This window comes from Phyllobates terribilis, unplaced genomic scaffold (genome assembly GCF_046119375.1).
Source record: "Phyllobates terribilis strain yellow unplaced genomic scaffold, ASM4611937v1 Scaffold_1__5_contigs__length_1240528914, whole genome shotgun sequence".
Lineage (NCBI taxonomy): Eukaryota > Metazoa > Chordata > Amphibia > Anura > Dendrobatidae > Phyllobates > Phyllobates terribilis.
In genome coordinates, this window is record NW_027362761.1 from 1,075,742,383 (window position 1) to 1,076,319,098 (window position 576,716).

Sequence of the window (576,716 nt, forward strand, 5' to 3'; positions counted from 1 at the left end):
GAAAAAAACAAAGTGCTCCGAGGAGGAGAGGGAAGCAATGGTGGAGGTGGCAGCATAAGAACAGATGAGGGGCTAGGACAGGTGAACATAGTATTATATTGTTTTATCCCTTTCCTTAAGGGTTTGTGCCCATATTAAGTATTTACAGCAGAACTTTCTACACTATATCTGCATCTCTTGACAGGAAAATGTTGCGGAATAAAAGGGCATTTTTGTCTCATTTTTCACATGTTTTTTGCTGCAGATTTTCCCCCATTCATTATTATGTGTGAAATCTGCAGACAAAAATGCTGACAGAATTGACATCCTGCAGATATAAATCTACTGCAAATCTGAAAGGAAAAATAAGCATCTTGTGCATGAGACTTCAGGAATCTCATTCACTTTGCTGCCATCAGGAAACCCTTCAGGTTTTGTGACAAATCTGTGCAGAAAAAAACACGACAAAAATGCGACAAATCTGCAATGTGTGCACAGGCCCTTACAGTCTGATGTAATACAGATCAGTTTGATTAACAGTATATAAATGACCTGAATAGTGAGAATTAGATGGGAACAGTGATGTGGACTCAGATCGTTTCCCTATGATAACACTGAGTGGCAGAGCACAGAGGCAGAAGCATTGTCATAGGGAACCCTGAGAAATGTGGATTATGCCAACAGAAATCTCACCCATAAGCTCCACGGCCGATCTGTTTGGACGTCTCAAAGTCGTTCATATGCGGCTTTCTCGCTGGGATCAATGATTCGATCACACTCTATAAAAAATAAGAAATAATATTCAGATAAAAAAGCCCCAGATACAAAAACCTCTTCCTCCCATATGATGTCCCAGCTGATTTACACTGATTGAATGTAGGGGACGATACAAGCAGGACGCTCCGCAGACACACAGACGTAATTTAAGGGGGATCCTCCATATACTAGAATCATTGTACAGTGCTGGACAATATGGGAGATCACAGAGGAGAACTTAAAGGGAATCTGTCAGCAGGTTTTTATATGTAATCTAAGAACAGCATGATGTCGGGGCTGAATTCCTGATTCCACCGTGTCACTTACTAGGCTGCGTGTCGTTGTTTTACTAAAATCAGTGTTTAATCAGTAAGAGATTATCACTACAGGACTAGGTGTCCTGTCCCATGTAGTCCTATTGTCCTATTGCCTGCCCCACCACTGATTAGCGGATTTCTGCCTATTCACAGTGTACTGTACACAGAAAGCAGCCAATCAGTGTTGTGGGCGGGGTTATACGTGGCTCAGCATTCAGAGCTCTGCTAAATCTGCAGCAGAGAAAAGAGTGACTTTATCACAACTGCTGCACCCAGTAAAGTAAGTGACAGTGCTGGAATCTGGGTCCCTGCCCCTACATCATGCTGCTCTCAGATGGGTAGCAAATACCAGGTGACAGATTCCCTTTAGTATAAGGGCTATTATCTTACACAATAGTGTCATCTACATTTAGAATAGAGATGTCCCATGGTTATATGGGGGATAATACTGGGCGGGTCACTCCCAACCCCACCCCATGATCAATGACGCACAGACGTCTCCCTCTATGATACTTACAGCCGCAGCTTCTTGGATCTCCGGGATCTCACAGATTATACTGTCAGGATCCGCCAGCACAGTTGTATCTAAAATAGTGATAAAACAATGAAGAAATAAAATGTATCAGACGATATCAATCCTACATAAATAATACATCAATATAACGGAGAAATGGCAGGACGTCTGTAAATGGGATTATTACTAATTATATGGGGATTCTAGATATGAGACCGTACGGCGCATCCATAGACAGATACATCTAATATAAATGATGGAGGACACCAATAATCACATGAATGAGGAACACATCGCCCTCACTGTACATGTGAGTGATGGGAAGAGAGAGCTCAAGCCGAACAGCCATATGCAAATTAGCCTGGAAGTGCACTGGGGGCGTGTCACTGCACTCAGACTTTTTCTTCCACGCCCCCAGTGAACTTCCACCCAGATTTGATTATGGCGTATCTACGTTAGATTTCTCCAGACTGAGACATTAGATTTCTGCCATGAAAGGTTCCTTTATATTAGAGGTAAATGGCCTGTACAGTCACATCACTACGTCATATGTCACATGTGCTGACAGGTTCCCTTTACACAGAGCGGAGAGTAAATCTACCATTACTCCCTGTTCTCTATAATATCTGGATATTTCTGATAGAAGGGCGGATGATCGGCTTACCTGTGATCAGATCGCTGGTGAGGTCCGGCTGACTCGTATTAGGGTCAGGGATTATTTCCGAGTCAAGATTTTGCCCATCTTCGGTGTCGCCTTCTGCTGTTTCCTAATAATTATAATATATATATTTAATATGTGCAAGATTTCACTAAATCACCCAATACATAAATCAGGAAGCAGTAAACCCGCATTTACAGATGCAGCAATTGTAACTATACAAGTAATGCACCATCTTGGTAACTTTTCTCACAAAGTTCTCTCACTTAGGAGGATTAAGATAAAGTAAGATTGAAAAATCAAACGTTCAGTGTAAACTTCGACTTTTCTGCTCTGTGATATCCCAGAGGTGTGTTATCTGCGTTCATTATTCATGGGTACATCTTGTACCTCATTCATTACTGTATTGTGTGGAATTGCTTTACACTGCAGCTCCTCTCCACAAGCCCAGATTAATAGAATGTATAAGAGACTTGAATGCACATTTCTGTAATATCACCTATTATTTACAAGCAGTAATACCCTGATAATAGTGATAGAGGCAGAAATACAGACTTATCACCACTGAGCTGTGACTACACCAGCAGAATACAGACTGTCATCACAGGGAGCAGCAGAGACTAGCGGCCATACATATGCTGTGCCGGCCAGGAGCTGACAGGAGGCCTGTAACATCTAACACCAGATCTGATATCTGACTGATGATCTGGAGATGATCAGAAAACAAGGACGTGCGATAGAGAAGATGACGTCTCCTTACCAGGCGTTCCGATGAGCGGGCCGGACGTTCCAGGACAGACAGGACTTTTTTGGCGAGTTCTTTAATGAAAGTCAAATCGCCATTTTGAAATCTTTCTTCAGCCTATAAAAAAGAAAATAAATTAAAAGGAAAATCCCGAGGTGAGAAAGGGCACAATGGAGGCAGCCATTGTATGGGACATCTGCTCCTCTGTCTGCAGATACAATGACCACATATCTGGGGATTCGTCATGTTTTATATTGGAGGAAAGAAGAAGTTTGTATCCCGCTATAATTATCTATTATTATGGAGAAGATTTGTGCGGAGCGTCCGCCACTTACCTGCTGTAGTAATGTCCTGATGTTCTGCGGTAAATCGGTCAGATACTCTGACGTTAGATGACCTTGGTAGTATTTGGTCAGGCAGTCATTTACTAGCTCCATCACCAGACGATGAGTGAAGCTGAGGACGCCATCGGGTGGTAGAAGCGAAGTGTCAGGGCGATTGTTGATAAGAATCCCCAATAGTGCTTCTACCTGAAGATTATCCAAAAGTAATTCAGCCATAGCGAAGAACTGCAAGTGCGATCAGTCACTATAGAATAGCGAGAAACTGCAAGTGCTCTCAATCTCTATGAAGCCAACAAAGGCACCTGTGACCCTGTGTACATTCTATAAGTATTGACTGTGAGCTGTGATGTCATAATGGCCGACCATCACCAGTGATGTCATCACGGAATGTTGTGATGGAATCTTAAACGGGCTTCTCTGCACAAACAGATGCTGACTAGCAATATTGAAAGTGGAAACACCATAGAATGAATTACATCTCCATGTTATTATGGCTGTTCTATTTTATTACCAATTAGAACACAACCAGGATAAAAGATTGTTCACACGTTGTATTTTTTTCTACCCCAAAAACCAGAATGGTAGCAGGAAAAACGCTACATACAATACTCGTGTTATTGCAGCGCTTTTAATTGTTTGTATTTTTTTTCATTCAAATGAATGGGTGAAAAACACTGCAAAACCCCTGAAAGAATTGACAAGCTGCAGATTTAAAAAAACACAGGAAAAAAAATGCAGCGTGTGATTGAGAGTTTAGAAATCTCATTCTCTAAGCTGGTACTGTAAAATGCAGCATTTTTTTCCACAGAAGGAAAAAAAAAGGCTGAAAAAATGCCGACTGTGACCATACCTTAAAGATATAGTCAGTGATATTATTGGAAACATTGTGTATATTTATTTCTCATGTGTCTTTTTTTTCACCATAGAACATTTAACTCATTGGTTGCAGATCACTATCAACAACTGTGACAACTATGGAAGAATTAATAATAAGTGACCCAAGTTATAAATCATTTTGTTCAGGGGTAGGCAATTAATTTTCCTGAGGAGACACATGAGAAACTGTGACTATTGTAGAGAGCACAACCAATAGGCTGAAATTAATTATGCTCAATATTAATATTATAATATTAATTATATTTTTTCACCTCCATATAGTGTGAAGAGGTGCAAGTTGCAATGACTGCATAACATACAAAAAGAGAACACAGCAGCGCTCTGTAAGGGCCAAGATATATGCAAACACCGAAAACATAAGATCTAAACCACATTGTTGCTAAATAAAGTGCTCCTGTTCACACTATATGGATGTGCTGGTCAGGTTTTTTGTTACTTGCAGTTCGCCATTGGAGGTTGTGACTGCCTCCTTTTCTGACTCTGCACTCCACACATCAGCCCAAGGGTGCGTTTAATTAGTGCTGGTTTCTACCTGCCCAATTAAAATTGTAGGCTTATAGCCCAAGAGAGGCATGTTTAGCAGGATAGTTACCCATCAGTGGGAGGTCACCTTGCCGTGCTTGATGGACATAAATGAATTGGCTAATTTATGCGCTAAGAACCTTTATTTTTTTGTAATTACACCTTATTTAGCAACAATGTAGTTTAGATCTTATGTTTTCAGTGTTTGCATATATCTTGGCACTTACAGAGTTCTGCTGTGTTCTCTTTTTGTATGTTATGCAGTCATTGCAGCTTGCACCTGTTCACACTATATGGAGGTGCTGGTCTGTTTTTTTGTTTCAAAAAAGTTATGTAGTCCACAATGGTACAAATAAAAACATCAACTCATCCTGCAAAAAAGACCCAACACAGCACCTATATACTTTTCTTATCTTTGGCTACAAAGCACATGATTATGACATGTTGACAGTGCACTTCCCGGCAGTATCCAAGCATACGTAGGTATGCTAGGACTTAAAGGGAACTTGTCATATCGTAGATGCAGTGCTATCAGTTGGCAGCAGGGAAAAGGACAGAAGGACCTGAAGATATGTCGTTTTTTGGGAAAAGATTCAGTTCAACTTGTCTATATTCAACTGTGTCTATAGAGATAGCTGTCAATCAATAGGCAGTACCACCCACTGGACTCCTAAGGACAAATTGGCAGGAATCATGTGTCATTAGACAGATGGTCATCTCTGTTATGGTATGCTGCCCTGTGGTCGTTATTTCTGTGTAAAGATAGTTTCAAAAGAGCAAACGAGAACTTTTTTAAAGAGGCATATGAAAATCACCAACTAAGGCACTAACATAGAAGTACTTAATGTGAATGCGTGCTCTTGAATCCCTTTTGTTTGCTTTTTTAATCTGCAATCTAAATAGGTGTTAAACTGCATATTAATTTATTAATCTATAAAAGTTTTCTCCACCCAAAATAAATGGTTATACCCCTGAAATAATTATATAGAGCCCAAAAAAAGTTTCTTCAAGACCACCTCTGAGTATGTATAGCACCAAATAATGTGTAAACCTCATTTATAGGGGTAAATGAAAAACAGCAACATAGGGCCAGAATAAGTTTATTACATCAATTATAATAGAAACAATTAAGGTATGGAAGAAGTACGGCCAAAATCATACATAATGAAAATAGATTATATATTCCCTAAGATAAGAGGCAAAAAAGTCCCCTTTATCTGTGCTCCTAATTGGTAATAGTAATCGTATATAGCATAAGAGAATATTTTGAAATTGAATATACACTGTACATGACGCAGTATAAAAAGTATTGTGCAAAATATATATATATATACAGTACAGACCAAAAGTTTGGACACACCTTCTCATTTAAAGATTTTTCTGTATTTTCATGACTATGAAAATTGTACATTCACACTGAAGGCATCAAAACTATGAATTAACACATGTGGAATTATATACTTAACAAAAAAGTGTGAAACAACTGAAAATATGTCTTTTATTCTAGGTTCTTCAAAGTAGCCACCTTTTGCTTTGATGACTGCTTTGCACACTCTTGGCATTCTCTTGATGAGCTTCAAGAGGTAGTCACCGGAAATGGTCTTCCAACAATCTTGAAGGAGTTCCCAGAGGTGCTTAGCACTTGTTGGCCCTTTTGCCTTCACTCTGCGGTCCAGCTCACCCCAAACCATCTTGATTGGGTTCAGGTCTGGTGACTGTGGAGGCCAGGTCATCTGGCGTAGCACCCCATCACTCTCCCTCTTGGTCAAATAGCCCTTACACAGCCTGGAGGTGTGTTTGGGGTCATTGTCCTGTTGAAAAATAAATGATGGTCCAACTAAACGCAAACCGGATGGAATAGCATGCCGCTGCAAGATGCTGTGGTAGCCAATGCTGGTTCAGTATGCCTTCAATTTTGAATAAATCCCCAACAGTGTCACCAGCAAAGCACCCCCACACCATCATACCTCCTCCTCCATGCTTCACGGTGGGAACCAGGCATGTAGAGTCCATCCGTTCACCTTTTCTGCATCGCACAAAGCCACGGTGGTTGGAACCAAAGATCTAAAATTTGGACTCATCAGACCAAAGCACAGATTTCCACTGGTCTAATGTCCATTCCTTGTGTTCTTTAGCCCAAACAAGTCTCTTCTGCTTGTTACCTGTCCTTAGCAGTGGTTTCCTAGCAGCTATTTTACCATGAAGGCCTGCTGCACAAAGTCTCCTCTTAACAGTTGTTGAAGAGATGTGTCTGCTGCTAGAACTCTGTGTGGCATTGACCTGGTCTCTAATCTGAGCTGCTGTTAACCTGCGATTTCTGAGGCTGGTGACTCGGATAAACTTATCCTCAGAAGCAGAGGTGACTCTTGGTCTTCCTTTCCTGGGGCGGTCCTCATGTGAGCCAGTTTCTTTGTAGTGCTTGATGGTTTTTGCAACTGCCCTTGGGGACAATTTCAAAGTTTGCCCAATTTTTTACACTGACAGACCTTCATTTCTTAAAGTAATGATGGCCACTCGTTTTTCTTTACTTAGCTGCTTTTTCCTTGCCATAATACAAATTCTAACAGTCTATTCAGTAGGACTATCAGTTGTGTATCCACCAGACTTCTGCACAACACAACTGATGGTCCCAACCCCATTTATAAGGCAAGAAATCCCACTTCTTAAACCTGACAGGGCACACCTGTGAAGTGAAAACAATTTCCGGTGACTACCTCTTGAAGCTCATCAAGAGAATGCCAAGAGTGTGCAAAGCAGTCATCAAAGCAAAAGGTGGCTACTTTGAAGAACCTAGAATATAAGACATATTTTCAGTTGTTTCACACTTTTTTGTTAAGTATATAATTCCACAAGTGTTAATTCATAGTTTTGATGTCTTCAGTGTGAATGTACAATTTTCATAGTCATGAAAATACAGAAAAATCTTTAAATGAGAAGGTGTGTCCAAACTTTTGGTCTGTACTGTATATATATATATATATATATATATATATATATATATATATATATATATATATATATATACAGTAAAGACCAAAAGTTTGGATACACCTTCTCATTTAAAGATTTTTCTGTATTTTCATGACTTTGAAAATTGTACATTCACACTGAAGGCATCAAAACTATGAGTTAACACATGTGGAATCATATACTTAACAAAAAAGTGTGAAACAACGGAAAATATGTCTTATATTCTAGGTTCTTCAAAGTAGCCACCTTTTGCTTTGATGACTTCTTTGCACACTCTTGGCATTCTCTTGATGAGCTTCAAGAGGTAGTCACCAGAAATGGTCTTCCAACAATCTTGAAGGAGTTCCCAGAGATGCTTAGCACTTGTTGGCCCTTTTGCCTTCACTCTGCGGTCCAGCTCACCCCAAACCATCTCAATTGGGTTCAGGTCTGGTGACTGTGGAGGCCAGGTCATCTGGCGCAGCACCCCATCACTCTCCTTCTTGGTCAAATAGCCATTACATAGCCTGGAGGTGTGTTTGGGGTCATTGTCCTGTTGAAAAATAAATGATGGTCCAACTAAACGCAAACCGGATGGAATAGCATGCCGCTGCAAGATGCTATGGTAGCCATGCTGGTTCAGTATGCCTTCAATTTTGAATAAATCCCCAACATTGTCATCAGCAAAGCACCCCCACACCATCACACCTCCTCCACCATGCTTCACGGTGGGAACCAGGCATGTAGAGTCCATCCGTTCACCTTTTCTGCGTCGCACAAAGACACGGTGGTTGGAACCAAAGATCTCAAATTGGGACTTATCAGAACAAAGCACAGATTTCCACTGGTCTAATGTCCATTCCTTGTGTTCTTTAGTCCAAACAAGTCTCTTCTGCTTGTTGCCTGTCCTTAGCAGTGGTTTCCTAGCAGCTATTTTACCATGAAGGCCTGCTGCACAAAGTCTCCTCTTAACAGTTGTTGTAGAGATGTGTCTGCTGCTAGAACTCTGTGTGGCATTGACCTGGTCTCTAATCTGAGCTGCTGTTAACCTGCGATTTCTGAGGCTGGTGACTCGGATAAACTTATCCTCAGAAGCAGAGGTGACTCTTGGTCTTCCTTTCCTGGGGCGGTCCTCATGTGAGCCAGTTTCTTTGTAGCTCTTGATGGTTTTTGCAACTGCACTTGGGGACACTAGGCCACTGACACCAGACTTCTGCACAACACAACTGATGGTCCCAACCCCATTTATAAGGCAAGAAATCACACTTATTAAACCTGACAGGGCACACCTGTGAAGTGAAAACCATTTCCAGTGACTACCTCTTGAAGCTCATCAAAAGAATGCCAAGAGTGTGCAAAGCAGTCATCAAAGCAAAAGGTGGCTACTTTGAAGAACCTAGAATATAAGACATATTTTCAGTTGTTTCACACTTTTTTGTTAAGTATATAATTCCACATGTGTTAATTCATAGTTTTGATGCATTCAGTGTGAATATACGATTTTCATAGTCATGAAAATACAGAAAAATCTTTAAATGAGAAGGTGTGTCCAAACTTTTGGTCTGTACTGTATACAGTGCCTACAAGTAGTATTCAACCCCCTGCAGATTTAGCTGGTTTGATAAGATGCAAATAAGTTAGAGCCTTCAAACTGCAAACGAGAGTAGGTTTTATGAACAGAAGCATAAATCTTACAAACCAAAAAGTTATGTTGCTCAGTTGAATTTTATTAAATTTTAAACATAAAAGTGTGGGTCAATTATTATTCAACCCCTATGTTTAATATTTTGTGGAATAACCCTTGTTTGCAATTACAGCTAATAATCGTCTTTTATAAGACCTGATCAGGCCGGCACAGGTCTGTGGAGTTATCTTGGCCCACTCCTCCATGCAGATCTTCTCCAAGTTATCTAGGTTCTTTGGGTGTCTCATGTGGACTTTATTCTTGAGCTCCTTCCACAAGTTTTCAATTGGGTTAAGGTCAGGAGACTGACTAGGTGTAACGGGTCTGGGAGGCGGAACCTCTGAGCTACTATACAAGGGGGCGGTCCTTGTAAGGGAGCGGGTGGCGACCAGGGAAGACGGGCAGGCAGTCACAGCAGGTGACCGGGACAGTCTCTGAGTGAACGGGCTGGAGGTCACGGCAAGTGACCGGGGCAGTCTCTGGATGAACGGGCAGGAGATCACGGCAAGTGACCGGGGCAGTCTCTGGATGAACGGGCAGGAGGTCACGGCAAGTGACCGGGGCAGTCTCTGGATGAACGGGCAGGAGGTCACGGCAAGTGACCGGGGCAGTCTCTGGGTAAAGGGTAGGTACGACCTGTGATGGCAGAGCCTCCAGGTAGGCTAGCAGGCAGATGGTTGATGTGTGCTCCCAGGTGAGCAAGCGAGAGTCTCTGGAATGGCAGATGGTCACAGCTCGTGACGGCGGAGCCTCCAGGTAGGCTAGCAGGCAGGTAACAGGTGTGCGCTCCCAGGTGAGCGGGCAGGAGTCTCTGGAATGGCTGGTGGTCACAGCACGTGACGGCGGAGCCTCCAGGTAGGCTAGCAGGCAGGTAACAGGTGTGCGCTCCCAGGTGAGCGGGCAGGAGTCTCTGGAATGGCAGGTGGTCACAGCACGTGACGGCGGAGCCTCCAGGTAGGCTAGCAGGCAGGTAACAGGTGTGCGCTCCCAGGTGAGCGGGCAAGCTGGTCCATAGACAGACTGACAGGAGTTGGAGGGCAGACCGTCGGACCTCAGGCTAGCAGGCAGGTAGCAGAGGAGCGCTCCCAGGTGAGCGGGCAAGCTGGTCCTTAGACAGACTGACAGGAGTCGGTAGGCAGACCGTCGGACCTCAGGCTAGCAGGCAGGTAAGCAGAATATCAGGCAGGAATCAGACAGCAAACTGGCAGGAATCTGGCAGGTAACTGGCAACGGGACCTGAGGGCTGAAGCAGAGTAGTGAACAGTGCAACAACATTGCTCGGGCACCTCCATTTTGGAGGAGGTGCCTTATATATGGTGAAGTCCTCCGGCCATTGGCCGGGGACTCCTTAGGACGGCGCGCGCGGCCCCTTTAAGAGGGAGGGAGCGCGCGCGCGCCCTAAGCACAGTGGCCGGGAAGGAGCGCGCGCTGCCAGCAGAGCGGGAGGAGGACGCCGGGCTCGGAGCAGAGGGGTGAGGGGAACAGCGTCCCTGCCTAGCAGAGGGCAGGGACGCCGACGCTACAGTACCCCCCCCTTTAGGCCCCCCCTTTTTTAGGCCAGAGAGAAATTTAGCTAGGATGAGAGGGGCATGGATGTTCTCCCGGGGCTCCCACGTTCTCTCTTCAGGACCAAACCCCTTCTAATCTACTAGAAAAAAGGTCTTCCCTCTTACCCTTTTGGTGGCCAGAATGTTCTCTACCTCAAATTCGTTTTCAGCGGAAACCGGAGCAGGAGGCGTACCTGTAGACTTGGAAAAAGAGTTAAGTACCACAGGTTTGAGGAGAGATACATGGAAGGAGTTAGGGATCCGCAAGTTGGCCGGGAGTTTCAATTTATAGGCCACCGGGTTGATCTGACTGATGACCTCCAGAGGACCGATGAACCGAGGCCCTAACTTATAGGAAGGAATCTTGAGCCGGACATACTTGGACGAGAGCCAGACCTTATCCCCTGGACGGAATTGAGGAGGATCCAGACATTTTTTGTCAGCATGTCTTTTCATACGCTCGGATGACAGAAGGAGTGCGGATCGGGTACTCTCCCATATGGAGGAAAATTTGTTAACAAGAGATTCCGCAGCCGGATTGTCCACCGAGGTGGAGACGGGAAATGGGATCCGAGGATGCTGACCGAAGACAACAAAAAACGGGGATTTGGAGGAAGATTCGCTCTCGTGATTGTTGTAAGAAAATTCGGCCCATGGCAGGAGATCCACCCAGTCTGAATGGTGGGCATTAACGAAGTGCCGGAGGTAACTGGTCAGGTTCTGATTGATCCGCTCCACTTGACCATTAGACTGTGGGTGGTAAGCGGAGGAGAAGTCCAGGGTGACGTCTAGCAGTTTACAAGTGGCTCTCCAGAAGCGTGAAGTGAACTGTACCCCACGATCCGACACGATGTGGAGGGGCAGGCCATGAAGACGGAAGATGTGGCGGATAAAGTCTTTAGCCAGCTCGGGTGCAGACGGGAGGCCTGGCAGGGGAACGAAATGAGCCATCTTGGAAAAGCGGTCAGCGACCACCCAAATGACCGTACAACCGGCAGAGACGGGAAGATCAGTTATAAAGTCCATTGCTATATGCTGCCAGGGGGCAGCAGGTACTGGGAGCGGAAGGAGGCGACCGGCTGGCAGATGTCTCGGAACCTTGTTGCGGGCGCAGGACACAGGCAGAAACAAAGTCTATTACGTCCTTGTGCAGGGTAGGCCACCAGTAGTGCCGGGTAATAAGCTGGAGGGTCTTTTTCTGACCGGCGTGGCCAGCTAGTTTAGACGAGTGACCCCAATGTAGGATCTTCTCCCGATCAGGTACTGATACGAACGTCTTACCGGGAGGGAGACGATTTAGACTCACGGGAGCCACCTGCATTACTCTGGCGGGATCGATGATGTGTTTCGGTTCCTCCTCGAGATCAGACACCAGAAAGGATCGGGACAAGGCGTCCGCCTTGATGTTTTTGTCAGCTGAGCGAAAATGAAGAATAAAATCAAAGCGAGCAAAAAACAAGGACCACCGAGCTTGGCGCGGGTTAAGTCTCTGGGCATGCTGGAGGTAAGCCAAGTTCTTGTGGTCAGTGTAAATTATTACCGGGTGAAGAGCCCCTTCCATCAGGTATCGCCACTCCTCCAATGCCAGCTTGATGGCCAATAACTCTCGATCTCCTATGGAATAGTTGCGCTCAGAAGAGGAGAAGAGTTTGGAGAAGAAGCCACAAGTTACCATTCTCCCGGAAGATGATTTTTGGGTAAGTACCGCTCCGGCTCCAGAGGAGGAGGCGTCAACCTCCAGGAAGAACTGCTTGTTGCCATCTGGGCGATGCAGCACCGGGGCGGAAGAGAAGGCCTGTTTTAAGGAAAGAAAGGCCTCCTCTGCTTCGGGCGGCCACTCTCTGGGATTAGTGCCCTTACGGGTGAGCGCGGAAATTGGGGCAGTCCGGGAAGAGAAGTGCAGAATGAAGAGGCGGTAGTAGTTGGCGAAGCCCAGGAACCGCTGAATGGCCTTCAACCCCTCCGGTCGGGGCCATTTCTCGATGGCAGACAGTTTCTCTGGATCCATTCGAAGGCCGGTCTGAGAAATAATGTAGCCCAAAAACGGAAGTGAGGTCTGCTCAAAGAGGCACTTCTCATATTTAGCGAAGAGGTGATTCTGCCTGAGCCTGAGCAGGACCTGACGAACGTCTCTCCGGTGAGTCTGGAGATCCGGAGAGAAGACCAAGATGTCGTCCAGGTACACCACTACGCAGGAGTAGAGAAGGTCCCGGAAGATGTCATTGACCAACTCTTGAAAGACGGCAGGAGCGTTACACAGACCAAAGGGCATTACCAGATATTCATAGTGGCCGTCCTGGGTGTTGAATGCAGTCTTCCATTCATCCCCTTGACGGATACGGACCAGGTTGTACGCCCCACGGAGGTCCAGTTTGGTGAAGATTCTAGCCCCCCTCAGACGATCAAATAATTCTGGAATGAGCGGAAGGGGGTACTTATTCTTCACCGTGATCTGGTTAAGGCCTCTATAGTCTATACAGTGACGGAGAGAGCCGTCCTTCTTTTTTACGAAAAAGAAGCCTGCTCCCGCCGGGGAGGTAGATTTCCGGATGAATCCCCTGGCCAAATTCTCCTCAATATATTCGGACATCGACCGGGTCTCAGCAGCGGACAATGGGTAAATACGCCCACGGGGAGGCGTAGTACCGGGTAACAGGTCGATAGGACAGTCGTATGGTCTATGAGGGGGTAATGTCTCTGCCTCCTTTTTATGAAAGACATCAGCAAATGACCAATAGGGAATCGGAAGTCCAGGTAGATTAGTTGGGGTAGGAGAAGGACTGGCGGGATGAACAGGAACCAAACAAGTCTTATGACAGTCCTGTCCCCAGCGAAGGACTTCTCCGGTCTGCCAGTCAAGCACGGGTGCATGTCTCTGGAGCCAAGGTAGACCTAGTAAGAGGGTGTGAGAGAGTCCAGGCAGAACATGAAAAGAGATGCTCTCAGAATGCAGCATTCCCACCTGCAGAGTTACGGATTCGGTGATGAGTTGGATGGGACGTGGTAAGAGGCCCCCATCCACAGCAGCGACAGATAATGGTATAGCCAGAGGTTTGGTGGGAATGCGGTATTTTTCTACCAGGGCCTGTGAAATAAGATTCCCGGCCGCTCCAGAGTCAAGTTGGGCTAGTTCGAAATAACGATTCTCCCCGCAGATAATTGAGACTGACAGCAGCAGAGATGGAGAGGATTTATTATTGTCTAGGTCGACCTCTCTGAGCGAACCTAGACACAGGCGTTTCCCGACCTCTCCGGGCAGGTACGGATCCGGTGCTCCTTACTGCCACAGTAGAAGCAGCTCCCCTCGGCACGGCGTAAGTCCTGACGGGTTTTGACCATCTTGGTCTGGTCGACCTGCATAGGCTCAGGAGAGTGTACCTGGGGAGAAACGGAGGGAGTGACGGATTTCTGAAAAGTAGGAGCTAGACGTGGAAACCTCCTCTCACGGGTGACTTCTTTGGCACGCTCCTGGAACCGTAGGTCAATCCGGGTGGCAAGAGTTATTAGGTCATCGAGAGTGGTAGGAATGTCTCGACCGGCAAGTTCATCTTTAATACGGCCGGACAGACCCTCCCAGAAGACAGATACCAGGGCGTCGTTATCCCAGGCCAGCTCCGAGGCAAGGGTACGGAACCGTATGGCATATTGGCCCACGGTGAGACTTCCCTGACGGAGGCGTAGCAGAGATGATGCGGATGAGGTCTTCCGTCCAGGTTCGTCGAAGATTTTCCGGAAAGCCGTGAGAAAGGCAGGCAAGTCGGACACCAGGGGGTCTCCTCTCTCCCATAGAGGATTTAGCCAGGCCAGGGCCTCCCCGGTGAGATGGGACATGATGAAGGCAATTTTGGCCCGGTCGGAGTTAAACTGGTGGGACAGGAGTTCAAAGTGCAGGGTGCACTGATTTATAAAGCCCCGAGCCTGAGCGGAGTCGCCTCCGAAGCGAGGAGGTGCGGAAAGCCGGGGTCCGGGGTAGGATACCATAGTATTGGTGGGCAGCGGAGCTGCCGGATTGCGAGTCATGGCTCTGGCGGTGGTTGCTGGTGGAGCAGTCAGAGTGTCCAGGCGAGTATTGACATTCCGCAGGTGACCCAGGATGGACTCCTGTTGGGACCTCTGACGGGACAGTTCATGACACAGGTCCGAGAGTGAGGGAGCTTGGGTGCCACCGGGTTCCATGGCCCGAGCAAACTGTAACGGGTCTGGGAGGCGGAACCTCTGAGCTACTATACAAGGGGGCGGTCCTTGTAAGGGAGCGGGTGGCGACCAGGGAAGACGGGCAGGCAGTCACAGCAGGTGACCGGGACAGTCTCTGAGTGAACGGGCTGGAGGTCACGGCAAGTGACCGGGGCAGTCTCTGGATGAACGGGCAGGAGATCACGGCAAGTGACCGGGGCAGTCTCTGGATGAACGGGCAGGAGGTCACGGCAAGTGACCGGGGCAGTCTCTGGATGAACGGGCAGGAGGTCACGGCAAGTGACTGGGGCAGTCTCTGGGTAAAGGGTAGGTACGACCTGTGATGGCAGAGCCTCCAGGTAGGCTAGCAGGCAGATGGTTGATGTGTGCTCCCAGGTGAGCAAGCGAGAGTCTCTGGAATGGCAGGTGGTCACAGCTCGTGACGGCGGAGCCTCCAGGTAGGCTAGCAGGCAGGTAACAGGTGTGCGCTCCCAGGTGAGCGGGCAGGAGTCTCTGGAATGGCTGGTGGTCACAGCACGTGACGGCGGAGCCTCCAGGTAGGCTAGCAGGCAGGTAACAGGTGTGCGCTCCCAGGTGAGCGGGCAGGAGTCTCTGGAATGGCAGGTGGTGACAGCACGTGACGGCGGAGCCTCCAGGTAGGCTAGCAGGCAGGTAACAGGTGTGCGCTCCCAGGTGAGCGGGCAAGCTGGTCCATAGACAGACTGACAGGAGTTGGAGGGCAGACCGTCGGACCTCAGGCTAGCAGGCAGGTAGCAGAGGAGCGCTCCCAGGTGAGCGGGCAAGCTGGTCCTTAGACAGACTGACAGGAGTCGGTAGGCAGACCGTCGGACCTCAGGCTAGCAGGCAGGTAAGCAGAATATCAGGCAGGAATCAGACAGCAAGCTGGCAGGAATCTGGCAGGTAACTGGCAACGGGACCTGAGGGCTGAAGCAGAGTAGTGAACAGTGCAACAACATTGCTCGGGCACCTCCATTTTGGAGGAGGTGCCTTATATATGGTGAAGTCCTCCGGCCATTGGCCGGGGACTCCTTAGGACGGCGCGCGCGGCCCCTTTAAGAGGGAGGGAGCGCGCGCGCCCTAAGCACAGTGGCCGGGAAGGAGCGCGCGCTGCCAGCAGAGCGGGAGAAGGACGCCGGGCTCGGAGCAGAGGGGTGAGGGGAACAGCGTCCCTGCCTAGCAGAGGGCAGGGACGCCGGCGCTACACTAGGCCACTCCAACACCTTGACTTTTTCCCTCTTGAACCAGGTCTTGGTTTTCTTGGCTGTGTGCTTTGGGTCGTTGTCTTGTTGGAAGATGAAATTACGACCCATCTTAAGATCCTTGATGGAGGAGCGGAGGTTCTTGGCCAAAATCTCCAGGTAGGCCGTGCTATCCATCTTCCCATGGATGCGGACCAGATGGCCAGGCCCCTTGGCAGAGAAACAGCCCCACAGCATGATGCTGCCACCACCATGCTTGACTGTAGGGATGGTATTCTTGGGGTCGTATGCAGTGCCATCCAGTCTCCAAACGTCACGTGTGTGGTTGGCACCAAAGATCTCGATCTTGGTCTCATCAGACCATAGAACCTTGAACCAGTCTGTCTCAGAGTCCTCCAAGTGATCATGAGCAAACTGTAGACGAGCCTTGACATGATGCTTTGAAAGTAAAGGTACCTTACGGGCTCGTCTGGAACGGAGACCATTGCGGTGGAGTACGTTACTTATGGTATTGACTGAAACCAATGTCCCCACTGCCATGAGATCTTCCCGGAGCTCCTTCCTTGTTGTCCTTGGGTTAGCCTTGACTCTTCGGACAAGCCTGGCCTCGGCACGGGAGGACACTTTCAAAGGCTGTCCTGGCCGTGGAAGGCTAACAGTAGTTCCATAAGCCTTCCACTTTCGGATGATGCTCCCAACAGTGGAGACAGGTAGGCCCAACTCCTTGGAAAGGGTTTTGTACCCCTTGCCAGCCTTGTGACCCTCCACGATCTTGTCTCTGATGGCCTTGGAATGCTCCTTTGTCTTTCCCATGTTGACCATGTCTGAGTGCTGTTCACAAGTTTGGGGAGGGTCTTAAATAGTCAGAAAAGGCTGGCAAAAGAGATCTTTAATCCACACATGTGAAGCTCATTATTCTTGGTGCCTGAACTACTTCTTAATACTTTAGGGGGACCAAACAGAATTCTTGTGGTTTGAGGGGTTGAATAATAAATGACACTCTGAATTAACTTTTAACGTTTAAAAAAAAAAAAAAAATTTGCTGCAGTGCATTTCCCACTTCCAGGCTGATCTACAGTACAAATGTCACAATGCCAAGTTAATTCCGCATGTGTCAACCAGCTAAATCTGCAGGGGGTTGAATACTACTTGTAGGCACTGTATATGTATATATATGTATATGTATCAGAATATATATAATGATGACCAAAGGATTTGCTTGAATATAGACTATAGTACATGAAAAATATTATATAATACAGTTCAAAAACATCTATCGAGCATACACAAAAAGGGATTGTGCTGATGTAGATAGTATACAATATAATCAATTAATGTATAAAGTACAATTCTGAGTGCCACCTTTGAAACTAAAACAATACCATAATTAAAAATGCGGTTCTTTGGCAGAAAACAGCAGCTTAATGAGTCATTTAGAGATTTTGCTCTTAGCTAGCAAGAAGCACTGCATGCCATATGTCAGGTGGACTCTCATGAAGTACTGAATGCAGATAACGCACTAAAGAACCAGTTTGTAGAGGGGGCAAGGACAGAGTATATCAAGATTTCACTGCGAAAGCTGTCCCTACAGATCACAGCTCATTTCTAGACTTTAAGGAGATGGTCATTAGAGTCCTGGGAATAGAAGCAAGTTCCAGCCAAGTTCCCGCTTGCAGTAGCCCATGTAACCAGCCTAAGAACCAAATGAGTGCTTTCCCTAAAACTGAAATAGCACCACCAACTGGCCTCAAAGAGACTGTTACCAACTCTGCTCAAGTTCAAGCCCATAATGCTGCAGGAGACCTGTGCGAGCAAGTAGCAGAAGTAACCAATAGGCTGACCATACTGTGTGAGAAGCTAAAGGATTTAAAGCAGCAGTATCAGCATTCTGAAGATTCCTCATCCCACAGAAACAGATGGCATTATGGCTCAAGAGAAAGTGGCTCTCACAACCCTGAAAGACTGTTGAATACTGAAGGGAGGCATAGTTGAAGGAAGTGCCGGAGAAGCAGCCATATTGAATAGGAGTTCCAAAAGTTGCCTGAAAGGCAAGGTGCCCATATATGAAGATGAGATCCTCAGTCTTTATCTGACCAGCAAGAGCAACAATTGCAAACTGACAGAGTCCAATGGATCCCAGTCCAGAAAGAGAGTAGAGTGCTGAATACTCTAAGGAACCTTCTCACCACAAGAAATGGACTCAATATAGACCAGGGCAGCTACGTGAACATTGAGCTGAAAAGACTTTTGGCACAGAGGAAATGGCTATTCTCTGAAAGAGGTCTGCTGGTTCAAAGAACAATTGACTCAACTACCCATGAGCGTGTAATACAGATCGTTGTACCAAGGCAAGATGCCAACATTGTCTTGAAAGCCTATCATGACCAATCCAGACCTTTTGGGTGCCACAAGACTGAGGTCAACATTCGAAAGAGATTCTATTGGATCGGGATGAGAAATGACATTTAAAAATGGTGCCGTGAATGTACTGCTTGTACCTTGAGATGTGGAGAAAGCTCTGACCAGAAAGCATCGCTGCACCCAATAGTCACTCACAAGTCATTGGAGTTGGTTGCATTGGATCATGTGAAAACTACAGCCTAGTGCAAGTGGAGTTTCGCACGCCTTGACTATAATTGGCCACTATACAAAGTTTGCTGTGGCAGTGCCAGTGAAAGACCTTACAGCGAAAACGACAGCCAAAAGCTTCTGGAAGACTTTCGTACGACCTTTTGGATTTCCAGAAAAGATCCTAACTGATAGACGTGCTGCATTTGAATCTGAACTGTTGCAAGGACTGTGTACCCTCTATGGCTGTAAGAAAGTGAGAACAACTGCATATCATCCACAGTGTAACGGTCTGTGTGAGCGGATGAATCAGAGTCTAATTGACATGCTACGTGCCATACCTGCTCAGCAGAGAACTGATAGATCAATTCTGGCAGTAGATTTGGCCAATCTCTACAATAACAATGTCCATTATTCCACTGGGTACACACCCTATTACCTGATGTTTGGTAGACAAGGAAGACTACCAGCAGATGTTGCCTTGGAAGTGCAAGTTCCAGACACAGTCAACCCTCTACCACAAACTGATTGGGTCACAGAGCATCAGCGAAGACTAGAAGAAGCAAATGCCATTGTGGAAGAGAGGATGAAAGTCATTCACCAGAGACAAGAATAGAACCACAACTTGAATGCCAAAGCAAAACCCCTGACTGTTGAAGATCAAGTCTAGCTTAGACAGAATTATCGCGACCCGGAGACGCCGGAGAAGCCGCAGAGAGGAGACATCATTATCCTCCTCAGCCTTTCTCTCTCCCTAACAGCAGCACGTGTCTCAACGAAAAAGGGGAGCTGCTAACCAGAGTGCAAGGAGCAGCCAGCCCCTGTGAAGAGCCTAGCTCATAAAGTCAGGAGATCCTGGTGAGTGAGGGCGGACACGTGATCTGGTCATGTGGACGGATCAGGCTAAGGCCACAGCGACCTTCTTGCCCCAACACAGTGCAGCTTCAAGAGACTGAAACCGCGCATAAAAGACCTCTGTGGCGGACATCCCCGGGTCTCCGCCTCACCTCTCTCCTCCTTTATCGCCCCTTGCTACATCTCCCTCTCCTTACCTTGGGCCTGGTTCAGCAGTGATTGCAGAGCCCTCAGCGCATCCCAGACGTTGCACCCCAGGACTCTGATTGGCGCCAAACCACCTTCTTAAAAAAAAAAGGAGAGTCACTGAGACCTGTGCCATAACATATAAATGACAATACGATAGGGGAAAATACTATCAATTCCCCACACAGTGGGGGTCCTTATCTGACTGTGGTGCAGGACTCTTCACACAACCCACCACCCCCGTTGAATAAGGGGTTAATCTATTATGCCATCTAGTGGACTTTACAGGAATTGCAACGCAAATTCTGAAGCAATAGGTATCATTGCCTTTACTGACATTGAGAGTTACATTCTAACCTCCCTCCCTGATTTTCTTCATTATGTAAAGGAATCAAAATATGTAAAGCAGCCAAAACAAGAAGGAGCTCTGACAATTATAAACAAAATATAAGTTGTGACTGAATCTCATTTCTATATAAAATGGTCAAGATAGGTGGAGACCCTGCAAGAGATTCTTCCAGCACCTCAAAAACAATATCTAGTGAAGGAGAAATGAATAAATATATAAAGAAGACTTCACACCAACCTCCCTTAAACAAAAATGCCTTGAACAAAGGCCTTGCTGTAAGCCCTAATATGTTGTTGGAGGAGGATGATGACAGTGATCAAGGAGACTAGGTCAATGATACACTCCCAGTATCCCGCACCTTTATACAAAGGACACTCAATAAGGTACTAGAACCACTTATAAAAGAGGTCTGTGACATCAAACAAGAAATTAATCAGATTGGTACATTGGGTTGAGTCACTAGAAAGTGTCCAAGATTCCTTATGCAATTTTTCCTCTGCCACGATTGAAGGCTTCCAGAAGTGTCAGTAACATCTTAACTTTGCCTTTGATGTCCTTGAGGATCAAGAATATAGGATTCATCTAAATAATCTGAGAATAAGAGGCCTTCCGGAGTCGGTCGCAGCTGAATCCTTGAGGTCAACGGTCAAAAACCTGTTTATCTCCATATTGGGAGACAACTATCAAGGAGAAATCACAACTGAGAGGGCACACAGAGCACTCAGGAAAAAAACTAAACCCACAGAAACTCGAAGGGACAATATATGTCGCCTCCTAAACTTCAGAACAAAAGATGACATCCCTAAAAAATCTAGAAATAATGAGATGTTACTTTTTGAGAGTTCTAGAATCAATATCTTTCAGGACATCTCCCCGCATACATTGCAAAACGAAGACTCATGAAACCACTCACAGATATTCTGACAGAAAGGAAGATCATGCACTCTTGGCTATTTCCTTTTGGGATCTCTTTTACCCTTGAAGACTGAAGACAGCAGATCCGTACCAAGAATGACCTCCAGAGCGTCTTGACCTTACTTGACCTTCCAGATCTCCAGATTGATGATTGATCCATGGTCCAGGACTTAGCTACAATTCTTTCAGTTGCCCCACCTGTTCCCTGGTAGCAGGTCTCTTCAGGCAAGATGGGGAAACAGAAAAGAAGATCTGGCAAACTGACACTCAAATGGATCGTCCTGGACCAGATCTGAGGTCCTGTACCCTTACAGAAATCTTCTTCATTATTGCTACCGCTCTGTATGTATATAGAGTGTTGGCTATACACTTGGACATTATTATAGTCTAATTAATGTTGATTTTGTTATAAATACTCAGTTTAATATGGTTCACAATTCTCCATGAAGCAGAGTTCCACTCTTGTTCATATGGTTAACATACTTGAGAGTGATGTTTGATAATATTCTGAATTAGTTTTCTTGTCTATGTATTTGTCTGTCATGTTTTACCTGTTTTTTACCCTATACATTGGGTCCCTGAGTTCCTCACTTCAACCACACAGGTACAAGTTTATATCCAAGTCAATTAAAAGGCTAAAAAAATGTGAAAAAGGCAATCCCCTAAATCCACCAACCCCATCCTTTTCCTTCCTGGGCTACCAAATTAGACTTATTTTCCTACTGGAAATCCATGCTCGAATCCATAAATATGTCTATCCACATTCCCCCAACTATAGCTCAGTTTAAAATGATGTCCTACAATGTCAGAGGTATGGAATTCCAAAACTGTGGGCATTCGGTGCATCGATGGCAACGCCAAGGACTATCCCATGGCCACAGTGACAGTGGGAACAGACTGTGGCACCCAGTCCCACGAAGTCGGGGTGTTTAAGGACTTGATACATCCCATCATACTGGGCCGTGATTTTTCTTTATTTTGGGACGTGGACGAAGGGAACCGGACTAAGTAGCATGGGAAAAAGCCAGGTCCCTGGAGAAGAACCCCAGATGAAGTCCCAAGTGTATGAGTTCCCACTGTGCGTCCTTGCCGGCGATGAGGGTAAGACGGTGACCGAGGAGACCGACCTGCCACAGTTAGATGTGTCTGGATAAAACTTTGGGACTGCTCAAGTTCAGGACCTGACATTAAAGGGGGCGTTTGACCAGGTTACTGTATGTAATGGGGTTGCCCAAGAGCCGAGGGCCGATACCAGGTTCCCCCACTTTGCAGTTCAAGGGGAGTTGCTGTATCGGGTGGCTAAACTAAGGGGCGGTGAGACAGTTGAACAGCTGTTAGTACCAGGACCATACTGACGGAGGGTTCTGGATATGGCACACTCACATATTCTGGGGGGACACCTTAGGGTGGAAAAAACTCAGGAGAGAATAGTGAGGAGGTTTTATTGGCCAGGAGATCTTAAACTATTGTAGGTCCTGACTCACCTGACAGATAACCGCGCCCACCTTCCACTTCCGTAGCCCCTTAGTTCCACTACCTGTGATAGAAGTTCCCTTTGAGAGGATTGCCATGGACCTTGTGGGCCCCTTAGTTAAATCGGCCCGGGGTCACCAATATATCTTCGTCATCATGGACTATGTGACCCGGTAGCCCGAAGCGGTACCCTTAAGGAACTCGTCCAGTAGGAGCATAGCTCGGGAACTTGTCCACATCTTTGCCAGGACTGGCCTGCCGTAAGGAAATCCTGACAGACCAAGGAACCCCATTCATGAGCAAGGTGGTGAAGGAGCTGTGTATAGTGCTTCGAATTACCCAGCTGTGAACCTCCGTTTACCATCCACAGACCGATGGCCTGGTGGAGCGCTTTAATAAGACTCTGAAAGCAATGCTCAACAAGGTCGTTGAGAAAGACGGTCGAGACTGGGACTACGTGCTTTCGTTTCTACTGTATTCCGTCATGGAAGTTCCCCAAGCCTCCACTGGCTTCTCTCCATTTGTGCTTCTATATGGCCGGCATCCAAGCGGTCCAAGGAAACCTGTGAGGCCGAGGTCACCCCCCACCGGAGCATCATCGAACATGTCGCCCAGTTACAGGAGAGAATGGCAAAAGTGATGCCCATCGTGAAGGAACATCTCCTCCGGGTGCAGGAAGCCCAGACGAGGGTGTTTAACCGATCGGCAAGGCTGAGACAGTTCCAGCCTGGGGATCACATTCTGGTTCTCATTCCCACTGTCGAAAGTAAATTCCTGGCCAAGTGGCAAGGTCCATATGAGGAACCATGTGGACTTGCTCAAGCCGTGGCAGGACCGGGAACCAGTGGAAACTCCTTGCCTGGGAGCCGCTCCTGAAGGCAAGGTGGAAGAGGTCACTATAGCAAAGACTCTATCACGGGCCCAGAAGCAACAATGTCGAGAACTACTACAGCGAAATCGGGAGTTGTTCAGTCCTTTATGTTCAACTTTATGTTGGCTGGACTATCTGACCCCTCAATAAAAGATTAGGGAAGCACATGAGAAATATTAAGAATAAATTTGAAGGGCATCCCATCTCGAAACAATTTAAAGATAAACATAATGGTCTTCTGAAGGGGATTGAAGTAACAGGCATCCAAATTATACAAAAACACTGGAGACAAGGCAACTTTATCAAACAGATGTAAAGAGCAGAAACAAACTGGATTTTCAAGCTGGACTCCTTGAGACCAAATGGTCTCAATGTTGGGATAGAGCTATTTGCTTTTAATTAAGAACTGTGCCTTTAATTGCGATAAACCAGTTCCCACATGGACATGTATAAAAAGGAGCATAAGGGAACTATAGGCCATCCCTGATGAAGGATACCGCAGTATCCGAAATGCATAGGATCTTTTTGGCCTTCCCTGCTATCCGTTCTCAACCCAGGTCACGTGATCGCCCAGGACCTGATGTCACGCAGGTCCTTGTGCGCAGGTCCTAGTACCTCAAGCGCACCTCCGGACACCACGCACTCTGCCGGAGTTTCCGGCCGGTACTCCGGCACTGCCTCCTGCTCTACGGACCGCGAGCTTCCACTGCACCCGCACGTGCATTACCAACCCTTTTTCCAAGAACAAGGACGCAAGGTAACAATTACTTACCTGCACACTACGTCTTATCCCGCATCATAAAGTATATTACCGGATCCTTTGCATCTGTGCCTGCCATTCCTCCACAAAGAAGCTTTTGTTCTTATTTTTTACCTCTTGCATGCATGAAACGCCAACAGAGCCTATTGGCTCCCCCCAGACCCAGGATCTTGAACCTGCCGGTTCTCATATCATTTGTGCCTACAAATCAGACCTACAATTAAGCTGATCACCTCAGCAAACTACTTCAACAGTGTAAATACCAGCGCTCTATTCCGGCTATACTCGTCAGGAACTCGCTGGCTACTACAAGCCCGATTGGCATCATTATCAAACAGACTAACCTATAACCTTGGTAACTATCCCTACTTCTGTGCCACAAGTTGTTTCTTATAAACCAGAATGCACTAGTATATCTTCTAGTTACCCACAGGTCATTTGTAGTGTTGAGCGAACATGCTCGACACTGCTCGGTACTCGCCCGAGCATCACGCTACTCGGGATGTTCGGCGAGCACCGAGCATTTCCGGGTTACTCGGGCGGGAGCTCGGGTCTCCGCCCTGCATGTTTGGCGCTCTTTACAGAGCCAATGAACATGCAGGGATTGCCAGCCAGTCACTGTAATGCCGCATCCATGTTGTTTGTGGGCATTTTGGCTGTTGGAGCTGAAAAGAGGACATCGGTAAACCGCGCGCCTGCATTTTGAAGCTTTTTTTTAAGCTTTTTTCACTGTTTCCAGAACATTAACAGTAAGAACATGGAAGAGTCCAGGAGCCATTTGGTGAGCTGCATATCCTGCTACATGTTCACAGACTTGCCAGTGGAAAAGCCAAACTTCACATGCCAGAAATGCAAGCTTGTGTCCCTGTTGGAGGAAAAGTTGCGAAATCTAGAAGAGAGGTTAACTACCTTGAAAATCATTAAGGAAGGTGAAGAGTTCTTAGACAGAGCAGAATTATCTCTTCATGATTCAGAATGAGAAGAAATTCGAACTGCACCTGACGAAACAGAGGAATGGAAGCATGTGACCCACAGAAGCAGGAGGATCGAGAGGCAGTCAGCACCCATACTGCTCAGGAACCAGTACCAGGCTCTCACGCAGGAGAACCATGAAGAAATACAGCAAAATAAGACTTTGCCAGCAATGAATAACCTTGTAAGCCCTCAGAATCCTCCTGGATCGAGAAAGAAGAATGTTGTGAAGAAAAAACGGAGAGTGGTGGTCATGGGGGATTCCCTGTTAAGAGGAACAGAGGCCGCTGACAGGATATCAAGACTCTTCAGACCTACAGATCACTACCCATTCCTGCTAATACATGTGGGGACAAATGACACCGCAAGAAAGGACCTGGTAACCATCTGCAGTGACTTTGAAGACTTAGGCAAGAAAGTGAAAGAATTGGGAGCGCAGGTGGTCTTCTCATCCATCCTCCCAGTGGATGGCCATATAACAATGAGGTGGAATAAGATTCTACAGGTGAACAACTGGCTACGTCGATGGTGCTGTCAACAAGGATTTGGATTTCTGGATCACGGAATGAATTACCTATACGATGGACTACTTGCTAGAGATGGAGTGCACCTTACGAAGACTGGAAAACATGTATTTGGAAGTCGCCTTGCTACACTCATCAGGAGAGCTTTAAACTAGAACAATGTGGGAAGGGAAGCAAAAGGCCAGAAAAAGCCATACAACTGACAAATACTATTGAGATCTCTGCTACTGGAAGTGGAAAGGAAGAACAAAGACAAAACAATTTAAATAATAAAAATATGGGAGGAAGAGAAACCAATCACAAACTAAAATGTTTTTATACAAATGCACAAAGCATGGGCAACAAACAAGGAGAATTGGAACTACTAACGCAGGAAAAGGAATATGATGTCATTGGAATCACTGAAACTTGGTGAGACGATACACATGATTGGAATAAAAGGCTAAAAGGATACAACTTATTTGCAAGAAACAGACTTGATAAACGAGGAGGAGATGTCGCATTGTATGTTAGAAAAGCATATATCTGCACAGAGATTGAAGCTTCAGAGACTGGGAGTTCTGTGGAAACTGTTTGGGTAAGAATACAAGGAGAGAACAACGGAAAGGACACCATTGTAGGCATTTACTACAGGCCACCTGGGCAAGCTGAAGATATGGATGAACTCTTTATGTATCAAATGACCAAGTTCTCCAAAAAAATATGACGTAGTGGTCATGGGAGATTTCAACTATCCAGACATTTGTTGGGAATCTCTCTCAAGTAAAACTAACAGGTCAAGCAAATTCTTATCCTCTCTTGCTGACAACTTTATCTTCCAAAAGGTAGGGGAGAAAACAAGGGGATCTGCTACTTTGGATCTAATCCTTATAAACAGGGAGGAAATGGTTGAGGAGGTAAAGGTGGCTGGGACCCTAGGAGGCAGCGATCATGCTATTATAGAATTTTGGATAACTAGAGGAGGAAGACATGTGAAGACTCAAACTTCAAGGTTAGATTTTAGAAAGGCAGATTTTAAGAGACTCAGAAAGAGAATAGGAGGGATCCAATGGCTGGATGTCCTTAAGGACAAAAATGTCCAGGAAGGATGGGAAATTTTTAAAAATGAAATTCTCAAAGCACAATCGTTAGCAATCCCGAAAAGTAGGAAGAATGGGAAGCATTTAAGGAAACCAGGATGGATGAACACAGAACTTAAACACATGCTAAAAAGAAAGAAAGAAATGTTTATTAAATGGAAAGAGGGAGGCATATCTAAAGAAGATTATAATGCAGTCTGCAGATCCTGTAGGGCACGTATCAGGATAGCTAAAGCTGACAATGAATTAAGGCTTGCAAGAGATGTCAAAAGCAATAAAAAAGGATTTTGGGGGTATGTCAAAAGTAAAAGAAAAGTCAAAGATGCTATAGGATTTTTACAGGATGAAAATGGAGAAATGGTAAGAGAGGATGTTGAGAAGGCCGAACTTTTTAATTCCTATTTTGCATCTGTTTTCTCTCAGAAAAAAAATGTAACATCAACTGATCTTCACTGTCCTTTTAAAGGAATAGAGGAATCCAAGTTATCTGTAAACAGAAAGATTGTGAGGGAATATTTAGCTAACATAAATGAGTTCAAGTCTCCAGGTCCAGATGAATTACACCCCAGAGTACTGAAGGAGATCGTAGAAGAAATTTTAGAACCACTCTCCATAATCTTTGAAAATTCTTGGAGAACAGGAGAAGTCCCAGAAGACTGGAGAAGAGCAAATGTTGTTCCTATCTTCAAAAAGGGGAAGAAGGTGGACCCAGGGAACTATAGGCCGGTGAGTCTGACTTCTATACCAGGAAAGATCTTTGAACAAATTATTAAACAACATGTATGTAAGTACATGGATAAGAATGAAGTGATTAACCAGAGTCAGCATGGGTTTGTAACTAACAAGTCATGTCAGACTAACTTAATTTCCTTCTATGACAGAATCACTGACTGGGTGGATCAGGGAAATGCTGTAGATATAGTATATCTTGACTTCAGCAAAGCATTTGACAAAGTATCTCACACCATCCTTATTGAAAAAATGACCAAGTATGCAATGGACCAGGCAACTGTTAGGTGGATTCATAACTGGCTTAGTGATCGGACTCAAAGGGTGGTTGTAAATGGCTTCACATCCAGCTGGATGAATGTCTCAAGTGGGGTACCACAGGGCTCCGTCCTGGGACCTGTATTGTTCAACATCTTTATCAATGATTTAGATGAAGGAATTGAGGGTAAACTGATTAAATTTGCTGATGACACAAAGCTAGGAGGGATAGCTAATACTAGAGAAGAGAGAGAGAGGATTCAAAAAGACCTAAATAAACTGGAGCAGTGGGCAGCAACCAACAGAATGGTTTTTAACAGGGAAAAATGCAAAGTACTACATCTGGGCAATAAAAATGAAAAAAGCATATACAGAATGGGAGGAACAGTACATGTGAAAAAGACTTAGGTATACTAATAGATCATAGACTGAACATGAGTCAACAGTGTGATGCAGCAGCAAAAAAGGCAAATACAATTCTGGGATGTATTAACAGAAGCATACAGTCTAGATCACGTGAAGTCATTATCAGTCTTTACTCCTCTTTGGTCAGACCTCATCTGGAATACTGTGTACAGTTTTGGGCACCACATTTTAAAAAAGACATAGACAAACTGGAGCAAGTTCAGAGAAGAGCGACCAGAATGGTGACTGGTCTGCAAACCATGTCCTATGAGGAACGGTTGCAGGATTTGGGAATGTTTAGCTTGCAAAAAAGAAGACTGAGAGGAGACTTAATAGCTGTCTACAAATATGTCAAGGGCTGTCACATTGTAGAAGGATCATCTTTATTCTCATTTGCACAAGGAAAGACTAGAAGCAATGGGATGAAACTAAATGGGAGGAGACACAGATTAGATATTAGAAAAAACTTTTTGACAGTTAGGGTGATTAATGAGTGGAACAGGCTGCCACGAGAGGTGGTGAGTTCCCCTTCAATGGACGTCTTCAAACAGAGGCTGGACAGACATCTGTCTGAGATGATTTAGTCAATCCTGCTTTGAGCAGGGGGTTGGACAAGATGACCCAGGAGGTCCCCTCCAACTCTACCATTCTATGATTCTATGATTCTATGATTACAGTGATTGGCTGGCCGCACAGCGTCACCTCGAGTATTTAAAACTGGGCGCCGCCATCTTGGACACAGTCGCTCCGGATCAGACAGTGTAGGGACAGCACTGCTGATTTAGGGAGAGATATATCCTGCAAAATAGTTAGTGTAGGGTCTGTAAAGGCTGCCAGATCAAACAAACAGTCCTTCTCAGGACTAATATCCATCCCAGGTATATCAGGCAGGCAGGCAGGCAGGCTGTATAGGAGACGCAGTGGTTATACCAGCAAACGCTGCATTACAGTCCTGTGTGCTGCTCCTGTTGCTGAAATTGCTGGACTTAGCTCCAGGTCCCGGGGCCAGGAAAAATCCCTTTTTTTATCTAAATCCTCTTTTTTTTTTTCCTCCTTCACAATGTACAAATACCCATCTTATTAACCTTTTGGTGTCCCCCCCCCAAAAAAAAAAGTGTGCCTCTGATTTTTCAGACACAAATATATCTGTTGAAAATAGTCTGGTGTAGGCCAGAGAAATAGAAGTATGGTTTTGCAGTTCTATGGGCCATTTGTATCTAAAAAAAACAGTTTGAGTGTGTCGCTCACTGTTCAGCCGCAAATATATATATATTTTAAAAAGCCTGGTATACACCAGTAAATTATTACTGTGGTTTTGATGTTCCACGGTAAAACATCTCTATTATCCTGTTTTTGGCATTTTTTGCTGTAGAAAAATAATAATAGTGTCTCCCTGATTTTTCAGACACAAATATATCTGTTGAAAATAGTCTGGTGTAGGCCAGAGAGACAGAAGTGTGCTTTTGCTGTTCCACGGTAAAAAATCTCTATTGTCCTGCTTTTTGCATTTTTTGCTGTAAAAAAAAAAAAAAATAGTGTCTCCCTGATTTTTCAGACACAAATATATCTGTTGAAAATAGTCTGGTGTAGGCCCGAGAAATACAAGTGTGGTTTTGCAGTTCCACGGTACAAACCTCTGTATTATCCACTTTTGGGCCATTTGTATCTAAAAAAAACAGTTTAAGTGTGTCGCTCACTGTTCAGCCGCAAATATATATATATTTTAAAAAGCCTGGTATACACCAGTAAATTATTACTGTGGTTTTGATGTTCCACGGTAAAACATCTCTATTATCCTGTTTTTGGCATTTTTTGCTGTATAAAAATAATAATAGTGTCTCCCTGATTTTTCAGACACAAATATATCTGTTGAAAATAGTCTGGTGTAGGCCCGAGAAATACAAGTGTGGTTTTGCAGTTCCACGGTACAAACCTCTGTATTATCCACTTTTGGGCCATTTGTATCTAAAAAAAACAGTTTGAGTGTGTCGCTCACTGTTCAGCCGCAAATATATATATATATTAAAAAGCCTGGTATACACCAGTAAATTATTACTGTGGTTTTGATGTTCCACGGTAAAACATCTCTATTATCCTGTTTTTGGCATTTTTTGCTGTATAAAAATAATAATAGTGTCTCCCTGATTTTTCAGACACAAATATATCTGTTGAAAATAGTCTGGTGTAGGCCAGAGAGACAGAAGTGTGCTTTTGCTGTTCCACGGTAAAAAATCTCTATTATCCTGCTTTTTGCATTTTTTGCAGTAAAAAAAAAAAAAATAGTGTCTCCCTGATTTTTCAGACACAAATATATCTGTTGAAAATAGTCTGGTGTAGGCCCAAGAAATACAAGTGTGGTTTTGCAGTTCCACGGTACAAACCTCTGTATTATCCACTTTTGGGCCATTTGTATCTAAAAAAAACAGTTTGAGTGTGTCGCTCACTGTTCAGCCGCAAATATCTCTATTTAAAAAAGTGTGGTATACCCCAGTAAACAATAACTGTGGTTTTCCTCTTCCACGGTTCTAATCTACTCTTTTTCCACTCTTTTTATTACCCTTTTTCCATTGATAGTGCAAGTGTAAGCTATTTTACTTCATTTACAATGGGAAAGGAGCGTGGCAAGGGACGTGGAAGTGGACGTTCTGGTGATGGTTCGTGCAGAGGACGGGGCCGTGGCCAAGGTGAAAATGTGCCACAACCAACAGCCACATCTTCTCGCTCCCACTTCTTGACCGAATTACTAGGGAAGCACAGAACAACACCAGTATTGAGAACTGATCAGTGTGAACAGGTTATTAATTGGATAGCAGACAATACTTCCAGTTACCTGGGCACCACCACCTCCGGTCTGTCTTCCACATGGTCAACTCTTAGTAGCCGTGAGTCTCGATCGCATACTCCTCCTCACCCTGATGCTCCTTCCTCCCACCATGCCGAGTGTCGTCAGACAGCAAGTGATCCCACACTTGGACACTCTGAAGAGCTGTTCACTGGTCCATTTCCATATTTGGGCCCCTCGCCTGATCCGCTTGAAGTGGTGGAACAGGAGATCCCATGTTGCGATGCCCAAATATTTGAACAGCCACGGCCACAGGAAGTCGACGTTGGCAATCTGTCACAAGAGGTGGACGATGACGAGACACAATTGCCAGGAAGTGAGGAGGAGGATCGTGGTGCGCAAGTGGAAGAGGAGGAGGTGGTGGATGATCTAGTAACTGACCCAACGTGGAAGGAGGACATGCAGAGTGAGGCCAGCAGTACACAGGGGGAGGGAGGCAGAGTACCCCAACAGGCAGGAAGAAGCAGTGTGGTGGCCGCAGACAGAAGGCAGGCAACCTTTCCCCGTAACACCAACACGAGGGACGTTGCCAGTACAAGCGGTAGGTCTTCCAGAGTCTGGAATTTTTTTAAAGACTCTGCTGATAACCCCAAAAAGGCCATATGTTCCACCTGCCATGCCAGCATCAGCAGGGGTGACAAAACTACCAGCCTGACCACCACCAGCATGATCAGGCACATGGCAGCAAAGCACCCGACTTTGTGGGGCGAAACCCAGGGTCCACGACCAGTGTCAGCGGGTGTCACCACTGCTTCTTCCACTGTTGTGCGTGCAATAGAACCCCCTGTTGTGTGTGCAAGGCAATCCCCTGTCCATACTGCATGTAAAGATGCCCCCTCTTCTCAGTCTTCACTTGTTATGGCAGTTTCTCAAGAAACAGCATCAACGTCCACGTCCACGTCCCACCGCAGCGCTCAATTGTCCATATCCCAGACCTTTGAACGAAAGCGGAAATTCGCAGCTAACGCCCCACAGGCCACAGTCCTAAATTCGCACATTTCACGACTGCTTGCATTGGAAATGCTGCCTTTTAGGCTGGTGGAGACGGAATCCTTCCGCAATCTTATGGCGGTGGCCGTCCCTCGGTACTCGGTCCCCAGCCGACACTATTTTGCCCTGTGTGCCATCCCCGCACTACACAAGCACGTGTCCCAAAGCATCTGCCGTGCCCTCAACAACGCAGTTACTGGGAGAGTCCACCTGACAACGGACATGTGGACAAGTGCTTGTGGCCAGGGACGGTACATCTCTCTGACGGCACACTGGGTAAACATAGTGGAAGCCGGGACCCAGTCGGACCTTGGGACGGAACACATCCTCCCCACACCGAGGATTGCGGGCCCTATGTCAGTCAGAGTTGCCCCCACAGTGTACAGCTCCTGCGCATCCTCCTCCTCCTCCTCCTCCTCATGTTCAGCCTCCATCTCAGATATCACCACATCAGTTACAAGCTGGAAGCATTGCAGTATTGCCTCCGCCAAGCGGCAACAGGCTGTGCTGAAACTCATAAGCTTAGGTGATAAACCTCACACTGCTTGTGAGTTGTGGACAGCTGTGAAAGAGCAGGCAGATCTGTGGCTGAGACCGCTGAACCTACATCCCGGCATGGTCGTGTGCGACAATGGCCGTAACCTGGTGGCGGCTCTGAGCGAGGTGAGATCACACACGTACCATGCCTGGCTCATGTGCTTAACCTCGTGGTTCAGCGGTTTCTTAAATCGTACCCCGAGTTGCCAGATCTGCTCGTGAAAGTACGCCGCCTGTCAGCTCATTTTCGCAAGTCGGCTACAGCTTCCGCCGCCCTTGCTGTGTTGCAGCAGCGTTTGCAGCTTCCGGCACACCGACTGGTGTGTGATGTCCCCACACGTTGGAACTCTACCCTCCACATGTTGCAAAGGATTTGTGAGCAGAAGAGAGCAGTTGTGGAGTACCAGCAGCAACAAGGCCGTCGATATTCAGGTCAGACTCCACACATAAGACCTCAGGAGTGGACCTGGATGTCTGACATATGTACCATCCTGACAAACTTTGAGGAGGCCACCAAGATGGTGAGTGGCGATGACGCCATCATTAGTGTCAGCATCCCACTTGTCTGTCTTTTGCAGCGCTCTCTGCAGAGAATTAAAGAGGAGGCATTGCAGCCAGAGTATGATGAGATGGATCAAGAAGCCGTAGCGGGCGATTACACACAGCCCAGCCTCATCTCATCCCAACGTGCATTGGGGGACAATGAGGGAGAGGAGGAGGAGGAGGAGGAGGAGGAAGAACAGGAGCTGCTATCATGCGTTGTAGATGGTAGTACCTGTACAAGTGTCATACCGTCGGTTCAGTGTGGGTGGCCTGAGGACAGGGGGGAGGAGGAAGAGGAGGAGGAGGAGGAGAGCATGGTCAGTCGTCATCTTGGTGAGGACACGGAAATCTTGCCCGTTACCAGTCTGGCACGCATGGCTGACTTTATGTTACGCTGCCTTAACCGTGACCCTCGCGTTGTCAAAATGTTGGGTGACAGTCAGTACTGGTTGGTGACACTTGTAGACCCCCGCTACAAGGAGAACTTTCACTCTCTTATTCCTGAGGTGGAGAGGTCTACAAAAATGGGGCAATACCAGAAGGCCCTTGCTGCAGAACTCTTAAAAAAATTCCCATCTGAACACGCTAGCGGCAGAGGTCACAGTTCGTTGCCCAACCAAGGCGTACAGGCGAGAGAGATGCAACTCCAATCCAGCAGAGGCAGGGGAACACTGTCAACGTTCTGGGACAGTTTTCTGACAACCGCCCAGCTTACAGGCCCTGAGGCGCGGGGTACTCTCACAAGGAGTGGAAAGTTTCAAAAGATGGTGAGGGAGTACCTTGCCGATCGTACCAGCGTCCTCCGTGATTCCTCTGTGCCTTTTAATTATTGGGTATCCAAGCTGGACACTTGGAATGAACTCGCTCTGTACGCCTTGGAGATCGTGGCCTGCCCTGCCGCTAGCGTGTTATTGGAGCGTGTTTTTAGTGCCGCTGGAGGAATTATAACTGATAAGCGCACTCGCCTGTCAACTGACAATGCTGATAAGCTGACCCTTATCAAAATGAACAAGGGCTGGATTGGGCCAGACTTCTCATCACCACCAAATGACAGCAGAGTAACATAAAGTCAAATCCACTGTGTTATTTCGGGAGGTGTATTCACATGCACCGCTTCACACCCACACATGGGTATACGCTTCCTCGTTTCGGCTGTTTAATCTTCTTCTCCTTATCCTCAGCCTCCACCACCACTATACCACCAGGGTGCCAGCATTGCAAGTTCCTCCGTCCTAATTTTTGGCAGCTTTTGCTGGGAAAGCATAAGCAAATACTATGGGAGATCCACTCCCCAATAATGGGACTTATGTTTGTAATATGCTGTACTGCATGGCTCTTGTAAGGGGCATTGCAAGTTGCTCCGTCCTAATTTTTGGCAGCTTTTGCTGGGAAAGCATAAGCAAATACTATGGGAGACCCACTCCCCAATAATGGGACTTATGTTTGTAATATGCTGTACTGCATGGCTCTTGTAAGGGGCATTGCAAGTTGCTCCGTCCTAATTTTTGGCATCTTTTGCTTGCAAGGCATAAGCAAATACTATGGGACACCCACTCCCCAATAATGGGACTTATGTTTGTAATATGCTGTACTGCATGTGACGCGCCCCCTGGGCCGTGTGTACACGTGTGTGGGATACCCGGTGCCGGGTCTCTGGGGTCTGTAGTCTCTGTGGCGGTGACCCGGTCCCTTGGCTCAGGCTGGTCAAACCAGTGGCAATCTTTCTTAGGTTTTTAGGTTAATTGTCCGACTGTGCCACCCGTGGATTGCGGTCAGGGAGTACCACCGCTGCGAGGCAGACCGCTGAGGCTGGTGTTGTGTGCGCAGCATAAAATGGGATAACTCCCCTCGGGAGGAGTATAGCCTCGGGGCAGTGAGTGTGGATGATGGGGGTGATGGTGCACGAGCGCAGCAGGAATGACTCAGAGTCTTTGCAGTGCAGTTCAGGGTCTTTACTGATGATTATAAGGTAGACCCTCCCGGGAGTACTGGCTAGCATAAGAGGCCTGGTCAGTCTGTGAGCAAGCAGGAGTTCCCCTGGCCAGGTGGAGTTGTAGGCCTCCCCGTCTGTCTGCACTCTTTCTGGCTACCTTGCTGTAAGCAGGTAGAAGTAGCCCACGTCCCTGAGTGTACCGTGTAGGGCTCACCCGTATGGCTGGTGACTTGGGGCCTTCTGTTAGCCTCCGCTCCCCGACGGCGGTGCTGGTCCCTTGCTTGTGACTGAGCCTCCGGGCTTCTATGGCCAGAGGACCTGAAATCCCCTGCCGGCTGGTTTCTGCTGCTGGATATATAAGTCCTCACAGCTTCGGACTCCTGTGTCCGGTTCCTATTGTCTTCTGCCAGGGCGAGCTCTGCTCAGCTTCCAGCCCCTCGTCTTTAGCTCCTAGCTCCTACAGAGCTCCTTGCTGTTACTTTCCCTTGCTCTCACTCTGACTCTGACTGTTCTCTGTTCTCTGACTCACTCAACCCCACCCCAGATCCAGTTTATAAGGGCAGAATTCTCCCCTCCCAGGACTGGGGCAGGAGGATGTTGCATGTTTAAGGGATCCTGACCAGGAAACCTCCCACTTGCTCTCCGACGTAATCTCTATTACTGTGGTGACCAGACCCCTGGGGTGCCACACATGGCTCTTGTAAGGGGCATTGCAGTAACATAGTAACATAGTAACATAGTTTGTAAAGCCGAATAAAGACTTGCGTCCATCAAGTTCGACCTGTTAGTTCTGTAATTGCTAAAGTTGATCCAGAGGAGGGCAAAAACCCCAAATGATTGGGCCAATCTTCACCTGAGGAAAAATTCCCTCCCGACTCTGAAACCAGCAGTCAGAATAAATCCCTGTATCAACCTACTATTTTATTTTATTTTTAAGTATATGCTGAAATCTGCCTGGTATCTAGAAATGCATCCAGTCCCCGCTTGAACTGGTGTAGTGAATCCGACATTACCGTCTCCTCACTCAGTGAATTCCATATTCTCACTGCTCTTACCGTAAAGAACCCCTTCCTATGCTGGTGCTGAAACCTTTTCTCTTCCAGTCTTAGTGAATGCCCTCTTGTTACCGTAATATCCCTCCTTTTGAACAAATCCCAGGCAAGATCTCTATACTGTCCCCTAACATATTTGTACACATTTATTATGTCCCCCCTCAACCTTCTCTTTTCCAGGCTGAATAGTCCTAGTTTTGACAACCTCTCTGGGTATTGCAGTCCCTCCATTCCCTTTATTAATTTTGTTGCCCTCCTTTGTACCTTTTCAAGCTCATTTATATCCTTTCTATATATTGGGGCCCATAACTGAGCACAGTATTCCAAGTGTGGTCTGACCAGTGCTTTGTACAGTGGAAGAACAATGTTCTCATCCTTTGCAGCTATACCTCTTCTGATACATCCCATTACCCTGTTTGCCCTTACAGCAGCGGCCTGACTTTGGGCACTCCAATTTAGTTTGCTATCAATCAAGATGCCCAAGTCCTTCTCCATCTCTGAATTCCCCAATGATTTCCCATTCAGTGAGTACTGGTGACTTCCATTTTTCCTTCCCATATGTATGACCTTACATTTCTCCTCGTTAAACCTCATTTGCCATTTAATGCTCCACCTACCCAGCTTATCCAAATCCCTCTGTAGGTCTGCACTGTCCTCTTTTGTATTAATTGTTTTACATAACTTTGTGTCATCTGCAAATATTGATATTTTACTATTTATCCCGTTGACTATGTCGTTAATAAAGATATTAAATAACATTGGGCCTAGTACAGACCCCTGTGGTACCCCACTAGTGACGCTTACCCAATCTGAGTATATTCCATTTATAACCACCCTCTGCCTTCTATCCTTTAGCCAGTTAGCTACCCACTTGCAGACATTTTCCCCCAGCCCCATCATTCTCATTTTGTATACCAACCTATTATGTGGCACGCTATCGAACGCTTTTGAGAAGTCGAGATACACGACATCCACTGGTTCCCCCTGATCTACTCGAGAGCTAACCTCCTCGTAGAAGTCAATCAGGTTTGTTTGGCAGGAGCGATTCCTCATGAATCCATGTTGGTTCGGGATTAAAAGATTATTAGCATCAAGATGCTCCGTAATTGCCTCTTTAATGAAGCTTTCAAAAATTTTGCCCACAACGGACGTCAGACTCACCGGCCGATAGTTTCCGGCGTCACTTTTCGCTCCCTTTTTGAATATTGGCACTACATTCGCCTGTCGCCAATCAAGTGGCACAGACCCAGTCTCAACAGAGTCCTTAAATATAAGATATAACGGTCTGTCTTCCCCTCTATGCTCCACCCCCAGTATTGACCCATTGAGTGTCTGCTCGGTGAGCAGCAAACTCCGTTCCATGTTGTCGATGCTCCTCAGTACCGCTATCTGAGCACTTAGATCCAGAATTTGGGCTTCCAAGTGCACGATATGCTCACATCTCTCGCAGCAGTATGGATCCTCGAGCGGTTGCTCACTGAATGCATACATTGCGCAAGATGTACACTGCACGGCTCCAGCCAAAATGGACGTCATTATAAATATGGGGATACAGTCAGTATATATATACAAGTACAAAACACAATTATTTATATATAGGTGTATGGACGGGGATCAATTAGGGATGTGCAAGTGTATCAATTAGATATCGGCGGGGGATCAGTTAAGTATCAAGTATGGACGGGGGAATCAGATAAGTAGGTCAGGTGGATTAATTAAGTAAAAAGTAAAGTAAAGAAAGAATGAAATACAGTCAGCAATTCAGTCCTAAGTCCTCCCTTCCAAACTCCCTGAATCCAAAGTCACTGAAAAACAAGTCACACACTTACTTTCGTTCGCACTTACGCTCCGGACACACGCAGCTCGTTCACACTCGCAAACTAAGAGATTTAAAGAGTTTTTTTTTTGTTTTTTTTCTTCCTTTTCCAGCAATGTACCCTTCACCTCAATTCACTTCCAAAGGACTTGATGTCCAACCAGCTGCCCCTTATAAACCCTTAATTATGACCCCTTCCCCTTAATTAACCCCTTGTGAGTAAATCTACACCTCAGGATTTTAGTGCAATGTAGTTAACCCTTAAATACACAGGTAGTAAACTAAGAAACTAAAACTGTAGTGAGAAAATAGGTTTTAAAAAGCCCAATAAATCTAAACAGGTAGAAAAGCACTCAGCAGGTCACAATGCAGCACTCACCGCAATTCACACAGGTATTTTCTGCAGGATTCCCAAATACCTCTTCACTGAAAAACAAGTCACACACTTACTTTCGTTCGCACTTACGCTCCGGACACACGCAGCTCGTTCACACTCGCAAACTAAGAGATTTAAAGAGTTTTTTTTTTTCTTCCTTTTCCAGCAATGTACCTCATAATTTTTGGAAAGCCTTCCATTCACTGCTTAGGCCAACAGTGCACAGGAGACCCAGTTGCTATAAATGGAAAAAAAGGTTTAGTTAACGCTCTCTGACCTCCATGTCATTTCCAAGGGGCATTGGAATGCCTCGAAATTTTTGGTAGGCATTGCACTCACTGTATGCCCTATAACTGTGTAGCCGAACCGCTCCTTTTGTTACAGAAACATATCCTACAAGACATATCTGGTTGACTGGCCTGATATTGATGTGAATGGTCCCTGTTCCTCCTGCTCTTTCTCCTTTGCCACTACCTCATCCATCATTTATCACCTGAAGCTTTGTTTTAACGGGAGTCATAGAACTTGGATAGTAGCAGGAAAACATCCAGCAATCCTCAGAGGAGGTAGGATATGCGCCAAAACGATGACCTCCTCAGGCCTAGCCGCTACTACATACATGCGCTTGCATTACAACAAAACAAAGCAGATGCTAACTTCTATCATCCTCATCATGCTCCTCACCTTGGCACTCTCAACTCCCCTGATGGAGAAGCCAGGGCCCACCGGAGGAGTCTGATAGTCCGGTGGGCTCGGCCAATGCTGCCCTAAAGCAGGCCAGGCTAAGAAAAGTGTGGGAAAGGTTACCGGTACAAATAGGGGTGGCTGGGGACCGAGTATGGACACCCGGCCACCCCCTGGAGGCTGGGGAGCAAGCGGGACACCCGGCCTGGGGACTGAGTATGGATACCAGGCCGCCGACACAGCCATGGCGTGGTGGCCAGATTCCGCCTCCACATGCCTAAAAGGCCCAATTTAAAGTGCAGGCAAGCAAGCAGTATGGTATTGCAGCCTGGGGGTGGGTGGGTGGCAGGCTGCATACTTGCGCTTGCATTGCAAGGAATGGGAGAGGTACAATTGGAACACTGCCCTGGGACAAGGACTTGAATGGGGATAGTTGCAAGTCTGCAACGACAGGTGCAAGGTGGGAGGCATCTTCGCATGTACCATGAACAGGGGTTTGGCATGCACACACTACAGCGGAATAGGCTCTCCTTCCCACTAAATGCACTGGGGAGGGCACATGTAATGTTTTGGTATACGCGCTTAATCTTATGTATAAGGCACACCAGGACAAATAGGGGCGGCTGGGGACTGAGTATGGATACCTCGCTGCCGAAGCAGCCATGAGGTAGTGGCCAGCTTCGGCCTCCTCTAAACTAAAAGGCCCCATTTCAAGTGCAAGCTAGCAGTATGGAATTGCAGTCTGGGGGTGGGTGGGTGGCAGGCTGCACACTTACACTTGCATTAAAAGAAAACATAGCAGATGCTAACTTCTGTCATCATCATCATGCTCCTCACCTTGGCACTCTCAACTCCACCGATGGAGAAGTCAGGGCCCACCGGAGGAGTCTGGTTCTCTGGTGGGCTCGTCCAATGCTGCCTAAAGCCGGCCGGGCTAAGAAAAGTGTGTGTGGGGATGTTCCAAGGAGAAATGGGGGCGGCTGGGGACCGTTTATGGACACCCGGCTGCCCCCAGGCGGCTGGGGACCGTGTGGACACTCGGCCGCGGGGCGGCTGGGGACTGAGTATCGACACCCGGCCGCCGGGCGGCTGGGGATTGAGTATGGATTCCAGGCCGCCAACACAGCCATGACGTGGTGGCCAGATTACGCCTCCACATGCCTAAAAGGCCCAATTTCAAGCTCAAGCAAGCAAGCAGTATGGTATTGCAGCCTGGGGGTGGGTGGGTGGCAGGCTGCATACTTGCGCTTGTATTGCAAGGAATGGGGGAGGTACAATTGAACACTGCCCTGGGACTAGAACTTGCATGGGGATAGTTGCAAGTCTGCATCTTCTGATGCGGCAAGGATCACTTATGATGGGCACACTTTTAGACAGTGACCTGGGAGTCAGAGATGCTTCCAGGGGTCTTCCCCATGCTGTTCCCATGTCTTTTCAGCACTTTATACACAGCACATGGCCAGATAAGGTTGTAAAATGTTAAAATGACATTTCCCGGTGAATGCATTTGTCATAGTTGAAAGCAATACAAAAGTGCAAAAACGCATAAAAAATGCTACTTGTGAAAATAGCCGAAGGTGTGGAGGAGTATTTTTGTTTTTGGTCATTTATTTTAACTTATACACAAGTCTTTTCCCTGGAAAGGATGTTCCTTAACATATTTCACAGGAAAAAAGTTTCACTTTCGTTTTATTGTGAGCCAGTAAAAGTGGCTTAATACCTCTGACCACGTTGTTGACAGCAGTGACCTGGGAGTCAGAAATGCTTCCTGGGGCGATCCACATGCTGTCCCCATGTCATTTGAGCACTGTCACTATCGTTTTGGGCACTTGTTAGGCTTTAAAAAGACTGCCGGGGGTGCCACCGCAAAAATGCTCGAGTCTCCCATAGACTAACATTGGGCTCGTTGCTCGGGTCGAGCACCCGAGTATCACGGCGAGCTCGGCCCGAGCTTCGAGCACCCGAGCATTTTAGTGCTCGCTCAACACTAGTCATTTGCAATACATCTGACCCACCAAATTAGTGTGATACCACGGGCGCTACTCAGCCATCTAAAAGATCAAGCTACAATACAGCTCGACCACCGCATTGACGCCAATGTATGGTAATTATAAAATGTTTTAATCCGAGCGTAATTGACCCTATTTATGCGTCCTGCATGTCTTTTCATATTGGTCTTGCATAAATTCCTCTTAGTTCCCACAGGACATCACTCTCCAGGTCCCAACAATGTATCTGGTTTAACAAGGACGTCTGAAATACAGACAGAAACCCTATACCACCAACCAGGTAACTACTTTTTAATATTGTAATGCAGCGCCTTGCTGCATTGCTAAAATGTCCAGGGGGTGTGCTCTAGCTGACCATGTACCTCACCTCAGGTGACTGATCACATGACTGTGACATCATCACAGGTCCTGTGTGCAGAGATGGATATATAAATCCTGGTGGTTTGGAAACAGGCTAAAAGGTGTGAGGCCTAATCCCTGTGTGTGGGACACCATTAGCCTGGAGAGGCTGGAAGAGAGAGGCCTGGTGAGACCTGGTGAAGCCTGGTGAAGCCTGGAAGGCAGAGGCTGGATCTAGGATACCAGTAGCCTTTTGAAGGCACGTGGCTTGGAGACTACGTCTGGGAAGCCTTAAAGCCCCAGCAGTGGCAGAACCGAGCTGAGAGAAGCAGGTAAAACCCGGCAAAGGTAAAAACGCTGCTTGATGTGGACATTAATATTGTTACCTTGCTGAAGGCTGTATCTGGAGCCAAGTGGACATATCTGTCACTGGAAAGGCTCTTGGACATTATATGTGTAATATGTCGGTGAGCCACTGAGATGGACTATGTTATGTGCAGTTTATGATGTGTAATAAACTGGTGGACTGTGAAATACCGGAAAGATGTTGCATGTGTGCTTTAATTGACCCGGTGAAGCGAGTACCCCCAGCGTGATGAATAGCGCTACCTCACATGTGGTGGAGAATGCGGGAAACTGCAGCCTGGTTGCTAGCGGTAACGGCACAGGACGATGAGTGTGGATGCAAGCATCTTGCTGTGGCTTGGCAGGGTCACGAAGATTAAAGCATCTGGCTGTAACTCGGCAGGGTTATGAAAATTGTCGTCACACCCAAACCTGGTTTGCTGTGGCTCGGTGGGGTCACGAAGATTAAAGCATCTGGCTGTAACTCGGTGGGGTTTCCAAAATTTTCGTCGCACCCAAACCTGGTTTGCTGTGGCTCGGCGGGGTCATGAAAATTTTTCCGGGAGGAGCGGTGTAAGTGTCTAGTGTGAACAGTGTACCGCGATGGCTGTGAATGGAGCTGCAAATGAGACTGAAGCTATTGAGCGATTAAAGTGCCGGTTAAAATCGCAGCAGGTATTTGAGAAACGTCTACAGGACATGGTGCAGGAACGGCAGGAGCTGTTGGCACCGTATAGAAATGGTGGCTGTGGACCATTCTGTGAACTCTCCAGGAGCGCCTGTATTGTCCCAGAGTGCCCGGGGAGGTGGTAAGAGATATTGTGAACTGTGTCCTAAGAGTGTTGCGTTTTTTTTTGTTAAAGTACCCCCTTTAGGTGTGGTTGTCCAAAATGGGGCGGAGTCTAAAAAGGGGGCAGATTTTCAAAAGAGTATGGAGTATAGAAAACCAAAATTTGTTACTGGTTGTGGGTTGGTACGGCCTAAAAATGACAATTTGACCGTTGATAACGGGGTAGCTCCACTAGAAGGGGTTGACGTCAAGGTGGGAGGTGACTTGCTGGTCCACGACACCATGGGGAGTGACACAGACTCCACAACTGACGGTGACGCTATGAAAGTAGAAAGAGAGTTCAGTCAGGAGGGGCTAGACGAGGGGAGAAAGTCCCCCTCTCGTCGTCGACGGCGCAAGGGCCACAAAAAGGTTGCTCCTGTAGTCTTTGCTGAAAGTGAAAATAAAGAAAATGTAATGATGTGTGCCTTTGTTCCAAGTGTGGATCCTCCTTTAGAGGCAGAAGAGGAGGTGACATTGCCAGTAGTAACCTCCAGTACAGTACTGAGACAGAAGGATCAGGAACCGACAGCCCTGAAAGAGGAGGTGGCCAGTCATGACCAAGAGCTGGAGCCTATCAGGCAGCAGTATCAGAGTGACGTGCAGCAACTAAGGAAAAACATGGAGAACGTGTCCCAGGACCAGCTGAACCTGGAGTCTAAACGGCAGAAAATAAAGTTTGAGAGACTGGCTGTTGAGAGCCGAGTGGGCGCATTGGATATATATTCAGCTCTGGCTCGGGATAGCACATGTGCTGGGTCACGCGTGCAATAGATTTTAAATGCAATAGTTAAAAGTGCAGTTATACATTGGCAGTTGGACAGGGCAGGAGACAGGTAAGGTGCATAAGATATTCATACAAACATGCTTCTCGGTCAGTCATACTGCATTATGCATTAATCTTATTAATCTGCTTTTTATTTGTTTTCACATCTCCTTTCTCATAACTCGCCCGCCCTTTAACACATTCTGTGCACTCTCTCTATATCAACCCCTCCCTTCTCCCCTCTCCCATGTATAACTCTGAGGCTCTACTGACATTCCTCACCCACTGCAAACCATCCTCTACCTCCATACAGTACTCAAAACGTTCATACAAATCCTTGCACCACCTGCTCTTTCTCTTCTTTCTCCTTTTACTAGTCGCAGGCGACATCTCACCCAACCCTGGGCCCCCCTCCACTAGCATACATTACTCTCCTCCAGCTGCATGCCCTCTCCTTTCGATTTCCATTGCGCTCTCTGGAACACACGGTATGTGTGTAACAAACTAACTTACATCCATGATTTTTTCCTCTCTAATTTCCTTAACCTTCTGGCTATCACTGAAACCTGGATTCAGCAGCCAGACACCACCGCTGCTGCTGCTCTCCCGTTTGGTGGGCTGAAATTTTCACATACTGCCAGACCTCACTTATGTTTCCTTCCTTTGATGTCCAAACCATCAGACTCTTTAAACCCTTCTCCCTGCGAGTGGCAGTTGTGTATCGCCCTCCAGGCTCCTCCCACCAGTTCTTGGATCACTTTGCCACCTGGCTTCCTCACTTTCTATCCTGTGACATCCCCACCCTCATCATGGGCGACTTTAACATCCCCATCGATGATCCCCTCTCCCAATCTGCCTCTGATCTACTTTCTCTAACCTCTTCATTCCGTCTCTCTCAATTTACTAATTCTCCTACCCATGAAGACAGGAATACTCTGGACCTGTTTTTTTCCAGTCTCTGCTCGCTGGATGACTTTACCAACTCCCCTCTCCCGCTCTCGGACCACAACCTTCTTTCCTTCTCTGTCAAGAATTGTCTCCTCACCCGGGACACCCCCACTTACCACACTTATAGGACTACATGTACCATTAATACCCAGCAGCTTATGGACAATCTCCACACATCTTTAGCCCCCATCTCCTCCTTCTCCCGTCCAGACTTAGCATTGTCACACTACAATAATACACTGAAGAGTGCCCTAGATGAAGCAGCTCCTTCTACTCGCAGAAAGACCCGACACAGACAACGGCAGCCCTGGCACACGATGCAAACATGTCTTCTTCAACGTTGCTCAAGGTGTGCTGAGCGCCAGTGGAGATAATATCTTTTAGCAGAGGACTTCATCCACTATAAATTCATGCTCAAAACCTATAACTCTGCCCTTCATCTGGCCAAACAATCCTACTTCACCACCCTCATCACTTCAATGTCCAACAATCCAAAACGACTTTTCGAAACCTTAAACTCCCTCCTGAAACCTAAAGCACTGGCCCTGACCACCAACCTCAGCGGGGAGGATCTGGCCTCTTATTTCTTTGAAAAAATCAACCACATCCATCAGGACATCTCAGCCCAATCTCCTCAGTGCCTGGATCCCCTTCCCTGCCGCACTTCAAGCTCACTTGCCATCTTTGAGCCTGTTACAGAAGAAGAAGTTACCCAGCTCCTCGCTTCTTCTCGGCCTACAACCTGCAACAGTGACCCCATTCCTTCACATCTCCTGCAGTACCTCTCACCGGTGGTCACCACTCACCTAACTAAAATATTTAACCTCTCTCTTTCTTCAGGTATCTTTCCCTCCTCATTTAAACATGCCATCATAACTCTTTTACTTAAAAAGCCATCCCTGGACCAGAACTGCACTGCTAAATACAGACCTGTCTCTAATCTTCCCTTCAACTCTAAACTCCTGGAACGCTTGGTCCACTCCCGTCTAATCCGCTATCTCTCAGATAACTCTCTCCTCGACCCTCTACAATCTGGTTTCCGCTCCTTACACTCAACTGAAACTGCCCTCACTAAAGTCTCTAATGATCTACTAACAGCCAAATCCAAAGGTCACTGCTCCCTGCTGATTCTCCTGGATCTCTCTGCAGCATTCGACACTGTGGATCACCAGCTACTCCTCACTATGCTCCGCTCTATAGACCTCAAGGAAACCGTTCTCTCCTGGTTCTCCTCCTACCTCTCTGACCGCTCCTTCACTGTATCTTTTGCCGGCTCCTCTTCCCCTCCTCATCCCCTTACTATCGGGGTTCCGCAGGGCTCAGTCCTAGGCCCCCTCCTCTTCTCTCTATACACTGCCCCTATTGGACAAACAATCAGTAGATTTGGGTTCCGGTATCATCTCTATGCTGACGACACCCAATTATACACTTCTTCCCCTGACATCACCCCTACCCCAATACAAAATACCAAGGATTGTTTGTCTGCTGTGGCTAACATCATGTCCTCCCTCTATCTTAAACTGAATCTCTCCAAAACTGAACTTCTTGTGTTTCCCCCCTCTACTAACCTAACTCTACCTAACATCGAAATTACCTTGGAGGGTTCAACCATAACTCCCAAGCAGCACGCCCGCTGCCTTGGGGTCATATTCGACACTAACTTTTCCTTTACTCCCTATATCCGATCACTCACTCGCTCTTGTCACCTACATCTCAGTCTATCGTCCTACACGTGCCCTCCATTCCACAAATGACCTAAGACTAACATCCCCCATAATCCAAACCTCGCATCTCCGTCTCCAAGACTTCTCTCGTGCTGCGCCAGTTCTCTGGAATGCTCTACCCCAGACGATCCGATTGATGCCTAACCCCGATGTCTTCAAGCGCGCTTTAAAAACCCATCTCTTTAAACAAGCCTACCACTTCAAATACCCAGTAAACTAACTTTCCCCTGTTCCCTCCTAAATACTATTCAGAATCTGCTCCCTACTGTTCATCTGTCTCTACACCCTTCATGCACACGATAACTGCACTTGATAATTGAGTATTGCACTTGAACATACAGGCTGATGACCGGATCTTACAGCTTTATATGATAATCCCGACTTATTATAATTGCTAGACTATAAATAACAAGCACTTTCCACCTATTGTGTCCCCCCATTTCCTTGTAGAATGTAAGCTTGCGAGCCGGGACCTCACTCCTGATGTAACTGTTTAAACTGTCTCACCTTGTATTGATTTTATTGTCTGTACATGTCCCTGTTTAATTGTAAACTGCTGCGGAATATGTTGGCGCTATATAAATAAAAATTATTATTATTATTATTATTATTATTATTAGAGACAGAGAGGTCTGTGAGAACTCTACTGTTAAAGGAGCAGTTGAAGCAGGAAGGGCTTCAGAGATGGGCTGCTGAGAGGCGAGTAGCTGAGCTAGAGGAAGAAGTTTTCGAGCTCAAAGGTCACCTGGCAAAGTATCACTCAGTGAACGAGGCCTCCTTGGAGAAGGAAAAGGGCAAACAAGTTGCACTTACTCCTTTATACCATGAGAAGGTGGACCTGAGGAGAGCTAATAGAGTGTTAACAGAAGATAAGTATGAAATGGAAGTGGTCAAGATTAGAGATGAGCGGTGTTCGACTAGAACTGTTCGCCAATCTCAAATTCGAGCTGTTTTGGGCGGTGTTCGAGTTGTTCGACGAACCCGAACGATTTGCAAAAAATTCGGCTGTTCGAGGTTATGTTCGATAACTGTTCGTGCACCAAAAGCGTGTCCTGCATGTCTGGCGCTATTTAGAGCACCAATCATGCAGGGATTGTCTGCCACTCACTGTAATGCCACAGCCATGGTGGTTGTGGCATTACAGTGATTGCCCAAATCGATGGGAACAGTGCCAACAGTGAAACATGAAAAGCCGGCAATTCAGCAGCGGCATACACCTGTACCCGACAATTTAGAACCGAAAGAATAGAGCTTCACACATAGATTAGATAGATATAAACATGTCAGCCACATATATACGAAGTACAGTGAAAGTGCTGCTTACTGTACTTGTCATTTAGCGTAAAGGATTTATCAAAAAAAATAATAGTGTTTTCATGCACCGTCTCTTTAAAAAAGCCGGCCGGCAATTCAGCAGCGGTACCCGACAATTTATAACAGACAGAATAGAGCTTCACACATAGATTAGATAGATAGAAACATGTCAGCCACATATATACGAAGTACAGTGACAGTGTTGCTTACTGTACTTGTCATTTAGCGTAAAGGATTTATCAAAAAAAATAATAGTGTTTTCATGCACCGTCTCTTTAAAAAAGCCGGCCGGCAATTCAGCAGCGGTACCCGACAATTTATAACAGACAGAATAGAGCTTCACACATAGATTAGATAGATAGAAACATGTCAGTCACATATATATGAAGTACAGTGATAGTGTTGGTTACTGTACTTGTCATTTAGTATTAAAATAAAGGATTTATTATTAAAAAAATTGGCGTGGGGTTCCCCTTAATTTTAGGCTCTAGCGGAGGTTAAGCAGACGGCTGGGGCAGATGTTTGAAGCCTGGGAAGGGGGTAATACCCACGGAGCTTCCCAGGCTACTAATATCAGCCCCCAGCTGAATACATAGCCTTTACTAGCTATTAAAATGGGGGACACCCCAAAAAAAATGACGTGGGGTCCCCCCTAATTTAATAGCTAGCAAAGGCTAGGCAGACAGCTGGGGGCTGATATTAATAGCCCAGGAAGGGAGCCATGAATATTGGCCCCCTCCCAGGCTAGAAACACCAGCCATCAGCCGCCCCAGAAATGGCGCATTCATAGGATGCGCCAATTCTGGCACTTAGCCTCGCTCTTCCACGCTGCCCTGGTGCGGTGGCAGGGGGTAATAGGGTTGGGGTTGATGTCAGCTTATAATGCCAGCTGACATCAAGCCCAGGTTAGTAATGGAGAGGCGTCTATAAGACACCCCCATTACTAACCCCATAGTCAAAGTTAAAAAAAACACAAACACCCAGAATAAAGTCCTTTAATTGAAATAAAGACACAATCCTTTATTGTTCTAAATTAAACCATACTTACCGTCACGCCCATTCCAGCTGAAGCCAACGATCTCCTGCAATAAAAGAAAAATAATAAAGCAACCTCATCCTTACCTTTCCATGGTTCCCACGACAGCTTCAGCTCTGCTACATCGAGATGACAGGCTGGACCGCAGCAGAACGCTGCCATCCAGCCTCTCATCCCGCAGACACTGAGAAGCGCAGGCTTGCTTGCGCTGCTCAGCGTCTCTCTGTGATGACATCCAGATGAGCCGAGTTCATGTCCAATGAACTCGGCTCACCTCATGCACGTCACTGACAGCGTGGGAAAATTCTCACGCTGAAGCGGTGAGTGCAGGAGAATTCTCCCACGCTGTCAGTGACGTGCATAAGGTGAGCTCATGTCCAATGAACTCAGCTCACCTCCTGCACGTCACTGACAGCGTGGGAGAATTCTCCTGCACTCAGCGCTTCAGCGTGAGAATTCTCCCACGCTGAAGCGCTGAGTGCAGGAGAATTTTCCCACGCTGTCAGTGACGTGCATAAGGTGAGCTCATGTCCAATGAACTCAGCTCACCTCCTGCACGTCACTGACAGCGTGGGAGAATTCTCCTGCACTCAGCGCTTCAGTGTGAGAATTCTCCCACGCTGAAGCGCTGAGTGCAGGAGAATTTTCCCACGCTGTCAGTGACGTGCATGAGGTGAGCCGAGTTCATTGGACATTAACTCGGCTCATCTGGATGCCCTCACAGAGAGACACTGTGGAGCGCAAGCAAGCCTGCGCTTCTCAGTGTCTGCGGGATGAGAGGCTGGATGGCAGCGTTCTGCTGCGGTCCAGCCTGTCATCTCGATGTAGCAGAGCTGAAGCTGTCGTGGGAACCATGGAAAGGTAAGGATGATGTTGCTTTATTATTTTTCTTTTATTTCAGGAGATCGTTGGCTTCAGCTGGAATGGGCGTGATGGTAAGTATGGTTTAATTTAGAACAATAAAGAATTGTGTGTTTATTTCAATTAAAGGACTTTTTTCTGGGTGTTGTGTTTTTTTTAAATACTTTACTAGAAATTCATGGTGGTCATGTCTAATATTGGCGTGACCCCATGAATTTCGGGCTTAGGGCCAGCTGATAATGCCAAGCTGGCCCTAACCCCTTTATTACCCAGTGAGCCACCGCATCAGGGCCCTGGATGAGTTGGGTACAGCGCCAGAAGATGGCTCTTCTATGAACGCGCCATTTTCCGGGGTGGCTGCGGACTGCAATTTGCAGCGGGGGTGGCCCAGAAAGCTTGGGCCTCCCTGCGCTGCGGATTCCAGCCCCCAGCTGCCTAGTTGTACCTGGCTGGACACAAAAACAGGGCGAAGCCCCACGTCAATTTTCTTTAAATTATTTCATGAAATAATTAAGAAAAAAAGGGCTTCCCTATATTGTTGTGTCCGGCCAGGTACAAATAGGCAGCTGGTGGTTGGGGGCAGCCCGTTCCTGCCTGCTGTACCTGGCTGGACACAAATATAGTGCGAAGCCCCACGTCAATTTTTTTTAAATTATTTCATGAATTTCCTGAAATAATTTAAAAAAATTGAAGTGGGGCTTCGCACTATATTTGTGTCCAGCCAGGTACAGCAGGCAGGAACGGGCTGCCCCCATCCACCAGCTGCCTATTTGTACCTGGCCGGACACAACAATATAGGGAAGCCCTTTTTTTCTTAATTATTTCATGAATTTCATGAAATAATTAAAAAAAAAGTACGTGGGGCTTCGCCCTATTTTTGTGTCCAGCCAGGTACAACTAGGCAGCTGGGGGCTGGAATCTGCAGCGCAGGGAGGCCCAAGCTTTCTGGGCCCCCCCCCCGCTACAAATTGCAGTCCGCAGCCACCCCGGAAAATGGCGCGTTCATAGAAGCGCCATCTTCTGGCGCTGTACCCAACTCATCCAGGGCCCTGGTGCGGTGGCTCACTGGGTAATAAAGGGGTTAGGGCCAGCTTGGTATTATCAGCTGGCCCCAAGCCCAAAATTCATGGGGTCACGCCAGTATTAGACATGACCGCCATGAATTTCTAGTAAAGTATTTAAAAAAAACACAACACCCAGAATAAAGTCCTTTAATTGAAATAAAGACACAATTCTTTATTGTTCTAAATTAAACCATACTTACCATCACACCCATTCCAGCTGAAGCCAACGATCTCCTGCAATAAAAGAAAAATAATAAACCAACCTCATCCTTACCTTTCCATGGTTCCCACGACAGCTTCAGCTCTGCTACATCGAGATGACTGGCTGGACCGCAGCAGAACGCTGCCATCCAGTCTGTCATCCCGCAAACACTGAGAAGCGCAGGCATGCTTGCGCTCCTCACTGTCTCGCTGTGACGGCATCCAGATGAGCCGAGGTCATGTCCAATGAACTCGGCTCACCTCATGCACGTCACTGACAGCGTGGGAAAATTCTCACGCTGAAGTGCTGAGTGCAGGAGAATTCTCCCACGCTGTCAGTGATGTGCATGAGGTGAGCTCATGTCCAATGAACTCAGCTCACCTCCTGCACGTCACTGACAGCGTGGGAAAATTCTCCTGCAATCAGCGCTTCAGCGTGAGAATTTTCCCACGCTGTCAGTGACGTGCATGAGGTGAGCCGAGTTCATTGGACATGAACTCTGCTCATCTGGATGTCGTCACAGAGAGACGCTGAGCAGCGCAAGCAAGCCTGCGCTTCTCAGTGTCTGCGGGATGACAGGCTGGATGGCAGCATTCTGCTGCGGTCCAGCCTGTCATCTCGATGTAGCAGAGCTGAAGCTGTCGTGGGAACCATGGAAAGGTAAGGATGAGGTTGCTTTATTATTTTTCTTTTATTGCAGGAGATCGTTGGCTTCAGCTGGAATGGGCGTGATGGTAAGTATGGTTTAATTTAGAACAATAAAGGATTGTGTCTTTATTTCAATTAAAGGACTTTATTCTGGGTGTTTGTGTTTTTTTTAACTTTGACTATGGGGTTAGTAATAGGGGTGTCTTATAGACGCCTCTCCATTACTAACCTGGGCTTGATGTCAGCTGGCATTATAAGCTGACATCAACCCCAACCCTATTACCCCCTGCCACCGCACCAGGGCAGCGTGGAAGAGCGAGGCTAAGTGCCAGAATTGGCGCATCCTATGAATGCGCCATTTCTGGGGCGGCTGACGGCTGGTGTTTCTAGCCTGGGAGGGGGCCAATATTCATGGCTCCCTTCCTGGGCTATTAATATCAGCCCCCAGCTGTCTGCCTAGCCTTTGCTAGCTATTAAATTAGGGGGGACCCCACGTCATTTTTTTGGGGGGGTCCCCCATTTTAATAGCTAGTAAAGGCTATGTATTCAGCTGGGGGCTGATATTAGTAGCCTGGGAAGCTCCGTGGCTATTACCCCCTTCCCAGGCTTCAAACATCTGCCCCAGCCGTCTGCTTAACCTCCGCTAGAGCCTAAAATTAAGGGGAACCCCACGCCAATTTTTTTAATAATAAATCCTTTATTTTAATACTAAATGACAAGTACAGTAACCAACACTATCACTGTACTTCATATATATGTGACTGACATGTTTCTATCTATCTAATCTATGTGTGATGCTCTATCTTTCTGTTCTAAATTGTCGGGTACCGCTGCTGAATTGCCGGCCGGCTTTTTTAAAGAGACAGTGCATGAAAACACTATTATTTTTTTAAATAAATCCTTTACACTAAATGACAAGTACAGTAAGCAACACTATCACTGTACTTATTATGTATGTGACTGACATGTTTCTATCTATCTAATCTATGTGTGAAGCTCTATTCTTTCTGTTCTAAATTGTCGGGTACAGATGCTGAATTGCCGGCCGGCTTTTTTAAAGAGACAGTGCATGAAAACACTAATATTTTTTTTAATAAATCCTTTACACTAAATGACAAGTGCAGTAACCAACACTGTCACTGTGCTTCTTATATATGTGACTGACATGTTTCTATCTATCTAATCTATGTGTGATGCTCTATTCCTTCTTGTCTAAATTGTCGGGTACCGGTGTATGCCGCTGCTGAATTTGCCGGCCGGCTTTTTTAAAGAGAGTGTCTTCTGAGCAGTTTGTCAGCTTTTGGACACCTTTGCAGGTGTTTTCTATGTGTTTCTATGTGTTTTTGTTTGCCTGCCATTGGTTTTAACGGTGTTCGACGGTGTTCTAAGGTGTTCGACGAACAGTTCGACGAACAGTTCCTCGAACATCCCGGTGTTCGACGAACCGAACCGAACCCGAACACTACGGGGGTGGCTCAACACTAGTCAAGATGAAAATTCTTGAATTTGTAGCTGTGAGTCAGCTCAGGGGAAGCATACAGGGTGATGAAGCTGAAAGTCAGTTGACCTTGAAACCTGAGCCAGTTGATCATTTGGAGACCACTGGTGAGACAGAAACCTCTCGGTACAAGTGCCTCATAGATGTACCCGAGGATTTGAGAGAAGAATGCACCAGTGAGTCCGTGCATGAAGAGTTTAAGAAGGCCGTGGGAGCCTGTAATGTGTACTCAACCTCAGAAGCTAAACAACTGGTGGTTCATATTCTTATTCCTTAATTTTCTAATTAAATTTTAATATATTTAATCAATAAATATGTTTTTTAAGTGTACCCATACTCTCCTTATTTCCTGATCTCAGTGGACCAGTGCGGTGGTAATCCATTATTATTATCTTAAACCCTCAATACACTACAGGGTTTATGGTGCCCCCTACCACCTGCAGCAGGCACACTGTGTGACTTATCAGCGCCCCTAACTTGTTTTTTGAAGTTTATCTGTATTGCCAGAAATGGTGAGGGATAAGTGCTCTGCTGTTTTCATTACATACACACATTGTTACCCGACCCCTTGATGGAGGATTGTGCACTTTTGTCCAAACCAGGAAGATGTGCAGATCCCTCAGAGAGGGGAGGAGGTGCTTCAGTTGTAGTTGTAGTGTGAGGAAGAAAGCAGCATCATGCAGTTCTCTGTGCAAGGGAGAGAAGTGTACTCTCTGCATGTACAAGCTGCACAAGGCAGGGTCCAGTCCCTAGAGCACAGAGATGTCCAGAGTCTGTGCTAAACTGTGAGTCTGCTCGGTCTTCATATAACGAGCAGTGAAGTGTTTTACCGGGAGCTCAGCAACGGCATGGAGTGAAAGACACTGCTGCCAGAGAAAGTGAATGTTCTGACAGGATTCATGTTGCCTGCTCGCTGGATGGGATCACAGATCCAGTAACTCTTTACCTTGGACCCCTGGGGATTCAAGGAATCATCTATTAGAGGTATAATTAGCAGCAGAAAGGCTACACAACCTCACAGCAGAAAATCTGAACCCTCACCATGCAGGTCTGACCAAAACCCTGAATTGTACAGAAACTTCTGGAACTGTTTGCAGAATTCTAGTAAAAGGTACAAACTGGTTATCACCCTGTCTAAAGCTAATTATTCTCTGCTGCACCATTCCTGCTCCATCTCCCCTGCGAGCCAGCCCTGGTTGGGAAGGGTTAATCATCTGGCACTGCTCATCACCACCTAACTTCCAGGGACCCCCATCAGTGGCCGGCCATATGAGGCCAAACATCCCAACTGGCGTCACAAACGTTTTTATTATTTTATTAACCCCCACAATTGATAAAGACTGTTGCACGTCCCCGGTCGAACCATAGCAGCACTCGGACCACCGTGCACCAATACTGTGACCGTAGCTGTAAAATAATACTCTTTCTGTATTATTTTTTTCTATTGAGGACTTCTCAAAGTATCAATATCACGATATTCTTATAAAAAAATGTATCTATTTATTCTTGGATTGTCCATTAAAAAGAATCAAATTGCAGCAGGTACATACAATAATTAGTTATAAAGTAATTGTCCATTTGTCCATAATTAGCTTAATGGTTGAGATTCACCCATCTTTCCTTGGATCCTGGCTGGTAAATCATGTCTTTATCCAGCACGTGTCCAGGCCTACATGTCAGATACTTCTCAGCATGAAGATTCTTCTGTGTCTTGTGGCGTGGGCAGAGCAAGAGAGCCCCCCCTTTCTGTACCATGGGCTTTTATAGCCAGTCGTATGGCACACCTGTTCTACATATGGTAGTGAACTAAAAATACACACACAAATAGCGCATGTCAACTAGACACGATGGCTGAGGCATAGAACCCAGATTTAAGAAAAATGATTATCGATTATTAATTATTTAACAGTAGCGGCCCTGCCGGGGCGGCACACTCTCATCGCTACAGAAATGCCAAACATGTAGATGCTAACCTGGAAGTCCCCTATACACTGTTTGAAGAATTATGAGTTAAATGAGTATTTTGATCACATGATACTTTTTATACATGTTGTCCTACTCCAAGCTGCATAGGCTTGAGAGCCAACTACCAATTAAGTAAATCTGGTGATGTGCATCTCTGTAATGAGGAGGGGTGTTGACTAATGACATCAACACCCTATATAAGGCGTGCTTAATTATTAGGCAACTTCCTTTCCTTTGGCAAAATGGGTCAGAAGAGAGATTTGACGGGCTCTGAAAAGTCCAAAAATGTGAGATGTCTTGCAGAGGGATGCAGCAGTCTTGAAATTTCCAACCTTTGGAAGTGTGATCACCGAACAATCAAGCATTTCATGGCAAATAGCCAACAGGGTCGCAAGAAGCGTGTTGGCCAAAAAAGGCGCAAAATAACTGCCCATGAATTGAGGAAAATCAAGCGTGAAGCTGCCAAGATGCCATTCGCCACCAGTTTTGCCATATTTCAGAGCTGCAACGTTACTGGAGTATCAAAAAGCACAAGGTGTGCGATACTCAGGGACATGGCCAAGGTAAGGAAGGCTGAAAAACGACCACCTTTGAACAAGAAACATAAGATAAAACGTCAAAAATGGGCAAGAAATATCTTAAGACTGATTTTTCAAAGGTTTTATGGACTGATGGAATGAGAGTGACTCTTGATGGGCCAGATGGATGGGCCAGAAGCTGGATCAGTAAAGAGCAGAGAGCTCCACTCTGACTCAGACGCCAGCAAGACGGAGGTGGGGTACTGGTATAGGCTGGTATCATCAAAGATGAACTTGTGGGACCTTTTCGGGTTGAGGATGGAGTGAAGCTCAACTCCCAGACCTACTGCCAGTTTCAGGAAGACAACCTCTTCAAGCAATGGTACAGGAAGAAGTCGGTATCGTTCAAGAAAAGCATGATTTTCATGCAGGACAATGCTCCATCACAAGTGTATCACCCAGGGGGAATATAGGGGACTCGCTACCCGGGCCTTTTACCTTGTTTAGGAGGTCACGGCAGTCAGCTCCCGGGCCCGTACTTTGGGTCTCTCTTTAAAAAGGGGTTTTAGTGTATAGTTTGTCTCGTGACGCCACCTGTGGTTTCCGGTAATGGTTACCGGAGCTGCTGCAGACCTCCGGGGGTGATGGGATGGAAGCTGAGATGTTTCTGCTCCCCACAGGTGGAGCGGGCCCCCGGGGCAGTGTAGGTGCAGATGGTGGTGATGCTGGGACTGATGGTGGAGGAGAGATGGCGCAGCGGAAGTAACCGACAGAGGCAGTGCAGTCATCCGAGTTTTACTCACAGTTCTTGTTCAAGGTTCTCAGGTACACTGTACGGGTGTCAGCCTCCGCATTGCACTGCGTCCACCAGACCAGGGGTTCAGCACTTTCTCAAATATATCAGGAGCGCTTGACGAAACCCCGCTTTCTTTATGTTCCTTACTACACCGACTTCTCGCGCTGGGTCTTCTTCCTCCTGCCCTGCGCTTCCCACACACAGTCCCAATCTGTTGCTCTGAAGTCCCTCTGGGCAACCTGGAGTTCCCGGACCTACTTGATGCCCTTCACGGTGACTAGGGTGAGACTGTGGCGACTGCACCATGGAAGTGCAGAAGGCTCCGTTTTTTCCAGCCGAGACCTGGACTAACACGGCTGGTCCAGAGACCAGTTCCCTTCCTGCCGCCTGATCCCTCTGACACCTGGCAGATTCGGGGCGTACGGGTGCCGTCCTGCACTCACCGTACCCCCTCTGATTCCTTCTGTAAAACGTAGCTTTTCTTTTTTGCTCCCCTCCTGAGCCTCTAATACTAGGCCCCACACATGGAGCAGAGCTCCTGAAGAGACTCTTTTTGGTTCCCCCCACTCCAGCCAGGGACAGGGCTCAGCAGGAACACAATGCATCTTGCCCTTCCAGCCGGCCTGGAGTAGTGTAGTGTTGAATGCGGGTGTTGGGGTTCCGGGCAGCACTCCCTCCTTACCTGAGAGAAGGAGACACCACACCTCTGGGTGAGGTGCAGTACCTCTGTGGCGACTGCACCCTCAGAGGTGCCACACATGCATCCAACTACTCCACAGCGTGGCTGGCCAGTAAAGGTCTAAAAGAAGAAAAAATAATGACATGGCCCCCTTGTTCAACTGATCTGAACCCCATAGAGAACCTGTGGTCCATTATAAAATGTGAGATCTACAGAGAGGGAAAACAGTACACCTCTCGTAACAGTGTCTGGGAGGCTGTGGTGGCTGCTGCACGCAATGTTGATTGAAAACAGATCAAGCAACTGACAGAATCTATGGATGGAAGGCGGTTGAGTGTCATCATAAAGAAAGGTGGCTATATTGATCACTAATTGTTTTTGTTTTTGCATGTCAGAAATGTTTATTTCTAAATTTTGTGCACTGATGTTGGTTTACTTGGTGAAAATAAACAAGAGAGATGGGATTATATTTGGTTTTTATTAAGTTGCCTAATAATTCTGCACAGTAATAGTTACCTGCACAAACAGATATCCTCCAAGCTTGGATATTTATGAGTCTTTTGAGTTGATTGAGAACATAGTTGTTGATCAATAATAAAAATAATCCTCTAAAATACAATTTGCCGAATAATTCTGCACACAGTGTATTTCCATTAACAGATGACGGACCTGAGTGGGGACTTGGTTTTTTTGTGGATTGAATTGAAGCATATCCAAGGTCGGTAAGTACCTACCAACCTGTACGTATGGATACAGTCCAATATCAGGAAGGGGTTAAATTAATTATGGCCGCTACATACCCCTCCCAGGTTTACTCCACAGGGGGGTTTTTATGATTCTTCCTGAGTTGGGGGTTTAGTGTCTTTTTATAGTTTTTAGCCTGGGTTTATTTAAAAAAAAAAGGCGATTTATATCAAATCAGATTGGTATATTATTGTCACAGTTGTGATATTGCGGTTGAGGAGTCAAATGGAAGTGGACGGAAAGTTATGATGGACTCATTTTAATTTAATAGAAGCTGTTACACAATGGTGGTGAATAGGCTGAGCTTTGGTGGCCAGCCTGAAGGATGTGGTAATGGTAATGTCTTCCTGGGGCGGCTTAGCTGTTAAGCGCAGGAGTAAGGATCTTTGGTAGGGTCATTGGAGCCTTTGAAGTGGACTGGCTTTGCTACTGTTGCAAGTGAGAGCGTGGATTGCTGCCTGTCAATTGCTGTATGGCAGGCAGCCCGGGGATCTCACAGTATCCGCGAATCTCAGAATATACTTGCCTAGCATTTCACATGACTATACTCATGTGATTTTAAATAAAAGCTGTGGCCTTTTTGTCACCAAAAAAACAATGTGTTGTGTATTTTTTGTTATTGGGCTATGTGTAGCGCCGGCGTCCCTGCCCTCTGCTAGGCAGGGACGCTGTTCCCCTCACCTCTCTGCTCCGTGCCCGGCGTCCTCCTCCCGCTCTGCTGGCAGCGCGCGCTCCTTCCCGGCCACTGTGCTTAGGGCGCGCGCGCGCGCTCTCCCTCCCTCTTAGAGGGGCCGCGCGCGCCGTCCTAAGGAGTCCCCGGCCAATGGCCGGAGGACTTCACCATATTTTAGGCACCTCCTCCAAAATGGAGGTGCCCGAGCAATGTTGTTGCACTGTTCACTACTCTGCTTCAGCCCTCAGGTCCCGTTGCCAGTTACCTGCCAGTTACCTGCCAGGTTCCTGCCTGATTACTTGCTACCTGCCTGCTAGTCTGAGGTCCGACGGTCTGCCTTACTACTCCTGTCAGTCTGTCTAAGGACCTGCCTGCCCGCTCACCTGGGAGCGCACGTCAGCTACCTGCCTGCTTGCCTGAGGTCCGACGGTCTGCCTTCCAACTCCTGTCAGTCTGTCTATGGACCAGCTTGCCCGCTCACCTGGGAGCGCACATCTGCTACCTGCCTGCTAGCCTACCTGGAGGCTCCGCCGTCACGTGCTGTGACCATCTGCCTGTCCAGTGACTTCTGCCCGCTCACCTGGGAGCGCTCATCTGCTACCTGTCCGCTAGCCTACCCGGAGGCTCTGCCGTCACGTGCTGTGACCATCCGCCTGTCCAGAGACTTCTGCCCGCTCACCTGGGAGCGCTCATCTGCCGCCTGTCTGTTGGTCTTCCTGGAGGCTCCGCCGTCACATGCTGTGACCACCCGTTCATCCAGAGACTCTCGCCTGCTCACCTGGGAGCTCACGTCTATCATCAGCCGCCACAGGTCGTACCAACCCTTTACCTAGAGACTGCCCCGGTCACTTGCCGTGACCACCAGCCCGTTCATCCAGAGACTGCCTCGGTCACTTGCCGTGACCTCCAGCCCGTTCACTCAGAGACTGTCCCGGTCACTTGCCGTGACCACCAGCCCGTTCATCCAGAGACTGCCTCGGTCACTTGCCGTGACCTCCAGCCCGTTCACTCAGAGACTGTCCCGGTCACCTGCTGAGACTTCCAGCCCGTCTTCCCTGGTCGCCACCCGCTCCCTTACAAGGACCGCCCCCTTGTATAGTAGCTCAGAGGTTCCGCCTCCCAGACCCGTTACACTATGTAGTTTAGTTTGTCTGTTAATAAATGAGGATCCATGCCATATCCAGAAGTTATTTACTATGATCTTTTATTTCATTGCTGTAAATGAAGGTTTGCAATGTCAAAAATGTTATATCATCATTTCTTAACCAGGCGTTAACCAGGTCCAGGTAATGATGTAACAGTCAGAAGGCCACAGGAAGCTGGTGAAGGTCCTTCTATACAGCTCCAGGTGGATCTGCTGGACTTCAGGGCGCTAGATGTGGAGGTTTCCGGTCTTTCAGTTGATTCTAGGGCAACGGTGACAACATGCAAATGCACGAGCAGCCCTGGATAATCCACGCCGGCAGGATGATAAGATCCGGCGGAAGATGGAACCTATGAGAAGAGAAGTAAATATAATGTAAGTGATTGGACTCCATATTACATGGTCACTGTGCGGTCACTGTGGACGGACAGCAGAGGAATCTTATCATACAGAGGTCGGGGATCATTGTCAGCCATCATACATGTGGCAATCCATCACTGACAGGCAACATCTGCTCCACATGAATTATTCTCACCGACTGACATCACACAACATGGAGCTGATTCTCACACTTACCTCGTCTCTTTTTCCCCTTTTCTACATTTTCTGATGTTTCTGGCTCTTTACTCAGATTTATTACAGATTTTCGTTCTTCCTGAGTTGGAAATTCTGATAGGAAAGTAAAAAAACCTCAGTAACGTTATATTCTTATAGGATCTGCTTTGTCATAACATGGATAACATAGTAGACCTATTGCACAAAAACCATATTTGAGCCTTGAAGTCAACATTCACATTGTTCATGTACATACCTGCTAATGGGGACGAGGATGACAAGATGCTAATAGCATCTTCTCTATTAGATGCAGGAAAAGATTCTGTCTGCCTGTTTGGAAGAAGAAAAATGTGTAAATCAAAAGTAAACGCAGAAGAATAGGGGTTGTCTCACCATAAGAACACCAACCATAAGGCATTACCGGCCGCAATTATGGGATCTTATCACCAGCGATTACTAAAGCCAAAAGCACAATGACCGCTAACCATGGGGCAGTGGATGTTGCATAAGATATTATGGTATTAATGTCCTATATTTTGGGCTGTGCACATATATCAGCCTGGAGTTCCCAGCAATGACACCATAATCTACTCACATTTCTGAGATGTTTGTGTCGGATGCTGGGGTGGTACACTCTGGAGGGGACTTGGGATCCTCAGTGTTCATCATCCCGGTAGCGGTGGTGCAGAGCTAAATACGGACAAAAATTAGACATTACATTTTTTTTTTTTTTTTACTTTAAGGCTATGTGCCCACGATGCAGAAATGAAGCGGAAAATTTCCGCCTCATTTCTGCATGTCCTTGCCCGGAAAAACATGTGCGGAATTTGACACGCGTTTTTCGCGCATTTTTTAAGCGTTTTGCACATGCGGAATTGCCTTGCGATTTTCTAATGCATTGAAGATAGCAATTTCGCATGCGTAAACGCACAAATAATGGACATGCTGCGTAATTTTCCGCACATCATTGAAATTGCGGATTTACATTGGGGACCATGAGAGAAGGCTTACCAAGCATTTTACAAGCGTTTACGCTGCAAAAATTCCGCAGCAAAAACGCTTGAAAAATGCATCGCGGGCACAGGCCCTTAGAAGTCTTTTTTTTTTTTTTTTTTTACATATTTTAGATTTACTGATCACATACTTTAGGAAGCCTTTCAGAAGATGATGTAAAATTTAGGAAGTCAAGGCTCTCATTGTCTTCACTTGTGTCCTCATCCTTTGAGTGATCTGCAAGACATAAGTAATGAAATCTTTTTAGAGGTTATCAGTATAACACATCACTAAATTAATGGGAACCAATGGTCACATCTTTGGGAAGACAAGACAAATTGTCGCTTAGTCTAGATGACGTCTCACTCTACTTACTGATAAAGAGGCTGGTGTCCACATCTGACACAAGCTGAGGAACGTACTCCGGCTTCTGACTTAGAATGTTGTCAAAGTCTATGTCACTCAGGAATGGATGACCCTTAATCTCAAATGCTCCTCCTGGAAAAAGAAATAAAAAAGTGCTGTGGATATTGTCAGGGACTGCTCCATATCTGAACAGTTTATCTTAATCTGAACTAATGATATAACTGAGCCTACATGAAGGAAATAGACTGAAAGTCATAGTATGGAGAACAAGAAAAGGACAAGCTGATAGAGAGTGATTATCCTCATGGATATTAATAATATGTTCTAGGTGTAATAAGCAAATTGTTACCTGTCCCAAGTCTATGTGCAGGATCTTTTCTGAGCAGTTCAGTGATGATGTTCTGAGCAACTAAGGGAGGAACGGGACTGCAATACCAAACTACGTCTCCTGTTATGTAGATAATTACAGAAAATAAAACCTCTTTATTGGACTGTAAGATAAAGCAAAGGAAATAACAAAACCAATGTAACCAATCAAAGCAATGAATCAGATTATTCTACTTACCAGTAACAATATTTTTATAAAGCTCAATTAAGGAATCCCTATAAAATGGTCGAACTCCTACAAGAAATTCATGCAGGATTATCCCCATTGACCACCAGTCAACAGGTCTTCCATAGCCTTTTTTCAGGATGACCTCTGGGGCTATGTAATATGGGGTGCCACAGGCCTGGAAATCAACAGAAGAAAGAGATGAGATTTATGATACTATTATTATGACAAGTTCTCACCATAAAAACACAATGACGAAGATAAAATATCAGTGGAAAAGTCCTCTAGAAATTAAGAACATAGAGAAGAAACAATAGTGTGATGAGAATTGTAAAGAACAGTCTGGGTTTTTGTAAGTGATGCCGACCTCAAGATCCAGGAACTCTCTGGTGATGTCCTCTGTGAATTGCTTGTAGGTGTTGGTTTTTGGTATCATGACACCAACTTTTGAAAGCCCAAAATCGGCAACTTTAATGTGTCCAGCAGATGTTATCAGGAGGCTGTGAAAGAGAAGATGGTTTTAGCCTTATAGACCATGTCATAATACATGACAACTTTACCCCCTTATTATACAAGAGATGGCACTTACTTGTCTGGCTTCAGGTCTCTGTGCACCACATCATAGCTATGGAGGTATTCCACAGCAAGAACGGCTTCTGCAAAGTACAAGCGTGCCAAGGGGATAGATAAATGACCCCTGGTCTTTAGAAGGGTCCTACAGTCTCCACCTAGAGAAAAAAGGAAATATGACCAGTGAGGGGTTTATAAAGCAGACCACCATGATGTATAGTATAATGAGAAGTGATCAGAGATATTGGGCAGGAGAGAATATATACAGATATAAGGTATAGTTCACATATTATTAGTCTAAAGTAATGGTGAGATGTGGTCCGTAACTAATAACAGAGTGATATCACATCTCGTCTACAGCTGGAGATACTGATGTGCTCATCGTGGACATTTAGGAGAGATCACACAGATAGTGGCGTACATAAAAATCACAGGGCCCCATAGAAAGAGTTCTCATTAGGCCCCCCTTAAAAAAAATATACATATAGATATATACACATATCTATGAAGCCCCTTAATGTTCTCACCAGCAATATACCTTTCATGGCCATTTTAAAGTATGATGCTCCCAAAAGTGACCCCACCCACACACACTGAGTATGGTGTCCCCACAGTGAATACTCCTCCTTACAGTTTTAACTCACATATACAGTATCAGTATGATGTCCGCACTCAGTATGAAGCCAGCCACAGCCCCCTACTCAGTATGATGGTGCCTACAGTCCCTCCACTTAATATAATGGCCCCATAGCCCCTCACACAATATAATGGCCCCCACTCAGTATGATGGCCCCCACACAGAATAAGGACCCCCACAGCACACCACTCAATATGAGGACCTCACTCAGTATAGGGGCATTCACAGTCTCTCATAGCCTCTCACACAGTATTATGGCCCCCACAGCCCTCAATTCAGTATTATGGCCCCTACAAATACTGACATTAAAAAAAAGCACTACTCATCTCGCCCTGTTCCCCCGGCACGCTCCTCTAGTCTGTGCATTGTGAATACTGAGACTCCACGCTACAGGCGTGATCCTGTGATGACTTCGCACCTGCAGTGCATGAGGTCTCAGACTCACCAGCACAGGCTGAATGGTGGATCAGACAGCTTACGGCTCCCTGATCCCCCATTATGTTCAGCTGTATCCGCATTCTGAGGATGCAGATACCACTAAAATTGTGATGACAGGAGGAGGGACGGGGCCCAGTGCCAAGAGGAGCTGGGCCCCCTCCAACTCATTGGTCCCATAGCACACCAGCACACAGATCAATAAATTTCCGATCATCTTGGAAATATATAATCTATAGTAAATGCTCTGTAACCAACCACTTAGACTAATCCTAATTATATGAGTGGTGATAAGATGTAAGCAGACATGGGTTGAATATAATGTAATGTGCATGTCCTACCTTCTACGTACTCCATGACCATACACAGGTGAGGTTTAGTTGGAAAGGAGCAGAGCATGGAGACCACAAAGGGACAATCAGCAAATGTTAAGATGTCCCTTTCCTGAAAGGCCCTTTCCACTTTTTTTGGAGTAACCAGATTGCACTTGGCCATTTTCTTCATTGCAAAGATCTGTTGTGAGTCTTTATGGTTCACTAAGTAGACGGACCTGGAGAGAAGGAGAATCCATGGGTTATAATAAATCCTTATTAACAGTCCATCTATAGAAGTCATTATATGATCTTCTGTACTAATTCTTGAAGTCCAGCTGTCACTGGAAATCCATTTATAGAAATGCATAAATAGCACTACATAGATCACCTATGGGAGGTCTATACAATGCCACGTCTGTCGGAGCCCTCGCCCATGTCACATTACAGATGAGAGAATCTACCAAACTTATTCTTGAGCAGATTCACTATATTTGACCAGTAGATACGATTTTGTCCAAGTTAAATTAGTCCAAATTGAAAGTTCTCCAATTGCTGTAAGGAGAAGTTTATTATGCTCCTCCCATACCCCAAGGCATAATAAATGGAGGGGATGGAAGTAGTTAAAAGACAATGAAACACATTATACCCCCCTGTCCTAGGCTCTCACCTGTCCATCACTGCAGTCCTCCGTCCTCTGTGCCAGTCTTTGTTGTTCTGGCGCCCCCTTCTGGTGCTGAGGCCAGTGATTGGACTCACATGGTCATGGTGGAGTGTGCAGGTGGAGAAGTCATTGACGTCAGTATCATGTCAATCCTCACGTGACCGTGTGCAGCCAATTACTCTTATCAGCTTCATAATGGAGCCTCGAAAAAAACAAAGTGCTCCGAGGAGGACAGGGAAGCAATGGTGGAGGTGGCAGCATAAGAACAGATGAGGGGCTAGGACAGGTGAACATAGTATTATATTATTTTATCCCTTTCCTTAAGGGTTTGTGCCCATATTAAGTATTTACAGCAGAACTTTCTACACCATATCTGCATCTCTTGACAGGAAAATGTTGCGGAATAAAAGGGCATTTTTGTCTCATTTTTTACATGTTTTTTACCTGCAGATTTTCCCCCATTCATTATTATGTGTGAAATCTGCAGACAAAAATGCTGACAGAATTGACATCCTGCAGATATAAATCTACTGCAAATCTGAAAGGAAAAATAAGCATCTTGTGCATGAGACTTCAGGAATCTCATTCACTTTGCTGCCATCAGGAAACCCTTCAGGTTTTGTGACAAATCTGTGCAGAAAAAAACACGACAAAAATGCGACAAATCTGCAATGTGTGCACAGGCCCTTACAGTCTGATCTAATACAGATCAGTTTGCTTAACAGTATATAAATGACCTGAATAGTGAGAATTAGATGGGAACAGTGATGTGGACTCAGATCGTTTCCCTATGATAACACTGAGTGGCAGAGCACAGACGCAGAAGCATTGTCATAGGGAACCCTGAGAAATGTGGATTATGCCAACAGAAATCTCACCCATAAGCTCCACGGCCGATCTGTTTGGACGTCTCAAAGTCGTTCATATGCGGCTTTCTCGCCGGGATCAATGATTCGATCACACTCTATAAAAAATAAGAAATAATATTCAGATAAAAAAGCCCCAGATACAAAAACCTCTTCCTCCCATATGATGTCCCAGCTGATTTACACTGATTGAATGTAGGGGACCATACAAGCAGGACGCTCCGCAGACACACAGACGTAATTTAAGGGGGATCCTCCATATACTAGAATCATTGTACAGTGCTGGACAATATGGAGATCACAGAGGAGAACTTAAAGGGAATCTGTCAGCAGGTTTTTATATGTAATCTAAGAACAGCATGATGTCGGGGCTGAATTCCTGATTCCACCGTGTCACTTACTAGGCTGCGTGTCGTTGTTTTACTAAAATCAGTGTTTAATCAGTAAGAGATTATCACTACAGGACTAGGTGTCCTGTCCCATGTAGTCCTATTGTCCTATTGCCTGCCCCACCACTGATTAGCGGATTTCTGCCTATTCACAGTGTACTGTACACAGAAAGCAGCCAATCAGTGGTGTGGGCGGGGTTATACGTGGCTCAGCATTCAGAGCTCTGCTAAATCTGCAGCAGAGAAAAGAGTGACTTTATCACAACTGCTGCACCCAGTAAAGTAAGTGACAGTGCTGGAATCAGGGTCCCTGCCCCTACATCATGCTGCTCTCAGATGGGTAGCAAATACCAGGTGACAGATTCCCTTTAGTATAAGGGCTATTATCTTACACAATAGTGTCATCTACATTTAGAATAGAGATGTCCCATGGTTATATGGGGGATAATACTGGGCGGGTCACTCCCAACCCCACCCCATGATCAGTGACGCACAGACGTCTCCCTCTATGATACTTACAGCCGCAGCTTCTTGGATCTCCGGGATCTCACAGATTATACTGTCAGGATCCGCCAGCACAGTTGTATCTAAAATAGTGATAAAACAATGAAGAAATAAAATGTATCAGACGATATCAATCCTACATAAATAATATAACAATATAACGGAGAAATGGCAGGACGTCTGTAAATGGGATTATTACTAATTATATGGGGATTCTAGATATGAGACCGTACGACGCATCCATAGACAGATACATCTAATATAAATGATGGAGGACGCCAATCATCACATGAATGAGGAACACATCGCCCTCACTGTACATGTGAGTGATGGGAAGAGAGAGCTCAAGCCGAACAGCCATATGCAAATTAGCCTGGAAGTGCACTGGGGGCGTGTCACTGCACTCAGACTTTTTCTTCCACGCCCCCAGTGAACTTCCACCCAGATTTGATTATGGCGTATCTACGTTAGATTTCTCCAGACTGAGACATTGGATTTCTGCCATGAAAGGTTCCTTTATATTAGAGGTAAATGGCCTGTACAGTCACACCACTACGTCATATGTCACATGTGCTGACAGGTTCCCTTTACACAGAGCGGAGAGTAAATCTACCATTACTCCCTGTTCTCTATAATATCTGGATATTTCTGATAGAAGGGCGGATGATCGGCTTACCTGTGATCAGATCGCTGGTGAGGTCCGGCTGACTCGTATTAGGGTCAGGGATTATTTCCGGGTCCAGATTTTGCCCATCTTCGGTGTCGCCTTCTGCTGTTTCCTAATAATTATAATATATATATTTAATATGTGCAAGATTTCACTAAATCACCCAATACATAAATCAGGAAGCAGTAAACCCGCATTTACAGATGCAGCAATTGTAACTATACAAGTAATGCGCCATCTTGGTAACTTTTCTCACAAAGTTCTCTCACTTAGGAGGATTAAGATAAAGTAAGATTGAAAAATCAAACGTTCAGTGTAAACTTCGACTTTTCTGCTCTGTGATATCCCAGAGGTGTGTTATCTGCGTTCATTATTTCATGGGTACATCTTGTACCTCATTCATTACTGTATTGTGTGGAATTGCTTTACACTGCAGCTCCTCTCCACAAGCCCAGATTAATATACTGCATAAGAGACTTGAATGCACATTTCTGTAATATCACCTATTATTTACAAGCAGGAAGACTCTGATAATAGTGATAGAGGCAGAAATAGAGACTTCCCACCACTGAGCTGTGACTACACCAGCAGAATACAGACTGTCATCACAGGCGAGGGAGCAGCAGAGACTAGCGGCCATACATATGCTGTGCCGGCCAGGAGCTGACAGGAGGCCTGTAACATCTAACACCAGATCTGATATCTGACTGATGATCTGGAGATGATCAGAAAACAAGGACGTGCGATAGAGAAGATGACGTCTCCTTACCAGGCGTTCCGATGAGCGGGCCGGACGTTCCAGGACAGACAGGACTTTTTTGGCGAGTTCTTTAATGAAAGTCAAATCGCCATTTTGAAATCTTTCTTCAGCCTATAAAAAAGAAAATAAATTAAAAGGAAAATCCCGAGGTGAGAAAGGGCACAATGGAGGCAGCCATTGTATGTGACATCTGCTCCTCTGTCTGCAGATACAATGACCACATATCTGGGGATTCGTCATGTTTTATATTGGAGGAAAGAAGAAGTTTGTATCCCGCTATAATTATCTATTATTATGGAGAAGATTTGTGCGGAGCGTCCGCCACTTACCTGCTGTAGTAATGTCCTGATGTTCTGCGGTAAATCGGTCAGATACTCTGACGTTAGATGACCTTGGTAGTATTTGGTCAGGCAGTCATTTACTAGCTCCATCACCAGCCGGTGAGTGAAGCTGAGGACGCCATCGGGTGGTAGAAGCGTAGTGTCAGGGCGATTGTTGATAAGAATCCCCAATAGTGCTTCTACCTGAAGATTATCCAAAAGTAATTCAGCCATAGCGAAGAACTGCAAGTGCGATCAGTCACTATAGAATAGCGAGAAACTGCAAGTGCTCTCAATCTCTATGAAGCCAACAAAGGCACCTGTGACCCTGTGTACATTCTATAAGTATTGACTGTGAGCTGTGATGTCATAATGGCCGACCATCACCAGTGATGTCATCACGGAATGTTGTGATGGAATCTTAAACGGGCTTCTCTGCACAAACAGATGCTGACTAGCAATATTGAAAGTGGAAACACCATAGAATGAATTACATCTCCATGTTATTATGGCTGTTCTATTTTATTACCAATTAGAACACAACCAGGATAAAAGATTGTTCACACGTTGTATTTTTTTCTACCCCAAAAACCAGAATGGTAGCAGGAAAAACGCTACATACAATACTCGTGTTATTGCAGCGCTTTTAATTGTTTGTATTTTTTTTCATTCCAATGAATGGGTGAAAAACACTGCAAAACCCCTGAAAGAATTGACAAGCTGCAGATTTAAAAAAACACAGGAAAAAAAATGCAGCGTGTGATTGAGAGTTTAGAAATCTCATTCTCTAAGCTGGTACTGTAAAATGCAGCATTTATTTCCACAGAAGGAAAAAAAAAGGCTGAAAAAATGCGACTGTGACCATACCTTAAAGATATAGTCAGTGATATTATTGGAAACATTGTGTATATTTATTTCTCATGTGTCTTTTTTTCACCATAGAACATTTAACTCATTGGTTGCAGATCACTATCAACAACTGTGACAACTATGGAAGAATTAATAATAAGTGACCCAAGTTATAAATCATTTTGTTCAAGGGTAGGCAATTAATTTTCCTGAGGAGTCACATGAGAATCTGTTACTATTGTAGAGGGCACAACCAATAGGCTGAAATTAATTATGCTCAATATTAATATTAAAATATTAATTATATTTTTTCACCTCCATATAGTGTGAAGAGGTGCAAGTTGCAATGACTGCATAACATACAAAAAGAGAACACAGCAGCGCTCTGTAAGTGCCAAGATATATGCAAACACCGAAAACATAAGATCTAAACCACATTGTTGCTAAATAAAGTGCTCCTGTTCACACTATATGGAGGTGCTGGTCAGGTTTTTTGTTACTTGCAGTTCGCCATTGGAGGTTGTGACTGCCTCCTTTTCTGACTCTGCACTCCACACATCAGCCCAAGGGTGCGTTTAATTAGTGCTGGTTTCTACCTGCCCAATTAAAATTGTAGGCTTATAGCCCAAGAGAGGCATGTTTAGCAGGATAGTTACCCATCAGTGGGAGGTCACCTTGCCGTGCTTGATGGACATAAATGAATTGGCTAATTTATGCGCTAAGAACCTTTATTTTTTTGTAATTACACCTTATTTAGCAACAATGTAGTTTAGATCTTATGTTTTCAGTGTTTGCATATATCTTGGCACTTACAGAGTTCTGCTGTGTTCTCTTTTTGTATGTTATGCAGTCATTGCAGCTTGCACCTGTTCACACTATATGGAGGTGCTGGTCTGTTTTTATGTTTCAAAAAAGTTATGTAGTCCAAAATGGTACAAATAAAAAAATCAACTCATCCTGCAAAAAAGACCCAACACAGCACCTATATACTTTTCTTATCTTTGCCTACAAAGCACATGATTATGACATGTTGACAGTACACGCCCCGGCAGTATCCAAGCATACGTAGGTATGCTAGGACTTAAAGAGAACTTGTCATATCGTAGATGCAGTGCTATCAGTTGGCAGCAGGGAAAAGGACAGAAGGACCTGAAGATATGTCGTTTTTTGGGAAAAGATTCAGTTCAACTTGTCTATATTCAACTGTGTCTATAGAGATAGCTGTCAATCAATAGGCAGTACCACCCACTGGACTCCTAACGACAAATTGGCAGGAATCATGTGTCATTAGACAGATGGTCATCTCTGTTATGGTATGCTGCACTGTAGTCGTTATTTCTGTGTAAAGACAGTTTCAAAAGAGCAAACGAGAACTTTTTTAAAGAGGCATAAGAAAATCACCAACTAAGGCACTAACGTAGAAGTACTTAATGTGAATGCGTGCTCTTGAATCCCTTTTGTTTGCTTTTTTAATCTGCAATCTAAATAGGTGTTAAACTGCATATTAATTTATTAATCTATAAAAGTTTTCTCCACCCAAAATAAATGGTTATACCCCTGAAATAATTATATAGAGCCCAAAAAAAGTTTCTTCAAGACCACCTCTGAGGATGTATAGCAACAATTAATGTGTAAACCTCATTTATAGGGGTAAATGAAAAACAGCAACATAGGGCCAGAATAAGTTTATTACATCAATTATAATAGAAACAATTAAGGTATGGAAGAAGTACGGCCAAAATCATACATAAAGAAAATAGATTATATATTCCCTAAGATAAGAGGCAAAAAAGTCCCCTTTATCTGTGCTCCTAATTGGTAATAGTAATCGTATATAGCATAAGAGAATATTTTGAAATTGAATATACACTGTATATGACGCAGTATAAAAAGTATTGTGCAAAATATATATATATATATTAGAGTAAAGACCAAAAGTTTGGATACACCTTCTCATTTAAAGATTTTTCTGTATTTTCATGACTTTGAAAATTGTACATTCACACTGAAGGCATCAAAACTATGAGTTAACACATGTGGAATTATATACTTAACAAAAAAGTGTGAAACAACGGAAAATATGTCTTATATTCTAGGTTCTTCAAAGTAGCCACCTTTTGCTTTGATGACTTCTTTGCACACTCTTGGCATTCTCTTGATGAGCTTTAAGAGGTAGTCACCAGAAATGGTCTTCCAACAATCTTGAAGGAGTTCCCAGAGATGCTTAGCACTTGTTGGCCCTTTTGCCTTTACTCTGCGGTCCAGCTCACCCCAAACCATCTCAATTGGGTTCAGGTCTGGTGACTGTGGAGGCCAGGTCATCTGGCGTAGCACCCCATCACTCTCCTTCTTGGTCAAATAGCCCTTACATAGCCTGGAGGTGTGTTTGGGGTCATTGTCCTGTTGAAAAATAAATGATGGTCCAACTAAACGCAAACCTTATGGAATAGCATGCCGCTGCAAGATGCTATGGTAGCCATGCTGGTTCAGTATGCCTTCAATTTTGAATAAATCCCCAACATTGTCATCAGCAAAGCACCCCCACACCATCACACCTCCTCCACCATGCTTCACGGTGGGAACCAGGCATGTAGAGTCCATCCGTTCACCTTTTCTGCGTCGCACAAAGACACGGTGGTTGGAACCAAAGATCTCAAATTGGGACTCATCAGAACAAAGCACAGATTTCCACTGGTCTAATGTCCATTCCTTGTGTTCTTTAGCCCAAACAAGTCTCTTCTGCTTGTTGCCTGTCCTTAGCAGTGGTTTCCTAGCAGCTATTTTACCATGAAGGCCTGCTGCACAAAGTCTCCTCTTAACAGTTGTTGTAGAGATGTGTCTGCTGCTAGAACTCTGTGTGGCATTGACCTGGTCTCTAATCTGAGCTGCTGTTAACCTGCGATTTCTGAGGCTGGTGACTCGGATAAACTTATCCTCAGAAGCAGAGGTGACTCTTGGTCTTCCTTTCCTGGGGCGGTCCTCATGTGAGCCAGTTTCTTTGTAGCTCTTGATGGTTTTTGCAACTGCACTTGGGGACACTAGGCCACTGACACCAGACTTCTGCACAACACAACTGATGGTCCCAACCCCATTTATAAGGCAAGAAATCACACTTATTAAACCTGACAGGGCACACCTGTGAAGTGAAAACCATTTCCAGTGACTACCTCTTGAAGCTCATCAAAAGAATGCCAAGAGTGTGCAAAGCAGTCATCAAAGCAAAAGGTGGCTACTTTGAAGAACCTAGAATATAAGACATATTTTCAGTTGTTTCACACTTTTTTGTTAAGTATATAATTCCACATGTGTTAATTCATAGTTTTGATGCATTCAGTGTGAATATACGATTTTCATAGTCATGAAAATACAGAAAAATCTTTAAATGAGAAGGTGTGTCCAAACTTTTGGTCTGTACTGTATACAGTGCCTACAAGTAGTATTCAACCCCCTGCAGATTTAGCTGGTTTGATAAGATGCAAATAAGTTAGAGCCTTCAAACTGCAAACGAGAGTAGGTTTTATGAACAGAAGCATAAATCTTACAAACCAAAAAGTTATGTTGCTCAGTTGAATTTTATTAAATTTTAAACATAAAAGTGTGGGTCAATTATTATTCAACCCCTATGTTTAATATTTTGTGGAATAACCCTTGTTTGCAATTACAGCTAATAATCGTCTTTTATAAGACCTGATCAGGCCGGCACAGGTCTGTGGAGTTATCTTGGCCCACTCCTCCATGCAGATCTTCTCCAAGTTATCTAGGTTCTTTGGGTGTCTCATGTGGACTTTATTCTTGAGCTCCTTCCACAAGTTTTCAATTGGGTTAAGGTCAGGAGACTGACTAGGCCACTCCAACACCTTGACTTTTTCCCTCTTGAACCAGGCCTTGGTTTTCTTGGCTGTGTGCTTTGGGTCGTTGTCTTGTTGGAAGATGAAATTACGACCCATCTTAAGATCCTTGATGGAGGAGCGGAGGTTCTTGGCCAAAATCTCCAGGTAGGCCGTGCTATCCATCTTCCCATGGATGCGGACCAGATGGCCAGGCCCCTTGGCAGAGAAACAGCCCCACAGCATGATGCTGCCACCACCATGCTTGACTGTAGGGATGGTATTCTTGGGGTCGTATGCAGTGCCATCCAGTCTCCAAACGTCACGTGTGTGGTTGGCACCAAAGATCTCAATCTTGGTCTCATCAGACCATAGAACCTTGAACCAGTCTGTCTCAGAGTCCTCCAAGTGATCATGAGCAAACTGTAGACGAGCCTTGACATGATGCTTTGAAAGTAAAGGTACCTTACGGGCTCGTCTGGAACGGAGACCATTGCGGTGGAGTACGTTACTTATGGTATTGACTGAAACCAATGTCCCCACTGCCATGAGATCTTCCCGGAGCTCCTTCCTTGTTGTCCTTGGGTTAGCCTTGACTCTTCGGACAAGCCTGGCCTCGGCACGGGAGGACACTTTCAAAGGCTGTCCTGGCCGTGGAAGGCTAACAGTAGTTCCATAAGCCTTCCACTTACGGATGATGCTCCCAACAGTGGAGACAGGTAGGCCCAACTCCTTGGAAAGGGTTTTGTACCCCTTGCCAGCCTTGTGACCCTCCACGATCTTGTCTCTGATGGCCTTGGAATGCTCCTTTGTCTTTCCCATGTTGACCATGTCTGAGTGCTGTTCACAAGTTTGGGGAGGGTCTTAAATAGTCAGAAAAGGCTGGCAAAAGAGATCTTTAATCCACACATGTGAAGCTCATTATTCTTGGTGCCTGAACTACTTCTTAATACTTTAGGGGGACCAAACAGAATTCTTGTGGTTTGAGGGGTTGAATAATAAATGACACTCTGAATTAACTTTTAACGTTTTAAAAAAAAACAAAAAAAAAAAACAAAAACAAAATTTGCTGCAGTGCATTTCCCACTTCCAGGCTGATCTACAGTACAAATGTCACAATGCCAAGTTAATTCCGCATGTGTCAACCAGCTAAATCTGCAGGGGGTTGAATACTACTTGTAGGCACTGTATATGTATATATATGTATATGTATCAGAATATATATAATGATGACCAAAGGATTTGCTTGAATATAGACTATAGTACATGAAAAAAATTATATAATACAGTTCAAAAACATCTATCGAGCATACACAAAAAGGGATTGTGCTGATGTAGATAGTATACAATATAATCAATTAATGTATAAAGTACAATTCTGAGTGCCACCTTTGATACTAAAACAATACCATAATTAAAAATGCGGTTCTTTGGCAGAAAACAGCAGCTTAATGAGTCATTTAGAGATTTTGCTCTTAGCTAGCAAGAAGCACTGCATGCCATATGTCAGGTGGACTCTCATGAAGTACTGAATGCAGATAACGCACTAAAGAACCAGTTTGTAGAGGGGGCAAGGACAGAGTATATCAAGATTCCACTGCGAAAGCTGTCCCTACAGATCACAGCTCATTTCTAGACTTTAAGGAGATGGTCATTAGAGTCCTGGGAATAGAAGCAAGTTCCAGCCAAGTTCCCGCTTGCAGTAGCCCATGTAACCAGCCTAAGAACCAAATGAATGCTTTCCCTAAAACTGAAATAGCACCACCAACTGGCCTCAAAGAGACTGTTACCAACTCTGCTCAAGTTCAAGCCCATAATGCTGCAGGAGACCTGTGCGAGCAAGTAGCAGAAGTAACCAATAGGCTGACCATACTGTGTGAGAAGCTAAAGGATTTAAAGCAGCAGTATCAGCATTCTGAAGATTCCTCATCCCACAGAAACAGATGGCATTATGGCTCAAGAGAAAGTGGCTCTCACAACCCTGAAAGACTGTTGAATACTGAAGGGAGGCATAGTTGAAGGAAGTGCCGGAGAAGCAGCCATATTGAATAGGAGTTCCAAAAGTTGCCTGTAAGGCAAGGTGCCCATATATGAAGATGAGATCCTCAGTCTTTATCTGACCAGCAAGAGCAACAATTGCAAACTGACAGAGTCCAATGGATCCCAGTCCAGAAAGAGAGTAGAGTGCTGAATACTCTAAGGAACCTTCTCACCACAAGAAATGGACTCAATATAGACCAGGGCAGCTACGTGAACATTGAGCTGAAAAGACTTTTGGCACAGAGGAAATGGCTATTCTCTGAAAGAGGTCTGCTGGTTCAAAGAACAATTGACTCAACTACCCATGAGCGTGTAATACAGATCGTTGTACCAAGGCAAGATGCCAACATTGTCTTGAAAGCCTATCATGACCAATCCAGACCTTTTGGGTGCCACAAGACTGAGGTCAACATTCGAAAGAGATTCTATTGGATCGGGATGAGAAATGACATTTAAAAATGGTGCCGTGAATGTACTGCTTGTACCTTGAGATGTGGAGAAAGCTCTGACCAGAAAGCATCGCTGCACCCAATAGTCACTCACAAGTCATTGGAGTTGGTTGCATTGGATCATGTGAAAACTACAGCCTAGTGCAAGTGGAGTTTCGCACGCCTTGACTATAATTGGCCACTATACAAAGTTTGCTGTGGCAGTGCCAGTGAAAGACCTTACAGCGAAAACGACAGCCAAAAGCTTCTGGAAGACTTTCGTACGACCTTTTGGATTTCCAGAAAAGATCCTAACTGATAGACGTGCTGCATTTGAATCTGAACTGTTGCAAGGACTGTGTACCCTCTATGGCTGTAAGAAAGTGAGAACAACTGCATATCATCCACAGTGTAACGGTCTGTGTGAGCGGATGAATCAGAGTCTAATTGACATGCTACGTGCCATACCTGCTCAGCAGAGAACTGATAGATCAATTCTGGCAGTAGATTTGGCCAATCTCTACAATAACAATGTCCATTATTCCACTGGGTACACACCCTATTACCTGATGTTTGGTAGACAAGGAAGACTACCAGCAGATGTTGCCTTGTAAGTGCAAGTTCCAGAGACAGTCAACCCTCTACCACAAACTGATTGGGTCACAGAGCATCAGCGAAGACTAGAAGAAGCAAATGCCATTGTGGAAGAGAGGATGAAAGTCATTCACCAGAGACAAGAATAGAACCACAACTTGAATGCCAAAGCAAAACCCCTGACTGTCGAAGATCAAGTCTAGCTTAGACAGAATCATCGCGACCCGGAGACGCCGGAGAAGCCGCAGAGAGGAGACATCATTATCCTCCTCAGCCTTTCTCTCTCCCTAACAGCAGCACGTGTCTCAACGAAAAAGGGGAGCTGCTAACCAGAGTGCAAGGAGCAGCCAGCCCCTGTGAAGAGCCTAGCTCATAAAGTCAGGAGATCCTGGTGAGTGAGGGCTGACACGTGATCTGGTCATGTGGACGGATCCAGCTAAGGCCACAGCGACCTTCTTGCCCCAACACAGTGCAGCTTCAAGAGACTGAAACCGCGCATAAAAGACCTCTGTGGCGGACATCCCCGGGTCTCCGCCTCACCTCTCTCCTCCTTTATCGCCCCTTGCTACATCTCCCTCTCCTTACCTTGGGCCTGGTTCAGCAGTGATTGCAGAGCCCTCAGCGCATCCCAGACGTTGCACCCCAGGACTCTGATTGGCGCCAAACCACCTTCTTAAAAAAAAAAGGAGAGTCACTGAGACCTGTGCCATAACATATAAATGACAATACGATAGGGGAAAATACTATCAATTCCCCACACAGTGGGGGTCCTTATCTGACTGTGGTGCAGGACTCTTCACACAACCCACCACCCCCGTTGAATAAGGGGTTAATCTATTATGCCATCTAGTGGACTTTACAGGAATTGCAATGCAAATTCTGAAGCAATAGGTATCATTGCCTTTACTGACATTGAGAGTTACATTCTAACCTCCCTCCCTGATTTTCTTCATTATGTAAAGGAATCAAAATATGTAAAGCAGCCAAAACAAGAAGGAGCTCTGACAAGTATAAACAAAATATAAGTTGTGACTGAATCTCATTTCTATATAAAATGGTCAAGATAGGTGGAGACCCTGCAAGAGATTCTTCCAGCACCTCAAAAACAATATCTAGTGAAGGAGAAATGAATAAATATATAAAGAAGACTTCACACCAACCTCCCTTAAACAAAAATGCCTTGAACAAAGGCCTTGCTGGAAGCCCTAATATGTTGTTGGAGGAGGATGATGACAGTGATCAAGGAGACTAGGTCACTGACACACTCCCAGTATCCCCCACCTTTATACAAAGGACACTCAATAAGGTACTAGAACCACTTATAAAAGAGGTCTGTGACATCAAACAAGAAATTAACCAGATTGGTACATTGGGTTGAGTCACTAGAAAGTGTCCAAGATTCCTTATGCAATTTTTCCTCTGCCACGATTGAAGGCTTCCAGAAGTGTCAGTAACATCTTAACTTTGCCTTTGATGTCCTTGAGGATCAAGAATATAGGATTCATCTAAATAATCTGAGAATAAGAGGCCTTCCGGAGTCGGTCGCAGCTGAATCCTTGAGGTCAACGGTCAAAAACCTGTTTATCTCCATATTGGGAGACAACTATCAAGGAGAAATCACAACTGAGAGGGCCCACAGAGCACTCAGGAAAAAAACTAAACCCACAGAAACTCCAAGGGACAATATATGTCGCCTCCTAAACTTCAGAACAAAAGATGACATCCCTAAAAAATCTAGAAATAATGAGATGTTACTTTTTGAGAGTTCTAGAATCAATATCTTTCAGGACATCTCCCCGCATACATTGCAAAACGAAGACTCATGAAACCACTCACAGATATTCTGACAGAAAGGAAGATCATGCACTCTTGGCTATTTCCTTTTGGGATCTCTTTTACCCTTGAAGGCCAAAGACAGCAGATCCGTACCAAGAATGACCTCCAGAGCGTCTTGACCTTACTTGACCTTCCAGATCTCCAGATTGATGATTGATCCATGGTCCAGGACTTAGCTACAATTCTTTCAGTTGCCCCACCTGTTCCCTGGTAGCAGGTCTCTTCAGGCAAGATGGGGAAACAGAAAAGAAGATCTGGCAAACTGACACTCAAATGGATCGTCCTGGACCAGATCTGAGGTCCTGTATCCTTACAGAAATCTTCTTCATTATTGCTACCGCTCTGTATGTATATAGAGTGTTGGCTATACACTTGGACATTATTATAGTCTAATTAATGTTGATTTTGTTATAAATACTCAGTTTAATATGGTTCACAATTCTCCATGAAGCAGAGTTCCACTCTTGTTCATATGGTTAACATACTTGAGAGTGATGTTTGATAATATTCTGAATTAGTTTTCTTGTCTATGTATTTGTCTGTCATGTTTTACCTGTTTTTTACCCTATACATTGGGTCCCTGAGTTCCTCACTTCAACCACACAGGTACAAGTTTATATCCAAGTCAATTAAAAGGCTAAAAAAATGTGAAAAAGGCAATCCCCTAAATCCACCAACCCCATCCTTTTCCTTCCTGGGCTACCAAATTAGACTTATTTTCCTACTGGAAATCCATGTTCGAATCCATAAATATGTCTATCCACATTCCCCCAACTATAGCTCAGTTTAAAATGATGTCCTACAATGTCAGAGGTATGGAATTCCAAAACTGTGGGCATTCGGTGCATCGATGGCAACGCCAAGGACTATCCCATGGCCACAGTGACAGTGGGAACAGACTGTGGCACCCAGTCCCACGAAGTCGGGGTGTTTAAGGACTTCATACATCCCATCATACTGGGCCGTGATTTTTCTTTATTTTGGGACGTGGACGAAGGGAACCGGACTAAGTAGCATGGGAAAAAGCCAGGTCCCTGGAGAAGAACCCCAGATGAAGTCCCAAGTGTATGAGTTCCCACTGTGCGTCCTTGCCGGCGATGAGGGTGAGACGGTGACCGAGGAGACCGACCTGCCACAGTTAGATGTGTCTGGATAAAACTTTGGGACTGCTCAAGTTCAGGACCTGACATTAAAGGGGGCGTTTGACCAGGTTACTGTATGTAATGGGGTTGCCCAAGAGCCGAGGGCCGATACCAGGTTCCCCCACTTTGCAGTTCAAGGGGAGTTGCTGTATCGGGTGGCTAAACTAAGGGGCGGTGAGACAGTTGAACAGCTGTTAGTGCCAGGACCATACTGACGGAGGGTTCTGGATATGGCACACTCACATATTCTGGGGGGACACCTTAGGGTGGAAAAAACTCAGGAGAGAATAGTGAGGAGGTTTTATTGGCCAGGAGATCTTAAACTATTGTAGGTCCTGACTCACCTGACAGATAACCGCGCCCACCTTCCACTTCCGTAGCCCCTTAGTTCCACTACCTGTGATAGAAGTTCCCTTTGAGAGGATTGCCATGGACCTTGTGGGCCCCTTAGTTAAATCGGCCCGGGGTCACCAATATATCTTCGTCATCATGGACTATGTGACCCGGTAGCCCGAAGCGGTACCCTTAAGGAACTCGTCCAGTAGGAGCATAGCTCGGGAACTTGTCCACATCTTTGCCAGGACCGGCCTGCCGTAAGGAAATCCTGACAGACCAAGGAACCCCATTCATGAGCAAGGTGGTGAAGGAGCTGTGTATAGTGCTTCGAATTACCCAGCTGTGAACCTCCGTTTACCATCCACAGACCGATGGCCTGGTGGAGCGCTTTAATAAGACTCTGAAAGCAATGCTCAACAAGGTCGTTGAGAAAGACGGTCGAGACTGGGACTACGTGCTTTCGTTTCTACTGTATTCCGTCATGGAAGTTCCCCAAGCCTCCACTGGCTTCTCTCCATTTGTGCTTCTATATGGCCGGCATCCAAGCGGTCCAAGGAAACCTGTGAGGCCGAGGTCACCCCCCACCGGAGCATCATCGAACATGTCACCCAGTTACAGGAGAGAATGGCAAAAGTGATGCCCATCGTGAAGAAACATCTCCTCCGGGTGCAGGAAGCCCAGACGAGGGTGTTTAACCGATCGGCAAGGCTGAGACAGTTCCAGCCTGGGGATCACATTCTGGTTCTCATTCCCACTGTCGAAAGTAAATTCCTGGCCAAGTGGCAAGGTCCATATGAGGAACCATGTGGACTTGCTCAAGCCGTGGCAGGACCGGGAACCAGTGGAAACTCCTTGCCTGGGAGCCGCTCCTGAAGGCAAGGTGGAAGAGGTCACTATAGCAAAGACTCTATCACGGGCCCAGAAGCAACAATGTCGAAAACTACTACAGCGAAATCGGGAGTTGTTCAGTCCTTTATGTTCAACTTTATGTTGGCTGGACTATCTGACCCCTCAATAAAAGATTAGGGAAGCACATGAGAAATATTAAGAATAAATTTGAAGGGCATCCCATCTCGAAACAATTTAAAGATAAACATAATGGTCTTCTGAAGGGGATTGAAGTAACAGGCATCCAAATTATACAAAAACACTGGAGACAAGGCAACTTTATCAAACAGATGTCAAGAGCTGAAACAAACTGGATTTTCAAGCTGGACTCCTTGAGACCAAATGGTCTCAGTAGTGGGATAGAGCTATTTGCTTTTAATTAAGAACTGTGCCTTTAATTGCGACAAACCAGTTCCCACATGGACATGTATAAAAAGGAGCATAAGGGAACTATAGGCCATCCCTGATGAAGGATACCGCAGTATCCGAAACGCATATGATCTTTTTGGGCTTCCCTGCTATCCGTTCTCAACCCAGGTCACGTGATCGCCCAGGACCTGATGTCACGCAGGTCTTTGTGCGCAGGTCCTAGTACCTCAAGCGCACCTCCGGACACCACGCACTCTGCCAGAGTTTCCGGCCGGGACTCCGGCACTGCCTCCTGGTCTACGGACCGCGAGCTTCCACTGCATCCGCACGTGCATTACCAACCCTTTTTCCAAGAACAAGAACGCAAGGTAACAATTACTTACCTGCACACTACGTCTTATCCCGCATCATAAAGTATATTACCGGATCCTTTGCATCTGTGCCTGCCATTCCTCCACAAAGAAGTTTTGTTCTTATTTTTTACCTCTTGCACGCATGAAACGCCAACAGAGCCTTTTGTCTCCCCCCAGACCCAGGATCTTGAACCTGCCGGTTCTCATATCATTTGTGCCTACAAATCAGACTTACAATGAAGCTGATCACCTCAGCAAACTACTTCAACAGTGTAAATACCAGCACTCTATTCCGGCTATACTCGTCAGGAACTCGCTGGCTACTACAAGCCCGATTGGCATCATTATCAAACAGACTAACCTATAACCTTGGTAAGGGTATGTGCACACGATGCAGAAATGAAGCAGAAAATTTCTGCATCATTTCTGCATCTCCCTGGCAGAAGAAACGCATGCAGATTGTGCATGCGTTTCTCCTGCGGAATACATGCGGATTCACATGCGTTTCCACATGCGTTTCCGCATGTGGATTGACAAGCGCTTTCCAGGCGATTTTAGCATCACCTGGAAAGTGCTTGACAACTAGGTCACACTATGTAAATCCATGCAACCGGCATGGATTTATATAGTGTGACCCGAGAGAATGGTAAAAATAAAAAATAAATGTATACTTTACCCTCCGATGGCCCGCGCTGTCCTGCTCACTCCGTTCTCCCTCGCCGGCAACTTTGAATTGAAAGACCTGCCGACGTCAGCGTCACGTGACACGTCACATGACTCTGACGTCAGCGCAGGTCCTTCAACTCACTGCAAAGTGCCAGGAACCAAGCAGGAGCGGTGCGCGGGCCGACAGAAGGTAAGTATACATTTATTTTTTATTTTATTCTTGTTTTACAGATTTTTAATGGTACCTGGGTGTGGAAGAGACTCTCCTCTCCTCCACACCCGGGTACCATCCGCACATTAGAATGCGCCAATAGCGCAAGTACAAATGCAGTCTTGCGGAATTGGCGCGTTCTAATGCAAGTCAATGGCGGCATTTACGCAAAATTAATTGACATGCTGCGGATTTTTGAGCGCAGCGAAAATCCGCATCATGGGCACAGCACATGCGGATTTCAATTGGGGAACATTGCTGCCCTTCTACCATGCATTTTTAATGTGTTTCCGCGGCGTTTCCGCAACTGCAAAAAGGCCGCGGAAACACATTAAAAACGCATCGTGTGAACTCAGCCTAACTATCCCTACTTCTGTACCACATATTGTTTCTTATAAACCAGAATGCACTAATATATCTTCTAGTTACCCACAGGTCATTTGCAATACATCTGACCCACCAAATTAGTGTAATACCACGGGCGCTACTCAGCCATCTAAAAGATCAAGCTACAATACAGCTCGACCACAGCATTGACGCCAATGTATGGTAATTATAAAATGTTTTAATCCGAGCGTAATTGACCCTATTTATGCGCCCTGCATGTCTTTTCATATTGGTCTTGCATAAATTCCTCTTAGTTCCCACAGGACATCACTCTCCAGGTCCCAACAATGTATCTGGTTTAACAAGGACGTCTGAAATACAGACAGAAACCCTATACCACCAACCAGGTAACTACTTTTTAATATTGTAATGCAGCGCCTTGCTGCATTGCTAAAATATCCAGGGTGTGTGCTCTAGCTGACCATGTACCTCCCCTCAGGTGACTGATCACATGACTGTGACATCATCACAGGTCCTGTGTGCAGAGATGGATATATAGATCCTGGTGGTTTGGAAACAGGGTAAAAGGCCTAATCCCTGTGTGTGGGACACCATTAGCCTGGAGAGGCAGGAAGAGAGAGGCCTGGTGAGACCTGGTGAAGCTTGGAAGGCAGAGGCTGGATCTAGGATACCAGTAGCCTTTTGAAGGCACGTGGCTTGGAGACTACGTCTGGGAAGCCTTAAAGCCCCAGCAGTGGCAGAACCGAGCTGAGAGAAGCAGCTAAAACCCGGCAAAGGTAAAAACGCTGCTTGATGTGGACATTAATATTGTTACCTTGCTGAAGGCTGTATCTGGAGCCAAGTGGACATATCTGTCACTGGAAAGGCTCTTGGACATTATATGTGTAATATGTCAGTGAGCCACTGAGATGGACTATGTTATGTGCAGTTGTAATAGTGGGGAAGGACGTAGCCTTCCTTTGGCACTGAAGTAGTTAAAGAAAGTGTTCCCGTAGTTACACCTCTCTGAACTGTTGGTAGACCAAGCTAAGGGGTTAGCTTTAGCGGTCCAGTCAGTAGAGTAGAGGGGGAACTTAGTGCCCTGATCACTTGAGTTATATAGAGCTTGTTCCTGACATAATTCCTTGTGGGCTGCAGTACCTGTAAGCAGCCACAAGATGCCACTGTCCTGGGTGCAGATGTCAAGTTGAGTCTGCTAGCAGTGTTACAGACAGTGATGGGTTAATGCTGTGTGATGACAGCTCACCGAGGGTGGGCACATTAGGAAAATCTCTGTTTAGTTTCCAGGATCAGGAAGTGATTCGGTAGTAAGAGATAGGACGATGAACTGTGCGGGCAGCCTGACTATATAGTGGCTGCTAGGGTAGACGGGAGCTCCGTACCCTCAGACAGTGGGATCACCAGTGTGAAAGTCTCCCTTCGCAAGAGCAAAAGTCCTGTTAACCGGCTGGAGAAACTCAAAGGAAGTATTGAGAACCCGAGGCACTTCTGGTCTGCAGGAAGCAGAGGGAGATAAATAGGACTCCAGGCTAAGACGTGGGGGAGAGATATCGGATCCAGATCACTGTTGGTATTGCAGAAGAGTCTCTTGGGCTAGAGATTAGAGTCACAGAGATGCTTCACTTAAAGAGGGAATCAGGGCTGAAGATGTTGCCAGCGCCTGTGAGAGAGATAATAACCTGTCGGGCCTTATACATTATATCTGCCTGTAAATACTGTACATATTCCTCTTCCCCAAGTAAAGTCCAAGTTATGGTTAAGAATCTCGTGTCCTCTGAATTTATTGCTGCCCTGGTCCCAGAAGAGAAATGCCTGGAGACAGCCGCGATCGGATGGTTTGAAGTAAGTGGAGAGCACCACATACACAGCCACACATCAGAGGGAGCACACGAATTGTCTGTAGGGTGCCAGAGTGAGAGGGGGCTACAGCTCGCCCACGACTACCTCGCTGGGGCACCTTACATTTGGTGTAGTCAGCAGGATGCGAGCTCCTCGCATGAAGAAATCGGGGAAGAGCCGACGCAGAATACTGAAGAGAAATTGTTGGAAGGCACTCGGCCCAAGATGGTGGCCCGAAGCATGGATTCCAAGATGGTGACAGTGGCGGTAAGGAGAACCGCCTATCGTGGGAGTGGACGGCGCAGGAGAGCGCGAAAAGATGTCCAGCCCCTACGAGTTCCGGCCCAAAGAAGGATGGGCCCAGCAGTGAAGATGCTTCGCAGGATGGGACGTCCAGTGAGAAAGAGGGCACGGCGCAAAGTGAAGTCCGGCCCCGTGAGTATCAGCGCCCCCAGAAAGGGGGTGCGGCTGAAGGCAGAGACGCCGAGAGCGACGAGTGACGCGGCGGTCGCGTCAGAAGGCCGGCCCAGGAAGAGGAGGAGTTGGACGCGCAGGACGCGCGTCACTGGTAAGCGACCAGCGCAATTTTCTGCCCAGCACACGAGAGGAAGGAGGTGCTGCGGTGGACGCTCTGAGAGGATGGCGACCGGAGGATCGGATGACCTGTGCGGAATGAGCACCGAGGAAGAAATCCTAGAGCTGATTACCCCAGGGGCTGCAATTGAAAGTCGCTCACCCGCGGATGCTGCCCGTGAGTCTTTGCCCCCAGTGGCTGTCCAGTGGTCCACTAGGCCCGATCCAGAGCTGGGCCCGCTCATCCACGAGTTCCGTATGTGGTGCTGGAGCCGGATGCCCGATGACACGTCCCCCTCGGCCGAGGATGGAGAACTTCCTGGTGGGGCCAGAGCAATAACTGCAGCGGAGCATGATGGAGGTGAGCGGTCTATACCCCAGCGGCCGGTTTCGCCTGCGGTGCCTGCCGCGGTAGCTTCCGCGATGACAGGGGCCCCTAGGCCTGAAGGGGGTGGTACGGAGGCGAGGCCCCCTAGAAGGAAGGCCGCACGGGAGAGTTTTTGGCAGTTGGCAGTGGAGGCCATCAACGCCCCTTCGGCAAAGCGTTACGCCGAGCTCGGGAGTCTGAAGTGGACTACCCGCAACCCCCCGATGAAGCCACGAGAACAGCGGCGATGGACCCATACTTTCCTGAGAGGCTGGCTGGAGGGGTCCAACGCGGCGCGGAGGGAGTCGGTGGAGGTGTCCCAGACTCGGGGGCGAGTCCTCGAGTTCCATATCCGTGAGGGGTATGGATTCTTAGAAGAGGAGTGGACCGGGCATGAGGTATTCGTCACCTGTGAAGTTATCAAGCGCGACTACCTGCCCGACCGTCTCCACAACCTGCGTGTGGGGGACATAGTCCACTTCGGTAAATGTGAGTGTCCGAGGGGGTGGTACGCGGCTGCGCTCACCCGTCCATATGAGTGGAAAGATGTCCTGGAAAAGGACGAAGAGGTCTTCAGGAGGAGGGCCAAGAGGGAGGCTATGCAGCGCTGGGCTAGGGAAGCCCCTAAAGGCTTTCTGCCCCCCACCTAAGGCCAGTGCTCCGCAAGCAGAGGAGCCCAGGAAGCGGCAGTGGGGGGAAATTGTAAGCGATGAGAAGGAGTATTTTGCAAGTTGCAAGGAAGCTGATTCCCCTAGTGAGGTGCTAGAGGAGGAGTCAGCACCAAAATACCCAGGAGGGGCTGAGAGAGCTGTCGGGAAGATCCAAGCTGGCGTCAGTAACATTGTCCGCAACTTTGCTGTTACCAGCTATGGCCCCACTCAAGTTGGCTGCGGCAGCGCCATGTCCTTGGATGAGGACCCTGGGCCTACCAAGTATCCCGATCAACCTTGGAGGTGGAGGAAGCCACCTTCATTCGCAGCCTGGGCCGCCTTCATGAAGGAGCGGAAGGAGGCTCAGAAGAAGTAAACTGGCTTGTTAAAAGGTCCGTTGACCTTATTGTTTGTCACATCTGAGGATCCACCGGCGGTGGCCTTACTTCTGGGACTGTTTCCCAATGGGGGCGGAGTGCCCCATGTTGAATTAAGTCAAGAGAAAAATGGAGGACTGTTCCCCTACCTCCCAGGCCAGAAAGGCCTTAAGCAGCACTAAAGTTGTGTGCCCAGGAGAGCTGCTCTTTTTGTTTTTACTTTTTATTTTTCTTTTTGTTGCGCTTGTTGATCCTTTTTCTGCTGGAATTTAAAACGCTGAGGCACACCTTGAGGATGGATATCCTCCAAATCTAAGAGACTTGCGGCCTAGCGGGAAGAACCGGTGACCCCCGCTAGGGCCAAGAAGAAAGAGACTCACGGGGTGTTACCTGTGACTGTGTGCCTCAGAATGCAGCCCTTGAAGGAGATTGGGGGCTATTGAGGTGTTGGCCTGTCTTAAAAATATGGACATGGACACTGTGTTTCCAAAGTCCTTACCAAGAAGGACCGGTACCTCTGAGAAGTTTTGAAAAGTTGAGAATGGACTGTCCTGAATTGCTGTTCCGGGGCCCTTAACCGAGAAGGGCCGGTCTCCCATCCAAGAAGACGACTTCAGGACCAGTCGTGTACTAAAATGTTTTAATAAATATAGTAATGTGATATGATGTCATAGCTGCAGATCTGTGTTGATTGTTTAGTGTGGTCGGGGACGACCAACATTAAAGTGTCGGGGAATGTAATAGTGGGGAAGGACGTAGCCTTCCTTTGGCACTGAAGTAGTTAAAGAAAGTGTTCCCGTAGTTACACCTCTCTGAACTGTTGGTAGACCAAGCTAAGGGGTTAGCTTTAGTGGTCCAGTCAGTAGAGTAGAGGGGGAACTTAGTGCCCTGATCAAGCCTTGAGTTCTATAGAGCTTGTTCCTGACATAATTCCTTGTGGGCTGCAGTACCTGTAAGCAGCCACAAGATGCCACTGTCCTGGGTGCAGATGTCAGGTTGAGTCTGCTAGCAGTGTTACAGACAGTGATGGGTTAATGCTGTGTGATGACAGCTCACCGAGGGTGGGCACATTAGGAAAATCTCTGTTTAGTTTCCAGGATCAGGAAGTGATTCGGTAGTAAAAGATAGGACGGTGAACTGTGCGGGCAGCCTGACTATATAGTGGCTTCTAGGGCAGACGGGAGCTCCGTACCCTCAGACAGTGGGATCACCAGTGTGAAAGTCTCCCTACGCAAGAGCAAGTGCCCTGTTAGCCGGCCGGAGAAACTCAAAGGAAGTATTGAGGACCCGGGGCACTTCTAGTCTGCAGGAAGCAGAGGAAGATAAATAGGACTCCAGGCTAAGACGTGGGGGAGAGATATCGGATCCAGATCACTGTTGGTATTGCAGAAGAGTCTCTTGGGCTAGAGATTAGAGTCACAGAGATGCTTCACTTAAAGAGGGAATCAGGGCTGAAGATGTTGCCAGCGCCTGTGAGAGAGATAATAACCTGTCAGGCCTTATCCATTATATCTGCCTGTAAATACTGTACATATTCCTCTTCCCCAAGTAAAGTCCAAGTTATGGTTAAGAATCTTGTGTCCTCTGAATTTATTGCTGCCGTGGTCCAAGAATAGAAATGCCTGGAGAGAGCCACGATCGGATGGTTTGAAGCAAGTGGAGAGCACCACATACACAGCCACACATCAGAGGGAGGATACGAATTGTCTGTAGGGTGCCAGAGCAAGAGGGGGCTACAGCTCGCCCACGACTACCTCGCTGGGGCACCTTACACAGTTTATGATGTGTAATAAACTGCTGGACAGTGAAATAACGGAAAGACGTTACATGTGTGCTTTAATTGACCCGGTGAAGCGAGTACCCCCAGCGTGATGAATAGCGCTACCTCACAATATCTGAAGGCATATTGCATCCAACAAATAATATCTCTCAAATCCTATATTGTATAATATTTATTTAGTTTGGTAATCATCACTACACCTTTGCTAGAGACACTGAATATCCACCGGCCTATTCTATATCTACCTGTACTGCAGGTATAGTCAGTCCACTAGAAAGTAACCCTAACAGACTACATAGACTAATATTTACAGGCTGTATACTTCTTACAGGTTCCCATAGGCTCTGGATCCCGTAGAAGCCTTATAACCTCTCAGATTCATCCTCTATACATCAACAAAGTGAACCAGCCACAGCACAGTGCACTTTATCCTTTTAAATTCATATTTTTATTCCACAATTTTCTAATTAAATTTTAATATATTTAATCAATAAATATGTTTTTTAAGTGTACCCGTACTCTCCTTATTTCCTGATCTCAGTGGACCAGTGCGGTGGTAATCCATTATTATTATTATCTTAAACCCTCAATACACTACAGGGTTTATGGTGCCCCCTACCACCTGCAGCAGGCACACTGTGTGACTTATCAGCGCCCCTAACTTGTTTTTTGAAGTTTATCTGTATTGCCAGCAATGGTGAGGGATAAGTTCTCTGCTGTTTTCATTACATACACACATTGTTACCCGACCCCTTGCTGGAGGATTGTGCACTTTTGTCCAAACCAGGAAGATGTGCAGATCCCTCAGAGAGGGGAGGAGGTGCTTCAGTTGTAGTTGTAGTGTGAGGAAGAAAGCAGCATAATGCAGTTCTCTGTGCAAGGGAGAGAAGTGTACTCTCTGCATGTACAAGCTGCACACGGCAGGGTCCAGTCCCTAGAGCACAGAGATGTCCAGAGTCTGTGCTAAACTGTGAGTCTGCTCGGTCTTCATATAACGAGCAGTGAAGTGTTTTACCGGGAGCTCAGCAACTGCATGGAGTGAAAGACACTGCTGCCAGAGAAAGTGAATGTTCTGACAGGATTCATGTTGCCTGCTCGCTGGAAGGGATCACAGATCCAGTAACTCTTTACCTTGGACCCCTAGGGATTCAAGGAATCATCTATTAGAGGTATAATTAGCAGCAGAAAGGCTACACAACCTCACAGCAGAAAATCTGAACCCTCACCATGCAGGTCTGACCAAAACCCTGAATTGTACAGAAACATCTGGAACTGTTTGCAGAATTCTAGTAAAAGGTACAAACTGGTTATCACCCTGTCTAAAGCTAATTATTCTCTGCTGTGCCATTCCTGCTCCATCTCCCCTGCGAGCCAGCCCTAGTTGGGAAGGGTTAATCATCTGGCACTGCTCATCACCACCTAACTTCCAGGGACCCCCATCAGTGCCCGGCCATACGAGGCCAAACATTCCAACTGGCGTCACAAACGTTTTTATTATTTTATTAACCCCCATAATTGATAAAGACTGTTGCACATCCCCGGTCGAACCATAGCAGCACTCGTACCGCCGTGCACCAATACTGTGACCGTAGCAGCCCAGCCGGGGCGGCACACTCTCATCACTACAGAAATTCCAAACATGTAGATGCTAAATGTTGTTTAGACATACTGTGGGGCTCAGAAGGGAGGGGGCATTTGGATTTGAGAGTGCAGAATTCACTGGATTTTTTTGGGGGGGGTCAAGCCATAGTGCTTTTCCAGAGCCTTAATACTACCCGTAACCTGGAAGTCCCCTATACACTGTGTGCAGAATTATGAGGCAAATGAGTATTTTGATCACATGATACTTTTTATACATGTTGTCCTACTCCAAGCTGCACAGGCTTGAGAGCCAACTACCAATTAAGTAAATCTGGTGATGTGCATCTCTGTAATGAGGAGGGGTGTTGACTAATGACATCAACACCCTATATAAGGCGTGCTTAATTATTAGGCAACTTCCTTTCCTTTGGCAAAATGGGTCAGAAGAGAGATTTGACGGGCTCTGAAAAGTCCAAAATTGTGAGATGTCTTGCAGAGGGATGCAGCAGTCTTGAAATTTCCAAACTTTTGAAGCGTGATCACCGAACAATCAAGCGTTTCATGGCAAATAGCCAACAGGGTCGCAAGAAGCGTGTTGGCCAAAAAAGGCACAAAATAACTGCCCATGAGTTGAGGAAAATCAAGCGTGAAGCTACCAAGATGCCATTCGCCACCAGTTTTGCCATATTTCAGAGTTGCAACGTTACTGGAGTATCAAAAAGCACAAGGTGTGCGATACTCAGGGACATGGCCAAGGTAAGGAAGGCTGAAAAACGACCACCTTTGAACAAGAAACATAAGATAAAACGTCAAGAATGGGCCAAGAAATATCTTAAGACTGATTTTTCAAAGGTTTTATGGACTGATGAAATGAGAGTGACTCTTGATGGGCCAGATGGATGGGCCAGAGGCTGGATCAGTAAAGAGCAGAGAGCTCCACTCTGACTCAGACGCTAGCATAATGGAGGTGGGGTACTGGTATGGGCTGGTATCATCAAAGATGAACTTGTGGGACCTTTTCGGGTTGAGGATGGAGTGAAGCTCAACTCCCAGACCTACTGCCAGTTTCTGGAAGACAACTTCTTCAAGCAATGGTACAGGAAGAAGTCGGTATCGTTCAAGAAAAAGATGATTTTCATGCAGGACAATACTCCATCACAAGTGTATCACCCAGGGGGAATATAGGGGACTCGGTACCCGGGCCTTTTACCTTGTTTAGGAGGTCACGGCAGTCAGCTCCCGGGCCCGTACTTTGGGTCTCTCTTTAAAAAGGGGTTTTAGTGTACAGTTTGTCTCGTGACGCCACCTGTGGTTTCCGGTAATGGTTACCGGGGCTGCTGCAGACCTCCGGGGGTGATGGGATGGAAGCTGAGATGTTTCTGCTCCCCACAGGTGGAGCGGGCCCCCGGGGCAGTGTAGGTGCAGATGGTGGTGATGCTGGGACTGGTGGTGCAGGAGAGATGGCGCAGCGGAAATAACCGACAGAGGCAGTGCAGTGCAGTCATCCGAGTTTTACTCACAGTTCTTGTTCAAGGTTCTCAGGTACACTGTACGGGTGTCAGCCTCTGTGCCGCACTGCGTCCACCAGACCAGGGGTTCAGCACTTTCTCAAATATATCAGGCGCGCTTGACGGAACCCCGTTTTCTTTATGTCCCTTACTACACCGACTTCTCGCGCTGGGTCTTCTCCCTCCTGCCCTGCGCTTCCTACACACAGTCCCGATCGGGTGCTCTGAAGTCCCTCTGGGCAACCTGGAGTTCCCGGACCTACTTGATGCCCTTCACGGTGACTAGGGTGAGACTGTGGCGACTGCACCATGGAAGTGCAGAAGGCTCCGTTTTTTCCAGCCAAGACCTGGAGTAACATGGCTGGTCCAGGGACCGCTTCCCTTCCTGCGGCCTGATCCCTCTGACACCTGGCAGATTCGGGGCGTACGGGTGCCGTCCTGCACTCACCGTACCCCCTGGGATCACTTCTGCAAAACAGAGCCTTTCTCCTCTGCTCCCCTCCTGGGCCTCTATTACTAGGCCCCACACATGGAGCAGAGCTCCTGAAGAGACTCTCTTTGGTTCCCCCCACTCCAGCCAGGGACAGGGCTCAGCAGGAACACAATGCATCTTGCCCTTCCAGCCGGCCTGGAGTAGTGTAGTGTTGAATGCGGGTGTTGAGTTTCCAGGCAGCACTCCCTCCTTACCTGAGAGAAGGAGACACCACACCTCTGTGTGAGGTGCAGTACCTCTGTGGCGACTGAACCCTGAGGGGTGCCACACATGCATCCAACTACTCCACAGCGTGGCCAGTAAAGGTCTAAAAGAAGAAAAAATAATGACATGGCCCCCTTGTTCAACTGATCTGAACCCCATAGAGAACCTGTGGTCCATCATAAAATGTGAGATCTACAGGGAGGGAAAACAGTACAGCTCTCGTAACAGTGTCTGGGAGGCTGTGGTGGCTGCTGCACGCAATGTTGATCGAAAACAGATCAACCAACTGACAGAATCTATGGATGGAAGGCGGTTGAGTGTCATCATAAAGAAAGGTGGCTATATTGATCGCTAATTGTTTTTGTTTTTGCATGTCAGAAATGTTTATTTCTAAATTTTGTGCACTGATGTTGGTTTACTTGGTGAAAATAAACAAGTGAGATGGGATTATATTTGGTTTTTATTAAGTTGCCTAATAATTCTGCACAGTAATAGTTACCTGCACAAACAGATATCCTCCTAAGATAGCCAAATCTAAAAAAAAAAACACTCCAACTTCCAAAAATATTAAGCTTGGATATTTATGAGTCTTTTGAGTTGATTGAGAACATAGTTGTTGATCAATAATAAAAATAATCCTCTAAAATACAATTTGCCTAATAATTCTGCACACAGTGTATTTCCGTTAACAGTTTTTTTGTGAATTGAATTGAAGCATATCCAAGGTCGGTAAGTACCTACCAACCTGTACGTATGGATACAGTCCAATATCATGAAGGGGTTAAATTAATTATGGCCGCTACATACCCCTCCCAGGTTTACTCCACAGGGGGGTTTTTATGATTCTTCCTGAGTTGGGGGTTTAGTGTCTTTTTATAGTTTTTAGCCTGGGTTTATTTTTTAAAAAAAAAGGCGATTTATATCAAATCAGATTGGTATATTATTGTCACAGTTGTGATATTGCGGTTGAGGAGTCAAGTGGAAGTGGACGGAAAGTTATGATGGACTCATTTTAATTTAATAGAAGCTGTTACACAATGGTGGTGAATAGGCTGAGCTTTGGTGGCCAGCCTGAAGGATGTGGTAGTGGTAACGTCTTCCTGGGGCGGCTTAGCTGTTAAGCGCAGGAGTAAGGATCTTTGGTAGAGTCATTGGAGCCCTTGAAGTGGACTGGCTTTGCTACTGTGGCAAGTGAGAGCGTGGATTGCTGCCTGTCGATTGCTGTATGGCAGGCAGCCCGGGGATCTCATGGTGTCCTCGAATCTCAGAATATACTTGCCTAGCATTTCACCTGACTCTTACTATACTCATGTGATTTTAAATAAAAGCTGTGGCCTTTTTGTCACCAAAAAACAATGTGTTGTGTATTTTTTGTTATTGGGCTATGTAGTTTAGTTTGTCTGTTAATAAATGAGGATCCATGCCATATCCAGAAGTTATTTAATATGATGTTTTATTTCATTGCTGTAAATGATGGTTTGCAATGTCAAAAATGTTATATCATCATTTCTTAACCAGGCGTTAACCAGGTCCAGGTAATGATGTAACAGTCAGAAGGCCACAGGAAGCTGGTGAAGGTCCTTCTATACAGGTCCAGGTGGATCTGCTGGACTTCAGGGCGCTAGATGGGGAGGTTTCCCGTCTTTCAGTTGATTCTAGGGCAACGGTGACAACATGCAAATGCACGAGCAGCCCTGGATAATCCACGCCGGCAGGATGATAAGATCCGGCGGAAGATGGAACCTATGAGAAGAGAAGTAAATATAATGTAAGTGATTGGACTCCATATTACATTATACCACTGTGCGGTCACTGTGGACGGACAGCAGAGGAATCTTATCATACAGAGGTCGGGGATCATTGTCAGCCATCATACATGTGACAATCCCATCACTGACAGACAACATCTGCTCCACATGAATTATTCTCACCGACTGACATCACACAACATGGAGCTGATTCTCACACTTACCTCGTCTCTTTTTCCCCTTTTCTACATTTTCTGATGTTTCTGGCTCTTTACTCAGATTTATTACAGATTTTCGTTCTTCCTGAGCTGAAAATTCTGATAGGAAAGTAAAAAAACCTCAGTAACGTTATATTCTTATAGGATCTGCTTTGTCATAACATGGATAACATAGTAGACCTATTGCACAAAAAAACATATTTGAGCCTTGAAGTCAACATTCACATTGTTCATGTACATACCTGCTAATGGGGATGAGGATGACAAGATGCTAATAGCATCTTCTCTATTAGATGCAGGAAAAGATTCTGTCTGCCTGTTTGGAAGAAGAAAAATGTGTAAATCACAAGTAAGCGCAGTAGAAAAGGGGTTGTCTCACCATAAGAACACCAACCATAAGGCATTACCTACCGGCCGCAATTATGGGATCATAGCACCAGCGATTACTAAAGCCAAAAGCACAATGACTGCTAACCATGGGGCAGTGGATGTTGCATAAGATATTATGGTATTAATGTCCTATATTTTGGGTTGTGCACATATATCAGCCTGGAGCTCCCAGCAATGACCCCATAATCTACTCACATTTCTGAGATGTTTGTGTCGGATGCTGGGGTGGTACACTCTGGAGGGGACTTGGGATCCTCAGTGTTCATCATCCCGGTAGCGGTGGTGCAGAGCTAAATACGGACAAAAATTAGACATTACATTTTTTTTTTTTTACTTTAAGGCTATGTGCCCACGATGCAGAAATGAAGCGGAAAATTTCCGCTTCATTTCTGCATGTCCTTACACGGAATAACACATGCGGAATTTGACACGCGTTTTTCGCGCATTTTTTAAGCATTTTGCACATGCGGATATCCTTGCGTTTTTCTAATGCATTGAAGATAGCAATTTCGCATGCGTAAACGCACAAATAATGGACATGCTGCGGAATTTTCCGCACATCATTGAAATTGCGGATTTACATTGGGGACCATGCAAAAATTCCGTAGCAAAAACGCTTGAAAGCGCATCGTGGGCACAGGCCCTTAGAAGTCTTTTTTTTTTTTTTTTTTTTTTACATATTTTATATTTACTGATCACATACTTTAGGAAGCCTTTCAGAAGATGATGTAAAATTTAGGAAGTCAAGGCTCTCATTGTCTTCACTTGTGTCCTCATCCTTTGAGTGATCTGCAAGACATACGGTAAGTAATGAAATCTTTTTAGAGGTTATCAGTATAACACATCACTAAATTAATGGGAACCAATGGTCACATCTTTGGGAAGACAAGACAAATTGTCACATAGTCTAGATGACGTCTCATTCTACTTACTGATAAAGAGGCTGGTGTCCACATTTGACACAAGCTGAGGAACGTACTCCGGCTTCTGACTTAGAAGGTTGTCAAAGTCTAAGTTCCTGAGGAATGGATGACCCTTGATCTCAAATGCTCCTCCTGGAAAAAGAAATAAAAAAGTGCTGTGGATATTGTCAGAGACTGCTCCATATCTGAACAGTTTATCTTAATCTGAACTAATGATATAACTGAGCCGACATGAAGGAAATAGACTGAAAGTCATAGTATGGAGAACAAGAAAAGGACAAGCTGATAGAGAGTGATTATCCTCATGGATATTAATAATATGTTCTAGGTGTAATAAGCAAATTGTTACCTGTCCCAAGTCTATGTGCAGGATCTTTTCTGAGCAGTTCAGTGATGATGTTCTGAGCAACTAAGGGAGGAACGGGACTGCGATACCAAACTACGTCTCCTGTTATGTAGAAAATTACAGAAAATAAAACCTCTTTATTGGACTGTAAGATAAAGCAAAGGAAATAACAAAACCAATGTAACCAATCAAAGCAATGAATCAGATTATTCTACTTACCAGTAACAATATTTTTATAAAGCTCAATTAAGGAATCCCTATAAAATGGTCGAACTCCTACAAGAAATTCATGCAGGATTATCCCCATTGACCACCAGTCAACAGGTCTTCCATAGCCTTTTTTGAGGATGACCTCTGGGGCTATGTAATATGGGGTGCCACAGGCCTGGAAATCAACAGAAGAAAGAGATGAGATTTATGATACTATTATTATGACAAGTTCTCACCATAAAAACACAATGACGAAGATAAAATATCAGTGGAAAAGTTCTCTAGAAATTAAGAACATAGAGAAGAAACAATAGTGTGATAAGAATTGTAAAGAACAGTCTGGGTTTTTGTAAGTGATGCCAACCTCAAGATCCAGGAACTCTCTGGTGATGTCCTCTGTGAATTGCTTGTAGGTGTTGGTTTTTGGTATCATGACACCAACTTTTGAAAGCCCAAAATCGGCAACTTTAATGTGTCCAGCAGATGTTATCAGGAGGCTGTGAAAGAGAAGATGGTTTTAGCCTGATAGACCATGTCATAATACATGACAACTTTACCCCCTTATTATACAAGAGATGGCACTTACTTGTCTGGCTTCAGGTCTCTGTGCACCACACCATAGCTATGGAGGTATTCCACAGCAAGAACGGCTTCTGCAAAATACAAGCGTGCCAAGGGGATAGATAAATGACCCCTGGTCTTTAGAAGGGTCCTGCAGTCTCCACCTAGAGAAAAAAGGAAATATCACCAGTGAAGGGTTTATAAAGCAGATCACCATGATGTATAGTATAATGAGAAGAGAGCAGAGATATTGGGCAGGAGAGAATATATACAGATGTAAGGTATAGTTCACATATTATTAGTCTAAAGTAATGGTGAGATGTGGTCCGTAACTAATAACAGAGTGATATCACATCTCGTCTACAGCTGGAGATACTGATGTGCTCATCGTGGACATTTAGGAGAGATCACACAGATAGTGGCATACATAAAAATCACAGGGCTCCATAGAAAGAGTTCTCATTAGGCCCCCCATTAACAAAAATATACATATAGATATATACACATATCTATGAAGCCCCTTAATGTTCTCACCAGCAATATACCTTTCATGGCCATTTTAAAGTATGATGCTCCCAAAAGTGACCCCACCCACACACACTGAGTATGGTGTCCCCACAGTGAATACTCCTCCTTACAGTTTTAACTCACATATACAGTGTCAGCATGATGTCCGCACTCAGTATGAAGCCAGCCACAGCCCCCTACTCAGTATGATGGTGCCTACAGTCCCTCCACTTAATATAATGGCCCCATAGCCCCTCACACAATATAATAGCCCCCACTCAGTATGATGGCCCCCACACAGAATAAGGACCACCACAGCACACCACTCAATATGAGGACCTCACTCAGTATAGGGGCATTCACAGTCTCTCATAGCCTCTCACACAGTATTATGGCCCCCACAGCCCTCAATTCAGTATTATGGCCCCTACAAATACTGACATTAAAAAAAAGCACTACTCACCTCGCCCTGTTCCCCCGGCACGCTGCTCTAGTCTGTGCATTGTGAATACTGAGACTCCACGCTACAGGCGTGATCCTTTGATGACTTCGCACCTGCAGTGCACGAGGTCTCAGACTCACCAGCACAGGCTGAATGGTGGATAAGGCAGCTTACGGCTCCCTGATCCCCCATTATGTTCAGCTGTATCCACATTCTGAGGATGCAGATACCGCTAAAATTGTGATGACAGGAGGAGGGACGGGGCCCAGTGCCAAGAGGAGCTGGACCCCCTCCAACTCATTGGTCCCATAGCACACCAGCACACAGATCAATAAATTTCCGATCATCTTGGAAATATATAATCTATAGTAAATGCTCTGTAACCAACCACTTAGACAAATCCTAATTATATGAGTGGTGATAAGATGTAAGCAGACATGGGTTGAATATAATGTAATGTGCATGTCCTACCTTCTACGTACTCCATGACCATACACAGGTGAGGTTTAGTTGGAAAGGAGCAGAGCATGGAGACCACAAAGGGACAATCAGCAAATGTTAAGATGTCCCTTTCCTGAAAGGCCCTTTCCACTTTTTTTGGAGTAACCAGATTGCACTTGGCCATTTTCTTCATTGCAAAGATCTGTTGTGAGTCTTTATGGTTCACTAAGTAGACGGACCTGGAGAGAAGGAGAATCCATGGGTTATAATAAATCCTTATTAACAGTCCATCTATAGAAGTCATTATATGATCTTTTCTACTAATTCTTGAAGTCCAGCTGTCACTGGAAATCCATTTCTAGAAATGCATAAAATAGCACTACATAGATCACCTATGGGAGGTCTATACAATGCCACGTCTGTCGGAGCCCTCGCCCATGTCACATTACAGATGAGAGAATCTACCAAACTTATTCTTGAGCAGATTTGCTATATTTGACCAGTAGATACAATTCTGTCCAGGTAAAATTAGTCCAAATTGACAGTTCTCCAATTGCTGTAAGGAGAAGTTTATTATGCTTCTCTCATACCCCAGGGCATAATAAATGGAGGGGATGGAAGTAGTTAAAAGATAATGAAACACATTATACCCCCCTGTCCTAGGCTCTCACCTGTCCATCACTGCAGTCCTCCGTCCTCTGTGCCAGTCTTTGGTTGTTCTGGCGCCCCCTTCTGGTGCTGAGGCCAGTGATTGGACTCACATGGTCATGGTGGAGTGTGCAGGTGGAGAAGTCATTGACGTCAGTATCATGTCAATCCTCACGTGACCGTGTGCAGCCAATTACTCTTATCAGCTTCATAATGGAGCCCCGAAAAAAACAAAGTGCACCGAGGAGGACAGGGAAGCAATGGTGGAGGTGGCAGCATAAGAACAGATGAGGGGCTAGGACAGGTGAACATAGTATTATATTATTTTATCCCTTTCCTTAAGGGTTTGTGCCCATATTAAGTATTTACAGCAGAACTTTCTACACTATATCTGCATCTCTTGGCAGGAAAATGTTGCGGAATAAAAGGGCATTTTTGTCTCATTTTTTACATGTTTTTTGCTGCAGATTTTCCCCCATTCATTATTATGTGTGAAATCTGCAGACAAAAATGCTGACAGAATTGACATCCTGCAGATATAAATCTACTGCAAATCTGAAAGGAAAAATAAGCATCTTGTGCATGAGACTTCAGGAATCTCATTCACTTTGCTGCCATCAGGAAACCCTTCAGGCTTTGTGACAAATCTGTGCAGAAAAAAACACGACAAAAATGCGACAAATCTGCAATGTGTGCACAGGCCCTTACAGTCTGATCTAATACAGATCAGTTTGCTTAACAGTATATAAATGACCTGAATAGTGAGAATTAGATGGGAACAGTGATGTGGACTCAGATCGTTTCCCTATGATAACACTGAGTGGCAGAGCACAGAGGCAGAAGCATTGTCATAGGGAACCCTGAGAAATGTGGATTATGCCAACAGAAATCTCACCCATAAGCTCCACGGCCGATCTGTTTGGATGTCTCAAAGTCGTTCATATGCGGCTTTCTCGCCGGGATCAATGATTCGATCACACTCTATAAAAAATAAGAAATAATATTCAGATAAAAAAGCTCCAGATACAAAAACCTCTTCCTCCCATATGATGTCCCAGCTGATTTACACTGATTGAATGTAGGGGACCATACAAGCAGGACGCTCCGCAGACACACAGACGTAATTTAAGGGGGATCCTCCATATACTAGAATCATTGTACAGTGCTGGACAATATGGAGATCACAGAGGAGAACTTAAAGGGAATCTGTCAGCAGGTTTTTATATGTAATCTAAGAACAGCATGATGTCGGGGCTGAATTCCTGATTCCACCGTGTCACTTACTAGGCTGCGTGTCGTTGTTTTACTAAAATCAGTGTTTAATCAGCAAGAGATTATCACTACCGGACTAGGTGTCCTGTCCCATGTAGTCCTATTGTCCTATTGCCCGCCCCACCACTGATTAGCGGATTTCTGCCTATTCACAGTGTACTGTACACAGAAAGCAGCCAATCAGTGTTGTGGGCGGGGTTATACGTGGCTCAGCATTCAGAGCTCTGCTAGATCTGCAGCAGAGAAAAGAGTGACTTTATCACAACTGCTGCACCCAGTAACGTAAGTGACATTGCTGGAATCAGGGTCCCTGCCCCTACATCATGCTGCTCTCAGATGGGTAGCAAATACCAGGTGACAGATTCCCTTTAGTATAAGGGCTATTATCTTACACAATAGTGTCATCTACATTTAGAATAGAGATGTCCCATGGTTATATGGGGGATAATACTGGGCGGGTCACTCCCACCCCATGATCAGTGACTCCCACCCCATGATCAGTGACGCACAGACATCTCCCTCTATGATACTTACAGCCGCAGCTTCTTGGATCTCCGGGATCTCACAGATTATACTGTCAGGATCCGCCAGCACAGTTGTATCTAAAATAGTGATAAAACAATGAAGAAATAAAATGTATCAGACGATATCAATCCTACATAAATAATACAACAATATAACGGAGAAATGGCAGGACGTCTGTAAATGGGATTATTACTAATTATATGGGGATTCTAGATATGAGACCGTACGACGCATCCATAGACAGATACATCTAATATAAATGATGGAGGACACCAATCATCACATCAATGAGGAACACATCGCCCTCACTGTACATGTGAGTGATGGGAAGAGAGAGCTCAAGCCGAACAGCCATATGCAAATTAGCCTGGAAGTGCACTGGGGGCGTGTCACTGCACTCAGACTTTTTCTTCCACGCCCCCAGTGAACTTCCACCCAGATTTGATTATGGCGTATCTACGTTAGATTTCTCCAGACTGAGACATTGGATTTCTGCCATGAAAGGTTCCTTTATATTAGAGGTAAATGGCCTGTACAGTCACACCACTACGTCATATGTCACATGTGCTGACAGGTTCCCTTTACACAGAGCGGAGAGTAAATCTACCATTACTCCCTGTTCTCTATAATATCTGGATATTTCTGATAGAAGGGCGGATGATCGGCTTACCTGTGATCAGATCGCTGGTGAGGTCCGGCTGACTCGTATTAGGGTCAGGGATTATTTCCGGGTCCAGATTTTGCCCATCTTCGGTGTCGCCTTCTGCTGTTTCCTAATAATTATAATATATATATTTAATATGTGCAAGATTTCACTAAATCACCCAATACATAAATCAGGAAGCACTAAACCCGCATTTACAGATGCAGCAATTGTAACTATACAAGTAATGCGCCATCTTGGTAACTTTTCTCACAAAGTTCTCTCACTTAGGAGGATTAAGATAAAGTAAGATTGAAAAATCAAACGTTCAGTGTAAACTTCGACTTTTCTGCTCTGTGATATCCCAGAGGTGTGTTATCTGCGTTCATTATTTCATGGGTACATCTTGTACCTCATTCATTACTGTATTGTGTGGAATTGCTTTACACTGCAGCTCCTCTCCACAAGCCCAGATTAATATAATATAAGAGACTTGAATGCACATTTCTGTAATATCACCTATTATTTACAAGTAGTAATACCCTGAAAATAGTGATAGAGGCAGAAATACAGACTTATCACCACTGAGCTGTGACTACATCAGCAGAATACAGACTGTCATCACAGGGAGCAGCAGAGACTAGCGGCCATACATATGCTGTGCCGGCCAGGAGCTGACAGGAGGCCTGTAACATCTAACACCAGATCTGATATCTGACTGATGATCTGGAGATGATCAGAAAACAAGGACGTGCGATAGAAAAGATGACGTCTCCTTACCAGGCGTTCCGATGAGCGGGCCGGACGTTCCAGGACAGACAGGACTTTTTCGGCGAGTTCTTTAATGAAAGTCAAATCGCCATTTTGAAATCTTTCTTCAGCCTATAAAAAAGAAAATAAATTAAAAGGAAAATCCTGAGATGAGAAAGGGCACAATGGAGGCAGCCATTGTATGTGACATCTGCTCCTGTGTCTGCAGATACAATGATCACATATCTGGGGATTCGTCATGTTTTATATTGGAGGAAAGAAGAAGTTTCTATCTATCTATTATTATCTACTATTATGGAGAAGATTTGTGCGGAGCGTCCGCCACTTACCTGCTGTAGTAATGTCCTGATGATCTGAGGTAAATCGGTCAGATACTCTGACGTTAGATGACCTTGGTAGTATTTGGTCAGGCAGTCATTTACTAGCTCCATCACCAGCCGGTGAGTGAAGCTGAGGACGCCATCGGGTGGTAGAAGCGAAGTGTCAGGGCGATTGTTGATAAGAATCCCCAATAGTGCTTCTACCTGAAGATTATCCAAAAGTAATTCAGCCATAGTGAAGAACTGCAAGTGCGATCAGTCACTATAGAATAGCGAGAAACTGCAAGTGCTCTCAATCTCTATGAAGCCAAAAAAGGCACCTGTGACCCTGTGTACATTCTATAAGTATTGACTGTGAGCTGTGATGTCATAATAGCCGACAATCACCAGTGATGTCATCACGGAATTTTGTGATGGAATCTTAAACGGGCTTCTCTGCACAAACAGATGCTGACTAGCAATATTGAAAGTGGAAACACCATAGAATGAATTACATCTCCATGTTATTATGGCTGTTCTATTTTATTACCAATTAGAACACAACCAGGATAAAAGATTGTTCACACGTTGTATTTTTTTCTACCCCAAAAACCAGAATGGTAGAAGGAAAAACGCTACATACAATGACCATACCTTAAAGATATAGTCAGTGATATTATTGGAAACATTGTGTATATTTATTTCTCATGTGTCTTTTTTTTCACCATAGAACATTTAACTCATTGGTTGCAGATCACTATCAACAACTGTGACAAATATGGAAGAATTAATAATAAGTGACCCAAGTTATAAATCATTTTGTTCAGGGGTAGGCAATTTATTTTCTTGAGGAGTCACATGAGAAACTGTGACTATTGTAGAGGGCACAACCAATAGGATGAAATTAATTATGCTCAATATTAATATTAAAATATTAATTATAATTGCTCACCTCCATATAGTGTGATTAGGTGCAAGTTGCAATGACTGCATAACATACAAAAAGAGAACACAGCAGCGCTCTGTAAGTGCCAAGATATATGCAAACACCGAAAACATAAGATCTAAATCACATTGTTGCTAAATAAAGTGCTCCTGTTCACACTATATGGAGGTACTGGTCAGGTTTTTTGTTACTTGCAGTTCGCCATTGGAGGTTGTGACTGCCTCCTTTTCTGACTCTGCACTCCACCCATCAGCCCAAGGGTGCGTTTGACTCACCCCCTGGGCCGTGGGGCACTCGGGACCGGGCTTCAAGGCAATGCTGGGAGTAGTAGTGGCGACCCGGTCCCGTGGCTCAGGGTGGTCAGACCAGTGGTAGTCTATGATGTGCTGTAGGTAATGTCCGACTACGCCACCCGTGGATTGCAGTCAGGGCTAACCGCTGCTGCAGTGCAGGCCGCTGGGGCTGATATAAATGTGCAGCACTGAATAGTTCAACTCCCCACGGGAGGAGTATGGCCCCAGGGCAGTGTATATAATGGATGATGGAGGGGATGATTCCGACCGCGTTAACCAGGAAACGGAGGCCTCTTAAACTGTTCAGGGTTTATTAGAACAGGTAATATGACCCAGAAACAGGTCCAGCTTGGAGGGAGCCTGGATGTCTGAGAACAAGTGGGAAGCTGGCCCTGGTCAGGGTGAGGGTGTAGGCCTACCGTGCTCTCTGTGCTCCTTCTGGCTATTTCCCTTCTGGTAATGTAACAGCCCACGTTCCTGAGCTCACCGTGTCCTCTCGCCCTTATGGCTTGCAACTTGGGTCCCTTTCTACTCCCGGCCTGGTACGGCTTTGCTGGTCCCTTCTGCTGTGGCGGAGCCTCCGGGCTTCTTAGGCCAAGGAACATACAGTCCCCTGCGGACTGGTTATCTGCTGTAGGACCTGGAATCCTCCCAGCCTCAGACACCAAAGTCTGGTAGATTAGTTGCTTTATCTGCCAGGACAGGCTCACTTCGCCTTTGTCCCTGGCTTGTGGCTCTCCTACTGCCACACGTCCTCTTAGGCTGCAACACAACTGTCTGTCCCTGCTCTGGGACACCTCTCAATCCAGAGACAGGTTGTCCAGTTCTCCCTAACCCTGGCCCCAGCTCCAGCTTTTATAGGGGCAGCCTGCTCCCCCTACTGGTCTGGGACAGGAGGTGCTGCATGCTAATGGTCCTTGACTAGAGGACCTCCCCCTTGCTCTCAGACACAGCTTTATTACATTTGTGGTATCCAGGCCAGGGTGACACACGTTTAATTAGTGCTGGTTTCTACCTGCCCAATTAAAATTGTAGGCTTATAGCCCAAGAGAGGCATGTTTAGCAGGATAGTTACCCATCAGTGGGAGGTCACCTTGCCGTGCTTGATGGACATAAATGAATTGGCTAATTTATGCGCTAAGAACCTTTATTTTTTTGTAATTACACTTTATTTAGCAACAATGTAGTTTAGATCTTATGTTTTCGGTGTTTGCATATATCTTGGCACTTACAGAGTTCTGCTGTGTTCTCTTTTTGTATGTTATGCAGTCATTGCAGCTTGCACCTGTTCACACTATATGGAGGTGCTGGTCTGGTTTTTTGTTTCAAAAAAGTTATGTAGTCCAAAATGGTACAAATAAAAAAATCAACTCATCCTGCAAAAAAGACCCAACACAGCACCTATATACTTTTCTTATCTTTGCCTACAAAGCATATGATTATTATGACATGTTGACAGTACACGCCCCGGCAGTATCCAAGCATACGTAGGTATGCTAGGACTTAAAGGGAACTTGTCATATCGTAGATGCAGTGCTATCAGTTGGCAGCAGGGAAAAGGACAGAAGGACCTGAAGATATGTCGTTTTTTGGGAAAAGATTCAGTTCAACTTGTCTATATTCAACTGTGCCTATAGAGATAGCTGTCAATCAATAGGCAGTACCACCCACTGGACTCCTAAGGACAAATTGGCAGGAATCATGTGTCATTAGACGGATGGTCATCTCTGTTATGGTATGCTGCCCTGTGGTCGTTATTTCTGTGTAAAGACAGTTTCAAAAGAGCAAACGAGAACTTTTTTTTTTCCAATTCTTTATTTACATTTTCCAAAAACAAACAGAGTATGACAAGAGGCTTGTTTGTACGTTTGGTATATGAGATGGCCTGCAAAACCTTAGCCGAGTTGTCCTTTCCCTCCCTTCCCCTCACAAATCCAGCTTGGTCAGGGTGTATCAGGTCGGCCAGAACTAAGTTGATCCTATTGGCCAGTATTTTGCCCCACAGTTTCATGTCTGTATTAAGCAGAGATATTGGTCTGTAATTGTTACAAAGGGTGCCATCTCTCCCCTCCTTGGGTATGACAGTGATAAAAGCTTCTAAACCTCGTGGTGGTGGAATGGAACCTAGTAGAAAAGTGTTAAACAAGTCCACTAATTGTGGCATAAAAACATCTGCACATTTTTTATAATAAATAATTGGGAAACCATCAGGTCCTGGTGCCTTTCCGTATGGTATTGTCGCTAACGTCTCTTTTATTTCTTGTTTCGTAATTTTTTTCATAAGAATTGTTTGACCTATGGGGGTGATCTCAGGTAATGAAAGTCTGTCGAGGAAGGTCTGTATTCGGTTGTTAGCGGTAGCAGGATCGGTCATTGAGTCTGGGGGTTTTAAGTTGTACAAAGAGTCATAATAGCTTCTGAAGGCTTCGGCTATGTCTTCCGTCTCTACTAAGGCCCTACCCTTCTCCGATCGAACTCGCCTTATGAAGCAACTCTCCTTTTGTTTTTTAAGCATTCTTGAGGAAAATTTACTTCCTTTATTGCCATGCGTGTAAATTTTATGTCTGCAGCGTGTGAATATTTTGGCAGAGTTTATATTAAGCAGATCTTTCAGTTTGCAGCGCAGCGTGGTCAGGTCTGAGCGCACCGAATCGCCTCTTTTGCCCTTATGAATCTTTTCCAAAGTGCTGATCTGGTGTAGAATTGAAGAGAGTTCTTTGTCTCTCTGTCGTTTAACATGAGATCCTAAAGCTATCAACTCTCCTCTCAGCACTGCCTTCTGAGCTTCCCACACCATTGGTGTGATGTGTCCATTAGTAATGTTTTCACTGAAGTATCTTTTTAGGGAGAGGTTTAATTGAGACAAATGATCAGGGTTACCTAACAAAGATTCATTTAGCCGCCAGGATGGGAGTGTGCGAGGAAGGGATGTTATTTTTAGTTCTAAAAAGATCGGCGCATGATCCGAGATAGTTATAGATCCAATTGAGGTGTTTGAAACTAATTTAATAGTAGCATGTCGTATTAAAAAGTAGTCTATTCTGTGGTACGTATTATGTGGTGTTTAGTAAAACGTAAAGTCTTTCATTGTGAGATGAGCAATTCTCCATGGGTCTATAAGATGTAGAGAATCTAACTTACGGAGTAAGCACAGCCTCATTTTTTGTGGGATCGAGGATTTGCTGTTAGATGCGTCCAAGATCGGGTTCAACGTTAAGTTCAAGTCACCTCCCACAACCAATAATTCCTCTGTGAATAGGGTTAAAGTGTCTATGGTTGAAGACAACCATTGTACCTGGCCCTGGTTTTGGGCATAAAGGTTTGCAAACGTTACTAATGTGTTGGCTAAAAAGCCTTTTACCAAAATGTATCTACCGTCCGCATCTGTTAGTTGGTCTTTTAATGTAAAGGGAAGTCCCTTTTTAAAGGCAATGCTAACTCCTTTTAATGCTGAATTTGAGCAGCTGTGGAACCAATTTGGATAAGGTGAAAAGGAAGTATTGGGTGTTCTTCCCTTTTTAAAATGTGTTTCTTGAAAAAATATAACTTGTGCATGGTGTTTGCATAGTGAATAGAGGATCAGGCTGCGTTTGGCTGGTGTGTTCATACCTTTAACATTATATGATGCCGCGGTGATCAAGCCCCCCGTATCTTGTTTAGCCATAACCATGGGAACCATCTGCGAGTACCATTTTCATTATACACCTGTGGTAAAAAAAATATTCGAATAAACGTAGAACTATATACATAAAGGTAAACTTTCTCATCTTCCGCAGGGGGGGTGGTATTAAGAACCCAATTTTGAAGGATGAGATATAGTATAAGAACACCCAAGTGGTGATGCTTCTAATATCCATTTAACAACAAATAGAGCACACCTTTTACGGAACAATTTAACCCAATTCAGCAGGGGGAGACAGTTTTAAGTTCACATTCTCTTTCAGTATAAACCTTATTACTTAAGAGTGTTGACAAAAAAGAAAGAGGGAAAAGAACCAACAAGGGAGAGGGGAATAGGGAGAGGTGGGGGAAGGAGAATTTGGAGGATCAGGGCGAGGGAACAGAGTGAGATTACAATCCAGCATATAACAGAGTATTAATCAAAATATATCCAACAGATTCTTTCAGCTTCATCTCTAGTGGGTGACAAGTCTAGACCCTCCATGTCCTTTATCAACTTCTCATGTTAAATCTCTTTTGGTAGAGGCCTTCTTGGATTTTGGAGAGGTGAACTTCTTTTTGGTGGACCATTCCCCAGGTTTGATTAGATTCGGAAAGTCCAATCCCATGTCCAGGGGAAGCCATGAAGAAATTTGTATAGGATCTATCTGTAGGAGTTCCCAGGATTTCTCTAGATCGTCAGGGGTACGAATGGTAATTTGTCGTCCCTCTTTAGTGATCCCCAAACCGAAAGGGAAGAGCCACCTGAATCTTAATCCTTTGGCCACTAGTGCGTCTGTCAGTGGCTTTAGTTGTCTCCTTTTTGCTAATGTGGTCGTCGAAATGTTGGAAAATTTGTGTCGTTATAGATTAGAGGGTATTTCTCTCTGGCTCCTTTTAAGATAGCTGCAGTGTCTAGATAATTTAACAGTCCACAGATAACATCTCTAGGTGGTTCCCCATTTTTGGGCTTTGGTTTGAGTGCTCTATGCACTCTTTCAATGATGATACTGTTGGCTTTGTCATGTCCCAGAATGTAGGAAAATATCTCCATAGAGACTTTGTTGAGAGCCTCTGGCGCCCAGGATTCTGGCATACCTCTCAGGCGAACATTCTTGCTTCTACTCCTATTCTCCTGGTCTTCTACGGATAGGAAAATGTCGTTGAAGTGTTTCTGATGAGTGATAATTTGATCTTTCAAGATGTTAGAGGCCTCTATCAGATCTGTTTGGCTGTTCTCTAGTGTCTTCACCCTGTGGCCTATGTGTTGCATGTCTGCTCGTAATCCGTTTATCTCCTTTGTCAATGGCTTCATGCTGTCAGCTAGCAGTTTTTTCATAAAGGAGCGAGAGATTGGTCCCTCTGCATTAGATTCACAGTCAGACTCATCAAAGCTCGCATCTGGGTTGTCCATGTTGGAAGAGAGTTTTGTATGGTACAGTTTTGATTTTATCCTGGATCCGGGATGCTTCCCCCTTCCTTGTCAGAAATTTATCCAGTTCTCCCTGGGGAGTGGTTTTCTCAGCCGTAGGGGTATTTCTCGTGAGACTTTTCGCCCTGTCTTTTTGTGTTCGGACCATTATATATTTCTTTAAAGCGGGCAATATTGGACCACCACTTGGGCTATTTATACATTTTAGGCGTTCATATTTATTATTTTAGGTGACATTGATGGAGATGTGCACTCGCCCTCAATTAGCAGGGGGTTTTATAATTGTATATTTCCTAGCAGTGGCACCAAACAGCCACTAGATGGTGCACTTAGACCGCTGTGTCCCAGTTCACTATGTTGTAAAATTAGAATCTTCTGGTGTCTGCTCTTAACGTATATTCAAAGGAGCCTCATGTATTGTAGGGTATATATGTTATTATGTGTGGTGGAGGAAAATCACCTAAGTTATCCCTTTATAACTTGCAACCTCCTCTGGGACTAGGAAAAGAGTTGCAGCTCTCTGATAGAGGTTAGTGTCTATAAATTGCTTAGAGAAGCTGTAAACTGTATAGGTGTTTAGCTGTCTCTGCTGCAGGGAACTGCATTCAGTCGTCTCCACTCCCACGCCACAATCCCGCTAATATGGCGTCGGCACGTACGGCGGGAAAGTCCCCGGCGATTAATACAGGGCCGCCTTTCCAGCCTTGCCAGGACTCACCGATTCACACGCCCAGCTCCCTCCGGCACATCAGAGGTGCTCATCCAGCTAAGACCGCTTGCGCACTCACCGCAGTCTGTCGGGGTGTAAGGTGCCCCAGCGAGGTAGTCGTGGGCGAGCTGTAGCTCCCTCTCGCTATGGCACCCTACAGACAATACGTGTCCTCCCTCTGAAGTGTGGCTGTGTATGTAGTGCTCTTCACTTACTTCAAGCCATCCGATCGCGGCTGTCTCCAGGCATTTTTCTTCTGGGACCAGGGCAGCAATAATTTCAGAGGACACGAGGTTCTTAACCAGAACTTGGACTTTACTTGGGGAAGAGGAATATGTGCAATATTTACAGGCAGATATAATGGATAAGGCCCGACAGGTTATCATCTCTCTCAGAGGCACTGACAACATCTTCAGCCCTGGTTCCCTCTGTAAGTGAAGCATCTCTTGTGACTCTATCTCTAGTCCATGAGACTCTTCTGTAACACCAACAGTGATCTGGATCTGATATATCCCCCACGTCTTAGCCTGGAGTCCTATTTAACTTCCTCTGCTTCCTGCAGACTAGAAGTGCCCCGGGTCCTCAATACTTCTCTGTTGAGTTTCTCCGGCCAGCTAACAGGACTCTTGCTCTTGCGTAGGGAGGCTTTCACACTGGTGATCCCACTGTCTGAGGGTATGGAGCTCCCGTCTACCCTAGTAGCCACTTATATTCAGGCTGCCCGCACAATTCCCCGTACTGTCTCTTAATGGCCTCTGGACACTAAAACTCAGGCTTTTTTGCCAATGTGCCCGCCCCCTGTGAGCTGTCATCACACAGCATTAACTCACCACTGCCTGCAACCCTGCTAGCAGACTCAACCTGACATCTACACTCAGAACAGTGGCATCTTGTGGCCGTTTACAGGTACTGCAGCCCACAACTAATTATGCCGGAGCAAGCTCTATATCACTCAAGGCTTGATCCGGGCACTAAGTTCCCCCTTTACTCTACTGACTGGACCAGTAAAGCTAACCCCTTAGCTTGGTCTACCAACAGTTCAGAGAGGTCTGACTTCAGGAACACTCCCTTTAACTATCTCAGTACCAAGGGAAGGCTAAGCCCTTCCCCACTATTACAGGGGGACAAGGTGTCGATCCCCCGCTTCTGGGTCTCTTTAGATCAGTCGGTGGTCCCGTGCGGCAAGTACAGAAGCGGCGACCCTTCTCACCAGACACCACTCCACAGTCACTGGGGCCAAGGGAGCAGCGATAGCTATGCCGCAGGCACGCCCCGCTCACTCTGGATCTCTCCTCTGTGCCTCAGCGGTTCTCACTGGTCTTCAGGTAGGCCCGAGTTATCCAGGCGGCGGTATATCTCTAGGATTATCCCAGGAGGCAGCTGTGTGGCTAAGGGATGTTTCTCTGGTGTTTAGGTGCAGGATGGGGTGGGAGAGCCCCCTATAAATCAGAGTTTTTTAAGCTTAGTCCAGAGAGCTCCAAGAGATGCATCTCTCTTAAACGAGAACTTTTTTAAAGAGGCATATGAAAATCACCAACTAAGGCACTAACGTAGAAGTACTTAATGTGAATGCGTGCTCTTGAATCCCTTTTGTTTGTTTTTTTTATCTGCAATCTAAATAGGTGTTAAACAGCATATTAATTTATTAATCTATAAAAGTTTTCGCCACCCAAAATAAATGGTTATACCCCTGAAATAATTATATAGAGCCCCAAAAAAGTTTCTTCAAGACCACCTCTGAGGATGTATAGCACCAATTAATGTGTAAACCTCATTTATAGGGGTAAATTAAAAACAGCAACATAGGGCCAGAATAAGTTTATTGCATCAATTATAATAGAAACAATTGGTGCTGTACAATTAAGGTGAGGAAGAAGTACGGCCAAAATCATACATAAAGAAAATAGATTATATATTCCCTAAGACAAGAGGCAAAAAAGTCCCCTTTATCTGTGCTCCTAATTGGTAATAGTAATCGTATATAGCATAAGAGAATATTTTGAGATTGAATATATACTGTACATGACGCATTATAAAAAGTATTGTGCAATATATATATATATATATATATATGTATACAGTACAGAACAAAAGTTTGGATACACCTTCTCATTTAAAGATTTTTCTGTATTTTCATGACTTTGAAAATTGTACATTCACACTGAAGGCATCAAAACTATGAATTAACACATATGGAATTATATACTTAACAAAAAAGTGTGAAACAACGGAAAATATGTCTTATATTCTAGGTTCTTCAAAGTAGCCACCTTTTGCTTTGATGACTTCTTTGCACACTCTTGGCATTCTCTTGATGAGCTTCAAGAGGTAGTCACCGGAAATGGTCTTCCAACAATCTTGAAGGAGTTCCCAGAGATGCTTAGCACTTGTTGGCCCTTTTGCCTTCACTCTGCAGTCCAGCTCACCCCAAACCATCTCGATTGGGTTCAGGTCTGGTGACTGTGGAGGCCAGGTCATCTGGCGTAGCACCCCATCACTCTCCTTCTTGGTCAAATAGCCCTTACATAGCCTGGAGGTGTGTTTGGGGTCATTTTCCTGTTGAAAAATAAATGATGGTCCAACTAAACGCAAACCGGATGGAATAGCATGCCGCTGCAAGATGCTATGGTAACCATGCTGGTTCAGTATGCCTTCAATTTTGAATAAATCCCCAACATTGTCATCAGCAAAGCACCCCCACACCATCACACCTCCTCCACCATGCTTCACTGTGGGAACCAGGCATGTAGAGTCCATCCGTTCACCTTTTCTGCATCGCACAAAGACACGGTGGTTGGAACCAAAGATCTCAAATTGGGACTCATCAGACCAAAGCATAGATTTCCACTGGTCTAATGTCCATTCCTTGTGTTCTTTAGCTCAAACAAGTCTCTTCTGCTTGTTGCCTGTCCTTAGCAGTGGTTTCCTAGCAGCTATTTTACCATGAAGGCCTGCTGCACAAAGTCTCCTCTTAACAGTTGTTGTAGAGATGTGTCTGCTGCTAGAACTCTGTGTGGCATTGACCTGGTCTCTAATCTGAGCTGCTGTTAACCTGAAATTTCTGAGGCTGGTGACTCGGATAAACTTATCCTCAGAAGCAGAGGTGACTCTTGGTCTTCCTTTCCTGGGGCGGTCCTCATGTGAGCCAGTTTCTTTGTAGCTCTTGATGGTTTTTGCAACTGCACTTGGGGACACTGAGCCACTGACACCAGACTTCTGCACAACACAACTGATGGTCCCGACCCCATTTATAAGGCAAGAAATCCCACTTATTAAACCTGACAGGGCACACCTGTGAAGTGAAAACCATTTCCGGTGACTACCTCTTGAAGCTCATCAAGAGAATTCCAAGAGTGTGCAAAGCAGTCATCAAAGCAAAAGGTGGCTACTTTGAAGAACCTAGAATATAAAACATATTTTCAGTTGTTTCGCACTTTTTTGTTAAGTATATAATTCCACATGTGTTAATTCATAGTTTTGATGCCTTCAGTGTGAATGTACAATTTTCATAGTCATGAAAATACAGAAAAATCTTTAAATGAGAAGGTGTGTCCAAGTTTTTGGTCTGTACTGTATATATGTATATATATATGTATATATATCAGAATATATATAATGATGACCAAAGGATTTGCTTGAATATAGACTATAGTACATGAAAAATATTATATAATACAGTTCAAAAACATCTATCGAGCAAACACAAAAAGGGATTGTGCCGATGTAGATAGTATACAATATAATCAATTAATGTATAAAGTACAATTCTGAGTGCCACCTTTGATACTAAAACAATCCCATAATTAAAAATGCGGTTCTTTGGCAGAAAACAGCAGCTTAATGAGTAATTTAGAGATTTTGCTCTTAGCTAGCAAGAAGCACTACATGCCATATGTCAGGTGGACTCTCTTGAAGTACTGAATGCAGATAACGCACTAAAGAACCAGTTTGTAGAGGGGACAAGGACAGAGTATATCAAGATTCCACTGCGAAAGCTGTCCCTACAGATCACAGCTCATTTCTAGACTTTAAGGAGATGGTCATTAGAGTCCTGTGAATAGACGCAAGTTCCAGCCAAGTTCCCGCTTGCAGTAGCCCATGTAACCAGCCTAAGAACCAAATGAGTGCTTTCCCTAAAACTGAAATAGCACCACCAACTGGCCTCAAAGAGACTGTTACCAACTGTGCTCAAGTTCAAGCCCATAATGCTGCAGGAGACCTGTGCGAGCATGTAGCAGAAGTAACCAATAGGCTGACCATACTGTGTGAGAAGCTAAAGGATTTAAAGCAGCAGTATCAGCATTCTGAAGATTCCTCGTGCCACAGAAACAGATGGCATTATGGCTCAAGAGAAAGTGTCTCTCACAACCCTGGAAGACGGCCCTTAGATCAGTTGAATACTGAAGGGAGGCATAGTTGAAGGAAGTGCCGGAGAAGCAGCCATATTGAATAGGAGTTCCAAAAGTTTCCTGTAAGGCAAGGTGCCCATATATGAAGATGAGATCCTCAGTCTTTATCTGACCAGCAAGATCAACAATTGCAAACTGACAGAGTCCAATGGATCCCAGTCCAGAAAGAGAGTAGAGTGCTGAATACTCTAAGGAACCTTCTCACCACAAGGAATGGACTCAATATAGACCAGGGCAGCTACGTGAACATTGAGCTGAAAAGACTTTTGGCACAGAGGAAATGGCTATTCTCTGAAAGAGGTCTGCTGGTTCAAAGAACCATTGACTCAACTACCCATGAGCGTGTAATACAGATCGTTGTACCAAGGCAAGATGCCAACATTGTCTTGGAAGCCTATCATGACTAATCCAGACCTTTTGGGTGCCACAAGACTGAGGTCAACATTCGAAAGAGATTCTATTGGATCGGGATGAGAAATGACATTTAAAAATGGTGCCGTGAATGTACCGCTTGTACCTTGAGATGTGGAGAAAGCTCTGACCAGAAAGCATCGCTGCACCCAATAGTCACTCACAAGTCACTGGATTTGGTTGCATTGGATCATGTGAAAACTACAGCCTAGTGCAAGTGGAGTTTCGCACGCCTTGACTATAATTGGCCACTATACAAAGTTTGCTGTGGCAGTGCCAGTGAAAGACCGTACAGCGAAAACGACAGCCAAAAGCTTATGGAAGACTTTCGTACGACCTTTTGGATTTCCAGAAAAGATCCTAACTGATAGACGTGCTGCATTTGAATCTGAACTGTTGCAAGGACTGTGTACCCTCTATGGCTGTAAGAAAGTGAGAACAACTGCATATCATCCACAGTGTAACGGTCTGTGTGAGGGGATGAATCAGACTCTAATTGACATGCTACATGCCATACCTGCTCAGCAGAGAACTGATAGATCAATTCTGGCAGTAGATTTGGCCAATCTCTACAATAACAATGTCCATTATTCCACTGGGTACACACCTTATTACCTGATGTTTGGTAGACAAGGAAAACTACCAGCAGATGTTGCCTTGGAAGTGCAAGTTCCAGACACAGTCAACCCTCTACCACAAACTGATTGGGTCACAGAGCATCAGCGAAAACTAGAAGAAGCAAATGCCATTGTGGAAGAGAGGATGAAAGTCGTTCACCAGAGACAAGAATAGAACCACAACTTGAATGCCAAAGCAAAACCCCTGACTGTCGAAGATCAAGTCTAGCTTAGACAGAATCATCGCAACCCGGAGACGCCGGAGAAGCTGCAGAGAGGAGACATCATTATCCTCCTCAGCCTTTTCCTCTCCCTAACAGCAGCACTTGTCTCAACAAAAAAGGGGAGCTGCTAACCAGAGTGCAAGGAGCAGCCAGCCCCTGTGAAGCGCCGAGCTCATAAAGTCAGGAGATCCTGGTGAGTGAGGGCTGACACGTGATCTGGTCATGTGGATGGATCCAGCTAAGGCCACAGCGACCATCTTGCCCCAATACATTGCAGCTTCAAGAGACTGAAACCGCACATAAAAGACCTCTGTGGCGGACATCCCCGGGTCTCCGCCTCACCTCTCTCCCCCTTTGTCGCCCCTTGCTACATCTCCCTCTCCTTACCTTGGGCCTGGTTCAGCAGTGATTGCAGAGCACTCAGCGCATTCCCAGACGTTGCACCCCAGGACTCTAATTGGCGCCAAATCACCTTCTTAAAAAAAAAGGAGAGTCACAGAGACCTGTGCCATAACATATAAATGACAATACGATAGGGGAAAATACTATCAATTCCCCACACAGTGGGGGTCCTTATCTGACTCTGTGGTGCAGGACTCTTCACACAACCCCCAACCCCCCGTTGAATAAGGGGTTAATCTATTATGCCATCTAGTGGACTTTACAGGAATTGCAACCCAAATTCTGAAGCGATAAGTATCATTGCCTTTGCTGACATTGAGAGTTACATTGTAACCTCCCTCCCTGATTTTCTTCATTATGTAAAGGAATCAAAATATGTAAAGCAGCCAAAACAAGAAGGAGCTCTGACAAGTATAAACAAAATATAAGTTGTGACTGAATCTCATTTCTATTTAAAATGGTCAAGATACGTGGAGACCCTGCAAGAGATTCTTCCAGCACCTCAAAAACAATATCTAGTGAAGGATAAATGAATAAATATATAAAGAAGACTTTACACCAACCTCCCTTAAACAAAATGCCTTGAACAAAGGCCTTGCTGGAAGCCCTAATATGTTGTTGGAGGAGGATGATGACAGTGATCAAGGAGACTAGGCCACTGACACACTGCCAGTATCCCGCACCTTTATACAAAGGACACTCAATAAGGCACTAGAACCACTTATAAAAGAGGTCTGTGACATCAAACAAGAAATTAACCAGATTGGTACATTGGGTTGAGTCACTAGAAAGTGTCCAAGATTCCTTATGCAATTTTTCCTCTGCCACAATTGAAGGTTTCCAGAAGTGTCAGTAACATCTTAACTTTGCCTTTGATGTCCTTGAGGATCAAGAATATAGGATTCATCTAAATAATCTGAGAATAAGAGGCCTTCCAGAGTCGGTCGCAGCTGAATCCTTGAGGTCAACGGTCAAAAACCTGTTTATCTCCATATTGGGAGACAACTATCAAGGAGAAACCACAACTGAGAGGGCGCACAGAGCACTCAGGAAAAAAACTAAACCCACAGAAACTCCAAGGGACAATATATGTCGCCTCCTAAACTTCAGAACAAAAGATGACATCCCTAAAAAATCTAGAAATAATGAGATGTTACTTTTTGAGAGTTCTAGAATCAATATCTTTCAGGACATGTCCCCGCATACATTGCAAAACGAAGACTCATGAAACCACTCACAGATATTCTGACAGAAAGGAAGATCATGCACTCTTGGCTATTTCCTTTTGGGATCTCTTTTACCCTTGAAGGCTGAAGACAACAGATCCGTACCAAGAATGACCTCCAGAGCGTCTTGACCTTACTTGACCTTCCAGATCTCCAGATTGATGATTGATCCATGCTCCAGGACTTAGCTACAATTTTTCAGTTGCCCCACCTGTTCCCTGGTAGCTGGTCTCTTCAGGCAAGATGGGGAAACAGAAAAGAAGATCTGGCAAACTGACTCTCAAATGGATCGTCCCGGACCAGATCTGAGATCCTGTATCCTTACAGAAATCTTCTTCATTATTGCTACCGCTCTCTATGTATATAGAGTGTTGGCTATACACTTGGACATTATTATTGTCTAATTAATGTTGATTTTGTTATAAATACTCAGTTTAATATGGTTCACAATTCTCCATGAAGCAGAGTTCCACTCTTGTTCATACGGTTAACATACTTGAGAGTGATGTTTGATAATATTCTGAATTACTTTTCTTGTCTATGTATTTGTCTGTCATGTTTTACCTGTTTTTTTACCACTGGGTCCCTGAGTTCCTCACTTCAAACACACAGGTACAAGTTTGTATCCAAGTCAATTAAAAGGCTAAAAAAATGTGAAAAAGACAATCCCCTAAAACCACCAACCCCATCCTTTTCCTTCCTGGGCTACCAAATTAGACTTATTTTCCTACTGGGCAGTGCTCAAATCCATAAATATGTCTATCCACATTCCCCCAACTATAGCTCAGTTTAAAATGATGTCCTACAATGTCAGAGGTACGGAATTCCAAAACTGTGGGCATTCGGTGCATCGATGGCAACGCCAAGGACTATCCCATGGCCACAGTGACAGTGGGAACAGACTGTGGCACCCAGTCCCACGAAGTCGGGGTGTTTAAGGACTTGATACATCCCGTCATACTGGGCCGTGATTTTTCTTTATTTTGGGACGTGGACAAAGGGAAATGGACTAATTAGCATGGGAAAAAGCCAGGTCCCTGGAGAAGAACCCCAGATGAAGTCCCAAGTGTATGAGTTCCCACTGTGCGTCCTTGCCGGCGATGAGGGCGAGACGGTGACCGAGGAGACCGACCTGCCACAGTTAGATGTGTCTGGAGAAAACTTTGGGACTGCTCAAGTTCAGGACCTGACATTAAAGGGGGCGTTTGACCAGGTTACTGTATATAGTGGGGTTGCCCAAGAGCCGGGGGCCGATACCAGGTTCCCCCATGTAGCGTCGGCGTCCCTGCCCCCTGCTAGGCAGGGACGCTGTTCCCCTCACCTCTCCGCACCGTGCCCGGCGTCTTCCTCCCGCTCTGCTGGCAGCGCGCGCTGCTTCCCGGCCAATGCGCCCAGGGCGCGCGCGCGCTCCCCCTCTCTTAAAGGGGCCGCGCGCGCCGTCCTAAGGAGTCCCCAGCCAATGGCCGGAGGACCTCACCATATATAAGGCACCTCCTCCAAAATGGAGGTGCCCGAGCAATGTTGTTGCATAGCCTATCACTCTGCTTCAGCCCTCAGGTCCCGTTACCAGATACCTGCCAGTTACCTGCCAGTTACCTGCCAGATTCCTGCTTGATACCTGCCTGATACTTGTCTATCTGCTTACATTCCTGCGGTCCGACAGTCTGCCTACCAGCCCTGCCAGTCTGTCTATGGATCTGTTTGCCCGCTCACCTGGGAGCGCTCATCTGCTACCTGTCTGCTAGCCTACCTGGAGACTCTGCCGTCACGTGCTGTGACCACCTGCCTGTCCAGAGACTCTTACCCGCTTGCCTGGGAGCGTCCGCCTGCTACCTGCCTGCTAGCCTACCTGGAGACTCTGCCGTCACGTGCTGTGACCACCTGCCTGTCCAGAGACTCTTACTCGCTCACCTGGGAGCGTCCGCCTGCTACCTGCCTGCTAGCCTACCTGGAGGCTCTACCGTCACGTGCTGTGACCACCTGCCTGTCCTGAGACTCTTACCCGCTCACCTGGGAGCGTCCGCCTGCTACCTGCCTGCTAGCCTACCTGGAGGCTCTGCCGTCACCTGCTGTGACCACCTGCCTGTCCAGAGACTCTTGCCCGCTCACCTGGGAGCGTCCACCTGCTACCTGCCTGCTAGCATATCTGGAGGCTTAGCCGTCACTTGCTGTGACCACCTGCCTGACCAGAGAGTCTTGCCCGCTCACCAGGGTGCGTCCACCTGCTACCCGCCTGCTAGCCTATCTGGAGGCTTAGCCGTCACTTGCCGTGACCACCCGCCTGTCAAGAGACTGTCCCCGTCACTTGCCGTGACCTCCTGCCCTTCTATCCAGAGACTGTCCCCGTCACTTGCCGTGACCTCCTGCCCTTCTACCCAGAGACTGTCCCCGTCACTTGCCGTGACTACCTGCCTGCCTACCCTGGGAGCCACCCGCTTCCTTACAAGGACTGCCCCTTTGTATCGTTGCTCAGAGGTTCCACCTCCCAGACCCGTTACACCCCACTTTGCAGTTCAAGGGGAGTTGCTGTATTGGGTGGCTAAACTAAGGGGCGGTGAGACAGTTGAACAGCTGTTAGTGCCAGGACCATACTGACGGAGGGTACTCGATATGGCACACTCACATATTCTGGGGGTACACCTTAGGGTGGAAAAAACTCAGGAGAGAATAGTGAGGAGGTTTTATTGGCCAGGATGTTACCAGGAGATCTTAAACTATTGTAGGTCCTGCCTCACCTGACAGATAACCGCGCCCACCTCCCACTTCCGTAGCCCCTTAGTTCCACTACCTATGATAGAAGTTCCCTTTGAGAGGATTGCCATAGACCTTGTGGGCCCCTTAGTTAAATCGGCCCAGGGTCACCAATATATCTTCGTCATCATGGACTATGCGACCCGGTACCCCGAAGCAGTACCCTTAAGGAACTCGTCCAGTAGGAGCATAGCTCGGGAACTTGTCCACATCTTTGCCAGGACCGGCCTGCCGAAGGAAATCCTGACAGACCAAGGAACCCCATTCATGAGCAAGGTGATGAAGGAGCTGTGTAAAGTGCTTCGAATTACCCAGCTATGAACCACCGTTTACCATCCACAGACCAATGGCCTGGTGGAGCGCTTTAATAAGACTCTGAAAGCAATGCTCAACAAGGTCATTGAGAAAGATAGTCGAGACTGGGACTATGTGCTTTCGTTTCTACTGTATTCCATCATGGAAGTTCCCCAAGCCTCCACTGGCTTCTCTCCATTTGAGCTTCTCTATGGCCGGCATCCAAGGGGTCCAAGGAAACCTGTGAGGCCGAGGTCACCACCCACCGGAGCATCATCGAGCATGTCGCCCAGTTACTGGAGAGAATGGCAAAAGTGATGCCCATCATGAAGGAACATCTCCTCCGGGTGCAGGAAGCCCAGACGAGGGTGTATAACCGATCGGCAAGGCTGAGACAGTTCCAGCCTGGGGATCACATTCTGGTTCTCATTTCCACTGTTGAAAGTAAACTCCTGGCCAAGTGGCAAGGTCCATATGAGGAACCATGTGGACTTGCTCAAGCTGTGGCGGGACCGGGAACCAGTGGAAACTCCTTGCCTGGGAGCCGCTCCTGAAGGCAAGGTGGAAGAGGTCACTATAGCAAAGACTCTATCACGGGCCCAGAAGCAACAATGTCGAGAACTACTACAGCGAAATCGGGAGTTGTTCAGTCCTTTATGTTCAACTTTATGTTGGCTGGGCTATCTGACCCCTCAATAAAAGATTAGATGAGCACAAGAGAAATATTAAGAATAAATTTGAAGGGCACCCCATCTCGAAACAATTTAAAGATAAACATAATGGTCTTCTGAAGGGGATTGAAGTAACAGGCATCCAAATTATACAAAAACACTGGAGACAAGGCAACTTTATCAAACAGATGTCAAGAGCAGAAACAAACTGGATTTTCAAGCTGGACTCCTTGAGACCAAATGGTCTCAATAGTGGGATAGAGCTATTTGCTTTTAATTAAGAACTGTGCCTTTAATTGCGATAAACCAGTTCCTACATGGACATGTATAAAAAGGAGCATAAGGGAACTATAGGCCGTTCCTGATGAAGGATACCGCAGTATCCGAAACGCATATGATCTTTTTGGCCTTCTCTGCTATCCGTTCTCAACCCAGGTCACGTGATGTCACGCAGGTCCTTGTGCGCAGGTCCTAGTACCTCAAGCGCACCTCCGGACACCACGCACTCTGCCAGAGTTTCCGGCCGGGACTCCGGCACTGCCTCCTGCTCTACGGACCGCGAGCTTCCACTGCACCCGCACGTGCATTACCAACCCTTTTTCCAAGAACAAGGACGCAAGGTAACAATTACTTACCTGCACACTACGTCTTATCCCGCATCATAAAGTATATTACCGGATCCTTTGCATCTGTGCCTGCCATTCCTCCACAAAGAAGCTTTTGTTCTTATTTTTTATCTCTTGCACGTATGAAACGCCAACAGAGCCTATTGGCTCCCCCCAGACCCAGGATCTTGAACCTGCCGATTCTCATATCATTTGTGCCTACAAATCAGACCTACAATTTAGCTGTTCACCTCAGCAAACTACTTCAACAGTGTAAATACCAGCACTCTATTCCGGCTATACTCGTCAGGAACTCGCTGGCTACTACAAGCCTGATTGGCATCATTATCAAACAGACTAACCTATAACCTTGGTAACTATCCCTACTTCTGTACCACAAGTTGTTTCTTATAAACCAGAATGCACTAATATATCTTCTAGTTACCCACAGGTCATTTGCAATACATCTGACCCACCAAATTAGTGTGATACCACGGGCGCTACTCAGCCATCTAAAAGATCAAGCTACAATACAGCTCGACCACCGCATTGATGCCAATGTATGGTAATTATAAAATGTTTTAATCCGAGCGTAATTGACCCTATTTATGTGCCCTGCATGTCTTTTCATATTGGTCTTGCATAAATTCCTCTTAGTTCCCACAGGACATCACTCTCCAGGTCCCAACAATGTATCTGGTTTAACAAGGACGTCTGAAATACAGACAGAAACCCTATACCACCAACCAGGTAACTACTTTTTAATATTGTAATGCAGCGCCTTGCTGCATTGCTAAAATGTCCAGGGGGTGTGCTCTAGCTGACCATGTACCTTCCCTCAGGTGACTGATCACATGACTGTGACATCATCACAGGTCCTGTGTGCAGAGATGGATATATAAATCCTGGTGGTTTGGAAACAGGGTAAAAGGCGTGAGGCCTAATCCCTGTGTGTGGGACACCATTAGCCTGGAGAGGCTGGAAGAGAGAGGCCTGGTGAGACCTGGTGAAGCCTGGAAGGCAGAGGCTGGATCTAGGATACCAGTAGCCTTTTGAAGGCACGTGGCTTGGAGACTACGTCTGGGAAGCCTTAAAGCCCCAGCAGTGGCAGAACCGAGCTGAGAGAAGCAGCTAAAACCCGGCAAAGGTAAAAACGCTGCTTGATGTGGACATTAATATTGTTACCTTGCTGAAGGCTGTATCTGGAGCCAAGTGGACATATCTGTCACTGGAAAAGCTCTTGGACATTATATGTGTAATATGTCGGTGAGCCACTGAGATGGACTATGTTATGTGCAGTTTATGATGTGTAATAAACTGCTGGACTGTGAAATACCGGAAACACGTTGCATGTGAGCTTTAATTGACCCGGTGAAGCGAGTACCCCCAGCGTGATGAATAGCGCTACCTCACATGTGGTGGAGAATGCGGGCAACTGCAGCCTGGTTGCTAGCGGTAACGGCACAGGACGACGAGTGTGAATGCAAGCATCTTGCTGTGGCTTGGCGGGGTCACGAAGATTAAAGCATCTTGCTGTAACTCGGCGTGGTTATGAAAATTGTCGTCACACCCAATCCTGGTTTGCTGTGGCTCGGCGGGGTCACGAAGATTAAAGCATCTGGCTGTAACTCGGTGGGGTTTCCAAAATTTTCGTCGCACCCAAACCTGGTTTGCTGTGGCTCGGCGGGGTCATGAAAATTTTTCCGGGAGGAGCGGTGTGCAGTGTCTAGTGTGAACAGTGTACCGCGATGGCTGTGAATGGAGCAGCAAATGAGACTGAAGCTATTGAGCATTTAAAGTGTAGGTTAAAATCGCAGCAGGTATTTGAGAAACGTCTACAGGACATGGTGCAGGAACGGCAGGAGCTGTTGGCACCGTATGGAATGGTGGCAGTGGACCATTCTGTGAACTCTCTGGGGGCGCCAGTATTGTCCCAGAGTGTCCGGGGAGGTGGTAAGAGATGTTGTGAACTGAGTCCTAAGAGTGTTGCGGTTTTTTTTGTTAAAGTACCCCCTATAGGAGTGGTTGTCCAAAAGGGGGCGGAGTCTAAAAAGGGGGCCGATTTTCAAAAGAGTGTGGAGTATAGAAAACCAAAATTTGTTACTGGTTGTGGGTCGGTATGGCCTATGAATGACAATTTGACCGTTGATAACGGGGTAGCTCCACTAGAAGGGGTTGACGTCAAGGTGGGAGGTGACTTGCTGGTCCACGACACCAAGGGGAGTGACACAGACCCCACAACTGACGGTGACGCTATGAAAGTAGAAAGAGAGTTCAGTCAGGAGGGGCTAGACGAGGGGAGAAAGTCCCCCTCTCGTCGTCGACGGCGCAAGGGCCACAAAAAGGTTGCTCCTGTAGTCTTTGCTGAAAGTGAAAATAAAGAAAATGTAATGCTGTGTGCCTTTGTTCCAAGTGTGGATCCTCCTTTAGAGGCAGAAGAGGAGGTGACGTTGCCAGTAGTAACTTCCAGTACAGTACTGAGACAGAAGGATCAGGAACCGACAGCCCTGAAAGAGGAGGTGGCCAGTCATGACCAAGAGCTGGAGCCTATCAGGCAGCAGTATCAGAGTGACGTGCAGCAACTAAGGAAAAACATGGAGAACGTGTCCCAGGACCAGCTGAACCTGGAGTCTGAACGGCAGAAAATAAAGTTTGAGAGACTGGCTGTTGAGAGCCGAGTGGGCGCATTGGATATATATTCAGCTCTGGCTCGGGATAGCACACGTGCTGGGTCAGGCATGCAATAGATTTTAAATGCAATAGTTAAAAGTGCAGTTATACAATGGCAGTTGGACAGGGCAGGAGACTGGTAAGGTGCATAAGATATTCATACAAACATGCTTCTCGGTCAGTCATACTGCATTATGCATTAATCTTATTAATCTGCTTTTTATTTGTTTTCACTTCTGCTTTCTCATAACTCGCCCGCCCTTTAACACATTCTGTGCACTCTCTCTATATCAACCGCTCCCTTCTCCCCTCTCCCATGTATAACTCTGAGGCTCTACTGACATTCCTCACCCACTGCAAACCATCCTCTACCTCCATACAGCACTCAAAACGTTCATACAAATCATTGCACCACCTGCTCTTTCTCTTCTTTCTCCTTTTACTAGTCGCAGGCGACATCTCCCCCAACCCTGGGCCCCCCTCCACTAGCATACATTACTCTCCTCCAGCTGCATATAGGAACCCTGCTAATTTTATTAACATTCAGTGCATGCCCTCTCCTTTCGATTTCCATTGCGCTCTCTGGAACGCACGGTCTGTGTGTAACAAACTAACTTACATCAATGATTTTTTCCTCTCTAATTCCCTTAACCTTCTGGCTATCACTGAAACCTGGATTCAGCAGCCAGACACCACCGCTGCTGCTGCTCTCCCGTTTGGTGGGCTGAAATTTTCACATACTGCCAGACCTGGCAACAGACAGGGTGGAGGTGTTGGTTTGCTCCTTTCCTCACAATGTGCTTTCCAGGTCATCCCCACGGTTCCCTCACTTATGTTTCCTTCCTTTGATGTCCACACCATATTAAGCTTGGATATTTATGAGTCTTTTGAGTTGATTGAGAACATAGTTGTTGATCAATATTAAAAATAATCCTCTAAAATACAATTTGCCTAATAATTCTGCACACAGTGTATTTCCGTTAACAGATGACGGACCTGAGTGGGGACATGTTTTTTTTGTGGATTGAATTGAAGCATATCCAAGGTCGGTAAGTACCTACCAACCTGTACGTATGGATACAGTCCAATATCATGAAGGGGTTAAATTAATTATGGCCGCTACATACCCCTCCCAGGTTTACTCCACAGGGGGGTTTTTATGATTCTTTCTGAGTTGGGGGTTTAGTGTCTTTTTATAGTTTTTAGCCTGGGTTTATTTAAAAAAAAAAAGGCGATTTATATCAAATCAGATTGGTATATTATTGTCACAGTTGTCATATTGCGGTTGAGGAGTCAAGTGGAAGTGGACGGAAAGTTATGATGGACTCATTTTAATTTAATAGAAGCTGTTACACAATAGTGGTGAATAGGCTGAGCTTTGGTGGCCAGCCTGAAGGATGTGGTAATGGGTCTTCCTGGGGCGGCTTAGCTGTTAAGCGCAGGAGTAAGGAACTTTGGTAGGGTCATTGGAGCCCTTGAAGTGGACTGGCTTTGCTACTGTGGCAAGTGAGAGCGTGGATTGCTGCCTGTCGATTGCTGTATGGCAGGCAGCCCGGGGATCTCACGGTATCCGCGAATCTCAGAATATACTTGCCTAGCATTTCACCTGACTCTTACTATACTCATGTGATTTTAAATAAAAGCTGTGGCCTTTTTGTCACCAAAAAACAATGTGTTGTGTATTTTTTGTTATGGGGTTATGTAGTTTAGTTTGTGTTAATAAATGAGGATCCATGCCATATCCAGAAGTTATTTAATATGATGTTTTATTTCATTGCTGTAAATGATGGTTTGCAATGTCAAAAATGTTATATCATCATTTCTTAACCAGGCGTTAACCAGGTCCAGGTAATGATGTAACAGTCAGAAGGCCACAGGAAGCTGGTGAAGGTCCTTCTATACAGCTCCAGGAGGATCTGCTGGACTTCAGGGCGCTAGATGGGGAGGTTTCCCGTCTTTCAGTTGATTCTAGGGCAACGGTGACAACATGCAAATGCACGAGCAGCCCTGGATAATCCACGCCGGCAGGATGATAAGATCCGGCGGAAGATGGAACCTATGAGAAGAGAAGTAAATATAATGTAAGTGATTGGACTCCATATTACATTATACCACTGTGCGGTCACTGTGGACGGACAGCAGAGGAATCTTATCATACAGAGGTCAGAGATCATTGTCAGCCATCATACATGTGACAATCCATCACTGACAGACAACATCTGCTCCACATGAATTATTCTCACCGACTGACATCACACAACATGGAGCTGATTCTCACACTTACCTCGTCTCTTTTTCCCCTTTTCTACATTTTCTGATGTTTCTGGCTCTTTACTCAGATTTATTACAGATTTTCGTTCTTCCTGAGCTGGAAATTCTGATAGGAAAGTAAAAAAACCTCAGTAACGTTATATTCTTATAGGATCTGCTTTGTCATAACATGGATAACATAGTAGACCTATTGCACAAAAACCATATTTGAGCCTTGAAGTCAACATTCACATTGTACATGTACATACCTGCTAATGGGGACGAGGATGACAAGATGCTAATAGCATCTTCTCTATTAGATGCAGGAAAAGATTCTTTCTCCCTGTTTGGAAGAAGAAAAATGTGTAAATCACAAGTAAACGCAGTAGAAAAGGGGTTGTCTCACCATAAGAACACCAACCATAAGGCATTACCTACCGGCCGCAATTATGGGATCTTATCACCAGCGATTACTAAAGCCAAAAGCACAATGACTGCTAACCATGCGGGAGTGGATGTTGCATAAGATATTATGGTATTAATGTTCTATATTTTGGGTTGTGCACATATATCAGCCTGGAGCTCCCAGCAATGACCCCATAATCTACTCACATTTCTGAGATGTTTGTGTCGGATGCTGGGGTGGTACACTCTGGAGGGGACTTGGGATCCTCAGTGTTCATCATCCTGGTAGCGGTGGTGCAGAGCTAAATACGGACAAAAATTAGACATTAAATATTTTTTTTTTTACTTTAAGGCTATGTGCCCACGATGCAGAAATGAAGCGGAAAATTCCGCAGCAAAAACGCTTGAAAAACGCATCGTGGGCACAGGCCCTTTGAAGTCTTTTTTTTTTTTTTTTTACATATTTTAGATTTACTGATCACATACTTTAGGAAGCCTTTCAGAAGATGATGTAAAATTTAGGAAGTCAAGGCTCTCATTGTTTTCACTTGTGTCCTCATCCTTTGAGTGATCTGCAAGACATAAGTAATGAAATCTTTTTAGAGGTTATCAGTATAACACATCACTAAATTAATGGGAACCAATGGTCACATCTTTGGGAAGACAAGACAAATTGTCACTTAGTCTAGATGACGTCTCATTCTACTTACTGATAAAGAGGCTGGTGTCCACATCTGACGCAAGCTGAGGAACGTACTCCGGCTTCTGACTTAGAAGGTTGTCAAAGTCTAAGTTCCTGAGGAATGGATGACCCTTGATCTCAAATGCTCCTCCTGGAAAAAGAAATAAAAAAGTGCTGTGGATATTGTCAGGGACTGCTCCATATCTGAACAGTTTATCTTAATCTGAACTAATGATATAACTGAGCCTACATGAAGGAAATAGACTGAAAGTCATAGTATGGAGAACAAGAAAAGGACAAGCTGATAGAGAGTGATTATCCTCATGGATATTAATAATATGTTGTAAGTGTAATAAGCAAATTGTTACCTGTCCCAAGTCTATGTGCAGGATCTTTTCTGAGCAGTTCAGTGATGATGTTCTGAGCAACTAAGGGAGGAACTGCGATACCAAACTACGTCTCCTGTTATGTAGAAAATTACAGAAAATAAAACCTCTTTATTGGACTGTAAGATAAAGCAAAGGAAATAACAAAACCAATGTAACCAATCAAAGCAATGAATCAGATTATTCTACTTACCAGTAACAATATCTTTATAAAGCTCAATTAAGGAATCCCTATAAAATGGTCGAACTCCTACAAGAAATTCATGCAGGATTATCCCCATTGACCACCAGTCAACAGGTCTTCCATAGCCTTTTTTCAGGATGACCTTTGGGGCTATGTAATATGGGGTGCCACAGGCCTGGAAATCAACAGAAGAAAGAGATGAGATTGATGATACTATTATTATGACAAGTTCTCACCATAAAAACACAATGACGAAGATAAAATATCAGTGGAAAAGTTCTCTAGAAATTAAGAACATAGAGAAGAAACAATAGTGTGATGAGAATTGTAAAGAACAGTCTGGGTTTTTGTAAGTGATGCCGACCTCAAGATCCAGGAACTCTCTGGTGATGTCCTCTGTGAATTGCTTGTAGGTGTTGGTTTTTGGTATCATGACACCAACTTTTGAAAGCCCAAAATCGGCAACTTTAATGTGTCCAGCAGATGTTATCAGGAGGCTGTGAAAGAGAAGATGGTTTTAGCCTTATAGACCATGTCATAATACATGACAACTTTACCCCCTTATTATACAAGAGATGGCACTTACTTGTCTGGCTTCAGGTCTCGGTGCACCACACCATAGCTATGGAGGTATTCCACAGCAAGAACGGCTTCTGCAAAGTACAAGCGTGCCAAGGGGATAGATAAATGACCCCTGGTCTTTAGAAGGGTCCTACAGTCTCCACCTAGAGAAAAAAGGAAATATGACCAGTGAGGGGTTTATAAAGCAGATCACCATGATGTATAGTATAATGAGAAGTGATCAGAGATATTGGGCAGGAGAGAATATACACAGATATAAGGTATAGTTCACATATTATTAGTCTAAAGTAATGGTGAGATGTGGTCCTTAACTAATAACAGAGTGATATCACATCTCGTCTACAGCTGGAGATACTGATGTGCTCATCGTGGACATACAGGAGAGATCACACAGATAGTGGCGTACATAAAAATCACAGGGCCCCATAGGAAGAGTTCTCATTAGACCCCCCCTTAAAAAAAATATACATATAGATATATACACATATCTATGAAGCCCCTTAATGTTCTCACCAGCAATATACCTTTCATGGCCATTTTAAAGTATGATGCTCCCAAAAGTGACCCCACCCACACACACTGAGTATGGTGTCCCCACAGTGAATACTCCTCCTTACAGTTTTAACTCACATATACAGTATCAGTGTGATGACCGCACTCAGTATGAAGCCAGCCACAGCCCCCTACTCAGTATGATGGTGCCTACAGTCCCTCCACTTAATATAATGGCCCCATAGCCCCTCACACAATATAATAGCCCCCACTCAGTATGATGGCCCCCACACAGAATAAGGACCCCCACAGCACACCACTCAATATGAGGACCTCACTCAGTATAGGGGCATTCACAGTCTCTCATAGCCTCTCACACAGTATTATGGCCCCCACAGCCCTCAATTCAGTATTATGGCCCCTACAAATACTGACATTAAAAAAAAGCACTACTCACCTCGCCCTGTTTCCCCGAAACGCTGCCCTAGTCTGTGCATTGTGAATACTGAGACTCCACACTACAGGCGTGATCCTGTGATGACTTCGCACCTGCAGTGCACGAGGTCTCAGACTCACCAGCACAGGCTGAATGGTGGATAAGGCAGCTTACGGCTCCCTGATCCCCCATTATGTTCAGCTGTATCCGCATTCTGAGGATGCAGATACCGCTAATATTGTGATGACAGGAGGAGGGACGGGGCCCAGTGCCAAGAGGAGCTGGGCCCCCTCCAACTCATTGGTCCCATAGCACACCAGCACACAGATCAATAAATTTCCGATCATCTTGGAAATATATAATCTATAGTAAATGCTCTGTAACCAACCACTTAGACCAGGCATGTCCAAAGTCCGGCCCGCGGGCCATTTGCGGCCCGCGGTCCGGACTAATAAGGCCCCCAGGTATCCAGCAGCATGTACCTTGCGGCCGCTGCCGCTCTCGTCGCCACCGCCGCTCTCGTCGCCACCGCCGCTCAGTACTCCGGCGCAGGGAGAAGAGCCGAAATCTCGGACATCGCGAGATTTCGGCTTTCCTTCTCCCTGCGCCGGAGTACTGAGCGGCGGCAACCGGCCAGCCAAGATCTCGCGACGTGCGAGATCTCCAGCCCCCAGGGGTTGTAAGACGTTCAGAGGTCAGATAGGCTGAAGACCTCAGCTTAGTTGTGTAAAATTATATAAATAATATATATATTAAGTTATATATAAGTCCCTGCGCCACCTTACACCTCCAGAAAGGTTAGGCCAGCAGGGCTCTCACACAAGCTTGTGGTAGCAAGCTGTCATACCCTTCATTAACCCCTGACTGCCTGTCACTGTGCTATAATTCCATTATCTGATGTGCGACTGTTGCACAGCTTGCTATTCTCTGCCTGTGTTATAAAGCATATAGCAGTATCTTATTTTTGCTGTTCCACCCTCTGCGCCTTTTAATCTCTCCCCTTCTGGCCAATTTTTATAATGGCAACTACAAATAAGAAACGAAAAGTTGACAGTGAGGGCCGCCGCTTCCAGGACAAGTGGAAAGTAGAATATTTTTTCACTGAAATAAAGAATCACTGTGTTTGTCTGATATGCCAAGAGACCGTTGCTGTTTATAAAGAATTTAATGTCAAGCGACACTATCAGACGAGACATAGCACATACGACAAGCTAACAGGGCACGACCGAAGTGAAAAGTATAAGCAACTTGAAGCTGTTTTATTGTCACAACAGCGATTTTTTACAAGAGCCCGTGAGTCAAATGAAAATGCCACAAAGGCGAGCTATGAGGTGGCAGCGTTAATTGCTAAAAATTGCAAATCTTTTGCAGAGGGTGACTTTATCAAAGAATGTGTTATGAAAATGGTAGAGAATGTCTGTCCCGAGAAGAAGCAAGAGTTTTCCAACATTTGCCTGGCTCGTAACACTGTAGCACGGAGAATTGAAGAAATTTCATCGGATATTAAGAGACAGTTAATGTCAAAAGGAGCTGATTTTGACTTCTTTTCAATAGCCTGTGATGAAAGCACGGACCTATCTGACACGGCTCAGTTGCTGATTTTTTTAAGAGGGGTGGACGATGAAATGAATGTGACTGAAGAGCTACTTGACCTCCAGAGCCTCAAGGATCAAACAAGAGGGAAAGATTTATTTGATTCTGTTAGTTCTGCCATAGATGACATGAAACTGCCTTGGAACAAAGTTACTGGGATTATTACTGATGGGGCACCTGCCATGACTGGTGAACGAAGTGGATTATCAACCCTAATCTGTAACAAGGTGAGCGAAGAAGGAGGCAAAGCTATTAAACTTCATTGCATCATTCATCAACAAGTTCTCTGTGCTAAACATCTCCAATATGATCATGTTATGAAACCGGTACTAAAGACCATTAATTTTATCCGCTCTAAAGCCCTGTGCCACCGCCAGTTTAAACAGTTTCTACTGGATATCCAGGCTGAATATGAAGATGTTTCATATCATAACGATGTAAGATGGCTCAGTCGGGGGTCTGCACTGCAACGTTTCTACTCTCTCAGAAAGGAAATAGGAGAATTCTTGGAAACAAAGGGACAAACGATGCGAGAACTATCTGATCCAATTTGGCTGGCTGATTTGGGGTTTCTAGTCGACCTAACAAAGCATCTGAATGTACTGAACATGAATCTTCAGGGCAAAGATGCAGCGGTGAACCAACTTTATTCACACCTCAAAGCCTTTGGAACAAAGCTGCAACTTTTCCTAAGGCAGTTGTCACAAACACCGCCCAATACCATCCATTTTTCAGCGCTACAGGAAATAATTAACAGTTTTCCACAGGATGATATCCATGCGCAAATAAGCAGGTATGCAGCAGACATCACATCTCTGGCTGGGGAGTTTCAACGGCGCTTTCAAGATTTTGCAGCTATTGAAAAGGAGATCAGCATTTTCTCCTCTCCATTCTCTGTTGACCCCGACAATGCTCCTGATCAGTTGCAGCTCGAGCTCATTGAGCTACATTGTGACAGCGAGTTACGCAGTCGTCATCAACAGCTCTCTCTTGTTAACTTTTACCGCCAACTGGATAAGAGCCGGTTTCAAGAGATTCGAACATTGGCTAAGAAAACCCTGAGCTTGTTTGGCTCAACATATTTGTGTGAGAAGACATTCTCTGTTATGAACTTTAACAAGAACCGCGTGAGGACAAGACTAAGTGACTCTCACCTGCGTGACATTTTGCGCATCAAAACCACGGCCATTGAACCAGACCTAGTCTATGTGCTGCAGTCCAGATCCCAGTTTCACCCTTCACATTAGTGCAGGCTAGTTTCTTTTTTTTAATTGAGATTAATATGTTGTAAAATCTCAATTAATGTCAGTTGGATAGACAGTTATATATTTGAACACATGTATACTTGCTGTTATGTTCCTGTTCACATTTTTTGAACTTATAAGTTGACAGACAACCTTACATTACTTTGTGTAATGTACTTTAAAATGTTCCTGAGATATCTCAGTTTCCTGTTTTTATTATATTAAAGGGGTTGTCCAAGTTCAGAACCCAGACATACCCCCTTTTTCACCCAGGCAGCCCCCCTGCCATGGGCATCAAAGCATCTCATGCTCCGATGTGCTCCCTTGCCCTGTGCTATTTACAATGACACACTGCCGGTAGGAGGCTTCACCGGCTCTAATGTGCAGGCTTTAGCGCTGCTCTAGCTGGTTTACTGGTGATAAAGCCCGCCCATCAGTGCCGGTGACGTCACTGGGCTTTCTGCCAGCCCCGTGGAGAGCCGGGTATGTCACTAGAACTCCAGAAAATGCATTTCCTCTGCGCAATTTAGTGCAGGGCAAAAGTAGGACATTGGAGCATAAACTGCTTCGATGCTCAAGTCGGGGAGGGGCTTCCTGGGTGAGAATGGGGGTATGTCTGGGTTAACCCCTTTAAGGCAGATTGATTAAACACCTGTTTAGATTTGTCATCCAAGTCACAAAATAAAAAGTATGCCGTTTTCAATAAACTTTGCAAAAAAAGTTTATTTGCATTCATTTTAATGGTCCAAAGAATGTCAAGCAAAATGATCGGCCCTCGCACATGTTCACTTCATCAAATTTGGCACTCTTAGAAAAAAGTTTGGACACCCCTGACTTAGACTAATCCTAATTATATGAGTGGTGATAAGATGTAAGCAGACATGGGTTGAATATAATGTAATGTGCATGTCCTACCTTCTACGTACTCCATGACCATACACAGGTGAGGTTTAGTTGGAAAGGAGCAGAGCATGGAGACCACAAAGGGACAATCAGCAAATGTTAAGATGTCCCTTTCCTGAAAGGCCCTTTCCACTTTTTTTGGAGTAACCAGATTGCACTTGGCCATTTTCTTCATTGCAAAGATCTGTTGGGAGTCTTTATGGTTCACTAAGTAGACGGACCTGGAGAGAAGGAGAATCCATGGGTTATAATAAATCCTTATTACCAGTCCATCTATAGAAGTCATTATATGATCTTTTCTACTAATTCTTGAAGTCCAGCTGTCAATGGAAATCCATTTCTAGAAATGCATAAATAGCACTACATAGATCACCTATGGGAGGTCTATACAATGCCACGTCTGTCGGAGCCCTCGCCCATGTCACAATACAGATGAGAGAATCTACCAAACTTATTCTTGAGCAGATTCACTATATTTGACCAGTAGATACGATTTTGTCCAAGTAAAATTAGTCCAAATTGACAGTTCTCCAATTGCTGTAAGGAGAAGTTTATTATGCTCCTCCCATACCCCAAGGCATAATAAATGGAGGGGATGGAAGTAGTTAAAAGATAATGAAACACATTATACCCCCCTGTCCTAGGCTCTCACCTGTCCATCACGGCAGTCCTCCGTCCTCTGTGCCAGTCTTTGGTTGTTCTGGCGCCCCCTTCTGGTGCTGAGGCCAGTGATTGGACTCACATGGTCATGGTGGAGTGTGCAGGTGGAGAAGTCATTGACGTCAGTATCATGTCAATCCTCACGTGACCGTGTGCAGCCAATTACTCTTATCAGCTTCATAATGGTGCCCCGAAAAAAACAAAGTGCACTGAGGAGGACAGGGAAGCAATGGTGGAGGTGGCAGCATAAGAACAGATGAGGGGCTAGGACAGGTGAACATAGTATTATATTGTTTTATCCCTTTCCTTAAGGGTTTGTGCCCATATTAAGTATTTACAGCAGAACTTTCTACACCATATCTGCATCTCTTGACAGGAAAATGTTGCGGAATAAAAGGGCATTTTTGTCTCATTTTTTACATGTTTTTTACCTGCAGATTTTCCCCCATTCATTATTATGTGTGAAATCTGCAGACAAAAATGCTGACAGAATTGACATCCTGCAGATATAAATCTACTGTAAATCTGAAAGGAAAAATAAGCATCTTGTGCATGAGACTTCAGGAATCTCATTCACTTTGCTGCCATCAGGAAACCCTTCAGGCTTTGTGACAAATCTGTGCAGAAAAAAACACGACAAAAATGCGACAAATCTGCAATGTGTGCACAGGCCCTTACAGTCTGATCTAATACAGATCAGTTTGCATAACAGTATATAAATGACCTGAATAGTGAGAATTAGATGGGAACAGTGATGTGGACTCAGATCGTTTCCCTATGATAACACTGAGTGGCAGAGCACAGAGGCAGAAGCATTGTCATAGGGAACCCTGAGAAATGTGGATTATGCCAACAGAAATCTCACCCATAAGCTCCACGGCCGATCTGTTTGGACGTCTCAAAGTCGTTCATATGCGGCTTTCTCGCCGGGATCAATGATTCGATCACAGTCTATAAAAAATAAGAAATAATATTCAGATAAAAAAGCCCCAGATACAAAAACCTCTTCCTCCCATATGATGTCCCAGCTGATTTACACTGATTGAATGTAGGGGACCATACAAGCAGGACGCTCCGCAGACACACAGACGTAATTTAAGGGGGATCCTCCATATACTAGAATCATTGTACAGTGCTGGACAATATGGGAGATCACAGAGGAGAACTTAAAGGGAATCTGTCAGCAGGTTTTTATATGTAATCTAAGAACAGCATGATGTCGGGGCTGAATTCCTGATTCCACCGTGTCACTTACTAGGCTGCGTGTCGTTGTTTTACTAAAATCAGTGTTTAATCAGCAAGAGATTATCACTACAGGACTAGGTGTCCTGTCCCATGTAGTCCTATTGCCCGCCCCACCACTGATTAGCGGATTTCTGCCTATTCACAGTGTACTGTACACAGAAAGCAGCCAATCAGTGTTGTGGGCGGGGTTATAAGTGGCTCAGCATTCAGAGCTCTGCTAGATCTGCAGCGGAGAAAAGAGTGACTTTATCACAACTGCTGCACCCAGTAAAGTAAGTGACGGTGCTGGAATCAGGGTCCCTGCCCCTACATCATGCTGCTCTCAGATGGGTAGCAAATACCAGGTGACAGATTCCCTTTAGTATAAGGGCTATTATCTTACACAATAGTGTCATCTACATTTAGAATAGGGATGTCCCATGGTTATATGGGGGATAATACTGGGCGGGTCACTCCCACCCCATGATCAGTGACGCACAGACGCCTCCCTCTATGATACTTACAGCCGCAGCTTCTTGGATCTCCGGGATCTCACAGATTATACTGTCAGGATCCGCCAGCACAGTTGTATCTAATATAGTGATAAAACAATGAAGAAATAAAATGTATCAGACGATATCAATCCTACATAAATAATACAACAATATAACGGAGAAATGGCAGGACGTCTGTAAATGGGATTATTACTAATTATATGGGGATTCTAGATATGAGACCGTACGGCGCATCCATAGACAGATACATCTAATATAAATGATGGAGGACACCAATCATCACATGAATGAGGAACACATCGCCCTCACTGTATATGTGAGTGATGGGAAGAGAGAGCTCAAGCCGAACAGCCATATGCAAATTAGCCTGGAAGTGCACTGGGGGCGTGTCACTGCACTCAGACTTTTTCTTCCACGCCCCCAGTGAACTTCCACCCAGATTTGTATATGGCGTATCTACGTTAGATTTCTCCAGACTGAGACATTGGATTTCTGCCATGAAAGGTTCCTTTATATTAGAGGTAAATGGCCTGTACAGTCACACCACTACGTCATATGTCACATGTGCTGACAGGATCCCTTTACACAGAGCGGAGAGTAAATCTACCATTACTCCCTGTTCTCTATAATATCTGGATATTTCTGATAGAAGGGCGGATGATCGGCTTACCTGTGATCAGATCGCTGGTGAGGTCCGGCTGACTCGTATTAGGGTCAGGGATTATTTCCGGGTCCAGATTTTGCCCATCTTCGGTGTCGCCTTCTGCTGTTTCCTAATAATTATAATATATATATTTAATATGTGCAAGATTTCACTAAATCACCAAATACATAAATCAGGAAGCAGTAAACCCGCATTTACAGATGCAGCAATTGTAACTATACAAGTAATGCACCATCTTGGTAACTTTTCTCACAAAGTTCTCTCACTTAGGAGGATTAAGATAAAGTAAGATTGAAAAATCAAACGTTCAGTGTAAACTTCGACTTTTCTGCACTGTGATATCCCCGAGCTGTGTTATCTGCGTTCATTATTTCATGGGTACATCTTGTACCTCATTCATTACTGTACTGGGTCGAATTGCTTTACACTGCAGCTCCTCTCCACAAGCCCAGATTAATATACTGTATAAGAGACTTGAATTCATATTTCTGGAATATCACCTATTATTTACAAGCAGGAAGACTCTGATAATAGTGATAGAGGCAGAAATAGAGACTTCCCACCACTGAGCTGTGACTACATCAGCAGAATACAGACTGTCATCACAGGGAGCAGCAGAGACTAGCGGCCATACATATGCTGTGCCGGCCAGGAGCTGACAGGAGGCCTGTAACATCTACCACCAGATCTGATATCTGACTGATGATCTGGAGAAGATCAGAAAACAAGGACGTGTGATAGAGAAGATGACGTCTCCTTACCAGGCGTTCCGATGAGCGGGCCGGACGTTCCAGGACAGACAGGACTTTTTCGGCGAGTTCTTTAATGAAAGTCAAATCGCCATTTTGAAATCTTTCTTCAGCCTATAAAAAAGAAAATAAATTAAAAGGAAAATCCCGAGGTGAGAAAGGGCACAATGGAGGCAGCCATTGTATGTGACATCTGCTCCTCTGTCTGCAGATACAATGATCACATATCTGGGGATTTGTCATGTTTTATATTGGAGGAAAGAAGAAGTTTCTATCTATCTATTATTATCTACTATTATGGAGAAGATTTGTGCGGAGCGTCCGCCACTTACCTGTTGTAGTAATGTCCTGATATTCTGAGGTAAATCGGTCAGATACTCTGACGTTAGATGACCTTGGTAGTATTTGGTCAGGCAGTCATTTACTAGCTCCATCACCAGCCGGTGAGTGAAGCTGAGGACGCCATCGGGTGGTAGAAGCGAAGTGTCAGGGCGATTGTTGATAAGAATCCCCAATAGTGCTTCTACCTGAAGATTATCCAAAAGTAATTCAGCCATAGCGAAAAACTGCAAGTGCGATCAGTCACTATAGAATAGCGAGAAACTGCAAGTGCTCTCAATCTCTATGAAGCCAAAAAAGGCACCTGTGACCCTGTGTACATTCTATAAGTATTGACTGTGAGCTGTGATGTCATAATGGCCGACCATCACCAGTGATGTCATCACGGAATGTTGTGATGGAATCTTAAACGGGCTTCTCTGCACAAACAGATGCTGCTTAGCAATATTGAAAGTGGAAACACCATAGAATGAATTACATCTCCATTTTATTATGGCTGTTCTATTTTATTACCAATTAGAACACAACCAGGATAAAAGATTGTTCACACGTTGTATTTTTTTCTACCCCAAAAACCAGAATGGTAGAAGGAAAAATGCTACATACAATACTCGTGTTATTGCAGCGCTTTTAATTGTTTGGATTTTTTTTCATTCAAATGGTTAGATGAAAGCTATGACTGGGCAGTTAACTTACAGGGTTACAGTCTGTTTAGAAGGGATCGAAGAAATCGGAAAGGGGGTGGAGTCTGTCTATATGTAAAGACGTGTCTAAAGCCTACAATACGGGAGGATGTATGGGAGGAAAATGAGGAGGTCGAGTCCTTATGGGTGGAGATACATGGGGCAAAAAACAATAATAAAATTATCATAGGAGTCTGTTATAAACCACCAAATATAGCAGAAGCCACGGAAAGTCTATTAATGAGACAAATAGACGAAGTAGCAAAAAATAACGAGGTGATTATTATGGGGGACTTCAACTACCCCGATATAGACTGGGAAACCGAAAGCTGTAGATCTCAGAAAGGAAACAGGTTTCTGTCAATTATCAAAGACAATTATTTGTCACAACTTGTGCAGGAACCAACTAGAGGGACGGCCCTTTTAGACTTAATATTAACTAACAGGCCAGACAGAATAACTGAGGTGCAGGTCGGGGGGCACCTGGGAAATAGTGACCACAACATTATACAATTCCACATGTGCTTCAGTAGGGTGCCCAGCAAGGGAGTCACAAAAACACTGAACTTCAGCTAAGAGATGCCCTTCACCTTATAGACTGGGATAGTATCTTTAGTAATAGGAGCACGGATAGAAAATGGGACATTTTCAAAACAGTCCTACATAGTCACTGTAGAAGGTACATACCTTATGGGAATAAAAGGGCTAGGAATAGGAGGAAGCCAATGTGGCTAAATAAGGAAGTCAAGAGGGCAATGAAAAACAAAAAAAGGGCTTTCGGTAAACTTAAACAAGAAGGCAGCAAGGAAGCGCTAATATCTTATAGGGAAAAAAACAAAATCTGTAAGATACAAATAAGAATAGCAAAAGAGGAGACAGAGAGACTAATTGCCAAGGAAAGTAAAAAGAATCCCAAACTGTTCTTTAACTATATTAACAGTAAAAGGATTAAAACTGATGGAGTTGGCCCATTGAAAAATAACCTGGGTAAAATCATAGAGGGCGATGAGGGTAAAGCAAACCTACTCAATAGCTTCTTCTCCACTGTTTTCACAAAAGAAAACAATTTATCGGAGGAAATGCAGAGTGATAAAGTAAACCCTCCGCTAAATATCACCCACCTAACCCAGGAGGAAGTTCAGAAACGCCTAAATAATATCAAAATAGACAAGTCACCAGGCCCAGATGGCATACACCCCCGGGTACTAAAAGAATTAAGTAATGTGATAGACAGACCGCTGTATCTTATATTCAAGCACTCTTTATGGACAGGGACTGTCCCACTAGACTGGCGCCAAGCAAATGTGGTACCAATATTCAAAAAGGGGTTTAAAAGTGACCCTGGGAGCTATAGACCAGTAAGCTTAACGTCTGTTGTGGGTAAATTGTTTGAAGGATTTCTTAGAGATGCTATTGTAGAATATCTTAATGATAATAACTGTCTAACTCCATATCAACATGGATTCATGAGGGATCGCTCCTGCCAAACAAACCTGATGGCCTTCTACGAGGAGGTGAGCTCACAGCTGGACCGGGCAGAGTCAGCGGATGTTGTATACCTTGACTTCTCCAAAGCGTTTGATACCGTGCCACACAAAAGGTTGGTCTATAAAATGAGAATGCTTGGTCTGGGGGATAATGTGTGCAAGTGGGTAAATAGCTGGCTGAGTGATAGAACGCAGAGGGTGGTTATCAATGGAGTAAGCTCAGGGTGTGTCAGGGTTACCAGCGGGGTGCCTCAAGGGTCTGTCTTGGGCCCTATATTATTTAATATATTTATTAATGATCTAGTGGAAGGGTTGCATAGTAAAATAGCAATATTTGCAGATGATACTAAACTTTGTAAAGTAGTTAATACAGATGAGGATAGGGCACAGCTACAGGAGGATTTAGATAAATTGGGGAGTTGGGCCAAAAAATGGCAAATGGGGTTCAATGCCGATAAATGTAAGGTCATGCACATGGGAAAGAAAAACAGCAGTCACCCATACATATTAAATGGGAAACCGTTGGGGAAATCTGACATGGAGAAGGACCTGGGGGTCTTGGTTAATAGCAAATTAAATTGGAGTGCCCAGTGTCAGGCAGCAGCTGCGAAGGCAAATAGAGTCATGGCATGCATCAGAAGAGGAATAGGGGCATATGATGAGAACATTGTTCTTCCTCTGTATAAAGCGCTGGTAAGGCCGCACTTAGAATATTGTGCACAGTTCTGGGGTCCGGTGCTCAGGAAAGACATATTGGAGCTAGAGAGGGTACAAAGGAGGGCGACTAAGGTAATAAAGGGAATGGAGGGACTAGAATACCCAGAGAGGTTGTCAAAATTAGGCCTATTTACGTTGGAAAAGAGAAGGCTTAGGGGAGACCTCCTAAACATGTATAAATACATCAGGGGGCAGTACAGAGATCTCTCCCAGCAACAATGTAGTTTAGATCTTATGTTTTCAGTGTTTGCATATATCTTGGCACTTACAGAGTTCTGCTGTGTTCTCTTTTTGTATGTTATGCAGTCATTGCAGCTTGCACCTGTTCACACTATATGGAGGTGCTGGTCAGGTGTTTTGTTTCAAAAAAGATATGTAGTCCAAAATGGTACAAATAAAAACATCAACTCATCCTGCAAAAAAGACCCAACACAGCACCTATATACTTTTCTTATCTTTGGCTATAAAGCATATGATGATTATGACATGTTGACAGTACACGCCCCGGCAGTATCCAAGCATACGTAGGTATGCTAGGACTTAAAGAGAACTTGTCATATCGTAGATGCAGTGCTATCAGTTGGCAGCAAGGAAAAGGACAGAAGGACCTGAAGATATGTCGTTTTTTGGGAAAAGATTCAGTTCAACTTGTCTATATTCAACTGTGCCTATAGAGATAGCTGTCAATCAATAGGCAGTACCACCCACTGGACTCCTAAGGGCAAATTGGCAGGAATCATGTGTCATTAGACAGATGGTCATCTCTGTTATGGTATGCTGCCCTGTGGTCGTTATTTCTGTGTAAAGACAGTTTAAAAAGAGCAAACGAGAACTTTTTTAAAGAGGCATAAGAAAATCACCAACTAAGGCACTAACGTAGAAGTACTTAATGTGAATGCGTGCTCTTGAATCCCTCTTGTTTGTTTTTTTATCTGCAATCTAAATAGGTGTTAAACAGCATATTAATTTATTAATCTATAAAAGTTTTCTCCACCGAAAATAAATGGTTATACCCCTGAAATAATTATATAGAGCCAAAAAAAAGTTTCTTCAAGACCACCTCTGAGTATGTATAGCACCAAATAATGTGTAAACCTCATTTATAGGGGTAAATGAAAAACAGCAACATAGGGCCAGTATAAGTTTATTACATCAATTATATTAGAAACAATTAAGGTGATGAAGAAGTACGGCTAAAATCATACATAAAGAAAATAGATGATATATTCCCTAAGATAAGAGGCAAAAAAGTCCCCTTTATCTGTGCTCCTAATTGGTAATAGTAATCGTAAATAGCATAAGAGAATATTTTGACATTGAATATATACTGTACATGACGCAGTATAAAAAGTATTGTGATATATATATATATATATATATATATATATATATATACAGTACAGACCAAAAGTTTGGATACACCTTATCATTTAAAGATTTTTCTGTATTTTCATGACTTTGAAAATTGTACATTCACACTGAAGGCATCAAAACTATGAATTAACACATGTGGAATTATATACTTAACAAAAAAGTGCGAAACAACGGAAAATATGTCTTATATTCTAGGTTCTTCAAAGTAGCCACCTTTTGCTTTGATGACTTCTTTGCACACTCTTGCATTCTCTTGATGAGCTTCAAGAGGTAGTCACCGGAAATGGTCTTCCAACAATCTTGAAGGAGTTCCCAGAGATGCTTAGCACTTGTTGGCCCTTTTGCCTTCACTCTGCGGTCCAGCTCACCCCAAACCATCTCTATTGGGTTCAGGTCTGGTGACTGTGGAGGCCAGGTCATCTGGCGTAGCACCCCATCACTCTCCCTCTTGGTCAAATAGCCCTTACATAGCCTGGAGGTGTGTTTGGGGTCATTGTCCTGTTGAAAAATAAATGATGGTCCAACTAAACGCAAACCGGATGGAATAGCATGCCACTGCAAGATGCTATGGTAGCCATGGTGGTTCAGTATGCCTTCAATTTTGAATAAATCCCCAACATTGTCATCAGCAAAGCACCCCCACACCATCACACCTCCTCCACCATGCTTCACGGTGGGAACCAGGCATGTAGAGTCCATCCGTTCACCTTTTCTGCGTCGCACAAAGACACGGTGGTTGGAACCAAAGATCTCAAATTGGGACTCATCAGACCAAAGCACAGATTTCCACTGGTCTAATGTCCATTCCTTGTGTTCTTTAGCCCAAACAAGTCTCTTCTGCTTGTTGCCTGTCCTTAGCAGTGGTTTCCTAGCAGCTATTTTACCATGAAGGCCAGCTGCACAAAGTCTCCTCTTAACAGTTGTTGTATAGATGTGTCTGCTGCTAGAACTCTGTGTGGCATTGACCTGGTCTCTAATCTGAGCAGCTGTTAACCTGCGATTTCTGAGGCTGGTGACTCAGATAAACTTATCCTCAGAAGCAGAGGTGACTCTTGGTCTTCCTTTCCTGGGGCGGTCCTCATGTGAGCCAGTTTCTTTGTAGCTCTTGATGGTTTTTGCAACTGCACTTGGGGACACTAGGCCACTGACACCAGACTTCTGCACAACACAACTGATGGTCCCATCCCCATTTATAAGGCAAGAAATCACACTTATTAAACCTGACAGAGCACACCTGTGAAGTGAAAACCATTTCCGGTGACTACCTCTTGAAGCTCATCAAGAGAATGCCAAGAGTGTGCAAAGCAGTCATCAAAGCAAAAGGTGGCTACTTTGAAGAACCTAGAATATAAGACATATTTTCAGTTGTTTCACACTTTTTTAAGTATATAATTCCACATGTGTTAATTCATAGTTTTGATGCCTTCAGTGTGAATGTACAATTTTCATAGTCATGAAAATACAGAAAAATCTTTAAATGAGAAGGTGTGTCCAAACTTTTGGTCTGTACTGTATATATGTATATATATATATATATATATATATATATATGTATATATATCAGAATATATATAATGATGAATATAGACTATAGTACATGAAAAATATTATATGATACAGTTCAAAAACATCTATCGAGCATACACAAAAAGGGATTGTGCTGATGTAGATAGTATACAATATAATCAATTAATGTATAAAGTACAATTCTGAGTGCCACCTTTGATACTAAAACAATCCCGTAATTAAAAATGCGGTTCTTTGGCAGAAAACAGCAGCTTAATGAGTAATTTAGAGATTTTGCTCTTAGCTAGCAAGAAGCACTGCATGCCATATGTCAGGTGGACTCTCATGAAGTACTGAATGCAGATAACGCACTAAAGAACCAGTTTGTAGAGGGGGCAAGGACAGAGTATATCAAGATTCCACTGCGAAAGCTGTCCCTACAGATCACAGCTCATTTCTAGACTTTAAGGAGATGGTCATTAGAGTCCTGGGAATAGAAGCAAGTTCCAGCCAAGTTCCCGCTTGCAGTAGCCCATGTAACCAGCCTAAGAACCAAATGAGTGCTTTCCCTAAAACTAAAATAGCACCACCAACTGGCCTCAAAGAGACTGTTACCAACTGTGCTCAAGTTCAAGCCCATAATGCTGCAGGAGACCTGTGCGAGCAAGTAGCAGAAGTAACCAATAGGCTGACCATACTGTGTGAGAAGCTAAAGGATTTAAAGCAGCAGTATCAGCATTCTGAAGATTCCTCGTCCCACAGAAGCAGATGGCATTATGGCTCAAGAGAAAGTGGCTCTCACAACCCTGGAAGACGGCCCATAGATCAGTTGAATACTGAAGGGAGGCATAGTTGAAGGAAGTGCCGGAGAAGCAGCCATATTGAATAGGAGTTCCAAAAGTTGCCTGTAAGGCAAGGTGCCCATATATGAAGATGAGATCCTCAGTCTTTATCTGACCAGCAAGAGCAACAATTGCAAACTGACAGAGTCCAATGGATCCCAGTCCAGAAAGAGAGTAGAGTGCTGAATACTCTAAGGAACCTTCTCACCACAAGAAATGGACTCAATATAGACCAGGGCAGCTACGTGAACATTGAGCTGAAAAGACTTTTGGCACAGAGGAAATGGCTATTCTCTGAAAGAGGTCTGCTGGTTCAAAGAACCATTGACTCAACTACCCATGAGTGTGTAATACAGATCGTTGTACCAAGGCAAGATGCCAACATTGTCTTGGAAGCCTATCATGACCAATCCAGACCTTTTGGGTGCCACAAGACTGAGGTCAACATTCGAAAGAGATTCTATTGGATCGGGATGAGAAATGACATTTAAAAATGGTGCCGTGAATGTACTGCTTGTACCTTGAGATGTGGAGAAAGCTCTGACCAGAAAGCATCGCTGCACCCAATAGTCACTCACAAGTCATTGGAGTTGGTTGCATTGGATCATGTGAAAACTACAGCCTAGTGCAAGTGGAGTTTCGCACGCCTTGACTATCATCGACCACTATACAAAGTTTGCTGTGGCAGTGCCAGTGAAAGACCTTACAGCGAAAACGACAGCCAAAAGCTTCTGGAAGACTTTCGTACGACCTTTTGGATTTCCAGAAAAGATCCTAACTGATAGACGTGCTGCATTTGAATCTGAACTGTTGCAAGGACTGTGTACCCTCTATCATAGAATCATAGAATGGTAGAGTTGGAAGGGACCTCCTGGGTCATCTGGTCCAACCCCCTGCTCAAAGCAGGATTCACTAGATCATCTCAGACAGATGTCTGTCCAGCCTCTGTTTGAAGACGTCCATTGAAGGGGAACTCACCACCTCTCGTGGCAGCCTGTTCCACTCATTAATCACCCTAACTGTCAAAAAGTTTTTTCTAATATTTAATCTGTGTCTCCTCCCATTTAGTTTCATCCCATTGCTTCTAGTCTTTCCTTGTGCAAATGAGAATAAAGATGATCCTTCTACAATGTGACAGCCCTTGACATATTTGTAGACAGCTATTAAGTCTCCTCTCAGTCTTCTTTTTTGCAAGCTAAACATTCCCAAATCCTGCAACCGTTCCTCATAGGACATGGTTTGCAGACCAGTCACCATTCTGGTCGCTCTTCTCTGAACTTGCTCCAGTTTGTCTATGTCTTTTTTAAAATGTGGTGCCCAAAACTGTACACAGTATTCCAGATGAGGTCTGACCAAAGAGGAGTAAAGACCGATAATGACTTCACGTGATCTAGACTGTATGCTTCTGTTAATACATCCCAGAATTGTATTTGCCTTTTTTGCTGCTGCATCACACTGTTGACTCATGTTCAGTCTATGATCTATTAGTATACCTAAGTCTTTTTCACATGTACTGTTGCTTAGCTCTATTCCTCCCATTCTGTATATGCTTTTTTCATTTTTATTGCCCAGATGTAGTACTTTGCATTTTTCCCTGTTAAAAACCATTCTGTTGGTTGCTGCCCACTGCTCCAGTTTATTTAGGTCTTTTTGAATCCTCTCTCTCTCTTCTCTAGTATTAGCTATCCCTCCTAGCTTTGTGTCATCAGCAAATTTAATCAGTTTACCCTCAATTCCTTCATCTAAATCATTGATAAAGATGTTGAACAATACAGGTCCCAGGACGGAGCCCTGTGGTACCCCACTTGAGACATTCATCCAGCTGGATGTGAAGCCATTTACAACCACCCTTTGAGTCCGATCACTAAGCCAGTTATGAATCCACCTAACAGTTGCCTGGTCCATTGCATACTTGGTCATTTTTTCAATAAGGATGGTGTGAGATACTTTGTCAAATGCTTTGCTGAAGTCAAGATATACTATATCTACAGCATTTCCCTGATCCACCCAGTCAGTGATTCTGTCATAGAAGGAAATTAAGTTAGTCTGACATGACTTGTTAGTTACAAACCCATGCTGACTCTGGTTAATCACTTCATTCTTATCCATATACTTATATACATGTTGTTTAATAATTTGTTCAAAGATCTTTCCTGGCATAGAAGTCAGACTCACCGGCCTATAGTTCCCTGGGTCCACCTTCTTCCCCTTTTTGAAGATAGGAACAACATTTGCTCTTCTCCAGTCTTCTGGGACTTCTCCTGTTCTCCAAGAATTTTCAAAGATTATGGAGAGTGGTTCTAAAATTTCTTCTACGATCTCCTTCAGTACTCTGGGGTGTAATTCATCTGGACCTGGAGACTTGAACTCATTTATGTTAGCTAAATATTCCCTCACAATCTTTCTGTTTACAGATAACTTGGATTCCTCTATTCCTTTAAAAGGACAGTGAAGATCAGTTGATGTTACATTTTCTTTCTGAGAGAAAACAGATGCAAAATAGGAATTAAAAAGTTCGGCCTTCTCAACATCCTCTCTTACCATTTCTCCATTTTCATCCTGTAAAAATCCTATAGCATCTTTGACTTTTCTTTTACTTTTGACATACCCCCAAAATCCTTTTTTATTGCTTTTGACATCTCTTGCAAGCCTTAATTCATTGTCAGCTTTAGTTAACCTGATACGTGCCCTGCAGGATCTGCAGACTGCATTATAATCTTCTTTAGATATGCCTCCCTCTTTCCATTTAATAAACATTTCTTTCTTTCTTTTTAGCATGTGTTTAAGTTCTGTGTTCATCCATCCTGGTTTCCTTAAATGCTTCCCATTCTTCCTACTTTTCGGGATTGTTAACGATTGTGCTTTGAGAATCTCATTTTTAAAAATTTCCCATCCTTCCTGGACATTTTTGTCCTTAAGGACATCCAGCCCTCTATGGCTGTAAGAAAGTGAGAACAACTGCATATCATCCACAGTGTAACGGTCTGTGTGAGCGGATGAATCAGACTCTAATTGACATGCTACGTGCCATACCTGCTCAGCAGAGAACTGATAGATCAATTCTGGCAGTAGATTTGGCCAATCTCTACAATAACAATGTCCATTATTCCACTGGGTACACACCTTATTACCTGATGTTTGGTAGACAAGGAAGACTACCAGTAGATGTTGCCTTGGAAGTGCAAGTTCCAGACACAGTCAACCCTCTACCACAAACTGACTGGGTCACAGAGCAGCAGCGAAGACTAGAAGAAGCAAATGCCATTGTGGAAGAGAGGATGAAAGTCATTCACCAGAGACAAGAATAGAACCACAACTTGAATGCCAAAGCAAAACCCCTGACTGTCGAAGATCGAGTCTAGCTTAGACAGAATCATCGCGACCCGGAGACGCCGGAGAAGCCGCAGAGAGGAGACATCATTATCCTCCTCAGCCTTTCTCTCTCCCTAACAGCAGCACGTGTCTCAACGAAAAAGGGGAGCTGCTAACCAGAGTGCAAGGAGCAGCCAGCCCCTGTGAAGAGCCTAGCTCATAAAGTCAGGAGATCCTGGTGAGTGAGGGCTGACACGTGATCTGGTCATGTGGATGGATCCAGCTAAGGCCACAGCGACCATCTTGCCCCAACACAGTGCAGCTTCAAGAGACTGAAACCGCACATAAAAGACCTCTGTGGCGGACATCCCCGGGTCTCCGCCTCACCTCTCTCCCCCTTTGTCGCCCCTTGCTACATCTCCCTCTCCTTACCTTGGGCCTGGTTCAGCAGTGATTGCAGAGCCCTCAGCGCATCCCAGACGTTGCACCCCAGGACTCTGAATGGCGCCAAATCACCTTCTTAAAAAAAAAGAAAAGGAGAGTCACAGAGACCTGTGCCATAACATATAAATGACAATACGATAGGGGAAAATACTATCAGTTCCCCACACAGTGGGGGTCCTTATCTGACTCTGTGGTGCAGGACTCATCACACAACCCACCACCCTCGTTGAATAAGGGGTTAATCTATTAAACATCTTCATACACTGTACTGTTAAAAAAAAGTGAGTCCATAGTTCTACAAGCCAGAGAGTATTCTTTGGCCTTGCATGCCATCTAGTGGACTTTACAGGAATTGCAACCTAAATTCTGAAGCGATAAGTATCACTGCCTCTACTGACATTGAGGGTTACATTCTAGCCTCCCTCCCTAGTTTTCTTCATTATGTAAAGAAATCGAAATATGTAAAGCAGCCAAAACAACAAGGAGCTCTGACAAGTATAAACAAAATATAAGTTGAATCTCATTTCTATATAAAATGGTCAAGATAGGTGGAGACCCTGCAAGAGATTCTTCCAGCATCTCAAAAACAATCTCTAGTGAAGGAGAAATGGATAAATATATAAAGAAGACTTCACACCAACCTCCCTTAAACAAAAATGCCTTGAATAAAGGCCTTGCTGGAAGCCCTAATATGTTGTTGGAGGAGGATGATGACAGTGATCAAGGAGACTAGGCCACTGACACACTGCCAGTATCCCGCACCTTTATACAAAGGACACTCAATAAGGCACTAGAACCACTTATAAAAGAGGTCTGTGACATCAAACAAGAAATTAACCAGATTGGTACATTGGGTTGAGTCACTAGAAAGTGTCCAAGATTCCTTATGCAATTTTTCCTCTGCCACAATTGAAGGCTTCCAGAAGTGTCAGTAACATCTTAACTTTGCCTTTGATGCCCTTGAGGATCAAGAATATAGGATTCATCTAAATAATCTGAGAATAAGAGGCCTTCCGGAGTCGGTCGCAACTGAATCCTTGATGTCAACGATCAAAAACCTGTTTATCTCCATATTGGGAGACAACTATCAAGGAGAAACCACAACTGAGAGGGCGCACAGAGCACTCAGGAAAAAAACTAAACCCACAGAAACTCCAAGGGACAATATATGTCGCCTCCTAAACTTCAGAACAAAAGATGACATCCCTAAAAAATCTAGAAATAATGAGATGTTACTTTTTGAGAGTTCTAGAATCAATATCTTTCAGGACATCTCCCCGCATACATTGCAAAACGAAGACTCATGAAACCACTCACAGATATTCTGATAGAAAGGAAGATCATGCACTCTTGGCTATTTCCTTTTGGGATCTCTTTTACCCTTGAAGGCCAAAGACAACAGATCCGTACCAAGAATGACCTCCAGAGCGTCTTGACCTTACTTGACCTTCCAGATCTCCAGATTGATGATTGATCCATGGTCCAGGACTTAGCTACAATTCTTTCAGTTGCCCCACCTGTTCTCTGGTAGCAGGTCTCTTCAGGCAAGATGGGGAAACAGAAAAGAAGATCTGGCAAACTGACTCTCAAATGGATCGTCCCGGACCAGATCTGAGATCCTGTATCCTTACAGAAATCTTCTTCATTCTTGTTGTCGCTCTGTATGTACAGGTGCATCTCACAAAATTAGAATATCATCAAAAAGTTAATTTATTTCAGTTCTTCAATGCAAAAAGTGAAACTCATACATTATATAGAGTCATTATGTTATGCACACGCCCGGGCTAAGCGGCGTGTGCGTGTGATTGGTAGTGATTCCACTGGACCGTGCCGGAGAGTGAATGCCTGGAGGGGCGTGACTAAGTATTCACCCGATCCGACCAGGGTCGCACGACGGCATACGACGCCAGTGCACCAAGGAGGAACCGAGCAGAGGGACCAGGTGCTACTCCAGGACAGACCCCGGACACGGCTGTTGACCCACACAGGGGAATACAGGAACAGGCTGGTAGGCTGGCACACAGACTGGAGGGTATAGGCAGGCACGACTGGTATGCAGGCAGGCGGGTATGCAGGCAGGGGGGTAAAGGCAAGCACAGCTAGAGTGCAGACAGGGAGGCACTAGCAGGTAGGAACACAGGCGGGATAGGACCCGGTACACACCGGGACTCAGGAACAATACAGGCAGAGGGTTACAAGCAAGCACAGCTAGAGTGCAGACAAGGCTGAGCAGGGAGGACAGGGCTCTGTTCACGCGGAACAGACAGGAAGGGAAAGACAGAGCCAGATACTCACACAGTACTTGCAGAGACAACAAGCAGGAGTTAGGTACGAGTTCAGACTCTGCAGAAAAAGGAAGGGAACGGACATAGAGGCAAAACAGGTAAAGGACAGGAGAGAGTTCAGACTGGAACTGAGTGTACGGAGGAGACCGACACTGCAGAGGGATACAGGAGCGGGTCTGGGAATACGGCCCCCAGAGAGGCGGAACGAACAGGCAAGGAGCGTGTTCAGACAGGACAGACCAGACGCAGGAGCGGGTCTAGGAAATCGGCCACTAGAAGGCGGAACGAACAGGCAAGGAGCGTGTTCAGACAGGACAGACCAGACACAGGAGCGGGTCTAGGAAATCGGCCACTAGAAGGCGAGAGGAACAGGCTAGGAGCGTGTTCAGACAGGACAGACAAGAGAACACAGAAAGGAGTCAGTTCAGACACGGGAGCTGATACCGCAAAGCAGGAGACATACAGGACTCAGTTCAGACACGGGAGCTGATACCGCAAAGCAGGAGACATACAGGACTCAGTTCAGACACGGGAGCTGATACCGCAAAGCAGGAGACATACAGGACACAGTTCAGACACGGGAGCTGATACCGCAAAGCAGGAGACATACAGGACTCAGTTCAGACACGGGAACTGATACAAAAAGCAGGAGACAAGAGACGGGACCTGGCACCTTCAGAGTGCAAGCACACACTGAAGGAAACACTATGCTCAGGCAGGGATAGAAGGGAGCTGCTGAGCTATATACCAAGTGACAGACAGCAATAGGCTGAGGACGCACAAGGGGTGTGACCCACAGCAGGCACAAAAGGCAGGAAGTGATCGGGCGCCGCCCTTAAGCAGCAGAAACAGACACAAACAGACAGCATGGAGGGAAGCCAGAGAGACATTCTGGACAGGAGATCAAGTGCGCCCTCTTGCACAGTGGGAGATGGACCACCATGCAAGGACGCCGCCAGGTATGTTACAGTACCTCCCCCCTTACGCCCCCTCTTCTTCAGGCCTGCCAGAATCTTCCGCAGGGAATTCGAGGACCAGTCGTTCACTGGGTTGGAGGGGGACAGAGACTTAAGGGTAATCTCTGCTTCGAGGTACATCTTGTCAAGCTCACAGGAAGAAATAGACGGGTTATCAGGTACATAATGAGGAAAAGTCACTGTCTCTTTGTTATCTGGTGGTATCCCGGAGGATTCAGGAAACAACTGGAGGTCCTCCGCCGGGTCAGAAGAGTGCAGAGGCTCAGAGAAAACAACTGCTTCAGAGTACACTAGGTCGGACTCACTGGAGGAAGCAGGCGAGGTATCGGGTACCGAGTATAGGAAAGTCTCTGTCCATTCACCACCAGGTGGCACCCCGAAGGGTTCTGAACACAACTGGAGGTCCTCCGCCTGGTCGGAGGGGTGTAGAGACTCAGGAGTAACCTCTGCTTCGGAGTACACTAGGTTGGACTCACAGGACGAAGCAAGCGAGGTATCAGATCCAGGATATAGGAAAGTCTCTGTCCATTCACCACCAGGTGGCACCCCGAAGGATTCTGAACACAACTGGAGGTCCTCCGCCTGGTCGGAGGGGTGTAGAGACTCAGGAGTAACCTCTGCTTCGGAGTACACTAGGTTGGACTCACTGGACGAAGCGAGCGAGGTATCAGGTACAGAGTATAGGAGAGTCTCTGTCCTTTCGCTACCAGGTAGCACCCCGAAGGGTTCAGGAGACAACTGGAGATCCTCCGCCTGGTCGGAGGGGTGTAGAGACTCGGAGGTAACTACCACTTTGGGGTACCCATTGTCAGGCTCACAGGACGAAGCGGACAAAGTATTGAGTACCGGGTGTAGAGAAGTCTCTCTCCATTTGTCATCGAGTGGTATCCCGGAGGGTTCAGGAGGCAACAGGGGATCCTCCGCCAGGTAGTAGAGGTGCACAGACTCTGAGGTAACCACAGCTTTGGAGCATCCTTGGACATGCACACCGGTTAAAGAGAAAGAAGCATCTGATGCCGGGTGCAGGAAGTTCTCCTGTGTGGAGTCTGGATGGGCAGAAGTCTCTTCGGCCAGGAGACCTGGTGCACTACCCACGCACATTACCCATTGGGGTTTCTCCGGGGTACAGGGAGATGAAGCTTCAGTAGGGACTTCAAGGTTGGGGTCAGGAGGTCTCAGGGAGGACAGACCCTGGCGTGACGGCTTGCCTCTAAGTCTAGCACGTCTGGACTGCCTCTTGAGGTTGAGAGAAGTATTCCGGAAAGCGTAGTCACCCTGTGAGGATTCTGGGTGGGCAGTAGTCTCATTGGGCTGGAGGACTATTGCGCTACCCACACACATTACCCGTCGGGGCTGCTCCGGGATATTGGGAAGTGAAGCTTCAGCAGGGGCTTCAGAGTTAGGGTCCTCGAAGACCATACGAAAGGCCACCAGGAAGGCCTGCAGGTCAAGGATGACAGGATCCCATGCTTCCCATAGGGGGGTGACCCATTTCAAGGCATCACCCGCTAGGTAGTCAATCATAAAGGCCACTTTAGCCCAATCGGAAGGAAAATAGAGAGGGTAGGCCTTAAAGTGTAGCATGCATTGCTCCACAAATGCACGACACTGTCTTGGATCCCCATAGTAACGTGGCGGATCCGCAGGAACGAGAGCTGATAGATCCATCTGGACGGGTGCGTAATTCGCCTGGAACTCAGCTAAAGGGGGAAAAAAATTTATTTATTTATTTTAATGCATGTATTCGCTGGAAAAACTTCTCAAAGAGCGAAGGCCGTGGGGCTCAACGGGAACCATGGCCTGAGCATGCTGTTATGCACACGCCCGGGCTAAGCGGCGTGTGCGTGTGATTGGTAGTGATTCCACTGGACCGTGCCGGAGAGTGAATGCCTGGAGGGGCGTGACTAAGTATTCACCCGATCCGACCAGGGTCGCACGACGGCATACGACGCCAGTGCACCAAGGAGGAACCGAGCAGAGGGACCAGGTGCTACTCCAGGACAGACCCCGGACACGGCTGTTGACCCACACAGGGGAATACAGGAACAGGCTGGTAGGCTGGCACACAGACTGGAGTGTATAGGCAGGCACGACTGGTATGCAGGCAGGCGGGTATGCAGGCAGGGGGGTAAAGGCAAGCACAGCTAGAGTGCAGACAGGGAGGCACTAGCAGGTAGGAACACAGGCGGGATAGGACCCGGTACACACCGGGACTCAGGAACAATACAGGCAGAGGGTTACAGGCAAGCACAGCTAGAGTGCAGACAAGGCTGAGCAGGGAGGACAGGGCTCTGTTCACACGGAACAGACAGGAAGGGAAAGACAGAGCCAGATACTCACACAGTACTTGCAGAGACAACAAGCAGGAGTTAGGTACGAGTTCAGACTCTGCAGAAAAAGGAAGGGAACGGACATAGAGGCAAAACAGGTAAAGGACAGGAGAGAGTTCAGACTGGAACTGAGTGTACGGAGGAGACCGACACTGCAGAGGGATACAGGAGCGGGTCTGGGAATACGGCCCCCAGAGAGGCGGAACGAACAGGCAAGGAGCGTGTTCAGACAGGACAGACCAGACGCAGGAGCGGGTCTAGGAAATCAGCCACTAGAAGGCGGAACGAACAGGCAAGGAGCGTGTTCAGACAGGACAGACCAGACACAGGAGCGGGTCTAGGAAATCGGCCACTAGAAGGCGAGAGGAACAGGCTAGGAGCGTGTTCAGACAGGACAGACAAGAGAACACAGAAAGGAGTCAGTTCAGACACGGGAGCTGATACCGCAAAGCAGGAGACATACAGGACTCAGTTCAGACACGGGAGCTGATACCGCAAAGCAGGAGACATACAGGACTCAGTTCAGACACGGGAGCTGATACCGCAAAGCAGGAGACATACAGGACAAAGTTCAGACACGGGAGCTGATACCGCAAAGCAGGAGACATACAGGACTCAGTTCAGACACGGGAACTGATACAAAAAGCAGGAGACAAGAGACGGGACCTGGCACGTTCAGAGTGCAAGCACACACTGAAGGAAACACTATGCTCAGGCAGGGATAGAAGGGAGCTGCTGAGCTATATACCAAGTGACAGACAGCAATAGGCTGAGGACGCACAAGGGGTGTGACCCACAGCAGGCACAAAAGGCAGGAAGTGATCGGGCACCGCCCTTAAGCAGCAGAAACAGACACAAACAGACAGCATGGAGGGAAGCCAGAGAGACATTCTGGACAGGAGATCAAGTGCGCCCTCTTGCACAGTGGGAGATGGACCACCATGCAAGGACGCCGCCAGGTATGTTACACATTACAAACAGAGTGATCTATTTCAAGTGTTTATTTCTGTTAATGTTGATGATTATGGCTTACAGCCAATGAAAACACAAAAGTCATTATCTCAGTAAATTAGAATACTTTATAACAGCAGCTTGAAAAATTATTTTAAAATCTGAAATGTTGGCCTACTGAAATGTATGTTCAGTAAATGCCCTCAATACTTGGTCGGGCTCCTTTTGCATCAATTACTGCATCAATGTGGCGTGGCATGGAGGTGATCAGCCTGTGGCGCTGCTGAGGTGTTATGGAAGCCCAGGTTCCTTTGATAGCAGCCTTCAGCTCGTCTGCATTGTTGGGTCTGGTGTCTCTCATTTTCCTCTTGACAATACCGTCAGTCGAATTTGCTGGCCAATCAAGCACACCGATAGTCCTGCTGGAGAGTGAAATTTCCATCTCCAAAAAGCTTGTCGGCAGAGGGAAGCATGAAGTGCTGTAAAATTTCCGGGAAAACGGCTGCACTGACTTTGGTCTTAATAAAACACAGTGGACCTACACCAGCAGATGACATTGCTCCCCAAACCATCACTGATTGTGGAAACTTCACACTAGACCTCAAGCAGCTTGGATTGTGGCCTCTCCACTCCTCCTCCAGACTACGGGACCTTGATTTCCAAATGAAAATTGGAACTCTGGGAACTTGTGGAGTGTGTCAATGACTGCCTTCTGGACATCTGTCAAGTCAACAGTTTTCCCCATGATTGTGGAGCCTACTGAAACAGACTAAGGGACCTTTTTAAACGCATATGAAGCCTTTGCAGGTGTTTTTTGTTACTTATTCTAATTTACTGAGTTAATGACTTTTGTGTTTTCATTGGCTGTAAGCCATAATCATCAACATTAACAGAAATAAACACTTGAAATAGATCACTCTGTAATAACTCTATATAATATGAGTTTCACTTTTTGTATTGAAGAAATGAAGTAAATTAACTTTTTGATAATGTTCTAATTTTGTGAGATGCACCTGTATATAGAGTGTTGCCTATACACTAGGACATTATTATAGTCCCATTAATGTTGATTTTGTTATAAATACTCAGTTTAATATGCTTCACAATTCTCCATGAAGCAGAGTTCCACTCTTGTTCATATGGTTAACACACTTGAGAGTGATGTTTGATAATATTCTGAATTACTTTTCTTGTCTATGTATTTGCCTGTCATGTTTTACCTGTTTTTTTTACCATATACACTGGGTCCCTGAGTTCCTCACTTCAAACACACAGGTACAGGTTTATATCCAAGCCAAATAAAAGGCTAAAAAAATGTGAAAAATACAATCCCCCATAACCACCAACCCCATCCTTTTCCTTCCTGGGCTACCAAATTAGACTTATTTTCCTACTGGGCAGTGCTCGAATCCATAAATATGTCTATCCACATTCCCCCAACTATAGCTCAGATTAAAATGATGTCCTACAATGTCAGAGGTACGGAATTCCCACTCTTTAAGAGAGGTGAAATTTTTAAATATCTCAAAAAAGAAATAATAGATTTATGCCTTCTTCAAGCAACCCATTTCAGAAAAACACATATCCCCACTGTTTAAAACTTTTTTTTCCTCCTGGTTCAACAGTCCATCTCAATTCAAAAGGTGTGAGAACTGGGATTAATTCACATACACCCTTCACATTCAAAGATATTTCCAAGGATGAGGAGGGAAGAAACATCTTTGTCAAAGGTTTTCTGGGAAACAGTCAGGTCACTATAGTAAACATATATGCTCCGAATAAGAATCAAATAACATGGCTTATTACAACATGAGGACTACTAAACAAATTCTCTGAAGGTATCTTAATTCTTGGAGGGATTTTAATGTAGCAATGGAACCTCTAATAGATACCTCGACAGGTAAATCGGCAATCTCACACAAAGCACTAGATCAATGAAAATGCATGAGATCCAGCTCCCTGATATCTGGAGACTGTCTAACTGTTTGGAAAGAGATTACACACATTTCTCGGCCCCACACCAAACGTATCAAAGAATAGATTATTTACTGATTCAGATCTCATATACAGTTGAAACCAGAAGTTTACATACACTTTATAAAAATACACATATGCATGTTTTTCTCAATATCTGACATGAAATCAAAATAAGCCTTTCCCGTTTTAGGTCAGTTAGGATTACCATCATTTTTAATATTTGTCAAATGCCAGAATAATGAGAGAGGGAGAATGTTTAAAGCATTTTTATTACTTACTGCAAAGTCAAAAGTTTACACACATTTCATTAGTATTTGATACCATTGCACTTAAACTGAATGACTTGGGTCAAACGTTTGGGATATCCTTCCACAAGCTTCTCACAATAGTTGGTCGGAATTTGGGCCCATTCCTCCTGACAAAACTGGTGTAACTGATCCAGGTTTGTAAGTCGCCTTGCTCACCACTGCCTTTTTAGCTTTGTCCATAAATTTTCAATAGGATTTAGATCAGGACTTTGTGATGGCCACTCAAAAACATTGACTTTGTTATCCTTAAGCCACTTTGTTACCATTTTGGCAGTATGCTTCAAGTCATTGTCCATTTGGAAGACCCATTTCCGCCCAAGCTTTAGCTTCCTGGCTGATGTCTTGAGATGTTGCTTCAGTATTGCCGCATAATCTTCTTTCTCCTGATGCCATCTATTTTGTGGAGTGCACCAGTCCCTCCTGCAGAAAAACAACCCCACAACATGATGCTGCCACCCCCGTGTTTCACAGTTGGGATGGTGTTTTTAGGCTTCCAAGCTTCTCCCTTTTTCCTCCAAACGTAACGATGGTCATTATGCCCAAAAAGTTCAATTTTAGTTTCATCAGACCACAAGACATGTCTCCAAAAATTAAGGTCTTTGTTCCTGTTTGCATTTGCAAACATTAATCTGTCTTTTTTAAGTTTCTTATGGAGTAATGGCTTCATCCTGGCACAGTGGCCTTTCAGCCCACGTTGATACAGTACTCGTTTCACTGTGGTTATTGACACAATCATACCAGCGTCTGCCATCATCTTCACAAGGTCTTTTCCTTTTGTCAATGAGTTGATATGCACATGTCGGACCAAAGCACATTCATCTCTGGGACACAGAACCCGTCTCCTTCCTGAGCGGTATGATGGCTGGACATTCCTATTTTGTTTGTAGTTGCATATAATTGTTTGTACAGATGAACGAGGCATCTTCAGGTATCTTGAAATTATACCCAAGGATGAGCCAGGCTTGTGCAAGTCCACAATTCTCTTCCTGATATCTTGGCTGATTTTTTTAGCCTTTCCCATGATGCTACACAAAGAAGCAGTGTATTTCATGTGTGCATTAAAATACATCCACAGGTTTGTCTCTAATTAATTCAGATGTTGCAGAAGCTTCCAAACACATGACATCATCATATGAGCAGTCCAGAATTGTTTAAAGGCATAGTAATCTTAGTGTATGTAAACTTTTGACTTTGCAGTAAGTAATAAAAATGCCTTAAAACATTCTCTCTCTCTCTCTCTCTCATTATTCTGGCATTTGACAAATATTAAAAATGATGGTAATCCTAATTGACCTAAAACGGGAAAAGTTTATTTTGATTTCATGTCAGATATTGAGAAAAACATCCATATGTGTCTTTTTATATAGTGAATGTAAACTTCTGGTTTCAACTGTATAAAACACTGTATGACCTCAAGTATTAAATCTAATATATTCTCAGACCATTCACTTATTGAGATTTCCTTCACAATCCCCTGTATCCCCAAAAAAGAATTTGTCTGGAAACTTAATAAGAATGTGGAACAAACTTTGTGAGAAGCACATAAATCTTTTGTCCGAGAGGAAATTATAGCTTTATCCGCCCATCAAAAATAAAAACGACAGAGAGGTTGCAGCTTTGCAAAGCGAAATAGGTAGATTGGAAACGCTACAGAAAAGAAAATTAAGATCAGATAAGTTTTCCCAATTAACCACACTAAGAAAATAACTGTGCAACCTACTAAATATGCAATCTGCTAAAAACTATCTCCATTCTAAAGTCAAGTATTATGCACACGGGGATAAGTTTACTAAATTTATGATAGCCAGGTTGAAACAAAATAAAGTAAAATCCTTTATAAACCAAATTAAAGATAATGCAGACCTCATGCTATACTGAACTGAAGAAATTGCCCAAGAATTCAAACATTTTTATGAGCACCATAGGCGGATTATAATGAGGGCAATCTGGGCTACCGCCCAGGGCCCGAGCCCCAGGGGGGCCCATGGCCAGATTGCCCTCACTATAATGTTTTGTGCGCCATCATTGTTGGTGCAAGTGGTGTCTCCTGCACTGGTCCCCGATCAGCTGTTGAGGGGTCTGCAGTTTTAGCAGCCACCGGCCGGCACTGTACTCCTGCGTGCTGCTGTGCCCCGCCGGCGGCATCACTGTATAGCAGACGCGGCTACGTCATGCACCGCGCTATGCGCAGCCGCCAGCCTTCATGGCACAGAGCGCGGGAGATCCAAAGAAGGGCCCTGTCTGCGGCACTGTGGCAGGCAGCGGAGGGCCCTGTCTACGGCGCTGTGTCACGGGCAGTGGAGGGCCCTGTCTGCAGCGCTGTGTCCCGGGCAGCAGAGGGCCCTGTCTACGGCGCTGTATCAAGGGCAGCGGAGGGCCCTGTCTGCGGCACTGTGGCGGGTGGCAGAGGGCCCTGTCTGCAGCGCTGTGTCCCGGGCGGCGGAGGGCCCTGTCTGCGGCGCTGTGTCCCGGGCGGCGGAGGGCCCTGTCTTCAGCGCTGTGTCCCGGTGGTGGAGGGCCCTGTCTGCAGCGCTGTGTCCTGAGCGGCAGAGGAGGGCCCTGTCTGCAGCGCTGTGGCGGGCCTTGCATTACACTCTACTCACCTGAGTCCTGACCAATCCCAGGGATCCACTAATGCACACCTGGAGCTCTTCATCCTCCTCCATCTCAGGGATCTGGTGAGTGAGTGCCAACATGGAAACTTTTTTAATGTGTATATACAGCAGTTGTTGTATATTCAATATATAGATGATACTGCTTAATATATATTATGTACAGTATGTGATACTGCAATGGCTGTATATAATCACAGTATCATCTGTATATTGTATGTACAGCAGTCTATATACATTATTTTGATGATACTGTGATTGCTGTATATATATTACGTAGTTGATACTTCTGTATATATGTTACATAGGTGATACTGTGATTGCTGTGAATAATTGCACTATCACATACATAATGTATATACAGCAGTCTGTATACAATATATAGGTGATAATGTGACTGCTGTGTATACAGTACATTATATATGTGATACTGCTTTATATGTGTTACAAAGGTGATGGTGCAATTATACACAGCAAACACAGTATCACTTATATATTATATAGGTTATAGTGAGACTGCAGTATATACAGTGTATACACAGCAGTCACAGTGTCACCTATATAATGTATACAGTATATACATTATATTGGTGATACTTCGACTGCTATATATACACACAATATATAAGTGATACTGCAACTGTGTATAGCTGCAGTATCATCTATATAATATATATGCAGCAGTCTCTGTGATATATATTTAGCAGTCGTGGTGTCTCCTACGTGATCTATAGTATATAGTATAATGCGGTCTGAATTATAACGTAGAGTTGTATATAGATATAGTGTAGAGATGTTTATATAGTATGATGCTGTGAATATTCTATAGTATATAGTGTGGAATCCCCACTATGTATACTGGCACATCTCTACACTATATACTATGTAGTATACACACAGCTCCACTCTATATTCTTTTGTACAGTATATATTTATATGTATATAATTGATTGTAGTATATACTGTGGAGCTGTGTATACTTCTCCCGTCCTGTATACTTGGGGTAATTCTCAGTATCAGCTCTTATGTATGTAGATATATAAGCACTCCGATTAATTGTCAAAAAAGTGGAGGACTCCTTATTAGCCCATGTGATAATGTTTCGGATCCACAACAGAAGATTTCTCTGTTATGGAACTGAAATGTCGTCACGTGGGCTAACTAATAGAGTCCACTGCAGAAGATTTGGTTCTGCTCCGACTACCACTTCTCTTGTCCTATATATATATATATATATATATACACACCGCACAGTACCACTTCTCCTGTACATGTTTTGTTCAAACCAAGTCTAAGAGTGCAGGTAGCGCTCAAACATGTCTGGTGATGAGACCCCCAAGTTCCCCACTCACATCTTCGATTGTTGGTATGCATTTCTTCATCTTTTTGTAAAATATTTCTAACTTTTTGCCAATATACTTGGATCGGAAGCCGGATCCTTCCAACCTCTCATGAATATTAATATTGAGCAGAATTAATTTCGGCCTAATGGTTCGGCCACCACAACAGTCACGGTCTCATGTGGCCCCTTGGGAAAATGAATCTATTCCCCGCTCTATTATGTATAGTGCTGTACACAAGGGAAAATGTGAGAGGAGTGCACAGCACGGCGATACCTGTCTTTTTCCATCTACAGATGTGCACCAGATCACCTGCGTATTACTCACATAACCTACAGGGCATTGTGAAAGTATTTGACCCCCTTGAACTTTTCTACCTTTTGCCACATTTCTGGCTTCAAACATAAAGATATAAAATTCTAATTTTTTGGGGAAGAATCAACAACAAGTGGGACACAATCGTGAAGTGGAACGAAATTTATTGGATATTTTAAACTTTTTTAACAGATTAAAAACTGAAAAGTGGGACGTGCAATATTATTCGGCCCCCTTAAGTTAATGCTTTGTAGCGCCACCTTCTGCTGCGATTACGGCTGCAAGTCGCTTGGGGTATGTCTCTATCAGTTTTGCACATCGAGAGGCTGAAATTCTTGCCCATTCTTCCTTGCAAAACAGCTTTAGCTCATTGAGGTTGGATGGAGGGCGTTTGTGAACAGCAGTTTTCAGCATTTTCCACAGATTCTCGATTGGATTCAGGTCCGGACTTTGACTTGGCCATTCTAACACCTGGATACGTTTATTTTTGAACCATTCCATTGTAGATTTTGCTTTATGTTTGAGATCATTGTCTTGTTGGTAGATAAATCTCCGTCCCAGTCTTAGGTCTTTTGCAGACTCCAACAGGTTTTCTTCTAGAATGGTCCTGTATTTGACTCCGTCCATCTTCCCATCAATTTTAACCATCTTCCCTGTCCCTGCTGAAGAAAAGCAGGCCCAAACCACGATGCTACCACCACCATGTTTGACAGTGGGGATGGTGTTTTGAGGGTGATGAGCTGTGTTGCTTTTACGCCAAACATATCGTTTTGCATTGTGGCCAAAAAGTTCTATTTTGGTTTCATCTGACTAGAGCACCTTATTCCACATGTTTGGTGTGTCTCCCAGGTGGCTTGTGGCAAACTTCAAACGAGACTTTTTATGGATATCTTTGAGAAATGGCTTTCTTCTTGCCACTCTTCCATAAAGGCCAGATTTGTGCAGTGTACGACTGATTGTTGTCCTATGGACAGACTCTCCCACCTCAGCTGTAGATCTCTGCAGTTCATCCAGAGTGATCATGGGCCTTTTAGCTGCATCTCTGATCAGTCTTCTCCTTGTTCGAGATGAAAGTATAGAGGGACGGGCGGGTCTTGGTAGATTTGCAGTGGTCTGATACTCCTTCCATTTCAATATGATCGCTTGCACAGTGCTCCTTCAGATGTTTGAAACTTCGGAAATCTTTTTGTATCCAAATCCAGCTTTAAACTTCGCCACAACAGTATCCCGGACCTGCCTGGTGTGTTCCTTGGTCTTGATGATGCTCTCTGCACTTGAAACAGAACCCTGAGACTATCACAGAGCAGGTGCATTTATATGGAGACTTGATTACACACAGGTGGATTCTATTTATCATTACCAGTCATTTAGGACAACATTGGATCATTCAGAGATCCCCACTGAACTTCTGGAGTGAGTTTGCTGCACTGAAAGTAAAGGGGCTGAATAATATTGCACGCTCCACTTTTCAGTTTTTAATCTGTTAAAAAGTTTAAAATATCCAAAAAATTTCATTCCACTTCACGATTGTGTCCCACTTATTGTTGATTCTTCCCAAAAAAATTAGAATTTTATATCTTTATGTTTGAAGCCAGAAATGTGGCAAAAGGTAGAAAAGTTCAAGGGGGACAAATACTTTCACAATGCACTGTATCAAAGAGGATCGCGTGACAGGTCACATGATATATCGGGTACCTGGGGGGGGGGGCCCGCGCCTTCTAAACTTCCCGGGGCCCTGGCTACTCTTAATCCACCCCTGATGAGCACCTATATAACTTGGATCCCCACCCATCTGACTCCAACATTATTAATAAAAAAGAAAAAAGTAAGTCCTTTTTAAAAAACATCTCATTACCTACCCTCACAGAAGACCAGGAGAGAATTTTGAGCTCTCCCATTTCAGAGCAAGAAATTTTAGAGGCAATCTCCTCGTCCCCAAAAAATAAGTGCCCTGTCCTGATGACTTTACGTCCTTCTTATATGACACCTACAAGGATGAGTTACTTCTTTACTTAACTAAACTGTACATCAAAGCACTGAACGGGGTCCCATTCCACGCACAAACCTTCACAGCAATAATAACAATAATCCCAAAAGAAGTTAAGGATCCCTCTCTTTGCAGTAACTACAGGCCAATTTCCCTCCTTAATACGGATCTCAAACCACATGCAAAAAAATTTGGCTTTAACTTTGACCAAGTAGGCTATGAACCTAATAGGGCAAAGACAATATATAGAACCATACAACTTATACATTTTGCCCAATCCACCTCTACACCCCTTATGTTGCTCAGTACTGACGCGGAAAAGGCTTTTGACCGGGTTGACTGGACACATATGCAAAAGACGATGAGAGCCTTCCATATTCCGGAGCAATTCATCGCAGCTATATTTTCAATGTATGAGAGTCCATCAGCATGTGTCCTGGTAAACGGCCACCTTTCCCCACCACTGCAAATCACCAATGGTACCCAGCAGGGTTGCCCCCCCCCCTCCCCTTTCATTCTCACCATAGAAACACTGCTACAAAAAATGAGAGAGGATAGGAGATTTGAGGGATTGAGTTGTGGTGGGGGACATAAAGCTGCAGATTATACAGACTATCTGCTTCTGCTTATAACCAACCCCAAAAAGCCTTGCCAATAATTCTAGAAACACTGGAATGTTTCGGAAACCTCTCAGCACGAGCAAATCCCAAGCCCTTGATATTAACCTTCCTAAGAGTGTTAATTTTAATTTAACTAAAGACTTTCCTTTTGACCGGTCCTCTACAATTCGCTTCCTAGGTATTAATATCTCTCCTAACTTGAAGGACTTATACAAGAATAACTTCCCACCTTTACTTTCAAATATTTCAAAACTGATCTATTTCTGGTCTGTTCCCTATATTTCATGGATGGGTAAAAAGAATCTCATGAAATGTATTATCTGGCCCAAAATAACATACCGCATCTATTGCAATCTCTTCCTAGTTACCTTCCTGGATCCTTCTATGGAGCTAAAAAATAAAACAGAATCTCACAACATATTGTGACATTACCCCACTATAAAGGAGATATAGACTCACCATCTCCTCTTCACTTTCAACAGGCCATACATTTACAAAGAATCGTAGACTGGATAAGGCGTTCAGAGCACAAATGGGTTCAAATAGAAGAAGAAGAAGCATCCTCCCCACTAAGACAGATAATATTTTCATTACCTGGGAAACCCAAAAATCTTCAAACTTCGAACCCATTCACCCCGGTTACACAAAAAGTATGGTCATTAAAACATGTCAGACAAACATGTGCTCCTCATTCTTCTCCACTATTACAGATTAGAGATCTTTTTCTTTCCAACACCCTAGCATTAAATGACACAGTGCCCCAGTCAATACAGAAGTCTAATATCCCATTGCAGGTTCTTGTAGATACAGGTCTAATTCCTTTGATGGATTAATTTAAAGAAAGACTAAGCATTGACTCCCTGAACCCCCTTTTGTACAATGGATTTCTACTTCATTAGTGACCTATTTCCCCAAAAAAAGATATTAACAGACAACTTATGTGGTTTGAGATCATATTAGCTCAAGTAAAACTACAAACGAAGATTGTAGACATTTCACGTAGACAAATAATCTCTTTTGGAGAACCAAAAAAGCTCTCCTTTCTTTTAAAATGGGAACAGAATATGGGTAAAACATTTTCTGATACAGGAATAGGCAAAATATTGCTTTCATCAAAACACATCTGGATGCAAGAGAGCGGACACAAGACGCTTACCAGATGGCATATACCTCCAGACAAGCCTAACAGATTTAACAGCTCATATGACTCAAAATGCTGGAGATGCCGTCTGGAACCCGGAACATATTTTAATATTTGGTGGACCTGTCTAAAGATCCAAAAATACTGGACAAATGTCCTACAAACTATGTCACAGGTTCTCAAATTCTCATTACCTGTAGCTCCAGAAATATGTTTGCTCAATCTTTTCCCAAAGGATATCTCCAAACACAAGATCTCTCTCCTCAGACATCTTTTAGCATCTGCCAGAATATTGATTCCTACAATGTGGAAACCAAATATGGCTCCAAACGACCAATGGGAAGAAAAAGTGGAGCAAATATATAGGCTTGAGGAGTTGACAACTTGGGTTATAGAAGGCACTCTCTTTTCAAAGAAATATGGTCCCCCTGGCGTGTTTTCAAAGACTCTCCCAAGTCTATGTAGTGTGGTAGATCAGCTCACTTGGTTGCACAGAGAGGTACACAGGAACACTGTCTCTTTAAATCTTCTGCTAGGTTTATTAAGAGTGCTGTATAAACCACAGCAATGTTAGCAAAAACAAACACACCCTTCCCAGCCTAAGGGTTAGTGCACATGATGCAGATTTGATGCAGAGCGTTTTTGCCACTCTCTGGCAGAAAAAAACGCATGCAGATTTACATATATTTTTTCTGCCAGGGAGAAGCGTTTTTACATGCATTTTCGCATGTTTTTTTCAAGCCCTTTTCCAAGTGATTTTGAGCATTACTTGGAAAAGTGCTTGACAAGTTGGTCACACAATATAAATCCATGCAACTGGCATGGATTTTTATTGTGTGACCAACTTAGATGCTTTAAATGCTGCATCTATAGTAAAAAAAAAAGAATTAAAAAGCTAAAAATGAAAAAAACCTGTATACTCACCTTTACGGTCTCCTCCCGGCTGCGTCCTCTCTCCTCGGCGTCCCGCAGTGTACTTGCACGACCTGCGGTGACGTCAGCTGATTAAATGACGTTATCGCAGGTCCTGCAAGTACACCGCGGGACGCCGAGGAGAGAGGACGCGGCCGGGAGGAGACCGGAGAGGTGAGTATACAGGTTTTTTTTATTTTTAACTTTTTTATTTATTTTTTTCACCGCGTGGTAGCCGGGATGAAGAGGAGTTGTAGTCTCCTCTTCATCCTGGGTACCAAACGCACCACGATTACAGCGTCAATTTGTGGCCATTGAATTTAATTGAAAGACAGCAAATCCACATATACCTGCGGGTTTGCTGCGTTTCAATGTTCCTCAATGGCCGCGAATTTGCGGCATAATCACGGTAGAAATGGTTATGCTGCGTTTTGCAATGCGAATTCGGCGCACTGATTAGCGCATCATGTGCACAGCACATCCGAATTCACATTACTTTGTATGGCAGATGGTTTTACAAGCGTTTTCGTGGCCGTAAAAACGCCACAAAAACACTACAAGAACGCTATGTGGGCACATAGCCTTACAGGAAAAACAAAACATATGGCATAGTCTTTGATACGGGTTACCGCCAGCTTCAGGAACAAACAAACCAAAGTTATATTTCCTTCACATGACAAAACAGCTCAGAGCTTTCACCTCCAGGCCCCCTCACACCAAATGCTCTAAAAGACTGGGATTTTATCCTCTGACATCCTCCCTCTCTGCACTAAATATATCTGGTTAACCCCTCGTCACTTCATGTGCTGGAATATTTTTTCTATGTTTATACTACTGGATCTAAGAACCTCAATGCTATATATCTCCCCTCCAGTACTTTGCCAGTGACTTTGTCACATACCCCCCCGACCAAAGCACCTTTAGTCACCAAACGGGGGAGTCTAAACAGGGCATCTGTGTTACCGTGCAGCTTACCAGGCCTGTGTTCCACATGAAAGATGAAGGCCTGTAGCCCTGAACTTCAAGTCTTGGAATACCATCTTTGTTTTAGGAGACCATTTGGCAATTGACGACTTCGTGCCCTTAAGAAGGTCGGTCAGCTAACATGGTGAAATTTGGGATACACTGTTGATAGTATTCCACCATTCCCACAAATGTCTGAACATGTTCCTTGGAGATTGGTTTCGGCCAATTTTGGACTGACTTCTCCTTATTCACTTGCAGCTTTACTTTGCTTCTTCCAACGATGTAGCCCCAGTATTTTCCCTTCTTTTTCCCAATGGCACACTTCTTTGTGTTTATGGTAAACCCCCCTTTCCTCAGCACATCCAGCACGGCCTGGACCTTCTGGAGATGACTTCCCCAATCCAGGCTGAATATCATAATATCGTCGAGGTAAGCTGAGGCGTACTTTTTGTGAGGAGCTAAGAGCCGGTCTATGGCCTTCTGGAAGGTAGCTGGGTCTCTTTGCAGCTCGAATAGGCTTCTGGTATACTGGAAGCAACTGTCAGGTATAGAAGCGGCCGTCTTTTTCTTGGCACTTTGAGAGAGGAGGATTTGCCTGTAACCTTCCATTAAGTCCAGAGAAGTGATGTATGTGGCTGATCCTAGCTTCTCTTTGAGTTCATTGTCATGGAGTATAGGATACGAGTCAAATTTAGCCCCCTCCTTCGAAATCACCTTGCAGTGGGCTTCGGGGATTCTATACGGATTTTGGCTCATCCGTACATGTGGATCCGTCAGGATTCCATATTCACCAACCTGCGCTCATCTTGGCAACTCAGAAAACAGATCCCGATTCCGCTGAAGCAGTTCTCGGCACTGCTTTTTCTGGGCTGGTGACAGTGTCTCTGCCACGGTGACATCCTTAGTGTCCTCTTCTGGTCTGTCCAGCCAATATGGAATTTTAACGTGGTTTCTCTGTGGTCCTGCTTTGATGGATTGAGGATGAGAGGATTTTGGAAGGGAGAGGGGGTAGCGTTAACTGGCAGGTGGGGCAGGACTTGCAATATTTTAGGATTTCACAATGACATCTGGGCCAATAGTACCTCCGCATGACCCATTCTTGAGTTTTGTCCACCCCCAGTTGGCCACCCATACAGTGGTGGCCAAAAGTATTGGCACCCCTGCAATTCTGTCAGATAATACTCAGTTTCTTCCTGAAAATGATTGCAGTCACAAATTCTTTGGTATTATTATCTTCATTTAATTTGTCTTCAATGAAAAAACACAAAAAGAATTGTCCTAAAGCCAAATTGGATACAATTCCACACCAAACCTAAAAAAGGGGGTGGACAAAAGTATTGGCACTGTTTGAAAAATCATGTGATGCTTCTCTAATTCGTGTAATTTACAGCACCTGTAACTTACCTGTGGCACCTAACAGGTGTTGGCAATAACTAAATCACACTTGCAGCCAGTTAACATGGATTAAAGTTGACTCAACCTCTGTCCTGTGTCCTTGTGTGTACCACATTGAGCATGGAGAAAAGAAAGAAGACCAAAGAACTGTCTGAGGACTTGAGAAACCAAATTGTGAGGAAGCATGAGCAATCTCAAGGCTACAAGTCCATCTCCAAAGACCTGAATGTTCCTGTGTCTTCTGTGCGCAGTGTCATCAAGAAGTTTAAAGCCCATGGCACTGTGGCTAACCTCCCTAGATGTGGACGGAAAATAAAAATTGATGAGAGATTTCAACGCAAGATTGTGCGGATGGTGGATAAAGAACCTCGACTAACATTCAAACAAGTTCAAGCTGCCCTGCAGTCCGAGGGTACAACAGTGTCAACCCGTACTATTCGTCGGCGTCTGAATGAAAAGGGACTGTATGGTAGGATACCAGGAAGACCCCACTTCTTATTTTTTCAGAGCTAGATGCAGATAAAAATTATACTCAATTTGCAACCTGATGGAGGTCAGTATAGATGGACTAATAGAACAAGTCCCACACACAGCTAGAAGCCCAAATATTTTTTCAGAGGTACTGTAGATGCAGATAAAAATTATTTTTAATTTGCAACCTGATGGAGGTCAGTATAGATGGACTAATAGAGAAAGTCCCACACACTGCTAGAAGGCCAAATATTTTTTCAGAGCTAGATGCAGAAAAAAATTATATTCAGTTTGCAACCTGATGGAGGTCAGTATAGATGGACTAATAGAGAAAGTCCCACACACTGCTAGAAGGCCACATATTTTTTCAGAGGTAGATGCAGAAAAAAATATATTCAGTTTGCAACCTGATGGAGGTCTGTATAGATGGATTAATAGAACAAGTCCCACACACAGCTAGAAGCCCAATATTTTTTCAGAGGTAGATGCAGAAAAAAATATATTCAGTTTGCAACCTGATGGAGGTCAGTATAGATGGACTAATACAACAAGTCCCACACACAGCTAGAAGCCCAATATTTTTTCAGAGGTAGATGCAGAAAAAAATATATTCAGTTTGCAACCTGATGGAGGTCTGTATAGATGGATTAATAGAACAAGTCCCACACACAGCTAGAAGCCCAATATTTTTTCAGAGGTAGATGCAGAAAAAAATATATTCAGTTTGCAACCTGATGGAGGTCAGTATAGATGGACTAATACAACAAGTCCCACACACAGCTAGAAGCCCAATATTTTTTCAGAGGTACATGCAGAAAAAAATATATTCAGTTTGCAACCTGATGGAGGTCAATATAGATGGACTAATACAACAAGTCCCACACACAGCTAGAAGCCCAATATTTTTTCAGAGGTAGATGCAGAAAAAAATATATTCAGTTTGCAACCTGATGGAGGTCTGTATAGATGGATTAATAGAACAAGTCCCACACACAGCTAGAAGCCCAATATTTTTTCAGAGGTAGATGCAGAAAAAAATATATTCAGTTTGCAACCTGATGGAGGTCAGTATAGATGGACTAATACAACAAGTCCCACACACAGCTAGAAGCCCAATATTTTTTCAGAGGTAGATGCAGAAAAAAATATATTCAGTTTGCAACCTGATGGAGGTCTGTATAGATGGATTAATAGAACAAGTCCCACACACAGCTAGAAGCCCAATATTTTTTCAGAGGTAGATGCAGAAAAAAATATATTCAGTTTGCAACCTGATGGAGGTCAGTATAGATGGACTAATACAACAAGTCCCACACACAGCTAGAAGCCCAATATTTTTTCAGAGGTAGATGCAGAAAAAAATATATTCAGTTTGCAACCTGATGGAGGTCTGTATAGATGGATTAATAGAACAAGTCCCACACACAGCTAGAAGCCCAATATTTTTTCAGAGGTAGATGCAGAAAAAAATATATTCAGTTTGCAACCTGATGGAGGTCAGTATAGATGGACTAATACAACAAGTCCCACACACAGCTAGAAGCCCAATATTTTTTCAGAGCTAGATGCAGAAAAAAATTATATTCAATTTGCAACCTGATGGAGGTCAGTATAGATGGACTAATAGAATGATGCTATGCCCAAAAGATTTTACTTCACTAGGTGCAGTAAAAAAATTGGTATTCTATACACAGGTGGTATATCTTGCAACACAGATAGGCTACTCCACTGACTAACACACTCTGCAATAGGCCAAAAAGGATTAGCTTTGCTAGATTCAGCCAAATGCTATGAAAAAAACTTGCACAGAACTGGCACAGACCTGCCTGGCAAAAACTGATAGGAACTGATGTAACCTAGTCCTGAAAAGGACTCCAATTACAATTAGTCTTTACTCCCACAATCTATCTATTTAAGAGCACAGACCTGCCTGATAAAAGTCGTAGGAAATGCTGTAACCTAGTCCTTAAAAGGACTGCAATCACAACTATTCCCTACTCCCAAGCTATCTGTAGATTTGTGCGAAAATTGGCTTGAAATTAACAAGGTATAGCGCACACAGCAACAGCGGTGCCGTCTAACACGCAGCTGCAGCAGTGAGAAAATGGTGGCGACGGGGAAAATGGCTTGGTCTTATAGGGCAAGGACATGTGACATACACTGCCAATGACACATGCCCTTGCTTGTGTGAAAAAAAGCACTTCGCTCCGTGTGTGCGCTGCTGATAGGCTGACAGATTGCACCTCCCCACTGTAAATGCGGGAAAGAGAAAAAAAAAATGGAGATCTTCATTGTTCCTGCAGAGATCCATCCCCTGCCCCTCCCCCCACCCCGCTGTACACTCAAACTGCGTATTAACATTAATTTTCATCATTACTGAGAAAAAATCCAGTTATGATTTTGGTGCACGAACAGTTATCGAACATAACCTCGAACAGCCGAATTTTTCTCAAATTGTTCGTGTTCGCCGAACGGCTCGAACACCGCCCAAAACAGCTCGAATTTGAGATTGGCGAACAGTTCGAGTAGAACAACGCTCATCTCTACTGGAGACTTCTAAGGTGGCCAGCAATGAGTCCAGACCTGAATCCCATAGAACACCTGTGGAGAGATCTCAAAATGGCAGTTTGGAGAAGGCACCCTTCAAATATCAGGGACCTGGAGCAGTTTGCCAAAGAAGAATGGTCTACAATTCCAGCAGAGCATTGTAAGAAACTCATTGATGGTTACCGGAAGCGGTTGTTCGCAGTTATTTTGGCTAAAGGTTGTGCAACCAAGTATTAGGCTGAGGATGCCAATACTTTTGTCTGGCCCATTTTTGGAGTTTTGTGTGAAATGATCAATGATTTGATTTTTGCTTCATTCTCTTTTGTGTTTTTTCCTTGCAAGCAAATTAAATGAAGATAATAATACCAAAGAATTTGTGATTGCAATCATTTTCAGGAAGAAACTAAGTATTTATTATCTGACAGAATTGCAGGGGTGCCAATACTTTTGGCCACCACTGTACATGTGAATGAACCCTGTCCAACACCCTTTTTCTATAAGGTCCTGGTACCAACAATTGCTTTACTATTTCTTCCCTCACCTTAGTGACCCGGTACAATAAGTCCAATAAGTCCCCACTCAACATGAAATAGGGAGACCTGATGTCAGTGCCCGACTCCTGTGCTATGCCATTTATAACTGTTACCTTATTGAATGCATCTTTTAGAGATAGGTCCCTTTGTTGGGTGAGCCTAAATTTTTCTCTGGTCACCCTATGTCAGGAATGTCTGCCTCAGGGGATACTATTTTCTCCTCTTCTCCCATCTTCTTCTCTTCTCTTCATAAGGGAAAGCCCTTCAAACTCAGTCTCAGCCTATAATAATTGGGTGCAACAAATTCAGTACCACACCGACCTCATGGGACTCAGTACCTCGGGCCGTTTCAATGACATAATGTATGGCACAATTCTTGTTGCTAAGGGTAACTGCCCACTTCAGGAACAAACAACCCAATGCTATCTTTCCTTCACATGACAAAACAGCTCAGAGCTTTCACCTCCAGGCCCACCCCACACCAAATCCTCTAAAAGACTGGGATTTTATCCTCTGACCTCCTCCATCTCTGCAGGTGTTTAATTACCATAGCACTAAATATGTCTGATTAACCCCTCATCACTTCGTGTGCTGGAAAATTTTTCCTATGTTTATATTTCTGGAGCTAACAACCTCAGTGCTACATATCTCCCTTCCAGTACTTTGCCAGTGACTTTCTCACAATAGATATAGAGCCTCCAAATAAATCAAAACTACCTTATGCCTCTGCTCCCCTATCTTACTAGATAGTTAATCCATATATATAAAAGAAGAAACACCTGTGAAGGAATAACCAAAACAAAACTGTTGCACTTCCAGTCCCATAATAGCCATCCTAGTTTGTCCACCCAGTCTTATTTGTCAATATGCCCTATAACAACTCTCCCCTTTCACTCTCTCTCCCTCCCCCTAAATATAGTAGTTGCAGACATACTGTTTTCTGAAAAAAAAAATTTTCAGTTATTTTTTCTCTTTAGAAATATGCGATTTTCTATCTAAGTGCTGATTAATGCATTACAGATTCTTTTTCTAAACCTATGTCTGTATTCGATCATACAAATGTTATGAGAAACTGTCGCTGAAAATTTTTTCTTTGTTTACATATGTTGTAACGTAATTTTACAAATGAAAAACTAGTAAAAAGATTTTGAAAACAAAAGAAAGAATCATCATATAAGAAAGTTAGATGAGAATTTGGAGACTTGCCCATACATCGTTCGAGCAATCTCTGTGCCAGCAGTAGAAATCTACAAAACCTCTAAAGAGAATGAAGAGACAACCAAGGTGGCACACTACAGACAGCTGAAACTTTGCCTGACAGACGACATTCAAGATCCCTCCAGAGAAGACAGCGGAGATGACATCGCCAGCCATCCACATGATAACTTCAAAGTTGATCCCAGGAAGAATCCTGCAGAGAGTGCCGTTCCAGACGATGTACCACCTGACAAAAGGTCAGAAACTGCTCAAGAATGTAAAGGAGATATATTTCCTTTTGGATGGCCATTTGGTCCTTGTTTGCAGTGGTCCATCATACAACCTGTTTACCGACAGTATGAACTTGTTGATTCTCAGCTAACCATGACTGAATGTATTGACTCTGAATCCCTTGAGAATGAGCCCCCATCAGGTATCACAAGTGACTTATTGAGAAGGTCAGAGAGAGTGACAAAGGGCCGTATACCGGCAATATACCTCGAATGACTGAGTTAGTCTTTTACTCTGTGTACTTTAAAAGGGACTATTAAAAGAGAAAATAGCCCACTACAAGAGACAGTGATACCACAGCCCCCATCTTCTTCATTGCCCTCATTTTATGCAACGTTCAAGTTACGAGCCTTGAAAGACTTTTGAATGATGTTATATATGTTCCAGGTTACAGCATTTATACAGAGACTCGTAGACTGCTGATATTCTACTGTTTGCATTTTTGTGTTTTTCTCTTCCTGGTTGTCCTTAAACACAGTAAGAAGTTCCAGATGCATGGGGATGTGCATGTCTTTAAAGTGTGTGAATATGTAATTCCCCAAAGTTGTAGTGTATGTGCCTTTAAGATGTAGCAGAGCTGACAGCTACCTCATTATGTTTGCACTATGGTAACATTTCCCTTTGCAGAAAATGTGCATGAAAATTCAGTACATAGAAGTGGTTTATATATGCACAAAGTGATGTACTTATTATATTTTGCCATTAGGAGGTGGTGAAGAGTTAACAAAGCAGACATGCTTTTCATATATGGCCATAAGGTCACATGGTTAAAACACATGATGGGGTCCTGGGCTTAGCAGTGAAGAAGAAGGAGATATTTAAGAATGCATGAACTAGTTAAGGATAGGCCTAGGGACTGCAAGGGAGTAGGAAGGGGTTAAATAAAATTGCGGGAAAAATAGAAGGCTGTACTGTCCATATGGGGTGTGGACAGGGAGATATTTATGTATTGTTGGTGCCAAAAAGCTCAGCGAGAGGACATCTTACCGGAAGAACATGGCAGGACTAAAGAAGCAGATTCAGGCCCAGATCGAGCTGAAGGGCCTGGGATGGCTGCAGGATTTCCTGGCCAGGGCGCAGCAGGTTGTGGGAGACGAAGGGAGACCAGGAGAGGTGAGGCCATCGGAGCTCGGCAGGCCCAGCCGCTGTGCGAGAGCTCCGGAGCGTCTGAGCTCCAGCCCATTGTCCAGCATCGGAGGCATGGAGTGCATGCTGATGATGTCGGGTGCGCCCGCGCCAAAGACAGAATCCAGCATGACAAGCAGCAGGGCCGCAGCTGGTGAAAAAAGGCCGACAGGCAGAGGGAGGCCAGGGGAAGCAGCAGCAGAGGAGCGCAGGATGGTGTGCACAGCGACGCTCCAGGTACAGAGGGCAGAAAGCGAATTGCGGTTAAAGCGATAGAGCCACATTTGGAGGCTCATTTAAAGGGACAGGGCATCATTATAGAAAGGAAAAGGGAACAGTGGGACGCATAGAGGATCCACCTGAAAGGACAAATGGTGCTGGTCTGTACCAGAATAATACATTAGCAGGGGAAGGTGGAAGATCGCAGCAGCAAAAAGAGACAGATGACATTAGTATGCCTTTATTTTTCACAGTACAATCGCAGCGGATCTAGGTGAGGCGGGACAGCCGGGATGATTGTAGGAAATGTATGGTCGGAGTTGGGGGAGGTACAGCACGGATTAGGTGATCACGGTCATGGCTGTACTCACAACCTGGTGGAATATGTAGCGTCGGCGTCTCTGCCCCCTGCCAGGCAGAGACGCCGCCCCCCTTACCGCCGCGGTCCTGCTCTGGCGTCTTCTGGCCTCCCTGCTGCTGGTGCACGCTGCTTCCCCGGCTCTGTGCTTAGGGCGCGCGCGCTCCCTCCCTCTCTCAGGGGCCGCGCGCCATCCTAAAAAGTCCCCGGCCAATGGCCGGAGGACTTTCTCTATAAAAGGCACCTCCTCCAATATGGAGGTGCCCGTGCACGGTTGTTGCTCAGTGATACTTACTTTGCTTCAGCCCTCAGGTCCTCTGCAAGTCAGTCTTGTCCACCAGTCTGATCTTCAGTCCCGTCCGCCAGTCTGATCTTCAGTCCAGTCCGCCAGTCTGACTACTTTCCAGCCCGACAGTCTGCCTTCAGTTCAGTCCACCAGTCTGTCTATGGGATCTGCCCGCCTGCTTACCTGGAAGCACCTGCTTGTTACCTGCCGTGCCTGCCAGCCTGCTTACCTGGAGGCAGCTGCCTGTTACCTGCCGTGCCCGCCAGCCTGCTTACTTGGAAGCACCTGCCTGTTACCTGCCGTGCCCACCTGCCTGCTTACCTGGAAGCACCTGCCTATTATCTGTTGTGCCCGCCAGCTTGCCTACCCGGAGCACCTGTCTGGCTATCAGCCGAATCAGCCTGCCTGACTACCTGGACCACCTGTCAGCCTGCCTGCCGTGCTCTTCCGCTGTACCGGTCAGTTCCTGCCTTCTGACCCGTGGGAGTCACCTGCTCTCATACAAGGTCGCTCCCAGAGTGGCACCTGGTCCCTCTGCTCAGTCCCTCCCTGGTTCACGGAGTCGACTGAGCCGCCGTGCGACCCTGGTCAGGCCGAGTAGATACTTAGTCATGCCCCTCTGGTCCCTCCTTGCACCGCTGCACAGAGGTTCCACCACCCGGATCCGTAAAAGAATATAGTACAGGAGCAGCTTCATCTTCCGATGTTTCTTTTTTAGGTTCGGACGTCGGTTGAAGAACGGAGGTGCGATCATCACAGATCGGATGGGTTACAGCGAGCTGGGAGAAAGTCCTCACAGACGCGAGGAAGAGTTGGATCAGAGTCGGGCACTTCGGTCTCTTCACCAGAAGGGAGAAGGTCAGGGCGGCACACTGTCTCCTCTCATCACATTCAGGACCGTTCCGTATCATCTGAAGCCAGGAGTTCTGCACGGAGGCAAGTGAGGCTAACTTTCAGAGGACCAAAGAATTACAGCCCGCAGTACCAGCTGGTGCATCACCGAGGATCCAGGCCGGGAGTCTCAGGGATGGTGAGTGTCCCATGCCGCAGGCATGGTCCACACCGTAGCACACACAACACTAGTAGGGATTTTAGCTTCAGTGCTGAGAACACTTTTACAAGGGTTAGAAAGTGAATGGGGGTTAAGCAACCCTTATATTATACTAGGTGAGGAGGTTTCTCCTCAGCCTGCGAGTATGTCGGTAGCACAAGGTTTAGTTTTTAGGGATTCAGTATTCTGCGGGGTGACTCCTCTGGGTACTCACTTGGGCATAGAGAGCAGAGAAAAAATCAGACGAGGTGAATATATCGATGTGTGGTCCTTGGTTTTATTTGACTACCGACAAGGAGCGGATATTCGAGAGGAGTAATAGGAAACTGAAGGTGGCTAAGACATTCGTCAATTGGTTACAGGCGTTTTTGGTGCTGGCACACGAGATTTGTCGTGTACAGCCCGAGAAGGGACCTGAGCTTTTAATTTGTATTGACACTATATTCAGTGCTCATAAGTTACATGGAGGAGCGACATGGTGGAGGTAGGATGAAGAATTTAGTCGTTGAGTCACACTATGCCCGATTGTCGGTTGGGCTACAAAGGCAACGGATGTGTGGATCCAGCTGATTTTAGCACAGAGACCCACACAACGTTCCTTTCCTGGGGGAAGCCGCCCCTGCTGGACAGTCTCTGGCAGCGGCGGTCTCCAAGCCCACGGGTACTTGCTGGTTGTACAACGAGGGACACTGTCACTTCTATGTAACCTGCAAGTTCCGACAAGAGTGCTCAATATGTGGGGGTGTGCACTCGGCCATACATTAATTCCGGAGACAGAAGTATTAGAGTGGGCAGTGCCAGTGCAACAGAGAACGCCGGTGAGAAGGGAGGTGCTGCATTACTGGTTAGACCAGTACCACAGGAAGGAGGAAGGGTCCTACAGGAGAGATTTAAAAAGGGTTTTTACATACCGCATCTTTTTTTGCCGGTGGCAATATATGCGTCCAATCTGAAATCTGTGGTAGATCAGACTGAGTTTGTCAGGGACAAGTTGATGAAAGAGGTGGCTGCAGGTAGGATGGCTGGTCCGTTTAGCCATCCACCTTGTGATAATTTGAGGATATCACCATTAGGGCTTTTCCCTAAAAAGGAGGTCGGAAAATTCCACCTCATTCATCACTTGTCCATCCCACCTGGGTCATCAGTAAACGATCGAATAACGAAAGAGGAAGCGGTAGTAAAATACATTTCGTTTGATAGAGCAATTTTCCTTACAAGAAAGGTGGGTAGATGAGCTTGTTGTCAAAGTCGGATATAGAGGCTGCTTTCAGGTTATTGCCAATACATCATGATTGCTTTCATCTGCTGGGATTTTTTTTCGAAGGAGAATATTTTGTGGACCTGTGTTTGCCGATGGGATGCTCGATCTCATGCCATTATTTTGAAATGTTTAGTTCATTTTTGGAATGAATATTGAGGTTTGAGACGGGCATCCTATTGGCAACACATTACCTGGATGATTTCCTGTTTGTAGGGCCAAAGGATTCAGGAGTCTGTCAGTATTTGTTGCATACTTTTACTGGTTTGATGACAGAGTTGGGTGTCTCCTTGTCGGCGGAAAAAACGGGAGGCCCATGTACGTGTTTGATATTCCTGGGTATAGAGATAGACATGGAGCATATGGTATTACGGTTAGAAGAGGAAAAAGTGGTGAAACTAAGAAAATGTGTAGATGAGGTAGGTAGTTCTAGGAAGCCAACACTGCATCAGTGGCAGGTATTGTTGGGCATCTTGATTTTTGCATGCAAGGTGATGCCCATGGGCAGGGTTTTTTCCTGTAGATTTGGCGACTAGAGGCATCTCTCAGCCGCATCATTTTATCAGAGTGACTTGTAACATGAAGAAATATTTGGGTGTGTGGAAGGAATTCTTGCAGAATTTCAATGCCAGGACCATGTTCCAGGAGGATCAGGTGACTTGCGATGATCTCAGTTTGTTCAAGGATGCTGCAGGAGGTGATGGTTTTGCGGCTGTTTTTGGCAGTCATTGGTGCAAAGGAGAATGGCCTGCGCATTTGAAAGACACAGTTTTGGCAAAAAACATGACTTTACTCGAATTGTTACCAATTGTAGTGGCATTAGAATTGTGGGGGGAGGAGATGAGAATTGAAAGAATTTGTTTTTGGACAGATAATAATTCAGTAGGGATGGTAGTGAATTCTCAAACATTATTATTATTTATTATTATTTATTATTATAGCGCCATTTATTCCATGGCGCTTTACATGTGATAGGGATACACATAACAAAAGCATTTGCATAATCTTAACAAAACGAGTCAGCGACTGGTACAGTAGGAGCGAGGACCCTGCCCGCGAGGGCTCACATTCTAGAAGGGATGGGTGAGGATACATTAGGTGAGGGTAGAGCTGGTTGTGCAGTGGTGTTTACTGCAGGTTGTAGGCTTGTCGGAAGAGGTAGGTCTTCAGGTTCCTTTTGAAGGTTTCCACGGTCGGTGAGAGTCTGATATGTTGGGGTAGAGAGTTCCAGAGTAGGGAAGAAGCACGGGAGAAATCTTGTATACGATTGTGGGAGGAGGAGATAAGAGGGGAGTAGAGAAGGAGGTCTTGTGAGGATCGGAGGTTGCGTGCAGGTAAGTACCGGGAGACTAGGTCACAGATGTATGGGGGAGACAGGTTGTGGATGGCTTTGTATGCCATGGTTAGGGTTTTGAACTGAATTCTCTGGGCAATGGGGAGCCAGTGAAGGGATTGACAGGGAGGAGAGGTCGGAGAATAGTGGGGGGACAGGTGGATTAGTCGAGCAGCAGAGTTTAGGATAGATTGGAGAGGCGTAAGAGTGTTGGAAGGGAGGCCACGGAGCAGGAGGTTGCAGTAGTCGTGGCGGGATATGATGAGGGCATGCACTAGTGTTTTTGCTGAGTCTTTGCTGAGGAATGCACGGATCCGGGAGATGTTTTTGAATTGGAGTCGGCAGGAGGTGGAAAGGGCTTGGATATGTGGCTTGAAGGAGAGATCAGAGTCCAGGGTTACTCCAAGGCAGCGAGCTTGTGGGACTGGGGAGAGTGAACAGCCATTGACGTTGATGGATAGGTCGGATAGGGGATGTGAATGAGAGGGTGGAAAGATGATGAACTCCGTTTTATCCATGTTGAGTTTTAGAAATCTGTCGGAGAAGAAGGATGAGCTAGCGGACAGACATTGTGGGATTCTGGTTAGTAGGGAGGAGATATCGGGTCCAGAGAGGTAGATCTGTGTGTCGTCAGCATAGAGGTGATACTGAAAACCGTGAGACTCTATGAGCTGTCCCAGGCCAAAGGTGTAGATGGAGAAGAGCAGAGGTCCTAGAACTGAACCTTGGGGGACACCGACAGATAGTTTACAGAGAATCTAAATATATAGGGCACATTAAACTATATCAGGTGAAGGGCATTGTGGGAACGGCTTGTGGCTAAATTAACAGCTGGTCATTTCAACAGGAGATGGCTGGGTGATCAAAGACAGAGCTAGGACTCTAGTCTCTGCAGTTTAGCACCTCTAAAAATCAGATAAGTTATATAGTGGGGAAGGGACAAACATATGTGAATATTGATTGGAGTGGGACAGATGAAGCAGAGAAATTATGCAGAGCTTGTACCAGAGAGATGAATCAGCAGAGCATTAGATGACAGCATACATAGGAGCAGAGAAATTATGCAGAGCTTGTACCAGAGAGATGAATCAGCAGAGCATTAGATTACAGCATACATGGGAGCAGAGAAATTATGCAGAGCTTGTACCAGAGAAATGAATCAGCACAGCATTAGATGACAGCATACATAGGAGCAGAGAAATTATGCAGAGCTTGTACCTGTGGAAAGAGAAGAAGAAGACGGGTGTTAGTCCATGGCCTCTGAAATAACTGCCACTTATCTCCGAAGCCACTTTGCACAAGAAGACGCGTGCAGAACCCAGCAAAACATCAGCGTCTCCTCCGCTTTTGGCTTAGTTACGGCAGTTGGTTTTTAAAATGTTTACAGAACATATGTGTTACATGCACGCTACTAGGTTCAGATAGGGCGAGACGGGTTTCATGAATTCGTTGGAATCCTGAGGGAACCGTTACTCAGGGCGACCATAGGTTGCTGCTTCTCTCAGGCACACGATAGATTCAATTGCTGACCAGACACATGTGATAAGAGTCTTTTTCAACAGTTTAACAGTGGAATTTAATCTGAAGCACGGCCGGTGCAATTCAGGGATATTACAGCAGCAAGTTTCATTGCAGTACAGTCTAATAAAGCAGGCACAGTAACGTCAAGTCTCTTCAGTAGCATAATTCAGCACAGATTAGATCTCTTAGCAGCACACTTCTATGCATACACAACCACAGGCTTTTCCACCACAAGGACTCAATAGTACACACAATTCTTTATCCTGCATGGAGATGGAGGGGGGAGGGTTTGATGAAGTAGAAGATCCCTATGACACGATTCCTTCCAGTCCTTATTTTTCTGCCCGATAATACTCCACACTGTTAGCTCAGGGAGTCTATCTGACCTGTGTTTAGCTTCCCTGCGGACCTGAATTCTGTTCCCTTGCCTTCTGTGAGATACAGATCACACACCACCTTTCTCTTCGGCTCCATCCAGCCAGTAAAAAACTTCCCCACAATCCCCTTGGGCTCTGCTAAACACTCCCTGTCTCCTATGACTGTGTTAACCCCTCTAGTTGATGGATGCTTCTGGAGCACAACACTTCCTGTCTCCTGTGCTTGTGTTACTTCTAATAGTTGCTGGATGCTTTTGAAGCAACAGCACTACTTCTGCATGTCACACTCTTCCCTCATTTTTGAATGTCGTCCTCGACATTCGTCTTAATTGGTCAATCTGACCAATTCTGAGACAGTGGTGAAAGTTGACTAACTTTATATACAAATTGGCATTGTCAAATTGGTATAACATTCATAAACATTGATAACAACCTATTCTTACTACCTTTTTCTTGTAGGATGCCTGTAAGAATTAAACAATTAACACAACTAAAACAATCAGCATCTCTTCAACTGGAGCTTTTTGTATGTCTTAACCAGCTCTCTCTCACTAGGCTTTAACAATTCTTTGTTTCTACAAAGTCTTTTAAGGAAAATCAAAGCATGAAAACAAGTCTTTCCACCAGGCAACATTTTCCATACTGCTTCTCGCTGGTAAATACCACTCAAGTAGGCTTACCTTGTCCATAGGCAGAGATACTTGTTTCCAGTCGACAGTCCTTGGCACTTGACTTGGTTCATCACGTGTCTCATACATCAACATCACTGGCCTCCTCACTTCTCGAGTCGACATCCTCCTGGTGGGATGTTCCTCAGATACCACGGGTTCTTCGGTCACAGGAGTTTCTTCCGCCGCTCTCATTTCCCATGCTTCCTCAGATGCTCTTGGAGCTGCCTCTGTAAGTTCCTGTACTTCTCCTTAATCACCTGTTTCCGCATGGTCTGGTAATTCCGCTCCTCCTGAGTGTTGATCAGTATCTTCAGGGACCTGTGTTCGATCATCAGATCTGAATTGGGTTTCATCTGTACTCCTTGGTACAAACTCTGGAGCCTCAGGACTCAGTTCACTCTCCTGAGGATGGTACATCCCTCTCCTTGCCGGTCCGAGAAATACAACGGTGTGTTCTTCTTCATCTGAACTTTCAAGGTCACTATCCGCCTCCAGAGCTTCAGTCTGTGGGGGTCTCTTAGTTGATCTCGGACGATGTTGGTCTACTTCTGGGAAGTCTTGTTGTGGTGGGAGATAATCACAGGGTAGTAGTAAATTCCAATGGACTATTCTAGTTTTCTTGTCTCCCGTTTCCAATCGGATTTCATACACTGGGCTGTCATCGGCTTTCCTCCTTATGACCACATACAACTTGTCTTCCCAGTACAAACGAAGTTTACCTGGACTGCCTTTCTCACGTACGGTCTTGAGTAGCACCTGGCTTCCTGGTGCCAATTCTGCTCCATAACATTTTCGATCATAGTACTCCTTACTCTTGTTCTGTCCTTGCGTAGCTACTTTGGACGCTATGTTGTATGCCTCTGGCATCCGTTCCTTCCATTTCCGAACGTACTCCGAATACGTTCTGTAAGTCTCTAACACTGGAGCATCGAACATGATGTCGATTGGCAGTCTTGGCGATCGTCCATACAATAGGAAGAAGGGTGAGTAACCCGTTGCATCGCTCTTTGTACAGTTATAGACATGTACCACTTTTAACAGAGAACTCTTCCAGTCTTTCTTCTAGTCAACTGTTAAAGTGCGCAACATCGACAATAATGTCCGATTAAAACGTTCCACTTGTCCATTACCCTCTGGGTGATAGAGCGTTGTTTGGGATCTCTGAAATCTACAGTACTTTCCTAGCTTGGCAAAGAGCTGGTACTCAAATTCTCTTCCTTGGTCGTGGTATAACCTCGTAGGGAACCCAAACCTCAAAGCAAAATCATTAAAGATCTTACCTGCCTCTGTTCGACCCGCTTTATTGGTGGTGGCATATGCTTGAGTAAATCGAGTAAAATGGTCCATCACCACCAAGATGTATTTGTAACCACCCTTGCACGTCTCAAGATGTAGAAAGTCTATTGAGACCATCTCAAACGGATATGTAGTTTGGATGTTGCCCATAGGTGCCCGGGTTGATATGTAGGGACGTTTATCTTTCAGACACCCACACTCCCTGGTCACGTACCTCTCAATATCTCTCTGCATGTACGGCCAGAAGAAACGTTCACTGATCAAGTTTGTTGTCCTTTCCACTCCCAGATGTCCCATGTTTTCATGGAGTTCTTTGAAGACCAACCTATGGAATACTCTGGGTAGTACCAACTGCTGGTTTTGTCCTCCTTTACGATACAGGATACCGTCTTCACTGAGGTAGAGCTTTGTCCATTCTTTAACTAAAACAGATACTGCTGGTGACTCATTATCTCTCTCCTGTTTACTTGGAAACCGATTTTGGTCCACATAAAGTAGTATTCTACCAATTATCTGATCTTCCCATTATGCTCTACGGATTTTTGCTTTTGGTAGTTGTTGAATGAACAGAGGGTGATCTTGTTCTCTCGCTTTTATGGTGGCTTCCACCATCAACGGACACCACAATGGTGTGTCTTCCTCTTGATAAGCCTGTACTGCTTGGGTAGTGCTCTTAATTGCTTCCAGACTGACTTCCTCCAAGCATTCTTGCATTAACTCCTCAGGCTCTAGTGCCATTCTCAACAATCCATCAGCGTCTGCATTGCATTTTCCAGGCCTATACTTGATGCTGAAATTGAAGTCAGCTAGTTCAGCGACCCATCTCTGAACCGTTGCATTCAGTTTTGCTGTAGTGAGGACATAGGTCAAAGGGTTGTTGTCAGTGTATACCTCAAACGCTTTGCTGTAGTAGAGATGATCTCTAAATCGTTCACAGATAGCCCATTTCAATGCCAGGATCTCCAATTTTCTGGAATGTAGATGGCAATTCTTCTCGGCGTCTGTCAACGTTCTAGAACCGTAACCGATGACTCTCAATTTTCCACTTTGATGCTGATACAGGCAGCTCCCAGTCCAACTTGAGAAGCGTTACAATGAAGAACAAATGGTAAGTTGAAATCAGGATATCCCAAGATGGGTGGGTTTACCAGGCAGTCTACTAGTTCTACCAATACCTCCTGGTGGTCTACAGTCCAGAGAATGGGCTGTTGGGACGAAACGGCATTGTTTCTTTTAAGCCCGGTCCTACCCACGTTCTTCTTTTTCTCCGTGGGTATTGTTGACTCTGTCGTCATCCCCAAGAGGAGGTATAGTGGGGCGTCAACCCTGGAGAAGTTCCGAACATAAGTACGATAGTAGGAGAGGAATCCTAATATCTGCCTCAACTCCCAGACAGTAGAGAGCCACTTGTCTTTTAAGGCCAGTGGAGCGATTCCTGCTGGGTCCATGGAATATCCTTATCAGGACACAATTTTCCCTAGAAATCGAACTTGCCTTTTGAACAGTTCACACTTCTTTGGGGTGAACTTAACTCCGTGTTGTTGATACCGCTGTAATACGGTCCTCACGTGTTCAACATGCTCCCGGAAGATTTTGCTGTATACCACATTGTCATCCAAGTATGGCTAGCAGATATCATCCCTCAATCCTTCTAAATATGTCTCCATGGTCCTCTAGAATTCTGCTGGAGCTGAGCCAAACGGTATGCAGATCCACTCATATAACCCCCACGGTGTGATGACTGCTGTCAAAGGTCTACTGGATTCTACTGGATTCTTCAACAAACCCTTGATGGTATGCGTTATCCTGATCGAGGACAGAGAACCAGATACTTCCTGATAGGTTATCCAGCATATTTTGAATCTTTGGTATCGGGTGCCGATCAGGTACTGACTTTCGGGTTAAGTTCCCGGTAATCACAGCAGAGTCTCAACGTACCATCCTTCTTCCGAACACAAACAATAGGAGAGGAATAAGACGACTTTGACTTTTGGACCCAACCTCTGTTGATTAGGTCTTATAAATACTCTTTCACTTTACTGTGTAATGGTTTTGGCACAGACATGTAACTTCTGGTTACTGGGGTTGTGTCTTTCAAATTGATTTTCAACTGCAATGACAGGAGACAGCCTATATCAGCATCATCTTTGGAGAATGCATGACACTCTTCTCTCAGCATCTGTTTTGCTACCACTCGATCTTCAGCACACAAGTGTTCCAGAGGTACTGGGGGATCCCAGGACTCCGAGGTGGGTCGTGCAATTTCCTCCCCTGGGTAACTCCTGTTTCTTGGTGGGGAGACTAAATTCACAGTAGACCCCTGGGCAGGTCTCACACTGGCTGGATATACCGTTTTAACAGTGTCGATGTGACCTAACACAGTCTTTGTATCCAGTCTAATTTCGTGTTTCGTAGTATTCATCACCGGTACTGTCACTCGAGCAAACCCACCAGTAGGAATCGTAAGCACAGTCCCACCTTGAACTAGTCCTTCCAGAAGTTCTCAGGAGTCTTTTGGCATGAACAGTCTTTTCTGGACTTTTCTTCCCGATTCTACCCGGACTCCACACCTCACCACCACCATTTGGTTTGCAGGGGTGATGGTTGGGCGCCAGCCTACCTTGATATTCTGTGCTTTCTTTACTCTATGAATCACATTTTCCACCACGGCGCTGGGTATGGCAAGCGATGTGGCAATTGCATCCACCACCAGCGTCCCTGACTTGTGTTTCGTGATGACCTCACTGATTACATTATAACCCAGAATAGGATCCTCTGCCATGTTCTCTTAAAGGGGCCGCACGCGCCGTCCTAAGGAGTCCCCGGCCAATGGCCGGAGGACCTCTCATATAAAAGGCACCTCCTCCAAAATGGAGGTGCCCGTGCAAGGTTGAAGCTTTGTGTCCTAAACTCTGCTTCAGGTCCCGCTGCTAGTCTGACTACCAGTCCAGTCTGCTAGCCTGACTACCAGTGCAGTCCACCAGCCTGACTACCAGTCCAGTCCGCCAGCCTGACTACCAGTCCAGTCCGCCAGCCTGACTACCAGTCCAGTCCGCCAGCCTGACTACCAGTCCAGTCCGCTAGCCTGACTACCTGTCTCCGCCAGCCAAGTGTACTCTCCAACCCGACGGTCTACCTACGATCCAAACCCGCCAGTCTGTCTATGGGCCTGGCTTGCCTGCCTACCCTGAGAATGTACCAGTTACCTGCCGTGCCTATCAGTCAGCCTACCTGGAGGCTCCTACCAGTAACCTGCTGTGCCTATCAGTCAGCCTACCTGGAGGCTCCTGTCAGTTACCTGCCGTGCTTACCCGGAGGCTCCTGCCAGTTACATGTGGGAGTCACCTGCTCTCATACAAGGACAGGCCCAGAGTAGCACCTGGTCCCTCTGCTCGGTCCTTCCCTGGTTCACGGAGTCGATTGAGCCGCCATGCGACCTTGGTCAGTCCGAGTTGATACCTAGTTACGCCCCTCTGGTCCCTCCTTGCACCGCAGCACAGAGGTTCCACCACCCGTATCCATAACAGTTTGCATGGGCCATGGAACCCCGGGCCCGCAGGCTCCTTTGCTTGCTGACCTATACCAGAAGGTTTCTCGTCAGAAATCCCAACAGGAAATCATCCTGACCTACCTGCGGTCTGTCAACTCTCTCCTGGACACGCTGTCTGTCCCACCTGTGCCCGCCTCGAGCTGAGCGACACCATCTCCGGCGGCACCGCTGCCTACTAATAAGACGGCATCCAGCCTAGGACCCCAGCTTTCTGCGCCTCCTCGTTTTGGGGGTGACCCCGTCTTATGTCGGGGTTTTCTGAACCAGTGCACGCTGCACTTTGAACTTCTGGCACATCAGTTTCCCTCCGACCGGGCCAAGGTGGCGTTCATCATGTCTCACCTCACCGGGGAAGCATTGGCATGGCTAAACCCTCTATGGGAGAGAGGGGATTCCCTGGTGTCGAATCTTCCGGCTTTCCTCACTGCCTTCCGAAGGGTCTTTGATGAGCCCGGACGAAGGATTTCTACTGCCTCCTCATTGCTCCGTCTCCGCCAAGGGAGTCTCACCGTGGGCCAGTATGCCATACAGTTCCGTACCCTCGCTTCTGAGCTTGCCTGGGACAACTTGGCCCTGGTGTCCACCTTCTGGGAGGGTCTTTCCAGTCGGCTTAAGGACGAGCTAGTCGGCCGGGACATTTCTACCACCCTGGATGACCTGGTGTCACTAGCTACCCGGATTGACATCCGTTTCCTAGAACGTGCTAAGGAGACTACCTGGGAGAGAAGATTTCCTCGTCTTGCTCCTGTTTTCCAGAAACCTGCCTCCCAACCAGCAACTCCCCGGGCACGCTCGCCCGAACCTATGCAGATCTACCAGACCAAGATGGTCAAGTCTCGCCAAAAAACACACCAAGCCGATGGGAGCTGTTTCTACTGTGGTAGTAAGGAGCACCTGATCCGTTCCTGCCCGGTGAAGCCGGGAAATTCCAGTGTCTAGGACCGCTCGGAGAGGTCATCCTAGGCAAGAGTAAATCCTCTCCGTTCTTGACTTTATCCGTCTCTATTTCCTGTGGAGAGAACCGCTTCTTTGAAACCGCCCAACTGGATTCCAGAGCCGCTGGGAATCCCATTTCCCATTCCCTTGTAGAGAAGTATCAGATTCCTATCAAACCTCTGGCTGAACCATTGGCAGTCGCTTCCGTGGATGGAAGACTCCTTCCGGTGACCATCTTGCTCGACACAGAGCCCGTAACCCTTCAGGTGGGAATGCTGCACTCCTTCCATGTGCTTTCCGGACTCTCTAACTCCCTTTTGCTAGGTCTACCCTGGCTACAAAGACATGAACCCGTTCTGAATTGGCAATCCGGTGAGGTGCTCCGTTGGGGGCAGGATTGCCATGAGACCTGCCTGGTCCCGGTTTGCCCGACTCGACCTCCGTCTACTCCGGCTAATTTACCTGGTCTACCGGCACCTTACTGGTCCTATGCAGATGTCTTCGACAAGAAGGAAGCAGAGACACTGCCACCTCATAGGCCATATGATTGCTGTTATGAACTGCTACAAGCACTAAGGAAAGATAGGAAAACTGTCCCTACAATAGGACTAAGCTGATTCCCTACGATGCAGCGGGGGACCTTTTCCTTGTGAACAGACCCGCCTAAGTCCTCGACTAGTCTGAACGCGGACCTATAGATATAAGGGAGAGGTCCCTACAAGAACTAAGGACTGGGATATAGTTGGACACCTCCTAGCAGAAATTGTAGCAGAGCAAAGACAAACAAACAAAAAGTACTAGTGGACCAAGCAAACTACAGAGTAAGGTACAAGGCACCTGGCTAGCTTAAGAGTAAATGTAACACTGAAGTCCAGCAAGGCCAGAAGGGTGGAGCTGGATTATATAGGCAGAAAGTCACGTGATCAACAAAATAGAAAAAAACTAACAGGAAGTTTCTAACAATTGCCCTATCGACCTGGTACCCGGTGCCACTCCACCCCGTGGGCGTATTTACCCATTGTCGTTGGCCAAAACCCGGGCCATGTCGGAGTACATTGAAGAAAATCTGGCTAGGGGATTCATCCAGAAATCTACCTCCCTGGCTAGAGCTGGATTCTTCTTCGTAAAAAAGAAAGATGGTTCACTACGCCCCTATATCGATTATAGAGGACTCAACCAGATTACTATAAAAACAAATACCCCCTGCCGCTCATCTCTGAGCTGTTCGACCGCCTTAAAGGTGTGAAGATCTTCACCAAGCTCGATCTTCGTGGGGCGTATAACTTGGTCCGGATCCGCCAAGGAGACAAGTGGAAGACGGCATTCAATACCCGGGATGGCCACTATCAATACCGTGTGATGCCCTTCGGTCTCTGTAATGCTCCAGCCGTCTTCCAAGAACTAGTTAACGACATCTTCCATGACCTCTTATATTCTTGTGTGGTGGTGTACCTGGACGACATCTTGGTCTTCTCTCCGGATCTTCCCACACACCGGAGGGATGTTCGTCAGGTCCTGCTTAGGCTCAAGCAGAATCACCTATACGCAAAATTTGAGAAATGCCTCTTTGAGCAGACCTCTCTTCCGTTCCTGGGCTATATTATCTCTAAAACAGGTCTACGGATGGACCCTGAGAAGGTTTCTGCCATCTTAAAGTGGCCCCGTCCGGAGGAGTTGAAGGCGATTCAGCGATTCCTGGGCTTCGCCAACTATTACCATCTCTTCATCCCACATTTCTCTTCCTGGACTGCTCCCATCTCTGCGCTCACCCGCAAGGGAGCAAATCCTAAGGAATGGCCGTCTGAAGCGGAGGAGGCCTTCCTCTCCTTAAAACAAGCCTTCTCTTCTGCCCCAGTGCTGCACCGTCCAGATAGCAACAAACAGTTCTTCTGGAAGTTGATGCTTCCTCTTCCGGAGCCGGAGCGGTGCTCACCCAGAAATTTGCGTCCGGCAGATTGGTAACCTGCGGCTTCTTCTCCAAGCTCTTCTCCTCGTCCGAGCGCAACTACTCCATAGGAGACCAAGAACTTCTAGCCGTCAAATTGGCGCTGGAGGAGTGGCGTTACTTGCTTGAGGGGGCTCTGCACCCGGTGGTCATCTACACTGACCACAAAAATCTGGCATATCTACAGAATGCCCAAAGACTCAATCCGCGTCAGGCCTGGTGGTCTTTGTTCTTCGCCCGCTTCAACTTTACCCTACATTACCGCCCTGCGGACAAGAACGTTAAAGCCGACGCCTTGTCCCAATCCTTCCTGTCTTCCGATCAAGAGGAGGAGCCTATGCATATCATCGATCCCTCCAAAGTGATGAATGTGGCCCCCTTGGACCTGTCTCGTCTCCCACCCGATAAGACGTTTGTAGCGGTTCCGGATCGTAAGAAGGTTCTTCACTGGGGTCATTCATCTAAACTAGCCGGCCATGCTGGCCAGAAGAAGGCCTTCCTGCTCATTATCAGGCATTACTGGTGGCCTACCCTGTCCAAGGATGTGGTAGACTTCGTCACGGCCTGTTCGTCCTGTGCCCGCAACAAAGTTCCCAGACATCTTCCAGCCGGCCGCCTCCTGCCTCTTCCTGTACCTGCTGCCCTGTGGCAACACATTGCTATGGACTTTATTACTGATCTCCCTGTTTCTGCCGGTTGTACGGTCATTTGGGTGGTCGCTGACCGCTTTTCTAAAATGGCCCACTTCATCCCTCTGCCTTGTCTCCCATCTGCATCTGTGCTGGCTAAGGACTTCCTCCATTACATCTTTTGTCTCCACGGCCTACCCCTCCACATTGTGTCTGAACGCGGGGTCCAGTTTACTTTGCGTTTCTGGAGAGCTACGTGTAAGCTGCTGGATGTCACTATGGATTTCTCCTTTGCTTACCATCTGCAGTCCAATGGCTAAGTGGAACGTATCAACCAGATCCTTACCAGCTTCCTCTGGCACTTCGTCAACGCTCACCATAACGATTGGGTAGAGCTCCTACCATGGGCCGAGTTCTCCTATAACAACCATGAGAGCGAATCTTCTTCCAAGTCCCCGTTCTTTGTGGTCTACGTTCAACATACCTGGATTCCGTTTCCCGTCTCCGCTTCAGTGGACAACCCTGCCGCGTAGTCTGTGGTCAGCGATTTTTCCACCACTTGGGAAGACACTAGGTCCGCACTTCTTCAATCCTCCGAGCGGATGAAGAGACATGTTGATAAGAGACGTCTGGATCTGCCTCAATTCCGTCCGGGAGACAAGGTTTGACTCTCCTCCAAACATGTTCGTCTCAAAATACCGTCCTATAAGTTGGGTCCACGGTTCATCGGTCCATTTGAAGTCCTCAAGCAAATCAACCCAGTAGCCTACAAGTTAAAACTCCCGGCTACCTTACAGATTCCCAACTCCTTCCACGTATCTCTCCTCAAACCAGTTGGGCTTAATTCTTTTTCCGACAATCCAGGTACCTCCCCAGCTTCGGTCTCGAGTGAGGACGTCTATGAGGTAGAGAACATTCTGGCCACCAAGAGGGTAAGAGGAAAAACCTTTTTTCTGGTGGATTGGAAGGGGTTTGGCCCAGAGGAGAGAACTTGGGAACCCAGGGAGAACATCCACGCCCCGCTTCTCCTTAAAAAATTTCGTTCTGGCCTAAAAAAGAGGGGGCGTAAAGGGGGAGGTACTGTAGTATCGGCGTCTCTGCCCCCTGACAGGCAGAGACGCCATCCCTCTTACCGCCGCGCTCCCAGCTCGGTGTCTTCCAGCTCTCCTGCTGCCGGCACGCGCAGCTTCCCGGGCACTGTGCTTAAAGGGGCCGCGCGCGCCGTCCTAAGGAGTCCCCGGCCAATGGCCGGAGGACGTTTCATATAAAAGGCACCTCCTCCAAAATGGAGGTGCCCGTGCAAGGTTGTATCTTTGTGTCCTAAACTTTGCTTCAGCCCTCAGGTCCCGCTGCTAGTCTGACTACCAGTCCAGTCCGCCAGCCTGACTACCAGTCCAGTCCGCCAGCCTGACTACCAGTCCAGTCCGCCAGCCTGACTACCTGTCTCCGCCAGTGTACTCTCCTGCCCGACTGTCTGCCTACAATCCAAACCCGCCAGTCTGTCTATGGGCCTGGCTTGGCTGCCTACCCGGAGAACGTACCAGTTACCTGCCTTGCCTATCAGTCAGCCTACCTGGAGGCTCCTACCAGTTACCTGCCGTGCCTGTCAGCCTACCTGGAGGCTCGTGTCAGTTACCTGCCGTGCCTACCCGGAGGCTCCTGCCAGTTACCCGTAGGAGTCACCTGCTCTCATACAAAGACAGGCCCAGAGTAGCACCTGGTCCCTCTGCTCGGTCCTTCCCTTGTTCACGGAGTCGATTGAGCCGCCGTGCGACCTTGGTCAGTCCGAGTTGATACCTAGTTACGCCCCTCTGGTCCCTTCTTGCACCGCAGCACAGAGGTTCCACCACCCGGATCCGTAACATTCATTATTTTTCTGTGAGAGGTTAATGAGTCATGAAACAATTCTGAAGTACTCTCTTCTTTATAATGCCCTTTTAAAATCATCTTCAGCTGTTGTAAGGTCAATTGACTCTTCATTTCTAGCATACTATGGAGGTTCAGTCCTGGGCTGATCGCTTTCACCACCCCCTCAATGATCTCATCTGGCTGGTAGCCTTTCTGTAATCATGCATCGATCTGGTGCAATAAGTTCATATAAGACAGTTTGTCTTTCTGTTCACACTCTTCGATCTGTCCCAGGATCTTGAATTCTTCCCTTATGGTGATTTGTGGTGTTAGAGAGGAGACTGTCTTCCTGATTTATCTAACCTGACCAGGTTAAAGGTTCTGTCTGAATGTGTCATCCCTTCAGAGGTTTTGGTCGATTCCTACAGGGCTGTTGTTAGGGCTTTGAATTGTTCTTTCAATTCCTGTAGTTCTGTCTGCGGACGGAGATTCCCGCTTTTGGTAATTGGTGCCACCCCTCCATCCTCCAACTTCAATCTGGTTAGAAACTGTTAGCTCCTGGAGGAACGTCCCCATGACGTCTTCAGCTTTTTTCTCCCCCAGCTCATCCATTTTTGTATTAATGGCAGCTAACAGTTGCCTGCGGTTGTGTGCTATAGAAATCTGTTCTTCTGACATCTTTATATGTTCTGCTACTGTTCTCAATTCTTCACAGGTTAACTGAAGAAGCAGCTCACTAATTCTGTCCATTTGTACTTCCATATCCATTGCTGCTAGTGAGTTTTCTTTAGGGCTGGTCCCCTTTAACTGGTGTAGCAGAGTTGAGTTGAGGTGCTGTGCTGCTGTGTTATTCCAGACACTTTTCCTCTTCTTCCTCTACACGCTAATTCCCGCTCAGGACTCCCCGTACGGGCCACCAATGTTACACGCACGCCGCTAGGTTCAGATAGGGCAAGACAGGTTTCATTAATTCGTTGGAATCCTGGGGGAACCGTTTCTCCAGCAAGGGTGTGGTGATGATAACCAAACTAAATAAATATTATACAATATAAGATTTGAGATATATATATTTATTTATTTTGGATGTATGTATTTCTATTCAGAACAACAGTTTAATAACTGAATCATTTCGTAAAAAAAGAGCAACGAATATGTTACTGCACCATACCAGCTATCATCCTCATGTAAAACGTGGGGTACCATATAGTCAATACCTAAGACTCCGAAAAATTAATAATTCTGATGTCAAATTCAAAGAACAAATCCAAGAATTGTCAGATAGATTTTTAGCTCGAGGCTATGCAATACAAGACATCACATCAGCCTGTTCAAAAGCCTGCAAAAAAAACGCAGGCAGAATTACTGATAAAAAGAGAGTCGGACCATAAAAAAGAAAAAAGGTTTATCTTTAATTTTAAATTCAATCCAATCTCCAACATAACAAATAAGGAGATTGGATAAATAAGGCTATCAGAAACAACTGGCACATATAAGAAAGTGATGAAGATTTATCAGAAAGAGCTACAGAAAAGCCAATTATTTCGTATTGCCGCAGTCGAAATTTGGGTGATATGATTGTTCGCAACAGATATGTTGAGAGTGGGGAGACTTGGCTGGAAAAATATATCCCGAAAGGGAATTTCAAATGTGGTCATTGCTTTTTCTGTGATTTCAATAATACAGAAAAAATACTGAGAATAGGCGCTTTAACACATATTGTGAAAGATTTTATCTTGTGCAGATCAAATTATGTAGTATATTTAATCACATGTCCTTGCCAATTCTTTTAAATCGGAAAAACCATCAGACCCCTGTTTGTGCAGTTTAGGGAACATTATAATTCAATTACATCAATGAAAGGTTCCCCCAAATTAATACAACATATAGTTGATTGTCATAATGCAGACCCTAATGTTTTACGTTTTGAAGGGCTAGAACAGGTTAAAATACCTATAGAAGGAGGAGATCGTAATAGACTACTGTTACAACACGAGGCTAAATGGATTTAAAATTCCGAAGCTCAAGGACCATTGGGTCTTAATGAGAAAATAGATTTTTCTGTTTTCTTATAGTTGTCTATGTATTCTTTATATTCCATACTGTTGTTACCGAATCGCAAATCGTATGGTATTGTTTTTAATGCACTTTATTATTTGTGTGTTCGTAATATGCTACCTGTTAAAAAAGAAGTAATCAGGTGTTCACCACACCTGGGACCCGTTGAAGCGCCGGAAAGCAGCGAAATGGCCGTCGTCCTCAGTCTTTCTCCCCCGCACACCCTTCAGGGTCTCCGTCCCATGCCGTTTGCCAGCATGCATTGTTGGCAGAAATAAAGGATATGTTCAGACACACTGGTGAGTACTACCTTTACTTTCTCTTTCAACTTGATATATATACTGTATATGCTTATTATTATAGTATATAATATATATATAGATACATACAGTATATCTATATATATATAGTATATATTAATAGTATAGTATAATATTATATAATATAGTATATATTAAATATAATATATTATAATTAATATTATAATTAATTATTATAGTATATATTAATAGTATATATTATAGTATATATAGTATAATATATATATATATTATATATATATGATGACACGCCCCCTGGGCCGTGGGGTACTCGGTGCCGGACCGGTTGTTGCTAGGGGAGATGTCACAGTGGCGGTGAACCGGTCCGTGACCCAGGACGGTCAGTAAAAAGGGGATTTTATAGTTTTTATGTACAAAGTTCGTGACGCCACCTGTGGTATGCGGCTAAAGGGAGCCGCCACTGCGGAGCAGATCCTCTGGAACTGATGTTAGTGCAGCAAAGCTGGTGTGGTTCTCCACAGGTAGAGCTTAGCTCCAGGGCAGTGTAGATGTTATAGGTGATGCTGGGCGTTGTAGTGCAGGGTTTGATGGTGCAGCAATAATCAGTCCACAACTTAATGGCGGTTTCCTCTTATCTTTACTGGGGGTTCTTAGGGAAACCGGGACTAGGGTACTGGCTAAAAGTGGAAGTCCGGGCAGCCTGGAAGCAAGTAAGTAATCCACCTCACCAGGTGAAGTTGGAGGTCTTCCCTTTCCACTAATCTCTTTGGCCCTGCTGTTTGTAGCTGTGCGGTGGCCCTCGTCCCTGAGTGCAACGTCTTTGTGCTCACCCGTATGGCAGGCAGCTCGGGCCTTGCTGATGCGTCGCTCCCACGTGGCGGTGCTGTGCCCTATGTGCTGCTCAGCCTCCAGGCGTCTGGTGGGGCCAGGAGACCTGCAGTCTCCTGCCCTCTGGTTTCTGCTGCTGGGCCTTCAATGCCCCACAGCCTCGGACTCCCGTGTCCGGTTCTTCTGTGTTGGTTCCTTTTGGGGTGAACTGCCGCGCAGCTCCACTTCCCAGCTCCTCTCTCATCGACGTCCTCACTTCAACGCCTCACACTAAGTCTAACTAACCCCGCCCCCAGATCCCAGTTGCTAAGGAGAGGTGCTCCCCTTGCTGGTCTGGAGCCAGGAACGTGTTGCATGTTAGTATATCCTGATTAGGGGACCCCTGCTTGCTTCCAGGCATGGCATCACCTCTAGTGAGGGAGGCTATGCCACTGTGGCAACCGGACCCCTGGGGTGCCACATTCCTCCCTAGTTAACTTCAGTACTCCCGGACTGAGGATACCTTTTAAAACTAAGAAATAACAATTCACATTACAAACAGGTTACAAAGTCAAAAAATTTCAAAAACCAAACTAGAATTTAAAACAGTCATTGCGGCGCTTAGTCTTTTCACCACAATCCGGGGATTGTCTTTTTCTGGATAGTTGAAATTTGGCTGGTGGGAACCGCATCAACCCACTTTGTGCATCGCCGTGGGCGTGGCTTCAGGGCACTCTTTCATTGGGCCTGGTCTTCAGCCACGCCTGCGATTTATTTTCTAGGCTGATTAGTAACTATATTCAATATTGTCCTGACCACACCTAGTCCTGTGGCCCAATTGTCCATAAATTCAACAAATATACATATCCAAGATTATTTAACGGGTACAACTATATACAACATACGCTCTAATTCTCTTATACTTTAGTTCCTCCAGTTGGCAGGAAGCTGACCTTTTGTACTCCGGGTCGACCTGTATATTTGCTGTCACTGTCCTATCCTGGTCCCTATTGTCTACCCTTGGTGTGGTGGATTCACTATCCTCTACATTTCTCTTGGACCTACTCCGTACTGGTATCCCGGACTGACAGGTTCACTACTAGCAGAGGGTAGATTCTCCTGATCTGCTGCTGCTGAAACATCTGCTTGGCTGGTCTTCCAGATGTTCTGGAGCCTCTGCAGCTTCCGGTGAGGCTGCTTGGAGAAAGGTCAGGACCGGTACCACAATCGCTTTGTTCACCTGCGTCCAACACCGGGAAAATTCTCCGAGGACTGTCTGAACCGTTTCCTCCATTTTTTCTATGGGCCGAGGGCTGTCTTGATCTTCTTCTGTGTGTTTCAACTGTTCAGGACATATCTTCAAGTGGTCTCCTGAGACTGCCGCTGAAGTTTCCCCTCCATCTTTGCTGATGAGGCACACTTTGGTGTTGTCGCAATTCGAGGGTATGTGACGCCTCTACTCGAAAAGCCCGTGTTTTACCCTGGGTGATGGGGGACTCGGTGTCGGGCCCTGTGTCGAAGAGATGGGATGCAGCCATGGCCCGGGCCCGACCCGTGCTCAGGGCCGTCACATTAGAAAGAGATGGTGTGGGCTTGTCCGGGTTGAGTGGCTGATTAACGACTACGCCACCTGTGGTGCCTGGTGAAGGGTCACCAGCGCCGCTGCAGTCTGCTGAGGCCCGGTGTCATGGCGGCTAAAGTTATTATTACTGCTCCCCACAGGCGGAGCAAGGCCTCAGGGCAGGCAAACAGGATGAAGGGGGGTTGTAGTAGTGCGGGGAGTACGGGCATTGCGTCGCGTGGTATGGCGCGTAATGAACAGTCCGGAGGCCATAGGGGTGAACTTCCAAGGCTTTACTCACTTAGAGATGACAGCGGGAAGGCGACTTTCTGCTCCTCGCGGAGTCCTGCGGCCACCAGGGACGGGGGTCCGACTACCTCCGAGAAAGTCCAGTGTTCAGTAGCGACCCTACACCAGAGTGTTCCTGCACTACAGACTTCACCCTTTACCGTCTGTGCGTGTGTAGATAGGCCAGGTCTCCCTCTGAGCTCCTCTCAGGTTTAGGGCACGGGTGGCAATTCCTCTCCATCCGACGCCCGGCAGGATCCTCAGGGCCTAACCGGGCTTTCCCATCCAGGACATAGAGTACAAGGTCGGGTGTCGGGGGCCGGTACCCCTCTTGCAGCCGGAATCCCTCTGAATAGATCAGGTAGGCGAGGACAGGTGGCGTGCTCCGCTCCGTCTGCATCCTCCCCGGGACCCATTTGCTAGGGAGCCACACTCTAAAGCTCCTGGGCCTTCTTGATCCTGGTCCTTGGCCGGGTTGAGACATTCCTTGTCTGCAACCTACCTCTCGTCCCAAGGCCAGGGTACGAGGGCTGTGTCCTTTGCCGGTGCAGGCCCACACAGGATCTGCGCTCCCGGAGGGAAGTCACATTACACACAGTATTTTGACAGCACAGTACGACCAACTAATCAACTAGGAAGCAAAAGCAGAAGGACCAAGATCAAATATGGCATTATATTAAATATGAAATCTGAAGTGTAACTAACTTGTAAGTCCTCCACCCTCACCCACTAACTGGTTCCTACCACTTTGTGTTCCCCAGTCTCCCTGTAACCAGGGGAGCAGCACCTAGTGCATATTAGCTCCCTCTGGTGGAGAAATGTGGTGTTGAATGCAAAAGGTTAGGTCACAACTATCACACTGGGCTTACCTCAGAGGAGGAACACTACACTCCATTAAAGAAGTGCAGCATCCCTGTGGCGGTCGAACCCTCAGGGGCGCCACAGGTAGGACTGTGTATGGCTCAACCTCCCACTGGTCATCTAACTTGTGGACTCATCTTTTCCTCTTAAGTACCTGTTCTCCAGGTGATAAGGGAACGGCAGGTGAGTGCTGATTATAAATTTTCTCTTGCTTCTGTCTCGCCTGGGATAAACTTCTCTCAACACATTCTTGCACCTTGCGGTATTGTTGCTGCCACTCTATATCCCAATCCGCATCTGGTGATGTCGTCTCTGGTGTTAAAACTCCCATGTCTAAGTCAATGGGTAGCTTACCAGGTCTTGCTCTCATCAGGTAAGCGGGTGTACAGTTGGTGGAGTTCACCGGGATGTGGTTATATAGGTCCACCAAATCTGGAAACTTCTCTGGCCACAGGCTACGTTCTTCAAGGGGCAACGTCTTCAACAGGTCTATTACCACCTGGTTCATCCTCTCACATAACCCGTTGGTCTGGGGATGATACGACGTCGTCCTTATTTTCTTGCAGCCGTACAAGTTACAGAATTCCTGGAACACCTTTGCTTCAAAGGCTGGACCTTGGTCGGTAAGCACCCGTTCAGGGTAACCATGCGGGCGACAAAAGTGCTGTTGGAACGTTTTGGCTGCCGTCTGAGCCATCTGGTCTTTCACTGGCACTACTACCAAGAACCTGGAGTAGTGGTCTACTATGGTGAGAGCATAGACATAGCCTGACCGGCTTGGGGCTAGCTTCACGTGGTCCAAGGCTACCAGTTCAAGTGGTTGTTTGGTGATTATGGGCTGCAGGGGAGCCCTCTGGCTATCACGGTCTTTCCGTCTCAGGTTGCATGGACCACATTCTCGACACCATCTCTCGATTGCTTTCCTCATGCCAACCCAGTAGAATCGCTCACGTAGCAGCACTTCCAACTTCTTCCACCCGAAGTGTCCTGCTCCATCGTGGTACGCGTCTAAGACCATTGGCGCATCCCGCTTCGGGACTACCACCTGACAGACCAGTTCGTGTGTCCGGGAGTTGATACTTCTTCGACACAGCTTTCCCTCGTAGATGAACAGCTTGCTCTTTTCCTTCCACAACTGTTGGGTCTCCTGTGGAGCATCTGGATCAGGGTGCGTGTCAGCAACTCCTTTACCAGGCGGACAGACTGGTCGCTATCTTGCATTTCTGCCCATCCATGGTGGGGCAATGGGTTGAACATGGCCTCTCTGTTGGCGGAGCGCTTGTCCCTTACACAGTGGTAGCACTGGGTCACCCCGTGACGATGGAAAGCGGATAGCTCTATCTCCTCCAGATCTTCCGGGTCTTCTCCCCCATATGGCAAGTCGGGCATCCTGGACAGCGCATCAGCATTAGTGTTTTTATGCCCCGCCCGATACTTGATGGTAAACTCGTAGTTAGACAGTCGGGCCATCCATCGTTGCTCTAGGGCACCAAGCTTCGCAGTCTCCAGGTGCGTCAGCGGCTTGTTATCTGTGAAGACTGTAAATCTGGAGGAGGCGAGATAATGTTTGAAGCGCTCTATTACAGCCCAGACTATGGCTAAAAACTCCAACTTAAAGGAACTATAGTTGTCGGGGTTCCTTTCTGTAGGACGGAGCTTCCTGCTGGCATAGGCAATCACTCTCTCTCTGCCTTGCTGTACCTGGGACAGCACCGCTCCCAATCCCACGTTGCTGGCATCTGTATGAAGTATAAAGGGTTGGCCATATTCGGGGTAGGCCAGGACTTTGTCTCCGGTGAGAGCCCTTTTCAGTCAGGTGAAGGATTCATCTTCTGGTTTACCCCATTTGAACGGAGGTTTCTCGTTCTTGGCCTTCTTGGACTGGCCCACTAGGAGGTCCTGCATTGGTGCCGCTATCTTGATGAAACCCTTGATAAATCTCCTGTAGTAGCCTACCAGCCCGAGGAACTGCCGCACTTCATTAATAGTGGAGGGTCTTGGCCAGTCTTTGATCACTGTGACTTTTTCTGGGTCTGATGCTACACATTCGGCGCTTACCACATGACCTAGGTACTGCACCTTGGGCTTCAGCAGGTGGCACTTGGACGGCTTTACCTTCAGGCCAAAACCAGATAGGGCTTCGAACACCTCGGCCATGTGCTCCAGGTGGTCTTCATATGTCTTTGAGTAGACAATTACATCATCTAGGTACAGCAGGATGGTTTCAAAGTTTTTGTTTCCTAGGCAGCACTCCATTAACCGCTGGAAGGTTCCTGGGTCGTTGCAGAGCCCGAATGGCATGCAGTTGAACTCGCTGAGGCCCATTGGTGTTGTAAACTCGGTCTTTTCCTTGTCCGCCTCTGTCACAGGAACCTGCCAGTACCCACAGGTGAGATCCAAAGTGGAGAAATAGTTAGCTGATCTCAGTGCTGCTAATGATTCCTCAATTCCGGGTAATGAGTAGGCGTCCTTATGTGTAATGCGGTTAATCTGCCTGTAATCAACACACATCCTCATTGTACCATCCTTCTTTCTAACGAGAACTAATGGAGCTGCCCAGAGGCTACAACTATCTCTGATCACCCCAGCCTCCTTCATCTCCCGTAACATTCCTTTGGCACATTGATAGTGAGCTGGGGGTACAGGCCGGTACCTCTCTTTAATGGGCGGATGATCTCCCGTGGGGATATGATGTTGGACCCCTTTTACCTGCCCAAAGTCTAGTGGGTGTTTGCTGAAGACTCGTTCATACTCTTGGACCACCCGGTATACTCCATGCTTTTGGTGCAAAGGGGTGGAGTCAGTGCCCACTTGTAGCTTCTGACACCAATCCTCCATCTGACCCTTGGAGCCATTATCCTCCGCCGGTTTGGACAGAAGCAAGGGTTCCACTATCTTTATTGAGTTGTTACTGACAGTGAACGGCTTAGCAAGGGTAGCATACCGGGGTAAATGGACCTCTTTCTCCCCACAATTCAGGATGTGTATCGGTACTCTCCCCTTGCGGACATCAACTATCCCCCTGGCTGTCAAGATGGTGGGCCTACTGTCAGAGTACACGGGTTCCACCAGGGCCTGGTAATCTTGACCCCTGAGACCCATTGCTGCCCCACACCATATTAACATTTCACTCCTAGGGGGCTTTGCAATGGGGAATGGATCACTCATCCTGACACTGCCAACTTCTCCACCAGACAGCTCTACCTGTTGTCTTTTCATCAGGGCTCTGATTTCCCTCTGCAGAACTCGCTGCTGACTGGAACTGGCAGTCTCTGGAACCTGTTGCAACAAAACAATAATTTCTCCAAGACAATTTTCTATCACATTGGTGCCAAAGGTTATCATGGGATGACTTTCTCGGCGATCAATATCAACAATAATCATTCCTTGTGATAGCAATTCTACTTTGCCAACTTTTATGGTCACCTCTTTATACCCCACCTGAGGCAAGGGCTGACCATTGCTGGCATAGATGTTAAGATGTTCATCTGGACTGTGGGTAATGTCTGAATCAGTCCAGTATTGTTTATAAAAGATATATGGCATCGTGGTCACCTGGGACCCAGTGTCCAGCAACGCGTTCATTGGGATGCCATCAAGCATGACAGGTAGGACCGGTCGTCCTCCCACGTACTTGTCTCGCCAGCTTTGTGGGCCCGGTCGTCTTACTCCTGGGGGTTGGCACCCTGCCCCAGGGGTTGCTCGTTTAAATTACAGAATCTTGCGTAGTGCCCCGCCTTTTGACAGTGGCGGCAGATGGGTTGTCCGTCCTGGTCGTAGCGATCGCTGTTCCTCCCTCTGGTCGGTGGAATTCTTCTCTGTTGCCGCCATGGGACGTCATCTGGACTTGAAGCCAGCTGGATCTTTTCCTTTGGAGACACTTGCATGGCTTGCACGGTTTTAGTTAGTGTAGCCACACTTTTGGTCAGCTCCTGGACCTGAAGGCGCAGGTCTGCAGATGGATCATTATCTAGGGTCTGCGTGTTAGCCTCCACAGGTGCTGGGGGAAAGGAGGGATGTGATAGCTGGATGCCGGAGGGATGCAGTGCCACTTGGGATTGATTCTCACAGCTCCCGGATGGCTCTGTCTTTAAATTGCGCAAAGTCAAGATCAGGGTTTTGCAGAGCCATAATGCGCTGCTGTGTCCTGTGAGCGCTAGACAGGTGCCCTTCAATAAACTGCTCAGTCAGCAATCTGTCCTCATCATGCACACTGTCGGGGCCTACCTGTTTGATGGCCCGCAGCGCCTCCTGCAGGTTTATAGCATAGTCCCGTACACTGTTTGCACCCGTAGAACTTCATCTTAATTTCTGCTGCGGTGCGGGTGTCAAAGGTATCCTTCAACCGGGCCAGTATTTCTTTTACAGTGCCTTTGTCTCTGCCCGGCCAGGACTTCACCTCTCTCTGGGCTGCACTGATTAGCTATCCTATGAGGATGCTGACTTTTTGCTCTTCAGACGAGGGTACACTTTAAACAAACTGCGCAGTCTCTCCTCAAAGTCGTTCAGGGTGCGCGACTCCCCTGAGTACTGGGGCAACCACGCCACCCCCGGTATATATGGCATAGTTAACATTACAGTGGCGGCGGCCACGCCCGCGGCTGAATCCTCTCCCAGGGTGGGCATCCTCCTCCCCCCTAGTGAACCTCAGCCAGGTCCTGGGCGTCTGCTAATGTACCAGTATGCTGCTCTGCAGGCGGAAGGATCTCTTACCTGGCGGTTCCGGATCGGGCCTCTTGCTTTTCCTCGGCAAACCACGTGATAACACCGTTTAGTAAAGTCTATGGCACACAGGACCCGGTTATACCGGGCTTCGTGAATCCTGTTCGTGTCGCCAAGTTGACGCGCCCCCTGGGCCGTGGGGCACTCGGTGCCGCGCCGGTTGTTGCTAGGGGAGATATCACAGTGGCGGTGACCCGGTCCGTGACCCAGGACGGGCAGTAAAAAGGGGATTTTATAGTTTTTATGTACAAAGTTCGTGACGCCACCTGTGGTATGCGGCTAAAGGGAGCCGCCGCTGCGGAGCAGGTCCTCTGGAGCTGATGTTAGTGCAGCAAAGCTGGTGTGGCTCTCCACAGGTAGAGCTTAGCTCCAGGGCAGTGTAAATGTTATAGGTGATGCTGGGCGTTGTAGTGCAGGGTTTGATGGCGCAGCAGTAATCAGTCCACAACTTAATGGCGGTTTCCTCTTATCTTTACTAGGGGTGATTAGGGAAACCGGGACTAGGGTACTGGCTAGAAGTAGAAGTCCGGGCAGCCTGGAAGCAAGTAAGTAATCCACCTCACCAGGTGAAGTTGGAGGCCTTCCATTTCCACTAATCTCTTTGGCCCTGCTGCTTGTAGCTGTGCGGTGGCCCTCGTCCCTGAGTGCAACGTCTTTGTGCTCACCCATATGGCAGGCAGCTCAGGCCTTGTTGATGCGTCGCTCCCACTTGGCGGTGCTGGGCCCTGCGGTGCTGCTGAGCCTCCGGGCGTCTGGTGGGGCCAGGAGACCTGCAGTCTCCTGCCCTCCAGTTTCTGCTGCTGGGCCTTCAGTGCCCCACAGCCTTGGACTCCCGTGTCCGGTTCTTCTGTGTTGGTTCCTTCTTGGGTGAACTGCCGCGCAGCTCTACTCCCCAGCTCCTCTCTTGTCGACATCCTCACTTCAACTCCTCACCCTAAGTCTAACTAACCCCACCCCCAGATCCCAGTTGCTAAGGGGAGATGCTCCCCTTGCTGGTCTGGAGCCAGGAACATGTTGCATGTTAATATATCCTGATTAGGGGACCCCTGCTTGCTTCCAGGCATGGCATCACCTCTTGTGAGGGAGGCAATGCCACTGTGGCAACCGGACCCCTGGGGTGCCACAATGACATATGTATATATGTTACCTGGTTGGTGGTATAGGGTTTTGTCTGTATTTCAGACATCCTTGTTAAACCAGAACAGTGTTGGGACCCGGAGAGTGATGTACTGTGGGGACTAAGAGGGAGTTAAGCAAGACCAAGTGACCAGAGTCGCTGGTATGATTTATGAGGGGAGATATGTGTCATACAGGTTGCTAGCCTGTGTGAACTGAAACCAATAAACTTTCTGCCAGCATGTTATATGCTGGAGGGTTAACTCACTTAAAGGGCGTCGTTTTAGGGGAATGACCTAGAGTTGGGAGGGACATCATTCCCTATACCTCCACCTCAGCATGTGGCTGAGCAAAGTTTAGATGTTCAGTCCTGTTTTTTTTTCTCTGTGTTGTGTTTGGAGAGGCAAGGTCTCCAGACTGGACAGCCATAGCTCAGGAGGGATCTGAAGGCTGGGCATAACCTGTGTGGGCAAACCACACACACATATATGGACTCTGCTACAGTTTATATTTTGTTTGGTTGTTTTGCCAAGTAAGGCTGTGTTTATTTTGCTGGAGTGCAGAGCTTTGTGTTGTTAATAAAGCCTGCAAAGAAAACCCGGGTTCCTGAGTCTATTACCGGAAGTGGCCGAGTGAGTCGACCTGCCACAGTTGGTGTGAGAGTGCTGGCAAGATTCCAGGAACACATGTACCTGCCACAGAGACAAGTGGATGTCTCCTGAGCGAAGGCCGCCAGCCAGAGAAGTCCGACAGCATGGAGAAGCACATTAAGCAACTGGTGCAGAGCCAACAACAGATGCACCAGCAGCTCTTGCAGAGCCAGCAGAGCATGTAGCAGAGCCAGCAGAACATGTAGCAGACCATGCAGCAGCAGCACCAGGAGACAACCAAACTGTTGCTGCAACAGATCCAGTTGCAGAAAAAGTCACAGCAGGAGCAGCAACATCAGATACTGCTTCTGGCGGATGCCATCCAGGGCAGAGCAACCGCCCCACCCCCAGGACTGACTGATGACTCCCACGTCAGGAAGATGGGCCATGCAGAAGATGACCCCTGGGGATGATGTAGAAGCCTTTCTGACAGTCTTTGAGAGGGTGGCTAATCGAGAGAGACGTCCACCAGAACAGTGGGCAGAGGATATTTGTCGGGTGAAACCTAATAGGCATATTGTGACTTGGCACTGCTGGATGCCAAGGAATATGCCAAGCTAAAGACAGAGATCTTAGCACACCTGGGAGTGAATATGGTGGTGAGAGCCCAACGAGTCCACCACTGGGCATATGCCAGATACAAACCCCCTCACTCGCAGATGTTGGACCTACTGCATCTCGTTCAGAAGTGGTTGCAGCCAGAGTCCTCCACTCTGGCCCAGATGGTTGAGCGGGTGGTGATTGATAGATTCGTGCACTCCCTTCCCAAGTCGGTACAGACTTGGGTTGCACAGTGCGATCCCCTGAACGCAGATGACTTCATCGGCCTGGTAGAGAAGTATCAGGTGGTTGAGAAATCCCTTGGGAAACAGGAAATAGTTACTTCTCCGTACTGGGATACACAAAAGGGGGTGGGTTCTCAATGGAAGGGGTCTAGAGCCACCACTGGGGGGGCGTCCCACTCCCACTGAAGGTGCCACAAGGACTGGTGTAAAAGATATAGTCTGTTGGCGGTGTCACAACCCTGGACACGTAGCCACCCAGTGTCATATGTCCCCTGAGCCCATGAACTGCAGCCTAGGAAGACAGGGTTCCTATTATGCTTATCCAGCCTGCAATGCGGACTGTCGACCCGGCGAGGGTCTGCAGGCATGTGCTGTATTCATTAATGGAGTAAAGGTGCTTGGACTATTGGACTCTGGGAGTCTGGTGACCTTAATCAGAGCTACCCTTCCTCATCAGTTGATCCCTTCCAAAACTGTGGGCGTTCGGTGCATCCATGGCGATGCCAAGGACTGTCCTGTGGCCACAGTGACAGTGGAAACAGACTGTGGCACCCAGTCCCATGAGGTCGGGGTGGTTAAGGACTTGATACATCCCGTCATACTGGGCTGTGATTTTTCTTTATTTTGGGACTTGTGGGGTAAGGGAACCGCACTAAGTAGCATGGGAAAAAGCCAGGTCCCTGAAGAAAAACCCCAGACGAAGTTGCAAGTGTATGAGTTCCCACTGTGCGTCCTTGCCGGCAATGAGGGCGAGACGTGAACGAAGAGACCAACCTGCCACAGTTAGATGTGTCTGGAGAAGACTTTGGAACTGCTCAAGTTCGGGACCTGACCTTAAAGGGGGCGTTTGACCAGGTTACTGTATGTAATGGGGTTGCCCAAGAGCTGGGGGCCGATACAAGGTTCCCCCACTTTGCAGTTCAAGAGGAGTTGCTGTATCGGGTGGCTAAACTAAGGGGCGGTGAGTCAGTGGAACAGCTGTTAGTGCCAGGACCATACCGACGGAGGGTACTGGATATGGCTCACTCACATATTCTGGGGGTCACCTAAGGATGGAAAAAAACTCAGGAGAGAATAGTGAGGAGGAGGTTTTATTGGCCAGCATGTTACCAGGAGATCTTAAACTATTGTAGGTCCTGCCCCCACCTGACAGATAACCGCGCTCACCTCCCACTTCTGTAGCCCATTAGTTCCACTACCTGTGATAGAAGTTCCCTTTGAGAGGATTGCCATGGACCTCGTGGGCCCCTTAGTTAAATCGGCCCAGGGTCACCAATATATCTTGGTCATCTTGGACTATGCGACCCGGTACCCCGAAGTGGTACCCTTAAGGAACTCATCCAATAAGAACATAGCTCGAGAACTTGTCCACATCTTTGCCAGGACCGGCCTGCCGAAGGAAATCCTGACGGACCAAGGAACCCCAGTCATGAGCAAGGTGATGAAGGAGCTGTGTAAAGTGCTTTGAATTACCCAGCTGCGAATCTTTGTTTACCATCCGCAGACCGATGGCCTGGTGGAGCGCTTTAATAAGACTCTGAAAGCAATGCTCAAATAGGTCGTCGAGAAAGACGGTTGAGACTGGGACTACCTGCTTCCTTTTCTACTGTTTTCCGTCAGGGAAGTTCCCCAAGCCTCCACTGGCTTTTCTCCGTTTGAGCTTCTATATGGCCGGCATCCAAGGGGTCTCCTAGATATCGCCAAGGAAAACTGGGAGGCCAAGGTCACCCCCCACTGGAGCATCATCAAACATGTCACCCAGTTACAGGAGAAAATGGTTAAAGTGATGCCCATCGTGAAGGAACATCTCCTCTGGGTGCAGGAAGCCCAGGCTAGGGTGTATAACCGATCGGCAAGGCTGAGATAATTCCAGCCTGGGGATTGCGTTCTGGTTCTCATTCCCTCTGTTGAAAGTAAATTCCTGGCCAAGTGGCAAGGCCCATATGAGGTGGTGGAGAAACTCAGTGAAGTGAACTACCGAGCCCACCAGCCTGGCCGAAGAAAGCAGCACCAAGTATACCATGTGAACTTGTTCAAGCAGTGGCGGGACCGGGAACCAGTGGAAACTCCTTGCCTGGGAGCTGCTCCTGAAGGCAAGGTGGAAGAGGTCACTATAGCAGAGACTCTATTGCCGGCCCAGAAGCAACAATGTTGAGAACTACAGCGAAATTGGGAGTTGTTCAGTCCTTTATGTTCAACTTTATGTTGACCAGACTATCAGACTCCTCAATAAAAGATTAGGGGAGCACATTAAATAAATTTGAAGGGCACCCCCTCTGGAAACATTTTAAAGATAAACATAATGGTCTTCTGAAGGGGATTGAAGTAACAGGCATCCAAATTATGCAAAAACACTGGATACAAGGCAACTTTATCAAACAGATGTCAAGAGCAGAAACAAACTGGATTTTCAAGCTGGACTCCTTGAGACCAAATGGTCTCAATAGTGGGATAGAGCTATTTGCTTTTAATTAAGCACTGTGCCTTTAATTGCGATAAACCAGTTCCCACATGGACATGTATAAAAAGGAGCATAAGGGAATTATAGGCCATCCCTGATGAAGGATACCGCAGTATACGAAACGCGTAGGATCTTTTTGGCCTTCTCTGCTATCCGATCTCAACCCAGGTCACGTGATCGCCCAGGTCCTGATGTCACGCCGGTCCTTGTGTGCAGGTCCTAGCACCTCAAGCGCACCTCCGGACACTGCGCACTCTGCTAGAGTTTCCGTCCGGGACTCCGGCATTGCCTCCTGCTCTATGGACCGCGAGCTTCCACTGCACCTGCACGTGCATTACCAACCCTTTCTCCAAGAACAAGGACGCAAGGTAACAATTACCTGCACACTCCGTGTTATCCCACATCATAAAGTATATTACCAGATCCTTTGCATCTGTGCCTGCCATTCCTCCACAAAGAAGTTTTTGTTCTTATTTTTTACCTCTTGCGTGCATGAAACGCCAACAGAGCCTGTTGGCTCCCCTCAGACACAGGATCTTGAACCTGCCGGTTCTCATATCATTTGTGCCTACAAATCAGACCTACAATTAAGCTGATCACCTCAGCAAACTACTTCAACAGTGTAAATACCAGCACTCTATTCCAGCTATACTCGTCAGGAACTCGCTGGCTACTACAAGCCCGATTGGCATCATTATCAAACAGACTAACCTATAACCTTGGTAACTATCCCTACCTCTGTACCACAAGTTGTTTCTTATAAACCAGAATGCACTAATATATCTTCTAGTTACCCACAGGTCATTTGCAATACATCTGACCCACCAAATTAGTATGACGCCACGGGCGCTACTCAGCCATCTAAAAGATCAAGCTACAATACAGCTCGACCACCGCATTGACGCCAATGTATGGTAATTATAAAATGTTTTAATCCGAGGGTAATTGACACTATTTATGCGCCCTGCGTGTCTTTTCATATTGGTCTTGCATAAATTCCTCTTAGTTCCACAGTACATCACTCTCCAGGTCCCAACACTGTATCTGGTTTAACAAGGACGTCTGAAATACAGACAGAAACCCTATACCACCAACCAGGTAACTACTTTTTAATATCTAAAGGCATATTGGATCCAAATGATAATATCTCTCAAATCTTATATTCTATCTATATAATTGTCTTATCCCATCTGTCTGTCTGTCTGTCTTTCTGTCTGTTCTAGAAATCCCGGGTCGCTGATTGGTCCGGCCGCGGCCAGTCAGCGACGCGGCATTTCAGAAAAACATGGCGGCCATTAGCTGCTCATGTGTGGCACGGAGGTCAGCGGCGATGCAGCCGGGAGATGCAGACGGCTGCTCGCAGCATAAGTCCCCGACCACAGGCGCCGCTGACCTACATGCGGCTATCGTCGGAAGATCAGCGGCTACGGCCGCTTATCTCCCGAGGACAAGTGTGACACCCCTCCTCTCCCCTCCGTTCCCCTCCTCTCCCCTCCTCTCCCCTCCCCTCTCCTCCCGTCCCTCCCCCCGCTCGATCAGGACCCCGGCACCCGGCGTCATACTTACCCCTCCCCTCCTCTCCCCACCCCTCCCCTCTCCTCCTCTCCCCTCCCCTCTCCTCTCCTCCCGTCCCTCCCCCCGCTCGATCAGGGCCCCGGCACCCGGCGTCATACTTACCCCTCCCCGTGCCTGCGCAGCTGCTCCTGTGTCTTCCGCTGCAGCTCTATGACGTCTCAGGTCAGAGAGCGCAGTGACGTCTTTACACCGCGCTCTCTCCTGACCGGTCACAGCGCACAGCGTGAAGATGCCGGCTACGCTGGGTTCCAGAGAAGCAGTGAGGTGAGTATTGGATTTTTTTTTGTATGGGGCCATAGGGGACCTGCATGGGGCACTATGGGGGGATGGGACATCCTGCATGGGGTATTATATAGGGGGGATGTGACAGCCTGCATGGGGCATTATATGGGGGGAGAGGTGACATCCTGCATGGGCATTATATGGGGGGTGACATCCTGTATGGGGCATTATATGGGGGCGGAGAGGTGACATCCTGCATGGGCCATTATATGGAGGGAGAGGTGACATCCTACTTGGGGCATTATATGGGGGAGAGGTGACATCCTGCATGGGGCACTATAGTGGGGTGTGACTTCCTGCATGGGGCATTATATAGGGGGGATATGACATCCTGCATGGGGTATTATATTACGGGGGATGTGACATCCTGCATGGGGTATTATATGCATGGGGTATTATATGCATGGGGTATTATATATGGGGGATGTGACTTCCTGCATGGGGCATTATAAATGAGGGTCGGGAGACATATGCTAGAATACCCGATGCGTTAGAATCGGGCCACCATCTAGTGTATAATATTTATTTAGTTTGGTCATCATCACCACACCCTTGCTAGAGACACTGAATATCCACCGGCCTATTCTATATCTACCTCTACTCCAGGTATAGTCAGTCCACTAGAAAGTAACCCTAACAGGCTACATAGACTAATATTTACAGGCTGTATGTAACATCCCTTGCGGCGTGCTGGCATGGCTTACCATCTCCCTCCATGCAAGACGGCCAACTTACCTACCAGTCAAGGCTGTGCACTATGCTCTTCTACTTGCTCTGTGCATGTCTCTTGTCTGCTGGCTTAGGGTGGCGGCGCTGGAACTTCCTGATTCTTAAAGTTACAGTGTGCGCAGTCCTAATGTGTCACCAGCCTATTACTGTGAGTCACTGGATACTTAAACCTCCTCAACCCAGTGGGAGGTGCCTGAGCAACACTTTCTTACAGTGTGTTCTGTGCAACTGTGAGTTGCCAGATCCTGTCCTGTATCTTTCCTGTTTCTGCCACCCTGCCCGTTACCTGTATCTGTGACTTCTAGTCTATTTCCGCCATCCTGGGGGCTAAATGCCCAGGCTCGTTCCTGTATCTTGTTCCTGTGTCAGTTCCTGTCTGAACCGTGTCCTAGCCCATTACCTGTTTGTCTCTATGTCCGATCCTTCCCTTTTCCTGCAGTGTCTGAACCAGTACCTAACTCCTACTTGTTGTCTCTTTACTTCTGTTTGTGAGTTTTGTGTCCACTCGCTACTTCATAGCAAGTACCTTGTGTGTATCTGGTTCTGCTTGTCCCGTTTCCCTGCCTCCGTAACTACCTCCTGTGTTCTGGCTATCTTCCTGTGTTTCCCGGTCCCTGTCTGTTCCATGTGAACAGAGCCCTGTCCTGTCTGTCCGCTCCTGCGGCACTGCCCTGCTTCGCTTCCCCTCCGCCCCTGCAGCTCTGCTCTGCCCTGCTCCGCTTCCCCTTCGAACCTGCGGCTCTGCTCTGCTCTGCCCTGCTCCGCTTGCCCTCCGCACCTGTGGCTCTGCTCTGCTTTGCTTCCCCTCCGCACCTGTGGCTCTACTCTGCCCTGTTCCGCTTGCCCTGCGCACCTGCGGCTCTGCTCTGCCCTGCTCCGCTTGCCCTCCGCACCTACGGCTCTGCTCTGCCCTGCTCTGCTTGCCCTCCGCACCTGCAGCTCTGCTCTGCTCTGCCCTGCTCCACTTGCCCTCCGCACCTATGGCTCAGCTCTGCCCTGCTCCGCTTGCACAGTGCACCTGCGTCTCTTCTCTGCCCTGCTCTGCTTGCTCTCCGCACCTGCGGCTTTGCTCTGCCCTGCTCCGCTTCCCTTCCGCACCTGCGGTTCTGCTCTGCTCCGCTTGCCCTCCGCACCTGCGGCTCTGCTCTGCTCTGCCCTGCTTGCCCTCTGCACCTGCGGCTCTGCTCTTCCCTGCTCCGCTTGCCCTCCGCACCTGTGGCTCTGCTCTACTCCGCTTGCCCTCCGCACCTGCAGCTCTGCTCTGCTCTGCCCTACTCCGCTTGCCTTCCGCACCTGCAGCTCTGCTATGCTCTGCCCTGCTCCGCTTGCCCTCCACACCTGTGGCTCTGCTCTGCTCTGCCCTGCTCCACTTGCCCTTCGCACCTACGGCTCTGCTCTGCCTTGCTCTGCTTCCCCTCGGCACCTGTGGCTCTGCACTGCCCTGCTCCGCTTCCCCTCCACACCTGCAGCTCTGCTCTGCTCTGCCCTGCTCCTCTTCCCATCCTCACCTGCGGCTCTGTTCCTGTGTCCCAGTCAAGACTGGTCCCTATCCAGCCTGTTTACCTACCTGCCAGTACCCGCCTGTCTGCATACCAGCCGTGCCTGCCAGTACCCGCCTGTCTGCATACCAGCCATGCCTGCCAGTACCCGCCTGTCTGCATATCAGCCGTGCCTGCCAGTACCCGCCTGTCTGCATACCAACCAAACCTGCTCGTTCCTGCATTCCCTGGTGTGGGTCAACAGCTGTGACTGGGGTCTGATCTGGAGTAGCACCTGGGCCATCTCCCACGTCCATTCTCGGACCACGGAGTCGATTAAGCTGCCGTGCTTCCGTGGTCGGATCTGGCGAGGTCCCTAGTCACGACCCTCCAGGCATTCCTCGGTTCATGGCCCAGTGGGACCACTAACCACGCTCACGCCAAACAGTCTGGGCGTGAGCGTAACAGTTTGCATAGGCCATGGTCCCCATTGAGTCCCATGGCCCTTCGTTCTTGGAGTCATTTGAATCCTTGTCCGGCGAATACATGCGCCAAGAATTTTTTTTTTCCCAAGCTGAGGTCCAGGCAATTTACGCACCAGCCCAAATGGAGCTATCAGCACTCGTTCCCGCGGATCCACCACGGTACTATGGGGATCCAAAACAAAGCTGTTCATTTGTGGAGCAATGCATGCTACATTTCAAATTTTATGCCAACTATTTTCCCACCGATCGGGTTAAAGTGGCATTTCTGATGTCCTACTATAACATACCTGGCGGCGTCCTTGCATAGTGGTCCATCTCCCACTGTGCAAGAGCGCGCACTTGATCTCCAGTCCAGACTGCCACTCTGGCTTCTTTCCATACTGTCTGCTTTGCTTTGCTCTTGCTGTTTAGGGCGACGCCCGCTGAACTTCCTGTTTCTTCTAGCTGCTGCAGACACACCCCTAATGCGTCCTCAGCCTATTGCTGTCTGTCACCTGGTATTTAAACCAGCTCCTCCTTGGAATCCATGCCTGAGCATCTTGTTCTGTCAGTTGGCTTCTTGTCACTGATGTGCCAGGTCCTGTCTATGTTTCCTGCCTTGCAGTATCAGTTCCCGTGTCTGAACTGTGTCCTGTCTGTGTACTCTAGCCAGCTGTCTGTCTGCCTTCCTGAGGCTGTATTTGCAGGCCTGTCTGAACACGCTCCTAGCCTGTTCGTCTCGCACTCTGGGGGCCGCTTACCCAGACTCGCTCCTGTATTTATTGCAGTACAGTTCCTGTCTGAACTGTCTCCTAGCTTCCTACCTGTTTTGTCTTTATGTCCGTTTGTTCCCTTTTTCTGCAGTGTCTGAACCAGCACTTGGCTTTACCTAGGCTCGTTCCTGCATTTTGTTGCAGTAACTGTTCTTGTCTGAACTGTCTCCTAGCTTCTTACCTGTTTTGTCTTTATGTCCGTTTGCTCCCTTTTTCTGTAGAGTCTGAACCTGCACCTAACTTCTACTCGTTGTCATTGTACTTCCATTTGTGAGTTGGAGTCCTTTCGCTACTTCTTTGCAAGTACCTTGTGTGTATCTGGTTCTGCCTTTCTTTTCCAGTCTGTTCCGTGTGAACAGAGCTCTGTCCCCTTTGCTTTGTCTTTGTTTACCTCTTCGGCAATTTATCTCAGCCCTGTCCACCGCGTCTGCGGTTTCGCTCTGCTCAGCCTTGTCCACCGCGTCTGCGGTTTCGCTCTGCTCAGCCTTGTCCACCGCGTCTGCGGTTTCGCTCTGCTCAACCCTGTCCACCGTGTCTGCGGTTTTGCTCTGCTCAGCCCTGTCCACCGCGTCTGCGGTTTCGCTCTGCTCAACCCTGTCCACCGTGTCTGCGGTTTCGCTCTGCTCAGCCCTGTCCACCGCGTCTGCGGTTTCGCTCTGCTCAGCCCTGTCCACCGCGTCTGTCGTTTCGCTCTGCTCTGCCTTGTCCATCGCATCTGCGGTTTCGCTCTGCTCTGCCTTGTCCACCGCGTCTGCGGTTTCGCTTTGCTCAGCCCTGTCCACCGCGTCTGCGGTTTTGTTTTGCTCAGCCTTGTCCACCGCGTCTGCGGTTTCGCTCTGCTCAGCCTTGTCTACCGCATCTGCGGTTTTGTTCTGCTCAGCCTTGTCCACCGCGTCTGCGGTTTCGCTCTGGTCTGCCTTGTCCACCGCGTCTGCGGTTTCGCTTTGCTCAGCCCTGTCCACCGCGTCTGCGGTTTCGCTTTGCTCAGCCTTGTCCACCGCGTCTGCGGTTTTGCTTTGCTCAGCCTTGTCCACCGCGTCTGCGGTTTTGCTCTGCTCAGCCTTGTCTACCGCGTCTGCGGTTTTGCTCAACCTTGTCCACTGCGTCTGCGGTTTCGCTCTGCTCAGCTTTGTCTACCGCGTCTGCGGATTCGCTCTGCTCAGCCTTGTCTGCCGCGTCTGCGGTTTCCCTCTGCTCAGCCTTGTCTACCACGTCTGCGGTTTCGCTCTGCTCAGCCTTGTCTACCGCGTCTGCGGTTTCGCTCTGATCAGCCTTGTCTACCGCGTCTGCGGTTTCGCTCTGCTCAGCCTTGTCCACCGCGTCTGCGGTTTCGCTCTGCTCTGCCTTGTCCACCGTGTCTGCGGTTTCGCTTTGCTCAGCCTTGTCCACCGCGTCTGCGGTTTTGCTTTGCTCAGCCTTGTCCACCGCGTCTGCGGTTTTGCTCTGCTCAGCCTTGTCTACCGCGTCTGCGGTTTTGCTCTGCTCAGCCTTGTCCACCGCATCTGCGGTTTTGCTCTGCTCAGCCTTGTCTACCGCGTCTGCAGTTTCGCTCTGCTCAGCCTTGTCTACCGCACCTGCGGTTTCGCTTTACTCTGTTTGATTACCGCATCTGCGGCTTTGAACTCGTCTCCCAGTCTGTACTGGACCCTACCCAGCCTGCGCTCTAGCCTGCCTGTTCCTGTATTCCCCGGTGTGGGTCAACAGCCGTGTCTGGAGTCTGACCTGTAGTAGACCCAGGTCCCTCTGCTCGGTTCCTCCCTGGTGCACTGGCATCGTATGCCGTCGTGCGACCTTGGTCGGATCGAGCAGATACTTAGTTACGCCCCTCCAGGCACACTCCGGTTCATGGCACAGTGGAACCACTAAACACGCACATGCCAGTCAGTTCGGGCGTGTGCATTACAGCATGCTCAGGCCATGGTTCCTGTTGAGCCCCACGGCCTTCGCCCTCTGAGACCTTTTTCAGCGAATACTTGCATCTGGAAGAAATTTATTTATTTATTTATTTTTTTGCTACAAGCTGAGTTCCAGGCGAATTACGCACCCATCCAGATGGAGCTTTCTGCACTCGTTCCTACGGATCCGCCACGGTACTATGGGGATCCAAGACTGAGTCGTGCATTTGTGGAGCAATGCATGCTACACTTCAAGTTCTACCCTCTTGGTTTTCCCACCGATCGGGTTAAGGTGGGATTCATGATGTCTTACCTAGCGGGTGATGCCTTGAAGTGGATCACCCCCCTATGGGATGCACAGGATCCTATCGTCCTGGACATAATGGCCTTCCTGGTGGCCTCTCTAATGGTCTTCGATGACCCTAACCCGGAGGCTCCTGCTGAAGCTTCACTTACCAATATCCCGTAGCAGCCCCGATGGGTAATGTGTGTGGGTAGCGCACTAGTCCTCCTGCCCGATGAGACTACTGCCCACCCAGAATCCACACAGGATGACTACGCTCTCCGGAATACTTCTCCCAACCTCAAGAGGCAGTCCAGACGTGCTAGGCGTAGAGGCAAGCGGTCACGCCAGGGTCTGTCCTCCCAAAGACCTCCTGACCCCAACCTTGAAGTCCCTGCTGAAGCTTCACTTCCCAGTATCCCGGAGCAGCCCCGACGGGTAATGTGCGTGGGTAGCGCACCAGTTCGCCTGCCCGAAGAGACTGCTGCACACCCAGAATCCACACAGGAGGTTTTCCTGCACCCGGTATCTAATACCTCGCCCGCTTCGTCCAGTGAGTCCGACCTAGTGTACTCCGAAGCAGAGGTTACCCCCGCGTCTCTACACCCCTCCGACCAGGCGGAGGACCTCCAGTTGTCTCCTGAACCCTTCGGGGTGCTACCTGGTAGCGAATGGACAGAGACTTTTCTATACTCTGCACCTGATACCTCGCCCGCTTCGTCCAGTGAGTCCGACCTAGTGTACTCCGAAGCAGAGGTTACCCCCGAGTCTCTACACCCCTCCGACCAGGCGGAGGACCTCCAGTTGTCTCCTGAAACCTTCGGGGTGCTACCAGGTAGCGAATGGACAGAGACTTTCCTATACTCGGTACCTGATGCCTCGCCCGCTTCGTCCAGTGAATCCGACCTAGTGTACTCCGAAGCAGCGGTTACCCCCGAGTCTCTGCATTCCTCCGAACCGGCGGAGGACCTCCAGTTGTTTCCTGAATCCTCCGGGGTACCACCAGATAACAAAGGGACAGTGACTTTTCTACACCTTGTACCTGATACCTCGCCCATTTCATCCTGTGAGCTTGACAAGATGTACCCCGAAGCAGAGGTTACCTCCGAGTCTCTGCACCCCTCCAACCCAGCGGAGGACTTCCAGTTGTCTCCTGAACCCTCTGGGGTGCTACCAGATAATAGGTGGAGAGAGACTTCCTTGTGTGCTGTTCCTGGTACTCCACCCGTTTTGTCTGGTGCTGAGGATGGCTGGATAGGAGGTAGCATCCTAGCTACCCAGATGAGACCAGTTATGTTTTTTCCTGTGGACAGTAGAAGTAATCTCCTTGAGGAGAAGGATTGGCCCTCAAATTCCCTGCAGAAAATTCTGGCAGGCCTGAAGAAGAGGGGGCGTAGGGGGGGGGGGTACTGTAACATACCTGGCGGCGTCCTTGCATAGTGGTCCATCTCCCACTGTGCAAGAGCGCGCACTTGATCTCCAGTCCAGACTGCCACTCTGGCTTCTTTCCATACTGTCTGCTTTGCTTTGCTCTTGCTGTTTAGGGCGACGCCCGCTGAACTTCCTGTTTCTTCTAGCTGCTGCAGACACACCCCTAATGCGTCCTCAGCCTATTGCTGTCTGTCACCTGGTATTTAAACCAGCTCCTCCTTGGAATCCATGCCTGAGCATCTTGTTCTGTCAGTTGGCTTCTTGTCACTGATGTGCCAGGTCCTGTCTATGTTTCCTGCCTTGCGGTATCAGTTCCCGTGTCTGAACTGTGTCCTGTCTGTGTACTCTAGCCAGCTGTCTGTCTGCCTTTCTGAGGCTGTATTTCCAGGCCTGTCTGAACACGCTCCTAGCCTGTTCGTCTCGCACTCTGGGGGCCACTTACCCAGACTCGCTCCTGTATTTGTTGCAGTACAGTTCCTGTCTGAACTGTCTCCTAGCTTCCTACCTGTTTTGTCTTTATGTCCGTTTGTTCCCTTTTTCTGCAGTGTCTGAACCAGCACTTGGCTTTACCTAGGCTCGTTCCTGCATTTTGTTGCAGTAACTGTTCTTGTCTGAACTGTCTCCTAGCTTCTTACCTGTTTTGTCTTTATGTCCGTTTGTTCCCTTTTTCTGCAGTGTCTGAACCAGCACTTGGCTTTACCTAGGCTCGTTCCTGCATTTTGTTGCAGTAACTGTTCTTGTCTGAACTGTCTCCTAGCTTCTTACCTGTTTTGTCTTTATGTCCGTTTGCTCCCTTTTTCTGTAGAGTCTGAACCTGCACCTAACTTCTACTCGTTGTCATTGTACTTCCGTTTGTGAGTTGGAGTCCTTTCGCTACTTCTTTGCAAGTACCTTGTGTGTATCTGGTTCTGCCTTACTTTTCCAGTCTGTTCCGTGTGAACAGAGCTCTGTCCCCTTTGCTTTGTCTTTGTTTACCTCTTCAGCAATTTATCTCAGCCCTGTCCACCGCGTCTGCGGTTTCGCTCTGCTCAGCCTTGTCCACAGCGTCTGCGGTTTCGCTCTGCTCAGCCTTGTCCACCGCGTCTGCAGTTTCGCTCTGCTCAGCCCTGTCCACCGCGTCTGCGGTTTCGCTCTGCTCAGCCCTGTCCACCGCGTCTGCGGTTTCGCTCTGCTCAGCCCTGTCCACCGCGTCTGCGGTTTCGCTCTGCTCTGCCTTGTCCACCGCGTCTGCGGTTTCGCTCTGCTCTGCCTCGTCCACCGCGTCTGCGGTTTCGCTTTGCTCAGCCCTGTCCACCGCGTCTGCAGTTTCGCTTTGCTCAGCCTTGTCCACCGCGTCTGCAGTTTTGCTCTGCTCAGCCTTGTCTACCGTGTCTGCGGTTTTGCTCTGCTCAGCCTTGTCTACCGCGTCTGCGGTTTCGCTCTGCTCAGCCTTGTCCACCGCGTCTGCGGTTTCGCTCTGCTCAGCCTTGTCCACCGCGTCTGCGGTTTCGCTCTGCTCAGCCTTGTCTACCGCATCTGTGGTTTCGCTCTGCTCAGCCTTGTCTACCGCATCTGCGGTTTCGCTCTGCTCGGCCTTGTCTACCGCACCTGCGGTTTCGCTTTACTCTGTTTGATTACCGCATCTGCGGCTCTGAACTCGTCTCCCAGTCTGTACTGGACCCTACCCAGCCTGCGCTCTAGCCTGCCTGTTCCTGTATTCCCCGGTGTGGGTCAACAGCCGTGTCCGGAGTCTGACCTGGAGTAGATCCTGGTCCCTCTGCTCGGTTCCTCCCTGGTGCACTGGCATCATATGCCGTCGTGCGACCTTGGTCGGATCTAGCAGATACTTAGTTACGCCCCTCCAGGCACTCTCCGGTTCATGGCACAGTGGAACCACTAAACACGCACACGCCGGTCAGTTCGGGCGTGTGCATTACACCTACCTAGCAGATGATGCCTTAAATTGGGTCACCCCCCCTATGGGAAGCAAGGGACCGTATCGTCTCTGACCTGCAGGTCTTCCTTGTGGCCTTTCTAATGGTCCTAATGACCCTAACCCTGAATCTTCTGTTAAAGCTTACCTTCCCAATATCCTGGAGCAGTCCAGATGGGTAATGCATGTAGGTAGCCCACCAGTTCCCCAGCCTGAAGAGGCTGCTACCCATGCAGAATCCACAGAGGATGACAATGTTCCACAGAATACTTCCCTTCCCAACCTCAAGAGGCAGTCCAGACGAGCAAGGCGTAGAGGTAAACCATCACGTCAAGTCCTGCCCTCCCAAAGACCTCCTGTTCCCCAGCCTGTAGAGGCTGCTACCCACGCAGAATCCATGAAGGTTGACCATGTTTGTCAGGCAAAGCAGGGGCCGGAACTCAGTCATAAAATCGGATTGCGGACCCGCTGCGGTTGTTTGGAACACCCTGACCGTCTTTGTCCAGCGAAGGTTGGAGAGTCCCAAGACATTAGGCCTGTAGGAGAGGCTGCCCTTGGCGTTAGTGTTTACTCTCCACAGATGACTGTGACTGTCTCCATGGCAAGTGGAGGCTTCGGTTTAACCAGAAGTTTTGAGCTGAAAGCTGTGAAGAGTCAGTGTCTGATCCCCGTCCGACAACTCCAGAATCCGGTTTGGGCATTGTCAGGGGAAGGACGAACCCTACTCAGAAACAGTCTAAATATGCCTGTACAAATTAAGCTCCAGATTAGAGCATTATGCATGAAGAAGATCACATTCCAGGTGCTGTCTGATTTATCCACAGGGCGTCCAGAGCCGAGAGCTCTAGTGCCCGCTCAGGTCTGGAGATTCTGCATGGTGTTTCCTGGGGGACTGCTGAGGTACAAGGGGTGTCCAGTCCCCATACCTTCAGGACAGTCAGCAATGCCGTCTTCTCCAGATCTGCTAGTTGCTGACTCGCTGACTTTCGCTTCCGAAGGAAGGGAAGCCGAGGCGATGTCTCCACACAGTCTCGACGATTGTACCAATAATATGGCTTCAGGTACCACCCCGTCTCATAGACGTGTCATCTAGGAGACCAGACCGAATATGGTCCCGAATCAAGGATCTTCCATCTCTAATAAGTCTGGCAATAAGTCCATCAAGGCAGTGGCTACCCCCAAGTCTTTGCACCACTCCAACCAGGCGGAGGACCTCTAGTTGTCTCTTGAATCCACCGGGGTGCTACCTGATGTTAAAAAATGGAGAGAGACTTTCCTACACCCTGTTCCTGGTACTCCACTAACTTCATCCAGTAAGCATGGCAAAGTGTACGTCAAGGCAGTGGTTACCCCCGAGTCTCTGCACCCCTCCAACCCGGTGGAGGATCTCCAGTTGTCCCTTGAATACTTTGGGGTGCTACCCGATATTATCAAATGGAGAGAGTTTCCTATGTTCTGTTCCTGGTACTTCGTCCACTTCATCTGATGCTGCGGATGGCTCGATGGGAGGAAGCATCCTAGTCAACAAGATGGTGAGACCTGTCTCGTTCCCTCTAGTGGACAGAAGAGGTAGTCTTCTTGAAGAGAAGTCTTGGGAGTCCATTGAGAAGGATCGGCCTCCAACTTCTCTACAGAAAATCCTTGCAGGCTTGAAGAAGAGGGGGCGTAAAGGGGGGGTACTGTAACATCCCTGGCGGCGTGCTGGCATAGCTTACCATCTCCCAACATGCAAGACCGCCAACTTAACTACCCTGCTCCGCTTGCCCTCCACACCTGTGGCTCTGCTCTGCCCTGCTCTGCTTGCCCTCCACACCTGCGGCGCTGCTCTGACTGTTAGAACCCTCCTGTTAGTTTTTTCTATCTTGTGTTTTACGGTCACGTAACCATCTGTCTATATATTCCAGCTCCACCCTTCTGGTTTTGCTGGACTTCAGTGTTGTTTGACTGTCTCTCTAGCCAGGTGCTTCGGTGCCTATCTCTGTCTAGTTTGCTTGGTCCTCTTGGACCTCTGGTGCTTTTTGTCAGTTTGTCTTTTGTGTTCTGCAACAACTTCTGTTAGGAGGTGTCCCATTTTTGTCCCAGTCCTTAGTACTTTTAGGGACCCCTCCCTTATTTCTATAGGTCTTCATTCAGACTAGCCGAGGACAAAGGCGGGTCTGTTCACAAGGCAGCCCGCTACATCATAGGGATTTAGCTTAGTCTTACTGTAGGGACAGCTTTCCCCTATCTTTCCTTAATTTATGTTGCAGATCATAACAGTAAGTCCAGCCCAAAAAAAACTAAAAGGAAAGAAATTCGGGGATCAGTATGGTTTCCGTCCAGGAGTTGGCTCAACGCCTGCAGAGATTGTCTCTGGAGGTGGCCGAGCTTCAGCAACACGTGAGTAGCTGTCCTGGAATGCATTTTGTCGAACCGAAGGTAGGACTGCCTGATGTTTTTTATGGTAAACAGCAAGATTTTTTTTCCTTTTAAAATGCTAGTTTGTTATATTTTCGTTTGAGACCTAGATCCTCTGGGAATGAATCACAGCGCATTGGTTTTATTATGTCACTTTTGCGCAAAGAACCACAGGGTTGGGCCTTTTCTCTCCAGCCTAATGATCCATGTTTAAGTTCTGTTGAAGAATTTTTTTCTGCTATGGGGCTATTATATGACGATCCTGATCGAATCTCATCTGCTGAATCAGAACTTAGACGTTTGAATCAGGGGTCAGATGATGTTGAAAATTATTGCACATACTTCAGGAGATGGGCCGCAGAAGTTAAATGGAATGATTCTGTGCTGAGATGTTTATTTCTTGCTGGTCTGAGTGAAAGGGTTAAGGATTTGCTGATTGCATTCCCTGCACCTGAGACTCTGCAGGAAGCTATGCAGTTAGCTATTCGTGTGGACAGGAGATTAAGGTCCAGGGTGAATGATGTAAAAACTCCTGTAACGTCAGGTCCAAGTTCCCAGAAAATCTGCTCTGACAGCGGAGAACCAATGGAGGTGGGGGCAATGTCACTCCGCTCTCAGTAAAGAGACCGGAGATTCGCCAAGGGGTTATGTCTTTATTGTTGTAAAGCTGATCATTTAATTAAGTATTGTGAGCGTCGTGTAAATAAAGAAAAAAAAAGGTCAGTTACGCCCGTATAGCTTGTTTACGCTCTGCAGGAGTATTTCTTTCTGGGAGTACTACTCTGCAGGGAGATTTGATTGAATTTCAGGTATTTGTGAATTGTGGTTCAACACTTAATGTGATTGATAAAGGGTTTTTGGAAAACCTTAAATTGAAATCCAAACCTTTGTCATCACCTATTTCTGTGGTTGCAATTGATAACACTCCTTTGAAATGTATTACTCACAAGACTGCTGCATTTTCCCTCACTATCAATGGAGTTCACCAAGAAATTTTGGACTTGGTTGTTTTGGATAATTTGCCCTCTCCAGTTGTTCTAGGATTGCCTTGGTTAAAACTGCACAATCCTTTATTGGACTGGTCTACTAATGTGATTAAGTCTTGGAGTCCCAAGTGCTATGATAAATGTTGTAATGGTCGCATTGCGGCTGTGGAAAAAGTGGAATTACCTGTACCTATTCAAGATTTTTGGAGGGTTTCTTCGGAAGAGGAGTCGCAAGTTTTACCTCCTCATAGGGATTATGATTGCGCCATTGAGTTTGTTCCTGGAGCTACTCTTCCCAAAAGTCGCTTGTTTAATCTGATTGTCCCTGAAATAAAGGCTTATGAGTAGTGTTGAGCGATACCTTCCGATATCAGGAAATATCGTATCGGATTGGATCGGGCCGATACCCAAAAAGTATCGGATATCGCCGATTCCGATACCGGAAACCAATGCAAGTCAATGGGACACAAATATCGGAATGAAAATAAACCCTTTCTTTCCTTGTAGGTTAATTCTACATGAAGTAAAACAACTAAGAATAATGTAGAATGACATGAAAAGCCGGCAATTCATCAGCGGCATTCACCGGTACCCGACAATTTACAACAGAAAGAATAGAGCTTCACACATAGATTAGGTAGATAGAACCATGTCAGTCACATATATATGAAGTACTGTGACAGTGTTGCTTACTGTACTTGTCATTTAGTGTAAAGGATTTATTTTAAAAAATATTAGTGTTTTCGTGCACCGTCTCTTTAAGAAAGCCGGCCGGCAATTCAGCATCTGTACCCGACAATTTATAATAGACAGAATAGAGCTTCACACATAGATTAGATAGATAGAAACATGTCAGTCACATATATATGAAGTACTGTGACAGTGTTGCTTACTGTACTTGTCATTTAGTGTAAAGGATTTATTTAAAAAAATATTAGTGTTTTCGTGCACCGTCTCTTTAAGAAAGCCGGCCGGCAATTCAGCATCTGTACCCGACAATTTATAATAGACAGAATAGAGCTTCACACATAGATTAGATAGATAGAAACATGTCAGTCACATATATATGAAGTACTGTGACAGTGTTGCTTACTGTACTTGTCATTTAGTGTAAAGGATTTATTTAAAAAAATATTAGTGTTTTCATACACCGTCTCTTTAAAAAAGCCGGCCGGCAATTCAGCATCTGTACCCGACAATTTATAACAGACAGAATAGAGCTTCACACATAGATTAGATAGATAGAAACATGTCAGTCACATATATATGAAGTACAGTAATAGTGTTGATTACTGTACTTGTCATTTAGTGTTAAAATAAAGGATTTATTTAAAAAAAAATGGCGTGGGGTTCCCCTTAATTTTAGGCTCTAGCGGAGGTTAAGCAGACAGCTGGGGCAAATGTTTGAAGCCTGGGAAGGGGGTAATACCCACGGAGCTTCCCAGGCTACTAATATCAGCCCCCAGCTGAATACCTAGCCTTTACTAGCTATTAAAATGGGGGAACCCCCCAAAAAAAATAACGTGGGGTCCCCCCTAATTTAATAGCTAGCACAGGCTAGGCAGACAGCTGGGGGCTGATATTAATAGCCCAGAAAGGGTGCCATGAATATTGGCCCCCTCCCAGGCTAGAAACACCAGCCGTCAGCCGCCCCAGAAATGGCGCATCCATAGGATGCGCCAATTCTGGCACTTAGCCTCGCTCTTCCACGCTGCCCTGTAGCGGTGGCAGGGGGTAATAGGGCTGGGGTTGATGTCAGCTTATAATGCCAGCTGACATCAAGCCCAGGTTAGTAATGGAGAGGCGTCTATAAGACACCCCCATTACTAACCCCATAGTCAAAGTTAAAGAAAAACACAAACACCCAGAATAAAGTCCTTTAATTGAAATAAACACACAATTCTTTATTGTTCTAAATTAAACCATACTTACCATCACGCCCATTCCAGCTGAAGCCAACGATCTCCTGCAATAAAAGAAAAATAATAAAGCAACATCATCCTTACCTTTCAATGGTTCCCAGGACAGCTCCAGCTCTGCTACATCGAGATGACAGGCTGGACCGCAGCAGAACGCTGCCATCCAGCCTGTCATCCCGCAGACACTGAGAAGCGCAGGCATGCTTGCGCTCCTCAGTGTCTCTCTGTGACGTCATCCAGATGAGCCGAGTTCATGTCCAATGAACTCAGCTCACCTCATGCACGTCACTGACAGCGTGGGAAAATTCTCCTGCACTCAGCGCTTCAGCGTGAGAATTCTCCCACGCTGTCAGTGACATACATGAGGTGAGGTCATGTCCAATGAACTCAGCTCACCTCATGCACGTCACTGACAGCGTGGGAAAATTCTCACGCTGAAGTGCTGAGTGCAGGAGAATTTTCCCACGCTGTCAGTGACGTACATGAGGTGAGCTGAGTTCATTGGACATGACCTCGGCTCATCTGGATGCCGTCACAGCCAGATACTGAGGAGTGGAAGTATGACTGCGCTTCTCAGTGTCTGCGGGATGACAGGATGGATGGCAGCGTTCTGCTGCGGTCCAGCCTGTCATCTCGATGTAGCAGAGCTGAAGCTGTCGTGGGAGCCATGGAAAGGTAAGGATGAGGTTGCTTTATTATTTTACTTTTATTGCAGGAGATCGTTGGCTTCAGCTGGAATGGGCGTGATGGTAAGTATGGTTTAATTTAGAACAATAAAGAATTGTGTGTTTATTTCAATTAAAGGACTTTATTCTGGGTGTTGTGTTTTTTTAAATACTTTACTAGAAATTCATGGTGGTCATGTCTAATATTGGCGTGACCCCATGAATTTCGGGCTTAGGGCCAGCTGATAATGCCAAGCTGGCCTTAACCCCTTTATTACCCAGTGAGCCACCGCACCAGGGCCCTGGATGAGTTGGGTACAGCGCCAAAAGATGGCACTTCTATGAACGCGACATTTTCTGGGGCGGCTGCGGACTGCAATTTGCAGCGGGGGTGGCCCAGAAAGCTTGGGTCTCCCTGCGCTGCGGATTCCAGCCCCCAGCTGCCTAGTTGTATCTGGCTGGGCACAAAAATAGGGCGAAGCCCCACGCATTTTTTTTTTTAATTATTTCATGAAATTCATGGAATAATTAAGAAAAAAAGGGCTTCCCTATATTGTTGTGTCCGGCTAGGTACAAATAGGCAGCTGGTGGTTGGGGGCAGCCCGTTCCTGCCTGCTGTACCTGACTGGACACAAATATAGGGCGAAGCCCCACATAATTTTTTTTTAATTATTTCATGAATTTCCTGAAATAATTAAAAAAAAATTGACGTGGGGCTTTGCACTATATTTGTGTCCAGCCAGGTACAGCAGGCAGGAACGGGCTGCCCCCAACCACCAGCTGCCTATTTGTACCTGGTTGGACACAACAATATAGGGAAGCCCTTTATTTCTTAATTATTCCATGAATTTCATGAAATAATTAAAAAAAACAAAACGTGGAGCTTCTCCCTATTTTTGTGTCCAGCCAGGTACAACTAGACAGCTGGGGGATGGAATCTGCAGCGCAGGGAGGCCCAAGCTTTCTGCCCCCCCGCTGAAAATTGCAGTCTGCAGCCGCCCCGGAAAATGGCGCGTTCATAGAAGCTGGATGCTGTACCTGGCTGGCATACAAAAATATGGCGAAGCCCACGTCAAAAGTTTTGGGAAAAATTAATTAAAAAATAAATAATAATTTAGGGACTGCATCTTTATTAACTCCTCAAATGTCATTTAGTGTTAAAATAAAGGATTTATTTAAAAAAAAAATGACGTGGGATCCCCCATAATTTTAGTCTCTAGCGGAGGTTAAGCAGACGGCTGGGGCAGATGTTTGAAGCCTGGGAAGGGGGTAAAATCCACGGAGCTTCCCAGGCTACTAATATCAGCCCCCAGCTGAATACCTAGCCTTTACTAGCTATTAAAATGGGGGACCCCCCCCAAAAAAAATGACGTGGGGTCCCCCCTATTTTAATAGCTAGCAAAGGCTAGGCAGACAGCTGGGGGCTGATATTAATAGCCCAGGAAGGGTGCCATGAATAATGGCCCCCTCCCAGGCTAGAAACACCAGCCGTCAGCCGCCCCAGAAATGGCGCATCCATAGGATGCGCCAATTCTGGCACTTAGCCTCGCTCTTCCACGCTGCCCTGGTGCGGTGGCAGGGGGTAATAGTGGTGGGGTTCATGTCAGCGCCAGCTGCCATGAAGCCCAGGTTAGTAATGATGGGCGTCTATAAGACACCCCCATTACTAACCTACAAAGTGTTAAAAAGAAAAAACACACTACACCCAGAAAAAAATAATTTATTTGAAATAAAACACACAATTTTATTTAATTCTTAGTTTACTAAAAATAATAGTTACCTGTCCACGTTCCTGCGCTGATCTCCCATGCACAGCTGTCACATCTGGAGATGGTGACAGCTGTCATGGCTGCTGTAAGCTCACGCTGCCGGGAACACGTCCGCTCCCGGCAGCGGGAGCCACTGACTGAGGTCACCGGAGTGCATTCAGGCAGCGCAGCTCCGGAGACCTCCTTTACGGCACTGCTGTACCGTGGGAATTTCTCACGATACAGCAGGGCCGTAAAGGAGCTAACCGGAGCAGCGCTGCCTGAACTCCGGTGAACCCTTACGGCCCCGTCATTCTAGCGGCGGCAGCGGTTCAGAGCGGTCACATTCTATGTGGCTGCTCTGAACTGGAGATCTTCGTGGGACACTCGTGGACTACTACGGAGGGGTAAGGATAAGGTTGTGGTTTATTATTTTATATTTTATTACAGGAGATCGATGGCTTCGGGGAATTAGGTGTCTAGGTGAGTATAGGTGTAGTTTTTTATTTTTTACTTTATTTTAGGTGGCGATCGGCGGGGACAGGTAATGTATGAACTAATTTCTTTTAGGTAACCACTGGCCACCAATGACATGTATTTAACATTTATTGGGGACACAGTAGGGCAATTTAACTACTGCTCCCATCGAGCTGATCCTGCTGGCAGGAGTGGACGGGGGACAGACATAGGCCGATGGGAGTAGTAGTGTCACATCGGCCTATGTCTGCCTGCACGCACAGACACCGCGCACACCCGAACAAACATCGCACAGACACCCCGCACACACACCCCGCACACATCGCACAGACACCGCACACACCCGCACAAACATCGCACACACACCCCGCACACACACCCCGCACACACACCCCGCACACACACCCCGCACACACACCAATCATGACGGGCTGATCGTCTGGGAGGTGTGGCTGACCTGTGCGGCCGTGGGAAAGTTCATGTGAGTTCATGCAATCAAGCATGAACTCACATGAACCCTCTGAGGGCACCGCGGCGACTTCAAATGAACAGCTGATTGGCATCACCTGATACCTCAGCTGTTCATTTGAAATAACCGGTGGGAAAGCGCAGCACAGAACGGGAAAGCCGGCGGTGAAGTCTTTTCACTGCCGGCTTCCCCGCCCGGGTCCTTCGCTCCTTGGTGCTGCGCTCCCCGCCCGGTCCTAATTTACGATTGGGATTGGAGGTGGCGAGGGGAGCGGAGGATCGGGGTGGGAGGCTGCGGGGAAGCAGTATGGGGCTGTGTGATTGTTTAAAAGCCGGCGGCTTTTTACCGCGCGCCGGCTTTTAAACAATCAGGAGAATTCTCCCCCGCTGGGATGGCATTCTGATGACAGGCTGGATCGCGCTGCCATCCAACTTGTCATCCTTCACAGACACTGCAGAGCGCAGGCATTATGGGAACTTCCGATTCCGGTATCCGATTTGTAAAAGTATCGGAATTAAGTATCGGAATTCCGATACCGCGAATATCGGCCGATACCCGATATTACAGTATCGGAATGCTCAACACTACTTATGAGGAGTACATAGAGTCTAGCCTGGCTGCTGGTCACATTAGACCTTCTAAGTCGCCTGTGGCAGTTGGATTCTTCTTTGTTAAAAAAAAGGACGGGGGTTTACGTCCATGTCTGGATTTTCGTGAAATTAATAAGATTACCGTACGCAATTCCTACCCATTACCGTTAATTCCTGACTTGTTTAACCAGTTAGTGGGAGTCAAGTAGTTCTCCAAAATTGATCTCCGGGGGGCATACAATTTGTTACGTATGAAGGAGGGTGATGAATGGAAAACTGCTTTTAACACTCCGGTAGGTCATTTTGAGAATCTGGTGATGCCTTTTGGTCCTACCAAGGCACCTGCATTTTTTCAGAACCTTATTAATGACATCCTGAGACCTCTGATTGGTAAGAATGTGGTTGTGTATTTGGATGACATTTTGATTTATTCACCAGATCTGCAGTCCCATTGGCAGAGTGTACGTGAAGTTTTGCAGTTATTGGGTGATAAATCACTCTTTGCTAAGCTGGAGAAATGTGAGTTCGCTGTGCAGAAAATTAGTTTTTTGGGCTACATTGACTCCAGCGAGGGCTTTGAGATGGACCCTGTGAAGGTTCAGGCTGTGCAGGAATGGCCTAGGCCTATTGGTTTGAAATCTATACAGAGATTTTTGGGTTTTGCCAATTATTACAGGAAATTCATTAAGAATTTTTCTGTAATCGTTAAACCTCTAACCAATCTCACCAGGAAAGGTGCGAATACGGCCCAATGGACTACTGAGGCCATTGAAGCGTTTGAGTATCTCAAAGAGAGGTTCAGCTCTGCCCCTGTCCTTATGCAGCCTTTTGAGACCAAACCTTTTTTGGTCAAGGTCGATACTTCATCGGTGGGGGTCGGAGCAGTTTTGTCTCAGGAGAACAAGGGTGGAGTACATCCTTGTGCCTTCTTTTCGAAATTTTCTTCGGAAACCGAACTGAATTATGATGTTGGAAATCGGGAGTTGCTGGCTATTAAACTCACGTTTGAACATTGGCGTCATTTTTTGGAAGGCGCTAGATTTCCTATTCAGGTTTTCACAGATCATAAGAATTTGATCTATCTGGATGCTGCCAAGCGCTTGAATGCCCGTCAAGCTAGGTGGGCACTTTTTTTTTCTCGGTTTCATTTTTCTGTTACCTATATCCCTGGTACTAAGAATGCTAAAGCCGATGCTTTATCTCGCAGCTTCTCTCCTACGGTCGGTGCCGAGGAGCAGGAGAGCATTTTACAGAAAGGAGTTGTGGTGGCGGCTTTGGACTCTGTTTTGGAGAATGGAATTCTGAAAGCTCAAGATGATGCTCCATCTAACACTCCCCATGGGAGGTTGTTCGTGCCTAGAGCCTTTAGGAGAGATTTGTTTGTGGAGTGTCATGAGTCTCTGTTGGCAGGTCATCCAGGAATTTCATAGACTAAGAGACTTATCAGTCGCAGTTTTTGGTGGCCTGGATGGCAGAAGGAAGTCATCAAGTGGGTGCGTCAGTGTACTGTGTGTGCTAGGTCAAAGGCTTCACATACTCCTGCTGCGGGGTTGCTTTGCCCTCTGGAGGTTCCTAGTGCTCCTTGGACGCATCTCACTATGGATTTTATTACTGATCTTCCAATGTCCGAGGGTTTTACTGTCATCTGGGTGGTCGTGGACCGTTTTAGTAAGATGTGTCATTTGGTTCCATTCATTAAGTTGCCCTGCGCAAAGACACTCGCTAAGGCGTTTGTTAAGGAGATTGTCAAGCTCCATGGCGTTCCCACGGATATTGTTTCTGATAGAGGACCTCAGTTTGTGGCTCGCTTTTGGAGCGCTTTTTGTGACAGGTTGGGAGTCCATTTGTCATTTTCGTCTGGTTATCATCCTGAGTCTAATGGACAGACTGAAAGAAAGAACCAGGATGCTGAACAGTTTTTGCGTTGTTTTGTGGCGGACAATCAAGAGGTGTGGTCGGAGTTTCTGCCTCTCGCAGAATTTGCTCTTAACAATGATACATCCTCCTCTGCTGGGTGTTCTCCTTTTTTTGTTGTACTGGGAGACATCCGTCTTTTGGTTCGTGTTCCAAATTGGGGTCGGCGGTGCCGGAGGAGGAGAATTTTTCCGGTGATTTGGAGAGAGTTTGGACTAATGTACGTTGTAACCTTCAAGAGGCTAACAAGAAGTCCAAGAAGTATTTTGACAGGAAACGTAAAGAGGTTTTGTTTACTGTGACATGGTTTGGTTGTCCTCGAAGAACCTGCGGTTGAGGATTCCCTCTAAAAAACTGGGTCCTAAGTTTGTGGGTCCATTTAAAATGCTTCAGGTTGTTAACCAGTCTGCTGTTAGGTTGGATGTCCCAACTTCCTGGAATATTAATCCTGTGTTTCATGTTTCCTGACGTATCTGATAGGGACGCCACTGTCACAATTCCTCCTGTGGTGGAAGACGGCGAATATGAAATTTCGCGTATCTTGAATTCTAGATGGCATAGAGGGAGATTACAGTATCTTGTCTCCTGGAAGGGTTTCGGTCCCGAAGACAACTCCTGGGTAAGGACGGATGATGTCTCTGCTCCTAGGCTTGTTAAAGCTTTCCACAGGAGGTTTCTGGATAGGCCTGGGCCTGGAGGATCCGGAGGATCCTCATAAAAGAGGGGGTACTGTTAGAACCCTCCTGTTGGTTTTTTCTATCTTGTGTTTTGCGGTCACGTGACCATCTGCCTATATATTCCAGCTCCGCCCTTCTGGCTTTGCTGGACTTCAGTGTTGTTTGACTGTCTCTCTAGCTAGGTGCTTCGGTGCCTATCTCTGTCTAGTTCGCTTGGTCCTCTTGGACCTCTGGTGCTTTTTGTCAGTTTGTCTTTTGTGTTCTGCAACAACTTTTGTTAGGAGGTGTCCTATTTTTGTCCCAGTCCTTAGTACTTTTAGGGACCCCTCCCTTATTTCTATAGGTCTTCGTTCAGACTAGCCGAGGACAGAGGCTGTTCTGTTCACAAGGAACAGGCAGCCCGCTACATCGTAGGGATTCAGCTTAGTCTTACTGTAGGGACAGCTTTCCCCTATCTTTCCTTAGTTTATGTTGCAGATCATAACACTGACCTGCTCCGCTTGCCCTCCGCACCTGCGGCTCTGCTCTGCCCTGCTCTGCTTCCCCTCCGCACCTACGGCTCTGCTCTGACCTGCTCCGCTTGCCCTTTGCACCTGCGGCCCTGCTCTGCTTCCCTCCGTACCTGCGGCTCTGTTCCTGTATCCCAGTCTGTACTGGTCCCTATCCAGCCTGTTTACCTACCTGCCAGCACCAGCCTGTCTGCATACCAGCTGTGCCAGCCAGTACCCGCCTGTCTGCATACCAGCCATGCCTGCCAGTACCCGCCGGTGCTACCTGATGTTAAAAAATGGAGAGAGACTTTCCTACACCCTGTTCCTGGTACTTCACCCACTTCATCCAGTAAGCTTGGCAAAGTGTACCTCAAGGCGGTGGTTACCCCCGAATCTCTGTACCCCTCCAACCCGGTGGAGGATCTCCAGTTGTCCCTTGAATTCTTTGGGGTGCTACCCGATATTATCAAATGGAGAGAGACTTTCCTATGTCCTGTTCCTGGTACTTCGTCCAATTCATCTGATGCTGAGGATGGCTCGATGGGAGGAAGCATCCTAGTCACCAAGATGGTGAGACTTGTCTCGTTCCCTCTAGTGGACAGAAGAGGTAGTCTTCTTGAAAAGAAGTCTTGGGAGTCCATTGAGAAGGATCGGCCTCCAACTTCTCTGCAGAAAATCCTTGCAGGCTTGAAGAAGAGGGGGCGTAAAGGGGGGGTACTGTAACATCCCTGGTGGCGTGCTGGCATGGCTTACCATCTCCCACCATGCAAGACCGCCAACTTACCTACCAGTCCAGGCTGTGCACTATGCTCCTCTACTTGCTCTGTGCATGTCTCTTGTCTGCTGGCGTAGGGCGGCGGCTCTGGAACTTCCTGATTCTTAAAGTGTGTGCAGTCCTAATGCGTCCCCAGCCTATTACTGTGAGTCACTGGATACTTAAACCTCCTCCACCCAGTGGGAGGTGCCTAAGCAACACTTTCTTACACTTTTTCTAACACTTTTCTGTACAACTATGAGTTGCCAGGTCCTGTCCTGTATCTTGCCTGTTTCTGCTACCCTGTTGGCTGAGTACCCAGGCCCTTTACCTGTATCTGTGACTTCTAGACTGTTTCCGCCACCCTGGGGGCTGAGTACCCAGGCCCATTACCTGTATCTGTGACTTCTAGTCTATTTCTGCCATCCTGGGGGCTGAATGCCCAGGCTCATTCCTGTATCTTGTTCCTGTGTCAGTTCCTGTCTGAACTGTGTCCTAGCCCGTTACCTGTTTGTCTCTATGTCCTATCCTTTCCTTTTCCTGCAGTGTCAGAACCAGTACCTAACTCCTACTTGTTGTCTCTGTACTTCTGTTTGTGAGTTTTGTGTCCACTCGCTACTTCATAGTAAGTACCTTGTGTGTATCTGGTTCTGCTTGTCCCTTTTGCCTGCCTTCATATTTACCTCCTGTGTTCTGGCTATCTTCCTGTGTTTCCCAGTCCTTGTCTGTTCCATGTGAACAGAGCCCTGTCCTGTCTGTCCACTCCTGCAGCACTGTCCTGCTCCACTTCCCCTCCGCACCTGCAGCTCTGCTCTGTTCCGCTTCCCCTCTGCACCTGTGGCTCTGCTCTGCTCTGCCCCGCTCCGCTTGCCCTCCGCACCTGCAGCTCTGCTCTGCCCTATTTCGGTTCCCCTCCGCACGTGCGGCTCTGCTCTGCTCTGCTCCGCTTGCCCTTTACACCTACGGCTCTGTTCTGCCCTGCTCCGCTTCCCCTCTGCACCTGCGGCTCTGATCTGCCCTACTTCGCTTCCCCTCCGCACCTGCGGCTCTGCTCTGCCCTGCCCTGCTCCGCTTGCCCTCCGCACCTGTGGCTCTGCTCTGCTTCGCTTGCCCTCCATACTTGCTGCTCTGCTCTTCCCTGCTCTGCTTCCCTTCCACACCTGTGGCTCTGCTCTGCCCTGCTCCACTTGCCCTCTGCACCTGCGGCTCTGCTCTGCTCCGCTTGCCCTCCGCACATGCGGCTCTGCTCTGCCCTGCTCCTCTTGCCCTCCGCACCTGCAGCTCTGCTCTGCTCTGCTCTTCTTCCCCTCCGCACCTGCGGCTCTGCTCTGCCCTGCTCCGCTACACCTCCGCACCTACAGCTCTGTTCCTGTATCTCAGTCGGTACTGGTCCCTATCCAGCCTGTTTACCTACCTGCCAGTACCCGCCTGTCTGCATACCAGCCATGCCTGCCAGTACCCGCCTGTCTGCATACCAGCCGTGCCTGTCAGTACCCATCTGTCTGCATACCAGCCGTGCCTGGCAGTACCCTCCTGTCTGCATACCAGCCAAACCTGCCCGTTCCTACATTCCCCGGTGTGGGTCAACAGCTGTGACCGGGGTCTTACCTGGAGTAGAACCTGGGCCACCTCCCACGTCCCTTCTCGGACCATGGAGTCGATTAAGCCGCCATGCATCCGTGGTTGGATCTTGCGAGGTCCCTAGTCACGACCCTCCAGGCACTCCTCGGTTCGTGGCCCAGTGGGACCACTAACCACGCTCATGCCAAGCAGTCCGGGCGTGATCCTAACACTGTATACTTCTTACAGGTTCCCATAGGCCCTGGATCCCGTAGAAGCCTTATAACCTCTCAGATTCATCCTCTATGCATCAACGAAGTGAACCAGCTAAAGCACAGTGCACTTTATCCTTTTAAATTCATATTTTTATTCCATAATTTATAATTAAATTTAAATATATTTAATCAATAAATATGTTTTTTAAGTGTACCCATACTCTCCTTATTTCCTGATCTCAGTGGACCAGCGCGGTGGTAATCCATTATTATTATCTTAAACCCTCAATACACTACAGGGTATATTGTGCCCCCTACCACCTGCAGCAGGCACACTGTGTGACTTATCAGCACCCCTAACTTGTTTTTTGAAGTTTATCTGTATTGCCAGCAATGGTGAGGGATAAGTTCTCTGCTGTTTTCATTACATACACACATTGTTACCCGACCCCTTGCTGGAGGATTGTGCACTTTTGTCCAAACCAGGAAGATGTGCAGATCCCTCAGAGAGGGGAGGAGGTGCTTCAGTTGAAGTTGTAGTGTGAGGAAGAAAGCAGCATCATGCAGTTCTCTGTGCAAGGGAGAGAAGTGTACTCTCTGCATGTACAAGCTGCACAAGGCAGGGTCCAGTCCCTAGAGCACAGAGATGTCCAGAGTCTGTGCTAAACTGTGAGTCTGCTCGGTCTTCATATAATGAGCAGTGAAGTGTTTTACCGGGAGCTCAGCAACGGCATGGAGTGAAAGACACTGCTGCCAGAGAAAGTGAATGTTCTGACAGGATTCATGTTGCCTGCTCGCTGGATGGGATCACAGATCCAGTAACTCTTTACCTTGGACCCCTGGGGATTCAAGGAATCATCTATTAGAGGTATAATTAGCAGCAGGAAGGCTACACAACCTCACAGCTGAGAATCTGAACCCTCACCATGCAGGTCTGACCAAAACCCTGAATTGTACAGAAACTTCTGGAACTGTTTGCAGAATTCTAGTAAAAGGTACAAACTGGTTATCACCCTGTCTAAAGCTAATTATTCTCTGCTGCGCCATTATTGTCACAATTGTGATATTGCGGTTGAGGAGTCAAGTGGAAAGTTATGATGGACTCATTTTAATTTAATAGAAGCTGTTACACAATGGTGGTGAATAGGCTGAGCTTTGGTGGCCAGCCTGAAGGATGTGGTAATGGTAACGTCTTCCTGGGGCGGCTTAGCTGTTAAGCGCAGGAGTAAGGAACTTTGGTAGGGTCATTGGAGCCCTTGAAGTGGACTGGCTTTGCTACTGTGGCAAGTGAGAGCGTGGATTGCTGCCTGTCGATTGCTGTATGGCAGGCAGCCCGGGGATCTCACGGTATCCGCGAATCTCAGAATATACTTGCCTAGCATTTCACCTGACGCTTACTATACTCATGTGATTTTAAATAAAAGCTGTGGCCTTTTTGTCACCAAAAAACAATGTGTTGTGTATTTTTTGTTATTGGGCTATGTAGTTTAGTTTGTCTGTTAATAAATGAGGATCCATGCCATATCCAGAAGTTATTTAATATGATGTTTTATTTCATTGCTGTAAATGATGGTTTGCAATGTCAAAAATTTTATATCATCATTTCTTAACCAGGCGTTAACCAGGTCCAGGTAATGATGTAACAGTCAGAAGGCCACAGGAAGCTGGTGAAGGTCCTTCTATACAGCTCCAGGTGGATCTGCTGGACTTCAGGGCGCTAGATGGGGAGGTTTCCCGTCTTTCAGTTGATTCTAGGGCAACAGTGACAACATGCAAATGCACGAGCAGCCCTGGATAATCCACGCCGGCAGGATGATAAGATCCGGCGGAAGATGGAACCTATGAGAAGAGAAGTAAATATAATGTAAGTGATTGGACTCCATATTACATGATACCACTGTGGACGGACAGCAGAGGAATCTTATCATACAGAGGTCAGAGATCATTGTCAGCCATCATACATGTGACAATCCCAACACTGACATATAACATCTGCTCCACATGAATTATTCTCACCGACTGACATCACACAACATGGAGCTGATTCTCACACTTACCTCGTCTCTTTTTCCCCTTTTCTACATTTTCTGATGTTTCTGGCTCTTTACTACAGATTTTCGTTCTTCCTGAGCTGGAAACTCTGATAGGAAAGTAAAAAAACCTCAGCAACGTTATATTCTTACAGGATCTGCTTTGTCATAACATGGATAACATAGTAGACCTATTGCACAAAAAACATGTGGAAATATTTGAGCCTTGAAGTCAACATTCACATTGTTCATGTACATACCTGCTAATGGGGACGAGGATGACAAGATGCTAATAGCATCTTCTCTATTAGATGCAGGAAAAGATTCTTTCTGCCTGTTTGGAAGAAGAAAAATGTGTAAATCAAAAGTAAACGCAGTAGAAAAGGGGTTGTCTCACCATAAGAACACCAACCATAAGACATTACCTACCGGCCGCAATTATGGGATCTTATTACCAGCGGTTACTAAAGCCAAAAGCACAATGACTGCTAACCATGGGGCAGTGGATGTTGCATAAGATATTATGGTATTAATGTCCTATATTTGGTGTTGTGCAGATATATCAGCCTGGAGCTCCCAGCAATGACCCCATAATCTACTCACATTTCTGAGATGTTTGTGTCGGATGCTGGGGTGGTACACTCTGGAGGGGACTTGGGATCCTCAGTGCTCATCATCCCTGTAGCGGTGGCGCAGAGCTAAATGAGGACAACAATAAGACATTAAATTTTTTTTTTTTACTTTTAGAAGTCTTTTTTATGCATATTATGGACTTATTAATCACATACTTACTTTAGAAAGCCTTTCAGAAGATGATGTTAATTTTAGGAAGAAAAAGCTTTCATTGTCCTCACTTTTGCCCTCCTCATCCTCTGAGATAGGATGGTTGTTTTTATCAGAGGGATCTACAAGACATAGGTAATGAAGTATTATTAGAGTCGCCATGTATCACTAGTAGTGATGAGCGAGCATGCTCGATACTCGAGATTTTCGAGCGTACTCGGGTGTTTTCCGAGTATTTACAGCGTGCTCGGTGTTATGTTTGAATCACTCCAGTGTGCATGATTTGCGACTGTTTGAAAGCTTTATTACATGTGAGGAATGCCTGTTTCTTAGGCATTCCTCACATGTAATAAAGCAGTCAAAAAGTCGCAAATCATGCACACGGGAGTGACTCAAACATAACACCGAGCACGCTGTACATACTCGGCTAGCACTCGAGAATGCTCACCGAAAGGGTTAACAGAACATACTCGCTCATCACTAATCACTAGGTTACTGGATGCTACAACGTAATTCACAGAATACATAAAAAAACTCCCGTACAAAATTAGGGAAATAGGGATACAGTATGGGCCCATGGTCAACATAATTGGGATCCATGAAACATCGATAGCATTAGAGACCTATTACAGAAAAAACATGTGGAAATATTTGAGCCTTGAAGTCAACATTCACATTGGTGGTGCTGTAGACATGTACATACCTGGCAATGAGGACGAGGGTGGCAAGCTGATAATAGCATCATCTCTAGTAGAAACAGGAAAGGATTTTTTCTGCCTGTTTGGAGGAAGAAAAATGTGTAAATCACAAGTAAACGCAGTAGCAAAGGGGTTGTCTCACTAAAAAAACACCTATTATAAGGCCTAATAGGACATATGACTGGCCTAGAGGGGAAGGTCTTCTGCTCAAAACTACCTTTTATAGAGCGGAGCAGGAAAACAACTACCATGAATGTCTGGCATATAATACTACATCTCTCCTACAGTGTATGCAGCAACAAAATTGCATGATGGCCGCAATTATAGGCAATTATCACCAGCGGTTTCTAAAGCCACAAGCACAATGATATTGTTGTATTTATGTCCTATATTTGGTGTTGTGCATATAAATCAGCCTGGTGCTCCCAGTAATGACCCCACAATCTACTCACATTTCTGAGATGTTTGTGTCGGATGCTGGGGTGGTACACTCTGGAGGGGATTTGGGATCCTCAGTGTTCATCATCCCGGTAGCGGTGGTACAGAGCTAAATGAGGACAAAAATTAGACATGAAATTTTTTTTTTTACTTTAAGGCTATGTGCCCACGATGCAGAAATGAAGCGGAAAATTTCCGCTTCATTTCTGCATGTCCTTGCCCGGAAAAAACGCGTGCGGAATTTGACACGCGTTTTTGAAGCGTTTTGCACAGGTGGAATTGCCTTGCTTTTTCTTAATGCATTGAAGATGGCAATTCCGCATGCGTAAATGCACAAATAATGGACATGCTGCGGAATTTTCCGCACATCAAAAACGCGGAAAATTCCGCAGCATGGGCATTGAAATTGCGGATTTACATTGGGGACCATGGGAGAAGGCTTACCAACTGTTTTACAAGCGTTTACGCTGCAAAAATTCTGCATCAAAAACGCATCGTGGGCACAGACCCTTAGAAGTCTTTTTTTTTTCACTTATTTTAGATTTACTGATCACATACTTTAGGAAGCCTTTCAGAAGATGATGTAAAATTTAGGAAGTCAAGGCTCTCATTGTCCTCACTTGTGTCCTCATCCTTTGAGTGATCTGCAAGACATAAGTAATGAAATCTTTTTAGAGGTTATCAGTATAACACATTTATCACTAAATTAATGGGAACCAATGGTCACATCTTTGGGAAGACAAGACAAATTGTCACTTAGTCTAGATGACGTCTCATTCTACTTACTGATAAAGAGGCTGGTGTCCACATCTGACACAAGCTGAGGAACGTACTCCGGCTTCTGACTTAGAAGGTTGTCAAAGTCTAAGTTCCTGAGGAATGGATGACCCTTGATCTCAAATGCTCCTCCTGGAAAAAGAAATAAAAAAGTGCTGTGGATATTGTCAGAGACTGCTCCATATCTGAACAGTTTATCTTAATCTGAACTAATGATATAACTGAGCCTACATGAAAGAAATAGACTGAAAGTCATAGTATGGAGAACAAGAAAAGGACAAGCTGATAGAGAGTGATTATCCTCATGGATATTAATAATATGTTCTAGGTGTAATAAGCAAATTGTTACCTCTCCCAAGTCTATGTGCAGGATCTTTTCTGAGCAGCTCAGTGATGATGTTCTGAGCAACTAAGGGAGGAACGGGACTGCGATACCAAACTACGTCTCCTGTTATGTAGAAAATTACAGAAAATAAAACCTCTTTATTGGACTGTAAGATAAAGCAATGGAAATAACTAAACCAATGTAACCAATCAAAGCAATGAATCAGATTATTCTACTTACCAGTAACAATATTTTTATAAAGCTCAATTAAGGAATCCCTATAAAATGGTCAAACTCCTACAAGAAATTCATGCAGGATTATCCCCATTGACCACCAGTCAACAGGTCTTCCATAGCCTTTTTTCAGGATGACCTCTGGGGCTATGTAATATGGCGTGCCACAGGCCTGGAAATCAACAGAAGAAAGAGATGAGATTGATGATACCATTATTATGACACGTTCTCACCAAAAAAACACAATGACGAAGATAAAATATCAGTGGAAAAGTTTTCTAGAAATTAAGAACATAGAGAAGAAACAATAGTGTGATGAGAATTGTAAAGAACAGTCTGGGTTTTTGTAAGTGATGCCGACCTTAAGATCCAGGAACTCTCTGGTGATGTCCTCTGTGAATTGCTTGTAGGTGTTGGTTTTTGGTATCATGACACCAACTTTTGAAAGCCCAAAATCGGCAACTTTAATGTGTCCAGCAGATGTTATCAGGAGGCTGTGAAAGAGAAGATGGTTTTAGCCTTATAGACCATGTCATAATACATGACAACTTTACCCCCTTATTATACAAGAGATGGCACTTACTTGTCTGGCTTCAGGTCTCTGTGCACCACACCATAGCTATGAAGGTATTCCACAGCAAGAACGACTTCTGCAAAATACAAGCGCGCCAAGGGGATAGATAAATGACCCCTGGTCTTTAGAAGGGTCCTGCAGTCTCCACCTAGAGAAAAAAGGAAATATGACCAGTGAGGGGTTTATAAAGCAGATCACCATGATGTATAGTATAATGAGAAGTGATCAGAGATATTGGGCAGGAGAGAATATATACAGATATAAGGTATAGTTCACATATTATTAGTCTAAAGTAATGGTGAGATGTGGTCCGTAACTAATAACAGAGTGATATCACATCTCGTCTACAGCTGGAGATACTGATGTGCTCATCGTGGACTTACAGGAGAGATCACACAGATAGTGGTGTACATAAAAATCACAGGGCCCCATAGGAAGAGTTCTCATTAGGCCCCCCCTTAAAAAAAAATATACATATAGATATATACACATATCTATGAAGCCCCTTAGTGTTCTCACCAGCAATATACCTTTCATGGCCATTTTAAAGTATGATGCTCCCAAAAGTGACCCCACCCACACACACTGAGTATGGTGTCCCCACAGTGAATACTCCTCCTTACAGTTTTAACTCACATATACAGTGTCAGTATGATGCCCTCACTCAGTATGAAGCCAGCCACAGCCCCCTACTCAGTATGATGGTGCCTACAGTCCCTCCACTTAATATAATGGCCCCATAGCCCCTCACACAATATAATGGCCCCCACTCAGTATGATGGCCCCCACACAGAATAAGGACCCCCACAGCACACCACTCAGTATGAGGACCTCACTCAGTATAGGGGCATTCACAGTCTCCCATAGCCTCTCACACAGTATTATGGCCCCCACAGCCCTCAATTCAGTATTATGGCCCCTACAAATACTGACATTAAAAAAAAGCACTACTCACCTCGCCCTGTTCCCCCGGCACGCTCCTCTAGTCTGTGCATTGTGAATACTGAGACTCCACGCTACAGGCGTGATCCTGTGATGACTTCGCACCTGCAGTGCACGAGGTCTCAGACTCACCAGCACTGCACGAGGTCTCAGACTCACCAGCACAGGCTGAATGGTGGATCAGGCAGCTTACGGATCCCTGATCCCCCATTATGTTCAGCTGTATCCGCATTCTGAGGATGCAGATACCGCTAAAATTGTAATGACAGGAGGAGCGATGGGGCCCAGTGCCAAGAGGAGCCGGACCCCCTCCAACTCATTGGTTCCATAGCACACCAGCACACAAATTAATAAATTTCCGATCATCTTGGAAATATATAATCTATAGTAAATGCTCTGCAACCAACCACTTAGACAAATCCTAATTATATGAGTGGTGATAAGATGTAAGCAGACATGGGTTGAATATAATGTAATGTGCATGTGACGCGCCCCTGGGCCTGAGTCGCGCAGCGTTGCGCACGCGGGAGCCTACCCGGAGCCGGATCAGATGGGGGTAGTAGTCTCGTGGCGGTGACCCGGTCCGTGCCCAGGGAGTCAGACTAAGTGGCAGTCTATTAGCAGTAGATGGTGGATGACTACGCCACCCGTTGAATGCAGCTATGGAGCTGCCGCTGCAGGGCAGACCGCTGAGGCCGGTGGAAGGATGGTGCAGCGTGGATGGTATAACCCCCAACGGGAGGGGTATGGCCTCAGGGCAGCCGACGTGGATGATGGGGGTAGCAGGAACCACTCAGAGACGATGCGGTGTAGTTCAGGGTCTTTACTGGTGACAAAGATAGACCCTCCCGGAGTACTTGCTAGCAATCGGGGCCTGGTCAGTCCTTGAGCAGATGGGATCTCCCCTGGCCAGGCGGAGTTGTAGGCCTTCCCAACTAACTGTACTCTTCTGGCTACCTTGCTAGAGGCGGGTATAAGTAGCCCACGTCCCTGAGTGTACCGTGTGGTGCTCACCCGTATGGCCGGTGACTCGGGGCCTTCTAATGGCTTCCGCTCCACGATGGCGGTGCTGGTCCCACGCGTGTGACCGTGCCTTCGGGTTTCTTGGCCAGAGGACCTGGAATCCCCTGCCTGACGGATTCTGCTGCTGGGTAGGAGTTAGTCCCCACAGCCTCGGACTCCGGGTCCGGTAAGAAATCTTCTCAGTCAGGGCGAGCTCTGCAGCTGCCAGCCCCTGACTCCTTGTAACACTGCTCCCACAGAGCTCCTGATGTTCTGTTCCTATATTTGCTTCTTTTCTCTGTCTCTACTTCTTCTCTACTCACTCACCCTGCCTCAGCCCTAGGTTTATATAGGGGAAGTTCTTCCCCTCCCAGGACTGGGCAGGAGGTGTGGCATGCATAGGATCCCTGACCAAGAGACCTCCCACCTGCTCTCAGATGTAATATCTCTATCACTGTGGCAACCAGACCCCTGGGGTGTCACATTCCCCCCTAGTGAAATTTAGTACTCCGGGACTAAACATTTTTTTTTTTTTTGAAAAACATAACAAGATATAACAATAACAATACAATAAAGAAACACATAAAGGTGGTCACGGCATGTCCGTAACCGGGTGCAGTCTTTGAAGAAAGCAAGGTGTCCATTTCACCAAAACAGGGAGACGTAACAAGGTAGGGGTCTGTCCTGCCCCGAGTCCTTAACAGTCTTTAGTCCGTCCTGGGTTACGCTCCAACTATGTACAAAGGATTCCCGGTAAATCCACCAAAGACTCCTATAAACAACTAGAAACACATAATTATACACAAGCAACAAGAAAAACAGGTAACCACAAATAAAACAATTTATACATTTCAAATCCTCCAACGTGCGGGTAACTGGCCTCTAGTGGCCCTAGTGGACCTACCGAGCTGACTGTCTAGCCCTGAACTACAGGGTGTAGGAGCTGTCAAGGGTAAACTGGGCAGCTGTCTACCGGCTCTTTGGCTCACTAGGGGTACGGCAGGCTCACTATAAGCAGAGGGTTGATCCTCCTGTTCTGCTTGTGTGGAGTCTTCTGCCTCCTGGACCGGCTGCTCTTCCAGCTCTACCTGTCGCTCCGTAGGTGCTTGGGATGCTGGTTGGAGGAAGGTGAGTACGGGTACCACAACTGCGCCATTGACTTGAGTCCAAGACCGAGGGAAGTCTCCGAGCACAGTACTAACCATGTCTTCCCTTTCCTCTACGGGTCGAGGGTCTTCTTGTTCCTCTTCAGGGTTCCGTAGCTGTTCGGGACACTTCTTCAGGTGATCCCGGGATACAATGGTTGTGGTTTCCCCTCCGTCTTTACTGATGGTACAGACCTTTGGGTTGTCATGGCTTGAGGGCAGTACGGTGTACGGGTCCTTCTCCCACTGGTCGTCCAACTTGTGGAGCCGTCTTTTTCTCTTCAAGACCTGCTCTCCGGGTACCAGGGGAACAGCGGGAGCATACTGGTTGTAAGTTTTCTCTTGTCTTTCCCTAGCCTGACAGAGACTTCGCTCTACACTCTCCTGTACTCTCCGGTACTGCTGCTGCCTCTCTGTGTCCCAGTCTGCTTCTGGTGAAGTGTCCTCGGGTGTCAGGACTCCCATTTCCAGGTCAACAGGTAACTTACCAGGTCTCGCCTTCATTAGGTAAGCCGGGGTACAGTTGGTGGAACCTACCGGGATGTGGTTGTATAGGTCCACCAGATCGGGCAGCTTCTCAGGCCACAGACTGCGTTCTTCCAAGGGCAACGTTTTCAGAAGATCCATTACCACCTGGTTCATTTTCTCACAAAGTCCATTAGTTTGCGGATGATAGGGTGTTGTCCTTATCTTCCGGCAGCCATACAGAGTGCAGAATTCTTGGAAGACCTCCGCTTCAAAGGCAGGTCCCTGGTCTGTCAACACTTGGTCCGGGTACCCGTGTGGACGGCAGAAATGCTGCTGGAAGGCTCTAGCTGCTGTTCGAGCTGTTAAGTCCTTGACGGGGACGACAACCAAGAACCGGGAGTAGTGATCCACGATGGTTAGTGCGTAGACGTAACCACTTTTGCTTGGGGTCAGTTTTACATGATCCAAGGCTACCAGTTCCAACGGCTGCCGGGTGACGATGGACTGCAGGGGAGTCTTCTGGCTGGCACGGTCCTTCCTTCTTAGGTTGCACGGGCCACAGTCTCTGCACCACCTCTCGATGGTTCCCCTCATGCCTACCCAGTGGAACCGCTCGCGCAGCAGGAACTCCAGCTTCTTCCATCCGAAGTGTCCAGCCCCGTCGTGGTATGCCTCCATCACCATGGCTGCGTCTCTTCGTGGCACCACTACTTGCCAGATTAGTTCATGCGTCCGGGAGTTAACCATTCTGCGGCACAACTTCCCCTTGTAAAGGAACAGTCGACTCTTCTCAGCCCACAGTTGCTTGGCTTCCTCTGGAGCGTCTGGGTCAAGGCGAGCCTCTGGCCGAGTCAGCATCTCCTTCACCAGTCGGACGGCAGGGTCACTGTCTTGCGTTTCCTCCCAGTTGTAGTGAGGCAAGGGGTTAAACGTAGCGGCTTGCTTACTCCTTACCCGGTGGGAATACTGGAGAGTCCCATGCCGGTGGAACGCGGGGAGTTCGACTTCTTCCAGTCCCTCTGGATCTTCTCCTACATCCGGTAGGTTTGACATCCTGGACAGGGCGTCCGCGTTGGTATTGGAGCGTCCTGCCCGGTATTTGATTGTGAACTCGTAGTTGGACAGACGGGCCATCCATCTCTGCTCTAGGGCACCGAGTCTTGCCGTGTCCAGGTGTGTCAACGGGTTGTTATCCGTGTACACGATGAACCGGGAAGAAGCGAGGTAGTGCTTAAAGCGTTCGGTGACTGCCCACACCACTGCCAGGAACTCTAGCTTAAATGAGCTGTAATTCTCAGGGTTTCTCTCGGTGGGTCGCAGTTTTCGGCTAGCGTAAGCGATTACTCGTTCTTTCCCCTGCTGGATCTGGGACAGCACGGCTCCTAGCCCGATGTTACTTGCGTCGGTGTAGAGGATAAAGGGCTGGCTGTAATCCGGGTACGCCAGGATTTCATCCCCCGTGAGGGCCATCTTCAGCTGGCGGAAGGACTCTTCTTCCAACTTCTCCCATCTGAAGGGCGGCTTCTGGTTCTTGGCCTTCCGGGACTGGCCTATCAGGAGGTCCTGCATAGGAGCTGCCTTTTTGGTGAAACCGGGGATGAACCTGCGGTAGTAGCCTACCAACCCGAGGAACTGCCGCACTTCCTTTACACTGGAGGGACTTGGCCATTCCTTAATTGCGGTGATCTTATCAGGGTCGGGAGCCACTCCGTCAGCGCTCACCACGTGTCCCAGGTACTGCACCTTTGGTTTCAGGAGGTGACACTTGGAGGGTTTCACCTTTAGGCCGTAGCTTGCCAGAGCTTCGAACACTTCCGCCAGGTGTTTCAGGTGGTCCTCATAAGTCTTAGAATATACGATGACATCGTCCAGGTACAACAGGACCGTCTCGAAGTTTCTGTGGCCCAGACAGCACTCCATTAATCGTTGGAAGGTTCCTCCTGCGTTGCAGAGTCCGAACGGCATACAGGTAAACTCGCTAAGTCCCATCGGGGTGGTGAATGCGGTCTTCTCCCGGTCCGCCTCTGCTACAGGAACCTGCCAGTACCCACTAGTGAGATCCAAGGTAGAGAAGAAGTTAGCAGATCTTAAAGCAGCCAAAGACTCCTCTATCCTTGGTAAGGGGTACGCATCCTTGTGTGTGATACGGTTGATTTTCCGGTAATCTACACACATCCTCATGGTGTTGTCTTTCTTTTTGACTAAGACTAGTGGAGCTGCCCAGGGGCTACAGCTATCCCTGATCACCCCAGCCTCCTTCATGTCTCTAAGCATCCCCTTGGCGTGTTGGTAGTGTGCAGGGGGTACGGGTCGATACCTCTCTTTTATGGGAGGATGGTCTCCCGTGGGGATGTGGTGTTCTACCCCCTTGACTCGCCCGAAGTCTAACGGGTGTTTACTAAACACTCTCTCGTACTCTTGAACCACCCGATAGACTCCCTGTTTCTGGTGTGAGGGAGTGGAGTCAGTACCCAAATGTAGTTGCTGACACCAGTCCTCCATTGTTTTCTTAGAGCCGTTACCTTCCTCCGGGTGAGATGGAGGCAAGGGTTCCACAGATTGTATAGCATTTTGGTTAATGGTATATAATTTGGCTAGCGTGGCATACCGGGGCAGGTACACTTCCCTCTTCCCGATATTGATTATGCGAACGGGCACCCTCCCATGGCGTACATTAACCACCCCCCGTGCTGTCAAGATGGTGGGCCTACTGTCTGAGTAAACTGGTTCTACCATTGCCTGGTAATCTCTACCTCTCAGACCAATAGCTGCCCGGCACCAAATCATCATTTCACTTTTTGGGGGCATGGCAATAGGGAAAGGGTCACACATTCTCACGCTACCAATCTCACCGCCAGAGAGTTCCACCTGTTGCCGTCGCATCAGTGCCCGGATCTCTTTTTGGAGCACTCGCTGCTCGCCGGAGCTGGCGTTCTTGGCAACCTGCTGTAAAAGGAAAATCACCTCTGCAAGACAATTTTCAATTACATTAGTTCCTAGAGTTATCTTTGGGTGACTCTCGTGTTTGTCAATGTCTACAATGATCAGTCCCTGTGCTGCCAGTTCAACTCTACCAATTTTAATGGTCACCTCTTTAAATCCGATCTGTGGCACGGGCTGACCATTGCTGGCGATGATACTCAAGTCGTCGTCAGGGTAGTGGGTGATATCCGAGTCATTCCAGTACTGCTTGAAGAGCACGTACGGGATGGTGGTGACCTGTGACCCGGTGTCCAGCAGGGCACTCATAGGAATGCCATCCAGTACCACGGGTAAGACTGGATGTCCTCCCACATATTTGTCGCGCCAGTTCGATGGGCCTGGTGATCTTTTTCCTAGGGGTTGGCCCTCTACCCTAGGTTGTGCCAGTTTAAAGGACAGTACCTTGCCATATGTCCGGGTTGATTGCAGCGGCAGCAGATGGGTCGTCCGTCCTCGTTGTATCGGTCGCTGGGTCTTCCTCTGGCCGGTGGGGTCCTCCTTGGTCGACGCCACGGGATGTCCTCCGGTCCGGATGCCAGCTGGATCTTCCCTGGAGTAGAAACCTGTAAAGACTGCACAGTTCGGATTAGCGCAGCAACGCTTTTAGCTAGCTCTTGGACCTGATGGTGCAGGTCTGGAGCCGGGTCATTGCTCAAAGCCTGCGCATCAGCTCCCACAGGCCCTGCCGACAAGGGCGCCGCCTCCTGGTGGTAAGTGGTAGTGGGGCGTCTGTGGGTCACAACGCCACCTGGTGCCGGTTCTCGGAGCACCCGGATGGCTCTGTCCTTGAACTGTGCAAATTACAGATGAGGGTCCTGTAAGGCCATTGCCCGCAACTGGGTTCGGTGGGCATTGCAATATAAACCCTCTATAAATTGTTCAGTTAACAGCCTGTCCTCATCTCCCACGCCGTCAGGGTCGGTCTGCTTAATGGCTCTCAGGGCCTCTTGTAGGTTCAGGGCATAGTCCCTTATACTCTCATGTGCCCGCTGTTTGCACCCGTAGAATCTAAGCTTGATCTCGGCTGAGGTGCGGGTATCAAAGGTGTCCCTCAGCCGGGTTAGTATCCCTGCGACAGTCCTCCCCCCAGGTGGCCAGGACTTTACCTCCCTTTGGGCTGCCCCGGTTAATTGGGCCACCAGGATGCTTACTTTTTGCTCTTCTGTGAGGGGGTACACCTGGAAGAGGCTATCCAGTTTTTCTCTAAAGTCCTGCAGGGTATGTGACTCCCCTGAGTACTGGGGTAGCCAGGCTGCCCCCGGGATATAGGGCATGGTGAAAGGCATGACCGCAACAGCGGTGGCGCTGGCGGGAGTTGGAGCGGTGAAGCTCTCCTCCGTATCCGACATCCTTCTCCCCCCTAGTGGACCGTGGCCTACCTTGCGATGATCCTCTTCCGTAGGCCGCGGCTCCGCAGTGGATCGTCAGGGTTGAGGACCTTCCGTCGCGCTCCTGTGACGTCGGCGTCTGCTGGGCTCCTTCCAGGACCTTACGCAACGTCCGGACGTGAGGCGGGGCTTCAGTTCTCGCGCGTTTTCGGAGTCCACGCCCCTCTTCTTCCCGCGCGGCGTCCTCAAGATGGCGTCCAATGGCGGGAAAACTCCACGGATGGCGGGAAGAAGGCCGAAGATGGCGCCGGATGGCGGGAAAACTCCACCGATGGCGGGAAGAAAGCGGAAGATGGCGCCGGATGGCGGGAATCTTCACCACGGGTAAGTTTTCACAGTCTTTTTCAGGCACGCAGTACCCGGTGGTTGCGGGCACGATATCCTGCCGACTACGCCAAAAGTTGACGCGCCCCTGGGCCTGAGTCGCGCAGCGTTGCGCACGCGGGAGCCTACCCGGAGCCGGATCAGATGGGGGTAGTAGTCTCGTGGCGGTGACCCGGTCCGTGCCCAGGGAGTCAGACTAAGTGGCAGTCTATTAGCAGTAGATGGTGGATGACTACGCCACCCGTTGAATGCAGCTATGGAGCTGCCGCTGCAGGGCAGACCGCTGAGGCCGGTGGAAGGATGGTGCAGCGTGGATGGTATAACCCCCAACGGGAGGGGTATAGCCTCAGGGCAGCCGACGTGGATGATGGGGGTAGCAGGAACCACTCAGAGACGATGCGGTGTAGTTCAGGGTCTTTACTGGTGACAAAGATAGACCCTCCCGGAGTACTTGCTAGCAATCGGGGCCTGGTCAGTCCTTGAGCAGATGGGATCTCCCCTGGCCAGGCGGAGTTGTAGGCCTTCCCAACTAACTGTACTCTTCTGGCTACCTTGCTAGAGGCGGGTATAAGTAGCCCACGTCCCTGAGTGTACCGTGTGGTGCTCACCCGTATGGCCAGTGACTCGGGGCCTTCTAATGGCTTCCGCTCCACGATGGCGGTGCTGGTCCCACGCGTGTGACCGTGCCTTCGGGTTTCTTGGCCAGAGGACCTGGAATCCCCTGCCTGACGGATTCTGCTGCTGGGTAGGAGTTAGTCCCCACAGCCTCGGACTCCGGGTCCGGTAAGAAATCTTCTCAGTCAGGGCGAGCTCTGCAGCTGCCAGCCCCTGACTCCTTGTAACACTGCTCCCACAGAGCTCCTGATGTTCTGTTCCTATATTTGCTTCTTTTCTCTGTCTCTACTTCTTCTCTACTCACTCACCCTGCCTCAGCCCTAGGTTTATATAGGGGAAGTTCTTCCCCTCCCAGGACTGGGCAGGAGGTGTGGCATGCATAGGATCCCTGACCAAGAGACCTCCCACCTGCTCTCAGACGTAATATCTCTATCACTGTGGCAACCAGACCCCTGGGTTGTCACACATGTCCTACCTTCTACGTACTCCATGACCATACACAGGTGAGGTTTAGTTGGAAAGGTGCAGAGCATGGAGACCACAAAGGGACAATCAGCAAATGTTAAGATGTCCCTTTCCTGAAAGGCCCTTTCCACTTTTTTTGGAGTATCCAGATTGCACTTGGCCATTTTCTTCATTGCAAAGATCTGTTGTGAGTCTTTATGGTTCACTAAGTAGACGGACCTGGAGAGAAAGAGAATCCATGGGTTATAATAAATCCTTATTAACAGTCCATCTATAGAAGTCATTATATGATCTTCTGTACTAATTCTTGAAGTCCAGCTGTCACTGGAAATCCATTTCTAGAAATGCATAAATAGCACTACATAGATCACCTATGGGAGGTCTATACAATGCCACGTCTGTCGGAGCCCTCGCCCATGTCACATTACAGATGAGAGAATCTACCAAACTTATTCTTGAGCAGATTCGCTATATTTGACCAGTAGATACGATTTTGTCCAAGTAAAATTAGTCCAAATTGAAAGTTCTCCAATTGCTGTAAGGAGAAGTTTATTATGCTCCTCCCATACCCCAAGGCATAATAAATGGAGGGGATGGAAGTAGTTAAAAGATAATGAAACACATTATACCCCCCTGTCCTAGGCTCTTACCTGTCCATCACTGCAGTCCTCCGTCCTCTGTGCCAGTCTTTGGTTGTTCTGGCGCCCCCTTCTGGTGCTGAGGCCAGTGATTGGACTCACATGGTGTGTGCAGGTGGAGAAGTCATTGACGTCAGTATCATGTCAATCCTCACGTGACCGTGTGCAGCCAATTACTCTTATCAGCTTCATAATGGAGCCTCGAAAAAAACAAAGTCCGCCGAGGAGGACAGGGAAGCAATGGTGGAGGTGGCAGCATAAGAACAGATGAGGGGCTAGGACAGGTGAACATAGTATTATATTATTTTATCCCTTTCCTTAAGGGTTTGTGCCCATATTAAGTATTTACAGCAGAACTTTCTACACTATATCTGCATGTTGCAGAATAAAAGGGCATTTTTGTCTCATTTTTTACATGTTTTTTACCTGCAGATTTTCCCCCATTCATTATTATGTGTGAAATCTGCAGACAAAAATGCTGACAGAATTGACATCCTGCAGATATAAATCTACTGTAAATCTGAAAGGAAAAATAAGCATCTTGTGCATGAGACTTCAGGAATCTCATTCACTTTGCTGCCATCAGGAAACCCTTCAGGCTTTGTGACAAATCTGTGCAGAAAAAAAACACGACAAAAATGTGACAAATCTGCAATGTGTGCACAGGCCCTTACAGTCTGATCTAATACAGATCAGTTTTCTTAACAGTATATAAATGACCTGAATAGTGAGAATTAGATGGGAACAGTGATGTGGACTCAGATCGTTTCCCTATGATAACACTGAGTGGCAGAGCACAGAGGCAGAAGCATTGTCATAGGGAACCCTGAGAAATGTGGATTATGCCAACAGAAGTCTCACCCATAAGCTCCACGGCCGATCTGTTTGGATGTCTCAAAGTCGTTCATATGCGGCTTTCTCGCCGGGATCAATGATTCGATCACACTCTATAAAAAATAAGAAATATTATTCAGATAAAAAAGCCCCAGATACAAAAACCTCTTCCTCCCATATGATGTCCCAGCTGATTTACACTGATTGAATGTAGGGGACCATACAAGCAGGACGCTCCGCAGACACACAGACGTAATTTAAGGGGGATCCTCCATATACTAGAATCATTGTACAGTGCTGGACAATATGGGAGATCACAGAGGAGAACTTAAAGGGAATCTGTCAGCAGGTTTTTATATGTAATCTAAGAACAGCATGATGTCGGGGCTGAATTCCTGATTCCACCGTGTCACTTACTAGGCTGCGTGTCGTTGTTTTACTAAAATCAGTGTTTAATCAGCAAGAGATTATCACTACAGGACTAGGTGTCCTGTCCCATGTAGTCCTATTGCCCGCCCCACCACTGATTAGCGGATTTCTGCCTAATCATAGTGTACTGTACACAGAAAGCAGCCAATCAGTGGTGTGGGCGGGGTTATACATGGCTCAGCATTCTGAGCTCTGCTAGATCTGCAGCAGAGAAAAGAGTGACTTTATCACAACTGCTGCACCCAGTAAAGTAAGTGACATTGCTGGAATCAGGGTCCCTGCCCCTACATCATGCTGCTCTCAGATGGGTAGCAAATACCAGGTGACAGATTCCCTTTAGTATAAGGGCTATTATCTTACACAATAGTGTCATCTACATTTAGAATAGAGATGTCCCATGGTTATATGGGGGATAATACTGGGCGGGTCACTCCCACCCCATGATCAGTGACACACAGACGTCTCCCTCTATGATACTTATGACCAGCTCCCTGGGCCGCGTGGGGAACCCGGAACCGAGCCCTTTTGTGGGATGCTTGGTGTTGCAGTCTCCGTGGCGGCGACCCGGTCCCGTGGCTCAGGGTGGTCAAACCAGTGGCAGTCTATTTATGGGGTTTTTATGGTTTAATGTCCGACTACGCCACCCGTGGATTGCGGTCAATAAGAACCTCCGCTGCTGAGCAGACCTCTGAGGCTGATGTTGTGAGGGCAGCAGAGTGTAGTACAACTCCCCACGGGAGGAGTATAGCCTCAGGGCAGTGTAGAGTGATGATGGTGGTTGTGGTGGTTGTGGTGCGGGGCGTCCCAGTACTAGTAGTGCTGACGAGGTGAGAAAGCACGGAGACAAGGTGTTGCAGTTCAGGTTCTTTACTCACAGTTCTCATCCAGATCACTTGTGCACAGGTAGGACCGCCTGAGCCGTGCTGCGTCCACCAGGCAGGGGGCCCGATCAACCCCCAGGCAATTCCGGAGTGTGGCACAGGACTCCCTTCTATCCTTTCGTCAGTCGTGCCCCACCAGTGACACTACTTCTGTCCAGCTGCCTCGGGTCTTCTCCTGGGAGGACTGGGTGTCCACTTCCCTGACCCTATGTGGTGTGCCTTCCTAGTAGGTGTAGTGAGGGGTCGCACCAGTAAATGATCACGACCACCGGTTCTTGGTTAAGGATTAGTCACCTCCACCAACTTGGGATCCGGTACCCTGTTCTGCCAACCCGTCACCCGTAACCTCCTGGGTCCTTAGGGCTCCTTCCGCCTTTGTGTCTCTGGGCCTTTCTACACTTTGGGTACTTCTCTTTCTTTGCTGTTCCTTTCCGTTTCTGTTCCTTTCTGTTTCTGTTCCTTCCTTCTGGCTCCAGCCTTCACCCTAGGCCTGCCTCGTGGAGTTGGGCCCAGACTGAGCCACAGCTCCCTGTCAGCCCTGTCTGGCTGAACTCCTTCTCTCACTGAACACAGAACTAAGATGGTGGCCACCTTATATACCTTCCCCTAGTGTGCGAGCTCAGGTTAGAAGCAACCCATGAGCTCCTACCTATGCCCAGAAACCGTCCCCTCCTGCTCCTACATCACTGGGTTTTCCTCCCCCCTCCCCACTCCAGCCAGGGACATGATCTGTCGTGCCTGCATTACTGTACTAATGGGAGCACCGTTGAGTTGTCCCCCGGAAGTGGGGTGTGTGTGATGCATGCAGCTAACTGAGTCCCAGTCCACACACCATCCTTCCCCGGGAGTGGGATATCACACCTCTGGGTGAGGTGCAATACCTCTGTAGCGACCGAACCCTCGGGGTAAACCACAGCACGTCCTCGGGCTGGAAAAGAGTAAAGACAATTAATTTACAAGACATGCAAAACTTTTTCAAAACATTTTTACATTAGAAAACGGACGACATTGTTCAACTCCCTTTATGGGAAACACTTTTCTCTTTTTCAACACTTTTCTTTCATTAGATAGAATCATAGAATCATAGAATCATAGAATGGTAGAGTTGGAAGGGACCTCCTGGGTCATCTGGTCCAACCCCCTGCTCAAAGCAGGATTCACTAGATCATCTCAGACAGATGTCTGTCCAGCCTCTGTTTGAAGACGTCCATTGAAGGGGAACTCACCACCTCTCGTGGCAGCCTGTTCCACTCATTAATCACCCTAACTGTCAAAAAGTTTTTTCTAATATCTAATCTGTGTCTCCTCCCATTTAGTTTCATCCCATTGCTTCTAGTCTTTCCTTATATTGTCAATACTACCGGAACTCTTTTGTCATATAAAACATTTGCATTATCACCTAGCAGCATATAAAACTTTTCCATATAAAACATTTTTAAGTAAACATATTCTTGGATCCTGGCCGCGGTGCAACTTGCGACCGGGTGTTCATTCCTCTTGTAAGGTGCAACAGTCCAGTAAATTTGTCTTGAGGTAGACGTTGCAGTCTTTTTATAAAACCAGTAGGGGGTGCCTTAGGAAGCGCAACTATTTACAGGCTGGCCGCTCTCAGTCCTCGGCCAGTTTGGGAAAAGGGATGGCTGTTCTCAGTCCCCAGCCAGGTAACTTAGGGGATGGGGCAATTTTTATCAGTTCTATATCAGTCCCAACGGGGACCACACTCTCAATGGAAACAGTCCCACAACAGTTCTTATACCCTGACGGGTAACTATATACAGTCACACTCTACCGTTTACTGGTAGCGGTGTCCTCCTGATGCTCCTTCTTCTGGGTAATCTTCAGGCCCTTCCAGGCCCTCTTGGTACTCGGGGTCCGAGTGGTACTGCTCCTCTTCTCCCACCACTCTATGGACAAGGAGGGCGTACAGTCCCTTTGCACCCTTGTGCTGGGTGTAGGTGACCACGTCACCAGGGTATAAATCCCGTCAGCGATGTCCCTCTGGCAAGTGGCTCTCGATGTCACTTCGGGTCACAAAGACGTCGTCGGTGGTCTCAGGATCCCTGATGAAGCCCCAGCCGCGCTCCATCTGGAATTTCACCACGTTCCCGGTGACTCGGCGACCGCGGGCGGCTCGGGGATCCTGTCGGGCTCTCCTCTTTTGCTCCGCACTCCGCGCTTGGAGCCGCTCCTCACTGACACGTCGCTCCCGCCGCTCCCTCTCAAACGTCGCCAACTGCTGGCGGCAGGACTCCAGTCGACGGGCTGCGTCCGCCCGGGTTTCCTGGGTGAACCCCATCAGGTTTACTCCACAGGGGGGTTTTTATGATTCTTCCTGAGTTGGGGGTTTAGTGTCTTTTTATAGTTTTTAGCCTGGGTTTATTTATTTATTTATTTTTTTGCACAAGTCTCTTTGGGTATTAATTTCTTGAAATGCATCTCTTATGTAATTTTTCAAATCACTGACACTTTTTGGTTTTCGACTATAAACTTTGTCCTTGAGTACTCCCCAAAAGAAAAAATCCATTGGGGTCAAGTCTGGGGAACGTGCCAGCCAATCAAGTGGGCCTCTTCGGCCAATCCATTTACTAGGAAATGTTTCATCAAGATACTCGTGGACTACTCTTGAATAATGTGGAGGGGCCCCATCTTGTTGGAAATAAAGGTCATTTGAATTAGGCTGTTGCTGTAACTGGGGAACAACTTGATTCATTAGAATTTCGAGATACTTATCTCCTATGACTGTTTCATCAAAAATTATTGGTCCTAAAACACCAAAACTTGAAATACCACCCCAAACATTGACACCAGGCTCATTTAGTTGTTGCTCTAATGTTAAATGCATGTTCTCATTATACCAGTAAATACAATTATATCTGTTAATATGGCCGGATAATTTGAAAGAAGCTTCATCACTCCACATAATCTTATCTAAAATTACTGGATTGTCTTCAATTTCGTTAAGCATAATCTCACTAAATTGCAGCCGCCTGTCTGGATCATCCACCAATAAACCATGAATTAGACGTGGACGATAAGCTTTCCACCCAATAGATTTCAGGATTCGCATGATAGAAGCTCGTGACATTCCCAATTCCAAAGAGGCTCTTCTGGTGGACTGTTTTGGACTCTGAACCAATGTTTCAGCAACAAGTTGTTTATTATCTTCTGGACAGACTTTTTTGGGTCGATCAGTTTTTGGAGCATTAAGGATTGAGCCAGTGGCATTGAATTTGTCACAAATGCGGTAAATGGTTTGTCTCTTTGGGGCTTGAGTACCAAATGTTTCAACCCAATTTGCTCTAATGGTTTCAGCATTTTGAGATTTCCAATACTCTGTTAAAATCTATTTTCTTTGATCTGTATTTAAATTATTTGCCATTATGTGTTATCTGAATTATCTGAGAAGAAAACAGATTTGGGGGAGATCTATCTGTGAAAACTAGATCTGTGAAACTGGCTCAGTTGCCCTTAGCAACCAATCAGATTCCACCTTTCATTTTCCAAAGAGTCTGTGAGGAATGAAAAGTGGAATCTGATTGTTTGCCAAGGGCAACTGAGCCAGTTTCACTTTACACCATGTTTTATAAATCTCCCCCTTTATAACCTTATTACACTTTCTGTCCACCTACTTTTGGACCACCCTGTATATGCAAACACCGAAAACATAAGATCTAAACTACATTGTTGCTAAATAAAGTGCTCCTGTTCACACTATATGGAGGTGCTGGTCATTGGAGGTTGTGACTGCCTCCTTTTCTGACTCTGCACTCCACCCATTAGCCCAAGGGTGCGTTTAATTAGTGCTGGTTTCTACCTGCCCAATTAAAATTGTAGGCTTATAGCCCAAGAGAGGCATGTTTAGCAGGATAGTTACCCATCAGTGGGAGGTCACCTTGCCGTGGTTGATGGACATACATGAATTGGCCAATTTATGCGCTAAGAACCTTCATTTTTTTGTAACTACACTTTATTTAGCAACAATGTAGTTTAGATCTTATGTTTTCAGTGTTTGCATATATCTTGTCACTTACAGAGTTCTGCTGTGTTCTCTTTTTGTATGCTATGCAGTCATTGCAGCTTGCACCTGTTCACACTATATGGAGGTGCTGGTCTGGTTTTTTGTTTCAAAAAAGTTATGTAGTTCAAAATGGTACAAATAAAAAAATCAACTCATCCTGCAAAAAAGACCCAACACAGCACCTATATACTTTTCTTATCTTTGCCTACAAAGCACATGATTATGACATGTTGACAGTACACGCCCCGGCAGTATCCAAGCATACGTAGGTATGCTAGGACTTAAAGGGAACTTGTCATATCGTAGATGCAGTGCTATCAGTTGGCAGCAGGGAAAAGGACAGAAGGACCTGAAGATATGTCGTTTTTTGGGAAAAGATTCAGTTCAACTTGTCTATATTCAACTGTGCCTATAGAGATAGCTGTCAATGGACTCCTAAGGACAAATTGGCAGGAATCATGTGTCATTAGACAGATGGTCATCTCTGTTATGGTATGCTGCTCTGTGGTCATTATTTCTGTGTAAAGACAGTTTCAAAAGAGCAAACGAGAACTTTTTTAAACAGGCATATGAAAATCACCAACTAAGTCACTAACGTAGAAGTACTTAATGTGAATGCGTGCTCTTGAATCCCTTTTGTTTGTTTTTTTTATCTGCAATCTAAATAGGTGTTAAATAGTATATTAATTTATTAATCTATAAAAGTTTTCTCCACCGAAAATAAATGGTTATAGCCCCTGAAATTATTATATAGAGCCCAAAAAAAGTTTCTTCAAGACCACCTCTGAGGATGTATAGCAAGAATTAATGTGTAAACCTCATTTATAGGGGTAAATGAAAAATGTGGCACCCCAAGTCTGGTCGCCACAGTGGCAGCAATGTCATGTCTGAGAGCAGGTGGGAGGTTCCCTGGTTGGGGACAATTAGCATGCAGCACTTCCTGCCTCAGTCCAGGGAGGTGAGAAACCTGCCCTTTATAAACTGCATCTGGGGCGGGGTTAGAGAGTGAAGTTAGAGACAAGTTCCAGACCAGGTTCCAGTGAAGTTGCAGATAGGGACAGGTCAGCAGCAGGCTGAGGAGTCCCTGAAGGCAGAGGAGGAACACGAGGTCAGGAGGGGAGCTAGCAGAGCTCATCCTGGCTAGAGACTTACAAAGCTGGACACTGGAGTCCGAGGCTGTGAGGGTTATAAGCCCAGCAACAGAAAACCACCACGCAGGGGACTTCAAGTCCTCTGGCCCAAGGAAGCCCGGAGGCTTAGCCACACGAGAGGGACCACCACTGCCCCGGAGGGGTGAGAAGTACGGAAGGCCCGAGTCGCCAGTCATACGGGCGAGAACAACACGGTACACTCAGAGACGTGGGCTACCACCACACTACAGCGGGATAGCCAAGAAAGAGTGAAGTCAGCATGGTAGGCCTACAAACTCCCCCTGACCAGCGGGATTTCCCAGTTACTCTCAGACTGAGCAGGCCTCCATTGTTAACCTGTACTCCGGACGGGTCCCTTAATACAGCCAACAGTAAAGACCCTGAATTGCATGACAGACTCCGTGTGGTTACTGCTGCTCCTGCGCACCATCACCACCAACATCCCTACTTACTGCCCTGAGGCTACACTCCTCCCGTGGGGAGTTATACTACCCTCTGCTGCACCCACAACACCAGCCTCAGCGGTCTGCCCTGCAGCGGCGGTTCACTCTGACCGCAATCCACGGGTGGCGTAGTCGGACATTCAGCCAATAGACTGCCATTTGGTTTGAGCACCCTGGGCACGGACCAGATCGCCGCCATGGAGACTACAACCCCCAGCATCCACAAAAGGTCCGGTTCCGGGTATCCCCACACACACACGGCCCAGGGGGCGCGTCAAAAACAGCAACATAGGGCCAGAATAAGTTTATTACATCAATTATAATAGAAACAATTGGTGCTGTACAATTAAGGTGAGGAAGAAGTACGGTTAAAATCATACATAAAGAAAATAGATTATATATTCCCTAAGATAAGCGGCAAAAAAGTCCCCTTTATCTGTGCTCCTAATTGGTAATAGTAATCGTATATAGCATAAGAGAATATTTTGACATTGAATATATACTGTACATGACTCACCGCAGTATAAAAAGTATTGTGCAATGCATAGAGGTAAATGCGGCAGGACATGTAAGAGCAATATCATATATATATATATGTTACTGTAAAAGTCAGAAGGCCGGTAAAACCTAGGATTTACCGGTCAATCTGGACATTTACCGAGGCCGTCGGTAAAAGCTCAAAATGAAAAGTAAAATTGGACTTTTACCTGTGAAGTCTTGGTAAATGTTAACATTTACCGTCGAGCGTGGTAAAAGTCAGAAATATCAGGTGTGAAGATGGAACATCTGACTTTAACCAAGCGCAGTTGGTAAATGTGCACATTTACCACGCTTCTTGGTAAATGTAGCTGAGAAGGGTGTAAGCGCAGTTGGTAAATGTGCACATTAAAATGTAGCTGAGAAGGGTGTAAGCGCAGTTGGTAAATGTGCACATTTACCACGGCTTCTTGGTAAATGTAGCTGAGAAGGGTATAATAAAAAGTGTAAGCCACCGCGGGAAAGGTGTCTGATTAGGTAAATGTCAAGATTGACCGGTAAATCCTAGGTTTTACCGGCCTTCTGACATTTACCAAGAAGACATGGTAAATGTGCACATTTACCAACTGCGCTTGGTTAAAGTCAGACGTTCCATCTTCACACCTGATATTTCTGACTTTTACCACGCTCGACGGTAAATGTTAAGATTTACCAAGACTTCACAGGTAAAAGTCCAATTTTACTTTTCATTTTGAGCTTTTACCGACGGCCTCGGTAAATGTCCAGATTGACCGGTAAATCCTAGGTTTTACCGGCCTTCTGACTTTTACAGTAACATATATATATAATTGTTACTGTAAAAGTCAGAAGGCCAGTAAAACCTAGGATTTACCGGTCAATCTGGACATTTACCGAGGCCGTCGGTAAAAGCTCAAAATGAAAAGTAAAATTGAACTTTTACCTGTGAAGTCTTGGTAAATGTTAACATTTACCGTCGAGCATCGTAAAAGTCAGAAATATCAGGTGTGAAGATGGAACATCTGACTTTAACCAAGCGCAGTTGGTAAATGTGCACATTTATCACGCTTCTTGGTAAATGTAGCTGAGAAGGGTGTAAGCGCAGTTGGTAAATGTGCACATTTACCACGGCTTCTTGGTAAATGTAGCTGAGAAGGGTGTAATAAAAAGTGTAAGCCACCGCGGGAAAGGTGTCTGATTAGGTAAATGTCCAGATTGACCGGTAAATCCTAGGTTTTACCGGCCTTCTGACATTTACCAAGAAGACATGGTAAATGTGCACATTTACCAACTGCGCTTGGTTAAAGTCAGATGTTCCATCTTCACACCTGATATTTCTGACTTTTACCACGCTCGACGGTAAATGTTAACATTTACCAAGACTTCACAGGTAAAAGTCCAATTTTACTTTTCATTTTGAGCTTTTACCGACGGCCTCGGTAAATGTCCAGATTGACCGGTAAATCCGAGGTTTTACCGGCCTTCTGACTTTTACAGTAACATACAGTATATATATAATTGTTACTGTAAAAGTCAGAAGGCCGGTAAAATCTAGGATTTACCGGTCAATCTGGACATTTACCGAGGCCGTCGGTAAAAGCTCAAAATGAAAAGTAAAATTGGACTTTTACCTGTGAAGTCTTGGTAAATGTTAACATTTACCGTCGAGCGTGGTAAAAGTCAGAAATATCAGGTGTGAAGATGGAACATTTGACTTTAACCAAGCGCAGTTGGTAAATGTGCACATTTACCACGTCTTCTTGGTAAATGTCAGAAGGCCGGTAAAACCTAGGATTTACCGGTCAATCTGGACATTTACCGAGGCCGTCGGTAAAAGCTCAAAATGAAAAGTAAAATTGGACTTTTACCGGTGAAGTCTTGGTAAATCTTAACATTTCTCAACAGCGTTGGTAAAAGTCAGATGTATTCCATATAAACGAACGATTTTGGACTTTTTCCTGGGCGAATTGGTAAATCTTTACATTTACCAGCATGTGTTGGTAAAAGTAACTACCAGCATGTGTTGGTAAAAGTAACTTTGAGTCACAGAATTCTGACTCTTACCAGCAGATGATGGTGGTAAAAGTTAACTAAACGCAATTTCCGACTCTGATGAAGGCCTTAATCGTTAGAAATATTTTTATTCTTCAAAATGCAAATGCAAATGAACAAATACAAATAGGAAAATGCAAATAGAAAACATTTATGTAGGAAAATACTTCTCAAAAATGACAAATTACCGCAAATACAAGAATAACGCAACTTCAAAACGATGTAATTCTGAATTCAAATAGGAAACATTTATGTAGGAAAATACTTCTCAAAAATGTCAAATTAACGCAAATACAAGAATAACGCAACTTCAAAACTATGTAATTCTGTAATTGTGACTAGGGATAAGCGGATAGATCCGTCCAGACCCGTTATCCGAGTGGATAACGGGCTGTACGGATACGGATAATCCCGATATCTGTCGGATATATCCGTGCCTTCCGATAATGCATGTTTCATGCATCATCGGAAGGCATGGATGGTGCGAGTGTGCAGGGCAGACAGGTATAAAGCTAAATTGCTACTTACCGGAGGTTTCCCAGGTCTCGTCGACCGCGTTCTCCTTCCGGGTCACATGACTGCATACGTCACCACGCAAGTGACGCATGCGTAAGTCATGTGACACAACTCGTGTCACATGACTTATGCACCTGTCACTTTCGTGGTGACGTATGCAGTCATGTGACCCGGAAGAAGGAGGATGCGGCCGGCCGACGAGACCTGGGAAGCCTCTGGTACCCTCCGGTAAGTAGTGATCTTTAAGTGGCGGAGAAGGGGGGTGTGGCCAGAGGGCGGGATGACCCTAGTGGGCGGGGAGTTCCTACTGCAGTGACGCAGCGAGGATCTCCTCGCTCAGGTATGCCCCGGCCGAGTCCCCACCATCACTGGTGACGGCAGGGATGCCCACCGGCGTGCAGGGAGTCTCCCCCGCATCACTGGTGACGCAGGAGGGATGTCCCTGCACATGGATAGTTGTCCGATAGACTTATATGGGACACGGATAGGATCCGGATCCACTCGGATCTTGGTCTTATCCGTACGCATAGACGGATATGCAGCTATCCACTCAACTCTAATTGTGAACCGTTAAATTGCACTTAATTTTTCATCTCAATGAAAAAGACATACAACAAACACAAAAGAGGACCTATTTGTTGCAACACGGTTGGGAATTGTGACACTTTGAATGGCACTTCATTTTTGCCAGCCTACAAACACATTTCTTGTTTAGGCACTTCTTTAAACAGTTGCATTTCTTCAATCCCTGACCTCCCACCAACGATTGTTGGGAAACCGCCGTGCGAAGGCTGATCTGAACTTTTTTCACATCCTGCAATCCTATGAAATTTTCCTGACAGATGGTGAACTGATTGCGATAATATAATGCATTTAGGATCCCAGCGGTAGTCCCCACTTGGTAGAAGTCATCTTTTTTTATAATAATCGCAATGATCGACTTAGGGTCCATTTTTGAACGGTCGACGTCTGGAATTCTGATTCTGATGTTCTGTCCAATGTTAGGTTCGGGTAATTTTTGACTGGAACATTTCAACATTTTCTTGGCCTGTGTTTCAAGTCCTTCTCTTGCAGGTTTTCAAACTCTTCTGACCGCACCAATTCTTCTATTGATTGTATGCAAAATCAAAACATCAGGTTGCTGATCATCATGAAGTTCTCCATCTTTCATAGAAGGCTTTGACTCGACACTTTTTTCTTTTAGGTCTTCATTATTCCTGGATGGCAAAATTGGTGGAGTTTCATATGCTGTTAAGGTGTGCGGACAGTCGGATAAGTCCAAAGCTTCTCCTTCCTATGTGAACAGCTGATGACAGTTGGATTCATCCGAAGCTTCTGCTGCTGTCGGTGCTGACGTGTGATGAAAGTTAGATTCATCTGACCCTTCGGCTTCTGTTGGTGATGTCGGATCACTAGGTTCCTCTTGCAAACCAACAAACATTTTTTCAAGATCTTCTTCTGAAGAGAGATTTCTGATCCCATCACTAGGAATTTTGGAGGTAGCTAGACCCATCTGCATTGGTACTCCGAACATAGCTTCATAGGGCGAGCATTTTATTCCCTCATGGTGTGCTCTATTTTTCATTGCTTGAAGAAAGCAAAGGCCCTCAGACCACTTGGGTGTCTTATTTGTTTCCATCCACGTTGACAACATGTTTTCAATGTCTTGATTTGCTCTTTCCACGGAGCCTTGGGACTGGGTGTATCTTGGTTTGCCATGCACTATTTTCATATCAGGCCACCTCGCGCACAAACTCTGTATGACCTTGTTACAAAATTCCCTCCCATTATCAGAATGCAGAATACATGGGGCACCAAAAGTGGAAAAAATGTCAAGGAGGTGGTACGCAACCTCTTCTGCTCTTCATAGAAGAACAAATTTAGTGACGTGGTCTTGATAGACGAATATGAACTTGAAATCATTATCACAATTGGCTTGCATGTCAATGAGATCGACTTGAGCACGAGAATTCATTTCACTGTGTAGGATGGGTTTCACAACAAGGCCTTTTTTGGTAATCTTCTGTTTTTTCTGGCATGGCTGGCAGAGTCGCAGATAAATAACTATTAACTCCGTTGTGACATTTTTGAACTTACGGTTCACCTCCTTTAGGATCCTGGTCCGCCCTCCGTGGCCGGTACTGATGTGCGCATTATGAATGACACTAAAGAGTTCTGCACACCGAACGTAATGCAACACGTTGTCTTTTTCACACGAGATTGGTGCAATTAGCTTTTCATCACTTCCGACGGTCATGATGTCGTACCTCTTCAAACGCCTGTAGTGAGTACTCTGTTTAGGTACCGCCACCTTAGCCTCCTTCACTTCTTTCTATATATTCTCGTATTTATCGTCCGTAAGCTAAAAATTATTATCTCGCTTTTTCTCCACCACTTCATTCAAGAGCTCCGAAAAACGATCTTTCATTTCCTCACTCATGATCTGACAATCAGCTAGTGCCTGTGCAGCTTTGACAGGCAGTCGGCTATGCAGCTTTGAGCAGTATGTGCAGCTTGCAAAACAATCAGGCAGTCGTCCAGCATGAGGACACAAACAGGAAGTACGCCCATTTACCCACACTGCTTAGCAAGAATCCCATGTTCTTTTGTAATAGGGTTACTCAGCATTGTGTGAAAGACTGTACAACAGCACCATCTACTGGTCTAACACTGCCATTGATGAGTTAGTGATTTTCTAACAGCAATCTAAGAAGAGAACCCCTGGAAACTAGGACTTGAGGCAGGAGCTATTTTAGGGAGAGTGAGAGGACTGGTGCTGTGCTGACTAGACTGAGCCCAGACAGGGCTGTTGCGCTGTTTCCTTCCAGCCTTTTCTCGGAATGCGCTGTCTTCCGATTCCCCTGATCAGAGACTACGGTGCTCGGGTGGAAAAGACCGTTCATGGCACCCAGCAACTCATGCTCAGAGCTTATCTGCATATCTTCTGGTTCTACCACATTGGCGCGGCAACGGTAAATCATGTGAGCGGTGTTAGCGTCCACCTTGCAAGGGGCCCTTGGAAAGACTTTGCGCTCTACAGGAAGCTAAGTACAGGACAATTTATACACTACTACACCGGCAGCGTGTATACTTCTTGTAACTTTTTGTGAGAGGGTGCTGCGGAACACTGATACCCTAAGATTCATAGGACGTTCTCTTTTGCATATTTTAGTGTGGGGTTAGTGGTTGTATGTTAGCGGGAAGTGGGCACAATAATCATAGGATAGTCAGGATTGACATCTGTATATATAGAACGTACATACGTTACAGGGTAGCAGATACCTTACAGGGTAGCAGATTTTGTTCATTGTTATTACCATATTTTCCCCATTTACTCTTATTACATTTATAAAAACTTTGAACACTGTGTCCTCCATTTCCTCGCCGTACCTGCTTAACCAGACACCTTTCCCACTGTGTCCTCCATTTCCTCGCCGTATCTGCCTAATCAGACAGCTTTCCCGCGGTGGCTTACACTTTTTATTACAACCTTCTCAGCTACATTTACCAAGAAGCCGTGGTAAATGTGCACATTTACCGACTGCGCTTGGTTAAAGTCAGATGTTCCATCTTCACACCTGATATTTCTGACTTTTACCACGCTCGACGGTAAATGTTAACATTTACCAAGACTTCACAGGTAAAAGTCCAATTTTACTTTTCATTTTGAGCTTTTACTGACGGCCTCGGTAAATGACCAGATTGACCGGTAAATCCTAGGTTTTACCGGCCTTCTGACTTTTACAGTAACATATATACTCTCTCTCTCTCTCTCTCTCTCTCTCTCTATATATATATATCAGAATATATATAATGATGACCAAAGGATTTGCTTGAATATAGACTATAGTACATGAAAAATATTATGTAATACAGTTCAAAAACATCTATCGAGCATACACAAAAAGGGATTGTGCTGATGTAGATAGTATACAATATAATCAATTAATGTATAAAGTACAATTCTGAGTGCCACCTTTGATACTAAAACAATCCCATAATTAAAAATGCGGTTCTTTGGCAGAAAACAGCAGCTTAATGAGTCATTTAGAGATTTTGCTCTTAGCTAGCAAGAAGCACTGCATGCCATATGTCAGGTGGACTCTCATGAAGTACTGAATGCAGATAACGCACTAAAGAACCAGTGTGTAGAGGGGGCAAGGACAGAGTATATCAAGATTCTACTGCGAAAGCTGTCCCTACAGATCACAACTCATTTCTAGACTTTAAGTAGATGGTCATTAGAGTCATGGGAATAGAAGCAAGTTCCAGCCAAGTTCCCGCTTGCAGTAGCCCATGTTACCAGCCTAAGAACCAAATGAGTGCTTTCCCTAAACCTGAAATAGCACCACCAACTGGCCTCAAAGAGACTGTTACCAACTGTGCTCAAGTTCAAGCCCATGATGCTGCAGGAGACCTGTGCGAGCAAGTAGCAGAAGTAACCAATAGGCTGACCATACTGTGTGAGAAGCTAAAGGATTTAAAGCAGCAGTATCAGCATTCTGAAGATTCCTCGTCCCACAGAAACAGATGGCATTATGGCTCAAGAGAAAGTGGCTCTCACAACCCTGGAAGACGGCCCACAGATCAGTTGAATACTGAAGGTAGGCATAGTTGAAGAAAGTGGCGGAGAAGCAGCCATATTGAATTGGAGTTCCAAAAGTTGTCTGTAAGGCAAGGTGCCCATATATGAAGATGATATCCTCAGTCTTTATCTGACCAGCAAGAGCAACAATTGCAAACTGACAGAGTCCAATGGATCCCAGTCCAGAAAGAGAGTAGAGTGCTGAATACTCTAAGGAACCTTCTCACCACAAGAAATGGACTCAATATAGACCAGGGCAGCTACAGTTGTGCTCAAAAGTTTACATACCCCGGCAGAATTTTTCCTTTCTTGGCCTTGTTTCAGAGAATATGAATAATAACAAAAAACTTTTTCTTCACTCATGATTATTGGTTGGGTGAAGCCATTTATTTTCAAACTACTGTGTTTTCTCTTTTTAAATCTTAATGACAACCAAAAACATCCAAATGACCCTGATCAAAAGTTCACATGCCCCAGTTCAGAATACCGTGTATTGCCCCCTCTAACATCAATGACAGCTTGAAGTCTTTTGTGGTAGTTGTGGATGAGGTTCTTTAATTTCTCAGATGGAAAAGCTGCCCATTCTTCTTGGCAAAAGCCTCCAGTTCCTGTAAATTCCTGGGCTGTCTAGCATGAACTACGCGCTTGAGATCTCCCCAGAGTGGCTCAATGATATTGAGGTCAGGAGACTGAGATGGCCACTCCAGAACCTTCACTTTGTTCTGCTGTAGCCAATGAGAGGTCGACTTGGCCTTGTGTTTTGGATCTGTCAAAGACTTTTGACACAGAGAAAATGGCTATTCTCTGAAAGAGGCCTGCTGGTTCAAAGAACCATTGACCCAACTACCCATGAGCATGTAATCCAGATTGTTGTACCAAGGCAAGATGCCAACATCGTCTTGGAAGCCTATCAGGTCCAATCTAGAAATTTTGGTTGCCACAAGACTGAGGTCAACATTCGAAAGAGATTCTATTGGATCGGGATGAGAAATGACATAGAAAAATGGTGCCGTGAATGTATCGCTTGTACAGTGGGTACGGAAAGTATTCAGACCCCTTTAAATTTTTTACTCTTTGTTTCATTGCAGCTATTTGGTAAATTGTAAAAAGTTCATTTTTTTTTTCTCATTAAAGTACACTCTGCACCCCATCGTGACTGAAAAAAAAAACAGAAATGTAGAAATTTTTGCAAATTCATTAAAAAAGAAAAAAAAAATCACATGGTCATAAGTATTCAGACCCTTTACTCAGTATTGAGTAGAAGCACTGTTATGCACACGCCCGGGCTGACTGGCATGTGCGTGATTTAGTGATTCCACTGTGCCATGAACTGGAGAGTGCCTGGAGGGGCGTAACTAAGTATCTACCCGATCCGACCAAGGTCGCACGACGGCTAACAACGCCGTGCACCAGGAAGGAACCGAGCAGAGGGACCAGGTGCTACTCCAGGCCAGACCCCGGACACGGCTGTTGACCCACACCGGGGAATACAGGAACAGGCAGGTTAGGCTGGCACACAGACAGGTGGGTATTGGCAGGCACGGCTGGCATGCAGACAGGTGGGCACTGGCAGGCACGGCTGGCATGCAGACAGGAGGGTACTGACAAGTACGGCTGGCGTGCAGACAGGGAGGTACTAGCAGGTTGGAGCACAGGCTGGATAGGGTCCAGTACAGACTGGGATTCAGGAACAGAACCGCAGATGCGGTGGACAAGCAGAGCAGAGAGGAACCGCTAGAGAAGTGGGCAAGGCGGAGCAGAGATGTACCGCTGGAGCGGTGAGCAAGCAGAGCAGGGAGAAACCGCCGGAGCGGTGAGCAAGGCAGAGCAGGCAGGAACCGCTGGAGCGGTGAGCAAGGCAGAACAGGCAGGAACCACTGGAGCGGTGAGCAAGGCAGAGTGGGCAGGAACTGCCGGAGCGGTGAGCAAGGCAGAGCAGGCAGGAATCGCCGGAGCGGTGAGCAAGGCAGAGCAGGAAGGAACCGCCGGAGCGGTGAGCAAGGCAGAGCAGAGAGGAACCGCCGGAGTGGTGAGCAAGGCAGAGCAGAGAGAATCCGCCGGAGCGGTGAGCAAGGCAGAGCAGAGAGGAACCGCCAGAGCGGTGAGCAAGGCAGAGCAGGCAGGAACCGCCGGAGCGGTGAGCAAGGCAGAGCAGAGAGGAACCGCCAGAGCAGTGAGCAAGGCAGAGCGGGCAGGAACCGCCGGAGCAGTGAGCAAGGCAGAGCAGGCAGGAACCGCCGGAGTGGCGAGCAAGGCAGAGCAGGCAGGAACCGCTGGAGCGGTGAGCAAGGCAGAGCAGGCAGGGCTCTGTCACACTGAACAAACTGGAAGGGAAAAGCAGAACCAGATACACACAAGGTACTTGCAATGAAGTAGCGAGTGGACTGTAAACTCACAAACGGAAGTATAGCGACAACGAGTAGGAGTTAGGTGCAGGTTCAGACTCTTCAGAAAAAGGGAAGGTACGGACATAGACTAGTCTAGGAAGACTGCTGGAGGTAACAATCTTCTTCCATTAAAGGATTATGGAGGCCATTGTACTCTTAGGAACCTTAGGTAATGCAGAAATTCTTTTGTAACCTTGGCCAGATCTGTGCCTTGCCACAATTCTGTCTCTGAGCTCCTTGGGCAGTTCCTTTGAGCTCATGATTCTCATTTGGTCTAACATGCACTGTGAGCTGTGAGGTCTTATATAGACAGGTGTGTGCCTTTCCAAATCAAGTCCTATCAATTTAATAAAGCACAGCTGAACTCCAATGAAGGAGTAGAACCATCTCAAGGAGGATCACAAGGAAATGGACAGCATGTGATTTAAATATGAGTGTCTGAGCAAAGGGTCTGAATATTTATGACCATGTGATATTTCACTTTTTCTTTCTTAATAAATTTGCAAACATTTCTACATTTCTGGGGTTTTCTTCAGTGCAGAGGGTACTTTAATGAGAAAAAAATGAACTTTTTTTCTACATTTCTACATTTTTGTTTTTTTTTTAGTCAAGATGGGGTGCAAAGTGTACTGAGAAAAAAAGTGAATATTTTAGAATTTACCAAATGGCTGCAATAAAACAAAGAGTGAAAAATTTAAAGGGGTCTGAATACTTTCGGTACCCACTGGACCTTGAGATGTTGAGAAAGCTCTGACAAGAAAGCACCGCTACACCCAATAGACACTCACAAGCCATTGGAGTTGGTTGCATTGGATCATGTGAAAACTACAGCCTAGTGCTACTGGAGTCTCCTACACCTTGACTATCATCGACCACTATACAAAGTTTGCTGTGGCAGTGCCAGTCAAAGACCTTACAGCAAAAACGACAGCCAAAATCTTCTGGAAGACTTTCGTACGACCTTTTGGATTTCCAGAAAAGATCCTAACTGATAGACGTGCTGCATTTGAATCTGAACTGTTGCAAGGACTGTGTACCCTCTATGGCTGTAAGAAAGTGAGAACAACTGCATATCATCCACAGTGTAACGGTCTGTGTCAGCGGATGAATCAGACTCTAATTGACATGCTACGTGCCATACCTGCTCAGCAGAGAACTGATAGATCAATTCTGGCAGTAGATTTGGCCAATCTCTACAATAACAATGTCCATTATTCCACTGGGTACACACCTTATTACCTGATGTTTGGTAGACAAGGAAGACTACCAGCAGATGTTGCCTTGGAAGTGCAAGTTCCAGACACTGTCAACCCTCTACCACAAACTGATTGGGTCACAGAGCATCAGCGAAAACTAGAAGAAGCAAATGCCATTGTGGAAGAGAGGATGAAAGTCGTTCACCAGAGACAAGAATAGAACCACAACTTGAATGCCAAAGCAAAACCCCTGACTGTCGAAGATCGAGTCTAGCTTAGACAGAATCATCGCGACCCGGAGATGCCGGAGAAGCCGCAGAGAGGAGACATCATTATCCTTCTCAGCCTTTCTCTCTCCCTAACAGCAGCACGTGTCTCAAAGAAAAAGGGGAGCTGCTAACCAGAGTGCAAGGAGCAGCCAGCCCCTGTGAAGCGCCGAGCTCATAAAGTCAGGAGATCCTGGTGAGTGAGGGCGGACATGTGATCTGGTCATGTGGACCGATCCAGCTAAGGCCACAGCGACCATCTTGCCCCAACACAGTGCAGCTTCAAGAGACTGAAACCGCTAATAAAAGACCTGTGGCGGACATCCCCGGGTCTCCGCCTCACCTCTCTCCTCCTTTATCGCCCCTTGCTACATCTCCCTCTCCTTACCTTGGGCCTGGTTCAGCAGTGATTGCAGAGCCCTCAGCGCATCCCAGACGTTGCACCCCAGGACTCTGATTGGCGCCAAATCACCTTCTTAAAAAAAAAAAGGAGAGTCACAGAGACCTGTGCCATAACATATAAATGACAATACGACAGGGGAAAATACTATCAATTCCCCACACAGTCGGGGTCCTTATCTGACTGTGTGGTGGAGGACTCTTCACACAACCCCCCCCCGTTGAATAAGGGGTTAATCTATTATGCCATCTATTGGACTTTACAGGAATTGCAACCCAAATTCTGAAGCGATAAGTATCATTGCCTTTACTGACATTGAGAGTTACATTCTAACCTCCCTCCCTGATTTTCTTCATTATGTAAAGGAATCAAAATATGTAAAGCAGCCAAAACAAGAAGGATCTCTGACAAGTATAAACAAAATATAAGTTGTGACTGAATCTCATTTCTATATAAAATGGTCAAGATAGGTGGAGACCCTGCAAGAGATTCTTCCAGCACCTCAAAAACAATATCTACTGAAGGAGAAATGGATAAATATATAAAGACGACTTCACACCAACCTCCCTTAAACAAAAATGCCTTGAACAAAGGCCTTGCTGGAAGCCCTAATATGTTGTTGGAGAAGGATGATGACAGTGATCAAGGAGACTAGGTCACTGACACACTGCCAGTATCCCGCACCTTTATACAAAGGACACTCAATAAGGCACTAGAACCACTTATAAAAGAGGTCTGTGACATCAAACAAGAAATTAACCAGATTGGTACATTGGGTTGAGTCACTAGAAAGTGTCCAAAATTCCTTATGCAATTTTTTCCTCTGCCACAAGTGAAGGCGTCCAGAAGTGTCAGTAACATCTTAACTTTGCTTTTGATGTCCTTGAGGATCAAGAATATAGGATTCATCTAAATAATCTGAGAATAAGAGGCCTTCCGGAGTCGGTCGCAGCTGAATCCTTGATGTCAACGGTCAAAAACCTGTTTATCTCCATATTGGGAGACAACTATCAAGGAGAAACCACAACTGAGAGGGCGCACAGAGCACTCAGGAAAAAAACTAAACCCACAGAAACTCCAAGGGACAATATATGTCGCCTCCTAAACTTCAGAACAAAAGATGACATCCCTAAAAAATCTAGAAATAATGAGATGTTACTTTTTGAGAGTTCTAGAATCAATATCTTTCAGGACATCTCCCCGCATACATTGCAACACGAAGACTCATGAAACCACTCACAGATATTCTGACAGAAAGGAAGATCATGCACTCTTGGCTATTTCCTTTTGGGATCTCTTTTACCCTTGGCGGCTGAAGACAACAGATCCGTACCAAGAATGACCTCCAGAGCGTCTTGACCTTACTTGACCTTCCAGATCTGCAGATTAATGATTGATCCATGGTCCAGGACTTAGCTACAATTCTTTCAGTTGCCCCACCTGTTCCCTGGTAGCAGGTCTCTTCAGGCAAGATGGGGAAACAGAAAAGAAGATCTGGCAAACTGACACTCAAATGGTTCGTCCCGAACCAGATCTGAGATCCTGTATCCTTACAGAAATCTTCTTCATTATTGCTACCGCTCTGTATGTATATAGAGTGTTGGCTATACACTTGGACATTATTATAGTCTGATTAATGTTGATTTTGTTATAAATACTCAGTTTAATATGCTTCACAATTCTCCATGAAGTTCCACTCTTGTTCATACGGTTAACACACTTGAGAGTGATGTTTGATAATATTCTGAATTACTTTTCTTGTCTATGTATTTGTCTGTCATGTTTTACCTGTTTTTTTACCATATACACTGGGTGCCTGAGTTCCTCACTTCAAACACACAGGTATAAGTTTATATCCAAGTCAATTAAAAGGCTAAAAAAATGTGAAAAAGGCAATCCCCTAAAACCACCAACCCCATCCTTTTCCTTCCTGGGCTACCAAATTAGACTTATTTTCCTACTGGGCAGTGCTCGAATCCATAAATATGTCTATCCACATTCCCCCAACTATAGCTCAGATTAAAATGATGTCCTACAATTCCAAAACTGTGGGCATTCGGTGCATCGATGGCAACGCCAAGGACTATCCCATGGCCACAGTGACAGTGGGAACAGACTGTGGCACCCAGTCCCACGAAGTCGGGGTGTTTAAGGACTTGATACATCCCGTCATACTGGGCTGTGATTTTTCTTTATTTTGGGACGTGGACGAAGGGAACAGGACTAAGTAGCATGGGAAAAAGCCAGGTCCCTGGAGAAGAACCCCAGATGAAGTCCCAAGTGTCTGAGTTCCCACTGTGCGTCCTTGCCAGCGATGAGGGCGAGACGGTGACCCAGGAGACCGACCTGCCACTGTTAGATGTGTCTGGAGAAAACTTTGAGACTGCTCAAGTTCAGGACTTGACATTAAAGGGGGTGTTTGACCAGGTTACTGTATGTAATGGGGTTGCCCAAGAGCTGGGGGCCGATACCAGGTTCCCCCACTTTGCAGTTCAAGGGGAGTTGCTGTATCGGGTGGCTAAACTAAGCGGCGGTGAGACAGTTGAACAGCTGTTAGTGCCAGGACCATACTGAGAGAGGGTACTGGATATGGCACCCTCACATATTCTGAGGGGACACCTAAGGGTGGAAAAAACTCAGGAGAGAATAGTGAGGAGGTTTTATTGGCCAGGATGTTACCAGGAGATCTTAAACTATTGTAGGTCCTGCCTCACCTGACAGATAACCGCGCCCACCTCCCACTTCCGTAGCCCCTTAGTTCCACTACCTGTGATAGAAGTTCCCTTTGAGAGGATTGCCATGGACCTTGTGGGCCCCTTAGTTAAATCGGCCCGGGGTCACCAGTATATCTTCGTCATCATGGACTATGCGACCCGGTACCCCGAAGCGGTACCCTTAAGGAACTCGTCCAGTAGGAGCATAGCTCGGGAACTTGTCCACATCTTTGCCAGGACCGGCCTGCCGAAGGAAATCCTGACAGTTCAAGGAACCCCATTCATGAGCAAGGTGATGAAGGAGCTGTGTAAAGTACTTCGAATTACCCAGCTGTGAACCTCCGTTTACCATCCACAGACCGATGGCCTGGTGGAGTGCTTTAATAAGACTCTGAAAGCAATGCTCAACAAGGAGGTTGAGAAAGACGGTCGAGACTGGGACTATGTGCTTTCGTTTCTACTGTATTCCGTCATGGAAGTTCCCCAAGCCTCCACTGGCTTCTCTCCGTTTGAGCTTCTATATGGCCGGCATCCAAGGGGTCCAAGGAAACCTGTGAGGCTGAGGTCACCCCCCACCGGAGCATCATCGAACATGTCGCCCAGTTACAGGAGAGAATGGCGAAAGTGATGCCCATCGTGAAGGAACATCTCCTCCGGGTGCAGGAAGCCCAGACGAGGGTGTATAACCGATCGGCAAGGCAGAGACAGTTCCAGCCTGGGGATCACATTCTGGTTCTCATTCCCACTGTCGAAAGTAAATTCCTGGCCAAGTGGCAAGGTCCATATTAGGAACCATGTGGACTTGCTCAAGCCATGGCGGGACCGGGAACCAGTGGAAACTCCTTGCCTGGGAGCCGCTCCTGAAGGCAAGGTGGAAGAGGTCACTATAGCAAAGACTCTATCACGGGCCCAGAAGCAATAATGTCGAGAACTACTACAGCGAAATCGGGAGTTGTTCAGTCCTTTATGTTCAAATTTATGTTGGCTGGACTATCTGACCCCTCAATAAAAGATTAGGGAAGCACATGAGAAATATTAAGAATAAATTTGAAGGGCACCCATCTCCAAACAATTTAAAGATAAACATAATGGTCTTCTGAAGGGGATTGAAGTAACAGGCATCCAAATTATACAAAAACACTGGAGACAAGGCAACTTTATCAAACAGATGTCAAGAGCAGAAACAAACTGCATTTTCAAGCTGGACTCCTTGAGACCAAATGGTCTCAATAATGGGATAGAGCTATTTGCTTTTAATTAACCCTAGAACGCATGACCATAAAAATCTACTTTTTCACATACCTGGGGCCTTTTAGGCCCGTGTGCAAATAACATGGAATAACTCAAACAAAAATGACAAACAACTATATACCTGAGGAATACCTAGAGTTTCAAAATTCTAACTAAAGTAATGTTGCAGAAAATAGAAAACAATTAACAGGGCGGGCCTGCGAGGCCCCAGGTATGCGTTCTAGGGTTAAGAACTGTGCCTTTAATTGCGATAAACCAGTTCCCACATGGACATGTATAAAAAGGAGCATAAGGGAACTATAGGCCATTCCTGATGAAGGATACCGCAGTATCCAAAACGCATATGATCTTTTTGGCCTTCCCTGCTATCCGTTCTCAACCCAGGTCACGTGATCACCCAGGACCTGATGTCACGCAGGTCCTTGTGCGCAGGTCCTAGTACCTCAAGCGCACCTCCGGACACCACACACTCTGCCAGAGTTTCCGGCCGGGACTCCGGCACTGCCTCCTGCTCTACGGACCGCGAGCTTCCACTGCACCCGCACGTGCATTACCAACCCTTTTTCCAAGAACAAGGACGCAAGGTAACAATTACTTACCTGCAGACTACGTCTTATCCCGCATCATTAAGTATATTACCGGATCCTTTGCATCTGTGCCTGCCATTCCTCCACAAAGAAGCTTTTGTTCTTATTTTTTATATCTTGCACGCATGAAACGCCAACAGAGCCTATTGGCTTCCCCCAGACCCAGGATCTTGAACCTGCCGGTTCTCATATCATTTGTGCCTACAAATCAGACCTACAATTAAGCTGATCACCTCAGCAAACTACTTCAACAATGTAAATACCAGCACTCTGTTCTGGCTATACTCGTCAGGAACTCGCTGGCTACTACAAGCCCGATTGGCATCATTATCAAACAGACTAACCTATAACCTTGGTAACTATCCCTACTTCTGTACCACAAGTTGTTTCTTATAAACCAGAATGCACTAATATATCTTCTAGTTACCCACAGGTCATTTGCAATACATCTGACCCACCATATTAGTGTGATACCACGGGCGCTACTCAGCCATCTAAAAGATCAAGCTACAATACAGCTCCACCACCGCATTGACGCCAATGTATGGTAATTATAAAATGTTTTAATCCGAGCGTAATTGACCCTATTTATGCGCCCTGCATGTCTTTTCATATTGGTCTTGCATAAATTCCTCTTAGTTCCCACAGGACATCACTCTCCAGGTCCCAACAATGTATCTGGTTTAACAAGGACGTCTGAAATACAGACAGAAACCCTATACCACCAACCAGGTAACTACTTTTTAATATTGTAATGCAGCGCCTTGCTGCATTGCTAAAATATCCAGGGGGTGTGCTCTAGCTGACCATGTACCTCCCCTCAGGTAACTGATCACATGACTGTGACATCATCACAGGTCCTGTGTGCACAGATGGATATGTAAATCCTGGTGGTTTGGAAACAGGGTAAAAGGCGTGAGGCCTAATCCCTGTGTGTGGGACACCATTAGCCTGGAGAGGCTGGAAGAGAGAGGCCTGGTGAGACCTGGTGAAGCCTGGAAGGCAGAGGCTGGATCTAGGATACCAGTAGCCTTTTGAAGGCACGTGGCTTGGAGACTACGTCTGGGAAGCCTTAAAGCCCCAGCAGTGGCAGAACCGAGCTGAGAGAAGTAGCTAAAACCCGGCAAAGGTAAAAACGCTGCTTGATGTGGACATTAATATTGTTACCTTGCTGAAGGCTGTATCTGGAGCCAAGTGGACATATGTCACTGGAAAGGCTCTTGGACATTATATGTGTAATATGTCAGTGAGCCACTGAGATGGACTATGTTATGTGCAGTTTATGATGTGTAATAAACTGCTGGACTGTGAAATACCGGAAAGACGTTGCATGTGTGCTTTAATTGACCCGGTGAAGCGAGTATCCCCAGCGTGATGAATAGCGCTACCTCACATGTGGTGGAGAATGCGGAAAAGTGCAGCCTGGTTGCTAGCGGTAACGGCACAGGACGACGAGTGTGGATGCAAGCATCTTGCTGTGGCTTGGCGGGATCACGAAGATTAAAGCATCTGGCTGTAACTCGGCGGGGTTATGAAAATTGTCGTCACACCCAAACCTGGTTTGCTGTGGCTCGGCGGGGTCACAAAGATAAAAGCATCTGGCTGTAACTCGGTGGGGTTTCCAAAATTTTCGTCGCACCCAAACCTGGTTTGTGTGTCGACGGCGCAAGGCCAACAAAAAGGTTGCTCCTCTAGTCTTTGCTGAAAGTGAAAATAATGAAAATGTAATGCTGTGTGCCTTTGTTTCAAGTGTGGATCCTCCTTTAGAGGCAGAAGAGGAGGTGACGTTGCCAGTAGTAACCTTCGGTACAGTACTGAGACAGAAGGATCAGGAACCGACAGCCCTGAAAGAGGAGGTGGCCAGTCATGACCCAGAGCTGGAGCCTATCAGGCAGCAGTATCAGAGTGACGTGCAGCAACTAAGGAAAAACATGGAGAACGTGTCCCAGGACCAGCTGAACCTGGAGTCTGAACGGCAGAAAATAAAGTTTGAGAGACTGGCTGTTGAGAGCCGAGTGGGCGCATTGGATATATATTCAGCTCTGGCTCGGGATAGCACACGTGCTGGGTCACGCGTGCAATAAATTTTAAATGCAATAGTTAAAAGTGCAGTTATACAATGGCAGTTGGACAGGGCAGGAGACAGGTAAGGTGCATAAGATATTCATACAAACATGCTTCTCGGTCAGTCATACTGCATTATGCATTAATCTTATTAATCTGCTTTTTATTTGTTTTCACTTCTGCTTTCTCATAACTCGCCCGCCCTTTAACACATTCTGTGCACTCTCTCTATATCAACCCCTCCCTTCTCCCCTCTCCCATGTATAACTCTGAGGCTCTACTGACATTCCTCACCCACTGCAAACCATCCTCTACCTCCATACAGCACTCAAAACGTTCATACAAATCATTGCACCACCTGCTCTTTCTCTTCTTTCTCCTTTTACTAGTCACAGGCGACATCTCCCCCAACCCTGGGCCCTCCTCCACTAGCATACATCACTCTCCTCCAGCTGCATATAGAAACCCTGCTAATTTTATTAACGTTCAGTGCATGCCCTCTCCTTTCGATTTCCATTGCGCTCTCTGGAACGCACGGTCTGTGTGTAACAAACTAACTTACATCCATGATTTTTTCCACTCTAATTCCCTTAACCTTCTGGCTATCACTGAAACCTGGATTCAGCAGCCAGACACCACTGCTGCTGCTGCTCTCCCGTTTGGTGGGCTGAAATTTTCACATACTGCCAGACCTGGCAACAGACAGGGTGGAGGTGTTGGTTTGCTCCTTTCCTCACAATGTGCTTTCCAGGTCATCCCCCCGGTTCCCTCACTTATGTTTCCTTCCTTTGATGTCCACACCATCAGACTCTTTAAACCCTTCGCCCTGCGAGTGGCAGTTGTGTATCGTCCTCCAGGCTCCTCCCACCAGTTCTTGGATCACTTTGCCACCTGGCTTCCTCACTTTCTATCCTGTGACATCCCCACCCTCATCATGGGCGACTTTAACATCCCCATCGATGATCCCCTCTCCCAATCTGCCTCTCATCTACTTTCTCTAACCTCTTCATTCCATCTCTCTCAATTTACTAATTCTCCTACCCATGAAGACAGGAATACTCTGGACCTGTTTTTTTCCAGTCTCTGCTCGCTGGATGACTTTACCAACTCCCCTCTCCCGCTCTCGGACCACAACCTTCTTTCCTTCTCTGTCAAGAATTGTCTCCTCACCCGGGACACCCCCACTTACCACACTTATAGGAATACACGTACCATTAATACCCAGCAGCTTATGGACAATCTCCACACATCTTTAGCCCCCATCTCCTCCTTCTCCTGTCCTGACTTAGCATTGTCACACTACAATAATACACTGAAGGGTGCCCTAGATGAAGCAGCTCCTTCTACTCGCAAAAAGACCCGACACAGACAACGGCAGCCCTAGCACACGATGCAAAATCTCTTTTAGCAGAGGACTTCATCCACTATAAATTCATTCTCAAAATCTATAACTCTGCCCTTCATCAGGCCAAACAATCCTACTTCACCAGCCTCATCACTTCAATGTCCAACAATCCAAAACGACTTTTCGAAACCTTAAAACTCCCTCCTGAAACCTAAAGCACAGGCCCCCACCACCAACCTCAGAGGGGAGGATCTGGCCTCTTATTTCTTTGAAAAAATCAACCACATCCATCAGGACATCTCAGCCCAATCTCCTCAGTGCCTGGATCCCCTTCCCTGCCGCACTTCAAGCTCACTTGCCATCTTTGAGCCTGTTACAGAAGAAGAAGTTACCCAGCTCCTCGCTTCTTCTCGGCCTACAACCTGCAACAGTGACCCCATTCCTTCACATCTCCTGCAGTCCCTCTCACCGTTGGTCACCACTCACCTTACTAAAATATTTAATCTCTCTTTCTTCAGGTATCTTTCCCTCCTCATGTAAACATGCCATCATAACTCCTTTACTTAAAAAGCCATCCCTGGACCAGAACTGCACTGCTAACTACAGACCTGTCTCTAATCTTCCCTTCAACTCTAAACTCCTGGAACGCTTGGTCCACTCCCGTCTAATCCGCTATCTCTCAGATAACTCTCTCCTCGACCCTCTACAATCTGGTTTCCGCTCCTTACACTCCACTGATACTGCCCTCACTAAAGTCTCTAATGATCTACTAACAGCCAAATCCAAAGGTCACTGCTCCCTGCTGATTCTCCTGGATCTCTCTGCAGCATTCGACCCTGTGGATCACCAGCTACTCCTCACTATGCTCCGCTCTATAGGCCTCAAGGAAACCGTTCTCTCCTGGTTCTCCTCCTACCTCTCTGACCACTCCTTCACTGTATCTTTTGCCGGCTCCTCTTCCCCTCCTCATCCCCTTACTATTGGGGTTCCGCAGGGCTCAGTCCTAGGCCCCCTCCTCTTCTCTCTATACACTGCCCCTATTGGACAAACAATCAGTAGATTTGGGTTCTGGTATCATCTCTATGCTGACGACACCCAATTATACACTTCTTCCCCTGACATCATCCCTACCCTAATACAAAATACCAAGGATTGTTTGTCTGCTGTGGCTAACATCATGTCCTCCCTCTATCTTAAACTGAATCTCTCCAAAACTGAACTTCTTGTGTTTCCCACCTCTACTAACCTAACTCTACCTAACATTGAAATTACCTTGGAGGGTTCAACCATAACTCCCAAGCAGCACGCCCGCTGCCTTGGGGTCATATTCGACACTAACTTTTCCTTTACTCCCTATATCCGATCACTCACTCGCTCTTGTCACCTACATCTCAGTCTATCGTCCTACACGTGCCCTCCGTTCCACAAATGACCTAAGACTAACATCCCCCATAATCCAAACCTCGCATCTCCGTCTCCAAGACTTCTCTCGTGCTGCGCCAGTTCTCTGGAATGTTCTACCCCAGATGATCCGATTGATGCCTAGCCCCGATGTCTTCAAGCGCGCTTTAAAAACCCATCTCTTTAAACAAGCCTACCACTTCAAATACCCAGTAAACTAACTTTCCCCTGTTCCCTCCTAAATACTATTCAGAATCTGCTCCCTACTGTTCATCTGTCTCTACACCCTTCATGCACACGATAACTGCACTTGATAATTGAGTATTGCACTTGAACATACAGGCTGATGACCGGATCTTACAGCTTTATATGATAATCCCGACTTATTATAATTGCTAGACTATAAATAACAAGCACTTTCCACCTATTGTGTCCCCCCATTTCCTTGTAGAATGTAAGCTTGCGAGCCGGGACCTCACTCTTGATGTAACTGTTTAAACTGTCTCACCTTGTATTGATTTTATTGTCTGTACATGTCCCTGTTTAATTGTAAACTGCTGCGGAATATGTTGGCGCTATATAAATAATCTCACGGGATCCGCGAATCTCAGAATATACTTGCCTAGCATTTCACCTGACTCTTACTATACTCATGTGATTTTAAATAAAAGCTGTGGCCTTTTTGTCACCAAAAAACAATGTGTTGTGTATTTTTTGTTATTGGGCTATGTAGTTTAGTTTGTCTGTTAATAAATGAGGATCCATGCCATATCCAGAAGTTATTTACTATGATCTTTTATTTCATTGCTGTAAATGAAGGTTTGCAATGTCAAAAATGTTATATCATCATTTCTTAACCAGGCGTTAACCAGGTCCAGGTAATGATGTAACAGTCAGAAGGCCACAGGAAGCTGGTGAAGGTCCTTCTATACAGCTCCAGGTGGATCTGCTGGACTTCAGGGCGCTAGATGTGGAGGTTTCCCGTCTTTCAGTTGATTCTAGGGCAACGGTGACAACATGCAAATGCACGAGCAGCCCTGGATAATCCACGCCGGCAGGATGATAAGATCCGGCGGAAGATGGAACCTATGAGAAGAGAAGTAAATATAATGTAAGTGATTGGACTCCATATTACATGATACCACTGTGCGGTCACTGTGGACGGACAGCAGAGGAATCTTATCATACAGAGGTCGGGGATCATTGTCAGCCATCATACATGTGGCAATCCATCACTGACAGGCAACATCTGCTCCACATGAATTATTCTCACCGACTGACATCACACAACATGGAGCTGATTCTCACACTTACCTCGTCTCTTTTTCCCCTTTTCTACATTTTCTGATGTTTCTGGCTCTTTACTCAGATTTATTACAGATTTTCGTTCTTCCTGAGTTGGAAATTCTGATAGGAAAGTAAAAAAACCTCAGTAACGTTATATTCTTATAGGATCTGCTTTGTCATAACATGGATAACATAGTAGACCTATTGCACAAAAACCATATTTGAGCCTTGAAGTCAACATTCACATTGTTCATGTACATACCTGCTAATGGGGATGAGGATGACAAGATGCTAATAGCATCTTCTCTATTAGATGCAGGAAAAGATTCTGTCTGCCTGTTTGGAAGAAGAAAAATGTGTAAATCAAAAGTAAACGCAGAAGAATAGGGGTTGTCTCACCATAAGAACACCAACCATAAGGCATTACCGGCCGCAATTATGGGATCTTATCACCAGCGATTACTAAAGCCAAAAGCACAATGACCGCTAACCATGGGGCAGTGGATGTTGCATAAGATATTATGGTATTAATGTCCTATATTTTGGGTTGTGCACATATATCAGCCTGGAGCTCCCAGCAATGACCCCATAATCTACTCACATTTCTGAGATGTTTGTGTCGGATGCTGGGGTGGTACACTCTGGAGGGGGCTTGGGATCCTCAGTGTTCATCATCCCGGTAGCGGTGGTGCAGAGCTAAATAATTAAAAATTAGACATTACATTTTTTTTTTTTTTTTACTTTAAGGCTATGTGCCCACGATGCAGAAATGAAGCGGAAAATTTCCGCCTCATTTCTGCATGTCCTTGCCCGGAAAAACATGTGCGGAATTTGACACGCGTTTTTCGCGCATTTTTTAAGCGTTTTGCACATGCGGAATTGCCTTGCGATTTTCTAATGCATTGAAGATAGCAATTTCGCATGCGTAAACGCACAAATAATGGACATGCTGCGGAATTTTCCGCACATCATTGAAATTGCGGATTTACATTGGGGACCATGGGAGAAGGCTTACCAAGCATTTTACAAGCGTTTACGCTGCAAAAATTCCGCAGCAAAAACGCTTGAAAAATGCATCGTGGGCACAGGCCCTTAGAAGTCTTTTTTTTTTTTTTTTTTACATATTTTAGATTTACTGATCACATACTTTAGGAAGCCTTTCAGAAGATGATGTAAAATTTAGGAAGTCAAGGCTCTCATTGTCTTCACTTGTGTCCTCATCCTTTGAGTGATCTGCAAGACATAAGTAATGAAATCTTTTTAGAGGTTATCAGTATAACACATCATTAAATTAATGGGAACCAATGGTCACATCTTTGGGAAGACAAGACAAATTGTCGCTTAGTCTAGATGACGTCTCACTCTACTTACTGATAAAGAGGCTGGTGTCCACATCTGACACAAGCTGAGGAACGTACTCCGGCTTCTGACTTAGAATGTTGTCAAAGTCTATGTCACTCAGGAATGGATGACCCTTGATCTCAAATGCTCCTCCTGGAAAAAGAAATAAAAAAGTGCTGTGGATATTGTCAGGGACTGCTCCATATCTGAACAGTTTATCTTAATCTGAACTAATGATATAACTGAGCCTACATGAAGGAAATAGACTGAAAGTCATAGTATGGAGAACAAGAAAAGGACAAGCTGATAGAGAGTGATTATCCTCATGGATATTAATAATATGTTCTAGGTGTAATAAGCAAATTGTTACCTGTCCCAAGTCTATGTGCAGGATCTTTTCTGAGCAGTTCAGTGATGATGTTCTGAGCAACTAAGGGAGGAACGGGACTGCGATACCAAACTACGTCTCCTGTTATGTAGAAAATTACAGAAAATAAAACCTCTTTATTGGACTGTAAGATAAAGCAAAGGAAATAACAAAACCAATGTAACCAATCAAAGCAATGAATCAGATTATTCTACTTACCAGTAACAATATTTTTATAAAGCTCAATTAAGGAATCCCTATAAAATGGTCGAACTCCTACAAGAAATTCATGCAGGATTATCCCCATTGACCACCAGTCAACAGGTCTTCCATAGCCTTTTTTCAGGATGACCTCTGGGGCTATGTAATATGGGGTGCCACAGGCCTGGAAATCAACAGAAGAAAGAGATGAGATTTATGATACTATTATTATGACAAGTTCTCACCATAAAAACACAATGACGAAGATAAAATATCAGTGGAAAAGTCCTCTAGAAATTAAGAACATAGAGAAGAAACAATAGTGTGATGAGAATTGTAAAGAACAGTCTGGGTTTTTGTAAGTGATGCCAACCTCAAGATCCAGGAACTCTCTGGTGATGTCCTCTGTGAATTGCTTGTAGGTGTTGGTTTTTGGTATCATGACACCAACTTTTGAAAGCCCAAAATCGGCAACTTTAATGTGTCCAGCAGATGTTATCAGGAGGCTGTGAAAGAGAAGATGGTTTTAGCCTTATAGACCATTTCATAATACATGACAACTTTACCCCCTTATTATACAAGAGATGGCACTTACTTGTCTGGCTTCAGGTCTCTGTGCACCACACCATAGCTATGGAGGTATTCCACAGCAAGAACGGCTTCTGCAAAGTACAAGCGTGCCAAGGGGATAGATAAATGACCCCTGGTCTTTAGAAGGGTCCTACAGTCTCCACCTAGAGAAAAAAGGAAATATGACCAGTGAGGGGTTTATAAAGCAGATCACCATGATGTATAGTATAATGAGAAGTGATCAGAGATATTGGGCAGGAGAGAATATATACAGATATAAGGTATAGTTCACATATTATTAGTCTAAAGTAATGGTGAGATGTGGTCCGTAACTAATAACAGAGTGATATCACATCTCGTCTACAGCTGGAGATACTGATGTGCTCATCGTGGACATTTAGGAGAGATCACACAGATAGTGGCGTACATAAAAATCACAGGGCCCCATAGAAAGAGTTCTCATTAGGCCCCCCTTAAAAAAAATATACATATAGATATATACACATATCTATGAAGCCCCTTAATGTTCTCACCAGCAATATACCTTTCATGGCCATTTTAAAGTATGATGCTCCCAAAAGTGACCCCACCCACACACACTGAGTATGGTGTCCCCACAGTGAATACTCCTCCTTACAGTTTTAACTCACATATACAGTATCAGTATGATGTCCGCACTCAGTATGAAGCCAGCCACAGCCCCCTACTCAGTATGATGGTGCCTACAGTCCCTCCACTTAATATAATGGCCCCATAGCCCCTCACACAATATAATGGCCCCCACTCAGTATGATGGCCCCCACACAGAATAAGGACCCCCACAGCACACCACTCAATATGAGGACCTCACTCAGTATAGGGGCATTCACAGTCTCTCATAGCCTCTCACACAGTATTATGGCCCCCACAGCCCTCAATTCAGTATTATGGCCCCTACAAATACTGACATAAAAAAAAGCACTACTCACCTCCCCCTGTTCCCCCAGCACGCTGCTCTAGTCTGTGCATTGTGAATACTGAGACTCCACGCTACAGGCGTGATCCTGTGATGACTTCGCACCTGCAGTGCACGAGGTCTCAGACTCACCAGCACAGGCTGAATGGTGGATAAGGCAGCTTACGGCTCCCTGATCCCCCATTATGTTCAGCTGTATCCGCATTCTGAGGATGCAGATACCACTAAAATTGTGATGACAGGAGGAGGGACGGGGCCCAGTGCCAAGAGGAGCTGGGCCCCCTCCAACTCATTGGTCCCATAACACACCAGCACACAGATCAATAAATTTCCGATCATCTTGGAAATATATAATCTATAGTAAATGCTCTATAACCAACCACTTAGACTAATCCTAATTATATGAGTGGTGATAAGATGTAAGCAGACATGGGTTGAATATAATGTAATGTGCATGTCCTACCTTCTACGTACTCCATGACCATACACAGGTGAGGTTTAGTTGGAAAGGAGCAGAGCATGGAGACCACAAAGGGACAATCAGCAAATGTTAAGATGTCCCTTTCCTGAAAGGCCCTTTCCACTTTTTTTGGAGTAACCAGATTGCACTTGGCCATTTTCTTCATTGCAAAGATCTGTTGTGAGTCTTTATGGTTCACTAAGTAGACGGACCTGGAGAGAAGGAGAATCCATGGGTTATAATAAATCCTTATTAACAGTCCATCTATAGAAGTCATTATATGATCTTCTGTACTAATTCTTGAAGTCCAGCTGTCACTGGAAATCCATTTCTAGAAATGCATAAAATAGCACTACATAGATCACCTATGGGAGGTCTATACAATGCCACGTCTGTCGGAGCCCTCGCCCATGTCACATTACAGATGAGAGAATCTACCAAACTTATTCTTGAGCAGATTCGCTATATTTGACCAGTAGATACGATTTTGTCCAAGTAAAATTAGTCCAAATTGAAGTTCTCCAATTGCTGTAAGGAGAAGTTTATTATGCTCCTCCCATACCCCAAGGCATAATAAATGGAGGGGATGGAAGTAGTAAAAAGATAATGAAACACATTATACCCCCCCGTCCTAGGCTCTCACCTGTCCATCACTGCAGTCCTCCGTCCTCTGTGCCAGTCTTTGGTTGTTCTGGCGCCCCCTTCTGGTGCTGAGGCCAGTGATTGGACTCACATGGTCATGGTGGAGTGTGCAGGTGGAGAAGTCATTGACGTCAGTATCATGTCAATCCTCACGTGACCGTGTGCAGCCAATTACTCTTATCAGCTTCATAATGGAGCCCCGAAAAAAACAAAGTGCACCGAGGAGGACAGGGAAGCAATGGTGGAGGTGGCAGCATAAGAACAGATGAGGGGCTAGGACAGGTGAACATAGTATTATATTATTTTATCCCTTACCTTAAGGGTTTGTGCCCATATTAAGTATTTACAGCAGAACTTTCTACACCATATCTGCATCTCTTGACAGGAAATTGTTGCGGAATAAAAGGGCATTTTTGTCTCATTTTTTACATGTTTTTTGCTGCAGATTTTCCCCCATTCATTATTATGTGTGAAATCTGCAGACAAAAATGCTGACAGAATTGACATCCTGCAGATATAAATCTACTGTAAATCTGAAAGGAAAAATAAGCATCTTGTGCATGAGACTTCAGGAATCTCATTCACTTTGCTGCCATCAGGAAACCCTTCAGGCTTTGTGACAAATCTGTGCAGAAAAAAACACGACAAAAATGCGACAAATCTGCAATGTGTGCACAGGCCCTTACAGTCTGATGTAATACAGATCAGTTTGATTAACAGTATATAAATGACCTGAATAGTGAGAATTAGATGGGAACAGTGATGTGGACTCAGATCGTTTCCCTATGATAACACTGAGTGGCAGAGCACAGAGGCAGAAGCATTGTCATAGGGAACCCTGAGAAAAGTGGATTATGCCAACAGAAATCTCACCCATAAGCTCCACGGCCGATCTGTTTGGACGTCTCAAAGTCGTTCATATGCGGCTTTCTCGCCGGGATCAATGATTCGATCACACTCTATAAAAAATAAGAAATAATATTCAGATAAAAAAGCCCCAGATACAAAAACCTCTTCCTCCCATATGATGTCCCAGCTGATTTACACTGATTGAATGTAGGGGACCATACAAGCAGGACGCTCCGCAGACACACAGACGTAATTTAAGGGGGATCCTCCATATACTAGAATCATTGTACAGTGCTGGACAATATGGGAGATCACAGAGGAGAACTTAAAGGGAATCTGTCAGCAGGTTTTTATATGTAATCTAAGAACAGCATGATGTCGGGGCTGAATTCCTGATTCCACCGTGTCACTTACTAGGCTGCGTGTCGTTGTTTTACTAAAATCAGTGTTTAATCAGTAAGAGATTATCACTACAGGACTAGGTGTCCTGTCCCATGTAGTCCTATTGTCCAATTGCCTGCCCCACCACTGATTAGCGGATTTCTGCCTATTCACAGTGTACTGTACACAGAAAGCAGCCAATCAGTGGTGTGGGCGGGGTTATACGTGGCTCAGCATTCAGAGCTCTGCTAGATCTGCAGCAGAGAAAAGAGTGACTTTATCACAACTGCTGCACCCAGTAAAGTAAGTGACAGTGCTGGAATCAGGGTCCCTGCCCCTACATCATGCTGCTCTCAGATGGGTAGCAAATACCAGGTGACAGATTCCCTTTAGTATAAGGGCTATTATCTTACACAATAGTGTCATCTACATTTAGAATAGAGATGTCCCATGGTTATATGGGGGATAATACTGGGCGGGTCACTCCCAACCCCACCCCATGATCAATGACGCACAGACGTCTCCCTCTATGATACTTACAGCCGCAGCTTCTTGGATCTCCGGGATCTCACAGATTATACTGTCAGGATCCGCCAGCACAGTTGTATCTAAAATAGTGATAAAACAATGAAGAAATAAAATGTATCAGACGATATCAATCCTACATAAATAATACAACAATATAACGGAGAAATGGCAGGACGTCTGTAAATGGGATTATTACTAATTATATGGGGATTCTAGATATGAGACCGTACGGCGCATCCATAGACAGATACATCTAATATAAATGATGGAGGACACCAATCATCACATGAATGAGGAACACATCGCCCTCACTGTACATGTGAGTGATGGGAAGAGAGAGCTCAAGCCGAACAGCCATATGCAAATTAGCCTGGAAGTGCACTGGGGGCGTGTCACTGCACTCAGACTTTTTCTTCCACGCCCCCAGTGAACTTCCACCCAGATTTGATTATGGCGTATCTACGTTAGATTTCTCCAGACTGAGACATTAGATTTCTGCCATGGAAGGTTCCTTTATATTAGAGGTAAATGGCCTGTACAGTCACACCACTACGTCATATGTCACATGTGCTGACAGGTTCCCTTTACACAGAGCGGAGAGTAAATCTACCATTACTCCCTGTTCTCTATAATATCTGGATATTTCTGATAGAAGGGCGGATGATCGGCTTACCTGTGATCAGATCGCTGGTGAGGTCCGGCTGACTCGTATTAGGGTCAGGGATTATTTCCGGGTCAAGATTTTGCCCATCTTCGGTGTCGCCTTCTGCTGTTTCCTAATAATTATAATATATATATTTAATATGTGCACGATTTCACTAAATCACCAAATACATAAATCAGGAAGCAGTAAACCCGCATTTACAGATGCAGCAATTGTAACTATACAAGTAATGCACCATCTTGGTAACTTTTCTCACAAAGTTCTCTCACTTAGGAGGATTAAGATAAAGTAAGATTGAAAAATCAAACGTTCAGTGTAAACTTCGACTTTTCTGCTCTGTGATATCCCAGAGGTGTGTTATCTGCGTTCATTATTTCATGGGTACATCTTGTACCTCATTCATTACTGTATTGTGTGGAATTGCTTTACACTGCAGCTCCTCTCCACAAGCCCAGATTAATATAATGTATAAGAGACTTGAATGCACATTTCTGTAATATCAGCTATTATTTACAAGCAGGAAGACTCTGATAATAGTGATAGAGGCAGAAATAGAGACTTCCCACCACTGAGCTGTGACTACATCAGCAGAATACAGACTGTCATCACAGGGAGCAGCAGAGACTAGCGGCCATACATATGCTGTGCCGGCCAGGAGCTGACAGGAGGCCTGTAACATCTAACACCAGATCTGATATCTGACTGATGATCTGGAGATGATCAGAAAACAAGGACATGCGATAGAGAAGATGACGTCTCCTTACCAGGCGTTCCGATGAGCGGGCCGGACGTTCCAGGACAGACAGGACTTTTTTGGCGAGTTCTTTAATGAAAGTCAAATCGCCATTTTGAAATCTTTCTTCAGCCTATAAAAAAGAAAATAAATTAAAAGGAAAATCCCGAGGTGAGAAAGGGCACAATGGAGGCAGCCATTGTATGTGACATCTGCTCCTCTGTCTGCAGATACAATGACCACATATCTGGGGATTCGTCATGTTTTATATTGGAGGAAAGAAGAAGTTTGTATCCCGCTATAATTATCTATTATTATGGAGAAGATTTGTGCGGAGCGTCCGCCACTTACCTGCTGTAGTAATGTCCTGATGTTCTGCGGTAAATCGGTCAGATACTCTGACGTTAGATGACCTTGGTAGTATTTGGTCAGGCAGTCATTTACTAGCTCCATCACCAGCCGGTGAGTGAAGCTGAGGACGCCATCGGGTGGTAGAAGCGAAGTGTCAGGGCGATTGTTGATAAGAATCCCCAATAGTGCTTCTACCTGAAGATTATCCAAAAGTAATTCAGCCATAGCGAAGAACTGCAAGTGCGATCAGTCACTATAGAATAGCGAGAAACTGCAAGTGCTCTCAATCTCTATGAAGCCAACAAAGGCACCTGTGACCCTGTGTACATTCTATAAGTATTGACTGTGAGCTGTGATGTCATAATGGCCGACCATCACCAGTGATGTCATCACGGAATGTTGTGATGGAATCTTAAACGGGCTTCTCTGCACAAACAGATGCTGACTAGCAATATTGAAAGTGGAAACACCATAGAATGAATTACATCTCCATGTTATTATGGCTGTTCTATTTTATTACCAATTAGAACACAACCAGGATAAAAGATTGTTCACACGTTGTATTTTTTTCTACCCCAAAAACCAGAATGGTAGAAGGAAAAACGCTACATACAATACTCGTGTTATTGCAGCGCTTTTAATTGTTTGTATTTTTTTTCATTCAAATGAATGGGTGAAAAACACTGCAAAACCCCTGAAAGAATTGACAAGCTGCAGATTTAAAAAAACACAGGAAAAAAAATGCAGCGTGTGATTGAGAGTTTAGAAATCTCATTCTCTAAGCTGGTACTGTAAAATGCAGCATTTATTTCCACAGAAGGAAAAAAAAAGGCTGAAAAAATGCCGACTGTGACCATACCTTAAAGATATAGTCAGTGATATTATTGGAAACATTGTGTATATTTATTTCTCATGTGTCTTTTTTTTCACCATAGAACATTTAACTCATTGGTTGCAGATCACTATCAACAACTGTGACAACTATGGAAGAATTAATAATAAGTGACCCAAGTTATAAATCATTTTGTTCAGGGGTAGGCAATTAATTTTCCTGAGGAGTCACATGAGAAACTGTGACTATTGTAGAGGGCACAACCAATAGGCTGAAATTAATTATGCTCAATATTAATATTAAAATATTAATTATATTTTTTCACCTCCATATAGTGTGAAGAGGTGCAAGTTGCAATGACTGCATAACATACAAAAAGAGGACACAGCAGCGCTCTGTAAGGGCCAAGATATATGCAAACACCGAAAACATAAGATCTAAACCACATTGTTGCTAAATAAAGTGCTCCTGTTCACACTATATGGATGTGCTGGTCAGGTTTTTTGTTACTTGCAGTTCGCCATTGGAGGTTGTGACTGCCTCCTTTTCTGACTCTGCACTCCACACATCAGCCCAAGGGTGCGTTTAATTAGTGCTGGTTTCTACCTGCCCAATTAAAATTGTAGGCTTATAGCCCAAGAGAGGCATGTTTAGCAGGATAGTTACCCATCAGTGGGAGGTCACCTTGCCGTGCTTGATGGACATAAATGAATTGGCTAATTTATGCGCTAAGAACATTTATTTTTTTGTAATTACACCTTATTTAGCAACAATGTAGTTTAGATCTTATGTTTTCAGTGTTTGCATATATCTTGGCACTTACAGAGTTCTGCTGTGTTCTCTTTTTGTATGTTATGCAGTCATTGCAGCTTGCACCTGTTCACACTATATGGAGGTGCTGGTCTGTTTTTTTGTTTCAAAAAAGTTATGTAGTCCACAATGGTACAAATAAAAACATCAAATCATCCTGCAAAAAAGACCCAACACAGCACCTATATACTTTTCTTATCTTTGGCTACAAAGCACATGATTATGACATGTTGACAGTGCACTTCCCGGCAGTATCCAAGCATACGTAGGTATGCTAGGACTTAAAGAGAACTTGTCATATCGTAGATGCAGTGCTATCAGTTGGCAGCAGGGAAAAGGACAGAAGGACCTGAAGATATGTCGTTTTTTGGGAAAAGATTCAGTTCAACTTGTCTATATTCAACTGTGTCTATAGAGATAGCTGTCAATCAATAGGCAGTACCACCCACTGGACTCCTAAGGACAAATTGGCAGGAATCATGTGTCATTAGACAGATGGTCATCTCCGTTATGGTATGCTGCCCTGTAGTCGTTATTTCTGTGTAAAGACAGTTTAAAAAGAGCAAACGAGAACTTTTTTAAAGAGGCATATGAAAATCACCAACTAAGGCACTAACGTAGAAGTACTTAATGTGAATGCGTGCTCTTGAATCCCTTTTGTTTGCTTTTTTAATCTGCAATCTAAATAGGTGTTAAACTGCATATTAATTTATTAATCTATAAAAGTTTTCTCCACCCAAAATAAATGGTTATACCCCTGAAATAATTATATAGAGCCCAAAAAAAGTTTCTTCAAGACCACCTCTGAGGATGTATAGCAACAATTAATGTGTAAACCTCATTTATAGGGGTAAATGAAAAACAGCAACATAGGGCCAGAATAAGTTTATTACATCAATTATAATAGAAACAATTAAGGTATGGAAGAAGTACGGCCAAAATCATACATAAAGAAAATAGATTATATATTCCCTAAGATAAGAGGCAAAAAAGTCCCCTTTATCTGTGCTCCTAATTGGTAATAGTAATCGTATATAGCATAAGAGAATATTTTGAAATTGAATATATACTGTACATGACGCAGTATAAAAAGTATTGTACAAAATATATATATATATATATATATATATATATATATACAGTAAAGACCAAAAGTTTGGATACACCTTCTCATTTAAAGATTTTTCTGTATTTTCATGACTTTGAAAATTGTACATTCACACTGAAGGCATCAAAACTATGAGTTAACACATGTGGAATTATATACTTAACAAAAAAGTGTGAAACAACGGAAAATATGTCTTATATTCTAGGTTCTTCAAAGTAGCCACCTTTTGCTTTGATGACTTCTTTGCACACTCTTGGCATTCTCTTGATGAGCTTCAAGGGGTAGTCACCAGAAATGGTCTTCCAACAATCTTGAAGGAGTTCCCAGAGATGCTTAGCACTTGTTGGCCCTTTTGCCTTCACTCTGCGGTCCAGCTCACCCCAAACCATCTCAATTGGGTTCAGGTCTGGTGACTGTGGAGGCCAGGTCATCTGGCGTAGCACCCCATCACTCTCCTTCTTGGTCAAATAGCCCTTACATAGCCTGGAGGTGTGTTTGGGGTCATTGTCCTGTTGAAAAATAAATGATGGTCCAACTAAACGCAAACCGGATGGAATAGCATGCCGCTGCAAGATGCTATGGTAGCCATGCTGGTTCAGTATGCCTTCAATTTTGAATAAATCCCCAACATTGTCATCAGCAAAGCACCCCCACACCATCACACCTCCTCCACCATGCTTCACGGTGGGAACCAGGCATGTAGAGTCCATCCGTTCACCTTTTCTGCGTCGCACAAAGACACGGTGGTTGGAACCAAAGATCTCAAATTGGGACTCATCAGAACAAAGCACAGATTTCCACTGGTCTAATGTCCATTCCTTGTGTTCTTTAGCCCAAACAAGTCTCTTCTGCTTGTTGCCTGTCCTTAGCAGTGGTTTCCTAGCAGCTATTTTACCATGAAGGCCTGCTGCACAAAGTCTCCTCTTAACAGTTGTTGTAGAGATGTGTCTGCTGCTAGAACTCTGTGTGGCATTGACCTGGTCTCTAATCTGAGCTGCTGTTAACCTGCGATTTCTGAGGCTGGTGACTCGGATAAACTTATCCTCAGAAGCAGAGGTGACTCTTGGTCTTCCTTTCCTGGGGCGGTCCTCATGTAAGCCAGTTTCTTTGTAGCTCTTGATGGTTTTTGCAACTGCACTTGGGGACACTAGGCCACTGACACCAGACTTCTGCACAACACAACTGATGGTCCCAACCCCATTTATAAGGCAAGAAATCACACTTATTAAACCTGACAGGGCACACCTGTGAAGTGAAAACCATTTCCAGTGACTACCTCTTGAAGCTCATCAAAAGAATGCCAAGAGTGTGCAAAGCAGTCATCAAAGCAAAAGGTGGCTACTTTGAAGAACCTAGAATATAAGACATATTTTCAGTTGTTTCACACTTTTTGTTAAGTATATAATTCCACATGTGTTAATTCATAGTTTTGATGCATTCAGTGTGAATATACGATTTTCATAGTCATGAAAATACAGAAAAATCTTTAAATGAGAAGGTGTGTCCAAACTTTTGGTCTGTACTGTATACAGTGCCTACAAGTAGTATTCAACCCCCTGCAGATTTAGCTGGTTTGATAAGATGCAAATAAGTTAGAGCCTTCAAACTGCAAATGAGAGTAGGTTTTATGAACAGAAGCATAAATCTTACAAACCAAAAAGTTATGTTGCTCAGTTGAATTTTATTAAATTTTAAACATAAAAGTGTGGGTCAATTATTATTCAACCCCTATGTTTAATATTTTGTGGAATAACCCTTGTTTGCAATTACAGCTAATAATCGTCTTTTATAAGACCTGATCAGGCCGGCACAGGTCTGTGGAGTTATCTTGGCCCACTCCTCCATGCAGATCTTCTCCAAGTTATCTAGGTTCTTTGGGTGTCTCATGTGGACTTTATTCTTGAGCTCCTTCCACAAGTTTTCAATTGGGTTAAGGTCAGGAGACTGACTAGGCCACTCCAACACCTTGACTTTTTCCCTCTTGAACCAGGCCTTGGTTTTCTTGGCTGTGTGCTTTGGGTCGTTGTCTTGTTGGAAGATGAAATTACGACCCATCTTAAGATCCTTGATGGAGGAGCGGAGGTTCTTGGCCAAAATCTCCAGGTAGGCCGTGCTATCCATCTTCCCATGGATGCGGACCAGATGGCCAGGCCCCTTGGCAGAGAAACAGCCCCACAGCATGATGCTGCCACCACCATGCTTGACTGTAGGGATGGTATTCTTGGGGTCGTATGCAGTGCCATCCAGTCTCCAAACGTCACGTGTGTGGTTGGCACCAAAGATCTCGATCTTGGTCTCATCAGACCATAGAACCTTGAACCAGTCTGTCTCAGAGTCCTCCAAGTGATCATGAGCAAACTGTAGACGAGCCTTGACATGATGCTTTGAAAGTAAAGGTACCTTACGGGCTCGTCTGGAACGGAGACCATTGCGGTGGAGTACGTTACTTATGGTATTGACTGAAACCAATGTCCCCACTGCCATGAGATCTTCCCGGAGCTCCTTCCTTGTTGTCCTTGGGTTAGCCTTGACTCTTCGGACAAGCCTGGCCTCGGCACGGGAGGACACTTTCAAAGGCTGTCCTGGCCGTGGAAGGCTAACAGTAGTTCCATAAGCCTTCCACTTACGGATGATGCTCCCAACAGTGGAGACAGGTAGGCCCAACTCCTTGGAAAGGGTTTTGTACCGCTTGCCAGCCTTGTGACCCTCCACGATCTTGTCTCTGATGGCCTTGGAATGCTCCTTTGTCTTTCCCATGTTGACCATGTCTGAGTGCTGTTCACAAGTTTGGGGAGGGTCTTAAATAGTCAGAAAAGGCTGGCAAAAGAGATCTTTAATCCACACATGTGAAGCTCATTATTCTTGGTGCCTGAACTACTTCTTAATACTTTAGGGGGACCAAACAGAATTCTTGTGCTTTGAGGGGTTGAATAATAAATGACACTCTGAATTAACTTTTAACGTTTTAAAAAAAAAAAAAAAAATTTGCTGCAGTGCATTTCCCACTTCCAGGCTGATCTACAGTACAAATGTCACAATGCCAAGTTAATTCCGCATGTGTCAACCAGCTAAATCTGCAGGGGGTTGAATACTACTTGTAGGCACTGTATATGTATATATATGTATATGTATCAGAATATATATAATGATGACCAAAGGATTTGCTTGAATATAGACTATAGTACATGAAAAAAATTATATAATACAGTTCAAAAACATCTATCGAGCATACACAAAAAGGGATTGTGCTGATGTAGATAGTATACAATATAATCAATTAATGTATAAAGTACAATTCTGAGTGCCACCTTTGATACTAAAACAATACCATAATTAAAAATGCGGTTCTTTGGCAGAAAACAGCAGCTTAATGAGTCATTTAGAGATTTTGCTCTTAGCTAGCAAGAAGCACTGCATGCCATATGTCAGGTGGACTCTCATGAAGTACTGAATGCAGATAACGCACTAAAGAACCAGTTTGTAGAGGGGGCAAGGACAGAGTATATCAAGATTCCACTGCGAAAGCTGTCCCTACAGATCACAGCTCATTTCTAGACTTTAAGGAGATGGTCATTAGAGTCCTGGGAATAGAAGCAAGTTCCAGCCAAGTTCCCGCTTGCAGTAGCCCATGTAACCAGCCTAAGAACCAAATGAATGCTTTCCCTAAAACTGAAATAGCACCACCAACTGGCCTCAAAGAGACTGTTACCAACTCTGCTCAAGTTCAAGCCCATAATGCTGCAGGAGACCTGTGCGAGCAAGTAGCAGAAGTAACCAATAGGCTGACCATACTGTGTGAGAAGCTAAAGGATTTAAAGCAGCAGTATCAGCATTCTGAAGATTCCTCATCCCACAGAAACAGATGGCATTATGGCTCAAGAGAAAGTGGCTCTCACAACCCTGAAAGACTGTTGAATACTGAAGGGAGGCATAGTTGAAGGAAGTGCCGGAGAAGCAGCCATATTGAATAGGAGTTCCAAAAGTTGCCTGTAAGGCAAGGTGCCCATATATGAAGATGAGATCCTCAGTCTTTATCTGACCAGCAAGAGCAACAATTGCAAACTGACAGAGTCCAATGGATCCCAGTCCAGAAAGAGAGTAGAGTGCTGAATACTCTAAGGAACCTTCTCACCACAAGAAATGGACTCAATATAGACCAGGGCAGCTACGTGAACATTGAGCTGAAAAGACTTTTGGCACAGAGGAAATGGCTATTCTCTGAAAGAGGTCTGCTGGTTCAAAGAACAATTGACTCAACTACCCATGAGCGTGTAATACAGATCGTTGTACCAAGGCAAGATGCCAACATTGTCTTGAAAGCCTATCATGACCAATCCAGACCTTTTGGGTGCCACAAGACTGAGGTCAACATTCGAAAGAGATTCTATTGGATCGGGATGAGAAATGACATTTAAAAATGGTGCCGTGAATGTACTGCTTGTACCTTGAGATGTGGAGAAAGATCTGACCAGAAAGCATCGCTGCACCCAATAGTCACTCACAAGTCATTGGAGTTGGTTGCATTGGATCATGTGAAAACTACAGCCTAGTGCAAGTGGAGTTTCGCACGCCTTGACTATAATTGGCCACTATACAAAGTTTGCTGTGGCAGTGCCAGTGAAAGACCTTACAGCGAAAACGACAGCCAAAAGCTTCTGGAAGACTTTCGTACGACCTTTTGGATTTCCAGAAAAGATCCTAACTGATAGACGTGCTGCATTTGAATCTGAACTGTTGCAAGGACTGTGTACCCTCTATGGCTGTAAGAAAGTCAGAACAACTGCATATCATCCACAGTGTAACGGTCTGTGTGAGCGGATGAATCAGAGTCTAATTGACATGCTACGTGCCATACCTGCTCAGCAGAGAACTGATAGATCAATTCTGGCAGTAGATTTGGCCAATCTCTACAATAACAATTTCCATTATTCCACTGGGTACACACCCTATTACCTGATGTTTGGTAGACAAGGAAGACTACCAGCAGATGTTGCCTTGGAAGTGCAAGTTCCAGACACAGTCAACCCTCTACCACAAACTGATTGGGTCACAGAGCATCAGCGAAGACTAGAAGAAGCAAATGCCATTGTGGAAGAGAGGATGAAAGTCATTCACCAGAGACAAGAATAGAACCACAACTTGAATGCCAAAGCAAAACCCCTGACTGTCGAAGATCAAGTCTAGCTTAGACAGAATCATCGCGACCCGGAGACGCCGGAGAAGCCGCAGAGAGGAGACATCATTGTCCTCCTCAGCCTTTCTCTCTCCCTAACAGCAGCACGTGTCTCAACGAAAAAGGGGAGCTGCTAACCAGAGTGCAGGGAGCAGCCAGCCCCTGTGAAGAGCCTAGCTCATAAAGTCAGGAGATCCTGGTGAGTGAGGGCGGACACGTGATCTGGTCATGTGGACGGATCCAGCTACGGCCACAGCGACCTTCTTGCCCCAACACAGTGCAGCTTCAAGAGACTGAAACCGCGCATAAAAGACCTCTGTGGCGGACATCCTCGGGTCTCCGCCTCACCTCTCTCTTCCTTTATCGCCCCTTGCTACATCTCCCTCTCCTTACCTTGGGCCTGGTTCAGCAGTGATTGCATAGCCCTCAGCGCATCCCAGACGTTGCACCCCAGGACTCTGATTGGCGCCAAACCACCTTCTTAAAAAAAAAAGGAGAGTCACTGAGACCTGTGCCATAACATATAAATGACAATACGATAGGGGAAAATACTATCAATTCCCCACACAGTGGGGGTCCTTATCTGACTGTGGTGCAGGACTCTTCACACAACCCACCACCCCCGTTGAATAAGGGGTTAATCTATTATGCCATCTAGTGGACTTTACAGGAATTGCAACGCAAATTCTGAAGCAATAGGTATCATGCCTTGACTGACATTGGGAGTTACATTCTAACCTCCCTCCCTGATTTTCTTCATTATGTAAAGGAATCAAAATATGTAAAGCAGCCAAAACAAGAAGGACCTCTGACAATTATAAACAAAATATAAGTTGTGACTGAATCTCATTTCTATATAAAATGGTCAAGATAGGTGGAGACCCTGCAAGAGATTCTTCCAGCACCTCAAAAACAATATCTAGTGAAGGAGAAATGAATAAATATATAAAGAAGACTTCACACCAACCTCCCTTAAACAAAATGCCTTGAACAAAGGCCTTGCTGGAAGCCCTAATGTGTTGTTGGAGGAGGATGATGACAGTGATCAAGGAGACTAGGTCACTGACACACTCCCAGTATCCCGCACCTTTATACAAAGGACACTCAATAAGGTACTAGAACCACTTATAAAAGAGGTCTGTGACATCAAACAAGAAATTAACCAGATTGGTACATTGGGTTGAGTCACTAGAAAGTGTCCAAGATTCCTTATGCAATTTTTCCTCTGCCACGATTGAAGGCTTCCAGAAGTGTCAGTAACATCTTAACTTTGCCTTTGATGTCCTTGAGGATCAAGAATATAGGATTCATCTAAATAATCTGAGAATAAGAGGCCTTCCGGAGTCGGTCGCAGCTGAATCCTTGAGGTCAACGGTCAAAAACCTGTTTATCTCCATATTGGGAGACAACTATCAAGGAGAAATCACAACTGAGAGGGCACACAGAGCACTCAGGAAAAAAACTAAACCCACAGAAACTCCAAGGGACAATATATGTCGCCTCCTAAACTTCAGAACAAAAGATGACATCCCTAAAAAATCTAGAAATAATGAGATGTTACTTTTTGAGAGTTCTAGAATCAATATTTTTCAGGACATCTCCCCGCATACATTGCAAAACGAAGACTCATGCAACCACTCACAGATATTCTGACAGAAAGGAAGATCATGCACTCTTGGCTATTTCCTTTTGGGATCTCTTTTACCCTTGAAGGCTGAAGACAGCAGATCCGTACCAAGAATGACCTCCAGAGCGTCTTGACCTTACTTGACCTTCCAGATCTCCAGATTGATGATTGATCCATGGTCCAGGACTTAGCTACAATTCTTTCAGTTGCCCCACCTGTTCCCTGGTAGCAGGTCTCTTCAGGCAAGATGGGGAAACAGAAAAGAAGATCTGGCAAACTGACACTCAAATGGATCGTCCTGGACCAGATCTGAGGTCCTGTATCCTTACAGAAATCTTCTTCATTATTGCTACCGCTCTGTATGTATATAGAGTGTTGGCTATACACTTGGACATTATTATAGTCTAATTAATGTTGATTTTGTTATAAATACTCAGTTTAATATGGTTCACAATTCTCCATGAAGCAGAGTTCCACTCTTGTTCATATGGTTAACATACTTGAGAGTGATGTTTGATAATATTCTGAATTAGTTTTCTTGTCTATGTATTTGTCTGTCATGTTTTACCTGTTTTTTACCCTATACATTGGGTCCCTGAGTTCCTCACTTCAACCACACAGGTACAAGTTTATATCCAAGTCAATTAAAAGGCTAAAAAAATGTGAAAAAGGCAATCCACTAAATCCACCAACCCCATCCTTTTCCTTCCTGGGCTACCAAATTAGACTTATTTTCCTACTGGAAATCCATGCTCGAATCCATAAATATGTCTATCCACATTCCCCCAACTATAGCTCAGTTTAAAATGATGTCCTACAATGTCAGAGGTATGGAATTCCAAAACTGTGGGCATTCGGTGCATCGATGGCAACGCCAAGGACTATCCCATGGCCACAGTGACAGTGGGAACAGACTGTGGCACCCAGTCCCACGAAGTCGGGGTGTTTAAGGACTTCATACATCCCATCATACTGGGCCGTGATTTTTCTTTATTTTGGGACGTGGACGAAGGGAACCGGACTAAGTAGCATGGGAAAAAGCCAGGTCCCTGGAGAAGAACCCCAGATGAAGTCCCAAGTGTATGAGTTCCCACTGTGCGTCCTTGCCGGCGATGAGGGTGAGACGGTGACCGAGGAGACCGACCTGCCACAGTTAGATGTGTCTGGATAAAACTTTGGGACTGCTCAAGTTCAGGACCTGACATTAAAGGGGGCGTTTGACCAGGTTACTGTATGTAATGGGGTTGCCCAAGAGCCGAGGGCCGATACCAGGTTCCCCCACTTTGCAGTTCAAGGGGAGTTGCTGTATCGGGTGGCTAAACTAAGGGGCGGTGAGACAGTTGAACAGCTGTTAGTGCCAGGACCATACTGACGGAGGGTTCTGGATATGGCACACTCACATATTCTGGGGGGACACCTTAGGGTGGAAAAAACTCAGGAGAGAATAGTGAGGAGGTTTTATTGGCCAGGAGATCTTAAACTATTGTAGGTCCTGACTCACCTGACAGATAACCGCGCCCACCTCCCACTTCCGTAGCCCCTTAGTTCCACTACCTGTGATAGAAGTTCCCTTTGAGAGGATTGCCATGGACCTTGTGGGCCCCTTAGTTAAATCGGCCCGGGGTCACCAATATATCTTCGTCATCATGGACTATGTGACCCGGTAGCCCGAAGCGGTACCCTTAAGGAACTCGTCCAGTAGGAGCATAGCTCGGGAACTTGTCCACATCTTTGCCAGGACCGGCCTGCTGTAAGGAAATCCTGACAGACCAAGGAACCCCATTCATGAGCAAGGTGGTGAAGGAGCTGTGTATAGTGCTTCGAATTACCCAGCTGTGAACCTCCGTTTACCATCCACAGACCGATGGCCTGGTGGAGCGCTTTAATAAGACTCTGAAAGCAATGCTCAACAAGGTCGTTGAGAAAGACGGTCGAGACTGGGACTACGTGCTTTCGTTTCTACTGTATTCCGTCATGGAAGTTCCCCAAGCCTCCACTGGCTTCTCTCCATTTGTGCTTCTATATGGCCGGCATCCAAGCGGTCCAAGGAAACCTGTGAGGCCGAGGTCACCCCCCACCGGAGCATCATCGAACATGTCGCCCAGTTACAGGAGAGAATGGCAAAAGTGATGCCCATCGTGAAGGAACATCTCCTCCGGGTGCAGGAAGCCCAGACGAGGGTGTTTAACCGATCGGCAAGGCTGAGACAGTTCCAGCCTGGGGATCACATTCTGGTTCTCATTCCCACTGTCGAAAGTAAATTCCTGGCCAAGTGGCAAGGTCCATATGAGGAACCATGTGGACTTGCTCAAGCCGTGGCAGGACCGGGAACCAGTGGAAACTCCTTGCCTGGGAGCCGCTCCTGAAGGCAAGGTGGAAGAGGTCACTAGAGCAAAGACTCTATCACGGGCCCAGAAGCAACAATGTCGAGAACTACTACAGCAAAATCGGGAGTTGTTCAGTCCTTTATGTTCAACTTTATGTTGGCTGGACTATCTGACCCCTCAATAAAAGATTAGGGAAGCACATGAGAAATATTAAGAATAAATTTGAAGGGCATCCCATCTCGAAACAATTTAAAGATAAACATAATGGTCTTCTGAAGGGGATTGAAGTAACAGGCATCCAAATTATACAAAAACACTGGAGACAAGGCAACTTTATCAAACAGATGTCAAGAGCTGAAACAAACTGGATTTTCAAGCTGGACTCCTTGAGACCAAATGGTCTCAGTAGTGGGATAGAGCTATTTGCTTTTAATTAAGAACTGTGCCTTTAATTGCGACAAACCAGTTCCCACATGGACATGTATAAAAAGGAGCATAAGGGAACTATAGGCCATCCCTGATGAAGGATACCGCAGTATCCGAAACGCATATGATCTTTTTGGCCTTCCCTGCTATCCGTTCTCAACCCAGGTCACGTGATCGCCCAGGACCTGATGTCACGCAGGTCTTTGTGCGCAGGTCCTAGTACCTCAAGCGCACCTCCGGACACCACGCACTCTGCCAGAGTTTCCGGCCGGGACTCCGACACTGCCTCCTGGTCTACAGACCGCGAGCTTCCACTGCATTCGCACGTGCATTACCAACCCTTTTTCCAAGAACAAGAACGCAAGGTAACAATTACTTACCTGCACACTACGTCTTATCCCGCATCATAAAGTATATTACCGGATCCTTTGCATCTGTGCCTGCCATTCCTCCACAAAGAAGCTTTTGTTCTTATTTTTTACCTCTTGCACGCATGAAACGCCAACAGAGCCTTTTGTCTCCCCCCAGACCCAGGATCTTGAACCTGCCGGTTCTCATATCATTTGTGCCTACAAATCAGACTTACAATGAAGCTGATCACCTCAGCAAACTACTTAAACAGTGTAAATACCAGCACTCTATTCCGGCTATACTCGTCAGGAACTCGCTGGCTACTACAAGCCCGATTGGCATCATTATCAAACAGACTAACCTATAACCTTGGTAAGGGTATGTGCACACGATGCAGAAATTAAGCAGAAAATTTCTGCATCATTTCTGCATCTCCCTGGCAGAAGAAACGCATGCAGATTGTGCATGCGTTTCTCCTGCGGAATACATGCGGATTCACATGCGTTTCCACATGCGTTTCCGCATGTGGATTGACAAGCGCTTTCCAGGCGATTTTAGCATCACCTGGAAAGTGCTTGACAACTAGGTCACACTATGTAAATCCATGCAACCGGCATGGATTTACATAGTGTGACCCGAGAGAATGGTAAAAATAAAAAATAAATGTATACTTTACCCTCCGATGGCCCGCGCTGTCCTGCTCACTCCGTTCTCCCTCGCCGGCAACTTTGAATTGAAAGACCTGCCGACGTCAGCGTCACGTGACACGTCACATGACTCTGACGTCAGCGCAGGTCCTTCAACTCACTGCAAAGTGCCAGGAACCAAGCAGGAGCGGTGCGCGGGCCGACAGAAGGTAAGTATACATTTATTTTTTATTTTATTCTTGTTTTACAGATTTTTAATGGTACCTGGGTGTGGAAGAGACTCTCCTCTCCTCCACACCTGGGTACCATCCGCACATTAGAATGCGCCAATAGCGCAAGTACAAATGCAGTCTTGCGGAATTGGCGCGTTCTAATGCAAGTCAATGGCAGCGTTTACGCAAAATTAATTGACATGCTGCGGATTTTTGAGCGCAGCGAAAATCCGCATCATGGGCACAGCACATGCGGATTTCAATTGGGGAACATTGCTGCCCTTCTACCATGCGTTTTTAATGTGTTTCCGCGGCGTTTCCGCAACTGCAAAAAGGCCGCGGAAACACATTAAAAACGCATCGTGTGAACTCAGCCTAACTATCCCTACTTCTGTACCACAAGTTGTTTCTTATAAACCAGAATGCACTAATATATCTTCTAGTTACCCACAGGTCATTTGCAATACATCTGACCCACCAAATTAGTGTAATACCACGGGCGCTACTCAGCCATCTAAAAGATCAAGCTACAATACAGCTCGACCACAGCATTGACGCCAATGTATGGTAATTATAAAATGTTTTAATCCGAGCGTAATTGACCCTATTTATGCGCCCTGCATGTCTTTTCATATTGGTCTTGCATAAATTCCTCTTAGTTCCCACAGGACATCACTCTCCAGGTCCCAACAATGTATCTGGTTTAACAAGGACGTCTGAAATACAGACAGAAACCCTATACCACCAACCAGGTAACTACTTTTTAATATTGTAATGCAGCGCCTTGCTGCATTGCTAAAATATCCAGGGTGTGTGCTCTAGCTGACCATGTACCTCCCCTCAGGTGACTGATCACATGACTGTGACATCATCACAGGTCCTGTGTGCAGAGATGGATATATAGATCCTGGTGGTTTGGAAACAGGGTAAAAGGCCTAATCCCTGTGTGTGGGACACCATTAGCCTGGAGAGGCAGGAAGAGAGAGGCCTGGTGAGACCTGGTGAAGCTTGGAAGGCAGAGGCTGGATCTAGGATACCAGTAGCCTTTTGAAGGCACGTGGCTTGGAGACTACGTCTGGGAAGCCTTAAAGCCCCAGCAGTGGCAGAACCGAGCTGAGAGAAGCAGCTAAAACCCGGCAAAGGTAAAAACGCTGCTTGATGTGGACATTAATATTGTTACCTTGCTGAAGGCTGTATCTGGAGCCAAGTGGACATATCTGTCACTGGAAAGGCTCTTGGACATTATATGTGTAATATGTCGGTGAGCCACTGAGATGGACTATGTTATGTGCAGTTTATGATGTGTAATAAACTGCTGGACTGTGAAATATCGGAAAGACGTTGCATGTGTGCTTTAATTGACCCGGTGAAGCGAGTACCCCCAGCATGATGAATAGCGCTACCTCACAAGTGGTGGAGAATGCGGGCAACTGCAGCCTGGTTGCTAGGGTAACGGCACAGGACGACGAGTGTGGATGCAAGCATCTTGCTGTGGCTTGGCGTGGTCACGAAGATTAAAGCATCTGGCTGTAACTCGGCGGGGTTATGAAAATTGTCGTCTCACCCAAACCTAGTTTGCTGTGGCTCGGCGGGGTCACGAAGATTAAAGCATCTGGCTGTAACTCGGTGGGGTTTCCAAAATTTTCGTCGCACCCAAACCTGGTTTGCTGTGGCTTGGCGGGGTCATGAAAATTTTTCCGGGAGGAGCGGTGTGAAGTGTCTAGTGTGAACAGTGTACCGCTATGGCTGTGAACGGAGCAGCAAATGAGACTGAAGCTATTGAGCGATTAAAGTGCTGGTTAAAATCACAGCAGGTATTTGAGAAACGTCTACAGGACATGGTGCAGGAACGGCAGGAGCTGTTGGCACCGTATGGAATGGTGGCAGTGGACCATTCTGTGAACTCTCTGGGGGCGCCAGTATTGTCCCAGAGTGCCCGGGGAGGTGGTAAGAGATGTTGTGAACTGAGTCCTAAGAGTGTTGCGTTTTTTTTTTGTTAAAGTACCCCCTTTAGGTGTGGTTGTCCAAAAGGGGGCGGAGTCTAAAATGGGGGCGGATTTTCAAAAGAGTGTGGAGTATAGAAAACCAAAATTTGTTACTGGTTGTGGGTTTGTACAGCCTAAAAATGACAATTTGACCGTTGATAACGGGGTAGCTCAACTAGAAAGGGTTGACGTCAAGGTCGGAGGTGACTTGTTGGTCCACGACACCATAGGGAGTGACACAGACCCCACAACTGACGGTGACGTTATGAAAGTAGAAAGACAGTTCAGTCAGGAGGGGCTAGACGAGGGGAGAAAGTCCCCCTCTCGTCGTCGACGGCGCAAGGGCCACAAACAGGTTGCTCCTGTAGTCTTTGCTGAAAGTGGAAATAAAGAAAATGTAATGCTGTGTGCCTTTGTTCCAAGTGTGGATCCTCCTTTAGAGGAAGAAGAGGAGGTGACGTTGTCAGTAGTAACCTCCGGTACAGTACTGAGACAGAAGGATCAGGAACCAACAGCCCTGAAAGAGGACGTGGCCAGTCATGACCAAGAGCTGGAGCCGGCAGCAGTATCAGAGTGACGTGCAGCAACTAAGGAAAAACATGGAGAACGTGTCCCAGGACCAGCTGAACCTGGAGTCTGAATGGCAGAAAATAAAGTTTGAGAGACTGGCTGTTGAGAGCCGAGTGGGCGCATTGGATATATATTCAGCTCTGGCTCGGGATAGCACACGTGCTGGGTCACGCGTGCAATAGATTTTAAATGCAATAGTTAAAAGTGCAGTTATACAATGGCAGTTGGACAGGGCAGGAGACAGGTAAGGTGCATAAGATATTCATACAAACATGCTTCTCGGTCAGTCATACTGCATTATGCATTAATCTTATTAATCTGCTTTTTATTTGTTTTTACTTCTGCTTTCTCATAACTCGCCCGCCCTTTAACACATTCTGTGAACTCTCTCTATATCAACCCCTCCCTTCTCCCCTCTCCCATGTATAACTCTGAGTCTCTACTGACATTCCTCACCCACTTCAAACCATCCTCTACCTCCATACAGCACTCAAAACGTTCATACAAATCATTGCACCACCTGCTCTTTCTCTTCTTTCTCCTTTTACTAGTCGCAGGCGACATCTCCCCCAACCCTGGGCCCCCCTCCACTAGCATACATTACTCTCCTCCAGCTGCATATAGAAACCCTGCTAATCTTATTAACGTTCAATGCATGCCCTCTCCTTTCGATTTCCATTGTGCTCTCTGGAACGCATGGTCTGTGTGTAACAAACTAACTTACATCCATGATTTTTTCCTCTCTAATTCCCTTAACCTTCTGGCTATCACTGAAACCTGGATTCAGCAGCCAGACACCACCGCTGCTGCTGTTCTCCCGTTTGGTGGGCTGAAATTTTCACATACTGCCAGACCTGGCAACAGACAGGGTGGAGGTGTTGGTCTGCTCCTTTCCTCACAATGTGCTTTCCAGGTCATCCCCCCGGTTCCCTCACTTATGTTTCCTTCCTATGATGTCCACACCATCAGACTCTTTAAACCCTTCTCCCTGTGAGTGGCAGTTGTGTATCGCCCTCCAGGCTCCTCCCACCAGTTCTTGGATCACTTTGCCACCTGGCTTCCTCACTTTCTATCCGGTGACATCCCCACCCTCATCATGGGTGACTTTAACATCCCCATCGATGATCCCCTTTCTCAATCTGCCTCTCATCTACTTTCTCTAACCTCTTCATTCCGTCTCTCTCAATTTACTAATTCTCCTACCCATGAAGACAGGAATACTCTGGACCTGTTTTTTTCCAGTCTCTGCTCACTGGATGACTTTACCAACTCCCCTCTCCCGCTCTCAGACCACAACCTTCTTTCCTTCTCTGTCAAGAATTGTCTCCTCACCCGGGACACCCCCACTTACCACACTTATAGGAATACACGTACTATTAATACCCAGCAGCTTATGGACAATCTCCACACATCTTTAGCCCCCATCTCCTCCTTCTCCTGTCCTGACTTAGCATTGTGGCTATCCTAAGTGACATGCACTGGCGATGTATTCGCACAAAGCGGTTTGTCCGGTTGAAGACGGAACAAGCCATTAGACAACTGGAGCTTATGAGAAAAGCTCAAAGTCTGCGTGAAGAGGTCATCCGGGTGCCTCATGCTCTGGTGAGAAAGCTAATTGGGAGAAATGGCCGAGCTATGCAAATGATGGTAAAGAAGTCTGGTGTGATGAAAGTAAGCAGTCCACGTGATCGATAGGACTGGATACCAGATGAAGACGGCATGGTGTCATTCTCCGCTGTAGGAACGGAAGAAAGTCTTGCATATATACGCATGCTGATGGAGTACCGAGTGACCTACCTGCGAGAGGTAGAACAGTTGAATCTCGCCCGACTGCGAATGGAGAGGCAGTATCGCCTGAGCAGCAGAAGGTGGCAGCCGTCTAGAAATTGTGAGACCAGACAGAGAAAGGGCCCCCTAAATAACAGAACAGCTACAGTAGAAGTTAGAAACCTTTCAAGATATCCTGAGGGTAGTGGGTGTGGGTTTAGAGGTAGTGAGACCTCCAGTAACTCAGGTCTGAGAGGCCCATACAAACGACCCAATAGAGTACGAGACCGTACGGAGTTGAACTGGACCTGAGATACAAGGGCAAGTGAGTCACACTGCTATATTGACCGCTGGGAGCGGGGTAGGTCTGACAAGGTTACGACTGACCGCTGGGTGCGGGGGAGGTCTGACAAGGTTACGACTCGGAAATGTGACTTGACAAAGTTAGTGACAATGACAGATGGTAGGTCTCTAAGGAATGGGCTAATGTTGATGACTAATGTTCCAGGGACTGAGCAGCGCAATTGTCAAGTACAGTACATGGTCTCTGTGTGAACCGTGGGTTTTAATGTGATTGTGTATATTATGTGTTCAACCCCACAAGTTTGAACAGAGGGGGGGGATATGTAATGCAGCGCCTAGCTGCATTGCTAAAATGTCCAGGGGGTGTGTTCTATCTGACCATGTACCTCCCCTCAGGTGACTGATTACATGACTGTGACACAAGGTAAAAGGCGTGAGGCCTAATCCCTGTGTGTGGGACACCATTAGCCTGGAGAGGGTGGAAGAGAGAGGCCTGGTGAGACCTGGTGAAGCCTGGAAGGCAGAGGCTGGATCTAGGATACCAGTAGCCTTTTGAAGGCACGTGGCTTGGAGACTACGTCTGGGAAGCCTTAAAGCCTTAAAGCCCCAGCAGTGGCAGAACCGAGCTGAGAGAAGCTGCTAAAACCCGGCAAAGGTAAAAACGCTGCTTGATGTGGACATTAATATTGTTACCTTGCTGAAGGCTGTATCTGGAGCCAAGTGGACATATCTGTCACTGGAAAGTATCTTGGACATTATATGTGTAATATGTCAGTGAGCCACTGAGATGGACTATGTTATGTGCAGTTGTAATAGTGGGGAAGGACGTAGCCTTCCTTTGGCACTGAAGTAGTTAAAGAAAGTGTTCCCGTAGTTACACCTCTCTGAACTGTTGGTAGACCAAGCTAAGGGGTTAGCTTTAGCGGTCCAGTCAGTAGAGTAGAGGGGGAACTTAGTGCCCTGATCACTTGAGTTATATAGAGCTTGTTCCTGACATAATTCCTTGTGGGCTGCAGTACCTGTAAGCAGCCACAAGATGACACTGTCCTGGGTGCAGATGTCAAGTTGAGTCTGCGAGCAGTGTTACAGACAGTGATGGGTTAATGCTGTGTGATGACAGCTCACCGAGGGTGGGCACATTAGGAAAATCTCTGTTTAGTTTCCAGGATCAGGAAGTGATTCGGTAGTAAGAGATAGGACGATGAACTGTGCGGGCAGCCTGACTATATAGTGGCTGCTAGGGTAGACGGGAGCTCCGTACCCTCAGACAGTGGGATCACCAGTGTGAAAGTCTCCCTTCGCAAGAGCAAAAGTCCTGTTAACCGGCCGGAGAAACTCAAAGGAAGTATTGAGAACCCGGGGCACTTCTGGTCTGCAGGAAGCAGAGGGAGATAAATAGGACTCCAGGCTAAGACGTGGGGGAGAGATATCGGATCCAGATCACTGTTGGTATTGCAGAAGAGTCTCTTGGGCTAGAGATTAGAGTCACAGAGATGCTTCACTTAAAGAGGGAATCAGGGCTGAAGATGTTGCCAGCGCCTGTGAGAGAGATAATAACCTGTCGGGCCTTATACATTATATCTGCCTGTAAATACTGTACATATTCCTCTTCCCCAAGTAAAGTCCAAGTTATGGTTAAGAATCTCGTGTCCTCTGAATTTATTGCTGCCCTGGTCCCAGAAGAGAAATGCCTGGAGACAGCCGCGATCGGATGGTTTGAAGTAAGTGGAGAGCACCACATACACAGCCACACATCAGAGGGAGCACACGAATTGTCTGTAGGGTGCCAGAGCAAGAGGGGGCTACAGCTCGCCCACGACTACCTCGCTGGGGCACCTTACACAGTTTATGATGTGTAATAAACTGCTGGACAGTGAAATAACGGAAAGACGTTACATGTGTGCTTTAATTGACCCGGTGAAGCGAGTACCCCCAGCATGATGAATAGCGCTACCTCACAATATCTGAAGGCATATTGCATCCAACAAATAATATCTCTCAAATCCTATATTGTATAATATTTATTTAGTTTGGTAATCATCACTACACCTTTGCTAGAGACGCTGAATATCCACCGGCCTATTCTATATCTACCTGTACTGCAGGTATAATCAGTCCACTAGAAAGTAACCCTAACCGACTACATAGACTAATATTTACAGGCTGTATACTTCTTACAGGTTCCCATAGGTTCTGGATCCCGTAGAAGCCTTATAACCTCTCAGATTCATCCTCTATACATCAACAAAGTGAACCAGCCACAGCACAGTGCACTTTATCCTTTTAAATTCATATTTTTATTCCACAATTTTCTAATTAAATTTTAATATATTTAATCAATAAATATGTTTTTTAAGTGTACCCGTACTCTCCTTATTTCCTGATCTCAGTGGACCAGTGCGGTGGTAATCCATTATTATTATTATCTTAAACCCTCAATACACTACAGGGTTTATGGTGCCCCCTACCACCTGCAGCAGGCACACTGTGTGACTTATCAGCGCCCCTAACTTGTTTTTTGAAGTTTATCTGTATTGCCAGCAATGGTGAGGGATAAGTTCTCTGCTGTTTTCATTACATACACACATTGTTACCCGACCCCTTGCTGGAGGATTGTGCACTTTTGTCCAAACCAGGAAGATGTGCAGATCCCTCAGAGAGGGGAGGAGGTGCTTCAGTTGTAGTTGTAGTGTGAGGAAGAAAGCAGCATCATGCAGTTCTCTGTGCAAGGGAGAGAAGTGTACTCTCTGCATGTACAAGCTGCACAAGGCAGGGTCCAGTCCCTAGAGCACAGAGATGTCCAGAGTCTGTGCTAAACTGTGAGTCTGCTGGGTCTTCATATAACGAGCAGTGAAGTGTTTTACCGGGAGCTCAGCAACTGCATGGAGTGAAAGACACTGCTGCCAGAGAAAGTGAATGTTCTGACAGGATTCATGTTGCCTGCTCGCTGGATGGGATCACAGATCCAGTAACTCTTTACCTTGGACCCCTGGGGATTCAAGGAATCATCTATTAGAGGTATAATTAGCAGCAGGAAGGCTACACAACCTCACAGCTGAGAATCTGAACCCTCACCATGCAGGTCTGACCAAAACCCTGAATTGTACAGAAACTTCTGGAACTGTTTGCAGAATTCTAGTAAAAGGTACAAACTGGTTATCACCCTGTCTAAAGCTAATTATTCTCTGCTGTGCCATTCCTGCTCCATCTCCCCTGCGAGCCAGCCCTAGTTGGGAAGGGTTAATCATCTGGCACTGCTCATCACCACCTAACTTCCCGGGACCCCCATCAGTGCCCGGCCATACGAGGCCAAACATTCCAACTGGCGTCACAAACGTTTTTATTATTTTATCAACCCCCATAATTGATAAAGACTGTTGCACATCCCCGGTCGAACCATAGCAGCACTCGTACCGCCGTGCACCAATACTGTGACCGTAGCAGCCCAGCCGGGGCGGCACACTCTCATCACTACAGAAATGCCAAACATGTAGATGCTAAATGTTGTTTAGACATACTGTGGGGCTCAGAAGGGAGGGGGCATTTGGATTTGAGAGTGCAGAATTCACTGGATTTTTTTGGGGGGGGTCAAGCCATAGTGCTTTTCCAGAGCCTTAATACTACCCGTAACCTGGAAGTCCCCTATACACTGTGTGCAGAATTATGAGGCAAATGAGCATTTTGATCACATGATACTTTTTATACATGTTGTCCTACTCCAAGCTGCACAGGCTTGAGAGCCAACTACCAATTAAGTAAATCTGGTGATGTGCATCTCTGTAATGAGGAGGGGTGTTGACTAATGACATCAACACCCTATATAAGGCGTGCTTAATTATTAGGCAACTTCCTTTCCTTTGGCAAAATGGGTCAGAAGAGAGATTTGACGGGCTCTGAAAAGTCCAAAATTGTGAGATGTCTTGCAGAGGGATGCAGCAGTCTTGAAATTTCCAAACTTTTGAAGCGTGATCACCGAACAATCAAGCGTTTCATGGCAAATAGCCAACAGGGTCGCAAGAAGCGTGTTGGCCAAAAAAGGCACAAAATAACTGCCCATGAATTGAGGAAAATCAAGCGTGAAGCTACCAAGATGCCATTCGCCACCAGTTTTGCCATATTTCAGGGTTGCAACGTTACTGGAGTATCAAAAAGCACAAGGTGTGCGATACTCAGGGACATGGCCAAGGTAAGGAAGGCTGAAAAACGACCACCTTTGAACAAGAAACATAAGATAAAACGTCAAGAATGGGCCAAGAAATATCTTAAGACGGATTTTTCAAAGGTTTTATGGACTGATGAAATGAGAGTGACTCTTGATGGGCCAGATGGATGGGCCAGAGGCTGGATCAGTAAAGAGCAGAGAGCTCCACTCTGACTCAGACGCTAGCATAATGGAGGTGGGGTACTGGTATGGGCTGGTATCATCAAAGATGAACTTGTGGGACCTTTTCGGGTTGAGGATGGAGTGAAGCTCAACTCCCAGACCTACTGCCAATTTCTGGAAGACAACTTCTTCAAGCAATGGTACAGGAAGAAGTCGGTATCGTTCAAGAAAAACATGATTTTCATGCAGGACAATACTCCATCACAAGTGTATCACCCAGGGGGAATATAGGGGACTCGGTACCCGGGCCTTTTACCTTGTTTAGGAGGTCACGGCAGTCAGCTCCCGGGCCCGTACTTTGGGTCTCTCTTTAAAAAGGGGTTTTAGTGTACAGTTTGTCTCGTGACGCCACCTGTGGTTTCCGGTAATGGTTCAGCACTTTCTCAAATATATCAGGCGCGCTTGACGGAACCCCGCTTTCTTTATGTCCCTTACTACACCGACTTCTCGCGCTGGGTCTTCTCCCTCCTGCCCTGCGCTTCCCACACACAGTCCCGATCGGGTGCTCTGAAGTCCCTCTGGGCAACCTGGAGTTCCCGGACCTACTTGATGCCCTTCACGGTGACTAGGGTGAGACTGTGGCGACTGCACCATGGAAGTGCAGAAGGCTCCTTTTTTTCCAGCCGAGACCTGGAGTAACATGGCTGGTCCAGGGACCGCTTCCCTTCCTGCGGCATGATCCCTCTGACACCTGGCAGATTCGGGGCGTACGGGTGCCGTCCTGCACTCACCGTACCCCCTGGGATCACTTCTGCAAAACAGAGCCTTTCTCCTCTGCTCCCCTCCTGGGCCTCTATTACTAGGCCCCACACATGGAGCAGAGCTCCTGAAGAGACTCTCTTTGGTTCCCCCCACTCCAGCCAGGGACAGGGCTCAGCAGGAACATAATGCATCTTGCCCTTCCAGCCGGCCTGGAGTAGTGTAGTGTTGAATGCGGGTGTTGGGGTTCCGGGCAGCACTCCCTCCTTACCTGAGAGAAGGAGACACCACACCTCTGGGTGAGGTGCAGTACCTCTGTGGCGACTGAACCCTGAGGGGTGCCACACATGCATCCAACTACTCCACAGCGTGGCCAGTAAAGGTCTAAAAGAAGAAAAAATAATGACATGGCCCCCTTGTTCAACTGATCTGAACCCCATAGAGAACCTGTGGTCCATCATAAAATGTGAGATCTACAGGGAGGGAAAACAGTACAGCTCTCGTAACAGTGTCTGGGAGGCTGTGGTGGCTGCTGCACGCAATGTTGATCGAAAACAGATCAACCAACTGACAGAATCTATGGATGGAAGGCGGTTGAGTGTCATCATAAAGAAAGGTGGCTATATTGATCGCTAATTGTTTTTGTTTTTGCATGTCAGAAATGTTTATTTCTAAATTTTGTGCACTGATGTTGGTTTACTTGGTGAAAATAAACAAGTGAGATGGGATTATATTTGGTTTTTATTAAGTTGCCTAATAATTCTGCACAGTAATAGTTACCTGCACAAACAGATATCCTCCTAAGATAGCCAAATCTAAAAAAAAAAACACTCCAACTTCCAAAAATATTAAGCTTGGATATTTATGAGTCTTTTGAGTTGATTGAGAACATAGTTGTTGATCAATAATAAAAATAATCCTCTAAAATACAACTTGCCTAATAATTCTGCACACAGTGTATTTCCGTTAACAGATGACGGACCTGAGTGGGGACTTGGTTTTTTTGTGAATTGAATTAAAGCATATCCAAGGTCGGTAAGTACCTACCAACCTGTACGTATGGATACAGTCCAATATCATGAAGGGGTTAAATTAATTATGGCCGCTACATACCCCTCCCAGGTTTACTCCACAGGGGGGTTTTTATGATTCTTCCTGAGTTGGGGGTTTAGTGTCTTTTTATAGTTTTTAGCCTGGGTTTATTTTTTTAAAAAAAAAGGCGATTTATATCAAATCAGATTGGTATATTATTGTCACAGTTGTGATATTGCGGTTGAGGAGTCAAGTGGAAGTGGACGGAAAGTTATGATGGACTCATTTTAATTTAATAGAAGCTGTTACACAATGGTGGTGAATAGGCTGAGCTTTGGTGGCCAGCCTGAAGGATGTGGTAGTGGTAACGTCTTCCTGGGGCGGCTTAGCTGTTAAGCGCAGGAGTAAGGATCTTTGGTAGGGTCATTGGAGCCCTTGAAGTGGACTGGCTTTGCTACTGTGGCAAGTGAGAGCGTGGATTGCTGCCTGTCGATTGCTGTATGGCAGGCAGCCCGGGGATCTCATGGTGTCCGCGAATCTCAGAATATACTTGCCTAGCATTTCACCTGACTCTTACTATACTCATGTGATTTTAAATAAAAGCTGTGGCCTTTTTGTCACCAAAAACAATGTGTTGTGTATTTTTTGTTATTGGGCTATGTAGTTTAGTTTGTCTGTTAATAAATGAGGATCCATGCCATATCCAGAAGTTATTTAATATGATGTTTTATTTCATTGCTGTAAATGATGGTTTGCAATGTCAAAAATGTTATATCATCATTTCTTAACCAGGCGTTAACCAGGTCCAGGTAATGATGTAACAGTCAGAAGGCCACAGGAAGCTGGTGAAGGTCCTTCTATACAGGTCCAGGTGGATCTGCTGGACTTCAGGGCGCTAGATGTGGAGGTTTCCCGTCTTTCAGTTGATTCTAGGGCAACGGTGACAACATGCAACTGCACGAGCAGCCCTGGATAATCCACGCCGGCAGGATGATAAGATCCGGCGGAAGATGGAACCTATGAGAAGAGAAGTAAATATAATGTAAGTGATTGGACTCCATATTACATGATACCACTGTGCGGTCACTGTGGACGGACAGCAGAGGAATCTTATCATACAGAGGTCGGGGATCATTGTCAGCCATCATACATGTGACAGTCCCAACACTGACAGACAACATCTGCTCCACATGAATTATTCTCACCGACTGACATCACACAACATGGAGCTGATTCTCACACTTACCTCGTCTCTTTTTCCCCTTTTCTACATTTTCTGATGTTTCTGGCTCTTTACTCAGATTTATTACAGATTTTCGTTCTTCCTGAGCTGAAAATTCTGCTAGGAAAGTAAAAAATCCTCAGTAACGTTATATTCTTATAGGATCTGCTTTGTCATAACATGGATAACATAGTAGACCTATTGCACAAAAAAACATATTTGAGCCTTGAAGTCAACATTCACATTGTTCATGTACATACCTGCTAATGGGGATGAGGATGACAAGATGCTAATAGCATCTTCTCTATTAGATGCAGGAAAAGATTCTTTCTGCCTGTTTGGAAGAAGAAAAATGTGTAAATCACAAGTAAGCGCAGTAGAAAAGGGGTTGTCTCACCATAAGAACACCAACCATAAGGCATTACCTACCGGCCGCAATTATGGGATCATATCACCAGCGATTACTAAAGCCAAAAGCACAATGACTGCTAACCATGGGGCAGTGGATGTTGCATAAGATATTATGGTATTAATGTCCTATATTTTGGGTTGTGCACATATATCAGCCTGGAGCTCCCAGCAATGACCCCATAATCTACTCACATTTCTGAGATGTTTGTGTCGGATGCTGGGGTGGTACACTCTGGAGGGGACTTGGGATCCTCAGTGTTCATCATCCCGGTAGCGGTGGTGCAGAGCTAAATGCGGACAAAAATTAGACATTACATTTTTTTTTTTTACTTTAAGGCTATGTGCCCACGATGCAGAAATGAAGCGGAAAATTTCCACTTCATTTCTGCATGTCCTTGCACGGAATAACACATGAGGAATTTGACACGCGTTTTTCGCGCATTTTTTAAGCATTTTGCACATGCGGATATCCTTGCATTTTTCTAATGCATTGAAGATAGCAATTTCGCATGCGTAAACGCACAAATAATGGCCATGCTGCGGAATTTTCCGCACATCATTGAAATTGCGGATTTACATTGGGGACCATGCAAAAATTCCGTAGCAAAAACGCTTGAAAGCGCATCGTGGGCACAGGCCCTTAGAAGTCTTTTTTTTTTTTTTTTTTTTACATATTTTATATTTACTGATCACATACTTTAGGAAGCCTTTCAGAAGATGATGTAAAATTTAGGAAGTCAAGGCTCTCATTGTCTTCACTTGTGTCCTCATCCTTTGAGTGATCTGCAAGACATAAGTAATGAAATCTTTTTAGAGGTTATCAGTATAACACATCACTAAATTAATGGGAACCAATGGTCACATCTTTGGGAAGACAAGACAAATTGTCACTTAGTCTAGATGACGTCTCATTCTACTTACTGATAAAGAGGCTGGTGTCCACATTTGACACAAGCTGAGGAACGTACTCCGGCTTCTGACTTAGAAGGTTGTCAAAGTCTAAGTTCCTGAGGAATGGATGACCCTTGATCTCAAATGCTCCTCCTGGAAAAAGAAATAAAAAAGTGCTGTGGATATTGTCAGAGACTGCTCCATATCTGAACAGTTTATCTTAATCTGAACTAATGATATAACTGAGCCGACATGAAGGAAATAGACTGAAAGTCATAGTATGGAGAACAAGAAAAGGACAAGCTGATAGAGAGTGATTATCCTCATGGATATTAATAATATGTTCTAGGTGTAATAAGCAAATTGTTACCTGTCCCAAGTCTATGTGCAGGATCTTTTCTGAGCAGTTCAGTGATGATGTTCTGAGCAACTAAGGGAGGAACGGGACTGCGATACCAAACTACGTCTCCTGTTATGTAGAAAATTACAGAAAATAAAACCTCTTTATTGGACTGTAAGATAAAGCAAAGGAAATAACAAAACCAATGTAACCAATCAAAGCAATGAATCAGAGTATTCTACTTACCAGTAACAATATTTTTATAAAGCTCAATTAAGGAATCCCTATAAAATGGTCGAACTCCTACAAGAAATTCATGCAGGATTATCCCCATTGACCACCAGTCAACAGGTCTTCCATAGCCTTTTTTGAGGATGACCTCTGGGGCTATGTAATATGGGGTGCCACAGGCCTGGAAATCAACAGAAGAAAGAGATGAGATTTATGATACTATTATTATGACAAGTTCTCACCATAAAAACACAATGACGAAGATAAAATATCAGTGGAAAGAGAAGAAACAATAGTGTGATGAGAATTGTAAAGAACAGTCTGGGTTTTTGTAAGTGATGCCGACCTCAAGATCCAGGAACTCTCTGGTGATGTCCTCTGTGAATTGCTTGTAGGTGTTGGTTTTTGGTATCATGACACCAACTTTTGAAAGCCCAAAATCGGCAACTTTAATGTGTCCAGCAGATGTTATCAGGAGGCTGTGAAAGAGAAGATGGTTTTAGCCTTATAGACCATGTCATAGTACATGACAACTTTACGCCCTTATTATACAAGAGATGGCACTTACTTGTCTGGCTTCAGGTCTCTGTGCACCACACCATAGCTATGGAGGTATTCCACAGCAAGAACGGCTTCTGCAAAATACAAGCGTGCCAAGGGGATAGATAAATGACCCCTGGTCTTTAGAAGGGTCCTGCAGTCTCCACCTAGAGAAAAAAGGAAATATGACCAGTGAGGGGTTTATAAAGCAGATCACCATGATGTATAGTATAATGAGAAGAGAGCAGAGATATTGGGCAGGAGAGAATATATACAGATATAAGGTATAGTTCACATATTATTAGTCTAAAGTAATGGTGAGATGTGGTCCGTAACTAATAACAGAGTGATATCACATCTCGTCTACAGCTGGAGATACTGATGTGCTCATCGTGGACATACAGGAGAGATCACACAGATAGTGGCATACATAAAAATCACAGGGCCCCATAGAAAGAGTTCTCATTAGGCCCCCCCTTAAAAAAAATATACACATAGATATATACACATATCTATGAAGCCCCTTAATGTTCTCACCAGCAATATACCTTTCATGGCCATTTTAAAGTATGATGCTCCCAAAAGTGACCCCACCCACACACACTGAGTATGGTGTCCCCACAGTGAATACTCCTCCTTACAGTTTTAACTCACATATACAGTGTCAGCATGATGTCCGCACTCAGTATGAAGCCAGCCACAGCCCCCTACTCAGTATGATGGTGCCTACAGTCCCTCCACTTAATATAATGGCCCCATAGCCCCTCACACAATATAATGGCTCCCACTCAGTATGATGGCCCCCACACAGAATAAGGACCACCACAGCACACCACTCAATATGAGGACCTCACTCAGTATAGGGGCATTCACAGTCTCTCATAGCCTCTCACACAGTATTATGGCCCCCACAGCCCTCAATTCAGTATTATGGCCCCTACAAATACTGACATTAAAAAAAAGCACTACTCATCTCGCCCTGTTCCCCCGGCACGCTGCTCTAGTCTGTGCATTGTGAATACTGAGACTCCACGCTACAGGCGTGATCCTGTGATGACTTCGCACCTGCAGTGCACGAGGTCTCAGACTCACCAGCACAGGCTGAATGGTGGATAAGGCAGCTTACGGCTCCCTGATCCCCCATTATGTTCAGCTGTATCCGCATTCTGAGGATGCAGATACCGCTAAAATTGTGATGACAGGAGGAGGGACGGGGCCCAGTGCCAAGAGGAGCTGGACCCCCTCCAACTCATTGGTCCCATAGCACACCAGCACACAGATCAATAAATTTCCGATCATCTTGGAAATATATAATCTATAGTAAATGCTCTGTAACCAACCACTTAGACAAATCCTAATTATATGAGTGGTGATAAGATGTAGCAGACATGGGTTGAATATAATGTAATGTGCATGTCCTACCTTCTACGTACTCCATGACCATACACAGGTGAGGTTTAGTTGGAAAGGAGCAGAGCATGGAGACCACAAAGGGACAATCAGCAAATGTTAAGATGTCCCTTTCCTGAAAGGCCCTTTCCACTTTTTTTGGAGTAACCAGATTGCACTTGGCCATTTTCTTCATTGCAAAGATCTGTTGGGAGTCTTTATGGTTCACTAAGTAGACGGACCTGGAGAGAAGGAGAATCCATGGGTTATAATAAATCCTTATTAACAGTCCATCTATAGAAGTCATTATATGATCTTCTGTACTAATTCTTGAAGTCCAGCTGTCACTGGAAATCCATTTCTAGAAATGCATAAAATAGCACCACATAGATCACCTATGGGAGGTCTATACAATGCCACGTCTGTCGGAGCCCTCGCCCATGTCACATTACAGATGAGAGAATCTACCAAACTTATTCTTGAGCAGATTCGCTATATTTGACCAGTAGATACGATTTTGTCCAAGTAAAATTAGTCCAAATTGACAGTTCTCCAATTGCTGTAAGGAGAAGTTTATTATGCTCCTCCCATACCCCAAGGCATAATAAATGGAGGGGATGGAAGTAGTTAAAAGATAATGAAACACATTATACCCCCCTGTCCTAGGCTCTCACCTGTCCATCACGGCAGCCCTCCGTCCTCTGTGCCAGTCTTTGGTTGTTCTGGCGCCCCCTTCTGGTGCTGAGGCCAGTGATTGGACTCACATGGTCATGGTGGAGTGTGCAGGTGGAGAAGTCATTGACGTCAGTATCATGTCAATCCTCACGTGACCGTGTGCAGCCAATTACTCTTATCAGCTTCATAATGGAGCCCCGAAAAAAACAAAGTGCACCGAGGAGGAGAGGGAAGCAATGGTGGAGGTGGCAGCATAAGAACAGATGAGGGGCTAGGACAGGTGAACATAGTATTATATTGTTTTATCCCTTTCCTTAAGGGTTTGTGCCCATATTAAGTATTTACAGCAGAACTTTCTACACTATATCTGCATCTCTTGACAGGAAAATGTTGCGGAATAAAAGGGCATTTTTGTCTCATTTTTTACATGTTTTTTGCTGCAGATTTTCCCCCATTCATTATTATGTGTGAAATCTGCAGACAAAAATGCTGACAGAATTGACATCCTGCAGATATAAATCTACTGTAAATCTGAAAGGAAAAATAAGCATCTTGTGCATGAGACTTCAGGAATCTCATTCACTTTGCTGCCATCAGGAAACCCTTCAGGCTTTGTGACAAATCTGTGCAGAAAAAAACATGACAAAAATTCGACAAATCTGCAATGTGTGCACAGGCCCTTACAGTCTGATGTAATACAGATCAGTTTGCTTAACAGTATATAAATGACCTGAATAGTGAGAATTAGATGGGAACAGTGATGTGGACTCAGATCGTTTCCCTATGATAACACTGAGTGGCAGAGCACAGAGGCAGAAGCATTGTCATAGGGAACCCTGAGAAAAGTGGATTATGCCAACAGAAATCTCACCCATAAGCTCCACGGCCGATCTGTTTGGACGTCTCAAAGTCGTTCATATGCGGCTTTCTCGCCGGGATCAATGATTCGATCACACTCTATAAAAAATAAGAAATAATATTCAGATAAAAAAGCCCCAGATACAAAAACCTCTTCCTCCCATATGATGTCCCAGCTGATTTACACTGATTGAATGTAAGGGACCATACAAGCAGGACGCTCCGCAGACACACAGACGTAATTTAAGGGGGATCCTCCATATACTAGAATCATTGTACAGCGCTGGACAATATGGGAGATCACAGAGGAGAACTTAAAGGGAATCTGTCAGCAGGTTTTTATATGTAATCTAAGAACAGCATGATGTCGGGGCTGAATTCCTGATTCCACCGTGTCACTTACTAGGCTGCGTGTCGTTGTTTTACTAAAATCAGTGTTTAATCAGCAAGAGATTATCACTACAGGACTAGGTGTCCTGTCCCATGTAGTCCTATTGTCCTATTGCCCGCCCCACCACTGATTAGCGGATTTCTGCCTATTCACAGTGTACTGTACACAGAAAGCAGCCAATCAGTGGTGTGGGCGGGGTTATACGTGGCTCAGCATTCAGAGCTCTGCTAGATCTGCAGCAGAGAAAAGAGTGACTTTATCACAACTGCTGCACCCAGTAAAGTAAGTGACAGTGCTGGAATCAGGGTCCCTGCCCCTACATCATGCTGCTCTCAGATGGGTAGCAAATACCAGGTGACAGATTCCCTTTAGTATAAGGGCTATTATCTTACACAATAGTGTCATCTACATTTAGAATAGAGATGTCCCATGGTTATATGGGGGATAATACTGGGCGGGTCACTCCCACCCCATGATCAGTGACGCACAGACGTCTCCCTCTATGATACTTACAGCCGCAGCTTCTTGGATCTCCGGGATCTCACAGATTATACTGTCAGGATCCGCCAGCACAGTTGTATCTAATATAGTGATAAAACAATGAAGAAATAAAATGTATCAGACGATATCAATCCTACATAAATAATACAACAATATAACGGAGAAATGGCAGGACGTCTGTAAATGGGATTATTACTAATTATATGGGGATTCTAGATATGAGAACGTACGGCGCATCCATAGACAGATACATCTAATATAAATGATGGAGGACACCAATCATCACATGAATGAGGAACACATCGCCCTCACTGTACATGTGAGTGATGGGAAGAGAGAGCTCAAGCCGAACAGCCATATGCAAATTAGCCTGGAAGTGCACTGGGGGCGTGTCACTGCACTCAGACTTTTTCTTCCACGCCCCCAGTGAACTTCCACCCAGATTTGATTATGGCGTATCTACGTTAGATTTCTCCAGACTGAGACATTGGATTTCTGCCATGAAAGGTTCCTTTATATTAGAGGTAAATGGCCTGTACAGTCACACCACTACGTCATATGTCACATGTGCTGACAGGTTCCCTTTACACAGAGCGGAGAGTAAATCTACCATTACTCCCTGTTCTCTATAATATCTGGATATTTCTGATAGAAGGGCGGATGATCGGCTTACCTGTGATCAGATCGCTGGTGAGGTCCGGCTGACTCGTATTAGGGTCAGGGATTATTTCCGGGTCCAGATTTTGCCCATCTTCGGTGTCGCCTTCCGCTGTTTCCTAATAATTATAATATATATATTTAATATGTGCAAGATTTCACTAAATCACCAAATACATAAATCAGGAAGCACTAAACCCGCATTTACAGATGCAGCAATTGTAACTATACAAGTAATGCGCCATCTTGGTAACTTTTCTCACAAAGTTCTCTCACTTAGGAGGATTAAGATAAAGTAAGATTGAAAAATCAAACGTTCAGTGTAAACTTCGACTTTTCTGCACTGTGATATCCCAGAGCTGTGTTATCTGCGTTCATTATTCATGGGTACATCTTGTACCTCATTCATTACTGTATTGGGTGGAACTGCTTTACACTGCAGCTCCTCTCCACAAGCCCAGATTAATATAATATAAGAGACTTGAATGCACATTTCTGTAATATCACCTATTATTTACAAGTAGTAATACCCTGATAATAGTGATAGAGGCAGAAATACAGACTTATCACCACTGAGCTGTGACTACATCAGCAGAATACAGACTGTCATCACAGGGAGCAGCAGAGACTAGCGGCCATACATATGCTGTGCCGGCCAGGAGCTGACAGTAGGCCTGTAACATCTAACACCAGATCTGATATCTGACTGATGATCTGGAGATGATCAGAAAACAACGACGTGCGATAGAGAAGATGACGGCTCCTTACCAGGCGTTCCGATGAGCGGGCCGGACGTTCCAGGACAGACAGGACATTTAGGGCGAGTTCTTTAATAAAAGTCAAATCGCCATTTTGAAACCTTTCTTCAGCCTATAAAAAAGAAAATAAATTAAAAGGAAAATCCTGAGATGAAAAAGGGCACAATGGAGGCAGCCATTGTATGTGACATCTGCTCCTCTGTCTGCAGATACAATGATCACATATCTGGGGATTCGTCATGTTTTATATTGGAGGAAAGAAGAAGTTTCGATATATCTATTATTATCTACTATTATGGAGAAGATTTGTGCGAAGCTTCCGCCATTTACCTGCTGTAGTAATGTCCTGATGTTCTGAGGTAAATCGGTCAGATACTCTGACGTTAGATGACCTTGGTAGTATTTGGTCAGGCAGTCATTTACTAGCTCCATCACCAGCCGGTGAGTGAAGCTGAGGACACCATCGGGTGGTAGAAGCGAAGTGTCAGGGCGATTGTTGATAAGAATCCCCAATAGTGCTTCTACCTGAAGATTATCCAAAAGTAATTCAGCCATAGCGAAGAACTGCAAGTGCGATCAGTCACTATAGAATAGCGAGAAACTGCAAGTGCTCTCAATCTCTATGAAGCCATAAAAGGCACCTGTGACCCTGTGTACATTCTATAAGTATTGACTGTGAGCTGTGATGTCATAATAGCCGACCATCACCAGTGATGTCATCACGGAATGTTGTGATGGAATCTTAAACGGGCTTCTCTGCACAAACAGATGCTGACTAGCAATATTGAAAGTGGAAACACCATAGAATGAATTACATCTCCATGTTATTATGGCTGTTCTATTTTATTACCTATTAGAACACAACCAGGATAAAAGATTGTTCACACGTTGTATTTTTTTCTACCCCAAAAATCAGAATGGTAGAAGGAAAAACGCTACATACAATACTCGTGTTATTGCAGCGCTTTTAATTGTTTGGATTTTTCTTCATTCAAATGAATGGGTGAAAAACACTGCAAAATCCCTGAAAGAATTGACAAGCTGCAGATTTAAAAAAACACAGGAAAAAAAATGCAGCGTGTGATTGAGAGTTTAGAAATCTCATTCTCTAAGCTGGTACTGTAAAATGCAGCATTTATTTCCACAGAAGGAAAATAAAAGGCTGAAAAAATGCCGACTGTGACCATACCTTAAAGATATAGTCAGTGATATTATTGGAAACATTGTGTATATTTATTTCTCATGTGTCTTTTTTTTCACCATAGAACATTTTACTCATTGGTTGCAGATCACTATCAACAACTGTGACAAATATGGAAGAATTAATAATAAGTGACCCAAGTTATAAATCATTTTGTTCAGGGGTAGGCAATTAATTTTCCTGAGGAGTCACATGAGAAACTGTTACTATTGTAGAGGGCACAACCAATAAGCTGAAATTAATTATGCTCAATATTAACATTAAAATATTAATTATAATTTTTCACCTCCATATAGTGTGAACAGGTGCAAGTTGCAATGACTGCATAACATACAAAAAGAGAACACAGCAGCGCTCTGTAAGGGCCAATATACAGGGTGGTCCAAAAGTAGGTGGCCAGAAAATAATAACATTTATTTTTATTTATATATAAAATTATATTTACTAACTCAAGCATAACATTGACAATTAAATTTTATTCTGAACAATAATACAAAAGCCCTTAAATTTTATCAACGCAGGTGCTCAAACTGTTTTCCAGTACGATTTGCATAGCTTTGAAGTCTGCCTCTTACGCTTCGACAAACTTTTTTGCACAAGTCTCTTTGGGTATTAATTTCTTGAAATGCATCTCTTATGTAATTTTTCAAATCACTGACACTTTTTGGTTTTCGACTATAAACTTTGTCCTTGAGTACTCCCCAAAAGAAAAAATCCATTGGGGTCAAGTCTGGGGAACGTGCCGGCCAATCAAGTGGGCCTCTTCGGCCAATCCATTTATTAGGAAATGTTTCATCAAGATACTCGCGGACTACTCTTGAATAATGTGGAGGGGCCCCATCTTGTTGGAAATAAAGGTCATTTGAATTAGGCTGTTGCTGTAACTGGGGAACAACTTGATTCATTAGAATTTCGAGATACTTATCTCCTATGACTGTTTCATCAAAAAATATTGGTCCTAAAACACCAAAACTTGAAATACCACCCCAAACATTGACACCAGGCTCATTTAGTTGCTGCTCTAATGTTAAATGCATATTCTCATTATACCAGTAAATACAATTATATCTGTTAATATGGCCGGATAATTTGAAAGAAGCTTCATCACTCCACATAATGTTATCTAAAATTACTGGATTGTCTTCAATTTCGTTAAGCATAATCTCACTAAATTGCAGCCGCCTGTCTGGATCATCCACCAATAAACCATGAATTAGATGTGGACTATAAGCTTTCCACCCAATAGATTTCAGGATTCGCATGATAGAAGCTCGTGACATTCCCAATTCCAAAGAGGCTCTTCTGGTGGACTGTTTTGGACTCTGAACCAATGTTTCAGCAACAAGTTGTTTATTATCTTCTGGACAGACTGTTTTGGGTCACGAATGCGGTAAATGGTTTGTCTCTTTGGGGCTTGAGTACCAAATGTTTCAACCCAATTTGCTCTAATGGTTTCAGCATTTTGAGATTTCCAATACTCTGTTAAAATCTATTTTCTTTGATCTGTATTTAAATTATTTGCCATTATGTGTTATCTGAATTATCTGAGAAGAAAACAGATTTGGGGGAGATCTATCTGTGAAAACTAGATCTGTGAAACTGGCTCAGTTGCCCTTAGCAACCAATCAGATTCCACCTTTCATTTTCGAAAGAGTCTGTGAAGAATGAAAAGTGGAATCTGATTGGTTGCCAAGGGCAACTGAGCCAGTTTCACTTTACACTGTGTTTCATAAATCTCCCCCTTTACAACCTTATTACACTTTCTGTCCACCTACTTTTGGACCACCCTGCATATGCAAACACCGAAAACATAAGATCTAAACTACATTGTTGCTAAATAAAGTGCTCCTGTTCACACTATATGGAGGTGCTGGTCAGGTTTTTTGTTACTTGCAGTTCGCCATTGGAGGTTGTGACTGCCTCCTTTTCTGACTCTGCACTCCACCCATTAGCCCAAGGGTGCGTTTAATTAGTGCTGGTTTCTACCTGTCCAATTAAAATTGTAGGCTTATAGCCCAAGAGAGGCATGTTTAGCAGGATAGTTACCCATCAGTGGGAGGTCACCTTGCTGTGGTTGATGGACATACATGAATTGGCCAATTTATGCGCTAAGAACCTTCATTTTTTTGTAAGTACACTTTATTTAGCAACAATGTAATTTAGATCTTATGTTTTCAGTGTTTGCATATATCTTGGCACTTACAGAGTTCTGCTGTGTTCTCTTTTTGTATGTTATGCAGTCATTGCAGCTTGCACCTGTTCACACTATATGGAGGTGCTGGTCTGGTTTTTTGTTTCAAAAAAGTTATGTAGTCCAAAATGGTACAAATAAAAACATCAACTCATCCTGCAAAAAAGACCCAACACAGCACCTATATACTTTTCTTATCTTTGCCTACAAAGCACATGATTATGACATGTTGACAGTACACGCCCCGGCAGTATCCAAGCATACGTAGGTATGCTAGGACTTAAAGGGAACTTGTCATATCGTAGATGCAGTGCTATCAGTTGGCAGCAGGGAAAAGGACAGAAGGACCTGAAGATATGTCGTTTTTTGGGAAAAGATTCAGTTCAACTTGTCTATATTCAACTGTGCCTATAGAGATAGCTGTCAATGGACTCCTAAGGACAAATTGGCAGGAATCATGTGTCATTAGACAGATGGTCATCTCTGTTATGGTATGCTGCCCTGTGGTCGTTATTTCTGTGTAAAGACAGTTTCAAAAGAGCAAACGAGAACTTTTTTAAAGAGGCATATGAAAATCACCAACTAAGGCACTAACGTAGAAGTACTTAATGTGAATGCGTGCTCTTGAATCCCTTTTGTTTGTTTTTTTATCTGCAATCTAAATAGGTGTTAAATAGTATATTAATTTATTAATCTATAAAAGTTTTCTCCACCGAAAATAAATGGTTATAGCCCCTGAAATAATTATATAGAGCCCAAAAAAAGTTTCTTTAAGACCACCTCTGAGGATGTATAGCAACAATTAATGTGTAAACCTCATTTATAGGGGTAAATGAAAAATGTGGCACCCCAAGTCTGGTCGCCACAGTGGCAGCAATGTCATGTCTGAGAGCAGGTGGGAGGTTCCCTGGTTGGGGACAATTAGCATGCAGCACCTTCTGCCTCAGTCCAGGGAGGGGAGAAACCTGCCCTTTATAAACTGGATCTGGGGCGGGGTTAGAGAGTGAAGTTAGAGACAAGTTCCAGACCAGGTTCCAGTGAAGTTGCAGATAGGGACAGTTCAGCAGCAGGCTGAGGAGTCCCTGTAGGCAGAGGAGGAACACGAGGTCAGGAGGGGAGCTAGCAGAGGTCATCCTGGCTAGAGACTTACAAAGCCGGACACTGGAGTCCGAGGCTGTGAGGGTTATAAGCCCAGCAGCAGAAAACCACCATGCAGGGGACTTCAAGTCCTCTGGCCCAAGGAAGCCCGGAGGCTCAGCCACACGAGAGGAACCACCACTGCCCCGGAGGGGTGAGAAGTACGGAAGGCTCGAGTCGCCAGTCATACGGGCGAGAACAACACGGTACACTCAGAGATGTGGGCTACCACCACACTACAGTGGGATAGCCAAGAAAGAGTGAAGTCAGCATGGTAGGCCTACAAACTCCCCCTGACCAGCGGGATTTCCCAGTTACTCTCAGACTGAGCAGGCCTCCATTGTTAACCTGTACTCCGGACGGGTCCCTTAATACCGCCAACAGTAAAGACCCTGAATTGCATGACAGACTCCGTGTGGTTACTGCTGCTCCCGCGCACCATCACCACCAACATCCCTATTTACTGCCCTGGGGCTATACTCCTCCCGTGGGGAGTTATACTACCCTCTGCTGCACCCACAACACCAGCCTCAGCGGTCTGCCCTGCAGCGGCGGTTCACTCTGACCGCAATCCACGGGTGGCGTAGTCGGACATTCAGCAAATAGACTGCCATTTGGTTTGACCGCCCTGGGCACGGACCAGGTCGCCGCCACGGAGACTACAACCCCCAGCATCCACAAAAGGTCCGGTTCCGGGTATCCCCACACACTCACGGCCCAGGGGGCATCAAAAACAGCAACACAGGGCCAGAATAAGTTTATTACATCAATTATAATAGAAACAATTGGTGCTGTACAATTAAGGTGAGGAAGAAGTACGGTTAAAATCATACATAAAGAAAATAGATTATATATTCCCTAAGATAAGAGGCAAAAAATCCCCTTTATCTGTGCTCCTAATTGGTAATAATAATCGTATATAGCATAAGAGAATATTTTGACATTGAATATATACTGTACATGACTCACCGCAGTATAAAAAGTATTGTGCAATGCATAGAGGTAAATGCGGCAGGACATGTAAGAGCAATATCATATATATACAGTTATATGAAAAAGTTTGGGCACCCCTATTAATCTTAAGCTTAATGTTTTATAAAAATTGTTGTTTTTGCAACAGCTATTTTAGTTTGATATATGTAATAACTGTTGGACACAGTAATGTTTCTGCCTTGAAATGAGGTTTATTGTACTAACAGAAAATGTGCAATCTGCATTCAAACAAAATTTGACAGGTGCATAAGTATGGGCACCCTTATCATTTTCTTGTTTTAACTACTCCCACCTACTTTTTACTGACTTACTAAATAATTTTTTTTGGTTTTGTAACCTCATTGAGCTTTGAACTTCATAGCCAGGTGTATGCAATTGTAGTGCCGGCGTCCCTGCCCTCTGCTAGGCAGGGACGCTGCTCCCCTCACCGCTCTGCTCCGTGCCCGGCTTCCTCCCCCCGCTCTGCTGTCAGCGCGCGCTCCGTCCCGGCGTCCTCCTCCTGCTCTGCTCTCAGCGCGCGCTCCTTTCCGGCCCCTGTGCTTAGGGCGCGCGCGCGCGCGCTCCCCTCCTCTTAAAGGGGCCGCGCGCGCCGCCCTAAAGAGTCCCCGGCCAATGGCCGGAGGACTTCATCATATATAAGGCACCTCCTCCAAAATGGAGGTGCCCGAGCAATGTTGTTTGCACCTGTGTCTCACCTGTGCTTCAGCCCTCAGGTCCCGTTGTCACGTGCGGTGACCACCAGCTATTCCAGAGACTCTTGCCCGCTCACCTGGGAGCGCTTCTCCGTTACCTACCTGCTTGCCAGCCCGGAGGTTCCGCCGTCACGTGCCGTGACCACCTGTTATTCCAGAGACTCTCGCTTGCTCACCTGGGAGCACACATCTACCATCTGCCTGCTAGCCTACCCGGAGGCTCTGCCATCACAGGTCGTACCTACCCTTTACCCAGAGACTGCCCTGATCACTTGCCGTATCTCCCTGTCCGTTCATCCAGAGACTGCCACCCGCTCCCTTACAAGGGCCGCCCCCTTGTATAGTAGCTCAGAGGTTCCGCCTCCCAGACCCGTTACAGTAATCATGAGAAAAGCTACTTAAAGTGGCCACTTGCAAGTTGTTCTCCTGTTTGAATCTCCTCTGAAGAGTGGCATCATGGGCTCCTCAAAACAACTGTCAGATGATCTGAATACAAAGATTATTCAACATAGTTGTTCAGAGGAAGGATACAAAAAGCTGTCTCAGAGATTTAACCTGTCAGTTTCCACTGTGAAGAACATAGTAAGGAAATGGAAGAACACAGGGACAGTTCTTGTTAAGGCCAGAAGTGGCAGGCCAAGAAAAACATCAGAAAGGCAGAGAAGAAGAATGGTGAGATCAGTCAAGGACAATCCTCAGACCATCTCCAGAGAGCTGCAGCATCAACTTGCTGCAGATGGTGTCACTGTGCATCGGTCAACTATACAACGGACTTTGCACAAGGAGAAGCTGTATGGGAGAGTGATGCGAAAGAAGCCGTTTCTGCAAGCATGCCACAAACAGAGTCGACTGAGGTATGCAAAAGCACATTTGGAGAAGCCAATTTCTTTTTGGAAGAAGGTCCTGTGGACTGATGAAACCAAGATTGAGTTGTTTGGTCATACAAAAAGGCGTTATGCATGGCGGCAAAAAAACACAGCATTCCAAGAAAAACAAATTTGGTGGAGGTTCCATCATGCTTTGGGGCTTTGTGGCCAATGCCGGCACCGGGAATCTTGTTAAAGTTGAGGGACGCATGGATTCCACTCAGTATCAGCAGATTCTTGACAAAAATGTTCAAGAATCAGTGATAAAGTTGAAGTTACGCAGGGGATGGATCTTTCAGCAAGACAATGATCCAAAACACCGCTCCAAATCTACTCAGGCATTCATGCAGAGGAACAATTACAATGTTCTGGAATGGCCATCCCAGTCCCCAGACCTGAATATCATTGAACATCTGTGGGATCATTTGAAGAGGGCTGTCCATGCTCGGCGACCATCAAACTTAACAGAACTGGAATTGTTTTGTAAAGAGGAATGGTCAAAAATACCTTCATCCAGGATCCAGGAACTCATTAAAAGCTACAGGAAGCGACTAGAGGCTGTTATTTTTGCAAAAGGAGGATCTATTAAATATTAATGTCACTTTTCTGGTGAGGTGCCCATACTTATGCACCTGTCAAATTTTGTTTGAATGCAGATTGCACATTTTCTGTTAGTACAATAAACCTCATTTCAAGGCAGAAACATTACTGTGTCCAACAGTTATTACATATATCAAACTGAAATAGCTGTTGCAAAAACACCAATTTTTCTAAAACAATAAGCTTAAGATTAATAGGGGTGCCCAAACTTTTTCATATAACTGTATATATATATATATATATATATATATATATATATATATATATATATATATATATATATATATATACACTCTCCCTCTCTCTATATATATATCAGAATATATATAATGATGACAAAAGAATTTGCTTGAATATAGACTATAGTACATGAAAAATATTATATAATACAGTTCAAAAACATCTATCGAGCATACACAAAAAGGGATTGTGCTGATGTAGATAGTATACAACATAATCAATTAATGTATAAAGTACAATTCTAAGTGCCACCTTTGATATTAAAACAATCCCATAATTAAAAATGCGGTTCTTTGGCAGAAAACAGCAGCTTAATGAGTCATTTAGAGATTTTGCTCTTAGCTAGCAAGAAGCACTGCATGCCATATGTCAGGTGGACTCTCATGAAGTACTGAATGCAGATAACGCACTAAAGAACCAGTTTGTAGAGGGGGCAAGGACAGAGTATATCAAGATTCCACTGCGAAAGCTGTCCCTACAGATCACAACTCATTTCTAGACTTTAAGGAGATGGTCATTAGAGTCCTGGGAATAGAAGCAAGTTCCAGCCAAGTTCCCGCTTGCAGTAGCCCATGTAACCAGCCTAAGAACCAAATGAGTGCTTTCCCTAAACCTGAAATAGCACCACCAACTGGCCTCAAAGAGACTGTTACCAACTGTGCTCAAGTTCAAGCCCATGATGCTGCAGGAGACCTGTGCAAGCAAGTAGCAGAAGTAACCAATAGGCTGACCATACTGTGTGAGAAGCTAAAGGATTTAAAGCAGCAGTATCAGCATTCTGAAGATTCCTCGTCCCACAGAAACAGATGGCATTATGGCTCAAGAGAAAGTGGCTCTCACAACCCTGGAAGACGGCCCACAGATCAGTTGAATACTGAAGGGAGGCATAGTTGAAGGAAGTGGCGGAGAAGCAGCCATATTGAATTGGAGTTCCAAAAGTTGTCTGTAAGGCAAGGTGCCCATATATGAAGATGAGATCCTCAGTCTTTATCTGACCAGCAAGAGCAACAATTGCAAACTGACAGAGTCCAATGGATCCCAGTCCAGAAAGAGAGTAGAGTGCTGAATATTCTAAGGAACCGTCTCACCACAAGAAATGGACTCAATATAGACCAGGGCAGCTACAGTTGTGCTCAAAAGTTTACATACCCCGGCAGAATTTTTCCTTTCTTGGCCTTGTTTCAGAGAATATGAATAATAACAAAAAAACTTTTTCTTCACTCATGATTATTGGTTGGGTGAAGCCATTTATTGTCAAACTACTGTGTTTTCTCTTTTTAAATCTTAATGACAACCAAAAACATCCAAATGACCCTGATCAAAAGTTCACATGCCCCAGTTCTTAATACCATGTATCGTCCCCTCTAGCATCAATGACAGCTTGAAGTCTTTTGTGGTAGTTGTGGATGAGGTTCTTTAATTTCTCAGATGATAAAGCTGCCCATTCTTCTTGGCAAAAGCCTCCAGTTCCTGTAAATTCCTGGGCTGTCTAGCATGAACTACGCGCTTGAGATCTCCGCAGAGTGACTCAATGATATTGAGGTCAGGAGACTAAGATGGTCACTCCAGAACCTTCACTTTGTTCTGCTGTAGACAATGAGAGGTCGACTTGGCCTTGTGTTTTGGATGTGTCAAAGACTTTTGACACAGAGAAAATGGCTATTCTCTGAAAGAGGCCTGGTGGTTCAAAGAACCATTGACCCAACTACCCATGAGCGTGTAATCCAGATCGTTGTACCAAGGCAAGATGCCAACATCGTCTTGGAAGCCTATCAGGACCAATCCCGATATTTTGGTTGCCACAAGACTGAGGTCAACATTCGAAAGAGATTCTATTGGATCGGGATGAGAAATGACATAGAAAAATGGTGCAGTGAATGTATCGCTTGTACAGTGGGTACGGAAAGTATTCAGACCCCTTTAAATTTTTCACTCTTTGTTTCATTGCAGCTATTTGGGAAATTCTAAAAAGTTCATTTTTTTTTTCTCATTAAACTACACTCTGCACCCCATCGTGCCTGAAAAAAAAACAGAAATGTAGAAATGTTTGCAAATTTATTAAAAAAAGAAAAATATATATCATATGGTCATAAGTATTCAGACCCTTTACTCAGTATTGAGTAGAAGCACCCTTTTGAGCTAGTACAGCCATGAGACTTCTTGGGAATGATGCAACAAGTATTTCACACCTGGATTTGGGGATCCTCTGCCATTCTTCCTTGCAGATCCTCTCCAGTTCCGTCAGGTTGGATGGTGAACGTTGGTGGACAGCCATTTTCAGGTCTCTCCAGAGATGCTCAATTGGGTTTAGGTCAGGGTTCTGGCTGGGTCAGTCAAGAATGGTCACAGAGTTGTTTTGAAGCCAATCCTTTTTTACTTTAGCTGTGTGCTTAGGGTCATTATCTTGTTGGAAGGTGAACCTTCGGCCAAGTCTGAGGTCCAGAGCACTCTGGAAGAGGTTTTCAACCAGGATATCTCTGTACTTGGCCGCATTCATGTTTCCTTCAATTGCAACCAGTAGTCCTGTCCCTGCAGCTGAAAAACACCCCCATAGCATGATGCTGCCACCACCATGTTTCACTGTTGGGATTGTATTGGGCAGGTGATGAGCAATGCCTGGTTTTCTCCACACAAACTGCTTAGAATTATCACCAAAAAGTTCTATCTTCGTCTCATCAGACCAGAGAATCTTATTTCTTATAATCTGGGAGTCCTTCATGTGTTTTTGAGCAAACTCTATGTGGGCTTTCATATGTCTTGCACTAAGAAAAAGGCCCGACTGGTGGAGGGCTGCAGTGATAGTTGACTTTGTGGAACTTTATCCCATCTCCCTACTGCATCTCTGGAGCTCAGCCACAGTGATCTTGGGGTTCTTCTTTACCTCTCTCACCAAGGCTCTTCTACCACGATTGCTCAGTTTGGCTGGACGGCCAGGTCTAGAAGACTTCTGGAGGTAACAATCTTCTTCCATTTAAGGATTATGGAGGCCACTGTGTTCTTAGGAACCTTAAGTAATGCAGAAATTCTTTTGTAACCTTGGCCAGATCTGTGCATTGCCACAATTCTGTCTCTGAGCTCCTTGGGCAGTTCATTTGAGCTCATGATTCTCATTTGGTCTAACATGCACTGTGAGCTGTGAGGTCTTATATAGACAGGTGTGCCTTTCCAAATCAAGTCCTATCAATTTAATAAAACACAGCTGGACTCCAATGAAGGATTAGAACCATCTCAAGGAGGATCACAAGGAAATGGACAGCATGTGACTTAAATATGAGTGTCTGAGCAAAGGGGCTGAATACTTATGAGCATGTGATATTTCAGTTTTTCTTTCTTAATAAATTTGCAAAAATTTCTACATTTCTGTTTTGTTTTCAGTGCAGAGTGTACTTTAATGAGAAAAAAAAATGAACTTTTTTTCTACATTTCTACATTTCAGTTTTTTTTCAGTCAAGATGGGGTGCAAAGTGTACTGAGGAAAAAAAGTGAACATTTTAGAATTTACCAAATGGCTGCAATGAAACAAAGAGTGAAAAATTTAAAGGGGTCTGAATACTTTCCGTACCCACTCGTACCTTGAGATGTGGAGAAAGCACTGACAAGAAAGCACCGCTACACCCAATAGACACTCACAAGCCATTGGAGTTGGTTGCATTGGATCATGTGAAAACTACAGCCTAAGGCAACTGGAGTCTCCTACGCCTTGACTATCATCGACCACTATACAAAGTTTGCTGTGACAGTGCCAGTCAAAGACCTTACAGCGAAAACGACAGCCAAAATCTTCTGGAAGACTTTCGTACGACCTTTTGGATTTCCAGAAAACATCCTAACTGATAGACGTGCTGCATTTGAATCTGAACTGTTGCAAGGACTGTGTACCCTCCATGGCTGTAAGAAAGTGAGAACAACTGCATATCATCCACAGTGTAACGGTCTGTGTGAGCAGATGAATCAGACTCTAATTGACATGCTACATGCCATACCTGCTCAGCAGAGAACTGATAGATCAATTCTGGCAGTAGATTTGGCCAATCTCTACAATAACAATGTCCATTATTCCACTGGGTACACACCTTATTACCTGATGTTTGGTAGACAAGGAAGGCTACCAGCAGATGTTGCCTTGTAAGTGCAAGTTCCAGAGACAGTCAACCCTCTACCACAAACTGACTGGGTCACAGAGCATCAGCGAAGACTAGAAGAAGCAAATGCCATTGTGGAAGAGAGGATGAAAGTCGTTCACCAGAGACAAGAATAGAACCACAACTTGAATGCCAAAGCAAAACTCCTGACTGTCGAAGATCGAGTCTAGCTTAGACAGAATCATCGCGACCCGGAGACACCGGAGAAGCCGCAGAGAGGAGACATCATTATCCTCCTCTGCCTCTCTCTCTTCCTAACAGCAGCACGTGTCTCAACAAAAAAGGGGAGCTGCTAACCAGAGTGCAAGGAGCAGCCAGCCCCTGTGAAGCGCCGAGCTCATAAAGTCAGGAGATCCTGGTGAGTGAGGACGGACACGTGATCTGGTCATGTGGACGAATCCAGCTAAGGCCACAGCGGCCATCTTGCCCCAACACAGTACAGCTTCAAGAGACTGAAAGCGCGCATAAAAGACCTCTGTGGCGGACATCCCCGGGCCTCCGCCTCACCTCTTTCCTCCTTTATCGCCCCTTGTTACATCTCCCTCTCCTTACCTTGGGCCTGGTTCAGCAGTGATTGCAGAGCCCTCTGCGCGTCCCAGACAATGCACCACAGGACTCTGATTGGCGCCAAATCACCTTCTTTAAAAAAAAAAAGGAGAGTCACAGAGACCTGTGCCATAACATATAAATGACAATACGATAGGGGAAAATACTATCAGTTCCCCACACAGTGGGGGTCCTTATCTGACTGTGTGGTGGAGGACTCTTCACACAACCCACCACCCTCGTTGAATAAGGGGTTAATCTATTAAACATCTTCATACACTGTACTGTTAAAAAAAAGTGAGTCCATAGTTCTACAAGCCAGAGAGTATTCTTTGGTCTTGAATACAGGAATTGCAACCCAAATTCTGAAGCGATAAGTATCACTGCCTCTACTGACAATGAGGGTTACATTCTAACCTCCCTCCCTGATTTTCTTCATTATGTAAAGGAATCAAAATATGTAAAGCAGCCAAAACAAGAAGGAGCTCTGACAAGTATAAACAAAATATAAGTTGTGACTGAATCTAATTTCTATATAAAATGGTCAAGATAGGTAGAGACCCTGCAAGAGATTCTTCCAGCACCTCAAAAACAATCTCAAGTGAAGGAGAAATGGATAAATATATAAAGAAGACTTCACACCAAACTCTCTTAAACAAAAATGCCTTGAACAAAGGCCTTGCTGGAAGCCCTAATATGTTGTTGGAGGAGGATGATGACAGTGATCAAGGAGACTAGGCCACTGACACACTCCCAGTGTCTCGCACCTTTATACAAAGGACACTCAATAAGGCACTAGAACCACTTATAAAAGAGGTCTGTCACATCAAACAAGAAATTAACCAGATTGGTACATTGGGTTGAGTCACTAGAAAGTGTCCAATATTCCTTATGCAATTTTTCCTCTGCCACAATTGAAGGCTTCCAGAAGTGTCAGTAACATCTTAACTTTGCCTTTGATGTCCTTGAGGATCAAGAATATAGGATTCATCTAAATAATCTGAGAATAAGAGGCCTTCCGGAGTCTGTCGCAGCTGAATCCTTGATGTCAACGGTCAAAAACCTGTTTATCTCCATATTGGGAGACAACTATCAAGGAGAAACCACAACTGAGAGGGCGCACAGAGCACTCAGGAAAAAATCTAAAAGCACAGAAACTCCAAGGGACAATATATGTCGCCTCCTAAACTTCAGAACAAAAGATGACATCCCTAAAAAATCTAGAAATAATGAGATGTTACTTTTTGAGAGTTCTAGATTCAGTATCTTTCAGGACATCTTCCCGCATACATTGCAAAACAAAGACTCATGAAACCACTCACAGATATTCTGACAGAAAGGAAGATCATGCTCTCTTGACTATTTCCTTTTGGGATCTCTTTTACCCTCGAAGGCTGAAGACAACAGATCCATACCAAGAATGACCTCCAGAGCATCTTGATCTTACTTGACCTTCCAGATCTCCAGATTGATGATTGATCCATGGTCCAGGACATAGCTACAATTCTTTCAGTTGCCCCACCTGTTCCCTGGTAGCAGGTCTCTTCAGGCAAGATGGGGAAACAGAAAATAAGATCTGGCAAACTGACACTCAAATGGATCATCATGGACCAGATTTGAGATCCTGTATCCTTACAGAAATCTTCTTCATTATTGCTACCGCTGTGTATGTATATAGAGTGTTGGCTATACACTAGGACTGTAGCGCCGGCGTCCCTGCCCTCTGCTGGGCAGGGACGCTGTTCCCCTCACCTCTCTGCTCCGTGCCCGGCGTCCTCCTCCCGCTCTGCTGGCAGCGCGCGCTCCTTCCCGGCCACTGTGCTTAGGGCGCGCGCGCTCTCCCTCCCTCTTAAAGGGGCCGCGCGCGCCGTCCTAAAGAGTCCCCGGCCAATGGCCGGAGGACTTCACCATATATAAGGCACCTCCTCCAAAATGGAGGTGCCCGAGCAATGTTGTTGCACTGTTCACTACTCTGCTTCAGCCCTCAGGTCCCGTTGCCAGTTACCTGCCAGTTATCTGCCAGTTACCTGCCAGATTCCTGCCTGATTATCTGCTACCTGCCTGCTAGTCTGAGGTCCGACGGTCTGCCTTACTTCTCCTGTCAGTCTGTCTAAGGACCAGCCTGCCCGCTCACCTGGGAGCGCACATCAGCCACCTGCCTGCTTGCCCGAGGTCCGACGGTCTGCCTTCCAACTCCTGTCAGTCTGTCTATGGACCAGCTTGCCCGCTCACCTGGGAGCACACACCTGCTACCTGCCTGCTAGTCTACCTGGAGGCTCCGCCGTCACGTGCTGTGACCACCTGCCTGTCCAGTGACTCCTGCTCGCTCACCTGGGAGCGCTCATCAGCTGCCTGTCTACTAGCCTACCTGGTGGCTCTGCCGTCACGTGCTGTGACCACCCGCCTGTCCAGAGACTTCTGCCCGCTCACCTGGGAGCGCTCATCTGCCGCCTGTCTGTTGGTCTTCCTGGAGGCTCCGCCGTCACATGCTGTGACCACCCGTTCATCCAGAGACTCTCGCCTGCTCACCTGGGAGCTCACGTCTATCATCAGCCGCCACAGGTCGTACCAACCCTTTACCTAGAGACTGCCCCGGTCACTTGCCGTGACCATCTGCCCGTTCATCCAGAGACTGCCCCGGTCACTTGCCGTGACCATCTGCCCGTTCATCCAGAGACTGCCCCGGTCACTTGCCGTGACCTCCAGCCCGTTCACTCAGAGACTGTCCCGGTCACCTGCTGTGACCATCAGCCCGTTCATCCAGAGACTGCCCCGGTCACTTGCCGTGACCTCCAGCCCGTTCACTCAGAGACTGTCCCGGTCACCTGCTGTGACCTCCTGCCCGTCTTCCCTGGTCGCCACCCGCTCCCTTACAAGGACTGCCCCCTTGTATAGTAGCTCAGAGGTTCCGCCTCCCAGACCCGTTACAGTTTGCTCGGGCCATGGAACCCGGTGGCACCCAAGCTCCCTCGCTCTCGGACCTGTGTCATGAACTGTCCCGTCAAAGGTCCCAACAGGAGTCCATCCTGGGTCACCTGCGGAATGTCAATACTCGCCTGGACACTCTGACTGCTCCACCAGCAACCTCCGCCAGTGCCATGTCTCGCAGTCCGGCAGCTCCGCTGCCCACTAATACCATGGTATCCTACCCCGGACCCCGGCTTTCTGCACCTTCTCGCTTCGGAGGCGACTCCGCCCAGGCTCGGGGCTTCATAAATCAGTGCACCCTGCATTTTGAAATATTGTCCTACCAGTTTAACTCCGACCGGGCCAAAATTGCATTCATCATGTCCTATCTCACCGGGGAGGCCCTGGCCTGGCTAAATCCTCTATGGGAGAGAGGAGACCCCCTGGTGTCCAACTTGCCTGCTTTTCTCACGGCTTTCCGGAAAGTCTTCGACGAACCCGGACGGAAGACCTCATCCGCATCATCACTGCTACGCCTCCGTCAGGGAAGTCTCACCGTGGGCCAATATGCCATACGGTTCCGTACCCTTGCCTCGGAGCTGGCCTGGGATAACGACGCTCTGGTATCCGTCTTCTGGGAGGGTCTGTCCGGCCGTATTAAAGATGAACTTGCCGGTCGGGACATTCCTACCACTCTCGATGACCTAATAACTCTTGCCACCCGGATTGACCTACGGTTCCAGGAGCGTGCCAAAGAGGTCACCCGTGAGAGGAGGTTACCACGTCTAGCTCCTACTTTTCAGAAACCCGTCACTCCCTCCGTCTCTACCCAGGTACACTCTCCTGAGGCTATGCAGGTCGACCAGACCAAGATGGTCAAAACCCGTCAGGACTTACGCCGTGCCGAGGGGAGCTGCTTCTACTGTGGCAGTAAGGAGCACCGGATCCGTGCCTGCCCGGAGAGGTCGGGAAACGCCTGTGTCTAGGTTCGCTCAGAGAGGTCGACCTAGACAAGAATAAATCCTCTCCATCTCTGCTGTTGTCAGTCTCAATCGTCTGCGGGGAGAACCGTTATTTCGAACTAGCCCAACTTGACTCTGGAGCAGCCGGAAATCTTATTTCACAGTCCCTGGTAGAGAAATACCGCATCCCCACCAAACCTCTGGCTGTACCCTTGTCTGTTGCTGCCGTGGATGGGGGTCTCTTACCACGCCCCATCCAACTCATCACCGAATCCATTACTCTGCAGGTGGGAATGCTGCATTCTGAGAGTATCTCCTTTCATGTTCTGCCTGGACTCTCTCACGCCCTCTTGCTAGGCCTACCTTGGCTCCAGAGACATGCACCCGTGCTTGACTGGCAGACCGGAGAAGTCCTTCGCTGGGGACAGGACTGCCATAAGACCTGTCTGGTTCCCGTCCATCCCGTCCGTCCTTCTCCTACCCCAGCTAATCTACCCGGACTTCCGATTCCTTATTGGTCTTATGCTGATGTCTTTAATAAAAAGGAAGCAGAGACACTACCCCCTCATAGACCATACGACTGCCCTATCGACCTGTTACCTGGTACTACTCCTCCCCGTGGGCGTATTTATCCATTATCCGCTGCTGAGACCCGGTCGATGTCTGAATATATTGAGGAGAATCTGGCCAGGGGATTCATCCGGAAATCTACCTCCCCGGCGGGAGCAGGCTTCTTTTTCGTCAAAAAGAAGGACGGCTCTCTCCGTCCCTGTATAGACTATAGAGGCCTTAACCAGATCACGGTGAAGAATAAGTACCCCCTTCCGCTCATTCCGGAGTTATTTGATCGTCTGAGGGGGGCTAGAATCTTCACCAAACTGGACCTCCGTGGGGCGTACAACCTGGTTCGTATCCGTCAGGGGGATGAATGGAAGACGGCATTCAACACCCGGGACGGCCACTATGAATATCTGGTAATGCCCTTTGGTCTCTGTAACGCTCCTGCCGTCTTTCAAGAGTTGGTCAACGACATCTTCCGGGACCTTCTCTACTCCTGCGTAGTGGTGTACCTGGACGACATCTTGGTCTTCTCTCCGGATCTCCAAACTCACCGGAGGGACGTTCGTCAGGTCCTGCTCAGGCTCAGGCAGAATCACCTCTTCGCTAAATACGAGAAGTGCCTCTTTGAGCAGACCTCGCTTCCGTTTTTGGGCTACATTATTTCTCAGACCGGCCTACGAATGGATCCAGAGAAACTGTCTGCCATCGAGAAATGGCCTCGACCGGAGGGGTTGAAGGCCATTCAGCGATTCCTGGGCTTCGCCAACTACTACCGCCTCTTCATACCACACTTCTCTTCCCGGACTGCCCCAATTTCCGCGCTCACCCGTAAGGGTACTAATCCCAAAGAGTGGCCGCCCGAAGCAGAGGAGGCCTTTCTTTCCCTAAAACAGGCCTTCTCTTCCGCCCCGGTGCTGCATCGCCCGGACGGCAACAAGCAGTTCTTCCTGGAAGTTGACGCCTCCTCCTCTGGAGCCGGAGCGGTACTTACTCAAAAATCATCTTCCGGGAGAATGGTAACTTGTGGCTTCTTCTCCAAACTCTTCTCCTCTTCTGAGCGCAACTATTCCATAGGAGACCGAGAGTTATTGGCCATCAAGCTGGCATTGGAGGAGTGGCGTTACCTACTCGAGGGGGCTCTCCACCCGGTAATAATTTACACTGACCACAAGAACTTGGCTTACCTCCAGCATGCCCAGAGACTTAACCCGCGCCAAGCCCGGTGGTCCTTGTTTTTTGCTCGCTTTGATTTTGTTCTTCATTTTCGCCCGGCTGACAAAAACGTCAAAGCAGATGCCTTGTCCCGATCCTTTCTGGTGTCCGATCTCGAGGAAGAACCTAAACATATCATCGATCCCGCCAGAGTAATGCAGATGGCTCCCGTGAGTCTAAATCGTCTCCCTCCCGGTAAGACGTTCGTATCAGTACCTGATCGGGAGAAGATCCTACACTGGGGTCACTCGTCTAAACTAGCTGGCCACGCCGGTCAGAAAAAGACCCTCCAGCTTATTGCCCGGCACTACTGGTGGCCTACCCTGCACAAGGACGTAATAGACTTTGTTTCTGCCTGTGTGTCCTGCGCCCGCAACAAAGTCCCAAGACGCCTGCCAGCCGGTCACCTTCTTCCGCTTCCTGTGCCTGCTGCCCCCTGGCAGCATATTGCTATGGACTTCATAACTGATCTCCCCGTCTCTGCCGGTTGTACGGTCATTTGGGTGGTCGCTGACCGCTTTTCCAAGATGGCTCACCTTATTCCCCTGCCAGGCCTCCCGTCTGCACCCGAGCTGGCTAAAGACTTTATCCGCCACATCTTCCGTCTTCATGGCCTGCCCCTCCACATCGTGTCGGATCGTGGGGTACAGTTCACCTCACGTTTCTGGAGAGACACTTGTAGACTGCTAGACGTCACCCTGGACTTCTCTTCCGCTTACCACCCACAGTCCAATGGTCAAGTGGAGCGGATCAATCAGAACCTGACCAGTTACCTCCGGCACTTCGTTAATGCCCACCATTCAGACTGGGTGGATCTCCTACCTTGGGCCGAGTTCTCCTATAACAATCACGAGAGCGAATCCTCCTCCAAATCTCCGTTTTTTGTAGTCTTCGGTCAGCATCCTCGGATTCCTTTTCCTGTCTCCACCTCTGTGGACAACCCGGCTGCGGAATCTCTCGTTAGCAAATTTTCCTCCATTTGGGAGAGTACCCGATCCGCACTCCTTCAGTCGTCCGAACGGATGAAAAGACACGCTGACAAAAAACGCCTGGATCCTCCACAATTTCGTCCTGGAGATAAAGTCTGGCTCTCATCTAAATATGTCCGACTCAAGATACCTTCTTACAAGTTAGGGCCTCGGTTCATCGGTCCTCTGGAGGTCATCAGTCAGATCAACCCGGTGGCCTATAAATTGAAACTCCCGGACAACTTACGGATCCCTAACTCCTTCCATGTATCTCTCCTCAAACCTGTGGTACTTAACTCTTTTTCCAAGTCTACAGGTACGCCTCCTGCTCCGGTTTCTGCTGAGGACGAGTTTGAGGTAGAGAACATTCTTGCCACCAAAAGGGTAAGAGGAAAGACCTTTTTTCTAGTAGATTGGAAGGGGTTTGGTCCTGAGGAGAGAACGTGGGAGCCCCGGGAGAACATCCATGCCCCTCTTATCCTAGCTAAATTTCTGTCTGGCCTAAAAAAGGGGGAGCCTAAAAGGCTGTAGCGCCGGCGTCCCTGCCCTCTGCTAGGCAGGGACGCTGTTCCCCTCACCTCTCTGCTCCGTGCCCGGCGTCCTCCTCCCGCTCTGCTGGCAGCGCGCGCTCCTTCCCGGCCACTGTGCTTAGGGCGCGCGCGCGCGCTCTCCCTCCCTCTTAAAGGGGCCGCCTCCCAGACCCGTTACAAGGACATTATTATACTTTGATTAATGTTGATTTTGTTATAAATACTCTGTTTAATATGCTTCACAATTCTCCATGAAGCAGAGTTCCACTCTTGTTCATACGGTTAACATACTTGAGAGTGATGTTTGATAATATTCTGAATTACTTTTCTTGTCTATGTATTTGTCTGTCATGTTTTACCTATTTTTTTACCATATACACTGGGTGCCTGAGTTCCTCACTTCAAACACACAGGTACAAGTTTATATCCAAGTCAATTAAAAGGCTAAAAAAATGTGAAAAAGACAATCCCCTTAAACCACCAACCCCATCCTTTTCCTTCCTGGGCTACCAAATTAGACTTATTTTCCTACTGGGCAGTGCTCGAATGCATAAATATGTCTATCCAAATTCCCCCAACTATAGCTAAGATTAAAATGATGTCCTACAATTCCAAAACTGTGGGCATTCGGTACATCCATGGCAACGCCAAGGACTATCCCATGGCCACAGTGACAGTGGGAACAGACTGTGGCGCCCAGTCCCAAGAAGTCGGGGTGTTTAAGGACTTGATACATCCTGTCATACTGGGCCGTGATTTTTCTTTATTTTGGGACGTGGAGGAAGGGAACCGGTCTAAGTAGCATGGGAAAAAGCCAGGTTCCTGGAGAAGAACCCCAGACGAAGTCCCAAGTGTATGAGTTCCCACTGTGCGTCCTTGCCGGCGATGAGGGCGAGACGGTGACCGAGGAGACTGACCTGCCACAGTTAGATGTGTCTGGAGAAAACTTTGGGACTGCTCAAGTTCAGGACCTGACATTAAAGGGGGCGTTTGACCAGGTTACTGTATGTAATGGGGTTGCCCAAGAGCAGAGGGCCGATACCAGGGTTGCTGTATCGGGTGGCTAAACTAAGGGGCAGTGAGAAAGTGGAACAGCTGTTAGTGCCAGGACCATACCAACGGAGGGTACTGGATATGGCACACTCACATATTCTGGGGGGACACCTAAGGGTGGAAAAAAATCAGGAGAGAATAGTGAGGAGGTTTTATTGGCCAGGATGTTACCAGGAGATCTTAAACTATTGTAGGTCCTGCCTCACCTGACAGATAACCGCGCCCACCTCCCACTTCCGTAGCCCCTTAGTTCCACTACCTGTGATAGAAGTTCCCTTTGAGAGGATTGCCATGGACCTTGTGGGCCCCTTAGTTAAATTGGCCCGGGGTCACCAATATATCTTGGTCATCATGGACTATGCGACCTGGTACCCCAAAGCGGTACCCTTAAGGAACTCGTCCAGTAGGAGCATAGCTCGGGAACTTGTCCACATCTTTGCCAGGACCGGCCTGCCGAAGGAAATCCTGATGCACCAAGGAACCCCATTCATGAGCAAGGTGATGAAGGAGCTGTGTAAAGTGCTTCGAATTACCTAGCTGTGAACCTCCGTTTACCATCCACAGACCGATTGCCTGGTGGAGCGCTTTAATAAGACTCTGAAAGCAATGCTCAACAAGGTCGTTGAGAAAGACGGTCGAGACTGGGACTACGTGCTTTCGTTTCTACTGTATTCCGTCATGGAAGTTTCCCAAGCCTCCACTAGCTTCTCTCCGTTTGAGCTTCTATATGGCCGGCATCCAAGGGGTCTCCTAGATATCGCCAAGGAAACCTGTGAGGCCGAGGTAAACCCCCACGAGAGCATCATCGAACATGTCGTCCAGTTACAGGAGAGAATGGCGAAAGTGATGACCATCGTGAAGGAACATCTCCTCCGGGTGCAGGAAGCCCAGACGAGGGTGTATAACCGATCGGCAAGGCTGAGACAGTTCCAGCCTGGGGATCACATTCTGGTTCTCATTCCCACTGTCGAAAGTAAATTTCTGGCCAAGTGGCAAGGTCCATATGAGGAACCATGTGAACTTGCTCAAGCCGTGGCGGGACCGGGAACCAGTGGAAACTCCTTGCCTGGGAGCCGCTCTTGAAGGCAAGGTGGAAGAGGTCACTATAGCAAAGACTCTATCACGGGCCCAGAAGCAACAATGTCGAGAACTACTACAGCGAAATTGGGAGTTGTTCAGTCCTTTATGTTCAACTTTATGTTGGCTGGACTATTTGACCCCTCAATAAAAGATTAGTGGAGCACATGAGAAATATTAAGAATAAATTTGAAGGGCACCCCATCTCGAAACAATTTAAAGATAAACATAATGGTCTTCTGAAGGGGATTGAAGTAACAGGCATCCAAATTATACAAAAACACTGGAGACAAGGCAGCTTTATCAAACAGATGTAAAGAGCAGAAACAAACTGGATTTTCAAGCTGGACTCCTTGAGACCAAATGGTCTCAACGTTGGGATAGAGCTATTTGCTTTTAATTAAGAACTGTGCCTTTAATTGCGATAAACCAGTTCCCACATGGACATGTATAAAAAGGAGCATAAGGGAACTATAGGCCGTTCCTGATGAAGGATACCGCAGTATCCGAAATGCATAGGATCTTTTTGGCCTTTCCTGCTATCCGTTCTCAACCCAGGTCACATGATCGCCCAGGACCTGATGTCACGCAGGTCCTTGTGCGCAGGTCCTAGTACCTCAAGCGCACCTCCGGACACCACGCACTCTGCCGGAGTTTCCGGCCGGGACTCCGGCACTGCCTCCTGCTCTACGGACCGCGAGCTTCCACTGCACCCGCACGTGCATTACCAACCCTTTTTCCAAGAACAAGGACGCAAGGTAATAATTACTTACCTGCACACTACGTCTTATCCCGCATCATAAAGTATATTACCGGATCTTTTGCATCTGTGCCTGCCATTCCTCCACAAAGAAGCTTTTGTTCTTATTTTTTACCTCTTGCACGCATGAAACGCCAACAGAGCCTATTGGCTCCCCCCAGACCCAGGATCTTGAACCTGCCGGTTCTCATATCATTTGTGCCTACAAATCAGACCTACAATTAAGCTGATCACCTCAGCAAACTACTTCAACAGTGTAAATACCAGCGCTCTATTCCGGCTATACTCGTCCGGAACTCGCTGGCTACTACAAGCCCGATTGGCATCATTATCAAACAGACTAACCTATAACCTTGGTAACTATCCCTACTTCTGTACCACAAGTTGTTTCTTATAAACCAGAATGCACTAGTATATCTTCTAGTTACCCACAGGTCATTTGTAGTGTTGAGCGAACATGCTCGACACTGCTCGGTACTCGCCCGAGCATCACGCTACTCGGGATGTTCGGCGAGCACCGAGCATTTCCGGGTTACTCGGGCGGGAGCTCGGGTCTCCGCCCTGCATGTTTGGCGCTCTTTACAGAGCCAATGAACATGCAGGGATTGCCAGCCAGTCACTGTAATGCCGCAGCCATGTTGTTTGTGGGCATTTTGGCTGTTGGAGCTGAAAAGAGGACATCGGTAAACCGCGCGCCTTCCACTGCACCCGCACGTGCATTACCAACCCTTTTTCCAAGAACAAGGACGCAAGGTAATAATTACTTACCTGCACACTACGTCTTATCCCGCATCATAAAGTATATTACCGGATCTTTTGCATCTGTGCCTGCCATTCCTCCACAAAGAAGCTTTTGTTCTTATTTTTTACCTCTTGCACGCATGAAACGCCAACAGAGCCTATTGGCTCCCCCCAGACCCAGGATCTTGAACCTGCCGGTTCTCATATCATTTGTGCCTACAAATCAGACCTACAATTAAGCTGATCACCTCAGCAAACTACTTCAACAGTGTAAATACCAGCGCTCTATTCCGGCTATACTCGTCCGGAACTCGCTGGCTACTACAAGCCCGATTGGCATCATTATCAAACAGACTAACCTATAACCTTGGTAACTATCTCTACTTCTGTACCAGAAGTTGTTTCTTATAAACCAGAATGCACTAGTATATCTTCTAGTTACCCACAGGTCATTTGTAGTGTTGAGCGAACATGCTCGACACTGCTCGGTACTCGCCCGAGCATCACGCTACTCGGGATGTTCGGCGACCACCGAGCATTTCCGGGTTACTCGGGCGGGAGCTCGGGTCTCCGCCCTGCATGTTTGGCGCTCTTTACAGAGCCAATGAACATGCAGGGATTGCCAGCCAGTCACTGTAATGCCGCAGCCATGTTGTTTGTGGGCATTTTGGCTGTTGGAGCTGAAAAGAGGACATCGGTAAACCGCGCGCCTGCAGGCGCGCGCATTTTGAAGCTTTTTTTTAAAGCTTTTTTCACTGTTTCCAGAACATTAACAGTAAGAACATGGAAGAGTCCAGGAGCCATTTGGTGAGCTGCATATCCTGCTACATGTTCACAGACTTGCCAGTGGAAAAGCCAAACTTCACATGCCAGAAATGCAAGCTTGTGTCCCTGTTGGAGGAAAAGTTGCGAAATCTAGAAGAGAGGTTAACTACCTTGAAAATCATTAAGGAAGGTGAAGAGTTCTTAGACAGAGCAGAATTATCTCTTCATGATTCAGAATGAGAAGAAATTCGAACTGCACCTGACGAAACAGAGGAATGGAAGCATGTGACCCACAGAAGCAGGAGGATCGAGAGGCAGTCAGCACCCATACTGCTCAGGAACCAGTACCAGGCTCTCACGCAGGAGAACCATGAAGAAATACAGCAAAATAAGACTTTGCCAGCAATGAATAACCTTGTAAGCCCTCAGAATCCTCCTGGATGGAGAAAGAAGAATGTTGTGAAGAAAAAACGGAGAGTGGTGGTCATGGGGGATTCCCTGTTAAGAGGAACAGAGGCCGCTATCTGCAGACCAGACATAACCTCAAGAGAAATGTGCTGTCTTCCAGGAGCAAAAATTAAAGATGTGTCTGACAGGATATCAAGACTCTTCAGACCTACAGATCACTACCCATTCCTGCTAATACATGTGGGGACAAATGACACCGCAAGAAAGGACCTGGTAACCATCTGCAGTGACTTTGAAGACTTAGGCAAGAAAGTGAAAGAATTGGGAGCGCAGGTGGTCTTCTCATCCATCCTCCCAGTGGATGGCCATGGAACAATGAGGTGGAATAAGATTCTACAGGTGAACAACTGGCTACGTCGATGGTGCTGTCAACAAGGATTTGGATTTCTGGATCACGGAATGAATTACCTATACGATGGACTACTTGCTAGAGATGGAGTGCACCTTACGAAGACTGGAAAACATGTATTTGGAAGTCGCCTTGCTACACTCATCAGGAGAGCTTTAAACTAGAACAATGTGGGAAGGGAAGCAAAAGGCCAGAAAAAGCCATACAACTGACAAATACTATTGAGATCTCTGCTACTGGAAGTGGAAAGGAAGAACAAAGACAAAACAATTTAAATAATAAAAATATGGGAGGAAGAGAAACCAATCACAAACTAAAATGTTTTTATACAAATGCACAAAGCATGGGCAACAAACAAGGAGAATTGGAACTACTAACGCAGGAAAAGGAATATGATGTCATTGGAATCACTGAAACTTGGTGGGACGATACACATGATTGGAATAAAAGGCTAAAAGGATACAACTTATTTGCAAGAAACAGACTTGATAAACGAGGAGGAGATGTCGCATTGTATGTTAGAAAAGCGTATATCTGCACAGAGATTGAAGCTTCAGAGACTGGGAGTTCTGTGGAAACTGTTTGGGTAAGAATACAAGGAGAGAACAACGGAAAGGACACCATTGTAGGCATTTACTACAGGCCACCTGGGCAAGCTGAAGATATGGATGAACTCTTTATGTATCAAATGACCAAGTTCTCCAAAAAATATGACGTAGTGGTCATGGGAGATTTCAACTATCCAGTCATTTGTTGGGAATCTCTCTCAAGTAAAACTAACAGGTCAAGCAAATTCTTATCCTCTCTTGCTGACAACTTTATCTTCCAAAAGGTAGGGGAGAAAACAAGGGGATCTGCTACTTTGGATCTAATCCTTATAAACAGGGAGGAAATGGTTGAGGAGGTAAAGGTGGCTGGGACCCTAGGAGGCAGCGATCATGCTATTATAGAATTTTGGATAACTAGAGGAGGAAGACATGTGAAGACTCAAACTTCAAGGTTAGATTTTAGAAAGGCAGATTTTAAGAGACTCAGAAAGAGAATAGGAGGGATCCAATGGCTGGATGTCCTTAAGGACAAAAATGTCCAGGAAGGATGGGAAATTTTTAAAAATGAGATTCTCAAAGCACAATCGTTAGCAATCCAGAAAAGTAGGAAGAATGGGAAGCATTTAAGGAAACCAGGATGGATGAACACAAAACTTAAACACATGCTAAAAAGAAAGAAATGTTTATTAAATGGAAAGAGGGAGGCATATCTAAAGAAGATTATAATGCAGTCTGCAGATCCTGCAGGGCACGTATCAGGATAGCTAAAGCTGACAATGAATTAAGGCTTGCAAGAGATGTCAAAAGCAATAAAAAAGGATTTTGGGGGTATGTCAAAAGTAAAAGAAAAGTCAAAGATGCTATAGGATTTTTACAGGATGAAAATGGAGAAATGGTAAGAGAGGATGTTGAGAAGGCCGAACTTTTTAATTCCTATTTTGCATCTGTTTTCTCTCAGAAAAAAAATGTAACATCAACTGATCTTCACTGTCCTTTTAAAGGAATAGAGGAATCCAAGTTATCTATAAACAGAAAGATTGTGAGGGAATATTTAGCTAACATAAATGAGTTCAAGTCTCCAGGTCCAGATGAATTACACCCCAGAGTACTGAAGGAGATCGTAGAAGAAATTTTAGAACCACTCTCCATAATCTTTGAAAATTCTTGGAGAACAGGAGAAGTCCCAGAAGACTGGAGAAGAGCAAATGTTGTTCCTATCTTCAAAAAGGGGAAGAAGGTGGACCCAGGGAACTATAGGCCGGTGAGTCTGACTTCTATACCAGGAAAGATCTTTGAACAAATTATTAAACAACATGTATGTAAGTACATGGATAAGAATGAAGTGATTAACCAGAGTCAGCATGGGTTTGTAACTAACAAGTCATATCAGACTAACTTAATTTCCTTCTATGACAGAATCACTGACTGGGTGGATGAGGGAAATGCTGTAGATATAGTATATCTTGACTTCAGCAAAGCATTTGACAAAGTATCTCACACCATCCTTATTGAAAAAATGACCAAGTATGCAATGGACCAGGCAACTCTTAGGTGGATTCATAACTGGCTTAGTGATCGGACTAAAAGGGTGGTTGTAAATGGCTTCACATCCAGCTGGATGAATGTCTCAAGTGGGGTACCACAGGGCTCCGTCCTGGGACCTGTATTGTTCAACATCTTTATCAATGATTTAGATGAAGGAATTGAGGGTAAACTGATTAAATTTGCTGATGACACAAAGATAGGAGGGATAGCTAATACTAGAGAAGAGAGAGAGAGGATTCAAAAAGACCTAAATAAACTGGAGCAGTGGGCAGCAACCAACAGAATGGTTTTTAACAGGGAAAAATGCAAAGTACTACATCTGGGCAATAAAAATGAAAAAAGCATATACAGAATGGGAGGAATAGAGCTAAGAAACAGTACATGTGAAAAAGACTTAGGTATACTAATAGATCATAGACTGAACATGAGTCAACAGTGTGATGCAGCAGCAAAAAAGGCAAATACAATTCTGGGATGTATTAACAGAAGCATACAGTCTAGATCACGTGAAGTCATTATCGGTCTTTACTCCTCTTTGGTCAGACCTCATCTGGAATACTGTGTACAGTTTTGGGCACCACATTTTAAAAAAGACATAGACAAACTGGAGCAAGTTCAGAGAAGAGCGACCAGAATAGTGACTGGTCTGCAAACCATGTCCTATGAGGAACGGTTGCAGGATTTGGGAATGTTTAGCTTGCAAAAAAGAAGACTGAGAGGAGACTTAATAGCTGTCTACAAATATGTCAAGGGCTGTCACATTGTAGAAGGATCATCTTTATTCTCATTTGCACAAGGAAAGACTAGAAGCAATGGGATGAAACTAAATGGGAGGAGACACAGATTAGATATTAGAAAAAACTTTTTGACAGTTAGGGTGATTAATGAGTGGAACAGGCTGCCACGAGAGGTGGTGAGTTCCCCTTCAATGGACGTCTTCAAACAGAGGCTGGACAGACATCTGTCTGAGATGATTTAGTCAATCCTGCTTTGAGCAGGGGGTTGGACAAGATGACCCAGGAGGTCCCCTCCAACTCTACCATTCTATGATTCTATGATTCTATGATTACAGTGATTGGCTGGCCGCACAGCGTCACCTCGAGTATTTAAAACTGGGCGCCGCCATCTTGTACACAGTCGCTCCGGATCAGACAGTGTAGGGACAGCGCTGCTGATTTAGGGAGAGATATATCCTGCAAAATAGTTAGTGTAGGGTCTGTAAAGGCTGCCAGATCAAACAAACAGTCCTTCTCAGGACTAATATCCATCCCAGGTATATCAGGCAGGCAGGCAGGCAGGCTGTATAGGGGACGCAGTGGTTATACCAGCAAACGCTGCATTACAGTCCTGTGTGCTGCTCCTGTTGCTGAAATTGCTGGACTTAGCTCCAGGTCCCGGGGCCAGGAAAAATCCCTTTTTTTATCTAAATCCTCTTTTTTTTTTTCCTCCTTCACAATGTACAAATACCCATCTTATTAACCTTTTGGTGTCCCCCCCCCCAAAAAAAAAGTGTGCCTCTGATTTTTCAGACACAAATATATCTGTTGAAAATAGTCTGGTGTAGGCCAGAGAAATAGAAGTATGGTTTTGCAGTTCTATGGGCCATTTGTATCTAAAAAAAACAGTTTGAGTGTGTCGCTCACTGTTCAGCCGCAAATATATATATATTTTAAAAAGCCTGGTATACACCAGTAAATTATTACTGTGGTTTTGATGTTCCACGGTAAAACATCTCTATTATCCTGTTTTTGGCATTTTTTGCTGTATACAAATAATAATAGTGTCTCCCTGATTTTTCAGACACAAATATATCTGTTGAAAATAGTCTGGTGTAGGCCAGAGAGACAGAAGTGTGCTTTTGCTGTTCCACGGTAAAAAATCTCTATTATCCTGCTTTTTGCTTTTTTTGCTGTAAAAAAAAAAAAATAGTGTCTCCCTGATTTTTCTGACACAAATATATCTGTTGAAAATAGTCTGGTGTAGGCCCGAGAAATATAAGTGTGGTTTTGCAGTTCCACGGTACAAACCTCTGTATTATCCACTTTTGGGCCATTTGTATCTAAAAAAAACAGTTTGAGTGTGTCGCTCACTGTTCAGCCGCAAATATATATATATTTTAAAAAGCCTGGTATACACCAGTAAATTATTACTGTGGTTTTGATGTTCCACGGTAAAACATCTCTATTATCCTGTTTTTGGCATTTTTTGCTGTATAAAAATAATAATAGTGTCTCCCTGATTTTTCAGACTCAAATATATCTGTTGAAAATAGTCTGGTGTAGGCCAGAGAGACAGAAGTGTGCTTTTGCTGTTCCACGGTAAAAAAATCTCTATTATCCTGCTTTTTGCATTTTTTGCTGTAAAAAAAAAAAAAATAGTGTCTCCCTGATTTTTCAGACACAAATATATCTGTTGAAAATAGTCTGGTGTAAGACCGAGAAATACAAGTGTGGTTTTGCAGTTCCACGGTACAAACCTCTGTATTATCCACTTTTGGGCCATTTGTATCTAAAAAAAACAGTTTGCGTGTGTCGCTCACTGTTCAGCCGCAAATATATATATATTTTAAAAAGCCTGGTATACACCAGTAAATTATTACTGTGGTTTTGATGTTCCACGGTAAAACATCTCTATTATCCTGTTTTTGGCATTTTTTGCTTTATAAAAATAATAATAGTGTCTCCCTGATTTTTCAGACACAAATATATCTGTTGAAAATAGTCTGGTGTAGGCCAGAGAGACAGAAGTGTGCTTTTGCTGTTCCACGGTAAAAAATCTCTATTGTGCTGCTTTTTGCATTTTTTGCTGTAAAAAAAAAAAAAATAGTGTCTCCCTGATTTTTCAGACACAAATATATCTGTTGAAAATAGTCTGGTGTAGGCCCGAGAAATACAAGTGTGGTTTTGCAGTTCCACGGTACAAGCCTCTTTATTATCCACTTTTGGGCCATTTGTATCTAAAAAAAACAGTTTAAGTGTGTCGCTCACTGTTCAGCCGCAAATATATATATATTTTAAAAAGCCTGGTATACACCAGTAAATTATTACTGTGGTTTTGATGTTCCACGGTAAAACATCTCTATTATCCTGTTTTTGGCATTTTTTGCTGTATAAAAATAATAATAGTGTCTCCATGATTTTTCAGACACAAATATATCTGTTGAAAATAGTCTGGTGTAGGCCCGAGAAATACAAGTGTGGTTTTGCAGTTCCACGGTACAAACCTCTGTATTATCCACTTTTGGGCCATTTGTATCTAAAAAAAACAGTTTGAGTGTGTCGCTCACTGTTCATCCGCAAATATATATATATTTTAAAAAGCCTGGTATACACCAGTAAATTATTACTGTGGTTTTGATGTTCCACGGTAAAACATCTCTATTATCCTGTTTTTGGCATTTTTTGCTGTATAAAAATAATAATAGTGTCTCCCTGATTTTTCAGACACAAATATATCTGTTGAAAATAGTCTGGTGTAGGCCCGAGTAATACAAGTGTGGTTTTGCAGTTCCACGGTACAAACCTCTGTATTATCCACTTTTGGGCCATTTGTATCTAAAAAAAACAGTTTGAGTGTGTCGCTCACTGTTCAGCCGCAAATATATATATATTTTAAAAAGCCTGGTATACACCAGTAAATTATTACTGTGGTTTTGATGTTCCACGGTAAAACATCTCTATTATCCTGTTTTTGGCATTTTTTGCTGCAGAAAAATAATAATAGTGTCTCCCTGATTTTTCAGACACAAATATATCTGTTGAAAATTGTCTGGTGTAGGCCAGAGAGACAGAAGTGTGCTTTTGCTGTTCCACGGTAAAAAATCTCTATTGTGCTGCTTTTTGCATTTTTTGCTGTAAAAAAAAAAAAAATAGTGTCTCCCTGATTTTTCAGACACAAATATATCTGTTGAAAATAGTCTGGTGTAGGCCCGAGAAATACAAGTGTGGTTTTGCAGTTCCACGGTACAAACCTCTGTATTATCCACTTTTGGGCCATTTGTATCTAAAAAAAACAGTTTAAGTGTGTCGCTCACTGTTCAGCCGCAAATATATATATATTTTAAAAAGCCTGGTATACACCAGTAAATTATTACTGTGGTTTTGATGTTCCACGGTAAAACATCTCTATTATCCTGTTTTTGGCATTTTTTGCTGTATAAAAATAATAATAGTGTCTCCCTGATTTTTCAGACACAAATATATCTGTTGAAAATAGTCTGGTGTAGGCCCGAGAAATACAAGTGTGGTTTTGCACTTCCACGGTACAAACCTCTGTATTATCCACTTTTGGGCCATTTGTATCTAAAAAAAACAGTTTGAGTGTGTCGCTCACTGTTCATCCGCAAATATATATATATTTTAAAAAGCCTGGTATACACCAGTAAATTATTACTGTGGTTTTGATGTTCCACGGTAAAACATCTCTATTATCCTGTTTTGGGCATTTTTTGCTGTATAAAAATAATAATAGTGTCTCCCTGATTTTTCAGACACAAATATATCTGTTGAAAATAGTCTGGTGTAGGCCCGAGAAATACAAGTGTGGTTTTGCAGTTCCACGGTACAAACCTCTGTATTATCCACTTTTGGGCCATTTGTATCTAAAAAAAACAGTTTGAGTGTGTCGCTCACTGTTCAGCCGCAAATATATATATATTTTAAAAAGCCTGGTATACACCAGTAAATTATTACTGTGGTTTTGATGTTCCACGGTAAAACATCTCTATTATCCTGTTTTTAGCATTTTTTGCTGTATAAAAATAATAATAGTGTCTCCCTGATTTTTCAGACACAAATATATCTGTTGAAAATAGTCTGGTGTAGGCCAGAGAGACAGAAGTGTGCTTTTGCTGTTCCACGGTAAAAAATCTCTATTATCCTGCTTTTTGCATTTTTTGCAGTAAAAAAAAAAAAAATAGTGTCCCCCTGATTTTTCAGACACAAATATATCTGTTGAAAATAGTCTGGTGTAGGCCCAAGAAATACAAGTGTGGTTTTGCAGTTCCACGGTACAAACCTCTGTATTATCCACTTTTGGGCCATTTGTATCTAATAAAAACAGTTTGAGTGTGTCGCTCACTGTTCAGCCGCAAATATCTCTATTTAAAAAAGTGTGGTATACCCCAGTAAACAATAACTGTGGTTTTCCTCTTCCACGGTTCTAATCTACTCTTTATTACCATTTTTCCATTGATAGTGCAAGTGTAAGCTATTTTACTTCATTTACAATGGGCAAGGAGCGTGGCAAGGGACATGGAAGTGGACGTTCTGGTGATGGTTCGTGCAGAGGACGGGGCCGTGGCCAAGGTGAAAATGTGCCACAACCAACAGCCACATCTTCTCGCTCCCACTTCTTGACCGAATTACTAGGGAAGCACAGAACAACACCAGTATTGAGAACTGATCAGTGTGAACAGGTTATTAATTGGATAGCAGACAATACTTCCAGTTACCTGGGCACCACCACCTCCGGTCTGTCTTCCACATGGTCAACTCTTAGTAGCCGTGAGTCTCGACCGCATACTCCTCCTCACCCTGATGCTCCTTCCTCCCACCATGCCGAGTGTCGTCAGACAGCAAGTGATCCCACACTTGGACACTCTGAAGAGCTGTTCACTGGTCCATTTCCATATTTGGGCCCCTCGCCTGATACGCTTGAAGTGGTGGAAGAGGAGATCCCATGTTGCGATGCCCAAATATTTGAACAGCCACGGCCACAGGAAGTCGACGTTGGCAATCTGTCACAAGAGGTGGACGATGACGAGACACAATTGCCAGGAAGTGAGGAGGAGGATCGTGGTGCGCAAGTGGAAGAGGAGGAGGTGGTGGATGATCTAGTAACTGACCCAACATGGAAGGAGGACATGCAGAGTGAGGCCAGCAGCACACAGGGGGAGGGAGGCAGAGTACCCCAACAGGCAGGAAGAAGCAGTGTGGTGGCCGCAGACAGAAGGCAGGCAACCTTTCCCCGTAACACCAACACGAGGGACGTTGCCAGTACAAGCGGTAGGTCTTCCAGAGTCTGGAATTTTTTTAAAGACTCTGCTGATAACCCCAAAAAGGCCATATGTTCCACCTGCCATGCCAGCATCAGCAGGGGTGACAAAACTACCAGCCTGACCACCACCAGCATGATCAGGCACATGGCAGCAAAGCACCCGACTTTGTGGGGCAAAACCCAGGGTCCATGACCAGTGTCAGCGGGTGTCACCACTGCTTCTTCCACTGTTGTGCGTGCAATAGAACCCCCTGTTGTGTGTGCAAGGCAATCCCCTGTCCATACTGCATGTAAAGATGCCCCCTCTTCTCAGTCTTCACTTGTTATGGCAGTTTCTCAAGAAACAGCATCAACGTCCACGTCCACGTCCCACCGCAGCGCTCAATTGTCCATGTCCCAGACCTTTGAACGAAAGCGGAAATTCGCAGCTAACGCCCCACAGGCCACAGTCCTAAATTCGCACATTTCACGACTGCTTGCATTGGAAATGCTGCCTTTTAGGCTGGTGGAGACGGAATCCTTCCGCAATCTTATGGCGGTGTCCGTCCCTCGGTACTCGGTCCCCAGCCGACACTATTTTGCCCTGTGTGCCATCCCCGCACTACACAAGCACGTGTCCCAAAGCATCTGCCGTGCCCTCAACAACGCAGTTACTGGGAGAGTCCACCTGACAACGGACATGTGGACAAGTGCTTGTGGCCAGGGACGGTACATCTCTCTGACGGCACACTGGGTAAACATAGTGGAAGACGGGACCCAGTCGGACCTTGGGACGGAACACATCCTCCCCACACCGAGGATTGCGGGCCCTATGTCAGTCAGAGTTGCCCCTACAGTGTACAGCTCCTGCGCATCCTCCTCCTCCTCCTCATGTTCAGCCTCCATCTCAGATATCACCACATCAGTTACAAGCTGGAAGCATTGCAGTATTGCCTCCGCCAAGCGGCAACAGGCTGTGCTGAAACTCATAAGCTTAGGTGATAAACCTCACACTGCTTGTGAGTTGTGGACAGCTGTGAAAGAGCAGGCAGATCTGTGGCTGAGACCGCTGAACCTACATCCCGGCATGGTCGTGTGTGACAATGGCCGTAACCTGGTGGCGGCTCTGAGCGAGGTGAGATCACACACGTACCATGCCTGGCTCATGTGCTTAACCTCGTGGTTCAGCGGTTTCTTAAATCGTACCCCGAGTTGCCAGATCTGCTCGTGAAAGTACGCCGCCTGTCAGCTCATTTTCGCAAGTCGGCTACAGCTTCCGCCGCCCTTGCTGTGTTGCAGCAGCGTTTGTAGCTTCCGGCACACCGACTGGTGTGTGATGTCCCCACACGTTGGAACTCTACCCTCCACATGTTGCAAAGGATTTGTGAGCAGAAGAGAGCAGTTGTGGAGTACCAGCAGCAACAAGGCCGTCGATATTCAGGTCAGACTCCACACATAAGACCTCAGGAGTGGACCTGGATGTCTGACATATGTACCATCCTGACAAACTTTGAGGAGGCCACCAAGATGGTGAGTGGCGATGACGCCATCATTAGTGTCAGCATCCCACTTGTCTGTCTTTTGCAGCGCTCTCTGCAGAGAATTAAAGAGGAGGCATTGCAGCCAGAGTATGATGAGATGGATCAAGAAGCCGTAGCGGGCGATTACACACAGCCCAGCCTCATCTCATCCCAACGTGCATTGGGGGACAATGAGGGAGAGGAGGAGGAGGAGGAGGAGGAGGAGGAGGAAGAACAGGAGCTGCTATCATGCGTTGTAGATGGTAGTACCTGTACAAGTGTCATACCGTCGGTTCAGCGTGGGTGGCCTGAGGACAGGGGGGAGGAGGAAGAGGAGGAGGAGGAGGAGAGCATGGTCAGTCGTCATCTTGGTGAGGACACGGAAATCTTGCCCGTTACCAGTCTGGCACGCATGGCTGACTTTATGTTACGCTGCCTTAACCGTGACCCTCGCGTTGTCAAAATGTTGGGTGACAGTCATTACTGGTTGGTGACACTTGTAGACCCCCGCTACAAGGAGAACTTTCACTCTCTTATTCCTGAGGTGGAGAGGTCTACAAAAATGGGGCAATACCAGAAGGCCCTTGCTGCAGAACTCTTAAAAAAATTCCCATCTGAACACGCTAGCGGCAGAGGTCACAGTTCGTTGCCCAACCAAGGCGTACAGGCGAGAGAGATGCAACTCCAATCCAGCAGAGGCAGGGGAACACTGTCAACGTTCTGGGACAGTTTTCTGACAACCGCCCAGCTTACAGGCCCTGAGGCGCGGGGTACTCTCACAAGGAGTGGAAAGTTTCAAAAGATGGTGAGGGAGTACCTTGCCGATCGTACCAGCGTCCTCCGTGATTCCTCTGTGCCTTTTAATTATTGGGTATCCAAGCTGGACACTTGGAATGAACTCGCTCTGTACGCCTTGGAGGTCCTGGCCTGCCCTGCCGCTAGCGTGTTATTGGAGCGTGTTTTTAGTGCCGCTGGGGGAATTATAACTGATAAGCGCACTCGCCTGTCAACTGACAATGCTGACAAGCTGACCCTTATCAAAATGAACAAGGGCTGGATTGGGCCAGACTTCTCATCACCACCAAATGACAGCAGAGTAACATAAAGTCAAATCCACTGTGTTATTTCGGGAGGTGTATTCACATGCACCGCTTCACACCCACACATGGGTATACGCTTCCTCGTTTCGGCTGTTTAATCTTCTTCTCCTTATCCTCAGCCTCCACCACCACTATACCACCAGGGTGCCAGCATTGCAAGTTCCTCCGTCCTAATTTTTGGCAGCTTTTGCTGGGAAAGCATAAGCAAATACTATGGGAGATCCACTCCCCAATAATGGGACTTATGTTTGTAATATGCTGTACTGCATGGCTCTTGTAAGGGGCATTGCAAGTTGCTCCGTCCTAATTTTTGGCAGCTTTTGCTGGGAAAGCATAAGCAAATACTATGGGAGACCCACTCCCCAATAATGGGACTTATGTTTGTAATATGCTGTACTGCATGTGACGCGCCCCTGGGCCTTCGTCGCGCGGCATCGCGCGCACGGGGGCTTACCCGGAGCCGGATCCGATGGGAGTAGTAGTCTCGTGGCGGTGACCCGGTCCGTGCCCAGGGAGTCAAACTGTGTGGCTGAGTATTAGCAGTAGATGTTGGACGACTACGCCACCCGTTGAATGCAGCTATGGAGCTGCCGCTGCAGGACAGTCCGCTGAGGCCGGTGATATGGTTGTGCAGCGTAGATGGTATAACCCCCAACGGGAGGGGTATGGCCTCAGGGCAGCAGACGTAAATGATGGTGGTAGTGATGGTGCGGCAAGGAAGCTCAGAGACGTGTGATGCAGTTTCAGGGTTTTTACTCACAGGTGTTGCTCCGGTCACTTCGGCCAAGGGTGACCACCCGGGCCGTGCTGCGTCCACCAGGTGCGGGACTCGGTCAACTCCCGGGCAGTTCCAGAGCGTGGTCCTGAGCTCCCCTCTCTCTTTCTACCTACTGGCCGTCCCCACCAGGGACCCACCTTTGTCTGGCTCCCTCGGGCCTCTTGGTGGCAAAACCTTTCCTGACCCTATTCGTGGTATGCCTTCCTGGTGGATGTGGTGAGGGTCGTGCCAAAGCTTGACCACGACCTCCGGTTCCTGGCTAAGGATATTTTGCCTCTGCCAGTTTGGGCTCCGGTACCCTTTTCTGCCAACCCTTCACCCTTTTGATTTACTTCTGGGATCTCAGGGTTCCCTCTTGTCTTGTGTCTCTGGGCCTCTCTTCCTCCTTCTCTCCACTACAGGCCTGGCCCTGGAGCTGGGCCCAGACGGAGCCACAGCTCCCTGTCAGCCCTCCTGGCTGAACTCTCCCTCAGAACTCACCCTGTCTCTAGATGGTGCCCACCATATATACTCCCTCTATGTGTGAGCCCAGGTGACTAGCACCCAATGGGCTCCTACCTCTATGCCCAGAGCCCCTCCCCTATCTGCCCCTACACTACTGGGATGTTACTCCCCCCTCCCCACTCCAGCCAGGGACAGACGCTGTCGTACCTGCACAACTATTTGGTGGGAGTACCGTTGTTCTGTCCCCCGGAAATGGGGTGAGTGTAGTGCATGCAGCTATCTGAGCTCAGTCCCACACTCCATCCTTACCCGGGAGTGGAATACCACACCTCTGGTTTGAGGTGCAATACCCCTGTAGCAGCCGAGTCCTCGGGGTGCTACACATGGCTCTTGTAAGGGGCATTGCAAGTTGCTCCGTCCTAATTTTTGGCAGCTTTTGCTTGCAAGGCATAAGCAAATACTATGGGACACCCACTCCCCAATAATGGGACTTATGTTTGTAATATGCTGTACTGCATGTGACGCGCCCCCTGGGCCGTGTGTACACGTGTGTGGGATACCCGGTGCCGGGTCTCTGGGGTCTGTAGTCTCTGTGGCGGTGACCCGGTCCCTTGGCTCAGGCTGGTCAAACCAGTGGCAATCTTTCTTAGGTTTTGAGGTTAATTGTCCGACTGTGCCACCCGTGGATTGCGGTCAGGGAGTACCACCATTTATGCGGGGGCATTTATGCATATAGCATTTATGCATACTTTATCGAAGTGCCATAATTTAGCAAAGTGCCCTGGCAGTTAGAAAATGGCACTGCTAATATTCATCTTTCTTCTCTTCTTACAGGTATATATTTTTCACTGCTTGTGTGATCTGTCCTGAAAACTGCATTATATCTCCATGCAATGCTCTGCAGCCTATCAATTTCTGGTATATATTTTTCACTGCTTGTGTGATCTGTCCTGAAAACTGCATTATATCTCCATGCAATGCTCTGCAGCCTATCAATTTCTGGTATATATTTTTCACTGCTTGTGTGATCTGTCCTGAAAACTGCATTATATCTCCATGCAATGCTCTGCAGCCTATCAATTTCTGGTATATATTTTTCACTGCTTGTGTGATCTGTCCTGAAAACTGCATTATATCTCCATGCAATGCTCTGCAGCCTATCAATTTCTGGTATATATTTTTCACTGCTTGTGTGATCTGTCCTGAAAACTGCATTATATCTCCATGCAATGCTCTGCAGCCTATCAATTTCTGGTATATATTTTTCACTGCTTGTGTGATCTGTCCTGAAAACTGCATTATATCTCCATGCAATGCTCTGCAGCCTATCAATTTCTGGTATATATTTTTCACTGCTTGTGTGATCTGTCCTGAAAACTGCATTATATCTCCATGCAATGCTCTGCAGCCTATCAATTTCTGGTATATATTTTTCACTGCTTGTGTGATCTGTCCTGAAAACTGCATTATATCTCCATGCAATGCTCTGCAGCCTATCAATTTCTGGTATATATTTTTCACTGCTTGTGTGATCTGTCCTGAAACTGCAGCCTATCAATTTCTGGTATATATTTTTCACTGCTTGTGTGATCTGTCCTGAAAACTGCATTATATCTCCATGCAATGCTCTGCAGCCTATCAATTTCTGGTATATATTTTTCACTGCTTGTGTGATCTGTCCTGAAAACTGCATTATATCTCCATGCAATGCTCTGCAGCCTATCAATTTCTGGTATATATTTTTCCACTCCTCTAGCTTTTTTATTCCATGATACTTAAAGGTCATCACACTTACTTTAAGAGTTTATGATCCATGCCGAGTTTACTAGTCTGTTTTTTTTTTTTTTTTTTCCCTGCACTTTATGGTCTCCTGTTGTCTTTTAAGCTAGTGATTGATTGTTAATGAGTTAAATCTGTGCAGATCTAAGCAGATACGTCCCTATATATTGAGACTTAGTTAAGGGGAGGCATTTATGCGGGGGCATTTATGCATACTTTATCGAAGTGCCATAATTTAGCAAAGTGCCCTGGCAGTTAGAAAATGGCACTGCTAATATTCATCTTTCTTCTCTTCTTACAGGTATATATTTTTCACTGCTTGTGTGATCTGTCCTGAAAACTGCATTATATCTCCATGCAATGCTCTGCAGCCTATCAATTTCTGGTATATATTTTTCACTGCTTGTGTGATCTGTCCTGAAAACTGCATTATATCTCCATGCAATGCTCTGCAGCCTATCAATTTCTGGTATATATTTTTCACTGCTTGTGTGATCTGTCCTGAAAACTGCATTATATCTCCATGCAATGCTCTGCAGCCTATCAATTTCTGGTATATATTTTTCACTGCTTGTGTGATCTGTCCTGAAAACTGCATTATATCTCCATGCAATGCTCTGCAGCCTATCAATTTCTGGTATATATTTTTCACTGCTTGTGTGATCTGTCCTGAAAACTGCATTATATCTCCATGCAATGCTCTGCAGCCTATCAATTTCTGGTATATATTTTTCACTGCTTGTGTGATCTGTCCTGAAAACTGCATTATATCTCCATGCAATGCTCTGCAGCCTATCAATTTCTGGTATATATTTTTCACTGCTTGTGTGATCTGTCCTGAAAACTGCATTATATCTCCATGCAATGCTCTGCAGCCTATCAATTTCTGGTATATATTTTTCACTGCTTGTGTGATCTGTCCTGAAAACTGCATTATATCTCCATGCAATGCTCTGCAGCCTATCAATTTCTGGTATATATTTTTCACTGCTTGTGTGATCTGTCCTGAAACTGCAGCCTATCAATTTCTGGTATATATTTTTCACTGCTTGTGTGATCTGTCCTGAAACTGCAGCCTATCAATTTCTGGTATATATTTTTCACTGCTTGTGTGATCTGTCCTGAAAACTGCATTATATCTCCATGCAATGCTCTGCAGCCTATCAATTTCTGGTATATATTTTTCACTGCTTGTGTGATCTGTCCTGAAACTGCAGCCTATCAATTTCTGGTATATATTTTTCACTGCTTGTGTGATCTGTCCTGAAAACTGCATTATATCTCCATGCAATGCTCTGCAGCCTATCAATTTCTGGTATATATTTTTCACTGCTTGTGTGATCTGTCCTGAAAACTGCATTATATCTCCATGCAATGCTCTGCAGCCTATCAATTTCTGGTATATATTTTTCACTGCTTGTGTGATCTGTCCTGAAAACTGCATTATATCTCCATGCAATGCTCTGCAGCCTATCAATTTCTGGTATATATTTTTCACTGCTTGTGTGATCTGTCCTGAAACTGCAGCCTATCAATTTCTGGTATATATTTTTCACTGCTTGTGTGATCTGTCCTGAAACTGCAGCCTATCAATTTCTGGTATATATTTTTCACTGCTTGTGTGATCTGTCCTGAAAACTGCATTATATCTCCATGCAATGCTCTGCAGCCTATCAATTTCTGGTATATATTTTTCACTGCTTGTGTGATCTGTCCTGAAACTGCAGCCTATCAATTTCTGGTATATATTTTTCACTGCTTGTGTGATCTGTCCTGAAAACTGCATTATATCTCCATGCAATGCTCTGCAGCCTATCAATTTCTGGTATATATTTTCTCACTCCTCTAGCTTTTTTATTCCATGATACTTAAAGGTCATCACACTTACTTTAAGAGTTTATGATCCATGCCGAGTTTACTAGTCTGTTTTTTTTTTTTTTTTTTTCCCTGCACTTTATGGTCTCCTGTTGTCTTTTAAGCTAGTGATTGATTGTTAATGAGTTAAATCTGTGCAGATCTAAGCAGATACGTCCCTATATATTGAGACTTGGTTAAGGGGAGGCATTTATGCGGGGGCATTTATGCATATAGCATTTATGCATACTTTATCGAAGTGCCATAATTTAGCAAAGTGCCCTGGCAGTTAGAAAATGGCACTGCTAATATTCATCTTTCTTCTCTTCTTACAGGTATATATTTTTCACTGCTTGTGTGATCTGTCCTGAAAACTGCATTATATCTCCATGCAATGCTCTGCAGCCTATCAATTTCTGGTATATATTTTTCACTGCTTGTGTGATCTGTCCTGAAAACTGCATTATATCTCCATGCAATGCTCTGCAGCCTATCAATTTCTGGTATATATTTTTCACTGCTTGTGTGATCTGTCCTGAAACTGCAGCCTATCAATTTCTGGTATATATTTTTCACTGCTTGTGTGATCTGTCCTGAAAACTGCATTATATCTCCATGCAATGCTCTGCAGCCTATCAATTTCTGGTATATATTTTTCACTGCTTGTGTGATCTGTCCTGAAAACTGCATTATATCTCCATGCAATGCTCTGCAGCCTATCAATTTCTGGTATATATTTTCTCACTCCTCTAGCTTTTTTATTCCATGATACTTAAAGGTCATCACACTTACTTTAAGAGTTTATGATCCATGCCGAGTTTACTAGTCTGTTTTTTTTTTTTTTTTTTTCCCTGCACTTTATGGTCTCCTGTTGTCTTTTAAGCTAGTGATTGATTGTTAATGAGTTAAATCTGTGCAGATCTAAGCAGATACGTCCCTATATATTGAGACTTAGTTAAGGGGAGGCATTTATGCGGGGGCATTTATGCATACTTTATCGAAGTGCCATAATTTAGCAAAGTGCCCTGGCAGTTAGAAAATGGCACTGCTAATATTCATCTTTCTTCTCTTCTTACAGGTATATATTTTTCACTGCTTGTGTGATCTGTCCTGAAAACTGCATTATATCTCCATGCAATGCTCTGCAGCCTATCAATTTCTGGTATATATTTTTCACTGCTTGTGTGATCTGTCCTGAAAACTGCATTATATCTCCATGCAATGCTTTGCAGCCTATCAATTTCTGGTATATATTTTTCACTGCTTGTGTGATCTGTCCTGAAAACTGCATTATATCTCCATGCAATGCTCTGCAGCCTATCAATTTCTGGTATATATTTTTCACTGCTTGTGTGATCTGTCCTGAAAACTGCATTATATCTCCATGCAATGCTCTGCAGCCTATCAATTTCTGGTATATATTTTTCACTGCTTGTGTGATCTGTCCTGAAAACTGCATTATATCTCCATGCAATGCTCTGCAGCCTATCAATTTCTGGTATATATTTTTCACTGCTTGTGTGATCTGTCCTGAAAACTGCATTATATCTCCATGCAATGCTCTGCAGCCTATCAATTTCTGGTATATATTTTTCACTGCTTGTGTGATCTGTCCTGAAAACTGCATTATATCTCCATGCAATGCTCTGCAGCCTATCAATTTCTGGTATATATTTTTCACTGCTTGTGTGATCTGTCCTGAAAACTGCATTATATCTCCATGCAATGCTCTGCAGCCTATCAATTTCTGGTATATATTTTTCACTGCTTGTGTGATCTGTCCTGAAACTGCAGCCTATCAATTTCTGGTATATATTTTTCACTGCTTGTGTGATCTGTCCTGAAACTGCAGCCTATCAATTTCTGGTATATATTTTTCACTGCTTGTGTGATCTGTCCTGAAAACTGCATTATATCTCCATGCAATGCTCTGCAGCCTATCAATTTCTGGTATATATTTTTCACTGCTTGTGTGATCTGTCCTGAAAACTGCATTATATCTCCATGCAATGCTCTGCAGCCTATCAATTTCTGGTATATATTTTTCACTGCTTGTGTGATCTGTCCTGAAAACTGCATTATATCTCCATGCAATGCTCTGCAGCCTATCAATTTCTGGTATATATTTTCTCACTCCTCTAGCTTTTTTATTCCATGATACTTAAAGGTCATCACACTTACTTTAAGAGTTTATGATCCATGCCGAGTTTACTAGTCTGTTTTTTTTGTTTTTTTTTTCCCTGCACTTTATGGTCTCCTGTTGTCTTTTAAGCTAGTGATTGATTGTTAATGAGTTAAATCTGTGCAGATCTAAGCAGATACGTCCCTATATATTGAGACTTGGTTAAGGGGAGGCATTTATGCGGGGGCATTTATGCATATAGCATTTATGCATACTTTATCGAAGTGCCATAATTTAGCAAAGTGCCCTGGCAGTTAGAAAATGGCACTGCTAATATTCATCTTTCTTCTCTTCTTACAGGTATATATTTTTCACTGCTTGTGTGATCTGTCCTGAAAACTGCATTATATCTCCATGCAATGCTCTGCAGCCTATCAATTTCTGGTATATATTTTTCACTGCTTGTGTGATCTGTCCTGAAAACTGCATTATATCTCCATGCAATGCTCTGCAGCCTATCAATTTCTGGTATATATTTTCTCACTCCTCTAGCTTTTTTATTCCATGATACTTAAAGGTCATCACACTTACTTTAAGAGTTTATGATCCATGCCGAGTTTACTAGTCTGTTTTTTTTTTCCCTGCACTTTATGGTCTCCTGTTGTCTTTTAAGCTAGTGATTGATTGTTAATGAGTTAAATCTGTGCAGATCTAAGCAGATACGTCCCTATATATTGAGACTTAGTTAAGGGGAGGCATTTATGCATATAGCATTTATGCATACTTTATCGAAGTGCCATAATTTAGCAAAGTGCCCTGGCAGTTAGAAAATGGCAGTTGGACAGGGCAGGAGACAGGTAAGACATGCAAGACAATTAAACAAACTTGCTTCCAGGTCATCTTTTTGGCAAACAGTATTCACCATTTGTATCTGTGCCATTTATACTCTGGTTGCTACAATCATCCACATTCACCGTTCACCCACAAATGCGGCACACTTCATCCATATTAATCCCTCACTCCTCTCTTCTCCTATGTACAGTTGTCATGCTCTCTTCACAATGTTATACCACGCAGATCCATTCATTCCCACCATACAACGCAGGAAACGCTCTCACAAATCACTCAATCATCTGCTCACTCTCTGTATCTTCCTTCTATTAGTCGCAGGTGATATTTCTCCCAACCCAGGACCCTCCAGTAATAATAACACTAACTCTTTCCCTGTTACATTCAGAAACCCTGCTAATCTCATTAATATTCCCTGCATATCTTCTGTCTCATTCAACTGTGCCCTTTGGAATGCACGCTCAGCTTGTAATAAACTCTCTTACATCCATGACTTTTTCCTCTCTAATTCCCTCAACCTTCTGGCTCTCACTGAAACCTGGATCCAGCAGTCGGACACCACCGCCGCTGCAGCTCTCTCCTATGGTGGCCTACATTTCTCTCATACCCCGCGACCTGACAACAGATCAGGTGGAGGTGTTGGTCTGCTTCTTTCAACAAAATGTACTTTTCAGGTTATCCCCCCTGTACCCTCCCTTATCTTCCCGTCCTTTGAGGCCCACACAGTCAGACTCTACCGGCCCTTCTCCCTGCGAGTGGCGGTTGTCTATCGCCCCCCAGGTCCCCCCCGTCAATTCCTGGATCACTTTGCTGCCTGGCTTACAAATTTTCTATCCTGCGACATCCCCACGATAATCATGGGAGACTTTAACATCCCAATTGGCGATCCTCTTTCCCCATCTGCCACGCATCTTTTATCATTAACCTCCTCCTTCGGCCTTTCACAGCTTGCTAATTCTCCTACACATGAGGACGGGAACACATTGGACCTGATCTTCTCCCGGCTTTGCTCAGTACATGACTTTACGAACTCTCCCCTTCCACTCTCTGACCATAATCTTCTTTCATTCTCTGTCAAGAACTGTGACTCTACTCAAGACACTCCCACCGTCCACACTTATAGAAATTTACGCGCCATTAACACCCAGAAATTTATAAAAAGGTTGCAATCATCATTGGCCCCAATCTCCTCCCTCTCATGTCCCGAATCTGCATTGAAGCATTATAACAAAATAATGCTATGCGCCCTGGATGAAGCCGCACCTCCTACACAAAGAACAATTCGGCATAGACGGCGACAACCCTGGCACACGCCTCAAACACGTCTTCTCCAGAGGTACTCCAGGTGCGCTGAACGGCTGTGGAGAAAATCAAATCTGCCCGAAGATTTCCTCCACTATAAATTTATGCTGAAAACATATAACTCTGCCCTTCACCTCTCCAAACAAACCTACTTTAACAACCTCATCATCTCACTTTCCAATAATCCTAAACGACTCTTTGACACGTTTCATTCTCTCCTCAATCAAACAGCACAGGCCCCGACCGACTATTTCAAAGAAAAAATTGACCATATCCGACAGGAAATTTTCTCCCAATCCCCAAATGTTATGCATGCTCCCCCCCGCCACATTGTATCTTGCTCATTTTCTGACTTCGAACCAGTCACGGAAGATGAAGTGATCAGGCTCCTTGCATCTTCTCGCCCTACCACCTGCACCAGCGACCCTATTCCCTCACATCTCCTTCAGTCCCTTGCTCCAGCTGTCACCTCTCACCTAACTAAAATTTTCAACCTTTCCCTCTCATCTGGTATCTTTCCCTCTTCTTTTAAACACGCCAGCATACAACCATTACTTAAAAAACCATCCCTCGACCAGAACTGCACGGCCAACTACAGACCTGTTTCCAATCTTCCCTTTATCTCTAAACTCCTGGAACGCCTGGTCCACTCCCGTCTAATCCGCTATCTCTCAGACAACTCTCTTCTTGACCCTTTACAATCTGGTTTCCGCTCTTTACATTCTACTGAAACTGCCCTCACTAAAGTCTCTAATGATCTACTAACAGCTAAATCTAATGGTCACTACTCCCTGCTGATTCTCCTGGATCTCTCTGCAGCATTTGACACTGTGGATCACCAGCTCCTCCTCACTATGCTCCGCACTATTGGCCTCAAGGACACGGTTCTCTCCTGGTTCTCCTCTTATCTCTCTGACCGCTCCTTCTCTGTGTCTTTTGCCGGCTCCTCCTCCTCCCTACTTCCTCTTACTGTCGGGGTTCCTCAAGGATCAGTCCTAGGCCCCCTTCTTTTCTCCTTATACACCGCTCCTATTGGACAAACAATCAGTAGATTCGGTTTTCAGTACCATCTCTATGCTGATGACACCCAATTATACACCTCTGCTCCGGACATCACCCCTGCATTACTACAAAAGACCAGTGATTGTCTTTCTGCTGTGTCTAACATTATGTCCTCCCTCTACCTAAAACTGAATCTGTCAAAAACTGAACTACTCGTCTTTCCTCCCTCCATTAATCTACCTGTGCCCGATATTGCCATCTCCGTTTGTGGCTCAACCATTACTCCCCAGCTACAAGCCCGCTGTCTTGGGGTCATTTTTGATTCAGATCTTTCTTTCACTCCTCACATCAAATCACTCGCTCGTTCATGTCATCTACACCTCAAAAACATCTCAAGAATCAGGACTTTTCTCACCTTTGACTCGGCAAAAACTCTTACTGTCGCTCTTATTCATTCTCGTCTTGACTATTGCAACGCTCTACTAATCGGTCTCCCTCTTACTAAACTCTCCCCTCTCCAATCCGTCCTGAACGCAGCAGCCAGGATCATATTCCTCGCCAACCGCTACTCAGATGCCTCTTCCCTGTGCCAGTCATTGCATTGGTTGCCCATCCAATATAGAGTTCGTTTTAAACTTATCACGCTTACCCACAAAGCGCTCCATGCTTCAGTACCCCCCTACATCTCCTCCCTTGTCTCAGTCTACCACCCTACACGTGCCCTCCGTTCTGCAAATGACTTGAAACTAAAATCCTCCATAATCCGAACTTCCCACTCCCGTCTCCAAGATTTCTCGCGTGCTGCGCCAATTCTCTGGAATGCACTACCCAGGACAGTTCGATTAATTCCCAATACCCACAGTTTCAAGCGAACCCTAAAAACACATTTCTTTAGACTGGCGTATCGCCTAAACACACTCTGTCCATCCCAGCTTTCCCCCATATTAAAATCTTCTTCAACTTCGGGTTCAAACCAACCATGCACATAAAAGCCTCTGTCAGGACTGCACACATACTGGCTGGCGACCAGTCCATGTATTATTATTTATCCTATTCAGTATATCAAGGCTGCATTATACAATATATGTACTTTTTACCTTTTGTGTCTCCCCCACTTCCTCATAGACTGTAAGCTCGCGAGCAGGGCCCTCACTCCGTGAGATATGCTTATTCTGTATTGTCTGTATAAGTCCCCCCTAAAATTTGTAAAGTGCTGCGGAATATGTTGGCACTATAAAAATAAACTATTATTATTATTATTATTATTACCACCGCTGCGAGGCAGACCGCTGAGGCTGGTGTTGTGTGCGCAGCATAAAATGGGATAACTCCCCTCGGGAGGAGTATAGCCTCGGGGCAGTGAGTGTGGATGATGGGGGTGATGGTGCACGAGCGCAGCAGGAATGACTCAGAGTCTTTGCAGTGCAGTTCAGGGTCTTTACTGATGATTATAAGGTAGACCCTCCCGGGAGTACTGGCTAGCATAAGAGGCCTGGTCAGTCTGTGAGCAAGCAGGAGTTCCCCTGGCCAGGTGGAGTTGTAGGCCTCCCCGTCTGTCTGCACTCTTCCTGGCTACCTTGCTGTAAGCAGGTAGTAGTAGCCCACGTCCCTGAGTGTACCGTGTAGTGCTCACCCGTATGGCTGGTGACTTGGGGCCTTCTGTTAGCCTCCGCTCCCCGACGGCGGTGCTGGTCCCTTGCTTGTGACTGAGCCTCCGGGCTTCTATGGCCAGAGGACCTGAAATCCCCTGCCGGCTGGTTTCTGCTGCTGGATATATAAGTCCTCACAGCTTCGGACTCCTGTGTCCGGTTCCTATTGTCTTCTGCCAGGGCGAGCTCTGCTCAGCTTCCAGCCCCTCGTTTTTAGCTCCTAGCTCCTACAGAGCTCCTTGCTGTTACTTTCCCTTGCTCTCACTCTGACTCTGACTGTTCTCTGTTCTCTGACTCACTCAACCCCACCCCAGATCCAGTTTATAAGGGCAGAATTCTCCCCTCCCAAGACTGGGGCAGGAGGATGTTGCATGTTTAAGGGATCCTGACCAGGAAACCTCCCACTTGCTCTCCGACGTAATCTCTATTACTGTGGTGACCAGACCCCTGGGGTGCCACACATGGCTCTTGTAAGGGGCATTGCAGTAACATAGTAACATAGTAACATAGTTTGTAAAGCCGAATAAAGACTTGCGTCCATCAAGTTCGACCTGTTAGTTCTGTAATTGCTAAAGTTGATCCAGAGGAGGGCAAAAACCCCAAATGATTGGGCCAATCTTCACCTGAGGAAAAATTCCCTCCCGACTCTGAAACCAGCAGTCAGAATAAATCCCTGTATCAACCTACTATTTTATTTTATTTTTAAGTATATGTTGAAATCTGGCTGGTATCTAGAAATGCATCCAGTCCCCGCTTGAACTGGTGTAGTGAATCCGACATTACCGTCTCCTCACTCAGTGAATTCCATATTCTCACTGCTCTTACCGTAAAGAACCCCTTCCTATGCTGGTGCTGAAACCTTTTCTCTTCCAGTCTTAGTGAATGCCCTCTTGTTACCGTAATATCCCTCCTTTTGAACAAATCCCGGGCAAGATCTCTATACTGTCCCCTAACATATTTGTACACATTTATTATGTCCCCCCTCAACCTTCTCTTTTCCAGGCTGAATAGTCCTAGTTTTGACAACCTCTCTGGGTATTGCAGTCCCTCCATTCCCTTTATTAATTTTGTTGCCCTCCTTTGTACCTTTTCAAGCTCATTTATATCCTTTCTATATATTGGGGCCCATAACTGAGCACAGTATTCCAAGTGTGGTCTGACCAGTGCTTTGTACAGTGGAAGAACAATGTTCTCATCCTTTGCAGCTATACCTCTTCTGATACATCCCATTACCCTGTTTGCCCTTACAGCAGCGGCCTGACTTTGGGCACTCCAATTTAGTTTGCTATCAATCAAGATGCCCAAGTCCTTCTCCATCTCTGAATTCCCCAATGATTTCCCATTCAGTGAGTACTGGTGACTTCCATTTTTCCTTCCCATATGTATGACCTTACATTTCTCCTCGTTAAACCTCATTTGCCATTTAATGCTCCACCTACCCAGCTTATCCAAATCCCTCTGTAGGTCTGCACTGTCCTCTTTTGTATTAATTGTTTTACATAACTTTGTGTCATCTGCAAATATTGATATTTTACTATTTATCCCGTTGACTATGTCGTTAATAAAGATATTAAATAACATTGGGCCTAGTACAGACCCCTGTGGTACCCCACTAGTGACGCTTACCCAATCTGAGTATATTCCATTTATAACCACCCCCTGCCTTCTATCCTTTAGCCAGTTAGCTACCCACTTGCAGACATTTTCCCCCAGCCCCATCATTCTCATTTTGTATACCAACCTATTATGTGGCACGCTATCGAACGCTTTTGAGAAGTCGAGATACACGACATCCACTGGTTCCCCCTGATATACTCGAGAGCTAACCTCCTCGTAGAAGTCAATCAGGTTTGTTTGGCAGGAGCGATTCCTCATGAATCCATGTTGGTTCGGGATTAAAAGATTATTAGCATCAAGATGCTCCGTAATTGCCTCTTTAATGAAGCTTTCAAAAATTTTGCCCACAACGGACGTCAGACTCACCGGCCGATAGTTTCCGGCGTCACTTTTCGCTCCCTTTTTGAATATTGGCACTACATTCGCCTGTCGCCAATCAAGTGGCACAGACCCAGTCTCAACAGAGTCCTTAAATATAAGATATAACGGTCTGTCTATCACATTACTTAGTTCCCTTAGTACCCGTGGGTGTATGCCATCAGGTCCTGGTGATTTGTTTATTTTAATGTTACTGAGGCGTTTCTGTACCCCAGCTTGGGTTAGATTTGTCATACTTAGTGGAGGATTAAGCTTGTCACTTCTCATTTCTCCTGTTAGTTCTATTTCCTTTGTGAAAGTTGTCGAAAAAAAATTATTTAATAGATTAGCTTTATCCTCATCTTTCTCTATGATTTTGCCTTCCTCACTTTTTATCGGTCCAATATTATCCAATTTAATCCTTTTACTATTTATATACGTAAAGAACAGTTTGGGATTTGATCTACTTTCCCTAACAATACGTCTCTCTGTTTCCTCCTTCGCTATTTTTATTTGTTTTTTACAGGTTCTCGTTTTTTCCTTGTAACACATTAGTGCCTCCTTACTGTTTGTCTGTTTTAATCTCTTGAATGCCTCTTTTTTGCTATTTAACGCCCCTTTTACGTTCTTGTTCAACCATATTGGTTTCCTCTTATTTCTGGCCCTTTTATTCCCATACGGTATATATCTCTCGCACTGAGTATTCAGAATTCTTTTGAAGGTTTCCCATTTACTATTCGTATTCCTTTGATTAAGAACTTTGTCCCAGTCAATAAGTTGAAGGCTTTCTTTCAGCTGATCAAACTTCGCCCTCCTAAAGTTTAATGTTTTTGTTGTTCCCTTATTGATAACCCTACTGAAGGGCATTTTGAAGTCGATAATATTATGGTCGCTATTACCTAGGTGCCCCCCTATCTGTACCTCAGTTATTCTATCAGGCCTATTAGTCAATATTAAGTCCAACACGGCCTTCCCTCTCGTTGGTTCCTGCACTAGTTGGGAGAGATAATTATCCTTAATATTTGTCAAGAACCTTTTTCCTTTCTGAGATCTACAGGTTTCTGTTTCCCAGTCAATATCCGGGTAGTTGAAATCCCCCATTACAATCACTTCATTATGTTTTGCTACTTTGTCTATTTGTCCTAATAGCAGATTCTCATTCTCCTCTGTTATATTTGGTGGCTTATAGCAGACCCCCAGTAATATTTTATTATCATTTTTAGTTCCCTCTATCTCTACCCACATGGATCGACCCCCTCTTCTCCCTCTCCTATATCTTCCCTTAGTCTGGGTTTTAGACATGACTTTACATATAAGCAGACTCCTCCGCCTTTCCCCTGTTTCCGGTCCATTCTAAATAAACTATAATCTAATAAATTTACCACCCAGTCGTAGCTATCGTCTAGCCAAGTCTCTGTTATACCTACGATGTCATACCTCTCCTCCGATATAAGCGCCTGCAGCTCATCCGCCTTATTGGTCAGGCTTCTTGCGTTGGTCAGCATGCAAGATAAAACTTTGGGGTTATTTAGCATCCTATTCTTCTCTAACGATCTAACTGTACTATCCCCACCCCCCTCTCCACCCTCATTATATTCACTTCTCCCCTTCCCCCTTGCTTGCCTCACATCCCACCTATTTCCTTGGTTTCCCCCTCCCGTCTCTAGTTTAAAAACTCCTCCAACCTATTAGCCATCTTCTTCCCCAGCACCGCTGCACCCTCCCCATTGAGGTGCAGCCCGTCCCTACGGTAGAGCCTGTAGCCGACCGCGAAGTCGTCCCAGTTCTCCATGAACCCAAACCCTTCTGCCTTGCACCAACTCTTTAGCCACTTATTCACCTCCCTAACTTCCCGTCGGCGCTCCTGTGTGGCTCGCGGGATTGGTAGTATTTCTGAGAAAACTACCTTGGAGGTCCTTGCCCTAAGCTTCCTACCTAGGTCCCTGAAATCATTTTTAAGGACCCTCCATCTACCACTCACTTTGTCATTGGTGCCGATGTGGACCATGACCGCTGGGTCTTCGCCAGCCCCACCCAGTAACCTGTCAACCCGATCCGCGATGTGCCGGACTCGAGCGCCAGGGAGGCAGCACACCGTTCGGTGATCCCGGTCTTTGTGACAGATTGCCCTGTCTGTCCCCCTAATAATAGAGTCACCCACTACCAGAACCTGTCTTGCCTGCCCTACACTTCCCCCCTCCCCCTCATTACTGGAGCATACACTCCCCCGGCGGTCAGAGGATCTGTCGTGCTCCAATAATGCCGGTTCTGAACCAGCCTTCCTATACTTCTTCCCTCTATCCCTCCTAACTGTTATCCAGCTCCCTGCCTGTTCAGCCTGCACTTCCCCTCTATGCTCCACCCCCAGTATTGACCCATTGAGTGTCTGCTCGGTGAGCAGCAAACTCCGTTCCAATGTTGTCGCTGCTCCTCAGTACCGCTATCTGAGCACTTCGATCCAGAATTTGGGCTTCCAAGTGCACGATATGCTCACATCTCTCGCAGCAGTATGGATCCTCGAGCGGTTGCTCACTGAATGCATACATTGCGCAAGATGTACACTGCACGGCTCCGGCCAAAATGGACGTCATTCTAAATATGGGGATACAGTCAGTATATATATACAAGTACAAAACACAATTATTTATATATAGGTGTATGGACGGGGATCAATTAGGGATGTGCAAGTGTATCAATTAGATATCGGCGGGGGATCAGTTAAGTATCAAGTATGGACGGAGGAATCAGATAAGTAGGTCAGGTGGATTAATTAAGTAAAAAGTAAAGTAAAGAAAGAATGAAATACAGTCAGCAATTCAGTCCTAAGTCCTCCCTTCCAAACTCCCTGAATCCAAAGTCACTGAAAAACAAGTCACACAGTTACTTTCGTTCGCACTTACGCTCCGGACACACGCAGCTCGTTCACACTCGCAAACTAAGAGATTTAAAGAGTTTTTTTTTTTTTTTTTTTCTTCCTTTTCCAGCAATATACCTCATAATTTTTGGAAAGCCTTCCATTCACTGCTTAGGCCAACAGTGCACAGGAGACCCAGTTGCTATAAATGGAAAAAAAGGTTTAGTTAACGCCCTCTGACCTCCATGTCATTTCCAAGGGGCATTGGAGTGCCTCGAAATTTTTGGTAGGCATTGCACTCACTGTATGCCCTATAACTGTGTAGCCGAACCGCTCCTTTTGTTACAGAAACATATCCTACAAGACATATCTGGTTGACTGGCCTGATATTGATGTGAATGGTCCCTGTTCCTCCTGCTCTTTCTCCTTTGCCACTACCTCATCCATCATTTATCACCTGAAGCTTTGTTTTAACGGGAGTCATAGAACTTGGATAGTAGCAGGAAAACATCCAGCAATCCTCAGAGGAGGTAGGATATGCGCCAAAACGATGACCTCCTCAGGCCTAGCCGCTACTACATACATGCGCTTGCATTACAACAAAACAAAGCAGATGCTAACTTCTATCATCCTCATCATGCTCCTCACCTTGGCACTCTCAACTCCCCTGATGGAGAAGCCAGGGCCCACCGGAGGAGTCTGATCGTCCGGTGGGCTCGGCCAATGCTGCCCTAAAGCAGGCCAGGCTAAGAAAAGTGTGGGAAAGGTTACCGGTACAAATAGGGGTGGCTGGGGACCGAGTATGGACACCCGGCCACCCCCTGGAGGCTGGGGAGCAAGCGGGACACCCGGCCTGGGGACTGAGTATGGATACCAGGCCGCCGACACAGCCATGGCGTGGTGGCCAGATTCCGCCTCCACATGCCTAAAAGGCCCAATTTAAAGTGCAAGCAAGCAAGCAGTATGGTATTGCAGCCTGGGGGTGGGTGAGTGGCAGGCTGCATACTTACACTTGCATTAAAAGAAAACATAGCAGATGCTAACTTCTGTCATCATCATCATGCTCCTCACCTTGGCACTCTCAACTCCACCGATGGAGAAGTCAGGGCCCACCGGAGGAGTCTGGTTCTCTGGTGGGCTCGTCCAATGCTGCCTAAAGCCGGCCGGGCTAAGAAAAGTGTGTGTGGGGATGTTCCAAGGAGAAATGGGGGCGGCTGGGGACCGTTTATGGACACCCGGCTGCCCCCAGGCGGCTGGGGACCGTGTGGACACTCGGCCGCGGGGCGGCTGGGGACTGAGTATCGACACCTGGCCGCCGGGCGGCTGGGGATTGAGTATGGATTCCAGGCCGCCAACACAGCCATGACGTGGTGGCCAGATTACGCCTCCACATGCCTAAAAGGCCCAATTTCAAGCTCAAGCAAGCAAGCAGTATGGTATTGCAGCCTGGGGGTGGGTGGGTGGCAGGCTGCATACTTGCGCTTGTATTGCAAGGAATGGGGGAGGTACAATTGAACACTGCCCTGGGACTAGAACTTGCATGGGGATAGTTGCAAGTCTGCATCTTCTGATGCGGCAAGGATCACTTATGATGGGCACACTTTTAGACAGTGACCTGGGAGTCAGAGATGCTTCCAGGGGTCTTCCCCATGCTGTTCCCATGTCTTTTCAGCACTTTATGCATGTGTCACACAGTCACACAGCACATGGCCAGATAAGGTTGTAAAATGTTAAAATGACATTTCCCGGTGAATGCATTTGTCATAGTTGAAAGCAATACAAAAGTGCAAAAACGCATAAAAAATGCTACTTGTGAACATAGCCGAAGGTGTGGAGGAGTATTTTTGTTTTTGGTCATTTATTTTAACTTATACACAAGTCTTTTCCCTGGAAAGGATGTTCCTTAACATATTTCACAGGAAAAAAGTTTCACTTTCGTTTTATTGTGAGCCAGTAAAAGTGGCTTAATACCTCTGACCACGTTGTTGACAGCAGTGACCTGGGAGTCAGAAATGCTTCCTGGGGCGATCCCCATGCTGTCCCCATGTCATTTGAGCACTGTCACTATCGTTTTGGGCACTTGTTAGGCTTTTAAAAGACTGCCGGGGGTGCCACCGCAAAAATGCTCGAGTCTCCCATAGACTAACATTGGGCTCGTTGCTCGGGTCGAGCACCCGAGTATCACGGCGAGCTCGGCCCGAGCTTCGAGCACCCGAGCATTTTAGTGCTCGCTCAACACTAGTCATTTGCAATACATCTGACCCACCAAATTAGTGTGATACCACGGGCGCTACTCAGCCATCTAAAAGATCAAGCTACAATACAGCTCGACCACCGCATTGACGCCAATGTATGGTAATTATAAAATGTTTTAATCCGAGCGTAATTGACCCTATTTATGCGTCCTGCATGTCTTTTCATATTGGTCTTGCATAAATTCCTCTTAGTTCCCACAGGACATCACTCTCCAGGTCCCAACAATGTATCTGGTTTAACAAGGATGTCTGAAATACAGACAGAAACCCTATACCACCAACCAGGTAACTACTTTTTAATATTGTAATGCAGCGCCTTGCTGCATTGCTAAAATGTCCAGGGGGTGTGCTCTAGCTGACCATGTACCTCACCTCAGGTGACTGATCACATGACTGTGACATCATCACAGGTCCTGTGTGCAGAGATGGATATATAAATCCTGGTGGTTTGGAAACAGGCTAAAAGGTGTGAGGCCTAATCCCTGTGTGTGGGACACCATTAGCCTGGAGAGGCTGGAAGAGAGAGGCCTGGTGAGACCTGGTGAAGCCTGGTGAAGCCTGGAAGGCAGAGGCTGGATCTAGGATACCAGTAGCCTTTTGAAGGCACGTGGCTTGGAGACTACGTCTGGGAAGCCTTAAAGCCCCAGCAGTGGCAGAACCGAGCTGAGAGAAGCAGCTAAAACCCGGCAAAGGTAAAAACGCTGCTTGATGTGGACATTAATATTGTTACCTTGCTGAAGGCTGTATCTGGAGCCAAGTGGACATATCTGTCACTGGAAAGGCTCTTGGACATTATATGTGTAATATGTCGGTGAGCCACTGAGATGGACTATGTTATGTGCAGTTTATGATGTGTAATAAACTGGTGGACTGTGAAATACCGGAAAGATGTTGCATGTGTGCTTTAATTGACCCGGTGAAGCGAGTACCCCCAGCGTGATGAATAGCGCTACCTCACATGTGGTGGAGAATGCGGGAAACTGCAGCCTGGTTGCTAGCGGTAACGGCACAGGACGATGAGTGTGGATGCAAGCATCTTGCTGTGGCTTGGCAGGGTCACGAAGATTAAAGCATCTGGCTGTAACTCGGCGGGGTTATGAAAATTGTCGTCACACCCAAACCTGGTTTGCTGTGGCTCGGTGGGGTCACGAAGATTAAAGCATCTGGCTGTAACTCGGTGGGGTTTCCAAAATTTTCGTCGCACCCAAAGAGATATTGTGAACTGTGTCCAAAGAGTGTTGCGTTTTTTTTTGTTAAAGTACCCCCTTTAGGTGTGGTTGTCCAAAATGGGGCGGAGTCTAAAAAGGGGGCAGATTTTCAAAAGAGTATGGAGTATAGAAAACCAAAATTTGTTACTGGTTGTGGGTTGGTACGGCCTAAAAATGACAATTTGACCGTTGATAACGGGGTAGCTCCACTAGAAGGGGTTGACGTCAAGGTGGGAGGTGACTTGCTGGTCCACGACACCATGGGGAGTGACACAGACCCCACAACTGACGGTGACGCTATGAAAGTAGAAAGAGAGTTCAGTCAGGAGGGGCTAGACGAGGGGAGAAAGTCCCCCTCTCGTCGTCGACGGCGCAAGGGCCACAAAAAGGTTGCTCCTGTAGTCTTTGCTGAAAGTGGAAATAAAGAAAATGTAATGCTGTGTGCCTTTGTTCCAAGTGTGGATCCTCCTTTAGAGGCAGAAGAGGAGGTGACGTTGCCAGTAGTAACCTCCAGTACAGTACTGAGACAGAAGGATCAGGAACCGACAGCCCTGAAAGAGGAGGTGGCCAGTCATGACCAAGAGCTGGATCCTATCAGGCAGCAGTATCAGAGTGACGTGCAGCAACTAAGGAAAAACATGGAGAACGTGTCCCAGGACCAGCTGAACCTGGAGTCTAAACGGCAGAAAATAAAGTTTGAGAGACTGGCTGTTGAGAGCCGAGTGGGCGCATTGGATATATATTCAGTTCTCGCTTGGGATAGCACATGTGCTGGGTCACGCGTGCAATAGATTTTAAATGCAATAGTTAAAAGTGCAGTTATACATTGGCAGTTGGACAGGGCAGGAGACAGGTAAGGTGCATAAGATATTCATACAAACATGCTTCTCGGTCAGTCATACTGCATTATGCATTAATCTTATTAATCTGCTTTTTATTTGTTTTCACATCTCCTTTCTCATAACTCGCCCGCCCTTTAACACATTCTGTGCACTCTCTCTATATCAACCCCTCCCTTCTCCCCTCTCCCATGTATAACTCTGAGGCTCTACTGACATTCCTCACCCACTGCAAACCATCCTCTACCTCCATACAGCACTCAAAACGTTCATACAAATCATTGCACCACCTGCTCTTTCTCTTCTTTCTCCTTTTACTAGTCGCAGGCGACATCTCACCCAACCCTGGGCCCCCCTCCACTAGCATACATTACTCTCCTCCAGCTGCATATAGAAACCCTGCTAATTTTATTAACGTTCAGTGCATGCCCTCTCCTTTCGATTTCCATTGCGCTCTCTGGAACACACGGTCTGTGTGTAACAAACTAACTTACATCCATGATTTTTTCCTCTCTAATATCCTTAACCTTCTGGCTATCACTGAAACCTGGATTCAGCAGCCAGACACCACCGCTGCTGCTGCTCTCCCGTTTGGTGGGCTGAAATTTTCACATACTGCCAGACCTCACTTATGTTTCCTTCCTTTGATGTCCAAACCATCAGACTCTTTAAACCCTTCTCCCTGCGAGTGGCAGTTGTGTATCGCCCTCCAGGCTCCTCCCACCAGTTCTTGGATCACTTTGCCACCTGGCTTCCTCACTTTCTATCCTGTGACATCCCCACCCTCATCATGGGCGACTTTAACATCCCCATCGATGATCCCCTCTCCCAATCTGCCTCTCATCTACTTTCTCTAACCTCTTCATTCCGTCTCTCTCAATTTACTAATTCTCCTACCCATGAAGACAGGAATACTCTGGACCTGTTTTTTTTCCAGTCTCTGCTCGCTGGATGACTTTACCAACTCCCCTCTCCCGCTCTCGGACCACAACCTTCTATCCTTCTCTGTCAAGAATTGTCTCCTCACCCGGGACACCCCCACTTACCACACTTATAGGACTACATGTACCATTAATACCCAGCAGCTTATGGACAATCTCCACACATCTTTAGCCCCCATCTCCTCCTTCTCCCGTCCAGACTTAGCATTGTCACACTACAATAATACACTGAAGAGTGCCCTAGATGAAGCAGCTCCTTCTACTCGCAGAAAGACCCGACACAGACAACGGCAGCCCTGGCACACGATGCAAACATGTCTTCTTCAACGTTGCTCAAGGTGTGCTGAGCGCCAGTGGAGATAATATCTTTTAGCAGAGGACTTCATCCACTATAAATTCATGCTCAAAACCTATAACTCTGCCCTTCATCTGGCCAAACAATCCTACTTCACCACCCTCATCACTTCAATGTCCAACAATCCAAAACGACTTTTCGAAACCTTAAACTCCCTCCTGAAACCTAAAGCACTGGCCCTGACCACCAACCTCAGCGGGGAGGATCTGGCCTCTTATTTCTTTGAAAAAATCAACCACATCCATCAGGACATCTCAGCCCAATCTCCTCAGTGCCTGGATCCCCTTCCCTGCCGCACTTCAAGCTCACTTGCCATCTTTGAGCCTGTTACAGAAGAAGAAGTTACCCAGCTCCTCGCTTCTTCTCGGCCTACAACCTGCAACAGTGACCCCATTCCTTCACATCTCCTGCAGTCCCTCTCACCGGTGGTCACCACTCACCTAACTAAAATATTTAACCTCTCTCTTTCTTCAGGTATCTTTCCCTCCTCATTTAAACATGCCATCATAACTCTTTTACTTAAAAAGCCATCCCTGGACCAGAACTGCACTGCTAAATACAGACCTGTCTCTAATCTTCCCTTCAACTCTAAACTCCTGGAACGCTTGGTCCACTCCCGTCTAATCCGCTATCTCTCAGATAACTCTCTCCTCGACCCTCTACAATCTGGTTTCCGCTCCTTACACTCAACTGAAACTGCCCTCACTAAAGTCTCTAATGATCTACTAACAGCCAAATCCAAAGGTCACTGCTCCCTGCTGATTCTCCTGGATCTCTCTGCAGCATTCGACACTGTGGATCACCAGCTACTCCTCACTATGCTCCGCTCTATAGACCTCAAGGAAACCGTTCTCTCCTGGTTCTCCTCCTACCTCTCTGACCGCTCCTTCACTGTATCTTTTGCCGGCTCCTCTTCCCCTCCTCATCCCCTTACTATCGGGGTTCCGCAGGGCTCAGTCCTAGGCCCCCTCCTCTTCTCTCTATACACTGCCCCTATTGGACAAACAATCAGTAGATTTGGGTTCCGGTATCATCTCTATGCTGACGACACCCAATTATACACTTCTTCCCCTGACATCACCCCTACCCTAAAACAAAATACCAAGGATTGTTTGTCTGCTGTGGCTAACATCATGTCCTCCCTCTATCTTAAACTGAATCTCTCCAAAACTGAACTTCTTGTGTTTCCCCCCTCTACTAACCTAACTCTACCTAACATCGAAATTACCTTGGAGGGTTCAACCATAACTCCCAAGCAGCACGCCCGCTGCCTTGGGGTCATATTCGACACTAACTTTTCCTTTACTCCCTATATCCGATCACTCACTCGCTCTTGTCACCTACATCTCAGTCTATCGTCCTACACGTGCCCTCCATTCCACAAATGACCTAAGACTAACATCCCCCATAATCCAAACCTCGCATCTCCGTCTCCAAGACTTCTCTCGTGCTGCGCCAGTTCTCTGGAATGCTCTACCCCAGACGATCCGATTGATGCCTAACCCCGATGTCTTCAAGCGCGCTTTAAAAACCCATCTCTTTAAACAAGCCTACCACTTCAAATACCCAGTAAACTAACTTTCCCCTGTTCCCTCCTAAATACTATTCAGAATCTGCTCCCTACTGTTCATCTGTCTCTACACCCTTCATGCACACGATAACTGCACTTGATAATTGAGTATTGCACTTGAACATACAGGCTGATGACCGGATCTTACAGCTTTATATGATAATCCCGACTTATTATAATTGCTAGACTATAAATAACAAGCACTTTCCACCTATTGTGTCCCCCCATTTCCTTGTAGAATGTAAGCTTGCGAGCCGGGACCTCACTCCTGATGTAACTGTTTAAACTGTCTCACCTTGTATTGATTTTATTGTCTGTACATGTCCCTGTTTAATTGTAAACTGCTGCGGAATATGTTGGCGCTATATAAATAAAAATTATTATTATTATTATTATTATTAGAGACAGAGAGGTCTGTGAGAACTCTACTGTTAAAGGAGCAGTTGAAGCAGGAAGGGCTTCAGAGATGGGCTGCTGAGAGGCGAGTAGCTGAGCTAGAGGAAGAAGTTTTCGAGCTCAAAGGTCACCTGGCAAAGTATCACTCAGTGAACGAGGCCTCCTTGGAGAAGGAAAAGGGCAAACAAGTTGCACTTACTCCTTTATACCATGAGAAGGTGGACCTGAGGAGAGCTAAGAGAGTGTTAACAGAAGATAAGTATGAAATGGAAGCGGTCAAGATGAAAATTCTTGAATTTGTAGCTGTGAGTCAGCTCAGGGGAAGCATACAGGGTGAAGAAGCTGAAAGTCAGTTGACCTTGAAACCTGAGCCAGTTGATCATTTGGAGACCACTGGTGAGACGGAAACCTCTCGGTACAAGTGCCTCATAGATGTACCCGAGGATTTGAGAGAAGAATGCACCAGTGAGTCCGTGCATGAAGAATTTAAGAAGGCCGTGGGAGCCTGTAAGGTGTACTCAACCTCAGAAGCTAAACAACTGGTGGTTCATATTTTTATTCCATAATTTTCTAATTAAATTGTAATATATTTAATCAATAAATATGTTTTTTAAGTGTACCCATACTCTTCTTATTTCCTGATCTCAGTGGACCAGTGCGGTGGTAATCCATTATTATTATCTTAAACCCTCAATACACTACAGGGTTTATGGTGCCCCCTACCACCTGCAGCAGGCACACTGTGTGACTTATCAGCGCCCCTAACTTGTTTTTTGAAGTTTATCTGTATTGCCAGCAGTGGTGAGGGATAAGTGCTCTGCTGTTTTCATTACATACACACATTGTTACCCGACCCCTTGCTGGAGGATTGTGCACTTTTGTCCAAACAGGAAGATGTGCAGATCCCTCAGAGAGGGGAGGAGGTGCTTCAGTTGTAGTTGTAGTGTGAGGAAGAAAGCAGCATCATGCAGTTCTCTGTGCAAGGGAGAGAAGTGTACTCTCTGCATGTACAAGCTGCACAAGGCAGGGTCCAGTCCCTAGAGCACAGAGATGTCCAGAGTCTTTGCTAAACTGTGAGTCTGCTCGGTCTTCATATAACGAGCAGTGAAGTGTTTTACCGGGAGCTCAGCAACTGCATGGAGTGAAAGACACTGCTGCCAGAGAAAGTGAATGTTCTGACAGGATTCATGTTGCCTGCTCGCTGGAAGGGATCACAGATCCAGTAACTCTTTACCTTGGACCCCTGGGGATTCAAGGAATCATCTATTAGAGGTATAATTAGCAGCAGGAAGGCTACACAACCTCACAGCAGAGAATCTGAACCCTCACCATGCAGGTCTGACCAAAACCCTGAATTGTGCAGAAACTTCTGGAACTGTTTGCAGAATTCTAAAAGGTACAAACTGGTTATCACCCTGTCTAAAGCTAATTATTCTCTGCTGCGCCATTCCTGCTCCATCTCCCCTGCGAGCCAGCCCTGGTTGGGAAGGGTTAATCATCTGGCACTGTTCATCACCACCTAACTTCCAGGGACCCCCCATCAGTGCCCGGAAATATGAGGCCAAACATCCCAACTGGCGTCACAAACGTTTTTATTATTTTATTAACCTCCACAATTGATAAAGACTGTTGCACGTCCCCGGTCGAACCATAGCAGCACTCGGACCACCGTGCACCAATACTGTGACCGTAATGGCCCTGCCGGGGCGGCACACTCTCATCGCTACAGAAATGCCAAACATGTAGATGCTAAATGTGGTTTAGACATACTGTGGGGCTCAGAAGGAAGGGGACATTTGGATTTGAGAGTGCAGAATTCACTGGATTTTTTTGGGGGGGGTCAAGCCATAGTGCTTTTGACGCGCCCCTGGGCCTACTTGGTGTAGCGTTGCGCACGCGGGGACTACCCGGAGCCGGGCCTGTTGGGGGTAGTAGTCTCGTGGCGGTGACCCGGTCCGTGCCTAGGGAGTCAAACTGTGTGGCTGAGTATTAGCAGTAGATGTTGGACGACTACGCCACCCGTTGAACGCAGCTATGGAGCTGCCGCTGCAGGGCAGACCGCTGAGGCCGGTGGAAGGATTGTGCAGCGTGGATGGTATAACCCCCAACGGGAGGGGTATGGCCTCAGGGCAGCCGACGTGGATGATGGGGGTAGCAGGAACCACTCAGAGACGATGCGGTGTAGTTCAGGGTCTTTACTGGTGACAAAAATAGACCCTCCCGGAGTACTGGCTAGCGATCGGGGCCTGGTCAGTCCTTGAGCAGATGGGATTTCCCCTGGCCAGGCGGAGTTGTAGGCCTCCCCAACTAATTGTACTCTTCTGGCTACCTTGCTAGAGGCGGGTAAAAGTAGCCCACGTCCCTGAGTGTACCGTGTGGTGCTCACCCGTATGGCCGGTGACTCGGGGCCTTCTAGTGGCTTCCGCTCCACGACGGCGGTGCTGGTCCCACGCGTGTGACCGTGCCTTCGGGTTTCTTGGCCAGAGGACCTGAAATCCCCTGCCGGTCGGTTTCTGCTGCTGGGTAAGAATTAGTCCCCACAGCCTCGGACTCCGGGTCCGGTGGTAACTCTTCAATCAGGGCGAGCTCTACAGCTGCCAGCCCCTGATTCCTTTTAGCACGACTTCCCCAGAGCTCCTGATCTCTCTTTCCTATAGCTGCTTCTCCTCTTCTTAACTCTCCTTCTTAACTCACTAACCCTGCCTCAGCCCCAGTTTTATATAGGGGAAGTTCTTCCCCTCCCAGGACTGGGCAGGAGGTGTGGAATGCATAGGATTCCTGACCAAGAGACCTCCCACCTGCTCTCAGACGTAATATTGCTATTACTGTGGAAACCAGACCCCTGGGGTGCCACATTCCCCCCTAGTGAAATTTAGTACTCCGGGACTAAACATACTTTTGTAAACATAACAAGGTATAAACAATAACGTTCTGGTCGAGACAACACATAAGGTGGTCACGGCATGTCCGCAACCGGGTGCAGTCTTTGAAGAAAACAAAGGTGTCCATTTCACCAAAACAAGGAGACGTAACCAGGTAGGGGTCTGTCCTGCCCCGAGTCCTTATCAGTCTTTTAGTCCATCCTGGGTTACGCTCCAACTATATGCAAAAAGGATTCCCGGTAAATCCACCAAAGACTCCTACAAATAACTAGAAACACAAAATTATACACAAGCAACAATAAACAGGTAAACATTAATAAAAATAGCTTGAACATTTAGATCCTCCACCGTATGGGCAACTGGCCTCTAGTGACCCTAGTGGACCTACGGAGCTGGCTGACTGGTCCTGAGCTACAGGGTATAGGAGCTGTCAAGGGTAAACTGGGCAGCCGTCTACGGACTCTTTGGCTCACTAGGGGTATGGCAGGCTCACTATAAGCAGAGGGTTGATTCTCCTGGTCTGCTTGTGTGGGGTCTTCTGCCTCCTGGACCGGCTGTTCTTCCAGCTCTACCTGTGTCTCCGTAGGCACTTGGGATGCTGGTTGGAGGAACGTGAGGACGGGTACCACAACAGCACCATTGACTTGAGTCCAAGACCGAGGGAAGTCTCCAAGCACAGTACTAACCATATCTTCCCTTTCCTCTACGGGTCGAGGATCCTCTTGTTCCTCTTCAGGGTCCCGTAGCTGTTCGGGACACTTCTTCAGGTGATCCCGGGATACAATGGCTGTGGTTTCCCCTCCGTCTTTACTGATTGTACAGATCTTTGGGTTGTCGTGGCTTGAGGGCAGTACGGTGTACGGGTCCTTCTCCCACTGGTCGTCCAACTTGTGGAGCCGTTTTTTCCTCTTCAAGACCTGCTCTCCGGGCACCAGGGGAACAGCGGGAGCATACTGGTTGTAAGTTTTCTCTTGTCTTTCCCTAGCTTGACAGAGACTTCGCTCCACGCTCTCCTGTACTTTCCGGTACTGCTGCTGCCTCTCTGTGTCCCAGTCTGCTTCTGGTGAAGTGTCCTCGGGTGTCAGGACTCCCATCTCCAGATCAACAGGAAGCTTACCAGGTCTTGCCCTCATTAGGTAAGCCGGGGTACAGTTGGTGGAACCTACAGGGATGTGGTTGTATAGGTCCACCAGGTCGGGCAGCTTTTCAGGCCACAGACTACGTTCTTCCAGGGGCAATGTTTTCAGAAGATCTATCACCACCTGGTTCATTTTCTCACAAAGTCCATTAGTTTGCGGGTGATAGGGTGTTGTTCTTATCTTCCGGCAGCCATACAGGGTGCAGAACTCCTGGAAGACTTCCGCTTCAAAGGCAGGCCCCTGGTCCGTCAGCACCTGCTCCGGGTATCCGTGCGGACGGCAGAAGTGCTGCTGGAAGGCTCTAGCTGCTGTTGGAGCCGTTAAGTCCTTGACGGGGACGACAACCAAGAACCGGGAGTAGTGATCCACGATGGTTAACGCGTAGACGTAGCCACTTCTGCTTGGGGTCAGTTTTACATGATCCAAGGCTACCAGTTCCAACGGCTGTTTGGTGATGATGGACTGCAGGGGAGTCTTCTGGCTGGCACGGTCCCTCCTTCTTAGGTTGCATGGGCCACAGTCTCTGCACCACCTCTCGATGGTTCCTCTCATGCCTACCCAATGGAACCGCCCGCGCAGCAGGAACTCCAGCTTCTTCCATCCGAAGTGCCCAGCTCCGTCGTGGTATGCCTCCATCACCATAGCTGCGTCTCTTCTTGGCACCACTACTTGCCAGATTAGTTCATGCGTCCGGGAGTTAACCATTCTGCGGCACAACTTCCCCTTGTAAAGGAACAGTCGACTCTTCTCAGCCCACAGTTGCTTGGCTTCCTCCGGAGCGTCTGGGTCAAGGCGTGCATCTGGCCGAGTCAGCATCTCCTTTACCAGTCGGATGGCAGGGTCACTGTCTTGCGTCTCCGCCCAGTTGTAATGAGGTAATGGGTTGAACGTAGCGGATTGCTTACTCCTTACACGGTGGGAATACTGGATAGTCCCATGACGGTGGAACGCGGGGAGTTCAACTTCTTCCAGTTCCTCTGAATCTTCCCCTACGTCCGGTAGGTTCGGCATCCTGGACAGGGCGTCCGCGTTGGTATTGGAGCGTCCTGCCCGGTATTTGATTGTAAACTCATAGTTGGACAAGCGGGCCATCCATCTCTGCTCTAGGGCACCGAGTCTTGCAGTGTCCAGGTGTGTCAACGGGTTGTTATCCGTGTACACGGTGAACCGGGAAGCAGCGAGGTAGTGCTTAAAGCGTTCGGTGACTGCCCACACCACTGCCAGGAACTCTAGCTTGAATGAGCTGTAATTCTCAGGGTTTCTTTCGGTGGGTCGCAGTTTTCGGCTGGCGTAAGCAATTACCCGTTCCTTCCCCTGCTGGATCTGGGACAGTACGGCTCCTAGCCCGATGTTACTGGCGTCGGTGTAGAGGATAAAGGGCTGGCTATAATCAGGGTACGCCAGGATTTCATCCCCCGTGAGGGCCATCTTCAGCTGGCGGAAGGACTCTTCTTCCAGCTTCTCCCATCTGAAGGGTGGCTTCTGGTTCTTGGCCTTCCTGGACTGGCCTATCAGGAGGTCCTGCATAGGAGCTGCCTTTTTGGTGAAACCGGGAATGAACCTTCGGTAGTAGCCTACCAACCCGAGGAACTGCCTCACTTCCTTTACGCTGGAGGGGCTTGGCCATGCCTTAATTGCGGTGATCTTATCAGGGTCGGGAGCCACTCCGTCAGCACTCACCACGTGTCCCAGGTACTGCACCTTTGGCTTCAGGAGGTGACACTTGGAGGGTTTCACCTTTAGGCCGTAACTTGCCAGAGCTTCGAACACTTCCGCCAGGTGTTTCAGGTGGTCCTCGTAGGTCTTGGAATAGACGATGACATCGTCCAGGTATAACAGGACCGTCTCAAAGTTTCGGTGTCCCAGACAGCATTCCATCAATCGCTGGAAGGTTCCTGGTGCGTTGCAGAGTCCGAACGGCATGCAGGTAAACTCGCTAAGTCCCATCGGGGTGGTGAATGCGGTCTTCTCCCGGTCCGCCTCTGCTACAGGAACCTGCCAGTACCCGCTAGTGAGATCCAAGGTGGAGAAGAAGTTAGCAGATTTTAAAGCAGCCAAAGACTCCTCTATTCTTGGTAAGGGGTACGCATCTTTGTGTGTGATACGGTTAATTTTCCGGTAATCTACACACATTCTCATGGTGTTGTCTTTCTTTTTGACCAAGACTAGTGGAGCTGCCCAGGGGCTACAGCTATCCCTGATTACCCCAGCCTCCTTCATGTCTCTAAGCATCCCCTTGGCGTGTTGGTAGTGTGCAGGGGGTACGGGTCGATACCTCTTTTTTATGGGAGGATGGTCTCCCGTGGGGATGTGGTGTTCTACCCCCTTGACTTGCCCGAAGTCTAACGGGTGTTTACTAAACACTCTCTCGTACTCTCGAACCACCCGGTAGACTCCCTGTTTCTGGTGGGAGGGAGTGGAGTCAGTACCCAAATGTAGTTGCTGACACCAATCCTCCATTATTTTCGTAGAGCCGTTACCTTCCTCCGGGTGAGATGGAGGCAAGGGTTCCACAGACTGTATAGAATTTTGGTTGATAGTATATAATTTGGCTAGCGTAGCATTCCGGGGCAGGTATACTTCCCTTTTCCCGATATTTATTATACGAACGGGCACCCTCCCATGGCGTACATCAACTACCTCCCGTGCTGTCAAAATGGTGGGCCTACTGTCTGAGTAGACTGGTTCTACCATGGCCTGGTAATCTCTACCTCTCAGACCAATAGCTGCCCGGCACCAAATCATCATTTCACTTTTCGGGGGCATGGCAATAGGGAAAGGGTCACACATTCTTACGCTACCAATCTCACCACCGGAGAGTTCCACCTGTTGCCGTCGCATCAGTGCCCGGATCTCTTTCTGGAGCACTCGCTGCTGGCCGGAGCTGGCGTTCTTGGCAACCTGCTGTAAAATGAAAATCACCTCTGCAAGACAATTTTCAATCACATTAGTTCCTAGAGTTATCTTTGGGTGACTCTCGCGCTTGTCAATGTCTACAATGATCAGTCCCTGTGCTGCCAGTTCGACTCTACCGATTTTAATGGTCATTTCTTTAAATCCGATCTGTGGCACGGGCTGACCATTACTGGCGATGATACTCAAGTCGTCGTCTGGATAGCGGGTTATATCCGAGTCATTCCAGTACTGCTTGAAGAGCACGTACGGGATGGTGGTGACCTGTGACCCGGTGTCCAGTAGGGCACTCATAGGGATGCCATCCAGTACCACAGGCAAGACTGGACGTCCTCCCACATATTTGTCGCGCCAGTTCGATGGGCCTGGTGATCTTTTTCCTGGGGGTTGGCCCTCTACCCCAGGTTGTGCCAGTTTAAAGGACAGTACCTTGCCATATGTCCGGGTTGATTGCAGCGGCGGCAGATAGGTTGTCCGTCCTCGTTGTACCGGTCGTTGGGTCTTCCTCTGGCCGGTGGGGTCCTCCTTGGTCGACGCCACGGGATGTCCTCCGGTCCGGATGCCAGCTGGATCTTCCCTGGAGTGGAAACCTGTAAAGACTGCACAGTTCGGGTTAGCGCAGCAACGCTTTTAGCTAGCTCTTGGACCTGATGGTGCAGGTCCGGAGCCGGGTCATTGTTCATAGCCTGCGCCTCAGCTCCCACAGGCCCTACCGACAAGGGCGCCGCCTCCTGGTGGTAAGCGGTAGTAGGGCGCCTGTGGGTCACCACGCCACCCGGTGCCGGTTCTCGGAGCACCCGGATGGCTCTGTCCTTGAACTGTGCAAAGTCCAGATGAGGATCCTGTAAGGCCATTGCCCGCAACTGGGTTCGGTGGGCATTGCAATATAGTCCCTCTATAAATTGTTTGGTCAACAGCCTGTCCTCATTTCCCACGCCGTCAGGGTCGGTCTGCTTAATGGCTCTCAGGGCCTCTTGTAGGTTTAGTGCATAGTCCCTTATACTCTCATGTGCTCGTTGCTTGCACCCATAGAATCTAAGCTTAATCTCGGCTGAGGTGCGGGTATCAAAGGTGTCCCTCAGCCGGGTTAGTATCCCTGCGACAGTCCTCCTCCCAGGTGGCCAGGATTTTACCTCCCTTTGGGCTGCCCCGGTTAGTTGGGCCACCAGGATGCTCACTTTTTGCTCTTCTGTGAGGGGGTACACCTGGAAGAGGCTATCCAGCTTTTCTTTAAAGTCATTCAGGGTATGTGACTCCCCTGAGTACTGGGGTAGCCAGGCTGCTCCCGGGATATAGGGCATGGTGAAAGGCATGACTGCAGCAGCGGTGGCGCTGGCGGGGGTTGAGGCAGTGAAGCTCTCCTCCGTATCCGACATCTTTCTCCCCCCCTAGTGGACCGTGGCCTACCTTGCGATGATCCTCTTCCGTAGGCCACGGCTCCTCAGTGGATCGTCAGGGTTGAGGACCTTCCGTCGCGCTCCTGTGACGTCGGCGTCTGCTGGGCTCCTTCCAGGACCTTACGCAACGTCCGGACGTGAGGCGGGGCTTCAGTTCTCGCGCGCTTTCGGAGTCCACGCCCCTCTTCTTCCCGCGCGGCGTCTTCAAGATGGGTCCAACGGCGGGAAAACTCCACGGATGGCGGGAAGAAGGCAGAAGATGGCGCCGGATGGCGGGAAAACTTCGCGGATGGCGGGAAGAAGGTAGAAGATGGCGCCGGATGGCGGGAATCTTCACCACTGGTAAGTTTGAACAGTCTTTTTCAGGCACGCAGTACCCGGTGGTTGCGGGCACGAAATCCTGCCGACTACGCCAAAAGTTGACGCGCCCCTGGGCCTACTTGGTGTAGCGTTGCGCACGCGGGGACTACCCGGAGCCGGGCCTGTTGGGGGTAGTAGTCTCGTGGCGGTGACCCGGTCCGTGCCCAGGGAGTCAAACTGTGTGGCTGAGTATTAGCAGTAGATGTTGGACGACTACGCCACCCGTTGAACGCAGCTATGGAGCTGCCGCTGCAGGGCAGACCGCTGAGGCCGGTGGAAGGATTGTGCAGCGTGGATGGTATAACCCCCAACGGGAGGGGTATGGCCTCAGGGCAGCCGACGTGGATGATGGGGGTAGCAGGAACCACTCAGAGACGATGCGGTGTAGTTCAGGGTCTTTACTGGTGACAAAAATAGACCCTCCCGGAGTACTGGCTAGCGATCGGGGCCTGGTCAGTCCTTGAGCAGATGGGATTTCCCCTGGCCAGGCGGAGTTGTAGGCCTCCCCAACTAATTGTACTCTTCTGGCTACCTTGCTAGAGGCGGGTAAAAGTAGCCCACGTCCCTGAGCGTACCGTGTGGTGCTCACCCGTATGGCCGGTGACTCGGGGCCTTCTAGTGGCTTTCGCTCCACGACGGCGTTGCTGGTCCCACGCGTGTGACCGTGCCTTCGGGTTTCTTGGCCAGAGGACCTGAAATCCCCTGCCGGTCGGTTTCTGCTGCTGGGTAAGAATTAGTCCCCACAGCCTCGGACTCCGGGTCCGGTGGTAACTCTTCAATCAGGGCGAGCTCTACAGCTGCCAGCCCCTGATTCCTTTTAGCACGACTTCCCCAGAGCTCCTGATCTCTCTTTCCTATAGCTGCTTCTCCTCTTCTTAACTCTCCTTCTTAACTCACTAACCCTGCCTCAGCCCCAGTTTTATATAGGGGAAGTTCTTCCCCTCCCAGGACTGGGCAGGAGGTGTGGCATGCATAGGATTCCTGACCAAGAGACCTCCCACCTGCTCTCAGACGTAATATTGCTATTACTGTGGAAACCAGACCCCTGGGGTGCCACACTTTTCCAGAGCCTTAGTACTATCCGTAACCTGGAAGTCCCCTATACACTGTGTGCAGAATTATGAGGCAAATGAGTATTTTGATCACATGATACTTTTAATACATGTTGTCCTACTCCAAGCTGCATAGGCTTGAGAGCCAACTACCAATTAAGTAAATCTGGTGATGTGCATCTCTGTAATGAGGAGGGGTGTTGACTAATGACATCAACACCCTATATAAGGCGTGCTTAATTATTAGGCAACTTCCTTTCCTTTGGTAAAATGGGTCAGAAGAGAGATTTGACGGGCTCTGAAAAGTCCAAAAATGTGAGATGTCTTGCAGAGGGATGCAGCAGTCTTGAAATTTCCAAACTTTTGAAGCGTGATCACCGACCAATCAAGCGTTTCATGGCAAATAGCCAACAGGGTCGCAAGAAGCGTGTTGGCCAAAAAAGGCGCAAAATAACTGCCCATGAATTGAGGAAAATCAAGCGTGAAGCTGCCAAGATACCATTCGCCACCAGTTTTGCCATATTTCAGAGCTGCAACGTTACTGGAGTATCAAAAGCACAAGGTGTGCGATACTCAGGGACATGACCAAGGTAAGGAAGGCTGAAAAACGACCACCGTTGAACAAGAAACATGAGATAAAACGTCAAAAATGGGCAAGAAATATCTTAAGACTGATTTTTCAAAGGTTTTATGGACTGATGAAATGAGAGTGACTCTTGATGGGCCAGATGGATGGGCCAGAAGCTGGATCAGTAAAGAGCAGAGAGCTCCACTCTGACTCAGACGCCAGAAAGATGGAGGTGGGGTACTGGTATGGGCTGGTATCATCAAAGATGAACTTGTGGGACCTTTTCGGGTTGAGGATGGAGTGAAGCTCAACTCCCAGACCTACTGCCAGTTTCTGGAAGACAACTTCTTCAAGCAATGGTACAGGAAGAAGTCTGTATCGTTCAAGAAAAACATGATTTTCATGCAGGACAATGCTCCATCACAAGTGTATCACCCAGGGGGAATATAGGGGACTCGGTACCCGGGCCTTTTACCTTGTTTAGAAGGTCACGGCAGTCAGCTCCCGGGCCCGTACTTTGGGTCTGTCTTTAAAAAGGGGTTTTAGTGTACAGTTTGTCTCATGACGCCACCTGTGGTTTCCGGTAATGGTTACCGGAGCTGCTGCAGACCTCCGGGGGTGATGGGATGGAAGCTGAGATGTTTCTGCTCCCCACAGGTGGAGCGGACACCCGGGGCAGTGTAGGTGTAGATGGTGGTGATGCTGGGACTGGTGGTGCAGGAGAGATGGCACAGCGGAAATAACCGACAGAGGCAGTGCAGTGCAGTCATCCGAGTTTTACTCACAGTTCTTGTTCAAGGTTCTCAGGTACACTGTACGGGTGTCAGCCTCCGCGTAGCACTGCATCCACCAGACTAGGGGTTGAGCACTTTCTCAAATATATCAGGAGCGCTTGACGGAACCCCGCTTTCTTTATGTTCCGTACTACACCGACTTCTCGCACTGGGTCTTCTCCCTCCTGCCCTGCGCTTCCCACACACAGTCCCGATCGGGTGCTCTGAAGTCCCTCTGGGCAACCTGGAGTTCCCAGACCTACTTGATGCCGTTCACGGTGAATATGGTGAGACTGTGGTGACTGCACCATGCAGAAGGCTCCGTTTTTTCCAGCCGAGACCTGGAATAACACAGCTGGTCCAGGGACCGGTTTCCTTCCTGCGGCCTGATCCCTCTGACACCTGGCAGATTCGGGGCGTACGGGTGCCGTCCTGCACTCACCGTACCCCTGGGATCCCTTCTGTAAAACGGAGCCTTTCTCCTCTGCTCCCCTCCTGGGCCTCTATTACTAGGCCCCACACATGGAACAGAGCTCCTGAAGAGACTCTCTTTGGTTCCCCCCACTCCAGCCAGGGACAGGGCTCAGCAGGAACACAATGCATCTTGCCCTTCCAGCCGGCCTGGAGTAGTGTAGTGTTGAATGCGGGTGTTGGGGTTCCGGGCAGCACTCCCTCCTTACCTGAGAGAAGGAGACACCACACCTCTGGGTGAGGTGCAGTACCTCTGTGGCGACTGCACCCTCAGAGGTGCCACACATGCATCCAACTACTCCACAGCGTGGCTGGCCAGTAAAGGTCTAAAAGAAGAAAAAATAATGATATGGCCCCCTTGTTCAACTGATCTGAACCCCATAGAGAACCTGTGGTCCATTATAAAATGTGAGATCTACAGGGAGGGAAAACAGTACACCTCTCGTAACAGTGTCTGGGAGGCTGTGGTGGCTGCTGCACGCAATGTTGATCGAAAACAGATCAAGCAACTGACAGAATCTATGGATGGAAGGCGGTTGAGTGTCATCATAAAGAAAGGTGGCTATATTGATCACTAATTGTTTTTGTTTTTGCATGTCAGAAATGTTTATTTCTAAATTTTGTGCACTGATGTTGGTTTACTTGGTGAAAATAAGCAAGAGAGATGGGATTATATTTGGTTTTTATTAAGTTGCCTAATAATTCTGCACAGTAATAGTTACCTGCACAAACAGATATCCTCCAAGATTGGATATTTATGAGTCTTTTGAGTTGATTGAGAACATAGTTGTTGATCAATAATAAAAATAATCCTCTAAAATACAATTTGCCGAATAATTCTGCACACAGTGTATTTCCGTTAACAGATGACGGACCTGAGTGGGGACTTGGTTTTTTTGTGGATTGAATTGAAGCAAGTACCTACCAACCTGTACGTATGGATACAGTCCAATATCAGGAAGGGGTTAAATTAATTATGGCCGCTACATACCCCTCCCAGGTTTACTCCACAGGGGGGTTTTTATGATTCTTCCTGAGTTGGGGGTTTAGTGTCTTTTTATAGTTTTTAGCCTGGGTTTATTTAAAAAAAAAAGGCGATTTATATCAAATCAGATTGGTATATTATTGTCACAGTTGTGATATTGCGGTTGAGGAGTCAAATGGAAGTGGACGGAAAGTTATGATGGACTCATTTTAATTTAATAGAAGCTGTTACACAATGGTGGTGAATAGGCTGAGCTTTGGTGGCCAGCCTGAAGGATGTGGTAATGGTAACGTCTTCCTGGGGCGGCTTAGCTGTTAAGCGCAGGAGTAAGGAACTTTGGTAGGGTCATTGGAGCCCTTGAAGTGGACTGGCTTTGCTACTGTGGCAAGTGAGAGCGTGGATTGCTGCCTGTCGATTGCTGTATGGCAGGCAGCCCGGGGATCTCATGGTGTCCGCGAATCTCAAAATATACTTGCCTAGCATTTCACCTGACTCTTACTATACTCATGTGATTTTAAATAAAAGCTGTGGCCTTTTTGTCACCAAAAAACAATGTGTTGTGTATTTTTTGTTATTGGGCTATGTAGTTTAGTTTGTCTGTTAATAAATGAGGATCCATGCCATATCCAGAAGTTATTTAATATGATGTTTTATTTCATTGCTGTAAATGATGGTTTGCTATGTCAAAAATGTTATATCATCATTTCTTAACCAGGCGTTAACCAGGTCCAGGTAATGATGTAACAGTCAGAAGGCCACAGGAAGCTGGTGAAGGTCCTTCTATACAGCTCCAGGAGGATCTGCTGGACTTCAGGGCGCTAGATGGGGAGGTTTCCCGTTTTTCAGTTGATTCTAGGGCAACGGTGACAACATGCAAATGCACGAGCAGCCCTGGATAATCCACGCCGGCAGGATGATAAGATCCGGCGGAAGATGGAACCTATGAGAAGAGAAGTAAATATAATGTAAGTGATTGGACTCCATATTACATGATACCACTGTGCGGTCACTGTGGACGGACAGCAGAGGAATCTTATCATACAGAGGTCAGAGATCATTGTCAGCCATCATACATGTGACAATCCATCACTGACAGACAACATCTGCTCCACATGAATTATTCTCACCGACTGACATCACACAACATGGAGCTGATTCTCACACTTACCTCGTCTCTTTTTCCCCTTTTCTACATTTTCTGATGTTTCTGGCTCTTTACTCAGATTTATTATAGATTTTCGTTCTTCCTGAGTTGGAAATTCTGATAGGAAAGTAAAAAAACCTCAGTAACGTTATATTCTTATAGGATCTGCTTTGTCATAACATGGATAACATAGTAGACCTATTGCACAAAAACCATATTTGAGCCTTGAAGTCAACATTCACATTGTATATGTACATACCTGCTAATGGGGACGAGGATGACAAGATGCTAATAGCATCTTCTCTATTAGATGCAGGAAAAGATTCTGTCTGCCTGTTTGGAAGAAGAAAAATGTGTAAATCAAAAGTAAACGCAGAAGAATAGGGGTTGTCTCACCATAAGAACACCAACCATAAGGCATTACCGGCCGCAATTATGGGATCTTATCACCAGCGATTACTAAAGCCAAAAGCACAATGACCGCTAACCATGGGGCAGTGGATGTTGCATAAAATATTATGGTATTAATGTCCTATATTTTGGGTTGTGCACATATATCAGCCTGGAGTTCCCAGCAATGACACCATAATCTACTCACATTTCTGAGATGTTTGTGTCGGATGCTGGGGTGGTACACTCTGGAGGGGACTTGGGATCCTCAGTGTTCATCATCCCGGTAGCAGTGGTGTAGAGCTAAATACGGACAAAAATTAGACATTACATTTTTTTTTTTTTTACTTTAAGGCTATGTGCCCACGATGCAGAAATGAAGCGGAAAATTTCCGCCTCATTTCTGCATGTCCTTGCCCGGAAAAACATGTGCGGAATTTGACACGCGTTTTTCGCGCATTTTTTAAGCATTTTGCACATGCGGAATTGCCTTGCGATTTTCTAATGCATTGAAGATAGCAATTTCGCATGCGTAAACGCACAAATAATGGACATGCTGCGGAATTTTCCGCACATAATTGAAATTGCGGATTTACATTGGGGACCATGGGAGAAGGCTTACCAAGCATTTTACAAGCGTTTACGCTGCAAAAATTCCGCAGCAAAAACGCTTGAAAAATGCATCGTGGGCACAGGCCCTTAGAAGACTTTTTTTTTTTTTTTTTACATATTTTTGATTTACTGATCACATACTTTAGGAAGCCTTTCAGAAGATGATGTAAAATTTAGGAAGTCAAGGCTCTCATTGTCTTCACTTGTGTCCTCATCCTTTGAGTGATCTGCAAGACATAAGTAATGAAATCTTTTTAGAGGTTATCAGTATAACACATCACTAAATTAATGGGAACCAATGGTCACATCTTTGGGAAGACAAGACAAATTGTCGCTTAGTCTAGATGACGTCTCACTCTACTTACTGATAAAGAGGCTGGTGTCCACATCTGACACAAGCTGAGGAACGTACTCCGGCTTCTGACTTAGAATGTTGTCAAAGTCTATGTCACTCAGGAATGGATGACCCTTGATCTCAAATGCTTCTCCTGGAAAAAGAAATAAAAAAGTGCTGTGGATATTGTCAGAGACTGCTCCATATCTGAACAGTTTATCTTAATCTGAACTAATGATATAACTGAGCCTACATGAAGGAAATAGACTGAAAGTCATAGTATGGAGAACAAGAAAAGGACAAGCTGATAGAGAGTGATTATCCTCATGGATATTAATAATATGTTCTAGGTGTAATAAGCAAATTGTTACCTGTCCCAAGTCTATGTGCAGGATCTTTTCTGAGCAGTTCAGTGATGATGTTCTGAGCAACTAAGGGAGGAACGGGACTGCGATACCAAACTACGTCTCCTGTTATGTAGATAATTACAGAAAATAAAACCTCTTTATTGGACTGTAAGATAAAGCAAAGGAAATAACAAAACCAATGTAACCAATCAAAGCAATGAATCAGATTATTCTACTTACCAGTAACAATATTTTTATAAAGCTCAATTAAGGAATCCCTATAAAATGGTCGAACTCCTACAAGAAATTCATGCAGGATTATCCCCATTGACCACCAGTCAACAGGTCTTCCATAGCCTTTTTTCAGGATGACCTCTGGGGCTATGTAATATGGGGTGCCACAGGCCTGGAAATCAACAGAAGAAAGAGATGAGATTGATGATACTATTATTATGACAAGTTCTCACCATAAAAACACAATGACGAAGATAAAATATCAGTGGAAAAGTCCTCTAGAAATTAAGAACATAGAGAAGAAACAATAGTGTGATGAGAATTGTAAAGAACAGTCTGGGTTTTTGTAAGTGATGCCGACCTCAAGATCCAGGAACTCTCTGGTGATGTCCTCTGTGAATTGCTTGTAGGTGTTGGTTTTTGGTATCATGACACCAACTTTTGAAAGCCCAAAATCGGTAACTTTAATGTGTCCAGCAGATGTTATCAGGAGGCTGTGAAAGAGAAGATGGTTTTAGCCTTATAGACCATGTCATAATACATGACAACTTTACCCCCTTATTATACAAGAGATGGCACTTACTTGTCTGGCTTCAGGTCTCTGTGCACCACACCATAGCTATGGAGGTATTCCACAGCAAGAACGGCTTCTGCAAAGTACAAGCGTGCCAAGGGGATAGATAAATGACCCCTGGTCTTTAGAAGGGTCCTACAGTCTCCACCTAGAGAAAAAAGGAAATATGACCAGTGAGGGGTTTATAAAGCAGATCACCATGATGTATAGTATAATGAGAAGTGATCAGAGATATTGGGCAGGAGAGAATATATACAGATATAAGGTATAGTTCACATATTATTAGTCTAAAGTAATGGTGAGATGTGGTCCGTAACTAATAACAGAGTGATATCACATCTCGTCTACAGCTGGAGATACTGATGTGCTCATCGTGGACATTTAGGAGAGATCACACAGATAGTGGCGTACATAAAAATCACAGGGCCCCATAGAAAGAGTTCTCATTAGGCCCCCCTTAAAAAAAATATACATATAGATATATACACATATCTATGAAGCCCCTTAATGTTCTCACCAGCAATATACCTTTCATGGCCATTTTAAAGTATGATGCTCCCAAAAGTGACCCCACCCACACACACTGAGTATGGTGTCCCCACAGTGAATACTCCTCCTTACAGTTTTAACTCACATATACAGTATCAGTATGATGTCCGCACTCAGTATGAAGCCAGCCACAGCCCCCTACTCAGTATGATGGTGCCTACAGTCCCTCCACTTAATATAATGGCCCCATAGCCCCTCACACAATATAATGGCCCCCACTCAGTATGATGGCCCCCACACAGAATAAGGACCCCCACAGCACACCACTCAATATGAGGACCTCACTCAGTATAGGGGCATTCACAGTCTCTCATAGCCTCTCACACAGTATTATGGCCCCCACAGCCCTCAATTCAGTATTATGGCCCCTACAAATACTGACATTAAAAAAAAGCACTACTCATCTCGCCCTGTTCCCCCGGCACGCTGCTCTAGTCTGTGCATTGTGAATACTGAGACTCCACGCTACAGGCGTGATCCTGTGATGACTTCACACCTGCAGTGCATGAGGTCTCAGACTCACCAGCACAGGCTGAATGGTGGATAAGGCAGCTTACGGCTCCCTGATCCCCCATTATGTTCAGCTGTATCCGCATTCTGAGGATGCAGATACCGCTAAAATTGTGATGACAGGAGGAGGGACGGGGCCCAGTGCCAAGAGGAGCTGGGCCCCCTCCAACTCATTGGTCCCATAGCACACCAGCACACAGATCAATAAATTTCCGATCATCTTGGAAATATATAATCTATAGTAAATGCTCTGTAACCAACCACTTAGACTAATCCTAATTATATGAGTGGTGATAAGATGTAAGCAGACATGGGTTGAATATAATGTAATGTGCATGTCCTACCTTCTACGTACTCCATGACCATACACAGGTGAGGTTTAGTTGGAAAGGAGCAGAGCATGGAGACCACAAAGGGACAATCAGCAAATGTTAAGATGTCCCTTTCCTGAAAGGCCCTTTCCACTTTTTTTGGAGTAACCAGATTGCACTTGGCCATTTTCTTCATTGCAAAGATCTGTTGTGAGTCTTTATGGTTCACTAAGTAGACGGACCTGGAGAGAAGGAGAATCCATGAGTTATAATAAATCCTTATTAACAGTCCATCTATAGAAGTCATTATATGATCTTCTGTACTAATTCTTGAAGTCCAGCTGTCACTGGAAATCCATTTATAGAAATGCATAAATAGCACTACATAGATCACCTATGGGAGGTCTATACAATGCCACGTCTGTCGGAGCCCTCGCCCATGTCACATTACAGATGAGAGAATCTACCAAACTTATTCTTGAGCAGATTCGCTATATTTGACCAGTAGATACGATTTTGTCCAAGTAAAATTAGTCCAAATTGAAAGTTCTCCAATTGCTGTAAGGAGAAGTTTATTATGCTCCTCCCATACCCCAAGGCATAATAAATGGAGGGGATGGAAGTAGTTAAAAGATAATGAAACACATTATACCCCCCCCGTCCTAGGCTCTCACCTGTCCATCACTGCAGTCCTCCGTCCTCTGTGCCAGTCTTTGGTTGTTCTGGCGCCCCCTTCTGGTGCTGAGGCCAGTGATTGGACTCACATGGTCATGGTGGAGTGTGCAGGTGGAGAAGTCATTGACGTCAGTATCATGTCAATCCTCACGTGACCGTGTGCAGCCAATTACTCTTATCAGCTTCATAATGGAGCCCCGAAAAAAACAAAGTGCACCGAGGAGGAGAGGGAAGCAATGGTGGAGGTGGCAGCATAAGAACAGATGAGGGGCTAGGACAGATGAACATAGTATTATATTATTTTATCCCTTCCCTTAAGGGTTTGTGCCCATATTAAGTATTTACAGCAGAACTTTCTACACCATATCTGCATCTCTTGACAGGAAAATGTTGCGGAATAAAAGGGCATTTTTGTCTCATTTTTTACATGTTTTTTACCTGCAGATTTTCCCCATTCATTATTATGTGTGAAATCTGCAGACAAAAATGCTGACAGAATTGACATCCTGCAGATATAAATCTACTGCAAATCTGAAAGGAAAAATAAGCATCTTGTGCATGAGACTTCAGGAATCTCATTCACTTTGCTGCCATCAGGAAACCCTTCAGGCTTTGTGACAAATCTGTGCAGAAAAAAACACGACAAAAATGCGACAAATCTGCAATGTGTGCACAGGCCCTTACAGTCTGATCTAATACAGATCAGTTTGATTAACAGTATATAAATGATCTGAATAGTGAGAATTAGATGGGAACAGTGATGTGGACTCAGATCGTTTCCCTATGATAACACTGAGTGGCAGAGCACAGAGGCAGAAGCATTGTCATAGGGAACCCTGAGAAAAGTGGATTATGCCAACAGAAATCTCACCCATAAGCTCCACGGCCGATCTGTTTGGACGTCTCAAAGTCGTTCATATGCGGCTTTCTCGCTGGGATCAATGATTCGATCACACTCTATAAAAAATAAGAAATAATATTCAGATAAAAAAGCCCCAGATACAAAAACCTCTTCCTCCCATATGATGTCCCAGCTGATTTACACTGATTGAATGTAGGGGACCATACAAGCAGGACGCTCCGCAGACACACAGACGTAATTTAAGGGGGATCCTCCATATACTAGAATCATTGTACAGTGCTGGACAATATGGGAGATCACAGAGGAGAACTTAAAGGGAATCTGTCAGCAGGTTTTTATATGTAATCTAAGAACAGCATGATGTCGGGGCTGAATTCCTGATTCCACCATGTCACTTACTAGGCTGCGTGTCGTTGTTTTACTAAAATCAGTGTTTAATCAGTAAGAGATTATCACTACAGGACTAGGTGTCCTGTCCCATGTAGTCCTATTGTCCAATTGCCTGCCCCACCACTGATTAGCGGATTTCTGCCTATTCACAGTGTACTGTACACAGAAAGCAGCCAATCAGTGTTGTGGGCGGGGTTATACGTGGCTCAGCATTCAGAGCTCTGCTAAATCTGCAGCAGAGAAAAGAGTGACTTTATCACAACTGCTGCACCCAGTAAAGTAAGTGACAGTGCTGGAATCAGGGTCCCTGCCCCTACATCATGCTGCTCTCAGATGGGTAGCAAATACCAGGTGACAGATTCCCTTTAGTATAAGGGCTATTATCTTACACAATAGTGTCATCTACATTTAGAATAGAGATGTCCCATGGTTATATGGGGGATAATACTGGACGGGTCACTCCCAACCCCACCCATTGATCAATGATGCACAGACGTCTCCCTCTATGATACTTACAGCCGCAGCTTCTTGGATCTCCGGGATCTCACAGATTATACTATCAGGATCCGCCAGCACAGTTGTATCTAAAATAGTGATAAAACAATGAAGAAATAAAATGTATCAGACGATATCAATCCTACATAAATAATACAACAATATAACGGAGAAATGGCAGGACGTCTGTAAATGGGATTATTACTAATTATATGGGGATTCTAGATATGAGACCGTACGGCGCATCCATAGACAGATACATCTAATATAAATGATGGAGGACACCAATCATCACATGAATGAGGAACACATCGCCCTCACTGTACATGTGAGTGATGGGAAGAGAGAGCTCAAGCCGAACAGCCATATGCAAATTAGCCTGGAAGTGCACTGGGGGCGTGTCACTGCACTCAGACTTTTTCTTCCACGCCCCCAGTGAACTTCCACCCAGATTTGATTATGGCGTATCTACGTTAGATTTCTCCAGACTGAGACATTAGATTTCTGCCATGAAAGGTTCCTTTATATTAGAGGTAAATGGCCTGTACAGTCACACCACTACGTCATATGTCACATGTGCTGACAGGTTCCCTTTACACAGAGCGGAGAGTAAATCTACCATTCCTCCCTGTTCTCTATAATATCTGGATATTTCTGATAGAAGGGCGGATGATCGGCTTACCTGTGATCAGATCGCTGGTGAGGTCCGGCTGACTCGTATTAGGGTCAGGGATTATTTCTGGGTCCAGATTTTGCCCATCTTCGGTGTCGCCTTCTGCTGTTTCCTAATAATTATAATATATATATTTAATATGTGCAAGATTTCACTAAATCACCCAATACATAAATCAGGAAGCAGTAAACCCGCATTTACAGATGCAGCAATTGTAACTATACAAGTAATGCACCATCTTGGTAACTTTTCTCACAAAGTTCTCTCACTTAGGAGGATTAAGATAAAGTAAGATTGAAAAATCAAACGTTCAGTGTAAACTTCGACTTTTCTGCTCTGTGATATCCCAGAGGTGTGTTATCTGCGTTCATTATTTCATGGGTACATCTTGTACCTCATTCATTACTGTATTGTGTGGAATTGCTTTACACTGCAGCTCCTCTCCACAAGCCCAGATTAATATAATGTATAAGAGACTTGAATGCACAGTTCTGTAATATCACCTATTATTTACAAGCAGGAAGACTCTGATAATAGTGATAGAGGCAGAAATAGAGACTTCCCACCACTGAGCTGTGACTACACCAGCAGAATACAGACTGTCATCACAGGGAGCAGCAGAGACTAGCGGCCATACATATGCTGTGCCGGCCAGGAGCTGACAGGAGGCCTGTAACATCTAACACCAGATCTGATATCTGACTGATGATCTGGAGATGATCAGAAAACAAGGACGTGCGATAGAGAAGATGACGTCTCCTTACCAGGCGTTCCGATGAGCGGGCCGGACGTTCCAGGACAGACAGGACTTTTTTGGCGAGTTCTTTAATGAAAGTCAAATCGCCATTTTGAAATCTTTCTTCAGCCTATAAAAAAGAAAATAAATTAAAAGGAAAATCCCGAGGTGAGAAAGGGCACAATGGAGGCAGCCATTGTATGTGACATCTGCTCCTCTGTCTGCAGATACAATGACCACATATCTGGGGATTCGTCATGTTTTATATTGGAGGAAAGAAGAAGTTTGTATCCCGCTATAATTATCTATTATTATGGAGAAGATTTGTGCGGAGCGTCCGCCACTTACCTGCTGTAGTAATGTCCTGATGTTCTGCGGTAAATCGGTCAGATACTCTGACGTTAGATGACCTTGGTAGTATTTGGTCAGGCAGTCATTTACTAGCTCCATCACCAGCCGGTGAGTGAAGCTGAGGACGCCATCGGGTGGTAGAAGCGAAGTGTCAGGGCGATTGTTGATAAGAATCCCCAATAGTGCTTCTACCTGAAGATTATCCAAAAGTAATTCAGCCATAGCGAAGAACTGCAAGTGCGATCAGTCACTATAGAATAGCGAGAAACTGCAAGTGCTCTCAATCTCTATGAAGCCAACAAAGGCACCTGTGACCCTGTGTACATTCTATAAGTATTGACTGTGAGCTGTGATGTCATAATGGCCGACCATCACCAGTGATGTCATCACGGAATGTTGTGATGGAATCTTAAACAGGCTTCTCTGCACAAACAGATGCTGACTAGCAATATTGAAAGTGGAAACACCATAGAATGAATTACATCTCCATGTTATTATGGCTGTTCTATTTTATTACCAATTAGAACACAACCAGGATAAAAGATTGTTCACACGTTGTATTTTTTTCTACCCCAAAAACCAGAATGGTAGAAGGAAAAACGCTACATACAATACTCGTGTTATTGCAGCGCTTGTAATTGTTTGTATTTTTTCTCATTCAAATGAATGGGTGAAAAACACTGCAAAACCCCTGAAAGAATTGACAAGCTGCAGATTTAAAAAAACACAGGAAAAAAAATGCAGCGTGTGATTGAGAGTTTAGAAATCTCATTCTCTAAGCTGGTACTGTAAAATGCAGCATTTATTTCCACAGAAGGAAAAAAAAAGGCTGAAAAAATGCCGACTGTGACCATACCTTAAAGATATAGTCAGTGATATTATTGGAAACATTGTGTATATTTATTTCTCATGTGTCTTTTTTTCACCATAGAACATTTTACTCATTGGTTGCAGATCACTATCAACAACTGTGACAACTATGGAAGAATTAATAATAAGTGACCCAAGTTATAAATCATTTTGTTCAGGGGTAGGCAATTAATTTTCCTGAGGAGTCACATGAGAAACTGTGACTATTGTAGAGGGCACAACCAATAGGCTGAAATTAATTATGCTCAATATTAATATTAAAATATTAATTATATTTTTTCACCTCCATATAGTGTGAAGAGGTGCAAGTTGCAATGACTGCATAACATACAAAAAGAGAACACAGCAGCGCTCTGTAAGGGCCAAGATATATGCAAACACCGAAAACATAAGATCTAAACCACATTGTTGCTAAATAAAGTGCTCCTGTTCACACTATATGGATGTGCTGGTCAGGTTTTTTGTTATTTGCAGTTCGCCATTGGAGGTTGTGACTGCCTCCTTTTCTGACTCTGCACTCCACACATCAGCCCAAGGGTGCGTTTAATTAGTGCTGGTTTCTACCTGCCCAATTAAAATTGTAGGCTTATAGCCCAAGAGAGGCATGTTTAGCAGGATAGTTACCCATCAGTGGGAGGTCACCTTGCCGTGCTTGATGGACATAAATGAATTGGCTAATTTATGCGCTAAGAACATTTATTTTTTTGTAATTACACCTTATTTAGCAACAATGTAGTTTAGATCTTATGTTTTCAGTGTTTGCATATATCTTGGCACTTACAGAGTTCTGCTGTGTTCTCTTTTTGTATGTTATGCAGTCATTGCAGCTTGCACCTGTTCACACTATATGGAGGTGCTGGTCTGTTTTTTTGTTTCAAAAAATTTATGTAGTCCACAATGGTACAAATAAAAACATCAACTCATCCTGCAAAAAAGACCCAACACAGCACCTATATACTTTTCTTATCTTTGGCTACAAAGCACATGATTATGACATGTTGACAGTGCACTTCCCGGCAGTATCCAAGCATACGTAGGTATGCTAGGACTTAAAGAGAACTTGTCATATCGTAGATGCAGTGCTATCAGTTGGCAGCAGGGAAAAGGACAGAAGGACCTGAAGATATGTCGTTTTTTGGGAAAAGATTCAGTTCAACTTGTCTATATTCAACTGTGTCTATAGAGATAGCTGTCAATCAATAGGCAGTACCACCCACTGGACTCCTAAGGACAAATTGGCAGGAATCATGTGTCATTAGACAGATGGTCATCTCTGTTATGGTATGCTGCCCTGTAGTCGTTATTTCTGTGTAAAGACAGTTTAAAAAGAGCAAACGAGAACTTTTTTAAAGAGGCATATGAAAATCACCAACTAAGGCACTAACGTAGAAGTACTTAATGTGAATGCGTGCTCTTGAATCCCTTTTGTTTGCTTTTTTAATCTGCAATCTAAATAGGTGTTAAACTGCATATTAATTTATTAATCTATAAAAGTTTTCTCCACCCAAAATAAATGGTTATACCCCTGAAATAATTATATAGAGCCCAAAAAAAGTTTCTTCAAGACCACCTCTGAGGATGTATAGCAACAATTAATGTGTAAACCTCATTTATAGGGGTAAATGAAAAACAGCAACATAGGGCCAGAATAAGTTTATTACATCAATTATAATAGAAACAATTAAGGTATGGAAGAAGTACGGCCAAAATCATACATAAAGAAAATAGATTATATATTCCCTAAGATAAGAGGCAAAAAAGTCCCCTTTATCTGTGCTCCTAATTGGTAATAGTAATCGTATATAGCATAAGAGAATATTTTGAAATTGAATATATACTGTACATGACGCAGTATAAAAAGTATTGTGCAAAATATATATATATATATATATATATATATATATATATATATACAGTAAAGACCAAAAGTTTGGATACACCTTCTCATTTAAAGATTTTTCTGTATTTTCATGACTTTGAAAATTGTACATTCACACTGAAGGCATCAAAACTATGAGTTAACACATGTGGAATTATATACTTAACAAAAAAGTGTGAAACAACGGAAAATAGGTCTTATATTCTAGGTTCTTCAAAGTAGCCACCTTTTGCTTTGATGACTTCTTTGCACACTCTTGGCATTCTCTTGATGAGCTTCAAGGGGTAGTCACCAGAAATGGTCTTCCAACAATCTTGAAGGAGTTCCCAGAGATGCTTAGCACTTGTTGGCCCTTTTGCCTTCACTCTGCGGTCCAGCTCACCCCAAACCATCTCAATTGGGTTCAGGTCTGGTGACTGTGGAGGCCAGGTCATCTGGCGTAGCACCCCATCACTCTCCTTCTTGGTCAAATAGCCCTTACATAGCCTGGAGGTGTGTTTGGGGTCATTGTCCTGTTGAAAAATAAATGATGGTCCAACTAAACGCAAACCGGATGGAATAGCATGCCGCTGCAAGATGCTGTTGTAGCCATGCTGGTTCAGTATGCCTTCAATTTTGAATAAATCCCCAACATTGTCATCAGCAAAGCACCCCCACACCATCACACCTCCTCCACCATGCTTCACGGTGGGAACCAGGCATGTAGAGTCCATCCGTTCACCTTTTCTGCGTCGCACAAAGACACGGTGGTTGGAACCAAAGATCTCAAATTGGGACTCATCAGAACAAAGCACAGATTTCCACTGGTCTAATGTCCATTCCTTGTGTTCTTTAGCCCAAACAAGTCTCTTCTGCTTGTTGCCTGTCCTTAGCAGTGGTTTCCTAGCAGCTATTTTACCATGAAGGCCTGCTGCACAAAGTCTCCTCTTAACAGTTGTTGTAGAGATGTGTCTGCTGCTAGAACTCTGTGTGGCATTGACCTGGTCTCTAATCTGAGCTGCTGTTAACCTGCGATTTCTGAGGCTGGTGACTCGGATAAACTTATCCTCAGAAGCAGAGGTGACTCTTGGTCTTCCTTTCCTGGGGCGGTCCTCATGTGAGCCAGTTTCTTTGTAGCTCTTGATGGTTTTTGCAACTGCACTTGGGGACACTGAGCCACTGACACCAGACTTCTGCACAACACAACTGATGGTCCCAACCCCATTTATAAGGCAAGAAATCACACTTATTAAACCTAACAGGGCACACCTGTGAAGTGAAAACCATTTCCAGTGACTACCTCTTGAAGCTCATCAAAAGAATGCCAAGAGTGTGCAAAGCAGTCATCAAAGCAAAAGGTGGCTACTTTGAAGAACCTAGAATATAAGACATATTTTCAGTTGTTTCACACTTTTTGTTAAGTATATAATTCCACATGTGTTAATTCATAGTTTTGATGCATTCAGTGTGAATATACGATTTTCATAGTCATGAAAATACAGAAAAATCTTTAAATGAGAAGGTGTGTCCAAACTTTTGGTCTGTACTGTATACAGTGCCTACAAGTAGTATTCAACCCCCTGCAGATTTAGCTGGTTTGATAAGATGCAAATAAGTTAGAGCCTTCAAACTGCAAATGAGAGTAGGTTTTATGAACAGAAGCATAAATCTTACAAACCAAAAAGTTATGTTGCTCAGTTGAATTTTATTAAATTTTAAACATAAAAGTGTGGGTCAATTATTATTCAACCCCTATGTTTAATATTTTGTGGAATAACCCTTGTTTGCAATTACAGCTAATAATCGTCTTTTATAAGACCTGATCAGGCCGGCACAGGTCTGTGGAGTTATCTTGGCCCACTCCTCCATGCAGATCTTCTCCAAGTTATCTAGGTTCTTTGGGTGTCTCATGTGGACTTTATTCTTGAGCTCCTTCCACAAGTTTTCAATTGGGTTAAGGTCAGGAGACTGACTAGGCCACTCCAACACCTTGACTTTTTCCCTCTTGAACCAGGCCTTGGTTTTCTTGGCTGTGTGCTTTGGGTCGTTGTCTTGTTGGAAGATGAAATTACGACCCATCTTAAGATCCTTGATGGAGGAGCGGAGGTTCTTGGCCAAAATCTCCAGGTAGGCCGTGCTATCCATCTTCCCATGGATGCGGACCAGATGGCCAGGCCCCTTGGCAGAGAAACAGCCCCACAGCATGATGCTGCCACCACCATGCTTGACTGTAGGGATGGTATTCTTGGGGTCGTATGCAGTGCCATGCAGTCTCCAAACGTCACGTGTGTGGTTGGCACCAAAGATCTCGATCTTGGTCTCATCAGACCATAGAACCTTGAACCAGTCTGTCTCAGAGTCCTCCAAGTGATCATGAGCAAACTGTAGACGAGCCTTGACATGATGCTTTGAAAGTAAAGGTACCTTACGGGCTCGTCTGGAACGGAGACCATTGCGGTGGAGTACGTTACTTATGGTATTGACTGAAACCAATGTCCCCACTGCCATGAGATCTTCCCGGAGCTCCTTCCTTGTTGTCCTTGGGTTAGCCTTGACTCTTCGGACAAGCCTGGCCTCGGCACGGGAGGACACTTTCAAAGGCTGTCCTGGCCGTGGAAGGCTAACAGTAGTTCCATAAGCCTTCCACTTACGGATGATGCTCCCAACAGTGGAGACAGGTAGGCCCAACTCCTTGGAAAGGGTTTTGTACCGCTTGCCAGCCTTGTGACCCTCCACGATCTTGTCTCTGATGGCCTTGGAATGCTCCTTTGTCTTTCCCATGTTGACCATGTCTGAGTGCTGTTCACAAGTTTGGGGAGGGTCTTAAATAGTCAGAAAAGGCTGGCAAAAGAGATCTTTAATCCACACATGTGAAGCTCATTATTCTTGGTGCCTGAACTACTTCTTAATACTTTAGGGGGACCAAACAGAATTCTTGTGGTTTGAGGGGTTGAATAATAAATGACACTCTGAATTAACTTTTAACGTTTTAAAAAAAAAAAAAAAAAAATTTGCTGCAGTGCATTTCCCACTTCCAGGCTGATCTACAGTACAAATGTCACAATGCCAAGTTAATTCCGCATGTGTCAACCAGCTAAATCTGCAGGGGGTTGAATACTACTTGTAGGCACTGTATATGTATATATATGTATATGTATCAGAATATATATAATGATGACCAAAGGATTTGCTTGAATATAGACTATAGTACATGAAAAAAATTATATAATACAGTTCAAAAACATCTATCGAGCATACACAAAAAGGGATTGTGCTGATGTAGATAGTATACAATATAATCAATTAATGTATAAAGTACAATTCTGAGTGCCACCTTTGATACTAAAACAATACCATAATTAAAAATGCGGTTCTTTGGCAGAAAACAGCAGCTTAATGAGTCATTTAGAGATTTTGCTCTTAGCTAGCAAGAAGCACTGCATGCCATATGTCAGGTGGACTCTCATGAAGTACTGAATGCAGATAACGCACTAAAGAACCAGTTTGAAGAGGGGGCAAGGACAGAGTATATCAAGATTCCACTGCGAAAGCTGTCCCTACAGATCACAGCTCATTTCTAGACTTTAAGGAGATGGTCATTAGAGTCCTGGGAATAGAAGCAAGTTCCAGCCAAGTTCCCGCTTGCAGTAGCCCATGTAACCAGCCTAAGAACCAAATGAGTGCTTTCCCTAAAACTGAAATAGCACCACCAACTGGCCTCAAAGAGACTGTTACCAACGCTGCTCAAGTTCAAGCCCATAATGCTGCAGGAGACCTGTGCGAGCAAGTAGCAGAAGTAACCAATAGGCTGACCATACTGTGTGAGAAGCTAAAGGATTTAAAGCAGCAGTATCAGCATTCTGAAGATTCCTCATCCCACAGAAACAGATGGCATTATGGCTCAAGAGAAAGTGGCTCTCACAACCCTGAAAGACTGTTGAATACTGAAGGGAAGCATAGTTGAAGGAAGTGCCGGAGAAGCAGCCATATTGAATAGGAGTTCCAAAAGTTGCCTGTAAGGCAAGGTGCCCATATATGAAGATGAGATCCTCAGTCTTTATCTGACCAGCAAGAGCAACAATTGCAAACTGACAGAGTCCAATGGATCCCAGTCCAGAAAGAGAGTAGAGTGCTGAATACTCTAAGGAACCTTCTCACCACAAGAAATGGACTCAATATAGACCAGGGCAGCTACGTGAACATTGAGCTGAAAAGACTTTTGGCACAGAGGAAATGGCTATTCTCTGAAAGAGGTCTGCTGGTTCAAAGAACAATTGACTCAACTACCCATGAGCGTGTAATACAGATCGTTGTACCAAGGCAAGATGCCAACATTGTCTTGAAAGCCTATCATGACCAATCCAGACCTTTTGGGTGCCACAAGATTGAGGTCAACATTCGAAAGAGATTCTATTGGATCGGGATGAGAAATGACATTTAAAAATGGTGCCGTGAATGTACTGCTTGTACCTTGAGATGTGGAGAAAGATCTGACCAGAAAGCATCGCTGCACCCAATAGTCACTCACAAGTCATTGGAGTTGGTTGCATTGGATCATGTGAAAACTACAGCCTAGTGCAAGTGGAGTTTCGCACGCCTTGACTATAATTGGCCACTATACAAAGTTTGCTGTGGCAGTGCCAGTGAAAGACCTTACAGCGAAAACGACAGCCAAAAGCTTCTGGAAGACTTTCGTACGACCTTTTGGATTTCCAGAAAAGATCCTAACTGATAGACGTGCTGCATTTGAATCTGAACTGTTGCAAGGACTGTGTACCCTCTATGGCTGTAAGAAAGTGAGAACAACTGCATATCATCCACAGTGTAACGGTCTGTGTGAGCGGATGAATCAGAGTCTAATTGACATGCTACGTGCCATACCTGCTCAGCAGAGAACTGATAGATCAATTCTGGCAGTAGATTTGGCCAATCTCTACAATAACAATGTCCATTATTCCACTGGGTACACACCCTATTACCTGATGTTTGGTAGACAAGGAAGACTACCAGCAGATGTTGCCTTGGAAGTGCAAGTTCCAGACACAGTCAACCCTCTACCACAAACTGATTGGGTCACAGAGCATCAGCGAAGACTAGAAGAAGCAAATGCCATTGTGGAAGAGAGGATGAAAGTCATTCACCAGAGACAAGAATAGAACCACAACTTGAATGCCAAAGCAAAACCCCTGACTGTCGAAGATCAAGTCTAGCTTAGACAGAATCATCGCGACCCGGAGACGCCGGAGAAGCCGCAGAGAGGAGACATCATTGTCCTCCTCAGCCTTTCTCTCTCCCTAACAGCAGCACGTGTCTCAACGAAAAAGGGGAGCTGCTAACCAGAGTGCAAGGAGCAGCCAGCCCCTGTGAAGCGCCTAGCTCATAAAGTCAGGAGATCCTGGTGAGTGAGGGCGGACACGTGATCTGGTCATGTGGACGGATCCAGCTAAGGCCACAGCGACCTTCTTGCCCCAACACAGTGCAGCTTCAAGAGACTGAAACCGCGCATAAAAGACCTCTGTGGCGGACATCCCCGGGTCTCCGCCTCACCTCTCTCCTCCTTTATCGCCCCTTGCTACATCTCCCTCTCCTTACCTTGGGCCTGGTTCAGCAGTGATTGCATAGCCCTCAGCGCATCCCAGACGTTGCACCCCAGGACTCTGATTGGCGCCAAACCACCTTCTTAAAAAAAAAAGGAGAGTCACTGAGACCTGTGCCATAACATATAAATGACAATACGATAGGGGAAAATACTATCAATTCCCCACACAGTGGGGGTCCTTATCTGACTGTGGTGCAGGACTCTTCACACAACCCACCACCCCCGTTGAATAAGGGGTTAATCTATTATGCCATCTAGTGGACTTTACAGGAATTGCAACGCAAATTCTGAAGCAATAGGTATCATTGCCTTTACTGACATTGGGAGTTACATTCTAACCTCCCTCCCTGATTTTCTTCATTATGTAAAGGAATCAAAATATGTAAAGCAGCCAAAACAAGAAGGAGCTCTGACAATTATAAACAAAATATAAGTTGTGACTGAATCTCATTTCTATATAAAATGGTCAAGATAGGTGGAGACCCTGCAAGAGATTCTTCCAGCACCTCAAAAACAATATCTAGTGAAGGAGAAATGAATAAATATTTAAAGAAGACTTCACACCAACCTCCCTTAAACAAAATGCCTTGAACAAAGGCCTTGCTGGAAGCCCTAATATGTTGTTGGAGGAGGATGATGACAGTGATCAAGGAGACTAGGTCACTGACACACTCCCAGTATCCCGCACCTTTATACAAAGGACACTCAATAAGGTACTAGAACCACTTATAAAAGAGGTCTGTGACATCAAACAAGAAATTAACCAGATTGGTACATTGGGTTGAGTCACTAGAAAGTGTCCAAGATTCCTTATGCAATTTTTCCTCTGCCACGATTGAAGGCTTCCAGAAGTGTCAGTAACATCTTAACTTTGCCTTTGATGTCCTTGAGGATCAAGAATATAGGATTCATCTAAATAATCTGAGAATAAGAGGCCTTCCGGAGTCGGTCGCAGCTGAATCCTTGAGGTCAACGGTCAAAAACCTGTTTATCTCCATATTGGGAGACAACTATCAAGGAGAAATCACAACTGAGAGGGCACACAGAGCACTCAGGAAAAAAACTAAACCCACAGAAACTCCAAGGGACAATATATGTCGCCTCCTAAACTTCAGAACAAAAGATGACATCCCTAAAAAATCTAGAAATAATGAGATGTTACTTTTTGAGAGTTCTAGATTCAATATCTTTCAGGACATCTCCCCGCATACATTGCAAAACGAAGACTCATGAAACCACTCACAGATATTCTGACAGAAAGGAAGATCATGCACTCTTGGCTATTTCCTTTTGGGGTCTCTTTTACCCTTGAAGGCTGAAGACAGCAGATCCGTACCAAGAATGACCTCCAGAGCGTCTTGACCTTACTTGACCTTCCAGATCTCCAGATTGATGATTGATCCATGGTCCAGGACTTAGCTACAATTCTTTCAGTTGCCCCACCTGTTCCCTGGTAGCAGGTCTCTTCAGGCAAGATGGGGAAACAGAAAAGAAGATCTGGCAAACTGACACTCAAATGGATCGTCCTGGACCAGATCTGAGGTCCTGTATCCTTACAGAAATCTTCTTCATTATTGCTACCGCTCTGTATGTATATAGAGTGTTGGCTATACACTTGGACATTATTATAGTCTAATTAATGTTGATTTTGTTATAAATACTCAGTTTAATATGGTTCACAATTCTCCATGAAGCAGAGTTCCACTCTTGTTCATATGGTTAACATACTTGAGAGTGATGTTTGATAATATTCTGAATTAGTTTTCTTGTCTATGTATTTGTCTGTCATGTTTTACCTGTTTTTTACCCTATACATTGGGTCCCTGAGTTCCTCACTTCAACCACACAGGTACAAGTTTATATCCAAGTCAATTAAAAGGCTAAAAAAATGTGAAAAAGGCAATCCACTAAATCCACCAACCCCATCCTTTTCCTTCCTGGGCTACCAAATTAGACTTATTTTCCTACTGGAAATCCATGCTCGAATCCATAAATATGTCTATCCACATTCCCCCAACTATAGCTCAGTTTAAAATGATGTCCTACAATGTCAGAGGTATGGAATTCCAAAACTGTGGGCATTCGGTGCATCGATGGCAACGCCAAGGACTATCCCATGGCCACAGTGACAGTGGGAACAGACTGTGGCACCCAGTCCCACGAAGTCGGGGTGTTTAAGGACTTGATACATCCCATCATACTGGGCCGTGATTTTTCTTTATTTTGGGACGTGGACGAAGGGAACCGGACTAAGTAGCATGGGAAAAAGCCAGGTCCCTGGAGAAGAACCCCAGATGAAGTCCCAAGTGTATGAGTTCCCACTGTGCGTCCTTGCCGGCGATGAGGGTGAGACGGTGACCGAGGAGACCGACCTGCCACAGTTAGATGTGTCTGGATAAAACTTTGGGACTACTCAAGTTCAGGACCTGACATTAAAGGGGGCGTTTGACCAGGTTACTGTATGTAATGGGGTTGCCCAAGAGCCGAGGGCCGATACCAGGTTCCCCCACTTTGCAGGTCAAGGGGAGTTGCTGTATCGGGTGGCTAAACTAAGGGGCGGTGAGACAGTTGAACAGCTGTTAGTGCCAGGACCATACTGACGGAGGGTTCTGGATATGGCACACTCACATATTCTCTGGGGACACCTTAGGGTGGAAAAAACTCAGGAGAGAATAGTGAGGAGGTTTTATTGGCCAGGAGATCTTAAACTATTGTAGGTCCTGACTCACCTGACAGATAACCGCGCCCACCTCCCACTTCCGTAGCCCCTTAGTTCTACTACCTGTGATAGAAGTTCCCTTTGAGAGGATTGCCATGGACCTTGTGGGCCCCTTAGTTAAATCGGCCCGGGGTCACCAATATATCTTCGTCATCATGGACTATGTGACCCGGTAGCCCGAAGCGGTACCCTTAATGAACTCGTCCAGTAGGAGCATAGCTCGGGAACTTGTCCACATCTTTGCCAGGACCGGCCTGCCGTAAGGAAATCCTGACAGACCAAGGAACCCCATTCATGAGCAAGGTGGTGAAGGAGCTGTGTATAGTGCTTCGAATAACCCAGCTGTGAACCTCCGTTTACCATCCACAGACCGATGGCCTGGTGGAGCGCTTTAATAAGACTCTGAAAGCAATGCTCAACAAGGTCGTTGAGAAAGACGGTCGAGACTGGGACTACGTGCTTTCGTTTCTACTGTATTCCGTCATGGAAGTTCCCCAAGCCTCCACTGGCTTCTCTCCATTTGTGCTTCTATATGGCCGGCATCCAAGCGGTCCAAGGAAACCTGTGAGGCCGAGGTCACCCCCCACCGGAGCATCATCGAACATGTCGCCCAGTTACAGGAGAGAATGGCAAAAGTGATGCCCATCGTGAAGGAACATCTCCTCCGGGTGCAGGAAGCCCAGACGAGGGTGTTTAACCGATCGGCAAGGCTGAGACAGTTCCAGCCTGGGGATCACATTCTGGTTCTCATTCCCACTGTCGAAAGTAAATTCCTGGCCAAGTGGCAAGGTCCATATGAGGAACCATGTGGACTTGCTCAAGCCGTGGCAGGATCGGGAACCAGTGGAAACTCCTTGCCTGGGAGCCGCTCCTGAAGGCAAGGTGGAAGAGGTCACTATAGCAAAGACTCTATCACGGGCCCAGAAGCAACAATGTCGAGAACTACTACAGCGAAATCGGGAGTTGTTCAGTCCTTTATGTTCAACTTTATGTTGGCTGGACTATCTGACCCCTCAATAAAAGATTAGGGAAGCACATGAGAAATATTAAGAATAAATTTGAAGGGCATGCCATCTCGAAACAATTTAAAGATAAACATAATGGTCTTCTGAAGGGGATTGAAGTAACAGGCATCCAAATTATACAAAAACACTGGAGACAAGGCAACTTTATCAAACAGATGTCAAGAGCTGAAACAAACTGGATTTTCAAGCTGGACTCCTTGAGACCAAATGGTCTCAGTAGTGGGATAGAGCTATTTGCTTTTAATTAAGAACTGTGCCTTTAATTGCGACAAACCAGTTCCCACATGGACATGTATAAAAAGGAGCATAAGGGAACTATAGGCCATCCCTGATGAAGGATACCGCAGTATCCGAAACGCATATGATCTTTTTGGCCTTCCCTGCTATCCGTTCTCAACCCAGGTCACGTGATCGCCCAGGACCTGATGTCACGCAGGTCTTTGTGCGCAGGTCCTAGTACCTCAAGCGCACCTCCGGACACCACGCACTCTGCCAGAGTTTCCGGCCGGGACTCCGACACTGCCTCCTGGTCTACGGACCGCGAGCTTCCACTGCATCCGCACGTGCATTACCAACCCTTTTTCCAAGAACAAGAACGCAAGGTAACAATTACTTACCTGCACACTACGTCTTATCCCGCATCATAAAGTATATTACCGGATCCTTTGCATCTGTGCCTGCCATTCCTCCACAAAGAAGCTTTTGTTCTTATTTTTTACCTCTTGCACGCATGAAACGCCAACAGAGCCTTTTGTCTCCCCCCAGACCCAGGATCTTGAACCTGCCGGTTCTCATATCATTTGTGCCTACAAATCAGACTTACAATGAAGCTGATCACCTCAGCAAACTACTTCAACAGTGTAAATACCAGCACTCTATTCCGGCTATACTCGTCAGGAACTCGCTGGCTACTACACGCCCGATTGGCATCATTATCAAACAGACTAACCTATAACCTTGGTAAGGGTATGTGCACACGATGCAGAAATTAAGCAGAAAATTTCTGCATCATTTCTGCATCTCCCTGGCAGAAGAAACGCATGCAGATTGTGCATGCGTTTCTCCTGCGGAATACATGCGGATTCACATGCGTTTCCACATGCGTTTCCGCATGTGGATTGACAAGCGCTTTCCAGGCGATTTTAGCATCACCTGGAAAGTGCTTGACAACTAGGTCACACTATGTAAATCCATGCAACCAGCATGGATTTACATAGTGTGACCCGAGAGAATGGTAAAAATAAAAAATAAATGTATACTTTACCCTCCGATGGCCCGCGCTGTCCTGCTCACTCCGTTCTCCCTCGCCGGCAACTTTGAATTGAAAGACCTGCCGACGTCAGCGTCACGTGACACGTCACATGACTCTGACGTCAGCGCAGGTCCTTCAACTCACTGCAAAGTGCCAGGAACCAAGCAGGAGCGGTGCGCGGGCCGACAGAAGGTAAGTATACATTTATTTTTTATTTTATTCTTGTTTTACAGATTTTTAATGGTACCTGGGTGTGGAAGAGACTCTCCTCTCCTCCACACCCGGGTACCATCCGCACATTAGAATGCGCCAATAGCGCAAGTACAAATGCAGTCTTGCGGAATTGGCGCGTTCTAATGGAAGTCAATGGCGGCGTTTACGCAAAATTAATTGACATGCTGCGGATTTTTGAGCGCAGCGAAAATCCGCATCATGGGCACAGCACATGCGGATTTCAATTGGGGAACATTGCTGCCCTTCTACCATGCGTTTTAATGTGTTTCCGCGGCGTTTCCGCAACTGCAAAAAGGCCGCGGAAACACATTAAAAACGCATCGTGTGAACTCAGGATAACTATCCCTACTTCTGTACCACAAGTTGTTTCTTATAAACCAGAATGCACTAATATATCTTCTAGTTACCCACAGGTCATTTGCAATACATCTGACCCACCAAATTAGTGTAATACCACGGGCGCTACTCAGCCATCTAAAAGATCAAGCTACAATACAGCTCGACCACAGCATTGACGCCAATGTATGGTAATTATAAAATGTTTTAATCCGAGCGTAATTGACCCTATTTATGCGCCCTGCATGTCTTTTCATATTGGTCTTGCATAAATTCCTCTTAGTTCCCACAGGACATCACTCTCCAGGTCCCAACAATGTATCTGGTTTAACAAGGACGTCTGAAATACAGACAGAAACCCTATACCACCAACCAGGTAACTACTTTTTAATATTGTAATGCAGCGCTGCTAAAATATCCAGGGTGTGTGCTCTAGCTGACCATGTACCTCCCCTCAGGTGACTGATCACATGACTGTGACATCATCACAGGTCCTGTGTGCAGAGATGGATATATAGATCCTGGTGGTTTGGAAACAGGGTAAAAGGCCTAATCCCTGTGTGTGGGACACCATTAGCCTGGAGAGGCAGGAAGAGAGAGGCCTGGTGAGACCTGGTGAAGCTTGGAAGGCAGAGGCTGGATCTAGGATACCAGTAGCCTTTTGAAGGCACGTGGCTTGAAGACTACGTCTGGGAAGCCTTAAAGCCCCAGCAGTGGCAGAACCGAGCTGAGAGAAGCAGCTAAAACCCGGCAAAGGTAAAAACGCTGCTTGATGTGGACATTAATATTGTTACCTTGCTGAAGGCTGTATCTGGAGCCAAGTGGACATATCTGTCACTGGAAAGGCTCTTGGACATTATATGTGTAATATGTCGGTGAGCCACTGAGATGGACTATGTTATGTGCAGTTTATGATGTGTAATAAACTGCTGGACTGTGAAATATCGGAAAGACGTTGCATGTGTGCTTTAATTGACCCGGTGAAGCGAGTACCCCCAGCATGATGAATAGCGCTACCTCACAAGTGGTGGAGAATGCGGGCAACTGCAGCCTGGTTGCTAGGGTAACGGCACAGGACGACGAGTGTGGATGCAAGCATCTTGCTGTGGCTTGGCGTGGTCACGAAGATTAAAGCATCTGGCTGTAACTCGGCGGGGTTATGAAAATTGTCGTCTCACCCAAACCTGGTTTGCTGTGGCTCGGCGGGGTCACGAAGATTAAAGCATCTGGCTGTAACTCGGTGGGGTTTCCAAAATTTTCGTCGCACCCAAACCTGGTTTGCTGTGTCTTGGCGGGGTCATGAAAATTTTTCCGGGAGGAGCAGTGTGAAGTGTCTAGTGTGAACAGTGTACCGGTATGGCTGTGAACGGAGCAGCAAATGAGACTGAAGCTATTGAGCGATTAAAGTGCTGGTTAAAATCACAGCAGGTATTTGAGAAACGTCTACAGGACATGGTGCAGGAACGGCAGGAGCTGTTGGCACCGTATGGAATGGTGGCAGTGGACCATTCTGTGAACTCTCTGGGGGCGCCTGTATTGTCCCAGAGTGCCCGGGGAGGTGGTAAGAGATGTTGTGAACTGAGTCCTAAGAGTGTTGCGTTTTTTTTTTGTTAAAGTACCCCCTTTAGGTGTGGTTGTCCAAAAGGGGGCGGAGTCTAAAATGGGGGCGGATTTTCAAAAGAGTGTGGAGTATAGAAAACCAAAATTTGTTACTGGTTGTGGGTTGGTACAGCCTAAAAATGACAATTTGACCGTTGATAACGGGGTAGCTCCACTAGAAAGGGTTGACGTCAAGGTCGGAGGTGACTTGTTGGTCCACGACACCATAGGGAGTGACACAGACCCCACAACTGACGGTGACGTTATGAAAGTAGAAAGACAGTTCAGTCAGGAGGGGCTAGACGAGGGGAGAAAGTCCCCCTCTCGTCGTCGACGGCGCAAGGGCCACAAACAGGTTGCTCCTGTAGTCTTTGCTGAAAGTGGAAATAAAGAAAATGTAATGCTGTGTGCCTTTGTTCCAAGTGTGGATCCTCCTTTAGAGGAAGAAGAGGAGGTGACGTTGTCAGTAGTAACCTCCGGTACAGTACTGAGACAGAAGGATCAGGAACCAACAGCCCTGAAAGAGGACGTGGCCAGTCATGACCAAGAGCTGGAGCCGGCAGCAGTATCAGAGTGACGTGCAGCAACTAAGGAAAAACATGGAGAACGTGTCCCAGGACCAGCTGAACCTGGAGTCTGAATGGCAGAAAATAAAGTTTGAGAGACTGGCTGTTGAGAGCCGAGTGGGCGCATTGGATATATATTCAGCTCTGGCTCGGGATAGCACACGTGCTGGGTCACGCGTGCAATAGATTTTAAATGCAATAGTTAAAAGTGCAGTTATACAATGGCAGTTGGACAGGGCAGGAGACAGGTAAGGTGCATAAGATATTCATACAAACATGCTTCTCGGTCAGTCATACTGCATTATGCATTAATCTTATTAATCTGCTTTTTATTTGTTTTTACTTCTGCTTTCTCATAACTCGCCCGCCCTTTAACACATTCTGTGAACTCTCTCTATATCAACCCCTCCCTTCTCCCCTCTCCCATGTATAACTCTGAGTCTCTACTGACATTCCTCACCCACTTCAAACCATCCTCTACCTCCATACAGCACTCAAAACGTTCATACAAATCATTGCACCACCTGCTCTTTCTCTTCTTTCTCCTTTTACTAGTCGCAGGCGACATCTCCCCCAACCCTGGGCCCCCCTCCACTAGCATACATTACTCTCCTCCAGCTGCATATAGAAACCCTGCTAATCTTATTAACGTTCAATGCATGCCCTCTCCTTTCGATTTCCATTGTGCTCTCTGGAACGCATGGTCTGTGTGTAACAAACTAACTTACATCCATGATTTTTTCCTCTCTAATTCCCTTAACCTTCTGGCTATCACTGAAACCTGGATTCAGCAGCCAGACACCACCGCTGCTGCTGTTCTCCCGTTTGGTGGGCTGAAATTTTCACATACTGCCAGACCTGGCAACAGACAGGGTGGAGGTGTTGGTCTGCTCCTTTCCTCACAATGTGCTTTCCAGGTCATCCCCCCGGTTCCCTCACTTATGTTTCCTTCCTATGATGTCCACACCATCAGACTCTTTAAACCCTTCTCCCTGTGAGTGGCAGTTGTGTATCGCCCTCCAGGCTCCTCCCACCAGTTCTTGGATCACTTTGCCACCTGGCTTCCTCACTTTCTATCCTGTGACATCCCCACCCTCATCATGGGTGACTTTAACATCCCCATCGATGATCCCCTTTCTCAATCTGCCTCTCATCTACTTTCTCTAACCTCTTCATTCCGTCTCTCTCAATTTACTAATTCTCCTACCCATGAAGACAGGAATACTCTGGACCTGTTTTTTTCCAGTCTCTGCTCACTGGATGACTTTACCAACTCCCCTCTCCCGCTCTCAGACCACAACCTTCTTTCCTTCTCTGTCAAGAATTGTCTCCTCACCCGGGACACCCCCACTTACCACACTTATAGGAATACACGTACTATTAATACCCAGCAGCTTATGGACAATCTCCACACATCTTTAGCCCCCATCTCCTCCTTCTCCTGTCCTGACTTAGCATTGTGGCTATCCTAAGTGACATGCACTGGCGATGTATTCGCACAAAGCGGTTTGTCCGGTTGAAGACGGAACAAGCCATTAGACAACTGGAGCTTATGAGAAAAGCTCAAAGTCTGCGTGAAGAGGTCATTCGGGTGCCTCATGCTCTGGTGAGAAAGCTAATTGGGAGAAATGGCCGAGCTATGCAAATGGTGGTAAAGGAGTCTGGTGTGATGAAAGTAAGCAGTCCACGTGATCGATAGGACTGGATACCAGATGAAGACGGCATGGTGTCATTCTCCGCTGTAGGAACGGAAGAAAGTCTTGCATATATACGCATGCTGATGGAGTACCGAGTGACCTACCTGCGAGAGGTAGAACAGTTGAATCTCTCCCGACTGCGAATGGAGAGGCAGTATCGCCTGAGCAGCAGAAGGTGGCAGCCGTCTAGAAATTGTGAGACCAGACAGAGAAAGGGCCCCCTAAATAACAGAACAGCTACAGTAGAAGTTAGAAACCTTTCAAGATATCCTGAGGGTAGTGGGTGTGGGTTTAGAGGTAGTGAGACCTCCAGTAACTCAGGTCTGAGAGGCCCATACAAACGACCCAATAGAGTACGAGACCGTACGGAGTTGAACCGGACCTGAGATACAAGGGCAAGTGAGTCACACTGCTATATTGACCGCTGGGAGCGGGGTAGGTCTGACAAGGTTACGACTGACCGCTGGGTGCGGGGGAGGTCTGACAAGGTTACGACTCGGAAATGTGACTTGACAAAGTTAGTGACAATGACAGATGGTAGGTCTCTAAGGAATGGGCTAATGTTGATGACTAATGTTCCAGGGACTGAGCAGCGCAATTGTCAAGTACAGTACATGGTCGCTGTGTGAACCGTGGGTTTTAATGTGATTGTGTATATTATGTGTTCAACCCCACAAGTTTGAACAGAAGGGGGGGATATGTAATGCAGCGCCTAGCTGCATTGCTAAAATGTCCAGGGGGTGTGTTCTGTCTGACCATGTACCTCCCCTCAGGTGACTGATTACATGACTGTGACACAAGGTAAAAGGCGTGAGGCCTAATCCCTGTGTGTGGGACACCATTAGCCTGGAGAGGGTGGAAGAGAGAGGTCTGGTGAGACCTGGTGAAGCCTGGAAGGCAGAGGCTGGATCTAGGATACCAGTAGCCTTTTGAAGGCACGTGGCTTGGAGACTACGTCTGGGAAGCCTTAAAGCCTTAAAGCCCCAGCAGTGGCAGAACCGAGCTGAGAGAAGCTGCTAAAACCCGGCAAAGGTAAAAACGCTGCTTGATGTGGACATTAATATTGTTACCTTGCTGAAGGCTGTATCTGGAGCCAAGTGGACATATCTGTCACTGGAAAGGCTCTTGGACATTATATGTGTAATATGTCAGTGAGCCACTGAGATGGACTATGTTATGTGCAGTTGTAATAGTGGGGAAGGACGTAGCCTTCCTTTGGCACTGAAGTAGTTAAAGAAAGTGTTCCCGTAGTTACACCTCTCTGAACTGTTGGTAGACCAAGCTAAGGGGTTAGCTTTAGCGGTCCAGTCAGTAGAGTAGAGGGGGAACTTAGTGCCCTGATCACTTGAGTTATATAGAGCTTGTTCCTGACATAATTCCTTGTGGGCTGCAGTACCTGTAAGCAGCCACAAGATGCCACTGTCCTGGGTGCAGATGTCAAGTTGAGTCTGCTAGCAGTGTTACAGACAGTGATGGGTTAATGCTGTGTGATGACAGCTCACCGAGGGTGGGCACATTAGGAAAATCTCTGTTTAGTTTCCAGGATCAGGAAGTGATTCGGTAGTAAGAGATAGGACGATGAACTGTGCGGGCAGCCTGACTATATAGTGGCTGCTAGGGTAGACGGGAGCTCCGTACCCTCAGACAGTGGGATCACCAGTGTGAAAGTCTCCCTTCGCAAGAGCAAAAGTCCTGTTAACCGGCCGGAGAAACTCAAAGGAAGTATTGAGAACCCGGGGCACTTCTGGTCTGCAGGAAGCAGAGGGAGATAAATAGGACTCCAGGCTAAGACGTGGGGGAGAGATATCGGATCCAGATCACTGTTGGTATTGCAGAAGAGTCTCTTGGGCTAGAGATTAGAGTCACAGAGATGCTTCACTTAAAGAGGGAATCAGGGCTGAAGATGTTGCCAGCGCCTGTGAGAGAGATAATAACCTGTCGGGCCTTATACATTATATCTGCCTGTAAATACTGTACATATTCCTCTTCCCCAAGTAAAGTCCAAGTTATGGTTAAGAATCTCGTGTCCTCTGAATTTATTGCTGCCCTGGTCCCAGAAGAGAAATGCCTGGAGACAGCCGCGATCGGATGGTTTGAAGTAAGTGGAGAGCACCACATACACAGCCACACATCAGAGGGAGCACACGAATTGTCTGTAGGGTGCTAGAGTGAGAGGGGGCTACAGCTCGCCCACGACTACCTCGCTGGGGCACCTTACATTTGGCGTAGTCAGCAGGATGCGAGCTCCTCGCATGAAGAAATCGGGGAAGAGCCGACGCAGAATACTGAAGAGAAATTGTTGGAAGGCACTCGGCCCAAGATGGTGGCCCGAAGCATGGATTCCAAGATGGTGACAGTGGCGGTAAGGAGAACCGCCTATCGTGGGAGTGCACGGCGCAGGAGAGCGCGAAAAGATGTCCAGCCCCTACGAGTTCCGGCCCAAAGAAGGATGGGCCCAGCAGTGAAGATGCTTCCCAGGATGGGACGCCCAGTGAGAAAGAGGGCACGGCGCAAAGTGAAGTCCGGCCCCGTGAGTATCAGCGCCCCCAGAAAGGGGGTGCGGCTGAAGGCAGAGACGCCGAGAGCGACGAGTGACGCGGCGGTCGCGTCAGAAGGCCGGCCCAGGAAGAGGAGGAGTTGGACGCGCAGGACGCGCGTCACTGGTAAGCGACCAGCGCCATTTTCTGCCCAGCACACGAGAGGAAGGAGGTGCTGCGGTGGACGCTCTGAGAGGATGGCGACCGGAGGATCGGATGACCTGTCCGGAATGAGCACCGAGGAAGAAATCCTAGAGCTGATTACCCCAGGGGCTGCAATTGAAAGTCGCTCACCCGCGGATGCTGCCCGTGAGTCTTTGCCCCCAGTGGCTGTCCAGTGGTCCACTAGGCCCGATCCAGAGCTGGGCCCGCTCGTCCGCGAGTTCCGTATGTGGTGCTGGAGCCGGATGCCGGATGACACGTCCCCCTCGGCCGAGGATGGAGAACTTCCTGGTGGGGCCAGAGCAATAACTGCAGCGGAGCATGATGGAGGTGAGCGGTCTATACCCCAGCGGCCGGTTTCGCCTGCGGTGCCTGCCGCGGTAGCTTCCGCGATGACAGGGGCCCCTAGGCCTGAAGGGGGTGGTACGGAGGCGAGGCCCCCTAGAAGGAAGGCCGCACGGGAGAGTTTTTGGCAGTTGGCAGTGGAGGCCATCAACGCCCCTTCGGCAAAGCGTTACGCCGAGCTCGGGAGTCTGAAGTGGACTACCCGCAACCCCCCGATGAAGCCACGAGAACAGCGGCGATGGACCCATACTTTCCTGAGAGGCTGGCTGGAGGGGTCCAACGCGGCGCGGAGGGAGTCGGTGGAGGTGTCCCAGACTCGGGGGCGAGTCCTCGAGTTCCATATCCGTGAGGGGTATGGATTCTTAGAAGAGGAGTGGACCGGGCATGAGGTATTCGTCACCTGTGAAGTTATCAAGCGCGACTACCTGCCCGACCGTCTCCACAACCTGCGTGTGGGGGACATAGTCCACTTCGGTAAATGTGAGTGTCCGAGGGGGTGGTACGCGGCTGCGCTCACCCGTCCATATGAGTGGAAAGATGTCCTGGAAAAGGACGAAGAGGTCTTCAGGAGGAGGGCCAAGAGGGAGGCTATGCAGCGCTGGGCTAGGGAAGCCCCTAAAGGCTTTCTGCCCCCCACCTAAGGCCAGTGCTCCGCAAGCAGAGGAGCCCAGGAAGCGGCAGTGGGGGGAAATTGTAAGCGATGAGAAGGAGTATTTTGCAAGTTGCAAGGAAGCTGATTCCCCTAGTGAGGTGCTAGAGGAGGAGTCAGCACCAAAATACCCAGGAGGGGCTGAGAGAGCTGTCGGGAAGATCCAAGCTGGCGTCAGTAACGTTGTCCGCAACTTTGCTGTTACCAGCTATGGCCCCACTCAAGTTGGCTGCGCAGCGCCATGTCCTCGGATGAGGACCCTGGGCCTACCAAGTATCCCGATCAACCTTGGAGGTGGAGGAAGCCACCTTCATTCGCAGCCTGGCCGCCTTCATGAAGGAGCGGAAGGAGGCTCAGAAGAAGTAAACTGGCTTGTTAAAAGGTCCGTTGACCTTATTGTTTGTCACATCTGTGGATCCACCGGCGGTGGCCTTACTTCTGGGACTGTTTCCCAATGGGGGCGGAGTGCCCCATGTTGAATTAAGTTAAGAGAAAAATGGAGGACTGTTCCCCTACCTCCCAGGCCAGAAAGGCCTTAAGCAGCACTAAAGTTGTGTGCCCAGGAGAGCTGCTCTTTTTGTTTTTACTTTTTATTTTTCTTTTTGTTGCGCTTGTTGATCCTTTTTCTGCTGGAATTTAAAACGCTGAGGCACACCTTGAGGATGGATATCCTCCAAATCTAAGAGACTTGCGGCCTAGCGGGAAGAACCGGTGACCCCCGCTAGGGCCAAGAAGAAAGAGACTCACGGGGTGTTACCTGTGACTGTGTGCCTCAGAATGCAGCCCTTGAAGGAGATTGGGGGCTATTGAGGTGTTGGCCTGTCTTAAAAATATGGACATGGACACTGTGTTTCCAAAGTCCTTACCAAGAAGGACCGGTACCTCTGAGAAGTTTTTGAAAAGTTGATAATGGACTGTCCTGAATTGCTGTTCCGGGGCCCTTAACCGAGAAGGGCCGGTCTCCCATCCAAGAAGACGACTTCAGGACCAGTCGTGTACTAAAATGTTTTAATAAATATAGTAATGTGATATGATGTCATAGCTGCTGATCTGTGTTGATTGTTTAGTGTGTCGGGGAATGTAATAGTGGGGAAGGACGTAGCCTTCCTTTGGCACTGAAGTAGTTAAAGAAAGTGTTCCCGTAGTTACACCTCTCTGAACTGTTGGTAGACCAAGCTAAGGGGTTAGCTTTAGTGGTCCAGTCAGTAGAGTAGAGGGGGAACTTAGTGCCCTGATCAAGCCTTGAGTTATATAGAGCTTGTTCCTGACATAATTCCTTGTGGGCTGCAGTACCTGTAAGCGGCCACAAGATGCCACTGTCCTGGGTGCAGATGTCAGGTTGAGTCTGCTAGCAGTGTTACAGACAGTGATGGGTTAATGCTGTGTGATGACAGCTCACCGAGGGTGGGCACATTAGGAAAATCTCTGTTTAGTTTCCAGGATCAGGAAGTGATTCGGTAGTAAAAGATAGGACGGTGAACTGTGCGGGCAGCCTGACTATATAGTGGCTGCTAGGGTAGACGGGAGCTCCGTACCCTCAGACAGTGGGATCACCAGTGTGAAAGTCTCCCTACGCAAGAGCAAGTGCCCTGTTAGCCGGCCGGAGAAACTCAAAGGAAGTATTGAGGACCCGGGGCACTTCTAGTCTGCAGGAAGCAGAGGAAGATAAATAGGACTCCAGGCTAAGACGTGGGGGAGAGATATCGGATCCAGATCACTGTTGGTATTGCAGAAGAGTCTCTTGGGCTAGAGATTAGAGTCACAGAGATGCTTCACTTAAAGAGGGAATCAGGGCGGAAGATGTTGCCAGCGCCTGTGAGAGAGATAATAACCTGTCAGGCCTTATCCATTATATCTGCCTGTAAATACTGTACATATTCCTCTTCCCCAAGTAAAGTCCAAGTTATGGTTAAGAATCTTGTGTCCTCTGAATTTATTGCTGCCGTGGTCCAAGAATAGAAATGCCTGGAGACAGCCGCGATCGGATGGTTTGAAGCAAGTGGAGAGCACCACATACACAGCCACACATCAGAGGGAGGATACGAATTGTCTGTAGGGTGCCAGAGCAAGAGGGGGCTACAGCTCGCCCACGACTACCTCGCTGGGGCACCTTACACAGTTTATGATGTGTAATAAACTGCTGGACAGTGAAATAACGGAAAGACGTTACATGTGTGCTTTAATTGACCCGGTGAAGCGAGTACCCCCAGCATGATGAATAGCGCTACCTCACAATATCTGAAGGCATATTGCATCCAACAAATAATATCTCTCAAATCCTATATTGTATAATATTTATTTAGTTTGGTAATCATCACTACACCTTTGCTAGAGACACTGAATATCCACCGGCCTATTCTATATCTACCTGTACTGCAGGTATAGTCAGTCCACTAGAAAGTAACCCTAACAGACTACATAGACTAATATTTACAGGCTGTATACTTCTTACAGGTTCCCATAGGCTCTGGATCCCGTAGAAGCCTTATAACCTCTCAGATTCATCCTCTATACATCAACAAAGTGAACCAGCCACAGCACAGTGCACTTTATCCTTTTAAATTCATATTTTTATTCCACAATTTTCTAATTAAATTTTAATATATTTAATCAATAAATATGTTTTTTAAGTGTACCCGTACTCTCCTTATTTCCTGATCTCAGTGGACCAGTGCGGTGGTAATCCATTATTATTATTATCTTAAACCCTCAATACACTACAGGGTTTATGGTGCCCCCTACCACCTGCAGCAGGCACACTGTGTGACTTATCAGCGCCCCTAACTTGTTTTTTGAAGTTTATCTGTATTGCCAGCAATGGTGAGGGATAAGTTCTCTGCTGTTTTCATTACATACACACATTGTTACCCGACCCCTTGCTGGAGGATTGTGCACTTTTGTCCAAACCAGGAAGATGTGCAGATCCCTCAGAGAGGGGAGGAGGTGCTTCAGTTGTAGTTGTAGTGTGAGGAAGAAAGCAGCATCATGCAGTTCTCTGTGCAAGGGAGAGAAGTGTACTCTCTGCATGTACAAGCTGCACAAGGCAGGGTCCAGTCCCTAGAGCACAGAGATGTCCAGAGTCTGTGCTAAACTGTGAGTCTGCTCGGTCTTCATATAATGAGCAGTGAAGTGTTTTACCGGGAGCTCAGCAACTGCATGGAGTGAAAGACACTGCTGCCAGAGAAAGTGAATGTTCTGACAGGATTCGTGTTGCCTGCTCGCTGGATGGGATCACAGATCCAGTAACTCTTTACCTTGGACCCCTAGGGATTCAAGGAATCATCTATTAGAGGTATAATTAGCAGCAGGAAGGCTACACAACCTCACAGCTGAGAATCTGAACCCTCACCATGCAGGTCTGACCAAAACCCTGAATTATACAGAAACTTCTGGAACTGTTTGCAGAATTCTAGTAAAAGGTACAAACTGGTTATCACCCTGTCTAAAGCTAATTATTCTCTGCTGTGCCATTCCTGCTCCATCTCCCCTGCGAGCCAGCCCTAGTTGGGAAGGGTTAATCATCTGGCACTGCTCATCACCACCTAACTTCCAGGGACCCCCATCAGTGCCCGGCCATACGAGGCCAAACATTCCAACTGGCGTCACAAACGTTTTTATTATTTTATCAACCCCCATAATTGATAAAGACTGTTGCACATCCCCGGTCGAACCATAGCAGCACTCGTACCGCCGTGCACCAATACTGTGACCGTAGCAGCCCAGCCGGTGCGGCACACTCTCATCACTACAGAAATGCCAAACATGTAGATGCTAAATGTTGTTTAGACATACTGTGGGGCTCAGAAGGGAGGGGGCATTTGGATTTGAGAGTGCAGAATTCACTGGATTTTTTTTGGGGGGGTCAAGCCATAGTGCTTTTCCAGAGCCTTAATACTACCCGTAACCTGGAAGTCCCCTATACACTGTGTGCAGAATTATGAGGCAAATGAGCATTTTGATCACATGATACTTTTTATACATGTTGTCCTACTCCAAGCTGCACAGGCTTGAGAGCCAACTACCAATTAAGTAAATCTGGTGATGTGCATCTCTGTAATGAGGAGGGGTGTTGACTAATGACATCAACACCCTATATAAGGCGTGCTTAATTATTAGGCAACTTCCTTTCCTTTGGTAAAATGGGTCAGAAGAGAGATTTGACGGGCTCTGAAAAGTCCAAAATTGTGAGATGTCTTGCAGAGGGATGCAGCAGTCTTGAAATTTCCAAACTTTTGAAGCGTGATCACCGAACAATCAAGCGTTTCATGGCAAATAGCCAACAGGGTCGCAAGAAGCGTGTTGGCCAAAAAAGGCACAAAATAACTGCTCATGAATTGAGGAAAATCAAGCGTGAAGCTACCAAGATGCCATTCGCCACCAGTTTTGCCATATTTCAGGGTTGCAACGTTACTGGAGTATCAAAAAGCACAAGGTGTGCGATACTCAGGGACATGGCCAAGGTAAGGAAGGCTGAAAAACGACCACCTTTGAACAAGAAACATAAGATAAAACGTCAAGAATGGGCCAAGAAATATCTTAAGACTGATTTTTCAAAGGTTTTATGGACTGATGAAATGAGAGTGACTCTTGATGGGCCAGATGGATGGGCCAGAGGCTGGATCAGTAAAGAGCAGAGAGCTCCACTCTGACTCAGACGCTAGCATAATGGAGGTGGGGTACTGGTATGGGCTGGTATCATCAAAGATGAACTTGTGGGACCTTTTCGGGTTGAGGATGGAGTGAAGCTCAACTCCCAGACCTACTGCCAGTTTCTGGAAGACAACTTCTTCAAGCAATGGTACAGGAAGAAGTCGGTATCGTTCAAGAAAAACATGATTTTCATGCAGGACAATACTCCATCACAAGTGTATCACCCAGGGGGAATATAGGGGACTCGGTACCCGGGCCTTGTACCTTGTTTAGGAGGTCACGGCAGTCAGCTCCCGGGCCCGTACTTTGGGTCTCTCTTTAAAAAGGGGTTTTAGTGTACAGTTTGTCTCGTGACGCCACCTGTGGTTTCCGGTAATGGTTACCGGGGCTGCTGCAGACCTCCGGGGGTGATGGGATGGAAGCTGAGATGTTTCTGCTCCCCACAGGTGGAGCGGGCCCCCGGGGCAGTGTAGGTGCAGATGGTGGTGATGCTGGGACTGGTGGTGCAGGAGAGATGGCGCAGCGGAAATAACCGACAGAGGCAGTGCAGTGCAGTCATCCGAGTTTTACTCACAGTTCTTGTTCAAGGTTCTCAGGTACACTGTACGGGTGTCAGCCTCTGCGCCGCACTGCGTTCACCAGACCAGGGGTTCAGCACTTTCTCAAATATATCAGGAGCGCTTGACGGAACCCCGCTTTCTTTATGTCCCTTACTACACCGACTTCTCGCGCTGGGTCTTCTCCCTCCTGCCCTGCGCTTCCCACACACAGTCCCGATCGGGTGCTCTGAAGTCCCTCTGGGCAACCTGGAGTTCCCGGACCTACTTGATGCCCTTCACGGTGACTAGGGTGAGACAGTGGCGACTGCACCATGGAAGTGCAGAAGGCTCCGTTTTTTCCAGCCGAGACCTGGAGTAACATGGCTGGTCCAGTGACCGCTTCCCTTCCTGCGGCCTGATCCCTCTGACACCTGGCAGATTCGGGGCGTACGGGTGCCGTCCTGCACTCACCGTACCCCCTGGGATCACTTCTGCAAAACAGAGCCTTTCTCCTCTGCTCCCCTCCTGGGCCTCTATTACTAGGCCCCACACATGGAGCAGAGCTCCTGAAGAGACTCTCTTTGGTTCCCCCCACTCCAGCCAGGGACAGGGCTCAGCAGGAACACAATGCATCTTGCCCTTCCAGCCGGCCTGGAGTAGTGTAGTGTTGAATGCGGGTGTTGGGTTTCCGGGCAGCACTCCCTCCTTACCTGAGAGAAGGAGACACCACACCTCTGGGTGAGGTGCAGTACCTCTGTGGCGACTGAACCCTGAGGGGTGCCACACATGCATCCAACTACTCCACAGCGTGGCCAGTAAAGGTCTAAAAGAAGAAAAAATAATGACATGGCCCCCTTGTTCAACTGATCTGAACCCCATAGAGAACCTGTGGTCCATCATAAAATGTGAGATCTACAGGGAGGGAAAACAGTACAGCTCTCGTAACAGTGTCTGGGAGGCTGTGGTGGCTGCTGCACGCAATGTTGATCGAAAACAGATCAACCAACTGACAGAATCTATGGATGGAAGGCGGTTGAGTGTCATCATAAAGAAAGGTGGCTATATTGATCGCTAATTGTTTTTGTTTTTGCATGTCAGAAATGTTTATTTCTAAATTTTGTGCACTGATGTTGGTTTACTTGGTGAAAATAAACAAGTGAGATGGGATTATATTTGGTTTTTATTAAGTTGCCTAATAATTCTGCACAGTAATAGTTACCTGCACAAACAGATATCCTCCTAAGATAGCCAAATCTAAAAAAAAAAACACTCCAACTTCCAAAAATATTAAGCTTGGATATTTATGAGTCTTTTGAGTTGATTGAGAACATAGTTGTTGATCAATAATAAAAATAATCCTCTAAAATACAACTTGCCTAATAATTCTGCACACAGTGTATTTCCGTTAACAGATGACGGACCTGAGTGGGGGCTTGGTTTTTTTGTGAATTGAATTGAAGCATATCCAAGGTCGGTAAGTACCTACCAACCTGTACGTATGGATACAGTCCAATATCATGAAGGGGTTAAATTAATTATGGCCGCTACATACCCCTCCCAGGTTTACTCCACAGGGGGGTTTTTATGATTCTTCCTGAGTTGGGGGTTTAGTGTCTTTTTATAGTTTTTAGCCTGGGTTTATTTTTTTTAAAAAAAAGGCGATTTATATCAAATCAGATTGGTATATTATTGTCACAGTTGTGATATTGCGGTTGAGGAGTCAAGTGGAAGTGGACGGAAAGTTATGATGGACTCATTTTAATTTAATAGAAGCTGTTACACAATGGTGGTGAATAGGCTGAGCTTTGGTGGCCAGCCTGAAGGATGTGGTAGTGGTAACGTCTTCCTGGGGCGGCTTAGCTGTTAAGCGCAGGAGTAAGGATCTTTGGTAGGGTCATTGGAGCCCTTGAAGTGGACTGGCTTTGCTACTGTGACAAGTGAGAGCGTGGATTGCTGCCTGTCGATTGCTGTATGGCAGGCAGCCCGGGGATCTCATGGTGTCCGCGAATCTCAGAATATACTTGCCTAGCATTTCACCTGACTCTTACTATACTCATGTGATTTTAAATAAAAGCTGTGGCCTTTTTGTCACCAAAAAACAATTTGTTGTGTATTTTTTGTTATTGGGCTATGTAGTTTAGTTTGTCTGTTAATAAATGAGGATCCATGCCATATCCAGAAGTTATTTAATATGATGTTTTATTTCATTGCTGTAAATGATGGTTTGCAATGTCAAAAATGTTATATCATCATTTCTTAACCAGGCGTTAACCAGGTCCAGGTAATGATGTAACAGTCAGAAGGCCACAGGAAGCTGGTGAAGGTCCTTCTATACAGGTCCAGGTGGATCTGCTGCACTTCAGGGCGCTAGATGGGGAGGTTTCCCGTCTTTCAGCTGATTCTAGAGCAACGGTGACAACATGCAAATGCACGAGCAGCCCTGGATAATCCACGTCGGCAGGATGATAAGATCCGGCGGAAGATGGAACCTATGAGAAGAGAAGTAAATATAATGTAAGTGATTGGACTCCATATTACATGATACCACTGTGCGGTCACTGTGGACGGACAGCAGAGGAATCTTATCATACAGAGGTCGGGGATCATTGTCAGCCATCATACATGTGACAATCCCAACACTGACAGACAACATCTGCTCCACATGAATTATTCTCACCGACTGACATCACACAACATGGAGCTGATTCTCACACTTACCTCGTCTCTTTTTCCCCTTTTCTACATTTTCTGATGTTTCTGGCTCTTTACTCAGATTTATTACAGATTTTCGTTCTTCCTGAGCTGAAAATTCTGATAGGAAAGTAAAAAATCCTCAGTAACGTTATATTCTTATAGGATCTGCTTTGTCATAACATGGATAACATAGTAGACCTATTGCACAAAAAAACATATTTGAGCCTTGAAGTCAACATTCACATTGTTCATGTACATACCTGCTAATGGGGACGAGGATGACAAAATGCTAATAGCATCTTCTCTATTAGATGCAGGAAAAGATTCTTTCTGCCTGTTTGGAAGAAGAAAAATGTGTAAATCACAAGTAAGCGCAGTAGAAAAGGGGTTGTCTCACCATAAGAACACCAACCATAAGGCATTACCTACCGGCCGCAATTATGAGATCATATCACCAGCGATTACTAAAGCCAAAAGCACAATGACTGCTAACCATGGGGCAGTGGATGTTGCATAAGATATTATGGTATTAATGTCCTATATTTTGGGTTGTGCACATATATCAGCCTGGAGCTCCCAGCAATGACCCCATAATCTACTCACATTTCTGAGATGTTTGTGTCGGATGCTGGGGTGGTACACTCTGGAGGGGACTTGGGATCCTCAGTGTTCATCATCCCGGTAGCGGTGGTGCAGAGCTAAATACGGACAAAAATTAGACATTACATTTTTTTTTTTTTACTTTAAGGCTATGTGCCCACGATGCAGAAATGAAGCGGAAAATTTCCGCTTCATTTCTGCATGTCCTTGCACGGAATAACACATGCGGAATTTGACACGCGTTTTTCGCGCATTTTTTAAGCATTTTGCACATGCGGATATCCTTGCGTTTTTCTAATGCATTGAAGATAGCAATTTCGCATGCGTAAACGCACAAATAATGGACATGCTGCGGAATTTTCCGCACATCATTGAAATTGCGGATTTACATTGGGGACCATGCAAAAATTCCGTAGCAAAAACGCTTGAAAGCGCATCGTGGGCACAGGCCCTTAGAAGTCTTTTTTTTTTTTTTTTTTTACATATTTTATATTTACTGATCACATACTTTAGGAAGCCTTTCAGAAGATGATGTAAAATTTAGGAAGTCAAGGCTCTCATTGTCTTCACTTGTGTCCTCATCCTTTGAGTGATCTGCAAGACATAAGTAATGAAATCTTTTTAGAGGTTATCAGTATAACACATCACTAAATTAATGGGAACCAATGGTCACATCTTTGGGAAGACAAGACAAATTGTCACTTAGTCTAGATGACGTCTCATTCTACTTACTGATAAAGAGGCTGGTGTCCACATTTGACACAAGCTGAGGAACGTACTCCGGCTTCTGACTTAGAAGGTTGTCAAAGTCTAAGTTCCTGAGGAATGGATGACCCTTGATCTCAAATGCTCCTCCTGGAAAAAGAAATAAAAAAGTGCTGTGGATATTGTCAGAGACTGCTCCATATCTGAACAGTTTATCTTAATCTGAACTAATGATATAACTGAGCCGACATGAAGGAAATAGACTGAAAGTCATAGTATGGAGAACAAGAAAAGGACAAGCTGATAGAGAGTGATTATCCTCATGGATATTAATAATATGTTCTAGGTGTAATAAGCAAATTGTTACCTGTCCCAAGTCTATGTGCAGGATCTTTTCTGAGCAGTTCAGTGATGATGTTCTGAGCAACTAAGGGAGGAACGGGACTGCGATACCAAACTACATCTCCTGTTATGTAGAAAATTACAGAAAATAAAACCTCTTTATTGGACTGTAAGATAAAGCAAAGGAAATAACAAAACCAATGTAACCAATCAAAGCAATGAATCAGATTATTCTACTTACCAGTAACAATATTTTTATAAAGCTCAATTAAGGAATCCCTATAAAATGGTCGAACTCCTACAAGAAATTCATGCAGGATTATCCCCATTGACCACCAGTCAACAGGTCTTCCATAGCCTTTTTTGAGGATGACCTCTGGGGCTATGTAATATGGGGTGCCACAGGCCTGGAAATCAACAGAAGAAAGAGATGAGATTTATGATACTATTATTATGACAAGTTCTCACCATAAAAACACAATGACGAAGATAAAATATCAGTGGAAAGAGAAGAAACAATAGTGTGATGAGAATTGTAAAGAACAGTCTGGGTTTTTGTAAGTGATGCCAACCTCATGATCCAGGAACTCTCTGGTGATGTCCTCTGTGAATTGCTTGTAGGTGTTGGTTTTTGGTATCATGACACCAACTTTTGAAAGCCCAAAATCGGTAACTTTAATGTGTCCAGCAGATGTTATCAGGAGGCTGTGAAAGAGAAGATGGTTTTAGCCTTATAGACCATGTCATAGTACATGACAACTTTACCCCCTTATTATACAAGAGATGGCACTTACTTGTCTGGCTTCAGGTCTCTGTGCACCACACCATAGCTATGGAGGTATTCCACAGCAAGAACGGCTTCTGCAAAATACAAGCGTGCCAAGGGGATAGATAAATGACCCCTGGTCTTTAGAAGGGTCCTGCAGTCTCCACCTAGAGAAAAAAGGAAATATGACCAGTGAAGGGTTTATAAAGCAGATCACCATGATGTATAGTATAATGAGAAGAGAGCAGAGATATTGGGCAGGAGAGAATATATACAGATGTAAGGTATAGTTCACATATTATTAGTCTAAAGTAATGGTGAGATGTGGTCCGTAACTAATAACAGAGTGATATCACATCTCGCCTACAGCTGGAGATACTGATGTGCTCATCGTGGACATTTAGGAGAGATCACACAGATAGTGGCGTACATAAAAATCACAGGGCCCCATAGAAAGAGTTCTCATTAGGCCCCCCCTTAAAAAAAATATACACATAGATATATACACATATCTATGAAGCCCCTTAATGTTCTCACCAGCAATATACCTTTCATGGCCATTTTAAAGTATGATGCTCCCAAAACTGACCCCACACACACACACTGAGTATGGTGTCCCCACAGTGAATACTCCTCCTTACATTTTTAACTCACATATACAGTGTCAGCATGATGTCCGCACTCAGTATGAAGCCAGCCACAGCCCCCTACTCAGTATGATGGTGCCTACAGTCCCTCCACTTAATATAATGGCCCCATAGCCCCTCACACAATATAATGGCTCCCACTCAGTATGATTGCCCCCACACAGAATAAGGACCACCACAGCACACCACTCAATATGAGGACCTCACTCAGAATAGGGGCATTCACAGTCTCTCATAGCCTCTCACACAGTATTATGGCCCCCACAGCCCTCAATTCAGTATTATGGCCCCTACAAATACTGACATTAAAAAAAAGCACTACTCACCTCGCCCTGTTCCCCCGGCACGCTGCTCTAGTCTGTGCATTGTGAATACTGAGACTCCACGCTAGAGGCGTGATCCTGTGATGACTTCGCACCTGCAGTGCACGAGGTCTCAGACTCACCAGCACAGGCTGAATGGTGGATAAGGCAGCTTACGGCTCCCTGATCCCCCATTATGTTCAGCTGTATCCGCATTCTGAGGATGCAGATACCGCTAAAATTGTGATGACAGGAGGAGGGACGGGGCCCAGTGCCAAGAAGAGCTGGACCCCCTCCAACTCATTGGTCCCATAGCACACCAGCACACAGATCAATAAATTTCCGATCATCTTGGAAATATATAATCTATAGTAAATGCTCTGTAACCAACCACTTAGACAAATCCTAATTATATGAGTGGTGATAAGATGTAAGCAGACATGGATTGAATATAATGTAATGTGCATGTCCTACCTTCTACATACTCCATGACCATACACAGGTGAGGTTTAGTTGGAAAGGAGCAGAGCATGGAGACCACAAAGGGACAATCAGCAAATGTTAAGATGTCCCTTTCCTGAAAGGCCCTTTCCACTTTTTTTGGAGTAACCAGATTGCACTTGGCCATTTTCTTCATTGCAAAGATCTGTTGGGAGTCTTTATGGTTCACTAAGTAGACGGACCTGGAGAGAAGGAGAATCCATGGGTTATAATAAATCCTTATTAACAGTCCATCTATAGAAGTCATTATATGATCTTCTGTACTAATTCTTGAAGTCCAGCTGTCACTGGAAATCCATTTCTAGAAATGTATAAATAGCACTACATAGATCACCTATGGGAGGTCTATACAATGCCACGTCTGTCGGAGCCCTCGCCCATGTCACATTACAGATGAGAGAATCTACCAAACTTATTCTTGAGCAGATTCGCTATATTTGACCAGTAGATACGATTTTGTCCAAGTAAAATTAGTCCAAATTGACAGTTCTCCAATTGCTGTAAGGAGAAGTTTATTATGCTCCTCCCATACCCCAAGGCATAATAAATGGAGGGGATGGAAGTAGTTAAAAGATAATGAAACACATTATACCCCCCTGTCCTAGGCTCTCACCTGTCCATCACGGCAGTCCTCCGTCCTCTGTGCCAGTCTTTGGTTGTTCTGGCGCCCCCTTCTGGTGCTGAGGCCAGTGATTGGACTCACATGGTCATGGTGGAGTGTGCAGGTGGAGAAGTCATTGACGTCAGTATAATGTCAATCCTCACATGACCGTGTGCAGCCAATTACTCTTATCAGCTTCATAATGGAGCCCCGAAAAAAACAAAGTGCACCGAGGAGGACAGGGAAGCAATGGTGGAGGTGGCAGCATAAGAACAGATGAGGGGCTAGGACAGGTGAACATAGTATTATATTGTTTTATCCCTTTCCTTAAGGGTTTGTGCCCATATTAAGTATTTACAGCAGAACTTTCTACACTATATCTGCATCTCTTGACAGGAAAATGTTGCGGAATAAAAGGGCATTTTTGTCTCATTTTTTACATGTTTTTTGCTGCAGATTTTCCCCAATTCATTATTATGTGTGAAATCTGCAGACAAAAATGCTGACAGAATTGACATCCTGCAGATATAAATCTACTGTAAATCTGAAAGGAAAAATAAGCATCTTGTGCATGAGACTTCAGGAATCTCATTCACTTTGCTGCCATCAGGAAACCCTTCAGGCTTTGTGACAAATCTGTGCAGAAAAAAACACGACAAAAATGCGACAAATCTGCAATGTGTGCACAGGCCCTTACAGTCTGATGTAATACAGATCAGTTTGATTAACAGTATATAAATGACCTGAATAGTGAGAATTAGATGGGAACAGTGATGTGGACTCAGATCGTTTCCCTATGATAACACTGAGTGGCAGAGCACAGAGGCAGAAGCATTGTCATAGGGAACCCTGAGAAAAGTGGATTATGCCAACAGAAATCTCACCCATAAGCTCCACGGCCGATCTGTTTGGACGTCTCAAAGTCGTTCATATGCGGCTTTCTCGCCGGGATCAATGATTCGATCACACTCTATAAAAAATAAGAAATAATATTCAGATAAAAAAGCCCCAGATACAAAAACCTCTTCCTCCCATATGATGTCCCAGCTGATTTACACTGATTGAATGTAGGGGACCATACAAGCAGGACGCTCCGCAGACACACAGACGTAATTTAAGGGGGATCCTCCATATACTAGAATCATTGTACAGTGCTGGACAATATGGGAGATCACAGAGGAGAACTTAAAGGGAATCTGTCAGCAGGTTTTTATATGTAATCTAAGAACAGCATGATGTCGGGGCTGAATTCCTGATTCCACCGTGTCACTTACTAGGCTGCGTGTCGTTGTTTTACTAAAATCAGTGTTTAATCAGCAAGAGATTATCACTACAGGACTAGGTGTCCTGTCCCATGTAGTCCTATTGTCCTATTGCCTGCCCCACCACTGATTAGCGGATTTCTGCCTATTCACAGTGTACTGTACACAGAAAGCAGCCAATCAGTGGTGTGGGCGGGGTTATACGTGGCTCAGCATTCAGAGCTCTGCTAGATCTGCAGCAGAGAAAAGAGTGACTTTATCACAACTGCTGCACCCAGTAAAGTAAGTGACAGTGCTGGAATCAGGGTCCCTGCCCCTACATCATGCTGCTCTCAGATGGGTAGCAAATACCAGGTGACAGATTCCCTTTAGTATAAGGGCTATTATCTTACACAATAGTGTCTACTATATTTAGAATAGAGATGTCCCATGGTTATATGGGGGATAATACTGGGCGGGTCACTCCCACCCCTGGGCGGGTCACTCCCACCCCATGATCAGTGACGCACAGACGTCTCCCTCTATGATACTTACAGCCGCAGCTTCTTGGATCTCCGGGATCTCACAGATTATACTGTCAGGATCCGCCAGCACAGTTGTATCTAAAATAGTGATAAAACAATGAAGAAATAAAATGTATCAGACGATGTCAATCCTACATAAATAATACAACAATATAACGGAGAAATGGCAGGACGTCTGTAAATGGGATTATTACTAATTATATGGGGATTCTAGATATGAGAACGTACGGCGCATCCATAGACAGATACATCTAATATAAATGATGGAGGACGCCAATCATCACATGAATGAGGAACACATTGCCCTCACTGTACATGTGAGTGATGGGAAGAGAGAGCTCAAGCCGAACAGCCATATGCAAATTAGCCTGGAAGTGCACTGGGGGCGTGTCACTGCACTCAGACTTTTTCTTCCACGCCCCCAGTGAACTTCCACCCAGATTTGATTATGGCGTATCTACGTTAGATTTCTCCAGACTGAGACATTAGATTTCTGCCATGAAAGGTTCCTTTATATTAGAGGTAAATGGCCTGTACAGTCACACCACTACGTCATATGTCACATGTGCTGACAGGTTCCCTTTACACAGAGCGGAGAGTAAATCTACCATTACTCCCTGTTCTCTATAATATCTGGATATTTCTGATAGAAGGGCGGATGATCGGCTTACCTGTGATCAGATCGCTGGTGAGGTCCGGCTGACTCGTATTAGGGTCAGGGATTATTTCCGGGTCCAGATTTTGCCCATCTTCGGTGTCGCCTTCTGCTGTTTCCTAATAATTATAATATATATATTTAATATGTGCAAGATTTCACTAAATCACCAAATACATAAATCAGGAAGCACTAAACCCGCATTTACAGATGCAGCAATTGTAACTATACAAGTAATGCACCATCTTGGTAACTTTTCTCACAAAGTTTTCTCACTTATGAGGATTAAGATAAAGTAAGATTGAAAAATCAAACGTTCAGTGTAAACTTCGACTTTTCTGCACTGTGATATCCCAGAGCTGTGTTATCTGCGTTCATTATTCATGGGTACATCTTGTACCTCATTCATTACTGTATTGGGTGGAACTGCTTTACACTGCAGCTCCTCTCCACAAGCCCAGATTAATATAATATAAGAGACTTGAATGCACATTTCTGTAATATCACCTATTATTTACAAGTAGTAATACCCTGATAATAGTGATAGAGGCAGAAATACAGACTTATCACCACTGAGCTGTGACTACATCAGCAGAATACAGACTGTCATCACAGGGAGCAGCAGAGACTAGCGGCCATAAATATGCTGTGCCGGCCAGGAGCTGACAGTAGGCCTGTAACATCTAACACCAGATCTGATATCTGACTGATGATCTGGAGATGATCAGAAAACAACGACGTGCGATAGAGAAGATGACGTCTCCTTACCAGGCGTTCCGATGAGCGGGCCGGACGTTCCAGGACAGACAGGACATTTAGGGCGAGTTCTTTAATAAAAGTCAAATCGCCATTTTGAAACCTTTCTTCAGCCTATAAAAAAGAAAATAAATTAAAAGGAAAATCCTGAGATGAAAAAGGGCACAATGGAGGCAGCCATTGTATGTGACATCTGCTCCTCTGTCTGCAGATACAATGATCACATATCTGGGGATTCGTCATGTTTTATATTGGAGGAAAGAAGAAGTTTCGATATATCTATTATTATCTACTATTATGGAGAAGATTTGTGCGAAGCTTCCGCCATTTACCTGCTGTAGTAATGTCCTGATGTTCTGAGGTAAATCGGTCAGATACTCTGACGTTAGATGACCTTGGTAGTATTTGGTCAGGCAGTCATTTACTAGCTCCATCACCAGCCGGTGATTGAAGCTGAGGACGCCATCGGGTGGTAGAAGCGAAGTGTCAGGGCGATTGTTGATATGAATCCCCAATAGTGCTTCTACCTGAAGATTATCCAAAAGTAATTCAGCCATAGCGAAGAACAGCAAGTGCGATCAGTCACTATAGAATAGCGAGAAACTGCAAGTGCTCTCAATCTCTATGAAGCCAACAAAGGCACCTGTGACCCTGTGTACATTCTATAAGTATTGACTGTGAGCTGTGATGTCATAATAGCCGACCATCACCAGTGATGTCATCACGGAATGTTGTGATGGAATCTTAAACGGGCTTCTCTGCACAAACAGATGCTGACTAGCAATATTGAAAGTAGAAACACCATAGAATGAATTACATCTCCATGTTATTATGGCTGTTCTATTTTATTACCTATTAGAACACAACCAGGATAAAAGATTGTTCACACGTTGTATTTTTTTCTACCCCAAAAATCAGAATGGTAGAAGGAAAAACGCTACATACAATACTCGTGTTATTGCAGCGCTTTTAATTGTTTGGATTTTTCTTCATTCAAATGAATGGGTGAAAAACACTGCAAAACCCCTGAAAGAATTGACAAGCTGCAGATTTAAAAAAACACAGGAAAAAAAATGCAGCGTGTGATTGAGAGTTTAGAAATCTCATTCTCTAAGCTGGTACTGTAAAATGCAGCATTTATTTCCACAGAAGGAAAATAAAAGGCTGAAAAAATGCCGACTGTGACCATACCTTAAAGATATAGTCAGTGATATTATTGGAAACATTGTGTATATTTATTTCTCATGTGTCTTTTTTTTCACCATAGAACATTTTACTCATTGGTTGCAGATCACTATCAACAACTGTGACAAATATGGAAGAATTAATAATAAGTGACCCAAGTTATAAATCATTTTGTTCAGGGGTAAGCAATTAATTTTCCTGAGGAGTCACATGAGAATCTGTTACTATTGTAGAGGGCACAACCAATAAGCTGAAATTAATTATGCTCAATATTAACATTAAAATATTAATTATAATTTTTCACCTCCATATAGTGTGAAGAGGTGCAAGTTGCAATGACTGCATAACATGCAAAAAGAGAACACAGCAGCGCTCTGTAAGGGCCAATATACAGGGTGGTCCAAAAGTAGGTGGCCAGAAAATAATAACATTTATTTTTATTTATATATAAAATTATATTTACTAACTCAAGCATAACATTGACAATTAAATTTTAGGGTATGTGCACACGATGCAGAAATGAAGCAGAAAATTTCTGCATCATTTCTGCATCTCCCTGGCAGAAAAAACGCATGCAGATTGTGCATGCGTTTTTCCTGCAGAATACATGCGGATCCACATGCAGATTCACATGCGTTTCCGCATGCAGATTGACAAGCGCTTTCCAGGCGATGTTAGCATCACCTGGAAAGTGCTTGACAACTAGGTCACACTGTATAAATCCATGCAAACAGCATGGATTTATACAGTGTGAACCGAGAGAGTGTATATACTTACCTCCGATGGCCCGCGCTGTCCTGCTCACTCCGTTCTCCCGGCTGCCGGCAACTTTGAATTGAAAGACCTGCCGACGTCAGCGTCACGTGACCCGTCACATGACTCTGACGTCACCGCAGGTCCTACAACTCACTGCAAGTGCCGGGAACCAAGCGGGAGCGCTGCGCGGGCCGACAGATGGTAAGAATACATTTATTTTTTATTTTATTCTTCTTTTTACAGCTTTTTCAATGGTACCTGGGTGTGGATGAGACTCTCCTCTCCTCCACACCCGGGTACCATCCGCACATTAGAACGCACCAATTACGCAAGTACAAATGCTGTCTTGCGGAATTGGCGCGTTCTAATGCAAGTCAATGGCGGCGAAATCGCCGCGTTTCCGCAAAATTAATTGACATGCTGCGGATTTTTGACCGCAGCGTTAACGCTGCGGAAAAATCCGCATCATGGGCACAGCACATGCGGATTTCCATTGGGGAACATTGCTGCCCTTCTACCATGCGTTTTTCATGCGTTTCCGCGGCGTTTACGCAACTGCAAAAACGCCGCGGAAACGCATGAAATACGCATCGTGTGAACACAGCCTTATTCTGAACAATAATACAAAAGCCCTTAAATTTTATCAACGCAGGTGCTCAAACTGTTTTCCAGTACGATTTGCATAGCTTTGAAGTCTGCCTCTTACGCTTCGACAAACTTTTTTGCACAAGTCTCTTTGGGTATTAATTTCTTGAAATGCATCTCTTATGTAATTTTTCAAATCACTGACACTTTTTGGTTTTCGACTATAAACTTTGTCCTTGAGTACTCCCCAAAAGAAAAAATCCATTGGGGTCAAGTCTGGGGAACGTGCCGGCCAATCAAGTGGGCCTCTTCGGCCAATCCATTTATTAGGAAATGTTTCATCAAGATACTCGCGGACTACTCTTGAATAATGTGGAGGGGCCCCATCTTGTTGGAAATAAAGGTCATTTGAATTAGGCTGTTGCTGTAACTGGGGAACAACTTGATTCATTAGAATTTCGAGATACTTATCTCCTATGACTGTTTCATCAAAAAATATTGGTCCTAAAACACCAAAACTTGAAATACCACCCCAAACATTGACACCAGGCTCATTTAGTTGCTGCTCTAATGTTAAATGCATGTTCTCATTATACCAGTAAATACAATTATATCTGTTAATATGGCCGGATAATTTGAAAGAAGCTTCATCACTCCACATAATGTTATCTAAAATTACTGGATTGTCTTCAATTTCGTTAAGCATAATCTCACTAAATTGCAGCCGCCTGTCTGGATCATCCACCAATAAACCATGAATTAGATGTGGACTATAAGCTTTCCACCCAATAGATTTCAGGATTCGCATGATAGAAGCTCGTGACATTCCCAATTCCAAAGAGGCTCTTCTGGTGGACTGTTTTGGACTCTGAACCAATGTTTCAGCAACAAGTTGTTTATTATCTTCTGGACAGACTGTTTTGGGTCACGAATGCGGTAAATGGTTTGTCTCTTTGGGGCTTGAGTACCAAATGTTTCAACCCAATTTGCTCTAATGGTTTCAGCATTTTGAGATTTCCAATACTCTGTTAAAATCTATTTTCTTTGATCTGTATTTAAATTATTTGCCATTATGTGTTATCTGAATTATCTGAGAAGAAAACAGATTTGGGGGAGATCTATCTGTGAAAACTAGATCTGTGAAACTGGCTCAGTTGCCCTTAGCAACCAATCAGATTCCACCTTTCATTTTCGAAAGAGTCTGTGAAGAATGAAAAGTGGAATCTGATTGGTTGCCAAGGGCAACTGAGCCAGTTTCACTTTACACTGTGTTTCATAAATCTCCCCCTTTACAACCTTATTACACTTTTTGTCCACCTACTTTTGGACCACCCTGCATATGCAAACACCGAAAACATAAGATCTAAACTACATTGTTGCTAAATAAAGTGCTCCTGTTCACACTATATGAAGGTGCTGGTCAGGTTTTTTGTTACTTGCAGTTCGCCATTGGAGGTTGTGACTGCCTCCTTTTCTGACTCTGCACTCCACCCATTAGCCCAAGGGTGCGTTTAATTAGTGCTGGTTTCTACCTGTCCAATTAAAATTGTAGGCTTATAGCCCAAGAGAGGCATGTTTAGCAGGATAGTTACCCATCAGTGGGAGGTCACCTTGCTGTGGTTGATGGACATACATGAATTGGCCAATTTATGCGCTAAGAACCTTCATTTTTTTGTAAGTACACTTTATTTAGCAACAATGTAATTTAGATCTTATGTTTTCAGTGTTTGCATATATCTTGGCACTTACAGAGTTCTGCTGTGTTCTCTTTTTGTATGTTATGCAGTCATTGCAGCTTGCACCTGTTCACACTATATGGAGGTGCTGGTCTGGTTTTTTGTTTCAAAAAAGTTATGTAGTCCAAAATGGTACAAATAAAAACATCAACTCATCCTGCAAAAAAGACCCAACACAGCACCTATATACTTTTCTTATCTTTGCCTACAAAGCACATGATTATGACATGTTGACAGTACACGCCCCGGCAGTATCCAAGCATACGTAGGTATGCTAGGACTTAAAGGGAACTTGTCATATCGTAGATGCAGTGCTATCAGTTGGCAGCAGGGAAAAGGACAGAAGGACCTGAAGATATGTCGTTTTTTGGGAAAAGATTCAGTTCAACTTGTCTATATTCAACTGTGCCTATAGAGATAGCTGTCAATGGACTCCTAAGGACAAATTGGCAGGAATCATGTGTCATTAGACAGATGGTCATCTCTGTTATGGTATGCTGCCCTGTGGTCGTTATTTCTGTGTAAAGACAGTTTCAAAAGAGCAAACGAGAACTTTTTTAAAGAGGCATATGAAAATCACCAACTAAGGCACTAACGTAGAAGTACTTAATGTGAATGCGTGCTCTTGAATCCCTTTTGTTTGTTTTTTTATCTGCAATCTAAATAGGTGTTAAATAGTATATTAATTTATTAATCTATGAAAGTTTTCTCCACCGAAAATAAATGGTTATAGCCCCTGAAATAATTATATAGAGCCCAAAAAAAGTTTCTTTAAGACCACCTCTGAGGATGTATAGCAACAATTAATGTGTAAACCTCATTTATAGGGGTAAATGAAAAATGTGGCACCCCAAGTCTGGTCGCCACAGTGGCAGCAATGTCATGTCTGAGAGCAGGTGGGAGGTTCCCTGGTTGGGGACAATTAGCATGCAGCACCTTCTGCCTCAGTCCAGGGAGGGGAGAAACCTGCCCTTTATAAACTGGATCTGGGGCGGGGTTAGAGAGTGAAGTTAGAGACAAGTTCCAGACCAGGTTCCAGTGAAGTTGCAGATAGGGACAGGTCAGCAGCAGGCTGAGGAGTCCCTGTAGGCAGAGGAGGAACACGAGGTCAGGAGGGGAGCTAGCAGAGGTCATCCTGGCTAGAGACTTACAAAGCCGGACACTGGAGTCCGAGGCTGTGAGGGTTATAAGCCCAGCAGCAGAAAACCACCATGCAGGGGACTTCAAGTCCTCTGGCCCAAGGAAGCCCGGAGGCTCAGCCACACGAGAGGGACCACCACTGCCCCGGAGGGGTGAGAAGTATGGAAGGCCCGAGTCGCCAGTCATACGGGCGAGAACAACACGGTACACTCAGAGATGTGGGCTACCACCACACTACAGTGGGATAGCCAAGAAAGAGTGAAGTCAGCATGGTAGGCCTACAAACTCCCCCTGACCAGCAGGATTTCCCAGTTACTCTCAGACTGAGCAGGCCTCCATTGTTAACCTGTACTCCGGACGGGTCCCTTAATACCGCCAACAGTAAAGACCCTGAATTGCATGACAGACTCCGTGTGGTTACTGCTGCTCCCGCGCACCATCACCACCAACATCCCTATTTACTGCCCTGGGGCTATACTCCTCCCGTGGGGAGTTATACTACCCTCTGCTGCACCCACAACACCAGCCTCAGCGGTCTGCCCTGCAGCGGCGGTTCACTCTGACCGCAATCCACGGGTGGCGTAGTCGGACATTCAGCAAATAGACTGCCATTTGGTTTGACCGCCCTGGGCACGGACCAGGTCGCCGCCACGGAGACTACAACCCCCAGCATCCACAAAAGGTCCGGTTCCGGGTATCCCCACACACACACGGCCCAGGGGGCGTCAAAAACAGCAACACAGGGCCAGAATAAGTTTATTACATCAATTATAATAGAAACAATTGGTGCTGTACAATTAAGGTGAGGAAGAAGTACGGTTAAAATCATACATAAAGAAAATAGATTATATATTCCCTAAGATAAGAGGCAAAAAATCCCCTTTATCTGTGCTCCTAATTGGTAATAGTAATCGTATATAGCATAAGAGAATATTTTGACATTGAATATATACTGTACATGACTCACCGCAGTATAAAAAGTATTGTGCAATGCATAGAGGTAAATGCGGCAGGACATGTAAGAGCAATATCATATATATACAGTTATATGAAAAAGTTTGGGCACCCCTATTAATCTTAAGCTTAATGTTTTATAAAAATTGTTGTTTTTGCAACAGCTATTTCAGTTTGATATATGTAATAACTGTTGGACACAGTAATGTTTCTGCCTTGAAATGAGGTTTATTGTACTAACAGAAAATGTGCAATCTGCATTCAAACAAAATTTGACAGGTGCATAAGTATGGGCACCCTTATCATTTTCTTGTTTTAACTACTCCCACCTACTTTTTACTGACTTACTAAATCACTTTTTTTGGTTTTGTAACCTCATTGAGCTTTGAACTTCATAGCCAGGTGTATGCAATCATGAGAAAAGCTACTTAAAGTGGCCACTTGCAAGTTGTTCTCCTGTTTGAATCTCCTCTGAAGAGTGGCATCATGGGCTCCTCAAAACAACTGTCAGATGATCTGAATACAAAGATTATTCAACATAGTTGTTCAGAGGAAGGATACAAAAAGCTGTCTCAGAGATTTAACCTGTCAGTTTCCACTGTGAAGAACTTAGTAAGGAAATGGAAGAACACAGGGACAGTTCTTGTTAAGGCCAGAAGTGGCAGGCCAAGAAAAACATCAGAAAGGCAGAGAAGAAGAATGGTGAGATCAGTCAAGGACAATCCTCAGACCATCTCCAGAGAGCTGCAGCATCAACTTGCTGCAGATGGTGTCACTGTGCATCGGTCAACTATACAACGGACTTTGCACAAGGAGAAGCTGTATGGGAGAGTGATGCGAAAGAAGCCGTTTCTGCAAGCATGCCACAAACAGAGTCGACTGAGGTATGCAAAAGCACATTTGGAGAAGCCAATTTCTTTTTGGAAGAAGGTCCTGTGGACTGATGAAACCAAGATTGAGTTGTTTGGTCATACAAAAAGGCGTTATGCATGGCGGCAAAAAAACACAGCATTCCAAGAAAAACACTTGCTACCCACAGTAAAATTTGGTGGAGGTTCCATCATGCTTTGGGGCTTTGTGGCCAATGCCGGCACCAGGAATCTTGTTAAAGTTGAGGGACGCATGGATTCCACTCAGTATCAGCAGATTCTTGACAAAAATGTTCAAGAATCAGTGATAAAGTTGAAGTTACGCAGGGGATGGATCTTTCAGCAAGACAATGATCCAAAACACCGCTCCAAATCTACTCAGGCATTCATGCAGAGGAACAATTACAATGTTCTGGAATGGCCATCCCAGTCCCCAGACCTGAATATCATTGAACATCTGTGGGATCATTTGAAGAGGGCTGTCCATGCTCGGCGACCATCAAACTTAACAGAACTGGAATTGTTTTGTAAAGAGGAATGGTCAAAAATACCTTCATCCAGGATCCAGGAACTCATTAAAAGCTACAGGAAGCGACTAGAGGCTGTTATTTTTGCAAAAGGAGGATCTATTAAATATTAATGTCACTTTTCTGGTGAGGTGCCCATACTTATGCACCTGTCAAATTTTGTTTGAATGCAGATTGCACATTTTCTGTTAGTACAATAAACCTCATTTCAAGGCAGAAACATTACTGTGTCCAACAGTTATTACATATATCAAACTGAAATAGCTGTTGCAAAAACACAAATTTTTCTAAAACAATAAGCTTAAGATTAATAGGGGTGCCCAAACTTTTTCATATAACTGTATATATATATATATATATATATATATATACACTCTCCCTCTCTCTCTCTCTCTATATATATCAGAATATATATAATGATGACAAAAGAATTTGCTTGAATATAGACTATAGTACATGAAAAATATTATATAATACAGTTCAAAAACATCTATCGAGCATACACAAAAAGGGATTGTGCTGATGTAGATAGTATACAACATAATCAATTAATGTATAAAGTACAATTCTAAGTGCCACCTTTGATATTAAAACAATCCCATAATTAAAAATGCGGTTCTTTGGCAGAAAACAGCAGCTTAATGAGTCATTTAGAGATTTTGCTCTTAGCTAGCAAGAAGCACTGCATGCCATATGTCAGGTGGACTCTCATGAAGTACTGAATGCAGATAACGCACTAAAGAACCAGTTTGTAGAGGGGGCAAGGACAGAGTATATCAAGATTCCACTGCGAAAGCTGTCCCTACAGATCACAACTCATTTCTAGACTTTAAGGAGATGGTCATTAGAGTCCTGGGAATAGAAGCAAGTTCCAGCCAAGTTCCCGCTTGCAGTAGCCCATGTAACCAGCCTTAGAACCAAATGAGTGCTTTCCCTAAACCTGAAATAGCACCACCAACTGGCCTCAAAGAGACTGTTACCAACTGTGCTCAAGTTCAAGCCCATGATGCTGCAGGAGACCTGTGCAAGCAAGTAGCAGAAGTAACCAATAGGCTGACCATACTGTGTGAGAAGCTAAAGGATTTAAAGCAGCAGTATCAGCATTCTGAAGATTCCTCGTCCCACAGAAACAGATGGCATTATGGCTCAAGAGAAAGTGGCTCTCACAACCCTGGAAGATGGCCCACAGATCAGTTGAATACTGAAGGGAGGCATAGTTGAAGGAAGTGGCGGAGAAGCAGCCATATTGAATTGGAGTTCCAAAAGTTGTCTGTAAGGCAAGGTGCCCATATATGAAGATGAGATCCTCAGTCTTTATCTGACCAGCAAGAGCAACAATTGCAAACTGACAGAGTCCAATGGATCCCAGTCCAGAAAGAGAGTAGAGTGCTGAATATTCTAAGGAACCTTCTCACCACAAGAAATGGACTCAATATAGACCAGGGCAGCTACAGTTGTGCTCAAAAGTTTACATACCCCGGCAGAATTTTTCCTTTCTTGGCCTTGTTTCAGAGAATATGAATAATAATAAAAAAACTTTTTCTTCACTCATGATTATTGGTTGGGTGAAGCCATTTATTGTCAAACTACTGTGTTTTCTCTTTTTAAATCTTAATGACAACCAAAAACATCCAAATGACCCTGATCAAAAGTTCACATGCCCCAGTTCTTAATACCATGTATCGTCCCCTCTAGCATCAATGACAACTTGAAGTCTTTTGTGGTAGTTGTGGATGAGGTTCTTTAATTTCTCAGATGATAAAGCTGCCCATTCTTCTTGGCAAAAGCCTCCAGTTCCTGTAAATTCCTGGGCTGTCTAGCATGAACTACGCGCTTGAGATCTCCGCAGAGTGGCTCAATGATATTGAGGTCAGGAGACTAAGATGGTCACTCCAGAACCTTCACTTTGTTCTGCTGTAGACAATGAGAGGTCGACTTGGCCTTGTGTTTTGGATGTGTCAAAGACTTTTGACACAGAGAAAATGGCTATTCTCTGAAAGAGGCCTGGTGGTTCAAAGAACCATTGACCCAACTACCCATGAGCGTGTAATCCAGATCGTTGTACCAAGGCAAGATGCCAACATCGTCTTGGAAGCCTATCAGGACCAATCCCGATATTTTGGTTGCCACAAGACTGAGGTCAACATTCGAAAGAGATTCTATTGGATCGGGATGAGAAATGACATAGAAAAATGGTGCAGTGAATGTATCGCTTGTACAGTGGGTACGGAAAGTATTCAGACCCCTTTAAATTTTTCACTCTTTGTTTCATTGCAGCTATTTGGGAAATTCTAAAAAGTTCATTTTTTTTTTCTCATTAAACTACACTCTGCACCCCATCGTGCCTGAAAAAAAAACAGAAATGTAGAAATGTTTGCAAATTTATTAAAAAAAGAAAAAAATATATCATATGGTCATAAGTATTCAGACCCTTTACTCAGTATTGAGTAGAAGCACCCTTTTGAGCTAGTACAGCCATGAGACTTCTTGGGAATGATGCAACAAGTATTTCACACCTGGATTTGGGGATCCTCTGCCATTCTTCCTTGCAGATCCTCTCCAGTTCCGTCAGGTTGGATGGTGAACGTTGGTGGACAGCCATTTTCAGGTCTCTCCAGAGATGCTCAATTGGGTTTAGGTCAGGGTTTTGGCTGGGTCAGTCAAGAATGGTCACAGAGTTGTTTTGAAGCCAATCCTTTTTTACTTTAGCTGTGTGCTTAGGGTCATTATCTTGTTGGAAGGTGAACCTTCGGCCAAGTCTGAGGTCCAGAGCACTCTGGAAGAGGTTTTCAACCAGGATATCTCTGTACTTGGCCGCATTCATGTTTCCTTCAATTGCAACCAGTAGTCCTGTCCCTGCAGCTGAAAAACACCCCCATAGCATGATGCTGCCACCACCATGTTTCACTGTTGGGATTGTATTGGGCAGGTGATGAGCAATGCCTGGTTTTCTCCACACATACTGCTTAGAATTATCACCAAAAAGTTCTATCTTCGTCTCATCAGACCAGAGAATCTTATTTCTTATAATCTGGGAGTCCTTCATGTGTTTTTGAGCAAACTCTATGTGGGCTTTCATATGTCTTGCACTAAGAAAAAGGCCCGACTGGTGGAGGGCTGCAGTGATAGTTGACTTTGTGGAACTTTATCCAATCTCCCTACTGCATCTCTGGAGCTCAGCCACAGTGATCTTGGGGTTCTTCTTTACCTCTCTCACCAAGGCTCTTCTACCACGATTGCTCAGTTTGGCTGGACGGCCAGGTCTAGAAGACTTCTGGAGGTAACAATCTTCTTCCATTTAAGGATTATGGAGGCCACTGTGTTCTTAGGAACCTTAAGTAATGCAGAAATTCTTTTGTAACCTTGGCCAGATCTGTGCATTGCCACAATTCTGTCTCTGAGCTCCTTGGGCAGTTCATTTGAGCTCATGATTCTCATTTGGTCTAACATGCACTGTGAGCTGTGAGGTCTTATATAGACAGGTGTGCCTTTCCAAATCAAGTCCTATCAATTTAATAAAACACAGCTGGACTCCAATGAAGGATTAGAACCATCTCAAGGAGGATCACAAGGAAATGGACAGCATGTGACTTAAATATGAGTGTCTGAGCAAAGGGGCTGAATACTTATGAGCATGTGATATTTCAGTTTTTCTTTCTTAATAAATTTGCAAAAATTTCTACATTTCTGTTTTGTTTTCAGTGCAGAGTGTACTTTAATGAGAAAAAAAAATGAACTTTTTTTCTACATTTCTACATTTCAGTTTTTTTTCAGTCAAGATGGGGTGCAAAGTGTACTGAGGAAAAAAAGTGAACATTTTAGAATTTACCAAATGGCTGCAATGAAACAAAGAGTGAAAAATTTAAAGGGGTCTGAATACTTTCCGTACCCACTGTACCTTGAGATGTGGAGAAAGCACTGACAAGAAAGCACCGCTACACCCAATAGACACTCACAAGCCATTGGAGTTGGTTGCATTGGATCATGTGAAAACTACAGCCTAAGGCAACTGGAGTCTCCTACGCCTTGACTATCATCGACCACTATACAAAGTTTGCTGTGGCAGTGCCAGTCAAAGACCTTACAGCGAAAACGACAGCCAAAATCTTCTGGAAGACTTTCGTACGACCTTTTGGATTTCCAGAAAACATCCTAACTGATAGACGTGCTGCATTTGAATCTGAACTGTTGCAAGGACTGTGTACCCTCCATGGCTGTAAGAAAGTGAGAACAACTGCATATCATCCACAGTGTAACGGTCTGTGTGAGCAGATGAATCAGACTCTAATTGACATGCTACATGCCATACCTGCTCAGCAGAGAACTGATAGATCAATTCTGGCAGTAGATTTGGCCAATCTCTACAATAACAATGTCCATTATTCCACTGGGTACACACCTTATTACCTGATGTTTGGTAGACAAGGAAGGCTACCAGCAGATGTTGCCTTGTAAGTGCAAGTTCCAGAGACAGTCAACCCTCTACCACAAACTGACTGGGTCACAGAGCATCAGCGAAGACTAGAAGAAGCAAATGCCATTGTGGAAGAGAGGATGAAAGTCGTTCACCAGAGACAAGAATAGAACCACAACTTGAATGCCAAAGCAAAACTCCTGACTGTCGAAGATCGAGTCTAGCTTAGACAGAATCATCGCGACCCGGAGACACCGGAGAAGCCACAGAGAGGAGACATCATTATCCTCCTCTGCCTCTCTCTCTTCCTAACAGCAGCACGTGTCTCAACAAAAAAGGGGAGCTGCTAACCAGAGTGCAAGGAGCAGCCAGCCCCTGTGAAGCGCCGAGCTCATAAAGTCAGGAGATCCTGGTGAGTGAGGACGGACACGTGATCTGGTCATGTGGACGAATCCAGCTAAGGCCACAGCGGCCATCTTGCCCCAACACAGTACAGCTTCAAGAGACTGAAAGCGCGCATAAAAGACCTCTGTGGCGGACATCCCCGGGCCTCCGCCTCACCTCTCTCCTCCTTTATCTCCCCTTGTTACATCTCCCTCTCCTTACCTTGGGCCTGGTTCAGCAGTGATTGCAGAGCCCTCTGCGCGTCCCAGACAATGCACCACAGGACTCTGATTGGCGCCAAATCACCTTCTTTAAAAAAAAAAAAAAGGAGAGTCACAGAGACCTGTGCCATAACATATAAATGACAATACGATAGGGGAAAATACTATCAGTTCCCCACACAGTGGGGGTCCTTATCTGACTGTGTGGTGGAGGACTCTTCACACAACCCACCACCCTCGTTGAATAAGGGGTTAATCTATTAAACATCTTCATACACTGTACTGTTAAAAAAAAGTGAGTCCATAGTTCTACAAGCCAGAGAGTATTCTTTGGTCTTGAATACAGGAATTGCAACCCAAATTCTGAAGCGATAAGTATCACTGCCTCTACTGACAATGAGGGTTACATTCTAACCTCCCTCCCTGATTTTCTTCATTATGTAAAGGAATCAAAATATGTAAAGCAGCCAAAACAAGAAGGAGCTCTGACAAGTATAAACAAAATATAAGTTGTGACTGAATCTCATTTCTATATAAAATGGTCAAGATAGGTAGAGACCCTGCAAGAGATTCTTCCAGCACCTCAAAAACAATCTCAAGTGAAGGAGAAATGGATAAATATATAAAGAAGACTTCACACCAAACTCTCTTAAACAAAAATGCCTTGAACAAAGGCCTTGCTGGAAGCCCTAATATGTTGTTGGAGGAGGATGATGACAGTGATCAAGGAGACTAGGCCACTGACACACTCCCAGTGTCTCGCACCTTTATACAAAGGACACTCAATAAGGCACTAGAACCACTTATAAAAGAGGTCTGTGACATCAAACAAGAAATTAACCAGATTGGTACATTGGGTTGAGTCACTAGAAAGTGTCCAATATTCCTTATGCAATTTTTCCTCTGCCACAATTGAAGGCTTCCAGAAGTGTCAGTAACATCTTAACTTTGCCTTTGATGTCCTTGAGGATCAAGAATATAGGATTCATCTAAATAATCTGAGAATAAGAGGCCTTCCGGAGTCTGTCGCAGCTGAATCCTTGATGTCAACGGTCAAAAACCTGTTTATCTCCATATTGGGAGACAACTATCAAGGAGAAACCACAACTGAGAGGGCGCACAGAGCACTCAGGAAAAAATCTAAACCCACAGAAACTCCAAGGGACAATATATGTCGCCTCCTAAACTTCAGAACAAAAGATGACATCCCTAAAAAATCTAGAAATAATGAGATGTTACTTTTTGAGAGTTCTAGATTCAATATCTTTCAGGACATCTTCCCGCATACATTGCAAAACAAAGACTCATGAAACCACTCACAGATATTCTGACAGAAAGGAAGATCATGCTCTCTTGACTATTTCCTTTTGGGATCTCTTTTACCCTCGAAGGCTGAAGACAACAGATCCGTACCAAGAATGACCTCCAGAGCATCTTGATCTTACTTGACCTTCCAGATCTCCAGATTGATGATTGATCCATGGTCCAGGACATAGCTACAATTCTTTCAGTTGCCCCACCTGTTCCCTGGTAGCAGGTCTCTTCAGGCAAGATGGGGAAACAGAAAATAAGATCTGGCAAACTGACACTCAAATGGATCATCATGGACCAGATTTGAGATCCTGTATCCTTACAGAAATCTTCTTCATTATTGCTACCGCTGTGTATGTATATAGAGTGTTGGCTATACACTAGGACTGTAGCACCGGCGTCCCTGCCCTCTGCTAGGCAGGGACGCTGTTCCCCTCACCTCTCTGCTCCGTGCCCGGCGTCCTCCTCCCGCTCTGCTGGCAGCGCGTGCTCCTTCCCGGCCACTGTGCTTAGGGCGCGCGCGCGCGCTCTCCCTCCCTCTTAAAGGGGCCGCGCGCGCCGTCCTAAAGAGTCCCCGGCCAATGGCCGGAGGACTTCACCATATATAAGGCACCTCCTCCAAAATGGAGGTGCCTGAGCAATGTTGTTGCACTGTTCACTACTCTGCTTCAGCCCTCAGGTCTCGTTGCCAGTTACCTGCCAGATTCCTGCCTGATTATCTGCTACCTGCCTGCTAGTCTGAGGTCCGACGGTCTGCCTTACTTCTCCTGTCAGTCTGTCTAAGGACCAGCCTGCCCGCTCACCTGGGAGCGCACATCAGCCACCTGCCTGCTTGCCCGAGGTCCGACGGTCTGCCTTCCAACTCCTGTCAGTCTGTCTATGGACCAGCTTGCCCGCTCACCTGGGAGCACACACCTGCTACCTGCCTGCTAGTCTACCTGGAGGCTCTGCCGTCACGTGCTGTGACCACCTGCCTGTCCAGTGACTCCTGCTCGCTCACCTGGGAGCGCTCATCAGCTGCCTGTCTACTAGCCTACCTGGAGGCTCTGCCGTCACGTGCTGTGACCACCCGCCTGTCCAGAGACTTCTGCCCGCTCACCTGGGAGCGCTCATCTGCCGCCTGTCTGTTGGTCTTCCTGGAGGCTCCGCCGTCACATGCTGTGACCACCCGTTCATCCAGAGACTCTCGCCTGCTCACCTGGGAGCTCACGTCTATCATCAGCCGCCACAGGTCGTACCAACCCTTTACCTAGAGACTGCCCCGGTCACTTGCCGTGACCATCTGCCCGTTCATCCAGAGACTGCCCCGGTCACTTGCCGTGACCATCTGCCCGTTCATCCAGAGACTGCCCCGGTCACTTGCCGTGACCTCCAGCCCGTTCACTCAGAGACTGTCCCGGTCACCTGCTGTGACCATCAGCCCGTTCATCCAGAGACTGCCCCGGTCACTTGCCGTGACCTCCAGCCCGTTCACTCAGAGACTGTCCCGGTCACCTGCTGTGACCTCCTGCCCGTCTTCCCTGGTCGCCACCCGCTCCCTTACAAGGACTGCCCCCTTGTATAGTAGCTCAGAGGTTCCGCCTCCCAGACCCGTTACAGTTTGCTCGGGCCATGGAACCCGGTGGCACCCAAGCTCCCTCGCTCTCGGACCTGTGTCATGAACTGTCCCGTCAAAGGTCCCAACAGGAGTCCATCCTGGGTCACCTGCGGAATGTCAATACTCGCCTGGACACTCTGACTGCTCCACCAGCAACCTCCGCCAGTGCCATGTCTCGCAGTCCGGCAGCTCCGCTGCCCACTAATACCATGGTATCCTACCCCGGACCCCGGCTTTCTGCACCTCCTCGCTTCGGAGGCGACTCCGCCCAGGCTCGGGGCTTCATAAATCAGTGCACCCTGCATTTTGAACTATTGTCCTACCAGTTTAACTCCGACCGGACCAAAATTGCATTCATCATGTCCCATCTCACCGGGGAGGCCCTGGCCTGGCTAAATCCTCTATGGGAGAGAGGAGACCCCCTGGTGTCCAACTTGCCTGCTTTTCTCACGGCTTTCCGAAAAGTCTTCGACGAACCCGGACGGAAGACCTCATCCGCATCATCACTGCTACGCCTCCGTCAGGGAAGTCTCACCGTGGGCCAATATGCCATACGGTTCCGTACCCTTGCCTCGGAGCTGGCCTGGGATAACGACGCTCTGGTATCCGTCTTCTGGGAGGGTCTGTCCGGCCGTATTAAAGATGAACTTGCCGGTCGGGACATTCCTACCACTCTCGATGACCTAATAACTCTTGCCACCCGGATTGACCTACGGTTCCAGGAGCGTGCCAAAGAGGTCACCCGTGAGAGGAGGTTACCACGTCTAGCTCCTACTTTTCAGAAACCCGTCACTCCCTCCGTCTCTACCCAGGTACACTCTCCTGAGCCTATGCAGGTCGACCAGACCAAGATGGTCAAAACCCGTCAGGACTTACGCCGTGCCGAGGGGAGCTGCTTCTACTGTGGCAGTAAGGAGCACCGGATCCGTGCCTGCCCGGAGAGGTTGGGAAACGCCTGTGTCTAGGTTCGCTCAGAGAGGTCGACCTAGACAAGAATAAATCCTCTCCATCTCTGCTGTTGTCAGTCTCAATCGTCTGCGGGGAGAACCGTTATTTCGAACTAGCCCAACTTGACTCTGGAGCAGCCGGAAATCTTATTTCACAGTCCCTGGTAGAGAAATACCGCATCCCCACCAAACCTCTGGCTGTACCCTTGTCTGTTGCTGCCGTGGATGGGGGTCTCTTACCACGCCCCATCCAACTCATCACCGAATCCATTACTCTGCAGGTGGGAATGCTGCATTCTGAGAGTATCTCCTTTCATGTTCTGCCTGGACTCTCTCACGCCCTCTTGCTAGGCCTACCTTGGCTCCAGAGACATGCACCCGTGCTTGACTGGCAGACCGGAGAAGTCCTTCGCTGGGGACAGGACTGCCATAAGACCTGTCTGGTTCCCGTCCATCCCGTCCGTCCTTCTCCTACCCCAGCTAATCTACCCGGACTTCCGATTCCTTATTGGTCTTATGCTGATGTCTTTAATAAAAAGGAAGCAGAGACACTACCCCCTCATAGACCATACGACTGCCCTATCGACCTGTTACCTGGTACTACTCCTCCCCGTGGGCGTATTTATCCATTATCCGCTGCTGAGACCCGGTCGATGTCTGAATATATTGAGGAGAATCTGGCCAGGGGATTCATCCGGAAATCTACCTCCCCGGCGGGAGCAGGCTTCTTTTTCGTCAAAAAGAAGGACGGCTCTCTCCGTCCCTGTATAGACTATAGAGGCCTTAACCAGATCACGGTGAAGAATAAGTACCCCCTTCCGCTCATTCCGGAGTTATTTGATCGTCTGAGGGGGGCTAGAATCTTCACCAAACTGGACCTCCGTGGGGCGTACAACCTGGTTCGTATCCGTCAGGGGGATGAATGGAAGACGGCATTCAACACCCGGGACGGCCACTATGAATATCTGGTAATGCCCTTTGGTCTCTGTAACGCTCCTGCCGTCTTTCAAGAGTTGGTCAACGACATCTTCCGGGACCTTCTCTATTCCTGCGTAGTGGTGTACCTGGACGACATCTTGGTCTTCTCTCCGGATCTCCAAACTCACCGGAGGGACGTTCGTCAGGTCCTGCTCAGGCTCAGGCAGAATCACCTCTTCGCTAAATACGAGAAGTGCCTCTTTGAGCAGACCTCGCTTCCGTTTTTGGGCTACATTATTTCTCAGACCGGCCTACGAATGGATCCAGAGAAACTGTCTGCCATCGAGAAATGGCCTCGACCGGAGGGGTTGAAGGCCATTCAGCGATTCCTGGGCTTCGCCAACTACTACCGCCTCTTCATACCACACTTCTCTTCCCGGACTGCCCCAATTTCCGCGCTCACCCGTAAGGGTACTAATCCCAAAGAGTGGCCGCCCGAAGCAGAGGAGGCCTTTCTTTCCCTAAAACAGGCCTTCTCTTCCGCCCCGGTGCTGCATCGCCCGGACGGCAACAAGCAGTTCTTCCTGGAAGTTGACGCCTCCTCCTCTGGAGCCGGAGCGGTACTTACTCAAAAATCATCTTCCGGGAGAATGGTAACTTGTGGCTTCTTCTCCAAACTCTTCTCCTCTTCTGAGCGCAACTATTCCATAGGAGACCGAGAGTTATTGGCCATCAAGCTGGCATTGGAGGAGTGGCGTTACCTACTCGAGGGGGCTCTCCACCCGGTAATAATTTACACTGACCACAAGAACTTGGCTTACCTCCAGCATGCCCAGAGACTTAACCCGCGCCAAGCCCGGTGGTCCTTGTTTTTTGCTCGCTTTGATTTTGTTCTTCATTTTCGCCCGGCTGACAAAAACGTCAAAGCAGATGCCTTGTCCCGATCCTTTCTGGTGTCCGATCTCGAGGAAGAACCTAAACATATCATCGATCCCGCCAGAGTAATGCAGGTGGCTCCCGTGAGTCTAAATCGTCTCCCTCCCGGTAAGACGTTCGTATCAGTACCTGATCGGGAGAAGATCCTACACTGGGGTCACTCGTCTAAACTAGCTGGCCACGCCGGTCAGAAAAAGACCCTCCAGCTTATTGCCCGGCACTACTGGTGGCCTACCCTGCACAAGGACGTAATAGACTTTGTTTCTGCCTGTGTGTCCTGCGCCCGCAACAAAGTCCCGAGACACCTGCCAGCCGGTCACCTTCTTCCGCTTCCTGTGCCTGCTGCCCCCTGGCAGCATATTGCTATGGACTTCATAACTGATCTCCCCGTCTCTGCCGGTTGTACGGTCATTTGGGTGGTCGCTGACCGCTTTTCCAAGATGGCTCACCTTATTCCCCTGCCAGGCCTCCCGTCTGCACCCGAGCTGGCTAAAGACTTTATCCGCCACATCTTCCGTCTTCATGGCCTGCCCCTCCACATCGTGTCGGATCGTGGGGTACAGTTCACCTCACGTTTCTGGAGAGCCACTTGTAGACTGCTAGACGTCACCCTGGACTTCTCTTCCGCTTACCTCCCACAGTCCAATGGTCAAGTGGAGCGGATCAATCAGAACCTGACCAGTTACCTCCGGCACTTCGTTAATGCCCACCATTCAGACTGGGTGGATCTCCTACCTTGGGCCGAGTTCTCCTATAACAATCACGAGAGCGAATCCTCCTCCAAATCTCCGTTTTTTGTAGTCTTCGGTCAGCATCCTCGGATTCCTTTTCCTGTCTCCACCTCTGTGGACAACCCGGCTGCGGAATCTCTCGTTAGCAAATTTTCCTCCATTTGGGAGAGTACCCGATCCGCACTCCTTCAGTCGTCCGAACGGATGAAAAGACACGCTGACAAAAAACGCCTGGATCCTCCACAATTTCGTCCTGGAGATAAAGTCTGGCTCTCATCTAAATATGTCCGACTCAAGATACCTTCTTACAAGTTAGGGCCTCGGTTCATCGGTCCTCTGGAGGTCATCAGTCAGATCAACCCGGTGACCTATAAATTGAAACTCCCGGCCAACTTACAGATCCCTAACTCCTTCCATGTATCTCTCCTCAAACCTGTGGTACTTAACTCTTTTTCCAAGTCTACAGGTACGCCTCCTGCTCCGGTTTCTGCTGAGGACGAGTTTGAGGTAGAGAACATTCTTGCCACCAAAAGGGTAAGAGGAAAGACCTTTTTTCTAGTAGATTGGAAGGGGTTTGGTCCTGAGGAGAGAACGTGGGAGCCCCGGGAGAACATCCATGCCCCTCTTATCCTAGCTAAATTTCTGTCTGGCCTAAAAAAGGGGGGGCATAAAGGGGGGGGGTACTGTAGCGCCGGCGACCCTGCCCTCTGCTAGGCAGGGACGCTGTTCCCCTCACCTCTCTGCTCCGTGCCCGGCGTCCTCCTCTCGCTCTGCTGGCAGCGCGCGCTCCTTCCCGGCCACTGTGCTTAGGGCGCGCGCGCGCGCTCTCCCTCCCTCTTAAAGGGGCCGCCTCCCAGACCCGTTACAAGGACATTATTATACTTTGATTAATGTTGATTTTGTTATAAATACTCTGTTTAATATGCTTCACAATTCTCCATGAAGCAGAGTTCCACTCTTGTTCATACGGTTAACATACTTGAGAGTGATGTTTGATAATATTCTGAATTACTTTTCTTGTCTATGTATTTGTCTGTCATGTTTTACCTGTTTTTTTACCACTGGGTCCCTGAGTTCCTCACTTCAAACACACAGGTACAAGTTTGTATCCAAGTCAATTAAAAGGCTAAAAAAATGTGAAAAAGACAATCCCCTAAAACCACCAACCCCATCCTTTTCCTTCCTGGGCTACCAAATTAGACTTATTTTCCTACTGGGCAGTGCTCAAATCCATAAATATGTCTATCCACATTCCCCCAACTATAGCTAAGATTAAAATGATGTCCTACAATTCCAAAACTGTGGGCATTCGGTACATCCATGGCAACGCCAAGGACTATCCCATGGCCACAGTGACAGTGGGAACAGACTGTGGCGCCCAGTCCCACGAAGTCGGGGTGTTTAAGGACTTGATACATCCTGTCATACTGGGCCGTGATTTTTCTTTATTTTGGGACGTGGAGGAAGGGAACCGGTCTAAGTAGCATGGGAAAAAGCCAGGTTCCTGGAGAAGAACCCCAGACGAAGTCCCAAGTGTATGAGTTCCCACTGTGCGTCCTTGCCGGCGATGAGGGCGAGACGGTGACCGAGGAGACTGACCTGCCACAGTTAGATGTGTCTGGAGAAAACTTTGGGACTGCTCAAGTTCAGGACCTGACATTAAAGGGGGCGTTTGACCAGGTTACTGTATGTAATGGGGTTGCCCAAGAGCAGAGGGCCGATACCAGGGTTGCTGTATCGGGTGGCTAAACTAAGGGGCAGTGAGAAAGTGGAACAGCTGTTAGTGCCAGGACCATACCAACGGAGGGTACTGGATATGGCACACTCACATATTCTGGGGGGACACCTAAGGGTGGAAAAAACTCAGGAGAGAATAGTGAGGAGGTTTTATTGGCCAGGATGTTACCAGGAGATCTTAAACTATTGTAGGTCCTGCCTCACCTGACAGATAACCGCGCCCACCTCCCACTTCCGTAGCCCCTTAGTTCCACTACCTGTGATAGAAGTTCCCTTTGAGAGGATTGCCATGGACCTTGTGGGCCCCTTAGTTAAATTGGCTCGGGGTCACCAATATATCTTGGTCATCATGGACTATGCGACCTGGTACCCCAAAGCGGTACCCTTAAGGAACTCGTCCAGTAGGAGCATAGCTCGGGAACTTGTCCACATCTTTGCCAGGACCGGCCTGCCGAAGGAAATCCTGATGCACCAAGGAACCCCATTCATGAGCAAGGTGATGAAGGAGCTGTGTAAAGTGCTTCGAATTACCCAGCTGTGAACCTCCGTTTACCATCCACAGACCGATTGCCTGGTGGAGCGCTTTAATAAGACTCTGAAAGCAATGCTCAACAAGGTCGTTGAGAAAGACGGTCGAGACTGGGACTACGTGCTTTCGTTTCTACTGTATTCCGTCATGGAAGTTTCCCAAGCCTCCACTAGCTTCTCTCCGTTTGAGCTTCTATATGGCCGGCATCCAAGGGGTCTCCTAGATATCGCCAAGGAAACCTGTGAGGCCGAGGTAAACCCCCACGAGAGCATCATCGAACATGTCGCCCAGTTACAGGAGAGAATGGCGAAAGTGATGACCATCGTGAAGGAACATCTCCTCCGGGTGCAGGAAGCCCAGACGAGGGTGTATAACCGATCGGCAAGGCTGAGACAGTTCCAGCCTGGGGATCACATTCTGGTTCTCATTCCCACTGTCGAAAGTAAATTTCTGGCCAAGTGGCAAGGTCCATATGAGGAACCATGTGAACTTGCTCAAGCCGTGGCGGGACCGGGAACCAGTGGAAACTCCTTGCCTGGGAGCCGCTCTTGAAGGCAAGGTGGAAGAGGTCACTATAGCAAAGACTCTATCACGGGCCCAGAAGCAACAATGTCGAGCACTACTACAGCGAAATCGGGAGTTGTTCAGTCCTTTATGTTCAACTTTATGTTGGCTGGACTATTTGACCCCTCAATAAAAGATTAGTGGAGCACATGAGAAATATTAAGAATAAATTTGAAGGGCACCCCATCTCGAAACAATTTAAAGATAAACATAATGGTCTTCTGAAGGGGATTGAAGTAACAGGCATCCAAATTATACAAAAACACTGGAGACAAGGCAACTTTATCAAACAGATGTAAAGAGCAGAAACAAACTGGATTTTCAAGCTGGACTCCTTGAGACCAAATGGTCTCAATGTTGGGATAGAGCTATTTGCTTTTAATTAAGAACTGTGCCTTTAATTGCGATAAACCAGTTCCCACATGGACATGTATAAAAAGGAGCATAAGGGAACTATAGGCCATCCCTGATGAAGGATACCGCAGTATCCGAAATGCATAGGATCTTTTTGGCCTTTCCTGCTATCCGTTCTCAACCCAGGTCACATGATCGCCCAGGACCTGATGTCACGCAGGTCCTTGTGCGCAGGTCCTAGTACCTCAAGCGCACCTCCGGACACCACGCACTCTGCCGGAGTTTCCGGCCGGGACTCCGGCACTGCCTCCTGCTCTACGGACCGCGAGCTTCCACTGCACCCGCACGTGCATTACCAACCCTTTTTCCAAGAACAAGGACGCAAGGTAACAATTACTTACCTGCACACTACGTCTTATCCCGCATCATAAAGTATATTACCGGATCCTTTGCATCTGTGCCTGCCATTCCTCCACAAAGAAGCTTTTGTTCTTATTTTTTACCTCTTGCACGCATGAAACGCCAACAGAGCCTATTGGCTCCCCCCAGACCCAGGATCTTGAACCTGCCGGTTCTCATATCATTTGTGCCTACAAATCAGACCTACAATTAAGCTGATCACCTCAGCAAACTACTTCAACAGTGTAAATACCAGCGCTCTATTCCGGCTATACTCGTCAGGAACTCGCTGGCTACTACAAGCCCGATTGGCATCATTATCAAACAGACTAACCTATAACCTTGGTAACTATCCCTACTTCTGTGCCACAAGTTGTTTCTTATAAACCAGAATGCACTAGTATATCTTCTAGTTACCCACAGGTCATTTGTAGTGTTGAGCGAACATGCTCGACACTGCTCGGTACTCGCCCGAGCATCACGCTACTCGGGATGTTCGGCGAGCACCGAGCATTTCCGGGTTACTCGGGCGGGAGCTCGGGTCTCCGCCCTGCATGTTTGGCGCTCTTTACAGAGCCAATGAACATGCAGGGATTGCCAGCCAGTCACTGTAATGCCGCAGCCATGTTGTTTGTGGGCATTTTGGCTGTTGGAGCTGAAAAGAGGACATCGGTAAACCGCGCGCCTGCAGGCGCGCGCATTTTGAAGCTTTTTTTTTAAGCTTTTTTCACTGTTTCCAGAACATTAACAGTAAGAACATGGAAGAGTCCAGGAGCCATTTGGTGAGCTGCATATCCTGCTACATGTTCACAGACTTGCCAGTGGAAAAGCCAAACTTCACATGCCAGAAATGCAAGCTTGTGTCCCTGTTGGAGGAAAAGTTGCGAAATCTAGAAGAGAGGTTAACTACCTTGAAAATCATTAAGGAAGGTGAAGAGTTCTTAGACAGAGCAGAATTATCTCTTCATGATTCAGAATGAGAAGAAATTCGAACTGCACCTGACGAAACAGAGGAATGGAAGCATGTGACCCACAGAAGCAGGAGGATCGAGAGGCAGTCAGCACCCATACTGCTCAGGAACCAGTACCAGGCTCTCACGCAGGAGAACCATGAAGAAATACAGCAAAATAAGACTTTGCCAGCAATGAATAACCTTGTAAGCCCTCAGAATCCTCCTGGATGGAGAAAGAAGAATGTTGTGAAGAAAAAACGGAGAGTGGTGGTCATGGGGGATTCCCTGTTAAGAGGAACAGAGGCCGCTATCTGCAGACCAGACATAACCTCAAGAGAAATGTGCTGTCTTCCAGGAGCAAAAATTAAAGATGTGTCTGACAGGATATCAAGACTCTTCAGACCTACAGATCACTACCCATTCCTGCTAATACATGTGGGGACAAATGACACCGCAAGAAAGGACCTGGTAACCATCTGCAGTGACTTTGAAGACTTAGGCAAGAAAGTGAAAGAATTGGGAGCGCAGGTGGTCTTCTCATCCATCCTCCCAGTGGATGGCCATGGAACAATGAGGTGGAATAAGATTCTACAGGTGAACAACTGGCTACGTCGATGGTGCTGTCAACAAGGATTTGGATTTCTGGATCACGGAATGAATTACCTATACGATGGACTACTTGCTAGAGATGGAGTGCACCTTACGAAGACTGGAAAACATGTATTTGGAAGTCGCCTTGCTACACTCATCAGGAGAGCTTTAAACTAGAACAATGTGGGAAGGGAAGCAAAAGGCCAGAAAAAGCCATACAACTGACAAATACTATTGAGATCTCTGCTACTGGAAGTGGAAAGGAAGAACAAAGACAAAACAATTTAAATAATAAAAATATGGGAGGAAGAGAAACCAATCACAAACTAAAATGTTTTTATACAAATGCACAAAGCATGGGCAACAAACAAGGAGAATTGGAACTACTAACGCAGGAACAGGAATATGATGTCATTGGAATCACTGAAACTTGGTGGGACGATACACATGATTGGAATAAAAGGCTAAAAGGATACAACTTATTTGCAAGAAACAGACTTGATAAACGAGGAGGAGATGTTGCATTGTATGTTAGAAAAGCGTATATCTGCACAGAGATTGAAGCTTCAGAGACTGGGAGTTCTGTGGAAACTGTTTGGGTAAGAATACAAGGAGAGAACAACGGAAAGGACACCATTGTAGGCATTTACTACAGGCCACCTGGGCAAGCTGAAGATATGGATGAACTCTTTATGTATCAAATGACCAAGTTCTCCAAAAAATATGACGTAGTGGTCATGGGAGATTTCAACTATCCAGACATTTGTTGGGAATCTCTCTCAAGTAAAACTAACAGGTCAAGCAAATTCTTATCCTCTCTTGCTGACAACTTTATCTTCCAAAAGGTAGGGGAGAAAACAAGGGGATCTGCTACTTTGGATCTAATCCTTATAAACAGGGAGGAAATGGTTGAGGAGGTAAAGGTGGCTGGGACCCTAGGAGGCAGCGATCATGCTATTATAGAATTTTGGATAACTAGAGGAGGAAGACATGTGAAGACTCAAACTTCAAGGTTAGATTTTAGAAAGGCAGATTTTAAGAGACTCAGAAAGAGAATAGGAGGGATCCAATGGCTGGATGTCCTTAAGGACAAAAATGTCCAGGAAGGATGGGAAATTTTTAAAAATGAGATTCTCAAAGCACAATCGTTAGCAATCCAGAAAAGTAGGAAGAATGGGAAGCATTTAAGGAAACCAGGATGGATGAACACAGAACTTAAACACATGCTAAAAAGAAAGAAAGAAATGTTTATTAAATGGAAAGAGGGAGGCATATCTAAAGAAGATTATAATGCAGTCTGCAGATCCTGCAGGGCACGTATCAGGATAGCTAAAGCTGACAATGAATTAAGGCTTGCAAGAGATGTCAAAAGCAATAAAAAAGGATTTTGGGGGTATGTCAAAAGTAAAAGAAAAGTCAAAGATGCTATTGGATTTTTACAGGATGAAAATGGAGAAATGGTAAGAGAGGATGTTGAGAAGGCCGAACTTTTTAATTCCTATTTTGCATCTGTTTTCTCTCAGAAAAAAAATGTAACATCAACTGATCTTCACTGTCCTTTTAAAGGAATAGAGGAATCCAAGTTATCTGTAAACAGAAAGATTGTGAGGGAATATTTAGCTAACATAAATGAGTTCAAGTCTCCAGGTCCAGATGAATTACACCCCAGAGTACTGAAGGAGATCGTAGAAGAAATTTTAGAACCACTCTCCATAATCTTTGAAAATTCTTGGAGAACAGGAGAAGTCCCAGAAGACTGGAGAAGAGCAAATGTTGTTCCTATCTTCAAAAAGGGGAAGAAGGTGGACCCAGGGAACTATAGGCCGGTGAGTCTGACTTCTATACCAGGAAAGATCTTTGAACAAATTATTAAACAACATGTATGTAAGTACATGGATAAGAATGAAGTGATTAACCAGAGTCAGCATGGGTTTGTAACTAACAAGTCATATCAGACTAACTTAATTTCCTTCTATGACAGAATCACTGACTGGGTGGATCAGGGAAATGCTGTAGATATAGTATATCTTGACTTCAGCAAAGCATTTGACAAAGTATCTCACACCATCCTTATTGAAAAAATGACCAAGTATGCAATGGACCAGGCAACTGTTAGGTGGATTCATAACTGGCTTAGTGATCGGACTAAAAGGGTGGTTGTAAATGGCTTCACATCCAGCTGGATGAATGTCTCAAGTGGGGTACCACAGGGCTCCGTCCTGGGACCTGTATTGTTCAACATCTTTATCAATGATTTAGATGAAGGAATTGAGGGTAAACTGATTAAATTTGCTGATGACACAAAGCTAGGAGGGATAGCTAATACTAGAGAAGAGAGAGAGAGGATTCAAAAAGACCTAAATAAACTGGAGCAGTGGGCAGCAACCAACAGAATGGTTTTTAACAGGGAAAAATGCAAAGTACTACATCTGGGCAATAAAAATGAAAAAAGCATATACAGAATGGGAGGAATAGAGCTAAGCAACAGTACATGTGAAAAAGACTTAGGTATACTAATAGATCATAGACTGAACATGAGTCAACAGTGTGATGCAGCAGCAAAAAAGGCAAATACAATTCTGGGATGTATTAACAGAAGCATACAGTCTAGATCACGTGAAGTCATTATCGGTCTTTACTCCTCTTTGGTCAGACCTCATCTGGAATACTGTGTACAGTTTTGGGCACCACATTTTAAAAAAGACATAGACAAACTGGAGCAAGTTCAGAGAAGAGCGACCAGAATAGTGACTGGTCTGCAAACCATGTCCTATGAGGAACGGTTGCAGGATTTGGGAATGTTTAGCTTGCAAAAAAGAAGACTGAGAGGAGACTTAATAGCTGTCTACAAATATGTCAAGGGCTGTCACATTGTAGAAGGATCATCTTTATTCTCATTTGCACAAGGAAAGACTAGAAGCAATGGGATGAAACTAAATGGGAGGAGACACAGATTAGATATTAGAAAAAACTTTTTGACAGTTAGGGTGATTAATGAGTGGAACAGGCTGCCACGAGAGGTGGTGAGTTCCCCTTCAATGGACGTCTTCAAACAGAGGCTGGACAGACATCTGTCTGAGATGATTTAGTCAATCCTGCTTTGAGCAGGGGGTTGGACAAGATGACCCAGGAGGTCCCCTCCAACTCTACCATTCTATGATTCTATGATTCTATGATTACAGTGATTGGCTGGCCGCACAGCGTCACCTCGAGTATTTAAAACTGGGCGCCGCCATCTTGGACACAGTCGCTCCGGATCAGACAGTGTAGGGACAGCGCTGCTGATTTAGGGAGAGATATATCCTGCAAAATAGTTAGTGTAGGGTCTGTAAAGGCTGCCAGATCAAACAAACAGTCCTTCTCAGGACTAATATCCATCCCAGGTATATCAGGCAGGCAGGCAGGCAGGCTGTATAGGAGACGCAGTGGTTATACCAGCAAACGCTGCATTACAGTCCTGTGTGCTGCTCCTGTTGCTGAAATTGCTGGACTTAGCTCCAGGTCCCGGGGCCAGGAAAAATCCCTTTTTTTTATCTAAATCCTCTTTTTTTTTTTCCTCCTTCACAATGTACAAATACCCATCTTATTAACCTTTTGGTGTCCCCCCCCCAAAAAAAAGTGTGCCTCTGATTTTTCAGACACAAATATATCTGTTGAAAATAGTCTGGTGTAGGCCAGAGAGACAGAAGTGTGCTTTTGCTGTTCCACGGTAAAAAATCTCTATTATCCTGCTTTTTGCATTTATTGCAGTAAAAAAAAAAAAATAGTGTCTCCCTGATTTTTCAGACACAAATATATCTGTTGAAAATAGTCTGGTGTAGGCCCAAGAAATACAAGTGTGGTTTTGCAGTTCCACGGTACAAACCTCTGTATTATCCACTTTTGGGCCATTTGTATCTAAAAAAAACAGTTTGAGTGTGTCGCTCACTGTTCAGCCGCAAATATCTCTATTTAAAAAAGTGTGGTATACCCCAGTAAACAATAACTGTGGTTTTCCTCTTCCACGGTTCTAATCTACTCTTTATTACCCTTTTTCCATTGATAGTGCAAGTGTAAGCTATTTTACTTCATTTACAATGGGCAAGGAGCGTGGCAAGGGACGTGGAAGTGGACGTTCTGGTGATGGTTCGTGCAGAGGACGGGGCCGTGGCCAAGGTGAAAATGTGCCACAACCAACAGCCACATCTTCTCGCTCCCACTTCTTGACCGAATTACTAGGGAAGCACAGAACAACACCAGTATTGAGAACTAATCAGTGTGAACAGGTTATTAATTGGATAGCAGACAATACTTCCAGTTACCTGGGCACCACCACCTCCGGTCTGTCTTCCACATGGTCAACTCTTAGTAGCCGTGAGTCTCGACCGCATACTCCTCCTCACCCTGATGCTCCTTCCTCCCACCATGCCGAGTGTCGTCAGACAGCAAGTGATCCCACACTTGGACACTCTGAAGAGCTGTTCACTGGTCCATTTCCATATTTGGGCCCCTCGCCTGATACGCTTGAAGTGGTGGAAGAGGAGATCCCATGTTGCGATGCCCAAATATTTGAACAGCCACGGCCACAGGAAGTCGACGTTGGCAATCTGTCACAAGAGGTGGACGATGACGAGACACAATTGCCAGGAAGTGAGGAGGATCGTGGTGCGCAAGTGGAAGAGGAGGAGGTGGTGGATGATCTAGTAACTGACCCAACGTGGAAGGAGGACATGCAGAGTGAGGCCAGCAGCACACAGGGGGAGGGAGGCAGAGTACCCCAACAGGCAGGAAGAAGCAGTGTGGTGGCCGCAGACAGAAGGCAGGCAACCTTTCCCCGTAACACCAACACGAGGGACGTTGCCAGTACAAGCGGTAGGTCTTCCAGAGTCTGGAATTTTTTTAAAGACTCTGCTGATAACCCCAAAAAGGCCATATGTTCCACCTGCCATGCCAGCATCAGCAGGGGTGACAAAACTACCAGCCTGACCACCACCAGCATGATCAGGCACATGGCAGCAAAGCACCCGACTTTGTGGGGCGAAACCCAGGGTCCACGACCAGTGTCAGCGGGTGTCACCACTGCTTCTTCCACTGTTGTGCGTGCAATAGAACCCCCTGTTGTGTGTGCAAGGCAATCCCCTGTCCATACTGCATGTAAAGATGCCCCCTCTTCTCAGTCTTCACTTGTTATGGCAGTTTCTCAAGAAACAGCATCAACGTCCACGTCCACGTCCCACCGCAGCGCTCAATTGTCCATATCCCAGACCTTTGAACGAAAGCGGAAATTCGCAGCTAACGCCTCACAGGCCACAGTCCTAAATTCGCACATTTCACGACTGCTTGCATTGGAAATGCTGCCTTTTAGGCTGGTGGAGACGGAATCCTTCCGCAATCTTATGGCGGTGGCCATCCCTCGGTACTCGGTCCCCAGCCGACACTATTTTGCCCTGTGTGCCATCCCCGCACTACACAAGCACGTGTCCCAAAGCATCTGCCGTGCCCTCAACAACGCAGTTACTGGGAGAGTCCACCTGACAACGGACATGTGGACAAGTGCTTGTGGCCAGGGACGGTACATCTCTCTGACGGCACACTGGGTAAACATAGTGGAAGCCGGGACCCAGTCGGACCTTGGGACGGAACACATCCTCCCCACACCGAGGATTGCGGGCCCTATGTCAGTCAGAGTTGCCCCTACAGTGTACAGCTCCTGCGCATCCTCCTCCTCCTCCTCCTCCTCATGTTCAGCCTCCATCTCAGATATCACCACATCAGTTACAAGCTGGAAGCATTGCAGTATTGCCTCCGCCAAGCGGCAACAGGCTGTGCTGAAACTCATAAGCTTAGGTGATAAACCTCACACTGCTTGTGAGTTGTGGACAGCTGTGAAAGAGCAGGCAGATCTGTGGCTGAGACCGCTGAACCTACATCCCGGCATGGTCGTGTGTGACAATGGCCGTAACCTGGTGGCGGCTCTGAGCGAGGTGAGATCACACACGTACCATGCCTGGCTCATGTGCTTAACCTCGTGGTTCAGCGGTTTCTTAAATCGTACCCCGAGTTGCCAGATCTGCTCGTGAAAGTACGCCGCCTGTCAGCTCATTTTCGCAAGTCGGCTACAGCTTCCGCCGCCCTTGCTGTGTTGCAGCAGCGTTTGTAGCTTCCGGCACACCGACTGGTGTGTGATGTCCCCACACGTTGGAACTCTACCCTCCACATGTTGCAAAGGATTTGTGAGCAAAAGAGAGCAGTTGTGGAGTACCAGCAGCAACAAGGCCGTCGATATTCAGGTCAGACTCCACACATAAGACCTCAGGAGTGGACCTGGATGTCTGACATATGTACCATCCTGACAAACTTTGAGGAGGCCACCAAGATGGTGAGTGGCGATGACGCCATCATTAGTGTCAGCATCCCACTTGTCTGTCTTTTGCAGCGCTCTCTGCAGAGAATTAAAGAGGAGGCATTGCAGCCAGAGTATGATGAGATGGATCAAGAAGCCGTAGCGGGCGATTACACACAGCCCAGCCTCATCTCATCCCAACGTGCATTGGGGGACAATGAGGGAGAGGAGGAGGAGGAGGAGGAGGAGGAGGAGGAAGAACAGGAGCTGCTATCATGCGTTGTAGATGGTAGTACCTGTACAAGTGTCATACCGTCGGTTCAGCGTGGGTGGCCTGAGGACAGGGGGGAGGAGGAAGAGGAGGAGGAGGAGAGCATGGTCAGTCGTCATCTTGGTGAGTACACGGAAATCTTGCCCGTTACCAGTCTGGCACGCATGGCTGACTTTATGTTACGCTGCCTTAACCGTGACCCTCGCGTTGTCAAAATGTTGGGTGACAGTCATTACTGGTTGGTGACACTTGTAGACCCCCGCTACAAGGAGAACTTTCACTCTCTTATTCCTGAGGTGGAGAGGTCTACAAAAATGGGGCAATACCAGAAGGCCCTTGCTGCAGAACTCTTAAAAAAATTCCCATCTGAACACGCTAGCGGCAGAGGTCACAGTTCGTTGCCCAACCAAGGCGTACAGGCGAGAGAGATGCAACTCCAATCCAGCAGAGGCAGGGGAACACTGTCAACGTTCTGGGACAGTTTTCTGACAACCGCCCAGCTTACAGGCCCTGAGGCGCGGGGTACTCTCACAAGGAGTGGAAAGTTTCAAAAGATGGTGAGGGAGTACCTTGCCGATCGTACCAGCGTCCTCCGTGATTCCTCTGTGCCTTTTAATTATTGGGTATCCAAGCTGGACACTTGGAATGAACTCGCTCTGTACGTCTTGGAGGTCCTGGCCTGCCCTGCCGCTAGCGTGTTATTGGAGCGTGTTTTTAGTGCCGCTGGGGGAATTATAACTGATAAGCGCACTCGCCTGTCAACTGACAATGCTGACAAGCTGACCCTTATCAAAATGAACAAGGGCTGGATTGGGCCAGACTTCTCATCACCACCAAATGACAGCAGAGTAACATAAAGTCAAATCCACTGTGTTATTTCGGGAGGTGTATTCACATGCACCGCTTCACACCCACACATGGGTATACGCTTCCTCGTTTCGGCTGTTTAATCTTCTTCTCCTTATCCTCAGCCTCCACCACCACTATACCACCAGGGTGCCAGCATTGCAAGTTCCTCCGTCCTAATTTTTGGCAGCTTTTGCTGGGAAAGCATAAGCAAATACTATGGGAGATCCACTCCCCAATAATGGGACTTATGTTTGTAATATGCTGTACTGCATGGCTCTTGTAAGGGGCATTGCAAGTTGCTCCGTCCTAATTTTTGGCAGCTTTTGCTGGGAAAGCATAAGCAAATACTATGGGAGACCCACTCCCCAATAATGGGACTTATGTTTGTAATATGCTGTACTGCATGTGACGCGCCCCTGGGCCTTCGTCGCGCGGCATCGCGCGCACGGGGGCTTACCCGGAGCCGGATCCGATGGGAGTAGTAGTCTCGTGGCGGTGACCCGGTCCGTGCCCAGGGAGTCAAACTGTGTGGCTGAGTATTAGCAGTAGATGTTGGATGACTACGCCACCCGTTGAATGCAGCTATGGAGCTGCCGCTGCAGGACAGTCCGCTGAGGCCGGTGATATGGTTGTGCAGCGTAGATGGTATAACCCCCAACGGGAGGGGTATGGCCTCAGGGCAGCAGACGTAAATGATGGGGGTAGTGATGGTGCGGCAAGGAAGCTCAGAGACGTGTGATGCAGTTTCAGGGTTTTTACTCACAGGTGTTGCTCCGGTCACTTCGGCCAAGGGTGACCACCCGGGCCGTGCTGCGTCCACCAGGTGCGGGACTCGGTCAACTCCCGGGCAGTTCCAGAGCGTGGTCCTGAGCTCCCCTCTCTCTTTCTTCCTACTGGCCGTCCCCACCAGGGACCCACCTTTGTCCGGCTCCCTCGGGCCTCTTGGTGGCAAAACCTTTCCTGGCTTTCCTGACCCTATTCGTGGTATGCCTTCCTGGTGGATGTGGTGAGGGTCGTGCCAAAGCTTGACCACGACCTCCGGTTCCTGGCTAAGGATATTTTGCCTCTGCCAGTTTGGGCTCCGGTACCCTTTTCTGCCAACCCTTCACCCTTTTGATTTACTTCTGGGATCTCAGGGTTCCCTCTTGTCTTGTGTCTCTGGGCCTCTCTTCCTCCTTCTCTCCACTACAGGCCTGGCCCTGGAGCTGGGCCCAGACGGAGCCACAGCTCCCTGTCAGCCCTCCTGGCTGAACTCTCCCTCAGAACTCACCCTGTCTCTAGATGGTGCCCACCATATATACTCCCTCTATGTGTGAGCCCAGGTGACTAGCACCCAATGGGCTCCTACCTCTATGCCCAGAGCCCCTCCCCTATCTGCCCCTACACTACTGGGATGTTCCTCCCCCCTCCCCACTCCAGCCAGGGACAGACGCTGTCGTACCTGCACAACTATTTGGTGGGAGTACCGTTGTTCTGTCCCCCGGAAATGGGGTGAGTGTAGTGCATGCAGCTATCTGAGCTCAGTCCCACACTCCATCCTTACCCGGGAGTGGAATACCACACCTCTGGTTTGAGGTGCAATACCCCTGTAGCAGCCGAGTCCTCGGGGTGCTACATTCCCCCCTGGTAAACCACAGCACGTCCTCGGGCTGGAAAAGAGCAAAACAAAACATACAAAATTTTAAAGTGTACACTCACATATAAAACATTAACTAAGAACTCATCCCTTTATGGGAGGTACTTTTCTCCTTCATCTTTACAGATATAAAACATTACAGGTAACTTTTCATATTATAATTTTAGCAGCATAAACTTTTGATATAAAACTTTTTCATATAAAACGCCCTTGATCTTCTGGCCACGGTGCAACTTGTGACCAGGTAAAGTGCAACAGTCACTAGTAGAAAAACAGTTCCTTATAAAACCGGTAGGGGGCGCCTTAGGAAGCGCAACTATTTACAGGATATGGCCGCTCTCAGTCCTCGGCCAGTGGGGATTAGGAATGGCTGCTCACAGTCCTCAGCCTGGTTAGGGATAGGGACACACGGGAAACAATTCACACTAGTCCCAACGGGGACCACTTAAATTGGCAACAGTTCTTGTACCCCGACGGGTAACTTTACCGTTCAGTGATAACTATGCCCTCCTTTTCCTTCCGGAGGGTAATCTTCAAACCCGTCCGGGTCCTCTTGTTCCTCCTCATACCGCAGCTCTTCCTCCGTTAACCGGTGCACGTGAAGGGCGTACGGTCCTTTCTTTAGCGCACTGATGCCGGGTGAAGGTGACCTCATCACCCAGGTAAAGGTCACGTCCTCGGTGTCCCTCCGGCAGGTGAGACTCGACATCCCTGCGGGTGACAAAGACATCGCCGGGGGTTCTGTGATCCCTGATAAAGCCCCAACCGTGCTCCAGTTGGAACTTGATTACAGTCCCGGTGGCGCGGGGACCGTGGGCTGCACGGGGGTTTCGCCGGGTCCGGCGTTTCTGCTCCGCGCTCTGTACCTGCAGCCGCTCCTCGCGGACCCGCCTCTCTTGCCGTTCTTTGTTGAAGACTTCTAGTTGTTGTCGGCAGCACTCCACACGCTGGGCTGCGGCCGCCCGGGTCTCTTGGGTGAACCCCATGAGGTTTTCACCGGTGGGGTCCCAAGCGAACTGAGCCTCCTCCAACGGGAGTGGGGTGATCTTGGCGGGCGCCGGAGCCGGGATCAGGGGCTCACACAGGGGCCATTCCTTCCGGAGTCGGGGATTGACGTACTCCGGTGGCCACACAAAGGACTGCCCATCCGGGCAAGTATGCTGTGCGAACAGGTCTTCACCCAAGGGCAGCACTGTGGAGGTTGAGGGCGCGGTGGTGGTAGCGGCGCCCGGATTCACCAGGCCTTGCGACCAGGCCGGTGGCACTCTGAAGGTGAAGGGCACTGTGGAAACGGCGGCGCCCGGGGGTACTCGGCCTTGCGACCAGGCCGGTGGCGTTTCCTGCTTGGCCGCGCTCAGGGTTGAGGCGCGTGACGTCACAGGGGGCGTGGCCGCGGCTCCTGCCGCTTGAGACCTAGTTTGGAGCGGTGGCGGTGCAGCATCGGGCACGGTAAGGGGGATTTTGGGCTCTGCGACGGGGAGCTGGGGCAGGCTCACGGCTACTAGGCCTGGGGTGGTGACGTCCCCTTTACCTGCTTCCATCTCTTCAGCTCCTTCCACGGCGTCGTCTCCGGCCTTCGTCCCTCCTGCACCATCCTCAGAGGCAGACAGGCTCCTCGTCCCGGGTGGCGACCTTTGCTGGCGGGTTCCAGCCTGCAGGGCCATTTCTCTGCTCCACTCGGCCAGCACTTCTTGCTGCACTCGGGCCATCTTCTGAGCCAAGCCCTCCAGTGCGGTCTGTGCATGCTCCCGATCTTTGGGGAGCTGTGCCAGGATCTCCACCAGGCCTTCTGGGGTGGCGGCCTGCAACAGGCTCCTGACCAGAGGGTCGGTGCTGCCTGACTCTCCCTCCATCTCCGGGTGCGATCTTTCCAGACTCCTCCAGGCTGCACCCATCCTCTCTCTTTTGTTCTTGATCCGCCCATACTGAGGGTGGTCCCGGGGCCACTTGGTGATTGTCAGTTCCAGGGGCAGACCCCTCGCTCTGATGGACATCTCTATCATTGCAGTCTCTGCTGGTGGGGGCGGTCTCCGCTTTTGGCGCTCTTCTGGGACCAGGCCCACGATGGGAGGTGGTCTCTTGCCACCCTCTGGCACGCCCATAATGGCGTCCGCTCTGCCAGGGCGGGAAATCGTCTCAGATGGCGGGAATCGTCTCCTAATGGCGAGAAACTCCGTGGATGGCGGGAAAAGGCTGCAGATGGCGGGCAAACGGCGGGAAACGACCCGAGATGGCGTCCGATGGCGGGGACCCTCTGGAATTGGCGGAAGACTTCTTCTGACGGTACATATAAACTTTTCTTCAGGCACGCAGTACCCGGTAGTTGCGGGCACGAAATCCTGCCGACTATGCCAAAGTTGACGCGCCCCTGGGCCTTCGTCGCGCGGCATCGCGCGCACGGGGGCTTACCCGGAGCCGGATCCGATGGGAGTAGTAGTCTTGTGGCGGTGACCCGGTCCGTGCCCAGGGAGTCAAACTGTGTGGCTGAGTATTAGCAGTAGATGTTGGACGACTACGCCACCCGTTGAATGCAGCTATGGAGCTGCCGCTGCAGGACAGTCCGCTGAGGCCGGTGATATGGTTGTGCAGCGTAGATGGTATAACCCCCAACGGGAGGGGTATGGCCTCAGGGCAGCAGACGTAAATGATGGTGGTAGTGATGGTGCGGCAAGGAAGCTCAGAGACGTGTGATGCAGTTTCAGGGTTTTTACTCACAGGTGTTGCTCCGGTCACTTCGGCCAAGGGTGACCACCCGGGCCGTGCTGCGTCCACCAGGTGCGGGACTCGGTCAACTCCCGGGCAGTTCCAGAGCGTGGTCCTGAGCTCCCCTCTCTCTTTCTTCCTACTGGCCGTCCCCACCAGGGACCCACCTTTGTCCGGCTCCCTCGGGCCTCTTGGTGGCAAAACCTTTCCTGGCTTTCCTGACCCTATTCGTGGTATGCCTTCCTGGTGGATGTGGTGAGGGTCGTGCCAAAGCTTGACCACGACCTCCGGTTCCTGGCTAAGGATATTTTGCCTCTGCCAGTTTGGGCTCCGGTACCCTTTTCTGCCAACCCTTCACCCTTTTGATTTACTTCTGGGATCTCAGGGTTCCCTCTTGTCTTGTGTCTCTGGGCCTCTCTTCCTCCTTCTCTCCACTACAGGCCTGGCCCTGGAGCTGGGCCCAGACGGAGCCACAGCTCCCTGTCAGCCCTCCTGGCTGAACTCTCCCTCAGAACTCACCCTGTCTCTAGATGGTGCCCACCATATATACTCCCTCTATGTGTGAGCCCAGGTGACTAGCACCCAATGGGCTCCTACCTCTATGCCCAGAGCCCCTCCCCTATCTTCCCCTACACTACTGGGATGTTACTCCCCCCTCCCCACTCCAGCCAGGGACAGACGCTGTCGTACCTGCACAACTATTTGGTGGGAGTACCGTTGTTCTGTCCCCCGGAAATGGGGTGAGTGTAGTGCATGCAGCTATCTGAGCTCAGTCCCACACTCCATCCTTACCCGGGAGTGGAATACCACACCTCTGGTTTGAGGTGCAATACCCCTGTAGCAGCCGAGTCCTCGGGGTGCTACACATGGCTCTAGTAAGGGGCATTGCAAGTTGCTCCGTCCTAATTTTTGGCAGCTTTTGCTTGCAAGGCATAAGCAAATACTATGGGACACCCACTCCCCAATAATGGGACTTATGTTTGTAATATGCTGTACTGCATGTGACGCGCCCCCTGGGCCGTGTGTACACGTGTGTGGGATACCCGGTGCCGGGTCTCTGGGGTCTGTAGTCTCTGTGGCGGTGACTCGGTCCCTTGGCTCAGGCTGGTCAAACCAGTGGCAATCTTTCTTAGGTTTTGAGGTTAATTGTCCGACTGTGCCACCCGTGGATTGCGGTCAGGGAGTACCACCGCTGCGAGGCAGACCGCTGAGGCTGGTGTTGTGTGCGCAGCATAAAATGGGATAACTCCCCTCGGGAGGAGTATAGCCTCGGGGCAGTGAGTGTGGATGATGGGGGTGATGGTGCACGAGCGCAGCAGGAATGACTCAGAGTCTTTGCAGTGCAGTTCAGGGTCTTTACTGATGATTATAAGGTAGACCCTCCCGGGAGTACTGGCTAGCATAAGAGGCCTGGTCAGTCTGTGAGCAAGCAGGAGTTCCCCTGGCCAGGTGGAGTTGTAGGCCTCCCCGTCTGTCTGCACTCTTCCTGGCTACCTTGCTGTAAGCAGGTAGAAGTAGCCCACGTCCCTGAGTGTACCGTGTAGTGCTCACCCGTATGGCTGGTGACTTGGGGCCTTCTGTTAGCCTCCGCTCCCCGACGGCGGTGCTGGTCCCTTGCTTGTGACTGAGCCTCCGGGCTTCTATGGCCAGAGGACCTGAAATCCCCTGCCGGCTGGTTTCTGCTGCTGGATATATAAGTCCTCACAGCTTCGGACTCCTGTGTCCGGTTCCTATTGTCTTCTGCCAGGGCGAGCTCTGCTCAGCTTCCAGCCCCTCGTTTTTAGCTCCTAGCTCCTACAGAGCTCCTTGCTGTTACTTTCCCTTGCTCTCACTCTGACTCTGACTGTTCTCTGTTCTCTGACTCACTCAACCCCACCCGAGATCCAGTTTATAAGGGCAGAATTCTCCCCTCCCAGGACTGGGGCAGGAGGATGTTGCATGTTTAAGGGATCCTGACCAGGAAACCTCCCACTTGCTCTCCGACGTAATCTCTATTACTGTGGTGACCAGACCCCTGGGGTGCCACACATGGCTCTTGTAAGGGGCATTGCAGTAACATAGTAACATAGTTTGTAAAGCCGAATAAAGACTTGCGTCCATCAAGTTCGACCTGTTAGTTCTGTAATTGCTAAAGTTGATCCAGAGGAGGGCAAAAACCCCAAATGATTTGGCCAATCTTCACCTGAGGAAAAATTCCCTCCCGACTCTGAAACCAGCAGTCAGAATAAATCCCTGTATCAACCTACTATTTTATTTTATTTTTAAGTATATGTTGAAATCTGCCTGGTATCTAGAAATGCATCCAGTCCCCGCTTGAACTGGTGTAGTGAATCCGACATTACCGTCTCCTCACTCAGTGAATTCCATATTCTCACTGCTCTTACCGTAAAGAACCCCTTCCTATGCTGGTGCTGAAACCTTTTCTCTTCCAGTCTTAGTGAATGCCCTCTTGTTACCGTAATATCCCTCCTTTTGAACAAATCCCGGGCAAGATCTCTATACTGTCCCCTAACATATTTGTACACATTTATTATGTCCCCCCTCAACCTTCTCTTTTCCAGGCTGAATAGTCCTAGTTTTGACAACCTCTCTGGGTATTGCAGTCCCTCCATTCCCTTTATTAATTTTGTTGCCCTCCTTTGTACCTTTTCAAGCTCATTTATATCCTTTCTATATATTGGGGCCCATAACTGAGCACAGTATTCCAAGTGTGGTCTGACCAGTGCTTTGTACAGTGGAAGAACAATGTTCTCATCCTTTGCAGCTATACCTCTTCTGATACATCCCATTACCCTGTTTGCCCTTACAGCAGCGGCCTGACTTTGGGCACTCCAATTTAGTTTGCTATCAATCAAGATGCCCAAGTCCTTCTCCATCTCTGAATTCCCCAATGATTTCCCATTCAGTGAGTACTGGTGACTTCCATTTTTCCTTCCCATATGTATGACCTTACATTTCTCCTCGTTAAACCTCATTTGCCATTTAATGCTCCACCTACCCAGCTTATCCAAATCCCTCTGTAGGTCTGCACTGTCCTCTTTTGTATTAATTGTTTTACATAACTTTGTGTCATCTGCAAATATTGATATTTTACTATTTATCCCGTTGACTATGTCGTTAATAAAGATATTAAATAACATTGGGCCTAGTACAGACCCCTGTGGTACCCCACTAGTGACGCTTACCCAATCTGAGTATATTCCATTTATAACCACCCTCTGCCTTCTATCCTTTAGCCAGTTAGCTACCCACTTGCAGACATTTTCCCCCAGCCCCATCATTCTCATTTTGTATACCAACCTATTATGTGGCACGCTATCGAACGCTTTTGAGAAGTCGAGATACACGACATCCACTGGTTCCCCCTGATATACTCGAGAGCTAACCTCCTCGTAGAAGTCAATCAGGTTTGTTTGGCAGGAGCGATTCCTCATGAATCCATGTTGGTTCGGGATTAAAAGATTATTAGCATCAAGATGCTCCGTAATTGCCTCTTTAATGAAGCTTTCAAAAATTTTGCCCACAACGGACGTCAGACTCACCGGCCGATAGTTTCCGGCGTCACTTTTCGCTCCCTTTTTGAATATTGGCACTACATTCGCCTGTCGCCAATCAAGTGGCACAGACCCAGTCTCAACAGAGTCCTTAAATATAAGATATAACGGTCTGTCTATCACATTACTTAGTTCCCTTAGTACCCGTGGGTGTATGCCATCAGGTCCTGGTGATTTGTTTATTTTAATGTTACTGAGGCGTTTCTGTACCCCAGCTTGGGTTAGATTTGTCATACTTAGTGGAGGATTAAGCTTGTCACTTCTCATTTCTCCTGTTAGTTCTATTTATTGGGTATCCAAGCTGGACACTTGGAATGAACTCGCTCTGTACGTCTTGGAGGTCCTGGCCTGCCCTGCCGCTAGCGTGTTATTGGAGCGTGTTTTTAGTGCCGCTGGGGGAATTATAACTGATAAGCGCACTCGCCTGTCAACTGACAATGCTGACAAGCTGACCCTTATCAAAATGAACAAGGGCTGGATTGGGCCAGACTTCTCATCACCACCAAATGACAGCAGAGTAACATAAAGTCAAATCCACTGTGTTATTTCGGGAGGTGTATTCACATGCACCGCTTCACACCCACACATGGGTATACGCTTCCTCGTTTCGGCTGTTTAATCTTCTTCTCCTTATCCTCAGCCTCCACCACCACTATACCACCAGGGTGCCAGCATTGCAAGTTCCTCCGTCCTAATTTTTGGCAGCTTTTGCTGGGAAAGCATAAGCAAATACTATGGGAGATCCACTCCCCAATAATGGGACTTATGTTTGTAATATGCTGTACTGCATGGCTCTTGTAAGGGGCATTGCAAGTTGCTCCGTCCTAATTTTTGGCAGCTTTTGCTGGGAAAGCATAAGCAAATACTATGGGAGACCCACTCCCCAATAATGGGACTTATGTTTGTAATATGCTGTACTGCATGTGACGCGCCCCTGGGCCTTCGTCGCGCGGCATCGCGCGCACGGGGGCTTACCCGGAGCCGGATCCGATGGGAGTAGTAGTCTCGTGGCGGTGACCCGGTCTGTGCCCAGGGAGTCAAACTGTGTGGCTGAGTATTAGCAGTAGATGTTGGATGACTACGCCACCCGTTGAATGCAGCTATGGAGCTGCCGCTGCAGGACAGTCCGCTGAGGCCGGTGATATGGTTGTGCAGCGTAGATGGTATAACCCCCAACGGGAGGGGTATGGCCTCAGGGCAGCAGACGTAAATGATGGGGGTAGTGATGGTGCGGCAAGGAAGCTCAGAGACGTGTGATGCAGTTTCAGGGTTTTTACTCACAGGTGTTGCTCCGGTCACTTCGGCCAAGGGTGACCACCCGGGCCGTGCTGCGTCCACCAGGTGCGGGACTCGGTCAACTCCCGGGCAGTTCCAGAGCGTGGTCCTGAGCTCCCCTCTCTCTTTCTTCCTACTGGCCGTCCCCACCAGGGACCCACCTTTGTCCGGCTCCCTCGGGCCTCTTGGTGGCAAAACCTTTCCTGGCTTTCCTGACCCTATTCGTGGTATGCCTTCCTGGTGGATGTGGTGAGGGTCGTGCCAAAGCTTGACCACGACCTCCGGTTCCTGGCTAAGGATATTTTGCCTCTGCCAGTTTGGGCTCCGGTACCCTTTTCTGCCAACCCTTCACCCTTTTGATTTACTTCTGGGATCTCAGGGTTCCCTCTTGTCTTGTGTCTCTGGGCCTCTCTTCCTCCTTCTCTCCACTACAGGCCTGGCCCTGGAGCTGGGCCCAGATGGAGCCACAGCTCCCTGTCAGCCCTCCTGGCTGAACTCTCCCTCAGAACTCACCCTGTCTCTAGATGGTGCCCACCATATATACTCCCTCTATGTGTGAGCCCAGGTGACTAGCACCCAATGGGCTCCTACCTCTATGCCCAGAGCCCCTCCCCTATCTGCCCCTACACTACTGGGATGTTCCTCCCCCCTCCCCACTCCAGCCAGGGACAGACGCTGTCGTACCTGCACAACTATTTGGTGGGAGTACCGTTGTTCTGTCCCCCGGAAATGGGGTGAGTGTAGTACATGCAGCTATCTGAGCTCAGTCCCACACTCCATCCTTACCCGGGAGTGGAATACCACACCTCTGGTTTGAGGTGCAATACCCCTGTAGCAGCCGAGTCCTCGGGGTGCTACATTCCCCCCTGGTAAACCACAGCACGTCCTCGGGCTGGAAAAGAGCAAAACAAAACATACAAAATTTTAAAGTGTACACTCACATATAAAACATTAACTAAGAACTCATCCCTTTATGGGAGGTACTTTTCTCCTTCATCTTTACAGATATAAAACATTACAGGTAACTTTTCATATTATAATTTTAGCAGCATAAACTTTTGATATAAAACTTTTTCATATAAAACGCCCTTGATCTTCTGGCCACGGTGCAACTTGTGACCAGGTAAAGTGCAACAGTCACTAGTAGAAAAACAGTTCCTTATAAAACCGGTAGGGGGCGCCTTAGGAAGCGCAACTATTTACAGGATATGGCCGCTCTCAGTCCTCGGCCAGTGGGGATTAGGAATGGCTGCTCACAGTCCTCAGCCTGGTTAGGGATAGGGACACACGGGAAACAATTCACACTAGTCCCAACGGGGACCACTTAAATTGGCAACAGTTCTTGTACCCCGACGGGTAACTTTACCGTTCAGTGATAACTATGCCCTCCTTTTCCTTCCGGAGGGTAATCTTCAAACCCGTCCGGGTCCTCTTGTTCCTCCTCATACCGCAGCTCTTCCTCCGTTAACCGGTGCACGTGAAGGGCGTACGGTCCTTTCTTTAGCGCACTGATGCCGGGTGAAGGTGACCTCATCACCCAGGTAAAGGTCACGTCCTCGGTGTCCCTCCGGCAGGTGAGACTCGACATCCCTGCGGGTGACAAAGACATCGCCGGGGGTTCTGTGATCCCTGATAAAGCCCCAACCGTGCTCCAGTTGGAACTTGATTACAGTCCCGGTGGCGCGGGGACCGTGGGCTGCACGGGGGTTTCGCCGGGTCCGGCGTTTCTGCTCCGCGCTCTGTACCTGCAGCCGCTCCTCGCGGACCCGCCTCTCTTGCCGTTCTTTGTTGAAGACTTCTAGTTGTTGTCGGCAGCACTCCACACGCTGGGCTGCGGCCGCCCGGGTCTCTTGGGTGAACCCCATGAGGTTTTCACCGGTGGGGTCCCAAGCGAACTGAGCCTCCTCCAACGGGAGTGGGGTGATCTTGGCGGGCGCCGGAGCCGGGATCAGGGGCTCACACAGGGGCCATTCCTTCCGGAGTCGGGGATTGACGTACTCCGGTGGCCACACAAAGGACTGCCCATCCGGGCAAGTATGCTGTGCGAACAGGTCTTCACCCAAGGGCAGCACTGTGGAGGTTGAGGGCGCGGTGGTGGTAGCGGCGCCCGGATTCACCAGGCCTTGCGACCAGGCCGGTGGCACTCTGAAGGTGAAGGGCACTGTGGAAACGGCGGCGCCCGGGGGTACTCGGCCTTGCGACCAGGCCGGTGGCGTTTCCTGCTTGGCCACGCTCAGGGTTGAGGCGCGTGACGTCACAGGGGGCGTGGCCGCGGCTCCTGCCGCTTGAGACCTAGTTTGGAGCGGTGGCGGTGCAGCATCGGGCACGGTAAGGGGGATTTTGGGCTCTGCGACGGGGAGCTGGGGCAGGCTCACGGCTACTAGGCCTGGGGTGGTGACGTCCCCTTTACCTGCTTCCATCTCTTCAGCTCCTTCCACGGCGTCGTCTCCGGCCTTCGTCCCTCCTGCACCATCCTCAGAGGCAGACAGGCTCCTCGTCCCGGGTGGCGTCCTTTGCTGGCGGGTTCCAGCCTGCAGGGCCATTTCTCTGCTCCACTCGGCCAGCACTTCTTGCTGCACTCGGGCCATCTTCCGAGCCAAGCCCTCCAGTGCGGTCTGTGCATGCTCCCGATCTTTGGGGAGCTGTGCCAGGATCTCCACCAGGCCTTCTGGGGTGGCGGCCTGCAACAGGCTCCTGACCAGAGGGTCGGTGCTGCCTGACTCTCCCTCCATCTCCGGGTGCGATCTTTCCAGACTCCTCCAGGCTGCACCCATCCTCTCTCTTTTGTTCTTGATCCGCCCATACTGAGGGTGGTCCCGGGGCCACTTGGTGATTGTCAGTTCCAGGGGCAGACCCCTCGCTCTGATGGACATCTCTATCATTGCAGTCTCTGCTGGTGGGGGCGGTCTCCGCTTTTGGCGCTCTTCTGGGACCAGGCCCACGATGGGAGGTGGTCTCTTGCCACCCTCTGGCACGCCCATAATGGCGTCCGCTCTGCCAGGGCGGGAAATCGTCTCAGATGGCGGGAATCGTCTCCTAATGGCGAGAAACTCCGTGGATGGCGGGAAAAGGCTGCAGATGGCGGGCAAACGGCGGGAAACGACCCGAGATGGCGTCCGATGGCGGGGACCCTCTGGAATTGGTGGAAGACTTCTTCTGACGGTACATATAAACTTTTCTTCAGGCACGCAGTACCCGGTAGTTGCGGGCACGAAATCCTGCCGACTATGCCAAAGTTGACGCGCCCCTGGGCCTTCGTCGCGCGGCATCGCGCGCACGGGGGCTTACCCGGAGCCGGATCCGATGGGAGTAGTAGTCTTGTGGCGGTGACCCGGTCCGTGCCCAGGGAGTCAAACTGTGTGGCTGAGTATTAGCAGTAGATGTTGGACGACTACGCCACCCGTTGAATGCAGCTATGGAGCTGCCGCTGCAGGACAGTCCGCTGAGGCCGGTGATATGGTTGTGCAGCGTAGATGGTATAACCCCCAACGGGAGGGGTATGGCCTCAGGGCAGCAGACGTAAATGATGGTGGTAGTGATGGTGCGGCAAGGAAGCTCAGAGACGTGTGATGCAGTTTCAGGGTTTTTACTCACAGGTGTTGCTCCGGTCACTTCGGCCAAGGGTGACCACCCGGGCCGTGCTGCGTCCACCAGGTGCGGGACTCGGTCAACTCCCGGGCAGTTCCAGAGCGTGGTCCTGAGCTCCCCTCTCTCTTTCTTCCTACTGGCCGTCCCCACCAGGGACCCACCTTTGTCCGGCTCCCTCGGGCCTCTTGGTGGCAAAACCTTTCCTGGCTTTCCTGACCCTATTCGTGGTATGCCTTCCTGGTGGATGTGGTGAGGGTCGTGCCAAAGCTTGACCACGACCTCCGGTTCCTGGCTAAGGATATTTTGCCTCTGCCAGTTTGGGCTCCGGTACCCTTTTCTGCCAACCCTTCACCCTTTTGATTTACTTCTGGGATCTCAGGGTTCCCTCTTGTCTTGTGTCTCTGGGCCTCTCTTCCTCCTTCTCTCCACTACAGGCCTGGCCCTGGAGCTGGGCCCAGACGGAGCCACAGCTCCCTGTCAGCCCTCCTGGCTGAACTCTCCCTCAGAACTCACCCTGTCTCTAGATGGTGCCCACCATATATACTCCCTCTATGTGTGAGCCCAGGTGACTAGCACCCAATGGGCTCCTACCTCTATGCCCAGAGCCCCTCCCCTATCTGCCCCTACACTACTGGGATGTTACTCCCCCCTCCCCACTCCAGCCAGGGACAGACGCTGTCGTACCTGCACAACTATTTGGTGGGAGTACCGTTGTTCTGTCCCCCGGAAATGGGGTGAGTGTAGTGCATGCAGCTATCTGAGCTCAGTCCCACACTCCATCCTTACCCGGGAGTGGAATACCACACCTCTGGTTTGAGGTGCAATACCCCTGTAGCAGCCGAGTCCTCGGGGTGCTACACATGGCTCTAGTAAGGGGCATTGCAAGTTGCTCCGTCCTAATTTTTGGCAGCTTTTGCTTGCAAGGCATAAGCAAATACTATGGGACACCCACTCCCCAATAATGGGACTTATGTTTGTAATATGCTGTACTGCATGTGACGCGCCCCCTGGGCCGTGTGTACACGTGTGTGGGATACCCGGTGCCGGGTCTCTGGGGTCTGTAGTCTCTGTGGCGGTGACTCGGTCCCTTGGCTCAGGCTGGTCAAACCAGTGGCAATCTTTCTTAGGTTTTGAGGTTAATTGTCCGACTGTGCCACCCGTGGATTGCGGTCAGGGAGTACCACCGCTGCGAGGCAGACCGCTGAGGCTGGTGTTGTGTGCGCAGCATAAAATGGGATAACTCCCCTCGGGAGGAGTATAGCCTCGGGGCAGTGAGTGTGGATGATGGGGGTGATGGTGCACGAGCGCAGCAGGAATGACTCAGAGTCTTTGCAGTGCAGTTCAGGGTCTTTACTGATGATTATAAGGTAGACCCTCCCGGGAGTACTGGCTAGCATAAGAGGCCTGGTCAGTCTGTGAGCAAGCAGGAGTTCCCCTGGCCAGGTGGAGTTGTAGGCCTCCCCGTCTGTCTGCACTCTTCCTGGCTACCTTGCTGTAAGCAGGTAGAAGTAGCCCACGTCCCTGAGTGTACCGTGTAGTGCTCACCCGTATGGCTGGTGACTTGGGGCCTTCTGTTAGCCTCCGCTCCCCGACGGCGGTGCTGGTCCCTTGCTTGTGACTGAGCCTCCGGGCTTCTATGGCCAGAGGACCTGAAATCCCCTGCCGGCTGGTTTCTGCTGCTGGATATACAAGTCCTCACAGCTTCGGACTCCTGTGTCCGGTTCCTATTGTCTTCTGCCAGGGCGAGCTCTGCTCAGCTTCCAGCCCCTCGTTTTTAGCTCCTAGCTCCTACAGAGCTCCTTGCTGTTACTTTCCCTTGCTCTCACTCTGACTCTGACTGTTCTCTGTTCTCTGACTCACTCAACCCCACCCGAGATCCAGTTTATAAGGGCAGAATTCTCCCCTCCCAGGACTGGGGCAGGAGGATGTTGCATGTTTAAGGGATCCTGACCAGGAAACCTCCCACTTGCTCTCCGACGTAATCTCTATTACTGTGGTGACCAGACCCCTGGGGTGCCACACATGGCTCTTGTAAGGGGCATTGCAGTAACATAGTAACATAGTAACATAGTTTGTAAAGCCGAATAAAGACTTGCGTCCATCAAGTTCGACCTGTTAGTTCTGTAATTGCTAAAGTTGATCCAGAGGAGGGCAAAAACCCCAAATGATTTGGCCAATCTTCACCTGAGGAAAAATTCCCTCCCGACTCTGAAACCAGCAGTCAGAATAAATCCCTGTATCAACCTACTATTTTATTTTATTTTTAAGTATATGTTGAAATCTGCCTGGTATCTAGAAATGCATCCAGTCCCCGCTTGAACTGGTGTAGTGAATCCGACATTACCGTCTCCTCACTCAGTGAATTCCATATTCTCACTGCTCTTACCGTAAAGAACCCCTTCCTATGCTGGTGCTGAAACCTTTTCTCTTCCAGTCTTAGTGAATGCCCTCTTGTTACCGTAATATCCCTCCTTTTGAACAAATCCCGGGCAAGATCTCTATACTGTCCCCTAACATATTTGTACACATTTATTATGTCCCCCCTCAACCTTCTCTTTTCCAGGCTGAATAGTCCTAGTTTTGACAACCTCTCTGGGTATTGCAGTCTCTCCATTCCCTTTATTAATTTTGTTGCCCTCCTTTGTACCTTTTCAAGCTCATTTATATCCTTTCTATATATTGGGGCCCATAACTGAGCACAGTATTCCAAGTGTGGTCTGACCAGTGCTTTGTACAGTGGAAGAACAATGTTCTCATCCTTTGCAGCTATACCTCTTCTGATACATCCCATTACCCTGTTTGCCCTTACAGCAGCGGCCTGACTTTGGGCACTCCAATTTAGTTTGCTATCAATCAAGATGCCCAAGTCCTTCTCCATCTCTGAATTCCCCAATGATTTCCCATTCAGTGAGTACTGGTGACTTCCATTTTTCCTTCCCATATGTATGACCTTACATTTCTCCTCGTTAAACCTCATTTGCCATTTAATGCTCCACCTACCCAGCTTATCCAAATCCCTCTGTAGGTCTGCACTGTCCTCTTTTGTATTAATTGTTTTACATAACTTTGTGTCATCTGCAAATATTGATATTTTACTATTTATCCCGTTGACTATGTCGTTAATAAAGATATTAAATAACATTGGGCCTAGTACAGACCCCTGTGGTACCCCACTAGTGACACTTACCCAATCTGAGTATATTCCATTTATAACCACCCTCTGCCTTCTATCCTTTAGCCAGTTAGCTACCCACTTGCAGACATTTTCCCCCAGCCCCATCATTCTCATTTTGTATACCAACCTATTATGTGGCACGCTATCGAACGCTTTTGAGAAGTCGAGATACACGACATCCACTGGTTCCCCCTGATATACTCGAGAGCTAACCTCCTCGTAGAAGTCAATCAGGTTTGTTTGGCAGGAGCGATTCCTCATGAATCCATGTTGGTTCGGGATTAAAAGATTATTAGCATCAAGATGCTCCGTAATTGCCTCTTTAATGAAGCTTTCAAAAATTTTGCCCACAACGGACGTCAGACTCACCGGCCGATAGTTTCCGGCGTCACTTTTCGCTCCCTTTTTGAATATTGGCACTACATTCGCCTGTCGCCAATCAAGTGGCACAGACCCAGTCTCAACAGAGTCCTTAAATATAAGATATAACGGTCTGTCTATCACATTACTTAGTTCCCTTAGTACCCGTGGGTGTATGCCATCAGGTCCTGGTGATTTGTTTATTTTAATGTTACTGAGGCGTTTCTGTACCCCAGCTTGGGTTAGATTTGTCATACTTAGTGGAGGATTAAGCTTGTCACTTCTCATTTCTCCTGTTAGTTCTATTTCCTTTGTGAAAGTTGTCGAAAAAAAATTATTTAATAGATTAGCTTTATCCTCATCTTTCTCTATGATTTTGCCTTCCTCACTTTTTATCGGTCCAATATTATCCGATTTAATCCTTTTACTATTTATATACGTAAAGAACAGTTTGGGATTTGATCTACTTTCCCTAGCAATACGTCTCTCTGTTTCCTCCTTCGCTATTTTTATTTGTTTTTTACAGGTTCTCGTTTTTTCCTTGTAACACATTAGTGCCTCCTTACTGTTTTCCTGTTTTAATCTCTTGAATGCCTCTTTTTTGCTATTTAACGCCCCTTTTACGTTCTTGTTCAACCATATTGGTTTCCTCTTATTTCTGGCCCTTTTATTCCCATACGGTATATATCTCTCGCACTGAGTATTCAGAATTCTTTTGAAGGTTTCCCATTTACTATTCGTATTCCTTTGATTAAGAACTTTGTCCCAGTCAATAAGTTGAAGGCTTTCTTTCAGCTGATCAAACTTCGCCCTCCTAAAGTTTAATGTTTTTGTTGTTCCCTTATTGATAACCCTACTGAAGGGCATTTTGAAGTCGATAATATTATGGTCGCTATTACCTAGGTGCCCCCCTATCTGTACCTCAGTTATTCTATCAGGCCTATTAGTCAATATTAAGTCCAACACGGCCTTCCCTCTCGTTGGTTCCTGCACTAGTTGGGAGAGATAATTATCCTTAATATTTGTCAAGAACCTTTTTCCTTTCTGAGATCTACAGGTTTCTGTTTCCCAGTCAATATCCGGGTAGTTGAAATCCCCCATTACAATCACTTCATTATGTTTTGCTACTTTGTCTATTTGTCCTAATAGCAGATTCTCATTCTCCTCTGTTATATTTGGTGGCTTATAGCAGACCCCCAGTAATATTTTATTATCATTTTTAGTTCCCTCTATCTCTACCCACATGGATCGACCCCCTCTTCTCCCTCTCCTATATCTTCCCTTAGTCTGGGTTTTAGACATGACTTTACATATAAGCAGACTCCTCCGCCTTTCCCCTGTTTCCGGTCCCTTCTAAATAAACTATAATCTAATAAATTTACCACCCAGTCGTAGCTATCGTCTAGCCAAGTCTCTGTTATACCTACGATATCATACCTCTCCTCCGATATAAGCGCCTGCAGCTCATCCGCCTTATTGGTCAGGCTTCTTGCGTTGGTCAGCATGCAAGATAAAACTTTGGGGTTATTTAGCATCCTATTCTTCTCTAACGATCTAACTGTACTATCCCCACCCCCCTCTCCACCCTCATTATATTCACTTCTCCCCTTCCCCCTTGCTTGCCTCACATCCCACCTATTTCCTTGGTTTCCCCCTCCTGTCTCTAGTTTAAAAACTCCTCCAACCTATTAGCCATCTTCTTCCCCAGCACCGCTGCACCCTCCCCATTGAGGTGCAGCCCGTCCCTACGGTAGAGCCTGTAGCCGACCGCGAAGTCATCCCAGTTCTCCATGAACCCAAACCCTTCTGCCTTGCACCAACTCTTTAGCCACTTATTCACCTCCCTAACTTCCCGTCGGCGCTCCTGTGTGGCTCGCGGGATTGGTAGTATTTCTGAGAAAACTACCTTGGAGGTCCTTGCCCTAAGCTTCCTACCTAGGTCCCTGAAATCATTTTTAAGGACCCTCCATCTACCACTCACTTTGTCATTGGTGCCGATGTGGACCATGACCGCTGGGTCTTCGCCAGCCCCACCCAGTAACCTGTCAACCCGATCCGCGATGTGCCGGACTCGAGCGCCAGGGAGGCAGCACACCGTTCGGCGATCCCGGTCTTTGTGACAGATTGCCCTGTCTGTCCCCCTAATAATAGAGTCACCCACTACCAGAACCTGTCTTGCCTGCCCTACACTTCCCCCCTCCCCCTCATTACTGGAGCATACACTCCCCCGGCGGTCAGAGGATCTGTCGTGCTCCAATAATGCCGGTTCTGAACCAGCCTTCCTATACTTCTTCCCTCTATCCCTCCTAACTGTTATCCAGCTCCCTGCCTGTTCAGCCTGCACTTCCCCTCTATGCTCCACCCCCAGTATTGACCCATTGAGTGTCTGCTCGGTGAGCAGCAAACTCCGTTCCATGTTGTCGATGCTCCTCAGTACCGCTATCTGAGCACTTAGATCCAGAATTTGGGCTTCCAAGTGCACGATATGCTCACATCTCTCGCAGCAGTATGGATCCTCGAGCGGTTGCTCACTGAATGCATACATTGCGCAAGATGTACACTGCACGGCTCCGGCCAAAATGGACGTCATTCTAAATATGGGGATACAGTCAGTATATATATACAAGTACAAAACACAATTATTTATATATAGGTGTATGGACGGGGATCAATTAGGGATGTGCAAGTGTATCAATTAGATATCGGCGGGGGATCAGTTAAGTATCAAGTATGGACGGGGGAATCAGATAAGTAGGTCAGGTGGATTAATTAAGTAAAAAGTAAAGTAAAGAAAGAATGAAATACAGTCAGCAATTCAGTCCTAAGTCCTCCCTTCCAAACTCCCTGAATCCAAAGTCACTGAAAAACAAGTCACACACTTACTTTCGTTCGCACTTACGCTCCGGACACACGCAGCTCGTTCACACTCGCAAACTAAGAGATTTAAAGAGTTTTTTTTTTTTTTGTTTGTTTGTTTTTTTCTTCCTTTTCCAGCAATGTACCCTTCACCTCAATGCACTTCCAAAGGACTTGATGTCCAACCAGCTGCCCCTTATAAACCCTTAATTATGACCCCTTCCCCTTAATTAACCCCTTGTGAGTAAATCTACACCTCAGGATTTTAGTGCAATGTAGTTAACCCTTAAATACACAGGTAGTAAACTAAGAAACTAAAACTGTAGTGAGAAAATAGGTTTTAAAAAGCCCAATAAATCTAAACAGGTAGAAAAGCACTCAGCAGGTCACAATGCAGCACTCACCGCAATTCACACAGGTATTTTCTGCAGGATTCCCAAATACCTCTTCACTGAAAAACAAGTCACACACTTACTTTCGTTCGCACTTACGCTCCGGACACACGCAGCTCGTTCACACTCGCAAACTAAGAGATTTAAAGAGTTTTTTTTTTTTTTTTGTTTGTTTTTTTCTTCCTTTTCCAGCAATGTACCCTTCACCTCAATGCACTTCCAAAGGACTTGATGTCCAACCAGCTGCCCCTTATAAACCCTTAATTATGACCCCTTCCCCTTAATTAACCCCTTGTGAGTAAATCTACACCTCAGGATTTTAGTGCAATGTAGTTAACCCTTAAATACACAGGTAGTAAACTAAGAAACTAAAACTGTAGTGAGAAAATAGGTTTTAAAAAGCCCAATAAATCTAAACAGGTAGAAAAGCACTCAGCAGGTCACAATGCAGCACTCACCGCAATTCACACAGGTATTTTCTGCAGGATTCCCAAATACCTCTTCACTGAAAAACAAGTCACACACTTACTTTCGTTCGCACTTACGCTCCGGACACACGCAGCTCGTTCACACTCGCAAACTAAGAGATTTAAAGAGTGGTTTTTTTTTTGGTTTGTTTTTTTTTTTCTTCCTTTTCCAGCAATGTACCCTTCACCTGAATGCACTTCCAAAGGACTTGATGTCCAACCAGCTGCCCCTTATAAACCCTTAATTATGACCCCTTCCCCTTAATTAACCCCTTGTGAGTAAATCTACACCTCAGGATTTTAGTGCAATGTAGTTAACCCTTAAATACACAGGTAGTAAACTAAGAAACTAAAACTGTAGTGAGAAAATAGGTTTTAAAAAGCCCAATAAATCTAAACAGGTAGAAAAGCACTCAGCAGGTCACAATGCAGCACTCACCGCAATTCACACAGGTATTTTCTGCAGGATTCCCAAATACCTCTTCACTGAAAAACAAGTCACACACTTACTTTCGTTCGCACTTACGCTCCGGACACACGCAGCTCGTTCACACTCGCAAACTAAGAGATTTAAAGAGTTTTTTTTTTTTTTTCTTCCTTTTCCAGCAATGTACCTCATAATTTTTGGAAAGCCTTCCATTCACTGCTTAGGCCAACAGTGCACAGGAGACCCAGTTGCTATAAATGGAAAAAAAGGTTTAGTTAACGCCCTCTGACCTCCATGTCATTTCCAAGGGGCATTGGAGTGCCTCAAAATTTTTGGTAGGCATTGCACTCACTGTATGCCCTATAACTGTGTAGCCGAACCGCTCCTTTTGTTACAGAAACATATCCTACAAGACATATCTGGTTGACTGGCCTGATATTGATGTGAATGGTCCCTGTTCCTCCTGCTCTTTCTCCTTTGCCACTACCTCATCCATCATTTATCACCTGAAGCTTTGTTTTAACGGGAGTCATAGAACTTGGATAGTAGCAGGAAAACATCCAGCAATCCTCAGAGGAGGTAGGATATGCGCCAAAACGATGACCTCCTCAGGCCTAGCCGCTACTACATACATGCGCTTGCATTACAACAAAACAAAGCAGATGCTAACTTCTATCATCCTCATCATGCTCCTCACCTTGGCACTCTCAACTCCCCTGGTGGAGAAGCCAGGGCCCACCGGAGGAGTCTGATAGTCCGGTGGGCTCGGCCAATGCTGCCCTAAAGCAGGCCAGGCTAAGAAAAGTGTGGGAAAGGTTACCGGTACAAATAGGGGTGGCTGGGGACCGAGTATGGACACCCGGCCACCCCCTGGAGGCTGGGGAGCAAGCGGGACACCCGGCCTGGGGACTGAGTATGGACACCAGGCCGCCGACACAGCCATGGCGTGGTGGCCAGATTCCGCCTCCACATGCCTAAAAGGCCCAATTTAAAGTGCAAGCAAGCAAGCAGTATGGTATTGCAGCCTGGGGGTGGGTGGGTGGCAGGCTGCATACTTGCGCTTGCATTGCAAGGAATGGGAGAGGTACAATTGGAACACTGCCCTGGGACAAGGACTTGAATGGGGATAGTTGCAAGTCTGCAACGACAGGTGCAAGGTGGGAGGCATCTTCGCATGTACCATGAACAGGGGTTTGGCATGCACACACTACAGCGGAATAGGCTCTCCTTCCCACTAAATGCACTGGGGAGGGCACATGTAATGTTTTGGTATACGCGCTTAATCTTATGTATAAGGCACACCAGGACAAATAGGGGCGGCTGGGGACTGAGTATGGATACCTCGCTGCCGAAGCAGCCATGAGGTAGTGGCCAGCTTTGGCCTCCTCTAAACTAAAAGGCCCCATTTCAAGTGCAAGCTAGCAGTATGGAATTGCAGTCTGGGGGTGGGTGGGTGGCAGGCTGCACACTTACACTTGCATTAAAAGAAAACATAGCAGATGCTAACTTCTGTCATCATCATCATGCTCCTCACCTTGCCACTCTCAACTCCACCGATGGAGAAGTCAGGGCCCACCGGAGGAGTCTGGTTCTCTGGTGGGCTCGTCCAATGCTGCCTAAAGCCGGCCGGGCTAAGAAAAGTGTGTGTGGGGATGTTCCAAGGAGAAATGGGGGCGGCTGGGGACCGTTTATGGACACCCGGCTGCCCCCAGGCGGCTGGGGACCGTGTGGACACTCGGCCGCGGGGCGGCTGGGGACTGAGTATCGACACCCGGCCGCCGGGCGGCTGGGGATTGAGTATGGATTCCAGGCCGCCAACACAGCCATGACGTGGTGACCAGATTACGCCTCCACATGCCTAAAAGGCCCAATTTCAAGCTCAAGCAAGCAAGCAGTATGGTATTGCAGCCTGGGGGTGGGTGGGTGGCAGGCTGCATACTTGCGCTTGTATTGCAAGGAATGGGGGAGGTACAATTGAACACTGCCCTGGGACTAGAACTTGCATGGGGATAGTTGCAAGTCTGCATCTTCTGATGCGGCAAGGATCACTTATGATGGGCACACTTTTAGACAGTGACCTGGGAGTCAGAGATGCTTCCAGGGGTCTTCCCCATGCTGTTCCCATGTCTTTTCAGCATTTTATGCATGTGTCACACAGTCACACAGCACATGGCCAGATAAGGTTGTAAAATGTTAAAATGACATTTCCCGGTGAATGCATTTGTCATAGTTGAAAGCAATACAAAAGTGCAAAAACGCATAAAAAATGCTACTTGTGAACATAGCCGAAGGTGTGGAGGAGTATTTTTGTTTTTGGTCATTTATTTTAACTTATACACAAGTCTTTTCCCTGGAAAGGATGTTCCTTAACATATTTCACAGGAAAAAAGTTTCACTTTCGTTTTATTGTGAGCCAGTAAAAGTGGCTTAATACCTCTGACCACGTTGTTGACAGCAGTGACCTGGGAGTCAGAAATGCTTCCTGGGGCGATCCCCATGCTGTCCCCATGTCATTTGAGCACTGTCACTATCGTTTTGGGCACTTGTTAGGCTTTTAAAAGACTGCCGGGGGTGCCACCGCAAAAATGCTCGAGTCTCCCATAGACTAACATTGGGCTCGTTGCTCGGGTCGAGCACCCGAGTATCACGGCGAGCTCGGCCCGAGCTTCGAGCACCCGAGCATTTTAGTGCTCGCTCAACACTAGTCATTTGCAATACATCTGACCCACCAAATTAGTGTGATACCACGGGCGCTACTCAGCCATCTAAAAGATCAAGCTACAATACAGCTCGACCACCGCATTGACGCCAATGTATGGTAATTATAAAATGTTTTAATCCGAGCGTAATTGACCCTATTTATGCGTCCTGCATGTCTTTTCATATTGGTCTTGCATAAATTCCTCTTAGTTCCCACAGGACATCACTCTCCAGGTCCCAACAATGTATCTGGTTTAACAAGGACGTCTGAAATACAGACAGAAACCCTATACCACCAACCAGGTAACTACTTTTTAATATTGTAATGCAGCGCCTTGCTGCATTGCTAAAATGTCCAGGGGGTGTGCTCTAGCTGACCATGTACCTCACCTCAGGTGACTGATCACATGACTGTGACATCATCACAGGTCCTGTGTGCAGAGATGGATATATAAATCCTGGTGGTTTGGAAACAGGCTAAAAGGTGTGAGGCCTAATCCCTGTGTGTGGGACACCATTAGCCTGGAGAGGCTGGAAGAGAGAGGCCTGGTGAGACCTGGTGAAGCCTGGTGAAGCCTGGAAGGCAGAGGCTGGATCTAGGATACCAGTAGCCTTTTGAAGGCATGTGGCTTGGAGACTACGTCTGGGAAGCCTTAAAGCCCCAGCAGTGGCAGAACCGAGCTGAGAGAAGCAGCTAAAACCCGGCAAAGGTAAAAACGCTGCTTGATGTGGACATTAATATTGTTACCTTGCTGAAGGCTGTATCTGGAGCCAAGTGGACATATCTGTCACTGGAAAGGCTCTTGGACATTATATGTGTAATATGTCGGTGAGCCACTGAGATGGACTATGTTATGTGCAGTTTATGATGTGTAATAAACTGGTGAAGCGAGTACCCCCAGCGTGATGAATAGCGCTACCTCACATGTGGTGGAGAATGCGGGAAACTGCAGCCTGGTTGCTAGCGGTAACGGCACAGGACGATGAGTGTGGATGCAAGCATCTTGCTGTGGCTTGGCAGGGTCACGAAGATTAAAGCATCTGGCTGTAACTCGGCGGGGTTATGAAAATTGTCGTCACACCCAAACCTGGTTTGCTGTGGCTCGGCGGGGTCACGAAGATTAAAGCATCTGGCTGTAACTCGGTGGGGTTTCCAAAATTTTCGTCGCACCCAAAGAGATATTGTGAACTGTGTCCTAAGAGTGTTGCGTTTTTTTTTGTTAAAGTACCCCCTTTAGGTGTGGTTGTCCAAAATGGGGCGGAGTCTAAAAAGGGGGCAGATTTTCAAAAGAGTATGGAGTATAGAAAACCAAAATTTGTTACTGGTTGTGGGTTGGTACGGCCTAAAAATGACAATTTGACTGTTGATAACGGGGTAGCTCCACTAGAAGGGGTTGACGTCAAGGTGGGAGGTGACTTGCTGGTCCACGACACCATGGGGAGTGACACAGACCCCACAACTGACGGTGACGCTATGAAAGTAGAAAGAGAGTTCAGTCAGGAGGGGCTAGACGAGGGGAGAAAGTCCCCCTCTCGTCGTCGACGGCGCAAGGGCCACAAAAAGGTTGCTCCTGTAGTCTTTGCTGAAAGTGAAAATAAAGAAAATGTAATGATGTGTGCCTTTGTTCCAAGTGTGGATCCTCCTTTAGAGGCAGAAGAGGAGGTGACGTTGCCAGTAGTAACCTCCAGTACAGTACTGAGACAGAAGGATCAGGAACCGACAGCCCTGAAAGAGGAGGTGGCCAGTCATGACCAAGAGCTGGAGCCTATCAGGCAGCAGTATCAGAGTGACGTGCAGCAACTAAGGAAAAACATGGAGAACGTGTCCCAGGACCAGCTGAACCTGGAGTCTAAACGGCAGAAAATAAAGTTTGAGAGACTGGCTGTTGAGAGCCGAGTGGGCGCATTGGATATATATTCAGTTCTGGCTTGGGATAGCACATGTGCTGGGTCACGCGTGCAATAGATTTTAAATGCAATAGTTAAAAGTGCAGTTATACATTGGCAGTTGGACAGGGCAGGAGACAGGTAAGGTGCATAAGATATTCATACAAACATGCTTCTCGGTCAGTCATACTGCATTATGCATTAATCTTATTAATCTGCTTTTTATTTGTTTTCACATCTCCTTTCTCATAACTCGCCCGCCCTTTAACACATTCTGTGCACTCTCTCTATATCAACCCCTCCCTTCTCCCCTCTCCCATGTATAACTCTGAGGCTCTACTGACATTCCTCACCCACTGCAAACCATCCTCTACCTCCATACAGCACTCAAAACGTTCATACAAATCATTGCACCACCTGCTCTTTCTCTTCTTTCTCCTTTTACTAGTCGCAGGCGACATCTCACCCAACCCTGAGCCCCCCTCCACTAGCATACATTACTCTCCTCCAGCTGCATATAGAAACCCTGCTAATTTTATTAACGTTCAGTGCATGCCCTCTCCTTTCGATTTCCATTGCGCTCTCTGGAACACACGGTCTGTGTGTAACAAACTAACTTACATCCATGATTTTTTCCTCTCTAATTTCCTTAACCTTCTGGCTATCACTGAAACCTGGATTCAGCAGCCAGACACCACCGCTGCTGCTGCTCTCCCGTTTGGTGGGCTGAAATTTTCACATACTGCCAGACCTCACTTATGTTTCCTTCCTTTGATGTCCAAACCATCAGACTCTTTAAACCCTTCTCCCTGCGAGTGGCAGTTGTGTATCGCCCTCCAGGCTCATCCCACCAGTTCTTGGATCACTTTGCCACCTGGCTTCCTCACTTTCTATCCTGTGACATCCCCACCCTCATCATGGGCGACTTTAACATCCCCATCGATGATCCCCTCTCCCAATCTGCCTCTCATCTACTTTCTCTAACCTCTTCATTCCGTCTCTCTCAATTTACTAATTCTCCTACCCATGAAGACAGGAATACTCTGGACCTGTTTTTTTCCATTCTCTGCTCGCTGGATGACTTTACCAACTCCCCTCTCCCGCTCTCGGACCACAACCTTCTTTCCTTCTCTGTCAAGAATTGTCTCCTCACCCGGGACACCCCCACTTACCACACTTATAGGACTACATGTACCATTAATACCCAGCAGCTTATGGACAATCTCCACACATCTTTAGCCCCCATCTCCTCCTTCTCCCGTCCAGACTTAGCATTGTCACACTACAATAATACACTGAAGAGTGCCCTAGATGAAGCAGCTCCTTCTACTCGCAGAAAGACCCGACACAGACAACGGCAGCCCTGGCACACGATGCAAACATGTCTTCTTCAACGTTGCTCAAGGTGTGCTGAGCGTCAGTGGAGATATTATCTTTTAGCAGAGGACTTCATCCACTATAAATTCATGCTCAAAACCTATAACTCTGCCCTTCATCTGGCCAAACAATCCTACTTCACCACCCTCATCACTTCAATGTCCAACAATCCAAAACGACTTTTCGAAACCTTAAACTCCCTCCTGAAACCTAAAGCACTGGCCCTGACCACCAACCTCAGCGGGGAGGATCTGGCCTCTTATTTCTTTGAAAAAATCAACCACATCCATCAGGACATCTCAGCCCAATCTCCTCAGTGCCTGGATCCCCTTCCCTGCCGCACTTCAAGCTCACTTGCCATCTTTGAGCCTGTTACAGAAGAAGAAGTTACCCAGCTCCTCGCTTCTTCTCGGCCTACAACCTGCAACAGTGACCCCATTCCTTCACATCTCCTGCAGTCCCTCTCACCGGTGGTCACCACTCACCTAACTAAAATATTTAACCTCTCTCTTTCTTCAGGTATCTTTCCCTCCTCATTTAAACATGCCATCATAACTCTTTTACTTAAAAAGCCATCCCTGGACCAGAACTGCACTGCTAAATACAGACCTGTCTCTAATCTTCCCTTCAACTCTAAACTCCTGGAACGCTTGGTCCACTCCCGTCTAATCCGCTATCTCTCAGATAACTCTCTCCTCGACCCTCTACAATCTGGTTTCCGCTCCTTACACTCAACTGAAACTGCCCTCACTAAAGTCTCTAATGATCTACTAACAGCCAAATCCAAAGGTCACTGCTCCCTGCTGATTCTCCTGGATCTCTCTGCAGCATTCGACACTGTGGATCACCAGCTACTCCTCACTATGCTCCGCTCTATAGACCTCAAGGAAACCGTTCTCTCCTGGTTCTCCTCCTACCTCTCTGACCGCTCCTTCACTGTATCTTTTGCCGGCTCCTCTTCCCCTCCTCATCCCCTTACTATCGGGGTTCCGCAGGGCTCAGTCCTAGGCCCCCTCCTCTTCTCTCTATACACTGCCCCTATTGGACAAACAATCAGTAGATTTGGGTTCCGGTATCATCTCTATGCTGACGACACCCAATTATACACTTCTTCCCCTGACATCACCCCTACCCTAAAACAAAATACCAAGGATTGTTTGTCTGCTGTGGCTAACATCATGTCCTCCCTCTATCTTAAACTGAATCTCTCCAAAACTGAACTTCTTGTGTTTCCCCCCTCTACTAACCTAACTCTACCTAACATCGAAATTACCTTGGAGGGTTCAACCATAACTCCCAAGCAGCACGCCCGCTGCCTTGGGGTCATATTCGACACTAACTTTTCCTTTACTCCCTATATCCGATCACTCACTCGCTCTTGTCACCTACATCTCAGTCTATCGTCCTACACGTAACCTCCATTCCACAAATGACCTAAGACTAACATCCCCCATAATCCAAACCTCGCATCTCCGTCTCCAAGACTTCTCTCGTGCTGCGCCAGTTCTCTGGAATGCTCTACCCCAGACGATCCGATTGATGCCTAACCCCGATGTCTTCAAGCGCGCTTTAAAAACCCATCTCTTTAAACAAGCCTACCACTTCAAATACCCAGTAAACTAACGTTCCCCTGTTCCCTCCTAAATACTATTCAGAATCTGCTCCCTACTGTTCATCTGTCTCTACACCCTTCATGCACACGATAACTGCACTTGATAATTGAGTATTGCACTTGAACATACAGGCTGATGACCGGATCTTACAGCTTTATATGATAATCCCGACTTATTATAATTGCTAGACTATAAATAACAAGCACTTTCCACCTATTGTGTCCCCCCATTTCCTTGTAGAATGCAAGCTTGCGAGCCGGGACCTCACTCCTGATGTAACTGTTTAAACTGTCTCACCTTGTATTGATTTTATTGTCTGTACATGTCCCTGTTTAATTGTAAACTGCTGCGGAATATGTTGGCGCTATATAAATAAAAATTATTATTATTATTATTATTAGAGACAGAGAGGTCTGTGAGAACTCTACTGTTAAAGGAGCAGTTGAAGCAGGAAGGGCTTCAGAGATGGGCTGCTGAGAGGCGAGTAGCTGAGCTAGAGGAAGAAGTTTTCGAGCTCAAAGGTCACCTGGCAAAGTATCACTCAGTGAACGAGGCCTCCTTGGAGAAGGAAAAGGGCAAACAAGTTGCACTTACTCCTTTATACCATGAGAAGGTGGACCTGAGGAGAGCTAAGAGAGTGTTAACAGAAGATAAGTATGAAATGGAAGCGGTCAAGATGAAAATTCTTGAATTTGTAGCTGTGAGTCAGCTCAGGGGAAGCATACAGGGTGAAGAAGCTGAAAGTCAGTTGACCTTGAAACCTGAGCCAGTTGATCATTTGGAGACCACTGGTGAGACGGAAACCTCTCGGTACAAGTGCCTCATAGATGTACCCGAGGATTTGAGAGAAGAATGCACCAGTGAGTCCGTGCATGAAGAGTTTAAGAAGGCCGTGGGAGCCTGTAAGGTGTACTCGACCTCAGAAGCTAAACAACTGGTGGTTCATATTTTTATTCCATAATTTTCTAATTAAATTGTAATATATTTAATCAATAAATATGTTTTTTAAGTGTACCCATACTCTCCTTATTTCCTGATCTCAGTGGACCAGTGCGGTGGTAATCCATTATTATTATCTTAAACCCTCAATACACTACAGGGTTTATGGTGCCCCCTACCACCTGCAGCAGGCACACTGTGTGACTTATCAGCGCCCCTAACTTGTTTTTTGAAGTTTATCTGTATTGCCAGCAATGGTGAGGGATAAGTGCTCTGCTGTTTTCATTACATACACACATTGTTACCCGACCCCTTGCTGGAGGATTGTGCACTTTTGTCCAAACAGGAAGATGTGCAGATCCCTCAGAGAGGGGAGGAGGTGCTTCAGTTGTAGTTGTAGTGTGAGGAAGAAAGCAGCATCATGCAGTTCTCTGTGCAAGGGAGAGAAGTGTACTCTCTGCATGTACAAGCTGCACAAGGCAGGGTCCAGTCCCTAGAGCACAGAGATGTCCAGAGTCTGTGCTAAACTGTGAGTCTGCTCGGTCTTCATATAACGAGCAGTGAAGTTTTACCGGGAGCTCAGCAACTGCATGGAGTGAAAGACACTGCTGCCAGAGAAAGTGAATGTTCTGACAGGATTCATGTTGCCTGCTCGCTGGAAGGGATCACAGATCCAGTAACTCTTTACCTTGGACCCCTGGGGATTCAAGGAATCATCTATTAGAGGTATAATTAGCAGCAGGAAGGCTACACAACCTCACAGCAGAGAATCTGAACCCTCACCATGCAGGTCTGACCAAAACCCTGAATTGTGCAGAAACTTCTGGAACTGTTTGCAGAATTCTAAAAGGTACAAACTGGTTATCACCCTGTCTAAAGCTAATTATTCTCTGCTGCGCCATTCCTGCTCCATCTCCCCTGCGAGCCAGCCCTGGTTGGGAAGGGTTAATCATCTGGCACTGTTCATCACCACCTAACTTCCAGGGACCCCCCATCAGTGCCCGGCCATATGAGGCCAAACATCCCAACTGACGTCACAAACGTTTTTATTATTTTATTAACCTCCACAATTGATAAAGACTGTTGCACGTCCCCGGTCGAACCATAGCAGCACTCGGACCACCGTGCACCAATACTGTGACCGTAATGGCCCTGCCGGGGCGGCACACTCTCATCGCTACAGAAATGCCAAACATGTAGATGCTAAATGTGGTTTAGACATACTGTGGGGCTCAGAAGGAAGGGGGCATTTGGATTTGAGAGTGCAGAATTCACTGGATTTTTTTGGGGGGGGGTCAAGCCATAGTGCTTTTGACGCGCCCCTGGGCCTACTTGGTGTAGCGTTGCGCACGCGGGGACTACCCGGAGCCGGGCCTGTTGGGGGTAGTAGTCTCGTGGCGGTGACCCGGTCCGTGCCCAGGGAGTCAAACTGTGTGGCTGAGTATTAGCAGTAGATGTTGGACGACTACGCCACCCGTTGAACGCAGCTATGGAGCTGCCGCTGCAGGGCAGACCGCTGAGGCCGGTGGAAGGATTGTGCAGCGTGGATGGTATAACCCCCAACGGGAGGGGTATGGCCTCAGGGCAGCCGACGTGGATGATGGGGGTAGCAGGAACCACTCAGAGACGATGCGGTGTAGTTCAGGGTCTTTACTGGTGACAAAAATAGACCCTCCCGGAGTACTGGCTAGCGATCGGGGCCTGGTCAGTCCTTGAGCAGATGGGATTTCCCCTGGCCAGGCGGAGCGGAGTTGTAGGCCTCCCCAACTAATTGTACTCTTCTGGCTACCTTGCTAGAGGCGGGTAAAAGTAGCCCACGTCCCTGAGTGTACCGTGTGGTGCTCACCCGTATGGCCGGTGACTCGGGGCCTTCTAGTGGCTTCCGCTCCACGACGGCGGTGCTGGTCCCACGCGTGTGACCCTGCCTTCGGGTTTCTTGGCCAGAGGACCTGAAATCCCCTGCCGGTCGGTTTCTGCTGCTGGGTAAGAATTAGTCCCCACAGCCTCGGACTCCGGGTCCGGTGGTAACTCTTCAATCAGGGCGAGCTCTACAGCTGCCAGCCCCTGATTCCTTTTAGCACGACTTCCCCAGAGCTCCTGATCTCTCTTTCCTATAGCTGCTTCTCCTCTTCTTAACTCTCCTTCTTAACTCACTAACCCTGCCTCAGCCCCAGTTTTATATAGGGGAAGTTCTTCCCCTCCCAGAACTGGGCAGGAGGTGTGGCATGCATAGGATTCCTGACCAAGAGACCTCCCACCTGCTCTCAGACGTAATATTGCTATTACTTTGGAAACCAGACCCCTGGGGTGCCACATTCCCCCCTAGTGAAATTTAGTACTCCGGGACTAAACATACTTTTGTAAACATAACAAGGTATAAACAATAACGTTCTGGTAGAGACAACACATAAGGTGGTCACGGCATGTCCGCAACCGGGTGCAGTCTTTGAAGAAAACAAAGGTGTCCATTTCACCAAAACAAGGAGACGTAACCAGGTAGGGGTCTGTCCTGCCCCGAGTCCTTATCAGTCTTTTAGTCCATCCTGGGTTACGCTCCAACTATATGCAAAAAGGATTCCCGGTAAATCCACCAAAGACTCCTACAAATAACTAGAAACACAAAATTATACACAAGCAACAATAAACAGGTAAACATTAATAAAAATAGCTTGAACATTTAGATCCTCCACCGTATGGGCAACTGGCCTCTAGTGACCCTAGTGGACCTACGGAGCTGGCTGACTGGTCCTGAGCTACAGGGTATAGGAGCTGTCAAGGGTAAACTGGGCAGCCGTCTACGGACTCTTTGGCTCACTAGGGGTATGGCAGGCTCACTATAAGCAGAGGGTTGATTCTCCTGGTCTGCTTGTGTGGGGTCTTCTGCCTCCTGGACCGGCTGTTCTTCCAGCTCTACCTGTGTCTCCGTAGGCACTTGGGATGCTGGTTGGAGGAACGTGAGGACTGGTACCACAACAGCACCATTGACTTGAGTCCAAGACCGAGGGAAGTCTCCAAGCACAGTACTAACCATATCTTCCCTTTCCTCTACGGGTCGAGGGTCCTCTTGTTCCTCTTCAGGGTTCCGTAGCTGTTCGGGACACTTCTTCAGGTGATCCCGGGATACAATGGCTGTGGTTTCCCCTCCGTCTTTACTGATTGTACAGATCTTTGGGTTGTCGTGGCTTGAGGGCAGTACGGTGTACGGGTCCTTCTCCCACTGGTCGTCCAACTTGTGGAGCCGTCTTTTCCTCTTCAAGACCTGCTCTCCGGGCACCAGGGGAACAGCGGGAGCATACTGGTTGTAAGTTTTCTCTTGTCTTTCCCTAGCTTGACAGAGACTTCGCTCCACGCTCTCCTGTACTTTCCGGTACTGCTGCTGCCTCTCTGTGTCCCAGTCTGCTTCTGGTGAAGTGTCCTCGGGTGTCAGGACTCCCATCTCCAGATCAACAGGAAGCTTACCAGGTCTTGCCCTCATTAGGTAAGCCGGGGTACAGTTGGTGGAACCTACAGGGATGTGGTTGTATAGGTCCACCAGGTCGGGCAGCTTTTCAGGCCACAGACTACGTTCTTCCAGGGGCAATGTTTTCAGAAGATCTATCACCACCTGGTTCATTTTCTCACAAAGTCCATTAGTTTGCGGGTGATAGGGTGTTGTTCTTATCTTCCGGCAGCCATACAGGGTGCAGAACTCCTGGAAGACTTCCGCTTCAAAGGCAGGCCCCTGGTCCGTCAGCACCTGCTCCGGGTATCCGTGCGGACGGCAGAAGTGCTGCTGGAAGGCTCTAGCTGCTGTTTGAGCCGTTAAGTCCTTGACGGGGACGACAACCAAGAACCGGGAGTAGTGATCCACGATGGTTAACGCGTAGACGTAGCCACTTCTGCTTGGGGTCAGTTTTACATGATCCAAGGCTACCAGTTCCAACGGCTGTTTGGTGATGATGGACTGCAGGGGAGTCTTCTGGCTGGCACGGTCCCTCCTTCTTAGGTTGCATGGGCCACAGTCTCTGCACCACCTCTCGATGGTTCCTCTCATGCCTACCCAATGGAACCGCCCGCGCAGCAGGAACTCCAGCTTCTTCCATCCGAAGTGCCCAGCTCCGTCGTGGTATGCCTCCATCACCATAGCTGCGTCTCTTCTTGGCACCACTACTTGCCAGATTAGTTCATGCGTCCGGGAGTTAACCATTCTGAGGCACAACTTCCCCTTGTAAAGGAACAGTCGACTCTTCTCAGCCCACAGTTGCTTGGCTTCCTCCGGAGCGTCTGGGTCAAGGCGTGCATCTGGCCGAGTCAGCATCTCCTTTACCAGTCGGACGGCAGGGTCACTGTCTTGCGTCTCCGCCCAGTTGTAATGAGGTAATGGGTTGAACGTAGCGGATTGCTTACTCCTCACACGGTGGGAATACTGGATAGTCCCATGACGGTGGAACGCGGGGAGTTCAACTTCTTCCAGTTCCTCTGAATCTTCCCCTACGTCCGGTAGGTTCGGCATCCTGGACAGGGCGTCCGCGTTGGTATTGGAGCGTCCTGCCCGGTATTTGATTGTAAACTCATAGTTGGACAAGCGGGCCATCCATCTCTGCTCTAGGGCACCGAGTCTTGCAGTGTCCAGGTGTGTCAACGGGTTGTTATCCGTGTACACGGTGAACCGGGAAGCAGCGAGGTAGTGCTTAAAGCGTTCGGTGACTGCCCACACCACTGCCAGGAACTCTAGCTTGAATGAGCTGTAATTCTCAGGGTTTCTTTCGGTGGGTCGCAGTTTTCGGCTGGCGTAAGCAATTACCCGTTCCTTCCCCTGCTGGATCTGGGACAGTACGGCTCCTAGCCCGATGTTACTGGCGTCGGTGTAGAGGATAAAGGGCTGGCTATAATCAGGGTACGCCAGGATTTCATCCCCCGTGAGGGCCATCTTCAGCTGGCGGAAGGACTCTTCTTCCAGCTTCTCCCATCTGAAGGGTGGCTTCTGGTTCTTGGCCTTCCTGGACTGGCCTATCAGGAGGTCCTGCATAGGAGCTGCCTTTTTGGTGAAACCGGGAATGAACCTTCGGTAGTAGCCTACCAACCCGAGGAACTGCCTCACTTCCTTTACGCTGGAGGGGCTTGGCCATGCCTTAATTGCGGTGATCTTATCAGGGTCGGGAGCCACTCCGTCAGCACTCACCACGTGTCCCAGGTACTGCACCTTTGGCTTCAGGAGGTGACACTTGGAGGGTTTCACCTTTAGGCCGTAACTTGCCAGAGCTTCGAACACTTCCGCCAGGTGTTTCAGGTGGTCCTCGTAGGTCTTGGAATAGACGATGACATCGTCCAGGTATAACAGGACCGTCTCAAAGTTTCGGTGTCCCAGACAGCATTCCATCAATCGCTGGAAGGTTCCTGGTGCGTTGCAGAGTCCGAACGGCATGCAGGTAAACTCGCTAAGTCCCATCGGGGTGGTGAATGCGGTCTTCTCCCGGTCCGCCTCTGCTACAGCAACCTGCCAGTACCCGCTAGTGAGATCCAAGGTGGAGAAGAAGTTAGCAGATTTTAAAGCAGCCAAAGACTCCTCTATTCTTGGTAAGGGGTACGCATCTTTGTGTGTGATACGGTTAATTTTCCGGTAATCTACACACATTCTCATGGTGTTGTCTTTCTTTTTGACCAAGACTAGTGGAGCTGCCCAGGGGCTACAGCTATCCCTGATTACCCCAGCCTCCTTCATGTCTCTAAGCATCCCCTTGGCGTGTTGGTAGTGTGCAGGGGGTACGGGTCGATACCTCTCTTTTATGGGAGGATGGTCTCCCGTGGGGATGTGGTGTTCTACCCCCTTGACTTGCCCGAAGTCTAACGGGTGTTTACTAAACACTCTCTCGTACTCTCGAACCACCCGGTAGACTCCCTGTTTCTGGTGGGAGGGAGTGGAGTCAGTACCCAAATGTAGTTGCTGACACCAATCCTCCATTATTTTCGTAGAGCCGTTACCTTCCTCCGGGTGAGATGGAGGCAAGGGTTCCACAGACTGTATAGAATTTTGGTTGATAGTATATAATTTGGCTAGCGTAGCATACCGGGGCAGGCATACTTCCCTTTTCACGATATTTATTATACGAACGGGCACCCTCCCATGGCGTACATCAACTACCCCCCGTGCTGTCAAAATGGTGGGCCTACTGTCTGAGTAGACTGGTTCTACCATGGCCTGGTAATCTCTACCTCTCAGACCAATAGCTGCCCGGCACCAAATCATCATTTCACTTTTCGGGGGCATGGCAATAGGGAAAGGGTCACACATTCTTACGCTACTAATCTCACCACCGGAGAGTTCCACCTGTTGCCGTCGCATCAGTGCCCGGATCTCTTTCTGGAGCACTCGCTGCTGGCCGGAGCTGGCGTTCTTGGCAACCTGCTGTAAAATGAAAATCACCTCTGCAAGACAATTTTCAATCACATTAGTTCCTAGAGTTATCTTTGGGTGACTCTCGCGCTTGTCAATGTCTACAATGATCAGTCCCTGTGCTGCCAGTTCGACTCTACCGATTTTAATGGTCATTTCTTTAAATCCGATCTGTGGCACGGGCTGACCATTACTGGCGATGATACTCAAGTCGTCGTCTGAATAGCGGGTTATATCCGAGTCATTCCAGTACTGCTTGAAGAGCACGTACGGGATGGTGGTGACCTGTGACCCGGTGTCCAGTAGGGCACTCATAGGGATGCCATCCAGTACCACAGGCAAGACTGGACGTCCTCCCACATATTTGTCGCGCCAGTTCGATGGGCCTGGTGATCTTTTTCCTGGGGGTTGGCCCTCTACCCCAGGTTGTGCCAGTTTAAAGGACAGTACCTTGCCATATGTCCGGGTTGATTGCAGCGGCGGCAGATAGGTTGTCCGTCCTCGTTGTACCGGTCGCTGGGTCTTCCTCTGGCCGGTGGGGTCCTCCTTGGTCGACGCCACGGGATGTCCTCCGGTCCGGATGCCAGCTGGATCTTCCCTGGAGTGGAAACCTGTAAAGACTGCACAGTTCGGGTTAGCGCAGCAACGCTTTTAGCTAGCTCTTGGACCTGATGGTGCAGGTCCGGAGCCGGGTCATTGTTCATAGCCTGCGCCTCAGCTCCCACAGGCCCTACCGACAAGGGCGCCGCCTCCTGGTGGTAAGCGGTAGTAGGGCGCCTGTGGGTCACCACGCCACCCGGTGCCGGTTCTCGGAGCACCCGGATGGCTCTGTCCTTGAACTGTGCAAAGTCCAGATGAGGATCCTGTAAGGCCATTGCCCGCAACTGGGTTCGGTGGGCATTGCAATATAGTCCCTCTATAAATTGTTTGGTCAACAGCCTGTCCTCGTTTCCCATGCCGTCAGGGTCGGTCTGCTTAATGGCTCTCAGGGCCTCTTGTAGGTTTAGTGCATAGTCCCTTATACTCTCATGTGCTCGTTGCTTGCACCCATAGAATCTAAGCTTAATCTCGGCTGAGGTGCGGGTATCAAAGGTGTCCCTCAGCCGGGTTAGTATCCCTGCGACAGTCCTCCTCCCAGGTGGCCAGGATTTTACCTCCCTTTGGGCTGCCCCGGTTAGTTGGGCCACCAGGATGCTCACTTTTTGCTCTTCTGTGAGGGGGTACACCTGGAAGAGGCTATCCAGCTTTTCTTTAAAGTCATTCAGGGTATGTGACTCCCCTGAGTACTGGGGTAGCCAGGCTGCTCCCGGGATATAGGGCATGGTGAAAGGCATGACTGCAGCAGCGGTGGCGCTGGCGGGGGTTGAGGCAGTGAAGCTCTCCTCCGTATCCGACATCTTTCTCCCCCCCTAGTGGACCGTGGCCTACCTTGCGATGATCCTCTTCCGTAGGCCGCGGCTCCGCAGTGGATCGTCAGGGTTGAGGACCTTCCGTCGCGCTCCTGTGACGTCGGCGTCTGCTGGGTTCCTTCCAGGACCTTACGCAACGTCCGGACGTGAGGCGGGGCTTCAGTTCTCGCGCGCTTTCGGAGTCCACGCCCCTCTTCTTCCCGCGCGACATCTTCAAGATGGGTCCAACGGCGGGAAAACTCCACGGATGGCGGGAAGAAGGCAGAAGATGGCGCCGGATGGCGGGAAAACTTCGCGGATGGCGGGAAGAAGGTAGAAGATGGCGCCGGATGGCGGGAATCTTCACCACTGGTAAGTTTGAACAGTCTTTTTCAGGCACGCAGTACCCGGTGGTTGCGGGCACGAAATCCTGCCGACTACGCCAAAAGTTGACGCGCCCCTGGGCCTACTTGGTGTAGCGTTGCGCACGCGGGGACTACCCGGAGCCGGGCCTGTTGGGGGTAGTAGTCTTGTGGCGGTGACCCGGTCCGTGCCCAGGGAGTCAAACTGTGTGGCTGAGTATTAGCAGTAGATGTTGGACGACTACGCCACCCGTTGAACGCAGCTATGGAGCTGCCGCTGCAGGGCAGACCGCTGAGGCCGGTGGAAGGATTGTGCAGCGTGGATGGTATAACCCCCAACGGGAGGGGTATGGCCTCAGGGCAGCCGACGTGGATGATGGGGGTAGCAGGAACCACTCAGAGACGATGCGGTGTAGTTCAGGGTCTTTACTGGTGACAAAAATAGACCCTCCCGGAGTACTGGCTAGCGATCGGGGCCTGGTCAGTCCTTGAGCAGATGGGATTTCCCCTGGCCAGGCGGAGTTGTAGGCCTCCCCAACTAATTGTACTCTTCTGGCTACCTTGCTAGAGGCGGGTAAAAGTAGCCCACGTCCCTGAGTGTACCGTGTGGTGCTCACCCGTATGGCCGGTGACTCGGGGCCTTCTAGTGGCTTTCGCTCCACGACGGCGGTGCTGGTCCCACGCGTGTGACCGTGCCTTCGGGTTTCTTGGCCAGAGGACCTGAAATCCCCTGCCGGTCGGTTTCTGCTGCTGGGTAAGAATTAGTCCCCACAGCCTCGGACTCCGGGTCCGGTGGTAACTCTTCAATCAGGGCGAGCTCTACAGCTGCCAGCCCCTGATTCCTTTTAGCACGACTTCCCCAGAGCTCCTGATCTCTCTTTCCTATAGCTGCTTCTCCTCTTCTTAACTCTCCTTCTTAACTCACTAACCCTGCCTCAGCCCCAGTTTTATATAGGGGAAGTTCTTCCCCTCCCAGGACTGGGCAGGAGGTGTGGCATGCATAGGATTCCTGACCAAGAGACCTCCCACCTGCTCTCAGACGTAATATTGCTATTACTGTGGAAACCAGACCCCTGGGGTGCCACACTTTTCCAGAGCCTTAGTACTACCCGTAACCTGGAAGTCCCCTATACACTGTGTGCAGAATTATGAGGCAAATGAGTATTTTGATCACATGATACTTTTAATACATGTTGTCCTACTCCAAGCTGCATAGGCTTGAGAGCCAACTACCAATTAAGTAAATCTGGTGATGTGCATCTCTGTAATGAGGAGGGGTGTTGACTAATGACATCAACACCCTATATAAGGCGTGCTTAATTATTAGGCAACTTCCTTTCCTTTGGTAAAATGGGTCAGAAGAGAGATTTGACGGGCTCTGAAAAGTCCAAAAATGTGAGATGTCTTGCAGAGGGATGCAGCAGTCTTGAAATTTCCAAACTTTTGAAGCGTGATCACCGAACAATCAAGCGTTTCATGGCAAATAGCCAACAGGGTCGCAAGAAGCGTGTTGGCCAAAAAAGGCGCAAAATAACTGCCCATGAATTGAGGAAAATCAAGCGTGAAGCTGCCAAGATACCATTCTCCACCAGTTTTGCCATATTTCAGAGCTGCAACGTTACTGGAGTATCAAAAGCACAAGGTGTGCGATACTCAGGGACATGACCAAGGTAAGGAAGGCTGAAAAACGACCACCGTTGAACAAGAAACATGAGATAAAACGTCAAAAATGGGCAAGAAATATCTTAAGACTGATTTTTCAAAGGTTTTATGGACTGATGAAATGAGAGTGACTCTTGATGGGCCAGATGGATGGGCCAGAAGCTGGATCAGTAAAGAGCAGAGAGCTCCACTCTGACTCAGACGCCAGCAAGATGGAGGTGGGGTACTGGTATGGGCTGGTATCATCAAAGATGAACTTGTGGGACCTTTTCGGGTTGAGGATGGAGTGAAGCTCAACTCCCAGACCTACTGCCAGTTTCTGGAAGACAACTTCTTCAAGCAATTGTACAGGAAGAAGTCTGTATCGTTCAAGAAAAACATGATTTTCATGCAGGACAATGCTCCATCACAAGTGTATCACCCAGGGGGAATATAGGGGACTCGGTACCCGGGCCTTTTACCTTGTTTAGAAGGTCACGGCAGTCAGCTCCCGGACCCGTACTTTGGGTCTCTCTTTAAAAAGGGGTTTTAGTGTACAGTTTGTCTCATGACGCCACCTGTGGTTTCCGGTAATGGTTACCGGAGCTGCTGCAGACCTCCGGGGGTGATGGGATGGAAGCTGAGATGTTTCTGCTCCCCACAGGTGGAGCGGACACCCGGGGCAGTGTAGGTGTAGATGGTGGTGATGCTGGGACTGGTGGTGCAGGAGAGATGGCACAGCGGAAATAACCGACAGAGGCAGTGCAGTGCAGTCATCCGAGTTTTACTCACAGTTCTTGTTCAAGGTTCTCAGGTACACTGTACGGGTGTCAGCCTCCGCGTAGCACTGCATCCACCAGACTAGGGGTTGAGCACTTTCTCAAATATATCAGGAGCGCTTGACGGAACCCTGCTTTCTTTATGTTCCGTACTACACCGACTTCTCGCACTGGGTCTTCTCCCTCCTGCCCTGCGCTTCCCACACACAGTCCCGATCGGGTGCTCTGAAGTCCCTCTGGGCAACCTGGAGTTCCCGGACCTACTTGATGCCGTTCACGGTGAATATGGTGAGACTGTGGTGACTGCACCATGCAGAAGGCTCCGTTTTTTCCAGCCGAGACCTGGAATAACACAGCTGGTCCAGGGACCGGTTTCCTTCCTGCGGCCTGATCCCTCTGACACCTGGCAGATTCGGGGCGTACGGGTGCCGTCCTGCACTCACCGTACCCCTGGGATCCCTTCTGTAAAACGGAGCCTTTCTCCTCTGCTCCCCTCCTGGGCCTCTATTACTAGGCCCCACACATGGAACAGAGCTCCTGAAGAGACTCTCTTTGGTTCCCCCCACTCCAGCCAGGGACAGGGCTCAGCAGGAACACAATGCATCTTGCCCTTCCAGCCGGCCTGGAGTAGTGTAGTGTTGAATGCGGGTGTTGGGGTTCCGGGCAGCACTCCCTCCTTACCTGAGAGAAGGAGACACCACACCTCTGGGTGAGGTGCAGTACCTCTGTGGCGACTGCACCCTCAGAGGTGCCACACATGCATCCAACTACTCCACAGCGTGGCTGGCCAGTAAAGGTCTAAAAGAAGAAAAAATAATGACATGGCCCCCTTGTTCAACTGATCTGAACCCCATAGAGAACCTGTGGTCCATTATAAAATGTGAGATCTACAGGGAGGGAAAACAGTACACCTCTCGTAACAGTGTCTGGGAGGCTGTGGTGGCTGCTGCACGCAATGTTGATCGAAAACAGATCAAGCAACTGACAGAATCTATGGATGGAAGGCGGTTGAGTGTCATCATAAAGAAAGGTGGCTATATTGATCACTAATTGTTTTTGTTTTTGCATGTCAGAAATGTTTATTTCTAAATTTTGTGCACTGATGTTGGTTTACTTGGTGAAAATAAACAAGAGAGATGGGATTATATTTGGTTTTTATTAAGTTGCCTAATAATTCTGCACAGTAATAGTTACCTGCACAAACAGATATCCTCCAAGATTGGATATTTATGAGTCTTTTGAGTTGATTGAGAACATAGTTGTTGATCAATAATAAAAATAATCCTCTAAAATACAATTTGCCGAATAATTCTGCACACAGTGTATTTCCGTTAACAGATGACGGACCTGAGTGGGGACTTGGTTTTTTTGTGGATTGAATTGAAGCATATCCTACTTTGTGGATTGAATTGAAGTAAGTACCTACCAACCTGTACGTATGGATACAGTCCAATATCAGGAAGGGGTTAAATTAATTATGGCCGCTACATACCCCTCCCAGGTTTACTCCACAGGGGGGTTTTTATGATTCTTCCTGAGTTGGGGGTTTAGTGTCTTTTTATAGTTTTTAGCCTGGGTTTATTTAAAAAAAAAAGGCGATTTATATCAAATCAGATTGGTATATTATTGTCACAGTTGTGATATTGCGGTTGAGGAGTCAAATGGAAGTGGACGGAAAGTTATGATGGACTCATTTTAATTTAATAGAAGCTGTTACACAATGGTGGTGAATAGGCTGAGCTTTGGTGGCCAGCCTGAAGGATGTGGTAATGGTAACGTCTTCCTGGGGCGGCTTAGCTGTTAAGCGCAGGAGTAAGGAACTTTGGTAGGGTCATTGGAGCCCTTGAAGTGGACTGGCTTTGCTACTGTGGCAAGTGAGAGCGTGGATTGCTGCCTGTCGATTGCTGTATGGCAGGCAGCCCGGGGATCTCATGGTGTCCGCGAATCTCAGAATATACTTGCCTAGCATTTCACCTGACTCTTACTATATTCATGTGATTTTAAATAAAAGCTGTGGCCTTTTTGTCACCAAAAAACAATGTGTTGTGTATTTTTTGTTATTGGGCTATGTAGTTTAGTTTGTCTGTTAATAAATGAGGATCCATGCCATATCCAGAAGTTATTTAATATGATGTTTTATTTCATTGCTGTAAATGATGGTTTGCTATGTCAAAAATGTTATATCATCATTTCTTAACCAGGCGTTAACCAGGTCCAGGTAATGATGTAACAGTCAGAAGGCCACAGGAAGCTGGTGAAGGTCCTTCTATACAGCTCCAGGAGGATCTGCTGGACTTCAGGGCGCTAGATGGGGAGGTTTCCCGTTTTTCAGTTGATTCTAGGGCAACGGTGACAACATGCAAATGCACGAGCAGCCCTGGATAATCCACGCCGGCAGGATGATAAGATCCGGCGGAAGATGGAACCTATGAGAAGAGAAGTAAATATAATGTAAGTGATTGGACTCCATATTACATTATACCACTGTGCGGTCACTGTGGACGGACAGCAGAGGAATCTTATCATACAGAGGTCAGAGATCATTGTCAGCCATCATACATGTGACAATCCCATCACTGACAGACAACATCTGCTCCACATTAATTATTCTCACCGACTGACATCACACAACATGGAGCTGATTCTCACACTTACCTCGTCTCTTTTTCCCCTTTTCTACATTTTCTGATGTTTCTGGCTCTTTACTCAGATTTATTATAGATTTTCGTTCTTCCTGAGTTGGAAATTCTGATAGGAAAGTAAAAAAACCTCAGTAACGTTATATTCTTATAGGATCTGCTTTGTCATAACATGGATAACATAGTAGACCTATTGCACAAAAACCATATTTGAGCCTTGAAGTCAACATTCACATTGTATATGTACATACCTGCTAATGGGGACGAGGATGACAAGATGCTAATAGCATCTTCTCTATTAGATGCAGGAAAAGATTCTGTCTGCCTGTTTGGAAGAAGAAAAATGTGTAAATCAAAAGTAAACGCAGAAGAATAGGGGTTGTCTCACCATAAGAACACCAACCATAAGGCATTACCGGCCGCAATTATGGGATCTTATCACCAGCGATTACTAAAGCCAAAAGCACAATGACCGCTAACCATGGGGCAGTGGATGTTGCATAAGATATTATGGTATTAATGTCCTATATTTTGGGTTGTGCACATATATCAGCCTGGAGTTCCCAGCAATGACACCATAATCTACTCACATTTCTGAGATGTTTGTGTCGGATGCTGGGGTGGTACACTCTGGAGGGGACTTGGGATCCTCAGTGTTCATCATCCCGGTAGCAGTGGTGTAGAGCTAAATACGGACAAAAATTAGACATTACATTTTTTTTTTTTTTACTTTAAGGCTATGTGCCCACGATGCAGAAATGAAGCGGAAAATTTCCGCCTCATTTCTGCATGTCCTTGCCCGGAATAACATGTGCGGAATTTGACATGCGTTTTTCGCGCATTTTTTAAGCGTTTTGCACATGCGGAATTGCCTTGCGATTTTCTAATGCATTGAAGATAGCAATTTCGCATGCGTAAACGCACAAATAATGGACATGCTGCGGAATTTTCCGCACATAATTGAAATTGCGGATTTACATTGGGGACCATGGGAGAAGGCTTAACAAGCATTTTACAAGCGTTTACGCTGCAAAAATTCCGCAGCAAAAACGCTTGAAAAATGCATCGTGGGCACAGGCCCTTAGAAGTCTTTTTTTTTTTTTTTTTTTTACATATTTTAGATTTACTGATCACATACTTTAGGAAGCCTTTCAGAAGATGATGTAAAATTTAGGAAGTCAAGGCTCTCATTGTTTTCACTTGTGTCCTCATCCTTTGAGTGATCTGCAAGACATAAGTAATGAAATCTTTTTAGAGGTTATCAGTATAACACATCACTAAATTAATGGGAACCAATGGTCACATCTTTGGGAAGACAAGACAAATTGTCGCTTAGTCTAGATGACGTCTCACTCTACTTACTGATAAAGAGGCTGGTGTCCACATCTGACACAAGCTGAGGAACGTACTCCGGCTTCTGACTTAGAATGTTGTCAAAGTCTATGTCACTCAGGAATGGATGACCCTTGATCTCAAATGCTCCTCCTGGAAAAAGAAATAAAAAAGTGCTGTGGATATTGTCAGGGACTGCTCCATATCTGAACAGTTTATCTTAATCTGAACTAATGATATAACTGAGCCTACATGAAGGAAATAGACTGAAAGTCATAGTATGGAGAACAAGAAAAGGACAAGCTGATAGAGAGTGATTATCCTCATGGATATTAATAATATGTTCTAGGTGTAATAAGCAAATTGTTACCTGTCCCAAATCTATGTGCAGGATCTTTTCTGAGCAGTTCAGTGATGATGTTCTGAGCAACTAAGGGAGGAACGGGACTGCGATACCAAACTACGTCTCCTGTTATGTAGATAATTACAGAAAATAAAACCTCTTTATTGGACTGTAAGATAAAGCAAAGGAAATAACAAAACCAATGTAACCAATCAAAGCAATGAATCAGATTATTCTACTTACCAGTAACAATATTTTTATAAAGCTCAATTAAGGAATCCCTATAAAATGGTCGAACTCCTACAAGAAATTCATGCAGGATTATCCCCATTGACCACCAGTCAACAGGTCTTCCATAGCCTTTTTTCAGGATGACCTCTGGGGCTATGTAATATGGGGTGCCACAGGCCTGGAAATCAACAGAAGAAAGAGATGAGATTGATGATACTATTATTATGACAAGTTCTCACCATAAAAACACAATGACGAAGATAAAATATCAGTGGAAAAGTCCTCTAGAAATTAAGAACATAGAGAAGAAACAATAGTGTGATAAGAATTGTAAAGAACAGTCTGGGTTTGTGTAAGTGATGCCGACCTCAAGATCCAGGAACTCTCTGGTGATGTCCTCTGTGAATTGCTTGTAGGTGTTGGTTTTTGGTATCATGACACCAACTTTTGAAAGCCCAAAATCGGCAACTTTAATGTGTCCAGCAGATGTTATCAGGAGGCTGTGAAAGAGAAGATGGTTTTAGCCTTATAGACCATGTCATAGTACATGACAACGTTACCCCCTTATTATACAAGAGATGGCACTTACTTGTCTGGTTTCAGGTCTCTGTGCACCACACCATAACTATGGAGGTATTCCACAGCAAGAACGGCTTCTGCAAAATACAAGCGTGCCAAGGGGATAGATAAATGACCCCTGGTCTTTAGAAGGGTCCTACAGTCTCCACCTAGAGAAAAAAGGAAATATGACCAGTGAGGGGTTTATAAAGCAGATCACCATGATGTATAGTATAATGAGAAGTGATCAGAGATATTGGGCAGGAGAGAATATATACAGATATAAGGTATAGTTCACATATTATTAGTCTAAAGTAATGGTGAGATGTGGTCCTTAACTAATAACAGAGTGATATCACATCTCGTCTACAGCTGGAGATACTGATGTGCTCATCGTGGACATTTAGGAGAGATCACACAGATAGTGGTGTACATAAAAATCACAGGGCCCCATAGAAAGAGTTCTCATTAGGCCCCCCTTAAAAAAAATATACATATAGATATATACACATATCTATGAAGCCCCTTAATGTTCTCACCAGCAATATACATTTTATGGCCATTTTAAAGTATGATGCTCCCAAAAGTGACCCCACCCACACACACTGAGTATGGTGTCCCCACAGTGAATACTCCTCCTTACAGTTTTAACTCACATATACAGTATCAGTGAGATAACCGCACTCAGTATGAAGCCAGCCACAGCCCCCTACTCAGTATGATGGTGCCTACAGTCCCTCCACTTAATATAATGGCCCCATAGCCCCTCACACAATATAATGGCCCCCACTCAGTATGATGGCCCCCACACAGAATAAGGACCCCCACAGCACACCACTCAATATGAGAACCTCACTCAGTATAGGGGCATTCACAGTCTCTCATAGCCTCTCACACAGTATTATGGCCTCCACAGCCCTCAATTCAGAATTATGGCCCCTACAAATACTGACATTAAAAAAAAGAACAACTCACCTCGCCCTGTTCCCCCAGCACGCTGCTCTAGTCTGTACATTGTGAATACTGAGACTCCACGCTACAGGCGTGATCCTGTGATGACTTCGCACCTGCAGTGCATGAGGTCTCAGACTCACCAGCACAGGCTGAATGGTGGATCAGACAGCTTACGGCTCCCTGATCCCCCATTATGTTCAGCTGTATCCGCATTCTGAGGATGCAGATACCACTAAAATTGTGATGACAGGAGGAGCGACGGGGCCCAGTGCCAAGAGGAGCTGGGCCCCCTCCAACTCATTGGTCCCATAACACACCAGCATACAGATCAATAAATTTCCGATCATCTTGGAAATATATAATCTATAGTAAATGCTCTGTAACCAACCACTTAGACTAATCCTAATTATATGAGTGGTGATAAGATGTAAGCAGACATGGGTTGAATATAATGTAATGTGCATGTCCTACCTTCTACGTACTCCATGACCATACACAGGTGAGGTTTAGTTGGAAAGGAGCAGAGCATGGAGACCACAAAGGGACAATCAGCAAATGTTAAGATGTCCCTTTCCTGAAAGGCCCTTTCCACTTTTTTTGGAGTAACCAGATTGCACTTGGCCATTTTCTTCATTGCAAAGATCTGTTGTGAGTCTTTATGGTTCACTAAGTAGACGGACCTGGAGAGAAGGAGAATCCATGGGTTATAATAAATCCTTATTAACAGTCCATCTATAGAAGTCATTATTGATCTTCTGTACTAATTCTTGAAGTCCAGCTGTCACTGGAAATCCATTTCTAGAAATGCATAAATAGCACTACATAGATCACCTATGGGAGGTCTATACAATGCCACGTCTGTCGGAGCCCTCGCCCATGTCACATTACAGATGAGAGAATCTACCGAACTTATTCTTGAGCAGATTCGCTATATTTGACCAGTAGATACAATTCTGTCCAGGTAAAATTAGTCCAAATTGACAGTTCTCCAATTGCTGTAAGGAGAAGTTTATTATGCTTCTCTCATACCCAAAGGCATAATAAATGGAGGGGATGGAAGTAGTTAAAAGATAATGAAACACATTATACCCCCCTGTCCTAGGCTCTCACCTGTCCATCACGGCAGTCCTCCGTCCTCTGTGCCAGTCTTTGGTTGTTCTGGCGCCCCCTTCTGGTGGTGAGGCCAGTGATTGGACTCACATGGTCATGGTGGAGTGTGCAGGTGGAGAAGTCATTGACGTCAGTATCATGTCAATCCTCACGTGACCGTGTGCAGCCAATTACTCTTATCAGCTTCATAATGGAGCCCCGAAAAAAACAAAGTCCGCCGAGGAGGAGAGGGAAGCAATGGTGGAGGTGGCAGCATAAGAACAGATGAGGGGCTACGACAGGTGAACATAGTATTATATTATTTTATCCCTTTCCTTAAGGGTTTGTGCCCATATTAAGTATTTACAGCAGAACTTTCTACACCATATCTGCATCTCTTGGCAGGAAAATGTTGCGGAATAAAAGGGCATTTTTGTCTCATTTTTTACATGTTTTTTGCTGCAGATTTTCCCCCATTCATTATTATGTGTGAAATCTGCAGACAAAAATGCTGACAGAATTGACATCCTGCAGATATAAATCTACTGTAAATCTGAAAGGAAAAATAAGTATCTTGTGCATGAGACTTCAGGAATCTCATTCACTTTGCTGCCATCAGGAAACCCTTCAGGCTTTGTGACAAATCTGTGCAGAAAAAAACACGACAAAAATGCGACAAATCTGCAATGTGTGCACAGGCCCTTACAGTCTGATGTAATACAGATCAGTTTGATTAACAGTATATAAATGACCTGAATAGTGAGAATTAGATGGGAACAGTGATGTGGACTCAGATCGTTTCCCTATGATAACACTGAGTGGCAGAGCACAGAGGCAGAAGCATTGTCATAGGGAACCCTGAGAAAAGTGGATTATGCCAACAGAAATCTCACCCATAAGCTCCACGGCCGATCTGTTTGGACGTCTCAAAGTCGTTCATATGCGGCTTTCTCGCCGGGATCAATGATTCGATCACAGTCTATAAAAAATAAGAAATAATATTCAGATAAAAAAGCCCCAGATACAAAAACCTCTTCCTCCCATATGATGTCCCAGCTGATTTACACTGATTGAATGTAGGGGACCATACAAGCAGGACGCTCCGCAGACACACAGACGTAATTTAAGGGGGATCCTCCATATACTAGAATCATTGTACAGTGCTGGACAATATGGAAGATCACAGAGGAGAACTTAAAGGGAATCTGTCAGCAGGTTTTTATATGTAATCTAAGAACAGCATGATGTCGGGGCTGAATTCCTGATTCCACCGTGTCACTTACTAGGCTGCGTGTCGTTGTTTTACTAAAATCAGTGTTTAATCAGTAAGAGATTATCACTACAGGACTAGGTGTCCTGTCCCATGTAGTCCTATTGTCCAATTGCCTGCCCCACCACTGATTAGCGGATTTCTGCCTATTCACAGTGTACTGTACACAGAAAGCAGCCAATCAGTGTTGTGGGCGGGGTTATACGTGGCTCAGCATTCAGAGCTCTGCTAAATCTGCAGCAGAGAAAAGAGTGACTTTATCACAACTGCTGCACCCAGTAAAGTAAGTTACAGTGCTGGAATCAGGGTCCCTGCCCCTACATCATGCTGCTCTCAGATGGGTAGCAAATACCAGGTGACAGATTCCCTTTAGTATAAGGGCTATTATCTTACACAATAGTGTCATCTACATTTAGAATAGAGATGTCCCATGGTTATATGGGGGATAATACTGGGCGGGTCACTCCCACCCCATGATCAGTGACTCCCACCCCATGATCAGTGACGCACAGACATCTCCCTCTATGATACTTACAGCCGCAGCTTCTTGGATCTCCAGGATCTCACAGATTATACTGTCAGGATCCGCCAGCACAGTTGTATCTAAAATAGTGATAAAACAATGAAGAAATAAAATGTATCAGACGATATCAATCCTACATAAATAATACAACAATATAACGGAGAAATGGCAGGACGTCTGTAAATAGGATTATTACTAATTATATGGGGATTCTAGATATGAGACCGTACGGCGCATCCATAGACAGATACATCTAATATAAATGATGGAGGACACCAATCATCACATGAATGAGGAACACATCGCCCTCACTGTACATGTGAGTGATGGGAAGAGAGAGTTCAAGCCGAACAGCCATATGCAAATTAGCCTGGAAGTGCACTGGGGGCGTGTCACTGCACTCAGACTTTTTCTTCCACGCCCCCAGTGAACTTCCACCCAGATTTGATTATGGCGTATCTACGTTAGATTTCTCCAGACTGAGACATTGGATTTCTGCCATGAAAGGTTCCTTTATATTAGAGGTAAATGGCCTGTACAGTCACACCACTACGTCATATGTCACATGTGCTGACAGGTTCCCTTTACACAGAGCGGAGAGTAAATCTACCATTACTCCCTGTTCTCTATAATATCTGGATATTTCTGATAGAAGGGCGGATGATCGGCTTACCTGTGATCAGATCGCTGGTGAGGTCCGGCTGACTCGTATTAGGGTCAGGGATTATTTCCGGGTCCAGATTTTGCCCATCTTCGGTGTCGCCTTCTGCTGTTTCCTAATAATTATAATATATATATTTAATATGTGCAAGATTTCACTAAATCACCAAATACATAAATCAGGAAGCAGTAAACCCGCATTTACAGATGCAGCAATTGTAACTATACAAGTAATGCGCCATCTTGGTAACTTTTCTCACAAAGTTCTCTCACTTAGGAGGATTAAGATAAAGTAAGATTGAAAAATCAAACGTTCAGTGTAAACTTCGACTTTTCTGCTCTGTGATATCCCAGAGGTGTGTTATCTGCGTTCATTATTCATGGGTACATCTTGTACCTCATTCATTACTGTATTGTGTGGAATTGCTTTACACTGCAGCTCCTCTCCACAGGCCCAGATTAATATACTGTATAAGAGACTTGAATGCACATTTCTGTAATATCACCTATTATTTACAAGCACGAAGACTCTGATAATAGTGATAGAGGCAGAAATAGAGACTTCCCACCACTGAGCTGTGACTACACCAGCAGAATACAGACTGTCATCACAGGCGAGGGAGCAGCAGAGACTAGCGGCCATACATATGCTGTGCCGGCCAGGAGCTGACAGGAGGCCTGTAACATCTAACACCAGATCTGATATCTGACTGATGATCTGGAGATGATCAGAAAACAAGGACGTGCGATAGAGAAGATGACGTCTCCTTACCAGGCGTTCCGATGAGCGGGCCGGACGTTCCAGGACAGACAGGACTTTTTCGGCGAGTTCTTTAATGAAAGTCAAATCGCCATTTTGAAATCTTTCTTCAGCCTATAAAAAAGAAAATAAATTAAAAGGAAAATCCTGAGATGAGAAAGGGCACAATGGAGGCAGCCATTGTATGTGACATCTGCTCCTGTGTCTGCAGATACAATGATCACATATCTGGGGATTCATCATGTTTTATATTGGAGGAAAGAAGAAGTTTCTATCTATCTATTATTATCTACTATTATGGAGAAGATTTGTGCGGAGCGTCCGCCACTTACCTGCTGTAGTAATGTCCTGATGATCTGAGGTAAATCGGTCAGATACTCTGACGTTAGATGACCTTGGTAGTATTTGGTCAGGCAGTCATTTACTAGCTCCATCACCTGCCGGTGAGTGAAGCTGAGGACGCCATCGGGTGGTAGAAGCGAAGTGTCAGGGCGATTGTTGATAAGAATCCCCAATAGTGCTTCTACCTGAAGATTATCCAAAAGTAATTCAGCCATAGTGAAGAACTGCAAGTGCGATCAGTCACTATAGAATAGCGAGAAACTGCAAGTGCTCTCAATCTCTATGAAGCCAAAAAAGGCACCTTTGACCCTGTGTACATTCTATAAGTATTGACTGTGAGCTGTGATGTCATAATAGCCGACAATCACCAGTGATGTCATCACGGAATTTTGTGATGGAATCTTAAACGGGCTTCTCTGCACAAACAGATGCTGACTAGCAATATTGAAAGTGGAAACACCATAGAATGAATTACATCTCCATGTTATTATGGCTGTTCTATTTTATTACCAATTAGAACACAACCAGGATAAAAGATTGTTCACACGTTGTATTTTTTTCTACCCCAAAAACCAGAATGGTAGAAGGAAAAACGCTACATACAATGACCATACCTTAAAGATATAGTCAGTTATATTATTGGAAACATTGTGTATATTTATTTCTCATGTGTCTTTTTTTTCACCATAGAACATTTAACTCATTGGTTGCAGATCACTATCAACAACTGTGACAAATATGGAAGAATTAATAATAAGTGACCCAAGTTATAAATCATTTTGTTCAGGGGTAGGCAATTTATTTTCTTGAGGAGTCACATGAGAAACTGTGACTATTGTAGAGGGCACAACCAATAGGATGAAATTAATTATGCTCAATATTAATATTAAAATATTAATTATAATTGCTCACCTCCATATAGTGTGATTAGGTGCAAGTTGCAATGACTGCATAACATACAAAAAGAGAACACAGCAGCGCTCTGTAAGGGCCAAGATATATGCAAACACCGAAAACATAAGATCTAAATCACATTGTTGCTAAATAAAGTGCTCCTGTTCACACTATATGGAGGTACTGGTCAGGTTTTTTGTTACTTGCAGTTCGCCATTGGAGGTTGTGACTGCCTCCTTTTCTGACTCTGCACTCCACCCATCAGCCCAAGGGTGCGTTTGACTCACCCCCTGGGCCGTGGGGCACTCGGGACCGGGCTTCAAGGCAATGCTGGGAGTAGTAGTGGCGACCCGGTCCCGTGGCTTAGGGTGGTCAGACCAGTGGTAGTCTATGATGTGCTGTAGGTAATGTCCGACTACGCCACCCGTGGATTGCAGTCAGGGCTAACCGCTGCTGCAGTGCAGGCCGCTGGGGCTGATATAAATGTGCAGCACTGAATAGTTCAACTCCCCACGGGAGGAGTATGGCCCCAGGGCAGTGTATATAATGGATGATGGAGGGGATGATTCCGACCGCGTTAGCCAGGAAACGGAGGCCTCTTAAACTGTTCAGGGTCTTTATTAGAACAGGTAATATGACCCAGAAACAGGTCCGGCTTGGAGGGGGCCTGGATGTCTGAGAACAAGTGGGAAGCTGGCCCTGGTCAGGGTGAGGGTGTAGGCCTACCGTGCTCTCTGTGCTCCTTCTGGCTATTTCCCTTCTGGTAATGTAACAGCCCACGTTCCTGAGCTCACCGTGTCCTCTCGCCCTTATGGCTTGCAACTTGGGTCCCTTTCTACTCCCGGCCTGGTACGGCTTTGCTGGTCCCTTCTGCTGTGGCGGAGCCTCCGGGCTTCTAAGGCCAAGGAACATACAGTCCCCTGCGGACTGGTTATCTGCTGTAGGACCTGGAATCCTCCCAGCCTCAGACACCAAAGTCTGGTAGATTAGTTGCTTTATCTGCCAGGACAGGCTCACTTCGCCTTTGTCCCTGGCTTGTGGCTCTCCTACTGCCACACGTCCTCTTAGGCTGCAACACAACTGTCTGTCCCTGCTCTGGGACACCTCTCAATCCAGAGACAGGTTGTCCAGTTCTCCCTAACCCTGGCCCCAGCTCCAGCTTTTATAGGGGCAGCCTGCTCCCCCTACTGGTCTGGGACAGGAGGTGCTGCATGCTAATGGTCCTTGACTAGAGGACCTCCCCCTTGCTCTCAGACACAGCTTTATTACATTTGTGGCATCCAGGCCAGGGTGACACACGTTTAATTAGTGCTGGTTTCTACCTGCCCAATTAAAATTGTAGGCTTATAGCCCAAGAGAGGCATGTTTAGCAGGATAGTTACCCATCAGTGGGAGGTCACCTTGCCGTGCTTGATGGACATAAATGAATTGGCTAATTTATGCACTAAGAACCTTTATTTTTTTGTAATTACACTTTATTTAGCAACAATGTAGTTTAGATCTTATGTTTTCGGTGTTTGCATATATCTTGGCACTTACAGAGTTCTGCTGTGTTCTCTTTTTGTATGTTATGCAGTCATTGCAGCTTGCACCTGTTCACACTATATGGAGGTGCTGGTCTGTTTTTTTGTTTCAAAAAAGTTATGTAGTCCACAATGGTACAAATAAAAAAATCAACTCATCCTGCAAAAAAGACCCAACACAGCACCTATATACTTTTCTTATCTTTGCCTACAAAGCATATGATTATTATGACATGTTGACAGTACACGCCCCGGCAGTATCCAAGCATACGTAGGTATGCTAGGACTTAAAGGGAACTTGTCATATCGTAGATGCAGTGCTATCAGTTGGCAGCAGGGAAAAGGACAGAAGGACCTGAAGATATGTCGTTTTTTGGGAAAAGATTCAGTTCAACTTGTCTATATTCAACTGTGTCTATAGAGATAGCTGTCAATCAATAGGCAGTACCACCCACTGGACTCCTAACGACAAATTGGCAGGAATCATGTGTCATTAGACGGATGGTCATCTCTGTTATGGTATGCTGCCCTGTGGTCGTTATTTCTGTGTAAAGACAGTTTCAAAAGAGCAAACGAGAACTTTTTTTTTTCCAATTCTTTATTTACATTTTCCAAAAACAAACAGAGAAAATATTCTTAATATATGGACCCAACCTGGTTGGTGAGGTCTCTTAGCAAACGTATTCTCCTTGAAATGATTCGTTGTCAGTTTCATATATACAATAATACTAGTAACAACAATTGGAAGATAGTAAATAACCATAGATATCGATACAGATCAAATAAGGAGGGACAACGTCAAATAAGATGACGTAAAGTAAAATAAAGTAAAATAAGGTAAAATAAAATAAAACAGGTGTCTTTCAATGATAAAGTAATACTTCCGATAATATTAAGTCAGGTTGTTGTAATTGAATCTGTCTAGCATTTTGGCTACCAGTTTTTTTTTTGTTTGTTTGTTTGTTTTCTTTTTAAGTTCTTGGGGATTTTCGTGGCCAGGCTCCCGTAGTGAGCATGTAGTAGAGTATCTCTTCCCATCCACCCGCCCCATATCAGGGACACAGCGTCTGGAGGAGGAGAAGGGGAGAGAACTCCATTTATGGTTCCATACAAACTTTGAAATAATTTGGTTTAGGGAGCTAAAAAGGGATTTTGGTAGGGAAATTGGGACCATGTTCATAACAAAGAATATTTTAGGTAGAATGTAAGACTTTATTACGTTGACTCTTCCTAGCCAAGATAGGAAAGGGAGATCAAAAGTTTTTAAAATATTTTTGAGGTTGCCTATGAGAGGGGTAAAGTTGTGTTGGTAGAGAGTATGTGGGTCATTTGTAATAAATATTCCCAAATATTTAATTTTATCTTTAGGCCATTTGAAAGGGGTGGAGGATTGTAGATTCCGAATGTCCGCTTCAGCGACTGAGATATTAAGCGCCTCAGACTTGTCAAGGTTTATTTTAAAATTAGAGAGTTCCCCAAATGAGGCTAGGAGGTCTAGCAATTCTGAGATAGCTGTTTTCGGGTTAGAAACCATCAGCAATAGATCGTCCGCAAAAGCTGCGGTTTTCATTTCCAGTGTCCCAATTTTGATCCCTTTGATGTCTTTATTTTGACGGATTGCCTGGATTAGTGTCTCCATTACTATTACAAGCAAGGCCGGAGAGAGAGGGCAGCCCTGTCTGGTGCCATTACAGATCCTAAATGGTTTTGACAATATTCCATTCACCCTAACTCTGGCCGTAGGTAGTGCATATAAAGCTAATATGGCTTCGATGAGGGGAGGGGGGAAGGCAAACTTCTGCAAAGCACATGTCATATATTGCCAACTTACTCGATCGAAAGCCTTCTCTGCGTCTGTAGACAATATGACAAGAGGCTTGTTTGTACGTTTGGTATATGAGATGGCCTGCAAAACCTTAGCCGAGTTGTCCTTTCCCTCCCTTCCCCTCACAAATCCAGCTTGGTCAGGGTGTATCAGGTCGGCCAGAACTAAGTTGATCCTATTGGCCAGTATTTTGCCCCACAGTTTCATGTCTGTATTAAGCAGAGATATTGGTCTGTAATTGTTACAAAGGGTGCCATCTCTCCCCTCCTTGGGTATGACAGTGATAAAAGCTTCTAAACCTCGTGGTGGTGGAATGGAACCTAGTAGAAAAGTGTTAAACAAGTCCACTAATTTTGGCATAAAAACATCTGCACATTTTTTATAATAAATAATTGGGAAACCATCAGGTCCTGGTGCCTTTCCGTATGGTATTGTCGCTAACGTCTCTTTTATTTCTTGTTTCGTAATTTTTTTCATAAGAATTGTTTGACCTATGGGGGTGATCTCAGGTAATGAAAGTCTGTCGAGGAAGGTCTGTATTCGGTTGTTAGCGGTAGCAGGATCGGTCATTGAGTCTGGGGGTTTTAAGTTGTACAAAGAGTCATAATAGCTTCTGAAGGCTTCGGCTATGTCTTCCGTCTCTACTAAGGCCCTACCCTTCTCCGATCGAACTCGCCTTATGAAGCAACTCTCCTTTTGTTTTTTAAGCATTCTTGAGGAAAATTTACTTCCTTTATTGCCATGCGTGTAAATTTTATGTCTGCAGCGTGTGAATATTTTGGCAGAGTTTATATTAAGCAGATCTTTCAGTTTGCAGCGCAGCGTGGTCAGGTCTGAGCGCACCGAATCGCCCCTTTTGCCCTTATGAATCTTTTCCAAAGTGCTGATCTGGTGTAGAATTGAAGAGAGTTCTTTGTCTCTCTGTCGTTTAACATGAGATCCTAAAGCTATCAACTCTCCTCTCAGCACTGCCTTCTGAGCTTCCCACACCATTGGTGTGATGTGTCCATTAGTAATGTTTTCACTGAAGTATCTTTTTAGGGAGAGGTTTAATTGAGACAAATGATCAGGGTTACCTAACAAAGATTCATTTAGCCGCCAGGATGGGAGTGTGCGAGGAAGGTATGTTATTTTTAGTTCTAAAAAGATCGGCGCATGATCCAAGATAGTTATAGATCCAATTGAGGTGTTTGAAACTAATTTAATAGTAGCATGTCGTATTAAAAAGTAGTCTATTCTGTGGTACGTATTATGTGGTGTTTAGTAAAACGTAAAGTCTTTCATTGTGAGATGAGCAATTCTCCATGGGTCTATAAGATGTAGAGAATCTAACTTACGTAGTAAGCACAGCCTCATTTTTTGTGGGATCGAGGATTTGCTGTTAGATGCGTCCAAGATCGGGTTCAACGTTAAGTTCCAGTCACCTCCCACAACCAATAATTCCTCTGTGAATAGGGTTAAAGTGTCTATGGTTGAAGACAACCATTGTACCTGGCCCTGGTTTTGGGCATAAAGGTTTGCAAACGTTACTAATGTGTTGGCTAAAAAGCCTTTTACCAAAATGTCTACCGTCCGCATCTGTTAGTTGGTCTTTTAATGTAAAGGGAAGTCCCTTTTTAAAGGCAATGCTAACTCCTTTTAATGCTGAATTTGAGCAGCTGTGGAACCAATTTGGATAAGGTGAAAAGGAAGTATTGGGTGTTCTTCCCTTTTTAAAATGTGTTTCTTGAAAAAATATAACTTGTGCATGGTGTTTGCATAGTGAATAGAGGATCAGGCTGCGTTTGGCTGGTGTGTTCATACCTTTAACATTATATGATGCCGCGGTGATCAAGCCCCCCGTATCTTGTTTAGCCATAACCATGGGAACCATCTGCGAGTACCATTTTCATTATACACCTGTGGTAAAAAAAATATTCGAATAAACGTAGAACTATATACATAAAGGTAAACTTTCTCATCTTCCGCAGGGGGGGTGGTATTAAGAACCCAATTTTGAAGGATGAGATATAGTATAAGAACACCCAAGTGGTGATGCTTCTAATATCCATTTAACAACAAATAGAGCACACCTTTTACGGAACAATTTAACCCAATTCAGCAGGGGGAGACAGTTTTAAGTTCACATTCTCTTTCAGTATAAACCTTATTACTTAAGAGTGTTGACAAAAAAGAAAGAGGGAAAAGAACCAACAAGGGAGAGGGGAATAGGGAGAGGTGGGGGAAGGAGAATTTGGAGGATCAGGGCGAGGGAACAGAGTGAGATTACAATCCAGCATATAACAGAGTATTAATCAAAATATATCCAACAGATTCTTTCAGCTTCATCTCTAGTGGGTGACAAGTCTAGACCCTCCATGTCCTTTATCAACTTCTCATGTTAAATCTCTTTTGGTAGAGGCCTTCTTGGATTTTGGAGAGGTGAACTTCTTTTTGGTGGACCATTCCCCAGGTTTGATTAGATTCGGAAAGTCCAATCCCATGTCCAGGGGAAGCCATGAAGAAATTTGTATAGGATCTATCTGTAGGAGTTCCCAGGATTTCTCTAGATCGTCAGGGGTACGAATGGTAATTTGTCGTCCCTCTTTAGTGATCCCCAAACCGAAAGGGAAGAGCCACCTGAATCTTAATCCTTTGGCCACTAGTGCGTCTGTCAGTGGCTTTAGTTGTCTCCTTTTTGCTAATGTGGTCGGCGAAATGTTGGAAAATTTGTGTCGTTATAGATTAGAGGGTATTTCTCTCTGGCTCCTTTTAAGATAGCTGCAGTGTCTAGATAATTTAACAGTCCACAGATAACATCTCTAGGTGGTTCCCCATTTTTGGGCTTTGGTTTGAGTGCTCTATGCACTCTTTCAATGATGATACTGTTGGCTTTGTCAGGTCCCAGAATGTAGGAAAATATCTCCATAGAGACTTTGTTGAGAGCCTCTGGCGCCCAGGATTCTGGCATACCTCTCAGGCGAACATTCTTCCTTCTACTCCTATTCTCCTGGTCTTCTACGGATAGGAAAATGTCGTTGAAGTGTTTCTGATGAGTGATAATTTGATCTTTCAAGATGTTAGAGGCCTCTATCAGATCTGTTTGGCTGTTCTCTAGTGTCTTCACCCTGTGGCCTATGTGTTGCATGTCTGCTCGTAATCCGTTTATCTCCTTTGTCAATGGCTTCATGCTGTCAGCTAGTAGTTTTTTCATAAAGGAGCGAGAGATTGGTCCCTCTGCATTAGATTCACAGTCAGACTCATCAAAGCTCGCATCTGGGTTGTCCATGTTGGAAGAGAGTTTTGTATGGTACAGTTTTGATTTTATCCTGGATCCGGGATGTTTCCCCCTTCCTTGTCAGAAATTTATCCAGTTCTCCCTGGGGAGTGGTTTTCTCAGCCGTAGGGGTATTTCTCGTGAGACTTTTCGCCCTGTCTTTTTGTGTTCGGACCATTATATATTTCTTTAAAGCGGGCAATATTGGACCACCACTTGGGCTATTTATACATTTTAGGCGTTCATATTTATTATTTTAGGTGACATTGATGGAGATGTGCACTCGCCCTCAATTAGCAGGGGGTTTTATAATTGTATATTTCCTAGCAGTGGCACCAAACAGCCACTAGATGGTGAACTTAGACCGCTGTGTCCCAGTTCACTATGTTGTAAAATTAGAATCTTCTGGTGTCTGCTCTTAACGTATATTCAAAGGAGCCTCATGTATTGTAGGGTATATATGTTATTATGTGTGGTGGAGGAAAATCACCTAAGTTATCCCTTTATAACTTGCAACCTCCGCAGGGACTAGGAAAAGAGTTGCAGCTCTCTGATAGAGGTTAGTGTCTATAAATTGCTTAGAGAAGCTGTAAACTGTATAGGTGTTTAGCTGTCTCTGCTGCAGGGAACTGCATTCAGTCGTCTCCACTCCCACGCCACAATCCCGCTAATATGGCGTCGGCACGTACGGCGGGAAAGTCCCCGGCGATTAATACAGGGCCGCCTTTCCAGCCTTGCCAGGACTCACCGATTCACACGCCCAGCTCCCTCCGGCCCATCAGAGGTGCTCATCCAGCTAAGACCGCTTGCGCACTCACCGCAGTCTGTCGGGGTGTAAGGTGCCCCAGCGAGGTAGTCGTGGGCGAGCTGTAGCTCCCTCTCGCTATGGCACCCTACAGACAATACGTGTCCTCCCTCTGAAGTGTGGCTGTGTATGTAGTGCTCTTCACTTACTTCAAGCCATCCGATCGCGGCTGTCTCCAGGCATTTTTCTTCTGGGACCAGGGCAGCAATAATTTCAGAGGACACGAGGTTCTTAACCAGAACTTGGACTTTACTTGGGGAAGAGGAATATGTGCAATATTTACAGGCAGATATAATGGATAAGGCCCGACAGGTTATCATCTCTCTCAGAGGCACTGACAACATCTTCAGCCCTGGTTCCCTCTGTAAGTGAAGCATCTCTTGTGACTCTATCTCTAGTCCATGAGACTCTTCTGTAACACCAACAGTGATCTGGATCTGATATATCCCCCACGTCTTAGCCTGGAGTCCTATTTAACTTCCTCTGCTTCCTGCAGACTAGAAGTGCCCCGGGTCCTCAATACTTCTCTGTTGAGTTTCTCCGGCCAGCTAACAGGACTCTTGCTCTTGCGTAGGGAGGCTTTCACACTGGTGATCCCACTGTCTGAGGGTATGGAGCTCCCGTCTACCCTAGTAGCCACTTATATTCAGGCTGCCCGCACGATTCCCCGTACTGTCTCTTAATGGCCTCTGGACACTAAAACTCAGGCTTTTTTGCCAATGTGCCCGCCCCCTGTGAGCTGTCATCACACAGCATTAACTCACCACTGCCTGCAACCCTGCTAGCAGACTCAACCTGACATCTACACTCAGAACAGTGGCATCTTGTGGCCGTTTACAGGTACTGCAGCCCACAACGAATTATGCCGGAGCAAGCTCTATATCACTCAAGGCTTGATCCGGGCACTAAGTTCCCCCTTTACTCTACTGACTGGACCAGTAAAGCTAACCCCTTAGCTTGGTCTACCAACAGTTCAGAGAGGTCTGACTTCAGGAACACTCCCTTTAACTATCTCAGTACCAAGGGAAGGCTAAGCCCTTCCCCACTATTACAGGGGGACAAGGTGTCGATCCCCCGCTTCTGGGTCTCTTTAGATCAGTCGGTGGTCCCGTGCGGCAAGTACAGAAGCGGCGACCCTTCTCACCAGACACCACTCCACAGTCACTGGGGCCAAGGGAGCAGCGATAGCTATGCCGCAGGCACGCCCCGCTCACTCTGGATCTCTCCTCTGTGCCTCAGCGGTTCTCACTGGTCTTCAGGTAGGCCCGAGTTATCCAGGCGGCGGTATATCTCTAGGATTATCCCAGGAGGCAGCTGTGTGGCTAAGGGATGTTTCTCTGGTGTTTAGGTGCAGGATGGGGTGGGAGAGCCCCCTATAAATCAGAGTTTTTTAAGCTTAGTCCAGAGAGCTCCAAGAGATGCATCTCTCTTAAACGAGAACTTTTTTAAAGAGGCATATGAAAATCACCAACTAAGGCACTAACGTAGAAGTACTTAATGTGAATGCGTGCTCTTGAATCCCTTTTGTTTGTTTTTTTTATCTGCAATCTAAATAGGTGTTAAACAGCATATTAATTTATTAATCTATAAAAGTTTTCGCCACCCAAAATAAATGGTTATACCCCTGAAATAATTATATAGAGCCCCAAAATAGTTTCTTCAAGACCACCTCTGAGGATGTATAGCACCAATTAATGTGTAAACCTCATTTATAGGGGTAAATTAAAAACAGCAACATAGGGCCAGAATAAGTTTATTGCATCAATTATAATAGAAACAATTGGTGCTGTACAATTAAGGTGAGGAAGAAGTACGGCCAAAATCATACATAAAGAAAATAGATTATATATTCCCTAAGATAAGAGGCAAAAAAGTCCCCTTTATCTGTGCTCCTAATTGGTAATAGTAATCGTATATAGCATAAGAGAATATTTTGAGATTGAATATATACTGTACATGACGCATTCTAAAAAGTATTGTGCAATATATATATATATGTATACAGTACAGAACAAAAGTTTGGATACACCTTCTCATTTAAAGATTTTTCTGTATTTTCATGACTTTGAAAATTGTACATTCACACTGAAGGCATCAAAACTATGAATTAACACATATGGAATTATATACTTAACAAAAAAGTGTGAAACAACGGAAAATATGTCTTATATTCTAGGTTCTTCAAAGTAGCCACCTTTTGCTTTGATGACTTCTTTGCACACTCTTGGCATTCTCTTGATGAGCTTCAAGAGGTAGTCACCGGAAATGGTCTTCCAACAATCTTGAAGGAGTTCCCAGAGATGCTTAGCACTTGTTGGCCCTTTTGCCTTCACTCTGCGGTCCAGCTCACCCCAAACCATCTCGATTGGGTTCAGGTCTGGTGACTGTGGAGGCCAGGTCATCTGGCGTAGCACCCCATCACTCTCCTTCTTGGTCAAATAGCCCTTACATAGCCTGGAGGTGTGTTTGGGGTCATTTTCCTGTTGAAAAATAAATGATGGTCCAACTAAACGCAAACCGGATGGAATAGCATGCCGCTGCAAGATGCTATGGTAACCATGCTGGTTCAGTATGCCTTCAATTTTGAATAAATCCCCAACATTGTCATCAGCAAAGCACCCCCACACCATCACACCTCCTCCACCATGCTTCACTGTGGGAACCAGGCATGTAGAGTCCATCCGTTCACCTTTTCTGCATCGCACAAAGACACGGTGGTTGGAACCAAAGATCTCAAATTGGGACTCATCAGGCCAAAGCATAGATTTCCACTGGTCTAATGTCCATTCCTTGTGTTCTTTAGCTCAAACAAGTCTCTTCTGCTTGTTGCCTGTCCTTAGCAGTGGTTTCCTAGCAGCTATTTTACCATGAAGGCCTGCTGCACAAAGTCTCCTCTTAACAGTTGTTGTAGAGATGTGTCTGCTGCTAGAACTCTGTGTGGCATTGACCTGGTCTCTAATCTGAGCTGCTGTTAACCTGAAATTTCTGAGGCTGGTGACTCGGATAAACTTATCCTCAGAAGCAGAGGTGACTCTTGGTCTTCCTTTCCTGGGGCGGTCCTCATGTGAGCCAGTTTCTTTGTAGCTCTTGATGGTTTTTGCAACTGCACTTGGGGACACTGAGCCACTGACACCAGACTTCTGCACAACACAACTGATGGTCCCGACCCCATTTATAAGGCAAGAAATCCCACTTATTAAACCTGACAGGGCACACCTGTGAAGTGAAAACCATTTCCGGTGACTACCTCTTGAAGCTCATCAAGAGAATTCCAAGAGTGTGCAAAGCAGTCATCAAAGCAAAAGGTGGCTACTTTGAAGAACCTAGAATATAAAACATATTTTCAGTTGTTTCGCACTTTTTTGTTAAGTATATAATTCCACATGTGTTAATTCATAGTTTTGATGCCTTCAGTGTGAATGTACAATTTTCATAGTCATGAAAATACAGAAAAATCTTTAAATGAGAAGGTGTGTCCAAGCTTTTGGTCTGTACTGTATATATGTATATATATATGTATATATATCAGAATATATATAATGATGACCAAAGGATTTGCTTGAATATAGACTATAGTACATGAAAAATATTATATAATACAGTTCAAAAACATCTATCGAGCAAACACAAAAAGGGATTGTGCCGATGTAGATAGTATACAATATAATCAATTAATGTATAAAGTACAATTCTGAGTGCCACCTTTGATACTAAAACAATCCCATAATTAAAAATGCGGTTCTTTGGCAGAAAACAGCAGCTTAATGAGTAATTTAGAGATTTTGCTCTTAGCTAGCAAGAAGCACTACATGCCATATGTCAGGTGGACTCTCTTGAAGTACTGAATGCAGATAACGCACTAAAGAACCAGTTTGTAGAGGGGACAAGGACAGAGTATATCAAGATTCCACTGCGAAAGCTGTCCCTACAGATCACAGCTCATTTCTAGACTTTAAGGAGATGGTCATTAGAGTCCTGTGAATAGACACAAGTTCCAGCCAAGTTCCCGCTTGCAGTAGCCCATGTAACCAGCCTAAGAACCAAATGAGTGCTTTCCCTAAAACTGAAATAGCACCACCAACTGGCCTCAAAGAGACTGTTACCAACTGTGCTCAAGTTCAAGCCCATAATGCTGCAGGAGACTTGTGCGAGCATGTAGCAGAAGTAACCAATAGGCTGACCATACTGTGTGAGAAGCTAAAGGATTTAAAGCAGCAGTATCAGCATTCTGAAGATTCCTCGTCCCACAGAAACAGATGGCATTATGGCTCAAGAGAAAGTGTCTCTCACAACCCTGGAAGACGGCCCTTAGATCAGTTGAATACTGAAGGGAGGCATAGTTGAAGGAAGTGCCGGAGAAGCAGCCATATTGAATAGGAGTTCCAAAAGTTTCCTGTAAGGCAAGGTGCCCATATATGAAGATGAGATCCTCAGTCTTTATCTGACCAGCAAGATCAACAATTGCAAACTGACAGAGTCCAATGGATCCCAGTCCAGAAAGAGAGTAGAGTGCTGAATACTCTAAGGAACCTTCTCACCACAAGGAATGGACTCAATATAGACCAGGGCAGCTACGTGAACATTGAGCTGAAAAGACTTTTGGCACAGAGGAAATGGCTATTCTCTGAAAGAGGTCTGCTGGTTCAAAGAACCATTGACTCAACTACCCATGAGCGTGTAATACAGATCGTTGTACCAAGGCAAGATGCCAACATTGTCTTGGAAGCCTATCATGACTAATCCAGACCTTTTGGGTGCCACAAGACTGAGGTCAACATTCGAAAGAGATTCTATTGGATCGGGATGAGAAATGACCTTTAAAAATGGTGCCGTGAATGTACCGCTTGTACCTTGAGATGTGGAGAAAGCTCTGACTGTTATGTTCTGCTACCAAAGCTAAGGAAAGAGAGGAGATCTGTCCCTACTATAGGACTCAGCTGAATCCCTACGATGTAACAGGGAACCTGATCCTGCGATCAGACCTGCTAAAGTCCTAATCTAGTCTGTACGGAGACCTATAGATGTGGGGAGGGAATCCCTACAAGTACTAAGGACTGGGAAGAATATGGGACACCTCCTAACAGAAATAGTAGCAGACAGACGAACAAACAAAATAGATAGAACATAGAGGTCCGTAGACCAAGCAAACTAACAGAGCAAGACACAGAGCACAGGCTAGCTAGAAAGTAGATATACAATGAAGTCCAGCAAAGCCAGAAGGGCGGAGCAGGATTAAATAGGCCAACAAGGTCATGTGACCAGCAAAGGAAAAAAAACCTAACAGCAAGGTTCTAACAGTACCCCCCCTTCTAAGAGGATCCTCCGGATCCCCTAGGACCAGGCTTATCAGGAAATCTCCTGTGAAACGCTCTGATAAGTCTGGACGCGGAAACATCATCTGACCTCACACAAGAGTTATCCTCGGGTCCGAAACCTTTCCAGGCCACAAGAGACATGAAAGACCGGATTAATTCTCCAGGAGGTAGGAACCTCCAACCTAACAGCAGATTGGTTGACAACCTGAAGCACCTTAAAGGGCCCTACAAACTTGGGACCCAATTTCTTAGAAGGAATCCTCAACCGCAGATTCCTAGAGGACAACCAAACCATGTCACCAACAGCGAACAAAACCTCCTGTCGTTTCCTATCAAAGTAGTCTTTAGATTTTCTGTTGGCCTCCTGAAGATTACCACGCACATCCGTCCAAACTCTTTCCAAATCACTGGAAAAATTCTCCTCCTCAGGCACGGCAGATCCCAACTTGGAGAACGACCCAAACGACGGATGTCTCCCAGAACAACAAAAAAAAGGCGAACAACCAGCAGAAGAAGATGTATGATTGTTCAGAGCAAATTCGGCAAGTGGCAGAAACTCAGACCACCCCTCTTGATTGTCTGCCACAAAACAACGCAAGAACTGCTCAACATCCTGGTTTTTCCTTTCTGTCTGGCCATTAGATTCAGGATGATATCCGGACGAAAACGACAAATGAATTCCCAACCTGTCACAAAAGGCACGCCAAAAACGAGCCACGAACTGAGGACCCCTATCAGAAACAATGTCAGTAGGAACGCCATGAAGTCTGACAATTTCCTTGACAAAGGCCTTAGCGAGAGTTTTAGCGCAGGGCAGTTTGACGAAGGGAACCAAGTGACACATCTTGCTAAAACGGTCCACGACCACCCAGATGACAGTAAAACCCTCAGAGGGGGGAAGGTCAGTTATAAAGTCCATAGCCAAATGTGTCCAAGGAGCACTGGGGACCTCCAAAGGACAAAGCAACCCCGCAGCAGGAGTATGTGAGGACTTAGATCTAGCACATATAGTACATTGGCGCACCCACTTAATGACTTCCTTCTGCCATCCAGGCCACCAAAAACTGCGACCCACCAGTCTCCTGGTCTCAGAGATTCCGGGATGACCTGCCAACCGAGATTCGTGACACTCAACAAACAAATCTCTCCTAAAGGTCCCAGGCACAAACAACCTCCCATGAGGAGTGTTAGATGGGGCATTCTCCTGAGCTTTAAGAATCTCATCTTCCAAAACGGAGTCTAAAGCAGCTATCACAACACCTTCTTGTAAAATGTTTTCCTTTTTCTCAGCACCGACTATGGGAGAAAAACTGCGAGACAAGGCATCCGCCTTAACATTCTTAGTACCAGGGATGTAAGTAATGGAGAAATTAAACCGCGAGAAAAACAGTGCCCACCTAGCCTGACGGGCATTCAGGCGCTTGGCAGCATCAAGATATATCAGATTTTTATGATCCGTAAGAACCTGAACGGGAAATTCCGCACCTTCCAAGAAGTGGCGCCAGTGTTCAAATGCGAGTTTAATAGCCAATAATTCCCGATTACCAATATCGTAATTCAGTTCAGTCTCCGAAAATTTTTTTGAAAAAAAGGCACAGGGATGTAATCCATCCCCGTTATCCTGAGACAATACTGCGCCAACCCCCACAGAGGAAGCATCAACCTCAACCAAAAACGGCCTAGTAACATCAGGCTGCATAAGGATGGGAGCAGAGGTGAACCTCTCCTTGAGATACACAAAAGCTTCAATGGCCTCAGAAGACCACTGAACCGCATCAGCACCTTTCCTGGTGAGATCAGTCAGAGGTTTGACAATACTAGAAAAATTTTTTATGAATTTTCTGTAGTAATTGGCGAAACCCAAAAACCTCTGTATCGATTTCAAACCAATAGGCCTAGGCCATTCCTGCACAGCCTGAACCTTAACCGGATCCATCTCAAAACCTTTGCTGGAGATAATGTAGCCCAAAAAACTAATTCTCTGTACAGCGAACTCACATTTCTCCAGCTTAGCAAAAAGCGAATTGTCCATTAATAACTGTAATACCTCACGCACGCTCCGCCAATGAGACTCCAGATCTGGCGAATAAATCAAAATGTCATCCAAATACACAACCACATTTTTACCGATCAAAGGTCTAAGGATGTCATTAATCAGATTCTGAAAAAATGCAGGAGCATTAGTAAGACCAAAAGGCATAACCAGATTCTCAAAATGACCCACAGGAGTGTTAAAAGCAGTCTTCCATTCATCACCCTCCTTCATGCGCAACAGATTGTATGCCCCCTTAAGGTCAATTTTAGAGAACCACTTGGCCCCCAATAACTGGTTAAACAGATCAGGAATCAATGGCAGTGGGTAAGGATTGCGTACCGTAATTTTGTTAATCTCACGAAAATCCAGACAAGGACGTAAACCGCCGTCCTTTTTTTTTACAAAAAAAAATCCAACCGCCACAGGAGACTTAGAGGGCCTAATGTGACCGGCGGCCAAACTTGTCTGTATGTATTCCTCCAAAGCCTTCCTCTCAGGAGTAGTAAGGTTAAATAAACGACTTTTAGGAAGAATCGCTCCAGGGACAAATTCAATAGAACAATCATAGTCTCTATGGGGAGGCAAAACCTGCGATTCCTTCTCAGAAAAAACTCTCCAAAAATCCTGAATAGGAACAGTCAATTCTCCCCTATCCAAAGCTGCAATACGCCCGTTACAACACTTGTCATAACATTTATGGCTCCAGGATTTAATTTCACTGGTAGACCAATCCAGTACAGGATTGTGAAATTTTAACCAGGGCAAACCCAATATTACTGGAGAAGGCAAGTTATTCAACACTACCAAATCCAATTTCTCATGGTGAACACCATTAATAGTGAGAGGAAATTCACTGACCTTGAGAGTAATATTCTTCAAAGGGGAGCCATCCACAGAAACCACAGCAATGGGGGATGATAAAGGTTCAGGTTTTAAATTGAGTTTTTCCACGAATCCCCCATCAATTACATTCAGTGTAGACCCGCAAACAACAAACACCCGAAATTCCATTAATTTTTCCTGAGCAATCGTGGAAGCAGCTAAAAATATACCCTTGGAATTTAAACAGGCAATACGGGCGTGACTGACCATTTTTTTTTCTTTCTTCATACGAAGCTCACAGCCTTTAATCAAATGACCAGATTTTCCGCAATAGAAACACAAGCCTTCCGAAAAACGACGGTCTTTTTCTTGAGAGCGAGGTGCCACCGATCCAATCTCCATCGGTTCACCACTGTTAGTACACACATTATCATAACCAGAAACTGACATAGCAGAGGATTTGCTCTCATTAACCCTAGCACGCAGTCTTCTATCCACCCGTATAGCTAATTGCATAGCCTGTTGCAAATCCTCAGGTGTAGGATAAGCAATTAGCAGGTCTTTAACCCTTTCACTGAGCCCAGCAAGAAATAGACTTTTCAGAGCAGAATCGTTCCACCCTGTTTGAGTGGACCAACGACGAAAATGAGTACAATATTTTTCGACATTACCTGATCCTTGTTTTAAACGTCTCAACTCAGTCTCAGCTGATGCCACACGGTCAGGATCATCATATAATAGTCCTAAAGCAGAAAAAAAACTATCCACTGATCTGAAGCATGTATCACTAGGTTGCAAAGAAAAGGCCCACTCCTGAGGCTCTTTGCGCAAAAGTGACATTATGAACCCTACGCGCTGGGATTCATCCCCAGAGGACTTGGGTCTCAAACGAAAATACAATAAGCAAGCATTTTTAAATGAAAAAAATTCTCGATGTTCACCAAAAAATAAATCCGGCAAACATACATTAGGCTCCAAGAAATATGCTCCAGGACAGTTACTCACGTGCTGACGGAGCTCGACCACTTCCAGAGAGAGTCCCTGCAGGTGTTTAGCCAAATCCTGAACCGACACCATGATGGAACAAAAAAAAAAAAAATCTTTCCTTAGAGAATTTGCAGGCTGGACTTACTGTTATGTTCTGCTACCAAAGCTAAGGAAAGAGAGGAGATCTGTCCCTACTATAGGACTCAGCTGAATCCCTACGATGTAACAGGGAACCTGATCCTGCGATCAGACCTGCTAAAGTCCTAATCTAGTCTGTACGGAGACCTATAGATGTGGGGAGGGAATCCCTACAAGTACTAAGGACTGGGAAGAATATGGGACACCTCCTAACAGAAATAGTAGCAGACAGACGAACAAACAAAATAGATAGAACATAGAGGTCCGTAGACCAAGCAAACTAACAGAGCAAGACACAGAGCACAGGCTAGCTAGAAAGTAGATATACAATGAAGTCCAGCAAAGCCAGAAGGGCGGAGCAGGATTAAATAGGCCAACAAGGTCATGTGACCAGCAAAGGAAAAAAAACCTAACAGCAAGGTTCTAACACTGACCAGAAAGCATCGCTGCACCCAATAGTCACTCACAAGTCACTGGATTTGGTTGCATTGGATCATGTGAAAACTACAGCCTAGTGCAAGTGGAGTTTCGCACGCCTTGACTATAATTGGCCACTATACAAAGTTTGCTGTGGCAGTGCCAGTGAAAGACCTTACAGCGAAAACGACAGCCAAAAGCTCATGGAAGACTTTCGTACGACCTTTTGGATTTCCAGAAAAGATCCTAACTGATAGACGTGCTGAACTGTTGCAAGGACTGTGTACCCTCTATGGCTGTAAGAAAGTGAGAACAACTGCATATCATCCACAGTGTAACGGTCTGTGTGAGCAGATGAATCAGACTCTAATTGACATGCTACATGCCATACCTGCTCAGCAGAGAACTGATAGATCAATTCTGGCAGTAGATTTGGCCAATCTCTACAATAACAATGTCCATTATTCCACTGGGTACACACCTTATTACCTGATGTTTGGTAGACAAGGAAAACTACCAGCAGATGTTGCCTTGGAAGTGCAAGTTCCAGACACAGTCAACCCTCTACCACAAACTGATTGGGTCACAGAGCATCAGCGAAAACTAGAAGAAGCAAATGCCATTGTGGAAGAGAGGATGAAAGTCGTTCACCAGAGACAAGAATAGAACCACAACTTGAATGCCAAAGCAAAACCCCTGACTGTCGAAGATCAAGTCTAGCTTAGACAGAATCATCGCAACCCGGAGACGCCGGAGAAGCTGCAGAGAGGAGACATCATTATCCTCCTCAGCCTTTTCCTCTCCCTAACAGCAGCACTTGTCTCAACAAAAAAGGGGAGCTGCTAACCAGAGTGCAAGGAGCAGCCAGCCCCTGTGAAGCGCCGAGCTCATAAAGTCAGGAGATCCTGGTGAGTGAGGGCTGACACGTGATCTGGTCATGTGGATGGATCCAGCTAAGGCCACAGCGACCATCTTGCCCCAATACATTGCAGCTTCAAGAGACTGAAACCGCACATAAAAGACCTCTGTGGCGGACATCCCCGGGTCTCCGCCTCACCTCTCTCCCCCTTTGTCGCCCCTTGCTACATCTCCCTCTCCTTACCTTGGGCCTGGTTCAGCAGTGATTGCAGAGCACTCAGCGCATCCCAGACGTTGCACCCCAGGACTCTAATTGGCGCCAAATCACCTTCTTAAAAAAAAAGGAGAGTCACAGAGACCTGTGCCATAACATATAAATGACAATACGATAGGGGAAAATACTATCAATTCCCCACACAGTGGGGGTCCTTATCTGACTCTGTGGTGCAGGACTCTTCACACAACCCCCAACCCCCCGTTGAATAAGGGGTTAATCTATTATGCCATCTAGTGGACTTTACAGGAATTGCAACCCAAATTCTGAAGCGATAAGTATCATTGCCTTTGCTGACATTGAGAGTTACATTGTAACCTCCCTCCCTGATTTTCTTCATTATGTAAAGGAATCAAAATATGTAAAGCAGCCAAAACAAGAAGGAGCTCTGACAAGTATAAACAAAATATAAGTTGTGACTGAATCTCATTTCTATTTAAAATGGTCAAGATACGTGGAGACCCTGCAAGAGATTCTTCCAGCACCTCAAAAACAATATCTAGTGAAGGAGAAATGAATAAATATATAAAGAAGACTTTACACCAACCTCCCTTAAACAAAATGCCTTGAACAAAGGCCTTGCTGGAAGCCCTAATATGTTGTTGGAGGAGGATGATGACAGTGATCAAGGAGACTAGGCCACTGACACACTGCCAGTATCCCGCACCTTTATACAAAGGACACTCAATAAGGCACTAGAACCACTTATAAAAGAGGTCTGTGACATCAAACAAGAAATTAACCAGATTGGTACATTGGGTTGAGTCACTAGAAAGTGTCCAAGATTCCTTATGCAATTTTTCCTCTGCCACAATTGAAGGCTTCCAGAAGTGTCAGTAACATCTTAACTTTGCCTTTGATGTCCTTGAGGATCAAGAATATAGGATTCATCTAAATAATCTGAGAATAAGAGGCCTTCCAGAGGCGGTCGCAGCTGAATCCTTGAGGTCAACGGTCAAAAACCTGTTTATCTCCATATTGGGAGACAACTATCAAGGAGAAACCACAACTGAGAGGGCGCACAGAGCACTCAGGAAAAAAACTAAACCCACAGAAACTCCAAGGGACAATATATGTCGCCTCCTAAACTTCAGAACAAAAGATGACATCCCTAAAAAATCTAGAAATAATGAGATGTTACTTTTTGAGAGTTCTAGAATCAATATCTTTCAGGACATGTCCCCGCATACATTGCAAAACGAAGACTCATGAAACCACTCACAGATATTCTGACAGAAAGGAAGATCATGCACTCTTGGCTATTTCCTTTTGGGATCTCTTTTACCCTTGAAGGCTGAAGACAACAGATCCGTACCAAGAATGACCTCCAGAGCGTCTTGACCTTACTTGACCTTCCAGATTGATGATTGATCCATGGTCCAGGACTTAGCTACAATTTTTCAGTTGCCCCACCTGTTCCCTGGTAGCTGGTCTCTTCAGGCAAGATGGGGAAACAGAAAAGAAGATCTGGCAAACTGACTCTCAAATGGATCGTCCCGGACCAGATCTGAGATCCTGTATCCTTACAGAAATCTTCTTCATTATTGCTACCGCTCTCTATGTATATAGAGTGTTGGCTATACACTTGGACATTATTATTGTCTAATTAATGTTGATTTTGTTATAAATACTCAGTTTAATATGGTTCACAATTCTCCATGAAGCAGAGTTCCACTCTTGTTCATACGGTTAACATACTTGAGAGTGATGTTTGATAATATTCTGAATTACTTTTCTTGTCTATGTATTTGTCTGTCATGTTTTACCTGTTTTTTTACCACTGGGTCCCTGAGTTCCTCACTTCAAACACACAGGTACAAGTTTGTATCCAAGTCAATTAAAAGGCTAAAAAAATGTGAAAAAGACAATCCCCTAAAACCACCAACCCCATCCTTTTCCTTCCTGGGCTACCAAATTAGACTTATTTTCCTACTGGGCAGTGCTCAAATCCATAAATATGTCTATCCACATTCCCCCAACTATAGCTCAGTTTAAAATGATGTCCTACAATGTCAGAGGTACGGAATTCCAAAACTGTGGGCATTCGGTGCATCGATGGCAACGCCAAGGACTATCCCATGGCCACAGTGACAGTGGGAACAGACTGTGGCACCCAGTCCCACGAAGTCGGGGTGTTTAAGGACTTGATACATCCCGTCATACTGGGCCGTGATTTTTCTTTATTTTGGGACGTGGACAAAGGGAAATGGACTAAGTAGCATGGGAAAAAGCCAGGTCCCTGGAGAAGAACCCCAGATGAAGTCCCAAGTGTATGAGTTCCCACTGTGCGTCCTTGCCGGCGATGAGGGCGAGACGGTGACCGAGGAGACCGACCTGCCACAGTTAGATGTGTCTGGAGAAAACTTTGGGACTGCTCAAGTTCAGGACCTGACATTAAAGGGGGCGTTTGACCAGGTTACTGTATATAGTGGGGTTGCCCAAGAGCCGGGGGCCGATACCAGGTTCCCCCATGTAGCGTCGGCGTCCCTGCCCCCTGCTAGACAGGGACGCTGTTCCCCTCACCTCTCCGCACCGTGCCCGGCGTCTTCCTCCCGCTCTGCTGGCAGCGCGCGCTGCTTCCCGGCCAATGCGCCCAGGGCGCGCGCGCGCTCCCCCTCTCTTAAAGGGGCCGCGCGCGCCGTCCTAAGGAGTCCCCGGCCAATGGCCGGAGGACCTCACCATATATAAGGCACCTCCTCCAAAATGGAGGTGCCCGAGCAATGTTGTTGCATAGCCTATCACTCTGCTTCAGCCCTCAGGTCCCGTTACCAGATACCTGCCAGTTACCTGCCAGTTACCTGCCAGATTCCTGCTTGATACCTGCCTGATACTTGTCTATCTGCTTACATTCCTGCGGTCCGACAGTCTGCCTACCAGCCCTGCCAGTCTGTCTATGGATCTGTTTGCCCGCTCACCTGGGAGCGCTCATCTGCTACCTGTCTGCTAGCCTACCTGGAGACTCTGCCGTCACGTGCTGTGACCACCTGCCTGTCCAGAGACTCTTACCCGCTTGCCTGGGAGCGTCCGCCTGCTACCTGCCTGCTAGCCTACCTGGAGGCTCTACCGTCACGTGCTGTGACCACCTGCCTGTCCTGAGACTCTTACCCGCTCACCTGGGAGCGTCCGCCTGCTACCTGCCTGCTATCCTACCTGGAGGCTCTGCCGTCACCTGCTGTGACCACCTGCCTGTCCAGAGACTCTTGCCCGCTCACCTGGGAGCGTCCACCTGCTACCTGCCTGCTAGCCTATCTGGAGGCTTAGCCGTCACTTGCTGTGACCACCTGCCTGACCAGAGAGTCTTGCCCGCTCACCAGGGAGCGTCCACCTGCTACCCGCCTGCTAGCCTATCTGGAGGCTTAGCCGTCACTTGCCGTGACCACCCGCCTGTCAAGAGACTGTCCCCGTCACTTGCCGTGACCTCCTGCCCTTCTATCCAGAGACTGTCCCCGTCACTTGCCGTGACCTCCTGCCCTTCTACCCAGAGACTGTCCCCGTCACTTGCCGTGACTACCTGCCTGCCTACCCTGGGAGCCACCCGCTTCCTTACAAGGACTGCCCCTTTGTATCGTTGCTCAGAGGTTCCACCTCCCAGACCCGTTACACCCCACTTTGCAGTTCAAGGGGAGTTGCTGTATTGGGTGGCTAAACTAAGGGGCGGTGAGACAGTTGAACAGCTGTTAGTGCCAGGACCATACTGACAGAGGGTACTGGATATGGCACACTCACATATTCTGGGGGTACACCTTAGGGTGGAAAAAACTCAGGAGAGAATAGTGAGGAGGTTTTATTGGCCAGGATGTTACCAGGAGATCTTAAACTATTGTAGGTCCTGCCTCACCTGACAGATAACCGCGCCCACCTCCCACTTCCGTAGCCCCTTAGTTCCACTACCTATGATAGAAGTTCCCTTTGAGAGGATTGCCATAGACCTTGTGGGCCCCTTAGTTAAATCGGCCCAGGGTCACCAATATATCTTCGTCATCATGGACTATGCGACCCGGTACCCCGAAGCAGTACCCTTAAGGAACTCGTCCAGTAGGAGCATAGCTCGGGAACTTGTCCACATCTTTGCCAGGACCGGCCTGCCGAAGGAAATCCTGACAGACCAAGGAACCCCATTCATGAGCAAGGTGATGAAGGAGCTGTGTAAAGTGCTTCGAATTACCCAGCTATGAACCACCGTTTACCATCCACAGACCAATGGCCTGGTGGAGCGCTTTAATAAGACTCTGAAAGCAATGCTCAACAAGGTCATTGAGAAAGATAGTCGAGACTGGGACTATGTGCTTTCGTTTCTACTGTATTCCATCATGGAAGTTCCCCAAGCCTCCACTGGCTTCTCTCCATTTGAGCTTCTATATGGCCGGCATCCAAGGGGTCCAAGGAAACCTGTGAGGCCGAGGTCACCACCCACTGGAGCATCATCGAGCATGTCGCCCAGTTACTGGAGAGAATGGCAAAAGTGATGCCCATCATGAAGGAACATCTCCTCCGGGTGCAGGAAGCCCAGACGAGGGTGTATAACCGATCGGCAAGGCTGAGACAGTTCCAGCCTGGGGATCACATTCTGGTTCTCATTTCCACTGTTGAAAGTAAACTCCTGGCCAAGTGGCAAGGTCCATATGAGGAACCATGTGGACTTGCTCAAGCTGTGGCGGGACAGGGAACCAGTGGAAACTCCTTGCCTGGGAGCCGCTCCTGAAGGCAAGGTGGAAGAGGTCACTATAGCAAAGACTCTATCACGGGCCCAGAAGCAACAATGTCGAGAACTACTACAGCGAAATCGGGAGTTGTTCAGTCCTTTATGTTCAACTTTATGTTGGCTGGGCTATCTGACCCCTCAATAAAAGATTAGATGAGCACAAGAGAAATATTAAGAATAAATTTGAAGGGCACCCCATCTCGAAACAATTTAAAGATAAACATAATGGTCTTCTGAAGGGGATTGAAGTAACAGGCATCCAAATTATACAAAAACACTGGAGACAAGGCAACTTTATCAAACAGATGTCAAGAGCAGAAACAAACTGGATTTTCAAGCTGGACTCCTTGAGACCAAATGGTCTCAATAGTGGGATAGAGCTATTTGCTTTTAATTAAGAACTGTGCCTTTAATTGCGATAAACCAGTTCCTACATGGACATGTATAAAAAGGAGCATAAGGGAACTATAGGCCGTTCCTGATGAAGGATACCGCAGTATCCGAAACGCATATGATCTTTTTGGCCTTCTCTGCTATCCGTTCTCAACCCAGGTCACGTGATGTCACGCAGGTCCTTGTGCGCAGGTCCTAGTACCTCAAGCGCACCTCCGGACACCACGCACTCTGCCAGAGTTTCCGGCCGGGACTCCGGCACTGCCTCCTGCTCTACGGACCGCGAGCTTCCACTGCACCCGCACGTGCATTACCAACCCTTTTTCCAAGAACAAGGACGCAAGGTAACAATTACTTACCTGCACACTACGTCTTATCCCGCATCATAAAGTATATTACCGGATCCTTTGCATCTGTGCCTGCCATTCCTCCACAAAGAAGCTTTTGTTCTTATTTTTTACCTCTTGCACGCATGAAACGCCAACAGAGCCTATTGGCTCCCCCCAGACCCAGGATCTTGAACCTGCCGATTCTCATATCATTTGTGCCTACAAATCAGACCTACAATTAAGCTGATCACCTCAGCAAACTACTTCAACAGTGTAAATACCAGCACTCTATTCCGGCTATACTCGTCAGGAACTCGCTGGCTACTACAAGCCTGATTGGCATCATTATCAAACAGACTAACCTATAACCTTGGTAACTATCCCTACTTCTGTACCACAAGTTGTTTCTTATAAACCAGAATGCACTAATATATCTTCTAGTTACCCACAGGTCATTTGCAATACATCTGACCCACCAAATTAGTGTGATACCACGGGCGCTACTCAGCCATCTAAAAGATCAAGCTACAATACAGCTCGACCACCACATTGATGCCAATGTATGGTAATTATAAAATGTTTTAATCCGTGCGTAATTGACCCTATTTATGTGCCCTGCATGTCTTTTCATATTGGTCTTGCATAAATTCCTCTTAGTTCCCACAGGACATCACTCTCCAGGTCCCAACAATGTATCTGGTTTAACAAGGACGTCTGAAATACAGACAGAAACCCTATACCACCAACCAGGTAACTACTTTTTAATATTGTAATGCAGCGCCTTGCTGCATTGCTAAAATGTCCAGGGGGTGTGCTCTAGCTGACCATGTACCTCCCCTCAGGTGACTGATCACATGACTGTGACATCATCACAGGTCCTGTGTGCAGAGATGGATATATAAATCCTGGTGGTTTGGAAACAGGGTAAAAGGCGTGAGGCCTAATCCCTGTGTGTGGGACACCATTAGCCTGGAGAGGCTGGAAGAGAGAGGCCTGGTGAGACCTGGTGAAGCCTGGAAGGCAGAGGCTGGATCTAGGATACCAGTAGCCTTTTGAAGGCACGTGGCTTGGAGACTACGTCTGGGAAGCCTTAAAGCCCCAGCAGTGGCAGAACCGAGCTGAGAGAAGCAGCTAAAACCCGGCAAAGGTAAAAACGCTGCTTGATGTGGACATTAATATTGTTACCTTGCTGAAGGCTGTATCTGGAGCCAAGTGGACATATCTGTCACTGGAAAGGCTCTTGGACATTATATGTGTAATATGTCGGTGAGCCACTGAGATGGACTATGTTATGTGCAGTTTATGATGTGTAATAAACTGCTGGACTGTGAAATACCGGAAAGACGTTGCATGTGAGCTTTAATTGACCCGGTGAAGCGAGTACCCCCAGCGTGATGAATAGCGCTACCTCACATGTGGTGGAGAATGTGGGCAACTGCAGCCTGGTTGCTAGCGGTAACGGCACAGGACGACGAGTGTGAATGCAAGCATCTTGCTGTGGCTTGGCGGGGTCACGAAGATTAAAGCATCTTGCTGTAACTCGGCGTGGTTATGAAAATTGTCGTCACACCCAATCCTGGTTTGCTGTGGCTCGGCGGGGTCACGAAGATTAAAGCATCTGGCTGTAACTCGGTGGGGTTTCCAAAATTTTCGTCGCACCCAAACCTGGTTTGCTGTGGCTCGGCGGGGTCATGAAAATTTTTCCGGGAGGAGCGGTGTGCAGTGTCTAGTGTGAACAGTGTACCGCGATGGCTGTGAATGGAGCAGCAAATGAGACTGAAGCTATTGAGCATTTAAAGTGTAGGTTAAAATCGCAGCAGGTATTTGAGAAACGTCTACAGGACATGGTGCAGGAACGGCAGGAGCTGTTGGCACCGTATGGAATGGTGGCAGTGGACCATTCTGTGAACTCTCTGGGGGCGCCAGTATTGTCCCAGAGTGTCCGGGGAGGTGGTAAGAGATGTTGTGAACTGAGTCCTAAGAGTGTTGCGGTTTTTTTTGTTAAAGTACCCCCTATAGGAGTGGTTGTCCAAAAGGGGGCGGAGTCTAAAAAGGGGGCCGATTTTCAAAAGAGTGTGGAGTATAGAAAACCAAAATTTGTTACTGGTTGTGGGTCGGTATGGCCTAAGAATGACAATTTGACCGTTGATAACGGGGTAGCTCCACTAGAAGGGGTTGACGTCAAGGTGGGAGGTGACTTGCTGGTCCACGACACCAAGGGGAGTGACACAGACCCCACAACTGACGGTGACGCTATGAAAGTAGAAAGAGAGTTCAGTCAGGAGGGGCTAGACGAGGGGAGAAAGTCCCCCTCTCGTCGTCGACGGCGCAAGGGCCACAAAAAGGTTGCTCCTGTAGTCTTTGCTGAAAGTGAAAATAAAGAAAATGTAATGCTGTGTGCCTTTGTTCCAAGTGTGGATCCTCCTTTAGAGGCAGAAGAGGAGGTGACGTTGCCAGTAGTAACTTCCAGTACAGTACTGAGACAGAAGGATCAGGAACCGACAGCCCTGAAAAAGGAGGTGGCCAGTCATGACCAAGAGCTGGAGCCTATCAGGCAGCAGTATCAGAGTGACGTGCAGCAACTAAGGAAAAACATGGAGAACGTGTCCCAGGACCAGCTGAACCTGGAGTCTGAACGGCAGAAAATAAAGTTTGAGAGACTGGCTGTTGAGAGCCGAGTGGGCGCATTGGATATATATTCAGCTCTGGCTCGGGATAGCACACGTGCTGGGTCAGGCATGCAATAGATTTTAAATGCAATAGTTAAAAGTGCAGTTATACAATGGCAGTTGGACAGGGCAGGAGACTGGTAAGGTGCATAAGATATTCATACAAACATGCTTCTCGGTCAGTCATACTGCATTATGCATTAATCTTATTAATCTGCTTTTTATTTGTTTTTCTCTTCTGCTTTCTCATAACTCGCCCGCCCTTTAACACATTCTGTGCACTCTCTCTATATCAACCGCTCCCTTCTCCCCTCTCCCATGTATAACTCTGAGGCTCTACTGACATTCCTCACCCACTGCAAACCATCCTCTACCTCCATACAGCACTCAAAACGTTCATACAAATCATTGCACCACCTGCTCTTTCTCTTCTTTCTCCTTTTACTAGTCGCAGGCGACATCTCCCCCAACCCTGGGCCCCCCTCCACTAGCATACATTACTCTCCTCCAGCTGCATATAGGAACCCTGCTAATTTTATTAACGTTCAGTGCATGCCCTCTCCTTTCGATTTCCATTGCGCTCTCTGGAACGCACGGTCTGTGTGTAACAAACTAACTTACATCAATGATTTTTTCCTCTCTAATTCCCTTAACCTTCTGGCTATCACTGAAACCTGGATTCAGCAGCCAGACACCACCGCTGCTGCTGCTCTCCCGTTTGGTGGGCTGAAATTTTCACATACTGCCAGACCTGGCAACAGACAGGGTGGAGGTGTTGGTTTGCTCCTTTCCTCACAATGTGCTTTCCAGGTCATCCCCACGGTTCCCTCACTTATGTTTCCTTCCTTTGATGTCCACACCATATTAAGCTTGGATATTTATGAGTCTTTTGAGTTGATTGAGAACATTGTTGTTGATCAATATTAAAAATAATCCTCTAAAATACAATTTGCCTAATAATTCTGCACACAGTGTATTTCCGTTAACAGATGACGGACCTGAGTGGGGACATGTTTTTTTTGTGGATTGAATTGAAGCATATCCAAGGTCGGTAAGTACCTACCAACCTGTACGTATGGATACAGTCCAATATCATGAAGGGGTTAAATTAATTATGGCCGCTACATACCCCTCCCAGGTTTACTCCACAGGGGGGTTTTTATGATTCTTCCTGAGTTGGGGGTTTAGTGTCTTTTTATAGTTTTTAGCCTGGGTTTATTTAAAAAAAAAAGGCGATTTATATCAAATCAGATTGGTATATTATTGTCACAGTTGTGATATTGCGGTTGAGGAGTCAAGTGGAAGTGGACGGAAAGTTATGATGGACTCATTTTAATTTAATAGAAGCTGTTACACAATAGTGGTGAATAGGCTGAGCTTTGGTAGCCAGCCTGAAGGATGTGGTAATGGGTCTTCCTGGGGCGGCTTAGCTGTTAAGCGCAGGAGTAAGGAACTTTGGTAGGGTCATTGGAGCCCTTGAAGTGGACTGGCTTTGCTACTGTGGCAAGTGAGAGCGTGGATTGCTGCCTGTCGATTGCTGTATGGCAGGCAGCCCGGGGATCTCACGGTATCCGCGAATCTCAGAATATACTTGCCTAGCATTTCACCTGACTCTTACTATACTCATGTGATTTTAAATAAAAGCTGTGGCCTTTTTGTCACCAAAAAACAATGTGTTGTGTATTTTTTGTTATTGGGTTATGTAGTTTAGTTTGTGTTAATAAATGAGGATCCATGCCATATCCAGAAGTTATTTAATATGATGTTTTATTTCATTGCTGTAAATGATGGTTTGCAATGTCAAAAATGTTATATCATCATTTCTTAACCAGGCGTTAACCAGGTCCAGGTAATGATGTAACAGTCAGAAGGCCACAGGAAGCTGGTGAAGGTCCTTCTATACAGCTCCAGGAGGATCTGCTGGACTTCAGGGCGCTAGATGGGGAGGTTTCCCGTCTTTCAGTTGATTCTAGGGCAACGGTGACAACATGCAAATGCACAAGCAGCCCTGGATAATCCACGCCGGCAGGATGATAAGATCCGGCGGAAGATGGAACCTATGAGAAGAGAAGTAAATATAATGTAAGTGATTGGACTCCATATTACATGATACCACTGTGCGGTCACTGTGGACGGACAGCAGAGGAATCTTATCATACAGAGGTCGGGGATCATTGTCAGCCATCATACATGTGACAATCCATCACTGACAGACAACATCTGCTCCACATGAATTATTATCACCGACTGACATCACACAACATGGAGCTGATTCTCACACTTACCTCGTCTCTTTTTCCCCTTTTCTACATTTTCTGATGTTTCTGGCTCTTTACTCAGATTTATTACAGATTTTCGTTCTTCCTGAGCTGGAAATTCTGATAGGAAAGTAAAAAATCCTCAGTAACGTTATATTCTTATAGGATCTGCTTTGTCATAACATGGATAACATAGTAGACCTATTGCACAAAAACCATATTTGAGCCTTGAAGTCAACATTCACATTGTACATGTACATACCTGCTAATGGGGACGAGGATGACAAGATGCTAATAGCATCTTCTCTATTAGATGCAGGAAAAGATTCTGTCTGCCTGTTTGGAAGGAGAAAAATGTGTAAATCACAAGTAAGCGCAGTAGAAAAGGGGTTGTCTCACCATAAGAACACCAACCATAAGGCATTACCTACCGGCCGCAATTATGGGATCTTATCACCAGCGATTACTAAAGCCAAAAGCACAATGACTGCTAACCATGGGGCAGTGGATGTTGCATAAGATATTATGGTATTAATGTCCTATATTTTGGGTTGTGCACATATATCAGCCTGGAGCTCCCAGCAATGACCCCATAATCTACTCACATTTCTGAGATGTTTGTGCCGGATGCTGGGGTGGTACACTCTGGAGGGGACTTGGGATCCTCAGTGTTCATCATCCTGGTAGCGGTGGTGCAGAGCTAAATACGGACAAAAATTAGACATTAAATATATTTTTTTTTACTTTAAGGCTATGTGCCCACGATGCAGAAATGAAGCGGAAAATTCCGCAGCAAAAACGCTTGAAAAACGCATCGTGGGCACAGGCCCTTTGAAGTCTTTTTTTTTTTTTTTTTTTACATATTTTAGATTTACTGATCACATACTTTAGGAAGCCTTTCAGAAGATGATGTAAAATTTAGGAAGTCAAGGCTCTCATTGTTTTCACTTGTGTCCTCATCCTTTGAGTGATCTGCAAGACATAAGTAATGAAATCTTTTTAGAGGTTATCAGTATAACACATCACTAAATTAATGGGAACCAATGGTCACATCTTTGGGAAGACAAGACAAATTGTCACTTAGTCTAGATGACGTCTCATTCTACTTACTGATAAAGAGGCTGGTGTCCACATCTGACGCAAGCTGAGGAACGTACTCCGGCTTCTGACTTAGAAGGTTGTCAAAGTCTAAGTTCCTGAGGAATGGATGACCCTTGATCTCAAATGCTCCTCCTGGAAAAAGAAATAAAAAAGTGCTGTGGATATTGTCAGGGACTGCTCCATATCTGAACAGTTTATCTTAATCTGAACTAATGATATAACTGAGCCTACATGAAGGAAATAGACTGAAAGTCATAGTATGGAGAACAAGAAAAGGACAAGCTGATAGAGAGTGATTATCCTCATGGATATTAATAATATGTTGTAAGTGTAATAAGCAAATTGTTACCTGTCCCAAGTCTATGTGCAGGATCTTTTCTGAGCAGTTCAGTGATGATGTTCTGAGCAACTAAGGGAGGAACGGGACTGCGATACCAAACTACGTCTCCTGTTATGTAGAAAATTACAGAAAATAAAACCTCTTTATTGGACTGTAAGATAAAGCAAAGGAAATAACAAAACCAATCTAACCAATCAAAGCAATGAATCAGATTATTCTACTTACCAGTAACAATATTTTTATAAAGCTCAATTAAGGAATCCCTATAAAATGGTCGAACTCCTACAAGAAATTCATGCAGGATTATCCCCATTGACCACCAGTCAACAGGTCTTCCATAGCCTTTTTTCAGGATGACCTCTGGGGCTATGTAATATGGGGTGCCACAGGCCTGGAAATCAACAGAAGAAAGAGATGAGATTGATGATACTATTATTATGACAAGTTCTCACCATAAAAACACAATGACGAAGATAAAATATCAGTGGAAAAGTTCTCTAGAAATTAAGAACATAGAGAAGAAACAATAGTGTGATGAGAATTGTAAAGAACAGTCTGGGTTTTTGTAAGTGATGCCGACCTCAAGATCCAGGAACTCTCTGGTGATGTCCTCTGTGAATTGCTTGTAGGTGTTGGTTTTTGGTATCATGACACCAACTTTTGAAAGCCCAAAATCGGCAACTTTAATGTGTCCAGCAGATGTTATCAGGAGGCTGTGAAAGAGAAGATGGTTTTAGCCTTATAGACCATGTCATAGTACATGACAACTTTACCCCCTTATTATACAAGAGATGGCACTTACTTGTCTGGCTTCAGGTCTCTGTGCACCACACCATAGCTATGGAGGTATTCCACAGCAAGAACGGCTTCTGCAAAGTACAAGCGTGCCAAGGGGATAGATAAATGACCCCTGGTCTTTAGAAGGGTCCTACAGTCTCCACCTAGAGAAAAAAGGAAATATGACCAGTGAGGGGTTTATAAAGCAGATCACCATGATGTATAGTATAATGAGAAGTGATCAGAGATATTGGGCAGGAGAGAATATACACAGATATAAGGTATAGTTCACATATTATTAGTCTAAAGTAATGGTGAGATGTGGTCCTTAACTAATAACAGAGTGATATCACATCTCGTCTACAGCTGGAGATACTGATGTGCTCATCGTGGACATACAGGAGAGATCACACAGATAGTGGCGTACATAAAAATCACAGGGCCCCATAGGAAGAGTTCTCATTAGACCCCCCCTTAAAAAAAATATACATATAGATATATACACATATCTATGAAGCCCCTTAATGTTCTCACCAGCAATATACCTTTCATGGCCATTTTAAAGTATGATGCTCCCAAAAGTGACCCCACCCACACACACTGAGTATGGTGTCCCCACAGTGAATACTCCTCCTTACAGTTTTAACTCACATATACAGTATCAGTGTGATGACCGCACTCAGTATGAAGCCAGCCACAGCCCCCTACACAGTATGATGGTGCCTACAGTCCCTCCACTTAATATAATGGCCCCATAGCCCCTCACACAATATAATAGCCCCCACTCAGTATGATGGCTCCCACACAGAATAAGGACCCCCACAGCACACCACTCAATATGAGGACCTCACTCAGTATAGGGGCATTCACAGTCTCTCATAGCCTCTCACACAGTATTATGGCCCCCACAGCCCTCAATTCAGTATCATTGGTCCCATAGCACACCAGCACACAGATCAATAAATTTCCGATCATCTTGGAAATATATAATCTATAATAAATGCTCTGTAACCAACCACTTAGACTAATCCTAATTATATGAGTGGTGATAAGATGTAAGCAGACATGGGTTGAATATAATGTAATGTGCATGTCCTACCTTCTACGTACTCCATGACCATACACAGGTGAGGTTTAGTTGGAAAGGAGCAGAGCATGGAGACCACAAAGGGACAATCAGCAAATGTTAAGATGTCCCTTTCCTGAAAGGCCCTTTCCACTTTTTTTGGAGTAACCAGATTGCACTTGGCCATTTTCTTCATTGCAAAGATCTGTTGTGAGTCTTTATGGTTCACTAAGTAGACGGACCTGGAGAGAAGGAGAATCCATGGGTTATAATAAATCCTTATTACCAGTCCATCTATAGAAGTCATTATATGATCTTTTCTACTAATTCTTGAAGTCCAGCTGTCAATGGAAATCCATTTCTAGAAATGCATAAAATAGCACTACATAGATCACCTATGGGAGGTCTATGCAATGCCACGTCTGTCGGAGCCCTTGCCCATGTCACAATACAGATGAGAGAATCTACCAAACTTATTCTTGAGCAGATTCACTATATTTGACCAGTAGATACGATTTTGTCCAAGTAAAATTAGTCCAAATTGACAGTTCTCCAATTGCTGTAAGGAGAAGTTTATTATGCTCCTCCCATACCCCAAGGCATAATAAATGGAGGGGATGGAAGTAGTTAAAAGATAATGAAACACATTATACCCCCCTGTCCTAGGCTCTCACCTGTCCATCACTGCAGTCCTCCGTCCTCTGTGCCAGTCTTTGGTTGTTCTGGCGCCCCCTTCTGGTGCTGAGGCCAGTGATTGGACTCACATGGTCATGGTGGAGTGTGCAGGTGGAGAAGTCATTGACGTCAGTATCATGTCAATCCTCACGTGACCGTGTGCAGCCAATTACTCTTATCAGCTTCATAATGGAGCCCCGAAAAAAACAAAGTGCACCGAGGAGGACAGGGAAGCAATGGTGGAGGCGGCAGCATAAGAACAGATGAGGGGCTTAGGACAGGTGAACATAGTATTATATTGTTTTATCCCTTTCCTTAAGGGTTTGTGCCCATATTAAGTATTTACAGCAGAACTTTCTACACCATATCTGCATCTCTTGACAGGAAAATGTTGCGGAATAAAAGGGCATTTTTGTCTCATTTTTTACATGTTTTTTACCTGCAGATTTTCCCTCATTCATTATTATGTGTGAAATCTGCAGACAAAAATGCTGACAGAATTGACATCCTGCAGATATAAATCTACTGCAAATCTGAAAGGAAAAATAAGCATCTTGTGCATGAGACTTCAGGAATCTCATTCACTTTGCTGCCATCAGGAAACCCTTCAGGCTTTGTGACAAATCTGTGCAGAAAAAAACACGACAAAAATGCGACAAATCTGCAATGTGTGCACAGGCCCTTACAGTCTGATCTAATATAGATCAGTTTGCATAACAGTATATAAATGACCTGAATAGTGAGAATTAGATGGGAACAGTGATGTGGACTCAGATCGTTTCCCTATGATAACACTGAGTGGCAGAGCACAGAGGCAGAAGCATTGTCATAGGGAACCCTGAGAAAAGTGGATTATGCCAACAGAAATCTCACCCATAAGCTCCACGGCCGATCTGTTTGGACGTCTCAAAGTCGTTCATATGCGGCTTTCTCGCCGGGATCAATGATTCGATCACACTCTATAAAAAATAAGAAATAATATTCAGATAAAAAAGCCCCAGATACAAAAACCTCTTCCTCCCATATGATGTCCCAGCTGATTTACACTGATTGAATGTAGGGGACCATACAAGCAGGACGCTCCGCAGACACACAGACGTAATTTAAGGGGGATCCTCCATATACTAGAATCATTGTACAGTGCTGGACAATATGGGAGATCACAGAGGAGAACTTAAAGGGAATCTGTCAGCAGGTTTTTATATGTAATCTAAGAACAGCATGATGTCGGGGCTGAATTCCTGATTCCACCGTGTCACTTACTAAGCTGCGTGTCGTTGTTTTACTAAAATCAGTGTTTAATCAGCAAGAGATTATCACTACAGGACTAGGTGTCCTGTCCCATGTAGTCCTATTGCCCGCCCCACCACTGATTAGCGGATTTCTGCCTATTCACAGTGTACTGTACACAGAAAGCTGCCAATCAGTGTTGTGGGCGGGGTTATAAGTGGCTCAGCATTCAGAGCTCTGCTAGATCTGCAGCGGAGAAAAGAGTGACTTTATCACAACTGCTGCACCCAGTAAAGTAAGTGACGGTGCTGGAATCAGGGTCCCTGCCCCTACATCATGCTGCTCTCAGATGGGTAGCAAATACCAGGTGACAGATTCCCTTTAGTATAAGGGCTATTATCTTACACAATAGTGTCATCTACATTTAGAATAGGGATGTCCCATGGTTATATGGGGGATAATACTGGGCGGGTCACTCCCACCCCATGATCAGTGACGCACAGACGCCTCCCTCTATGATACTTACAGCCGCAGCTTCTTGGATCTCCGGGATCTCACAGATTATACTGTCAGGATCCGCCAGCACAGTTGTATCTAATATAGTGATAAAACAATGAAGCAATAAAATGTATCAGACGATATCAATCCTACATAAATAATACAACAATATAACGGAGAAATGGCAGGACGTCTGTAAATGGGATTATTACTAATTATATGGGGATTCTAGATATGAGACCGTACGGCGCATCCATAGACAGATACATCTAATATAAATGATGGAGGACGCCAATCATCACATGAATGAGGAACACATCGCCCTCACTGTATATGTGAGTGATGGGAAGAGAGAGCTCAAGCCGAACAGCCATATGCAAATTAGCCTGGAAGTGCACTGGGGGCGTGTCACTGCACTCAGACTTTTTCTTCCACGCCCCCAGTGAACTTCCACCCAGATTTGTATATGGCGTATCTACGTTAGATTTCTCCAGACTGAGACATTGGATTTCTGCCATGAAAGGTTCCTTTATATTAGAGGTAAATGGCCTGTACAGTCACACCACTACGTCATATGTCACATGTGCTGACAGGATCCCTTTACACAGAGCGGAGAGTAAATTTACCATTACTCCCTGTTCTCTATAATATCTGGATATTTCTGATAGAAGGGCGGATGATCGGCTTACCTGTGATCAGATCGCTGGTGAGGTCCGGCTGACTCGTATTAGGGTCAGGGATTATTTCCGGGTCCAGATTTTGCCCATCTTCGGTGTCGCCTTCTGCTGTTTCCTAATAATTATAATATATATATTTAATATGTGCAAGATTTCACTAAATCACCAAATACATAAATCAGGAAGCAGTAAACCCGCATTTACAGATGCAGCAATTGTAACTATACAAGTAATGCACCATCTTGGTAACTTTTCTCACAAAGTTCTCTCACTTAGGAGGATTAAGATAAAGTAAGATTGAAAAATCAAACGTTCAGTGTAAACTTCGACTTTTCTGCTCTGTGATATCCCAGAGGTGTGTTATCTGCGTTCATTATTTCATGGGTACATCTTGTACCTCATTCATTACTGTACTGGGTGGAATTGCTTTACACTGCAGCTCCTCTCCACAAGCCCAGATTAATATACTGTATAAGAGACTTGAATTCATATTTCTGGAATATCACCTATTATTTACAAGCAGGAAGACTCTGATAATAGTGATAGAGGCAGAAATAGAGACTTCCCACCACTGAGCTGTGACTACATCAGCAGAATACAGACTGTCATCACAGGGAGCAGCAGAGACTAGCGGCCATACATATGCTGTGCCGGCCAGGAGCTGACAGTAGGCCTGTAACATCTACCACCAGATCTGATATCTGACTGATGATCTGGAGAAGATCAGAAAACAAGGACGTGCGATAGAGAAGATGACGTCTCCTTACCAGGCGTTCCGATGAGCGGGCCGGACGTTCCAGGACAGACAGGACTTTTTCGGCGAGTTCTTTAATGAAAGTCAAATCGCCATTTTGAAATCTTTCTTCAGCCTATAAAAAAGAAAATAAATTAAAAGGAAAATCCCGAGGTGAGAAAGGGCACAATGGAGGCAGCCATTGTATGTGACATCTGCTCCTCTGTCTGCAGATACAATGATCACATATCTGGGGATTTGTCATGTTTTATATTGGAGGAAAGAAGAAGTTTCTATCTCTCTATTATTATCTACTATTATGGAGAAGATTTGTGCGGAGCGTCCGCCACTTACCTGTTGTAGTAATGTCCTGATATTCTGAGGTAAATCGGTCAGATACTCTGACGTTAGATGACCTTGGTAGTATTTGGTCAGGCAGTCATTTACTAGCTCCATCACCAGCCGGTGAGTGAAGCTGAGGACGCCATCGGGTGGTAGAAGCGAAGTGTCAGGGCGATTGTTGATAAGAATCCCCAATAGTGCTTCTACCTGAAGATTATCCAAAAGTAATTCAGCCATAGCGAAAAACTGCAAGTGCGATCAGTCACTATAGAATAGCGAGAAACTGCAAGTGCTCTCAATCTCTATGAAGCCAAAAAAGGCACCTGTGACCCTGTGTACATTCTATAAGTATTGACTGTGAGCTGTGATGTCATAATGACCGACCATCACCAGTGATGTCATCACGGAATGTTGTGATGGAATCTTAAACGGGCTTCTCTGCACAAACAGATGCTGCTTAGCAATATTGAAAGTGGAAACACCATAGAATGAATTACATCTCCATGTTATTATGGCTGTTCTATTTTATTACCAATTAGAACACAACCGGGATAAAAGATTGTTCACACGTTGTATTTTTTTCTACCCCAAAAACCAGAATGGTAGAAGGAAAAATGCTACATACAATACTCGTGTTATTGCAGCGCTTTTAATTGTTTGGATTTTTTTTCATTCAAATGGTTAGATGAAAGCTATGACTGGGCAGTTAACTTACAGGGTTACAGTCTGTTTAGAAGGGATCGAAGAAATCGGAAAGGGGGTGGAGTCTGTCTATATGTAAAGACGTGTCTAAAGCCTACAATACGGGAGGATGTATGGGAGGAAAATGAGGAGGTCGAGTCCTTATGGGTGGAGATACATGGGGCAAAAAACAATAATAAAATTATCATAGGAGTCTGTTATAAACCACCAAATATAGCAGAAGCCACGGAAAGTCTATTAATGAGACAAATAGACGAAGTAGCAAAAAATAACGAGGTGATTATTATGGGGGACTTCAACTACCCCGATATAGACTGGGAAACCGAAAGCTGTAGATCTCAGAAAGGAAACAGGTTTCTGTCAATTATCAAAGACAATTATTTGTCACAACTTGTGCAGGAACCAACTAGAGGGACGGCCCTTTTAGACTTAATATTAACTAACAGGCCAGACAGAATAACTGAGGTGCAGGTCGGGGGGCACCTGGGAAATAGTGACCACAATATTATACAATTCCACATGTGCTTCAGTAGGGTGCCCAGCAAGGGAGTCACAAAAACACTGAACTTCAGCTAAGAGATGCCCTTCACCTTATAGACTGGGATAGTATCTTTAGTAATAGGAGCACGGATAGAAAATGGGACATTTTCAAAACAGTCCTACATAGTCACTGTAGAAGGTACATACCTTATGGGAATAAAAGGGCTAGGAATAGGAGGAAGCCAATGTGGCTAAATAAGGAAGTCAAGAGGGCAATGAAAAACAAAAAAAGGGCTTTCGGTAAACTTAAACAAGAAGGCAGCAAGGAAGCGCTAATATCTTATAGGGAAAAAAACAAAATCTGTAAGATACAAATAAGAATAGCAAAAGAGGAGACAGAGAGACTAATTGCCAAGGAAAGTAAAAAGAATCCCAAACTGTTCTTTAACTATATAAACAGTAAAAGGATTAAAACTGATGGAGTTGGCCCATTGAAAAATAACCTGGGTAAAATCATAGAGGGAGATGAGGGTAAAGCAAACCTACTCAATAGCTTCTTCTCCACTGTTTTCACAAAAGAAAACAATTTATCGGAGGAAATGCAGAGTGATAAAGTAAACCCTCCGCTAAATATCACCCACCTAACCCAGGAGGAAGTTCAGAAACGCCTAAATAATATCAAAATAGACAAGTCACCAGGCCCAGATGGCATACACCCCCGGGTACTAAAAGAATTAAGTAATGTGATAGACAGACCGCTGTATCTTATATTCAAGCACTCTTTATGGACAGGGACTGTCCCACTAGACTGGCGCCAAGCAAATGTACCAATATTCAAAAAGGGGTTTAAAAGTGACCCTGGGAGCTATAGACCAGTAAGCTTAACGTCTGTTGTGGGTAAATTGTTTGAAGGATTTCTTAGAGATGCTATTGTAGAATATCTTAATGATAATAACTGTCTAACTCCATATCAACATGGATTCATGAGGGATCGCTCCTGCCAAACAAACCTGATGGCCTTCTACGAGGAGGTGAGCTCACAGCTGGACCGGGCAGAGTCAGCGGATGTTGTATACCTTGACTTCTCCAAAGCGTTTGATACCGTGCCACACAAAAGGTTGGTATATAAAATGAGAATGCTTGGTCTGGGGGATAATGTGTGCAAGTGGGTAAATAGCTGGCTGAGTGATAGAACGCAGAGGGTGGTTATCAATGGAGTAAGCTCAGGGTGTGTCAGGGTTACCAGCGGGGTGCCTCAAGGGTCTGTCTTGGGCCCTATATTATTTAATATATTTATTAATGATCTAGTGGAAGGGTTGCATAGTAAAATAGCAATATTTGCAGATGATACTAAACTTTGTAAAGTAGTTAATACAGATGAGGATAGGGCACAGCTACAGGAGGATTTAGATAAATTGGGGAGTTGGGCCAAAAAATGGCAAATGGGGTTCAATGCCGATAAATGTAAGGTCATGCACATGGGAAAGAAAAACAGCAGTCACCCATACATATTAAATGGGAAACCGTTGGGGAAATCTGACATGGAGAAGGACCTGGGGGTCTTGGTTAATAGCAAATTAAATTGGAGTGCCCAGTGTCAGGCAGCAGCTGCGAAGGCAAATAGAGTCATGGCATGCATCAGAAGAGGAATAGGGGCATATGATGAGAACATTGTTCTTCCTCTGTATAAAGCACTGGTAAGGCCGCACTTAGAATATTGTGCACAGTTCTGGGGTCCGGTGCTCAGGAAAGACATATTGGAGCTAGAGAGGGTACAAAGGAGGGCGACTAAGGTAATAAAGGGAATGGAGGGACTAGAATACCCAGAGAGGTTGTCAAAATTAGGCCTATTTACGTTGGAAAAGAGAAGGCTTAGGGGAGACCTCCTAAACATGTATAAATACATCAGGGGGCAGTACAGAGATCTCTCCCAGCAACAATGTAGTTTAGATCTTATGTTTTCAGTGTTTGCATATATCTTGGCACTTACAGAGTTCTGCTGTGTTCTCTTTTTGTATGTTATGCAGTCATTGCAGCTTGCACCTGTTCACACTATATGGAGGTGCTGGTCAGGTGTTTTGTTTCAAAAAAGATATGTAGTCCAAAATGGTACAAATAAAAACATCAACTCATCCTGCAAAAAAGACCCAACACAGCACCTATATACTTTTCTTATCTTTGGCTATAAAGCATATGATTATTATGACATGTTGACAGTACACGCCCCGGCAGTATCCAAGCATACGTAGGTATGCTAGGACTTAAAGGGAACTTGTCATATCGTAGATGCAGTGCTATCAGTTGGCAGCAGGGAAAAGGACAGAAGGACCTGAAGATATGTCGTTTTTTGGGAAAAGATTCAGTTCAACTTGTCTATATTCAACTGTGCCTATAGAGATAGCTGTCAATCAATAGGCAGTACCACCCACTGGACTCCTAAGGACAAATTGGCAGGAATCATGTGTCATTAGACAGATGGTCATCTCCGTTATGGTATGCTGCCCTGTGGTCGTTATTTCTGTGTAAAGACAGTTTCAAAAGAGCAAACGAGAACTTTTTTAAAGAGGCATAAGAAAATCACCAACTAAGGCACTAACGTAGAAGTACTTAATGTGAATGCGTGCTCTTGAATCCCTCTTGTTTGTTTTTTTATCTGCAATCTAAATAGGTGTTAAACAGCATATTAATTTATTAATCTATAAAAGTTTTCTCCACCGAAAATAAATGGTTATACCCCTGAAATAATTATATAGAGCCAAAAAAAAGTTTCTTCAAGACCACCTCTGAGTATGTATAGCACCAAATAATGTGTAAACCTCATTTATAGGGGTAAATGAAAAACAGCAACATAGGGCCAGTATAAGTTTATTACATCAATTATATTAGAAACAATTAAGGTGATGAAGAAGTACGGCTAAAATCATACATAAAGAAAATAGATGATATATTCCCTAAGATAAGAGGCAAAAAAGTCCCCTTTATCTGTGCTCCTAATTGGTAATAGTAATCGTATATAGCATAAGAGAATATTTTGACATTGAATATATACTGTACATGACGCAGTATAAAAAGTATTGTGATATATATATATATATATATATATATATATATATACAGTACAGACCAAAAGTTTGGATACACCTTATCATTTAAAGATTTTTCTGTATTTTCATGACTTTGAAAATTGTACATTCACACTGAAGGCATCAAAACTATGAATTAACACATGTGGAATTATATACTTAACAAAAAAGTGCGAAACAACGGAAAATATGTCTTATATTCTAGGTTCTTCAAAGTAGCCACCTTTTGCTTTGATGACTTCTTTGCACACTCTTGCATTCTCTTGATGAGCTTCAAGAGGTAGTCACCGGAAATGGTCTTCCAACAATCTTGAAGGAGTTCCCAGAGATGCTTAGCACTTGTTGGCCCTTTTGCCTTCACTCTGCGGTCCAGCTCACCCCAAACCATCTCTATTGGGTTCAGGTCTGGTGACTGTGGAGGCCAGGTCATCTGGCGTAGCACCCCATCACTCTCCCTCTTGGTCAAATAGCCCTTACATAGCCTGGAGGTGTGTTTGGGGTCATTGTCCTGTTGAAAAATAAATGATGGTCCAACTAAACGCAAACCGGATGGAATAGCATGCCACTGCAAGATGCTATGGTAGCCATGGTGGTTCAGTATGCCTTCAATTTTGAATAAATCCCAAACATTGTCATCAGCAAAGCACCCCCACACCATCACACCTCCTCCACCATGCTTCACGGTGGGAACCAGGCATGTAGAGTCCATCCGTTCACCTTTTCTGCGTCGCACAAAGACACGGTGGTTGGAACCAAAGATCTCAAATTGGGACTCATCAGACCAAAGCACAGATTTCCACTGGTCTAATGTCCATTCCTTGTGTTCTTTAGCCCAAACAAGTCTCTTCTGCTTGTTGCCTGTCCTTAGCAGTGGTTTCCTAGCAGCTATTTTACCATGAAGGCCAGCTGCACAAAGTCTCCTCTTAACAGTTGTTGTATAGATGTGTCTGCTGCTAGAACTCTGTGTGGCATTGACCTGGTCTCTAATCTGAGCAGCTGTTAACCTGCGATTTCTGAGGCTGGTGACTCAGATAAACTTATCCTCAGAAGCAGAGGTGACTCTTGGTCTTCCTTTCCTGGGGCGGTCCTCATGTGAGCCAGTTTCTTTGTAGCTCTTGATGGTTTTTGCAACTGCACTTGGGGACACTAGGCCACTGACACCAGACTTCTGCACAACACAACTGATGGTCCCATCCCCATTTATAAGGCAAGAAATCACACTTATTAAACCTGACAGAGCACACCTGTGAAGTGAAAACCATTTCCGGTGACTACCTCTTGAAGCTCATCAAGAGAATGCCAAGAGTGTGCAAAGCAGTCATCAAAGCAAAAGGTGGCTACTTTGAAGAACCTAGAATATAAGACATATTTTCAGTTGTTTCACACTTTTTTGTTAAGTATATAATTCCACATGTGTTAATTCATAGTTTTGATGCCTTCAGTGTGAATGTACAATTTTCATAGTCATGAAAATACAGAAAAATCTTTAAATGAGAAGGTGTGTCCAAACTTTTGGTCTGTACTGTATATATGTATATATATATATATATATATGTATATATATCAGAATATATATAATGATGAATATAGACTATAGTACATGAAAAATATTATATGATACAGTTCAAAAACATCTATCGAGCATACACAAAAGGGATTGTGCTGATGTAGATAGTATACAATATAATCAATTAATGTATAAAGTACAATTCTGAGTGCCACCTTTGATACTAAAACAATCCCGTAATTAAAAATGCGGTTCTTTGGCAGAAAACAGCAGCTTAATGAGTAATTTAGAGATTTTGCTCTTAGCTAGCAAGAAGCACTGCATGCCATATGTCAGGTGGACTCTCATGAAGTACTGAATGCAGATAACGCACTAAAGAACCAGTTTGTAGAGGGGGCAAGGACAGAGTATATCAAGATTCCACTGCGAAAGCTGTCCCTACAGATCACAGTTCATTTCTAGACTTTAAGGAGATGGTCATTAGAGTCCTGGGAATAGAAGCAAGTTCCAGCCAAGTTCCCGCTTGCAGTAGCCCATGTAACCAGCCTAAGAACCAAATGAGTGCTTTCCCTAAAACTGAAATATCACCACCAACTGGCCTCAAAGAGACTGTTACCAACTGTGCTCAAGTTCAAGCCCATAATGCTGCAGGAGACCTGTGCGAGCAAGTAGCAGAAGTAACCAATAGGCTGACCATACTGTGTGAGAAGCTAAAGGATTTAAAGCAGCAGTATCAGCATTCTGAAGATTCCTCGTCCCACAGAAGCAGATGGCATTATGGCTCAAGAGAAAGTGGCTCTCACAACCCTGGAAGACGGCCCATAGATCAGTTGAATACTGAAGGGAGGCATAGTTGAAGGAAGTGCCGGAGAAGCAGCCATATTGAATAGGAGTTCCAAAAGTTGCCTGTAAGGCAAGGTGCCCATATATGAAGATGAGATCCTCAGTCTTTATCTGACCAGCAAGAGCAACAATTGCAAACTGACAGAGTCCAATGGATCCCAGTCCAGAAAGAGAGTAGAGTGCTGAATACTCTAAGGAACCTTCTCACCACAAGAAATGGACTCAATATAGACCAGGGCAGCTACGTGAACATTGAGCTGAAAAGACTTTTGGCACAGAGGAAATGGCTATTCTCTGAAAGAGGTCTGCTGGTTCAAAGAACCATTGACTCAACTACCCATGAGTGTGTAATACAGATCGTTGTACCAAGGCAAGATGCCAACATTGTCTTGGAAGCCTATCATGACCAATCCAGACCTTTTGGGTGCCACAAGACTGAGGTCAACATTCGAAAGAGATTCTATTGGATCGGGATGAGAAATGACATTTAAAAATGGTGCCGTGAATGTACTGCTTGTACCTTGAGATGTGGAGAAAGCTCTGACCAGAAAGCATCGCTGCACCCAATAGTCACTCACAAGTCATTGGAGTTGGTTGCATTGGATCATGTGAAAACTACAGCCTAGTGCAAGTGGAGTTTCGCACGCCTTGACTATCATCGACCACTATACAAAGTTTGCTGTGGCAGTGCCAGTGAAAGACCTTACAGCGAAAACGACAGCCAAAAGCTTCTGGAAGACTTTCGTACGACCTTTTGGATTTCCAGAAAAGATCCTAACTGATAGACGTGCTGCATTTGAATCTGAACTGTTGCAAGGACTGTGTACCCTCTATGGCTGTAAGAAAGTGAGAACAACTGCATATCATCCACAGTGTAACGGTCTGTGTGAGCAGATGAATCAGACTCTAATTGACATGCTACGTGCCATACCTGCTCAGCAGAGAACTGATAGATCAATTCTGGCAGTAGATTTGGCCAATCTCTACAATAACAATGTCCATTATTCCACTGGGTACACACCTTATTACCTGATGTTTGGTAGACAAGGAAGACTACCAGCAGATGTTGCCTTGGAAGTGCAAGTTCCAGACACAGTCAACCCTCTACCACAAACTGATTGGGTCACAGAGCATCAGCGAAGACTAGAAGAAGCAAATGCCATTGTGGAAGAGAGGATGAAAGTCATTCACCAGAGACAAGAATAGAACCACAACTTGAATGCCAAAGCAAAACCCCTGACTGTCGAAGATCGAGTCTAGCTTAGACAGAATCATCGCGACCCGGAGACGCCGGAGAAGCCGCAGAGAGGAGACATCATTATCCTCCTCAGCCTTTCTCTCTCCCTAACAGCAGCACGTGTCTCAACGAAAAAGGGGAGCTGCTAACCAGAGTGCAAGGAGCAGCCAGCCCCTGTGAAGAGCCTAGCTCATAAAGTCAGGAGATCCTGGTGAGTGAGGACTGACACGTGATCTGGTCATGTGGATGGATCCAGCTAAGGCCACAGCGGCCATCTTGCCCCAACACAGTGCAGCTTCAAGAGACTGAAACCGCACATAAAAGACCTCTGTGGCGGACATCCCCGGGTCTCCGCCTCACCTCTCTCCCCCTTTGTCGCCCCTTGCTACATCTCCCTCTCCTTACCTTGGGCCTGGTTCAGCAGTGATTGCAGAGCCCTCAGCGCATCCCAGACGTTGCACCCCAGGACTCTGAATGGCGCCAAATCACCTTCTTAAAAAAAAAGAAAAGGAGAGTCACAGAGACCTGTGCCATAACATATAAATGACAATACGATAGGGGAAAATACTATCAATTCCCCACACAGTGGGGGTCCTTATCTGACTCTGTGGTGCAGGACTCTTCACACAACCCACCACCCTCGTTGAATAAGGGGTTAATCTATTAAACATCTTCATACACTGTACTGTTAAAAAAAAGTGAGTCCATAGTTCTACAAGCCAGAGAGTATTCTTTGGCCTTGCATGCCATCTAGTGGACTTTACAGGAATTGCAACCTAAATTCTGAAGCGATAAGTATCACTGCCTCTACTGACATTGAGGGTTACATTCTAGCTTCCCTCCCTAGTTTTCTTCATTATGTAAAGAAATCGAAATATGTAAAGCAGCCAAAACAACAAGGAGCTCTGACAAGTATAAACAAAATATAAGTTGAATCTCATTTCTATATAAAATGGTCAAGATAGGTGGAGACCCTGCAAGAGATTCTTCCAGCATCTCAAAAACAATATCTAGTGAAGGAGAAATGGATAAATATATAAAGAAGACTTCACACCAACCTCCCTTAAACAAAAATGCCTTGAATAAAGGCCTTGCTGGAAGCCCTAATATGTTGTTGGAGAAGGATGATGACAGTGATCAAGGAGACTAGGTCACTGACACACTCCCAGTGTCCCGCACCTTTATACAAAGGACACTCAATAAGGCACTAGAACCACTTATAAAAGAGGTCTGTGACATCAAACAAGAAATTAACCAGATTGGTACATTGGGTTGAGTCACTAGAAAGTGTCCAAGATTCCTTATGCAATTTTTCCTCTGCCACAATTGAAGGCTTCCAGAAGTGTCAGTAACATCTTAACTTTGCCTTTGATGCCCTTGAGGATCAAGAATATAGGATTCATCTAAATAATCTGAGAATAAGAGGCCTTCCGGAGTCTGTCGCAGCTGAATCCTTGAGGTCAACGGTCAAAAACCTGTTTATCTCCATATTGGGAGACAACTATCAAGGAGAAACCACAACTGAGAGGGCGCACAGAGCACTCAGGAAAAAAACTAAACCTACAGAAACTCCAAGGGACAATATATGTCGCCTCCTAAACTTCAGAACAAAAGATGACATCCCTAAAAAATCTAGAAATAATGAGATGTTACTTTTTGAGAGTTCTAGAATCAATATCTTTCAGGACATCTCCCCGCATACATTGCAAAACGAAGACTCATGAAACCACTCACAGATATTCTGATAGAAAGGAAGATCATGCACTCTTGGCTATTTCCTTTTGGGATCTCTTTTACCCTTGAAGGCCAAAGACAACAGATCCGTACCAAGAATGACCTCCAGAGCGTCTTGACCTTACTTGACCTTCCAGATCTCCAGATTGATGATTGATCCATGCTCCAGGACTTAGCTACAATTCTTTCAGTTGCCCCACCTGTTCCCTGGTAGCAGGTCTCTTCAGGAAGATGGGGAAACAGAAAAGAAGATCTGGCAAACTGACACTCAAATGGTTCGTCCCGGACCAGATCTGAGATCCTGTATCCTTACAGAAATCTTCTTCATTCTTGTTGTCGCTCTGTATGTACAGGTGCATCTCACAAAATTAGAATATTATCAAAAAGTTAATTTATTTCAGTTCTTCAATGCAAAAAGTGAAACTCATACATTATATAGAGTCATTACAAACTGTGATCTATTTCAAGTGTTTATTTCTGTTAATGTTGATGATTATGGCTTACAGCCAATGAAAACACAAAAGTCATTATCTCAGTAAATTAGAATACTTTATAACAGCAGCTTGAAAAATTATTTTAAAATCTGAAATGTTGGCCTACTGAAATGTATGTTCAGTAAATGCACTCAATACTTGGTCGGGCTCCTTTTGCATCAATTACTGCATCAATGTGGCGTGGCATGGAGGCAATCAGCCTGTGGCGCTGCTGAGGTGTTATGGAAGCCCAGGTTGCTTTGATAGCAGCCTTCAGCTCGTCTGCATTGTTGGGTCTGGTGTCTCTCATTTTCCTCTTGACAATACCGTCAGTCGAATTTGCTGGCCAATCAAGCACACCGATAGTCCTGCTGGAGAGTGAAATTTCCATCTCCAAAAAGCTTGTCGGCAGAGGGAAGCATGAAGTGCTGTAAAATTTCCGGGAAAACGGCTGCACTGACTTTGGTCTTAATAAAACACAGTGGACCTACACCAGCAGATGACATTGCTCCCCAAACCATCACTGATTGTGGAAACGTCACACTAGACCTCAAGCAGCTTGGATTGTGGCCTCTCCACTCCTCCTCCAGACTACGGGACCTTGATTTCCAAATGAAAATTGGAACTCTGGGAACTTGTGGAGTGTGTCAATGACTGCCTTCTGGACATCTGTCAAGTCAACAGTTTTCCCCATGATTGTGGAGCCTACTGAAACAGACTAAGGGACCTTTTTAAACGCATATGAAGCCTTTGCAGGTGTTTTTTGTTACTTATTCTAATTTACTGAGTTAATGACTTTTGTGTTTTCATTGGCTGTAAGCCATAATCATCAACATTAACAGAAATAAACACTTGAAATAGATCACTCTGTAATAACTCTATATAATATGAGTTTCACTTTTTGTATTGAAGAAATGAAGTAAATTAACTTTTTGATAATATTCTAATTTTGTGAGATGCACCTGTATATAGAGTGTTGCCTATACACTAGGACATTATTATAGTCTGATTAATGTTGATTTTGTTATAAATACTCAGTTTAATATGCTTCACAATTCTCCATGAAGCAGAGTTCCACTCTTGTTCATATGGTTAACACACTTGAGAGTGATGTTTGATAATATTCTGAATTACTTTTCTTGTCTATGTATTTGCCTGTCATGTTTTACCTGTTTTTTTTACCATATACACTGGGTCCCTGAGTTCCTCACTTCAAACACACAGGTACAGGTTTATATCCAAGCCAAATAAAAGGCTAAAAAAATGTGAAAAATACAATCCCCCATAACCACCAACCCCATCCTTTTCCTTCCTGGGCTACCAAATTAGACTTATTTTCCTACTGGGCAGTGCTCGAATCCATAAATATGTCTATCCAAATTCCCCCAACTATAGCTCAGATTAAAATGATGTCCTGCAATGTCAGAGGTACGGAATTCCCACTCTTTAAGAGAGGTGAAATTTTTAAATATCTCAAAAAAGAAATAATAGATTTATGCCTTCTTCAAGCAACCCATTTCAGAAAAACACATATCCCCACTGTTTAAAACTTTTTTTTCCTCCTGGTTCAACAGTCCATCTCAATTCAAAAGGTGTGAGAACTGGGATTAATTCACATACACCCTTCACATTCAAAGATATTTCCAAGGATGAGGAGGGAAGAAACATCTTTGTCAAAGGTTTTCTGGGAAACAGTCAGGTCACTATAGTAAACATATATGCTCCGAATAAGAATCAAATAACATGGCTTATTACAACATGAGGACTACTAAACAAATTCTCTGAAGGTATCTTAATTCTTGGAGGGATTTTAATGTAGCAATGGAACCTCTAATAGATACCTCGACAGGTAAATCGGCAATCTCACACAAAGCACTAGATCAATGAAAATGCATGAGATCCAGCTCCCTGATATCTGGAGACTGTCTAACTGTTTGGAAAGAGATTACACACATTTCTCGGCCCCACACCAAACGTATCAAAGAATAGATTATTTACTGATTCAGATCTCATATACAGTTGAAACCAGAAGTTTACATACACTGTATAAAAAGACACATATGCATGTTTTTCTCAATATCTGACATGAAATTAAAATAAGCCTTTCCCGTTTTAGGTCAGTTAGGATTACCATCATTTTTAATATTTGTCAAATGCCAGAATAATGAGAGAGGGAGAATGTTTAAAGCATTTTTATTACTTACTGCAAAGTCAAAAGTTTACATACATTTCATTAGTATTTGATACCATTGCACTTAAACTGAATGACTTGGGTCAAACGTTTGGGATATCCTTCCACAAGCTTCTCACAATAGTTGGTCGGAATTTGGGCCCATTCCTCCTGACAAAACTGGTGTAACTGATCCAGGTTTGTAAGTCGCCTTGCTCACACCTGCCTCTTTAGCTTTGTCCATAAATTTTCAATAGGATTTAGATCAGGACTTTGTGATGGCCACTCAAAAACATTGACTTTGTTATCCTTAAGCCACTTTGTTACCATTTTGGCAGTATGCTTCAAGTCATTGTCCATTTGGAAGACCCATTTCCGCCCAAGCTTTAGCTTCCTGGCTGATGTCTTGAGATGTTGCTTCAGTATTGCCGCATAATCTTCTTTCTCATGATGCCATCTATTTTGTGGAGTGCACCAGTCCCTCCTGCAGAAAAACAACCCCACAACATGATGCTGCCACCCCCGTGTTTCACAGTTGGGATGGTGTTTTTAGGCTTCCAAGCTTCTCCCTTTTTCCTCCAAACGTAACGATGGTCATTATGCCCAAAAAGTTCAATTTTAGTTTCATCAGACCACAAGACATGTCTCCAAAAATTAAGGTCTTTGTTCCTGTTTGCATTTGCAAACATTAATCTGTCTTTTTTAAGTTTCTTATGGAGTAATGGCTTCATCCTGGCACAGTGGCCTTTCAGCCCACGTTGATACAGTACTCGTTTCACTGTGGTTATTGACACAATCATACCAGCTTCTGCCATCATCTTCACAAGGTCTTTTCCTTTTGTCAATGAGTTGATATGCACATGTCGGACCAAAGCACATTCATCTCTGGGACACAGAACCCGTCTCCTTCCTGAGCGGTATGATGGCTGGACATTCCCATTTTGTTTGTAGTTGCATATAATTGTTTGTACAGATGAACGAGGCATCTTCAGGTATCTTGAAATTATACCCAAGGATGAGCCAGGCTTGTGCAAGTCCACAATTCTCTTCCTGATATCTTGGCTGATTTTTTTAGCCTTTCCCATGATGCTACACAAAGAAGCAGTGTATTTCATGTGTGCATTAAAATACATCCACAGGTTTGTCTCTAATTAATTCAGATGTTGCAGAAGCTTCCAAACACATGACATCATCATATGAGCAGTCCAGAATTGTTTAAAGGCATAGTAATCTTAGTGTATGTAAACTTTTGACTTTGCAGTAAGTAATAAAAATGCCTTAAAACATTCTCTCTCTCTCTCTCTCTCTCTCATTATTCTGGCATTTGACAAATATTAAAAATGATGGTAATCCTAATTGACCTAAAACGTGAAAGGTTTATTTTGATTTCATGTCAGATATTGAGAAAAACATCCATATGTGTCTTTTTATATAGTGAATGTAAACTTCTGGTTTCAACTGTATAAAACACTGTATGACCTCAAGTATTAAATCTAATATATTCTCAGACCATTCACTTATTGAGATTTCCTTCACAATCCCCTGTATCCCCAAAATAGAATTTGTCTGGAAACTTAATAAGAATGTGGAACAAACTTTGTGAGAAGCACATAAATCTTTTGTCCGAGAGGAAATTATAGCATTATCCGCCCATCAAAAATAAAAAAGACAGAGAGGTTGCAGCTTTGCAAAGCGAAATAGGTAGATTGGAAACGCTACAGAAAAGAAAATTAAGATCAGATAAGTTTTCCCAATTAACCACACTAAGAAAATAACTGTGCAACCTACTAAATATGCAATCTGCTAAAAACTATCTCCATTCTAAAGTCAAGTATTATGCACACGGGGATAAGTTTACTAAATTTATGATAGCCAGGTTGAAACAAAATAAAGTAAAATCCTTTATAAACCAAATTAAAGATAATGCAGACCTCATGCTATACTGAACTGAAGAAATTGCCCAAGAATTCAAACATTTTTATGAGCACCATAGGCGGATTATAATGAGGGCAATCTGGGCTACCGCCCGGGGCCCGAGCCCCAGGGGGGCCCATGGCCAGATTGCCCTCACTATAATGTTTTGTGCGCCATCATTGTTGGTGCAAGTGGTGTCGCGCCTCAGCCCCGGATCTCCTGCACTGGTCCCCGATCAGCTGTTGAGGGGTCTGCAGTTTTAGCAGCCACCGGCCGGCACTGTACTCCTGCGTGCTGCTGTGCCCCGCCGGCGGCATCACTGTATAGCAGACGCGGCTACGTCATGCACGGCGCTATGCGCAGCTGCCAGCCTTCATGGCACAGAGCGCGGGAGATCCAAAGAAGGGCCCTGTCTGCGGCACTGTGGCAGGCAGCGGAGGGCCCTGTCTATGGCGCTGTGTCACGGGCAGTGGAGGGCCCTGTCTGCAGCGCTGTGTCCCGGGCAGCAGAGGGCCCTGTCTACGGCGCTGTATCAAGGGCAGCGGAGGGCCCTGTCTGCGGCACTGTGGCGGGTGGCGGAGGGCCCTGTCTGCAGCGCTGTGTCCCGGGCGGCGGAGGGCCCTGTCTGCGGCGCTGTGTCCCGAGCGGCGGAGGGCCCTGTCTTCAGCGCTGTGTCCCGGTGGTGGAGGGCCCTGTCTGCAGCGCTGTGTCCTGAGCGGCAGAGGAGGGCCCTGTCTGCAGCGCTGTGGCGGGCCTTGCATTACACTCTACTCACCTGAGTCCTGACCAATCCCAGGGATCCACTAATGCACACCTGGAGCTCTTCATCCTCCTCCATCTCAGGAATCTGGTGAGTGAGTGCCAACATGGAAACTTTTTTAATGTGTATATACAGCAGTTGTTGTATATTCAATATATAGATGATACTGCTTAATATATATTATGTACAGTATGTGATACTGCAATGGCTGTATATAATCACAGTATCATCTGTATATTGTATGTACAGCAGTCTATATACATTATTTTGATGATACTGTGATTGCTGTATATATATTACGTAGTTGATACTTCTGTATATATGTTACATAGGTGATACTGTGATTGCTGTGAATAATTGCACTATCACATACATAATGTATATACAGCAGTCTGTATACAATATAAAGGTGATAATGTGACTGCTGTGTATACAGTACATTATATATGTGATACTGCTTTATATGTGTTACAAAGGTGATGGTGCAATTATACACAGCAAACACAGTATCACTTATATATTATATAGGTGATAGTGAGACTGCAGTATATACAGTGTATACACAGCAGTCACAGTGTCACCTATATAATGTATACAGTATATACATTATATTGGTGATACTTCGACTGCTATATATACACACAATATATAAGTGATACTGCAACTGTGTATAGCTGCAGTATCACCTATATAATATATATGCAGCAGTCTCTGTGATATATATTTAGCAGTCGTGGTGTCTCCTACGTGATCTATAGTATATAGTATAATGCGGTCTGAATTATAACGAAGAGTTGTATATAGATATAGTGTAGAGATGTTTACATAGTATGATGTTGTGTATATACTGTAGTATATAGTGTGGAATCCCCACTATGTATACTGGCACATCTCTACACTATATACTATGTAGTATACACACAGCTCCACTCTATATTCTTTTGTACAGTATATATTTATATGTATATAATTGATTGTAGTATATACTGTGGAGCTGTGTATACTTCTCCCGTCCTGTATACTTGGGGTAATTCTCAGTATCAGCTCTTATGTATGTAGATATATAAGCACTCCGATTAATTGTCAAAAAAGTGGAGGACTCCTTATTAGCCCATGTGATAATGTTTCGGATCCACAACAGAAGATTTCTCTGTTATGGAACTGAAATGTCGTCACGTGGGCTAACTAATAGAGTCCACTGCAGAAGATTTGGTTCTGCTCCGACTACCACTTCTCTTGTCCTATATATATATATATATATATATATATATATATATATATATACACACCGCACAGTACCACTACTCCTGTACATGTTTTGTTCAAACCAAGTCTAAGAGTGCAGGTAGCGCTCAAACATGTCTGGTGATGAGACCCCCAAGTTCCCCACTCACATCTTAGATTGTTGGTATGCATTTCTTCATCTTTTTGTAAAATATTTCTAACTTTTTGCCAATATACTTGGATCGGAAGCCGGATCCTTCCAACCTCTCATGAATATTAATATTGAGCAGAATTAATTTCGGCCTAATGGTTCGGCCACCACAACAGTCACGGTCTCATGTGGCCCCTTGGGAAAATGAATCTATTCCCCGCTCTATTATGTATAGTGCTGTACACAAGGGAAAATGTGAGAGGAGTGCACAGCACGGCGATACCTGTCTTTTTCCATCTACAGATGTGCACCAGATCACCTGCGTATTACTCACATAACCTACAGTGCATTGTGAAAGTATTTGACCCCCTTGAACTTTTCTACCTTTTGCCACATTTCTGGCTTCAAACATAAAGATATAAAATTCTAATTTTTTGGGGAAGAATCAACAACAAGTGGGACACAATCGTGAAGTGGAACGAAATTTATTGGATATTTTAAACTTTTTTAACAGATTAAAAACTGAAAAGTGGGACGTGCAATATTATTCGGCCCCCTTGAGTTAATGCTTTGTAGCGCCACCTTCTGCTGCGATTACGGCTGCAAGTCGCTTGGGGTATGTCTCTATCAGTTTTGCACATCGAGAGGCTGAAATTCTTGCCCATTCTTCCTTGCAAAACAGCTTTAGCTCATTGAGGTTGGATGGAGGGCGTTTGTGAACAGCAGTTTTCAGCATTTTCCACAGATTCTCGATTGGATTCAGGTCCGGACTTTGACTTGGCCATTCTAACACCTGGATACGTTTATTTTTGAACCATTCCATTGTAGATTTTGCTTTATGTTTGAGATCATTGTCTTGTTGGTAGATAAATCTCCGTCCCAGTCTCAGGTCTTTTGCAGACTCCAACAGGTTTTCTTCTAGAATGGTCCTGTATTTGACTCCGTCCATCTTCCCATCAATTTTAACCATCTTCCCTGTCCCTGCTGAAGAAAAGCAGGCCCAAACCACGATGCTACCACCACCATGTTTGACAGTGGGGATGGTGTTTTGAGGGTGATGAGCTGTGTTGCTTTTACGCCAAACATATCGTTTTGCATTGTGGCCAAAAAGTTCTATTTTGGTTTCATCTGACTAGAGCACCTTATTCCACATGTTTGGTGTGTCTCCCAGGTGGCTTGTGGCAAACTTCAAACGAGACTTTTTATGGATATCTTTGAGAAATGGCTTTCTTCTTGCCACTCTTCCATAAAGGCCAGATTTGTGCAGTGTACGACTGATTGTTGTCCTATGGACAGACTCTCCCACCTCAGCTGTAGATCTCTGCAGTTCATCCAGAGTGATCATGGGCCTTTTAGCTGCATCTCTGATCAGTCTTCTCCTTGTTCGAGATGAAAGTATAGAGGGACGACCGGGTCTTGGTAGATTTGCAGTGGTCTGATACTCCTTCCATTTCAATATGATCGCTTGCACAGTGCTCCTTCAGATGTTTGAAACTTGGGAAATCTTTTTGTATCCAAATCCAGCTTTAAACTTCGCCACAACAGTATCCCGGACCTGCCTGGTGTGTTCCTTGGTCTTGATGATGCTCTCTGCACTTGAAACAGAACCCTGAGACTATCACAGAGCAGGTGCATTTATATGGAGACTTGATTACACACAGGTGGATTCTATTTATCATTACCAGTCATTTAGGACAACATTGGATCATTCAGAGATCCCCACTGAACTTCTGGAGTGAGTTTGCTGCACTGAAAGTAAAGGGGCTGAATAATATTGCACGCTCCACTTTTCAGTTTTTAATCTGTTAAAAAGTTTAAAATATCCAAAAAATTTCATTCCACTTCACGATTGTGTCCCACTTATTGTTGATTCTTCCCCAAAAAATTAGAATTTTATATCTTTATGTTTGAAGCCAGAAATGTGGCAAAAGGTAGAAAAGTTGAAGGGGGCCAAATACTTTCATAATGCACTGTATCAAAGAGGATCGCGTGACAGGTCACATGATATATCGGGTACCTGGGGGGGGGGGCCCGCGCCTTCTAAACTGCCCGGGGCCCTGGCTACTCTTAATCCACCCCTGATGAGCACCTATATAACTTGGATCCCCACCCATCTGACTCCAACATTATTAATAAAAAAGAAAAAAGTAAGTCCTTTTTAAAAAAACATCTCATTACCTACCCTCACAGAAGACCAGGAGAGAATTTTGAGCTCTCCCATTTCAGAGCAAGAAATTTTAGAGGCAATCTCCTCGTCCCCAAAAAATAAGTGCCCTGTCCTGATGACTTTACGTCCTTCTTATATGACACCTACAAGGATGAGTTACTTCTTTACTTAACTAAACTGTACATCAAAGCACTGAACGGGGTCCCATTCCACACACAAACCTTCACAGCAATAATAACAATAATCCCAAAAGAAGTTAAGGATCCCTCTCTTTGCAGTAACTACAGGCCAATTTCCCTCCTTAATACGGATCTCAAACCACATGCAAAAAAATTTGGCTTTAACTTTGACCAAGTAGGCTATGAACCTAATAGGGCAAAGACAATATATAGAACCATACAACTTATACATTTTGCCCAATCCACCTCTACACCCCTTATGTTGCTCAGTACTGACGCGGAAAAGGCTTTTGACCGGGTTGACTGGACACATATGCACAAGACGATGAGAGCCTTCCATATTCCGGAGCAATTCATCGCAGCTATATTTTCAATGTATGAGAGTCCATCAGCATGTGTCCTGGTAAACGGCCACCTTTCCCCACCACTGCAAATCACCAATGGTACCCAGCAGGGTTGCCCCCCCCCCTCCCCTTTCATTCTCACCATAGAAACACTGCTACAAAAAATGAGAGAGGATAGGAGATTTGAGGGATTGAGTTGTGGTGGGGGACATAAAGCTGCAGATTATACAGACTATCTGCTTCTGCTTATAACCAACCCCAAAAAGCCTTGCCAATAATTCTAGAAACACTGGAATGTTTCGGAAACCTCTCAGCACGAGCAAATCCCAAGCCCTTGATATTAACCTTCCTAAGAGTGTTAATTTTAATTTAACTAAAGACTTTCCTTTTGACCGGTCCTCTACAATTCGCTTCCTAGGTATTAATATCTCTCCTAACTTGAAGGACTTATACAAGAATAACTTCCCACCTTTACTTTCAAATATTTCAAAACTGATCTATTTCTGGTCTGTTCCCTATATTTCATGGATGGGTAAAAAGAATCTCATGAAATGTATTATCTGGCCCAAAATAACATACCGCATCTATTGCAATCTCTTCCTAGTTACCTTCCTGGATCCTTCTATGGAGCTAAAAAATAAAACAGAATCTCACAACATATTGTGACATTACCCCACTATAAAGGAGATATAGACTCACCATCTCCTCTTCACTTTCAACAGGCCATACATTTACAAAGAATCGTAGACTGGATAAGGCGTTCAGAGCACAAATGGGTTCAAATAGAAGAAGAAGAAGCATCCTCCCTACTAAGACAGATAATATTTTCATTACCTGGGAAACCCAAAAATCTTCAAACTTCGAACCCATTCACCCCGGTTACACAAAAAGTATGGTCATTAAAACATGTCAGACAAACATGTGCTCCTCATTCTTCTCCACTATTACAGATTAGAGATCTTTTTCTTTCCAACACCCTAGCATTAAATGACACAGTGCCCCAGTCAATACAGAAGTCTAATATCCCATTGCAGGTTCTTGTAGATACAGGTCTAATTCCTTTGATGGATTAATTTAAAGAAAGACTAAGCATTGACTCCCTGAACCCCCTTTTGTACAATGGATTTCTACTTCATTAGTGACCTATTTCCCCAAAAAAAGATATTAACAGACAACTTATGTGGTTTGAGATCATATTAGCTCAAGTAAAACTACAAACGAAGATTGTAGACATTTCACGTAGACAAATAATCTCTTTTGGAGAACCAAAAAAGCTCTCCTTTCTTTTAAAATGGGAACAGAATATGGGTAAAACATTTTCTGATACAGGAATAGGCAAAATATTGCTTTCATCAAAACACATCTGGATGCAAGAGAGCGGACACAAGACGCTTACCAGATAGCATATACCTCCAGACAAGCCTAACAGATTTAACAGCTCATATGACTCAAAATGCTGGAGATGCCGTCTGGAACCCGGAACATATTTTAATATTTGGTGGACCTGTCTAAAGATCCAAAAATACTGGACAAATGTCCTACAAACTATGTCACAGGTTCTCAAATTCTCATTACCTGTAGCTCCAGAAATATGTTTGCTCAATCTTTTCCCAAAGGATATCTCCAAACACAAGATCTCTCTCCTCAGACATCTTTTAGCATCTGCCAGAATATTGATTCCTACAATGTGGAAACCAAATATGGCTCCAAACGACCAATGGGAAGAAAAAGTGGAGCAAATATATAGGCTTGAGGAGTTGACAACTTGGGTTATAGAAGGCACTCTCTTTTCAAAGAAATATGGTCCCCCTGGCGTGTTTTCAAAGACTCTCCCAAGTCTATGTAGTGTGGTAGATCAGCTCACTTGGTTGCACAGAGAGGTACACAGGAACACTGTCTCTTTAAATCTTCTGCTAGGTTTATTAAGAGTGCTGTATAAACCACAGCAATGTTAGCAAAAACAAACACACCCTTCCCAGCCTAAGGGTTAGTGCACATGATGCAGATTTGATGCAGAGCGTTTTTGCCTCTCTCTGGCAGAAAAAAACGCATGCAGATTTACATATATTTTTTCTGCCAGGGAGAAGCGTTTTTACATGCATTTTCGCATGTTTTTTTCAAGCCCTTTTCCAAGTGATTTTGAGCATTACTTGGAAAAGTGCTTGACAAGTTGGTCACACAATATAAATCCATGCAACTGGCATGGATTTTTATTGTGTGACCAACTTAGATGCTTTAAATGCTGCATCTATAGTAAAAAAAAAAGAA